Source organism: Dipodomys merriami, unplaced genomic scaffold (assembly GCF_024711535.1).
Source record: "Dipodomys merriami isolate MVZ:Mamm:240054 unplaced genomic scaffold, mDipMer1.0.p SCAF_32, whole genome shotgun sequence".
Classification (NCBI taxonomy): domain Eukaryota; kingdom Metazoa; phylum Chordata; class Mammalia; order Rodentia; family Heteromyidae; genus Dipodomys; species Dipodomys merriami.
In genome coordinates, this window is record NW_027204715.1 from 8,804,033 (window position 1) to 9,334,833 (window position 530,801).

General features: G+C 41.6%; 2 protein-coding genes and 1 non-coding gene across 4 annotated transcripts; 2 read left to right on the plus strand and 1 right to left on the minus strand.

Annotated features, from left to right (window-relative positions):
• Nucleotides 1-152,780: 152,780 nt before the first annotated feature.
• On the plus strand, nt 152,781-472,903 carry Trio (trio Rho guanine nucleotide exchange factor). Of its 2 annotated transcripts, XM_070042198.1 has the most exons (57): nt 152,781-152,937; nt 244,932-245,006; nt 251,466-251,580; nt 259,003-259,195; nt 261,496-262,008; nt 264,032-264,154; nt 268,218-268,409; nt 272,323-272,454; nt 286,101-286,331; nt 299,444-299,566; nt 310,733-310,924; nt 322,565-322,734; nt 324,197-324,371; nt 336,364-336,559; nt 337,195-337,361; nt 340,354-340,473; nt 342,092-342,283; nt 342,817-342,966; nt 345,363-345,477; nt 347,496-347,611; nt 350,310-350,432; nt 354,147-354,341; nt 354,435-354,550; nt 355,286-355,352; nt 355,896-356,005; nt 356,868-356,937; nt 357,694-357,783; nt 360,948-361,040; nt 363,187-363,298; nt 365,006-365,196; nt 367,044-367,145; nt 371,100-371,242; nt 371,853-371,952; nt 384,252-384,495; nt 422,286-422,578; nt 424,667-424,837; nt 427,379-427,474; nt 435,024-435,172; nt 437,167-437,233; nt 439,004-439,107; nt 441,286-441,355; nt 443,663-443,752; nt 445,928-446,020; nt 446,809-446,859; nt 447,167-447,244; nt 448,004-448,195; nt 451,963-452,140; nt 453,976-454,781; nt 458,778-459,025; nt 460,802-460,940; nt 461,622-461,649; nt 461,779-461,941; nt 462,219-462,340; nt 466,074-466,152; nt 468,067-468,267; nt 471,473-471,611; nt 472,100-472,903. In XM_070042198.1, the coding sequence occupies exons 1-57, from the start codon at nt 152,781-152,783 to the stop codon at nt 472,646-472,648; spliced, it is 9,309 nt and encodes a 3,102-aa protein (XP_069898299.1). In that variant the 3' UTR covers nt 472,649-472,903. The 2 variants fall into 2 exon arrangements, with proteins under 2 accessions (XP_069898299.1, XP_069898300.1); XM_070042199.1 differs by lacking the exon at nt 443,663-443,752 and having other exon boundaries at nt 152,855-152,937.
• Nucleotides 175,809-175,914, minus strand: LOC138841513 (small nucleolar RNA U13). Its single transcript, XR_011376446.1, has one exon. It is a non-coding gene; the product is annotated as a small nucleolar RNA U13 (small nucleolar RNA).
• Nucleotides 472,904-498,098: 25,195 nt separating the features above from the next.
• On the plus strand, nt 498,099-523,378 carry Otulinl (OTU deubiquitinase with linear linkage specificity like). Its single transcript, XM_070042200.1, has 8 exons — nt 498,099-498,250; nt 514,052-514,211; nt 514,294-514,325; nt 514,429-514,520; nt 515,582-515,731; nt 519,315-519,443; nt 521,362-521,631; nt 522,668-523,378. The coding sequence occupies exons 1-8, from the start codon at nt 498,193-498,195 to the stop codon at nt 522,839-522,841; spliced, it is 1,065 nt and encodes a 354-aa protein (XP_069898301.1). The 5' UTR covers nt 498,099-498,192; the 3' UTR covers nt 522,842-523,378.
• The last annotated feature ends 7,423 nt before the right edge of the window (nt 523,379-530,801 follow it).

A 530,801-nucleotide genomic window follows, 5' to 3' on the forward strand; every position in this document is an offset into this window, starting at 1 on the left:
CCAAGAAGCAAGAGCTGTGTCTCAAGTGGTAGAGCACTAGTCTTGAGTTAAAAAGCTAAAAGAGGGGCTGGGAAGGTGGCTCAGTGGTAGAGCGCTTGCCTTGCATGCCTGAGGCCCTGGGTTCGATTCCTCAGCACTACATAAGCAAAAAGAAAAAAAAAAGCTAAAAGAAAGCACCTACATCCTCACTTCAAGTTCTAGTAGCAGCACAAAACAATGGAATTTTACCTCTACACTTAGAAGAATGATATTACATTATTTGTAAAGAAATGGATAGACCTGAAAAAAAACTGTGATTTAAGAAAGGCAAACCATTCTTTAATGAGTCCCTGCCTGGTTTTGGGATGAGGGTTATGATGGCTTCATAAAGAGAGTTTGGTAGTGAACTTTCACTTTCAATTTCATTGAGGAGTTGTAGGAGTATTGGTGTGAGTTCTGCTTTGAAGGCCTTGTAGAATTCAGCTGTAAATCCATCCGGTCCTGGGCTTTTCTTGGGTGGGAGGTCTCTTATTGCTGTTTCTATTTTGATGCTTGATATGGGTCTGTTAAGTTGGTTTAAATCATCATGGTTTAGGTTTGGCATGTCAATATTTGGTAGAAATTCATCCATTTCTTCCAGATTCTCACTTATTAGCATAAAGGTTTGAGAAGTGTTCCCTTATAATGTTTTGAATCTTGGTTGTTTCTGTGATGATGTTTCCATTCTCATCTCTGAGTTTATTTATTTCGATGTGTTCTCTTCTTTTTCTGATAAGATTTGCTAAGGATCTGTCAATTTTGTTAATTTTTTCGAAGAACCAACTCTTCGTTTTGTTGCTTCTTTCTATGGTTTTTTTTTGGACTCTGATTCATTTAATTCTGATTTAATTTTAATTTGTTTGTTTCTGTCTACTGGATTGGGGTTTCGCTTGTTGCTCTTTTTCAAGGAGCTTCAGGTGTCTTGTTAAATTGTTGGTTTCAGACCTCTCCAATTTGTTGATGTAGGAACCCAGAGCTATAAACTTGCCTCTGAGTACTGCCTTCCAGAGACAAAGGATGCATGTTTTCTCTTACATGTGGAAACTAGATCTAATTTATGAATATACAAATAAACACATATGGGTTTATATGCAAGGGTACACAAATGTATTAGCCAAAGTCTGGTATATGCAGAGGAGAATTCAAATGGTTTAATTCCTTAGAAGACTAATGCAAAAGTCCCACAAAATGAATACCAGGAAACTGGCATTTGAAAAATGAGGTGGGGGGGGTGCATTCAAGGGAAGGGGTACAGACAAATGAAGAGAAGAAGCAGGGGGAGAATGCAATGATAACACTCAATGTACGTCCTACAAAATTAAGAAAATTGAAGGGGGGGTGAGGTTGAGAGGGATGAGGAAGAATGATGGAAGGAGTGACATAGAGCAAGATGCATGTCGTACACATAAACTGACGTGTTGAATAGGAATCCCCTTTGTATGACTACTTAAGGATAGTAAAAGACAATGAAATAATAATAAACCTGTGACCCTCGGGAGAGATGTTAGGATTCCTCACATCACCTCTTATCTTTCGTTAGCTACATTTAAGCCCACGCTCCCCCTTGACACTGCAGGCACCATGCTACTTCAGGAGCATCTGTGAACAGCATAGCTCTCCAAAAGACAGCCACACGTGGCTAATGGCAATCATTCTGAGTTTGGCAGGCTCGCTTACAACTCTCTTGAGTCTTTCCAGCAAACTGCAAAATCTTCCAGCCTCTGTGGCTGAATTGCACCCCTGTGTTCGAGGTAGCAGCAGCAGGTGTCTTAAAGAATCTCCTCGAAGATCCCTGAGTGGTTCCCTGAGAGCCATTGTCATCAACACAGACAAAAGCATAGCATGAGCCTAGCCTACAATTGCTACCTACTCTATTTTCCATTTCTGCCTCAAAGAAAGTCAATTTCTGCTGGCTGGAGAAGAGTCACCGAGCTCAGTTGGAAAGCTGGGAAAGTTTGTCTATAAATAGTCACTCCCAGGCCATGGCTTCAGTCAGCAGGATCTTCCCATAAGAGCTCTTGGGCTAGAGAGTTGTTCAGGCCCACCTGTATGACAATCACCCTTCCAAACTGAAAATGCTGGCCACACACAAATTCTAAGTCAGGAATCATGGAACACAAGAGTGGGCAAGTGGGCCAACCAGAAAGGATGAAGGTAAGTGTAAAGTCCTACTTTTATTCATTCATTCGTTCACTCATTTACTCATTCAACAAATTGGAGCAGACACTGGGCCATAAACTTCATAAACTACAGAATAGCTAATAAAAACAGACACTGGGTCAAGCATTTCACAATACTAACTGTAAACTATATAATTATTTTATGCAAAACTCAAAAAAAACTTGTAATGATGCTAATTAGATTTAAACACAACATCAATCTTAAGATGCAGTTCTGAGTTCACAAATATTAAATTGTGAAAAAACACATCTCAGAATCAAAAAAAGGTGATTCTCTGCCCTCACTGGGGTCTGATAATAACAAATAGAACATAAATAATGCATAATTATAAACAAAATGGAATTACAAATTGTGATGGCTCCACACATACAAGAATAAGTTTTACTATACTAGAACATGTGTTCTGAACTATAACAATTTTATGCTCACATTCCAAAGTGAACTGATCTCTAACAATGGATTACTATGTTAGACCTTGAAGCCCCATCTGTAACTCCTTCCCTGTGTGGATTGATGGAAACATGCAACCACTGGGTAAGACAGACCTGGGTTTAAATCTCAAATCTGTCCTCTTCCAGCTGTGCAACATCAGAGCTTTTGTTTCCAAAGCTGTGTATTATAAATAAGACCATCCATCTAATACATGAGTGGTGATTTAAGTACAAATAAAGCTACTGTAACATCAAGGGCCCATTTTTGACACATTTTAATTTATAAGAGTTGTTACTACAATTAGTGGCAATATTAATACAGGGAATGAATTTCCAAGGAATGGTCTTAACCTAACCTGAAAATTCTAGTCTAGAGCTCATGGAAGTTCTTTTTTTAATAAGTTTTTTGTTGTGAAAATACTGTACAGAGGGGCTACAATCACATGAGCAAGGAAATGAGTACATTTCTTATCAGACATTGCTGCCTCCTCCTCTGATTTTCCCCTACCATCCCTTCCCTCCCATCTCCACAACTACATTCCCCCCTCCCCCTTCACCTAAATTGTAAAGTTCGTTTTTCGACATAGCATCTTGTACATCTCATTGTTGCAATGGGTCAACCTGTATCCCTATTTAAACAATTTTTCCCTTCCCCTCCCCAAACTATACCAACATCAAATACAGTGAAAACTGAGGTTATACCGTGGGGGAGGTACATACAAAGCAACAAAAAAATCATGTGGTACCTTATAAATATGTTAGAAACAACAGCAAGAAAGAAAAAAAACACATGTCCTTATCTTGGGGTTCATCATCTTATCTGACCTTTCCTGCTTGTCTCAGATATAAACTAATTATTGCAAATAAGGGAAACCATGGGACCTATGTTTCTTTGGGCCTGGCTTACTTCACTTAATATCATTTTTTCCAAGTCTTTCCATTTCTAACAAATGGGGCAATGTCATTCTTTCTGATGGAGGCATAGAATTCCATTGTGTATATATACCACATTTTCTTGATCCATCATCTACTGAGAGGCATCTGGGTTGGTTCCATATCTTAACTATGGTAAATAATGCTGCAATAAACATAGTTGTGCTGGTAGCTTTAGTATGGTCTTGTTTGTGATAATTCAGGTAAATGCCCAAAAGTGGGATTGCTGGGTCATAGGGGAGCTCTATGTGGAGTCTTTTGAGGAACCTCCATACTATTTTCCAAAGTGGTTGAGCAAGTTTACACTCCACCCAACAATGCAGTAGGGCTCCCTTCTGTCCACATCCCCTCCCTCCAGCATCTGTTGTTATTCGAGCTCTTATTTATAGCCATTCTAACTGGGGTGAGGTGGTATCTCAATGTTGTTTTGATTTGCATTTCTTTTATGGCTAGGGAGGTTGAGCATTTCTTCATGTGTCTATTGGCCATCCTTCTTTCCTCTTCAGAGAAGTTTCTCTTTAAGTCTGTAGCCCACTTATTTATTGGGCAGTTGTTTCTTTGAAGATTTGTTGTTGGGGGATTTAATTTTTTGAGTTCCAGGTATATTTTAGATGTGAGACCCTTGTCCGTTTTATGGCTAGTGAAGATCTTCTCCCAATCCGTGGGCTTTCTATTGATCTTGCTAGCTATGTCCTTTGCCATGCAGAAGCTCTGCAGCTTCATGCAATCCCATTTGTCCACCCTTTCTTTGATTTGTTGTGCTTCTAGGTAGAGCTCATGGAAGTTCTGATTTTGAGCTTTCTATTTCTTTTCCTTTCTTTTTTCCTTCCCTCCCTTCCTTCTTGCTTGCTTGCTTGCTTTCGTGTGCCAGTTCTGGAACTTGAACTCAGGACATCTTATTCTCTCTAAGCTATCTTGCTCACACTAGCCTATGCCACTTGAGCCTAGTCTTCTGCACAGACTAGCTTTGAACCTCCATCTTCAAGACCTTAACCTCCAGAGTAGCTTGGATTACAGTTGTAAGCCATGGGCACCTGGCTCGCTTTTCATGTCTGACTGTGTCTCATGTCCCACATTTTATGGATTTCCCCCTCTAAGAACGTCTTACTGAGACCCAACAGAATGAAACATATAGTCAAAATCTAAATCCATTATTACAAGCTAAACATAGTTTATCTTGTAAACAGGGGGGATATGTGGAACAGTGTATAAAAGTAGCAAAAACAAAAAAAGGAGCTGGAGGGGGGGGAATGGGAAAGTATCATATTTCATCCATCCTGACTGATGTTTTTCACTTTTTACCATATTGAAATCAGGTACATTTTTATAATCCTGTCCTGAAGATTGAACCCTGAGTCTCCAAGTACATAGGAGGCAAGGTCTAAGTGCTGAGCTACAGCCCCATCCAGCTTGGGGATCATGTCTGTGACCCTCTTGTAAATGCTTTGGGTCAGGAGTCCTTGATGACATAGGCCATTGACAGCGCTAGTGCAGACCTATTGTCACCTCGAGTAGCAAGGACCTTGATAGACAACCCATGAGTCACTGGAGGTCCGCTTGAGGAAGGGATGTGTACCTGGGTTGTTTTCTAACAGTCTTCAGTGACACCTTCTGGGAAAAGGAAGAAAAATGCCAACATTGAAACTGGCACAGTGGTGTCAACAGCTTGAGGAAAATCCCCAAATGTGAACAAGTTTCAGAAATGCCTTCACTGATTCATTGCATCTTTGTACAGATGCTCAGGAGTGGTGCACAAGTGTTTGAAAACCTGTGTTTAAATTGAAAAGAACTTTTTTAATTGAAGTTAAATATAAGACTGTGAGAAAACAAAGCTCCCTGGGTTGGCGGACTGTGGGCTTCTCGGGGTGATCAGCACAGTGGCTTTCATCCGATGGTGGCTGGGTTCAGAGGAAATGCAGCTTGATGAGCTCTGATGATGAAGGAGAACCTCCCTCAGAAGGGAGAATTTAGGGCAAGCATTGAAGCACGCTAAGACTCACAGAGGCAGAGCATAACATGTGTGGAACTGTCCAGCGCAAGACACAGGGACTGGGATTCAGGAAAGCCTGTATTATGCAGCAGTTGTGAGGAAACTCTGTGATTAATCTCTGAAAGGTATCTGGAGGGTGAACGTGGATGTCGGCCCTTGCAGGATTAGGGAGTCCTTGAAGAATAAATGGATGAAAGCCTCGATAAGGAAGAATTACACCAGTCTCCCTAGGCGGGAGGAAAGGAGTGCAGTGGGAAGAGACTATCCTGAGGGTATGTAAGACACAACGTTGAAAATGAACTTTACAACTTGGCGGAGGGGGTGAGGGAGGGAGGAGGTGGGGAGGTGGGGAGAGAAGGGATGATAGGGGAAAAACAAAGGAGTAGGTAACAATGCTCTACAAGAATTGTATTCATTACCTTACATAACTGTAACCCCTCTGTACAGCATCTTTACAATAAATAAATATATATATATATATATATTTAAAAAAAGAAATGAGATAAAAGTAGTGGCAATGCAAGCCCCCTGAAATGAAACAAGCAGACAGCCTAAGTAAAAAGAGGCTGATTCTCTCCCCCGTCTAACATTTTGTCACCTCTAAGCTATTTCTGTAAAAGAATGAAAAGGAACAGATAAAGCAACTCTTAACTACCCCACACACACACACCACCACCACCATATAAAATGCACAGAGAAAACAGAAGAAGAGGGAGAGAGGGGGGAGAGAAGAAAGGGGAAGAGAGAGAAGAAAAGACAGAGAGAGAAGGAGGGAGGAAGGAAGGGAAGAGAAGGGGAAGGGAGAGGAGAGGAAAGGAGAAGGAAGAAAAGATAGAGAGAGACAGAGGAAGGAAGGAGAGGAGAGGAGAGGAAGGGAGAGGAGGGGAGGGGAAGAGAGGAGAGGAGAAGGGAAGGGAGAGGAGGTGGAGGGAAGGGAAGAAAAAAGAAAAGAAAAGAAAAGAAATTATCAGTAAAGGAAAAGAGACAGAGTTGTTAAAGATGCTTCTGTTTTCCAGCTTGGGTATCATAATAACTAACAGAAATGAGAGTCTAGAGATAGAGGACATTTTGGAGACTACCTAAGGAAATGTCATCAAATCTCTGGTTTTTTACTTTTCCATTTGTCCTTTCCATGATAAAACTATGAAATATATTCAAGACCCAAAACATCCAATGTCTTTTTTAACCTAATCTAATTTTTAATGTAATAAAAAAGAAAACCAAGGATCTAATCATACATTGATACCACCCTTCTTTGAGCTACATTTCCAAAAGAAAATGACGACTATACAAGCTTCAAGCAAAGTGACGTAAGGGCTTGTTGGTTTTGCCAACATTTCCATGCATTGGAATTAAATAGCAAGAGCTTCTCACAAATGCATAGATTTGCTGGAAGGTTCATCCATTAAATCTCAGAAGAGGAAGAGAAAGGGAGGAGAAATTGTAGAAAGCTGTTGCATTTAGAATAAAGCAAACCCCAAACAGAGTGTGCCAGTTGTGCAGGTGTAGATCAGAGGACGAGAGAGACACATGGTGCTAAATCCATGGTCGTGCCTAACACTTCCCACGCGGAAGGCACTGGAGATGGGGAAAGGAGAAACGATCCCAGGGATGCCTTTCTCCTCCTGCTCTCCTCCCTGATGGTGCTTCCACACATCTCTGTGGAAGTACTTCTGCTAGCTTGGGAAGCTATGCTTCTCATCATGACTCCTACACAGACGGCCACGCTGGCCCATGGCTAGTGTGAGATGATAAGTAGTGCTGTGACCCTTCAGGGACCTTCAAGCTCTGAAAAACAGACGTGACTGAAGCAAACAGAAGCCTTACTTCCATGGGAAAGTCATCACAATGTTATCTTAATATGAATATTATGTGTACTATCTTATAACCTGGCCCTCAGCAGAGAGAGAGAGAGAGAGGTGTTGTATCATCTGAAATAAGGTCAATAGCTTTACCAAGGAAGTCCCACTGCACCTGTAGTAATATAGCGCAGTCCTCTTTTTTTGTAATATTATTTTCATTCCAGATTGCCACACCTTAAGCAAATGATGCTCCCTATACCGTGTAAAATTCTTCTTCCAAATTTAACCACGCAAAGTTCCGTGAATGAATGAATATAGGGAAAGGTCACAGCATTTACCATAATAAGTCTTTATGACTTCCTGCCTTTGGGTTTTCATTGGGATTTTTCCCCTCCAGATATGAACATCCCAAACCAGCAAAGTGCATTTGCACTGTGGTTATATAGGCCAAATGTCCTGGATTCCAAAATCAAATTCCTAACAGCCCAGATGTCCAACCACAGATGAGTGGATTAATAAAGTGTGGTGCGTGTATGCCATGGGATTCTACTCATCCTTTAGAAATTATATTATTATGTCATTTTCAGGGAAATGGATAAACCTAGAACAAATGATGTTAAGTGAGGTAAGCCAAACTCAGCAAAACAAACAGCGCATGTTTTCTCTCATAGGTGGAAGCTAGATCTAAAATACAACTGGATGAGATAAATTATATAGGACTCTGTGCACACAAACGATCAGGAGATTACCCTTAAGGGAGGAAGCCCAAGGCATAACTCCTCAGAAAATACTAATTATTGAAAAGAATTTGGGTGGAGGGTGGGGTGATGGCAGTGGTAGTGGTGTTTGCTTGTGCTTTGGGTTTTTTTTTTCTTTTTAGAGGGAGCAAGATGGGACACAGAAAGGGAGGGAGGAGAGGTGAACAAATACAGTCATGCTACTCAGCATCCACTGTGTGGGAAATGAACTATGCAACCTGTGGGCAGATACTGAGGGAAAACGAAGGAAGGGGTGAACACCTGAATAATAACAAAACTATATTTAAAACAAAAAACAAAATGCAAATTTTTTTCACTTTCTGACCTACATTTCCATGTGGAGGAAATGGCACACCTGACCTCACGTGATAGGTCATAGCAAAAATACAGGTGCACTAAAATAATGTAAAATTCCCTTCTGTCTATATATGGGATATAAGACGCATAAACGAACCTTGCATTATGACTCCAGTCTCTTCTCCAAGATGTGACATTATGTACATACAACTATGCCAAAAGAATTGTAACTCAAACTCTAAAACCCTTCTATCTCAGGCAAGTGACACCTCACCCTATAGCCCTTCCTAGTGAACCTTCCCATATCACATCGTTAACATTGCTCATTCAAATTGTTCCACGTTTGGAGCAAAAAGGAATCATGGCATGACCATCCATCACTCAGAAAAGCCATACTTCTTCATTAGAAGTTTGGTTATAGTTATAATCCCAAAGAATATCCAATGGCTTGAGTTTGACCTTCCACCTAAACTACTTGCACCTTCAGAAATTTTGATTTTTCAACAAGCTTGGGATCAGTGTTACCCATAGAGACAGGAAGAGCACCCTGAAGTGATAACATCGTGTCCAAAAGCAGTAGGAGCTAACGACCTTCACCTTGACACTGCCCTTTAACTGCCATGATCCTACTTCGCACATGAACCTTTTAAAATACCAAGCTGTAGTCGTTTTCCAAACCATGAAAGGACAAAAACTCCAACTTGTATTTCCTCTTTGGAACTTGTCCCATTTTCAGGCTTTCGTTTGGGGGGGGGGGGGGAAATACATTTCATTGCATCATAAGATGGGACAATGTTGCATTCTGTTGTATCAGTCAGCTTTTTGGCGTTGTAACCAAAGGACCTCAGACAATTAACTCCTCCACAGCAAAGCGTGGTTTGTTGTGACCCACAGCTGGGGAGGTTCTAGTCTAAGATCCGCTGGGCTTGGATAGCAATGGGAGGGAGCCAAAGTGAGGCTCACTTGAGCCAGGAACACAAGAGCTCCCACCAAGCCCTCTCAGGACACGCCCTGCGCCTAAGGACCGCCCCGAAGGATGCACCTGCTAACCATTCCTCAGCCTCCCAGGGTGCCACGCTGGGCCCAAGCCTGAAACGCTTGTCGAAGCCAGAGCACAGCAGACCAGGATTTGGGCTCTGATGTTGGAGACAAACCATCCAAAGAAACCCCGCAGGCTGCCTGCACCTCCTTCCACCCAAGGCTCAGAAACATCTACAGACCCCCCAAGGTGACAGTCCAGCCGTGGGATCAAACGCCCAGGGGTCCAGGAGGTGGGGTGGTTTTCAGGCTCCATCTGGATTGGTCCCGTTGCTCGTTTTTGTTAGGCAGCGAAGGGAAAGGGTAGAAGCATGGCCATGTTCAGGCCTTTGCTCTGAGGCCTCTGCTCCTCTTCCTGAGAGGAAGAGGAAATGGAGAAAAGAGAAAATGGACTCAACTAGGACGTTCTAACCCGGGAGTGGCAGGGAGGCCCTGGGGACGCGCGTTCTCAGAGCAGCAGAGCATCACGCAGCCTGAAGCACAGCACGCGGGAGGACAGCCTGACTTCATCCTGAAGCAGGACGCTAACACACACCCCGGGCCGGCACTCACGCCTGAGTCAGGGGTTCGGCCCCCAGTGGAGACGCACTGATGTGACTGCAAGACCCGGATCGGGGCAGCGAACGCACTGACGTGAAACTAAGCAATTTTTGTTGTTGGTGGTGGTGGTGGTCGTGGGATTTGAACTCAGGGCCTGGGTACTGTCCCTGAGCTTTTCTTCTCAAGGCCAGCGCTCTACCACTTTGAGCCACAGCGCCACTTCTGGTTTCTGGTGGTTCATTGGAGATAAGAGTCTCATGGACTTTCCTCCCTTGGGCTGGCTTTGAACCGAGATCCTCAGGTCTCAGCCTCCGGAGTAGCTAGGGTTACAGGCTTGAGCCACCGGCGCCCAGCTAATGGGCTCTGTGCTTCTGGAAGTTCACAGTGTCCGTGAAATGGATGAGGAATGGTACCGTGTGTAACTTCATCCAAGGAGCTAAGTAGGTCTTTAAACCCAAAACCACCTAAAGGCACAAATCATATTAGAGTTACTCCACTTTCAACCAAACAAAATTTATATTGCCAAAGGAAACAAAAATAACTCTCTTTACAGAATGGGGGTTTGCTATATTTTACCTTTCTTAGGCACCATAACATAACTTATAATAAACATCATTACTACTTATAGATGTCGCAAGACAAATCTCAGCCACTGCTTCTCTTGAAACAGAAAAAAATGCTGAAATATTATTTCAGAGACCAAATATAAATTCCATTTACCACATACACAAAGAATAAATTCATTTTATTGCTAACAAAAGTAAATTATAGAAACTCTGTGCATACCAAATGTTTCTTCAGGGCTTCTTTAAGGATGAATAGCAATGCTTACTTCTTACCAAAACAAGCTTCTTGGCCTCCTGACAGGGCTCAGGGTGAAAGAAGGCCCAATTAAATTATATTCACACATTTCCTACCCTAAGTGCATTTCGTAATTTGCCTTATAATGCAGTATCTAGCTCCTGCTTCTTAAAGAACTGTCTGAGTCCTGATTTTGTGTCTATTATTATCTGTGCCAGTGAAAAGAGCCAACCATGAGCCTTACTTATATTCAAATGCAAACGCCAGGAAGATTGAAACTTCCAAAGGAAATGTCATAATTAGCTACATACATTAACTTTTAATTAATTAGCAAATTCCCAGCTGGGACCTGAATGTACTTAGGTATGAAAACATGAAGGCCAAGACAAGGCAAGGATTGTAAAAATACAGCCCTTAGCTGGTGATTCAGTACTTGATGCAAAATTAATCTGAACCATTACTTGCTTTGGAGTTGCTTTTTAATTTCTAAATATCACATCGTGAAAAATGAGAGATGGTTCCTGTTTGATAAGAACAAAAGGTAGCAAAAAAAGACTCTAAAGTAGTACAATTCCTTTTCTAGGTAGTGAGTCAGAATAGATAGATGAGGAGGTGAGGAAAGTAAAAGTATTAGAAGCACTAGTCACAAACCAACACCAGAAAGTGAAAACAAAACCTAAAGCTATTAGCTCCCATTCCACCAAACTTGCTTTTAAACATCGTTATAAAAACAAGAGGATCTTGTATAACCCCTGTTCTCACTGCATTTGAGATCAGTGTCCTGCATCTTGTATATACATTTTTCTAATTTGGGGAGGGGAAGGGAAATAACAAAATGCTGAAATAAGGATACAGGTTGACCCATTGTAACAATGAGATGTACAAGACACTATGTTGAAAATGAACTATACAACTCTGGGAGGGTGGGGGATGGAGGAGTCGGGGAGGTGGGAGGGAAGGAAGGGTAGGGGAAAAACAAAGGAGGAGGTGACAATGCTCCATAGGAAATGTACTCATTACCTTCCTCATGTAACTGTACCCCCTCTGTACAGAATTTTTACAATAAAAATATAAAAAATTCAACATGTATCCTACAAAATTAAGAAAAGTGAGGGAAGGCGTGGGCTGGGAGGGATGGTGAGAATGTTGAAAGGGGTGACATTGATTAAACTGCATTGTATTCAAATTAAAAAAAAGAACAAGACGGTGTGGAGCTATGTGAGCATCTGCCTTCTTTGAACTGTTAACTGTAATAAAGTCCTCCATGGGTAAAAAGATAGGAACTGCAAAATAGAACCGTCCTTCTTTTTTTGTTTGTTTGTTTGTTTTGTTTTTGGGTCCGGTCATGGGGCCTGAACTCTGGGCCTGGGCGCTGTCCCTCAGCTCTTCAGCTCAAGGCTAGCGCTCTACCTCTTGAGCCACAGCACTACTTCCAGCTTTTCTCTTTTTGCTTATGTGGTGCTCAGGAATCGAACCCAGGGCCTCAGGCATGCAAGGCAAGCGCTCTACCACTAGCCACCTTCCCAGCCCTAGAACTGTCCTTCTAAAGAAAGTCCTTGCCAGGCACTGGTAGCTTACGCCTGTAATCCTAGCTACTCAGGAAGCTGAGATCTGAGGATCACGATCCAAAGCCAGCCCAGGCAGGAAAGTCCATAACACTCTTACCTCCAATTAACCAACAGAAAACCAGAAATGATGCTGTGCCTCAGAGTGGCCGAGCATTAGTTTTGGGTTGTTTTTTTTTTGTTGTTGTTGTTGTTTGTTTTTTAAAGAAAAAAAGAGCTCAGGGACAGCACCCAGGCCCTGAATTCAAGCCACATGACTGAACAAAAAAGACAAAGAAAAGTAAAGAAGGAAAGGAAGGAAAAGAAAAGAATGTACTCTTGCCTCTAAATAAACAAAAAAATCCCGTCTTACCTCCCAAAACTGCTGTCAAGGACTAGAGTACATTCTCCCAGCTCAGGAAGTATGAGGAAGTATCAAAACTCTGATACAAGCCACCGGTGTTGAGTCGTTGACTCTCATTTGGCACATGGGGAACATATGCTTGTCTCTCTTTTGTATTTATCTCTACTTTTTCGTGTGCTACTAAAATAAATCCTTGCTAAAACTTCTCTGAGACTCCTTCTGGTGAGCCCTTGAACTGGCCTTTGTCTATGGAATGTACTAAAGATCTGGGATTCTGCCTGGAACTGGAAGTCGCGGGAAGCCGTCCATCATCCAGTGATCCCAGAGCAATGAGTGAGTATAATTTTGTGAGTATAATTTTTAAAGGAATGTTTTGTATTTCAAGAAAACTATTGAGTGTGGCTCACTAATCTCACCAACAGCAACCACCATAAACTTATTGAGATTCTCTGATAGCCTCAAAATGTGGGTCTTCCATTAAAGAGAAAAGCAGATAGCTGAAAGCAGGTGGTGTGGGCGTGTCATCCCAGCTGCTCAGGACGCTGAGATCTGAGGATGGTGGTTTAAAGCCAGCTGGGGCAGCAAAGCCCATGAGACTTTTTTTTTGGGGGGGGGGTCTGGTCGTGGGGCCTGAACTCTAGACCTGGGCGCTGTCCCTCAGCTCTTCAGTTCAAGGCTAGCACTCCACCACTTGAGCCACAGCGCCACTTCCAGCTTTTTTCTTTTTTGCTTATGTGGTGCTGAGGAATCGAACCCAGGACCTAATGCATGCAAGGCAAGCGCTCTACCACTGAGCCACCTTCCCAGCCCCCCCATGAGACTCTTATCTCCAATAAGCTACCCAGGAAAAAAAAGGTAGAATAACAATGTTTAATGGCTCAAGTGGTAGAGCACTAACCTTGTACCCATGACAGTGCCTAGGCCCTGATTTAAAGCCCCAAGACCAACACATACATACACACACACACACACACACACACACACAGAGGTAAGCTAGAAAGTCTGAGAATGTAGCTCATTGGTAGTATTTACCTAGTATATGCAAGGATCAAACCTCAGCCCTGAGGGAGAAAGAAAGAAAGGAAAGAAAGACAAAAGAAGGAAAGAAAGATGAAAGAAGGAAGGAAGGAAGGAAGGAAGGAAGAAAGAAAGAAAGAAAGAAAGAAAGAAAGAAAGAAAGAAAGAAAGAAAGAAAGAAAGAAAGAAAGAGGGAGGAAGGAGAGAGAGGGAGGGAAAGAGAGAGAGGAGAGGAGGAGGGGAGAAGGGAAGAGAAAGAAATGAAGAAAAGAGAAGAAAAATGAGAGGGTGGAAGACGTGAAAGAGAAGAAAGGAAAAAGAGTTGAGTGAACACCTAGTTAGCAATAAAGCAGCAAGGCGCCACCAAGACATATGGGAATGCAAGACAGTGTTTGAAGCTCACAAGTCACAATATGTAAAATTCTATCATTCAAACATTTAAACCATTTAAGGTTTAAAACATAACAACTTTTGTTGGGCATGACAGTGCATGCCTGTAATCCTTGGATTTTGAAAGCTGGGCAGAAAGATCACAAGTTGGAAGCCAGCCTGAGCTACACAAGACCTGTCTTGGAAATTTTGTTTTAAAAAAATCCCACAAAAATTAAAATTAAAATAGAACTTATGAATTTGTAAAATTCTTTTTAGAAACAGTCCAAACCAGTTAAAATAGGTAGCTATGAGAGCACCTCAAAATTAAAGGGAAAATTCAAAACAAAGCTGAGCCTGTAAGAATCTCCCTGAACCCTAGAGGAAAACACGTCCCCGAGGTAAGAGCTCTGACTGCCAGCGAGCAGCCCGTGAGAAAATCAAATTTCACTGTGCTTTCCCACGTTCTTCCTTCCATTTCCTTACACAGAAGACTGACATTTGAATCTGTCCCAACAGAAAATTCTAGACGGAGTTTCCCCATGAAGGCACCCCAGGGGCCATCTTCCTACAGCATGCCCACCCCACCTTGTAGATCTGCCTCTTCTCTTCCCCTTCCCCTTCCCCTCCACCCTGAGTCTCTCCCTCTCCCTGAGCAAGAGCAAAGCAAAACAATCTGGCACATCTCAGGCCTCCTCTGTCCCATGCCTTGTGGGGCCGAGCACCCTTTGGGAACAAATTAAAATCAGATCGCGAAGTAAAGACAGACCCAGAGAACACAGCTTCATGGTGGGTGCTGCTAAACAAAGAAAAGAAGAAAGAAAGGGAGGGGAAAAAAAAAACAGACTGTGCGCAACTCTTGGCCTGCGAATAGCCAGGGCAGGAAAAGCAAAAAGCCAGGGGTTAATGCACTGGGTGCTGGAGGCGAAGAGACAATCTATTGCTTTTCTAATCTAGAAAACAACACAAACCTGCAAGCAGCCGTCTCCTAGGAGAAAATGTGCCGCAATTACGCCTAAAAGAACTACGGTTGAAGGCAATTTTTCTTCAAACTGTTATCCCCATTTGGAAATTACATTTCACTCTTTAGATTTTTTTTAAAGAAAATTAATGAAATGGAAAACATTTTTAAAATCACAAAAGCTTGCCCTGTCGAAAGTGTTCAAAATGGTAAGCAGTCTGTTTAGAGAGTTTATTTTTTTCCTAATTAGTTCTATTCAGCCCTTACAGAGATTAAACCTTATTAACATCAATCCAAGCTTCTTATTTCTGTATGAAAATTTTGTTCAATACATCTAGGCAAGTATGACGCGGCCAGATGAAAGGTCCTTGGACAGTAAGAAAGAAAGAAAAGAATCCAAGAATGTCAGCAATCCCCAGCCCTTTCCTAGCAGAAACTCCCCCAGCACAGCCTCTGCCCCCACCAGGGGGCACCAGTGGGCAGCGCAGGCCAGTCCCCCAGTGCACCTCCACCTCCTGTCTGAAGCACCCTCCTCCGGCCTCATTTGAGAGTCTAGAAGGTGCTCCGTGTCCCTTCCCCTACAGAGATCACAGGTTCAAAGCCAGCCCAGGCAGACAAATCCAAGAGACTCTTATCTACAATTAAGTAGCAACACAAGCCAGAAGTGGAGGCATGGCTCAAGGGGTAGAGTGCCAGCCTTGAGCAAGAGAGCTAAGGGAGAGCGCAAAGCCCTGAGTTCAAATCCCAGTACTGATACACAAAAATATACACATATTATATATATCTATATCATAATTTTGTATTACCTATATCTTGTATAACAATACCCCCAAAATGGTATTTCCTTCGTGAAATAACTCCTGTTTATCTCTTCGACAGTGTCCTCTCACATGTCATAGTCCTCAATCTTCTGCTGGTTTTCTTTATTAATTTATGCTATGGATAGTGGCCGTGGTATGGAACCGTGCAGTAAGCCACCACTGACAGGCAGAAGGCGGATTTCAGCCCTTCCTACACGTTCATGGTTCCCGTCTTTGCCCTTAGTGACTTTGCCATTCTTCATTCCCCCTTTCCTCTGCCAGCCCACACCGAAGCCTGGGGTATATGCACCATGAGCAACTCACATGTGTTTTCCTTGCATTGAAATCCATGAGCAGGTGCCATTTTCATTATTATTTAATTGAGTGATTATCAAATGGTGTAGAATTGAAAACTGGAATTTTGAATTATTCATAAGACTGAATTTCAATACAGAGCAACAATTGACGTTGCCTAGAGCTCTAGGCTAAGGTTTGTAAATATTTCCCTCCAAGGGAATTGTGGTTGCGGTTGTATTTGCAGTGCGAGAATGTCACATTGGTAGAGCTCTGTCATTAACAATGGATCTATAGACACATAAAAAGAGCACTGTATCTCCACAGACTTATCAGCCTTTACCTTTTCTTTTGAAGAAGAAATCCCTGGAATTCCAGTTACAAGATTTACCGCACTTCAATCCCATGCCCTATAAAGTCTTATGCTTGGAGGTTAATAAAGTGAGATTAATCCGGAGATACTGCATGTTGGGTTCTTTTCTTCCTTGCTTTCAAGCACAAAACTACATTAAATGAAGCAGTCTACCCAAAAGAAGAGTCTACAACAGCTACCCACTAATGGAGATGTGCTGCCATCCAGTGGCTGAAAGGAGAATGTACTCCTGGCCTGAATTGCTTAGGGAAACCGGAACCCGCCCCCTTTCAGGAATGAATAGAAGCTTATCAATAGTTTACATTTACTGTCTTATATTTACAAGGAAGTCAGAAGGTTGGAGGGGATGCTGAATGTTTCTGTGGGTAGAGAAGCCAGGAGACTTTTCTTTTACAATTCTAGGCCATAAGAGCATTATCTATGTTTCAAAGACTGTTTTTCAAAAGTTCCCAATGAACCAAGCTAAATAATAAAGTAATTAAGCAGTAAAATAGAACTGTTTGGAACAAAGAAGAGGTAGGACTTCTTATATCAACATCCAAAAAATAAAAACATGGAAATCTATTTATACAGTCAGGCTATTTTGAATTGATTTTGATTATTTCCTTCTGAGTAGAATACAGAAACATTCTTATTTATCAGTTTTAACCTCTTTTAAGTTATTCTGATGCTAATACTTTATTTCATTCTTTCTTTTTTTATATATTGTTATTGTAAAAAAAACTGTACAGAGGGGTTACAGTTACATGAGTAAGGTAATGAGTCCATTTCCTATGGAGCATTGTTACCTCCTCCTTTGTTTTGCCCCTACCATCCCTTTCCTCCACACCTCCCCCACTCCTCCCTCCCCCTTTCCCCCCCAAAAGTTGTAAGGTTTATTTTCAACATAGTGTCTTGTACATTTCAGCGTTACAATGGGTCATCCTGTATCCTTATTTCAGCGTTTTGCTATTTCCCTTCCCCTCCCCAAATTATAAAGGTGTATATACAAGATGCAGGGCACCGGAATCAAATACAGTGAAAACAGGGGTTGTTATACCATGGGGGAAGAACATATCAAAGAAACAAAAAAAAAAACACATAGTACATTATAATTACATTAAAAACAATAGCAAGAAAGAAAAAAAACCACTTGTGTCCCTATCTTGGGGTTCATTTTGCTTAACATCATTTTATATGGTCATATGCATACTGATGCTAATACTTTATTTATTTATTTTTTGGGGGGGGTCTGGTCGTGGGGCCTGACATCTGGGCCTGGGCACTGTCCCTCAGCTCTTCAACTCAAGGCTAGTGCTCTACCAATTGAGCCACAGTGCAACTTCCGGCTTTTTTCTTTTTGTTTATGTGGTGCTGAGGAATCAAAACCAGGGCCTCATGCATGCAAGGCAAGCACTCTACCACTGAGCCACCTTCCCAGCCCCTGATGCCAATACTTTTAAGTGTGAGTTTTCATTGTTAAAGAAATAGCACAGAAAGTGGAGTTGTGGCTCAAAGTGGTAGAGCACTAGCCTTGAGCAAAAGAGCTCAAGGACAGTGCCGAGGCCCTGAGTTCAAACCCCACGACCACCAACAACAACAACCAAAAAAATACAACAAACGTATTGTAAAACAAAACCTCTTGCCAGCTCTGAACAAATACCTGCAGTTATTCCCCAGCTGTTTGGACAGCTTAGTCAAATGGGTTTCTAACTTAGGAATTACTACACAGTTAATTTGAGTTTTACTTTATTTCATGTCTGTCTGAGCACCCTGCCCCACCTGTTAGGGTCCAGAACAGCCAAGGAGGAAGTGACAGCTAATGATGCAGTTCTTATTGTATTGCATAGGACTGGCATTATACAGAAGTCAACTACTGTACGATTCTTGGGGTTAACCATCTTTAGTTCAATGGAATTTTAATTTTGCATTAAAATATTCATATAATAAAAAAGAAATCATTAGAAAAAATAAATATTCATAATCTGAACATTAACATATATTCTTCAAATCTATGAGAAATGTTTGGCTCTCATTTTCTTTCTTATATGGCTCACATTTTATAATCCTAGACACTCAGGAGGCTGAGATCTGAGGATAGTGTTTTGAAGCCAACCAGGGGCAGACAAATCAATGAGATTCTTATCTCCAATTAACCAGCAAAATGCTGGCAGTGGAGATGTAGCTCAAATGGTAGAGTGCCAGCCACGAACAAAAAGATCAAGTGAGAGTATGAGACCAGAAATTTTCTCATTTACTGAATCTCCTACAAAATATGACTTGATAGCTGTATATAACATTAATCAAGTAAGTCTTAATTTAGTTAGGCAGGACTTCTTGTTAACTTGAAGCCCATTCCAATTTTTCACTATTATAAAGAGCACACTAATGAATATAACCAGGTATAAATCTTTCTAGGGATCTTGGTTTATTTATTCCAACAAATTACTAGAAAAAAATAACTCTTGAAAGTAATACCCTCTGGTTCCCATGGGAAATGTCATATAATCTTATTTCATCCTCGCCAAATGATGGGTGACAAGCACTGAGTCACCGCTGTCCCCTTGCAAGCTTAATTTGTGAGCCTTCCACAGGCTTGGAACTGAGGGTTTTCTTTAAATATTTATTAGACATTTGTGTTTTATGGTTTGTTTTCTTCTTCCTTTGTGAATTGCCTGTCTGTGTCTCTTCCAATTTTTCTTCTGATAATTATCCTTCCATCAATTTGATTTTTAAGGCCAGGTGAAGACACACAGAGCACACATTCAGAAAATGAAGCCGTTTTGATAGGAATAGCCAACAAAGCAGCATAGAGATAAACGCTTTACAGAGGTAAGGCTCAGGAAATGAGACGCTCCCACCTACTGAACTACAAAGACATTGAGAAGCCACAGAAACAAAGTCTCTCTGCCTTTCTCTGCCTACCCATCTCTTGCTTCTCAATGGCCTGAATTCTTTCTCCCCAATGCAGGTCATAAAAACCAGACCCCTTTTTCCCCAAAGCAAGCCATAAAACTTAGAATTATTACTCTAACCTTTCTCTGTCTTCCTGCCCAAGAGCTGACCATAAAGAAATTCTCTGAAATTGCTCTTGTCCAATACTAGGTCATAAAATCCTCATCCTCTGAGGCCTCACTTCTACCCGGGAGGAAGGATGCTGCTCAGAAGCCAGCAAGAATCTGCACAGATGGACCTCACTGGGTTCATGGCATTCCATCTCTCTGTCCCTGGACAGACAGATCTCGCTGTGTCTATCCCATTAACTCAGATGCTTTCGTCCAGTGACATTTCCACACAGCTATCCATTCCTCATCAACCCTAATCCGCTACACAGACAGTTTTCCCTTGGTCTTTGGGGTTTTATTTCTAAAGGCTCACGCATCACATAAAAGGTTTGTGAAATACATTTGCTCTGCTTTTCTCCTGTAAAGTAATCTGTTGCTGCAGGAGTCTCCACGACCCTTATAATGGGGTGAGAAAAACGCATTCCTTCCATTGCTTTTGCAAAAAAAAATAAAAAAAATTGAACCAGGAGAGCTACTTTCTTGTTATGAGGCATCATCTGTATATAGCAGTTGTGTGCTAAAAGACAGTGTTCAATTCAAATAAGGAAAACCAGTTAGAAATACAGGCCACATTAACAGGAAAACTATATCAGGAATAGATATACTCAAAGAATATTTTAATAAAAATATATTAAACTCTTCATTCTCCCCAAACATTATTCTTTTAGGGTGATTTCAATGATTAATAAAAATCATTCATTTATTAGAAAACCTTAATGCATTTTAAAGTATAGAAATTATACGTCACAGTCTCCTGCAAGAATATTTTTTAAATTGGAAATTAACCATGAAAGGATTTTATGCCCAACTGCTTAGAATTTTTAAAAGGATTTCTTCTGAATTACTACTAGGTCCTTGCAGAACTGCAAACTACAAACACAAACCTTTTTAAATGCCATAACAAATCCCAATGAACTCAAGAGGAATGACAGAGCGGGGAAGAGAGGGACATGTTCATTCTCCCTGCAAGGGGAAAAGCCAGATGGCCAGACTCGAGGGAGACTGCCCCTGGCCAAGGGGGCTCCATCTCTTAATGCTGAAAGTTCAGCTCAGTTTCAGCACAGCACAGCACCCAGAACAAGTTGTTGTCCCCCCCGCCACCTAGTTCTTAAGAGAAGGGACATTCAGGTGGAAGTCATAGCAGAAGGGAAAAGAAATGGGGGTGGAGGGGTCCATAGGTCTCCTTTCTATGCCTCACTGGCTCCCAAATCCCCTCTCCAAAATTCTCCCTGAATTTAATCAAGATTCCCCAGTACTCAAATAAACAAAACAACAACAGCTAAAGATTTCTCAGTACTCTGTCCCAAAAAGCTTTCTCCATCTGGACCCACTCCACAGGACAGACATGGGCAAATGGAGGGATTGCCTCTCCACTGCACATGGAGGGTGATCAAGATGGATTGGACACATGAAGCAAGAGCTCGTGCAGAAAGCCCAGGTCCAAGCGCTGAAAGATCCTTCTTTAATGTTAAGATTTATTTTTCAGTCATAGGGCTTGATCCCAGGGCCTGGGTATTGTCTCTGAGCTCTTTTGCTCAAGGCTGGCACTCCACCACTTTGAGCCACAGCTCCACTTCTAGTTTTCTGGTAGTTTCTTGGAGAGAAGAGTCTCACTGGCTTTCTGGTCCAGGCTGGCTTTGAACCACAGTCCTCAGATCTCAGTCTCCTGAGTCACTAGGATTACAGATGTGCGCCACCAGTGCCCAGCTAAGAAAAATGTTGGGTTTCTTTTTAAGTTCATGGGAAAAATAAGTAAAATAGAAGGTATACAAGTGTTACATTTCTCACTTGGCACACTATAGGCTTGCTTCTATATAATTAGGCCTCGAGGAATTTGTTGAGTTCAGACAGTTCTGAAGGAGCAAATGCAAGAAATGTAGATCTGAGAGAGGGCTGGACCTTCCTATAAAACAGTAAAAGTGAGGCGGTGCACAGAGCAGCAACCCAAACCTATGTGCTTGAGCCCCCATCATCTTGGCAAGCTGTGATGACATCATCATCATCCCTTTTTCAGAATTTCTGCTCAGCGTTGACCAATGCTGGCACATGACCCATCATCACTGGTCAGTAGAACATTTAATGCAACCACACTTGTCCGCTAGGTACACCCAGTGGCCGCCCTCCTGTGGTACAACCAAGCTGAGCCGCAGCTAGCCCCTGTGTTGAATAGGTTTTTCCTAACCTCCCTTCCTTAAACACTTCTCAGTTCTTCTTGGTAGATATTTGATCATATAAAAGGTACTTTTGTTTTTTTAGATAAAATACTCATTTTCCAGAGGAAGAAACTGAGCATAAGAGAGACAAATTAGGTTTTCTGTTGTTTGGTTTTGTTGTGGGCTTTTTTTCTTTCTTTTTTTAACAAAAGTGAATGCTCTCTACTGATTTTCTAGATGAGAAATATTAGAGACGGGTAAATGAATTTGTTTACAGCTCTTGGACAACTTATTCCACATTCATAGCTCCCTTTCTTCTTATGAACCCTTGACTCTTCATCACCTGACTCAGAGCCTGCCCCTTCCAGAGTGTACACCTGATTGATGTTCTCTCCTGACCCCTGGTACTTCTCCACATCGAACTCAATCCTAAGAGCTTTTAGTTTTTTATTATTGTATTTATATGATTCAGCTTTGATTTCCACTCAAATCAGGTGTCTGTACACACCTGTAGTCATAAAACCATTACCCAGTCGATGTAATAAAGATGTCCATCAGCTCCAAAAGTAATCTTTTCCTTTGGTGTGTTTTACTTTGTTTCAGTTCTTGGTTTTGTAGCAAAGACTTAATATAAATGCAAAGCACCTGGAGTATTATATATAAAGAGTTTTAAAACTTCAAAAATATTTTCTTTTGTTGTCATAATTTAAGATTTTCACAAGAAACAACTGTGATTGTAAGGAATACTGATGAATTATAATACCTTAAAAAATTAGTCTCTCACGAGACTAATTGAAACTCTAGTATTACAGACACATTTGTGGGCTTATTGGGTTCTCTTTTTGGAATTCAAGGAACTAGAAAACATTCCCGTTAACCCAAGTGTTAAAGAGAAATTGCACAGGACACTTGTTACAAATGTAAAATATATGGTGAGGATACCAATGGGTGGGAGAGGAGCAGGAAGGGGTCTGGGAGAGGTGGGAGGAGTCAATGGAGAGAATGAATGGTGATTATTTTATATATGTGAGTGAAAAGAAAACAACAGCACCTGTTGAAATTGTTTTAAGGATTGGGAGGGAAAGTGATAGAGGGGATAAATCTGACAATAATACATGGACATGTCAAAATAAAACAATCATGTACAACTAGTAGATAATTGTTTAAGTGGCAGAGTGGTCCTGCCACTTTTATCCACGGTACTTCAGTAGAGAAAGAATATTTCCATATAGTATAAATTTTTAAACTCCGAATTCCATAATGGCATCTAGGAATTCATAGCTAATAGTTATGTGTCAAGTGGAAGTAACTTACCAAGATTTTTATTAGATACTAATTGTGAGGGGAGAGAAGAACTTGATTAAAGAGGGTGGAGGACTCTGCTAAGCTCTATTACTAGGATTCTTGTAAAAACTGGGACTAAATCCAGGTGGCAGTTACTCATGCCTATAATCCTAGCTACTCAGTAGGTTGAGATCAGAGGATCAGACTTTACAGTCTATGAGTCTCTTATCTCCAACTTATCAGCAATCCAGAAGTGGAGTTGTGATCTTAGTGATAGAGTGCCAGCCTTGAACAAAAGAGCTGGGCAAGAACATGATACCCTGATTTCAAGTCCCAATACTGGCAAAAAATAAAAAATTAAAATTAAAAAATCCTAAACTCAAGCAAAATGGAACATCTAGAAGAAATGTGTAAGTTAAAATTGGCCCACCAAAACTAAACCAAACAATGAGATTGAAGCAGTAATAAATAGTATCCCAACAAAGAAAAACCCATAGTAAGATGGATTCATGGCCAAATTCTATCAAAATAGGAAAAGAAAGAATACTTCCAAATTCATTCTAAGAAGCAAGTACTACATTCATTCCAAAACCAGAGAGGCAACCAAAAAAGAGAATAATAATTGACCATTACAAAAATTCTCAATAAAATTCCTGCAAATAAAATTCAACAACACATCAAAAAACTTCATACACAACAGTTGAGCTGGTTTCACCCTGGAATGCAAGGATGGTGTGACATATGTAAATCAATAAGTATAATACATCATACAAACAGAACCAAGACAAAGGTCACATGATCATCTCAACTGATACAGGAAAAGCCTTAGACAAAATTCAACATCCTTGTATTATAAAAATTCTGAAGTAACTAGGAGAAGGGTTGTCCTGAACTTAAGAAAATCTATAGATAACGAACTCAGGGGGAAAAAATCCTTTTCATCCTACAGACTACACCAAAAAAATTCTAGATCTGATGAGTACTTTTGGAAAAATACCAAGATAAAAAATTGAATACTTAAAACTCAACAATAAATAGACTGAGAAAGAAATCAGAAAAGCAATTCTATTTGCAATAGCCTCAAAAATTAAAAAATAAATACCTGTTAGTCTAACAAAGGCAATGAAAGACTTCTACAATGAAAACTATAAACCCTTGAGCAAAGAAATTGAAGAAGACACCTGAGAAGAAAGAGACTTCTCAGGCTCAGGGATCAGCCTAATTTATATCATGAAAATGGACATACTGCCAAAAGCAATGTATAAATTCAATGCAATACCCACCAAAATCCCAATATCATTCCTCACAGAATTGCAAAAATCAATCCAAAAGTTCATATGGAGGCATAAAATAATGAATAGCAAAAGCAATTCTAAGTTAAAAAAGAGCCCCACTGGAGTAACACAATAGCAGATTTCCAATTATACGTGTACTTGTACAAAAAAAAGGCCTGAAGACTAATGGAACATCATAGAAGATCCAGAAACAAGACCACATTATCTACAGCCAACTAATTTCTGACAAAGGAGCCAAGTAAACAGACAATGGAGAAAAGGCAACCTCTTCAACAAATAGTGCTAGAAAAACTGGGTATTCACCTGCAGAAGATTGAAATTGGACCTCTCTCACACTCAGTACAAAACTAACTCCAATTTGACTGAAGAGCTCAAAGTAGGACATGAAACTTTAAATCTACTACAAGAAGAATGTAAGGAAAACACTAGAACTTACAGGCACATATAAACTTTTCTTGAACAGGACTTGAGAAACCCAAAGGATGGACATGAGAACTGACAAACAGGACTACATCAAATCAAAGCGTGTCTGCACAGCAAAAGAAAAAATGGCCAGAACCAAGAAGCAACCAATGGAATGAGAGAAAATCTTTACTAGCTATTCAGCAGATAAAGGATTAGAACCCAGCATATACAAAAAACTCAGAAAATTAAACAAGAAGAGAACCAATAATCCTATAACAAGAACACATTCAAACTGAACAGAGTTCTCACAAGAAGAAATGAAAATGGCTAATAAATACATGAGAAAGTGTTCTACACCCTTAACTATAAGAGACATGCAAATCAAAACCACACTAAGACTCCATCTCACTCCAGTCCAGTCAAGAAAAGAAACAACAACAAACACTGATAAGGATTTTGGAGAAAAAGGAATCTTACACATTGTTGGTGGGAATGTAAACTACATAGTGTAAACACTATGGAAATCCATATGGAGATTTCTAAAAAGACTACAAGTAGTTCCTCCTTATGACACTGCCATACCACTATTGAGCATATATCAAAAGTGAATCTGTATACCAGAAAGATAACTGCATGTCCATGTTTATTGTAGCACTGCTCACTACAGAAAAATGATGGAATCCACAGAGATGCCCAACAACAGATGAAAGAATAAAGAAGATGTGATAGGTAGGTAGCTAGGTAGGTAGACAGACAGGCAGACAGACAGACAGACAAACAGATAGATAGATAGATGCATACATGTATATATGAACATGTACACATACATATACACCTATATACTATGAATATTACACAACCATAAATATGAAATCATGCCACTTTCAGGAAAAATGAGTGCAATTGGCAGACATATTGAGTGAGACAAGCCAGGCTCAAAAGCAAAACCCTGTATTTTCACTCATGTAGAAACTAGACCTAAAAGACATACATAAGCATGGATATACACATCCACCTGTATGTGGGTATGCATGTGTGTGTGTGTGCATGTGTGTGTGTGTGCATGTGTGTGTATGTGTTTGTTTGTTTTCAAGAATAAATATAGAGCACGAACAAAACTAAGGGACTTACTAAGAGAAGAGAAAGGGAAAAAGAAAGAAGGTGACTAACATTGTAATACACGGCAAGTATATATGAAACAGCATAAAGAAACTGAATGGAGGTTGTTGATCAATAGAGGGAATGGGGAGAAGGACAGAGAAATAGATTCTGTCATGGGTGGGTAACTAGTGGGAGTGGACTTTGCTAATAAGGAGGATGAAGAAAGTTGAATTCTGTCAAAATGGGTTATTTGCAACTATGAAGACAGAACAATGAGCCCTGTTAAAGTTATTTGGGGGGAAATGGTGAAAGGGCCGGGAGAAGGAATACAGTGTAAATGTGTATGGAGGTGAGGCGATGAAATACTCCCCCTGGGGAAAAAAATAAGTAAGAAGCCAAATATAACATGACAAACTATTCTCTAAACTATTTCCTTATGAGTTTGGGCTACAATGTCCACATCTGTTCATGTGATTTAACCAACTACTGAAGTCTAATGAGACAGGAATATCTTACCTTCAAACTTCATAATATAGAAATCATCTTGAGTAACTTTATTCTTACAAAGGCAATGCAGATAATTTTATAAAACATCAAAATAAAGACAGGAATGGTCCTTAGAAATTGTAATGTTTTGGGCTGGGAAGGTGGCTCAGTGGTAGAGCACTTGCCTCTCATGCATGAGGCCCTGGGTTCGATTCCTCAACACCACATAAGCAAAAAGAAAAAAAGCCAGAAGTGGCACTGTGGCTCAAGTGGTAGAGCGCTAGACTTGAGCTGAAGAGCTGAGGGACAGCGCCCAGTCCCAGAGTTCAGGCCCCACGACCAGACCCAAAAAAAAAAAAAAAAAAAAGAAAGAAATTGTAATGTTTTAACCTGAACTGAAAGACTCAAAGTCAGACACTTGGGTTTTCTAAGGAGAAACAATAAAGATGGTGTTTTTTATTGTAATTTTTTTTTTTTTTTTTTTTTTTTTTTGTCGGTCGTGGGGCTTGAACTCTGGGCCTGGGCGCTGTCCCTCAGCTCTTCAGCTCAAGGTGAGCGCTCTACCACTTGAGCTACAGCGCCACTTCCGGTTTTCTGGTGGTTTATTTGAGATAGGAGTCTCACGGTCTCTCCTGCCCGGGCTGGCTTTGAACCGTGATCCTCAGATCTCAGCCTCCTGAGTAGCTAGGATTACAGGCGTGAGCCACCAGCGCCCAGCTTATTGTAATTTTTTAAAAAAAGAAATATTCCCTCTGTATAACTAATATACACTAATAAAGAAATGGATATTAATATCTCTGACAAAACAATGATGAAGTAGAAGATGGGAAGCGAAATAAAGAATGACGGAGGATGGACTATATGAGCCTGACCTCCTGATTTGCTTAGGTCTGAAGGCAGATCACACAACACTAGACCTGTTAGTAGAATACAGAACAGGCCTGGGAATGTGGATTAGTGGCAGTGTGCTTGCCTCGCATGCATGAACCCCTGGGTTCGATTCCCCAGTACCACCTACACACACACACACACACACACACACCAAAAAAAAAAAAAAAGCCAGAAGTGGTGCTGTGACTCAAGTGGTAAAGGGCTAGCTCTGAGCAACCCCAGGCCCCACCTTGGAACTACCCAGAGCAGGGGTTGGGGGGGGGGACCGGGGACTAGACACTGGCGGTCAACACACGTTTCTCCTTCCAGCTCGTGACATGCCACGGTTCCCACGAGTGTGTGGTCAGGAAGCTCACGTTCCCAAGGCAGACTGTGCGGCCCCTCAGCCCATGCCTGAGGCTTCTTGGGAGACAGAAAACGCACCTCCCACTCCTCCTATGTATCGCACGTGCTTTGAGTTTTCCCTATTCCTGGAACTCCAAAAACCTTTTTTTTTTTTTCTTTTTCAACTTCTGGCAGGACAGACTAGGAAAATGGTCACCTGGGGAAGTCTGGTGACTGGTGCAAAATGACGCAGCCAGTCATGGCTGCAGGACACAGAACCCAGGCTCCGTGGCTCCTGATCTTTTTCAATAAAGGTACCAAAATAATTTAAAATTTTCTGAAAAGAAGAGCTGCAGCATGCCCCTTTAGTCCTTCCCCTGGCAGTTTATCCTGCCTGGAGACACAAAATGGATCAACCTGTTTCATTCCACAGCATTCTTGCATTATGTAGAAACATATCACGTTTTGACTGTGTAACACCAAACCTGCACAGTTTGCTTCTGTCCCGTTGCCTTATCTCTGCTGGGTTTACTGAGCTGCTTTGAGCTCAGTGAAATCCTTACTCAAGTCTCAATCATCATAAGCATACCTGGTTCCATTTTCTTAAAACTGACATATGGGAATGCCTTGGAATTACAGAATGGATTTTTCTGTGCAAGAAATAGTCCATACTGCATCAGTATCTTAAAATATACTGATGTCTGGGTCACCTGATAAAGTGTCTTCATCACTGAGGAGAAATGACAGTCATTCGTTTTACATAAAATATGCTGGTCTGGCGGTGTAGAACTTCAAGGTGATATGTTTTCTGAAAAGACTTTTAAAAATATTAAAATTCAAATTGGGTAGTCTGTCACTAAAATATTTTTAGACTTCTCTCTCCACAAGGTGGGGCTACTGTGCAGGCAATTCTGTTAGTAAGGAGCACTGAGTAGCAGCTGGAAATGCTTCTTGGCAAAGGTTGTACACACATTAGCAGCCTGGACAGGACGACTCACGAAGGCAACGATAGGAATTACTTCTGCAGGTGTTAAGCTTTCTAGAACCATTTCAGGAACTGTAATTTTTCTACCTCTGCTCACTCATGCCAAGACATCTGTGGTCAAAGCTTGCCTTGGACATCTCGCAGGTCCCCTTGTATGAACAAGGGAAGGGCACACGGCTTCTCCATCTCCGTCCTCCGTGCCTGGCCCCTCCTCAGTCCCTGTCTCACTCAGACTCCTACAACAAATCATCATAGCCGGCCATGGCTTAGAGACACTGAAACTTACTTTCCATCGTTCTGGAGTTTGGAAATCCCAAGATCGAGGTGCTGGCAGCTTCGGTGTCCGGCAAGTTCCACGTTTCTAGTTCACAGGGGTGCCTTCTGGCTGTGTCTCCAGCTGGGACGGGAGAGGGGGAGAGCCTCCAAGGTCTCTCTTATAGGGCATTCATTCCATTCAAGGGGACTCCACCCTCATGACCCATTCTCTGCCCAAAGGCCTAACTAACCACCTAACCCACTGAAGATTAGAGTCTTATAATATGAACTAATGCAGGATTGTGCCAGAACTAGAGCCAGAGGTCTCGAGAAGTGCAGAGCACATGGGCAGCAAAGATGGTGCTGAGAGGGAGTTGAGTGGGCAGAGCCCAATTTACTGTGGAGCACATGGGCAGCAAAGATGGCGCTGGGAGAGAGTAGAGTGGGCAGAGCCCAATTTGCCTTACAATCAGTGCCTAACCAGCCCGTGAAGGCTTAGGTGCATGATAGGGTGTGACCTTGACAGTGATTGGTTCCTCTTCCTCCCTTGCCATGCCACCCGCCCTTTTTGGCTTTAAAAAGGGCTGCTCTCGGTGAATAAATGAGTTTTCTACCTGCTGGATTTGGCTCCCCGCAGTGTCTGATTGTCTCCCAGGCTGAGGGAGGCTGGGGAACGGGCCGCACTGCACTTACCTTTCCACGACCCCGTCAGTCTTTCATGGGACGGACAAAGACCCAACAGAGAAGATTCTGTTCGCTCAGAGGGAGCAGATAATCCACTGTAGTCTGGTAGACAGAGGACGGGACAAGAAACTGACAGGACTGGGGAAAGGCGGTTACAGATGTGAAAGTAGGGTGTGCCAGTGAAAGCTACATCGCACCTGGGCTCTGCCCCTGGAGAACGGTCCAGTCCGCAAGAAACCTCCCCTGGGGATTGCCTTTCCTACGGATGGAGCATAATGGACAAGGGCAAGCCAACAACAGGTTGTGCATGTCCATGCCTGAGCCCTTCCCCTCCTCCTCCCTCATGATATGCAAAGACAAGTGCTCTGGACCAAGAACTAAGTACCCGGGGTTTACTGGGGCCTTTCCTCGGCAGTTTTCTTCCAATGGACGTTTTGGCTCTTTCACCCTCACTTGTCTTGTGGGTGGCTACATGATCTAGCAGTTAGCCTCCTGTGTAGAACCCTTCACGGCCAGAATCATGGCCAGGACAGAAGAGCGAGGGCCAGCATGAAGACTCCCGAAAGCTGGGCACAAACTCAGGCAGTCTTCTGTGGGAGCTGGGGAGATAGGGAGAGCAACACTTGCAAGCGCAGCTCTGCTGGAAAGCATGAGGAAGAGTGTGTGTGTGTGTGTGTGTGTGTGTGTGTGTGAGTGTGTGTGTGTGAGTGTGTGTGTGTGTGTGTGTGTGTGTGTTGGGCAGCCCCACAGGAGAGGGATGAACAGTGGTGTGTGCATCAGAGTATCAGCCAGAATTCAATATTCCCCTCCCCTTCCCAGCTAAGCGCCCTATAGGCCACTGAGATCCATATTAGAAATGTCCCAACCCTCCATTCCACAGTGTTGATTAAGTCAGAAAACAGTTGCCCAGGCTAGCCCAATCCCTCACCATCCCTGGAATTTAAAAATCAATCTAGGATGTGTCTGTGACTTGAACTAAGTATCACTATCCTACAATCCTGTGGAATTTGTGACATTTATGTAATCAAAAAAAAATCAATCTAAGAGAAAAACCTGTGTCCACTGCAATCAGAAGCAACACGTTCAGGAGCAGTGGATTTGAGGTCTCTACCTACAGAAAGACCACAGAAACAAAGAAAGAGAGAGATGAAGGAACTAGACTCAATGGGGATGCAGAGATACAAGGCCTAAGCTGCCCAACAGTCCTGCTTCTTGGACTTTCTTCAGACTCAGCATAGTTACTGCCTGCACTGTGATGCTCCAAGATGCCAGGCCCCTTCCCCGTTGTCTGTCTCAGCAAGTTCCTCTCAGTGATGTATCAGGAAAAGAGATGCTTGTGTCCTGACTCAGGACATCCTTGGTAGCACAAGATATCTGGGTGTGCTTGTCACCCACAGCCGGAAGTGCAGGGGTTAGTGCCAGTAAGGTAGACTGGAGCTTGGGGTGCATTCTCCCTTCATGCGCATTCCTGGGCCTCCGTGGGATTTTGTGCTCCCAGGACACAGAGACCCACCAGATTATTACCTGGTCACATCCAATAAAGAGCAAACTCTCATGCTGATCCTCCCTCTTCCTCTGCCTCTCTCCACCACCCCCTCGCTGTGTTCGGGTGCGCTCCTCACAAGCTGACTGGACCAATGCTTGCCTCTGGTGCTAGACTTTAGGGAAATCATTCCACCATGTTCTTGATTAAGATGAGTTCTATGGAAAACGGAGAGGCTGTGTGCGGTAAAGATGAAGGACCTGGCTTCCATGCCTTTCAGGAACTGAAAATGGAACGTGTGCGAAAACTCAGTAGCGAAAACTCAGGCATGAAACACCTGACACCTCTCCCAGTGGGAGACCCTGAGGACGACATTAGCAGCAAGTTGCCAGCGGATTTCTCACACAAAAGAATAGAGTGAGATCATCTTAACACATAAAGTTTAACGCCTTGCAATCCACACGTACAAGAAAATTCAATAAGAGGCTTTTTTTCTATAGGGCTCCTCAAGTAATGATGCCTCTATTTATTTACCTGAAGAAAAAAATAATAAGGATGACCATAAACACACAAACCCAAGAAGGACCAGATCTCCAGTGGCCACTTCCTGAGTGGCGTCTAGGTGGTGAGCGTCCCCTGCCCACTGGACCCTGACTGCTCAGACATTCGCTTTCTCGTGGCCTCCACCCTTTTTCTGATCCCTAGGAATTTGCTGTTTTGACAGGCTGCAATTTTACTATGCGACAGTCTGAAAATCAAAGACATCCCCCAATTCAAAACCACTGAAAACGTTGCTGTATCCCAAGACAGAAGTAGAAGGAATTTCTGTAGTGAGCTTCATTCCCGTGGCATGCTTGGGGCCCCATCTGGGAGGGCAAGCAATGAGACATTTTTGTGTTTTCTTGTGGTACTTTTGCTTGATGGAACGTGTGTGTTTAGACAAGTGGTTCTTTCAACTCAAGTATCACCCGGAACAGCACTTAGCAAACGAAGCCAGCCAGGAATGTAGGCACATATTAAGCGGGGTCACTACAGCCCAGAGAGGTAGAAAGCACGGGTGGAAAACCTGGCAGGATTGGAATCATAGGGTAGGATGTCTGGTTGCAAGAGCACTATATGTGTTTCCTGATAATAGTTCATGACAGGAAACCCTTCATAACCAAGACTTGGGAAGCTTCCAGACCCAAGGCTCATTCTGTGGAGCTACATGATGGCATTCTAAACAGACATTAAGACCTGTGTTGAAGAAGCATGCTCTGAACCACACCAGGAAGCGGAGGCTCACATCCTGTGCTTCCAACCAGCAAAACAAGGGAACTGATCAAGAAGAAGGAAAGAAGGAAGGGAGGGAGAGGAGAGGGGGAGATTTGGTATGCCACAAGGGAACAGTACACAATTGTTTTTAAAACTTTACAAAGGAATGCCTCCATAGGAAAAAGGCAATCATAAACTGAAAAATTAGGTAACAAATATTAAAATACAACACTCTTAATAAAGTAACTGCAAGGCTCCACATGCATGCACATAAAATCCCTTAAAGAGAAGGCAGTTATTTTCTTTTTTCTTCCACTGGCAGCTTCCCAGTAGGGAGCACAATCAGTGTGAGAACCACAGTCCTCCACCTCTTTCCTGCCTCTGCCTCCTTACAAGTCTCACGCTGCCTCTCTCAAGCATGCCTGGACTTGACTGCCACCAAGGACATGAGTTTTTCTTTTCTCCATAAGGAAAAACCATATTGTAAAGATGAATGCTGGCCAAGCTGAAAGTGTGGCCAACCTGAGGGCTTGTTCTGCATGAGTGAGCAAGTAACTTGTCTTCTTCAGGACAAAATACTCCAAGCAAACAATGATCTCTATGCCCATGGCAAAAATAGAGCCCTGCTGTTTCTCCAAACTCTGCAGACAGGGCAAGTGTATGTAGCCTACACTGTCCTTTTTGCCAGGTGATTGCTTGTGTGTGTGTGTGTGTGTGTGTGTGCGTGTGTGTGTGTGTGTGTGTGTGTGTGTGTGTGTGTGTGTGTGTGTGTGTGTGTATGTGTGTGTGTGTGTGTGTGTGTGTGTATACCAGTACTGGGACTTGAACTCACAGCCTGGGCATTGTCCCTGAGCTGTTTTTCTCGAGGCTAGTATTCTACCATTTAAGCGACAGCACCACTTCCAACTCTTTGGAAGTTCATTGGAGATAAGAATCTCATGAACTTTCCTGCCTAGGCTGGCTTTAAACCTCAATCCTCAGATTTCAGCCTTCGGAGCAGTTAGAATTACAGGAGTAAGATATATGTGCCATAGCTAGATCATTGGTTTTTCAGAGGGACCTAAACAGGAAGAGATAATGGTTGAAGATCAGAGAAAGGAAGGAAGGGGACAGTGGAGAGGAGGGAGAGAGGAAAAGGAAGGCATAGACAGAGGAAGACAAAGGATAAGGCAGAAGGCTGGAGGAAAGAGGCAGCAAAGACAGGAAGAGAGGGATGGGAAGAGGAAGTCTCCATTGTCCCATGACTAAGGTCTATACAGGGAAGAAGGTGACACAAACTCATCTCCAAAGCTGTGGAAGCTTAAAATCAGAAAGAGGATTCCATTTCTTGATCTACTCACCCACTGAGGGACTTCTAGGTTGATTCCATACCTTGGTAAACAATACTGAAATGAACATGGTTGTATGGTTGTACTGGTGGCTTTAGTATGCCCTGGTTTGTGTTACATTAGATAAATGCCCAGGGGTGGGATTGCTGGGTCATATTATCAGTTGCCATTGTTGCTGTTTTTTGTTTTCTCTTCCTTTTATCTTGTTTGTTTGTTTGGGAGAGTAAAAGATGGCATATAAAAGGTAGAATAAGGATGAGCAAATACAACAGTGATACTTACTAGACACAATGTAGAAAATGAACTGAATATCTTGTGGGTGGAAGGGAAGGGGAAAATTGGGAGAGAGGAATGGAAGGGGAGTAATGTTTCAAAACGAATTCTGCTCAAAAAAATAAGAATTCAAAAAAGAGAATTGTACTTATTACTCATTAGCTGATTCATGTAACCATAACCCCTCTGTACATCAACTCTACAATAACAATCAAAAAACTGTTTTTAAAGAGAGAACTATGTTTCTTTGCTTCTGTCCCTTGGCAGAGGGGTCAAAATTCTCCATGAGCCACAACTGGGTAAAAACATAGTCAGGACTAACTTTGTTAAGGAAGTTTGAGTATCATCCGTTAAGTCTTTCACAAAATCAGTTGTCACTGAATTGTTTTCCAGTACATAAAACAGCAGTGTGCAGTGTCCTTCAGAAACTGAATCAGACAAATAAAGCAGGTACTGGACGGGAGTTGGAGACCTGTGCCAGATGCCCAGGACAGCTTCGCCTGTTCCCAGAGACAAAGCAAGTGTGCATCATGTCCTGTTAGCTCACAGCACCCCAGTGACTCCACCCAGCAGACATTTTTTAAGCAATTGAGGATTCCAATGCTGTCAAATAAGTTTGTATCTGATGGCAAATGACATGTCTTGTTCTTCAAAACCCCCCACTGACAAAACCCCCATTCTGCCTGAATGGGTTGATTGCATTCACCCCTCCCCCACAATGAGCATCCCCATCCTATCATGTCCCTCACCGTACCACAAGGGATCTCCCCTAGTCCCAGGCTGCCCACAAAATTGCATCTGTCATGTTTAAGACCCTCGGAGGACAGAGATAAAGTTAAGGCTGAAGGAAAAAATCAAATCTTGGATCACTTTTTTAAAAGGTCGGTTAATATTTAATTTTTGCTCTGAACTTTTGGCCAAACTAGATAAAAATTATAATGAATTTCTTTGCACTCGTGGCATTTACTAGGGACATGCTAATCTGCATTTTTTGTGTTTGGGGTTTTTCAGTCTTTTACTTGTTTGCTTGCTGTTATAGAACTAGGGGATTTAAACTCAGAAGCCTCATTTTATTTCACTCTGGTGCCTGTGGCCTTAAAACTTGACTTTAAGAGGACATTTTTATGCCTAGTAATGGTGGCTCACCCTGTAATCCCAGCTACTCAGGAGGCTGAGATCTGAGGATTGAAAGCCAGCCCAGGAAAGTTTATGAGACTCTTATTTCCAGGAATCACCAATAAGCTAGATGAAGAGGTGTGACTAAGTGATAAAGCACTGGAGGGGGGAGGGATAGTGGGGGGGGGCGGGGGGAGGATGGGCAGGGATGGGAAGGGGAAACAAAGGAGGAGGCTACAATGCTTGATAAGAAATGTACTCATTATCTTGCCCATGTAATTGTAACCCCTCTGTACAGTATTTTCACAATTAAAAACAAAAAAAGCACTGGAGAACTGCTGAGGGATTGGTATCCATTCTCAGTGATATTTTTATTCACCAGAACTAAAAAGGAGGTCAAATTGATCAAAAGTACATTACTAGCCACTTTAAAAGTCTTTATCATAAGATTTAAAATATTAGTTCCCTGGGTGCAAATTTGCATAGAGTTAGCAAGACATAATTAAAAGTCCCTAGGTGAAGTTTAAACCAGCCTTCCCTCCATCCCTCACAAATAAATAGGCTATAGAGACAGCTAAGCAGTGACCCAGTTACTTCTTTGGGTGCTTTAATTAGTCCCAGAAACACCCTAGCTCTTTTTAGACAAGTGGAAATCTATTTCTGTTATTCATTAACACCCTAAAAGCATATGTGCAGTCTTGAGCTACAAGCAATGGAAGGGTAATAGGAAGTCGCAACCACACGGCAAGATTAACATTCCTCTGTGGGGAGCCCTGGCACCCACTCTTCCTGAGCAAAAGGCATGCTTAGGTTTAAGTGCAGAGTGGAAATTCCAACAATGATAGAATTCGATTCCAAAGTCATCATGAAATTAATGAACAAACATAATCAAGATACAGAGGCTACATTAAATATCCTGTGTTTAATACTGTATCTCAATTTTTACTGTAAGCAGGTGGAAATTTGAAAGCTAAATGAAGGAGGAGGACGCAGTCATAACATTCATAATATTCACCATCCTATGAAAGTAGGAGATTGGGGAAAGGCATGATTGGGAGGGAGGGGGGAATGATGGAAGGAATGGCATCCATCAAGATGCAGTATGTCTATCAACTCACTTGTTGAATGGTGCCTCCTCTGTACAACTACTTAAAGATGATAACAAAGTATAATTTTTAAAAGATAATGGCAGTGACCAAAAGATTCTCTTTTTTTTCAAGTTTCTAGATCTATATGAATAAAGTGTAGACTCAAAGGCCCTGAAGTTAATTTTCTCAGCTAAAAGAGAAGCAAATATTACGCTCACTCTATTAGTTATAAATGTAACTAAATATAGATTACCTAAAACTCAAGAGTCATGTAAAGGTCATATTTTCTCCAAATGTTCAGGATATGGTTTTCCCAACAGCATAAAGATATAATAAAATAAAACCTATCGCCTATCCTCATAAAAAAGCTTAAAAATACGAATATACCTATAAAAAGGAGATTTGCTTTAACAAGGTGTGACAGTACATGCCTGTAATCTCAGCACTCGCAAGGGCAAGGCTGGAACATCAGAAGTTCAGTCTGCCTGGTTTACATAGAGAATTCCAGATCAGACTGAACTACATAGCAGAAAGGGGGAGGGGGAGGTAAGTGGGAGAGACGGGAGGCAGAGAATTGTCTCCATGGGTTCCAGCATGTCATTCTGGCTAATTGGTGGGCATATGGGGTGCCCAAAAGTCTGACCTAGAGTTATGACCTCGGGACGGCTGTATTAATCTCACCCAAACACACATTCCATGCCCTTCCTAAGAGTTTACCAGCCCCTGGGAGAGAAAAGAGCTCAAGATCACTGCCAGCTCTAACCTCCTCCATCTGGGGACTCCAGGTATACAACTCATCCTAACTGCTCCGATTCTATGAAGCGACAAAGTGCCTGCCTGACCTGCAGACCAGACGGCAGAGGTCATGTCCAAAGGAGCCTTAGGCAGGTGTATTCTTGGGCTATCTTCTGCTCCCCTCTGACCTGAGAGATCTTCCTGGGACTTTGCCTGCACACATGCCCAGGCCCTGCCCCTTCTATTCTGGGCTTCCACCTCCCCTCAACCCCACCCCGACCGACATTCAATCATCCACTGCCCAGCCCCACAATGCTGAAGCTCCTGTCAGTTCTCGTTTGTTCTACTTTGCCTTTGGCATTCATCTTCTGTCTCTCATGTCACAACAAAGAGTTTTCCTATCTCCTAAGCCAATTTCTTCCCAAACTAAGTGCTGCCATTGAAACCATTATTTACATTGACCTTCCTGGCAGCCTTCTGTAATGAACCACAAAAAAACAAGTAGTTTGCATGAAAGAAATAAGGATCTCTAAAATCATTACTATCTGAGACATCTACAGAATAGTCACACCCTGAAGAACAAAGATGAAGGGTAGACTCCTGTTAGAAAACAACTGCTAATACATCTCAGATCTGAAAAAGACAGCTAATCTCCAACACATCAACGACATATAATCAAAGGCTCCATGACACAGAAAACAAGGCCATGCTATGCGTCAGCATAGGGCAGTAAGGAGTCACACGACAGGTCAGACATGGCTCCCACTCATGCCCTTCCATGGAAGGGGAACTTAAGCCTGGCTGGAGATGACCGACCTCTGTCTCATTGCTCTGTGCCTGCCTTCCTCTTGGCTCCGTGACTGCACTTACTGCTGCCCGCCTAATTTGTCTGTCTGCTGCTATTTGCCCGTAAAATTTCTTTCCGCCTGCATGGCTCGCTGTTTGCTCACTTACGCTCACTGCAAACAGCTGCTCAAGTTCACTAATGACCATCCATCCTCAGCAGCGGCAGCTGGCACACAGAAGTTGCGGGAAACCTGATCCTCGCCAGCAGGAGAAGCATGCAGTGCTCCTAGGTAGCAGGCCGGGTCACCACGCGGGACTCCTGGTGCTGATACAGAACCGTTTCAGGCTTTGCCACACCCTGATGGCTTCCCATGCCATTCATGCTGACCTCGGTTTCACTTCAGCTGGCTCAGGATTCTCAGCGGTTTGGTCTGTTTGTCATCTTCCCAGTGGAGAACCAAGACCCTCATCTTTATTTGAAATCTCCCACGTGGCTTCCTACACTACAGCACAAATAACAGGCATGTAATAAATAATGCCTGATGAGCCGACCGCCGCGGCCAGCCCTGGGGAAGTGTGACAAGGACAAAAATTAGTCCTCCTCCTCTTCCCCACTTTCTCTCATGCCATCACTGAGCACCTTCCTCAGGCCTATCTACTGGATCTAGATTAGTGAAGACTACAGTTTGTACAAGTTGGAGGTTCTCTAGTAAGAAAGGCAACATAGCCAGGCACAGGTGGCTCATGCAGATAATCCTTGCTACTTAGAAGTCTGAGATCTAAGGATCAAGGTTCAAGGACTGCCCAGGCAGAAAAGTCCATGAGACTCATCTCTAACTAGCAAAGAGCCACAACTGGAAGTATAGATCAAGTGGCAGAGAACTAGCCTTGAGCAAAATAGCTATAAGACAGCATTCAGGCCCTGACTTAAAGCCCCAGTATCAACACACACATACACACACACATACACACACACACACACACACACACACACACACATACACACACATACACACACAGAAGGAAGGGAGGGATGAAGGGAGGGAGGGAGGAAATGCAAAACTATTTTAAGGAATTATTTAGAAAAAAAGTTAAACTATTATAAAATATAAATTTTTAAAGCTGACAACACAAAATCTAGGGGAAAATAATGTTCTTGACTTCCTGACAATCTTCTGTATCAAAACTAGAAGCAGAGATGTTTTTTGGCTACAAACTCTTTGATTTTCTCTTCTTTCAATGACTTCAAGGTATCTTTTACAGTAAATGTAAAGATCACTTAATCCTTCCTCCAACAGAGTTTATTGAAATTTGTCTTTTCATATGGAAGAATTCACAAAACACAACACCATGGAAAATTATACTGGCTCTTTATTATAGAGTTTGCAGGTGTTAACTTACAAACATTGAAGTGTTGACAAATTCTATTGCACATAATTTCTATTATAAAGGAATAAAGGTTTGGTATTAGTTCATTTTATGTTCCTATCATTGAATAGCTGGTGCTGGGTGCTTTATAGAGAAGAGGTTTATATAGGTCAGTTGTTTGGTTTGGTCTTGTTGTGCAAGTCCTGGGGCTTGGGGCTTGAACTGGGCCTAGGTACTGTCCCTGAGCTTCTTTTTGCTCAAGGCTAGCACTCTAAGCCACACTACCACTTCTGGCTTTTTCTGAGTAGCTTATTGGAGTCTCATGGACTTGTATGCCCAGACTGGCTTCAAACTGTGATCCTCAGATCTCAGGCTCCTGAGTAGCTAGGATTATAGGCGTGAGCCACCAGCACCCAGCCTGTGGGTCAGTTTCGAAAGCCATGTGTCTTTTTGTTCTAATATTTTCTTCTTACAGTGGTATCAGTCATATAAGATTAGGGCCCACATAAAATCACATTTGACTTTACCTCCTAGCCCCTCTCTAAACGCAGTTCAATCTTGAGGTTCTGAGAGTTTGGGGGAGAGATAACTAAGATCCAAACACATAGTAAGTACAGAGGTCCTTCAAAACCTGTCTCATCAGCTAAATATTAGTCTTTCTACAAAACTGCAAGTACTGGGAGCTTGGTCCTGTCTCTTCCTTCTCACCGATGCTCATCAAGGCTACAGTAGCAGCATCTCCTGCCCTGCCCACCCTGAGCGCACACTGAGCGTTGGCTGTCCCCAAGAGCACATCTGGAGACCTCTGTCTTCTCTACCCCAGCCTCTGGATGTCTAGGCCACCCCTCCACCCATGCCCTCTCTGTAGCTGTCTCCCCAGCAGGCTGCGAGGTCACACCTGGGAAAAAGCTGCTCTGTTTGTTCCAAGGCAGGTCCCAGCCCCCAGCATTGTTCTTGACACTTCATTGTCTCTCTTTGGGGAAACGCTGCCAGAGTCAGCATCAATGTCTTTTTCAGAGCCGGGACTTGTTTGGTTTCTCATAATGAACAATAACAAGGCACAAGGCACCTCGGAAGGCAGCAATGGATCACAAGCTCTTTGAGGCTCTATCCAAAACTGGCTTAAGACTGTTCAGGCCTGACCCTCACAGCCTGCAGTTTTCCAAAAGGAAGAGTTTACATTCTGTGTGTGTCCAGGCAGGCCACACAAGTACACGCCCATTCTCTGGAATGGATGTTGAAGACCCAACCCACATCCCTCAGATACCTCCTGCCAGCTACTGAAAAGAAGAGGCATTGTGACTCATTGTATTATCATCTCTCAGTAGCCTATGGAAATCTAATCATTATTCTATTGTCCCATGTAGGGTAGATTCCATGTCAGGGTCTCTCGGGTGGACTTAACAGCTTAACTTTGCAGATTCCTCGCAGGAGACTGACAAGCCTAATGCTGCTCTCTCCTTTCTCGGCGTTTCTCCATCCCTGCCAGAGAGTAGACATCAATCTCATGTATGTTACCGGAAGCAGTGTGCAGTGGTCACAACTTCTTCATCTCATTTGTTCCCCATATGAAAAGGGGAAAGCATCACTAATTGTGCAATGAGTATCAGGAAAGCTCCGGGGAAAGGGTCCACAAGAAAGTATTCAGGAAAGAAAGGAAGGGGAAAAACGAGGAAGCAGGAAGGAGGGAAGGAGAGTGGTGGATGCAGGGATAGAGAGGAGGGAGGGAGGAAATGAGGGAGGGAGGACGGGTGGAGGGAGGGCAGGGGGACAAAAATAAGGAAGGAGGGAAATAAGAAATGGGGGGAAGGAAAAGGAAAAGAAAGGAAAGAATGAGGGCTAGGCAAGAGGGGAGGGAGGAGAATGGAAGGAATATGAGAAAAGGAGGGGCGGAGAAAGGGATGAAATAGATGAATGGAGAAAGAGAGAGGGAGGGAGAGAGTGGGCAGGAAAAGAAAAATGGAAGAAAGGAAGAAAGCAAAGGTTCTATTCCCCAGTGTTCCCCAGGTCTTTAAACACTGTAGGCACGTCACAGGTTCGTTCTGAACTGAAGACAATCCACGATCTTTACTACCAGTTTTCCTACTCCAGCCTCACTCTCTAAGCATTTTCTCTAGAGAGGTAAAGAAAAAGGAGACAGCATCCATTCAGCCAATTCGAGTCCTTCACAGCAGCTGCTGGAAGGGGCGCTGCGCCCCCAACAGGAGAGAGCAAAGGGAGCCAGGCCCGGCCGTCCAGTCGGTTTCCGTGAAGACACAGCAGGCTGAGTATATAATAAAAGTATAACTAAAAGGATTCCTGGTAGGCGATTTACTCTTGAATAGGAGCTACTGGTTTTCATTCGTGAACACAGTAACAAGCAAACAGTTGTCCTGCCCTCTCTTGGTCTATTTATGAAAGGCCTCAAGAAATAAAGCCCAATGCAAACAGCACAGGGGTATAAATAAACGGCCAACAGCTCAACGTGACAGGAGGAGGAAGTTTCACAAGCAAACTTCCTCCTCCTCCTCACCCTGGGGAAGCACCCGAGGAATGAGTTCCTCGAAATGGCCAAACCTCCCAGCAGCCCTCTTCAGGCCAACACTGGCTTCACCAAGGCCAGTGGCCAGGCCGCAGACCCCACCCCCCTCAGCATTGTAATGTCCGCTGGAGGTCCCACTTCAAAGTCGTATGTATTGTAGTTTTGCTTCACCATTGATGTTTCTTATTTCTCCTAAATCATGAGACCATGAAATAAAGAATAGCAGCATTGGGTCCACCAATGCTTTTTTTTTTTTTCCCTGTCAACCTTGGATGAGGAATGCTGAAGGAGTGTTAGGGAAAGGACACTGTCCTGGGAACAGAAGGAGCAGGAGACAGAGTGCTGGCTTCCTCCCTACTGTTCCTCACACTGACCCAGACCCTTCCAGCAGCTGCCCGCTGAGATGTGAAGACAGCCGTCCAAAGCTGCGATCCACCGGAACAAACAATTCACCAGATGCTCAGTTTGCCTCAGAAGAAAGGTGTGCAAATATTGTAGAAGCACTTTTTCTTGTTGTTGTTGTTCTGGATTTTTTGACACAGCCTTGCTATGTGTACCAGGCTGGCCTCCAGCTCCACGACCTCCTGCCTAGTGCTGAGATCACAGGAGTACGCTACCACACCTGGCTAGAAGCATTCTTCTTTGCAACTTTTCCTAACTATAAATGCATAGATAATAATATGCATATAGAAGATTTTTAAATGAACATTTAATATTGAATGCCAGTAGTCAGAGATAATCGGTATGAATATTTTAATATATTTTTAATTGTTTTTTACACATACTAATTTATCTTTTTCTTTGTACAGGGCAGGGGGTACTGAGCTCAGTTCTGGAACAGTCTGGAACAGCTCTCCTTGGGAGCCCAAAGATTTTACTAAGGGAAGAACTTTCAGAATTTTTAGTAAATGAAAGAGGCAGGAGGATTATAAATTTGAGATCAGCCTGAGCTACACAGACACCTATTTCAAAATGTGCAAGAATCTGGTTTCCATCCTCAACACTGCAAAAGAAGAAAGAAGAAAAGGAGGGAAAACTTAAAGGCAAACAGCACACCAGTGAAACCTTAAACTCAGCAGAGTTAATAAAACCTTAGAACATGGCATTAAGGTAGTGGTTACACTTTGTATCCTTATAAGGTAAAACTTGGAAAATATATAAGCTTATGTAGTAGAGGGATTTTAAGTTACGTATGTGGATGTAAGTTTTTAAACTCAATTTATAGGTATTTGATGCAGCAATGCCATCAGCCATCTTCAGGGTCACTATTTCCATTAGCAAAGTATAGAAAGTCACTGAAAAGATTAAAATGAACGGAGTGTGTTTGTCTTCAATGAAACACAAAATAGAGCTAGTGGAGACTCCAAGTGTTTGTGACATGCAAATTAGAGGACATGCAAATTAATATGTGTCTACCAAAATAAGATGCTCAGAAGAATTAATCACCAATTTCTGAGCAAGACAAATAATTTCAGAGAAAGTGTTCATAACTTCACAAGTGAAATAGAGAACTTGAACCCATGGAATGAGAGAGTAGAACGGTAGGAGCCAGCTTTGGGAAGCAGGGTTAGGGAGATGTTGATCAGAAGACATAAAATTTGAGTTAGAACAAGAAGTAAATTCCAGAATTTATTCTACAGCATGATGACTAGTAGCAATGTATTACATCCTGGAAAATTAGTAAGAGTAGATTTTTTTTTTAAGTTCTCACCTCAAAAAAAAAAGTTCTATGAGGAAAAGCACGTTAGTAAGCTCAACCTAACTGTTCCACAACACAGACATATTCCAAAACATTATATTGTACGTGGTGATAAATATAATTCGTATTTTTCAACTACAAAAATCAATTCAGAAACTTTAGAGAGCAGGGAAATGCTAAAGCAGATAAACTAGATGTGCATGTTGTTCTTAATTCATTAACTATAAATGTGCATTTATTAACCCATGAAAGGGCACAAAATGTATTAATTTGCATAACGTTACAGTGGCTAAAGGTAGCATAGTAAACAAAAATAGAAGAATGAAACCCTTTGACAGTCAGTTCAACTTACCTAGATTCCTTTTTATGATTATTCCACAATATTCATTAAAAAAAAAATAAAAGAACGAGATACAGGCTCACTAGTAAAAGGCTTGCCTACCCAGATTCACAATTCCCTGGGTTGAGTCCCCACACTGTAAACGAGAGAGAGAGAGAGAGAGAGAGAGAGAGAGAGAGAGAGAGAGAGAGAGAGAGAGAGAGAGAGAGAGAGAGAGAGAGAGAGAGAGGTGATAGAAGAGCTGATTGAACGCGGGCCGGGTTGCTTCTGACCTGTTCTGCATGGAAGCAAGGGTAAAAGACAGAACGGCCACCCTCGCACCGGGCAGCTTTCATCCCCCGCCCCATCTCCGTCCCTCTCTCCAAGGGAACTAAATGTTTGCTTTTGACCGAACCCGGGGCTAATTTTGGAGCGCCAGTAACCAGCCACGAACTTGACCCGCGGCCTCCGCCGCCGCCGCCCCCGGGCCCCCTCGGCGCCCTTTCCTTAACCTGTGTGTGCGCGCGTGCGCGTGTGTGTCAGCGGGTGAACGTGCGGGGTGCCGAGAGGTGACCTCCGCAGGCCAGCGGTGCGCTCGCGCGCGTGTGAGGGTGCGTGTGTGCGTGTGTGCGCGGGAGGACACGCCGGGTGCGGGGAGGTGGCCTCCGCAGGCCAGCAATGCGCTCGCGCGCGTGTACGTGTACGTGTGCGTGTGTGCGTGTGCGCGGGCGGACGCGCCGGGTGCGGGGAGGTGGCCTCCGCAGGCCAGCGGTGCGCTCGCGGGCGTGTACGTGTGCGCGTGTGCGCGGGCGGACGCGCCGGGTGCGGGGAGGTGGCCTCCGCACGCCAGCGGTGCGCTCGCGGGCGGGCGGCCCACCATCACCGGATCGGAATTCCGCCAAAGCTCAGCGAATGGCGTCTCTGGCCCTAAATGCTCGGAGAGCGTTCGCGGGTCCGGACGCCCGCGTTTCACCCAGAACAAAAGCCCGTCCATCCCTCCCCGCCCTCGGCCCCCCTCCCTCGCGGAGCCGGAAGCTGTGGACCGCCCGCACGCGCATGCGCGCGGCGGCGGCGGCGGGGCGTGGGAGCACGCGGACCCCGCCGGTGCGTGCCGGTACCTGCTGGTCCATACCGCTGCGCGGCGGCGCCCCGCCGGGAGGCTGCGCGGTGTCTGCCGAGCGGGGCCGCACCCCGACGCGGGGACCGCGGGGCCGCTGCGGTGCCCGGGTCCGCTCCGGCCTCGCGTCGCCCGGCTCGCCCTCGCGGTTTGCGGCTCCTGCGGTTGCCATGACGACGAGCCAGGCTCCGCCCGGACCCGCTGCGGCTTCCCGCCTCTCCCCGGGCTCCCGCGCCGGCCCGGCCGGACCGCGGCCTGGGAGGGGCAGAGTCCATTTCCACCCGATCACCTCCAGCATCACCGCCACATTCTCTTACTGGGAACGGCCGGGCTTTGGGCAAAAAGTCATTGCAAATGCAACGTAGAGGGCTCCGACTTAAATAGCCATGGCTTCCCGCCGCCCAGACCCTGCTCGGAAGTCCTGCTCTTTGTCTACCTGTCAGCCCTCCTTCCAGCTGTCGCTTCCTCTTAGACCCCAGTGCAACGTCCTGATCATGAGTTTGAAACGGGAGGTGACAGCTAATATCCGAAACACCGGCCCCCGGACCCCCGAGCCGCTGCTGCACTGGCAGGTTTGACAGCCCAGGGCACGCCGCCTCCACGGACTCGCCGGAGAACTCGGAACGGAATCCTTCCGTACCCGCAGACACCGCCTGCCCGCCTGGGCCAGCCCGGCCCCGGCCCCGGGAAAGCTCACCGGTGCTGTGTGTGTGCCTTTCCCCTTTCTAAGAGCCGTCGTTGAAAAGGTGAAAACAGGTGAAAGTAATAGCATGGTAGATTGAGACCAGGTGAAAGTAATAGCATGGTGGATTGAGAAGCAGGATTTGTAGCTCAAGGCCAGCCTGGGTAAAGTCAAAAGATCCTCTCCTTTTTTTTTTTTACCCCCCTCCCCCCACCCAATTATACCCCCCTCCCCCCCCCCACACCGACATTGTAAAGCTGGTTTTGACATGACATTTTGTACTTCTCATTGTTGCAACAGGTCCACCTGAATCCTTAAACGACTTGTTTGTCCCCATCTCCTCCACATGTTATACTGACATCAAATAAAGTGAAAGCGGGGGTTACACTGTGGGGGAGGGACATACAAAGCAACAAAGAAATAATCTTATAAATGCGTTAGAAACACATGCATGAAAGAAATGAAAACATTAAAATACATATTTAAGGGTTCATTTTCCTAACATCACATTATCTGACCTTTTCCGCTTGACTCATACCTATACTAGATATTGCAAATAAGGGAAACCATGGGACCTATGCTTCTTTGGGCCTGGCTTACTTCACTTAATATAATTTTTTCCAAACCTTTCCATTTCCTAACAAATGGGGAAATGTCATTCTTTCTGATGGAGGCATAGAATTCCATTGTGTATATATACCACATTTTCTTGATCCATTCATCTACTGAGGGGCATCTGGGTTGGTTCCATATCTTAGCTATGGTAAATAATGCTGCAATAAACATAGTTGTGCTGGTAGCTTTAGTGTGGTCTTGTTTGTAAACATTTGGGTAAATGCCCAAAAGTGGGATTGCTGGATCATAGGGGAGATCTATGTGAAGTCTTCTGAGGAACCTCCATACTGCTTTCCAAAGAGGCGGGGAAGGGAAGTGAAGGGTAAACAAAGGAGGAGGCTGCAATGCTTGGTAAGAAATGTATGCATTATCCTGCCCATATAATTGTAGCCTCCCTGTACAGTATGTTCTCAAATAAAATAAAATACAATTAAAAAAATAAAAAGCATTATTAAATAGAAAGCAAAATTATGTTATCACACCTTAAAAAAAAAAAGATCCTCTCCTTGAACAAAATCAACACAAAAGGGTTGGGGCATAGCTCCCAGTGGTAGAGGGCTGGAGGCCAGGGATTCAATCCCTAACACTGAAAAAAGGAAATCGGTGTATTTCATGGAATCATGCACATCTCCGTTTGGATCGCTACATTTCACATAGATAACCAATGTAGTGGAGTTGCTATTATCTTGGCTAAGGCAGGCCTCCTAGGCTATAAACGCCGGAAGCCAAGCCCCAGAAGAGAGGATTGCATTTGCCTCACGATAATCAAGAAGCTGAAGAACTCTAAGCAACTGCCCTGATCCTTACCACACACGAAACTCCCTAAGCAGCATAAACTATCTTCAGCGACTAAGAACATTTCAAATTACATACGTCCTGAGTTTGTAGACAATCTGTGTAACTTGACCTAAAAAACAAGAGAGAGAGAGAGACAGACACACAGACAGACAGAGATCTTAGTCAGGTGTCACCTTTCCTGTTCACCAAAACAGTATGCTGACCTGGGACACAAGGTAACTGAGGGCCATCCACGTCCCCTCAGTCAGGGATTGTTTTGTGTCATCACCCCTCATTAGAATGTCATCATTAATAGGATGACATGGGCACCCTAATAATCACCTTCGGAGATTTTTAGAACCCTCCCGAAAAGGGTTGTTCACTTAATAGAGATGAAAACTCAGCTTCTCGAAGGAGCACAGCTGCAGGGGAAAGGCTGGGCAGGTCTGAGAAGGGGAAATGAAAGCTTTCACTTGTCTAAGTGATAATTGTGATTACCTCATTTTTATCTTAAAACACTCTCTACACTTGACCCTTATCATTATGGCCCTATTATAGAGGAGACACAGGAAGGGAGATGACACGGCTTGCCCAAGGCTACAGAAGCAGAAGAACAGGGTGCACTGAAGGTGTGCGGCTGGAAGGAGTGCCTACCAGTCACCAGCACACCAGCACATACCTGGCTGATTCCAGAAAGAGAGCGGGGCTTCCACAGGGCAGCACAGTCTCACATTCCCCTAACCTGTGTCATGTTTCCTTAATGCACATACACTCCTCACAGAGGAGGGTATGCTGTTCAGGATCTCCAAGTCCCTGTAGATGTCACTGGCTCTGGTGTGGACCCCAAACCCTCCCCAACTATCCCAGTCCACCATTAATACCAAGTGACTCCTGACACTAACCTATAGAATCCCCTTCTGTTTCCCTGACTAAAACAGTAGATTAATTCCTTGGGTGAAAAATTACTTGGCAGAATGAGATAGCTGGCTGAGCAAACTCTCATGGTCTTCCCAAGGCTATTTCAAACGTGACCTTCTTGAGATGGAGTCAGCTCATGGATGCTAGACTGGTATAGAAGATGCTTGAGGTAGAAGAGCTTGGAGACTCCTTGGGCCTTGTGTGACTGGAAACTGCCTCATCATTGAAGAATTACACTGACTTGCTTGAGGACAGTGATCCCGTTCTGCAGTCTAAGCCCCCACTAAGAGACTCTTAACGAGAGATTCATACTTGGAGCCTCTCTTAGGCAGCACACAGTAGGTATTCAGAAAACAGCCCCACTAGGGTTGAGGTTAAACAGTGTAGGAAGACTGAAAGAATGAAAACAGGTGATTTATTTTTCATCTATCCACACAGTATCATAGATGCCCAGACTAATTGCACAGAATCATAAGATTCCATGTCTGAGAATAACCAATCAAGATGATGATTTCATTTTATAGGAAAGATGATCATTTCATGGAAAAGCGAACCCACACTGACTCACTGGAGGACGCACGGCTATTGGCTGGCTGAAATAGCACTAGAAACCAAGCTTTTTTGTACTGTGTTTGAGTACATTGCATTATAGAATCATGTCTCCCTTCTGTGGGGTTTTTGGGATCACAGTGCTTTATAATGTGCTGTCAACTCCCTGGTGTTTGGTGAAATGCTTTGGTTTTTCCCATCACTACAGTCATATATTAGTAACTTCTTCCCATTTTACAAAAGGGAAGGGAAGCAGGATAGAGATTGAGATTATTGGCTAGACTTTTTCTTTTTAGTACTGAGGAGTGAAATCAGGACTATGTCCTTGCTAGACTGATGCTCTACCACTGATACTCCAGCCCCTCTTTGGGTTGGTTTTTATCAAGGTTGGAGCTTCATGCTTCATGCGTGGGCCAGTCTATGCAGTCCTTTCCTGCTTGTTTCCCCATGTCACTGGAAAGGACAGAGAAGGAGTCTTGTGAACTGTGATGCCCAGGCTGGCCTCAACTCATGATTCCTCATGATCTCTGCTTCCCACGTCATTAACGGGCTTCAGCCAGCACCCCCTGGATGTTGCAGCTAGTCTGCTAAGCTGAGCAAAGCGTCCAGGCACAGGTGGAAAGGTCAGCACTGCTGGGCAGTGGGTAGATGCCTGTAGTAAGCCCTCCTTGCTTACCATCTGGTGATAATGAACAGTGATGCAGCCATAGCTTCTCTTCCCATTGAGAAATGCTCTCTGGAGGATGTGTGGACCACGGACAGCACTCACTGCTTGCCAGCTGAGCCTCATCCTGGCCCTCAAGGCCCCACGACACCACCCCAGCCTGGTTCCCGGGAGCATGGAGCTGCTCAGCCAGTGCCAGTCTCTCCAGCTCTGCCTCCCTGCTGCGAATAGCCAGGGACTCTGTGCTTGTGTTTCATGGCATCTGGGCTGCAACTGGCCCGCTGGCTTCAGGAAGGAGTGATTCCAAAGCAGGCCAAGGGTTTATCACTAATCATTCTCTACATCTCTTCCTATGAAACAGAATGTCCTACCAAGCAGAGACCTTGCATCCCCTATGGAACTGAAAGCATCCAATACTTTCCCGGCCACCTTTCAACCTAGGACATCATCAGGTGATCCAGACCTGAAAACATGGGGTGGCAGACAGTTTATTGTGGCAGAAGGTGACAGTGGCGACATATGCATTGTGTCTCCAGCTGCCTCTCCATCAGTGCCCAGGAGCCAGAATGGTAGAAATGTCCTCAACAGTGGTCTTGTGGCAGGATGTCTGCTGTTCCCTGGCCATGGCTGTCCTCTTCGCCTCATTGTCCGAGCTTTAGAGAATTTTTATGTTAATAAGTGATGATCAATCTCTGTCGCTTGCATTGAAGAATCCTGATTGAAACTAGGTCATGTGAGAGCATGATATGGTTGGGATAGATGGGGGGAGGGAATGGAGGATGATGGAAAGGGACAGTGGTCATAAATGGTGACATTGAATTGACACCCTTTCATACAGCCAGTGAAAGATCACCAAAAGCTAATTTTTTAAATCCTCATGAATACATGCATTTGACACTAGCACAGCCTGTAAGTCTATTTAATAACACACAAAGCTGTTGTATGTTTAAGGTACTTTATAAATTTTTGAATGAAAGAAATTATGGAAGTAGAGAAGGAAAAAAGCAAAGTAGACAATGGGCAAAGAAGACAGGCCTGGCTGTTGAGTGTCTAGCTTTATTACCAGTTACAGAAGAGTACTACTAGCCCTAGGTCTATTAGAGTACACAACCGTTAGGATACATTTGTATGTAGACAAATAGGCACATAGCAACTGAACACACATGTGAAAGCAATCTCTTTATTATATTCCAAAGGAGATCTTTTTCAGTTGACTCACATATCTGTAGGCTAGAAGCCTGGACAGAGCTGAAGGTACAGTGAAGGACAAGACTTTTTCTTCCTCTAGGAAGCCTCGTACTTGCTCTTGCTCACAGTCATCCAATGTGAATGTGAGATATACTTCAAGGTGTCCTTATTTTCCAAATTTTAATAATAATCCTTTTATAGCCAAGACTTAGACTTTTCACCAAAAAAAAAAAACCCTATAACATAGAAAACTAAGCATACAAAAACAAATGCTTTTCCAACCATCTGAGAACATACACACTTGTCACAGAAGGATTAAACTCTAAAGATACTGGGAAGAAAACCCAAAAGCCTTCTCACTTTGCTTTATATGCATACAACTATGGCAAACTAACATTAATGGTATTGGCAGTATTGGAAAAAACAGCATCCAGACTTTAATTATTCGATAATAAAAATTAACACGCAATTTGAGAGTGAAATTGCAGTCATGTTAGATGCTGGCATGAAATATTTCTAATAAAATCTTGCATATACATTTATCTAATTTGGGGAGGGGAAGAAGAATAACAAAATGCTGAAACAAGAACGCAGGATGACCCATTGCAACAATGATACTCACAAGACACTATGCTGGAAATAAACTTTACAAGTTGGCGGGGAGCGGGAGGGAGTGGGGAGAGAAGGGATGGTAGGAGAAAAACAAAAGAGGTGGCAACACAAAGCAAACTTGTCTAAATTCAGAAACATTGAAGTTATACCTTGCATTCTCTCTGACCACAAGGGAATAAAATTAGAACTAAACACCAAAAGCCACCAAAGAAAGTCCGGTATCACATGGAGGCTGAACAACACACTGCTGAATCATGAGTGGGTCATGGAAGAGATTAGAAAGGAAATTCAAATGTTCATGCTATTCAACAAAAATGAACACACAAATTACCAGCTCCTCTGGGACACAGCAAAGGCAGTACTCAGAGGCAAGTTTATAGCTCTGAGCTCCTACATCAACAAATTGGAGAGATCGGAAACTAATAATTTAATGACACATCTAAACCTCCTTGAAAAAGAGCAGCAAGATAAACCCCAATCCAGTAGACGGAAAGAAATAATCAAAATTAAATCAGAATTAAATGAATTAGAATCCAAAAAAACTATAGAGAGAATCAACAAAACAAAGAGTTGGTTCTTCGAAAAACTTAACAAAATTGACAGACCCTTAGCAAACCTTATCAGAAAAAGGAGAGAACACACCCAAATTAATAAACTCAGAGATGAGAATGGAAACATCACCACGGAAACAACCAAGATTCAGAACATTATAAGGGAATACTTCTCAAAACTTTATGCTAATAAGTTTGAGAACTTGACAGAAATGGACCTTTTCCTAGCAAATATTGACATGCCAAAACTAAACCAAGATGAGTTAAACCAGCTTAACAGGCCCATATCAAGCATCGAAATAGAAACAGCAATAAGAGACCTCCCAGCTAAGAAAAGTCCAGGACCAGATGGTTTTACAGCGGAATTTTACAAGGCCTTCAAAGCAGAGCTCACACCAATACTCCTCCAACTCTTCAATGAAATTGAAAGAGAAAGCTCACTACCAAACACATTCTATGAAGCCATCATAACCCTCATCCCAAAACCAGGCAGGGACTCATCAAAGAAAGAGAACTATAGACCCATTTCTTTGATGAACATTGATGCAAAACTTCTCAACAAAATTTTGGCCAATCGACTTCAACAATTCATCCAAAAAATCATACACCATGATCAAACAGGATTCATTTCAGGGATGCAAAGCTGGTTCAATATACGCAAATCAATTAATATTATTCATCACATCAACAGGAGCAAGAATAAGAACCACATGGTTATCTCAATAGATGCAGAAAAAGCATTTGACAAGATCCAACACCCCTTTATGATGAAGGTTCTGGAAAAATTAGGAATCCATGGAACATTCCTCAATATAATAAAGGCTGTATATGACAAACCTACAGCCAGCATTATACTCAATGGTGAAAAACTAAAGCCATTTCCTCTTAACTCAGGAACAAGACAAGGATGCCCACTCTCTCCACTTCTCTTCAATCTAGTATTAGAATGCCTAGCTACAGCAATAAGACAAGATGCAGACATAAAGGGGATCCAAATAGGGAAAGAAGAAATAAAACTCTCCCTCTTTGCAGATGACATGATCTTGTATTTAAAGAATCCCATAGACTCCACTCCCAAATTACTCAAGCTGATTCAAAACTTTGGCAAAGTAGCAGGTTATAAAATTAACCCCCAAAAATCAATGGCTTTTCTATATGCCAACAATGAGAAAAGTGTGGCTGAAATTAGGAAAGCAACTCCATTTGTAATAGCCCCACAAAAAATAAAATACCTAGGAATTAACTTAACCAAAGAAGTGAAGGACCTCTATAATGAAAACTTTAAAATCTTGAAAAAGGAAATCAACACAGAACTTAAAAAATGGCAAAACCTCCCATGCTCCTGGATTGGCAAGATTAACATCGTGAAAATGGCAATACTTCCCAAGGCTATCTACAAATTCAACGCGATACCTATCAAAATTCCACCCTCATTCTTCAAGGAAATAGAGGAGGCAATCCAAAAATTCATATGGAACAATAAAAGACCCCGAATAGCAAAAACGCTCCTCAACGGAAAGAACACTGCTGGAGGAATATCAATACCAAATTTCAAACTCTACTATAAAGCCATAGTAATCAAAACAGCTTGGTATTGGCATAAGAACAGACCTCAGGACCAATGGAATAGAATTGAAAACCCAGAAATGAACCTACAGACCTATAGCCACCTAATCTTCGATAAGGAAGCTAAAACAATAGAATGGAAGAAAGACAGCCTCTTCAGTAAATGGTGCTGGCAAAATTGGTTAACTACATGTAGAAAACTAAAGCTAGATCCTTATATATCACCCTGCACCAGAATCAACTCCAAATGGATCAAAGACCTTGAACTCAAAGCAGACACTCTGAAAACATTACAGGATGGAATAGGAGAAACCCTAGGTCTCCTTGGCTCAGGTCGAAATTTTCTGAATAGAGACCCGGAAGCACAACAAATCAAAGAAAGGTTGGACAAATGGGATTGCATAAGATTGCAGAGCTTCTGCAGGGCAAATGACATAGCTGGCAAGATCAATAGAAAACCCACCGATTGGGAGAAGATCTTTACTAGCCATACAACGGACAAGGGTCTCATATCTAAAATATACTTGGAACTCAAAAAATTAAACCACCCAACAACAAATCTTCAAAGAAACAACTGCCCAATAAATAAGTGGGCGAAAGACTTAAAGAGAAGCTTCTCTGAAGAAGAAAGAAGGATGGCCAATAGACACATGAAGAAATGTTCAACATCCCTAGCCATAAAAGAAATGCAAATCAAAACAACATTGAGATATCACCTCACTCCAGTTAGAACAGCAAAAATCAAGAACTCCAATAACAACAGATGCTGGAGGGGATGTGGACAGAAAGGAACCCTACTTCATTGTTGGTGGGAATGTAAACTTGTTCAACCACTTTGGAAAGCAGTATGGAGGTTCCTCAGAAGACTTCACATAGATCTCCCCTATGATCCAGCAATCCCACTTTTGGGCATTTACCCAAATGTTTACAAACAAGACCACACTAAAGCTACCAGCACAACTATATTTATTGCAGCATTATTTACCATAGCTAAGATATGGAACCAACCCAGATGCCCCTCAGTAGATGAATGGATCAAGAAAATGTGGTATATATACACAATGGAATTCTATGCCTCCATCAGAAAGAATGACATTTCCCCATTTGTTAGGAAATGGAAAGGTTTGGAAAAAATTATATTAAGTGAAGTAAGCCAGGCCCAAAGAAGCATAGGTCCCATGGTTTCCCTTATTTGCAATATCTAGTATAGGTATGAGTCAAGCCGAAAAGGTCAGATAATGTGATGCTAGGAAAATGAACCCTTAAATATGTATTTTAATGTTTTCGTTTCTTTCATGCATGTATTTCTAATGCATTTATAAGATTATTTCTTTGTTGCTTTGTATGTCCCTCCCCCACAGTGTAACCCCCGTTTTCACTATATTTGATGTCAGTATAACATGTGGAGTAGATGGGGACAAACAAGTCGTTTAAGGATTCAGGTGGACCTATTGCAACAATGAGAAGTACAAAATGTCATGTCAAAACCAGCTTTACAATGCCGGTGTGGGGGGGGGGAGGGGGGTATAATTGGGTGGGGGGAGGGGGGTAAAATTGGGTGGGGGGAGGGGGGAGGCGGGGAAGGGAAGTGAAGGGTAAACAAAGGAGGAGGCTGCAATGCTTGGTAAGAAATGTATCCATTATCCTGCCCATGTAATTGTAGCCCCTTTGTACAGTATGTTCTCAAATAAAATAAAATACAATTTAAAAAAAAAAAAAAAAAAAAAGAGGTGGCAACAATGCTCAACAAGAAATCTGCTCACTACCTTATTCATGTAACTAATGCCTCTGTACAGCATCCTTACAATAAAATGACTTTTAATTACATTTATTTCCTGCCAGGGTGTAATGCTCTAATAAAAATAATAAAGAATAATCAAATGGATTTAATATTTTATCAAGACAATGTCTTCAACCCATATCTGAATAACTCAAATGGTAAAGGGAAGGTTAATGAATAAAAAGATAGTAAGGGAAGTGGCGCTGTAGCTCAAGCAGTAGAGCGCTTGCCTTGAGCTGAAAAGCTGAGGGACAGCACTCAGGCCCAGAGTTCAAGCCCCATGACCAACAAAAAGAAAAAAAGATAGTAAGATGCCATATATGCATGCTTTCTTGTAATATAAATTGTCTTTATCTACTTTAGGTTAGACCTTTAATGTATGGCCTCAAATTATCAAAAGCAAATGAAACAATCCTTCCAGTTAACAGTTGCTTTCCAGCACTTGAATAACCTTCCTGGTTATTTTTTAATTGAAACATTAAAGCAACTTTGCAGCCAACTTGAGAAAAGTGTGTGTCAGTTTTGCTTCAAATTCTCCACTGAAGAGGCAGCCAATTCCAAAGTGTTCCTTCTGTTATAGGGATATTTATAGAAAAGCAAGAATCCTCAAGAATCAACAGATATGGAAAAAATTCAAAACCTTGGAAAGAAAAAAGCTTGCTTGACTTCTCAGTCTTACAAGTCAAGCAATAGAACATTGTCACCTAGGTTCTTCAGGGACTTTGTATGCATTATTTTTTTATCTATTTTTATTGTAAAGATACTGTACAGAGGTGTTTTAATTAATATTTGACACCAACCTGGACCCAGACTATGAAGTAAGAGGTTAACATGTATTTCTTTCTATAAAAAAATGAAATGATTTTGGCACAGAAGATAACCACAAAAGTCTTGTTTTCATAGAGGATATTAGTCAGCTTAATATCTGACCTTACATTCTTTCATGGATAGTAAATACTTCAGAAACTACCATAATTCATACACCAGCAGGATCTCTGATTAGTGAGCTCTATATCATTGACACATACTATATATTTATATAAAAATCATGGTTTTGGTTTCGGTGGTATTCGAATCTGAATTTAATTCCGTGCTTCCTTGGCAGATAATCTACCACTTAAGCCACGCCTCAAGCCCTTTTTGCTCAGTTATTTTTGAGATAGGGCCTTGCTTTTTGCCTGGGCTAGCATGGACTTCAATCCACAAATGTGTCCTGTTGTAGCTTGGGTAACAGGTGCATGCCATCATGCCCCAGTTTTTTCTGTTGTTGGTTATTGTTATTGTTTGTGAGGTATCATAAACATTTTACATAAGCTGGCCTCAAACTATGAGCCCTCCCAATCTCAGCCTCTTCTGTAGTGAATATTACAGGCAGAAGCAACCATACCTGCCTTGAATTTTTAAGACAGTTTAGAGATAATGCAATATAAAATATACCTGGCAACATCAACCTCCCCCAAACGTCCAGAGCAGTTGGAGAGAGAGTCAGACACCTAGATTTCCAGAAGAATTTTTAACCTCCTCTGAGTTTATCAGAAAACTGCTCAGGAATGACTATTTCTTTCCAAAAAGCGTCACGAATTGTATCTTGGGGGAAAAAAGCCTGTACCAGATCTTGTCTGGGACAGTTTTCCTTCTCAGTTGCCATTTTGAATTTAGAAAATATGCATACCATCTACCACCAATTGACAGGAATAAGCACAAAACTGTACACCATCTCAAGATTATGCACTGGGAGAAGAGTATCAGGGAGAAAATATGCCAAAGAATTACTAGAATTGGGCACTTAGGAAAATTTCTCCTGCCAATAAAGAGGAAACTTTATCATATGTTGTACATGCTTCATAGACTATATTCTCCTTTCTGAAAACTTAGTCCAGGAAAGAAAAATGAATTTCAACATGCCTCATTCTGGAAATGCAGCTTTGATGAAAATAGGTAAAGGCCACTCAAACTGGCTTACGGAAAGAGGATGAGGACACGAAGGATATGGGGTGGTGAACGCTTATTGTTCTGTTGTTCTCTGGTTCTAAGTTTGCCAAAAAGAAGGGGAAAAGACACAATACACACACACACACACACACACACACACACACACACACACACAACCATGACAGTACCTATTGATCACTTTTTTGTAAATTGTTTTCAAGATGGTTCAATGTCCTACAGTTAAAACTGGGTGGCAATCTAGGAACACATTGTCTTAGTGTAGTATTTGAGTGGAGAGTTTTGTCATTAATGAAGGATATTTGTTTTGGCTTTGCAAGGCTCAGCCTAATTGGTTAGTAACTATTTTGACTTTTCTAGCTGTTTTTGGTAACCTGTCACCTGGGGCTATATTTTATGCCTTTGAATTTTTTTAAGTAATGAAATATGATTTCTGGATCACTTTAGGTATTTAATAAATGGATAGATAGACAGACAGACAGACAGACAGACAGACAGACAGACAGACAGACAGACAGACAGATAGATAGATAGATAGATAGATAGATAGATAGATAGATAGATAGATAGATAGATAGATAGATAGATAGATAGATGCATGGATGCATAGATTGACAGACAAGCAGGCAGATAGATAGATAGACAGATAGACAGATAGATAGATAGATAGATAGATAGATAGATAGATAGATAGATAGATAGATAGATAGATAGATAGATAGATAGATAGATAGATAGATAGATAGATAGATAGATTGATAGATAGATAGATAAATAGATAGATAGATAAATAGATAGATGATAGATAGATAGATAGATAGATAGATAGATAGATAGATAGATAGATAGATAGATAGATAGATGCATGGATGCAAGGATGCATGGATGCATGGATGCATAGATTGACAGACAGACAAGCAGGCAGATAGAAAGATAGACAGACAGACAGACAGACAGACAGACCGACAGATAGATAGATAGATAGATAGATAGATAGATAGATAGATAGATAGATAGATAGATAGATAGATAGATAGATGATAGATAGATAGATAGATAGATAGATAGATAGATAGATGATAGATAGATAGATAGATAGATAGATAGATAGATAGATAGATAGATAGATAGATAGATGAGCAGCATCCAGGCAGCCCCTCTGTGCCCTGCTATCCCCATGTGCCTCTCTATCCTCCTTCCCTTGGCCATGACATAGCAGAAGAGCGAGTCCTGTATCTGTCAGCCAAGTAAGTGTACAGAGCCTCTGCCTACTTCAAGTACCTACAAGAGATGACAAGGATGTCTTAACTCCAATTCCTGGAGGAAGAATCCTGACACAGCATTCAGCTTGGTCCAATTATCTCTGACCAGTAGATCCAGCAAGACTGAAGGACCCAAACCTGCTGGAGCAAATAATCAATAAGGTGTTACCTTGTTCAGCACAGGCTGCCACAACAAAGTAGCAGACTGAGGCTTCCAGCAACAGGCCTTGATGATCTCCAAGTCCTAAGGACACCAAATCCAAGCTCCAGTAGCAGCACAGGCAGTTTGTGCTGAGGGCTCTGCCCAGCTTGCAGATGGCAGCCTTCTACTTCGTCATCGCAGGGCTTGTCCTCTGTGCAGATGCAAAGATACCTTCCACACTATCCTCAACTCACAAAGCCACCAGTCCCAATCCTGTGGTATTACAGCCCTATGCTTAGGAACTCATTTACCTCTAATTACCTCCTCCAAGCAGTATCTCAGAAGACTCACACTTCAACAGATAATCAGGGGGGAGAACAACGCTGTCCACAGCCCTGATCTATAGCCAAAAGGGACCACTCCAGTGATGTAGAAATTTTCTTCTCCCTCTTTCGATGTCTGTCTCGTGCCATAATTTTTCACTTCTTTCATTCATTCATTCACTGACTAACAAAACATTGGCAGGAACTAACTACACAAAGTAAAGTAGATGAATGAGATATATATCCTGGTCCTTATGGAACTCGGTTGGGTAAAAAAAAGATGGAGATCTGGAAGTATGGAAGAAACCATGACAACAGTATGTGGATGGAGAGGAGGATGCTTCCTGGATGCTCCAGCAAGAGGTCACCAGATTTGCCACAAACCCAATGGAGACCTGCTGGAGAGAGTTTTGAGTAAGACCCGACTCCCATGTCACATTTGTCTGGTTTTCCTTAATACGTGTCTCTTGACCTAAGATTTTTCTCTCAGCCAAATTGAGAAACATCTCTCCTTAATGCTGTGAAAACAGGGGTGCTTTCAGTTTGGAATCCCTGCACCTTAAAGCCTTTTGCTCACAAGGAAGAGTATTTGTAAACTCCACTAAATTCCATGAGCAAATAAGAGCCAAGCTCCAAAGGACAAATATCACGTGTTTCACTCATACACAGAATAGACATCAGCAGCATTACTGCTACTATCATGTTGACATGATTGTCAAAGAAGGACTCTTGGAGACGACCGCTGAGGGTGAAGGGGAAAGAAGAGAGTGATAGGGGTGAACATGCTTAAAGTGCATGTTATAATCATTGCATAAGAAAGTCCACTGAAATCCGCTAAGACAATGGGGAGGAGGGAAGAAGGTTAAGAAAGACAAAGTGAATTTAGTCAATTGATGTTGCTTGCATGTATGTAGATATCCCAAAGATTTGAATAATTAATACATGCTAAGAAAAATATTTTTAAAAGCAAATTGTATGTATCCTCTCCTGATAGGACAGCCAGCTACCAGCACCTTCCGTCACCCCAGGGCTCTCTGATGAAGAGAATCAGGGTCAGTTTGGACAGAAAGCCAGGTGCTGGTGGCTTACACTTGTAATCCTAGCTACTCAGAAGACTGAAGTCTGAGGATCATGGTATGAAGCCAGCTGAGGCAGGAAAGTCTATGGAACTCTTATCTCCACTAAACTACCAAAAATGCTGAAAGTGAAGCTGTGGATCAAATGGTAGAGCTATAGCCTTGAGCAAAAGAAGCTCAGAGACAGCACACAAGCCCTGAGTTCAAGCCCCAGGACAGGCACACAAACAGAAAAACTAGTGTAACAAGGTCATTAAGAAATACTTTCTTTTTGAATTAAACCTAAAAATTGATGAGTTTTAGATTGACACAGGGATCGATTGCTTAAAACCAAATTCATACATTAAAAAAAATTAGCCATTTGTGACAGTGCAAACAAGAACAAGGCTCAAGTGTGCCTTTTCCCTAGGTGTGAAGATGTTATTTGCTAAGTAGATGAATGGTGTGTACAAAAATTATTTGAAGGGGAAAAATTAGCCTATTAAATCCTTCTGTAAGTCATTATGTTTTCCAAATATGTGTAAGCACTCCAGAGAACTATGTATTCATAAATCATTGATAAGCTAATTGAACATCACTCTTAAGCATTCATCAAATGTGATTCCTTGAGGATCTCCTGCTAAGCAATTCTTTGCCATCCTGGGCTGGGTATGTTGTGTATATTCAAAATTAATAAACACTTATCTCTTTTCTTAATAAGCTGAACTAATGAGAAATGTAGGTATGTTTGTGCTTATGCAAATACACATGTAAATATTTTTAAATCTGTTTTCCTTATCTGAATGTCCCTAACATCTCCCCATAATTTCACAGCAGGTAAAGGTGAAGTGCTCTTCATAGGCAATCAGGCCAGGTAGCCCCTACCCTACCTGGAAGGGTAAACTCAAGCAGCCAAGACCTTGGCTGACCTTCTAGGCTGAGGACAACCTTCTAATCCTAAGAGAACACAGGCTACATTCCGTTGTTGAAGGAGAAGCATGCCAGCTAACTCCTAAACGATACATTTAGCTTCACCATACTTTCAATATTCCTTGTGTAGTGCTGAAGAATGGTTGAAAAAGCATTTTCCCTTCTTATTTTTGCCTATTCATAATTGTTTTGTTTTGACTCCTCAGTATCATAAATAAAACAGTCCCTCTTAAAGATTCTCAAAGTAGCCCCTTACCAAGTAAAGTCAATAGTTTTGAAATTTGAGGAAATTCATTGTCGGCAAGCAGTCACTCCAAGGTCTTTTTACTTTTTCAAAACGTTCCTTTCTTTTCCTTCAAATCACAGCACAGGTGGATGTGTCTATTTTACAACTTGATAATCAAAAGTGAGAGCAAAGCTCCAGGAAAGTTTCAGACTTGGTTCGAGCTAAACAAAGGATGATCCATTCTTAGATTCATTATAGAGACACTGATTATATTACTTTCCAAAAGTAGCTTTAATTAACAGGATTTAAAGAGCTACTAAGAAAAACATTTCTACGTCCATCAATAATAATGATAAGAACATTGGATGACCTGTGATCCTTGGAATGTGGTAATACCTATTTTCCAGATTGTATGGGCAGAAGGTGCCAGAAACTGCTAGAAGGTTTGGGATTCTCAAGTTATTAAGACATGATTTCAGAGCTCTGCCACAATAAGCAATGTAATGAAGAGGTTAATATTCAAGCTACTTGGAATGTGCATATTTTAACAAGATGTGGTTAAAAACTCCGAGCAGCACAGATGGTTGATCAAGTGCAAGCACTATAATGGGTGGAAGATCATCAAGGAGTGCTGAGCCCAAGTTATAAAACCAAAGACCACTTGGATCAGCATTCGTACACGGTTGCTCCGGTTACCCGGCAACTACGAAAAATAACATTAATGACAAAGGACCTTCAGTTCAACAGTAAATGGTCACTTTGTGAGGGCCTCATCTTCTCCACCTTCTTTGCTCTTTTTGGCAGAGTTTCTTAAGAGCACAGAGTACGAGAAACTCGGCAGCATGTCCTCATTCACACTTGGGGAATATTTCTAGGACCTTTCTACATTCGAGTCTGAAAAAAAAAGATGATTAGCCAACTATGAAAGCCATAGTAAACCCCTGGCAGGCGTTGGCTTATTCCGTTGCTGTTTTTCCTTTCTGGATACCCCTCCCTACCTTTTAAATTTAGCCTGTTACACTCCCTGCTTGTGGATACAGCTCACGTGTAGGTCTTGTGCTTTTGCAGATCCTGCGGTCTCTAGAAGGAGAAGCAGACCAGAGATTCCCAAGCCCAAACTGCTCACCCTGAGCCTCATTGCAGATCCTGAGCTGTGTGCCTTGTCTTGTCTGCTGCACCCCTGCTCTGGCATGCTTAGGAATCTCATCATATCATGTGAATCCTTAAATAGCCACATGGACGAAACTTGGAACCACTCATGGGCTGGTGTGTATGTTCATGGATCTCTGAAAAAAAAATGGTTTAAATCTACTGTCCAATGTCTTCCTTCTGTTTCTTGGTTTCTAACAGATGATTTTCAAAAGAAGACTTTGTTGTTGTTGTTGTTGTTGTTGTTATTGTTTTCTCTTAGCTTCCAAACAGAGTAACATCTGTATGTTCCTGGCTTCTCTTAAAATAGTTCAGTATTTTCAACGCTCTCAACTTTGATATAATTTATTAGCAGTAGGATGCAAGACAAGTGAGATAAATAAGGATCTACCCTTCAAAAATTGGATAATTAAAATATTTGTGTACACAAAAATCTGGCTGAGTATGTTCCTAGTAGCATTATTCACAGTAGCAAAATGTAGCAATAACCTAAATTGCTAAATGATATCCCATTGTATGAAAATACTATATTAGCAACCCAATGGAAATATGGAAGAAAAAAATATGTTCCATCCACCCAATGGAATATTACTTGACAATAAAAAAGAATAAAGTACTGATATGTATGAAGGAATCATAAAAATACAGCTGACCCTTGTGCAACACAAATTTGAGCTGTGCGAGTCTACTTATGTGAAGATTTTTATTTGGAGATTTTTCACAACTGTGGGGGGTGGGGAAACTAATGAGTGAACCAAGAAAACTACAACACATGTAATAACACATGAAATGTGTATTCGTGGACGATTCTGTCCTAACAGTAAGGAGTCTGGTCAGCAGCAGGCTTTTAGTATCAAGTTTCAGAGGAATGAGAAGCTCTGTGGAATGTTCCGTGGGTAGCAAGAGGAGAGGTAGAACCCCAGATAGTCCTGAGCACACCCAGAAATCCCAACAAGAGGCGGTAAGTAGACGCAAGCAGCCGACTATCAACTGAGAATTCGCCAGGACTAAGCAGGACAGGGCTGAGTAAGTGCAACTGATCAACCCTTTCCTTACCCAAGAGGAAGACAGGAAGGTGAAAGCCAGCGAGGAGAATGCTACAAAAGGCTGGGACTAAGACCATTATGGCTGAAACCACACCCTCCTGCCTATGTATCAGGAGGTTTCTATTATGTTTGTCATAGGGATGGCTCTTTTTGGTTGTGACAAAACACAGAGAGATACAGTATGTATTTTGTCTCATCCTAGAACCTAGTCCTAAAAGCACATGACATGGATGGAAAGGGAGGATGTCTGGAAGAGAGCCAGCAAGAGGGGGAAAGTGAGAGGAAGAGATGAGGGGAGGGAATTTGATAGAAATACTTCACAGGCAGACAGCAAAACTCACTAAGCCTTGTTTATTTGGTTTGTTTTGCTTTGTTGGTTTTATGGGGGCTTAAACTCAGAGCCTGGGTGCTGTGCTGGAGTTTTTTCACTCAAGGTTAGCACTCTACCACTTTGAACCACAACTCTACTTTTCTGGTGATTAATTGGAAATAAGAGTCTCACAGACTCTCCTGCCCCAGTAGCTTTGAACCACAATCCTCACATCTCAGCCTCCTGAGTAGCTAGGATTACAGGCAAGAAACACCAGCACCCAGCTATTAATCCTTGTTTATAAAAAGGGAAAGAGAGAGGGCTGGGAAGGTGGCTCAGTGGTAGAGCGCTTGCCTTGCATGCCTGAGGCCCTGGGTTCGATTCCTCAGCACCACATAAGCAAAAAGAAAAAAGCCGGAAGTGGTATTGTGGCTCAAGTGGTAGAGTGCTAGCATTGGGCTGAAGATCTGAGGGACAGTGCCCAAGCCCAGAGTTCAGGCCCCACGACCAGACCCAAAAAAAAAAGGGGGGGGGAAGAGAGGCTAAAAAAAGAGTAATGGAGTGAAATTGAACAAATCACATTATAGTCATGTACAGAAATATCACAATGAAACTCCTTACTGCAATTAATATATGCTGCTTTTTAAAAGGAAGGTTTTGAGTAGCACTAGGGTTTGAACTCAGGGCCTCATACTTGGAAGGCTAGGGCACTGTCACTTGAGCCCTACTTCCAATTCTTCTTGCTTTATCTATTTTTCAGGTAGGGTCTCAAGATTTTCCCCAGGACCAACTTAGACTGCAATCCTCCTATTTATACCCCCTCTGTAACTGGGTTGACAAGCAGGTGTCACCACTCCTAATTTTACTGGGTGAAACAAGGTCTTACTTTTTTCCTAGCATGGTTTCTCAAACCATGCTACACTCAATTTCTGCCTCCCAAATAACTTTTCATATCTGGTCCAGCTGATATTTTAAAGAGCTTCATATTTAATATTTAACACAGGTTTCCAATTTTTTTCAATATTATTATTTTTCGGCAAACTACAAGCACACATTTGGAAGGCCTTAGATAACTTTTTTTTTTAATATTATTTTATTTTATTTGAGAACATACTGTACAGAGGGGCTACAATTACATGGGCAGGATAATGCATACATTTCTTACCAAGCATTAGATAACTTTTTTAAACCTTTTTTTTTTTTGCCAGTCCTAGGCTTGAACTCTGGGCCTTGGTGCTGTCCCTGGGCTCCTTCTGCTCAAGGAACGCACTCTACTACTTGAACCATAGCGCCACCTCTGGCTTTTTCTGTGATTAATTGGAAATAAGAATCTCACAGACTTTCCTGCCCAGGCTGGCTTTCAACAGTGATCTGAGGATCTCAGCCTCCCAAGCAGCTAGGATTACAGGCATAAGCTACCAGCACCCAGCCTTTTTTTTTTTTTTTTAATACAAACTTTCCACCATGAGGGATTTGACACCCTCCCCCAACTACAGCAGTGTTCAAGAATCAATTGCATAATTCGAAGTAAGAGAAGCCAATCACAAAAGACTACATATTATACAATTCAATTAATATGATGTGTCAAGAACAGTTAAATTTATAGAGACAGAAGGTAGACTAATGATTTCCTAGCACTAGAACAAGGGAAGAAGGATTAAAGAGCAACTCTCAAGATTAAGGGGTTTCCTTGAAGGGTGTTAAAATATCCTAAAATTGATGTTGGCAGCCCCACTCTGTGAATATAGTCAAAATCACTGAGCTGTACCTTTTAAATGAGGAAAAATTATGGTATGAGAAACATAAGTGCCAGTAAAGCTGTCAAAGAGAAAGAGAAGGAATTAGTCCATGTGACTGGAGGTCAGATTAGACACATGCTTGAATGTATATACCAATGTAATGAATTTCACTTCCCAACAGAAATAAACTCTACACAAGCAACATTTTCTAAAGCCCACTCATGTCCTTGCTTTGCCCACTCTGGAGAATTAATATCTTAAGTGTGATAGATAGAAGGGAGCCAGCCAGTGCAGAAAATTATCCATAACAATACTTATGGGTTTGGTAAGAATGGGGGGAATTTGCATCACAGAATGGAAACTAAATGTAGTTTACAATCTACTCGACTTACACATAATTATACACCTCAGGCGATAATAATACAGAGCTGGAGGAAATGAATTTAGACTTAGTAATTGCTGCCTTCTCCACTAGAACAATGAGAGAGGAAGTTCATGTTTAATGTTCTGGTCCAGACAGGACCATCCTGGCTCTGCACTGGGGTTCTGAGCATCCCCAGGTTCTTGTCTCGTCCAGTGGGTTCTTGAAGGTCCATTTCTTATTGCAGAGACTCTGTTATTTGCAGAAAGTTCCATGTTCCCATCAAACTTTAGATTCTTCAGGTCATAGCCAACAGCACACCTGAAACAGTACGGATTCTAAAGGACCCACCATCCATTTCCTACTGCTCCTGATATAGCTTCCATTTCTGTAAGAGGACACTGTCCTCCTACCAGGCCCTCTGCTGGCCACAGTATAGGTCCTGGCACTCTACCCCATGTTCATCTATTCACATTCCTCTATTTTGGTCAGGAATTACGAGCTAATTTACTTGCTTGTGAATCTGTGGCTGGGTGTCCTGCGGATGCTCTTGGAAGAATGCTAGGAGAGTGAGTGGACCTTGGACGGTAACTATATGGATGCTCTCTGGAGCTGGGGACAGACAGGGGAATAGGATGCTGTAGGAATTGTCTTCTTCTCCTTCCTCCCACCCTCTACTTCTCCCTGATGCCAGTGTGGGCTCTTAGTTCTCCACAGTCATCACAGAAGACCTGGGCTCCTCAGGTAAAGAGGTTCTAAACAGGGAATTCGTGACTCGACAGCTCAGATTTCTTCTTTACGTCTCAAGTCTTCGGGATAGAAACAGAGCTGGGACAGCCTTTCTTGTCTGAGGGAGGGGAAGGAGAGCAGGAGCTGAGGACCTAACAGGTAACCAGATTCATACCTAAAACCCCACAGCATAGATGGAAGGAAGAGCTGAAGTCAAGACCAACAGATTCTGCTTTGTAACTGCCTAACTGCTGATGGCAAAAAAGAAAAGCCTTTTTTTTAAACTGAGCTGAGTGGTTCCACTACAGATCCATGCTTTCCATCTCACAGCTGGGCTCTGAATGCCTCTTGACGATCATTGTCCTAATCAGCACGTGATTTCCTTCCATTCCTCGCTGCAGCTGTTTCGGCCCCTCCATCAGGCACCCTCATCTCTCCTCCAGTGCACGGTGACACATCCTGGCCAGTGCAACTCCTGCCTCTTGCTCTGACTTGGGTCACCCCTTCTCCTGGTCTCTCTCAGGGAAAGGTCCTGAGATCACTAGGAACCAGCCCCACAAAGGTAGAGATTAGAGGGTCAAATCTGGGTACCCTCCCCCCACCAGTTGGACAGCCTTGAACAGACAATACCATACAGCTTCATCATCACACCAATAGTGTCATTAAGAGTAATTTGGAAATAGAGTCTCTGCACATGTAATCAAGTTAACATGAAGCCATACTAAATAAGAGTAGGATTCTAAGTGCAGCGACTGGTGTCTTGTTAAGGACAGATATATTTGGTGACGTATAGATGCTCTGGGGAAATGGGAGCAGAGATGGGACACTAGTGTTAAGGAATGTCAAGGACTCCTGGCCACACAGGAAGCTGAGGGCACGTCGTGAAGTAGATTACCCTGCTCACACTGTGACTGCCAGCTTCTACCTGCTAGAATTCTGACAGAGTGAACTTGCACACTGTGTTCACAGCCCAAAGGGAGTGTGTCACATCTACACTACCCAATGTGGCTGCCACTAGCTATGCATGACTAGTGGACACTAGAAATGGGACCGAAGAATTGCACTTTACATTTTACGTGTTTTAAATTAATGTAAGTTTAAATAGCAATATTGACTGGTACCTACTATGTAAAACAGTGCAGAACAGATATCTAGCAGCTGCAGGCAGGTCTTCTGAAATGTCCTATTCACAACTCGAAGTCAATTCATCTGCAATGAGAAATGAGGGAGCGGGTAACAAGTTCGACACGAAAGGCTCTCACTACCTTACACATGTAACTGTAACCTCTCTGTACATCACCTTGACAATAAAATTTTTAAAAATTAAAAAGTCTTATCTCACAGAATTCCTCCTCCATCTCAGGAAGTGTCACAGCCCCAAAATGTAAAGGGTAGTCAGCAAGACAACCTCCTCAATGTACCCAGTACCTGGGTTACGTAACACCTCCCCTACGGCTCTTCCTGAGCTGGCCCCAGTGCCCCTCCCTTGCTCCCCCACACTTGATCTTTATTCCCAGTTTAATGTCCTTTTCTGTACTGCCCTTCGCTGCCTGTTTATCCTGACTAAATTCTACAGCTGTCTCCTTATCAATAGGAGATCTGCTTCAGAATTCCTTGAAGATATCAAACTCCATAAATGTTCCCATCTGTTGGATAAAATTATGTCCTATTTGTACATGATCTGGGCATCTCCTCCTGGATGATTGAAATCATCTCAAGATGATTTAAAATATCTTAGGTGAAGTAGTACGTTATTTACTATAAGGGCAACTCAAAAAAAAAAGTCTGTGCCATGTTCCATCCAGATTCTGTGTTGTTCTTTTTTTTGTTAAATATTTTCAATCTGTAGCCTGTGGGATCTAAGGACATAGACCCTGCACCCTGCAGATGTAGAAAGTCAATTCTTCCTGTTTTAGGGTTCATCTTCTCTTCCAAGGGGTTCTCATTGGAAACTCCAAATGAGATTGCATGCCCTTTTCTCTGCTCTTACACAGAAGTGTTCTGCTGTGTTGTTAAGACTAGCACTGTATTGAAATAAAGCCTTTCTCATGGCTGTAGGTCACCATCTGTAGCAATACCACATAGCAATGGGCCTTAGTACATCTGGCACCCAACAAACATCAGCTAAATGAACAAATGAATGTATGAATGAAGAATAGAAATAAACATAGAGATTGCTAACCAGGAAAATACATACTATTGGTTATGGTAATAGTTAATATTGTTACTAAGTATAGATACTAGAAAAAATCAAAATGGAATAAATTGAATAAATCGGTGGCATCTAAGTGATCCTAATTACAGTTATTTATATAAAAATCTTACTTTGTAGTCTAAATTACCATTCAGTACAACTAAGGATTATAAATCACATGAAATGTATTAGATCTAGTTAGTGGAGCTTTACTTCATTATAACAGTGAATTATGCACATATACTTAAACTGCCTAGATTGTCAGTGTCTATTGATTCTTTCTACCTTGAAAAAGGTTGGTTTTGTCCTTTTTTTTTCATTCTATAACATCTCCAACATCAAGAGCACTGGAAAAATAAGCACAAGGCAGAGAAATGGGTAACCACTTTGGATCATGTGGACTGCAAGGAATTGCCCACGTTGTGGTGCTGACACCATTGACTTTTTACTACTTATTGTAATGCATTTGGCAGTGGCTGAGGGTTTTATAAGTATCATTTTTTTTTACTTAATTACACCTTCAGCTCTACAAGTCATTATAATTCTGAGAGTTCTAGTGACTTGTTCTAATAAATGACAGTGACAGGAAGAGGCCATGTCAAGGCAAGTTTTGATGGGATGGAGCTCAAAGCCCATTGACTTGCTCAAGGCCTGAAGAACGGTAAAATGACAACTTGACCTGGGTCTTTCTGCTCCAAAACTTGCGTGCTTCTCCACTTGACTCGCTGAATGGTGCCCACTGCTTCATCAGAAAAGTAGAAACAAAAGGCTGATGGTTCCTACTTAAAAAAAAAAAAGTGACCTGGAAGGCCAAGTGTTGGCACTAAGTCAGATCCCAGATCCTTCCAATCATCCACACTGAAGTGCTAGACTTTGGAGGGACACTGTCTAGGCCCCTCGAGACCAGCCATCTGCCAGCAGAGCATCGCTAAGTGACCTCCCTCAAGAGCACATGCACAGAATAATTGAGCAGCTGAGCCCAGCCCCAATTCCTCACCCACAAAATCATAAGGTGGGAAAATGGTCACCGTCTGAAGCCAGGAATTTGCGGGATGGTGGGACTGATACTCAGCAATAAACAACCAATGTGCCACAAGTTCATTTCCTAATTTTCTTCTCTCCACAGTGCCAAACAAATAGCCAAGGGGCCAAGCTAATAAGCGATTATAATTAAGAAAATAAGCCCTCCTCTCTTTAATATGTCAATTCCCACACACAAATGATTCCAACAGTTTTGTCTTTCCACAAATAGCCTATCAGAGGACTCATCTGAAATGTCACCCATGAAATAATTTTCTCTTTGCAACTTATAAATACTGACAGAAGGGAAATGTCTGCAAGAACACAATCAGCCTACAGGACATTTCTGCTGCTGATAATTTCATAGCTTCCATTTTTAACACACAACAGCTTTTTTTTTCTATTCAACTCATCTTTGGGAAGGAAACAAAATAACATCTGTTTCCCTCACTGTCCTTTCCACACATTTTAATAGCACCCAGCTAGACAAGTTCCCCTCTCTTGAAGTTGATGTTATTCAAGTTCACCTTCTGAGGTTCTAAGAGGAAAATGGCCATTTCTATAGATCCATCTTACAGTGCAGGCTAGGAATGCAAAGTAGCTGTGGAGTGAGGAGGATTAGATTCTCCCAACCTCAGTGGCCACCCAGTTCCCTGAATTGCACAATTACCAACTCTACAGCTGTTAGCAACAGCACCCGTGGTATTTCAGACAAGGCAAGTCATGCAGCTGATGTCAGGTTCTTTTCTTAAACAAAAGTGAAATGCGAGAAGGTGAAAACGCAAGGGTGGAGGGGGGGCAGGAGGGGGAGAGAGATGCTTTTGCCTTGTTTGGGGAACTGCATTCACCCATCCACAGCTCTGGGTTTCCCCAGGTTGTTTTGAAATCTGCGTTCCAGTATAATCCTTTAGGAAGCCTAGTGGCTGTCCCTGGGTTCCTGCTTATCTCACCAGTCTGACATGCAAGTCACTGAACAGGGAAAATGACTCATGGGCTCTAAAGAAAATCTAATTCATTGAATCAAATGTTGGAAAAGAACCGAAATGAGTCATTAAAACTTCCCTCTGCCTTAGGCAGTATACCACACCTATTTCAAGCCAGCCAAAAGAGAAGTAAGTAATCAGCTTTTTAATAAGCCAGTCAGAGAGGGATCATATACAATAATCAATCCCACTTCTACACATACCTACATTCCAAAGACAATAACAGCTGTTACAAAATTGGACCCAAACATACAAACTAAAGGGCAGATACAGGCCAGGCCAGAAGCCTGCCTTCGACCGTGCTTTTGTGCAAATTAGAGAAAGGTGACTCCTCTGGGCAAAAGAATTAGGAAAAGCCCCTCCCTGCGGATAGCAGCTGCCCAGAGCCAGTGCAGGGGTATGAGTAGGGACAGATGGGTTCTGTGTGTTCACTCAATCTGTCCCTTACTCCCCAAAACCCCACCCTCACACTTGTGCAGAGAACAAATTCCAAGATGACAGGCAGTGGCCTGTGAAAAAGGAAATGAAATTTTCTATGACCCCCCCCCCTCCTTCTCTTCCTGGCAAAAAAACCTTCTTTTTCCTACCTTTGTCCCTGTCACTTGTGAATGCTGACACTGGGTAATGCTGGGGGCTTTCTTTATTTATCCATCACCCTCTACTAATAAACTTGCAGCTGACACATCATAGATCTCTGCCCCTCCAGACACCTGGCAGGTGCTCAATCACCATTCGCTAAAAGAATGAATAAATCCTGCAGAGAAAGAACACAGCCATTGGCCACCTATACCCAATGTGTTCCCTGGGAGCTGATAGGAAGCGTGACCTTCTCTCCCCTGCTGGAGACAACAGAGAAGTGGAGGTATGATCTTGAGAGGAGAATTCCAGGTAGAAAAAGGAGATTCTTGAACACGAAGATCCTTGTAGCTATGAGATTAGAGTCCACCCACCCTGCCCTGGCTTCCTGTTTGGACTCCCTTGGGGGACACTTGCTTGCCAAAGAGCGTGCGTGACCACTGAGGAGAAGAACATTCTTTCTCAGGCCTGGAGCCCTCTGCCACAGAGAGAAGGGTCTGCCTTCCCAGCTCCAGCAGTGGCAGCCCCTTCTCCTCCCCAGGAGGAGAGTGGGTTCACCACACATTTACATATTCAGCTGGGCATTCTCAGTACCCTCACGAGCCAGTAAAACCTGTCACTCTCACTAGGAGAGGCCATTCTGTCTGTGGCCAAGCTGACATCAGAAACTGAAAGCCCAGGGGTTCGGTTTCTTGTTGTTGTTCGGTTTGGGTGCCTCTTTGGTTGTTGTTGATAGTTGTTAACATTTGAAAGTTGTCACAATCAAGATGGAGTCACTTGTCACAAACTCTAACCATAAATAAAAGTAAGTAAATGACTGTGGGAGATTAAGCAGGAGAGGCACTCACGTACATAGGCCTGAGCAAGAAGTATGATAGAGCTGGGGATCTAGCTGAGAGACAGCTTGCTTTGCAGGCATGAGGCCCTGGCTTTGAATCCCTGCATGGCACAAAGAAGAAGGAAAAAGTAGAAATCTCACAAAAGATAAGGAAAAAGTAGAAATCTCACAAAAATTTCCACTAGAACCACAACCTTGCTCAAAGGACTCTTCTCTCACAGAAAATACTTCTGGAAGGACATCACCTATTCAACCTGGGACAGATGCTTCCTGGTGACTGAGCCTGATTGCCAGCGGTTAGCATTTGGGAAGTGTCTACTCCTCTTCATGCCACCTTTAAACGCTTCTTTCACCCTACCTCAGGGAATGTGGTTTACCATAGCAACATTATATACTACAGTTTACAATACTACACTATAGTAAACTCCTGAATGAATTCATTTTTCTATGAAGAAGCTTTCTCCTCCATTTGGGCCAGAGAAGTAAGTTTATTTGTTTGTGGTTGATATTTTGTTTGTTTGCAGTACTGAGAATTAAACCCAGGGTCTCTTGCTTACTAGTAAATGCTTTACCATTTGAGTTACGCTCCTATGCCCGTATGTTTACTTGCAGGGCTAAGTATCAAACCCAGAACCGTGTCCATTTTTTCTCTACTTGGCATCTAAACCAACGATTTAATTGCATGATTCCATTTATATTAAATGTCTAGAATGGGTAAATTAATATAAACAGACACAGACTGGCAGCTACCAGTGCTGGGAGAGGAGGGAACAAGAAGTCCCCTTTGGGGACAGGTTGCAGAAAAAACCTTAGGGGACAAGGAAACTACATGCTAGTGATACTTGTTCAACATTGTGACTGTGCTAGATTCAGACACTGAACTGTTCACTTGTGGGGGGAGGCAGGAACGGGGATGGGGGGCGGCAGATGGGCTGAGCACACATGTGCATAGGTGTACTGGTCCTGGTGCTGAAACTCAAGACCTAGACACAGTCCCTGAGCTTTTTTTGTCTCAAGGCTATCTCTCTACCACTTAAGCCACAGCTCCACTTCCAGCTTGGAGATGAGAGTCTCACAAACTTTCCCTGCCCCAACCGGCTTCCAATCATGATCCTGGGATCTCAGCCTTCTGAGTAGCTGGGATTCTAGGCATGAGCCACTGGCACCTGGATGAATTGTTCACTTTTAAATGATTACTTTTAAAGCTATGTTAAAGTTACCTCTTTTGTTTGCTTGTTTGGTTGGTTTGTTCTGTTTTGTTGTTATTGCTTCAGGGACTCATTATGAAGCCCAGGCTGGTCTTGAACTTCCAGTCCAGCTGCCTCATCCTCCTATAATTTTTTTAAGTAAATAATAAAAACAAAATAGTGGTAGTCTCCTTCTAGCAGTGCCAGATTGATCTCCATTGCCCAGCCACTGCCAGCTGGCACAGAGCAGTAGCCACCTACTGTTGCCCCTTACCAATGACCTCCTCTAGGTAATGGCCCCCTGTTCCTGTTCAGAGAGCAAAGACAGCTCCCCACTGGCCTACTGTCTTCAGTGGGTGTGAAGCAAGAATGTAAATGAAGGCTTGAGCGCACAGGGAGGGTGAAAGGAAGGTCAGGAGCCCAGGAGTCTGGAATCAGGGAACTTGAGACACAGGGCAAGAACCAGGATGTTCCTTTTAGGGTAGGTATCATCTTCTTTACTCTCTAGACATTGCCATCCTCTAACCTGACTTCATTTTCCTTTCCAGTTCTGCCTACTCCCTGACTTACTGTATTTCCTAGAGCTTTCACCATGAATACCACAGGGTGGCTCAAACAGCAGAAGTTCACTGTCTCACAGGTCTGCAGGTGGAAGTCCAAGATTAAAATGTCATCAGGGCCACCCTCATTCCAAGGGGTTTTAGAGAGGATCCTTCCTGGCTCCTTCCAGCTTTGGCTGATTCGGATATTCCTTCACCTGTGGTAGCATCTCTATATGTCTTCCTCTGTTTTCATATCACTTCTTTCCATCCACCTCTGTGTCTCAACATACTCTTTTTCTCTTTCCCTCTGTCTCTGTCTCTGTCTGTCTGTCTGCCCCCACCCCCCCTTTCTCTCTGTCTCTCTCTCTTCTCCTTTTAAGGGCATGAGTCATTGGATTTAGGGCCTCCCCTAAGTCTAAGATGATCTCAACTTGAGATCCTTAACTTAATTATATCTGTAAAAACTATTTTCAGATAAGAACACATTCACAGGCAGGGCTTGTAGGATTTGGACATACTTGGGAGAAGGGACACAATTCAAGCTATTATATTATGTAACTGTTACTCTGTGATTCATGTCATGTAACTCTCCTGACAGTAGAGACCTTGCCTTTTTAATTCAACATTGAATCCTCAATTGCCTAAATAATGTCTGACCCCTGATTTCCCAGTAAATACTCATAGAATGAAGGAATGAGACAGTGTGTATGTGGCAGATCAAGCTAAGTCAACCAGTAACTGGACCGATAGGAAGGGACCACAATAGCAATCAATGCATGAAAGGTAGGACTGAACACCACAAGGACCTAGGAATGAATATTCCCAGTAACACAGAGACCTCAGGCAGTATGAGTCATGATCCGACATATCTAAGAGGTTTGTCTGGAAACCACAGAGCCTGAGCTGATGGAGATCTCTGACATGGCTGCACTGTGGTGAAGCTGGGTTTGGGACTAATACAGGCCCTAAAGAAACTTTAGGGATGGTTAATTGAATCTGCCACCCTCTGCTGAGACTGCCGGTGTGTTTGCTGCAATCCCAGGGTGTTAACTCACTAGGAAAATGCACGCTCTTGGTCCCGACTCCAGGCCTTCTAAATCAGAACCTCTGGGGATTGCCTTCTAGTTTGTTCTAGTCTATCCCAACTCCTCCATGAGTGCCTAGAATTCTGGTTGCGGAGAATACTGAAACTTGAGAACAGAGGAAACTGTTCCCTTTCACTATAACCAGTGGAATTTTCCCCTCCTCTGTTGTGGTTAGCATCTTACTACCTTGACTCTCCTCAGCTCTGGAAGTTGATTGGTGAGCTACATTAGCCCATGTCTTACCTCATAGTGCTCTCTTCCATACTGTCACCAGAGTTGAGCTATTTCTGCTTCTAACCTCTTGACCTGTTTCTCCACTGTCAAAAGAATAGGCAGTGTTGATTGCTTATCCATTCCTTTCTAATTTTGTATTAATTGGCCACTGCTTTCATTCAGGAAATGAGTAGAATGAGGAAATAGTATGTTCATTGAAGGTGGACCTTTCCATCGCTTCAGGAGATTAGCTGTGATTGGTACCAAGCTTGTCAACAATTGGTTCAGAGGCAGAAAGGTGATATAATTCTGTCCAAAAGGACATGAGGAGCACTTCCTAGGGATTTCTGGGAAATGTTCTCCACCCTAATAAAAACACAAGACAAAAAAATAAAAGGAAAACTCTCCCTGTCCCGCAATAGTCTCTGTCTGTGGTTGCCTGCATGATATACCTAATGTACCTTAATTTCAACTGAAGGGGAATTCTTAGTTGCAACTGAAGTGGTTCTGAATGCCCCATTTTCTCCCAGTCTGTGAGGGAAAGCATCTCCCCAAAGGGCTCTAAGGGGGAAAAAACCAAACACTCAATACCCATCGTGGGATATATGAGATTGATTACAGTTTTAGTCCTATATACTCCCTGTATATACACCCCCCCCAAAGAAGGCACATGAAATTATACTCTGGAATAGAAACAAGCATGAGCTATGGGAAGCAGGCTTTACAATACCATGAGGTGGGTAATCCCTGGTGTCCATGAAAGGATGAGATGATTTTTTTAAATAATTTCATAATTAGCAGAGAACAGGATCCTTACTCAGGGCTCATCAAAGACTCTTCTTAACATCCTTGATAAGGTGGAAGTTTTTTTTCCTCTAGGGGAGCAGAGTGGGGAGGAGAATTTGCACTCTTCATTTCAGATGTCAAGCAGCACATAATACTGAACTATATATACACCCATGGTGAGTGTCCTTACGAAGCTCAAACTCCCTATGAGATGAGAGCCTCGCAGTCCTGCACCCTGCGCCCCTGCATTTGCTGCCTTCTCAGCCACTGCAGAGCAGAGATGAAAAGTATCTATGAGCTTCATCCTCCAGGTGAATAGCTCTGATCATGGTGTGTGTGTGTGTGTGTGTGAGTGTGTGAGTGTGTGTGTGTGTGTGTGTGTGTGTGTGTGTGTGTGTGTGTGTGTGTGTGCCTCCCAGGGGACCCTGGCAGAATGTAACCTTGGCTACCCACAGGCACAGCCTCAATGATTTACCTTGATATTGGCTTTTTCCTTTTTCCACGTCACATTATCCAGTCCTTTACTTCTGCTTCTGGATCAGCTCCCAAATAAGTCAGATGAGGCTCCGCTTTTAGAAGAGCCCAAAATAAAACAAACTTCCTGCACTTGGACATGAATGTATGAGGAAATACTGTCTTTCAACCTTGAGAGAACAAAGCTGGGGGTGAAAATTAACATGTTGCAGATGATGAAGTAGAAATATAACAAGAGTTGGGGATCCCTGGTGACACCCCAGATGTTAAACTTGTGTGTGTCTCCTTGTTCCACTCAGGGTAGGCCTCGGTGCCTAGAACACTTGTGTGGAAGCATCTTACACTATCCTGATGGTGTTTCAGGACCTCCGTGCCAATAGAAGGCAAAGGATGCATTTTTATGTTAGATAGGCAAAGCCAAGAGTCTCATATTAAAAGTCAGCTGAGGGCTAGGAAGGTGGCTTAGTGGTAGAGTGCTTGCCTAGCATGCATGAAGCCCTGGGTTCGATTCCTTAGAACCACATAAACAGAAGAAAAAGATTAAGCCAGAGTGGCTTAAGTGCTGTGGCTCAAGTGGTAGAGCACTAGCCTTGAGCAAAAGAAGCTCAGGGACAGTGCCCAGGCTCTGAGTTCAACCCCAGGAGCAGCAAAAAAAAAAAAAAAAAAAAAAAAATCATCAGCTGGAAGTGTCAGCTGTCATGGGTCCTTTCATCTCCCTGGAATCCTGCAAGAAGAGAACACAGAAGTCTTACTTTGGTTTCTTTGCCAAAGCCAACCTCAAGGCATGCGCTGTTGTAAGTGCAATGATTTGTCTTGTCCTTGGCAGGTCTCATCCTGTCTTTTTGCCTGTAGCTGTTAGCTGAATTCACTAACCAAATAGTGAAAAAAAATCCCTTCAGAGTTGTACATGCACAATTATAGTCACTAACCATGGCCTTTCTCATGATTACAACCTCTGGAAATCAGCCACATGGGGCATTTCAGCGCCATGTTAGCTCCTGCCATGAAACTGACATGTGAGAATTTGCATCAAATAGGCTAGACATGAAATAAGACTTGGGCACTGGACACACAGCTCCTGGTATTCTCCTGCTCCACGAGAATATAAGGGATCCAGGAACTATACCCTTCGGGAGATACTGAGAAGCATTTAGCTTTATTCGTCACTATAGACAAAACATTCATAAGTTAAATAGCTCATATTACACTCACAGAGAACTTATAAAATAGACCCCACAAACCTGACAGGAGAGAAGGATAAAGGATACATGTTTTAGCTTACTGATATGAATTATGTATACATGACATCAAATTTTTACCCTGTTCTCCCTTCCCTTTCTTTCTCTCTCTCCTCTCTCTTTCTCTTGCTTATTTGATCTCACGCTTCGGCAGTACTTATGCAAATTCTAGGCGCCTCCAACACTGCTGAATTGTCATAATGCACCATCCTGTAGGACTTACTGGGCACCCACCCGTGGATTCAAGGACTAAGAACATTGGCTTTATTTCTCTTGCAGCATTCAGCATCTGCACTGTCTTGACATTGAGTAAGACATAGCTCCCCTGTGTTGCAGAATCCTTATAGAAGAAATGGAGCAGAGCGTGCTAATGTCCCACACTTAGAAATGCCTTATACTAGATGTATAATGTTCTTCTGCTGCCACTTTATAATTCTTAACAATTTTAAAATAAGAAGTCCTAGCCGGGCGCTGGTGGCTCACGCCTGTAATCCTAGCTACTCAGGAGGCTGAGATCTGAGGATCGCGGTTCAAAGCCAGCCCGGGCAGGAGAGACCGTGAGACTCCTATCTCCAATAAACCACCAGAAAAACCGGAAGTGGCGCTGTAGCTCAAGTGGTAGAGCGCTCGCCTTGAGCTGAAGAGCTGAGGGACAGCGCTCAGGCCCAGAGTTCAAGCCCCACGACCGACAAAAAAATAATAATAATAATAAGAAGTCCTACAATTTCGTTTTCACCTTCCCTAAAGTTACTGAAATGCACACTGCTGAGTGTTACAAGATTAAATACAGAAAATAAGTATATAGTATAACGTTTCACACAGAATAAGGAGTAAAAAAAATTGTAATAATTCTAATTAAGTGGTTAGGTCCAAAACAAGTGTATTTTTCATGGCTTCATACTCATCCAGTCACCTAGGGACCATAAGTGAGGCTCTACTGAACTTTGAATCTTAATCTCCAAGTTGTTGAGTGGCCTTCCATCTAAAGCTCTCCTCCACTGCTGCCTAGTGACCTGAAAGCTCTGTGCTTCTAGGAAGTCCTTTGGTCATGCTGATAGAGTTGATCAATCCTTTTTCTTCCTTGAACTGGCCACTTAATTCTATCAATACATTTCTAGACATCACTACACATAAGGAACAGTAATAGGTTAAAAGTGAAGACATCTGTGTGTTTGGTTGTTTTGTATCTCCACAATCTGATAGCCTCTGATACATACAATCCTTTATCCACCATTCTAAAACCTAAATAGCTTGAAAAAGTGGAAAGGCTGGAAGAAATTTGCAGCTAGTACATGTGATGGCAAAAACTAAACATGAGTATGATGTGGGATTATTAGTAGTCTGCTAATAATGAAACGATGGATATTATATGGCAGGCCACATGGAAACAGAATCATCTGTCTAAAATTAGAAAAACAATTCTGAATTCCAAAACACACCCAACCCAAAATGGCTGTAAATTAGGCCCACACTATTCCCATTGGGGTTTGTTTCCCAACCAAAAAAAAAAAAACAACTATGTCATAGAAGTCAGCTATTTGTACATTTCCACGGCAATATTATTCACAAATTATAGCCCAAATTAGAAGCCACCAAAGTAACTATCAACAGATGAACAGATAAGTGGAATGTGGTATATAGATATAATGGAATATTATTCCACCTTAAAAGATAAAAACATATTATATATGCTATGATATAGTTGGAACCTAAAGGAATGTATATAAGTGACCCTTAAGACTACTTAACTACTTATATGACTACAGTACAGTAGAGACAGATATTAGAGGGGGAATTCAAAAAGAATAATAGAAATTAGTGTTTAATGGGAGCAGAGTTTGAGTAGACAAAATGATTCAAGGTATGGATGATGGCATTAAGCTTACAACAGTGTGAATACAATCAATGCCACTGAAATGGATACTTAAAATGTGTTATATGTAGTATATCTAAACAGACATATATATATATATATACATGTGTGTATATATATGGTATTCTTGTCTTAATCTGTTCTGTGCTGCTAACAAAATAACAGCGACTAGGTAATTTTAAAAGAGCATAGACTTATTTTCTCAAAGCTTATGACTGTAAAGGATATCTGATGAGGATCTATGCACATCATCCCATGATGGAAAAGAACAGAGTGAGAGAGGAGGAGAAAGAAGAACAGGCACATCATGTCATAAAGAGCTCCCTTCTACAATAACAGCACTGACCACCTCTGAATATGTTACAGTTGCAATTAAATTTCAACCTGAGTCTTGGAGGAGACAATCAGATCATAAGACATGGGAATAGCTAGGCGCTGGTGGCTCATGCCTATAATCCTAACTACCCAGGAGGCTGAGATTTGAGGATCACAGTTCGAAGCCAGCCCAAGTAGGAACGTCCATGAGACTTTCATCAGAAAAAAAAAAAAAAAGAAATGGAGCTGTGAGCCAAAAGAAAAACAAGGCTCAGGGACAACACCCAGGCACTGATTCAAGCCCCCAAACTGGTACACACACACACACACACACACACACACACACACACACACACAGTCCTCAGTGCATTGAGTGCTGCACTGCCCTCTCCACCTGCTCTGCCTCTCTGTCTCCACTCTCTCTGGAGCTGATTATCACCCTCAATCACCACCAAAAATTCCATGACTGCAGTCCTCAAGCTAAAGACATCATTTGACTTTCCTCTGGCTCAGTCTTTGTATGGCCTTATTTCCTGGTATGTCAGAATAATAAACTGGCAATAAGCCCATTTATTTCAAAGACCTGGTCCTGCGTGGATGCCAAACTCAGTCTGCACAATAGGCCATCTCCCACATCCACCCACCACTGGCTAGAGTTAACATAAAAAAGGAGAAGCTGTATCTAAAAGGCCCACATCCTCTGTGTATTCATTTCTTACTGGCTTCAAACAATACAAATATACTATCTTACATACTATCTTGCCATTCAGATAATCAAAATCCAAAATCAGCTTCACTGGACTAAAATCAAGGAGTTGACCAGTATCCTTTGTCTTGTTCAGCTTCTAGAGGCTACATGCATGCCTTGCCATGTAGGCCCTTCCACTGTCTTCAAAGTAGATTTGTTCATCATTACATCTTCCATTATGAGTCCTCATCCATCTGTCTCGTAAGGTCCTCTGATTATATTAGTCTCAACAGATCATCCAGAAGAATATCCCATCCCAAGACTCTCTTAAACACATCTACCATCCTTTATCATATAGAAGAACACAGTCATAGTTCCCGGGACTTCACAGATTTCATAAGCGTCTTGAGGGAGGACATTATTTCTTCGATTTATCATACCTTAAATGGCAGGCCACTGGCTCACATACAAAATTTGAAATCTGAAATGCTGGAAGTAAGTGACAAAATACTTCTTGCAAGAAATACAGAAGGCAAATGTAGAACCATATCTAAAAGAGGGACCCAAAAAACCTGAGCTTGAGAAAAATAAAGATGCATTATAAAAACAAAGAGAACCTGTGAAGGATATCAGGCTTGGGATAGAGAGACAAGAGATAGGACAGTTACTGAGGATATGAAAAAGTAACTCTATCTCCTCTATGCTAAGCACTAAGAAATGTTAAACCAAATATAAATAGTACTCTTTAGTTCACAGTCAAGCTCCTAAGAATTAATAGATATCCCCCAAGGCTGAAATCAGAATTAAAACCATGAGTAGATATTTGGGTTTCTCAGGGGAAGAATAAATAAGTGTTGGTAGCCAAATAACTTACTTGTGGTTTTTGTTATTGTTGTTGTTATTGATTGTGTGCCAGTCATGGGGCTGGCACTCAGGGCCTGGATTCTGTCTCTGAGCTTTTTTGCTCACACCCTACCACTTGAGCCACAGCTCCACTTCTGGCTTTTCGATGGTTAATTAGAGATAAGAGTCTCATTGACTTTCCTTCCTAGGTCTGGCTTTGAACTACAATTCTCAGATTTCAGTCTCCTGAATAGCTAGGATTACAGGCATGGCCACTGGTAGCCAGCTAAGAATTTATGTTTTAATTGCCACAAAGACAGAAAATAAATTCTTGGGTCTGTCTCAAATGAAGAATTTAACTGAGGTCTCTGGAGTAGTCTAAGAAAAAAAATCTGCCCTTTGTTCTAGAAAAATGCCAACACAACTTACTGCATTAGTCTGGGCTTTGAGGAGGATATTAAGGGAAGTTTTAATTATGGGCTTCTACTCATTACAACTTGTTCAATTTTGGCCCAGAAACTAAAGAATACAAGCAATCCATTAATATAATAAATTCTATCTATCTCCTTTCTCTGAGGGCACTCTTATTGCTCTGTTCTTCTGCCTACTCAGATCAATAACATATTTGGCTCATTGTATACAGCGTCCAACAGTAAAATGCAAAGCTATTGTATAAAGGTCATAAAGCAGTCATAATTGCAAATAAAACTTATTTTGATTGGAAAGAAACAAATCTCTTATGGAGAAATATTTTGTTTTGAATTCCAAAAGAACTTTCCTTGGAAACATAATGTTTACAAATGCTAACTACCGGGTTTAGGCAACAGATTAAAATCTCTGTATGAATGGGAGAAGGGCACTTGAATAGAAGAAAACCAAAAAATCCCCAGAAAATAATTAAAACTCTGAAGTGACATCTGTCCCAGAGACAGACCTGAGGAAGTATATTTAAGTATTCTGGTATATTATTCATTGTGTGAAGAACAAGACACTCATAGTTTATTTTGTTTTGAAGTATAATAATACAATAATACAATTTCATACCTGGTTTATCTCAGACATGGTTTATCTCTTGCTTTTATCTCCCTACTTCTTTTCTGACACTATTCATGAGAACCCTATCAACTGCTTTCCCCTGAGCTCAAATGGAGCCCTTATTGCCTTCCATTTTCATTCACTGGCTACACCATTTGAAAGGATTATATCTTCACAGACCATAAGAAAATTAGACAAACTATCAAACAATATTAACTCTATGGTTAAAGACTACACAACTTTTCTGAGATGTATTAATGAAGATATAGATTTAGTAACAGTTATACCATGCTCATGGATTGAAAAGATTTAGCACTATGAAGACATCCATACTCTCCTAAGTTATCTACAGATTCAAATTGACTAAGACTCTGAGACTTTTGGAGGCAGGAAGGTAGGGGTAGAAAACTTTACATGTAATTTTGAAGGACTTAAGACAAGTCGAAAATTAGGTATAGTTAGAGACCAAGATGCCAAGAACCGATCCAATACCCAGGAGATGTGTTATAGAAACTACCTGTGTTTGGGTTTTATAGTGTTACATTTTTATTTAACATCTTATACTGTGATTATAACCTTTTTTTTTTTTTTTGGCAGTCATGGGGCTTGAACTCTGGGCTGGGCACTGTCCCTCAGCTCTTCAGCTCAAGGTGAGCGCTTTACCACTTGAGCCATAGCACCACTTCTGGTTTTCTGGTTGTTTATTGGCAATAAGGGTCTCACAGAGTTTCCTGCCCAGGCTGGCTTCGAACCACAATCCTCAGATCTCAGTCTCCTGAGTAGCTAGGGTTACAGGTGTGAACCACTAGCATCCAGCTGATTATAGCCTTATGATACATTATAGCCTTATGCATATATTCATGCAACAAATACTGGTTGAGAGCCATTGCATGCTAATGTCCATTCTGGAAATGTAGCAGAGGGGAAGAAACTAACAACAATAAAATTGACAGTCCTTAGGCTATTCACATGCTTAAATAGGAGAAAATAACTAAAATGCTGTATGTAATGCACTAAATGATAATACTAAGACAAAAAACTAAATCAGAGAAGAGAGAATGATCACTTGGAAGGAAGAAGTTATACTTCTCAAATGTTTGTACGCTGTTAAGAAAGCATTAAAAGCCTACAGGGAAAAGCACGCCAGGACAAAAAAAAAAGTGCCAAAAGGGACCTGAAGTGTGTTCACGTGGAAAACTGAGTAACAACAAAGTGGCCTTTGCAGCCACAGAAGAGTGAGGAGGGATATAAATAAAAACATCTTTTGGGGTGAATTTCTCGGTCACCTCAAAGTTCAACGTTTCTTGCCGATGATGAAGATTTGGTGTTTATCTTTAGTGATGAAGGGAGCGATTGAGGAACAGAGAAGGGACATTCTCTTAATGTGCTGACCTAGGCGCCGGCTCATGTAATAGACCAGACTGGAGAGAACAGCTTAAATCAAGAGCCTCGTGGGATCATCTATGGAAGCAAGGTTGGTGCCTTGGGCTGGCGGTATCAGTGGAGGAGAGGGGAGAAATGATTGGATTCTAGATATATCTGAGGATGGTAGCTCTAACATTTACTGAAAGATTAGACATAGAAAACACAACCTCTGTGCTGACTCTCAACAAGATTTCTTTATTTCACATCGAGGGAGATCCTTGTTCACTCATACCCACAGCTGCAGGGGGACTTGTCCTGGGCTGGGGCATTTCGCAAGGACTTTGTATGAGGGGAGAAGCCAGAAGGGGGGGAAAGGCCTGCAAGAAACGTTGAACTTTGAAGTGACTGAGAAATTCACCCCCAAAAGATGTTTTTATTTCTATCCAGAAAACACAGAACTACCTTGAAGAGCAAGATTGCTTTTCTGAGTGGAAATAGAGCACGATAAGCAGATTGATTCCACTAAGAAGAAAAGATTCCAAACAAATACAGAAGTCTGCATGTCTGAGGAATGACTCTAAACTCGATCTCCTGAACACGCATATGGGCACCGTAATAGAAAGCTGCTCTTCCTGTAGACAGTGGCTGGTAAGAGCCTACAACCATGTTTCAAAAACCCCAGGTCCTTCGCCAGGAGATAATGGAAATAACAGGGGCAAAATCAATGATGAATAAACCCCATCCATGTCATGTTTCCAAGTATCCCTGATGACTTGATTATCCTAGAGAGAAACTTAATAAACACTCAATGATAATTAGAAGAAAAAAAAAACCCAGGTCATCTAATCTAGTGGTTTTCAATTCGGGGTGATTTTGCTACCCAGGGCACCTGTGCCTTTGTCTGACAATTTTTTGGTTCTCACCACCAGACAGGTGCTACTGGCATCAAGGTGGGTGGAGACCAACACGTAGCTAAACAATGGACGATGCACATGATGAAAAACCCCTCTGCGAGGAATTATGAGGCTCCAAATGTTAATAGTGCTGAGGATGAAGGGATCGGAGTCAAATCCAAAACCTATCCAGTTACGTGCTTGCACAGAGACCTCGCCACCTAGCTCAGCTAGCAGCAGCTTCAGAATTCCTAATGGTGATTTGCCTACTGCCTAAATCATGGTAAGAGCCTAGCTCTGTATGAACCCAGAGCCCAGGATCCTTGAACCACTCTATCATGTGCCATAGTCAGCGAAAGCAGAGACGTGGAACTTGTGGCCATCTAGATGCTCTCATGGAGAGAAGTGAGGCGTTCTCATGGGAGATCTCCCAAAACTCTCTCCACCAATCTGTCTTGGTGCCTGGACCCCATCACTAAGACTCCTTAGCAAAAGATGAAGACTTCCGCCTTCCGGGGGCATCCAGGCAGATGCTCTAAGGAGTCTGAAGAAAGAACTTTTATATATATCCAAGAATAGAGTGAATTGACTCGGGCAAGGTTGTTGAGCTCCTTGAACCACACTATCCTTAGCTGTAAAATGGAGATAAGAACTGTGCCTGCTTTCTGGATTGTCATGGGAATAATACTTAGAACAGTGCTTGACACTTAGTAGGTATGATGTATAATTGTTAACTGTGTTTTCAAACATTTGTGGATGAAAGCTGTTTGGGCCCTTTAAAAAAAAACAGCCTGGCAGTAACCCAGCTTTAAAAAAATAAAGTTAGCAGCAACAAAAGTGCCGTGGCTGCACTTTCTTTTCAAGCAAGGCAAACTATTCAAAACTGAACGCGCATTAATAAATTGCCGAGTTGAAAGCGATGACAGACTGACTATTAAGTTGGTTGCTAAGGACACTCTCCAGGTTGGGGGGCAGGGGGAAGATTAACATGGAGGGAGATGCAGACCAAGGAAACAAGCCATAGAATTCTGTCCTTTCTCTTGGCCTCAAGAGGACTAGCAAGCCAAGACACTTACCTGGTACTCGAGTGGAATCATGCGATTTCAAGAGAAAGTCTCGTGTGTGGTCTGGAGAGAAAACCAACAGCCTGCTTCTTTCATAAAGCTAGAAAAGTCCACCAGGCCAGACAAGAAACATTAATGCTGCCCTGATAAGCAATGAATGTGTGCTCAGATTCAGAGGCACCTGACAGCAGAGCTGTCCGTGGGTCATTTAAGCCTCCCAGGGTTCAGAGGAAGCTCAACATTTCTCCTAAGAAGGAAAAAGAAAGAACTTCAGATGAGTAGTCATAAGAAAATGTTGTGAGTGCCTAGACACTGAAGTTACTGAAAATGTATCTCCTTGTCATATTTAAAATTCACTGTAGATGTTTCTATTAAGGTAAAATACATATAACATAAAATTTACCTTTTTGGGTTGGTGGTTCTGGGGTCTGAAGTGTGGGCCTTGTGCTTGAGAGTCAGGATCTGTACTATTGAGCTATGCCTCTAACTTTGTTTTACTCTGGTTATTTTTTAGGTAGGGTCTTGCTTCCTTCCCATGCATATACCTAGACCATGATCCACATATTTTAGCTCCTCATTATAGCTGGGATTATAGATGGGTATCAACACACTCAGCTTCTTTTACTGAGATGAAGTTTTGCAGCCTTTTTCTTTCCAGGCTGGCCTGAAACCATGGTCCTCTTGATCTCATCCCCCATGTGTCCCAAATACACATACACACACGTGTGTGTGTGTGTGTGTGTGTGTGTGTGTGTGTGTGTGTGTGTGTGTGTGTGTGTGTGTGTGTGTGTACGCCCAGGCTAGCCTGATACTACCTTCCTCCCAATCTGAGCTCCCAAGTAGCTAGCATTATAGTCTTGGCCACTGACACTCACCAAGTATAGGTATTTAGCTCAATGTCATTATTGTATTCATAATGTTGCAGGACCATCATCACTCACTAATTCCAGAACATAATAGTCACTTCTCCCTTCCCCCACCCCACCTCCCACCCTAGCTGCAATTTATCCACTTCTTGTCTCTGTGGACTTACTTACTCTGACACTTCATGTAAACGGTACCACACAATATATTGCCTAATGGGTCTGGCTTCTTTCACCCAGGATGTTTTCCAGGGTCCTCCATGTTGTAGCCTGAATTAGAACTTTATTCCTTTAGTGCCCAAAAAAACACATCCCATTGTATGTGTACACCACGTATTGTTTAATCAATGAGAAACTACTGCCAATGTTGACATGTAAGACTAAGTAACTGACGGCCAACGCCTGGCCACTGCTGCTGTGGCTTTAAAAGACATAAAAAAAAAGATACCACTTCTAAAAACTGAAAGCTTTTGTGCCTTTGAGAGATACTGTTAAAACTATGAAAAACAAATCACCCCCCAGTAGAAAACTGCACACATACACACACGTTTCTATCACTAGACTTGTATTAAGAACATGTAAAAATGTTTACAATGTAATATAAAAACCAGTAAGTTTTTGTCGGTTTCTTTAATGGGTAAACGATTTTGATAAATTTCACTAAAAGGAACAGGCAGATGGCCAACAAGCGCATGAAGAGATTCTCAACATCATTAGTCATCAGGAAGACGCAGATTTCAAAAGCACATTGAGATGGCACCATACGCCCACCAGGACGGCCAAAATTAACGGGACTGGTAACGCCATGTTGGCAAGGTATCGATCGTGCTTTGGAAAACAGGTTGGCAGTTTCTTAAAAAGTTAAACATACACTTAACCTATGACCCAGGAATTCTGCATCTTTTGAAGGAAAAATAAAAGCATATGTACTGAAAAGATTTGTATATGTACACTCATGGCAACTTCCTTTAGAAAAACTGTGTTATATCTCGACACTGGATATTTCCCAACAATTTTGTTTAAAGATACAGCATCACATGTAACAAAACGGAAAGAGCTGGTGATGTCATTATTAGGGCGTCAATGACATAGTCGCGGTATCTCTAAACCAAAAGAAATACCTAAGAAGGCCATTGATCAAGTCCAAACAATTTGGCAATTATGGATTCTATAGTGTTCAACTGATGTCTCCATATTTTCCTCACAAGTTTTGGGGGTTTCTTTGTTTTTGGTTTTTTTGTGTGCTGGTACTGGATCTGGAACTCAGGACATGGACGCTGTCACTGAGCTTTTGTATTCAAGGCTAGCACTGTACCATTTGAGCCACAACTCTACTTCTGACTTTTTGGTAAATTGAAGATAAGGGTTTCACAGATGTTCCTGTCTGTCCTGCCTCTGAACTGCGATCTTCAGATTTCAGCCTCCTGAGTTACTAGGATTATAGACAGGAGCCATGAGCACCCAGCTTAATTCCCTCACAAGTTTTAAACATTCTTCCAGATGTGATAGTGCATGCCTGTAATCCCAATAGAATGTGAGGCAAGATGGCCACACAGTGAGACGTGTCTAAGATGTGTGTGTGTGTGTGTGTGTGTGTGTTCAAATATCCACAGGGCACTGTGAGTTTGCTATAGCATGACAAAGAGACTCAACATTTGTAAACCATAAGACTAAATTAAGCTAGAGCACCTGAAAAAGAACAGTGATTGTTTGGTGAAAGGAACATAAAGGAATTTTCTAGAATGGTGGAATTGCTGGAAATCTTCATTGTGGTTCTGAATTACACTGTGAATATATTTGTCAAAAAGCATCACAATGTCTTCCTAAAATGGATGTGTTTTATTGTATGGGAAGTACAAAGCTGACTGAAGAATGAAGGTCAAAGATATCTATTGTGGATTTAAAAATGTGTATCTTGCACACACACACACACACACACACACACACACACACACACACGTTGCTTCTCCCTGTTCAGTCACAGAATGGTGCTTATTTTTTAATTAGCCCCATGAATTGATGTTTTTATTACCGTACTAGAGTTTTGAACTCAGGGCTTCATGTTTTCTAGGCAGGGACTCTACCACATACCTTTTTGCCTTAGTTATTTTTCTAACAGAGTCTTTTACTTATGCCTAGCTGGCCTAGACAGTGCTTTTCCTTCCCAAGCTTCCTGGGTCCCTGGGATAACAGCCCCAGCACCACACCCAGGTACTGGTTAATGTGTAGTCTCCAACTGGGAGCTTTCCAATCTCACCAGTTGCTCTTAATTGGCTTCCTAATTTCAATTGAGGATCATTAACTGAATATCTCAAAATTTTGTTGTTACAAACTGAAAATTGAGCCAGGCACCGATGGCTCACACCTGTAATCCTAGCTACTCAGGAGGCTGAGATCTGAGGATAATGGTTTAAAGCCAACCTGGGCAGGAAAGTCCATGAGACTCTTATCTCCAATAAACCACTCAGAAAACTGGAAATGGCGCTGTGGCTCAAGTGGTAGAGTCCTAGCTTTGAGCTGAAGAGCTCAGGGATAGCACCCAGGCCCAGAGTTCAAGCCACACAGATAACAACATCAGAAAAAAAAAACTGAAAATTGCTGGGCATCAGTGGTCACACCTGTAATCCTTGCTATTCAGGAGTTTCAGATCTGAGGATCATGGTTCAAAGCCAGCCTGGGCAAGAAAGTCCATGAGACTTTTATCTCCAATTAACGACCAAAAAGTAGTAGAGCACCAACCTAAGTCAAAAAGGTAAAAGACCGCAACCAAGCCCTGAGTTGAAGCACCAGAACCAAAAGAAAAAAAACTACCTGAAAATTTTAGCTAATTTTAAAACAATAACTGTGGAAACAAAAGTCTGTTTGCTATGATATTGCATAATATGTAGACACTCCCGCCAATATTTTTACAGTAAAAATAATACCTGAAGGCATTTATTTTCATGTAAAACATGAAACAGCATCATCTCCTTCAAGTAGACGCTCAAGAAAAACATTGCTTTTCAATAAAATTTGTGAGCAAAAGCATCTGAGTAAGATTATCACAATTACAGTATTCTGCTTACACACGTTAAATAGAACAAAGGACCATTACTTTCTTCATTACTGGTAGTCTCTAATTTGTGGGTTTTTTAATTTGTTTTATCTCAAGGTTTGTGCTTTAATGACCGTTACTACACATTTTTACCAAGCTAAAAGTATTCCGTCATCTTCGGAAGGTTTTTCTACAACTAATAATTTTATCTTATCTTGGGATCTGGAGCTAGAAGACCTAAGCCAGCGGCTAACTTTTCTTGATTCCTTCACAGCAGGTAGTTCTTACCTTAGGATGAACTTGGTTAATGTTACTGTTAAAGCCCTACAAGGCTGGTACACTCATCTCTGACAGGCTTTCAGCACCGGGATCTTCTCAGGTCTAACAGAAATCGCACATTTTGTAGTGTAAGCTAATTTTCTCCTCTTTGTACTGGCACTGTTGTGGCCTCCCAGGACCACAGTTGGAGCTGCTTCTGATGAAATCTCTTTAGAGTAACACAAACCTAGTCTATTGGCTTAGTGCTGGAGTATTCGTGTTGACTGCAAAATCATTAGGAGGATGCCTTCGTTTATGCTAACAGTGTCCTGGTTTGCTTAATAAAATACATGATTGCCTTCCTTGCAGGTTACAGAAAATCAGGGTGATATCCTTGTACCTCTACTGTCGGTGCACCACACACTGATGCAGTGTTCACACACTGGGCAGAGGAGCTCAGGACATTGTGACCCAGTGCTAACAACCACACCTGGATGTTGGAGACCTGAGACATGCTGTGTGTGTAAATGGTATTCCAGAACACAAAGACTTTGTTTGAAAATATAATGTAAAATAGTTTGTTATAGTGGTATCTGCCTGTAATCGCAGCTACTTGAGAGTCAAAAATTAAAGGACCACAAGTTTGACACCAACCTGGGAAAAGTTAGTAAAACCCTATCTCAAAAACAAAACACAGTCAAAAGCTATGTACATATGACCATATAAGATGATGTTAAGTGAAATGAACCCCAAGATAGGGACACAAGTGATTTTTTCTTTCTTGCTATTATTTTTAATGTATTTATAATGTACCATGTGATTTTTTTTTTTTGTTTCTTTGGTATGTTCCTCCCCCACGGTATAGCCCCTGTTTTCATTGTATTTGATTCTGGTGTTCTGCATCTTGTATATACATTTTTCTAATTTGGAAAGGGGAAGGGAAAAAACAAAATGCTTAAATAGGAATACAGGTACAACCACTGTAACAATGAGATGTACAAGACACTGTTGAAAACGAACTTTACAACTTTGGGTGAGGGAGGGGGCAGGAAAGGGGAGGAAGGAGTTGGGGAGGTGGTGAGGAAAGGAATGCTACAGGAAAAACAAAGGAGGGGGTAACAATGCTCCATAGGAAATGTACTCATTACCTTAGTCATGTAACTGTAACCCCTCTGTACAGTATCTTTACAATTATATATATGTATAATTTATATATATATATATATATATATATATATATATATAAACACAAGCAGATGAGCTGGAGGCACGCCCCAAGAAGTAGAACACTTGCATGGCATGTGCAAAGTTCTACCACCACAATAATAATAATAATAACAACAACAATTATAATGTTGAGGCTTGGATGTGTAGCTCAATGGTATTGTACACACTTAGGATATGCAATGGAAGTGGCACTGTGGCTCAAGTGGTAGAGCCTCTTCAAGCTGAAGAGCTGAGGGACAGCGCCCAGGCCCAGAGTTCAGGCCCCACGACTGACAAAAGAAAGAAAGAAAGAAAGAGAGAAAGAGAGAAAGAGAGAAAGAAAGAGAAGAAAATCTACCACAACTAAATAAAATTTATTTGGGCTGAGAAGGTAGCTCAGTGGTAGAGCGCTTGCCTTGCATGCATGAGGCCCTGGGTTCGATTCCTCAGCACCACATAAGCAAAAAGAAAAAAAAGCCGGAAGTAGTGCTGTGGTTCAAGTGGTAGAGCGCTAGCCTTGAGCTGAAGAGCTGAGGGACAGCGCCCAGGCCCAGAGTTCAGGGCCCACGACCCGACGCAAAAAAAAAAAAAAAAAGAAAAACCTGGAAGTGGTGCTTGGCTCACATGGTAGAGTGCTAGCCTTAAGCTGAAGAGCTGAAGGATAGCACCCAGGCCCAGAGTTCAGGCCCCACTACTGACCAAAAAAAATGTTGGGTTCTATTCTATACCATTGAAAATAATAATGATGATGATAATAACATGTATATTAAAGTTATATTTGGTTCTGTTGAGTTAAATATATTTATTAAAATCAATTAATTTGGTCAGGTGCTAGTGGCTCACATCTGTCAACCTCGCCACTCAAGAGACTGAGCTCTGAAGATCAAGGTTCAAAGCCATGAGACTCTTACCTTCACTGAACCACCAAAAAGCCAGATGTAGACCTGTGGCTTAAATGGTAGAGCCCTAGCCATGAGCAAAAGGGCTCAGGGACAGCACCCAGGCACTGAGCTCAAGCTCTATAACCAACAAAAAAAAAAAAAAGAATTCATACATAACTATTAATTACAATACATTACTAGAATTGCTTTTGCTTTTTTAATACAGCTATTTCCTAACCTTTAAATATGGTCAGTCCACCCCTGAAACTCATGTTGGCATTTAATTCCTATTATGAAGTATTTATAGGATAGAAATTCAATATGAATATGTGTTAGAGTTAGGATATTTGGGAGGTGTTTGGGATTAAATAAATTCATCACAGTGGAGTCAATTTGATGAATTGGGAGATTTATAAGCAAAGGGAAAGGGGATGAAGGTATCATTTAGTGGTAGAGCACTTTTCTAACATACATGGGCCCCAGGTTCAATCCCAGCACTGCAAAGAACACAAGAGGGTCCTTAAGAATCAGAAATCATGAGGCTTATGAAGACTACCCCAAGCAAAAAGTTACCAAAACCTCATCATAAACAACAGGCCAGGCATGGTGATACACTTTTGTGAGTCATGTTATGCATGCTAGAAGCTAGAAGTAAGTAGATCATAATCATAAATATATAGAATGCCTTCTCTCATTTGTAGAAGTGAGGGGGAAGCAAAAAATAAGATCATAAACAAAGAATATTTATATATGGATATGGTATTTATGAAATCTCTTGTGTATAATTTAATATATGCCAATACAAAAGAAAATTATTAACACACAGATCTACAGTATGGGGAAGATGGAAGCCAGGTGAGCTAACATCCACCATTGCTCCAGGGCTACATTACCTCCCTGATGCCTTGAGAAGCATGGACCAAACTTTCGGAGAAGTGGATGAACATTCAGACATCTTCAAGGCTCTCTGGCTATGAGCTTGTATAGCACAGAGCCAACTGTTACAGCCCGGAAGCTCCAGGGATGTAGAAAACAGCAGAAGGAAGTGAGATTCCTGGACACAAGAGGTCAGAGTGGGGCTCAGACCAGCAAGAACTGATCCAAGGTCATGGGGAAGGTCATTGGAGGACAAGGCCCAGGCAATAGAACTCACTTCCTGTCCTGCCTGGGGCCTGTCCTGCCTCTTCCTGCTGCGTGCACTTCCTTCCACTGCAGCTATTAATGAATGTAGAGGAATGTGAAAAATGCATTCACTCTTTATTGAATTGTTTCCCCTATGAGCCCCAGAAATGGCTGTTCCAGCAGGAAATGGAGGCCACTTCATCCTCAAATCCTCTGCCACTTGTTTGTCCCTGATCAAGGGCAAGGCTACAGGAAAGAGTCTGAAAAGTTAGACCTCCTGACTAAAGGCCAGGTATGAGAATGAATAATGGGGAGGAAAACGATGGCTCACGGGATGGGAAATACAACAAACATAGATGAGAAGAGGGGTAGATGAGAAAAGTAGAGAAAATTGAAGTGAAATTGAAGCCTCCTTTCTAATGTGGGCATATTTTTTTTTTTTTTGCAACAAATCAACTTTAAAAGTTGTAAGTTAAGCACTGTAAGTTTGGGAGTTTCTTTGTAATGCTGCTAAGTTTTTCTGGGTTGTTGGTTTGTTTGTACAGATCTGAAGACTTGAACTCAGGGCCTGGGATCTGAACCTGCGCATTTTTTTTTCAAGGCTTACACTCAAGTGATAACTTGAGCCACTTCCAACTTTTTGGAAGTTCATTGGACATAAGAGTCTGAGTGCTGGGTGCCAGTGGCTCTTGTCTGTAATCCCAGCTACTCAGGAAGCTGAGATCTAAGGATCATGGTTGGAAGTCAGCCCAGGCAGGAAAGTCCAAGAAGCTCTTATCTCCAATTAACCACCAGAAAACCAGAAGTGGCACTGTGCTCAAAATGGTACAGCACTAGCCTTGAGCTCAAAAACTCAGAGATAGTACCCAGGCCCTATTCTTGTCCAAGGCCCTATTCAAGCCCCACAACCACCACCACCAACAACAACAACAAAAAGGTTTTATGAACTTTCCTGACCAAGCCGGCTTTAAACCAGCTGTGTAGCTAGGATTATGGTGCTTAGCAGTTTTCCTGATTTTTAAAGTAACTTGTAGGATGATGTACATAGTATGATATCATTTACTTACTTTTAAACATAAAAGTGTTTTTAGAAAACACAATCCCAAATCAGCAATGTTAACATGTATTAGTTCTGGGTGCATGATAGGTAAATTCACTTTATTTTTTTAATCTGTATTTTCCTGCACTTTGTTTTGAAACCAGTGTCTTTTTGGGGGGGGGGGTCCGGTCATGGTGCCTGAAGTCTGGGCCTGGGTGCTGTCCCTCAGCTCTTCAGCTCAAGGCAAGTGCTCTACCACTGAGCCACCTTCCCAGCCCCGAAACCAGTGTCTTTTTATGGAACCCAAGCTGACTTTGAACTCTCAACCTTCTGTGTGTGCAGGGCACATTCTTAACAGTTTTAAGCTATTAACAATTTCTTAAGCATATGAGAATTCAGTCCAAACTCTTGGCTTATTCCTAACCAGTGTGTTAGAAAAGAGAAAAACCACTCCCTAGCCTAAAATATCACAACTCCTAATAACAATCTCTCTTTCTTCTCTTTCTCTGTCTTTCTGTCTTACACACACACACACACACATACACACACACACACACACACACACACACACACGCACGCATGCATACCCACATGCATACATATGGGACCGTATACAAAACAGATCTTCTAGAACTTAGTAAGTCAAGTATAAACTGAACATAAAACCCCAGAAATGCACCAGGCTTTCCTGTAACAGCCCAGCTGCCCAAAGTATTCTAGATACAGTCTGACTTCTGTCAGGAACCCACCATTTTAAGGGGGTCACAACATGGCTTGGGCATCACTGGTGGTTATAGACAAACACCCCTTGACTTTTACAGAGCTGAGCTAGAATGAGTTCCTCTTGGAATTAATTTCACAAATGCCTTTAATCTTACTTCTTGAAGAAACAGTAATATTTGAGTTGGTCTTTAACAGGATATGATTTTTTTATTAAAAGATAATTAAAAAAGAAAAACATTCTAGACAGAAAGAATATCCCACAACCAGAGTCCCAAACCATATCATGGGAGGACAGGTTATAGAAAGGAGCGGGAGACAGAAAGGAACATGCAAGGTCTCTAGAATCTCGGAAGGTGGGGAGAGCCTACTTAGGAATGTCCTTTGCACTGAATTCATCTGGATGAACTAGGCCTGATATACTAACAGCTCATCCTTAAATCTCTTGGACCTAACCACTGCAAAGGTTTGCTTCCACTCCCAAAGCCTGACACAGAGGCAGCCCACCCCTTCCATGACATCCACGGCCTCGACAAGGACCCTTTGGGGCCTTTCCCAGCTCCTCCCAGACCTGAGACAGCATCACTACAATCCGCTTCAACATCACATGGCCTTCGTTACCCTGTCTCTGGCTCTTCTTGTAAGAACATCAAACTTACAGTCTATAGTCTACCCTAATGTTCTCGTCATAATTTAATGACACCTACATAATTTAATGACATTCTACTTTTACATTCACAGTTAGGAGGGGTGGAGATTTCAACTTGGCTTTTAGGAAGAAGAAATCTCAACCTGTAACATACACATAGCCTGCCTACAAGAGCACCACAGAGCACTGAGTACAACAGGTGATTGCTGAGGGCTAACGTGGAACCTTCTTAAGAGCCAGGCCTAGATGTGATTTCTATTAGTCTTGCCCCATTCATCAAATCTAGGCATAGCAAGGGAGGAGAGGAAGTTTAGATAAGCAGGTAACCTTGGTAAGAGTCCACACCCACTGTGCTCTCTGTGATCAGCATGGTCTGGGGTCCAGCCTCTGTTCCACAAGCCTCAAGAAGCCACAAGGCATGAGGCCAGAGCTTGAAGGGGTAAAATGTGAACGGTCATATGGAGAGGACAGATTAGAAAGGAACTCTTGAGGAGAGTAACAGTTATACTGAAGAAATTCTCTAGAACATCTTGGTTGACTCTGTATCTTAGCTATGCTAAACAATTCTTCAGTGAACATGGTTGTGCTGGAAGCTTTAGTGAGACCTAGTTTGTGGTCATTTGGATAAATGCCCAGGACTGGGATTGCTGGGTCATAGTGGAGCTCTATGTTTAGTCTTTTGAGGAACCTCATACTACTTTCCAGAGTGGTTGAACAAGTTTATATTTCTACCAACAGCAAAGTAGTGTTCCCTTTTGGCCATATTCTTGCCAGCATCTGTTATTACTGGGTTTCTTGATAATGGCCATTCTAACTGGGGGAGGTAGAATGCCACCTCAGTGGATAAATGGATGAAGAAAATGTAGTGTGTGTGTGTGTGTGTGTGTGTGTGTGTGTGTGTGTGTGTGTGTGTGTGTGTGTGTGTGTGTGTGTGTGTGTGTGTATAATGGAATTCTATGCTTCATCAGAAAGAATGGCAAAGCGTTATTCATAAGAAGTGGAAAGACTTGGAAAAAATTATACTAAGCAAAGTAAGCCAGACCCAAAGAAATTTAGGCTGTGTGGTTTCCCTCATTCGTAGTAATTACAATGTGCCTATAAAGCTACAAGTAAACCCAATGGATAGCAAAAGACAAAAAATTACACTTGGACATGATTAATTAAGCAGGACTCTATAAACATTCACACAATGAGACTAAAGGAGGGTATTCTTAGGAGAGGATCACATGTGTTCAATAGCTATGTGCATATGATCATACAAAATGATCCTTATCAAAATGAACTCTAAGAAATGGAAACAAGTGGATTTTTATTGTACTGTTTTCAGTTCTTTTTTTTTCCTTTCCTTTTTTTTTTTTGGTTTATTCTCTTTTGTCACTGTTTTGATTTCTGTACCCTTTGACTTGTATCTAAGTTTATCTGATTTGGGGAGGGAAAGGGGAAGCACAGAAATGGTAGAAAAAAAAGGTAAGCCAACTCAGCAATGCTACTCACCAGACACGATGCTGGGAATGAACTATACAACTCAGCAATGCTACTCACCAGACACTATGCTGGGAATGAACTATACAACTGGGTGGGGGAGGGAAGTCTGGAGGGAAAAACTAGGAAAGAATGGGGGAGGGGTGGCACTGTTCAAAAGCAAATGACTTATTACCTGATTTGTGTAATTGTAACCTCTCTGTACATCACCTTTACAATAAACATTTAAACATCTATATTTTTTAAAAAAGGAATTCTCCAGAGAACAGATGACAAAGAACAGAGAATGGCCACAAGGCTGTGTTGGTGAGAAAAGAGATGAGGAAACTGTACTGAGGACATTGCAGAGGTGGAATCAAACTAGCAGACAGAGAAAGGAGAAGGCATTGTTCCCATGGCTAACGCACCCTGACGTCCGCAGTGAAAGGGTTTCAGTCAAGGGGTTGACTCAAAGAAACCCCGCCTCGGGGTAATTTCTGAATAGTGTGCCACAAAGCACAGGCTCCAAATCCAAAGCATTTTTGCTACCATCACCTCTACCGGAGGTATGACGAAGCCTGGCACAGACAGCAAGGAGCAAACGAAGCTACGAATGTCTCTTCGGGGGCTTTCCCCCTTCTCAATAGGATCACAGAGAAAGAAGTGGATTTGGCAGGAGGGTGGAGGGGGGGGGTAATACTAGAGGTTTCGTGTTTCCACTCTGAAGCCAGTTCTGCAAGATCATGCCAGAAGTCCCACAGCAGTCCTGGAAGGGGAGGAAAAGGAGCTCCGAGTAGGAGGTTTGATGCATGCTTCCCTTCTCCTCTCCCAGCAGAGACATCCTCCTGGATGCCCAGGCCCCTACAAGATGTCCTGTAGGGGCATCTCAGGGGCACCCCAACTTTCCAGGCACTAGTTTTTCCCCTGGGAGCACGCACACATGTTCGCTTCCTATCCCACTACAATTCAAGAGGAAGCAGCCTGCTGCGTGGCACTGAAAGGATTGCCGAAACACAAGGCTGAAAGGGATTGCTTCTTTCCAGAGGGGGCTGCTGGCTCCTCAAAGGGACACAAGGCAAGCAGTACAGATGATGCAAAGCCCGAGGGTTCTTTGAGGTCTCCACACTGTGTGTGGTGATTTCTCACTGGCATGCGTTCTTTGTCGTCCAGTCATGCTGTAATCTAGAGAGTTAGCATTCATTTCAGCATGACATTGCCCAGAGTACAATTCCTTCTCTTTTCCCATTCCTGCCTGAAGGAGCAGCAGCAGGGTGACCTCTGCGCGCACACACACACACACACACACACACACACACACACACACACACACACACACACACACACACACACACACACACACACACACACACACACCGGCAGAGCAGAAGTCTCATGGACTTTCCTGCCCTTCCAACTTAGATCCTGACATCTCAGCCTCCTTAGTAGCTCGGATTACAGGCGTGAGCCAGTGGTGCCCTGAAAACAATGTCTTCTTAACACATTGGAAATGATGTTTCGCCTGAGATGCCCCTTTTCCTGCCCACTTTCCCCCCTGCATATCTTTCTCACTCCTTACTGATTGAACTGGCTTCCACCCTCCAGAGCAAAGGAAGATCAGGAGAAACACTGGAGAAATCATTTCACAGTTCTAGGAAATTAAAGACAAGACAGATGAAAATAGGATGGTAGCCAGCCGCTGGCCTGCAGCAAGAAGACTTTTCAAAGGTAGCGACGGTAATGTTCAGGCACGGTAATGTTCATCAGCTCAGACACAATGTGCTTGTGGGTATTTGCTGAGGGGCTTGTGTCTGGCTGAATGCTTCCACTGAGCCTCAGGTATCTTTAATGGAGCTCATTAGAGCATAAGACAGCTCAGCCCCCCCCTGTGAGCTTCTCTCCAGCTGAGCTGGCTGGAGCAGATTGCAAATGCCCCATCCAGGTCTCTTCACCTTTCACAGTGGCACAAGTGGTGAACGTATTTTAATCAGACACACAAATACCAATGCAAGGTTAATGATTTTTAAGATCTGCTCCAAATTGGAGCTCAGTAGCTAATAGAGCTTCACGAGCCCTGTGGCAGTGATGAGAACAGCTAAAACCACATCATCTTCAAGGTTTGTGTTCTGGTTCAACTTTGGTAGGTCAAGTATGTCCAGACATGTATCCCTTTCTTCTACATTCTCGTTTGTTTCTATGTAGATTTTCAAAGTATTCCCTCATGATCATCTGTATTTCCTTGGTATTTGTTGTGATTGTCCCATTTGTATCTCTCATTTTGTTTTTGGGGGGTCTTTTCCTTCCTCCTTTTAGTCAGATTAGCTGAGAGTTAATCAATCTCATTCATCATTGCAAATTTTTTTGTTTATTGATTTATCGTATAGGTTTTTTTTGGGGGGGGTTCCGGTTGTGGGGCCTGAACTCTGGGCCTGGACACTGTCCCTGAGCTCTTCAGCTCAAGGCTAGCGCTCTACCACTTGAGCCACAGCACCACTTCTGGCTTTTTCTTTTTGCTTATGTGGTGCTGAGGAATCGAACCCAGGGCCTCACGCATGCAAGGCAAGCGCTCTACCACTGAGCCACCTTCCCAGCCCTATCGTATAGTTTTATTAGTTTTGAACACATTGATTTTGCTATCATCCTTATTTTTAGCTAGCTTTAGGTGTGGCTAGTTCTTGTTTCTCTAGGAACTTGAGGTGCATTTATTAAACTATTTTATTTAAGGTTGCTCTGTTATTTTGATGTCAGTGTTCATAGCTATAAACTTTCCTCCTAGCATTGTTTTGCTGTGTCCCAAAGGTCTGAATAGGTTGTGTTCTCCTTTTCATTAGATTCTAGGGATTTGGGGATTTCTCTCCTTATTTCTTCAAGGATGTCATTCGACAATATGTTATTCAGCCAGTCTCTGTGTGCTTGAGTATTTTCTTTTTTGGGGGATGAGTTCAGGCCCCAGGCGCTGTCCCTTAGCTCTTCAGCTCAAGGCTAGCACTCTACCACTTGAGCCACAGCGCCACTTCTGGCTTTTTTCTTTTTGCTTATGTGGTGCTGAGAAATCGAACCCAGGGCCTCATGCATGCAAGGCAAGCACTCTACTACTGAGCCACCTTCCCAGCCCCTGCTTGAGTATTTTCTATAGTCCCTTTTTCTGTGGGGTTCCAGTTTTATTCATTATGGTCTGAGGGAAGATAAGGAGTTACTTCGATTTTCTTATGTTCACTAAGATTTGTGTTATGTCCTAGAATGGTGATCTATTTGGGAGATAGTTCCATGGGCTGCTGAGTGTTGCATTTCTTGAACAGAGAGGCCTACTTTGTTCATTTTTTTTTTGAGAGAATGCTCTGCACATGTTTTAGTCTGAGTAATCATAGTTTGAATATCTGCCAATTGTTCTTTGAGTAAAGATTCTAATAAGGGGCGAATTTAGCTCCCAACTCAATTAAACACAAGCGTTGTTCCCTCGAGACAGCAATTGAAGTGTGGTATACAGCACAGCACATTCTGTATTTTTTTCTTACCATTCTATTATGTGGATTTTTTAAATATATACTTACAATAAGGGGCTTAAAGAGTAATTTTTACAGTTTCTTCAAGGGTAATTTAAGAATTGGATTTTGTTGTGCTTACTATACAGGCATTCTACTGAGCCATGCCTCCCGCCCTTTTTGTACTGAGATAAGGTCTGTCTTCCTACCAGAATACATGCCTAGTCTACAAACTGCCATAGCTAATAGGCTCACACCACTGAGACTAGATCTCCATAAAGAAGGAATCTTGTGCACTGTTCTCTCCAGGCTGGCTTAGAACTACAATTCTTCCAATATCAACCTACCAAGTCGCTTGAGTTGCATGCATGAAGCACCCAGCTTCATCAAGGATAATCTTTAGGTGAAAGTAGGCTTATATTTTCCCCTATTTGCAAACGCAGGTAAAAAATAACATGTGAATCCTATTACTCAAACTAAAGCTCCATCTTTTTACCTACTTCTCTTTTGCCATTTGATACTGAAATGCCATAATGAGGAGAGAGGTAAACATCATCTTAGTGATATTACAAAAAAGCAGTTTGATTTCTCCTCCCTGAAAGGGTCGTTGGTAACACTGGGTTCCATGGACTGGGTTTGAGAACTCCAACCCTCCGTGCTCTGATTTTGACCAGCTTGTTAGCCTCCTCCTGTCTTGCTGCTGACCTCAGGCTTTGCAAGAAGCAGACCAGGAGAAAGAGTCCAGGTTGAGTATCTACTCACTAGATGACCTCTAGAGCTGCTAGCATGGAACTAGGAGAGTGATGTGAACAAAGAGAAGGAAACCAATGCATGATACCTTCATGAGCAGAAGGTGGTGAGTCCTACAGGAAATGGAGTGGGAAGGATATCCCACCCAAGGTGTGAAAAGGCTGGGGCATTTCGGCTGCAACTCTCATCGCCATTAGCTGAAGGCTACTTGTGAAAGCCTCCCTCCTGGACACTTTCCATCCACCCTGCACTGCACTGGATGACAGTTCCAGAAAACCTCTCTGGTGGAGAGTTGCACGTGCTTATTTATTTAAAATGCCATCCCACGTTCTGAAGTCGAAGTGGCAAGGAGAGGGGGAAGTGGCCCCCACATCTGCCCACCTCCCCATCTGCCTAGCATACTAGTTTACTTAGCATCGCTCTGCGGCTTCCCACGTGCTACTTTCTTTTTTTCTTGAACCCTTCGTGAGCTCAACTCTGAATCTGACCAAGGCCCTCTCTTTCTTCAGGTCTCAGTACAGATGACACTTCCAAACATACCTCTGCCATCCCTCTGATCCCTACCGTTCTGAAACAGACACGTGTGTCAGTCATGCCATGCACAGTCTTTCTTCTCACACACCCATCCTAAGTTTGCGATCAAATATTTGTATGAATTGTGATACGCTGTCATCCTTCACTTTGACTCAAAATCTCTGCAAGGGCAGCACAAGCACCCTGTCTATGACTCTCTTCCTACCCAGAACGCCATTGTCTGAAGCATGCCTGGCACAAGCTGGGTACGTGGATAGGTGATCAGGGTACACCTACAGGAAAGGCACCTAGCTAGACTTTTCAGTGGCAATTCAAAGGAAGTGGTAAAAAAAAATAGTCATTTTAGAAAAATCCAGGCTCGTTTCTGTTTATGCCTCTTCATAGCTGGAGATCCGGTCAAGGTGCCTAAAGGAATTACACAGCGTGCGTATGAGCGGCCACAGCTAGATGGCAGTGTCATGGTTTGCTCATAGTATTCCCCTCATCTCCCACCCCTGCCCTGCCTCCCTTTGTCACCTGGCACACTGCAGCTCCTGTTTTCCTGGTGGTGAGCTGATCCCACAAACACAAGGGCACATGGACACATGATCCTAAAGTGAGAAGCAAAGGAGAGACGAGAGAAAAAGGCCCCGTGTGGCCTTCCAATTCTGAGAAGAGACAGTAAAGGAAGCAAATAGCGCATCTCACATAGATGGCAATACTGAGATCTAAACGAAGAATGAATGGTGTGTAAGAAGAAGAATAGAGATGCTGGGAAGGAATTCTTTCTGGATTTCACACAGCAGGTCACTGTCTAACACATTTGGGGGTGGGGGAGGGGTGCTGATTACATGAGGTGCCAACAAAAGAAGCCTTACAAATCTTCCCATGACACCTGATTAGGATTTGTGTGTCTGTTGCAATTTTCAGATACCTTTTCAGGACAATGGAAATCTCCATAATCGAATCTAATTCCCTTATACGACACTAAAACAACCAAATTCCATGATGGACAGAAGGATTCACAAGCCATTCGTTCTTCAAGGTTATTAAATTCACTGCCGGGAAAATGCTAATTCCTCGAAGCCATTTTTTGTTTCCAAGCTCAGGCCTGTAGGAAACTCAATCCCAAATTTAAACACCCAGGTGCATGATTTCATATGTGCTTTGAATAATGGTATCTGCTCTCAGAAAAAAAACAAACAGAATTAGGAAAAGCAATTGCTTGTGGGGTTTTTCATTTTGTATTAGTGACATGAGATCATTCATACGCCACAGCAGCTGAACAGTTCAGCATTGTGGAATGAGAAGCCTTTTCACAGATCCACTATAGGATTCAAAGTGTTGTTTTTCTTCCTCTTCTGGAAGTAGGTGTTCTGAAATGCAAGCAGCAACAAGGGAGCAGTGGTAGCCATTTGCTCAGTGAAAAACTACATGCATCTTTGTTTTTCTTAGAGGAGAACAGGTTTTGGTTTTAATTACACAGTATTGGTGATGCAGCGCCCAGGTTGAGGAATGCAAATAATTAAAACAAAGCACACTACATCCGACACTAAAGTATCAGAGAGAAGCACTTTGACAAAAGGGAAATGAAATGTGCCACTCAAACATAGTAAAAACAGCCTTTTTTTCTCTCATAATCATGAAACCTGCCTTCAGCTTTGCTCAAGTATTTAGGCTTCCAATATTCCAGGAGTGGCCCCCATATTCTGGCATTCAGCACCCAGAAAAAAACTCAGGGGGACCCAAAAGGGCTGAGTTTTGGCCAGAAGCAGCCTTGACCACATGGCGTGCCATACATAGTCCCTTTCGTGGTCCTTGGACTTGAGCAAAGCAATTGGAGGAGGCCACATTGGAAAAGTTCAGGGCAAAATGTCACGCGGCTCTCTAGAGGGAGCTTACAGAATGTCAATAGGTAGCACAGGCTCCTGAAAAGAGCTTTTACAGCATCCCTGGGACCACTGCTAGGTAGAATAGCACCCTGGCATCTGCCTAATGCACACTTAAGCCTGTGAGTGAATCTTTACAAGCTTAGATTCCCAGCCATAATCAACAGCATCGTTCCACTTCTCCTAAAAGCCTGCCCTTTGGTATCTTGGTCTTCCTTCCTCCTCATTGTCCTCCTTTGTGGCAGCCTTCCTCATGAGTCCTCTGTGGTCTTCCTCACCCTCCTTCTGAGTGTTCTCAGAAGCCAGCTTGCCTACCAAGGGGGCAACAGCCAATCTGCCTGGCCACTCCATCCCATAAACTTGTAACCTCAGCCCAGAAATACTAACAAGCCCCAGAGGGCTGATTCAGTCTTTCCCCACCTCCACCATCAACAAAGCTCTCAGCGCTTACTTTAGTGTCATGAGAAGACTCAAAATGGTCTCAAAAAGTTCAGCAATCCTGGTCAGAATGTGGGTGTGACTCTCACAGTGATTCACACATGGCTCCATTACAGGTGCTGACCACATACCACACTTTATAGCTAGCTATGAATACACATTAATGATCCAAACCTTGAAATATTGTTGTCATACTGAAGACTATTTTTTATTATCATTAAGTAATAGTACGAAGGAGTTTCCATTCAACATATCAGTTTGTGGGTACAATGCATCAATCAGTCTTAATCAAAATCATTTTAAAGATGAGGAAATGGCACATGAATGCTGTTTAGGTGACCAAGCAATCCAATACCATTTTTTTTCTTTTTGGTAATTATCCTGGAGCTTGAACTCAAGGGCCTGAGTGCTGTCTCTGAGCTTTTGTGTTCAAGGCTAGTGCACTACCACTTGAGTCACAGCTCTACTTCTAGCTGTTTTGTTTAATTGGAAATAAAAGTCTCACAGACTTCCCTGCCCAGTCTGGCTTTGAACAATCATCCTCAGATCTCAGTCTCCTGAGTAATTAGGATTATAGACATATGCCATACAACCAAATACCTTATGGGGGGGGGGGGAAAGGTAATCAAGCTGGGCTCTGGTGGCTCACGCCTGTGATCTTAGCTACTTAAGGAGACTGAGATCTGAGGATTGCAGTTAGAAGCCAGCCTCGGAAGGAAGGTCCATGACACTCTTATCTCCAATTAAGAACCAAAAAAAACTTGAAGCAGGGCTGTGGCTCAAGTGATGGAAAACTAATCTTGAGCACAAAAGCTCAGGGACAGCAGGTCCTGAGTTTATGTCCCAGGACCAGCACCAAAACTAAATGAATAAAAAAGATGGTCAGAAAACAGTAATTTGAGAGTCATAGTATCAAAATACTTTACCGCATTAATATTCCAATTACTTAATTAAGAATTAATAATCAATGACTTTGGAATCAGTCACACCAGCCTTTGAGATGTGGCTGAATAGCTTTATCTTATGCTTGTTACTTAACATCTTTGAGATTCAGCTTCCTTAGGACTCCTCACCCCTAAATAGGATGTGGAAGTGGAGTCAGAAAGAGGTTGAGAAACTGGCACAAAGCACAGCCAGAAGCAGAGTGGAGCCAGAGTTCGAGGCTGAATAGTGAGGCTCAAGCCGAGTGGCCAGAGCTGGCCCATAACCAGAAGCTGAAAAGAGAGTGTAGCCATTCTCTCTCTGCCATTCTTGTTGCGTGGTCTGGGCAGCTCCTCCACACCCTGCCTGTGATGATGGACTGAAACCTCCAAATCGTTTGCTCAGGCATTTTGCCTCATCGACGAATCTGACTAATACAGAAAATCGGTGCAGGAGAAGTAGAGGTCATTGCCATGACTACCTGACCCCATGTTTCAGAATCCCCAGAACACTGTGAGCATGTGAGCAGGGCCTAATGGGTGGCCCTATGGGAGCCCAGAGGACCAACACACTGACAGTGCTCATGAGGTTTCAGGTGGAGATGGAGGCCGTCTGCTGTCAAATGGGTATTTTTTTTGTCTTAATAAATCGATGACTTTATTAAGAGAGAAGGACAAGGTAGGTGATCACCCCAGTCACACCATCTAGGAAAACAAAGTACATAGACTTATGTATACAGTACTTTGATTTAAAAATTATACTTATCATGTTCAACCTGATGTTTGAAGAAGCAAATGTGGAACATAAACCATGAAAACACAAGCTTGCATAGAAGAATTAACATAGACAAGGAAGGCTGGAGCACAGGAGAGTCCCTTCATGATGTTGACCACCTCAGCCTCCCAATGAAGAAAATGTGCCAGCACCATGTTCCTCATCTTCCTTGATGAGTTATGAGCAAGAATCTGTGCTGCAGGAAGGTGAAGTGAAATATACTGATCCATCAAATGGCTATTACTAGCAGCTTTTCACCAGGTTTATAGTGCCCATTGTGAAAAAGAAGTAGAGCAGAAGGATAGGCATGGTGGATAACACCTGTAATCCTGGGGAAGCGGTGGTCAGGAAAATCAGGGTTCGTGGACAACCTGGATAGCTGGGTGTTGGAAGTTCTTATCTGCAATCCTAGCTACTCAAGAGGCTGATATATGAAGACTGCAGTTCAAAGCCAGTCCAGCCAGAAAGGCTGTGAGACTCTTATCTTCAATTAATCAGGGAAAAAAAGCCAGAAGAGGAGCTATTCAAGTAGTAGTGCCCAGGCCCTGAGTTCAAGCCACAGAATCAGCAACATGCATGTGTGTGTGCACACACGCACACACACACACATGCATACCTGGACAAAAAGTTATTAAATACCCCTTTCTCCATATATAATCAATATGATGTATGGAGCTGTGAGGGGGAAGCCAAAGCTTCATAAGAGCCCAGGAAGTTAGAGATGCCAGGAGCCTGAAATGTCTGCAAAGCAAAGCCACAGGCAGGGAAGAGAGCTCACTCCAGCCAAATGGGCTGCAAATGGCCTGGCAACAGGAACAGCACTAAGTATCTGGGGCTCACATCAGGTCACAACCCCATGCTGGACATGGAACCAAATGTTGTGTCTTCCTTCTGAGTTTTAGTCTTGCTTTGATCCCATTCCTCCTTTCTATGCTCCTATCCTCCCTTTTGGAATAGGAATGAAACAGGAATGTTTACTTGGTGCCATTGTGGCTTTAATAGATTTAATTTGTTTTTTATTTTATGTGAGTTCAGAGCTAAGAGTTTACCTTGAATCTTAGGGAAACTTGAACTTTTTTTTCTGGAAATGAACCCAGGGCATCTCACTCTTACCTGGTTTATTTCACTCACAGCTAATGATCTACCACTTGAGCCATGCCTCCATTCTGGCTTTTCTCCTGGTTGATTGGGAACAAAGTCTTGTGGATCTGTTCGGGCTGACCTCAAGCCATGCTCCTCAGATCTCAGGATTACAAGTTTGAGCCACAGATGCCCAGCTAGAACCAGAGGGAGCGCTGGTAAGACTGTGGGGCTCTTGTAGGTAAACTAACTGCATCTTGCATTAGAAGATATAGAGGAGCCTTTGGGGGGACTGGACACAATGTTAGGGGGTTAAGGAGATTTGAGTTTGTGTCAAGTTGACTAGAAGTGGACTTGTAATAGGGAGTTTTGGTTGTCAACTTGACTTGATTGGTTGATACCAGAAGATCAGGAAAGAACACCTATATGTATATCTATGAAGCATTTCCACAGAGACTGGCTATAGAAGGAAAGAGTCACCCCAAATGTGGGCAGAGCCATCCCAAATGTTGGAGAAATCTCTCCATTTGTACTCCATATGTATAGTCATTGGTACCCCCCCCCCCCGTCTCTCTTTCTCTCTCCCCCCCCACCCTCCCTCCTTCTCCACATCACCACCTTTCCATAATGGACAGAAACCTCTGAAACCATAGCTAAAATAAACCCTTCCTCCCTCAAAAAGGACATGATAAGAAGAAACCAAAGGTTTCAATTTCTGGTTTACACTCCATCATTATTTCTTCCCCCAAAAAACTCTGAATTCAATTTTAATCATTTACTTAAATGATTAAATACATATTAAGCACTTACAGTTTGGGGCTTAAATGCTCCATAAAATTAATTAAATCACTATAAATAAATATGCTGTATTTGAGAATTATAAGTGAGACATTTAATCCAGAAAGGTGATATTCTGAGGCTCTCTGAACTCTTCATGTTCTTCAAGAACAGACAGTTATGAATGGCTGGGACCTTGGGACCTCACTCCAAGGAACTGGCTATAGTCTATGGCTTTCAGTGGGAATGTGCTGGTTGGTTAAGACGAGCTCCAGTGTTGAACCACATTCTTAAAGCAATCAGTCAGGAGGGATGAAGGTCTAAGCTGATGTGTTAAAAAAAAAAAAAAACAGCTAAGCACTTGTAGCTCATGTCTTAATCTAGCTACTCAGGAGGCTGACATCTGAGGATTGCAGTTCAAAGCCAGCCCAGGTAGGAAAACCCTTGAGACTCTTATCTCCAATTAACTACCCATACAAAAAAAAAAAGCCAGAAGTGGAGCTGTGGTTGAAATGGCAGAAATCTAGCCTTGAGCAAAAGAGTTCAGGATCAGTGATCAGGCCCTAAGTTGAAGCCCTAGGTCTGGCACCAAAAAAAATAAAAAATAAAAAAAGAAGAAGATGAAGGAAAAAAAAAACCTGTTCTCAAATGCAAATGAACATACTGTATAACTGCATACTGAGAATGAAGAAAATGATCACATGTCAGGTCAACAGATATTTATTGACCACTTTCTTCATGCAGTGACTAGAACCATTGTACAAAGATCAGCTAGGGTATGGATGCATGGCTCCGGAGTAAAAGCATACCTTTCTAGCAAGCACAATGCCCTGAGTTCAAACTCTGCAAGAGAGAGGGGGGGAAGGAAAAGGAGGAGGGAAGAGGCCAGGAGAGGAAGGGAGAGAAGAGGGAAAGAGAGAGGAAGGGAAGGGAATGAGGGAGAAAAGGGGAGGAGAGAGGAAGGGAGCAGAAGGAGAGAGGTCACATGGGCATGTGATCAAAAGAACCTCTAAGTCAGCATAAAGGTTCCCAAATAAGAGACAATGTAAGCATCAAAATATAACACAAATAGCATATCATATCCCTTAATCCACCTGACAAAATTCAAAATCTAAAAGCCATACTTACTATGTCAATGAATGGAGAAGGAAAATCGTTTACTCATAGTACAGGCTATCTAGTAAATGTAGGAAAAATGGAAGTATAAAATCATCTTTTTTATTAAAAAAAGAAACTATCTAGCCAGGAGCTTGTGACTTACACCTACAATCTTAACTACTCAGGAAGCTGAGGGCTGAGGATTAAGGTTCAAAGCCAGCCTAAGTAGAAAAATTCATGAGACTTTTATCAACAATTAACCACCAAAAACCCAGGAGTGTGCTGTATCTCAAATGGTAGAGCACCAACCTTGAGTTAAAAAAAAAAAGCTAAGGAACATCACTTGGACCCTGAATTCAATCCCCTATTACCAATACACATTCACATTCACGCACATGCATGCACATGTATGCGCATGCGTGCACACACACGCATATACACACACTCAAAAAATCTATTGTAGTAATACAATTATCTCTTGGTATCTGAAGGAATTGGTTTCTGCTGAATACTAAAATCTTCAAATGTCCAAGTTCCTTATCTAAAATGACACACTATTGTAGATTACATATTTTTATCCATGTACATCATTTATAACACCTAACACCATATAAACACTAGCTAAATACTTATCATTGAGGTAAAAATGACAAGAAAAATGTCTATATGTTTTCAGAACAGATGCAATTTTCTTTTTAATATTTCCCGTCTATAACTGATAGAATCTGAGCATGTGAAATCTGTGGCTAAGGAGTAAGTGTAATTGGTTCAAGGAAGGAGTATCATATCAACAGCTCTGTAAAGTATATGAAAAACAAAATGATATTGGCATGGTCTCCAACTGTGTTCCAACAGATGACTTAGAAAATAGTGATTTCTAGTGAAGAAAGCTGACGGGCACAAAGATCAAAATCAGTATCAAAGATCAAAGTCAATATCAAAGATCAAGGTCAATATAATTCACAATGAGACATGTTCTGCTTCTATCCATCCCCATGTGATGTACTGAAGCATATGTTGCCCAGAAAGTTCTTCACCCAAAATGCATAGATTAAATGTCAAACTAGACCACACAGAGGTACAGAATACCAAATAACTGGCCTGTAATCTTCTAACGTCAGTAACATGAAGAATAAGGAAAGTCTGAAGAACCCTTCCATATAAAAGCAAGTAAAGCCAGGTAGCGGTGGCTCATGCCTATAATCCTAGCTATTCAGAAATCTGAAATCTGAGGATCACAATTTGAAGACAGCCTCAGCAATAAAGTTTGTGAAACCCTTATTTCCAATTAATTTCCAAAAAAAAAAATCCAAAAGTGGAACTGTGGCATAAGTGGTAGAGCTCTAGCTTTGAGCAAAAATAAACCAGAGACAGAGCCCAAGCCCTGAATTCAAGCCCTAGAACCAGCATTTTAAAAAATAGTGATTAAAATTTGACAGCTAAATACAATAGGAGATTCAGGTTGTCATGATAGAAAGATAGGAAAAGACCAAATAAGAGCTGTCACAAATAATGTTGGGATAGTCTGGGGCACTGTTGGCTCATGCCTATAATCCTAGATACTCAGGAGGCTGAGATCTGAAGATTGCAGTTCAAAGCCATCCTGGGCAGGAAAGTCCGTGAGACTCTTCTCTCCGATAAACCTCCAAAAAGCTGGAAGTAGGACTGTGACTCAAGTGGTAGAGTGCTAACCTTGAGCAGAAGAGCTACAAGACAGAACCCTGAGTTCAAGCTTCAGTATCAGTACAAAAAAAAAATTGGAACAATTGTGAGATCTGAACAAGTCATTAACTAGGAGATAATCATATTATCTGGATTTAGCATTTGTCCTGTGGCTATTGAACAGACTTTCGTTGCTGGTAAGAAATACACCCTGCATGATGTTATCCAAATGGTCTTTGGCAGAAAAAGGTTTCCCATCCCTGTAAGGACCATAAATCTGGAGAAATACTAATGGAAACTTGTTGGTACATAGGGAGCCTAGCTAGATCAGGAACCGAGGAGAAATGTTCTGAGATAAAATTTGCATTGTTGGCCTCTATTGATTCTGTTTTTACAATAAAAAATATTTTACCAAAAAAAAAAAAAAGAAATACACACCCTGCAGCCTTTATGGATAACAGGCCATGATATCTGTTACTGCCTCTTGGAAGGTGCAGGGAAAATGAACAAGTATGATAAAATAGTAACGACTGGTGAATCCCAGCACAGTAAACACAAAAGTCCTTTGCCACACATTAGCAACTGTTCTGTACATTTGAAATTATTCAGTGGTCTCTTATGTACCTTCTACTCATGCTGTTCCCTGGGCCGATAATTTTGCTTTTCTGAGCCTAACAGCTACCATCTGAGGATGTCTTGCTGATCTTGATACTACAGTGGCTTATTGAATTTTCACCACAGTGCTATGGCTCTAATTTTACTGCTAAGAAAAATGGAGGTTCAGAAAGGCTGAATTAACATTGGGTTAGATATCTGTACTTAACTACAGTGAGAAATTGTCTTCTCCCTTTCCAAGAGTGTTGTATTAAACACATTGGATAAATTTGGGTAGAAGGGTGGTAGTGGATAGGGCACTAGGGGAAGTTTGAAATGTCATTGTCTTATTAGTTGTGTTTGCCTTTTTGTATTTCTTCCATCACTAGTAAAAAGAAACGTCTTGGATACAACACATTGTTGCTCTGAGGAAGAGAGACCTGGGCAGCAGGCCTGGTCCTAACTTACATCTTAGAACCAGAGGCCTTTGAGCCCAGCCCAGCCTAACCCTAAATGCATGTTATTAGATGTGATTGAGTTTTAGAATTGTTTGTTACACAGCACTAGATATCAATAGATAACTGTTACAAATAACATGTCTGCAGTATCACAGGTTATAAGAATTAGAGTCAAGAAGTTCAACCAACCAAGATGTGGTAACTCAAATTATTCCTGTATCAAAGAGCACTTCAAATATATGTTGCCATGTGACTCATAACGATGGCTAATGATCCTAAAAAATTATTTCTTGATATATTACCTGAGCCATAAAACAAACATTATTAATGTAAATGTGTCTTATTTTCATTTTTTGGTGATTATTAGGCATGGTATATTTAATTCATCTTCTGTGTACTAGCTGAGCTAAACAGTACTGCCATTTTTCAACTTAATCACCTGAAATATTTAATAGATACTGATTTTCAGTGGCATGAAGTAGAGGTATTGCATGAATAATTGCATGAATAATCAGAAATAGCTAATGTCAAATGGAAAAAAAATTTAAATTTGAAGATACATTTTCCAGCAAGGGTTTTTGCTTACCTAGGTCGTATGGCACAATAGAACAGTTTTCGTTAGGTATTTTGGTTCTCAAGATGAAAAAATGCACTTGTTCTCAAATTTCAGGTCCAAAGCAAATTTCCAACTTAAATCTAAGGATAAGTTCATTCGTTTTTCCCAATTGCTGACTATATTCTTATATTTTGCTAAAATATTGAGAATATTTTCTCATATTTTCTCTGAATAATTTTTTCAGCTTTTTGAGAAATTACATTTCCCTAAAGAAAAAATCCTACTTTAAAAAAAAGAAAGAAGGGGCTGGGAAGGTGGCTCAGTGGTAGAGAACTTGCCTTGCAAGCTCGAGGCCCTGGGTTCGATTCCTCAGCACCACGTAAGCAAAAAGAAAAAAGCCAGAAGTGGTGCTGTGGCTCAAGTGGTAGAGCGCTAGCCTTGAGCTGAAGAGCTGAGGGACAGCGCTCGGGTCCAGAGTTCAGGCTCCACGACCGGGCCCAAAAAAAAAAAAAGAAAGAAAGAAAAAGAAAAGACACTTAGGCATCTATATGACAGCATAGTAATTAGTACTTGGTTTTACAGTGATTAGAGAGTAATGATACCTGGATCATTCAAGTCTGCTGAGATAAGCAAAGACTCTCATTTATGGAGGAGCAGGGGAATGACCACTATTAATTCCTTAAGAATGATGTTAGGGAAATGAACCTAAGATATGTATTCAAATGTTTTTTTTTCTTTCATGCGATTGTTTCTAACACATTTATAAGATTATTTCTTTGTTGCTTTGTATATCCCTCCCCCACAGTATAACCCCTGCTTTCACTGTATTTGATGTCAGTATAATTTGTGGAGGGGAACGGGAAAAACAAATTGTTTAAATAGGGATACAGGTGGACCCATTGCAACAATGAGATGCACAAGTCATTATGTTGAAAAGGAACTTTACAACTTTGGTGTGGGGTGGTGGGGGGATGAGGAGGATTGGGGGGGCGGGGGAGGATGGGAAGGGATGGGAAGGAGAAACAAAGGAGGAGGCTACAATGCTTGATAAGAAATGTACTCATTATCTTGCCCATGTAATTGTAACCCCCCTGTACAGTATTTTCACAATAAAAAAATAAAAATAAAATAAAAAAGAAACTAAAAAAAATAAAAAAGAATGATGTTCTCAACAACCATTCCAATGAGATACCTCAGAACAAAAAGAAAAAGAGCAAAGAGAAAAGAGGAAGAAGACAAGGGAGAGAAGGAAGGAGAGGAAAAGGAGGAAGAGGAAGAGGAGGAGGAGGAAGAAGAGGAGAAGGAGGTGGGGGGATGAAGAGGAGGAGGAAGAGGAGGAGGAAAGAAGTAAGCAAAATGGAAGAATAGTAGTGAATTTTCAGATGGCAATATACTGTTGTATTTTCACATGATATAGGGAATTTTAGACTGAAAAAATATAGCATTTGGCTCCTTTAAAATACCTGGCAAACACACACACACACACACACACACACACACACACACACGTATATAAATAGTGAACATCCTAAAACAGAACTTTATTTTCTAAAGAGTGAGACTGAGTCTGTTTTTTGTGCTTTTTGTGTATGTTTTTTCATGCTGTACAAGAGAAAAAAATCATTTCCAGAAACTGAAGTTTAAAATAGTTCTGGTAGTATTGTCTATAAAGCTGAAAAATACTTTTCTCATTTCCTACTCTCCTTAAAGACAGAAAGCAAAACTACTTTTTATAAAACACACTTTCTAAAAGACTAGAACACAAAAGCTCTCCTGCTGACAGAAGAAAGTGAGAAAAGCAGATATTTAAGCTAATTTCATCATAATGCAGCTCAGTGAGTGACTACAATATAAATTCTTTTCACAAGGTATATGGCAAAGTCTTCTTTATGCTTTCATGAATAACAGACATTCTTCTATCATCTTAATTGGACAGAAAGGATGCCTACTTAAAAAAGACTGATTTAAAAAAAAAAAGAGCAATTGGCCAGGTGCCCAGTGAGACGTGGAGGATCAGAGTTTGAAGCCAACAAGTAGCAAATGCCAAACAGGATATGTGGCTCAAATGGCAGAGCACCAGCTGTGAGCAAGAAAGTGGAGAGCATGAGGCCCTGAGTTCAAGCCCTGGTCCCAGTATGAAAAAAAAAGGAAAAAAAAAAGAACAAGAAAAAAGAAAGAAGGAAGGAAGCGCGAGTAATTGAGAGCCAGAGAAATTCCAGTAAGGGAGGAAGTCCCACACTTTTCATTCTGTATTTGCTTTTACATGATGAGTAAGAGGCACCTGCAATTAGAACAGTAACAAAGAATAGCAGCAATGTCAACCTAACAGCCCAGCTCCAATAGGAAGCCTTGAAGAGGCAGATCATGGCCATGCAGGAAGCAAGACTCCATCTCAAAACTATTTATTTCATGCCTGTAATCCTAGCTACTCAGAAAGCTAAGATCTGGAGGTCATAGTTCAAAGACAGCTTACACAGAATAGTCAAAGAGACTCCATCTCCAACTAACTAGCAAAAAGTAGTGCTGAAAGTGTAGAGCTCAAGTAGTAAAGCACCAACCATAAGCAAGCAAGCTGAGCAAAGGTGTGAGGCACGAAGCTCAAGTCTTAGTACTGGCATAAGTAAATTAATTAACCCAAAAAGGGGCCAGAGGTGTGGCACAGTACAGAGTACCTGCCTAACAAGCATAGGACCCTAAGCTCAATACTACCAAAAAATTTTAATTATGTTTGTATTTAATTTTTCTCATTTAAAACTTCTAAGACTAGAAGCACATTTTCATACAGAAGATGAAATCAAGCAGTTCTACTTCCCATGAACAAAAAATAGATCATGCTAGAAAAGCCGACATGATAATTCTGAAAGAAAATTACCATTTTTTCCTCTTTAAGTTGTTTATCTTAATAAAAGCAAGGAAGTGTGCAAAAATATCTGCAATTGCTAATTCTATAAAGGAATCTCTTTATAAGCCTGTAGGTGTGGGATTTACACTTGTCTCATAATTGTTATATAATATTGCTAATCTATAATTGTTTTATGTACCTTGTTTTGATAGCACAAAATTTAGCAGTGAAACAATGAGGCAATCAGATCTTATTTAGTGATAGAAGTGATGCCACAGAAACATTATTTAATGGTCATTTTCATTTTTTTTTTTTTGGTGCTACTTTGGTTTAAATTCAAGGCTTTGTGCTTTTGCTAGAATTGAACACGCCTCTGGCCCTTTTTGCTCTGGTTGTGTTTGAGTCATGGTTTTGCTTTCTACCCTAGCCCGCAGAGACCATGATTCTCCTAGCACATGTTCCATTATAACTGAGATGACAGACACATACCACTGTGCCCAGCTATTGGCTGAGTCTGGGGTCTTGAGAATATTTTTGCCCAGCCTGGCTTTTTTTTTGGGGGGGGGGTCTGGTCGTTGGGCCTGAACTCTGGGCCTGGGCGCTGTCCCTCAGCTCTTTGGCTCAAGGCTAGCATGCTCTACCACTTGAGCCACAGCACCACTTTGGCTTTTTTCATTTTGCTTATGTGGTGCTGAGGAATCGAACCCAGGGCCTCAGGCATGCAAGGCAAGCGCTCTACCACTGAGCCATCTTCCCAGCCCCCAGCCTGGCTTTGAACCAAGATCCTCCCAAACTCAACCTCCTGAACAACTAGAATTACAGAGCTACCAATCACAGGAGGGGAGACAGGAGGGGAAGGAAGGAAGGAAGGAAGGAAGGAAGGAAGGAAGGAAGGAAGGAAGGAAGGAAGGAAGGAAGGAAGGAAGGAAGGAAGGAAGAAACAGAGGGAGGGAAGGAGGAAAAGGAAGGAACAGAGGGAGGGAAGGAGGAAAAGGAAGGAAGGAAGGAAGGAACAGAGGGAGGGAGGGAGGAAGGAAGGAACAGAGGGAGGGAGGGAGGAAAAGGAAGGAAGGAAGAAAAGCAGATAGACAAATTTTGGAGTTAAAAAGTACAATGAAGGGCTGGGAAGGTGGCTCAGTGGTAGAGTGCTTGCCTTGCAATGCATGAGGCCCTGGGTTTGATTCCTTAGCACCACATAAGCAAAAAGAAAAAAGCCAGAAGTGGTGCTGTGGCTCAAGTGGCAGAGCGCTAGCCTTGAGCTGAAGAGCTGAGGGACAGAGCCCAGGCCCAGAGTTCAGGCCCCACAACCCGACCCCCCCCCAAAAAAAAGTACAATGAAAAATGAATGACAGTGTCTCAACAGTAGACTTACTTGAGTTGCAGAAGGAAGAATCAGTAAATTAAATGATAAATCCATACAGATTATACAATCTGAAGAAAATGTAAACCTTAGAAAGGTGGGGGTATCTACATACATATAATGGGAGCATGAGGGAAGAAGGAAAAGAGTAAAGACTAGAACCCATTGAAAGGTGTGTGGGAAGCATGGGGAAATGCACCAACAGCAAATGGCTAATATTAGGATGGAGGAAAGAGAAATGGAGTCCATAGGCAGGCAGGAACTAGCAAGAGAGAGATGTGCCCAGAGGAAAATAATGGAGGTTGAATACTGTCTAAACAGATTATTTGCCACTATGAAAAGTGAACAATGAAGCCTGTTAGGCATGCTGTTTAGAGGGAGAGGGAGAGGGAGGGTGATGGACAGGATAAAATTAATTGGAATGCAATGTAAGCACATGCAGAGATGTAACGATGACACCCCATAACTAATATCAGTCAATAAAAATGTCCAAAGACATAATGGCTAAAACTTTTCCATATTTGACAAAAACATTAATTTTTATATTTAGAAAGCTCAACAAATGCCAAATAGAACTGGCTCAATGAGCTCTCTACCCAGACATCCTAATAAAAGTGTTGAAAGAGAAAAATCTTGAAAACAGAAAGGGAGAAACGACTGGTCACACATAAGAACCAAGCAGGATTAACACCAGACTTGTGTCCAGAAACAAGGGATTGCAGCATGTAATGGGATGACATAGCCAAAGCGCTTATAAACAAAAACAAAATTAAAAACTGTCAGCAGAGTATGTAGCACCCAGCAAAACATATAAAGAAAAAAGAAGATATTCCCAGATACATGAAAACAAAAGAAACCATGGCTAGCAGAAATACTAAAAGAAATTCTACAGGTTGAAGTTTATCCTTGACAGTAATTTGAATTCATCTACCCCCCCCCCCGCCCCCACACACACACTCCGCTACAGAGAACAGGAGAGGCAGAGGCAAACAGAGAAAGGAGGAGGAGGAGCAGGAAGAAGAGGAAGCAGAAGAGAGAAGCATATAGATAAAGGTAATTATGTGATAATTTCCCTTAGTTTTTAAAAGTAATCATTGCATAATAATTATTTACAAAGGATACAATAAAAGATAGTATATGTACATAGTCTCCATTTACCTTTTTTTAAAGTAATTACAAAAAGTTAACAATAGTGATTGTATTATTTGTCCTGTATCATATAAACATGCAATACACTTGACAATGAACACAAAGGCAGTAGACAAGAACAGTCATGTTGGAGAAAGGAAATGACACTACATAATAACTCCGACTCAGAGGAACAAATAAAACCAATCAGAAACAGTAAACACAAGGTAAATAAAAGAAACTCTAAAAACCTATGCTTTTCTTCTTTGCTTGAAACTCCTTCATGCAACTTTAAGATAATGAGAAAAATAAATAGACATTAAGTTATAGTAATAATGATAGCCTTATACAATTAATATGAGTTTTAAAGGTATAGAAAATATTGGTTTTAGGGGCTGGGAAAATGGCTTAGTGGTAGAGCACTTGCCTTCCATGCATGAGGCCCTGGGTTTGATTCCTCAGCACCACATAAACAGAAAAAGAAAAAAGCCAGAAGTGGCACTGTGGCTCAAGTGGTAGAGTGCTAGCCTTGAGCTGAAGAGCTGAGGGACAGCGCCCAGGCCCAGAGTTCAAGCCCCACGACCGGACCCAAAAAAAAAAAAGAAAGAAAGAAAGAAAATATCAGGTTTTTTTCTCTATCTAAGCAAGAGTAACATTTCTATATCTACTCAGAAGTGTTCCTATAAAGCTGAAGCAGCTGTATAGAGTAAGTCACTATAGAAAGAAACAAATGGGGGAGGATTCAAAATATAGTGGGAAAAATGGAGGAAATAAAATAGTACACTAAATATATTCAGTTAATGGATGAAAAGAGACAGCTACTCACATTCACAAATGCAAGTGAGCACTGAGCAACCCAAACACGAAAGGACAAAAAATCTTCACAGTTACGAAGATACTTCCCAACAATTTGGTCCATGATCCCAATAAATTCAAGCAGGTTTTTAACATAGAAAGTACAGAGAGAACATTTCTTTCAAGCTTACTCTTAAGAAGCTCCAGGCTGGCAATGTGGTTTAGTGGTAGAGCGCTTGCCTAGCATGCATGAAATCCTGGGTTCAATTCCTCAGCACCACATACACAGAAAAAGGCAGAAGTAGTGCTGTGGCTCAAGTGGTAGAGTACTAGTTTTGAGCAAAAGAAGCTCAGGGGCCTGAATTCAAGCCCCAGGACTGGCAAAAGAAGGGTGGGGGGACATCCTATTTATTCATTCCTTCCTTGACATGGTGAGTGTACAATGATTGTAAATGTCTCATGCTGAAGTCCCTGACTCGTGGTAGTCAAGGTAGAATTTTTGGAAGAAGTAAATACAGCAGACTCAATCCTGCAACAGCCAGGTATGGACGAGGGCTCCCACACACAGCATTCGGAACTTCCTCTTGGTTTAGGGCCGATGTCTGCAGCTAGCTGCTGGCCTCAGGGGACAGAGGTTAATTCTGTGCACTCCTCTGGGAAGTGTGCTCATCTCCAAGGCAGGTGATGTCCTGTAGCTCTGGGTCTTTCCGAGAAAAAGGAAGCAAATGCTTCCCTTTTAGAGGGCTGAATAACCTGGCCAGGCCTCCTAACCTCAGCTTTTGAACAGATGAGTGGAAATTACCACATTTCTCCTGGGTTAGGCATAACCCAAATTCCTGTTGGGAGTCATCAGTAAGGAATTCGTTTAATAACCAGACCTGTGGTCTCAGGGCTGCCTGCCAGGGCTGGAAATGACTAAGGACAAGGGTGCAGGCATTTGTGGGGATAGAGGAATAGAGGAAAACACTGTCCTGATCTCCCTCTTTGTCCCTCCCTCCCTCCTTTCTCTCCCTCCTCTTTCCCTTAATATTCCTTCTCTCCCTCCCTCCCTTCCTCCTTTCCACCCTCTTTCTCTGTCTCTCTCAGTGTTTCTCTCTCTCATCATTCTCCTAGCCTCTCTTGGCTATTTATAGAAAAAATTATTCCTTAAATCCAAATGTAAGAGAGGAAGATGTACAAATAAATTCATGGCTTAAGCAAATAGTTATGTAAATGATTGTAGAATAATAGAATCAGATGTCCAAAGCAAATTATTTCCACAGCAACCAACCCATGCCAAGGTCTTTATTTTATTTTTAAACAATTTTAAATCTACTTGTGGGTTTTAATCTCAATTTCATTTTAGGGACATTTTTCTAGTAGAGAGATGGTGCCCACACAGATGCAAAGCATCCTCCATGATAGTCATTTCTATAACAAGTTTCTGAAAAATGTTGCCTATCAAGGAAGGCCCTTCCAATTTTCACTGAAGTAGAAAATCAAACTGTGCTGAGGTGGGCGGTATGGCTCAACTGGTAAAGCACCAGCCAATGAGGAGAGCATCAGGTGCTGAGTTTGAGTCCTGATCTCAAACCTAAAAAAAAATCAGACTATGCTAAAGACCTACTGTCTTTGTAGTGTTTATAATCTTACTACCCCAGTGAAGCATCATTTGAAAAAGTGCACTTTTTAGAGACCAGAGAAAAAGGTGACTTTTGTTTTTGAGTTAAAATAACCATGAATAATGAAAATTTAGGCATGCTCAGGAAGAGGTTTAATTGGAAAAATTATGGATCAGTCCTTACTTGTCTCCATATCATCGCTCAGGTGTCCGGATTCCTCTGGTTTGGGTCATTTTTCTTTAGTTTTTCCACAAAAAATCTGTATGGCTCCTTGTTTTCCAAGGTAGATCAAATATATATATAAAAAAGAAGCATTCTTGCTTAACACAGATGGGGTAAGTTACAGTCTATCTATAGATTCATGTGCTTTATCCATTCTGGAAAATACTTCACTCTTATTCTTTTGGCTATTTCCTTTACCTCTTTCCCATCATTCATTCTTTTCTAAAAAGGACTCTTGACCATGTCTCTTTTTGTTTAGTTCTTAATATGAACATAGTTCTTGCTAAAGTGGGTTATTTACTTTGTTAAACAGTACTTTAATTATTAGTTAACAGAATTTCAATATGACTAATTACAAATAAAGAATTCTGCTGGGCTGGGAATGTGGCTTTGTGGGAGAGTGTTTGCTTAGCATGCATGAAGCCCTGAGTTCCATACCTCAGTACCACATAAACAGAAAAAGGTAGAAGAGGTGCTGTGGCTCAAGTGGTAGAACACTAACCTTGAACAAAAGAAGCTCAGGAACCAGGCGTCAGTGGCTCACACCTGTAATCCTAGCTACTCAGGAGGCTGAGATCTGAGGATCGCGGTTCACAGCCAGCCCAGGCAGGAAAATCTGTGAGACTCCAATAAACCACCCAGAAAACTGGAAGTGGGGCTGTGGCTCAAATGGTAGAGTGTTAGCCTTGAACTGAGGAGCTGAAGGACAGCACCCAGACCCAGAGTTCAAGCCCCATGGCCAACCAAAAAAAAAAAAAAAACACAACAAAAGAAGCAGAAGCAGAAGCAGCAGCTCAGGGCCAGTGCCCAGGCCCTAAGTTCAAGCCCCAGGACTGGCAAAAAAAAAAAAAAGTTATTTTTTGTTGTTGTTGACCATGCTAACTTCTTGTGCTTTTCTTATTTCCTAATTTTAAATAAAACATCATGATTTACACTGAATACAATTTATCAATTTTAAACAGAAATGAATATATTCTGTCAAGTACTCACTCCATGCAACAAACATGTCATTTAAGATATAAAAGATCTCCCCACATCATTTTACATTTGTAGTTTACCTTTGGTGAACTGCTGACATACTTCACCACCATGCCTTAGTCAACCATTGATCTGAGTTTCTAGCAGTATAGCTTGGTGTCACCCATTCCAGAATTTCCACATACTAATAGAATTGTATAGTCTCTCCTCTTTTATCTCTTGTTCAGAATAACATATTGTGGATGTAGCTATGTTGTTGCATGAATGAAGACTTTGTTCCTTTGATAGCTGAATAGAACTCCATGCCACAACTTGTGTATTCACATACCTTCCATGAATTATTACATATGTATATAACCTACATTGTTATATTGTAAAGTTGCATGTATTCAAGTAAGATACAAAAAAAGAAAGGTAGACTCTAGCTTTTCTGCCTACCTCCAATACATTCTTACTGTCAAGATCAATCTGTCTTCATCCTAACAATCTTCTGTTAACTTTTCCCTAGTCTATTGTAGGGAGCAATAGTTCTTGCTTTTCTACTTTGTGAATGATTCCTTACATAATTTCAACCACGGGACTCTCAGGTTCCTAGTGATATTTCCATTTGCACAGGTGCATAGCACTTAGCAAGTTGTTGGCATATGGAAGTTACTGGATAAATGCTGCTGAGTAGATAAATAGCTTCAATAGATCCTACTTTGTAAGTTATCTCCCACCATTAGCCCCGATCTAGCTTTATAGCTATATCCCATTATTCTCCAGGTGGTCTCTACTGACGTTTATGCCTTAGCTATGAGGTAGCTTGTTCCTGCCTAGTAGAAGAGAGAGAGACACAGGACAGAGTTAGGGAGACAGGGAGATAGACAGAAATCGTCTTTACTCACCCTGTTTCTGAACCTTAAGGTTTCTGTCTGCAGAGGATTTCCACCACCCATCTTAGTCAGCAAACAGGCAATTGCACATTATGTCCAGTAGGGGGGAGGCGTGCACATAATCTCCCACTGAATCTAAGGCTTTTCCATAGCCCAGGAGACTAAGTAAACCACACATTTACAGAAACTTAGTTTAGTAAAGTAGACAGCAATTCAGCCATCCTTTTCCCTACTCATCCATGAGCTGTGAGTAATATCTACCAAGCAATGTGCAGTCATTTTAGCCCAAATCACAAAGACAAAAACATTTGATCATTTTTAACCTTGAAGGTCCTCAATCCATTTGCATTCTCATCTTTTAAAACATGAATAAAATGTTCTCTGAGATTGAAGGTTAAATCTGTTGTTGAGTGAGGAACTTGAGTGGAGCTGAACATCTTGTCTTTCATACCAGAGGTTAGTTAAAAAGAAAAAGGAAACCCATTTCCTCCTCACCCCCCCACACACACCCATTATCTTCCATCCACTTAGGTTTTGAAAATGTATTTTGTAATAGTTTACCACCTAGCAGTTACTTGATGACACAGGATTTGTTTTGACTTGAGTGTTACTCTGAAGTCAATGACAGCCACACACCAAAAGCGACATTACCAAGAAACACACACACATACACACAAACACACACACACACACACACACACACACACACACACACACACACACACAGACTGTGTCCCCACATGGCCAGAAAGAAAAGGGCCACTGGACCTGTCCCCACATTGGTCACTGATTCCACGGGGAAATAATAAGGCTCAGTCCCACAAGTCTGTGCATTCATAGAGCTGGAAGAGAATGGCCCATTCCACACAAAACAGTGAAATCTAGAGAGACAGCTGGAGGAGGGGAGGAAGGCAACACATCCACACTGTGATAAAGCAGTCTAGAACCCAGCAGCGGGGTTTGTTTAATCCAGGAGGTCTTCATCTATGACCCTGTTCTCCCATGGTCACAGGGTATATGTCCTAACAAAACTGCTTTTGTGACCAGCTTCCTTAGAGACACTAAAAATCAAAGAGAATGCCACGTCCTCTTGAATAACGTGTGTGTGTGTGTGTGTGTGTGTGTGTGTGTGTGTGGTGTGTGTGTGTGTGGTGTGTGTGTGTGTGTGTGTGTGTGTGTGTGTGTGTGTGTGTGTGTGTGTGTGTGTGTGTTCTGTGTTCTGGTACTAGGGCTTGAACTCCAGAAACTTGAGCTTCAACGGCTTTCTTGTTCACGGCTCATGCTCTACCACTTGAGCCACTTCTATAGTCCAGCTTTTTGCAAGTTAATTAGAGATGAAACATCACAGACTTTTTCTCCCCGCAACTGGCTCCGAACTGAGGTCTCAGCCTCCTCCCAAGTAGCTGGGATTGCAAGCATGAGTCAGCTAATAACTCCTCTTTACCAAGACAACCAGACTTTCGATTTCCTACAGCTGCTTCATTGGCACCATTTAAAAGAAGAATTTGTAAAGGGTGCATCATCGAGGGAGAGCAACATCCACCTACAGTAGTGCACATGTCAGCCCAAATCTTCCCTGTTTCTTCAATGATTATTTTTTTGAGTGGAAGGAACAGAGCATGTTAGGATATTGGGCAGTTTATTCATCCCTTGAATCTCACAGATGAGTGCATCGCTCATATACATCAAAATGTCAAAAGCTATATTAAAATGACAATGCAGGAGGTATAGCTCAGTGGTAGAGCACTTGCTTAGCAGGTACAAGGTTCTGGGATCCATCCCCTGCACTGCAAACTAAAATACAATAATCAAAATAACAGTAGCACTCGAGGCTTTAGCGGGACACTTCGCCGGGCATCTCAAAGCACTTGGCCAAAGTTCAGTGGATTTCAACATGGTATTATTCTAAGGGAGTATCATATTATGTCTTCTTTCTTACAAGTCACAGAAAACAAAGTTAATTACCCTTTAAAATCAAGCTGGCAAGTTTGGTGTTGAATACCCGCCTCACATTTTAGTTTTGAATTGTGCCTAATTTTATAAACTGGCTTTTAAAAACGCCTCTTGGAAATAAGTTTGTGTAAATTCTAATTAAATAAAAAAAATAAAGTAACTGACTTAATGAGAATGCAAAACTCCTAGGCTTGTTCTGAAGACATATTAAATCCTCTGACTTCCCAATTCATACAAAGAAGCCTCACAAGGCTAGAGGTGTGGCTTAAAATGGAAAAGTGCTTACATAGCAAGCTCAAGGCCCAGAGTTCAAATATCTGTACCATAAAAACAAAACAAAAAACAAAAAGAAAAAAGAAAAATCCATAAAACACCTCTGAGATTCTGGGTGGGATGTATTAAAGCCCCCTATTGAAGATGTAGAGCAACTTTAGGGGGGGGAAATATAAAACAGTATGTAAAATTCTCTTCCCTGAAGTATCTATCACTATTAAAAATTAATCCAGGAAATCAGGTTTAGAATGAGGTAGGAGGATGAGTGGGAGGAATCAGAAAGCAAGAAATAGCAGACAAAGACTGTTTAAATATTTATGATTTTTTTTCATTTGAAAGCTTAAAATGAAAGACTTTCAAGATTTGAAGTGTTGTTGTAATTAAGCACTTCAGATATTTTATATTGTGTCTGATGGGTTTTGACTTGAAAGGAGTCTAGAGGGCAAAGCCCCAGCCAACAAGAGGTTTCACAGCACCTTCCTGTCACCCTGGTCCTTCCCAAAGGAGCACACCTTCTGAGCTCCGAAGTGTACAAAGGCAAGTCAGTGGAACTTAGGAATGGGGGGGGGTCTCCAGAAGAGAACTGACACTACAAAGGGAACTCTCCTGTTATTTTCCACATGTCTCCTTCTTCCTGTCTGGAACGTGGACTTGGATGGCTGCAGCTCCCACTGCCATTTTCTGTCTTGGAAAAAGGAAGCCACACCCTGAGAGTGGTAAAAGAAAAATGAAAAGATAACCTGAATACCTAGTGGGTGTGTTACTGTCGTGCCTACCCTGATCCGCCTAACCTGGGGCTTATTTTAGTCACTACAAAGCCTCTGACTTGAACTTTTTATTATCTATTCATTGGCCCAACCAACTCAATGGCTCTCAGAGTCTGAGTAACACTGCCTTTAGTTCTTGAGGAAGTCCCACAAGTGGTCCCCAAGTTTGTAAACCTGCTCACTCAAGATGACATTAACAGTGCTCACTCAAGATGAGGGGAGAGGATTCCAAGGATCCTGCAGCCTCTCATCCCTTTCCTGCTTACCCTTGAACTTGGGGTTATATTCTGATGAAAATAAGTTTTTTTAAAAGTTATTTTACATGTAAACCATCTCTAATATAATCTGTAATTTTTACAATCTCATTGAGCTTGTTGTTATTGAGTTGGGATCTCACTGTGGAGCCCAGGCTAGCCTGAAATCTGGAACCTTCCAGCCTCGGTCTTCCAAGTTCTAGCCTTACAGGCACAAATTACAAATCACCACACCTAACTTCATTTGGGCTGTTAAACCAGTGTTCTTAGGTTTAGAACCCATTGGCCACTCTGGAAGATAAATGTTATCATAAAACATCTATCATATTTCTGTCCACAGCAAAAGAAAGAAGGAAGGAGGGAAAAGTTTCCACATGAACAGAATGGAGAGCATGCTGTCGATCATAAACAGGAAGAGATCTTGGACTAGTTCCCATCAGAAACAAAATAATAATGACAAACGTAATGGTAAATAACATTCATTGCGACAGAGAGAGCCTGCTCAGTGCCAGCCATTTGTTCCAAGTTATTATGTATATCAACTCATTTACTCTTCATAATATGTTGCTGAAGTAGCTATTATTGCCAGGCTCCAGTGGCTCATGCCTGTAAGCCTAGCTACTCAGGAAGCTGAGCTCTGAGGAGCATGGTTCAAGTCATCTTGGGCAGGAATGTCTGTGAGACAATCATCTCCAGTTAAGCACCAAAAAAGCCAAAAGAGGGACTGTAGTTCCAGTGGTAGAGCATTAACCTTGAGCATAAAAACTCAGGGATAGCGCCCAGGCCCTGAGCTCAAGCCCCAGGGCCAGCATACACACACACACACACACACACACACACACACACACACACACACACAGAAATAGGTTTTATTGTTGTTGCTATTATCATTGTACAGGTGAGACTCTGAGGCACAGAGAGAGCTTATGTGACTTGCTTGATGTCTCACAGTTGTTAAGTGGTGGAGTCAGGATGCGAAAATAGGTCTGACACTTGCCCCAGCTCCCAACATAAGTAGCTACCTCACCATCCTGCCTCCAGCAACTACAACCAGCACGGACACACTGTACCGAGTAAGACTAGTCTAGACCACATGTTCCTCAAGGGCAGAGAGTACTTGCATTCCTTCAGTGCTCTGGGCCCAAAACACTGTCAATAGAAGTGGCTCTCAAGTAACTATTGAATGAATGAAGAAAGCAATAAATGAGAGCCTGAATGAATATGGAGACCACCACAGTACCCCCAAGCAGGAAGATTCTATGGATTATGGCTTTCAGAATCACTTTGGGGATGTTCTGTCTCCTATATGAGATACTAACAATCCGTTTCCCTACGGACATCTGTAGGAAGTCATATGACAGTGTCCTGGGAAGGCTTATGAGCTCTTTTCATCACATTAGCTCTTCTAACACTATAAGGACTTCCACTTTACAAGCAGGAAAAACGAGGCTCTAATGACAGCCAGAATGCAGACTCAAGCTTTCCCCAACCCCAGCACCATGGCATTTAACTCTGGCGTGTCCAGCCATGAGGTCACATATCTTGTGCTGTTCATATCCCACTACCCTGGTCTTGCATATGTAGCTTCCCTGGCCTACAACCTTTTTGTTCCACGTCTCCATCATAGAGGAACAAACCACCAAACAATCTCACAGCTTGAACACCTTGTTCTTGTCCTGTGGGTTCAGTCCAGTGGTTCTTACTCAAAGCCTCCCATGAGCTTAACAGCCAACATCATGGCAGCTGAGACTGCAGTACCCAAAGTTTGGATCCTGTGGGGACCCGCAGTCAGCTGGGCTGTTGGCCTGGCTGAGTCTCTCTCCCAATGGCTTGAGTATATCGCATTCTGTGTCTGGATAACTGAGGCACATCCAGAAGCAAGGCTGGAAGCAGAAGCTGCCAGGCCTGTGAAGAGCATGGCTCAGAACTGTCACATTCTTGTTTCCACCATATCCCATGGGTCAAAGCAGACATCGGCTCACCTAGATTCCAGTTCTCCTCCTGGTGAGGGGATGGGAAGCTCACATTGCCAAAAAGCATGAGAGATGGGAAATCTCGTGGCCATCTTTGGAAAATATGATCTACCATCGTCAGCTTCCTCATTAACCTACAACTATCCAACTGCTGATAATTTTCCATTGTTGCACTGACGTTATGTGTTTAATTGGGCACAGAATGATCTGATTTATTTTGTTAATGGTTCCTAGGATGACATTTTTAGTCCTGAGTACTTTTACTCTATTACACCTTTCTAAAGTTATTATAATTAGCTCAGTGACAAGGGTTTAGGGCATGGGTAAATCTACAATCATTTCTCTGTGTGTGTGTGTGTGTGCTGTTTTGGTTTGTTTTGATTTGGGTCCTGGGCTTGAACTCAGGACCTGGGCACTGTCCCTGAGCTTCTTTTCTCAAGGCTAGTGCTCTGCCACTTGAGCCTTAGCTTCACTTCCAGTTGCATTGGTAATTTACTCAAGATAAGAATCTCACTCGCTTTCCTGCCCAGGCTGGCTCCCTTGTGCAACTAAGCAGTCACGTATATAAAGGTATGTTATCTAGCCACCTTATGCTTGTGCAAATAAGAGTAGGAGTACTAATGGCCCCTATTTCAGACATCACTGAGATCATTCAATGCTAGTATGCTTATTATTTTACAACTCTGACACACAGAAAGCAATTGAAAATGCTGTTTTCTTGATGTTAAGTCATTATTGCCTTGGATCATACATCAATTAGACTTTTTCTCACTGTGACAAATAGCTAAAGAAAACAAGGTAAAGGGAAGGATTATTTGGGGGGGGGGGCTTACAGCTCCAGAGGTTTCCATCTTTGGCTCCATTTATTCTGGGCCTATGGTGAGGTAAAATATCATGTGTCATCGTAGGTCATGTGGCAGGAGCTAGTGACCTCATGGCAGACAGGAAGTCAAGAGACAAAGGGACCAGGGACAAGACACTTCCCAAGATATACACCCACTGATTTCCTCCAGCTAGGCCTCGCCCTAATATTTCTATCACTTCCCAAAATAGCATCCAGCCAGGTCCTCATTTCATATTTACACCATTACAGGCGTGCTGAATTACAAAATACAAAAGGCCACTATTTTGCAGCAGGCGCCTATGCTAGGTGCAACGAGCAGGATTAAATATCAAAACGGAGTCATGCTGAAGTTCCAGATCACTAAACTGAAACAAAGCTGTTTATCTGACCTTTTGAGAGATGGAGATCAGAGAGGTAACAGCCAAATTTCTCAAACGGAGGAGTGTCAATTGGCATGGTGATGAGTTCTCCCTTTCTTTATTCCTTATCAGAGAAAAAAAGAAAAGAAAAGAACATGAAGCTAGCTAATCAAATATTTTCTGTCCGTCTGTCTGCTTCCACCTTGTAAGGTGGAGATTACTCGCTCTCTTTTTATTTCTTACTTCTTTAGCCCGTCTCTCCCCATTAGTTTATTGGAACATCCGTTCTATTTTGGAATGAAAGGTTGCCTAATCCTATAATCACAAATAAAGCCATCCTACTTTTGTCTTTGTTATGTTTCTCAGAAGGGGACCCTGAGACAAGCGAGGATGTGACTTCAGAAGAAGTCTCTCCGGGAAGGCAGCTTCAGCATAGGCATCATGGAAACTCAGGAGGAGAGGGACTGCTAGGGCAGAGAATTCCCTGGCACTGCCTGCCTTGACAGGCAAATAAGCTCCATGACCCCAAAGCAGATCTCCAAATGGAGTGACAGGTGTGGCTCTGGGAAGTAAAGCTAGGGAAGAATGAACCAAGCCCTGCTGTGTCCACCAGAGTTGTCATCTGCAAACGTTTCTCTGATTGGCCTTTCGCTTCTCCGCCTTCATTCTCTATTGTATGGTGTAACTAATCTTGCCATCTATGGCTGTTCATGCATTCAGCAAATATTTACTGCATTCAACCATGCATCAAACACGATGCTAGGACCCCAGCATATATCAGGAAACAAAGTAGGAAAAGAATCCATCATGGAAATATCTAGTGGTGGCAAATTTTATCATTCTGTAAAGTCGACTTGATTTTTTTTTCAGAAATAGCCTGAAGTCAGAGACAATATAATTAATTCTATAATAGTGATTTTTGCCCAAAGTAAGTGGAAATTACAAATTAATAAAACTGATTTACTTCTAAGCCTATTAAGCTAATCTTTCTCAGGAAATAACTATCATAAGACTTCTTAAAAAATATACTCCTTAAAATTACATAGATACACAATCACAAGGCTAAAAACTTGGAAAATAGAAAAAAAAGTAAATTAAATACCTATAATTCCATTAACTTAGCACAATGACTAGTAACATTTGGAAGGTGTATTTTTTTCTCATTGGAATTATATTCGTGACACTTTTTCTCCTCTGTGTTTTCTATAAACACAATCCTACATTCTTGATAAACAATATTTTAATGACCATATGATATCACCACCCCACCCTACCCTTTTTTTGTTGTTGTTAATGAAGTCTCAGGCTGGCCAGGCTGGCCTTGAGCTCTGGGTTCATCAACCCTCCAGTCACAGCCTCCCAAACTCGGGGACCACAGCCATGTGGCTGTTATTTTTCACTTACCCATTCTTTTTTGTTTGTTTGTTTGTTTGTTTTTTTGCTAGTCATGGTGCCTGAACTCTGGACCTGGGCACTGTTCCTCAGCTCTTCAGCTCAAGGCTAGTGCTCTACCACTGGAGCCACAGCGCCACTTCCAGCTTTTTCTGTTTATGTGGTGCTGAGGAATCGAACCCAGGGCCTCATGCATGCAAGGCAAGCACTCTACCACTGAGCCACCTTCCCAGCCCACCCATTCTTTATTATTAGCCCCTTAGGTCATTTACATTCTTTTATATTATTAATGATTGAATTTACCAAATCATAAAACAGTTCCAAAACAGGAGCTCCAACTGTAGCAAAGCAGCAAAATCATTTGAAGTGAGTTCACAGGCTTCCAGGACACTTGCATGGGTAGTTTTGAGTTGGATCCATGAAGCTTGTGACATTGGCTCAAGAAAACCAATGACCTCACAAGGTTGTTTTTTGTTTTTGTTTTTCTTGGTGAGTTTACCAGGAGGCTTACAAATGAAGAATCCTTGGGATTTGCTACTTATCTCCACCTGGCATTACCAAAGCCACTCCAAAAGTTGAAAGTACTAAGCAGTCTTTTTTGTTATTCATGGGGCCTGAACGGTGTCCCTCAGCTCTTCAGCTCAAGGCTAGCACTCTACCACTTGAGCCACAGCACCACTTCTGGCTTTTTCTGCTTATGTTGTGCTGAGGAATCAAACCCAGGGCCTCATGCATGTAAGGCAAGCACTCTACCACTGAGCCACCTTCCCAGCCCATCCTCAGCAGTCTCTAGAGGAGAAGGATGCTGAGGGCAAGAGGTCCTGTGATTCACCAATGTCAGTCCTGCCAGGCCTCAGCCTGGGAGGTTGGGGGAGGACATCCCTGGGCTGTTCCTGGGAGGACTCCTGTCATTGGTTTTACTGCAGGCTTTTAAGCCCACAGGCTTCTGTTTGACACAATGCAAGACAAAGACAGCTGTGAAAGCCCATGAGGAAGGAAATCCCACTGTGACAGGAACTGCAGTAGAAAGTCATCCTTGACTATTGTTCAGTGACAAAAGGCCCCAGTTGAAAGCCACTGCTGATTCTCCAGTCAGCCTCTTAGTCGGTGGCAGAGTTAAAAGGGAGGGAAGGGACACAGAAGTATGTGTGTGTGTCACCAAGAACGGCTGCCAGAAACTGAGAGAGCAGCTGAGAGGCTGCCACTGGGAGCCAGGGCTTCTTCAAGAGAGAGCCTAGCCCCCAGGGAACCACGGCCCAGGCCAGGTACCAACAATACAACATTAGCTTCGTGGCTTCTGTCTACTCAGCTTCAGCATCTGCTTCACACACACACACACACACACACACACACACACACACACACACACACACACAGACTCGCCATTCACAAGGCTGGAACTCTCTGGAAACTGTAGTAAATTGAGACACAAAGTTTTCAGTGACCACCTGCACACATTTCCTGAGCTGGGCAAGCAGGCAGTGTCTACATTTACCTTGTCATTTGTATGGCCAAGAAAAAAAAGAAGAACACATTTTCCAAGCATATGAACTGTTCAAAATTGGGTTCTCATGCTCATGGCTGCCTGCCTTATCATTTTCTCTGGCAGATACTTGGCATCATAAAAAAAAAAGTGCTGGGGTGAAGAGAACACGTGTTGAGTGGAGAGAAATGAGCATCATAGGAGGCTTAGAAATGAAAAAATAACCATCAAGCTGCTGTCTATAGCTCTCTCTCAACAGTTTCTCAATTCATCAGAAACTTTCCCATGACAAGGGATATGGTCTCTGAAGTGGGCAACCAGGACAAAGCAAGGTGGGGGGGGGGGGCGGTACCTCTGTTAGGCTGTTTCCAACCAGTGGAAACATGTTGTGTTCAGATAGGTATGGATAAAACAATGCTTCCCTACAGATGTATCCAAAACTCTCCACATGCAGACATGTGGAATGGCATGTCCAATGCAGTCATGAAACATGGAGCACGTTTCCCCATGTCTGTGACAAGTGACAGGAATCAGTGAGAGCATCCCATCAGACACTCATGCCTTTCTATTTTTTTCTGTAATTTTTTTCTTTTGACAAGAATCAAACATATTGTCATGCTGCCTGTTCTCAGAACTTCCTGTCAAAGTATTTACTTCAAACAGGAAGTTCTGAGAACCCTAAGGAAGATTTTAAAAATAACTCTAGTATAATTCTCTCCATTGCTTCAGTTTTACCTTGTTTTCCTTCTGAAGGTCATACTTTGACAAAAAAAAAAACATACTACTCTGCTTGAGAATCTGGATTTAAATTAAATCATCTCTCTTAATATGCCAACATCTGCCAATTCATTAAATTATTGTGTCTGGAGTGAAATAAATACCTATAGATACTCTGAAAAATAAAGTCAGTTCACCAAGTCATTTACAGTATTTAAATAAAATGAATGTTAGTTGTCCCTGGACCAGCTGTCACAGACTCATGCTACATTGTCATCACTTTGAGTGGAAATTCTTTCCTTGCTCTGAAGCCAGCCTGCTCCAAGATGGGAGAATACGTTTCTATTACCTCACAAGGATATTGCTTGGAACAGATTTAATTTTACCTAAATTAAGTGTCTCATGATGGCTATTGAAATGCAAATAGTTTTTCAGGCTTTACAACTCCCAAGGAGAATGGCCTTTTTAGGTGTGAGTGAATGGCTTGGTTCATCTACTAACATGAAGATCATCAGGTATTTGTCCTCTCAAGACAGGCCCAACAGCAGTCTCAGCCAACCTTGAAGAGTCAGATTAGCCTGTCCAGTTTGTCTTGAGTTTGGCTGAGATGTGCAGGTGCTTATACTGCACAGCAATCTGTATATGGGATTCCGCGGGAGTCGGTGTGGCCTTGAGGAGGACCCGGCGATTCCTCAAGAGGGTGACAGCTGAGCATCTCTGATGATGATGCCTTTGCAGTTGTGGCAACAAATCTTTCATTGAAGGGACGTCTGGCTGGTGCAACACAGTTCACCACCAATATGGTCCCATAAAGAAACATATGCAGCAAGTACATTACAGTACAGTGACAGGAAGTGAGAAACTAAACACAGGACTCTGTGGAGACATACACAGTTCAGGGGGTGAAAACAGATTTGACTGCTCATCTTGAATGAGCAGTCTATGAAGACATACAGAAGGATGGGCTATAGTAATGACATGCAGAGAGAAATCTACATGCACCGGGCTACAGTGTAAACAGCTTAGCTTGATAGGGGAGACAGGAAAAGGCAAACCTGAAGGGGAAATCTGGGCCAGAGGTTGTCTATTTAGTAGGAATCCATTGAAGGATTCTAAGCTCAAGTCTTCTAAGTACACTTTAGAATCACTGTAATAATTATAGTATGGTTAAAAAAATGGTCAGAGAGATCTAACAATTTTGGATTTCATAGTAACTCAAGTGAGAGGTGATGGTGACTTGAGATGGAAAAATATAGACAGATCCAAAATCATCATCATCATCATCATCATCACCATCACCATCATCATCATCATCATCATCATCATCATCATCATCATCATCAGGTGGTAAAAATCAAGAGAATTAAATGACAGACAGGAGGTAAGAGGTGTGGGGTAGGAGAGGAGTCAAGATGATGGCCAGATGTCAGGATGGATGAATGACAGTGGCACTTGCTACAGTGAAGGAAGTTTCAGGGAAAGGGATGAGAAGGAGATGTGGAGATGAAACACCTTTCCGTTGTTCACTAAGTAGCTGCCATGTGTATCTGGAGCTCAAAAGGAGTTGCTGATAAAAGAAACAGACTAAGGACTCAGCCACAGGCATCCATTTGGGAAAATAAGTCTCATACATTTTCTTAAGATGCTAGTGACCGAACACAGGGCTCCATGCTTGCCAGCTGAGCACACTTGCACATGAGCCATAGCCTCAAATCCTTTAGCTTTTAGCTTGTTTTTCAGGTAGGGTGTCAAGCTTTTACTAGTACAATCTTCCCACCTTTGCCTCCTCAGTATGCCACCATATCTGGCCCAGCCTTTCTTACAGATTTATGTGAGGAAAGATAAATATGCCTCGGGCTATTAGAACTATAAGGAGCATGGTGTGTAAGGAACAATGTAGGAAAAGGAACAACGTGGGAAAGCTGGGAGGAAAATCAAGAAAGTTTAGAATATCACACAAGCCAAGAGAAGAGAGTAATAACTAAGGAGGGTTGGTAAACCATACTTGGGGTTTGTGGGAGCTCCAGAAACATTTCCTGATTTCCCTAATTGCTTTCTGGACTGACTAAGATAAAAAGGGAGGAGGCATTTAGAGAGCTAACTACCACCTTCATTCCAGATAAGGCTGATCATGGAAGCTGTGGCTTAGATGTGTGGCACTGATGAACTCACTGTATTGAACCTGAATCCCCACTTGTCTAGGCACGTCTAGCACTGGGCCAGCAGAGATTCCCCACAGGGGGCACAGAGGAGGGGCAGGGCAATGTTCCAGCTCCCTTTTGCAGCTGCTTCCTGCTCCTAAGAGAAAAAGGGAAGGGTAAGAGAACCCTAGTTTTAAGCCCAGATCCAAACTCCTGGATTTCTAAATGTCCATCTGGCTATTAACTCCCATACACAAAGAACACGGTGAATGGCAAGGAAAGATTTATCATTGGCATGGGCAGACCTGGGAAGATAACTCTTTAAGCCCCTTCTTCGCTACCTGCAAAGTACAGGCATGAACTATAGGTTAAAATAGACTAAAGAACTAACTGAAGGAAAAGACAAGTTTACCTAGTTAAAAAGTCTTACTCACAATATGTTTTTGTGGTCAGCAAGTGGTCTGTTAGCCCATTTTCTCAGGATTGGTCCAATTGTTACAATAAGACTAATTGACAGCTGCTAGGTGGTCAGGTCACCCATCTAGTTTTCTTCTGGGTTCTAAGATGACCATAAAGTACCTACATCACAGAATGGCTGAAAGCAAAAGATACAAGTGAAGGAAGGGATGCCTGCTTATAGTTCATTTAAAGGCACTACTAGGGAAGCATTGCTTTTCAGCAAAAGTAGCTTTTAAGGACTTGTTGCCAGCAGCCTGTGTCTGCCCAGTTCCTCCTTTAAACTCTTCACCAGTTAGGTAAACCAACCACTTAGATGGAACTATGGAGATGGGAGAAGAAGCATCTCCTACCAGTGCCATTCCTGCACAGACAGTAAAGACTGGGAAGTGTCTCTTGGGTGATGCTGCTGAGGGGAAGCTTCAGGGAGCCAGGAGAAGAAAGAAAGCCAAGCTGCAGGAAGCCAGAGAGAGAACAGGAGGTAAGTAATGGAGACAGCCAGGCCCTTGAACCCTTTCCAAGAGTCTTGTTACGACTACTCCAGAAGGTACAGCTAGCATCTGTAGAGCTGAATTCAATTTCATTAGTACACATTAGGATAATCCAGGCTTATGGAGCTGAAAAAGTTTCTAGTCAACTTCCTAGGAAAAACAAACAAGAACTAGACCCATGAAAATGTGTTTTGTAAGGCTTAGTGCCAGTAAATAAACAAGGAATCTAGCTACCTGGATCAGACCATGGAAAGCTATGAAGATAGAAAAGAGCACTAAAACCTGCTGTCAGGACATATGTATTTCTTCTCAAGATTATTCATTGTCTCAGATGTCTGAAATGGAGAAATAATACACTGAGACCCTCTGAAAGAGTTTAAAAACAAACAAATGAAACAAAAATCACTAATCCAGAGAAAGAGTATTTTATTCATCAAATTGGCTGGGCTAACAGATCTTCAGTAGCTTAGCAAAACCAAAAAAATGTATCTTACTCATATCATACTCAGTTGCCAGTTGAGTAGCACTGTTCCATTTTAGCTTCATACAAAGGCACATTGCCTTACAAGGTTGATGTGGATAGAGAAGAGAGAATAAATAAAGCGGTATGAAGGTCCCAATGGATGGAAGATAGTCCCATGACCCTACCTGAAGGCCAAGGAATTACAGTCTGTGCACCTTTGGAGAGGAATAAAACGCACGCTGGTGAACACCAGCAGAAACCATCTGCTATTGTTCAGATCTGCAAGGTTCCCTAAAGGCTCATTGTGGAAGGCTTGGTCCCCTACTTGTACTCTGGGAGGTGGTAAGACCTTATGAAGTAGAGCCTACTTGGAATCATTTAGGTTGTCAGGAATATTTCCTTAAAAGAGGATGTGGGGATCCCAACCATTTCCCATCTCTCTCTTTTCTTTTTTTTTTGTCACTTGTGGGGCCTGAGCTCTGGGCCTGGGCGCCGTCCCCCAGCTCTTCAGCTGTAGACCATCAGTCTACCACCTGAGCCTCAGCCCCACTTCCGGCTTTTTCTGCTTATGTGGTGCTGAGGAATCAAACCCAGGGTCTCATGCATGCAAGGCAAGCACTCAACCACTGAGCCACCTTCCCAGCCCCATCTCTCTCTTTTCTTCCTAGCTGCTATGAGGTCAACAGACTCTTCCACCATGTACTCTAGCCATGATGTGCTGTGCTGCTACAGGCCCAAAACAGCCGGGCCAACCCACTATGGATTAAAACTGATGAAATACGAAGGCAAAACAAACCTTTCCACCTCTTAAGTAGACTATCTTAGCTTTTTGTCACAGTAATGGAAAGATAGCTGAGGTTTCATCATGTAATGAAAATTTGACATAAATAACACAATTCCTCACTGACCTTAAAAAGTTAATTTTTTTCAACAGGAATATTCAAGGGAGAAATGCCATTAAAACAGGTGAGAGTTACTACCCATGGAATAAAAGCATTAGCAACACAGTGCCTAGCATATGGGGTTCAACAAGTATCTGTTATCACTTCAGAGAATGTTTGGTAAGTCTTGAGATCTAACACACAGAGAGAACACAACAAAAGACATTTTCCCTTCAAGGGCTGAAACATTCTGGTTTTGCTCCCTTTCTCAAGCTTTCCCACATTGGATATTTTTGGCTGCTGGTTTGGAGGCCATAATCAGGGAAAACAGAGATGCTTAGAAAAGCAGAGTGGTTCAGCCGGGTTACATCCGGCCACTGAATGTCTCAGCTTGATAGACCTGACTTTGTTCTTTTCTCTGTTTTCAGAAGGGAACACTAGAAAAGGAACCTGGCCCGTCGGGATGTTCCACCCGTATTGATGCGATTATTGTGGCTCTCCAAAGCCCCTTATTACTGCTTTAGTGTGTGCTAATACAGGAAACCTCTTTTAAAACATTCTATTGCAGAATCAAAAGAAAGTAATTGAAGAAGAGGTTTTAAATTAGTTTGTGAGAGGCAAAGACTTGTCTCACATTCCTGTCCAAAAATAAATGATGGAAATCAAATTTTGCAATTCCCAGTTTCAATGGGCATTTATTGAACATTTGCTAAATCCAAAAGCATGGTTGTTGCTGCAGTGGAGGTTATGAAAAATGTGCTAATCACAGTTCTTAAGCAACTACTTGGGGAAAGACGGCTGATCAGGTGATAAGGGTAAGTGGCTCTGAATAGGCTGACAAGTAAACATGGAGTTTGGAGAAAGAGGTGCTACCCAGACCATCAAGAGCAAAGGCCTTGAGGTGAACACAGGTTTGGTGGAAGAGTATGAGACAATGGATACTTCTTGAGTACCACACCAGCCCTATCGATGGCTATAGCTAAAGGATTAGTGTGCCTAGGTCATAGCATTTCAGTGGTACTCATTCCAAGTGCTACATCAGACTGTGATTGAGATCTCAGAGCTGTGAGGCCCCTGGAGCATCATCTCTGCTTGATGCAAGCTTCACAACGTGGATTGGAATGACAGTCCTGCTGAGGAGATAGCTCAGTGGTAGGATACTTGCCTAGTAGGCCCAATGCCCTGGGTTCAATCCTTACCACCGGAACAGATAGGTAGGTAGGTAGACAGACAGCCAGCCAGCCAGACAGCCAGACAGACAGACAGACAGACAGACAGATAGATAGATTGATAGATAGATAAAGGGACCCAGGAAATTATATGGTGTGGAAGAGTAATGAGATAACCCTAGTATCATACTAAGTCTGAAGGTCATTCTAAAGGTCAGGTAGGAAATCAAAGTTCTTGGAGAAAGAGTGATACAACCTAATCAGTTCTTCAGGAGCTTCTTAACAATTGTGTTCAAAAGCTCAAAGGAAGTGGAGGGGTGGAGAAGATCCAGAGTAACCATGCTTCCCTGGTAGCAGAAGTCTCCATTCTACACACATGTGAATTTCCTCCCAAGATTTCCTTCATCCCAGGCATGTGCAGAGACGAATGACATGACAAAATCATACATCTTCAACCTCTATTGGCTAGCTTACTCACTGCTCCAGTGCAACATCTTAACTTGCTGCAAAGCAGTCCTCGGCCCCTAAGTACTTGGAGAGGGTACAGGGGACTCACAGGTGTAAGCCCTTCCCCTCAGGCTCAGCAGGCCCTGCCTGTGTCTGGATTTCCCACTGCTGCCAGTTTTTCTCCTGAAGCTCCACCCGTGAGCCACTAGCCCAAGTGCTGTACAGTCCGATGCTGGCTGTGGGCTGCAGAAGAGTAAGGACAGGTGAGCACCATTCATTTCCCAAAAGAATTTCACATCCATCTATGACTTGAACTTTAATGTGTAACAGATTTGGTGACCAGCTACTTCAGTTTTCATTCTTTTGAGACTTATCTAGGGGGTTGGACTAAAGTTCATTTCTTCAAATCTTAACTCTCTGCCTAGTTCTGTTTCTGGTGAAAGCTTATCAGACCTTATCTCTCTCCGCGGGGTAGGAGTCATGGTAGCAGAGTCACCTCGTAGGCTCTATGAGCAGGCCACCCCACTGGTTGTCAGATGTATCCTGACTGCCTCAGTTCCCTTTCTAGCTGGCTCATAAAAATATAAGGTGCTCAATGGCTCATAGTTTATGCCTATGAATGGCTAAGTTCTCAACGTGCTGAAGACTACATTGTGCAATCATGTCACCATTGGCATGACAGTGCTCTTGCCAAGGCTTACTGGTTAATGTGTGTGATATAAGGGGGGATTGAATTAGGTAATGTATTCATTCAGTTTAAGATTCTTTTTTTTTTTTTTTTTGGTCGGTCGTGGGGCTTGAACTCTGGGCCTGGGTGCTGTCCCTCAGCTCTTCAGCTCAAGGCGAGCGCTCTACCACTTGAGCTACAGCGCCACTTCCGGTTTTCTGGTGGTTTATTGGAGATAGGAGTGTGAGGGTCTCTCCTGCCCGGGCTGGCTTTGAACTGCAATCCTCAGATCTCAGCCTCCTGAGTAGCTAGGATTACAGGCGTGAGCCACCAGCGCCCGGCCAGTATAAGATTCTTAATCTGAGACAAATTTGAAGGCTGTAACAGTGGTCATACTCTAAGATGATGACTACTTGAAGAAGGAAGATCAGAGAAGATGAATGAGGATTGCACAACTGCATAACAACAACTGCCAACATTTAGCAACCCATTACTGTGTGCTAGGTAGACTACCTTCAGCTACTGATATATATGTGTGTGTGTATATATATGTATACATATATATATACAATCTAACTGAACTTTATAACAACTGTATGATGTAGGAAATGTTGTGATCCTCATTTTACAAATAAGGCAAACTTCTACACTTACATAGATACAGTAGATAAATTGGAATATGAACCTGCCTCTGATTTCTGAATCATATTCATACTTGCTATGCCACACATCATCTCATTTTGATAAAAATGGAAGTCACTGGATCCTTAAGAGTCCAAGTAGGTCCATGACATAAGAAGATCAGAAAGGGGAAACTAGGCTGGAGTTGTCTTTCCTTTGTTCATCATTGAGTCCAATTGGAGTTTATGTCTATTCATCTATATATCATCAAACCAGCTGCTGTCAATTCACTCATCCATTAATGTATCCATCCATCTCTAATATTATTAAGAAAAGAACTCAAGGAAGTATAGGATGAATAGAAAAGTAAAAACTTTAAAAATATCGATAAAGAATAAGGCCACATAACAAATTGGAGCTTATTGTAAAGTTGATGCAAATAAGCACATAACTTAATTCTGAGCATCTTGACTTCCAAGGTATAAAAAGAAACACCGTGAGTTACATAGTTTGCATTAGCTCAGGAAAGGAAGCATAGCCATCTGTCAGCAGAGACAAACTTTCCTACTACTAAAGTCTAAAACAGGGATCACATGGATTCTTATACATTAAAGGGAAATTAAATAACCAGCATCTTCAAATGCAGATGAACTCAATAAAGGTAGTGCACATAATATGAAATCCTTATTATTCCTGTAGTGTTCCAGGGTAATAGAATCTGGATATGATCAGTCTAAGGTAGATTTTTAGCATTCCAGACTGAGGAGATACAGCATGGCGTACCCTTCTGCTTCTCTGTACTTTAATACAGTCTTACTTTGCAATGGCGTCTCTGTTTTGCCTAGAAAAAAGAATGTAGTGCCACTTAGATAGCATCAGAGAGAGAAGAAGAAGAAACAGAAAAGCATGACAACCAATATCCAAGAAAATATCACCCAGTGTGGGGATGGGAGAGGATATACTAAATGAACGAAAGAGCCTGGTTTCAAATGCAGTCACCCTACTTTAGAAAAAGCACAAGGATACATTTTTGGTAATAGATGTTAGTTTCTTTCATTGCCACAGTTGCAAATAGCTGGGGACAGCTCATCAAGAAGAATCTTATTGGAAGTGGTGCTGTGGCTCAAAGTGGTACAGCCCCACCCTTGGGCAAAAAGAGCCCAGGAGCAGCTCCCAGACCCTGAGTTCAAGCCCCTGAACCACCAAAAAACTGAAGAGCAGTAGAAGAAAAAGCAGCAACAGCAAAAGGAGGAGGAGGAGAAGCAGCAGTAGCAGCATAAGGAGGAGGAGGAGGAGGAGGAGGAAGAAGAGGAGAAGGAGAAGAGGAAGAGAAGGAGGAGGAGAAAGAAGAAGAGGAGGAGGAAGATGAGGAGGAGGAAGGTTAGGAGGAGGAAGAAGAAAAAGAAGAGGAGGAGGAGGAGGGATCTTGCTGAAAGAATCCAATTAGAGCTTCCCTTTGTAGGTCAGAAGTTTCTCCTCTAGTCTCTTCTTAGAAAAGCATATTTACACCTTGGAGCAAGAGTCAAAAAAAGGCAGAGAAGGAGGCAACTCCTCCCATGTGGTCAAATGTTGACTGTTAACTATTTGGTGAGGCGGATTGCTATCTGGGAGGTGATCTGCTCACAGCAAAGAGAAGTGAGATCCAGGCACATTGATTGCTGGTTGTGTCCTAGGCATCAGTAGGTGTCTGGGGCTCATTGTGATCCCTGAGAGTTCACTAGATTGCCTCCTTTAGGAACTCCTCTTGATGAGATATTGCAGGTTTCTGGTGGTCACTCTTGTCTTTTCCTCCTAGTATTTCTGGATTTGAAAAAAAAACCCACCACCATTCTTGAATTCATTAGATACAATATGGATGTCTGTTCTCCTTCTGTGAGAATAGTCAAGAGCTAGCTTTTCTTTCTTTTCATGCTCCTGCCAGCCATTCTTTCTGCATGTCTCCTGTCATTGGCCTTTGTAGTTAAGTTAGAGCTCTGTACCTTTGCTCATGCCATGGCACACACAAAAATGGTATTGTTTATTCCTAACACTGGATTTGTCAAGGCTGCATGTAAATGGCTCTGGTACCACTCAGACCTGATTGGGATGCATCGGTGGGTATCAAGATCTATTAAGTTGACATACCAGCAACCCAGGCTTGGCACACCAGTGGGAAATTCTGACCTGGATCACTGGTAGGCAGTCCCTGTTACTTGTCTCTTCCTTTGGTCCACATTGCATGCATTGATCAGCTTTATTTCTCCCAGGCCAGCTTTTTCATCATGTAGCTTTACTGCTCAAATCCTAAGCAGCCCCTCCTGATCACCTGTTGGAAATTTACAGTTCTTCACCTGGCAGTCAAGACCTGACACTCCCTTACCAGGTCTAGTCTTCATCCCTGTCATTTGCATCTAGTCTCAGGATGTAGAACAAATCACATCTCTCCCACAAAGCTGTCCAGCAACTGAGCATGCAAAGATGATTGACTAAATGTTTTGTTTTAACTTTTTCCCCACCTCATGGTTTAGCATCTCCCAAGTCCCTCCCAGATTCTGAACAATTGGATGAAAAGCAAGGCTTAAAGAATGAGCTAAACTTAGGAGGTGCTATAGTGTACATCTACCTGGAGTTATTCAAACACAGTATTTCTGATGTGGATTTTGTTTTTCTGATAGTATTGGTTATTTTTCACATAATCTTGCTGAGCGTGATCCACCTATGCTGGCTCTGCATAGCTATGATGACAGGCATGCTACCACATCCAGCTGTTTGTTGAAAGAGGGTCTCAGTCTTAAACTGGGATCCCAATAATCCAGTCCTCCAAGTAGCCAGGATTACAGGCTGGCGACCTGTATCTGGCCTTCTCTTTTTCTTTTTGGTGGTACTGGAGCTGATCTCAGGGCTTCCTGCTTGCTAGGTGGGTGCTCTACTGCTGAGCCATGCCCTCAACTCTTTTTGCATTTGGTTATTTTGAGATCAGGTCTCGATTCCTTCCCTGGCATGCACCTGAATTACAATCTGTCTATTTTGTGCTTCTCATCATAGCTGGGATGACAGGCATGATGTGCCAACAGAAAAGTCTTCCTGGAGCGGCCCAGCACTGCAATCCCCCTAACCTCAGCTCCCACATATCTGGATGATTGGCTCATGGTTTTAGTTTTTTGAAACAGGGTATTACTCTGTAGCCTAGTCTGACTCTAAACCATAATCTTCCTGACTCAGCCTCCAAAGTCCTGGTATTATAGATGTATGCCACCAAGCCAGGCTCGTTACAAATAATCTAATAATAATACTAACTAATATTATTTTTTTCTATAAAGCAAAGTTTTGGGAAACACAACTGAGACCATGCAGATCATATCCAATAAGCACAGTCTCACTTTAACTTAGCACTTTAAAATTTCCAGGTAGCAAAAGCTAATTAAATCTGATTGTGAAACTAAGCAGTCTGAACTTCTTATAATCTCTTTCCTAACATGCTTGTTTCTGAACAAGTCAATGAATAGCCATTACTATGTGTGATGTTTAGAATTATATTTGGATCCAAGGCAGAAATTTGCTAGTATAAATTTAAGTAGTTAAAATAATTAACAACAACAACAATACTCAATAATTTGCATCTAGAAAATGGCAGCATATTTTCAGTTCTTGGCCTGTGGGAAATTTTCAAATCCTAGCAATATCAGATAGGTACTATTTTCTTCTCCATTTTACAGATAAAGGAACTGAGGCATAAAGAGATGAGACAATTTCCTTTAGGGTCATACAAACATGGAAAGAGCAGATATCAAAATCTTCAGAGTCTTGTCCTTAACTACTCTGCTCTGCTACCTTCTCAAGAAAATCACACTTGTTCATTTCCTCACATGGCTGGCATACATTTTCAGGTTTCATTCATTAATAAGATAACACAGCAATAGTCAGTCATAAACTTGAACTCTGGGCCTTGACACTGTCTCTGAGCTCTTCAGGTCAAGGTGAGTGTTCTACCACTTGAGCCACAGAATCACTTCTGGCTTTCTGGTAGTTAATAGGAGATAAATCTCACAGACTTTCCTGCCCAGGCTGGTTTTGAACCATGATCCTCAGATCTCAGCCTCCTGAGTAGCTAGGATTATAGACGAGAGCCACCAGCGCCTGGCTCTGATGCTTTCTTTATGCAACTACCTAAATGTTTAGTGATATAGACAGAAGTCCAGTTTTCTTTATTCCATGTGGATAATTTTATCTCTACTGTCTGCTTAAAAGCTGACATTGTACTCATTCTTTGTACTGTGTCTTGGATTTTGACCAAAGGCAAGTCAAGTTCTGATCTAGAAACTTTTCTCATCGCCCCTTCTGAAAATAAGTTTCTCTGTTCTCTGAGTTGCTTGGACTTCCTTGGCTATTTGAACATGTATTCTGTTTTGTAACCACAATTGTCTTGCCAGGCAACTGGGTTTCGTCTTTCTGAGTCTCCTCCTTTAGAGCCCTTCTCATACCATAATGCTATCAGAGGTGTTGAGTGTCTGTTGATGAGCTTATGATTTCCAAATGCTGGAGCATCACATGGTCGCACTGCATGACCTCTTGCGGAGGACACACTCTTATTTTCCATCACCTTGCTTGGTCTTCAGAGAGCTGACCCGTGAAGACTCCTCCAACAGTTAGTTCCATGGCTCTCTGGCTCTGGGTTGGACATGGTCAATGGGAGGCACCAGCAGGAGATGTGAGCCTGGGAAGAGAGGAAATTGGAGTCTCGTTCTCCCGGTTTCCTCCTTGCAAACTATTGGTTGCCATGTTTAAAGTACTGCATCCAGAAACTGTAGCAAGAATCATTTTAAGAACCATTTATGAATCTCATATTCCACAACATCTAGTAATTTCCACTCTTCTTTTTTATTTTGCGATTGTTGGGCAGGCACTGTACCACTTAAGCCTACCTTTAGGGATTGTATATTTTCTTTTTTGTGTGTGAATGCCAGAACTAAAGCTTGACTATAGGGCCTCGCACTCTCACTTAGCTGGTTTGATCACAAACTACTGTGTTCTACAACCCAGCCAGCTGGGCATCTTCCTAGTTAATTAGAAATGAAATCAGACTTTTTAGCCCTGGCTGACTTTGAATTCTGATCCTCCACATCTTAGCTTCCTGCGTAGCTAAGATTATAGGCTTGAGTAATGAGCCCTTCACTGGACTGGACTATTTTCTAGGTAAAGTTGCATCCAAGCTGGCCTGGGCTCAGCTTCTCCTACTTGTGCAGCCATTCTGCTTCCCTTGTAGCTGGTATGACAGGCATGTGCCACACACATTCTGCCATTGGTGAGACTGAGTCTCACAAACTTCTTTCTGCATAGGTTTGGCTCAAATAGCAATCTCCCAATCACTGCCTTTTAAGTAGCTGGGATTACAGGGTTGAGCCACTGTGACAGGTGGAATTTCTGCCCTGACTTTGTTACAATTGTCTCATGTCATTTTGCAAATTCTTCAACACTCGACTGAAGAGGGAATGCCACCGCCAGACACATACTCTACATAAAACTGCAGAGCTCAATGGAAACAACTGCCACATGCCTCTTCCTTAAGAAAGTGGGTGACAGCTTCCCACACTCTGGCTGGCTGTGAGAGGGTAGCTCTATGCGTTGCAGCTGGTCAAGGCCAGCACCTGCCAGGGACATTTCCAGCTGGCCCTGGCAGGCCTGCAGTTGAGGCTATGGTGAGGTTCATGGTCAGACTCTTGAATCGCACAGTTGTTGTATTTTTCCTACCGGGAGGAAGCTTGCATGAGGGTTTGTTCTGCCACAGCAGCCCCATTGTGGTCAGTAGAGTTTTGTTAGTGTGTGTATGTGAGTATCCAGTGCTAGTGATTGAACTCAGGGCTTTACACATGCTGGGAAAAGTGCTCTGTCAATGAGCTGTGTCTCCAGCTCTCATTCTAACTTTAAAAAAATACGTATGATTAATATTAGGTCCTGACAATTTTCTGAGTTGCCTGGACATTCTACCTCCTTGTTTTGAATTAGCCACTGCCATGATCAATCAAACTGAATTTTTGGCTATGCTTAGCTATATTGGGATAGAATTCAGCCATTCAAAGTGTATATACAATTCAATTAATCTAATTTGAAGCATTTTGTAAGCATTCAGACCTATACATATTAGGAGTTATTTGCCTTTTCTCCCTTTCCAGACCTTGGCAATCTCTAATCTACTTTCTACCTCCATGGATTTACCTTTTCCTAATATTTCATAGAAATGGAATCATTCCATATTTGTCCTTTCTGTCTGGCTTCTTTCACTTACCATAATGCTTTTATGGCTTATTCATAGTAGCAAGTAGCCTTCATTTCCTTCTATGATTGAATAATATTCCATTGTATGGGTAGGTAACATTTCTTTGTATACTTATCAGTTGATGGGCATCTGGATTATGTCCATTTTTAGCTATTACAAAGAACACTCTAAGAACATTTGTACACACATTTTTTTGGTCCACATAAAATGTCTCATTTCTTTCCAGCATATACCTAGGAGAGTAGCTGACTCATACAGCAATAACTCTGCTAAACCATTTAAAGAAGTTTCCAAGCTGTTTTTTAAAGTAGTTGCATGTTTACATTCTCACCAGCGATGAATGAATTTCCAGCTTCCCTACATTCTTGTCACTTGCTATTGTCTTTTTACTTTAGGAATTGGGAGTATGAAGTGTAATTCATCATGATTTGGTTTTTCTTATCTGGTGGCTAATACTGTTGAGCATCTTTTCATGTACCTACTGGACTCCAGTTATTTTTTTTCCTTTTTTGGAGACAGGGTTGTGCATTGGAACCAATGTTGGCCTCAAACTTAGTATATGGTCCAGGATGGCCTTAAACACCTCTTGCATTAGCTCCCTGAGTGCTAGTATTACAGGTATGTGCCTTCACATCTGACTCACATACAATCTGTATGTCAACAATCCCCTATCTAAAAATCTTAGGAGCCGGAGGGACTTCAGAATTCTGACCCTTTTTGCTCATTAAAATATTTTAGGCCAGGTGCTGGTGGCTCACGCCTGTAATCCTAGCTACTCAGAAGACTGGGATCTGAGGATCACAGTTCAAAACCAGCCTGAGCAGGAAACCGTGAAATGTTTAATATTTCCAGCAGCACTACACATGCTTTGATGTTTCTGCTGCAAAAAATACTAGCGTTCAACCTCCATGAGAAAAAGTTCAAATAGCACCATGTGATGTTAAGTCAGTTTTTGCTCTCTAGTGAATGACAAAAAAAAAAAAAATCCAGAACTTTTGGAATCTTCCCATGATGGATAACCCCTATCCACTATCTATTGTGACTAATAGTCTATACACAGCAGCTAGGAGGTTTAAAGTGATGGCGTTTCTATATCACATCAAGCACATCTTGTATTTTTTCCCCAACACGTGACCACGTAGCAGGGCTTAATCCTACCTCAGGACCTTTGTGCTCATTGCTCCCATTCCTGCACATTCTTTTTTTTTTTTTTTTGGTCAGTCTTGGGCCTTGAACTCTGGGCTTGGGTGCTGTCCCTGCGCTCTTCAGCTCAAGGCTAGTGCTCTACTGCTTGAGCCACAGCTCCACTTCCAGTTTTCTAGTGGTTTATTGGAGAAGAGACTCACGGATTTTCCTGCCTGGGCTGGCTTTGAACCGTGATCCTCAGATCTCAGCCTCCTGAGTAGCTAGGATGACAGGCGGGAGCCACAGGTGCCAGGCTCAGGCACATTCTTGTTCCCCGACATACACCAATTTTATTCTCCTATGTCTTCCTTATTTTTGCTCTGATGTCACATGGCTGTATCCCCTAGGAGTGCCCTTCCCTTTCCCTGTTCTGTTAATCTGCATTGTACTTACCCTTTAATCATAATGTATTTTACTTGTTTAATGTATGTTACGCCTCCCATCCCCTTTAGAAGGTAAGCTCCGTGAAGCAAGAAGTTTGGCTTCTATTGATCATTCCTGGAATCTATAGTAAATTGCAATGTCTACATGTTTCTGGGAAGTTGATGTCCATTTTGTTTTGAGGCACAGAAATAAAAAAAACTACATTCTAGGAAAATAGTCTTAATGTTGCAGATGAGTAATTTGTTATTTAGGAAATGTGGCTTAGTATCAGCATAATAGAGACAAAACTAGGGAATTCTTATATTTTTCAATATGAATTTCTACTAACAACTTTTGCTAATTTTAGAATACTTTTGGCTTAAAGAAAACTTTGTTCACAGAATGAAAATAAAAGTACTCCCACCATTTCTGTGCTGTCTCTCCTCAAATCAGATAAACTAATACATAAAACAACAGGTACAGAAAAAAAAAGAGCGTCAAAAGAGGGAAAAATAGAAGAAAAAAGAACTGCAAAAAGTAAAATAAAAAACCTCTTGTTTCCATTTCTTGGCGTTCATTTTGAAAAGCAATGTTTTATATGATCCTATGCACATAGCTATTGAGCCCTTGTGATCCTCTCCTAAGAATATCCTCCTTTAGTCTCACTGTGTAAAAAGATGAACTAATTCATCAGTGATACTCACACAACACTATGTTGGAAATGAACTGTATAACTTGGGGTGAGGAAGGTTGAGAGGGAAAAAACTGGGAGAAAATGAGGGAGGAGGTGATACTGTTCAAAAAGAAAAGTACGCATTACCTGAGTTGTGTAACTGTAACTGTAACTCCTCTGTACATTGCCTTTACAATAAAAATGAGAAAAAAAAAGCCAACTGAGATTCTGGCAACTGACAGGAGAAAAAACTAGTCATGATTTTTAAAAAAGTACTCACTAGGAAAGAATTTATGTTACAATCTCAAATTGCCAGAATGAATTAGTAAGTGCAGATTTCCACTCCCATCTGAGAGATACATTATCTGTATGTATAGATATGAGGATCTGTCAGAGACTCAGTATGTATTTGCTGTATCAATAAATGAGGATTTCTAGAGCAACCCAGTGACCCTAAAATATAAGCTGGATATGGACTCTTTATAGAGTATCTGGTGCAAAATAGGAGGCTTGAAGATTAATTGAGCAAGCAGTAACCCTAAAAGATAAAGATGAATCAGAGCAGTCTCATTCAGGTTCTGCCCTGGACAGAAGCAGCAAGACAAGCTTTGCACAAAGCAAAGTGGTGCTCTTTTTTTTTTTAATCTTGCATTACTCTCAGCCGATGCTGACTAATCCAGTAATCTTCTCTATAAGGGATTAAATGATAAAGGTTTAAGGTGTTAGCACTCACAGGAGGATTTATCACTTACAGAGAAATCTGCAAGATGAAGGGTTGGTTAGGTAGAATTTCCTAAAGCCTGCATATTTTGGGCTGGGGAACAATTTGGACTTCTTTAAAAATTACTAGCTGAGGACAGAAAGTCAGCAGTTCTTAAGTAACAAACCTGGAATGTTGATCAGTTGGAAGGTAAGGTAGTAAACACAGGATTGTCCTTTCTCCTACACATTTCTCTTATGAATATGCTAGCAATAATAAAACTTTGAAGCTTCCATGTTTGGACTCATTTCAAAGCCATAAATAGGAGACTCACAGTCCAAGGTTGGACTGAACATAACAATGAGATCCTATATAAAAAGCAAATGGAGCAGAAAGGGCTGGAGGCATAGCTTAAGCAGTGGTTTACCAGACTAGCAAGTGTGAATCCCAAGTGTGAATCCCTACTACTGTAAAAAGCCAACAAAACAAAACCAGCAAAAAAAATCCCAGACAAAACGGGGGGGGGGACAGGGTGGGAGGGAAAGAACAACAGCAATAACAAAAATGAAAAAAAAAAACCCAGCAACTTCAACCACATGTTCATTATATATCCTATGATTCTGCTTGGATCTGCACGGTTCCCTTCCCAGACCCCTCAGGGTTATAATTTTCTCCAGCTTCTTTACAACCCAAGATCTCCACTGTTCCTTTAGTGGAAGTGTTGATAGAGCTGATAAAGAACCACAGCCAGCAGCTGGGTGCCAGTGGCAAATGCCTGTAATCCTAGCTATTCAGGAGGTTGAGATCTGAGGATCGAGGTTTAAAGCCAGCCTGGGCAGAAAAGTTGGTGAGAGTCTTATCGCCAATGAGTCACCAGAAAGCTGAAAATAGAGATGTGGCTCAAGTAGTAGAGTGCTAGCCTTGAGCAAAAAAAATCTTGGGATAGCACCCAGGCCTTGAGTTCAAGCCCCAGGACTGTGCACACACAACCATGGTTGGCCTGTTGGTTGCATGTAGATGAATACTCCACCTTCCCAAGTTAAGACCTTGTGTAATCAGAAGCCCAGAGCTAAGCTGTGTACTCATCCATTTGCATCATGTGCTCTAATAGTTAAGAGTGGTCTCTTTATCTCTAGCATCTTGTCTGTGTTCTTGAAGGAAGAGGACAAAGGGAAAAAGACTGTCTGCCCTTTCCACTGGCCAGTCATCTGTCACATGATCACCAGAGTTGGGAAATGTAGTAAAAAAATTTTTTTTAAAGCTGAGACTGGGTTCTAATAAGAAGAGACAGGATATTGAGTAAACAGCCTGGCTGTCCTTCTAGATTTTGCTTCATGTCTCTAGGCCTCATTGGGTTCTAGAGACACAGGCACACTGATGCCTCTGTACTAATTGCAAAGGATCATCTCTATATCTTGTAGGGAAGATATTGCACATGAAAGATATGAAAAATACAATGTAGCACACAATTAAATCCCAAAATGACAGATCAACTTGAATTATGAAGGAGCTTCATGAAAGGGGATGAAATTTGAACTGGATTGTGAAGGTTGGATAGGATCAACAGCAGCTGTCAAGAAACCCTGTTTAAATCCTCTGCACATGCTCAGTTGGCCCAATAGAGGAATAAAAGACCCATGTACAGTCTCTTTTTTCTTACTGCAGTCTGGATGAGCCAGTACATGTATCCCATACTCCAACACAAATAAATAAATATTATATAATAAATAAATATTATATATAATATTCTATTTTATATATAGCTGATTACCTGAGACAAATAAATCAGTCATAGCCCATCTCCCAAGATTGGAGAACTCTTACTGTCCAAATTCACACCAACCATTCCCTGTCTACCCCAAACGCTAACACTCTTAGTTAGTAGTCATTCCATTTAGTCACATTCCCCTCCTAACGCTCAGGACTTGCCTCACCCAGGAATCCTGCAACATGAGCTAGTGTTTTCCAGCTGTCACTTCCTGGGTCCACCACCAATTGTTCTGTGGCTGCATGGGATCACCCAATCTGTCTCTCTTCTAAGCAATTTTTATCTTTTCAAAGTGTTGACCTTTCTCTACCATTTTATTTTGGCATTGGGGAGGTGGCCGTGTTTTATCATTCAATGTCCAAAGGGTGAGGTTATTATGGTAGGTATGCCTTTGGCTTTTGAATTTAAAGAAGATACTTTTGGAACTCTGGGCAGAGAGAATCGTCACAAGGAAAAGGTTGTTGAATATTAAAAGCTAAGTCTCTTGAGGAATACAAAGGTTATAGCAAAAAAAAAATACTATGGAAGAAAGCGTGATGAAATTGAAATGAGCTTTTCCTCCTGCAGGAAAAATGAACATTCTTCCATGGTGGAGACTGCACTAAATCCCCAAGTTAGTCTCTGAAAGAACGGAAGCTCAGCAAGCCATGAGGAACTGGAGATCAGAGATCTTAGTCCCCTGGAGCTGTGGGGGGGGCCAAAGATCTTGAGTACTCCTCCAGCAGCTAAGTATTCTCCAGGGTGGCTGAATGTAACTTTGATGGGCACTGGCTTCCAGATGGCATGCATTCCCATGGCTGGGAGAGAGTCCCAGTGAGACATGGCCCTAGCAATGCTGAGGGGAAAGACAGATGTCGGGGAGGGAACCACTTGGCAGGATTTACTCATGGTGACCAAGCACCAGGTTCACCTTGGGGTAACTCAGAATGAGCAAGGACTTGATTAACAGTGAACAGCCCCAGAAAGTGAGTTTCTCTGAAACTTTCTGCCTTAGAGTGGAAAGGAATTAGAGATCGAGAGTAAAGGAAAGAAAAATAAGAAAACATCGCCAGCACACCCGAGTTATTGTTTATCCAAGTTTTAAAGAAGCTTTAAAAATAAACTTTTATCTTAAAATAGATTTACACTTACTGAAAAGTTATACCTCACACCTAGTTTTTTTTTTTTTTTTTTTTTTTTTTTTTGCCATTCTTAGCATCCTTAATAGGCTGGGAGGGTTTATTCTTTCACAATCATGGAAGCACTTTATCTTTAAAGTGCATGGGTGATTTAGATTATTTTTTTGTTTTTTACCCAATGTATTTTCTTAACTTTTGGATTCCATCAAGAACAGTAGAGGTGATATTGATCAAGAAACATTGTACTCACAAACTGACATGTGGAACTGAAATCCCTTGGTTCAATTATTTAAAGTTTAAAACAAAAACAACACTACTTTGAGTATAGTGGTACACTCCTGTAATCCTGGGAGTATTGAGGCCAGGAGGATCTGGAGTTCTAGGCCAGCCTGGGTTACAGAGCAAGACCCCATCTCAAAACCAAACCAAACCAAACTACAAGTAGACCATTTAGTTCTAAATTTTCCTTAGGATCCTGTTGGCCATGTTAGTTTCCCAGACTTTTCTTCATTTGACCTTGATAGTTTGGGAGCATGTTGGTGAGGTAGCTTACAAGAAGTTCCTCATTCATCTGATGATTTTCTCATTATTAGACAGGAGTTCTGAGTTTTGTGAGGAAGATCATAGAGGAAGAATGCCATTTTCATCACATCAACCTTATCAAGGGTACAGACTAGCAACATGGTTACTGTTTCTAATGTTTACCCCAGGCACCTGGCAGAGGTAGAGAGGTCACATTTCTCCAAAGTAAAGTTATTTTGTTTCTTCTTTCCATTTTTTATTATTTGTAAGTTACAGGGTGCAACCAGGCTCTCTATTCGGTCTCATTTAGGGCACAGTAGCCTCATAAATAATTATCCTTATGGAAGCACTGTCTCTTCTGCCTTATTTACTTGATTATTAATTTATACTAATATAAATTCATGGATTTGATACATGCAGTTCTAATACATTGTTTTCTTGCTCAAAAATTTCCAGCTTTGGCCAAGAGAGCTCCTTTTTCTCGGGTGTCTGTTTGACACCGACTCCCTTACGCCCCCCCCCCAACTCCATCCTGGTTGTTAAAAATTTCTCCCCCAAGGGAAGGGGGAGAACATCCTTTTCCAGGCTCAGTACCAGAGCAGCCATTTCCCCCCAAGGAGCCCTGGTTCCTTTATCAGAGAAAGGTATTAAAAAAAAAAACAACCAGATCCGAGTGCTGCACTAAGTGGTTTGCTCGATCACGTCTCCTCCTCTGACAGACCCTGCGTATACCGCCGCCTGCATTTAGAGCAAGTCAAACAGGAGTCCATGAGCTCCCATCCAGTGCCACACAGCGACCACCATCCACGGGCCATTCATCGAACCACGGACGTTTCCAGTTTACGTGCAACTGGGTGGGAATGGTTATGACCATCGTTTTGCAGCATTCGGTGCGTTCGCTGCTGGCCTCGGCCCTGCCCTTCTCGCCGTTCGCAGCCGCGCCAGAGGCGTTCTTGTACCCTTGACTCACTCGGCACACGCGGACTTGACCAGGATTTGGGGTAGAGCCCATTCCCTTCGTCTCCCCTGCCCACCACCCTCTCTGCTCATTCAACAAGTACTCCTGAGCCCCGAGCGCGTGGCAGCGCGCGTGCGTGCGCGCGGCGTCCGGGGCGCACGCACGGGCCCGGTGCCCAGACGCCCGCCCCCCGGGCGGCGGAAGAACCCGGCGGCCCTGGCGTCACAGGACAGCGTTCACCGCGCCAGCTGGGGAGTCTTGACTCCAGGGCGCAAGGCCCGGCCGGAGAAGGCCAGCCTCGGTGGGGCAGGGCTTTCCGACTCCTCCCCAGGCTCGGAGCCGCCCCGGGCGGGGGGAGATCGGGCGGCGGCGGCGGCGGCCGGCTCTCCGCCAGCCCACCGCGCCCTCGGGGCGCCCGCCCACCCGCCCGGCGTGGCCCCGCCTCTCCAGGGCCCCGCCCCCCGCAGGCCCCGCCCCCGCCGAGCCCACGCTCGGGCCGTTGACGAGGCTCGCCGGAAATTGCCGAAGCCCCTCTTTTTTCCTTCCTCCCCTTTCCCTACTCTCCCTTTTCCTTTCACCCGGGTTCCCTCAGCCGTGATTTCCTCCCTCCCCCTCCTTCCTTCCCCGTCGGAAATCAAGATGGAGGCTCGCGGCTGCCGCCGGCGCCCGTGATTCTCAAGCTCCGGCCGGCCACCGACACCCCTCGGGCCTTTCCCCCCCCGCCCTCGGGACTGCGTGTGCGGCGCGGTGTCCGCCGCTGCCCGCGCTCCGGCCGGCGCCGCCAAGGCCGTGGCTCCGCGCTCCCGCCCCGCGGCCGGTCCGCGTTTCCCGGGCGGAGTCCCGGTCTATGTGGGCGCGCTCCCCGGGCCGAGCCGCCGCCGCCCGCCGCCCCGGGGCTCTGCCTTCGTGCGCCGGCCGCGGGCAGCGAGGCGCTGAGCGCCTCCAGGCCCGGTGCAGGGCGGGCGGCGCGCGGCGCTAGGGGCGCGGGGCCCGAGGCGGGCGCGGCCGCGGGCGCTGCCGCAGCCATGAGCGGCAGCGGCGGTGGTGCCGCCGCCCCCGCCGCGTCCTCCGGCCCCGCGGCAGCAGCCAGCGCGGCGGGCTCCGGCTGCGGAGGCGGCGCCGGCGAGGGGGCCGAGGAGGCGGCCAAGGACCTGGCCGACGTCGCGGCCTTCTTCCGATCGGGTGAGTCGCTCCGGCCAGGCGGCCCCGCGCGCCCGGCAGACCCCGGCGTGCCGGGTACCCGCCGGCCTTGGCCGGCCGGGCCCGGCGCGTTCCTGGTCCTCCCGGGTCACCGCATCCCGGTGCTCCGCGACCCCCGCCCGCGTGTCACGCCGTCCGCGTCGCCCCACGCGCCGCGGCTCGGCCCGGACGCCGCCGACTCTCCTCCCCAGCGCCAGCCCCTGGTTGCCGGGGAGGCCCCGGGCCCCCGACGGCCCCGGTTCCGCGGGTTGGGGCGCCGGCTCTTTGTCTCCTTCTCGGGAGGGCCGGGGAGGCGGCGTGGGTGGAGGCCCCTCGGGTGGAGGCCGGGCGGACGGGGGCCGGGCAGCTCCGAAAGCGGCTCCTGCTCCGTGCTGGTCTTGAGTCCCCTTGTCCCCGGGCCTCCCCTGCACCCCGCGAAGCGACCTGTTTTTTTCGACGGGTGCTGCTCTGGCCTGTCATCTCCCGGCCTCGGTCTACGCTTCTGTGAAACGGGGCAGCCATGGCAGCCGCTGCGTCGGGAAGGGCGGGGGGGGGGGGTGGGCCGTGGCCGAGCCGGAGTCTCCGGGGGCGGCCACGCGGGGGGGACATCTGGGGATGCGGTGTGCCCGGAGAGCGGCGCGGAGCCGGGACGCTCGGGGTGCCCGCGTGGGTGGCGTGGACACGGGGTCCCCCGGCGGCGGGCTCCGTGTCCACGCCCCAGCGAGGAGGGGCAGCGGCGGCCGAGGCGAGCGTGGAGCGGCCGGCGGGAGGTTGTGCGACCCGGGGCGGGGGCGTGACGGGGCGTCCGGGGGACCCCAGCGGCGGCGGCGCCTCCTCCTCCCGCCGCGACCCAGATCCCGCGCGAGCCAGGCTCGCGTCCCGCTCCCGGTGCCGCCTGCTCGCGCGCCCCAGGCGTCGGCGGAGCTGCGGGAGGAGGAGGAGGAGGCGGTGGCGGCCGCCGCCTTGGGACCCGCGACCCCGAGCGAGCGCGGTCCCTGGCAGCCCAGGCGCGGGCTGCCGGGAGATGCAGACGGCACGCTGGAGAGCGGCGGAGGGCGGGCCAGGTCGGGTCCCCGAGGGGCGGGCGTGCGGGCTGGGGCGTGTGCGGGTTGCTGGGTGGCGGCCTCCTGGACTGGCTGCGGAGGCCGGAGAGTCCGGGGAGCGATCTGCGCTGGGGCGCCGCAGCGGGAGCCAGGCCGTCGGCGCGCGCTGCTCCGGGGCCTCTTTCTAAACGAGCTTCCCGGATTCTGAGAGCACACCTCCACCGTCCTGGTAACCCGGAGCCGAGCGGGGAGGCCGGGGCAGAAGCTGGCCGCGCCGGTTAGGCTCCTGGTGTAGTACTGTCTTCCCTCCGTTTTTTTGTTTTTCGTTTTTTTCCCCCCCAAATCTGCCAGGCAGGGTTTTTTAAAAATTCATTTTTAGCGGGTCGGTTGTGGCTGAGAGTGATACACTCTGTCTCTACTGTGTCAGCTTGGGTTTTTGCTCTTCGCCCGAGTTCCCTGCAGAAAGCCAGGGTTTAGGAAAACCTCAATTCCTTCAGATGAAAAGCCAGCCAGCCTGCCTGCCTGCCTAGCTGTCTTTTTTTTTTTTTTTTTGGGTGAAAGATTGTGGGTATTAGCTCTTAACAACAGAACTGGGAAGCCACAGTCTAGCCTGTCTTCTTTCGATCATCTATTATGGAATAATAGATTCTGGGCAAAATTCAGCTGCTCCTCTGTTATCAGGTTCTTGTGCCCTAAAGAAGGAAAAAAGTATTTTGTTGTTGTTGTTGTTGCTTGTGAGACCAGACTTTATGCATGGTTTAGGAAACACTTCTTTTCCTCCTGTTTCTGAAGAATCTGATTTGACTGGACACCCACAGAAAAGCTGTGACCTGTCAGTGGTTTTCCCTGCACTATCCCTTTGCTTTGCGCCGTTTCCTTGTGCTGCTGGGGTTTCAGGACAGAACCAGGTAATGTTGCTCCTTGCCTTTTTCCTTTCTTTCATTCTCCAGTGTCTTGACTTTTAGCTGGATGAATTGTCCTCAGAAGCCAGGGCAGATTATCAGTGACCCATCCCAGAGGTTGTCTGGAACGACATTTGAGAAGTTATTTTCCCAGAATGTGTGCTCTTGATCTTGGCTGTGACATCTAGGCTAGTGATAGGTAGCTGAGAGTATAGAGAGACTGGTAGGTTGAATAGATGTGGGGCAGGGATTGTCCTGGTCTGGGCAGGCTTTGGGCAAAGATGCTCTCTGGCAAAGCAGTTCATGCAGAGTGTTCCTGGGCAGTTCTATTAAATGTGGATGTTGGGGAGAAAGAAGTGGCCAAATCCTGATAAATCTGACTTAATTTCCCAAGATACACAAACGAGAGATATATAGGTTCTCCTCTGGCTTGTTTAGATCAGGGAGAGATATGAACATTTTTTTCCAGGGTGTTTTTAAACAGAATGAATACTTCAGATATCAATGTGAACTAGTCAAAGGCTTTATATTTTGGTTGCCTTTCTTTTTTGTTGGTTGTTGGGCTTGAACTTAGCCCTCTACCACTTTGAGCCACAGTGCCATTTCTGGTTTTCTGGGGGTTAATTGGAGATAAGAGTCTGATGGACCTGTCTGCCCAGGCTGGCTTTGAATCATGATCCTCAGATCTCAGCCTCCTGAGTAGCTAGGATTACAGGAGTGAGCCACAGTACTTGCTGGTTGTCTTTCTTTTCTCAGCCCTGCAGTTGTGTTCGCTTGTCTCTTCTTTTTATTCCCTCTGTTCCTGCATTAAGCTTCATCTTTGTAGTCATAGTCTGAAAATGGGCACCCAAGGATGGATGAAAGGAGGAAAACTTCAGCTTAGAACTTTTAAACAGAACAATTCAAAAATAGAGTGGGATGCTGTGTGATTTCTCCATTAGTGGAATTGTTCAAGCAGAAGTGCTGCCACCTGCCAAGATGCGGAGTTGGGCACTGGAACAAGATGCTTGCCTCAGAGAGGTATTCAGGGAGATGGCATAAAGCAGTTTCCTTTTCTGTGCGACCTCTGTTGTTTCCTCAAATCAAGTGCCTACATAGTGTTCCCCATTTTTCTTTGGATTTTAGAGCAGTAGTGGCCCTTTCCTTCTGCTCCAGTCACCTAGTATACATACACATACACTTATCTCCTGTATGTACGGTTAATTTGTTCTCCACTTGGAAACTTGGCATGGGAAAGTCTTTCATTTTGATAGTTCTGATCACTAATTTGTAGACCTGATAGAACAGTTAATGTTAAAGTGAATTGAGTTGACAGCATTATGTGTCAGAGGGTAGCTAAGAGATTTTCTGCAAGTGTTGGCAAATCTTGAACTTCACAGAGCATAGCACTCAAAAAGGTAAAGCAGAATTCAAAGATATGAGCTAGTACAGGTGTTTTTTTTTTTTTTTTTTTTTTTAGCTGAGGAATCGCTTTTTAGGGAGATTGTGTGACTCCTTCCCCTCTTTTCCCCAGAGGAACTCAGTAGAGGTGGGGTCAGGGCTAGGAAGCTTGCCCTGGACTCTGAAGCTCTTTCCCGGATGCCTCTCATGGCCAGAACGTGGCTTACATTAGTTCTCAATCCCGCTGGGACCAATCACTTTTATTGCCAATCTATTTTGGGGCCCTTTCTTGTGGCAATAAATCATTCTTTCAAAGCTCCTTATTTAACCTTGTAAGTGTGTGTGTGTGTGTGGGGGGGGTGCTTATATAAATGCATTATTTTTAACCTGCCTGGCATGCTTTGGTTGGCAGTAAATGAATATGTGGAGAATAAAGGTTTGTGGTTATTCTGAAGTTATCATGCTGGGTTTCTTTTTTATTAAATTTTATTCTGGTCTCCTTGCTGTAGCATGTCTTTCCAAGGAATACACTAAAAAAATCAAGTCAGTCACTTTCTGAGGGAGTTGCATGCATACTTTTCTGTCCTGTGATTTAATGGTTTCCTTGAATCAAGGGAAGCTTTTCTTCATATTTACGTTCTTAACCTCACTTAATTGACTAGCCAACCTCCACACTTGCAGTGTGACTTCTGTTGTGTTTTGAAGCCTACAGCTTTGGTCATTGTAAGCAACAAAACAACTGTTTCAAGAAGTAGGTCCTTAGTATTTTGAAAAGAAAAGGTGAAAAAAGTTACCTGATAGTGAATTTTGGGGCTCAATTTTAGAAAAAAAGTAGGGAAAATTTTTTTAAAGGAGTGCTTTAAATGACTGCAGAAATTAGTGAAGAGCAGTAAATTCATCATTGAAAGCTTTTCACTGAGACCTTGACTTATTGATGTGTTATAATATATTCTTGCAGCTTAACATCTAAGTCACAAGTGAAGATATAAATGAAGCCATTTTAACTATTCAAATAATTAACCAAAATTTAAATGAAGTTAGTAGTGATGTTCAAAGTTAGGCTTGTTTGAAGATGATGAGTGTGTTTTAAAAATATGTAAGTAGAATGATTGTGTGCCAGTCCTGGACCTTGAACTCAGCCTGGGTGCTGTCCCTGAACTTTTTTACTCAAGGCTAGTGTTCTGCCACTTTGAGCCACAGCTCCACCTTTTGGCTTTTTTTGGTGGTTAATTGGAGATAAAAATCTCATGAAGTTTTCTGCCCTCAGTAGTTTTGAATGGTGATTCTTAGATCTCAGCCTTTTGAGTAGTTTAGGATTACAGATGTGAGCTACCAGCACTTGGTAGCTAAAATGATTTTTAAAGACCTTTTGTTTGTGTGTGTGTGTATGTGCATTTGCGTGTATGTACATTATTATCAGAACTTGAATTCAGTGCCTTCCACTTGCTCTGCTTTTTTTGCTCATGGATGTTGCTATACTTCTTGAACCATAGCTAAGTTCCCACCCCACCCTCCTCTCCCTTTTCGATAGATTTAGCATTGGTTCCTAAAAGTGGAAGATGTGTTTGAAGCCTTCTTAATCTAAATCAACTGGATCTGACACTTAGTTTGTTTATTGTTTGACTTCTATTGGCATAAGTTAAATTTTATCTCATATCTCTGGCAGAATTCCAAAGAAAAGTCAAATTCTTAATCAACAGCTACACTTTTACTGCCTAGTAAAATCACTTACATTGATACATCTGAGCTGTGTTTTACCTTCCTCATTTTCTCCAGTTCTCCGGTGAATTGACTTTTCTTTTCTTTTTTTTTTTTTTGTCGGCCGTGGGGCTTGAACTCTGGGCCTGGGCGCTGTCCCTCAGCTCTTCAGCTCAAGGCGAGCGCTCTACCACTTGAGCTACAGCGCCACTTCCGGTTTTCTGGTGGTTTATTGGAGATAGGAGTCTCACGGTCTCTCCTGCCCAGGCTGGCTTTGAACCTCGATCCTCAGATCTCAGCCTCCTGAGTAGCTAGGATTACAGGCGTGAGCCACCAGCGCCCGGCTGACTTTTATTTTCTTAGATACATTGTGATCGACAAACTTTTAATAACCACTTTTAGGAACTAGAAGCTCAGAAGACAGGGAAGAAATAGATTTCAGAATCCCACTGGTTCTGGGGGAAGATGTACTCTGCTTAGACATCCTTTCTCTCATTCCTGCTTCTCCCTGGTATTTGGACAGTAGTTTTGCTGAATTGACAGGTGATTGTGTGACTCGTTTCCTAGACAGGATACTGTCTATTGTGTCTTCTCCTTTTTTAGCTGCTGGGGTACAATAGGAGTGGGCCACAGTGAAAGCAAGGGTAAGTGGGTTTAATTACAGCCAGCATTCTTTCTTGCTTCTTCAGATTTTGCAAAGGAGCTGTTCCACAGAGCAGTAGGAAAGGAATGAACAAGAACCACAGTGAGGTGTCTCAAAAATCCCTCCACTTAGGAAGGCTGCTTTATTCAGACTGCCTTCTTCAGCGGGAGTCCTCCTGGGAATTCTATCCCTATATGTCTTAACAGAAGGGAAAGCAGCAGGAAAAGACCCTGTGAGGCCTTCCCTGCCTCTGTCCCTGAGCTGCCTTGGGCCCCTGATTGCAGACCCTGGTGCTCCCAAAACAGGCCTTAACTACTCACTACGTTTGTCCAACACCTGCCAGACTCTGACTTTACCCGAGCTGCCTTCCAGTTGATAAAGCTGAAATGAGATTCCTGACCAGAGTCCCTAGTGTGGTCTCCTAGCTTTATCATTTTATTAAGCCTTATTTATATATGCAGACCTTGTTTGTGGGAAATCTTACTCTTATAATGGTTAGCAAGTATATAAACACTCATTTTCAATTCTCATTCACTACTGGAAGTAATTTGCTTATTGCATAGTTCTCTTGTTACCTTGGTTTTCTCTTTTCTGTTCCTTCTCCATATAAGGAAGTCTGTTGAACACAAATTATTAACCATCTGCCCTCTAGGAAGTTGTTTGCCACAGCAGAGAAAGTCTGAGCAGGACTGTTAACACTCAAGGTAGAGGGAGTTAAGCTGCTGAAAGATACTGACTTCTGAGATTTATCCCTCTTGAAACTTCTTTAGTGAGTGGAATATTTAGTCTAATTGTAGATATGCTGTGTAGATGAGAAATCTTTGGGTGATAAATGTACTTGAGTTTTAGATTACTATTTTAACTAGCCTTACGCCTACTCCTGGGGGATTGCAGTCTATAGAAAAACCATTCTATTTGAGTTTTGTCATAAATGTGTATGTTCTAGGGGCTGGGAAGGTGGCTCAGTGGTAGAGCGCTTGCCTTGCATGCCTGAGGCCCTGGGTTCGATTCCTCAGCACCACATAAGCAAAAAGAAAAAAGCCGGAAGTGGCGCTGTGGCTCAAGTGGTAGAGCGCTAGCCTTGAGCTGAAGAGCTGAGGGACAGCACCCAGGCCCAGAGTTCAGGCCCCACGACCGGACCCCCCGCCCCCCCCCCAAAAAAATAAATGTGTACATTGTAGTTTTACTAACATCGAGACTTTTCTTGAACTTAGTTGATATAGAGACTCTTTGGTAGGTGTAAGGGTACTTTAGGTTAGTAGTGTCCATTACAGTTGATTTGCCTTAATTTTTTACAGCCTGTAGCTGTGTGTGGGTTCCCTTCAGGAGGGGTTTCTGTTAGTGGTGGCAGATTTGTCCTGGCAGCTGTGTGACCTCCTCTTTCCTTCAGTTCTAGGAAAGAGGTTTGCTGCTTGGTTTCTGCCATGCTGCTGGGAAGGGCTATGGGCCATGTGTTGTCTGAAGCAGTAAAACAATATATCTGTGAATAAATAAACTATAGCACATTAATTCCATTAGTGCTGAGTGGGAAAAGGCAGTCCCGAAAGTATGATTCCACTTATACATGACATTCTCAAAAAGACAGCTATACTAGAGAACAGGTTGGTAATTGACAGTAAGATGTTGGGGGTAGGAGAGTAGGAGAAGTAGGAAGAATTGCTGGAGTGAGAAGGAACTGTGTTTGTATCCTAGTTGTGTTGGTTCCATGTGTTAAATCTCAAAGAACTGTACAACAGCAGCAGCTATTTTAATTGTATGCTTTAAAAAAATATAGCATTAAAAAAACCTGATACTTGTAGAGGAAACTTTTATTATAGATCAAAGAATTATATTCGAATCATTTACAGCTTAATTAAAGAGGGACAATCCAAAAGGCAAATAGATATTTCAAAGAACATATGTCTCACCAACATTTAGCTCTACTATTAATCAAAAGAAATGGAAACAAAATAAGATGCCAACAAAATTCAAAACCAATGTAAGTCCTTTCTGTAAGTAAAACTGAGCAAAATTGAGTTCTTTTGGAAAGACTTTCTTTGACTTCAAATATGGTAGTTGCTTGGACTGCTTTATTTAGGACCTAACTTTTGATAATTGTTGGGGATAAATGAGGGAAATTTGAAAGGTAGGGTCCTCCTGGATTTTTATGAGAAGATTCACATTGGGAATTTATCTGTCATATGACAATCAAATCTAACTTAAAATATAAAACACAAATGAACCATCTTTAGATACGGACAGTTACCATTTCTATTGCTTCAATTTTTTTCTACTCAGGTGATTTTGCTTTTGCCCAGAGAGAAAAGACAATATCGGACTGGTTTGCAGTGCCTTGGTCTTCCTGGCATTAAAGGACTTTCTGGGATGTGTTTGAGAGGGCTTGTTACTACATTAGTATTTTTGTGAGATCATTTGCTCTTTGTTCTTGGGCCTTCCTGTATGTATTTGACTTCACAGCTACCTATTTTTTACAGTACTAACGGCTAATGAATGGATTGATAAAGTGGCTCCCCTACATAAGACTTATAACTATAAAATGAAAACTATTCTTTGTTTTTTTAATTGGCTTTTGTTAGTTGAGGGGAGAGGGAGAGATTTCATTGTTAAATTTCCACACATTTACACTATTTTCCAATTACTCTCACCTCCTCCAGCATTCTCCCTGCCCCACCAGCTATTCTTGAACTAGTATAAAATAATTCAAATGTAAAACTATAGTCCTTCAATATATTTAGGTAGTTTTTTTTTTTCCTTTTTTTTTTTTTTTTTTGGTTCATTGAACTCAAGGCCTGGGTGCTGTCCTTGAGCTTTTTCACTCAAGGCTAGTGCTCTACCACTTTGTGCCACAGTTTCACTCAGGTTTTCTGATTCTTAATTGGAGATAAGAATCTCATAGACTTTTTCCTGTCCTGTCTGGCTTCAAGCAGTGATCCTTAGATCTCAGCCTCCTGAGCAGCTAGGATTACAGGCGTGAGCCACCAGTAGTCATCTTTTTAGCTAGCTAGGTTAAAGTCTGTATCTATCCTTTCTTTTGTTATCTCTTTCTCTCTTTCTTTCTGTCTTTCTGTCTTTGGTGTGCTTGTGGTGTGGGGAATGGGTGTAGGTATGTGTATAATGTTGGAAAAGTCATAAAATATTCTGAAATTCAGTGGAATAGGTGGTTTCAATGCAAGAAGTAAAAGAATTCATATTTCTTACTGTATATGAAGTGACATGTAAATGTTGTGAACTCTTTAGGGTAAGTATTATTATAATTAGAAAATTATGTATCTGAGATGTTTTTAAGATGCTATTCAAAGCAGTCTGTGTATGTTGTTGATTTCCATTGTTCATTTTGTTCTTACCTTGCCTTATTCACATCTTCAAGATTGCTTGTTCCTTCTGTCTTTACTGCTGCTTTTGTATATCTCCTCTGAATTTGTAAGAGAGCAATCTTGGATAATTTGGATTCTAAGTTTTTATGTTTTCTTAGTTGTTCTTTTTTAGTTCTTTGTTCTGGATGACAGATGTCCTAGGGTCTACAGGGATAACATACTTTCATTTATTTTTGGATAACTTGTGTAACTTTTAAATGACAACACCTCTAACGTAATTCTCATATTGCTCTGAAACTACCACACAAATACTGGGAAAATACTTAGGCAAGAATGAGATTACAGATATTTTTACTAGTCACATAATCGCTAAAGTTTAAGTTAGCTATTATTTATGACATCCAGCAAGCTGGAATAAATACTAAACAGACTTGCTTGCATGTAGCTTTAAAACATTTTAATTGATTTCTTGTGTTCTTTTCAGTACCCTAGTAATGATAACTAGCATGCTCAGGAACATTACTAGCTCAAAACAAAAATCTCACCAAAAAGCCATATTACACATGGAGGGATGTAGTTCATACTTTTATTTAGAGTCATTCTACCTCCATCTGCGTATTGTATTTATCCTAATTATGTCAGTCCAGAAGCCTGGAGAACTGGTGTTAGTTTGATGGTTTCCAAGACATGCCTTTTCATGAGTATATCAATTCGGGTTGCCTACGTGGGAATAGCTCCTCATGGGAGAAGCCTCAGTGTAGTCTGTCAGTGTCATCATTTTGTTAGTAGACTCTTAAATTTCCCAACATTTGATTGAGACATTTGCAGGATTTGTTATTAGGCACCTCTTCATATCTTGGCAGCATTCATTGTTAGGGCCAGTCTGTATTCCTTTCTTTGCTGATTCAACCTGTTTGGAGATGGGACCTGTGCTCCAAAGTAAAGAGCTGGAAGCTTTTGACTTTTGAACCGAGTGCAGAATTGAGGTGAAATTCCAGACACTGTCAAAACTTGCATTGTTGATCTGAGGCCTTTGTTTTGAAAATGAAGATGCTGGGCAGTCTCAAAGTGAGCAGCTCGACTGGACTCCGTGCTTGCTTCTCACTGTTCTCTGTCTTTGGTAGCATAGGTAAGGGAGCAGTATTGAGAGGCCAGGACTGAGCTGTCCTCAGGGGTGGAGCAGTATTGGGAGGCCAGGACTGAGCTGTCCTCAGGGGTGAAGTGATGCCTTTGGAATCAGGCTCCATATAAAATAGGGCATGTGGAAAGCAGTAACCTGATTACATTTTCTTAGGATATTTAAAGCATTATATTTATTTTTCCTCTAAAAGCCAATCCTATCCTTCAAGAAACTACAGTACAGTCTTTCTTTATTATCTCTAAAACTGACACTGAGGGCTGGCATTTAACTACCTGTAATTGTAAGGTGTTTTATGTACTTTTTCTGCTGTAGACTAGAATCTCTCCTTCAGCAGGTGGATGCTATTTCTGTGTTTTGGATGAGTCTGTCAGCCTTTGCTGAGGATAAATGACCTGCCCCAGTTTGCTCTGCTTCTAAGGGCTGGAACTGGAATTTAAATCCAGATCTGCTGGATCACAAAGCCCTCTCATGCCTTATCCATCTCTACTAGAGGGAAAAGAATAAAAACACCCCTCCACCACACTTTGTACGCACCCTACAGAGTCCTGTGTTATCATTTAAAATAGTTAAAGTTGAATATGTAAATCATTGTGTGTGGAGGATCAAAGCTATAATTTACCAGTTGCATACCAAATAAAAGTTGAGGGAAAGATCCCAGGACATTACCAACCTTTTAAAATGTTGGTTTGGGCCTATAATTTAGTTTGTGTGCCTTTCCTCTTCTCACCTAATTAAAAGTTATTTACTGTTACATAAACCCCTAGTAGCTTCAGCTTTCCAATTGAAGCATAACTTTTCAGAAAAAGAATTCTCACACATTTGACATAGTTTACATATTATTTTGTTTGTCAATCATTTGAGAGTAAGGTGCTAATGTGATACTGACCCTTACTTCTGAGTTGTTTGGTATGCAATTCTCAGAGTGAAGTCATGATTTCACATCATGATTGAAATCAAGAAATTATTTAATTTTTAAAGACAGTCTCCCTGTGTAACCCAGAGTGTCCTTGAACTTGTGCAGTACAATGAGTTTGTAACAGAATGGCTGAATTACAGTATAACAGGGAAAGAATATAACTTTTTTTTGTACATTTTTATTGTAAAAATGCTGTACAGAGGGGTTACAGTTACATGAGCAAGGTAATGAGTACGTTCCTTATTAAGCATTGTTGCCTCCTCCTTTGTTTTCCCCCTACCATCCCTTCCTTCCCACCTCCACAACTACAACAATAGCAAGAAAGAAAAAAGATATTTGTGTCCTTATCTTAGGGTTCATTTTGTTTAACATCATCTTACATGGTCATATGTACATAGCTTTGGCCTTTTCTGCTTGTCCTACACATGTACTAGTTACTGCAAATAAAGGAAACCATGGGACTTATGTTTCTTTGGGCCTGGCTTACTTCACTTAATATAAATTTTTTCCAAGTCTTTCCATTTCCTTACAAATGGGGCAAAGCCATTCTTTCTGATAAAGGCATAGAATTCTATTGTATATATATACCACATTTTCTTTTTTTTTTAAATTTTATTTTATTTTATTTGTGAACATACTGTACAGAGGGGTTACAATTACATGGGCAGGATAATGCGTACATTTCTTACCATGCATTGCAGCCTCCTCCTTTGGTTTACCCTTCACATCCCTTCTCCTCCCCCCCCCCCCCCCCCACGCACCGACGTTGTAAAGCTCGTTTTGGACATGACAACTTGTACTTCTCATTGTTGCAACAGGTCCACCTGTATCCTTAAACAACTGGTTTTTCCCCATCTCCTCCACAAGTTATACTGACATCAAATATAGTGAAAGCAGGGGTTATACTGTGGGGGAGGGACATACAAAGCAACAAAGAGATAATCTTATAAATGCGTTAGAAACACATGCATGAAAGAAAAAAAAACATTAAAATACATATCTAAGGGTTCATTTTCCTGACATCACATTATCTGACCTTTTCCACTTGACTTATACATATACTAGATATTGCAAATAAGGGAAACCATGGGACCTATGTTTCTTTGGGCCTGGCTTCCTTCACTTAATATAATTTTTTCCAAGTTTTTCCATTTCCTAACAAATGGGCAATGTCATTCTTTCTGATGGAGGCATAGAATTCCATTGTGTATATATACCACATTTTCTTGATCCATTCATCTACTGAGGGGCATCTGGGTTGGTTCCATATCTTAGCTATATACCACATTTTCTTGATCCATTCATCTACTGAGGGGCATCTGGGTTGGTTCCATATTGTAGCTATGGTAAATAATGCTGCAATAAACATAGTTGTGCTGGTAGCCTTAGTATGGCCTTGTTTGTGATCATTTGGGTAAATGCCCAAAAGTGGGATTGCTGGGACATAGGGGAGCTCTATGTGGAGTCTTTTGAGGAACCTCCATACTGCTTTCCAAAGTGGTGTAATTAAAATTTAATCAATTAGGTCCAAGCCATTTGGCCAAACAGAAACGTTTCAAACAAGTTTTACAAGATTGACAGAATGGAAGCAACTTACTTTAATAGACATGATATCTTTTCTCACACCTTCTACTCTAAGAAGGAAGTTTTTCTTCTGCTTAAGTTTTTGTATGTAAACTATGGGCCTCATGAATTCCTGCTTTATGCAAGATAATAAATCCTTTGCTCTCATTATTTAGTTTGATGGTCAAGTTGTTTGCAATTTGACTAGTATGTGTGGTAGAGTCCCTTTCTTTAGGCTGGTTCCTTTATATTTTGGGATCTGTCACTCTAATTCTTATATATATATATATATATATATATATATATATATATATATATATATATATATATTTATTTATTTTAGCACTTTCTTCTTGACCCAGTAAGCTGTTCCAGGATCATCTTGTACTTCTTTATCCAGCTCTGGGTCAACTATTACTTCAAACACCTTTGTCATTTTAGCAGAATAGTGTTTAGAACATGTTCAGAGCACTAGGTATACTCATTGTGTCTAGAAACCTCTCTGTGGATTCAGCTAACAGTGAATATGTGTATACAGACCTGTACTGCTTCTATGCACACACTTGCACTTAATTACACAATGCATGCTGACCCAAAACTTTCTGCATCTAGCTCTTCAATAATAGCCATGCATTCATACTTAGGCCTTTCATTCCAGTCTGTTGGGAACATTTTAGTTTTTCCTTTTCCATATTTGCAGTTCCTCTCTGACAGTGAAAACTCAGTTCCCTCTCTGCAGTCCTAGGGAATTCCTTTCAGTCCTTCTTTTCAGTCCTAGCGAATTCAGAAAGTAATTTCAGCCTATACAGATTGATATATAGACCTCCATCATTAGTTTTTTTTTTTTTTTGTCGGTGTGGGGCTTGAACTTGGGGCCTGGGCGCTGTCCCTCAACTCTTCAGCTCAAGGGTAGTACTCTACCACTAGAGCCACAGTGCCACTTTCGGCTTTCTCTGCTTATGTGGTGCTTAGGAATGGAGCCCAGCGCCTCATGAATGCGAGGCAAGCACCCTACCACTGAGCTACCTTCCCAGCCTCCTTAGTTTTAAACTGTTCAATTCAACTGTCAGCTGTTCAGCTTAGGCCTTGTCAGTCATCCAAACAAAACAGATGAAATAATACCTTGTAGCTCCCCAGAGGCAAAAAAAAAAAAAAAAAAAAAAAAAAAGCTGCCTAATTCCATCAATAACTTACCTTCTGGTGATGTCAAAGCACAAAATTGAAAAATAAGGAGTTACCAAAAAGAAAGGGAGATTAATTTCTGACAAGTACCTAACAATGTACATATCATAGCAAAAAGTTTATTAATTTTCATTTCAGTGTATTGGTTGACAGAAGAAATAAGGTAGTTGTTGAGCTAACAAGAAAAGTCATTGTGTTATATGTAAGAGATGAAGTGAAAATGAGTGTGTAACAGGATGAGGCTGGATCCATCTTTTCTCACAAATCCAGATCATTCTACAAGTAGAGGAAGAGGCTGAGTTCATAGTTGAAGTTATGAACCATTGCTTGGAAGATCCTTGTTTACTACATCAATTGACTAAATACTTATTTCCCCAACCACCTGCAGCAAATTTAATGCAGTGATAGATGTTTTTGCTTTGGTGCAGGGTTTCTGGGAATTGTGTGTGTGATGCACTCAGTTCCTGAAATCATGAAACAGTGGGCAAGATCTTGTGTTGTAAGTGAAGTGTTTACTCTTCTGTTTATCTGTATTAAATGATGATATGGTATGTAGTTTTCCCTATGGGAGTCAGGCTCAAGTTCATATATTATTTGCTGTACATTCCATGTTCATTAGATTGTATTTTGGAAATTTTGGCACCTGAACTTTAAAAAAAACCCTTCTACTGACTAAAAGTTTTAGCAAAAAAGAAGGGCCTTTGATATTTAAAACATTTGGAGTGTAAAATTGTTGTGATGGGCTGGAGGATAGCTCAAACAAGTCAATCAATCAGGGAAAATTATAAGAGATAAGAGTTGTTCTGGAATTAATAATATGATTACAGTAATATGAATGTACTGAGACCACTTGGTTGAACTTTTTAATATACTTTTCATATTTTCTCCTTTGCTACTCCTCCCTCACTCTACTTGATTTTCATAGGTATCTGCAATGAAGTGGTTTATTATGGAATAGTTTATGCTGGGTTTTATACCAGAGGAAACCAAGATCGGAGAGGCCTTGTTGTTATAGCTATTCAGGACAGACATGAGGTTACTGAGTACCCAGAATATTCTACTGAGGTAGACTAGTGCTCTAAGTGCAAGCACACATTTTTCTGGTGATGGCTTCCCCTCTGAAATGCATCTAATACCCAGGCTGACTCCTCTTATGGCATGGTCTTTTTCCTGACTCTTTAGTGTGAGAGAGCTGAGGTGGTAGTGGAGAACCACTGGTATTTGAAGAAAAGGTGATTATGGAGAAGATTTAATCTTTATTTGAAATATGGTTGTGTGTTTGGAATTTTATAAGCAACCTTGGAACAGCTTTTTGTAAGATATTCCAGTCAAAAAGAAGAGGTTTTATTTCCTACAGACTCTCTCAGACCTGGTGGTGTATTTTGGGATAGTGAGTAACTCAGTTGAGAAGGCTGGAACTGATGGTAGTTTAATTTTCCTACATGTTCTGGAGAAGGTGAAGGAAGGGAAGAAGTGGCTTTTCATCTGTGCTCCAAAAGTGATCTTACCATGAAACCACAGCAGTTTTTATTGTATGTATCTTGGAATTGAGTTAACATTGCATGTAGTGTTTAAGGTTTAGTTAAAAGGAGAATTCTCAGAAGGAAAATGAATTTGTGTGGCTTTGCAATTACTTTGGGTATAGTCACTGAAAGAAATGAACCACTGAAGACCTTTTCAAATTTATTTATTTATTTGTTTTACTGTGCTGGGATTTTTAGAATTGCTCCTTGCTATGATGGTGTTCTACCACTTGAACCACACTTCTAGCCCTGATTTTTTTCCCCCCAGTTATTTTGGAGATGGAGTCTTGTGAACTTTCCTGCTTAAGCTGGCTTGAGCTATGATCCTCCAGATCTCAGCCTCTTGAGTAGCAAGGATTACAGGTATAAGTCACCAGAGCCCAGCTTGAAGACTTTTTTCCTGGATAGGTATATTAAGAAAACATAAATCAGGTTGCTGTTTGTCTGCTATGTAGAGTACCTGCAAAGCCACCAAAGGTTCTTAGAACTTCAGCCTCTCAGCACAGTGCCTCCTGTTGGGTCCTGACCTTCTTATGATGTTTGGTCTGTTATCTTTGTCCTCTATTTTCAAATGCTAGCTTAGAACCAGAACTTGAAGTGTTTTTCATCTTCAAAGGAATTTATAAGCATAAATGTACATAACACTGTAATAAATGAACTGTTTATCTCCTGAACAGCATCAGTATGCCAGGTGCCATAAAGCTGGAGAAGACTAAAATAATGTTTGTAGTCTAAAAGAGGCAAAATGTGATTAGGCATTCCTTAAAATATGCTGGGGAATAATGTGGAAATAAAGAGATGATCAGCTAGCGCAAGTCTAAGAGGAATTCTTGTTATAGTGAAAATGAAATATGAGATGCTCTTTAAAAAGAAATATTTCAGCTGGGGGTGTGGCTCAAGTGGTATAGAGTACTTGCTTAGCAAGTATAAGTGGAAATTTCAGTATCACCAGAAAAAAAACAATCTTGTAAGTCTGTTTTATTATTTATTTTTATTTTTATTTATTATTATTATTTTTTTGGGGTCCGGTCATGGGGCCTGAACTCTGGACCTGGGCGCTGTCCCTCAGCTCTTCAGCTCAAGGCCAGTGCTCTACCACTTGAGCCACAACGTCACTTTCGGCTTTTTTCTTTTTGCTTATGTGGTGCTGAGGAATAGAACCCAGGGCCTCATGCATGCAAGGCAAGCCCTCTACCACTGAGCCACCTTCCCTTATAAGTCTGTTTTAATCACATAGCTTTAGGCTTTTTCTGGTGTTACAGGTGAGGATTTTGGTAAAGATGAGAGCAGAGTCATTCTTAGTTCTTTCTTTCTTCATCCCTGTCTAGTAGGGAAATTCCTCTTTTTTGTTGCATAACCAAGCTCATGTAGAGTCCCAAACATGCATTTGTGAGTTGTGAATCATACTACCTCACCCACATTTTGATGGAGCTAAGCTCTGGCAAACTTAGACTTGGACTTGCTGGCCTCTGTAGCCCTATCATATGTCCTGCTCTGTCTTGCATTCTTGCAGTGTGTTTGCTGTTCCATCATCTTTGTCAAACATCATTACTTTGGGGAAACTGTACTTGTCCATCCTGTTCCTGCCTCTTAGAGTCCTGTTGGTCTTGGCATGGCACCTGTGTAGAATTGGATTCTGGTATTTGTTTCTTAGGTTGTAGTTGTTCTTCACTTGTGATTGTGAGCTGCTGAGACATCTGACTCTGTCTTGCTCAGTACAGTCCCAGGTGGAACATGGCAAACAATTGTTGATTTCATGCCCAAGGCTCCTGAACTTCAGATAATCAGAATCACCCGGGAAGCTGTTTTTTTTTGTGTGTGTGTGTGTGCGTTTGTTTTTTTTGTTGGTTATAGGGCTTGAACTCTGGGCCTGAGCGTTGTCCCTCAGCTCTTCAGCTCAAGGCTAACACTCTACCACTTGAGCCACAGCACCACTTCCAGTTTTCTGGTGGTTAATTGGAGAGAGGAGTCTCACAGCCTTTCCTAACCTGGCTGGCTTTGAACTGCGATCCTCAGATCTCAGCCTCCTGAATAGCTAGGATTACAGGCGTGAGCCATCAGCGCCTGGCTTTTTTTTTTTTTTTTTAATAGAGTCTCTAGATGTTCGGCCACACTAGAACAGGGCTCTAGAATTTATATTTGAAAAAGCCCTACCGGTAATTCAGATGCACAGCTAGTTTTAGGAACTACTGAGTTACACTAAGGCATGTTTGTTATTTGTGGGTCTTTGGGACTGTATTAAGTTGTTTTCTGTCACTCTAATGTGTATTTGAGGCTGGGTACTTCAGGAAAAGAGCCTTCTATTTAACTCATGTTTTGGGAGGCTGAAAATCCAAACTGCAAGGTACTAGCTCTGGTGAGGACCCTTCTGACTTTTTAGTCATGTTGCAGAGGCTGACATCATGATGAGAGTACCAGGGAGGGGATGAGATCATGTTACCAGATGGGAAGGCAACTTGCTCTCTCAAGAACTAACTCAGGGTCCCAGGAGAACTATCTTAATCCCTTCTGCGGGCAGTGATCCTGTGACTTGAGGGACCTTCTGATAGGCCTACCACCTATTGGAAAACATCACCTCCCAGAAAAGCTTACCAGCTCTGAAAGTGTCACCATATTGAGGACTAAGCTGTCCAGCCATTGAAACTTTTAGGGACAAAATGAATCCAAACCACAGCAAGGGACCATGGCAATATTAAGTAAGATATACATACCTGATGCACTTTTCAGAATCCTTCCATTTACGTTATCTGGGGCACATGGAGAAAGTGTAGCCTTTTTACCATGGGAACATGCTTTGTGGAACTCTTGGGGCTTTCTGCTTTATGAGCAGACTAAATCCAATTGGTCCTCCCAACTAATTTAAAGTCATGATGTTGCCATAGAGATAGTATGTAGTATTGAAAGAAATTAGAGAAACCACATCAGAACAGATGGGCTTGTCATTTAATACTTTCCTAGTTCATATTTTTTGTACTGATAATTGAAAATGCTGAAAATACCAGTTCTTAGTTTGTTGTTTTGTTGGTAAAAATGACAGTTCATATTAACTAAGATCTAAAGTACCTGTTCTATATGCTGCCAGTTTGAAATGGTGGTGAGGATAAGTTGGGGGATATTGAAGGCATGTAAGAAGGCCTTTAAACTCTGCTCTTAGAAAATATATGTAGTGTGTGTGTATACACGTGTGCGCTACTACCTGGGTTTTAACTCCTTGCTCACTCAGGTTTCTTGCTCATGACTGGCATTCTACTACTTGAGCCATTCCTCCAGCCTGGCTTTTTGCTAGTTATTTTGGAGATTGAGTTTTTGACTTTTTGGTTTGAAGTATATTTCCCTTCTTAAGGACAATTGTGATCTCTTGCAGGGAGCTGAAACTTACCTGGAATTTTAGTAGATACAAACATTTGCCTGTGCCAACTTGCTTATCATTTACAAGGCTGGCTAGAGTAAATATGTTTCCAAATACTTGAACTTAAGGACATGATCACAATATTAGTGTAGTTTAATAATTGAACAAAATTTGTTTTTGAAGTTCTGGTAGTTACACTTCTATTAGCATAATTGTTTTAGATTGTTATAATCTCAGAAATCTTAACGGACTTTACTCACATACATTTTTATTTCTCATGTTTCACACATTTGTAGTATTTGCAAAAGGATTTTTTAAGTACGTTCCTGAGTTGCTCATGTGTAAATGTGCTTTGACCAAATCTAGACATTGACAGTTGTGGGCACTCTTCTTTAATTCATCTCTGCCCACATTAGAACTTTATGCCAGCCTGCATTGCTTCATTGATAATGGTCTCTGATGCTTCTTAGTGGGAGACAAGGCCAGTCCTGAGCCTGGCTCTGGAATTTGTTTTAGAAGTCCTTGGTAGTTAGGACAAAAAGCATCTGGAAAACGGAGCAGAGGGCTTAGCTATCACAGGAGTAAGAAGGAAAAATATGGGAAAAAGAATGTCACATCCACACATAAAATGGCAAGGATGGCTTAACTCCCTAGTGATTATCCTATAAACAGAAGGGGTTAGTGCCAGCTTGAATGAGTAGAATGAAGTTGTCCAGTTGTTGATATGTCTGCTGCATGCCATAGTAGTGAGGTGAGACTGCTAGTAGCATCTGCTCAAGAGTCTGATGTTTATCAAGGGCAGGCATGCTCTGCTATGCCTACGCTCAGGTCTTAATTTCCTGAGATTTAAAAAGTGGCCTGTCAAACTAACTGGAATACTGTTTTGGTCAGAGTAGATAGGACTGCCTTTTTCCCCCATCATTTCCCTTATAATCAGTTCCTTCCAGAGGAGAAATTTCCTATCTGTAGTATTGTATGTTTTGTCCAAAACACAAGAGCTGTAAAAGACCCAGGAGAATAAGGGATCTGGCATGCACTGCAGGAGGATTGATGGCACTTTGTAGAGTTGATTGTGGTTGATCATTGGTCTGTGGAAGCCAGTAGCTCTCAGTAAAGCAAGTCTTTCCCCATCCTAAGCGCCTCCTTAACGCTTGCCATTTTATTCTTCCTGTTGACTTTTTCTTTTTTTCTAAGGCTCAGTGTTTTGTGTACTCTTCAAAAGTACTTCCTGTTTTGAAATGTGATATACCTGGAGTCAGTCTTCCTTTCCTAGCTCTTCCAAACCTTCATCTGCTGAGGAGTTAGTTTTTCAAAGCAGCCAGATGTGTTCTCCTTGAGAGCCACATTAATTTACTGACAGAGGCCTTCTTCACCTCTACGTCTGGATTATCCAGCCTCTAGAAGTCATAAGGCAACTAGAATAGGATAGTTGGGAGCTGCAGGGGGCTCATCTAATCAGATTCAGACTTCTTCTTTCTTCTCAAAATGGTCTCATTATCTTTCCTAATCCCTGTATTCCTTACAATTTCCCAAGGTTCTTTTCTTGCCTTTCTTCTTTGATCCTTTCTGAGTGAACTTCAGCTCATATTTATGCAAATAAGCAAGCGCTGTTTAAGCCGTGCCTCCAGTCCTTTTGTTGGTGTTTTGAGTTTGAGGTAGGGTCTGTTTATGCCTCTGGATGTTGGGATAACATTAAAGCCATAGTGAGTAAGAAAGGGAGGAAGGAAACCAAGGTGGGATATATCAACTTATTAAAGAAGAAAAATAATTTCTGGCAAAATACTTAAAGAAGTTTCTCTAATCATAGTGTTTGTAAAGTGGGAAAGAATCCTGAATAGCTGTGGAAACTGGCTGTGTTAAGGTGTGTGAACATTTGCAACTTTATAAGCATATATCACGGTGTATTAGTGATATCTTGGGCTAAATCCATGAGATTTGTTGGTGTGAGGTGTTTAATTTCTCACATGGCCTGATGCAAGAAGTTCACTTCACTGTAAGTTTAAAGTCCTCACTCATATGGACAAATTAGGTGGAGACACTCTACAAATACATAACTCATCTCTGGCTTTTTTTTTTTCTTATGAGGGGCTTGAACTCTGGGCCTGTGCACTGTCCCTGAGCTCTTTGGCTCAAGATGAGTACCACTTGAGCCATAGCACCACTTCCAGTTTTCTGGTGATTAATTAGAAATAAGAGTCTCATAGACTTTCCTTGCCCAGGCTGGCATTGAACTCTGCCTCCTGAGTAGTTAGAATTACAGATGTGAGCCACCGGCATCCGGTTTTGCTTATTTTTCTTATTGTGATTATTTTCAGGCAGTTATTTTTCCATCAAGTAACATAATTGCATTCTTCTTTATGGTTGAATTGTGTTTATATAGGCCATGTTTCACAATTCATTCATCAGTTAATACCTAGTCTGATAGTTTTGCTATTGTGAATAGTGCATATAAACATGGGTGTACAGATAACTAGTGTGTGCTGACTTCTAATTCCTTTGGATATGTGCTCAGGAGTAATAGAGCAGCTTTATCTCTATCTGTTTCTCTCTCCCTCCTTCCCTCCCTCCTTCCTTCCTTCCCCTCTCTTTCTTCCCTCCGTACTTCCTTCCCTTCCAGTCCTGGGCTTGAACTCAGGGCCTTGGTGCTGTCTTTGAGTTCCTTTTTGCTCAAAGCTAGTGGTCTACCACTTGAACCACAGCTTCACTTGTAGCATTTGTGGTGCTTTAATTGGTGATGAGAAACTCATAGGCTTTCCTGTCCTAACTGGCTTCCAGCTGTAATTCTCAGATCTCAGCCTCCTGGGTAGCTAGGATTATAGGCATGAGCCACCAATGCCTGGCCTATTTTTAATTTTTTGAAGATCTCCCATATTAATTTCCCTACTGAATAATTTACATCCTTCCTAACAGTGTGTAAGGATTTCTTTTTCCCCTACACCCTCACCAGCATTTGTTGTTTGGGTTCTTGACTATCCATTTTGACTGAGGTGAGATGGAATCCTAGTGTAATTTTGATTTGTATTTCTATTATGGTTAGGGAAGTTGAACATTTTTTCATGTAATTATTGGCCATTTGTACTTTTGAGAACTATTTGTTCAGTGCATTTTCCTATTTTTTAATTGGATTATTTGTTCTTTTAGAATTTGATGTTTTTGAGATTTCTTTATTCTGTATATTAATCCTTTACCTGATGAAGAGCTGAAAAATATTTTTCCTCATTTGTAGGTTGTCTCTTTGATTCCTTTATATATAGATTCTTAAATTTTTAATTTTTTTGATATTTGTAAGGTTTGAACTAGGGCCCTTGCACCTTGCACTTTGAATTTGTTAGGCAGTCGATCTATACTCAAGTCCTCTGTCCTTATTTTTGGCGTTAGTTATGTAGGATTTCATGTGTATATATATATATGTATGTTGGCCTCCACTGAAATCCTATTTATGCTTCCCACTGTGTGCTAAGAGATACACATCACCATGCTCAGCTTATTTTGGTTGAGTTGGAATCCCATGAACTTTTGCCTGGACTGTCCTCCTTTCATCATCCTCTTGATCTATTTCTTCTGAGTAACTAGGATTAAATTTTGTATAGAGTAGAACATAGGGATCTAATTATAGTCTTCTATTTATCAATATCCAGTCTTCCTTGAACCATTTGTCTTTTCTCCATAGACATCCAGCTCAGCTTTATACTGATTAAGTTGGTTATGGAGTTTCTAGAACTTTTCTAAAACTTTTCTGCCTGAGCTAATTTTGAACCTTGATCCTCCAGCTCTCCACCTCCTTCATAGCCAGATTTACAGACATCGTTCCTCAGCATGGTAGTTCCAGCTTGCTTGCTTGCTCGCGCTCTCTCTCTTCTTTCTTTCTTTCTTTCTTTCTCTTTCTTTCTTTCTTTCTTTCTTTCTTTCTTTCTTTCTTTCTTTCTTTCTTTCTTTCTTTCTTTCTTTCTTTCTTTCTTTCTTTCTTTCTTTTTCTTTCTTTCTTTCTCTATTGTGAATGGGATGCTTTCATTTCCAGTATTTTTCTTACTGGTATATAACATTGCTTGGTTAAGTTTTGTATCCTACTACTTTGTCAAAAGTGTTTTTAAGATCACAGTTATTTTTGTTTTGCTGTGTTTTTCTGGTGGTCTTTAGGATCTTTTAAGTTTAGGATTACTGCAAGTAGGGACAGTTTGGCTTTTTCCCTTCCTCTTAGTATTCCTTTTTTTCTTTCTCCATGTCAGATGGGTAATGTGCCCAGGTTGTAACTAGGTTTAGAGAGAGGCACAAGTCACACAAGTGCGTGAGAACTCAACCATCATGCTTATGAACCAAAAAAAAGATCCTTACTCCTTTTTTAAAAAAAACTTTTTTGCTTTACTGCTATGGTTAACAATTCAAACAGTATATTGAGTAAAGACATAGAATGTGGACATTTTCCCCTCATTCCTGACTTTAGAAGAAGTAGTTTTGATTTTTCCACTTTTAGTACCATGTTAACTATAGTTTTAATCTTACTTGACCTTTTCTTGAGTTATGTTCATTCTGTTCCTAGTTTCTTTATGGGTTTTTATCATAAAGGAATGTTGAATTTAGTTAGTAACTTTTTCTTGCATGTGATCATGTGATTTTGTCCTTTATTCTGTTTACAGCTATTACATTCTGTGTTACATTTATTGATTTGTTGAGCCATCTTTGAATCCCTATAATGAAACCAACTTTATCACGATGTACAGTCTTTGTTGTTTTGTTTGCAAGTGTGTGTGTGTGTGTGTATGTATGTGTGTGTGTGTGTGTATGTGTGTGTGTGTGTGTGTGTGTGTGTGTGTGTGTGTGTGTGTGTGTGTGTGTGTTGTGGGGCTTGAAATTAGGGCCTGGGTGCTTGATGTTCCTGAGCTCTTTTGCTTAAGATGAGAGCTCTACCACTTTAAGCCACACAGCTCCACTTCCAGTTTTTGAGTGGTTAATTGGAGATGAGAGTCACATGGGGACTTTTTTTTTTTTTTTTTGGGTCCAGTCGTGGGGCCTGAACTCTGGGCTTGGGCGCTGTCCCTCAGCTCAAGGCTAGTGCTCTACCACTTGAGCCACAGCGCCACTTCCGGCTTTTTTCTTATTGCTTATGTGGTGCTGAGGAATCGAACCCAGGGCCTCATGCATGCAAGGCAAGTGCTCTACCACTGAGCCACCTTCCCAGCCCTCATGGGGACTTTTATGCCCAGGCTGGTTTTGAACCATGATCTAGATCTCAACCTCCTGTATAGCTAGGATTATAGACATGGGCCACTGGCACCAGACTGTTTGCAAGTATTTTATTGAGTATGTGCTCATTAAGGAAAGTGGTCAGTAGTTTTCTTTCATTGTGCCCTTATTGCATTTTGGTATCAGTAATACTGGCTTCATAGAATGATTTTGTTAGCATTCCTTCCTTTTCTGTTTTACAGAATAGTTTGAAGAATAGAATGTTAGTTTTTTTTTTACATTCTGGTAGAATCTAGCAGTGAATCTGTCCAGTACTGAAGTTTTCTTTTCTAGGAGACTCTTTATTACTGCTTCAATCACATTGCTTTGTATAGATGTGTTTAAATGGTTTATGTCCTCTTGGTTCAAATTGGTTCTTTTCTTCCAAATTTTCTAGTTTATTAGAATGTGAATTTTTTTTTTTTTTTGTCAGTCCTGGGGCTTGAACTCAGGGCCTGGGTGTTGTCCCTGAGCTGCTTTTGCTTTTAAGGCTAGTGCTCTACCACTTGAGCCACAGTGTCACTCACTTCGGCTTTTTCTGTTTATGTGGTATTGAGTTATAGAATGCAGGGCAATGATGCAGTGTGAGGGAAGCACTTCCACTGAGCCACCTTCCCAGCCCAGAATGTGAATTTTTAAAGAACTCCTCTTTAGTTATCCTTTGAATTTCATTGGTGTTGGTGTAATATTCTTTTTCTAAAGTCTTATTATTTTGTCCCTCTTTTTTTTTTTTTGTATCAGTTGTGGGGCTTGAACTCTGTGCCTGGGCGCTGTCCCTTAGCTCTTCAGCTCAAGGCTAGCACTCTACCACTTGAGCCACAGCACCACTTCTGGTTTTCTAGTGGTTAATTGGAGAGAAGAGTCTCATGGACTTTCCTGCCCGGGCTGGCTTTGACCCGCAATCCTCAGATCTCAGCCTCCTGAGTAGCTAGGATTATAGGCATGAGCCACTGGTGCCCAGCTCCTCTTTCTTTTGGTTAGTTTGAATAAGAGTTCATCTATCGCAGTGAAATCTTTTCAAAGAACCAACTTTTTGATTCTTTGTATTGCTCTTTTAGTCTCTGTTTTATTAATTTCTGTTCTGATCTTTATTATCTCTATTGCTTTTTGGCTTGTTCTTGTTTTATTGAAGAGCTTGAGGTTCATTGTTAGGGTATTTATTTGGAATCTCTTTGTGTTTTTAATGAAGGCACTCATAAACTTTAAAGAACTGCCTTATGCATACCCCAGTGTTTTGCTAATTTGTGTTTTTATTTGATTGTACAAAATTTTTAGTTTTTATTTTTTTAACCTTATTTCTTTAAGGATCCACTGATGATTGAGGAATAAATTGTTAATTGGAGTGTTTAGATATTTTCTAGAGTTTTCTTGTTACTGATTTCTAATTTTATTCTATTGTAAACTTACAAAATACAGAAAAGTATTTCAGTTTTCTTGTATTGTTAAGACTTGCTTTATATCCTATGGTATGATCTATTTAGGACATGCCTTACTCAGAAGAATGTGTATTCTGTGGTGACAGGGTGGAATATTCTGTACATGTCTGTTAAGTCCATTTTGTCTATATTGACATTTAATTCTGAAGTTTGGTAGTTCATTTCGTGTCTGGATGACTTATTTTTTTTGGTGAGAGTGGGACATTATGTCAGCTGCAGTTACTGTGTTTGGATCTGTGACCGAATAGTTATTTTCTTGAATTTTTTGAGATTCATCCCCTTTAGTGTCATTAATATTTTGGAATCATGTTGTGTTGTTTTTTATACTTCTTGTGATTCAGTGTTGGTACTTCAACCATTCTCCATCTTTCCCAACCCCACTCACACCCTCAAGTTATGTGGTTCCATTTTCACATATGTACATTGAATATATTGGATGTATTCACCTACTCTTCCTTTCTCCTTTGGCTGTCCACCCTTCCCTTGACATTAGCCCCCTTCTCTATATTTATTTTGTTAAACTGTTTGTGTTGTATTTTCAATGGGCAATTTTACCTATTTTAATATTCATACCACATTCATCTTCCTATATTCTTTCTGTGCTCTTCTTAATAGTTTGAGTTGTAGTTTTAAAGAAAAAGTTTTCCTTTTCCTTGTATCTATCTGAATATCTTCCTATGATTTCAGGTCTTATAAATAGAGACTAAAATGATGATCTTGTTTCAAGTTGGAAAATTTGAATTACTTTTCTGGTTTTGTCACTTGGGTCCCAGAAAATAACTTGCCCCATTAAAAGAAATTGTTTTATGTTGAATTCTCTTGTGGATAATTATGAAGTTTTTGGTATTCTTTGTTAGGTTCTATTGGAGTGCTTGCGTTATTGTCATAAAGCCCATAACAATGGAATGCAGTGTAACTTGTGTGCCCTGTTCTGTTCACCAGGGGTAATAACATTGCTTCAAACCTCTAAATGGTGTTGCCTCATGTTAGATTAATCCTGAGTTCTTTAAAAAAAGAAAAGTATGTGTGGGGATCACCTATCAGTAGATTTAAATCTATATTTGGAAAATCAAATATGATAAATATTTAATGACCTTCTAGGGTCAACTTGAGAATATCTGTAAACAATTGTGTTATACAGCTATATAGTGATTATACTACAGAAAAATATACAAGTACTTTGTGATAGCTTTCTGTTATAGGCAATACTTAGCTTTTATCAGTATCAGCTAAAAATAAATTCATAGGAGAAAGTATAGTAGTTTCTGTTTACTATGGTTAGATTTGGTTTTGTTTGCACGTTTACAGATAATATGTTTTTGACAATCTTTATCTAGTGACTGAATCTTTTACCCTCAGTTTAACCCTTATTAAAACTAATCTTTGAAGCCCACTCACTTAAAGCATTTGTGCAGCACTTATGATGTGCTAAGCATCCTCTAGAACTAAAACTTCTCTTAAAATTGATTTGAGGTTGAAAGGGAATATTATGTATGTAGAAATGCATTTTATTATTTTATTCAACTAATTGCATTAAAATACCATAACAAAATATAAATACTATCCATTCATAACTAACTACACAGTTTCATTGTTAATTGAAATTGGTGAAGATGAAATAGCAATTATGAGTATTGAGAAATTGTTAAATGCCATCCCCAATTTTAGCATTCTCATTCTTAATTTATAGCCAACTTTTCCTTAAAATAATGAAGACATTTTTGGTCCTAGGCTAGGTCCTAGGATCTTAGGCTACTTGATGCTCAGAATATTTAGAAGGTCAATCAAAGTCCGAGTTGCATATAAAAATAAGCAACTAAACATCTTGTTTTTATTATGTTAATGTGCAAAGAGAAAACTAATTTATATTCCACAAAAACTGTACACTAAGCAAATTATAATGTTGTAAAAGAAACAAAATACTTTATAATAGCTTGCCAGAAGCAGTGCCCTCATAAGCAAGGTCATTGGCTGGGTCTCCCATTAATAATGCCTGTTGACTGGATCTCTCAGATCTCTCTGTAGCCATTATAAGTCACCTGTAGCTTTTTATTTTTCCCCAAAACTATGGGAACTGAAATATTTTTTTTTGTTTGAGAGATTAAAAAATTGTATTGTTGTGGACAAACCACAGTATTTGATTGTATGTGCAAGAGCTTGAGGTCAAAATTAGCCAACTAAATTATTTGGGATAATGATGGACAAAGGCAAGATTTAGCCAGTAGCAGTTCATAGATCAGGAGTTCTCTGGTTATATAAAAAAAAAAAGTATAAGACAGACAAGCCGGGCACTGGTGGCTCATGCCTGTAATCCTAGCTACTCAGGAGGCTGAGATCTGATGATCACGGTTCAAAGCGAGCCGGGCTGGAAAGTCTGTGAGACTCTTATCTCCAGTAAACCACTAGAAAAGCAGAAGTGGTGCTGTGGCTCAAGTGGTAGAGCGCTAGCCTTGAGCTGAAGAGCTGAGGGACAGCACCCAGGCCCAGAGTTCAAGCCCCATGACTGACAAAAAAAAAAAAAAAGAAAGAAAGAGGGGAGATGGAAAGAGGAAAACAAGATTGCTGGTCTTAATAAATATGTCGTAATTAGATTTGGCACTTTGTAATATCTCAATAAATGTGTAGCCAAGCAACATTCATTTGTGAGAGTAGGAAATCAAACTGAGAAGTAGAAATGCTTAGACAAATTTAACATCTTGAATAAAGTTCCAAAGTCACTATATACTAGCATATAGAGTGACAAGGACTCTGTTGTCTTACACACAATGGCACTTGTCTTCTGAGTGACAGTCATTTTCAAGTGGCAGGCAGTGTTGGACCTGGCATGAAAAATGAAGGCCTTTCTTGTAGAACCGGATTAGCAGAGTGGGGGACAGACTAATAACAGTTAATTAAGCTAAAATGCAACTGGAATGGGGCAGAACATGAGGTCACACCAAAAGGAGCGATGGTATTGGGAGTGTTGTGATTACATAGAGGCAGGAGGTGGTTTAAAGATCAGAGGATTGAGTCCAATGGATGTATTTAGAATGAGGCAAACTGAAAGCCAAAAACACATTCTTAAATGGCGGATACATTTTGAGGGTGGAAGCAAAGATTTACAAACTACAGTATATAGCAGTGAACCTTGTCTGAAGGTATCAAAGTAGATTCTTTGAAAGACCTGACTGAGTTGGATCTGCAGAGATGTAGTGGAGCAGAATAGTGCTCCATCCTGAATCAAAGGGGATAGGGGGAAGGAGGCAGCCCACCCACCAACTCCTATAATGGCCTCCAGTTTTTTATGAGCAGCTGTCCCTGAGCTTTTTTGCTCTATCACTTGAGCCATAGCCTTTCAGTGGTTGGTTAGAGATCTCAGTTTATCTGCTTGGGCTGCCTTTGAACCTCAGTTCTCAGATATCAGCCTTCTGAGTAGCTGGGATTGCTACTGGCATGAGTCACCAGCTCCTGGCAGCAAAATAATTTTTTAAAAGAAATACTTGTTTGGGAGCAGCTTATCCCCATCCATTTGGTGATTTATCAGTATTGCTGTGGTTTTTTAAAATAGGAATAGTGTGACCTCTTTGTTCATGTTCCCTTAGCAGGTTATGCATTTTAAATTCACTGAACAGTAGTCTCAGGCTACATCTATGAACCATTAAAATTCACCAAGCTCCACTTCAAGGACATCAGGAGGATCAATTAGGAAACAGTTAAAGATTGGGTGAGCCCTTCATTTCAGTTAAACAGAATTCTAACGCTTTGTGTTGATCACTTACGGAGATCTACTGTATCCACTTGCCTTGTTACCTCATTTTACTTTGATGTTTTGCTTTTTTTTTTTTTTTACAATTAAAAGCAGTAGAATAGGGCCTTGCACTTGCTAAGGTATTGATATTTTACTCTTGGTGGAACAATGGTTCTGCCTCTAGATCTTTTTGTTTCTTGTTGAGATAGAGGCCTTCTAACTGTGCTTGAGCTGGCCTCAAACTCAGGGATCTTCTTGCCTCTAACTCCTGAGTACTTGGGATTATATGTCTATGTCACCATACTTAGCTACAGTTTTTCTTTATAACTGTTGGGATTCAAATGTTTTTCAGGAGTTTTCCATTTTCCTTCTCATTTTTCCCACCCTTCACCTAGGACTCCTGCCCCTTTCTACACTTTTATTCCTTTACTTTTTAATATCTAACAATGGATTCTATTTTTTGCTTGTCCTTTGTATCCTATATTTTTGGAGCTGCAAATTCTAGATTATTATTAAAAGTTAAAGATATACTAGAATAAAACTAGACCTTTTAGAATAACCCCAAGATGTGGAAGCACAGCATGTTTTGCAGACCTGTGTTTCTGAAGGTTAGGAATGATGGGCTCACTTAAGTCTACTTTAATCTACCTGAGCATTTTATTTTAGATTTTATCAAGGCATTTTACTTCTGTCCATAAGTGTGCACTGCCATACTCCCCAGAACTACCTGAGCATTTTAAATAGAAGTTTTGTCATGTTGAAAAATATGATTATTTTGGAAATATGTCCATATAATACAGTATTTATATATTGTAGTATAATGTACTGTAAATCCGTGGCCTCTTGATTAGTCACAAAATATATAGGATACACAAACTGGTATATTGGGTTGACGATTTACACCTTATTAAAAAAAACGTGATATTACAAGTTAAAATCATATTACAGGTAAAGTTTGCCTATTGCAATAGAAATAATGATTTCTAGCCAGTTGTCGGTGGCTCATGCCTGTAATTCCTAGTAGCTTTGGAGGCTAAGATCTGAGGTTTGAAGCCAGCCCGGGCAGGAAAGTCTGTGAGAATCTTATCTCCAATAAACTACTCAGAACAAGTCTGAAGTGGTGCTGTGGCTCAAATGATAGAGTACTAGCCTTGAGTATAGGAGCTTGGGGACAATACCCAAGCCCAGAGTTCAAGCTCCAGGACTGCAAAAAAATAACTAAGAAATAAATAAAGGAAAAGGAATAATGATTTCTGAAGAATGACAGTTGCATCTAGGATAAAAATTATCAAGTATAGTTTTCATTTAAAAATATATTACAAGGGGCTGGGAAGGTGGCTCAGTGGTAGAGTTCTTGCCTTGCATGCGGGAGACCCTGGGTTTGATTCTCAGCACCACATAAGCAGAAAAAGCCAGAAGAGGCCCTGTGGCTCAAAGTGGTAGCGTGCTCACCTTGAGCTGAAGAGCTGAGGGACAGCGCCCAGGCCCAGAGTTCAGGCCCCAAGACCAACCTTCCCCCCAATCCCCCCCAAAAAACAAAAAAAAAAACAACAAAAAAACAAAGCACATTACAAGCTAGGTATTTAAGAGGCTGTGCTTAGCATTCAGTAAGCTCTGGGTTACAACCCAATGCTATGAAATTTAAAAATTCAGCATATGCTTTTAAAAAACTGCCTTAAAATTAAGCAACATAGACATAGAACTTTTCACAAATAACTTACTTGTTTTTACTGTCAAGCAAATGTAAACAAAAAAATCAATTCTTTAAAACTTAGTCACTTGCAAATTTGGTTTTAACTTAGAATAGTTTAATATTTTACATACACACATACAGGGTTGATATTAGATAAATTCACTTAGAAATAAAAGGACCATTGAATCTAGAGGAGAAGTTGTAGATAGTGCAGCTTGCTTATTTTGTGTGTTTTTTGACAAGTCCTTTGTCCTGTGGTGTGAGAATCAGAGTGCTTGCTAATAGTTGAACATTCAGGGAAGCTTGTGTGGGCTGATGACTTGAAAAGAAATTAATATTCATGTTAAATACTTGGGAAAGCACTCCTATAAATAATCTGCCACATTTAAGTTATTTTCAGTAGCTTATACATCATAGATTTCTTTCTTTGTCCACATTTAACCAATTCTTCCCTAAAATGACACTTTCCAAGGCAGATTCCATTTGGCCTTTATTGCCTTAGATTTGCCAAACAGAGGCAGCCTACTTATATGTGTGGTGCTAAGACCACACAACCAGGGGCAAGATCAAAAAGGAAGTAGGTCATTTGTAGGTGTTAGTTGTCACTACAAGAATTCTGGTACTTAACAGGGAAGAGAAAATGAATCATGTTCTACTTTGCTGATTTAGAGATGTCTGCTGAGATTGAATTTTTGAGAGTAGAGTTGCTAATGTGTGCTGGTTATGTGCTAACTTTCTTGTGGTAGTGTTAGAAACTAGTATTGCTTGGTACTTGAAAGCTAACAAGGGTTGCTTTTTCATTTAAACTTATCTTTACCTTGTCATACCTTATTTATTGCTAGGTTGATAATATGTTGTATTGTTTCAACAGATACTTTTTAGTGAAACAGCTAATAATTATTCTAGAGCAGTAAATATAAACTAGGACTGTTCTGTATCAAGCCATGATGACTACTAGCTTTACTAACGATGATTTGAAAATCTCAGTGTATAGAGGAAAGTCATGGTAAGGTATTTATGACTCCAAGTGATAATTTTGTGGCTTTTCTCTCATTTGCCTAAAGTGATTCATTCTTGGTCATATAAAGGCATGTACTGTTGGGCAGTAGTGGTCAGAGAGAGATGATGCTGAGTCAGAAGCTCCGATTAGTGGTGCTCTGTCTGAAAACAAACTTCCATTACAATCTAAGCTGCCCATCCGCTTAACCCCTGAAATAGATGAATCTCTTTTTGTGTGTAAACTAAGTGTGACTTGAGTTCTGAATTAGGATTTGTTAGCACTAGGTCATAGTTGAGGCCTAATCTTTACCGGAACTCAGTAGGGGGGGGTCCTATACATCCCACCCCACCCCATAGGATTATAACTGGAGGGTGCTGAAAAAGGCTTTTTCCACTGTCTACTCATTTGGAGTGAGTGAAGAGTTATTTTGGGCACAGCCCCTCCTGCTCCTGTCAACATTTCTGCTTGGATTCTCAGAGGGGGACTGGTACTCCAGAATGAGTGAAAGTCTGGACAGCAGTTTGTTCCCCAAATAAAATCCTGGCAGCTTCTTTGTTGTATGTCAGAGCAATTACTTTGTATTTGTTTTTAATTGTCCTGTAACGTTAGATGGTAAATTTAAACCTATGTAAAAATAAAAATGAATTCATTTCCCTTTTTGCATTATAAACATTTTTCAAAAGTTTAAGCATTCAAATAAACTAATAGTGATGTGTGTTAAAACACATGTCTTTCTCTATGGATTTATACCTACAACTGTGAAAAGTGTGCTGGATACATTTATGATGTGCTATAATAGAGATAATGGTGAAGCCTCTGAATTATATTCCCTAGTTTTCTGGCACAGCTTCTTAAAATAACCTAGCTAAAAAGCTGGTACAAGCTGGTATTTTCAGTCTGTGTGGCCTGAATTTCCATACCAATCATTATATGCTGCCTAGAGGCTCTTATCTCATTGTATTAAAAGGTTATTTTAAAGGGAATGAGTAAAAGAGGATCACTAACTTTATTGCTTCTTGTTTCTCCTGTCTGTGCGAAGAGTGCCTGATGTGAAAACGGTCAGCATTCTCACCTAAAGAAATGACTCAAATTTCACTTTTTATGGAGCTCTCATTTTTAGCTTAAAAAGACAACAGACAATGTATAGGGCCTGTTAGGTCCGACTTTTGAGTATGAAAATACATGTAGATAGCTTTAGTTTTCTCTTGAAATGTATAATTCATAGCTTAATTTTTTACTTATGTTGAATTAGTTAATTTTTTTGCTATTGGAATCCTCAAAAAAAGTACGAAGAATATGTAAGAAAAATGGTGTCTGTGGGGAGAATGATGTAAATGGTAATATGGCTTAAGATGTGTTGTACTTATAATTGGTTTGTTGAATGGTAACTCCTTTGTACAGTTACTTAAAGATAATAAAATAAAAAGTAATGTCTAAATACATTTATTTTTATAGTTTTTCTTAGTTCCTTTATATGAAATATTAAATGAAATATATATTTTATGTATATTAAATATGTAAGTGAGTGAGTAGATATTTTTAGAGGAATTTTAATAATATGTTAATATATTGTACAAAACAGTGGTTCTCATGACATTTTCATGTATGTATGTAACATGCTTTCTTATATAACTTTTTTTTGAGCTTTTTGCTCAAGGCTATATCATTCTAACACCACAGCTCTACTTTCTGCTTTTTGGTGGTTAATTAGAGCAAAGAGTCTCACGACCTTTATTCCTTGGCTTCAAACTGAGATCCTCATATCTCACCTTTCTGAGTAGCTGGGATTACAGTTATAAGCCTTCAGCACTAAGCTTGTTTCTTTTCTTTGTTCTGTTTCTCAGCTTCCTTTTTTGTTGGTTGTGGGAGTTGAACTCAGGGCCTGGACACTGTCCCTGAGCTCTTTTGCTCAAGGCTAGTGCTCTACCACTTTGAGCCATGGTACTACTTCCGGTTTTTGGTTTGGAGATAAGAAACTCACGGACTTTCCTGCCTAGGCCAGCTTTGAACTGTGATCATCAGATCTCAGCCTCTTGAATAGCTAGGATGACACGAATGAGCTACCAGTGCCCCACACTCAGCCTTTTTCTGTAGAACATAGAGCCAGCGTAATGTGTGTGTGTGCTGTGCGAAGGATTAAACCCAAGTCTTCAAGTGTGATAAACACATGCTCTATTTACACCCGAGTCCCCAAGACCCCCAGCCACCATCTTTAAAAACAAATAAAAAAATACCTTCTTTGAGAAGTATATGATGGATGTTGATGTTTTCTGCAGATGCCATATTGTGTATTCTCTACAGATGCCATACAATGTACTAGAGAATACTGAGTAGGAAAGCCCTTCCATGTATTGGGATCAATTGAAATTGTATCTGAGTGTTTTGCTTTTGGTTGTGACTGCAATTGGAGAGCTTAGCCTCTCTGGACTAATATCTGCCTCATCCTTTTCAGGAGACTCCCTAGTAGTCATTCTGTGGGCTCTGCATTCACAGAATTATGGTGCCTTCTGTGGGCTTGTGTATGATGGGATACCGGCCTGTGATGGGAGTGTCATGTTTCTGGAAGGGTGCTGTCTGTCTGTGAGACTTCTAGCATAGCCACCACTCACCTTTGCAGTGACCCAAGGTAGTGCAGAAATCTCATTCAGGGTCATCCAGTGCCCTGTGCATACTCAGCTTGTTGCCCCCTCCCCTCCTGCTTTAATTAGACACCAATGTCAGGCATTTGAAGGCAAATACAACAGACAGCAGAGTTATGTTAAGTTCAGAATCCAAATGGATATCAGGAGAAATAACTGTATACCCTGGAAAGCAGAGACAATCAAAGGAGAAAGTATTGTGTTCTGGTTGTGTCTTGAAGGCATTGTATGAGTTCCTACTTAACACTGTGAGAGTTGGCTAGGGAGTGCTCCAAGTCTGGTATTGGCCCTTTCTGTGGGTTATCTCATGTAGCCCTGCCTCGTCCCTCTGATATGCAGACAGTTTTCTCTCCATCTCATAGACAAGAAAACACGAGGCTCAGAGACACATACTCGTTGCTAAAGGTTATAGGGCTTCTAAGAGTAGATATTTTAACGGTCTACATCTGGCCTTAAGCTTCTTGTGTTCTTTTGGAATTGTATTGTCTTCCACAAATTTCATTTTTTTTTTCTAGCCATGCTCTTAAAGCGTGCAGAGGTATGATGAAGGTATATAGAAAAGAAGATGTATCTGCAGATTCCTGCCTGGACACAGTGGCAGGATGAGATTTGGAGGTCCAGGCAAATTGGGTGGGAGTGGTTCAGGAGATGTTGATAAAAAGTGACCAAAGACCTAGCGAGAGCAGGGACACCACTGAGGAGAGTGTTTGCATACAGCTTTAGCAAATTCCATCTGGCAGGAACTGGCTAGTATGCTGGAAGAAGGTAGGCACCAGGAAGAAGACATGGCAAGTCCATCTAATCAGTTACAAGGTCAGCTTCTCTTCTATATGGTGCTTACCATGAGATACACAGGATGTGAGCATTTGGTCAGTCTCACTAAGCAGAGTCTGAGACACTTAGAATCATGGCACAGATAAAGAACATGGAGGCTGAAATTCTTTTTAGAATTTTCCTTATCTTCTTTTATCCCCCTCCTTCTGTTAGCCCCCTCCCCCTTTTTTACCCTCCTCTCTATCTCCCTCCTACTTCCTATTTCTTTTGCTTTTTCTTTTTTGACAGCATCTCCAGCCCAGCTGGCATTAAGCTTGTGATCCTTCTGCCTTTGCCTCCTAATGACTGGGATTACATATGTGTGATACTATGTCCAGATACCCTGTTATTCTTGACATATTTTAGAGTATGATCTTGCTTAAAGTAGATTTAGTTTGGTTCGTGAGCTTTGGACAATATATAAATTTTTGTGACTGTAGCCTTTTAGATAAAGTTACCCAATATTGGCCTTGTTTTCAAGAAATAATGTGGTTTCCTCTTCTAATAACTTCCTGAACAATTTATACGGCTTGTAGCTAGGCTATCAGTTTAAAGGCTTGGCAACTGCAGCATATCAGCTTACTTTTCATGAAAAGAGGCTGTGTAGTTTCTTCTGACATAGGACAACTATAGCAAAAGTAGAGGAGGAAGAATAATGGTTGGATCAGTTTTACAGATTGCAGGAGTTAGTACTGTAAAAGGATGTATATGGGTGTTTTCTGAGGTAACAGGTACAAGTGTTAAACTCAGATTTTTAAGAATGACTGCTATAGGACTCCAAAACCCCTCAAACATAATATTGAAGACATTCTTAAATACAGTGTGTAACTTTTTAGTTTTAATTACCTTGTACCTTTATTTTGTTCTTTTTTTTTTCTTCTCCTGGTCCTGGGACTTGTACCTTGGGTCTGGGCACTGATCCACAGCTCCACTTTCAGGTTTTTCTGACTAGTGTTTTGGATATAAGAGTCTATGGACTTTTCTGCCGGGGCTGGCTTCAAACTGCAATCCTCAGATCTCAGCCTCCTGAGTATCTAGGATTACAGGCATGAGCCACCAGTGCCCTGCTTGTTCCTTTTTTTTTTTGTTTAACTCTTCTGTTTTTAACCTTCTACTTCATTGCCCTTTAGAAGTTGAAAACTCTTCCCTTTGTAGGTAGCTTTCACACTTGACTTTGATGGGGATCCAGAATCCTGGATCTGGCTTCCTTAAAGAACTCTCCAGAAAAGCAGTATGGAGGTTCCTCAAAAGACTCCACATAGAGCTCCACTATGACCCAGCAATCCCACTTTTGGGCATTTACCCAAATGATCACAAGGCCACACTAAAGCTACCAGCAGGACTATGTTTTTTGCAGCATTATTTACTATAGCTAAGATCTGGAACCAACCCAGATGCCCCTCAGTAGATGAATGGATCAAGAAAATGTGGTATATATACACAATGGAATTCTATGCTTCCATCAGAAAGAATGATATTGCCCCATTTGTTAGGAAATGGAAAGACTTGGAAAAAATTAAGTGAAGTAAGCCAGGCCCAAAGAAACTTAGGTCCCATGGTTATTTACAATAACTAGTATATGTCTGAGTCAAGCAGAAAAGGTCAGAAAAGTTGATCTTAGGGAAATGAACCCTAAGATATGTATTCAAATGTTTTTTTTCTTTCAGGTGATTTGTTTCTAACACATTTATAAGATTATTTCTTTGTTGCTTTGTATGTCCCTCCCCCATGGTATAACCCCTGCTTTCACTGTATTTGAGGTTGGTATAATTTGTGGAGGGAAGGGAAAAAACAAATCGTTTAAATAGGAATACAGGTGGACCCATTGCAACAATGAGATGTACAAGTTGTTATGTTGAAAAATGAACTTTACAACTTTGGTGGGGGGGTTGGGTGGGGGTGGGTGAGGATGGGAAGGGATGGGAAGGGGAAACAAAGGAGGAGGCTACAATGCTTGATAAGAAATGTACTCATTATCTTGCCCATGTAATTGTAACCCCTCTGTACGGTATTTTCACAATAAAAAAAAAAAAAAAGAACTCTCCAGAATACTGAGATCATTTTTTTTTCTTCTTTTCCTCCTTGTTTCCTAAGACCTTTTGAACCTATATTTATGCCTCTAATATTTTCAGAATAAACGGCACTTTCCACACATCATTGAGTTTCATGTTATTTCACTTCTTTCTGTTCAAATCTTTGGACTGGATATATTCTCATCCTACTCAATAGTGATTTCTCTTAACTGAGTGGCCTGAGGAGTTGGTAAACAGGAGTTTTCTGTCTTGTTATCTCAGAAGGGGCTTCTCTGTGAACTGTGTAAGGTTCCTACTGTTTAGTCATCTGCCAGGTTTGGTGGGGAATGAAAACACCTGCCAGATGATCTCACCATCTTTGACTGAGGAGACACCTTGTGCCTGGGAATCTTAATATCAGCTCTTCAATTGCCATGTAGACATATTCAACCTTGGGATATGCATTTCTGATAGAAATTCTTGCCAAAGGGTGGGCAGAAAGACTTAAGTTTTAGAAATGATTGGATTATCAGTTACAGTGTAGTGTCTTCTTATTTATCCAGAGATAAGCCAAAAACTCTCCCTTATAATCATAAAAGGATGATTAATGATAGAATAAATACTTAGTAGTATAAATACTTAATTTTGTTGAGTAATAAAGTAAAAATCAGTGAGAAATGTGAAGGTTACTTTGTGAGAAAATTTCCTTAAGTAAAAAGCACAATATTGTGCATTTTCTCTGGATTATTAAATCTTTTTTCAACATTTTTGTTTTCCTTTCTAGGACACCACTACCTATTGAAATGCTCACTATCTTTTTTTTTTTTTTTTTCTTTCTGTTTTTGCTGGCCCTGGGGCTTGAACTTGGACTGGGCACTGCCCCTGAGCCTCTTTGTGCTCAAGGCTGGTGCTCTACCAATTGAGCCATAGTGCCCCTTCGGCTTTTTTTGAGTAGTATATTAGAGATCAGAGTTTCATAAACTTTCTTGCCCTGGCTGGCTTCAAATTGCAATCCTCAGATCTCAGCCTCTTGGGTAGCTAGATTACAGACTTGAGCCACCAGCACCCAGCTAATGCTCACTGTCTGTTAAGAATCAAGTTAATTTCTCCTTATAGGTGAAATGTCCCCTAATGAATTTGGAGTTCTAACGATGTTTTAAAAACCCTCTCCTGTCCTTTTTTTTTTTTTTTTTTTTTTAAGAAGAGTAAGGAAAATGAGGAACTTCCCTTTACCACATACCTAGTTTGGAACCAAAGTGCCACCTAACTGGCCTTTGTGCCCCTCCATAGCCACTAGGCAATTTGTCCTTTGTGGCTCTTTTTCTCTGAACAAGGACTGTTTGTCTTCCTCAGCAGCCCTGCAGCCAATGCTGGGGTTCAGAGAGGGCCAGATGCTTCCAGGAGCTGAAGATGTGGGAAGTCTTTTTAGGGCCCATGGTACCCTGTCCCCCATCTCTGGATTCTCACCGCTTATTTTTGTGTGCTACAAGAAATCTATGTTGTCAATTTTAACTCGTCTTTCTCCATCAAGCAGATTAAGGCTTAAGCAGGTTGTTTTCCCTCTTCTCTCTTTAACTGTAGATGTCCAATAAATATGAATAATGAAAAAATACATGACTGGAAATCATTTTTTTTGGAAGTACTGGGTTTGAACTGTGCCTCATGTCTGCTAGGAGGGCATACATCTGAGCCACCTCTCTAGCTAGCCCTTTTTGTACTAGTCCTTTCCTGCCTGAGTGTGTTCCTCGACTGTGACCCTGGAGTATGATCCTTCTGATTTAGATTTTTCGTTGTAGCTGGGATGACAGGTATATACTACCATTCCCAGCTATTAGAAGGGGTCTTACTGCTCAGTCTAGCCTTGAACTCAGATCCTCCTAATTCAGCCTCCAAAGTAGCTAAGATTACAAATGTAAGCCATCAGCATGTAGGTAAAGATTTGTCTGGTTTTTTGTTTTGTTTTTACAGGTTGATACCAATTCATAGGGAGAAAAAAATCTTTCAGAATGATTAGTACATCCCCTAAATGCTAAACCAAATCATTGCTTGCTAAGTTTTTAAAGAGTATTTTTCTTGCAAAATAAAACCCTCCTTCCCCTCTAAAAATACACTACAGAATCTGATCCCCCCTCCCCCCCCCCGTAGTGGACTTTTAAACTTGAATGCCATGGCCTAAACTCTGTACTGTCTTACCCTTTACTTGTTGAAGAGGGTTTGAGGACACCATATCTGCTCTCACCTTCTGGATCTGTAGAAGTTGTTTATTGGTATTCTGGTACTGGGGAGCCTAGCCAACTGTTAAATACAGTAGTAACTTTCACTTTGAATTCATTTCATAATAATCATTTGTTTAAAAATTTATCCAAGAGGACATGGCTTTAAGGGAAGCTAGGTTCCAGACAGTTATTCATGCAGCTCTGTTGTGTGGTCTCGAGGGTCTGCTAAAGAGGACTGCCGATGGGCCCAGGGTTCAGGAATACTAAGCCAGCTGTCTGGAGAATGCTGCCTGTTGTACTGGAAGTCCAGCTCACGGTAACTGAATGACTCGCACAATTTATCCCGTGGGGATTTTGAATGTTTTTGTTAAAAGCTTGCTGCTCACCTTAGCCTTAGCAACAGTCATTATGTTATGAGAGTTAAAAGAATACTTGAAATGGGTTGTCTTGAGGCTTTGAGACCCCCTTTTCCATGGCCTCTTCAGGTGTTGGATCATAGAGCCGTTCACTACCACATAACCTCTGAAGGGCACATGACAATGAGGTTGAGGCTTTAACTAGGTCAATTTTATTGCTTTATTTGAAATTGAGAAACTTATAAAGATTCAGGTGCCTGAACATGTTTATATTTGTTTTCTATTAGCTCTTGTCTTAATTCTGGGCAGTGTTGGTGTGCAGTACTTTTATTTCCCTTGCTAAACTGTTTTATGTCCTAAGTACTGTAAATATACTTGGAGAGGAAAACTCCTGAGTTAAAGTTTCATCATGAAACACTTCCTTTCAGGTTTTTCAGTATGCGTCATGTGTTGAAAGTGCTTGGTGTTTTGTGAAAAATTGTGTTAGGTTGGTGGGAGCCAGCCTGGACATTTTCTAGGACCACCTTAAGGAAGTACTGTGCTTTCTTTGTGGTTACCCTGTTGGGTAAATGACCCAGCTCTTGTTGAAGTCTTCTTCATGCAGCCCTGTTGCTCATAGTCATCCTTGCTCTTCAAATTGGATGCATCCCTTGAGCAAAAGCCCTTTACTGAACAGTGTGCTCAAGGCATTACTTGTCTTAGGCAAGTTAAGTGATCCTGTATTTCCTGTTTAGCTCCCATCTCAGCCTTAAGTCATGGTACTGAGAACAAGGTTGATTGTAAACAGAATTTATATTGACTAATGCAAATGTTATCACCTGTTTGTACCCAATGTACCCTGTGGCCTTTCCTTGAGCAACATTTCTATTTAATAATAATAATAATATATATTTTTTTTTTTGCTAGTCCTTGGGCTTGGACCCTGGGCCTGGGCGCTATCCTTGAGTTCCTTTTGCTCAAGGCTAGCACTCTACCACTTGAGCCACCTGGTACTGCTGGCCTTTTGTGTGATTTAATTGGAGATAAGAGACTCACAGATGTCCTGCCCTGGCTGCCTTCAAATGGTGATCCTCAGATCTCACTCAGCCTCCTAGATAGCTAGGATTACAGGCATGAGCTGAAGCCTAGCAAATAATAATTTTTAAAAATATTTTATTGACTGCTAGGTTCCAGTCTTTCTTTCTGTGTGATTGTACAAGACTCCTAAGAAGTCTTGGATATCATAGATTTTTTTTGTCCTGTCAGTGAATATAGTTATATTAAATAAAAAGAGATGTTTAGAAGGGAGAAGTGTCTTTCTTTAAAACTACTACTGCTTTAATCTTACTTGTAATTATTTGTCATAGATTTGCAATGATATTAGCCATGGTTTTAAAATTATGAGCTTCTTCAGCCTTTGTATCTATAACTTTTTTTCCCAAAGCCCAGAAGATAGTATTTTTATTTCCTAGATTCTTGTGGCTCTAATTGGTAGGTCATTGCTGTAAATTCTTTTGATTACAAAACTTATTTGAAAAATTAGTGTTTTCATAAGTCTTGAGGTATCCAGTAAGTAGGTGCTTGTAACCTTCTGAAGTTTATGTGCACCTTTCAATAGAGTTGTTTTGGTGTGTTAATATCTCTTCTTGCAGTGAAAAACTGTTACCATGTTTTTCACAATTTATCTCATACTGATGTCAGGAAACAAACACAAACATTAGCTGAAGGGTTTGAGAGAAAAGTCAAGCAGTTTATTTTTAAGAATGCAGATTTGGGATTGATTCTCAGGTAGTAAACAATAGATCTTGATATAGCTGGGTAGAAATGAGCAAAATTACAGAGAGCAGAGAGTGGTTGGACCGGTGGTGCCTTCCCCTAAAATATAAGTAGATCCTGCCATTACCACAAGCATTTTCAGTAATTTCATCCTGAGCAAATTGACCTTTCCAGTTTTCCCCAAATTAAGACCCCCTTCTCATTGTACCTTCTGTTGTTTGTTCCTTTCTGCCTTTTATAAAGGGTGCTACTGGATTTCTTAAAAGGCAAAGCAGTTAAAGTTGTTACAAATGGCTTGGTTTCTAGTAGTGAGAATTGGTTTCTAGTTATGGGTTCAGTGAAATAGACTAGTCTTACTTAGTTGGTATCTTACTAAAGCTTGTCAGTGTACAGAGACCCATTACAGGAGGTGGATGTGGGGTGGGTGTAATGTGAATTTTTGAAATTTCATCTTTTAGTTAGGCTTGTAAGAGGTAGACACTCAGCTGGGGGCTGGTGTCGCACGCCTGGAATCCTAGCTGCTCAGGATGCAGAGACCTGAGGATCCAGGGTCAGAGTCTGCCCAGGCAAAGAAGTCTGTGAGACTTTTATCTCCAATTAACTATCAGAAAACTGGAAGTGGAGCTGTGGCTCAGTGGTAGAGTCCTCCCCTTGAGGGAAAGAGCTCAGCAATAGAACCTAGGCTCTGAGTTCATGCCTCACCACTGGGGGGAAAAAGATGACCCAATATTAGCATGACTGAGTAGCATTTAAACATTCATAGATTGCTGAAAAGGATATTTCCACTTTGAGTTAAATGTGACTTTTTGTTTTGTTTCAATCCTGGGACTTGAACTCAGTGCCTGCTTAGCTATCCCTCAGTTGTTTTGCTCAAGGCTATATTGCTCCATCACTTGAACACAGCTCCACTTCCAACTTTTTGGTGGTTAATTGGCAATAAGAGTGTCACAATCATTCCTGAGATCTCAGCCTCCTAAGTAACTGGGGTTACTGGCATGAGCCACCAGCACCTAGCAATTACGATATTTTAAACTAGTTCTTAGTCCTTAAAACCACTTGGCCTGAGGTAGAGACGTTAGCCTCTCCCTTGTTCTTTTATGTCTGGTCACCAAGCATTCAAGCTGTAGGCTAGCCTACCCAACACTCAAATGTATTCCTTTTTTAGAAATGAAAGTACCTGGCCCCTGTGATACATAACTATGAGTCATTCAGTGGATATTAAAGAACTATAAAAACATGCTTCAAGATAGTTTTCACTTTGTTCCAAAGCACAGTTTAAATTTAGACTCATTTAAATGGAATTGAAAGGCTATATTCTTGGTACCCCAAGGGAACATTCTGGTGATGCCTTCTTTGAGTGGCAGTAGGGACCAGGTAGGCCAACTGCTCTTGGACAGAGCCACTTAGGTTTGCTTGAGTTCTCTTCTGAATGAGACGGCCCCTCATTCCAGCATAAGTCACCAGTTTCTAGTTATTTCAGTGCTCTGGCATGGTGGCTTACAGTTTAATCATATACTTTTCAAGAAGTTTATTTGAAATTTTATATTAATGTTTAGTAATATTTGGGCAAGTTAGACTGAACATAAATGTGCTCTGTAACAAGAGCAACAAGATGTGTAAACATAGGAAACCTGTGAGATGGCAAAAGCACTTGGCCAGAATAGCTTCCAGTGGTATACAGGAGTTGAAACAAAACAGGATGAAACAAGATGAAATAGGAAAGAAAGGTAGGAAATATGTCATACAGCCCAACTCGTATCAACTTAGTTGTATTTGACATTATTTAGACATGTAAGAAAGAAGGACCCAAACTGTTCATTCTGTAAGATGCTGATCACTGATTTCTACCATTCTTTCCTGTTTCAAAATGCAGAGTACACTGTCAACAAGAACTTCAGCTCCAGGGCCCAGCCAGCAATAAAAGGGGCATTAAGGGTTTTTGTGAAGCAAAAGTTACTAGTTGGTTTTTGTTGTTGTTTGTTTTGTTTCGTTGTTGGTTGGAGCTCTAAGATACAAAGAGAATTGCCAGGTCTCTCTGTATTATCATGAAATTGAAAACATTGTGTCATTGGCTTTGTTGGATTTCATTTCCCAAAGTCTTTAACCTGGCCTCTGGCCTGTAATTGGCCCTCAAAGTGTACCTGTGAATTTATGGTTTTGCAAATCTTGTATAAAGGAGTGTGCATAGTCAATCCAGTTCAGTCTGCTATTGAATAACATAATATTATTTTTCTTATTTTGAATTTTTAAACTTACAGAAAAATTATTTACAGTGGGATCTAGCATTTGAATTTTTATTTTACATTACACATAGAACTCCACTTAGGTAGAAAATGATATGTTTTTTGTACAGAGTGCTTTAAGGGATTGTTACTTAGATGTTAAGGTTTGTTGGGTTTCTTGGTCACTAACCTGGTGTATCTATCTGCCTATTAAACAACTACAAAATGAGACAACATGAGGAAGGGGAAGGAGTGAATTATTAAAATAGGCTTATTACTTACTTTCTTACAGGGATACATTTGTCATTAAGCTTTTATTTGACTATTGCTGAATATTGCTGCTTTAAAGTAAACTATGCTCTGTTAGATTTGCTGATAAGCTTCAATCTGCCTTTGCTTCTTTATCATTGTAATCCTCTTTTCTTGTCAGCATAAACTAACATTTAGATGATCTAGAACTTTTAATTTGTGAATATGATTTTGTGTGCATGTGTATGTGCGCGTGTGCATGTGGGTGTGCATGAGAGCCCATACACACACCAGTCCTGGAATAGGAACTTAGGGTCTGGGGGTGCTGTCCCTTAGCTTTTTTTGCTTAAGACTGATGCTCTGCCCCTTGCACCACAGCTCCATTTGGAGCTTTTTGATGGTTTGTTGGTGACAAGTATCAGACTTTCCTGCCCTGGCTGACTTTGAACCACAGTTCTCAGATCTCAGCCTCCTGAGTAACTAGGATTACAGATGTGCGCCACCAGTGCCCAGCAGTGTGAGTATAAATTTTATAAATTAGTTGTGTTCTATTAGTTACATCTTCCAGCTTAATCAAAAAAGGAATTTTAGCCAGGCACCCATGGCTCAAGCTTGTAATCCTAGCTACTCAGGAGGCTGAGAAATGAGGTTGGTGGTTCAAAGTAAGCGGGGGCAGGAAAGTCCATGATACTCTCATATCCAGCTAACCACTAGAAACCTGGAAAAGGCACTGTGGCTTAAAGTGGTAGAGTGCTAGCTTTGATCAAAAAAGCTCAGGGACAGTACCTAGGCCCTGAGTTTAAGCCCTGTGGCCACACAAAAAAAGGGAATTTTGAATTTTTTGAAAATTTTCACATTTTTGTGCAAAGATAAATTGTGCACTTATTTGAGTTCTGTGATTTCCTATGATCTTAAAATAATCATGATGCTAGTTAACTGTCCTTGAGTATCAACTATCATGTTTTCATTGCCTAGTTACTTACTAACATTATATACCTACTAACTATGATATCCCCATTTTATAAATGAGGAAATGGGTATGGAGAACTTGATTACAGAGTTAGGAGATGGAATGTTTTGAATCTACTTTGTGATCTGTGCTTTGAATCCCTGAGCTATAACTTGTTAATTGAACAAATAGTAGACAAGAGTATATCATACATTTTTTATAGCTTATGAAATCATACTAATTAATATATTTTCTATGGCTTTTACACAATCTAATGTTACAAAAAAGTTTGTATTTTTGAATGATCTTGTCTTATTTTCATCAGTTTCTCTTTTCTTGAAAACCTAGTTTTATTTCTCATGTTGTAGTGCTGTAAGGAAATTCAGTCGTGAGTTAAAAGGCCAAATTATGAGTCTTTATTGGAGAGCCGGAGAACTGCTGGTGGACTTGTCTCAAACATCAGCAGCCTGAGTACAGCAAGAACAAAGCTTATATAAGCCAAAACCACACAAGGTGTGTAGAACTAAACCTAACAAAAGTGTTATACATAAGGAAGCAAACCAGACAAGGACACTTGAACCTAACAGAAGTGTTAAATATAAGCAAACCATCTGGAGAAACATTCAGGGGAAATCAAGGGCCAATTATCTGGAAGCATAGTCCCAGTCTCCTTACTTCATTAGTCAGATCCATTCAGGGTGATCAGTTTATCCTGTGTGGGTAATAATTTATCAAAAACGTTTATAATTTTCTCTTTCATCAACTCTGAAATCCTGACGTAAGAACACATCCAAATACTCTTGAAACTTACCTCTTAAAAATGGAAGTGTGGCAAGTCTCTCCTGTAACTTTCTTGTACTATAAAAGGCTAAAGAGCAATTTATGTTTTAAACAGTGACTAGCATAACAGCTAAAGTTCAGGAAACCAATGTTTTAGTTTGCTTTGCTCCAGTTTTATCCAGCATACTACATTTTCCTTCTTATTTTTCCTTTTGCTTTGTCTTGTTTTGGGATGAAGTGAAGTGACGAGGCACACATTGTGGATTTGAAAATTTTCAGTATATGAGGAAAACCACTATGATATATTAACTAAAAGATACTAAAAACTAAAGATGCATTAACATTTATTGACTGATTGATTTTTGGTATTGGGGCTTGAAGTTAGGGCTCTGTACTCTTTCATCATTACTGTAAACTTAGAAATAAGGATTGTAAAGAAAGGAGAGCCGGGCGCTGTGGCTCATGCCTGTAATTCTAGCTACTCAGGAGGCTGAGATCTGAGGATCGAGGTTCAAAGCCAGCCCGGGCAGGAAAGTCCGTGAAACTCTTATCTCCAATAAACCACCAGAAAACCGGAAGTGGCGCTGTAGCTCAAGTGGTAGAGCACTAGCCTTGAGCTGAAGAGCTGAAGGATAGTGCCCAGGCCCAGAGTTTAAGCCCCATCACCGACAAAAAAAACAAAACAAAAAAAAAAAACAAAAAAAAAGGAGAGAAATAAGCCTGTCGCTTTTAATTTGGTTCTAATTCAGTTTTTTCCTTCCATCCACAGAGGCCTTGTGGCTTTCTTGTTGTATTTTCTCACCACTTTTCAGATTTGTCTTCACAAACTTGCAGGTTTTTTTTCCTTAGGACCAAACTCTATGTCTTGATGTATTTAGTCCTTTTTAGTCCATGAACTTTGGGATAGAGAGAATCTGGTCGTGTGTTAAGTCACGTTCTGTGAAATGAATATTTTCATAACCCTACATACTTTTGTGCACAATAAATTTATTTTTAGCCCTTGAGATTTAGCTCATTGTAGTGAAATTTTTTCCATGAGTAATTCATGTTGGTCTTGGGTTTTTATTATAGATGTAACAGGTTTGGCTATGATTTTCCCTTAAAAATTATTCAAGTTGCCACTGTAGTATAAGAATTATGGAATCACATTATTTTTAAATTATGTTTAGTTTTATTTTTAGTATTTATGTTATTTTGTATAATACAGTCATATTGGAAAATTAGTGTACATTAAGCTTTAATGAATACTGGTGTCCTAATTGCCACTTGCTGCACTTGGCTACTTGTAAATACATGTAAAATTATGGTATTCTACTCCCATGTATGGATGAAGCACCCAGTATCTTTAATGCTATGTTTATAATAAAATCACTAGCCTCACCAGGTGCTGGTGAACACCTACAATCCTAAACTGTTCAGCAGACTGAATTTTAGAGAGATGATTTTAGTTTGATACTAACATGGGCAGAAAAGTTTGCTATATTCTGTCTCCAAAAATAACCAGCAGAAAGTTGAAGGTTTGGCTATAATGGTAAAGTGGCCTAGCAAGCATGAGGCCCTGAGTTCAAACCCCATACCGCCAGTAAATGCAAGCCTAACTAAAAATGGGACTTTTTTTTTTTTTTTTTTTTTTGAGAAAAGTGTAATATTATGTAGAATTAGGTTGGGAAAGTGGGAGAAAAGTTAATCCTGAGAACACAAAATAGCAGTTACCCTTAGTCATGAAGTGTGTGACATGAGAAAATGTCACACACGCACACACCCCCATGTCACCCCCCCCCACACACACATACACACACACACCCCCACACACACCCATGTTTTCTTGTCCTGGGGATTGAACTTCAGGCTTGGGCGCTGTTCTAGAGCTTTTGTACTCAAGGCTAGTGCTCTACCCCTTGAGTCACAGCTCCACTGTTGGTTTTATGTTAGATAATTGAAGATAAGAGTCTCATAGGCTTTCCAGTCTAGGCTGGCTTGGAGTTGAGATCCTCAGCTCTCAGCCTCCTGAGTAACTAGGATTACAGGTGTGAGCCACTGGATCTTGGCTGGAAATATGCATCTTAGATTGTACAGGTGAATAAGGTACTGGATAAAGCACTAGTACTTCATATATGATTTTTTGTGCATTTAGGAATGTATTTTGCACTCTCTTCCAGTTTGAATTATAAAGTTGTAACAGCTGACCACTGGTTGCTCATGCCTATAATTCTGGCCACTGAGGAGGCTGAGATTTAAAGATCATGATTCTAAGGCAACAGAAAAGTCCATGAGACTTATTATTTCCAGTTAACCAGCAAAAAGCCAGAAATGGAAGTGTGGCCCAAGTGGTAGACCACCTATCTTGAATGAAGAAAGCTAAACAAGAGCATGAGTCCTGAATTAGTGCAGTAAGCTGGGAGCTGCTATTTTGAACCTACTCAGAAGACCATTCAGACCAAGCCTGTTTTAGCCAACAGTAGCTAGTTTATATAGTAGAATTAATCTGTATTGAGAGCAGAGTTTCAGGTTTGCTGTAAGATAAACTACTAATTTTTGAAAAGAGGTAGGATAAATTTATTTCAAAGGGATTGCTTCCTTAATTACCATTGACATTTGCTAAGATAACCTTCCTTTCCACCCTCTAGATGTCAGGTAAGAACAGGAACTGGAATAGGCCATTTTGGCAAAACTACACTGGGCAGGAGGCTTAAACAGTGACATGTATGTAAAATTCAGACACTCTGATAAAGGAACGTACCATTTAGAAAGAACAACCACTTACTAAATACGTAAAAAAAATACTTTGTGTACCTTTTTGTTAAACGGTCATAAGAGATCATTTACAAAAGATGTGTAACTAAGATAAATCTATTCCCATAAGCAGCCTGAGTCAGTCCAGAGTGAAGTCACAGATTGGAATTGGCTCTGTGAAAGTGGTATGTATACTCATGGCCTACATGTCCCTACAGAGACATGCTCTTTTTTTTTTTTAATTTAATTTTATTTGTGAACATACTGTACAGAGGAGTTACAATTACATGGGCAGGATAATGCGTACATTTCTTACCAAGCATTGCAGCCTCCTCCTGTGTTTACCCTTCACATCCCTTCCCAGCTTCCCCCCTCCCCCCCAATCCCAATCCTACTCCTTCCCCCCCCTTCCCCCCTCCCCCCCCACACCGACGTTGTAAAGCTCGTTTTGGACATGACAACTTGTACTTCTCATTGTTGCAACAGGTCCACCTGTATCCTTAAACAACTGGTTTTTCCCCATCTCCTCCACAAGTTCTTTTTATGTATTTTGTTTTGTAGGGGATGCTGTTTTTGCTATGTTGCCCAAGTTGTTTCCATGAGCTGAAGTGATCCTGCCGTCCTGGTCCCCTTTCCCACTGGGATATCAGCCATGCACCATCACACTTTGCTAGGCCCTTACTTTTTGCTGTTGTTGCTGGAGTTTGCATTTACCTGAAATTTCAGTATAAATATTACCTTAACCCCTTCAGATTGAAGTGAGCCTGCCTTGGGCAAGCAGTGACTTATCCTTTGCAGGTACTGGGTTCCATTTTAGAAAACTAATCTGTATGTAACAAAGAAGTCTTCAGAAAAAAGTGAATAGCAGGCCTGGTTTACTCAGAAATATCTCAGGACAGATTTAAACATACATACTTTCATTGGAAACCTGTGGTTAGAAAAGAAAGCCAGATAACACTGTGTACATGTCATTTAATCAGTTAGTATCCACATAGTGCTTCTAGGATTTCCTTCATGCACTAAAGAACAGTATCTTTCCCCTGAGATTCTTACATATATAATTAATGAACTAGTCCAGCATATTCTCCAAAAGGGACAGCAGCAGGATGAATACCACAACCTCTGCAGTGACCTGTCCCCTGAGTCTTTTCATTCTTAGAATCCTTAGTGGGAGGGACATTGGGATACTTTCCTTACAGTATGTTGACCTCCAACCCCAGCAAGTCACATCAATTTTTCAAATAAGCCAGTTCGGGGGTGTGTGTGTGTGTGTGTGTGTGTGTGTGTGTGTGTGTGTGTGTGTGTGTGTGTGTGTGTGTGTGTGTGTGTGTGTGTGTGTGTGTGTGTGTGTGTGTGTGTGTGTGTGTGTGTGTGTGTGTGTGTGTGTGTGTGTGTGTGTGTGTGTGTGTGTGTGTGTGTGTGTGTGTGTGTGTGTGTGTGTGTGTATCTATCTGTGTGTGTGTTTGTATCTGTATCTATAGCCCAAACATTTGTTTTCCTAGGAATTAATAAGAATTAAATTAATACCTACAGATAAATTGTTGACCCTGTGGGTGACATTTAAAATTATATAAAGATGTAGACAACCAACTCAATTTATTTTCATTGTTAACATCATTGTAATGCAAATAATGTTACATATTGCATATAGCATGCAATTTATACTGTTTTTTTAGAGGAATGGTTAAAATTAAAGGTGAAATGATAGGAAGAGATCATTCTGATTATAAACTAGATGGTAATTAGGACCAAAAAAGTAAGCCCAGACAGGAAAGTTGCCAATTAGAAAAGAGAATTATTAGTAGAGTTGGTATTCTTCTGGGTAATCACCTGTCTAGGCTGGTTACAGCAGCTGTCCAGAGTCTATTCCTTTTCTCAGTGAGCTAAAAAACGTAGGGGTGGAAGAGAAATTGAGGCTAATGACTTATTGGAGAAACAAAAGTAGAAATGGTATGCAAAATTCAAGGGGGAATGTGAGCTCTTATTGATATTATAGTATTCATATGACATTTTCCTGTTTTGATGTTATTGTATTACACTTCAGAAAATATCTGAAACTTATAAAGGCAATATGTTATGTAGCAAGAATTAGAGTTTTTTTTTTTTTTCTTTTTAAGACATTGATGAATGTCTCGAATGTTTTTAGACCTTGGTATAATGTTTTTAGACCTTGGTAAAATGTTCTCAGACTTGTCAGCAGTGTCTCTTTAAAAGTTCCCCATGCCTTCCATTTCTTGGGAGATGCCTGTTTGGAATTGTATGTATTGTTTAAAGCCAAACAAGTGCTGCTGCCACATTTATCCCTAGAAACCATTGATTTCGAAAGCATCAGCTTATCTTTTCACTGAACAGGTAGTTTGGGAAAGTAGTAGAAGGCCAAGGGGAGTTGAGCTTTCTGTTATTAGCTTGTGTGGTACAAATAAAGAAGGAGGCACCTCTAGTTGGGTGGGCACTGGGCAGGAGGAGTGTGACCTTCTGCAGTTGTCTTGATCTTTGTGGTTTGGGCAGATTATCAATAAGTAGGTTCCGGGCATGCCTGGTTCCTGTGAACAGATGGACTTGATGACCATTGTAGGGCTGCACATGGTATGGAAATGTGTACAGTGAAGTACAGTGAAAACAATGGCACTATATAGAGATGTATAGAAATGAATGATAGTTATTTCAAATGAAGGGTTTGGGAGAGAGGTTGCCCAGAATAAGACTGTGTTATATTATTCTGTCAAATCTTGAGCTTAGTCTTCTATGAAAATGCTATTCATATTTTCAAGCACAAAAGTAAGATAATGGATACAGATAACAGGGAGAGTTAAGGTTAAACAGTGTGCTTCATTCCTAGGTCTGTTTCTTGCTGTAAAATAGACATAGGAATAGTACTCTTTTGTAGGTTTCTTCAGATAGCACATACACATTGTATGCATTTTGGAAATATTTTTTGGGGGGTATTTATCATGCTGGATAGAAATCCCCTCATTCACTTTTTTACTTAGAATTTTTTTCCTCTCTATTTCGTCATGACTGCAACAAAGACATGCCAATATTTTGTGTGCAAGGGAAGTGCCTAGGGATTAATGAGGTGCAGGATTTTATTGTCCCAAGTTATCAACTACTGCTAGAAAACCCCAAAGAACCTCCTTGTGTCAACTGCAGCTGCAGGAAGTGTGGCTCTGAACTGAGTTGGGGCCAGGGTCCTGGGACAAGGGTGGGGATGGGGCAGCATTGATGGTCTTTCTTTGGAGGCCTCCTTGGCTGTTTCTTTTGTGAATTAATGATTCTTTGGAAATTAGAACACATGATCAAGAGAAACAGGAATTAAAATTTTATCCACATAATGATGCAGCTTTGTTTAATTCAGAAACACCTAGTCAAAGTAGCCTCTCAGCACTTGAAGTAAACTTACACATGAATGTGCTATCACTAAATTTCGTTCAGAGTGAAGATGTTCTTGTATCTGAAGTTCTTTGGCCTTGGATGAGGCATAAAAGCCCCTGATAAAATAGGACTCTTCAACCATAGTAACAGAATTCCAGTGAAAAACTACACACCATATTCAGTAATGCCTTAGTAATTTTGACTGTCTACTGTTTTGGTGAAACATAGCATAGAACATACCAATTTTTCTTTATAAAATACTAAAAAGCACTTCTTTAAAAAAGTAGATACATTGTTTACGCCACCTAAACTCTTGCTCTGTTCTTGAGGACTTCACATGCTATGAACTCAACTTGTAGTTAGATTTGCCACTTACCTAACCTCAGAAGTTCAACTCAACTTTTCCTTCCTGTGAACACTTATGAGGTTCCAGTATCTTCCTTTATACGGTCCTTTCTGGTCTGGCATTCACAGAACCTGACAGTTGGCTTCTGTGCTCCCAAAAATTGTCATTCCATTTTGATGGCATCTTTGTGTAACTGGTTCCTTACTATGTACATATCCATTGCCTGGCTGAGATAAAGACGGCAGGTTGGAGAGAACATCTTAAAGCCATTGCATTTTGTGTTATTTCTGTGTCCTACCAAAAAAAGAAGAAAATACAACTCCTTAGAATGCGTAGCTGCTGTTTTGGTGTATATCCATTTAGATTCTTCTTTTTGTTTGCATGTAACTATGTACAAGCATATATAATTATTTTGTATATTTCGTAAATGATCATTTTCAGTAGTTTTACTGTTTTTTTTGTACCAAGGAACATATAGAAATAGACCAATAAACATTAATGTACACCTAGCATTTATTAAAAAAAAGCAAACGAGAAAATCTTCATGTTCTTAGTTTTAAGGATTTATTACATTAGATACAAGAACTATGAGCAACAGAAAAGTTGATAAAATAAATTTAAAATTTTGCTTTTCAAAACATACCATGAAGAAAATGAAGACACAAGCCACAGACCAGAAGAAAAAAATTTCACTTATATATCAAGTAAATGATTTGCATGAAAATGTTTAACAGCTCCCAAATAAGAAAAGCAATTAACTAAATTAAAAACTGAGCACAAGATTTGAATAGACACTCAATGGAAGAGATATATGAAGAGCAAATAAATGTGTCAGTAGGTGTTCAGTGTCCATGAATTGTTACATTATGCTAAAGGAAAGAAACCAGACCAAAATACTGTGGGCGTCATGATTTATATGAAGAGGCATAGCTAGAGAACTAAAAAGCAGATCATTGGTTACCTTGAGCAAGGGATAGAAGAAAGAATTATGTACAAGAAGGTACAAAAGAACATTTTGGAGTACTGCAAATGCTAAATAAATGTAGTTTGAAAACACTTTTTTTTTTTGGGTCCGGTCATGGGGCCTGAACTCTGGGCCTGGGCGCTGGCCCTCAGCTCTTCAGCTCAAGGCTAGTGCTCTACCACTTGAGCCACAGCACCACTTCCGGCTTTTTTTCTTTTTGCTTAAGTGGTGCTGGGGAATCGAACCCAGGGCCTCATGCATGCAAGGCAAGCACTCTACCACTGAGCCTCCTCCCCAGCCCCTGAAAACACTTTTATACTTAAGTCCTTATATAATGAGCTATGACATTAGTACCTTAAATTAACCGGAAACCCAATTTAGGAGTACAAAGATTTTGAACAAAGAATTGAGTCTCAGCTACTGATGGTGGCCAAGTTTAAACTAGTCATGGGGCTTACTGGTTAGTCCGTGTTCAAATAAGGCAATGCCCAGCTGCCATCTACTAAATGTTTCTGTAGCTCATTCCATTTTTGGTTCACAAATGCTGCCTGCTCACAGTTAGAGAATAGAACTGTCTGATCTATGCTGGCAATTTATGAATCAATCTCTGGTCAGTTCAACTCTTCTAAATTTAATTTATAAAGTTCTTTTAACCGAAGTATTCTATGTGTGGGTTATGCTGTTAGTTGCACAACTGTGAATTTATTAAAACTGCATAGTCCATTTCACAATCAAAATGTTTGGCAAATTGCAGCTTGTAAAATCTTTAGCCATTTTTCTACTTCATCTCATTTGAAGAGCTATGTTACACACCTATTTTCAGAAGAAGAAATTAAGTCCTGTTATTGGTAAGTGACTTACAGGCCCCAAATCTACAACTGGCAGGACAGGTGGTGAATTACCCATCAATGTAATACTTCACAACATGTTGCAAAGAATATATCATGCACATTTTTTAATGTCAGGATCTATGTTTGTTAAAATTTATGTTGGGACACACAGGATGACCCATTGTAACCAGGATACTCACAGGACAGTATATTGGAAACAAACTTTACAACTTCAGGTGGGGGTGGGGGGGGGGGAAGAAAGGGATAGTGGGACAACAACAAGGAAGGGAAGGGGTAACAATGATTGACAAGTAATGTACTCATTGCCTTACTCACGTAACTGGAACCTCTCTGTACAGCATCTTTACAATAAAATACAAAAAAATTAAATAAAAAAGAAATATTCAGAAGCAGAGAGAATTGGTGATGCCCACTCAAGACCTCTTACTAATCTTTAACATCTCATGGCATATGTCATGTTTCTTTCTGCTCCCCACTCCCTGAATTACTTTAGGCAAGTCCCATTTGTGTTGTTTCTACTGTAAAAGTGTATGGCTAATGTTTTTAAATGATCACTAATTTCCTATTGCATATATCTTAATGGGTCAAACCAGTAGTTGATTATTGACTAGTTAGATACCTTTGCTAAATAATACAACAATTATCTTTTCAGATAAATCCTTGTACATATATATCCTCTGGAGCACCCATGTTTTAGTTGAAGTACATGGTCTAGAAGTCTGTTATTTGAGCAAGTGTGTAACAGTTACTGTTGTTATTATTTTTCAATTCCCTAAAATTCTTTTTTTTTTTTTTTTTTTTTTTTTTTTTGTCGGTCGTGGGTCTTGAACTCTGGGCTTGGGCGCTATCCCTCAGCTCTTCAGCTCAAGGTGAGCGGTCTACTGCTTGAGCCACAGCACCACTTCTGGTTTTCTTAGGTGGTTTATTGGAGATAAGAGTCTCACGGACTTTCCTGCCCTTGGCTGGCTTTAAACCTCAATCCTCAGATCTCAGCCTCCTGAGTAGCTAGGATTACAGGAGTGACCCACCGGCGCCTGGCTCCCTAAAATTCTTAAGAAGAAACTGTTTATCAGAATCTATAATATCAGATCTTAGGGTAAGAAAAACAGGAATGTTTCTGCATCAAGGAGCCAGAAAGGGGAGGAACATTGCAGTGTTGCTAGAGCAGAAAGGTCTAACTCTCTTTGTGCCAGGCACCCTATATGGGTTGGTTCAGCACCCACATGTTGCATGGATTTGGTGAGTCCATGGTATGGGAGATCCAGAAGTTGGTTGACGATGCCCACCAGGAGATAGATGGCCATAACTAGGGTAGGGTACACAGAGCGTCAGTATTGGAGGCAAGAAGCAGACCATAAATATCTGTAAGTATAGGAGGACCCTCTTTAAAGGAAGATTAGACGTTAGATGCAGGAGGCGGTTCTGTATGGAAGGTTGGAAGCATGGATCAGTAAGACTTAAGTGCCTGATAATATCTTAGAAATACACCCTCATTAGCAGAAGCAGAAGCCAGTCTAGGATAGCTGAGGGTTGCTTGAGGCCATCAAGGTACTTGTTAAGTTAAGCCAGCCAATTTGGGCATGTCCTGTTTTCCTCAACAGGGACCTCTTTCCACTTGTAGCCAGTTGTTCTGTTAGTCTGTTAGGCCTGATGCTGCTGTCCGGGTATTATTAGAGTCTACTCAGGGGTCTCACCTCTCAGCTCTGTACAGATGGTTGAGAGGAGGCTAGTTTTTGTTTTATTTGTTTCTTCTAAATCTTTTCAAATCCTTGTTTTATGACTGTGGAAAAACCATGAAGAAAATGGAACCAATTAAAATTTTAGTTTAACATTAGTTGGAGATGTTGCCTTTATTTTCATCAGTCATATGATATGTTTAAAGTTTCAACTTTAAACTAAATTCAACTTTCAACTTCAATTAAAATTAAAGTTATAATTAGCAAAAATAAGATCAAAGAACGTTAGGTGCACTAGAAGTCCTTCGGCTTATATTTTGCCCTTGTACTTAACCCCTTCCTTAACCCTTTCTCCTTTTTTCTGTACTCCCCACATACTACTCTTCTCATTCTTGTTCTTGTTAAGTCTATCTGCCATGGGTTCTTAGGCCAAAACTTGGTTTTATTCTGTTGCTAGTTTTGGGAACTGCTCAAGTTTAGGGGTGGCTACCTATGGCTGTGCCACTAAGGTGTAGGCAGAGCTGTTGAAGATTCTTTTATATCTGCATCTATATCTGTTATTTGTGTGTGTGTGTGTGTGTGTGGCTCAGGACTTAAGCACTGTCCTTTAGCTCTCCTTCTCCCTCTCCCTCCCCCTCCCCCTGTCCCTGTCCCTGTCTCTGTCCCTGTCTCTGTCCCTGTCCCTGTCCCTGTCCTTCTCCCTCTCCCTCTCTTTCTCCCTCTTCCTTTCCCTCTCCATCTCCCAGTTTTTTTTTTAAATTTTGTTCAAGGCTATCACTCTACCCTTGATCCATAACTTCATTTCTGTCTTTTTGTGATTAATTGGAGATAAGAGTCTCACAGACTTTCCTGTCTAGCTGACTTTGAACCATGAACCTCATATTTTAGCCTCCTGAGTAGCTAGGCTTACAGGTGTGAGCCACTAGGGCCTGGATGAGGATTCTTAATAACTTCAAAACAAAAAATGTAAAACTAACCTTTAGATTTTATCTTCCAACTTTCTAATGAGAACTTAGGTTAAGTTAGACCCAAAACTAATATTTTTTAACAACATTCTTTCCTCAAAAGGGGTGTAACCAAAGATAGGTTTATATTGTTTTGATGTAAAAAGTTTATCAGTTAACATGAAGTACTACAAAATGTTTAGTAGGGATGATGAGATTGTATTAGATATTCACTTTATCAGTCATATTCATAAACATGCAAGGTATAAAATAGCCCATCATCTAGAACAGTTAAGTATTTCCCTCCCCTTCCCCTTATCTTTGGTACTTAAGTTTAAACTTAGGGCCATATTCTTGCTAAGCAGGTAGTACACTGTTTGAGCCACTGCACCAGTCATGTTGTGCATTAGCTAATGCCTTTGAGGTGGGATTTTACTTTATGCCTGGGTCAACCTGGACTTCAGTCCTCTTACTTGTGCTTCCTTTTGTCAGTGGAATGAAAGGCAAACACCTCTGTGTTCTACTATTGTTTGAAATAGAGTCTCAAACTTTTTTTTTTTTTTTTTTTTTTTTTTTTTTAACACTAGTACTGGGGCTTGCACTCGGGGCCTTGGATTCTGTTCCTGAGCTGCTTTTGCTCAAGGCTAGCACTCTACCACTTGAGCCACAGTGCCACTTCTGGCCTTTTCTGTGTATGTGGTACTGAGGAATTGAACTCAGGCTTCATACATGGTAGGCAAGCACTGTACCACTAAGTCACATTCCTAGCCCAGAGTCTTAAACTTTCTAGCCTTGAACTCTAACCTGTGATCTTCAAATCCAAGAAGCTGGGATTATACAGTTTAGCTATTCTATCTGACATCTATCACTAACTTTGAATTAACATAAGGAATCGTAGCTGTTAACTTGCCCTTCTGTGAATTAACCTGTTAAAGATCATACTTATTCAGCAATTAAAACATGAAACAATGAAGTATTTTATCATTTTTTGTCATATATGTCTGAAAGTGTGAAACAGTAAACAAGCATTTTACTATGTATAGAACTTTCCAGTACAAACTTGATTATGTGTATGAGAATTTAAGTTTTGTTCTTTAGAAATTAATTTGAGTGGGGGAGGTTGGGGAAGGAAGGGATAGTAGGAAAAAAACAAAAGAAAGTGTAGCAGTGTTTGACAAGAAATGTGCTCATTACTTTAATCATGTAACTGTAACCCCTTTGTACAGCATCTTTACAATAAAAATAAAAAATTAATTTGACTTTTTTTGGTCAAATGTGTGCTTCCTTGGCTACATCTGAAGACAGTTATAAACAAGTATGCTTCAAAGACAGTGTGAATATTTTAAAAATTATTTTGATCAAATCAGTACTATGAAAGAAACAAGACTCATGAAATAAAAAGTATAAGTGACACACAATATAACAGTAAAATAGTGGTTACAGTATATGATTTATTCTTTCATAGAGTTCCTAGCAAAGAGAGAATTGTAAGTAGGTGATGTACACCTTTCTTGTTCTCTTCAGGGACAAACAGGTTTCTGAGCACCAGGATCTTCCAAGTGTGTTTGTTGATTGATGTCTATGCTAGTGGCTTCTTCAGAAGTCACATTCGCAAGGTGATTTTGATATCTACTATCAAGAAGAGTATTAATAATGTATTATTTCTAAGCTGATATCGGTGTATATAGTACTTAATCCTTAACTGGGGAGAAAAGGAAATCTTTGTTCTGATTGAATGCAGTCTTAAATCTTTTGAGTTCTCTGCTGTAACTTAGTATTTGGACATAAAGTACACTGAAATCAGTTGCTTATATAGAATAAACAAGCTGATATTTTTTTGAGATTCCCAAGCTACATTTATTGGAACAATTCAATACATTACAAGAATGTAATAATATTTAACACTGTATAATCATATAGTTGTCTAGGGTTTGGTTGTACAAGATCTGAAAAATTAGTACAACAGATAATTAAGAGAAAAAAGCTTTCACTTTCTCCACTAAAAAGTAAATTAAGATGGTAGCTAGGATTGTCTAAGGCACCCTCCTACTCAGCTCAATTCAGCTGCATCTGAGCCATTCTTTTCACATGCTATTTATTTATCATTGTAAAGCTAATGTAAAGAGGGGTTACAGTTACATAAATCAGGTGTTGAGTACATTTCTTTTTGAGTAGTGTCACCCTTCCCTTTCTTTCTCCCAGTTTTCCCTCAAGTTGAATAGTTTGTTTTCAACAGAGTATAGTGAGTATTGCTGCTATATTTGTTCACTCTTTGTCCCACCATTTCTGTGCCTCTCCCTTACCCTCCCAAAAGATACAAAACAAAAGGTACAGAAAAAAAAATAGCAACAAAGGAGAAAAGAGGAAACAAAAAACCCTACCAAAATAACCAAAAACTTCTTGTTTTCATTTCTTGGAGTACATTTCAATAAATATCATTTTATAAGATCATATTCACATAGCTCTTGAGCCTTTGTGATCCTCTCCTAAGAATATCCTCCTTTGGTCTCACTGTGTCAAGTGTATATTTTTGCCATTTACCATCCAGTATGTTTGCTTGTAGATTTATAGGTACATTCTGGTTACAACAAATGAGGGAAAACATGCAACCTATGTTTCTTTGTGTGTGACTTACTTTTTATGTAATATAAATTTTTCCAAGTCCATTTCCTTACAGATGGTACAGTATCATTCTTTCTAATAGAAGAGTAGAAGTGTGGTGTATTCATTCATCTACTGAGGGGCATCTGGGTATATTCCATGTCTGGCTCTGGTAACAATTCTGAAGTGAACAGGATTGTGCTGGTAGCTTTAGTGTGACCTGGTTTATGATCTATTGGATAAATATCCAGGAGTAGGATTGCTGGGTCATAGGAAAGCTCTAGGTTTTTAGTCTTTTGAGGAACCTCCATACTGCTTTCCAAGTTTACATTCCCACCAACAGAGTAGTAGTGTCCCCTTTTGGCCATATCCCCATCTGCATTTGTTACTGTTTTCTTGATAGTGGCCACTGTAACTGGAGTGAGGTAGGTAGACTCTGAATGTTGTTTTGATTTGCAGTTCTTTTATAGTCATATATTTCTTTATGTGTCTAAAAGTCTTTAACCTATTTATTAATTGGGATGTTGTTTCTTTGTGGGTTTATTTTTGGGAGGCTTTATGTTTTGAGCTCTAAGTATGTTTTAGATATGAGGCCCTTGTCTGATGTATAGCTAGCAAGCCAGTTTTAAAAAGAAAATAAATATGATACTAAAATAAATTCTAAGTATTTGAAAAAGGGTCTTGAATTGCTTGTTTTAAATGTTGCTAAAATATATTTATATTTCAGTGTGCTTGTAATAAATATCACTTTTGCCTAAGATATGGCATTATTTTTAAAAGTGCTAATTGTGTCACTTGGTTTTGGTTTCTCCTCTCCTCTCTTTGAAGGGAACCAATTGCTCTTTCCACTTGTGTCTACAGTTCTGAACGCCTGTGCAGATGAGTCATGTTGGCACCATGTGCAGAAGGTCTGGCATGGTATTCTCTTCTTTCTTCAGACACACACATACACACATGCTGGGACATGAGTGTGTTGTTTTCATTCAACCTTGGGTGTCTCAGGCATGCAAGGTGCTTTAAAAAACTGGTTCAAAGTTCAGATGATAGCCCAGGCAGCCAATAAAAATATCAGGAGTGCCTGAGGAAGAGCTGCTATGGACCACAAGTTAGCAATTGTTGGCATTATTGAGGAAGAAAGGGAAACCATTTAATTTTACATTTACTTTTACTTTTTTCTTCTCTAAAGGATTTTTGAGAACATAACTGATGACTTTGTTGACCAAGGTCAAGCTCCTGATTACAGCCAAAAATGTGGGTTAAACTTCCTGGCTTTAGTTTTTCATGCTGAGTTTAATTTGGGGAAGTACTCATATTGCTTTGTTTGCTAGCAACCCTCCTTCCCTCCCCCCAAATAGAACAAGATGTATTCTCCCTGTTTGAATGAAGAAAAGTATGCAACAGTGTGTAAACTTGTGTCCTAGTGTACACATTTAGTATTGCTTGCTTATGGCCTGAAAAAAGTTTGGTTACTGTTGTACAGCACTGGTGAGATAGGTGCATTATTCTACCAACAGGAGTTTTGTGGGTTTCTGTGTTATCTTGTCTATACTGACAAGGATGAAAGTGAAAGCTAGTCTGTTTTGTATTTGTAGGAAATTTCTTTGGATGAAATGAAGAGGGAGACAATGGAGTCAGCCCTCAGCCCCCCACCCTTTTTCTCTCTTACCCTTCTTCCATTCCTCCTTTTCCACTCTTACCTCGCGTCTTTCATTCCTCCTTTTCCACTCTTACCCTTCTTCTTCCATTCCATTCCTCCTTTTCCTTTGGTAGTTAACTCTACCTGATACCTGGGAAGAGCCGTTACTCTGCCTCGGAACATTGTTCTCAACAGCATTGATGTGTTGTGCACCATCACTGAGCTTCTTATCAAGTAATTTATACCAAGTGCTCCTTTTCTGTCAGTGTATAATGTCCATAAATATTATGCAGACATTTTAAGGTGTGAGTAGGGAAAAATTATTTCTGTAAAATATAAATTGAATGAGTTGAGATTTTGTGGTTGGTTGTGTGGCTTAATCTTGGGGCCTGGGTGCTGTCCCTGAACTTTTTTGCTCAAGGCTGGCATCATATCACTTTGAGCCACAGCACCACTTACTGTTTTCTTACAGTTAAGATAAGAAGATAAGATAAGGAGCTTATGGAGATAAGTATCTTATGGACTTTCCTGCTCCAGCTGGCTTTGAATTTTGATCCTCAGACCTCAGCCTCCTGAGCTGGGATTACAGGTGAGAGCCACCAGTACTCTGTAAGGCAGTATACTTAGTTGCCAATTAAATTTGGGAGGACCATTGAAAAGAGTCAGAGAAGATTAGGTCAACACCTTTGAGCTTTCATTGAGCATTAGAGGGAGTCTGCTTCCGCTCCATTTGAATGATGAATGAACACCTAATTGGCATTTTGGCGTTTGTGTAAGTTGGTGAGGAACTCTCATCCATAAATTCACACCACTTAGGCCAGATGGCTGCCCTAGTCAAGACTGACATGGACTGCAGCTATTAAAATGCGATTCATGCTTAGGCCTGTGTTGAGGAAAAGAAAAGAACATGTTTAACATGCCTCTCTAGTGACTGTGTTTTGTATTTTAACTGAGTTGGTTTTAAACTGTCAGGCCTGACTTAATCCCATTGAAGAAGCTGTGATGCTTGGTTGGAGGCATGGCTCAGGTGGTAGAGCACCCATCAGTGAGCAAAAGTGCCAGATACCAAGTTCAAGTTCCTGTTTTGGACTAAAAGTAAAGAAAAAAGAAAAGGCTGTGCTGGCCTGTCATACAAGCCACAGAGGAGCTGTGTAATACCATTTGGGTCCTGTCAGTGTCCTACTATAAATTGATCAGGGTCCTAAGTCTTTAAATCCCTGGCAGAAACCCAAGGAGCCTAGCATATTGGAAGCTGGGAATAGCTTGGTGGCCTCACGTCATTGTTGTCCCCTGCCTCAATGGCAGAGCAGTTTCTCAGTGTGCATGATCAGAGACCAGAGATACCAGTTCCACATTTATTTGTCACAGCTGAAAATCACAGACCCTGTTATTGTCAGCTATTTGAGTAATTCTTTACCATCTGAAAGGTAATGCTGTTATAAAATCAGCTTAGAAATACAAGTTAATCTGACTCACATAGTTTTTTTTGCAAATGCCACAGGGAGATAATCTTACTGAAAATCTATATGTAGATTTTCAGCTCACCAGAAAGTTTGGGAGAACACAGAGAAAAAAGGGATGAGATCCTTTATAATACAAACCATTTTTCATTTCTTTGTTTTGCTTGTTTTTAAATTGGTGAATTAAACTTTTATGTTTCAGCTGGATGATATAGCACTGCATTGATTTGTTTGTGACATTATTCACTGTATGGGCAATGAAATGCATTCTCTTAAATCATTTGGACTCATTGATTTCAAATCAACATATGGTGATTTTTTAAAATTTTCTTTGCAGTTTAAAAAAGTTAATATGTTAAATATAGTATCTTGAAAAACCTTATTTTGAAGAAGAAAGTAAAATAACAAAAAACTTATTTTAGGTGAAAAATTTTAATTTTTATTAGCATATATTACTGATAAAAGGCGTTTTCATTGTGATATTTCCATGTGTGTACAGTATGCCCTCATACACTCTCCATTATTCTTGGATGACAATTAATTAATTTGTACCATTTTTTTTTCTTTTTTGGGGGGGTGTCCAGTAGTACCTCAACTCTTGGCCTGGGTGCTGTCCCTCAGCTCTTCAGCTCAAGGCTAGCGCTCTACTTCTTGAGTCACAGCGCCACTTCTGGCTTTTTTCTTTTTTGCTTATGTGGTGCTAAGGAATTGAACCAAGGGTCTCATGCATGCAAGCAGGCACTCTACCACTGAGCCACCTTCCCAGCCCCTGATGCATGTTTTTAATGCTGCTTGGTGTATATACAAACCTTGACTATGACCTGGAAATGTATTGTGTTATGGTTTTACTTTTTACACTTAATTACTGATAAAAACTTGACTTTTTTCCTCTTGGTTTAGACGTGTGTGTGTGTGTGTGTGTGTGTGTGTGTGTGTGTGTGTGTGTGTGTGTGTGTGTGTGTGTGTGTGTGTGTGTGTGTGTGTGTGTGTGTGTGTGTGTACACGCAAGAGCATCATTGAACTCCAAACTTTGGTTTTTACATGCATAAAATAACTTTATAGTAAATAGAGGAAGGTAGCATGATACTTTGTGATAAAATGTATTATCTGTGTGTGCAAATCTTTATGTGAAATATTGCCAATAAAATGAAACTACGCTACTCCAAATTTGTATGGAGATTGAAAGCCAAATCACTAGTCTTTCTTTCTAAACAGACAATTTTGATAATAAAAGCTTGTTTGGGGACTTGATCATTGATCTATACTGATTTGATTACTTTCTTCTTTCCTCCCTCTCTCCCTCCCTCCCTTCCTCCCTTCCTTCCATCTCTTTTGGTCAGTCCTGTGACTTTGAACTAAGGGCTTGGGCACTGTTCTTGAGCCTCTGTGTTCAAGGCTAGCACTCACTCTACCACTTGAGCCACAGCTCAGAGTGGCTTTTTCTGTGCATGTGGTACTGAGGAATTGAACCCAGGGCTTCATGCATGCTAGACAAGCACTCTACCACTAAGCCACATTCTCAGCCCTTTACTTATACTTTAGTAAGAACCAGTGTTCTTTCTTTTCCTGACCTAATACATCTGGTTGGGGTGATTCAAAAAAAGCTCAGATGATGCCTTGTATAGTGTCTAATGTCATAATTTTATTTTGAAACCATAATGCTCTGCATTAAAAGGTTGATAATAAAACTAAAGATGAAATACTGTTTCAGTGACCCAATTTTAATTTAACTTCTCCAGTAATTAGCATAAGGACCTTTGTTTAACTGACTGTGCAAGTCAGGTAAACCACAGAGTTGGTATTGGAATAATAAGTAGAGTAGTTGGTAATTGGAATGGAGAACTGAAGGGTGGGGGTAGGTCAGGGAGGCTAGTTGAATGCTCTGGCTATATATAGTTCTGCCAGGAAATGGACAGCAAGGGCAGTGCCTGCCACTGACCTGGCACTTGGTCCTGCAAAGCTCATGACATTGAATCTGGGCACACCAGGGTGGTTCCACTGGACGCAAACCAGATCCCATATGGACACCACTTCCTGTTTCTTTCATGTAGCACTTTCCTAGGCTTTTTTTTCTCTTTGTAATTGTCTTTGTGTGACTTTTCTTCCCTTCCAATCAGTAATGTTGTTTTATAGAAGTTTGGCTTTAGTCTGTAACTGAAAGCTTTTCAAATAATAAAATTTATGACTGTGCAAATTCTGGCATACCATTTTTAGATACCAAGTGAGAAATTAAAGTTTGTTTTAATGAATGTAGCGTGCTTATATTGGTTTATTCAAACAAATTGAAAATCACTTATCTGGTAAATATACAGTTTAGTAGGACATTTCTGAAATCATGAGCTTCTCAACCAGGATACATGAGGAGAAAAGGGGTTCTTAGTGGTCAAAAGATTGGGAAGTACGGAGGCATTTATATTTGGATGGAGCTGTTATCCTGAGGGTCTTTCCCACCTTCTTTTACATAACAGAGGATCTTCATTCTCACTTTCCCTTATAATGACAGTTGGATTTAAGCATTATCAGCATTAAAAACATATTTGGGAGGAAATCTAAGCCAGGCATCTGTTAACCAGCCAGGCCAGCTTCTAAAACCCTTCAGCTGTAGGCAATGGGTATCGTTACTTGAGAAGTGAGTCTGGCATGCAGACAGGGCCTTGTGCACATTCTTCTCGAGGGGTCACTTTGAGACAATGGAAAAACTAAGCTGTTCACTGAATGTGTGAAGCACTAAGTCTTAGATGACCCTGCAGATCAGTATCTAGTTAGTTTATATTTTCTTCCCTATTCTTCTTTTGTACAACTGAGACTGGGATTTCTTCATTAAAGTTTTTGCCAAAACCTTCGCTGGAATTATGATATGATAGAAATAATAAAGTTAACTTTGTTTTCAGTTAAGTTCTTGGTTCTATAGACTGGGTAATTTAAGTACTGGTCATTGTTTTCTATTCCTTGATTCCCTTTTCTTTTTAAAAAATATTTATGCATTTATTTATATTTGTGCTTATCTAACTTGGAATCCAAGCTTTTTTATTGTTACTGACTCTGATTTTGGTGCAGACCCATAAAACATTTTGAGCCTTTTATAATTCAAAGAAGACTATTTTCCATATACCTTTCTTTAATACTAACTACACATGTAGACTTTTCATATAGCTTGTCGCATATACATTCAAATTTATAGTGTGATGTTTGAGCATCATAAATTTACCTTGTGTCATAATAGGGAATTAAAAGATCTTGGCCTTTGAAGAAAGTAGGCAGAAATCATGGACTAGACAGAAGCTCCTAGAAGCGTTAGTAATGGTGTAGTTCAGTCTGACAAACTGCTGCTGAATTAGGCTTCCTTCTTTACTCCATACCCTGGGAGCTAGCTGTGTAAGAGAACAGACAAGACACTGAGAACCAAATTATGTACTTCAAAAAGTTAAAGTGGTGTGTATGTGTGTGTGTGTGTGTTTTGTCTGTGTGTATGTGTCATGTGTGTGTTTCTGTGTATATTTACAGACGTGTACAACAGTACTGGGGCTTGAACTCAGGGCCTAGGCCCTCTCCCTTAGTTTAGTTTTTCACTCAAGGCTGATACTCTACCACTTGAGCCACTGCTTAATTTTCAGCTTTTAGCTCGCTAATTGGAGATAAGAGTCTCTTGGACTTTACTACCCTGGCCGGCTTCCCATGGTGATCCTCAGGTTAGCTAGAATTTTAGATATGAACCACCAGTGCTTGGCTCAGTTACTTCAATTTTTTTTTCTGATTTCATTTCTTTATTAGTATTAATTTCTTGTACAAAGGAGTTGCCATTTGACAAAGAGTTGATTTGATTTTTATTTAAGTCCTCATAAGGAGAAAAGAAGGCATTGGCTTCTATTTAATGGAGAAGTTTTGAGGTTTTCACACACTTCACACTGTTTTGAGGAAAAGATGATAACATAGGACCTATTAATCTCTTATCTGATTTGCCAAAGGCAGTCAGTCAGTGAACAGGGTCCTTTCATCTCTATATAAATGTGTATCCTTTCCTTAGAAAAATGAATAACAGTTGAACCTCGAAACACCTTGCTGATGTGTTCCAGAAAAGGGAACTTTCAGAACAGACTAGGCAGTTGTCAGCTGTTTCCTGATGAACCTTTTTCTTCTTGTACCTGCGAAAGACAGCAGATCCTGGTTGAAGTCTTTCTTTTTCTCAGGCCCCATGTGACCAGCTCAGGAGGAACATAGTTGTGCAAGTGCTGGGCCAGAGAAGAGTGAAGGCACTCACATCTGCCTGTTTTTCCTGCTGCTTCCCTAGTGTGTCTAGTGTGTTCCCACTGAGGTGGCATGTCCTGCTTCCTTAAATGCATGTGTCGTTGTCCTCATTTCCAGTGTTCAACCCATGAAGTATTTCTTAAAAAGGAAAATTTACTTTTTTGACAGTTATATTCCCTAATGTTAATATTCTTCTCCCTCTAGTTACTTTTGGCTTTTAATATTGTTGATCTTTCTTTATATTTGTGGCACTTGGCTAAAAAGAACTTCTGTAGGTCTTTTATATTGGTACTTCCCCCCTCTCCCTCCACACACTTAAAAAAAAAACAAACAAAAACTAATTCCCGTGCTCGAATTCAGGACTTGGGCACTGTCCCTTAGTTTTTTAGCTCAAGGCTAATGTTCTACCACTTTAGCCACAGCTCTACTTCTAGCGTTTTGATTGTAGTTGGAGGTGAATCTCTCTGATTTGTCTATGTAGGCTGGTTTTGAACCACAATCCTTAGATCTCAGCCTCCTAAGAAGCTGGAATTATAGGTGTGAGCCATTTGCGCCCAGCTATAATGGTCTTTCTTACTATGAAAATCTTTGGGGTTAATTAGAAGTGATTTTTGGAAAGATGTTTCAAATACAGATAAAATGTTACAATATTGTACCTTAAATAAATGCCGTATTCTTCAATCTAAAAACAATAATTATTTAACAGGATATAAGCCAAACTAGTTCTTTCTCAGTTTTGCTTTCCTAGCACATATATGTTAGACATATTCCATGAAAATAGCTAGGTACATTAAAAGACCAGATTGACATTTGTATGCTGGCAGTTATTTCTTTTTTTTTTTTTTTTTTTTGGGTCCGGTCGTGGGGCCTGAACTCTGGGCCTGGGCGCTTTCCCTCAGCTCTTCAGCTCAAGGCTAGCGCTCTACCACTTGAGCCACAGCGCCACTTCCGGCTTTTTTCTTTTTGCTTATGTGGTGCTGAGGAATCGAACCCAGGGCCTCAGGCATGCAAGGCAAGCGTTCTACCACTGAGCCACCTTCCCAGCCCTGGCAGTTATTTCTTGATTGGGTAATTTTTAAAAAAATATGATTAGGTTTTTGGTATAGGCATGCCTTAGGGCTTCCCAATTCATAAATAGAGCTATTTCTAGAAAATAGCAAAGACCTCATATATGAGCTGCTTGCTGTCCAACAAACTAGCTAGTACCATAACAGCACCATATGCAGGGCCATGCCTGGCAGAAGGACTCCTCTCAGGAGGAGTGACTCACAGACTAAAGCCAGAGCCAGCTTGGCTGTGCTGCTCAGTTGCATTCAGACTGAGGGAGGCACTTCAACATGTTATACTTACTTCAGGTGTGTTACTTAAGAGCAGTAAGCCATCATGGAAACATTTTTTGGGGGTTGGGGGTAAAACATTTTAACTTGGGAATTGATATTTTTACTCATTTAACCATATCCTAATACTTGAAAAAGTAAAACATGTTTCTCAGAAAAATGTTTATGGCTTTGTGTAATAATCATTTTTATTATTTGAATTGGCCACTTCCCAGAATATACTTTGAAAATGTGATTTCCATTTAAGTTTACTGTATTCAATAAAACAGAATTCCTGATTGGTAGTTTAGCAGTGTAGGCCATAAACAAAATAGACAAGGCTGAGGCCATAGAGTATGAATGTAAATACCAGAGGCTTTCTTTTAAAGATATCAAAGATTTTAGCACATTTATAATAGTGTATGTCTTTTAAAAATAAGCAACTTATGGCTATTTTTTTAAATTGGTTGTTTGTATTCTAGTATGTACAGAATTGTTACTGATTGTGGCTGGGCTCCCAGGCTAGTCCTATAGATTGTCCTATCCTGTAATGTAATGAATTATTTTACTAAGCGAAAATAAGTTTAATCACTCAAACAAAATTGAAATCCTAATGGATTTGTGCTCCCACATCTGTCCCAGTTGTAATCTATATGGCAAAAAGGTAGCACCCTTCACCTGTACACTTGCCAGAGACTGATGTTTTTATGAGCAGGGGTCCCTAGGGGTAGCAGTGGGCCTCTGGAGGTTGAGTTGGGGGCAGTGAGTAGTGGAGCGGGCTTCTACATGGAGAGTGAGCTGGAAGCAAAGGGAGAGTGACGTTTGAGGCTTGTTGGAAGCACTGGCAGGGAAGAGTGTATCAAGGTAGCCAGGGGAGGCACAGCCACAGGAACAGAGAGTCTAGAGATAGGCCCGGAGGGAGGCAGCTTCAGTTGAACACTTCATTACTGAGAGAGCTGGGTATGGTGTCCAAGCTGACTTAGAGCATGACAAAAGTCTTCTGAGTCAATGAGAAGAAAGCATTTACTGTGCTAAGCTTCTGTAATATTGTTACTGTGTGGTGGTTTCACCATTTGCAACTGTGAACTTCCACTCATTCTGTGGTATGTCCATTTGTCTCTTAGAATTTAAATCAGATTATTGTGAAGCATGCTTCACCTATTGAAAATGTTGGCACAATTACTCCGTAAGTTCCAGAAATCTGAGCTCTTCTTTCACTGAAGTCTCTTATTTCAACTAGAACATTCGTTTTGAATGTGTGTGATAGGATCAGTGTATAGTTTTTAAATGGTCCAGTCTTCTCTATAGCCACATAGTTTCTTATTCAGAGTAGTAATTGCAGTTCTCTTTGCCCCTCCTAATGTTTGAGTTAAGAAAAGACAGGCTTATATTATTTTTGAGGCAGCTGCTATATTTTCTTAAGAGCAGTTGCTTGTTATTGCTTACTGGTAGATGTCACACTAGTTGGTGACAGTTCTACTGCAATGAATTGGTGATGTGTCTTCATGGAGAGCCTTATGTGAGGGTCAGTGGCTTTTTACAGTGGATGTGCTCTTACAGTTTCTGCACCTGAGTTGGATGGATTGTGAGCCCATCTCCATCTGGGCGCATTGAGGCCACTGAGAAGAAGGGGACCAAGAGTGCACAGGGAGGAGGTAGTATTTTGGCTTCATGTTTCCAATCTAGGATAATTGATAACATGATGATGCTGGATTGTTGCCATCACCACTGGCCAGTGATACCACTTTTCTAAAGTCCTACTTGCCAAAGATTCCCATTTCAAGGAAATGATACAGGTAAAGATATTAGGTGCCAGTTTGAGCCTGGTCTGTATAGTCCAAGAAGGACAGGACTGAAGCTATCTAGGTTTAGAGTGTATCTTGAGTGCTGCTTGATGGTTCTGAAAAGCTATTCTTAATGATACTGTGAGAAAAACACTCATTATTTAACTTCTTGCTTTACTCAACTCCCTTGTAAATTTTATTTTCTCTTTCACTTGGAAACATTGCTTTTATCTGATTAGCAGTTACAAATGTTATTCCATTGTGTCCTTTGAGATAATTAAATTAGAAGGGCCTTAATAGAGTGCTTTGTGCCTTGTGTGTGTGTGCGCGCGCGCACGTGTGCTTGTGTACGCATGTGTACATGCACTAGTCCTGGGGCTTGAACTCAGGGTCTTGAGTGAGCCTTTTTGCTTGAGGCTAATACTCTACTACTTGAACACAACTCCACTTCTGGCCTTTTTGGAGATAAGATACTCAAGGACTTTCCTGCCCAGGCTGGTTTAGAACTGTGATCCTTAGATCTGAGCTTCCTAAATAGCTAGGTTTATAAGTGTGGACTATGGGTGCCCAGCTTAGGGTCCTTTTTTATCTGTTTGTTGTTAGTGTTTAGTTGTACAAAGAGGTTACAGTTCCATAATGCAGAAATGCATGTTTTTAAGTATAATTTTATTATTATTAAGGTACTGTGTAGAGGGCTTACCATTTCATAAATCAGGTAACGAGAGTAGTTCTTTTTGGACAATGCCACCCCTTCCTTCACTTTTCCCCAGTTTTTCCCTCCTATCCCTGCCCACAAGTTGGATCATTCATTTTCCATATAGTGTATACTGAATACCATGACTGCATTTGTTTCCTCTTCCTCTATTTCTGCACTCTTATCCCGCCCCCACCCCCCAAAAAAAGGTTTAAAAAACTCCAAAAACCAAACACCACCACCACCAACAGAAAAATGTTTCCATTTCTTGGAATTCTGTTTTGATAAATAGTATTTTAAATGGTTTAGAGGAGTTCACCTTTGGGTTCCTCCCCTAAAGGTATCAATCATTATCCTTCTTTAGTTTGATTGCTTGTGTGTGAATGTTTAGAGTCCTGTATGTTATCATGTCTAGTTGTATTATAGATTTAGATTCCACATAAGAGAAAAAAAACACGTGCTATTTGTGTCGCTCTAAGATTGGCCTACTTTACTTAACATAATTTGTTCAAGGTCCATTCATTTCCCTGCAAATAACATAATATTCTTTCTCATGGATAGTAAAATTACATTGTATGTACATACTACAGTTTTTCCATCACTCATTTGTTGCAGGGCATCTGGGCTGTTTTCATAACTGGCTGTTGTGAACAGTGCAATAATAAGCATGGATGTGCAAGTATCTTTACCATATCCTAACTTGGAGTACTCTGGGTAGATGTCTTAGAGTGGTATGGCTAGATTAGAGGGTAGATGTTTAGTTTTTGTTGTTGTTGTTGTTTTTGTGGGTATTTTTTTTTGACTCTCCAAACAGCCTTCCAGAATGATTGTACGAGTTTACATTCCCACCAACAATATATTAGGGTTCATCCCCCCCCCACAGCCCCCTCATCATTTGTTATTGTTTGAATTCTCAATGCTGGCTGGCCAATATTACTGGGGTAATCTCAGTGCTGTGTTAATACATTTCCTCTATGTCCAGGGATGTTGAGCATTTCTAAATGTGTTTGTTGATCATTCTTACTTCTTCTGAGAAGTCTCTATCACCTTTTCCCATTTATTGATTGGGTTATGATTTTTTTGGGGGGGAGGCAGTTAGTTTCTTGAGCTCTTTGTGTATTTTAGATGTTAGGCCCTTGTCGATGTATAGCTGGTAGAGATCTTCTTCCAGTTTGTTGACTGTCTTTCTAGCTTAGTAACTATCGTTGGCTGTGCAGAAACTTTTAGTTTTATGTAATTAGGATGCCCTTTTAAAACAGGAAAGGCACAATAATTTCAGAATCAACAGCTTTGAAGTTCTGATACCTTGTTATTCTTAAATTTTTAAAACTTGATTTACTAGCCATTGAATTGGGAAAGTGGGTTGGGTTTAATACCATTCATGCATGGGTAGTAGATGCATGTGTTGCTAGAACTTAATCCTTGTTAATATTTTAAAGTAGCAAGCCAGTAAAGCCAATTTTTACACTTCATTCAACTCTGGCAACATGGAAAAGTAAAAGAGATAGGCTTTGTGTTTCATGCCTTCTTTTATTCTTGGTGACTTCTCAGGCAGGCCCTGTAGCTTTCAGTAATCTTCTGTTCTAACAGAGTTGTGCTCCAAGTATTAAGATCTCAAACCTCAGTTTTGTGACTAGGTGTTGTTCCCTGTCATTTTTTTTTTTTTAAACAACATGTATGAGAGACCAAGCATCCCTGGCTGCTACGGAGGTATAGTTAGGTATAGCAGACAGGTATAGTTAAGAAACAACCTTAAGGGGCTGGGAAGGTGGCTCAGTGGTAGAGCGCTTGCCTTGCATGCCAGAGGCCCTGGTTCGATTCCTCAGTACCACATAAGCAAAAAAGAAAAAAAGCCGAAGTGGTGCTGTGGCTCAAGTGGTAGAGCGCTAGCCTTGAGCTTAAGAGCTGAGGGACAGCCCCCAGGCCCAGAGTTCAGGCCCCACGACTGGACCCCCCACCAAAAAAAAAAAAAAAAAAAAAAAAGAAACAACCTTAAGCCAGGCACCGGTGGCTCACGCCTGTAATCCTAGCTACTCAGGAGGCTGAGATCTGAGGATTGCAGTTCAAAGCCAGCCCGGGCAGGAAACTCTGTGAAACTCTTATCTTCAATAAACCACCAGAAAACCGGGAGTGGTGCTGTAGTTCAAGTGGTAGAGTGCTATCCTTGAGCTGAAGAGCTGAGGGACAGCGCCCAGGCCCAGAGTTCAAGGCCCACGACCGACCAAAAAAAAGAAAGAAAGAAAGAAACAACCTTAATTTAAGCAGGGGGAATGACAACACAGCACTTAGCAGCTATATTGTAGTCTAAATCCTGCTGTCCCTGTCATTTTCTTATGGCTTATTAATATGTTTCTGTCTCTGCCATCTGTCCCTCAGGTTCTTTAGCAGGCCTCCTCCCACTTTCTGGAACATTCCTGGGTATGTTGGTACCTGTTCCTTCATCCTAGATACTGTTTATTCCCTACAGAGACCCTCCTAACTCCAACCATAGAAGCCCTTAGCCATATTGAATAGCCTGGGCTCTCTTCCAGATCCTTTTCCCACAGTAGAATTATATACCCACCTAAGCTACAAGCAATACTCCCCACCATTACTGACACCCTTTTCTACTTCTGGCAATAGGAGTGTGCCTGATTGGGTTGTCTGTCAACCCTGCATGAAGTGGCTGGTGTTTGATTATAGGATGGATAGTCTCTTTCTCTAATCCAAACAATTTGAATCAAAGAAAATGTTAATCACATGTTATTATATATAATAATGTGGAATTCAGTTGTTTTCAAGTTAGATTTTGTGGGTAGATGTATTAGTAAAACGATAGGCTATTTGCTCCCTTTCTGCCTTGCTTTGGTTTTAGCTTATGAATTTGAGAAATTTTAATAGATCTTCCACTTTATGTTAGGAAAACAAAGGGTTAGAAATGAGTAATATACCAAACTAAATGATCAAAAATAGGATTAAGAATTAAGAACTTGTGCTATAACCTTCACAGGTTTTGTATTTGCTTTTTAAATTAGATATGGGATGGAAACCTTAGGTAGTAGGTAACTGAAATCCTGCATTGAACCCTTTTGTTAAGGCAGCTGCTGTTGTTGAGAAGTGTGTTGAGTGCATTTTAGTGACATCTACTGACAATTCAAAGTAACATAGAATAAATTAGGGAAGTAAAATAAGTTGATTCAAACCATTCATTACTGAATGGTTAATTATATGTTGACTGTGTAGATTAACTACACACTAGGCTCCTACCATGTTTTTGTAACCCTGTGCCTTCCATGAGGACAGAGGAGTCCCAAGTCCTGCCTGGACCAGAACACAGTGGGATTCTGTGAGTCAGTCCCCAGGGTGAGCCTCTTGTTACTACATGCGTTATTCAGGATGGAATTGGGCTTCTGAGCACCTCTCATCCATCTTCCCTTATTCAGTAACTATATTGGGTTCTGTTTTAGAACAGATGGTAATCATCAGAGCTGACAATTGTTGGACTCTATTAATATGCCAGGCACTGGGCTCAATATTTTGCAAACGTTACCTTCAAACCACAGAGTAATGCTACTAATAAGATGTTTTTGCCTCACTGAATGGATGATGGCCTTGATGCTCTAAGGAGTTTGGTAACATGCAATTAGTACCTCTGGGGTTTGATTCCTGGTCTAGTTGAAAGCAGTGATCTTTCTCATTTAAACCTAACTCAAGCACTGATCTTTCTCATTTGAACTGAACTCCTTGAAAAAGATTGGCAGGCCCCTGCAAGGGAGGTACTGTGCTATATACAGGGAGCCCTCAGGTAAGTGCCTGAGGTCCTCATAGGCTAGGATGACAGTCCAGTCTTAGAACTGATCATGGCTGGCTGCAGGCCTAGGTTGCTCCTAGGGAGGAGTTAGACTCTGAGCGGCAGTGTCTCCATGTTGGTGAAGCAGACTTGGAACTAGAAAAGCTGCATTTATTTCTGACTTATGTGATTTCTGGATTCTAGAACCATCCTAAACTCTTGGAGTAAGAGGAAGATTGTAATTTTAAAGCTGATGACTGCCAGCTGCTGGCTAGGTTTCCCCATTTATTGACCACCTACCACACTGGTGAACTGCTGGTGTACTGAGGGAGTGGGGAAGGTTAAGGCAAAACATCATGACTTCAGCTTGAAGGACAGCTGAACTTTCTGGGCTTTGGAGAAGGGAATCATCAATGGAAAATGTGCTCATATGGTTCAGGCTTCATTTATTCCTTTATGTAAATTTAATTTGCATTTGTTGAGGTCAGGCAACAGGGCAGACCCTATGAGTACAAATACTGCGTTGTCATGGCTAAATGGTGAGGTTTCAAATGACTGCAAAGGGAAGGCGTGTTACTTGCATAATATATTTTATTAGTAGGCTTCTTGGTGATAACATAATTCTGAGCTGACTCCTGCCTTGCCTTTTTAGTAGAGTATTTAAATGACTAGAACAATATCCCAGGCCCAGTGGCAGCTTTACAGGAGAACCTGCTAGCTGGGCTCCCTGATGCATGCACTTCTGTTTATGGGAGAAAACATAGAGACTCTCAATTCCCTAGAATGGAGAGTTGAATTGTTGTGGAATGAGAGTGTATGTTCTGCTGGTTTCCTTACTTCATTCCTAAAATGATCGAGTCCTCTCTTCCCACCCCCCCTACCTTCCAGTTTCAGCAGCTACTTCATTTAGAAAGAGTGTATTTGAGAAGGGATAGAGAAACGATGAATATGAATTTGATAGAGAAATCCAAGCTGTTTGATTGACTCTCTTTTGAGACATGTTTTATTTTGGACACAAAGGAGAAATAGGGCGATTCATAGCCAGGGAAAGGCAAGTGTCTGTGTGGTACGGTTGTTCCTCCTGCAGTTCATCTTTACACAAAGGAGGTGATGTAATCTCTTTAGCTGCATACCATGTGACCAACATGTCATCACTGTCACTGTCTTCACATGGATACCTCTGTGCTGCCAGTGCTGCACTGGGCTCTTTACTGTGCATTTGTAATTAAATTTTATTTTCTGGCCAGGATTATACTTAATCTGGGTATGCATGCCTGTTAAAAAAGCAGCTTGACTTCATGGAAGAATTGCACTGGTGACTTTTTAATGAGGAAAATGACCAGAGTGGCCATTGTACAAAGCTATGGAGCCTCTGTGCATGGCCACAAATTAATATTGGGGGTGGGGATATTCTGTTGCCATTAGCAACCACTTGACTATTTATTAAAGAATAAAATGCTGGCAGTTCAGGCTTTTCCTTCATTTTGCTTTCTTATGAATTTTTAGAGTAGCCTACCCAAGCTGTACACTGAAGAATGAAGGAGGTAACTACAGTGTTCAGCTAGGTATACATAAAAGTATCTTTTCCATTTGTTGACTCCTGCTACACATGCTCTTTTTAGCTGTGCCTGCCTCTGCAGTCATGATTCTATCATCTGAGTTTGGGGCAGTCATAGCCATCTGACAGCTGCTGTGGTTGTGGTGCATTTGCTCAGGTCTGGGTTAGATGCTTTGCACTCAGTTTTAAAAATTGAATTCTCCAACCATTATCTGAACATGTGCCTCATGGAAGAACTAAAGACAGGAAAGATAAAATGATTAGCTCTCAGTCCTTTCCATCTCAGAAAAGGGTCTGTACAGATGACAGAGGGGTGGTTAGGAGAATACTTTGAATTTGATCCCCAGTTGTTTTTTTCTTTAAGGAACTATTAGGTTTCGGATCTTCCTTCTCAAGAGATTTGTGTGATTCTCTTGCCAAATGTTAGAGTCCCAGAATGTGAGTCCTTGGCTACTGAGGCTAATGACACCATGAGAGCTTTGCATTCTTGGTTGTGGCTTTGCTGAAGGTATTAGTACAGTGAGTAAGTGCTGCCTTGATTTCATGGTTGGCAGCTTTTTTTGTGTATGTTCTGGTACCACGGCTTGAACTCAGGGCCTTATTATGCTTTTGTTCTGCCTTTTGGCTGTCAGCTGGCACTATCATTTGAGACATGACTTGAGCAGACATTTTGATGGTTAATCAGAGATAAGATTCTCTCTTTTCTTTTCTGCTGCGCAGTCTGGCTTTGAGCCTCAATCCTTTAGTCCCAGCTTCCTGAGTAAGTAGAATAACAGGTATGGGCTACTGGCATCTGGTCCCAGGGCTGACAGTTTTGAAGCAAAAATGTTTGGATTGTGTGATCAAATCAGTACCTTGGAAACACTGGGGTGATTGGCTTGGGCCTGAGCCTGTGGTCCCTCCTAGAGACCTTGCTGATAAGTTGTTTCAAGACTGATTTTGATTTGTACTTGTAGGCTGCACACAAGATGACCTAGGATAATTCCTGTCTCATTAAAAATCATACCCTCTGGGTCTCAGATTCTTAAAGCGCAGTGCTTTTTGGAGAATTTAGAACTAGAGTGATTAGGAATGGTAAGAAGAACTTTACAGTGCTATAATCTTACCACCTGGCCAGCCCTTGAATTGGTGATGATTCACCCTTTCCATGATCAGCCATGAGGTACCAGTAGTTGGATTGCTTTTCTCCCCAAAAAGGTTCCCTTCTGGGCCTAGGCTGTTTGTTAGCCGTGGCTGAGTGTTGTTTTTTATTTTATTTATTTATTTATATTTATTTATTTATTTATTTATTTATTTTTAAAGAAAATCAAAAGCCATGGCTAACAAAGAGCCTGACTACTTTCTAGGTTGCAGACTACTTGGTGATGGCCAGGCCACTGCTCAGACAGATTTCCTCTCCTGCATCCTCTCAAAGCCAGGCTTGATAACTTGCTACATGAATGATAGGAATATTCCTGAAGGCTAAACTCAGGCTGATCTCCCCTGAATGCCTGAAGAACTTCACCTATGTCCTGACTGCAGGACTAATTCAAAGCACCTGTTTTTCATGTTTTACATGATACCTTCTTGAAAAAGAAGAAACGATGGCAGGAGAGCTCAAGATGCTATTAAAAGCATTTTTTTTGGACATTTAAAACAAACAGACATTACCTTTAAAACTTAATTACTACCTTACATTTATTTGCTTATGTGTGAACCAAGATTAAGTCATAGATAGCAATGTCTTTGAAGCAGATTGCCTGGTTTTCCTGTAACACTGCCAGTGGAGCAGAGTCACGAGCTTTTGTAGCTTTCCTGCCTTGGCCATGCTCGCTGTGTGAGTGGGGAGCTCACACTAGGGCAAACTCCCAAGACTGATTTGTACTTAGGGACTCCTGATTTAGGTACAGTCATACAGACTACCATCATTCACCTCACAGCCTGACCCTGATCAAGAAATTCCTTATGTGTCAGTGCAGTTTTTAGTCAGTGATGTAAACTATCTTGATTACCTATCATTTTTTCAATGGTACTTAGGATAAACTTTACTAAAGAAAAGGAGCTCCATATTTGCCAAAGGGGCATTTGTATGAACCCACCCTTCCCAGTATATCAAGAAAGTACTAATTTTTCTAAAAAGTACTTGTTTGGTTTCTGATTTCCAAATATCTATTTGAGGGTATGCACTAGCAAAATAGTATATGCATAATTTAGAAATGAGGAAATAACTGTTAAAATTCCTTAGTGATAAGATTGTTAATCAATAGTATTTGAGCCAGAGATCAGTGACTCACACCTATATGTAATCCTAACTACTCAGAAGTCTAAGATCTGAGATTGCAGTTCAAAGCCAGCCTGGGCAGGAAAGTCCATGAGAATTGGAGCTGTGGCTCAAGTAGCAGAGCACTAACCTTGAGCAAAAAAACTCAGGGACAGTGCCCAGGCCCTGAGTTCAAGCCTAGGACCTTCCCTCCTCCTCTCCTCCCTCCCCCTCCTCCACATTGCCACACACACACACACAAAGGTATTTGAAGAGTGTTATCTTACAGCAGTAATTTTCATAGTGTGGTTCCCTTGAAAGCCTCAGGATGCTTTTCAAGATGTCTGAGTGTGACAAATGAAGTCTTAGCTTTTTGCTCATCCTCTTTCAAGCAGCTATTGAAGTCTTCTACAGATCAAAAGACAAATGCATGTGAAAACTTAGATGTTCTCTATTATGACAGTCTTATTAAAGAGAGTCTCAACTGTGTAAACCCAGTACCAGTGACTCACATCTGTATCCTAGCTGCTTAGGAGTCTGAGATCCAGAGGGCCATGGCTGAGAGCCAGCCCAAAAGAGTCTTTGAAACTCCATGTCTAGCTGGGTGCTGGTGGCTCATGCCTGTAATCCTAGCTACTCAGGAGGTTGAGATCTGAGGATTACGGTTCAAAGCCAGCCTGGGCAGAAAAGATCCGTGAGACTCTTAACCTCAAGTAAACCAGAAAACTAGAAGTGGTGTTGTGGCTCAAGAAGTAGAGCGCTAGCCTTGAGCTAAAGAGCTGAGGGACAACGCTCAGGTCCCAGAGTTCAAGCCCCATGACCACCACCACCAACAACAAAATTAAAGCTCAATAAAATATTTATTTTTTCCAGGTTCAGTTCTTATATGACAAATAATACTGAATGAAACATCTAGTTATTATATGGGTAGACAAGATAAACTAACCAGAACTCTTGGGTATTCCAGGAGTTTTTAAAGGGTCTTGAGCCTCAAGACTTTGGGGATTGCTTTCTGCCTTAGAGATGGGATGGCGATGCCTGGAGTGTCCAGTGAAATGCCAAGTGAGGCCCAGGGAAGGAAGGACACAGACCGTGAGAGCACAGGGAAGCCCCACTGTGGCGGCACAGTGGCACAATCTGGAGAAGAGCAGGGAGGTTTTTTGTTTTTGCTTTTCTTTAAACTTGTTTTTATGCACTTCATCATCCCCTACTTGTGTGCTTTAACACACAGTAGCATAGAGGGGTTATTGTGTATTAAATAGGCATTTATATTTTCCCTGATACTCTAATATCAACTTATGGTTTCTTTAGGGAAATAAATTCCTAAAATTTAGAAGCAGCAGACTTAACTGAGTTTTGATCAGGCTACTTGGAGGCTAAAAATTTGACTGAGCTTGTACAGGTCCCCTAGCAGTCCTTTTTATTGGTTCCTCTCAGAGGAATCTTAAATAGGAGGAATTATTAGGAGAATTTGAGATAGAAATAGAAAGGGAAACATCTGGGTTATTCTTATCCTGTTCTTTCAATCTCAAACTTTTAAAATTCAGTATGAAAATCTATTTTATTCTTATCTTAGTTCACAGAGTTTGGAACCCAGAATTGCTTTTAGATTAATTTCTTGACAATTACTTAAGCTTTTTATTTAGTAAATGGCAGCAATTATACTTGTTTAAAAAAGATGTAGATTTATATGACAGGCAACATAATATTTGAACAAAATGTGGAGTGTGCCTATTTGGGAAAACAGGTTAATACTCATGAATTTGAAAAGATGTGTGTTCTGCCCAGCAGTTCTACCCTTAGCCATATTCCTAGGCCTGGATGCGCTGTGGCAGTGTGTTCCAGGATGGGTGGATGGAAAGGATTGTCCCTGGCAGTAACATTTGTAATAGCACAAACTAGGAGACAATTCAGATGTTCATTAAGAAGATTGTAGCTGGTCGCTAGTGGCTTATGCCTGTAATCCTAGCTATGCAGGAGGCCAAGATCTGAGGATCCCGATTGAAAGCCAGCCTGGGCAGGAAAGTACATGAGATTCTTTTTTTTTTTTTTTTTTTTTTTTTGGGTCCGGTTGTGGGGCCTGAACTCTGGGCCTGGGCACTGTCCCTCAGCTCTTCAGCTCAAGGCTAGCACTCTACCACTTGAGCCACAGCGCCACTTCCGGCTTTTTTTTTTGGTTATGTGGTGCTGAGGAATCGAACCCAGGGCCTCGAGCATGCAAGGCAAGTGGTCTACCACTTAGCCACCTTCCCAGCCCGTACATGAGATTCTTATCCTCAATAAAAATCACCAGAAAACTGGAAGTGGTGCTGTGGCTCAAGTGGTAGAGTGCTCACCTTGGGCTGCAGAGTTGAGGGACAGAGCTCAGGCCAAGAGTTCAAATGCCATGACCAAGAACAAAAAAAAAAAAAAAGAAAAAAAGAAAAAAAAAAGAAAAGAAAAAAGATTGTATAGCTAAGATTGTGAACTAAGTGGTCATAGGTGTTCCCTATGCCAAATGAAATCACACTGAAGGCTTGCATGCACACTGATGAGATGACCTCCTCAGCCTGAGGCCAGTCACAGTTGAATGCACATAGTGTAAATGCACGTAGTATGAATGAATGCACTTAATGTAAAGCTCAGAAGCAAGCAGATGAAACAGTATCTTGTGATAGATTCACAAATGGCAAAACCGAAAAGGAAAGCAAGGGAATGAATGATTACCCTCAAAAGTCCTGAAGTGGTTACATAGAGACAGAGGGTGAGTAGATAGAGTGAGACAGTAGGAGGGCCTTAGAGGTGTATTGGCAGTGTTCTAGCTGGTTTCACACGTGCATACAATATACACACACCTTCTTATATATCAGTTGGGGACTTTATTTTCAAATTTGCACTTTTGTTGTGTCTTTTCATTTTAGCGCCTCAAAAAGAATAAGAAAAATTTACTTAAAAGCCTTTTGTTTTGCCATAAGAGGATAATTGAATATTTAAAACACCAGGCCTTTTAGAAAATACTTATTGTAACAACTCCTTGTCTTTCCCCTCTTGAGGTTTTGAAGGCAGTGCAGTGTTTTGGTTGCAGAGGTGATTGATGTCATACTGTGATCGTCCCCAAAACCATATGGTCTGGCTTTGGCACTTCACAAAATGGTTTTCAAATGAGCTTTGCCTTCGGATTGGGCCAAGGGTGTGGTGCTGAGGGCTTTGTATGTCCCAAGCATTTTTGTTCAGCCTGAAGTTCACTGTTTGACTTTATGCCACAGCAGGGTGGGAAGATCCTGTTTGGATTTGATCATCTACTGAAAATGGACATTTAAAGGTAGCCTTTGAAGGTGGAAGAGGGAAGTATGGCCTGTCCTCTCCTTCAGGCCTTAGGCCCCAGCCTGATAGCCTTATAGGGAGTTAGTTCCCTCTTGCATTTAGCTACAGGCTTTCCAGAGGCCACGGGACAGGGACAGGGAGCCGGTCAGTGCCCATTGTCTGAATACCAGACAGGCTTACCCTGGTGTCACTACCAGATGCAGTTGTCAGGGCCCCATCTGCTAAAGCCACAGTAATAGCACTGGATGCGGTGCCTCCCATCTTTGGCTTTCAGAGAAGAAGAGTTCCTGACCAGTGCACAGGCTTCTAAGAGAGAGATGTGAAAGTATGTCTGAAATGAGGACCTTTTTGAGGTTATTTAAGTTTTTGTTGCCATGCCCTGAGAGGCAGTAGTTCCTTTAAAAAATGAATTTTGTTTCCTTTAGGTGGTTTTGGGCTTAACCATTTTCATTTGTAATTGTGTTCTGGTGTATTCCCTTTCTATAGGAAAAGGCAAGAACTTAAGAATATTCACTGGAAGTGTTGTGGGGCACATAGATGGAGGAGTATGGCAAAGCAGTCAGGTGAACTGCTGAAAGATCTTAGAAGAGTGGTCTGACTTTTTAGTTGCTTACTTACAGTCAGTCCAAAGAGAAATTGTCAAAGTTAATGTACCATGATTTGTCTCTGTCTCTGTCTCTGTCTTTTGTGGCTTTTAACAAAAAATCAAGTCTCAATCCTGTTCTTTTATATTAATATTCTTTTCCTTAGATAATATAATAAATGAATTTGGGGGAAATGACTACAAATTGTACTAGTCCATCTACTTAAAACACTTAGAAAACTCATTTAGCCAAGAGTAAGGCTCAGATGTTGTCGATGGTACTAATGGTAATAGTAGTCTAAATGTTGCCTATTAGTTCTGGGAGGTTAGTTCTTAGAGGTTACACTCTAAGCTCCCATATCTCAGATGAGAAATGGAAGGTATGAGAGACTTGAGTTCTTCCCCTAGGTCAGTTCCCTGCTTGGACCCTGAAGTAACCCTATGCACAATTCTGTTTTGAGTTGTAACCTTGTGCCTTCCAGGTAAATTCTGCAGTAGATTGCATTTAAAATTCAGCCTAAATACTAACAAGTTAAAAAATGCCACTTTTTTGTTTTGTTTTGTTTTAAACTGTCTATCTTAAGGGTAACAAATTTGCCCCTTCGGTTCCTTGACTACCTTTTTGGCCAGTAAACAGATGGATAGAACTCATCTGGCTCTGATTGGATCCACACAGCGTCAGATGTACAGAAAACCACATTAAGAAAACAGGAAAAGAATTGTTAAAGCATTATAGGTTAATTGAAGTAACTTATAGGCAAACATTTCCATGTAAGCTATAATGCATTTTTCTAATGATTAATCACAATGTTAATCATACTATTAATCTTTTACCATGTTAGTTACATTATTGTTTACTTCTTGGTTTGAGTTTTTAATCCCTACTGCAAAGATATACATAGAATTGATAATTGTTAATTGATAGAATTGATAGAATGTTTCAATGAGACAGATACCTTTAAATGGGTATCTAGTTAACCACAATGCCTGTGTTTTGTATAAATAACATTAACATGTATTTGTAGGACATTTATCCATCAGACTTTGCTTGGTTTGTGCACACAGTTAAGGCCATTACTTGGTCTAATACATGTTTGTTTTTTTTTAAATAGTAAGCTTCTTCGAATCAGGAACTTGCTGTATGTATATTTAGGGAGGAATCTCTAAAATTTAGGGAACTCTGTTTATAAATATGTCCTTTATGACTGTCAAGTGAATAAAAACCTACTTCATAGCTTCTTGAAGGAATTTGCTAACAAAAAGTTCTGCCAAATTCTTAGATGTTGTTAAAGACCTATATTCTTGCTAAATTTTATGTTGGAATTAAATATATGATATAGCTGAAATAGGAATTATTTTTTAACCTTTCAGTTAAAAATTCTGCTGTTGTGGCATTTTCCTTAGCTTTTTTAAAAGCAGAAATATATCTGTAATGTCTTAATTTTGCTGAATATTTAGAGGAAACTAATCTTAGATCTATATGCAAATGTAATGGTTCTAAATATTACATTTTAATTTAACTGTACCCACAGGTTACTCCTGTTAATAGTTTATTAAGACTTACATAGTTTATACTACCTAGATAGACGACTACATAGATAGTTTATTAAGATTTACATTTTCAAATGAGGGAGGAGGCAACGATGCTTGATAAGAAATGTACTCATTACCTTGCCCATGTAATTGTAACCCCTCTGTACGGTATTTTCACAATAAAAAAAAAGATTTACATTTTCCTAGGGATGGATAATTGATCTACACAATGTCTTGAAGATAGAAGGGGTTGATGGACCTTTGTTAATGAGCCCTGAGAAACCTTGAGAGAAAGTCTCTTGGACAGAATGGTGGACTTCAGTGACTAGAACTTGCCCCTACCTTTCCTGCCTTTCCTGACACTCCTGGATAGGATCAGGTACCCATTCAGAGTTTAAAGTTTAGCATATAAGACTGGCTAGGAAGTAGGGCTAAAAAAGGTGATATTAATGTATTCATAATAGAGTATCCAAATTTTAAGCTCAAGTCTTCATGTAGTTGAGGATTATTAAGTCCCTTTATCATCTGGAAATTGACTGGAATGCTTTGACTCAGCCTCTTTGCTTTATGTGTGTTCTCCATCCTTTGTACTTATGGTCTGCACCTTGGCAGAAGGTTGTGGGTGGAATGATGAAGCTGTGTTGATGTTCAGAAAGATTAGTACTTATGATACCTAGATATAGCTGTGTTCAGTTCATATGATAGAAAACGGTCATGTACATATTTCTAGCCTTACACCTTGCCTTCGGGCACAATTGCAAACAAATATTAGTCTCATGATTAATTCACTTCTGTGTACCCCTCAATTCTTGGATGAAAACACCTCTGACTGCAGAGAGGTGGAGCTATGGAGCTTGTAGGGCTTCCTTCTTCCCCACTCCCTCCTTGGTTGTTGAAGTGGTTGTGTTCCTCTCCCAAACAGAGTTCAGCAGAACTGTGGGTTACCCTTTAGTACAAGCCTCCACCCCACCCCCTGTGGGTCTTCTCTGTGTACAGTGAAGTTATTTTATCACCAGTTATGCCACTTCCTTGGTAAAAGCCTCCACTGTATATAACAATACTAAAGGTATTGTATAGAAGAAAGGGAGAATTCTAGCTTTATTTCCTATAACTTTTTTTACAGAATAGACAGCAATCTGCATTTAAAAAATACACGTGGACATGAGGTTTAAAAAAAATTTCCTTACATGATGGAGGGCAATGATATATTAATAGACTATGTGAGGTAATGATAAAATGATTTCATCTAGCAATCAAACTTAATTAATTTGATATGAGCTCATTCAATACAGAAATCAAGTTGTATAAATTTTATCACTAGTACAAACTAAATTTCTACAGCTTTATATATATATGTTATATATATAAAGTCACATATGATGTGTTTTTCTGTGTACATACATGATATATATGTAGATTAGAGTGTGGTCCCAGAATATAACCTCAAGAACTTTTCTCAAAGGCATCTTTTGTCAGAATTTACAACCATATTAGGTAGACATAAGGCAGGCTGTAGGGGTAAATTTTCTTTGCATATCTTTGTGCTGGTTTTGGGCTGTGAAGATGAAAGGCACTTCTAGATATGTGCTTCTCCCCCACCTCCTTCCTCCCTCACTACTGGGATTTTTTTTTTTTTTTGTACTGGAATTTTAACTCAGGGCTTCGTCTTGCTATAGAGTCAAGTACTGTACAGCCTGAGTCTCATGTCTAGTCCCCCCACCTTTTTGGTTATTTTGGGATAGGGGTCTTGCTTTTTGACCAGGCTTGCCTGAACTGCAATCCTTCCATTTGCCCTTCCTGTTGTTGTTGGGGTGACAGGCACATACCACCAACACATAGCCATTTCTGCTGATGTAGGGTCTCATAAAGTTTTTTTTTTTTTTTTTTTTTTGGCTGGCTCCTCCCTTTCTCAGCCTTCTATGTAGCTGGGATAGTGTGTGTGTGTGGGGCGGGGGGGGTGCGCGTGCGCCCATGTCCTATCCAGCACTTGAAGTCTCCAAAACTTTTTGCTTGGGCCAGCCTAGAACCACTATCTTCCTGACTTAGTAGCTAGGATTAGAGATTTAAGCTACCAGTGCTTTATTAATTTATAATGCTAGAAGAAGATACAGCCTTTACAATGCTATATTTTAATTTATTTTTTAATTTTTTATTATGAAGGTGATGTACAGAAGGGTAAAGAGTATATTTCTTTTTACACAGTGTCACACCTTCTCTCTCATGCTACTTTTTTGACTCTTGAATTGTCCTCTTTACTGATCTTTTAGCTCCTCTGTATCATTGGTACATAATTGAAACACCAAATTTTAAAAAAATCTATAGATTATTTTGTTTGCATTAAGAAACCTGCAATAGAGCGAGGGTGTGGGTAAAGTGGATAGTAGAACACTTAGCCACAAACACAAGGCCCTGAGTTTAAAATTCAGTCTTAGGGGGAGGGTGAGTAGGGGGAGAGAATTAAAATGTATAGATGTGTGTGTGTGTATGTGTGTGTGCTTGCATGTGTGTGCGCATGCACATGTGTGAACATGCATGCACGTATGTGTATGTGTGAGAGGAGAGTACAGTGAAAATGAATAGATGTAATAATTCAAAACTTCTTTTTTTGTCTTAGTGGCAATTTTGATTTGTCCTTCATATTTTGTTGGTAAGACGTTCAAAGTTGAAATTTCCTAACTCCCTTAACCACTTATAAAGTTTTGTGAAGGGATAAATTAAAAATTCTGATTGTTAGTTAACCCATAATGGATTAAGTAAAAACAAAATGAATGCCACAACCCATCGGTATTCTTGTGTGGTGGCTTGTGAATATTTTCATGTTCCTGATAGAAAGACGAATTCATTTTTGTATGAATCTTGTGTCAATTGTGCTTGTATTTTATTATATATTTTGATTTTTTAAATATATACCCTATGTATATAGCTTTGTTTCTCTCCTCTCAGATGTGTTTGTAGAAGAGCCAGGCTCATTTTTAAATAAATCCTTTCTTCACATCACTGGTCTTGGTGATGGAACAATTAAAACTCTTTATAGCACAAATGTGCTGCCTCCTTGCACTCAAGCATAATCCTGCAGGCTCTGCAGTGAAGCACTGGTCTGAGGGTGACGTCACCTTCCTGCGCATGTGCATGTGGAGCTAGGAAGGCATAGGATGTAGGGGAGGGTGGTATGGGGGGGGGGGAGGCCGGCAGAACAGACGTTTATCGTTCTGCTCTTTGTGTTTGGAAGTGTGTGCACTCTTGGAGTTTATACCTACTCATTAATAAGTAAAATTCAGCAGTTGCCATCAATGACACATTACTACCAAGAAGATACTATCTTACTTTTAATGTTTCTTTTGTTGTTTTAAGCTGATGCCATCTTAACCCGTTTATATTACTGCTGCAGCCTGCTTTTATGTCTAGGATTTGTTTTTTGTTGTCATTTAAAAAATTCTTTTTAGTCTTTCCCATAGCTAGTTTTCTCACTTAGTAAATACAAATGTGGAGTAGCTGACAGGCAAAGAGATTTTGAAAATGGATAGGAGCACAGTTTTGTGGGCTGGCTGTCATCTTGTAGATGAAAAAGAACAATTGACTGGCTTAATTTATTCCAAACCTTAATTTGTCAAGAAATAACCCTTTAAAAAATATAGCACTGTTTTACTAAAAACAACAACAACAAACTTATTTCACTCATTTGAGGGTGAAAAATTTAAATTACTGAACCTGCTAATTGTCTTGGAGACATGAGATTAAAACATTTACCCTGAAGTTCAATTAAAATTAAATTTGATTTACTTCTTAGTTCATCTTAATTTTTTCTTACTACTAAGATGAAAAATAGTATTGGGATAATGTACTATGTAAAAGCTTTTGTCCATTATGAAAATACTTCCTTATTGTTTTTTCTTTTTAAATTATAAAACCATTGGATGGAGGGTGGTTCTTTTTCTGTTGGTTTGTGGTTTAAAATCTGATTCCACTGAAGTGACCTGGTGAGTCTTCAGTGACTGGCTCAAAAAAGGACTTACCCAGTAACAGTGCAACACCTTACAGCGTAACAGGAATAAATGGACTCGGCCTCTGAGGGTCAGATCATACATTCCAAACCATTGATTCAGCTGTAGAGTGTTTCATTGTTGAAGAATAATGTGTGGAGTATTCCCTCTCAGGGCAGGGAGATTAATTTTCCTTCTTAAAAACATGAATCAGTCTGTGGGGGTAGGGCATGGTTTTAGTGGTTTAGGACATGCCTAGCAAAGAGCAAAGCGCCCTGAATTCTAACTTCAGTATCTATGCCTTTAATTCCCATTTCCTGCATGGGAGAATGAACTGTTTTTCTTTTTCTACCTACTTTATCCCTGTTATACTAAAATAAATCACTGGTGGTGGGGGGAGGGGGTTGTGAAGAAAACAATTTAGCTTAGTTATACCTTGCTTGTCTTTAGCTAAGTGCTGGTAGCTCAAACCTGTAATTCTAGGTACTCAGGAGGCTGAGACTAGGAGGATTATTGGGTTCAGAGCTAGCTGAGGCAAACAAGTTAGAAAGACGACTAATGTAAAAAGCTGAGAAAGCACAGCTGAATCCTTCAACACACAATTCAAGAAAGCCTCACAAGTTTAAGTTTAGTTTTAACAGCTGTATAATCTAGAACTGGTGGGATAGCAAAGAAACCATTAATTTTTTTTATTTTTAAGGATATTTTTATACCCATACATTGTTGTCATAAATAGTTTTCTAGGACGTGGAACAGAAACTGCCCTTTTGATCTGAAGAACTTTTATAGATGAGTTTGTCTTGCTTTTTATTGCAAATTTGTATGATGTATTTAATGTAGTTTTTTAAAAATGATATCTTTAAGTAGTTGTACAAAGAAGTTCTTATTCTATAAAACAGTATACGAGTACATGGTGTCTTGACAACATTGTCATCCATTGCTCCTTATTTAATGTAGTTTTAGTGCTTATACATGATTCTTGAGTCTTGTACTTGAGTTTTTTTTACAAAATGAAAATGAGTTTTAGGATTATATTATACTTATGTGACTACTATAGTAGCCACAAACTCCTTGTGTGGCTTGTTTTATATTTCTTCCTTCTCTATTTTTTTCTGTCTTAGAAGCTTTATTTACCAATTGCAATAAAATTAATATTTTTTCTGTGATATACTGAGCAAAATATTAAGAGCGGTAAGAATGTATTTTCTTGCCTGTATTTGGACTATGCATATATCACATTACAAGCACAAATCTTTCCACACCACTGATACATGTGCCTTTCTTGTAGAAAGGTTTTGAGTCTTATTTTATTTGAAGGTGAAATTAAGGGACTGCTGGGATAGAGTAAGTAACGGAAGCTCTAGGAAGGCAAGGTCATGGGAGTGAATCTGTGGCTCTTAAAGGGGCCTCGGAAGTTCATGTTTTTAATTGAGTTCTGCTTTCTTCACCTTATTTTCGAGTCACTGTGTTATTCTTCCTGTAGGGTGGCCTCAAATACAGCACCTCCAACTTCTGTAGTCTCCGTTATGGATCGTTAAACAGATGTGGTTCAGAAAGCCATCAGTAATCTCAAGAATGCTTTGAAATGACTGAAATTACATACTCATGTGATGTTTTTGTTTTTGTTTCTGTTTTGTTTTTTGTACTGGGCTTGAACTTCTGTTCCACTTTTTTTGCTCATGGTTGGCTTTCTGCTACTTGTATCATGCCTCCAATTTGTCATAGTTAATTGGAGATGAGGTCTGTTGGACTTTCTGTCAGATCTCGGCCCCCTGCTCACTCAGCCTTCTGAGTACCTAGGATTATTGACTTGAGACACTGGAGCCAGCACAAAACATTCTTCTTGCTGAGGGGTTAAGACTGGCAAACGGGGCTACGTTTCTGTAGTATAGAGCCTAGGACTGCAGTTGGTCATGACACTTCACTGAGGGCTGGGCTATGTCCTTGCTATGGGCTTGTGGGAATGAGAGAGTATACATTCTCATCTGAGAATGGGGGGGGGGGACTCCTCTTGGGAAATACTTTTAAGTTGGGATCTGTAGTCAGAGCTGTGTCTTCCTGATTTCTTTTATATGATGTCTCCTCATTTGCAGTGGTCTCTTAGCACGTTGTACTACTTGTGAAACTTAATATTCTGTCTGGTTTTATAATTAACAAACTTTCTCTCTGAGGGCTGCCATGGGATTTAGTCCTTTTTGCATTTGCCCTGGTACTGGCTACATTATTCAGGAGAATCAAAGCAGAGTCAGTTGTTGTAGATACAGTCATTAAATTACAATTGTTGACAATGAATTGTTGATGCTATATTGTAACCATTCAAAAGTTGGTTGTTGGAAGTGGTGCTGTGGCTGAAAGTGATAGAGCTCTAGCCTTGAGCAAAAGAGCTCAGGGACAATGCCCAGGCCCTGAGTTCAAGCCCTATAACTGACCAAAAAAGAAAAAAAAAGAAGTTGGTTGTTATTGTTGTTTTGCTTCTTTTTGTGTGCTGGTCCTGGAGCTTGAACTCAGGTCCTGGGTACTGTCCCTGAAGTGTTTTTTTTGTTTGTTTGTTTTTGTTTTTTTTGCACAGGACTAGCAGTCTACCATTTGAATCACAGCTCCACTTCTGGCTTTTTGGTGACTAAATGGAGATGATGCCTGGGCTGTTTTCTAACTGCAGTCCTCAGATCTCAGCCTCCTGAGTAGCTAGGGTTACAGGTGTGGGCCACTGGCACCTGGCTATTCAAAAGTTTTGAAGAAGCCTGGAGATAAAAATCACAAAACTCCCAGCTCAGATGTTTTGCCTTCTATAATTAGCCACTGTTGTGGTTTGGTGACTAGGAAGCCTGAGCTCTGAGCCAAGCCCATCTGCAAATGGCTGGGAAGTGCCACAAGGCTCTCCCAGGGTCTCAGCGTCCCCAACAGGACATGTTTGATGTGAAGTCTGTGGTGAGAGTAGTGTTACAGTAATCCTACTAGGTAAGATTGATTTTGTGGACATACACATATTCTGTTTGCACAAGTGCCTGTGCCTATGCCTGTCCTGGGGATTGAACTCAAGGCCTTACTCTTTCACTTGGCTTTTTTCCCCTCAAGGCTGTCACTTTACTACTTGAGCCATTTCGGCCCTTTTTTTTTTGCTGGTTAATTGGAGATAAGAATCTCATAGATTTGTCTTCTTGGGCGAGCTTTAAACTTTGATCTCAGATCTCACTTTCCTGAGTACTTAGGATTATAGTTGTGAGCTACTAACTCTGAGACCTTTTATTATTATGATGATGATTTTGTGACAGGATCTCACTGCATAGTTTCAGGCAGTTCTGGAACTTTCTTGACTTGAATTTGTAGTCCTTCCTCCTCCACCTGAATGTTAGAATTATAGGCGTATGCCACCACACCTGGCTCAGATTTACTTTTTAAAACTTAGGCACATGCTTATAATTCGATCATTATTTGCATATGTGAATGCTGTGTTGCTGAGACTGCATATCCTTCCCCAAAGTGTTGGTTTTGCTTGTGTGTTTGTTTTATCAGGCAACTAATTTGACAGGGCTACAAATTCTGGTCCTACAGTAGGTAGCCACTTGAATCTCTGTTTAAAATATTTAATCTTTAGTGGTACTTGGATTCTGCCCTGTAGACTGTATGTTAAGTGAAAAGCTGTAGACTTGGCCAAGTTGATAAACAGAATTTGGGCTCTTCTTCCTTGTAGGATGTCTCCTCTATTTCAGTTCTTGTTTTTATAGCTCCACTGGCCTTGCCCTGCTAATAACTAATAACATGTACCCTGTGCCATTCTTTAAGTCACTCTCAAGTTGAGCTAGAGTTTCTCTAGTCCAGTCTCAGCTTCAGCTCATGTTCCTCCTGCCTAAACTTCCCCAGTGCTGGGGAAGGTGTACACTACTACATCTGGACAGTTACCATTTATAGATGTTATGATGTCAGGGCTGGTCCTACAGGCACAGAAGAAGCACAACACTAGCTCATCTTTTAGTTCAGCTTTCTATTCCCTAGTATACATGTGATAGTTGTGATCAAGAGAACATTTTGGATGTTTTTCTTTTAATATTTGGTAAAAACAGAAAAATAGAAGTAGAGAAAGTAGTCTTTTATTTTTCCTAGAGATTATTTTGTAAACAATGATAGTTACTGGTTTTGATGAAGATCTCTGAACCTAGATTACCTCTGTTAGGAATACTTCCAAGAGAATATCCTAAACCATGAGCCAAGAGGGAACAGTGGCCCATCCTGGCTGTTTCTAATACCCTCTGTGCCAGGTTTATTTTTAACCATCTCTAAAGCCTGAGAGGAGGAGGCATTGAGCTCCCTCTAGAGGGTTTACTGTGCTACAAATAGCAGTTTTTCAAAGCAATGCAAATGTCTTTGCCAGTATCTAAATTAATCTAAAGTAAAATGAGGATTAGGTAAATGATTGTGACTGATGCTTTGAGATCAGAATTTTTATTGTCAGAAATTAATGTTTTGGGACACCAGCCTATGGACTTGTGTAGAACTCATTACTCAGCGTTAAAGTAGAATAAAGGTCTACTACATAGCCTGATTTTTGTGGAATTTAAGATGCTTTTATGTAAGATGCTTTTATGTTGACTTAGTGGGTATGAAGAAAGTTGCAGTGGGGCACTGGATACATTGGCTAATGAATGTCACTCAAGCAACCCAGTAACATAATTTTCTCCTTGTATATTTCAGGGTTTCGGAAAAACGATGAGATGAAAGCTATGGATGTTTTGCCAATTCTGAAGGAAAAAGTTGCATACCTCTCAGGTAATCCTTGACTTTCTGCTTTTATTTGATTTTTCTGTCATCATGTGTGTTTGACATATTAAACTAGCTTACCTGCCACAGCATATTAAGCCTTGGCATTTCATTGGGTTTTTATCTGCTTTGTTCTCATAGTATTTTCCTGAGAAATTATTGCCGAAAACACTTTCTTCTAGCCAGTGGGAATATCATAAATGAGATGATCAAATTATGTTTGTCTTTTTACAAACATTTGGTCTTTGTGTTCAAGCAGTTAATTAACAGCTGCTTTTTAAAAGCCAGTCATTCCTTTAATCCGAACTACTCAGGAGTCTGAGATCTGAAGATTGTGGTTTGAAGCCAACCTGGGCAGAAAAGTCCATGAGACTCCTATTTCCAGTTAACCACCAAAAAGCCACCAGTGAAGCTCTCTCTGAAGTAATAGAGTGCTAACCCTGAGCAAAATGCTCAGGGATAGTGCTCAGGTCCTGTGTTCAATCCTCAAGACTAATACCAAAAAAAAAAAGTCAGTCATCTCAGCCTTAGTGATAAAAAAAAGAGTGTGACTTACATACACATGTCTTAGATGTTTTATCTCTGAGCTTTATCATTTATAGCTTTTTGTTGCCTTGTCTTCTGGGAGCTGAGGAAAATCACACAGAAAGCTCCTTCTAGGCTCTCTGGTCCTAGAGTTCCTAGAACCGACTTCACAAGCCAGAAAATCTTGATGATCTCTAGCAATTGAGACCTTTTATTTCTGTTGAAGCCCGAGTTTTGGACCTGACCCTCAGCAATATGGAGATAAAATTCCAGTATAGTCTCCTGGGCACCAGAACAGTCCACTCCTCTGAACACCAGGGCAAGTTTTGGTGCTTTTTGACTATGGGAACAAGCAGAATAGCTATTCTGTAATACACCTTACAAAACAAAAGTTTGCATGAGTTTTCTGCTGTGGTTTATCAGGAAATGAATCTGTAGATTGTCCCAGTTCCTAAGTAGTCTTGAGGGATGCCTTTTCCTTGACAGATTTTGATCTTTTTGAGACAGGCACTCTTTGCATATCTGATAGATATATCCACATTGAACATATTTCATTTAAAATTTATAACTACTAGCTGCTTTCATTTGTTTTGGATGTTCTTTGGGCATATTGTTTTGGTATACATTTAGGGTGAGGCTTCCAATGGTGTTTTTGCCAATATTGCTTTAGTTTGTAATATTTCTTGGTCTCTAGTAAAGAACACTTGATGATTTGGCGACAGTGAATCTAATTCACAATGCATTTCCAAGGTTAGTAGTAGAGTGTTGTAAGAAGCTCATGAAGAGAAAATAATAAGTCAATTGCTAGAAATAGTTGGTTAAAATAAACAAATTCCTGGCTTGTAATAGCAGTATACTGAAATTTAAAAGTAGTATTCATTTTCTCTTTTCTGATCATTTACTGAAACATTGCAGAATAAGGCTCAGGCCAGCTTATGAATTTTGTAGTTTATAGATAGATTCAAAGTTAGTTAAAAAGGTTCTACTTTGCTGGGCACTGATGGTTCATTCCTATAATCTTAACTACTCTGGGGGCTGAGATCTGAAGATAGCAGTTGGAAGCCAGTCTGAACAGGGTAATTCATGAGACTCTTATCTCCAATTAATTGCCCAAAAATGAAATAGTTGGGCACCAGTGGCTCATGCTTGTAACCCTGACTACTCAGGAGGCTGAGATCTGAGGATTGTGGTTCAAAGCCAGCCCAGGCAGGAGAGCCCATGAGACCCTTATCTCCAGTTAATCACCTGAAAGTCAGAAGTGGCACTGTGGCTCAAGTGGTAGAGCACTAGCCTTGAGCTGAAGAGCTGAGGGACAGCACTCAGGCCCAGAGTTCAAGCCCCACAACTGACAAATTAAAAAAAATAAATAAAAGCTCGAAATGGAGCTGTGGTTCAAGTGGTAGAGCACCAGTCTTATGCACAAAAGTCCAGGCCCTAAATTCAAGCCCCAGCAGCAGCGTGTGTGTGTGTGCAAACACACACACACACACACACACACACACACAAATCTCACAAATCTGTACTTCTAAATCTTAAAGCACTAGTGGGGAAGGCTTAAAGCCAATTCTGCAGCCTTTTATCTTTTCTTTTCTTTCTTTCTTTTTTTTTTTTTTTTTTTTGCCAGACCTGGTACTTGAACTCAGGGCCTGGACACTGTCCCCGAGTTTCTTTTGCTCAAGGCTAGCGCTCTACCACTTGAACCACAGTGCCACTTCCAGCTTTTTCTCTGTATGTGGTAATGAGGAATCAAACCCAGGACTTCAGGCATGCAAGGCAAAGCACTCTATCACTAAGCTACATTCCTAGCCCTTGCAGGCTTTTTTGTTTCACATGCTGAGTATGGTTTAAAATGAGAGCTTTGCTTCTCTGTCTGCTCATGGGTTTCAAAACCTCTGTTGTTCCACTGTCTTCTTTTTTTTTTTTTTTGGGTCTGGTCGTGGGGCCTGAACACTGGGCCTGAGTGCTGTCCCTCAGCTCTTCAGCTCAAGGCTAGCGCTCTACCACTTTAGCCACAGTGCCACTTCTGGCTTTTTTCTTTTTCTGTTTATGTGGTGCTGAGAAATCAAACCCAGGGCCTCAGGCATGCAAGGCAAGCGCTCTACCACTGAGCCAACTTTCCAGCCCCTTCCACTGTCTTCTTAAGCATACTAAATGGACATGTGCAGACATGTGAATGTTCAGATCAGTGGATTTTATTTGCATTTATTCTTTTATTAGTTAATACAGAATTTATTAACAGGTGGTGTTTTTATCTGATTTCCTGGCAAACATGAAACTTTTTTACCTTTTATAACTAATCAATGAAATAAAACCAGTAATATTCCAGAATTTGTTATAAATCTTTAATGAAGTTATAAGTTCTGCAAGGTTAAATTAAAGTTGGATATATTTGGTAAGAAGGTTTGTTTTGCATTGGCCACAAATGAGGACAGAATCATTTTGAAATATTAGTGATGGAAGGACTTGGACTGGCTTTGAGCAAAGAGCTGCCACACAGCCCATGATAAAATTGTCTAGTTGTATTGCATAAGCTTCTTGCTGATTATTTTGTGTGATAAAGGAAGGCGGGAAGGAAACCCCCACAAAATTAAAAGCAGACTGATTATTTGTATTTTTTTGAAAAGTTCTTAATATGAGTGATTTTTCAAGAACAGTTTTAGCTTTCTAACTCCCGCCGCCCGCCTGTGTCTTTTGGGGGGACTGTGTACACTTTCCAGGCAGGTGGTCTGCCACTGAGCTAGGGAGCCTGGCAACGCTCCCCATCTAAACACTGCATTTCTTTTCTGTTAGATGAACTTTTGATACCATTTAAATCCAGCTTTTTAAGGTGTATGACCTTACTCTTTATTCTTTTCTCCCAGCAGTGCTAGGGTTTGGACTCAGGGCATGGGTCTTTCCCTGAGTTTTTGTACTTAAGGCTAGTGTTCTACCACAGCACTGTTGACCCACAGCACCATTTCTGGCCTTTTGGCAATTGGAAATAAGAGTTGCACAGATTTTTCTGCCTGGGCTGGCTTTGAACTGCAATCCTCAGATCTCAGCCTCTTGAATAACTAGGATTCCAGGCATGAGCCACCAGTGCTAGGCCTGTAGTGTTATTTTTAATAGTTCAGGTAAAGGAACACAAACTTGAAACTTAAAACTCTGCTTTTTACCCAGATACTATTCTCATTTGGGTACCTTGTTTGACATTGACTACCATTTTAAATCTTGGAAAAGTATAATTTTAATAGACATTCTGGAATTGATTCCAGGCTCTCTGAAGTTCAGAGATCATGTTTCTCTAAATTAAAACTGCATTTTATCCTTTCTAAAATTTTTATTTTAACCTGAGAGTATTTAGGGGAGCCTCAGTGGTCCCAGCCTATCCTAGACCTCAGATAAAATCAGAGAAGTTAGCATGTGAAAAGGATTCATGGACCATTAAATAGAGAATATACCATTCATTTTAGCCATATAAATATTCAAGCAATCCTCCTGCCTTAGCTGCCCAAGTGCTGGGACTACAGGTGAAATTGAATTCTACTTCCTGCACCTGTAGTAGAGCATGCATTGCATGTATTGTAAGAAAGTCTAATACCGGCCATTGGTATTTATTCTCTCTGTGGAATCAAACATTAAGTTTAATTTCTAAAAAAAAAAAAATTCAGATTGGTGATCCAGAAAAAAAATGTTAGATGCTGTTTGTTCTTCTCTTTACCCAAAGTGAGAGAAATGCTACATTTCAGCTACTCAAATTTTTATAATGTGTTTGATATATAGTGTTTTTTTTATTAGATTCTGTTTTGTAAAGAGTGGAAGACAAGGGGAAATGATAAATATTATCTTTGGAATAAGAGGTATTAAAAAGGTACAGACATTGATTACCCTAAAAATAATATATTTAGAGATTACTTATTAATCATCTTCTAGCCATTATGTTAGTATTATCTCCCCAAATGACCACGAACCCTTTCTTTAGTTACTCTTTTGACATTTCATTGCCTGAAAAAGGGATTAAAGCCACTAGTTTGAAATTGTATTAGCAGTTGCTCAGGGCAGAGAACTTGGCTGTGCAAATGCTGCACAATCAGTCCCTATGTCTTTATTTTAACTCTTGGAAACTCAGTATCTTATTGAAGTTGGGATGTTAAACCCATTAATGGGGTAGTTGTGAAGATCTCATTAGCAAGTGGAGCCCATGACATCGTAACTAGATCTGTCAGCACCTGTGATTTAGGATTGTTCCCTTTGAATGCTTGACCTTCTGCATTACAAATCATTTAACACTTGTTTTTAGATCATATGACTTAATATGACAGATGGATCATTTTAAACATTCATAATCAGAATTACATTTCATTACTGTGATCATTCTAAAAAATTGTAAATCTACACTTGTAAAATACTAGCATGCCCTGCTTTTGAATAATTCCTCCCTTCCTCCCTCCCTGGGATTGAATTTGTTGCCTCATGCTTACTGGTCATATTTTTTGATCTTACTAAAGGAAATAACCTTTGTTGATACTTTTTATCTCTGGCGATCATTTTTGTTATACAGAAAATAGTTGACTTTCATACTTTAACTCAAAGTTTGAGATCTTATATTTGTTTAAAAAACAAATAGAGGATCTGCCTGAGTAAGTGAAATTTTCCTTTTTTATTTTATTTTTTTGTCGGTCATGGGGCTTGAACTCTGGGCCTGGGCGCTGTCCCTCAGCTCTTCAGCTCAAGGCGAGCGCTCTACCACTTGAGCTACAGCACCACTTCCGGTTTTCTGGTAGTTTATTGGAGATAGGAGTCTCACGGTCTCTCCTGCCCCGGCTGGCTTTGAACCGTGATCCTCAGATCTCAGCCTCCTGAGTAGCTAGGATTACAGGCGTGAGCCACCAGTGCCTGGCTTCCTTTTTTATTTTCTTAACTTCGATTAAAGTAATAGACAGTTCTAACCAAGTGTTTGGTGATAACAATGCAGCCTTTTTTTTTTTTTTTGGCCCCTCCTGGGGCTTGAACTCAAGTCCAGGGCACTGTCCCTGAGCCTCTTTGTGCTCAAGGTTAGCGCTCTACCACTTGAGCCACAATGCCCCTTCTGGCCTTTTCTGAGTAGTTTATTGGAGATAAGAGTCTCACAGACTTTCCTGTCCAGACTGGCTTGAACCGTAGTCCTCAGATCTTAACCTCCTGAGTAGCTAGGATTACAGGCGTGAGCCACTGTTGCCTGGCTACCAATTCAACTTTATTAGGATTGTGTACACATTAATGAGAAACGTGTCTGCTTTTCTGTCAAGGTCAAATACTCAGGTTTGTACTCTTTAGTATATGATGTAATTTTTCTCAAGTCCTCTACTAATCTAGTTCTGCTTTAAAATTCTTGTATATTCCCTCTCTTTTTCTCTTTCTTCCCCTCTCTCTGTTTTATGAATGTGTGGCTTTGTCCATTGATAGATGCTGTCCATGCCAGTTTATATAAGGTCGTCATTATAGTGTAACGTTTGAAGCACATTGTTTTTTTCTCTTTTAGGACTGATAACCTAATTTGGCTGGTAGGAAAGAGAAAGTTTAGAATGAAAGGGAATGGGAGAGTAGTGGAAAGAGAGAGGAAAGGCTGGAGAGAAATGATTATTAAAGAGAAAAGGCTCAAAGAGTGGTTTTTGTTAAAGTGGATGAAGTTCTTTCCAAACAAAGGAGTTTCCTCAAACATATTGCAAGAAAAAGGCAAGGCCATCTGTAATGTCTTCCATTTGTTTTTCAAAACTCAGATTTTCCTCCAGGTCTCACGGGGGCATAAAATATCCCCGTTTTGTTCCCATTGATACAAGGTTTCGTGGGTTTTGCACAATGCTCCTGTCTGTGTATTTGATTTAGGCATAGTTTTGAGTAACGATGTTGGGCTCATAATGGCATATAGAAAGTTCTATGTGAACTTGATTTTTTCCTAAGTGTTCCCAATTTTTGTTTCTTTAGGTGGTAGAGATAAGCGTGGAGGTCCTATTTTAACATTTCCAGCTCGCAGCAATCATGACAGAATACGGCAGGAGGATCTCAGGAGACTAATTTCATATCTAGCCTGCATTCCTAGGTAAGTTCTCTATGGTTGTGACTTGTCACTTTTTTCACAGATCCTAGAGATGTTGTACTGTTTTCTCTCTAAAAAAAAAGAACAACAACAACAACAAAAAAAAAACAGTTTAACGATAACTGAATTTCAAGGAAATAAAGTATAAAATTAAGGTTATATTCTTCTTCCAACTTCTATGTTGTGATCGTTATTGACTTGTGCAAAACACTCCATATTCAGGGAAAAGAAGGCAAGAATCTTTATTTCTGCTATAGTAATACGTGCTATTTAGATTTCGTTTGTAGAGTTAGGTGACAACATGGAGAAGATTTTTCTGTATATTAAAATTTCAGTTTCAAGTTTTCCAATTACTTTTTGAGAAATAGATTATTCTGATATAATAGGATGTAGCTACGCCTCAACAAGAGATAGAATATGTGTATGTGTTGAGGATTAGAAGAGTCTTCTTCTGCATGAAGAGGCAGTTCCTTAGGTGTTTTTTCCCCAGAAAGGCCCATGATGAAAAGGACATAAAAGTTATGTGTGGTGGAAAGACAATATTAGTAGATTAGAACATGTAAAAGAAAATATAGTTATCAGATAGTAACCAACCTATCTACTGACTTCCCTCCCTCCCTCCCTCTCTTCCTCCCTCCCTTCTTCCTTCTTTCCCTCACTCCCTCTCTTTATCCTTCCCTTCCTCCCTCTCTCCTTCCCTCCCTCTCTCTCTCTCCTTCCCTCCTTCCCCTCCCTCCCTCTCTTTGTCCCTCCCTCCCTTCCTCCCCTCCTCCCTCCCTTCTTCTCTTCCTCCCTCCGTATCCCTCCCCCTCTCCCTTCCTTCCTGTGCTGGTCCTAGCACTTGAACTTAGGAGCCTCAGTGCAGTCTCTGAGCTTGAAGGGTAGTGCTCTACTACTTGAGCCACAGCTCTACTTCCCACTATTTTGAGATTAATTGGAGATAAGAGACTTGTGGACTTTCCTGCCCAGGCTGGCTTCAAACAGTGATCCTCAGATCTCAGCCTCCTGAGTAGCTAGGATTACAGGCATGAACCCAGTGATAGTAACATTTAAGGAACATTATTCAAGAAAATAATATAAAATGATCAGTAATAGTGTGATGTATTTTAAAAGGTTGAAGTAGATGTAATAGATCCTACCTGATGATGTTGTTTATGGCACTCTTAACTGGCTTATGTTGACATTAATCAGGGAAGACAGTTGGCTTCCCTTTTTATCACATCTCCCAGTAGCTGATGAAAGTCAGCTTTTGGTTTGGATGAGTTGACCTGCTGAGGATGTTTTTGAGTTTTTCTATGAGATGTAATTCATGCCAAGCAAGCAATCACTGTGTGTCACCAGTGACTAGTAGAGAGTCCTCCTTGAAAACATTTTCCTTTTCTCTTATTCTCATACTTTTTTGGACTACTTCACTTGATAGGCTTGGGAAAGGGTTTAGAAATGACTCATTACTCACTTACTCTTTAGAAATAACTGGTTTGTAGCTCTCTGTTAATGAGTTCTTAGGTTCTGTGTTCATGTGTTTCTTTGATTTTGATTGTTTTCTTCAGATTGTATTCCTTCCTTTAAGATAGAATTCTTTGTATTGCTGGTTTAGTGATCATGAATTCTTTTAATGTTTGTTTATCATGGAAGGTTTTGGTTTTACCATCTAATGTAAATGATAGGTTCTGTTGCCTTTAATGGAAAGAAATAACAAAATGTAAACGGCAATGTAAGAAGGAATAAAGAAAATTGAGACTATCTCAAAAATAACCAGAACAAAATGTTTGGATATGTGACTCAAGGGCTAGAGCACTGCCTACTGAATGTAAAACTCTGAGTTCAAATCCCATTACTATTCTTTTTAAAAGATTGTCTTGCTACCAAAGACTTCATTGCTACAAAATACAAATGAAAACCTTGAGACTGAGGATATTATTCAGTGATTGAATATATGCGTAACCAATAGGTCATCGGTTCTGCTTCTGGAACTTAAAGGAAAGAAAAAGAAAGGATGGAAGGGAAGAGAGAAAAAAGTTGAATTTCATATTCATCCAGATGATTTAAAAGCATTTCTATAATTGGATAGGTGACCACTGACTCATCCAGCTACTTGAGAGACTGAGAATGGGAGCATCATGATTTGAGGCCAGCTGGGAGTAAGAGTTCTCAAGACCCTTCTCACCTATAGCTGGGCATGGTGGCTCTGGCCTCTCACCCTAGCTTTGTGCGAAGTTGAGGTTGGAGGATTGTGGTTCCAGGCCAGCACTTCTTCATTGGAAGAAGCTGAACACAATATGTGTCTTATCATCCCAACTATATCAGAAAGCATAAAATTTGACGATCTTGAGAGCAGGAAGTAAGCCCCTTCCTCAAAAATAACCATTGCCAAAAAGGGGCTGGAGATAGCTAGTGTGTCTGATGAGTACGTGTGATGTCCAGAGTTCAAACTTCAGTATTGCCCCCTCCCTTAATATACACAAATAGAATACTATATACAACTTTAATAATTTACTATTTGATTTTGGAATCTATATTGATAAAAAATATAAAAAGTTACTTTTTAGTGGGAATGTGGTTTAGTGACAGAATGCTTGCCTTGTATGCATGAAGCCCTGGGTTCGATTCCTCATTACCACATAAACAGAAAAAGCCAGAAGTAGCACTGTGGCTTAAGTGGTAGAGTGCTAGCCCTGAGCAAAAGAAGCTCGGGGACAGTGCCTAGGCCCTGAGTTCAATCTTCAGGACTGGCAAAAAAAACCCAAAATCCTTCTTATTTATATAACTAATTCAAGTCTATTATAGATTGTCTGGATGACTTTTAAAACATGAAACTTTTCCATGAAAAATTGTGTGCCATACACAAGAGTAGCGAGAATAATGTAATAAACACCTGTCTGTATACCTGTCACTGAGCTTCAGCATTTGTCAGAGTATGCTGTTATTTTTCCTTTGAAGTATTTTGTAACAAACACCAGACATCTTGTCATCAGTCATAAATACTTTTATTTCATTGTTTTGTCTTGGTATTTATAGGCTTAAGTGACAAAAATGCCATTTTACTTGTCCTTGGTTCAGGAGCAGATTAATGTGTAAATGATGCATTTATCAGCCTCTACCTTCATGATATGCTCCTGCTTATTGTGCCCAGGAAGCCCTCAAGGAGCAGGAGCCACTTTGGTTTCAGGCAGACAACAAGAACAACCAGTATCATCAGTGTAGGATTTTTTTTTTCTTCTACTGTGTGTTTGCTCTTATGTATTTCTAAGTCTGGTCATTTGTTGTAGTTCCACAATGGCATAAACCCACCTTTGCCTTATATGTAAGCCCCGAGAGCCTGCAAGACCTCTTTATCTGTCCATTATTCCAACATTTCCTCTGAGACGTAAAGGCATCCCTCAGCCACATAAGTTAAGGCTCTGTGTTCATGTGTAGAGTAATGTGCTGACAGGGAAAGCATGGGTCCCAAATTGGACCAGTTACTTAATTACTTTGTTTTGCTGATTCTTTGGGTTTGAACACAGTGACTGATACTCTCACTCAGCTTGCTGTCTTATGTCTGCTGCTCTACCACCTTCCATCCTGCCTTTTGCTAATTATTTTGGAGATGGTGTCTCTTGGACTTTCTTGCCCTGGCTGGCTTCAAACCATGATCTCAGATCTTAGTCTCTTGAGCAGTAAACACTCAAATGTTTACTTTCATTGTGTTTTTGATGTGCAAAAAGTAATATTATTTCTATATTTTGGGATTTTGTGATCATACAATAAGGTTATTGATGCAGTGCCAACGTAGAATGCAGTAGCTGCCTCAGAAAATACAGTTATTTCCTTCTTTGATACTTTTCCATTTTTTCCTATATTCTGCTTTCTAGAGGCAGCTAGTTGTTTTCTTCTGCATGTCTTCCCAAGTGTCTTGAGTTCCACAGATGAACAAATGTGATCTGAGCAGTGCATGCACTGTTTGAGTCTTAGGACTTGGGTCACCACCTCCTCTACTTAAAACAAAATCAGAGTAGCAGGGTGGCTCCATATTTCCTCATTTGCAGAGGAACTTTCTGTCTATCCTGCACCAGCAGTTCTTGCTACTCTGTTGGGATTCTTGCAAGGTAGTAGAAATAACATCTCTAGGTAGTTACTGCTTTTGTTGTTTAAATTATATTTTCTTCTTACTATGTTCTGGTACATTTTACCTTCTTTCGAATGTTTTATAGCTAAATAGATAAATCACTTGGACTCTTGCTGATAAAGTAATGTGAAGAGCACTGATTGACTCATTTGAGAACACTCACATATAAAGGTACTTTCTTGAGGAAGAAAGTAAGTTTCTCTTTCGTGAAGAGGGACCTTAGTTCCATTTTTCCTTTATTTCAGATAACATGGGACTCTCAGTAATACTAAAATAACTTGTTAAAAAGTTACACTTTCCAAGCCGAGTGCTGTAAGCTCATGCCTGTAATCCTAGCTCAATCAGGAAAAGTCCATGAGGGAATTCCTCTAATTACCCACTAAAAAAAGTAGTAGAGCTATGGCTCAAAGAGGTAGAGCGGTAGCCTTGAGTGAAAAAGCTCAGGGACAGCACCCAGACCCTGAGTTGAAGCCCCAGGACAGGCACCAAAAAATAAAGTTATGCTTTCCAAAGAACATTGTCTATCTTCAAGTTAGAAGCAGCACTTTTTGTGGGTAGCTTCACATGTTTATTTGATGTTTATATATAGCTGCTAAATTTGGGGATATTTGTAAGACTGCTTTCTTAACAATGACTAGCTTTTAACATGAGAACAGATGCTTTGAAAGTTACTGTGAACTCCTAGCCCAGCTCCTGTGCTGTTTTTAGTACTGGGGAAGATACTGGGTGGTTAAAGTGTGAAGATGAAGGAAAGAGAATAGTTAATTCTATACACCATTCAGACTAGGTGTACTCTATTGTTTTGTTGTTCTGTCTTGTTCGTGTTAAGCCTGAAGTTACTCAGGATTTCTTTTAAGCCCCTGTCAAGTAAGGTGGTAGGGGAGGCTTTGTAGTTTGGCTCATTACTATGTAAGGCCCTGTTGGACAGGTTGCAAGGGAATACGAAGACTAATGCTTAAAGTGTAATCCGACAAATAGCATTTAGTCAAACAAAATATATTGTTACAGTTCGTTTTCTAGTTTCTTGTCTATACTAGGTAGCAGCAGAATCTGTTCGTCTGTAGTAAAATGCTTCAGCAGGGGCTGGGCCTCCTCTGAAAACCTCACCACCAGGCATGGACCTCTTCTAGCTCTAGCTAAGATTGTGGCCTGGGACCCTTGTCTGCTATAAACCATAACAATAGCATGAGGAGTGTTTGAGTCAAAGTTTCACCTTCAGTTCTTACAGATATTGGTGTGTTAACAGGTTAGTCCTATCATTTCTAAGCATCTTCAACACTGACTGTGAGCTTGCTCCACTGATAGACTATATACCACAGATATTTTTGGAATATTATGAAACACATTGTGTTTTGTTTTGTTTTGTTTTTGTCAGTCATGGGGCCTGAACTCTGGGCCTGGGCACTGTCCCTCAGCTCTTCAGCTCAAGGTTAGCGCTTTACCACTTGAGCCATAGCACTACTTCCGGTTTTTTCTGCTTGTGTGGTGCTGAGGAATCAAACCCAAGGCCTCATACATGCAAGGCAAGCTCTCTACCACTAAGCCACCTTCCCAGCCCCTAATACATTGTCTTTTACTAATGTGGATGTTATATTAACTTTGCATCTACCAAGCTCTTAATCGCAGCTCCTTACTGTGATGGTATGAATCAAACGAGCGGTGTAAGGGGATGTAAGGGCAGTGGAAGGGTAGCCGCCGCCGCCGCCTCCTCCTCCTCCTCCTCCTCCTCCTCCTCCTCCTTCGTCTTCGTCTTTGTCTTTTATCATTACATAGTGATAGCATTTTGTTTTCTGAGTATTCTTGAGAATTCACTTGAGGCGAGATTGTGTTTGATTGTGTTTGCTAGTACTGGGGTTTGAACTCGGGTGTTTGCTTGCTCAGCTGGTGCTCCACTACTTGAGCCACACCTCTGATCTTGCTTTTTGTTGATTATTTTGGAGATGGAGTCTTGGGAAGTTTTCTGCTAAGCTGGTCTAACCATGATCCTCCAGATCTCAGCCTCCTTAGAAGGTACCATTACAGACATGAGCCACCCATGCCTGACTTGAGACTGGTTTTGGAGTAATTACATGAAGCAGAAAATGTCAAGTGTCTTCCCCATCATTGTGGTACATTTATATGAGGTGAAAGCCTTAGTTCTCACTGAGTCCTCATCATGTCTCTGGTAGACAGTCCTGACCTGGTTACTGTCGAGTACTGGCATCAGCACCCAGAGTGAACTGTGGGAGTCCATCCTGTACTAGTGGGTTCCTCAGCTGTAGGGCATCTGAGCCTGGAAGCCAGGTCCTGAACTCCCATGTGTCTTTGAAGTTACCACATAGTGAGATGATGTATTTTTCAACCTGTTTAAGGACTCCTTGATCTTCATGTTTAATCTCTACTGCAGATGTTCATAATATGTATTTCCCATTGAGTAGGAGGTCAAGATATAAGAAAATAAAAATTAGCATTTTTTTCTTTAGGCAAGGGCTGGTCTTGAAACTCCAAGGCCCACCTCAGCTTCTGAAGTGTTGGAACTACAGGCATTGGACACAGCAGCCAGTTGGCAATGGCTTTTTTATTTGTCTATTTAACTGCTAAGGGCTGGGGGAGGGAGAATAGAATGACTCCTAGAGTGGCCTTATTTGTGCCTGGGCCATGGCTTTTGTGCTGTCAGTATAACAGAATGGAAAAGGCAAACACAGTCTTAGTGTTATTTTGAAACTAGATCTGCCATCACAGAGGCTGCCGTAGGGTGCCAGAAACCTCAAGACTGGACTTGGAAAGAATTTCTGTGCTAGTTCAAGGACCTGGGATTAGGGTACAGCGTGCAGAGTGAGATACTGGAAAGTTCTCAGCTGTTAGCCATGGGGGTGGCATCATTTTCAGTACTTGTGCTTCTAGAAGTCCTGGGGCAACTGCTGTCCCTAACCTGGGCCCTCATGAGTGAATTCCCTTCTGTGCTTCCCAGGGACCTTTGACTGTGTTAGTCACACTGCACTATATACCAACAGTTCTTATTACAAAAATCCTGAGAAGTGAGTGTGATAGTTGCTGTTTTTTTGCTCAAAGAGAAAACAGGACATAAAACCATAAGTAAAGAACTAAAATTCTAGAGGTTTTTGAAGTTGAGCCCTGTTTGAATCCGTCATTGTTCCTCAATCTAGGCCTCATTTTATTTTTACTAGGGAGACTGAGTTGCCTGTGTGAGATGGCGACACTGGTTCCTCCCTGAGCATCAGGCAGGTTGAGAACACCACATTTGACACTCAGCAGGACTCTGAACAGGCTGAGTGGCAAGGGCAGACTATGGCTTCACTTGTTTTCTTTTTCTACAGTGAGGAGGTCTGTAAGCGAGGCTTCACGGTGATTGTGGACATGCGTGGGTCCAAGTGGGACTCCATCAAGCCCCTGCTGAAGATACTGCAGGAGTCATTCCCCTGCTGCATCCACGTTGCACTGATCATCAAGCCGGACAACTTCTGGCAAAAACAGAGGACGAATTTTGGCAGTTCTAAATTTGAATTTGAGGTAAGTTCTCCTGTGGTGGCAGAGCCTCAACCCACAGGCATATGGTTTATTAAAAGCTGACTTATACTCACTGTGTTAGGATGATATCAGATCTTAAGCCATATAGTAAGCATGACTTGCATGATTTACATACAGAGTTGCATTTGTTATTCCAGCAGGGCCCTTTAAGTTAGGGTGTTGGACTGCTGAGACTAGGGAAAATACCATGAGAGGAAAAAGCATGTTGCTTCACTTGAACAGCTATGTTGCTCAGCACAAGGCTTTGCATGGCTATAGGCTTCTAGTTGTTTTATCCCTGGAGATGAGAGAATGGCAGGGAGGAAAGCCCAATTAGAGATGTCCTGAGGGAAAAACATGGAGGAGGTTGAGTTTATCCTGTCATTGATACCAGGGAGAATGGTCTGATATTTCATGTGTAAAATCTGTCAGTTATGAAAATGGAGATATTCTCTTTAAAGTTACTCAGAGGCTTGAATTCAGTCCTGTTGTCTTTTAGACAGTTATAAAAAGCAATCCTTACCTTTTTCTTCTCTACTACTAACCCCTTCTCCTTAACGTACCACAGTTCTGACAACTTGTTGGATGTGGTCAGTTTAATGAGATCATTATGAGAGGAAAGTATCTAACAGCTTGAAAGTTGGTTCACACTGTTTAATAAAATTAGATGTTTCTAATAATAAATTACAACAATTTCTGATGGAAAAAATTCCAATGTTTATATACATGTAGTTTAACCTAAACAAAATTAGATACATAAAAATTATTCACTAGATTAAAGTATAATGCAATACTTTTAAAGGTGTATTCTCAGGTGAATTAAATTTCTTACTGTGTTTTTCTAATTTCTATCTGAAATTTGAGTTTGGTTTTAATTTAAAACTACACTGAGGGGGTTTAGTAAAAAATATAGGTATATTTTTATGTTCCTACATGATAATTCATGATTTTAGAAGATAATTTATTGTTTTTTTATTATTTCATAGGTAGAGGCTTTAAAGTGTGTTATATTTAATCATGAATGTTTTAAGTAAAAATAATGGCTTGCATTCATAAAGTATTTTGGCAGTCTAATTTTGAACTCTCTCTCTGGGCTCTTAAAGGTACCTATCTCAGTTTCTCTACTGAACTAGTTGTCTTCACATGGTTACCAGCTTATCTCTGAGCCTCCATGGAGGTTATTTGGAAGTTCAGCACTCATCCAGGAATGACCCTACAGTAATACTGTAGACAGAAGTTTGGTTGGTTAGAAGTAGTCTCTCTTTCTTTCTAGCCCTCTGCTTTCTGGTCTTTATTATGCCAGCTCAGACATACTACTTTCTGGAGGGCTGAAGGTAATAGGGGGTTACACCAGCCTTTGTTTAGATGTTTTTTCTAGGCCACATTCTTTTTTTTGTCTTTGAATTTTATCACCCCTACCCTATTCTTTCCTTATGGCATAATAAAGAATACTACTTCGCTTCACATTCTGATAGGAAAAGGTTAAGATTTCTTGCTTTGACTGTAATGACTTAAAGTTTTATTACTGTTAAAGTGAATTGATTATGTACAGCACTCAGACTCTTAAGAATTATAGTAGATTATTACTATGTATGAGAATTTCTTTTGCCTTTTGATCTGTGAAAAGAACTTCCACTAGTTTCCTGGGATTTTTTTTCCCCTGCATTTTGGAAATGTCATTCATGTCTCATCTTCTGTTCCTTGATTAGAAATGGGGAAGCAGAAGATGAATATTAAGAAAATTTATTGGAGTAGTATTTATCATTTATGAAGCAGCTCACAAATAAGTATGTTTAAAAATGTTTTCGATGTCTGTAAACAAGACATTAGTGTGATGGACGCCTAGAAGAGCCTGTACATTCTACTGGGGATGAGATGCCAGATGGTGGATTTGGGAAAAGGTAGACAGAAGAGTGCATTGATGAAAGTGAAACTTCTGAGCTTGTCTACTCTGTCCTTACAACTTAAAATATTTTTTTGGTTTAAGTGACCCCAAGAAAATAGGTTAACCTCTTTTTTTAGACAGAAATATTAACTGCTTTAGGTATTGTGAAATACATGATTCTATCATTTTAGCTATGCTAGCTAGCAAATATGTATGACGGTAATGAATTTGTGCTTCATAGTAGTGATAATATTTTTCTCATCCACATTTGTTTTTTGGGACGGCCAGAAACAAGTACACTATATTTTCTCTAAGTAGATTAACATTGGAAATCTGTGATTAGGCCCTGCAAATTATAGCATGTTAAGACCATATAAAACTGGTTCAACTTCTCATATATAATTTTTTTTTTCTTAAGACAAATATGGTCTCTTTAGAAGGCCTGACCAAAGTAGTTGATCCTTCTCAGCTAACTCCCGAGTTCGATGGCTGCCTAGAATACAACCATGAAGAATGGATTGAAATCAGAGTTGCTTTTGAAGACTATATAAGCAATGCAACCCACATGCTGTCCCGACTGGAGGAACTTCAAGACATCCTTGCTAAGAAGGAGTTGCCTCAGGACCTGGAAGGTGCTCGGAATATGATTGAGGAACATTCTCAGTTGAAGAAGAAGGTGATTAAGGCCCCAATAGAGGACTTGGATTTAGAGGGACAGAAACTGCTTCAGAGGATTCAGAGCAGTGATAGCTTTCCCAAAAAGAACTCGGGGTCCGGCAATGCAGACTTGCAGAACCTCTTGCCCAAGGTGTCTACCATGCTGGACAGGCTACATTCAACTCGGCAGCATCTGCACCAGATGTGGCATGTGAGGAAACTGAAGCTGGACCAGTGCTTCCAGCTGAGGCTGTTTGAACAGGATGCTGAAAAGGTAAAGAATGGGCAAAAGACGTGCCAAAGACGAAGACAAGACTAGGCAGTCAAGGCTAGAATGATCAGGGGAAGGGAGAGAGAGAAGGTGAATGGCAGGCCTGTACTTACCTAATTTCCTTAGAAACCAACCAGGGTCATTCAAAGAGAACATTTTTAATTCTGGTTTCTAGCTTTACTTGAGAAGTACAGTGCTAGTTTAGAAATCCTGAGCTTAAATGACTGATAATTGGATGTTAAAATGCCCACAAAAAGAACAAGAATAGCATTCCAATTTAAAAATTTCATAGGGTTGTGCTATTGACAGCAGTAATTACATGCATTTTACTAATAGTTTGTTCTTCCTGTCATAAAAAGCCAATGGTGAAACCGAATTTAAATCTACATTTGAGTATGCTTTTAAAATAAAAGCTGAGTAATCACTAGCTATAAGTTTCTGGGTAAAAATGCAATAATTACCTATGTCTTCTTGTTTTATTCTTACATACCAGATGAGCCAGCTGGTTCAAATGCGTTCTGAATAGCTGCTGGCTGGTGTATTCTTTGCAATGTAAAAACAGGACTCTTGAAAACAAGAATAAATTGCAAGCCACAGACATGAGCGACTTCACTGATTTTTTTTTTTTTTTTTTGTGCCAGTCCTGGGGCTTGAACTCAGGGCCTCTGCACTGTCCCTGAGGTAGGCTAATGCTCTACCACTTGAGTCACAACTCCACCTTTTGATTTCTTTGGTAGTTAATTGTAGTCTCATGGACTTTTCTGCCTTCTGGCTTTGAAACGTGATCCTCAGACCTCAGCCTTCTGAGTAAGTTAGTATTGTCTGTGTGAGCCACTGGTGCCTGGTGAGATAGGTATAGATGTAGAGATTTTTTTAACATGGACAGGTGAATATTTTGTCATTAAGATAACTGTATTAGAAATCGTTGTTACAAAATATGAAAGAACTAGTTGAAAGGTAAAAATCCAGTTTGTTGTTGTTGTTATTGTTGTTATTTTGGTCAGTTGTGGGGCTTGAACTCTGGGCCTGGGCTCTGTCCCTCAGCTCTTTAGCTCAAGGCTAGTGCTCTACCACTTGAGCCACAGCGCCACTTCCGGTTTTCTGTTGGTTTTTTGAGGTAAGTCTCATGGACTTTCCTGCCTGAGCTGGCTTTGAACTGTGATCCTCAGATCTCAGCCTCCTGAGTAGCTAGGATTACAGGTGTGAGCCACCAGCACCCGGCAATCCAGTATTATTATCTGTTAAGTTTTAAGCTTTCTGTTAATGTGGCTTATGTAGTGTTTTGTCAAAGATATTAGAATATTTCCTAATTACTACAAAAACTGGTCACTGACTCTGTTCAAGACACTGCAGTTAAGCTAATTGATAGTTACCTCTATTTCTTAACTATTTTTCTTGGGAATCTTTTCTACTGTTTTGATAGTTCAGGAGATCAGGCCCAGCGCTTTCCCATTGAATTACACTCCTAGTCTTCCCTTTTTAAACTTAATCAATAGTCTTACCCAGGTAATAACTGTCTTAAACAGTAAGAAGTTTACTGTTAAAATCCAAAAGTCTTTTAATTTTTTTGGTCAGTTGTTTATATTTGCTTAGGTTTCTCCATAATGGTTGCAATGAAAGGTAGAGTATTTTAGTACAGTATACTGCTGTCAGTAATCTAGGAGCAAAGCCAAGGCCCAGCCAAAGACCTAGAGAAGACTCAGTTTCACCTATGGTTTTCAGTTCAAGAACAGGGTAGGTAGTGCATGAAACAGTTCTGGTGGCAGAGGCCCATGACTGCTAAAGGAAGGCAGGGGTTTTCCATGAGCCCAGAGGTTTTATCTGCTTCTTAATTCCTCCTCATTAGATAAGATTTTCTTGTAGATCCTGCAGATTCTAGAACCACTGACTTCTTAATAGTATAGACTCTTCTGAGTCTAGACACCTAAGAGTTGTCAGTGGAAGTAAGTCACCCTTTAATGTCTGGACACCATCAGCTGTTTCTCTCTTCTGCAGTGATTGCAGGTTGTCTTTTTCCTTCTGGTAGATGTTTGACTGGATCACACACAACAAAGGCCTGTTTCTCAACAGCTACACAGAGATTGGGACCAGCCATCCTCATGCAATGGAGCTCCAGACGCAGCACAATCACTTTGCTATGAACTGTATGGTAAGCTATGGTTAGATTAGGCGGGTCCTGGCCATGTGAAAAGTTTTCACCTATGGATAGCATTAGAAGCTCAAGTCCTGGTGCCTCCCAGAGGCAACATGTGGCCTGCAGAATTACTGTGGATCTACAGGGTTTTAATTGTAACTCTTCTGTTTACTAGGACCTTGACAAACTGTTTGCCATCTTTGACTCTCATTTGCCTAATTGTGAAGTGGGGTTGGTATTATATATTCTCGTGGTATTACATCATTTACTCTGTTTTTGTAACCAGTAACCATGGTATATGACATAAATTCAGTACTCTATAAATGGTTTTATTACCTGTGATGGTGTCAGTATAAAAAATGAAGCTAAAACAGGCAAGGAACTCCTAAAACTATGAGCAGTGTTTCTCTCTCTACCCCACTTCCTTTTCTTAGATGTAAATTTTTTTCCTTGCTTTCATTTTTTATAATAACATTGCCATTACTTTGCCAAGTTAAAATTTTAATTAGAAACCCAGAACCAGTAGCTACGTAGAAGGCTGATATCTGAGGAACCAGGTGGTTTGAAGTCAGCAAGGGCAGACAAATCTGAGAGATGCTTATTTCCAACTAGCCAGCAGAAAGCCAAAATTGGAGGCATCGCTCAAATTGGTAGAGTACTAGCTATGAGAAAAGAGCTTAAGGCCAGAGTTCAAGCCCCAGTATTGGCGACACACACATACAGACACACACACATAGCACACACACACAGCACCACACACATACACACACATAACACACACACACACACACACACACGCACGCACGCACACACACACACACACACACACACACACACACACACACACACACACACAGAGCACCACCACCAGAAAACCAAAGAATTTTAATTAGAATGTGGGCCTCTGTTGGATGACAACACTGGAGGAGCTTTCTTGACTTATACTGCTCTTAGTTTTAAGCACCTCCATGAGTCTAGCAGTTATCCATGACATTTATTTTTTTATTTATTTTATTTATTTATTTTTTGTGAACATACTGTACAGAGGGGTTACAATTACATGGGCAAGATAATGCGTACATTTCTTATCAAGCATTGCAGCCTCCTCCTTTGTTTACCCTTCACATCCCTTCCCAGCCTCCCCCCCACCCCCCCTCCCAATCCTCCCCTCCCCCGACATTTATTTATGCAAAATAAGACTTACCAACAGCCCTTTTTCCTGCTGTCTACAGTGTTAATTTTTTTAACAAAATAAAAATGCTTGTATATAAATTAGTCTTTTAAACAAGTTATATTGAGATGCCCCAAATTATGCTTGTTCTACCATAAGAGGTATTTATAAAAGGTATGATGATAACAATATATGTATAGGTTTTTTTTGTTTTGTTTTGTTTTGGGGGGGGTGGGTTTTGTCAGTCATAAGGCTTAAACTCTGGGCCTGGGCGCTGTCCCTCAGCTCTTCAGCTCAAGGCTAGTACTCTACCACTTGACCACAGCGCCACTTCCAGTTTTCTGAGTGGTTTATTGGAGATAAGTGTCTCATGGACTTTCCTGCCTGGGCTGGCTTTGAACCACGATCCTCCGATCTCAGCCTCCTTAATAGCTAGGATTACAGGCATGAGCCACCAGTGCCCAGCTGTATAGGTGTTTTTAATAGGTGTTTACACACTGCCCTATCTGTGAATAGGCTGTGGGCTGCTGTGCTCCTTTATGTTTTTTTATATGTGATGGAGAAATGGAAAATGGGAAATGTGTAGACTAGTACAAAAGTAATATTGGAATCTATAACAGGATCTCAGTGTGAATCAGTGCTCTCTGGTTAACCTATCAGAGCTATCTGAATGGACTGGGACTGCCCCTCTCCAGATCCTGAGGGTGTCTTCATGTGCTCTTCTAAAAGATGGTTTGGATTAGCATTTGTTCTGAAAGATTTAGAGCAACCAGTATTAGCAAATCTAGTCAACTGTCTGTCACTTTAAGACGAGGAAGGCAGATAGAATGCTTATGAGAACAGAGTGACATTATGTGTTAGCTTTCCCTAGTGGTGACAAAATACCTGAGATAAACAACTTGAGAGGAGGAAAGATGGTAGTTTGTGTCAGCAGTTTGATAAGTTTCAGGCAATAGTTACTTGGCTCTTTCAAAATCATCCTGGCAGGGAGCAGAAGTATTTACTTCATGTTGCTTCCTGCAAAACAAGAGCAAAAGGGACAGAAGGATGTGGGGGTTCCAGTGTATTCCTCAGGGCCATGCCATTCATGATCTATTTCTTTCAGCTAGGTCCCACCTCTTAGTTTCTACCACCTCCCCATAGCATCACATGGGTGGGTGGAGAAGGCAAGCTTTGAACACTCAAGCCATCGGGAGATGTGCTAGATAGACTCATAATTTATGTGGCTTTAACTTAAAGGATGTTATTTAGAGCTTTATTGCTGCCATATAAGTCAGAGGGTTGTTTCCTTGACTGTCAAAGCCTCACAATGCATCTTCTCTTCCTGCACTTCAGAGCTAGATCTGGCTGCTTCTAGTCTTTAGATACAGCCCAGAGAAGTAACTGAGCCTGGAGTCTTAGAGCTTTGAGTCCCAGACTGAGAAAATGCAAAGATGAATAGAGAAGGTACAAAAAGGGTTCTTTTGGTCATTTCAGTTGGGCTGCAAACACCTTCAGGACAGGGAAGAGGATATTACAGTGTCCCCTTTGAGGCAGTAGCAGAGTGATGCCATGGGAAGGGTAAGGGGGGGGGGGGGGGCGGATGTGGAGCCAAAGGTGTTACTATGGTTTTGGGAGTCCACAGACAGAAGCAGTGTGGCAACAGTGATTCAAAAATAATAAATATGTGAAGAATACCTTGGGATTTGTAGAAAATATGCACACTCTCCCACCTCCTTTCCACTAACCTGGGTGTAATACTGAAGGTAGGGGAAATTGAAGGTACAAAGGCAAATTCCAGAAGGAAAATATATTTTACAAAATGAAAAAAAAATACTAGTTTGTTGTTGGTGTTGTTATTTTTAAAGTTCTCTACCATTATTTATTTATTTATTTGTTGGTCGTGGGGTTTGAACTCTGGGCCTGGGCGTTATCCCTCAGCTCTTCAGCTCAAGGTTAGCGCTCTACCATTTGAGCCACAGTGTCACTTTTGGTTTTCTGGTGATTTATTGGAGATGGGAATCTCACGGACTTTCCTGCCTGGGCTGGCTTTGAACTGTGATCCTCAGATCTCAACCTCCTGAGTAGCTAGGATTACAGACATGAGCCACCAGTGCTTGGCTCTACCAGTATTTTTACAGTAAGCTGACGAGCTTAAAGAATACCAACAGTAGAAAAGCCATACTTAAAATTTAAACATGTCATTGTTATGGTTGTACTTCAGCTCATAATCCTGAGAGAAAGTAGATTTGGAGCTTTCCCATGGCACCAAAAAGATGTCTTGAACTTATGCAGACTGAAGAGAAACACAGATAGCCTTAGGTACATATTTTTCAGTTTCTGGGTTCAAGCTAAAAATTGAGGCTGGGCGCTGGCTCATGCCTGTAATCCTAGCTACTCAGGAGGCCAAGACCTGAGGATCGCGGTTCAAAGCCAGCCTGGGCAGGAAAGTATGTGAGACTCTTATCTGCAATTAAACACCAGAAAACTGGAAGTGGCGCTGTGGCTCAAGTGGTAGAGTACTCACTTCAACTGAAGCACTCAGGGACAGTGCCTAGTCCCAGAGTTCAAACCCCACAACCAACAAAAAAATAAAAATAAAAAAATTGAAGTCTCAGGTGCCTTCAGTTCTGCGTGACTCTTTGTTAGTAGTCTGCCACCTGACTCTTTATTCAGGTTTGGAAGCTAAGACTTGTGTATTTGATTTATTTTTACTTTATAACTATGCCTTTCAGCTAACTGATTTGTAATTTTATGTTTAAAAATAGAAATTGGAACCAGTATTTAGGAGTTATGGAAATCCTGATAGCAAATATAGTGTACTAGGTGATTTTACTGTTAAAAAAGTAGTATAAAGTGCTGTTTGGGTTTCTTAGAAAGAATTCTCTTCACATTTCCTCAGTAGGCTTTTCTCTACTTCTTTTGCAGAACGTGTATGTAAATATAAACAGAATAATGTCAGTGGCCAATCGCTTGGTAGAATCTGGCCACTATGCCTCTCAACAGATAAAACAGATTGCAAATCAACTGGAACAGGAGTGGAAGGCATTTGCAGCAGCCCTGGATGAGCGCAGCACCTTGCTTGACATGTCCTCCATTTTCCACCAGAAGGCGGAAAAGGTCAGTGCCCTGAACCACAGACCACAGAGTGGCAGCCAGATACTTTGCTTCTCCCAGCATTTTGAGATGTATAAAAAGTACTTGGAAGTTTTTGTGCAGTTATGTGGGCTCTGAAAATACCTTCCATCTTGACTCTACCTTAGGCAGCGTTGTTTTTTACTTCTCTGGCTTTTTATTTTTTGGAGTGGTGTATTGGATTGAGGTAGGGTCTCCTTATGTAGTCCAACCTGGAGATTCTCTTGCCTCTGGCTCCAGTGTGCTGAGATTACCATGCCTGGCTTTGTTCCTTAATTTTTACATTAATAAAGAGGAAATGAAAATATCTGCTTGAGAGGATTATTTTATCATGTAAATGGAATCATTTGCACTAAGTGCCCTGTACTGAGCATGGTATGTAATAAATACAGGTTGAGTAGCCCTTATTTTAAATACTTGGAACCAAGAGCTCTATCATAATTTGGGGCTTTTACAACATTTCACTGATGAAACATTCCTATTCTGAAAATTTGAACTCTAAAATGCTCTAAAATCTAATTTTTTTTTTGTTCCAGCTGAACAAAAGCTTTGAATTTCAAATTTTCCAACTAGAGGTACTCAACCTGTACTAATAAGCAATAGCTGCTGTTCTTTTTCCATCCCTCCTCCTCCTTCCACCTCATTGTTGGCTCTTCATTATTCCTGGTAGAATGTTTTGGTAGCAAGCAACAATGGAACTCTCAGAGATTTGAAGTCAGAGTCAGTGTCAGAGTGTTCAGCTGATAGCATTTGGTGTCCTGGCTGGGATGTGTCTCCCAAGCTTGGTTTGGCCTTTCTAACAAGATATATGAGCAGCACCAAGCAACAACAACTTAGTGACTGCATCCCTTATTGGAAAGGGTGGCAGTAATTCCCCCGCCTGTTTCTTTCTCTCTCAGGAAGACTGTATTTGTAGGAGGCTTTTCCATCTTTAATAAACTTTCCCCCAGTTCCTATCCACCAAGAATGGGGTGTATGCCATGCTTGGCTATAAAGGCAGTGGAAAAAGAGTGGGTCTTATTTTTGGTCCTCTTTAGCCTGAGGGAGATTCTGCCAGCCATGGTTAACTGTAAAATGGCACACAGTTAATAAATTACATAGATGATAACTTCATATTATCTTCAGTTGCTGTTTCAGACTGTCTTGTTAAGGAATGTGTAATGCATGCACTTAACACTCCCCAACACCTACATACACCTTGACTCAAGCAAACCTGCTTAAACAGATCCACTGTGGAGGCATCAGGAGAGATTGTCGTGACTCAGACTATTGTTGGGAGTGTGCTGCACATGAAATGTCTTTTCACAACATAGACAAAGAACACCTTGTTTGCTAGGAAGACCTAGGGGGAAGAGGTAAATGGTTAGTTTTTTTAAAAGGAAGAATTGGTATACTTTTTTTGAGTAGTTTTGAGGGGGAGAATGCTTTCATAATGATTTGTGCTGATGCTTCTAAGGAGGAAATAAATTGTCTTTGATCTAAAACCAGTCCTTGTTGAAGAATGAAATTGTCACTTTAGGTGAAATAGAGGCCATCTTGCCTGGCATTTCAGTGGGGTCGTTAGTATTGTAGAAGGCAACAGAGACCTCAGCAGGAAGCTCAGCTCCAGAAACCTTTAAAGTATGAAGCAAAAGAGTTTTTCTAAAGAAGGGAAATCCTTCTCAGTAAATATTTTTAAAGTTCATAGTGGAGGACAAGAGGTAGAAGAAATGGGGTTGGAAAAGCAGTGGCAATGAAATTCACTGGTCTTTTGAGGATCCTAGCTCTAGGTTGTGGGAGAAAGAACAGGCAGGAGAGCTGAGCCCCTCTCACCTTTTATCTTGTGGGTAACAGTAGAGTTAATGCTTACAGAAAATCAATCTGCTAATTAATTATTCAAGGTCTCCTCTTGAAAAACTAATGCACCTTAGTCCCTCTCCCCTTAACTGCTTGCCTACATTTTGCCAAGTATGTGACCAAAACTTCTTTTATTTTCTCTTCAGCAACACTTTAAAAAATACTTACTTTCAAACAGTCCTCGTGTGTCCAGCATCAGCATTTCTCCTCTTTTTTGTAACAGGGATCCCCTCTAGGTATTTGTGCATACTGAATTACAGTGCCTGCCTGATACTCAAAGAAGATAATAGTGTGGCATTACTTTTTGCAGAAAGAACTATTTTATACTATCAATTAGAAGGGAGGGTAGGGATCTGTACACTTTTCTGATCAGTTGGTTTGGGAGAATTTATAAGACAGAAAGTAGAAACTTATTGTTGATTGGATAGTGAAAAGGGGAAGTTTTAGAGTCTTTTGAGAAGATACAAACTCTTTACAGGTAGCTTGTTTTTTTGAGTTTATGTCATCATGAGCTTGATGTTTTAATAATGAGGATTAACCTCAATCAATTCATATTTAAAAAGGATATTATTAAATGAAGTAAGGGAAGAAGAGAGCATGAAATAGAGCTTAAGAATACTTAGAAGCTGTTCAGCCTGACTTGATTGACATTTATAAAACAGTACCCAAGCAACAGTTAGGACTAAGTAGTCATATGTGAATTTATGTGGGAGGGGGAGAGGGGTGAAGTGATTTTATTCCTACTTCCAATTCCTCAGTGATACAGGGTAATAAAGTAATAAAAATGTTCCCCCGTGCTTTGAGTCATCAGAAACTACCTGCTGTTTGGTAACACTGACTTTAGGCCCTGCAGCTTGCATACAGTTAACCAACGTTGGTAATAAAAGGATTTTTGAAACAATTATTGGGTAGGTTTCCTGTTTTAAGATCCTACAAAATACCGTAAGTAACTGGGAAATTACGCTCATTACTTTTTTTTGGAGGGAATGACTGTATTGGTGTTTGAACTCTGGGCGACTCTGGTGTTTGAACTTGCTAGGCAGATGTGCCACTGCTTGAGCTATTCCTGCAGCTCAACTTCTATTACATTTTAAGAGAATTATAGTACTCCTTTCCTGTCAGTACACTTTTCAAGTATTGCATTTTAAAATAGCCATCGAATGAATCCCTAAGTACAAAAGTGGAAGAGGAATTAGAGTAAAAGAGGTTAAAACTCAGGAACATGTGTTGCTATTTGGCTTAATTAGCTTCTAATTGGGCTTTCAACACTTGCCTTGGACTCTTAACTTTGAAGGATTCTGATAGCATCTCCCCAGGAAATTTGGCAGTGATTTAATCACTATTGATGAGTCCTGGGTAGTTGGCAGTGGAGAAAATTGAGGTGAGATTGGAACTACAGTCAGAAGCAGAGCTGGTATGGCTCAGACTTCTAGTTTACATGTAAATTTGAAAGACATGGTACCAAGGCCTTTTTAAGCGTTTTTGAGGTTCACAGCTTAGAGTGCTTTTCCTCCCCTTCTCTCCCTGTAATTCATGTGCTAATTTCCTCTTGAAAGGCTAGAAAAATGGGCTGGCTGTACTTCCTAAGATTAGGTTTGTGGTTTTTTGCAAAACCTGTTTTGCAAAAGGACAGGTAAGGCCCCTTCTGCTGTTGAGGGACATAAAAGAGTTCTGTTGACATCTGCCATTGCTGAATACAAGGCAGGTGGGAATGTAGATTAGATTCAGACATGGATTGGGAAAGCTGGCCAGGAAGCAGTGGTGCAGGGTAGTCTTGTTCTGGGGACATGCCCAGATGCTGGGCAGCAAAAACCTGAGACTTTCATTAAAATACACCTTCTTCAGCCTTACCCTATCCCTGCCTGTGCCTAATGGTGGAGTTTAAGTGTATGTCACATTCAGAAATTCATATCATTGCCATTTGAAATGAAGATTCAGCAGTGTTACCTTCTTGCACATTCCTCACCTACCCTAATTTTCAAATCAATGTTTTAAAATGTGTTTTCAATTTATTCAGTGATACTGTGATAGAAACAATCAATATTACTTTTTAACCTTCAAGTACATGAGCAACGTGGACTCGTGGTGTAAAGCCTGTGGTGAAGTGGACCTTCCCTCCGAGCTGCAGGATCTGGAAGATGCCATTCATCACCACCAGGGGATCTACGAGCACATCACTCTCGCTTATTCTGAGGTAAGCGAATCCAGTTTTACTCAGATTACAAGGTGGAAATGTTTTTGCATCATAGCAGTAGCATCTGAAATATCAGTTTGGGCTGGCTCAGAAAAAGCCTAAAGATAACAATTCAGGTTGCACTCTTAACTACCAGCATTGGAACGTCTGATCATAGATTTCTGGAGTGAAGCTTGATAGTAGGCAGCCAGAGACTTTACGTGACCCTGTGACTTTTGTAGACTTGAGTGTTTATATTTTTATCTGCTCAATAAAAGACAATCCAGCCAGGCACTAATGACTCATGCATGTAATCCTAGCTCCTCAAGAGGCTGAGATCTGAGGGTCAAGGTTCAAAGCCAGTCCAGGCAGAGAACCTCTTATCTCCAATTAACCACCAAAAAGCCAGACATAGAGCACCAGCCTTGAGCATAATGGCTAAGGGACAGCATCTAAGCCCTGAGTTCAAGCCCTAGTGCCCAGTGTCCACATTCATAGGCATATATGTGTGCGCGCGCGCACACACACACACACACACACACACACACGCACGACAATGCAATATTCTTGTCTACCTATGTTTAAGAAATTCATGTTTTTATAGTAGTCTACTGTCGGGTCTTCGTCCGTCCCACGAAAGACGGACGGGGTCCGAGGAAAGAAAGTACGGCTGCTTGCCCATTCCCCAGCCTCCGTTAGCCTGGGAGACAGTCAGATGCAGCAGGGAGTCAAGTCAAGCAGGAAAACTTGTTTATTAACACAGAGCAAGCCCTTTTTAAAGCAAAAAAGAGTGGGTGGCATGGCAGGGGAGGAAGAAAAACCAATCACTGTCAAGGTCACACCCTATCATGCATCTAAGCTGCAGGGTGCATCCTCATGGGCCCCCACACTCAGGCCATTCTACTATAGTCCAGAAAAACAAGGAATATTTAAAACAAACTGCAGGCATAGCAAAGCAATCCTGGGTACCTGGTGTCTTTTAAGTAAGCCAGTTCCTTGTACGTGTCTTTAAGCAAGCACAGGGGTCAAGATGACCTTTGAGCTTTACTGTCAGCTCCCAATGGCTCCCAACATCTCCCCAGTCTTTGTTTAAAGAAGTGAACCCGCCTGTCTTAGGTTGGGTGGATCGCCTTGTCTGCCTTACCCGTCATCGGGAACTTCTTCAGAGCGAAGCTGAAGGCCCTGTCTTAGGTTGGTCACACTGACACCCCCTCTTACCCGTCTCTGGCTATGATTCCTCTCAGGGGAAATTCATTCACTTGGAGCTTGATCTTACGTAACTGGCTGGCTAAACTCATAAGAGTTTTGCAGTGCACGTATAATGCAAGGAAGGCATAGAAAAACCATCAGCAAAAGCATTACCAGGCCAAGAAATGTCATTAGCAGTCCTTTAACATCAGTCAAGGATGGGATAGCAGTCTTTGCCACTTCAGAGTCCAGAGGTGGGGCTTGTTCTAATCCAGCTATTTGCCTGTGGGGTTGAAAAAGATCTAAACAGGAAGCATAACAAAAGGTGGTTAACAATAAGTATGGATTCAATAATGCAGCTATACAATTGCTATACCAATTGCTTAATTGGTAAAAGAACAATTAGAGCAGGTAACATTAAAATAATTAGCTCCTACAGAAATATTAAACAGTCCATACATAATGACATAGGGTGGTGATCAAAATGAAGGTCAGGCCACCAGGTCGAAGGGACGGCTTCTCTTGTGGTGCTATTAATGATTTCTGCATTGCCAGCGCTGATCACTGCCCAGGTCACCCATTGAGGTTGATGTGGATTCTGTAGCCATTGCAGGGACTGGGAGGGTCAGGACCACCATCAGCTGGAATATCGCCATCTGCAATTGTTAGAGAACACAAGAGCTTCTCAAGGGCTGGTTGCCCTTGGGGATGATTAATAGTTATCTTTCTGGCTTTCCTCTTTTAAACACAAGCCTCGGCCACCACAGCTGTTTTTCTTTCCTTGTTGGTTAGCTTATCCTTGGGCATCCTCCTGTGTAGAGGAAATGGGTAAAAACTTAAGGTTCCTGGCAGGGATCCAAATGGGAGCAGGCTCCCCTATGGGGAAAACGCATCCAAATCCCCTGCCCATATTAACTAGGGAGTCAGGTCCTCTCCATTGTTGTGTCAGGGGGTCCTTCCACCTGACTTTCACTTGGGGCTTAGGGTTTAGTTGTCCCCAGTGCTTCTGAAATCTGGATTCAGTGGCCCCTTTTGAAAAATTTAAAATGTTAATGGAAAACAAAGCTATCGGTAACTGTATATGGGGGCTAACTCCCCTTTTTTGTTTTATAGGCTATCAATACAAATTAAAGGGTTTTTGAATGTCCTAAAGAGCCATAATTATGGCCAGCATTTTTTATATTGTGCTGACCCTTGACAAGGTTGAAATCTTTGTTGGCTCGGGGTCTTTTGTTGCTTCTCAAAGGCTGCATACGCAGAGCCTTCCTTACCTCCATCAGTAAAAATATGGAGGGCGCCAGGAATAGGTGTAGAAGAAAATAGAGAAGGCATTTTGAGGGGAAGTCGCCATAACATGACAGTCCATTTGGATGACCCATAATGGCAGTCAATTTGGCCTAGAAACCCCTCCAAGGAGAGAGCAAGACGAGCATTGGCTCGAGTGAGCCACTCAACATATGCCATCCGAAAAGGAAAAACAATGGAGTGAGGGTCGAGGCCATAATGCCTTTGGGCTTAGGTCTTTCCCTTGACAATAGCATCTGCAAGTTGGTCTTCTTGAGAGTACACCCGAGGTGTGCCCCCCAAGGGAGTATGAACCCACTCTAATGGCTCCCCCCTTTTGAGTTAAAACTGCAGAAATCAATGTAATACCTGCAAACAACCAAAGGGAAATGGGCTCACAAATAGAATACCTCTTTAGGGAAACTTCATCCAGGGCTTTTTGGAACTGCAAAAATATTGCCCTATGGCTGTCTGTAATTGTAATAACTTCTTGGGGAGTCCTGTCATTTAGTAGGGCAAATAAGGGCACAAAACTATCTTTAGGGACAGAAACCCACGGCAACAGCCAATTGATTTCCCCTAAAAGACTCTGAAGTTGGGTTAAGGTTAGAGAGGCTGGAATATCCAGCAGAGGCTTAAGGGGGCTGGCCTGAGTCAAGGTAAGGTGGGTCCCGAGCACCTTAAAAGGAGGTACCTTTTAAATTTTATTGAGGGCTATGGTAAAACCCCCTTTTTAATATGGCAAGAACCTGGGCCAGAAGGCCCTCCAGGCGGCTCGTGTCTTGGTGACCCAGAATTATATCATCCATGTAGGCATAGGCAACAGAGGTATCTGAACCCAGCACAGGCCCTAAAAGTGTGGCCAAGTATTGTTGGCAAAAGGCCGGGCTATTGGCCATTCCCTGTGGCAGCACCGTCCATTCAAAACTCCAATCAGGCTGGGAAAAATAAGAGAAGGGATGGAGAAAGCAAACTTCTTGCAGTCATCTGGATGCAGGGGGATAGAAAAAAAACAATCTTTAATATCAATCACAACCAAGGTATATTCTGAAGGCTTAGCAGGAGTCCAGGGCATGCCTCTTAGGGGCGTTCCTGCTAGCTCCATCCTTTCATTTACCTTACGTAGATCCTGGAGCAGACGCCAAGCCAAGCCCCAGAGGTTTTTTGAATAACAAATACGGATGTGTTCCAAGGACTCAAAGAAGGGCATATATGCCCAAGGTTTATCTGTTCCTCCACCAGAAGGTGGAGGGTTATAAGTTTAGGTTTGGTCAATGGCCACTGCTCCACCCAGATTGGGCTTCCTGGCTTCCACCTAATGGGAGGCACTGGGGGGGACAGTGGCCTTTAGGATTGGGGGTGCACCCAAGTGGGTCCCCTTAAAAGTTAAAAAATCCTTTTCCTTAACTCCCTCTAGATCCTGTTTAAGCCTTTGGGCTTCTTCTCCATCCAGGATATCATCATAGGATGCTCAATGGTCTGTAGTGACCACGGCATCCATTTGTCTTAGCATGTCTTGCCCTAGTAAATTGGCAGTGAGGTTCTTTGCCACTAAAGGGCGTATCTTTCCCTGTTCTCCATCTGGGCTAGTCCATTTCATAAGGGCAACCATCTCTTTGGACTGGGAGTTGTCCCCTACCCCCAATATCGGGGGCCCAGGTGCAAGCTTCCAGTCCAAGGGCACTTCCTCCTCCCTGAGTATGGTTCGATCTGCCCCCATGTCAATTTAGCAGTGAAACCTCTTTCCGCCTATGAGAATACTCATTTTAGGGCAGAGTCCTTCCACCAGGGTGACAGTCCAATGGGCCTGGGTCGTCCTGCCACGAGGCTGCCTGGGCCTCACAGCAGATGAGATTCCTCCTTGAGTTAACGGGGCTGGAGGATGCCCCTCCCCTAGTTTAAAGGCTTCCCATCTAAATCAAACTTGGATCGACAATCTTTTTTCCAAGGGTGTAGGGGACAGTTCCCCCCCCCCTCCCGGCCGGTTGGCAGGGGATTGTTGTAAACAGTCCCTCTTAAAGTGCCCTTCCTGCCCGCATTTAAAAAAAGTCCCTCTCCCCTATGGTCTTGGGGTTCCTCGGCCCTGGGCTGCCAGTGCCTGGGTAATAGCCTCAGTCATTGCAGACGTCTGAGCCTGTAAAGCTAAAGCTAGTGATTGGGACTGGTGCTGTTGCGTTCCCACATCCTGTGAGGCCACCACCCATCTGCTCAGGGAACTCTCTCTCAATCCTGCGCAGGCCATGCGGTGGTCTGCATTCATCCCTTCCCAGACCAGCAGCTTTACAAACTGATCTCGGAGGTTCCCTGCTGGCAGCTTGCGGTGAACGCTCTGTTGGACTCGGTCTATAAACTCAGGTAGAGGCTCATCCGGTTTTTGTCTCACTCCTGCCATGGGGGACTCAGTAGGCCCATCATCCAGTTTGTACCATGGGGCAAGTCCTGCCTGCCTCACCTGGTCACGGTACGGGCCAGGTATTGCGGCCTGTTGGACGCCAGTGGAGTAGGCTTCCCCCGTCCCTGCTAACATGGCATAAGCAATAGGTATCACGGGTTGAGCCTGCCGGTTATTCTCCGCTCGCACTCTGAATTCCTCCTTAAAGAAAGCACACCATTTAATAAACTGCGAACTGGTGAGGACGGCTTTGGCCACGTCCAGCCAGTCCTTAGGGACACACGGGTGATAAGCAATGTCCTGTAATAGGATCTGGGCCCAAGGAGTTTGGGCCATCCTCCGCCACCGCAATGCGAAGCTCTTTAAGATCCTTAGCTTCCGATGGATACCATTCCAAGGGCCTGTTAGCTCCTGGTGCCAGATTGACCAGATACGTTGGGGAAGCGAATCCTGGCCTAGGGTCCAGGCTCTCGGGTGGCCCTTCCCTTCCAGGGTAGGCCTCCGAGTAGGTTACTTCCCCAGCCCTTGGCCCCTCCATGGAAGGTTGGTAGGGGTCCGGGTCTTGCAAGTCCCCCTTGCAGGTCGCGTGAGGCACCATATCTCCCCACCAATCGGCAGAATAGGGAGGGGGCCTACGACCATCAGGGGCACCTGAGTCAGAGGGAGTAACTTTTACCCTCGTTTTGACTTCCACTGTGCGTGTTTCAGTACATTCTCGGTCGAATTTGACCCATTCCTTTTCCTTCTCACTTTCCAAGACCTCCTGTACTCCTTCTAGACCTAATGTTTCCTCCTCCTCCTTCTTCTGTGAGATAGCATTACCCATACTAAGGGTTTCACTTACCCTGAGAGACCACTTAGCCTCGGCCGGTATCTTTTCCTTCAGTTGCCCCACATTGGGCACCAGATGTCAGGTCTTCGTCGGTCCCACGAAAGACGGATGGAGTCCGAGGAAAGAAAGTACGGCTGCTTGCCCATTCCCCAGCCTCCCTTAGCCTGGGAGACAATCAGATGCAGCAGGGAGTCAAGTCAAGCAGGAAAACTCATTTATTAACACAGAACAAGCCCTTTTTAAAGCAAAAAAGAGCAGGTGGCATGGCAGGGGAGGAAGAGGAACCATTCACTGTCAAGGTCACACCCTATCATGCATCTAAGCTTCCACGGGCTGGTTATGCACTGAACGTAAAGCAAATTGGGCTCTGCCCATTCAACTCCCTCTCAGCGCCATCTTTGCTGCCTATGTGCTCTACAGAGTCTACTTTCATTCCACTTATCTGCCTGAGTTAGGGAGAGTAAATACTGCTGTCTACTGGTCTAGATTGCAATTCACACACCATTTTTAAAGTATGTAGAGCTTTACTGTTTGTTTCAGAAATCTAAATAACAGCATTTTAAAAGGTATATTACACTATTTAACATATCCTTGTTTATTTTCTGTTACCTCCAATGTACTTTATAGACTTTATAGTACAGACTTTATGCAACAGTGTACTTCATGATCACAAATCTGAGGCATATACTGTTATTGATCCTGCTGTTGTAAATGAGGAAACTGAGGTATAAAAATGATGTGACTTGTGCCAGGTCAACAGCTGGTGGCATGGAGTCAGCTTTATGAGCCCAGTCAGGCTAGCTTCATGCTCTCTGTCACTACTCTTTGCTGCTGTTGACAGTCATAGCTACAAATGGGTTATAGAGCGTCATCTTTGCCCTGTTTGTTCACTGGGCCCTCCATACAGGTAGCCTCTGTGACTATGGTTATACTCCTGGAAATGTTGAGGAGGTAGTAATTCTGTACACTGCTTTTACGTAAGGCTTTCTCCACTTTTCTTTTTTTTTTTTTTAATTTAAATTTAATTGTAAAGGTGATGTATAGAGGGGTCACAGTTACTTAGGTAATGAGTACATTTCTTTTTAAACAGTGTTAGCCCCTCCTTCATTTTCTCCCACTTTTTCCCCTCCCAACCTCCCTTTCCCCCAAGCTTTAAAGTTCATTTCTAACTTAGTATCTAGTGAGTATCATGTTGAATTGGTCCCACTGTTTTTGTTTAGTTGTTTTTCCCTTCCCCAAATCAGATAAAAATTATATACAGGAATTTGAAACAGTAACAAGAAATAAACCAAAGGGAAAAAAAAAAGAACTGTAAACAGTACAATTTTACAACAACAACAAAAATTAAAAACCTCTTACCAGACGCTGGTGGCTCTCACCTGTAATGCTAGCTACTGAGAAGGCTGAGATCTAAGGATCGAGGTTCAAAGCCACATGGGCAGGAAATTCCATGACAGAAAACCAGAAACGGCGCTTTGGCTCAAGTGGTAGAGTGCTAGCCTTGAAGAGCTCAGGGACAGTGCTCAGGACCATGACCAACACCCCCCCCCCCAAAAAAAAAAAAAAACCCTCTTGTTTTCATTTCCTAGAGTTTATTTCCATAAGCTTAATTTTATATGGTCTTATGCATATAGCTGTTGAGTCATTGTGATCTTCACTTAAGTATATCCTCCTTTGTTCTCAGTGTGTGAATGCTTAGAGAGCATTTACCCAAATCAGCATGCACTAATACCACCAGCACAGCCATGTTCATTGCAGCATTTTTTGCTAAGATGAAATCAACCCAGATTTACCTCAATGAATGAATGGATCAAGAGGAATGTGGTATATTTCACAATAAAAAAAAAAAAAGAAAATGTGGTATATATACAGAATGTAATTTATTGTTTCTATCAGGAAGAATGACATTGCCCCATTCATAAGGAAATTGAAGACTTGGAAGAAATTATAATAGGTGAAGTAAGCCAGACCCAAAGAAAATTAGACTGTATGTTTTCCCTCATTTGTAATAACTAGAATATGTCTATAAATCTACAAGTTAATCCAGTGGATAGTAAAAGACAAATAATTATATTTGGACATGATTAATTAAACAGCACTCTATTTTTCTTTAGCAGAAGCATCTATATGCCCTTTGTTAATGTGAATGATTAGTTTGAAGCTTAAGAAAATGTTTTAAAATACCTCACAGAGGGCTGGGCATCGGAGAGGTTGCAGGGAAGAATTGAATTTTGGTGTGGCAGTTCTCAATGCTTCACTGACCAGCTACTATTTTCATGCCCTTGAATACAGGTCAGGCTGTTGGGTTAAGTGGGCATGTAAACTACTGTACCTGCTTCAGAATGTGTTTTATCCTCCTTCCCAAGAGAGCTGATCTGTATTGGTTTTTCTAGCCACCTTTTTGTCTAGGAAGACCCACTCTTACTTTAGCACTATTTAATATTTCCCATGGAATTAAAAAAAACAATTAACTTTGTATTGTTTCTGAATTCTAAATGCAGTGTTTCTTAGTTAATTTAGTGGGCTAGTTTATGAAGAACTGTTTATATAAAGGACAGTCTTTATATAAAGGACAGTCTTTTATAGTATAATTGAAAATTGAACAGATTTCTGATGTTTTATCACATTGATTCATGAGGATTACGCAAGTTCTAAAAAACCATTAAGTCCTTTTCCCTAGTGTCCCATCTTTGCAACAGCTAATTCCAATCTATAATACAGAACGTGAGTGACTAATTATGTGCCCATGTAATGAAGCCTTTCCTCATCTACTTATGTGAATCTTTTTCTCTGGAGCTGTACTTTGATTGAAGTGGTAGCTTTATAGCCAGCCATCTGCATACCCCTGCCAGCCCAAGATGAGATTTCATGGCTTTTACTCACAGATGACTAGCTTTAAGGAGCTGGTTACATTCTCTGTGTATATGACCAACTAAGAAAATGCAAGGTACACACCTGTATCACCAGTGTCTCCTTCCAGCTGAACTGGCCAGTGCAGTGTTATCAGCACTTTTAGCTAAGTACAGAATTTTAGTGGTCACCACTATATTATGTTGTGTAAAATTGGAACATCTTGCTGTGGGAATTTATATTTACCCATGGAATATTTTATTCTGTTTAAATTTTAAGTTAATAATTCAGAGTTATTTGGTAGGAAGAACCTTTAAGTTAAGGTCTTAAACAGAGTTTTTTTTAAGCCTAAGAACATGTTTATAATAGAGTCAAAAGATAATAGAGTTAAAAGTTCAGTGACAGTAGTTTGAACTGGGTCAACTGAAAAGATTTTTCAGAGGAATAATGAGTTATTTTACCTTGTAAACTATTTAACATTTGAAAAAGATTCCGGCCTACAGAGAAATGGTAGATTGGTATTGAAAACTCCCAGAATTTCCAGATTTTAGTGTATACCACATTTGTTTCAACTTCTCTCCCTTCTACCTCTACCTCCATATGAACATCCTCTCCACAGTGCACCCTCCCCATTAGTATTCCCCCAACTATTCTAATAATGTCCTTTTCTTCCCTCCCTTCCTCCCTCCCTCCCTCCCTCTCTCTCTCTCTCTCTCTCTCTCTCTCTCTCTCTCTCTCTCTCTTTCCTTCCTTCCTTCCTTCCTTCCTTCCTTCCTTCCTTCCTTCCTCCCTCCCTCCCTCCCTCCCTCCCTCCCTCCCTCCCTCCCTCCCTCCCTCCCTCCCTCCCTCCTTTCTTTCTTTCTTTCTTTCTTTCTTTCTTTCTTTCTTTCTTTCTTTCTTTCTTTCTTTCTTTCTTTCTTTCTTTCTTTCTTTCTTTCTTTCTTTCTTTCTTTCTTTCTTTCTTTGCATTTTGGGTCTAGAATGCCTTCCAACACTGGATTTCACTGACAGATCTTATCAATTTCTATTCAATTGGGACAGTTTTAATTCTTTTCCTGCCATGATGGTTTAAAGAGTGTAGGCCTTTATTCCTACCCTAACTCTACTTATGGGACCTACTCAGTCCTTATAGACTGCTGAGGCTACCACCTGTTGACTAGTTCAGCCTCTTGACCTGTCCCATTCTGGGAATGTTAACCTTGGTTGCTACTCTGATTAGTGCCTGCAAGGTTCCTTATGTACACAGTTACATTTAACAAAATATCTCAGGTGGGAGCTAGTAGTTCATACCTGTAGTCCTTGCTGCTCAGGAGGCTGAGATCTGAGAACCTCAATCCAAAGCCAGCCTCAGCAGGAAAGTCCATGAGATTCTTAACTCCAGTTAACCACTAAAAAACCAGAAGTGGAGCTGTGGCTCACCTGGGAGAGTGCTACCCTTGAGCAAAAACTGCTCAGGGACAGTGCCCATGCCCTGAGTTCAAGCCTCATGACTGGGGGTGAGGGGGAAGTCTGAGCCTCTGTTCATTTTCAGATTTTTTTTCAAAGCCATAGCATCCACTGAAGATTTCATCCCATGTTGCCTCCTGGTCATGGTAGCCACCCATTTCCATCATTCCTGCGATATTTAGAGTTTTAGAGTTTCTTCCTGGAAGAAGAACAAACCTTCATACTCCCTTCTTTCCTTATAAAATCTTATTACATTCAGTGGATTATAATCTGATAATCTTTTGATGCCTACATTCTCCAAGTTTGGCTATTGAAAGCCCCTTTCTTGGTCCCATTGAGTTGTTCATTTCACCTTTCAATACCCTTTTTACTTTATGGCATAACAAAATGCTCAAGGCTCATCTTGTACTTTCCCTGCCCATTCCTATTTTTTGTAAAATGTAATGCTTATTTGTTTGGTTTTTTGGTGCTGGTATTGGGCTCAAAGTCGGGGTCTCAGGCCCTCACTTAAGCTTTTTTTGTTCAAGCTAACACTATTCCACTTGAGCCAGGCCTCCATTTCTTACATTTTGCTGGAGATAGAGCCTCACAGACTTGTCTGCCCAAACTGGCTTTACATGTTGATTGTTGAGTCTCATATCTCAGTCTCCTGAGTAGCTAATTTTATGCATGAACTACGAGCATCTCAATGTAAAATATGATCTTGATTATCAGGACTATGAACTCTATATTCCAAGAAGAACAAAGAGTAGACTAAAAATGAGCTAATTTGGTCTTTTAAAAAATTCTAGAAACACATACCATTGATTAATGAAGGCTACTTTTCTTTTTGTAGCTGTTTTCCCTTTTGGGGCTGTGTTGTTCCTAGAAGCTAGACAAAGTTTAACCACTATGTGCAGCAGAGTAAGTTTATTTATCTGGTAGAACTACACTGTATACTGTAAACTCAATACTTTGTTTTAAGTACTGAAAGCATATGTGAATATTTTGGTTACTATAATGTAACAATCTCTTCTTCCATTAATTTTTTTCTGCTTATTCTATATCATTATTAGAATCTTCCTTCCTTCCTTCCTTCCTTCCTTCCTTCCTTCCTTCCTTCCTTCCTTCCTTCCTTCCTTCCTTCCTTCCTTCCTTCCTTTCTTTCTTTTCTTTCTTTTCTTTCTTTCTTGTTGTGGGGCTTGAACTCTGGGCCTGGGTGCTGTCCCTCAGCTCTTCAGCTCAAGGTGAGTACTCTACCACTTGAGCCACAGTACCACTTCCAGTTTTCTGGTGGTTACTGAAGAGTGTCATAGACTTCCCTGCTTGTGCTGGCTTTAAACTGCGAAACTCAGATCTCAGCCTCCTGAGGATTACAGGTGTGAGCCACCAGCACCCAACTTACATATGATGTTTAAGTGTATATGAGTAAATTGTATAAGTACTATGGTATAAGTTAGAGACAAAAGAGGGGTGATTTGTATTAGAAGTATATTTCAGTCTATAAGTACTTAGGTCTATCTAAACTACAAGATAAATATTTGATATTAATACTGATCCTATATACAAAATTGTTGTGAATAGAGCAACTACAGGTATTGGCTAGACATGTTACATTGGGAATGGAAATGCTGAGAATGGTGTCACTTCAGTGATGTGGTATTTTAAAATGTGCAGTCTTAAAGACAAGCAGGGCCTTGCTGAAGCCATCTCAGTAAACCCCTTGTCTCCAAATCCCTCAGTGTCCCTCCCTTCCTCACAGTCTTTGCCAGGCAGTGCCCAGACAGAGAGGTCTCCCACTCTAGTAGGCATACATTTCCTGCTCTTGTTTTAACACATTTTGGTTTAGTTGGTTTAAGATGGTTTTTCATTCTTACCCTGTTGTATTAGCTGGACTTTTTTTTTAACTTTTGCTAAAAGGTTGTAATAGATAAAATTTGAGCTATGAAGTCTTTATAAGTAGCAGTCAGCACTTCCACCAAATGTCTCAAGTACAGTTCCTAAAACAATTAAGAACTTTACAACTTGGTGGGGAAGGAAAAAATGAGGGAAGGGGGGATCACAGCCTTTAAAAAGAAATGTACTCATTACCTTACTTATGTAACTGTAACCCTCCCCCCCTCCGTTAATCACCTTTACAATAAACCTTTTTTTTTTAAATTTTTTTTTTGGGGGTCCAGTCGTGGGGCCTGAACTCTGGGCCTGGGTGCTGTCCCTCAGCTCTTCAGCTCAAGGCTAGCACTCTTCCACTTGAGCCACAGCACCACTTCTGGCTTTTTTGTTTTTGCTTATGTGGTGCTGAGGAATCGAACCCAGGGCCTCAGGCATGCAAGGCAAGCACTCTACCACTGAGCCACCTTCCCAGCCCACAATAAACCTTTTAAAACATTAACTTGTTACATTCCTATACAACTGTACTTCTTTGAGGTCAATTAAAAAAGGTTAGAAAGCATCAGACATCTTCTCTATGGCAGACGTTGGGTTTTGGAAGCTCCAGATAAATGATGCTGTTTTCCTGTTCCCTTTGTTCACAAAGGAAATCTGAACTATTGTTCTGTTTACCTAGAAGTCTCAGGGGTTTCCAGGTTCCTGGCTGTATGAGTAGAAAGGCCCTGGTGATTTCTCCTTGAGCTTTCCTGTTTCATATAGCCCGTGACACATGTGCCATGCATCCTTTGTGCTTTCCCACTGTAGCATTTTCTCCAGTGCTTCTGATATAATTACTCATCAGTCTTAATAATCACTTATAAGTATGAAAATACAGGTCTTTCCTTGTTCCTCACCTTTTCTTATTTATGTAGCTAATTTAATGCTTTAAATTTAGTTTGATAATTTGATGCTCTAATATAACACTGAAATCCCTCTTTTAATCCCTCAGAATTCCTTTTTTTAAAAAAAGTACTAAATAATGGCATTGTTAGTTTTTTTATTTTGTCAAGTAAAACTGTTGTTCACATATGTCAGAAAGTTCGATCATATTTTCTTTCCTTAGTGCTAGGGTTTTTTTTTCTTTTTTTCTTTTTTTTTTTTTTTTTTTTTTGTGAGGCTTGACCTCGGGGCCTGGGCACTATCCCTGAGCTCTTCAGCTCAAGGCAAGTGCTCTACCATTTGAGCCAAAGTGCCAGTTCCGGTTTTCTGGTAGTTAATTGGAGGTAAGAGTCTCATGGACATTCCTTCCTCGGGCTGGCTTTGAACCTCAGATCTCAGCCTCCTGAGTAGCTAGGATTACGGGTGTGAGCCACTGGTGCCTGGCAGTACTAGATTGTTTTTTAGCCAGTTTTTTTAAGATTTAGCACTATAACTTGACTCCATTGTGATGATTTACTCCATTGTATTTTATCATAGTATCATGAGGGAAAACTCTTGCTCTTGAAATTTAATTCAGGTACCCAAAAATGGAATTTAGATATGTTGATTCATATTATTAAAGGCAAACTGTTTATTAAGAATACTACCTATTAGTATGTTAAATGATAATGAATATCTCTTAGCTTGACATTTTTTACATTTGATTTTATAGGTAACTGATGGGTTGATTTAAATTTACATAAAATATGCAATTGAGTAAACATTTTGTGTGTGTGTGTATGTGTGTGTGTACACAGTGCATACACATGCACACCCAAGGGTAGCTTCTGCAGCCCATGCTGATTAAAGTTATACATCTTGAATAATGCTCGTTCACATTGCTGGTAGGTAAGCCAAGATGGGAAGTCACTCCTTGACAAGCTGCAGCGGCCCTTAACCCCTGGCAGCTCTGACTCGCTAACAGCCTCTGCCAACTACTCCAAGGCTGTACACCATGTCCTGGATGTTATTCATGAGGTGCTGCACCACCAGCGGCAACTGGAGAACATCTGGCAACATCGCAAGGTCCGACTTCATCAGAGGCTGCAACTCTGTGTTTTCCAGCAAGACGTGCAGCAGGTCAGTGCCAGGCCCTACTGGGCTCTTCTTCATAGACAGTGACTTGAAATTCAAGAGTTGTCCGTTTTCCAATTGCTTAAACAGTGAGCTAATGATGCTTTCGTTTCTGTGTGGTAGATAGTTCACTTTGTGGTACACAGTAGATGTTTAGATATTGGTCACTGAGCAAAGTAGATTTTTATGAATGTGGAATAAAATAAGACTAAGTCCAGGTTTTCAGGCAACCTTGTTAGAGAAGGTTTTGAGGAGCAAAGCTGTGGGACCTTGTAAAATGTGCTGTAGCTTCAGTGATAAATAAAGTAATAATTATGTCCTTGTCCTAAAATAGATAAAACATAAGGTGATCAGATGCCTGTTCTGGGATGAGTTGTGGGTACTTAGGGTGCCATGATATCCAGGAAGTTGGTCTAAGCCACAGTGATTTGTCTTTTTCATGAGGATCAGCAAGTCCATGTGCAAAGTTTAGGCATGTGAATCTCAGATTATAGCTTTCCAGAATCATCTGAATGGATTGAGCTTTTGGGTTCTGATGAACACATTCTCCTCTAAATGTGAATCTAATTAGTTCATAGTATTTTTAATGGTCCTGTAGTTTGTGATTTTTCACATGCTATTCTTTGTTTCTAATGCTATTTTTTTTAGTACTCTGAGGGTTATGTAGGGGATATACTTTAGGAATGATTGTTCTGATATTATTTATGCTTCTTAAAAATGTCTTTTTTTTAGTCCAAGAAGAAGCTAACTGCCAGAGAAAGAATGTAGAGAAGGGAAAGAAGAATGTGAGAAAATGGAACTGGCAGGGTTGAAGATAGGAATTCTCAATTTTATGGGTTGCTCAAAAACTTCATAAACCAGGAATGTTAACAGCTTAAATATAATTATAAAAAGATTTTTCTTGGATCAAGCATAATGAGACAACCCATGTACTCTCTGAGAGGGATTTATTTCCTCTCCCAAGGGAGCAGCCACAGGCTGCCCCCTTTCCCTGCTCCTTTGGGGTACCCGATGGCTTAGGACCAAGTCACGTGACAGTGCAGCAGTACAAGAAAGGAAATCTTTGGGAAAAGGATGAGGAGTACTAATCTGGCACCAAGTACTTAATGCACTTAAATTTGAAAATAGCAAACATTATGTGGTAATTATGATAATTATGAGTCCAATTCTTCTTCTTCTTCTTTTTTTTTTTTTTTCTGTCATGGGGCTTGAACTCTGGCTTGGGCACTGTCCCTGAACTCTTCAGCTCAAGGCTAGTGCTCTACCACTTGAGCCACAGTGCCACTTCTGGTTTTCTGGTGGTTAATTGGACATAAGAGTCTCATGGTCTTTCCTGCCTGGGCTGGCTTTGAATTGTAGTCCTCAGATCTCAGCCTCTTGAGTAGCTAGGATTACAGGCATGAGCCACCAGCACCCGGCATGAGCCAATTCTTTAAGGAAGGATTTTTCCTTGCTCAAGAATAGAACGTTAATTTGGGCGCCAGTGGATCACACCTATAATTCTAGCTACTCAGTAGGATGAGATCCAAAGATTGTGTTCAAAGCTAGCATGGGCAAGAAACTCCATGAGATTCTTATCTCCAATAAACTACTCAAAAAAGGCAAAAGTGGTGCTGTAGCTCAAGAGGTAGAGCATTTGTCTTGAGCAAAGGAAGCTCAGAGATAGCACCCAGGTCCAGAGTTCAAGCCCCAGGACAGGCAAAAAAAAAAGAATAGGATATTATGTTAGGCTGAATGTCAGCAGAAGAAAATATTTTGAAATCATACAAATGTGATCCTGTTAGTATTCTGTAGAAAATAGATAGTACTCATTAAGGGAAATATTTCTTCTTCATAAATTATCTGGAATGGTTTGGGCCTGCTCTGCAAGCAGGAAATTGTTTAGTTTGGAAAGCAAAGAGCAAAGCGAGTAAGATTAACTAAAGGGAACACCTTGATAGTAGAGTGTGAAAATCAAAACTGTCTTTAGAACTCAAGTAAAAGATAATAGGTACAGAGGTTTTTGCCCTATTATGCATAGAATAGATCATCTGAAAATAAGTAATCAAATGGGCAGGTGGGGGGGGCGGGGGGAGGAGTGGTCCTTTGGATTTCTAAAGACAAAGATCATCTAAATTCACAAATACTACAAGCCAATCAGAATCCTTTTTCCTTGGCTGTTTTGGGGTGATGAAAAATGTCAGCAAATACTGTTGAGATAAATGATTTCATAGCTGAATAAAGTAGGTATGAAGTGATTAGCATTTTATGAAAATCTTCCTTCAGAATTTTTTTTAATGACTAAAGAGGGAAATTTATTATGAAAGCAGCCATATAATTACATATGAGCTATGATAATAGATAAGTACATACTATAAACATACAAGTTATTATAAGTTAAAAATTAGGAGTCAATAGTCCATAGTCATCCAAAATGGTGAAACAATAAAATGATGTGGAATTATTGTAGAAATTCAAAGGTTAATACCATATTAAACAAACAGAAGTGCTAAAACTGATTTTTCCCTGGGAATATATTTAAGAATCCCTTCAGAAATTCTTTATCTGTTATAGAAATACTTGAAAAAACACAAAATTTTTAAAACATGATTGTTTTGGCTTAGTAGTTGGTTTGGAATGATAGTGAGGGGGTATAAGGAAAGGAGATCATGAAAGCTGCTATTGCATGGCACTTGTTCTATGTCCAAATCAAAGCTGGGTATATAGGAAGTGGGAACTTTTGTACAGATTTGCCCAGCACACATGCTGGCTACTAGCAAGATCTTTCCTTTGACATCATTAACTTAAATGAAACTGGTGCCACATTTCATTGTGATCAAATAATTTATGAATTTCCACTGTAGGTTTACTATTAGAATAGCCCTTAGTGAATGTTTGGATGAATTAGTTAGTAAAGAAATTGGGTTCTGCATATGGTTTAGTTTTCTATGCTAAGATAATTTTTTTTTTCAACATTGTTCATATCAGGTAGTAGTCAAGGAAGTAGTTAAAGCAGGGTGTTATTTATCTCACCTGTCCAGTTTGCCTAGAATTTGAGATTTTGGGGTTCAGTTACTCCAGTACCACAGGGTGGTGCATGCCCGATGAGTCCACTTTTCTGGAGCAGGCCAACTCCTCTATCAATACTTCTTAAGCAAGGAGACCTCTTGGAAAAAAGCCTCCTGTTTCCTCGTGTCAGTTCTTCATTTATAGCACCTTCCCTGTGGAATTACCTCATGAGAGATTTCCCTCCAAGTTACCATTGAATCATTAACTGTGTGGTAAACACAACCAGATGTGGTGGTGTCATTTGTAATTTCAGCTACTCACAGGGCTTAGATAGGAAGATGACTTAAGGGCCGAAGTTCAAGGCCTGGGCAACATATCAAGATCTTACCAACAAAACAGTTTTTATTTTTTTTATTTTTATTTTTATTTTTTTGTTGGTCGTGGGGCTTGAACTCTGGTCCTGGGCGCTGTCCCTTAGCTCTTCAGCTCAAGGCGAGCACGCTACCACTTGAGCTACAGCACCACTTCCCAGTTTTTAATTTTTAAGTAAATCCAATGCTTCTAATCTAAACTTATTTTTAAAAAAATTAAAGCAGGAGCCAGTGGCTCAGGCTTATAATTCTAGCTACACAGGAGGCGAAGATTTGAAGATTACAGTTTGAAGACAGACAAGACAGGAAAGTCTGTGAGTCTGTGAGATTCTTCTCTCCAGTTAAATCACCAAAAAAGCAGAAAGTAGTGATGTGGCTCAGATGGTAGAGTGCTAGCTTTGAGTAAAAGGAGCCCAGGAACAGTGCCCAGGCCTAGTGTTCAAGCCTCAGGACCAGCAAAAAATAAAAAAATAAAAAAAAAAATTTAATCACATGCTTCTCCAAGGATAGAAAGTTAAATGGCTTCAAGTTCCTTTTCTCAAGAAATTTATAATCTAGTTAAAGCAGGCTTTTTCCTTTTTATTTTTGCAAATGGTTTAATAAAAATTTCTGTCTTTGACTATGTCAGGTATAATGTTGCTGGGCATAAATTTGAATCGGATCATCAAGTTGCCACTGGTGGTTATTAAGTATAAATGAAAATTTAGCTCCCTTATCCATGGTATCTCTTGACCTTACAAATGTAGTTGGAGGGCATGTCTCAACAAATTTGTACCTCCCTGATAGCTTTCTCTGTAGTCTCCTCACACTTCAAAGATTCAATATGAAATGAAAAGTGAAAAGTCCTACAGTATAGGTTCAAGTAACAATTGTCATACAGGGATGGGAAGGGGCTTATGGAAAAGAACAACTCTTGAGTTGTTCTTAAAAGCTGCAAAACAAAGTCAGTATGTTGAGCAATGGGTAGTAGGAGTTGTAGTGAGAGCAGGGGCCTGCTGAAAGAGCCAGGCACCCAGCAAGGTGGAAGGGAGGACACGGAGGTAAAGGTAACACAGTACCTCCATGGTGAACTTAGTTCTGTTAACCTTGTTAAGACATTAAGCTGCACTGAATGTCAGCATATTGGTGCAGGGTTGAATTGATGGTGAGTAGAGGTGGCAGTGAGTGAGGGAATAGTGGTATAGTATCAGCTCATCCCATGCTCCATGTGTTCTTTCTTACTTACAAGTCTCCTTCCTGTTCATGCTCAGCCAGTTGTGCTTCTAGCCGTCACCCCAACAAGCCATGATGCCATGCACTTGATGGTAGTAAGCAGCGATGGTGGGGTAGCATGTCCCCCATGCCTCAGAAAGATTGTTCTGGTCACTGAGAGAGCGAGCCCAAAAGTTCAGTAACTGGCCAACTCTCTATGCAGATGTCTCTGCAAGTTTGCACACACTTTGGGCAAGAATTGAGGTCTGCAGAGGCAGACCCTGGGTTTTTCACTGGGTTTCCTAGATGTCTGGAAGAACAGATTCTAGATTTGTTAAGTGAATGAGTGAAAACATGAAGAAAATTAAGAAATTTCCCCAGTTTTGTGAATAATTAAATGTTTGTGTAAAAGTTTATTCATTTAGTCTGGAATAGTAGAGAAAGATTGGCCTTAATATTACAATCAAATAAGTCTGGGAGGTTTGCCTGGATGAATGGCAACTTTGAAGTTAGGGAATTACAGTGGATGAGAATTTTGGAAGCCTGTTAAGATCTCCAGTAGAGATTTTGGTTGTGCTGGGTGCCAGTGACTCACACCTGTAATCCTAGCCACTCAGGAGGCTGAAATCTGAGGATCACAGTTCAAAGCTAGCCCAAGCAGAAAAGCCTATGACATGCTTATCTCCAATAAACCACCAGAAAACCGGAAGTGGTGCTCTGGTTCAAGTGGTAGAGCGCTCACCTTGAGTTGAAGAGCTCAGGAATAGCACCCAGGCCCAGAGCTCAAGCCCCATGACCGACAAAAAGAAAAAAAGATTTTGGTTCTAACTTGAATGCAAATACAAATCATCAATGCTGAAATTCTAGCAGTAGGAGGGAGGTCAGGATATACTAAGCGACAAAGAAATTGATTTCAGGCCTATAGAGAAAATATTCCACCGTTCTACAATTAGTGCTAGACAGCTGCTTTTTAGCCAGCTTGACTACAGGATGTACATTAGCCTACCTCCACTAGACCTGGCTCTCCCATGAAGGAAGATTTCCTGAACCTTCCAGCTTCATGCTCAAGAAGTTATATCGGGAAGAAATTTTCCTTTCCCACTCACCAGAATCATCACACCTCCTTCTCTAGAACATCTCTTCTGCTTACGTCCCCACAGTTACAGTTTTGGTTTCCTCTTGCAGGTGTTTGTTCTCTTGTCATATGCTAGCTGCATGTAACTTGCCTGAGGCTCTTTTAAAAAATAATCTGTTTTCTTCTCACTTAAATACATGGTTTAGTGTACTTTGTGATATTCTAGGAGCCATTTTAAGAAAAGTCCTTTCCATATAAGAATAAGAATACAGAGAAAGGTGGAAGGGGACAGACATAATTGTATGTCTGTTTATTATTTTTTTTATCATTTATTTGTTTATTTCTTTGTCAGTTGATGGCTTGAACTCAGGACCTGTGCACTGTCCCTGTTGCTCAAGGCTACCACTCTACCACTTCGAACTACAGCTTTGCTTCTGGGTTTTGAGTGGTTAATTGTAGATAAGACTCTCATGGGGACTTTGCTGCCCAAGCTGGCTTTGAACTATGATCCTAAGATCTCAGCTTCCTTAGTAGCTAGGATTACAGGCATAAGCCACCAGCACCCAGCTTGTTTTTGTTTTTTGTTGTTTTTTTTATTTTTTATTTTTTATTTTTTTTGTCAGTCATGGGACTTGAACTCTGGGCCTGGGCGCTGTCCCTCAGCTCCTCAGCTTAAGGCTAGTGCTGTACCACTTGAGCCACAGTGCCACTTCGTTTTTCTGGTGATTAATTGGAGATCAGAGTCTCACAGACTTTCTTGCCTGGGCTGACTTTGAACCATGATCCTCAGATCTAAGCCTTCTGAGTAGCTAGGATTACAAGCATGAGCCATGGCACCCAGCTGTTTTTTGTGTTTTTTTTTTTTTAAATACAGCCAACAAATAAATGGAGAGACACCAACACCTGATAGAGAGGCTATGAGACATTACTGCACCTGAATGGTACTACTATGCCTGCCGGTTCTTCAAAGCCCATAGATTCATAATGATTTTTGTCTGCTTCATTACACTCAATTCATCTAAAAGTTATGCACATCATAGAATTTGGAACCGGAACCTATCATTTTCCAAGTGACAGCCACACACCAGAAAAGTCTAGGAAGGTGACCAAAGCTCCCACAAAGCCCTGTAAAGCTTCACTGCTCTAAGTATGAGAAGATGCTTACCATCTAAGCTAATCAAAGAGTAAAACCAACATGGAGAAGAGGTGCTTGTTGGACAGTGGGGGGAGCCCAGAAGCTGCCCACAGCAGTGAGAAAAATAGTGACACATGGAGATGTTTTTCTTAGACAGTAATCCTTGAAGAGAGTTGATCTGTGGAAAGGTGAAATGGAGAAACACTAAAAAGAGCTCTCTGCACTGGCTTATGGCCTGGGAGCCTGCCAGATTCCAAGCTGCCACAGACCTTGTTTGCATCTCTTTGAGGGATCCTGTGGCTTGAGTTGATTAGTATAGTTTCCAGATCTCCCTGGAAAAGGAAGGCCATGAACAAGACTCAGCCTTTTGAAATAAAATATACTTGGAAAATTAGGAATAAAATGTCAGCCAGCCTAAGATAGGATTGGATTGTGGATTCCAACCATTTTAAATCCAAAAGTATTTTGGTTTTTACTTTATAGGTAAATTTCTTTATCACTATAACATTGAATATCCTCAACAATGGAATCACTAGCCTTCAATAAAAATGAATATGATCTAAACAAAAACCCTCCTTCTTGGTCAATTGCTTAGTTTCACCCTAATATTAGTCAACATCATTAGTAATTTGGTATTTGGTAATAACACCAAAATACCACTGATTTGATTATCAGTAAGCTCGAATGAAGTATGCCTAATTTTAAATTTTTTTTCAGCCTTAGGAATAATTTGATGAAGGAGTAAGTACAGCAAATAAAACCAGGTTATTAATTTTGGTTTTATACAGAATTGAGAGTGGGTAGGGAGAGCATTTATACTTTGCAAGTGGAAAATGATTTTGTATAAAAGTTAACAAATCCTGAGTATTTTAGAATTATTCTAGTTTGCTTCATGTTTTTGAAACAAAATACAGAATTAGATGGGATACTATTTTAATTATGTACATGGAATGTTACTTAGAAGGGGCACTCATTAATATAACAAAACCATATTACCAGTTACTTGTATCTGTTCTCTGGCTGTTCTTTCAATCTAGTGTTAACAGTTAATATGAGTTTGTTTAATGTATTCTTGATTGTTTTATGTTAGGTTTCTTATGTAAGTTTTACAAATAGCAATCTTCAAGATGCAACTCCAATGATAGAAAAGTTGCAAAGGCTTTATAGGCTCTGATATGATGTAGTGATGCCTTAAGAGTATACGATTGACATTGAAAGCTGAGAGCTAGGGACTCATGCCCATAATCCCAACTACTCAGGAGGCTGAGATTTGAGGATTGCAGTTCACAGCCAGCCTGGGCAGGAAAGTCTGTGAGATTCGAATCTCCAGTTAACCACCAGAAAACTGGAAATGAAGCTGTGGCTCAAAGTTGTAAAACATTAGCCCTGAGCCCCCAAAAAGCTCAAGGACAGTGCCCAGGCCCTAAGTTCAAGCCCCATGGCTGACTGACTGACTAACTATATGTGTGTGTGTATAATTATAGTTACTTAGTTATATATATATATATATATATAGTTATATATAGAATTATATATATATATATATAGTTATATAGTTACATAGAGTAGAGTGTCTCCCTAGCAAGTGTGAAGCCAAGTTCAAGCCCTAGTTCTATGAAGAAAAGAGGGAGAGATGCTGGCTGCTTCTGTTTAGTTATAACTCTTGGGAATAGAGATGACTTGGAGTTCACAGTGTTGGAAAGTTTAGAAATTACCGAGTTTAGAAATTACCCTATATGAATTATGATCCATCTAGCGGAGTCTGGATAGCCTAAAAGGATCTATAAATATCTCCAGGTCAAGTTCTACCACCACATTCTGTTGTCACATTTTGAAATAAGTTTTGGAAAAGCATTTGGAATTTTAGGAGACTGCATTCCCCTTGCAAGTACAAATAGAAGAACGACTCAGTAGATAAAGCTGATACAGCATCATTTGGAAAGGATGTGTAGAGCATGATAATGATTAAACAGACTGCTTCAGTAAGTATTTGAAATAAATGTCTGCATTTTAAAGGAACATATGAGCTGGACTTTGTGAGAATTAATTTCCTCTTTGGTGAAGTGTAGTATTTTTTCCCAATTAATTATAATTACTTAGATATAGGAATCCACAAAACATGGTGAGTATTTGATGGTAGGATTTTATTAAAGAAAACCAGAATTCTAGAAAACTAGAACTGTGTCATAGGGGTATGAGTGCCTGTGGCCTGTCCTGGGTATTTATTTAATAGCCAGTTGGTACGTGTTGGCTGATTTGCATTTCTTACATATAGCCTTATCTATTCTAAGTCAAAAATATGAAGTCCCCTCCCCCCCTTTTTTTCCTCTCTCTACCTAGTTGCACTGCCTGTATATGTCAACTGTCACAACTCAAAGAAGGGGTATTATATACTGCAGCTTAAGAGACTGCTGTGAGGGCAGGCTTACCTGGGTCCAAATCTGTAGACTGGCTCCTCCATAAAGTAATTGAGGATCCAGTCTTGTGCTGTATCTGTTAAATGGAAATTGGTATTGTTTGTCCCAGTGGTATACTGTAAGTACCATGGCTTCATGCACATACAGCCCATAAGTCATATTTGCTTCAGTAGCAGATGCTCAGATAATAACTGTGTCAGTCTTCTAATTAGGACAGTGATTTCCCTTTTAGAACAAACAGGGAGTTAGACTGAACATGATGCATGATTACCTACACATTTGGCTTAAACAATTGTGTTTTAAGTGTGGCCATTGTATTTTGCCTTGGCCTTAACCTTGGAACTGTCATTTGTGTCCATTAGAGGGCACCAGCATACAGAGAAAGGAGCTGATACCATGCTGTCTACTCTGAGAGGAGAGTTGTGTTGGGTTTCCAGCCTCTGGTTTTTGTTGTTGTTGTTGTTTTGGGGTTTTTTTAGTGGATTGCGGGGCTTGAACTTGGAGCCTGGGCTCTTTTGTTCACTTTGAGCCACAGTGCCAGTTTTGTGGTGGTTAATTGGAGATAAGAGTGTCACACAATTTCCTGCCCTGGGCTGGCTTTGAACTGTGATACTTAGTTGTCAGCTTCTTGAGTAGTAGCTAGGATTACAGGCATGAGCCACTGGAGCCGGGCTGCTTTTCTGTTTTAAAGTGAATGATTTCACAAGCATGTCTTTAACAATTACAATAAATACATTGATTTTTACAACTCTGTTGATCTGGGATATCTACCCATACTTGTAAAAGAAGCAATAGCTTTATAGAAGAGTTTGTGAATATTAGCTGGAATTCATAACTGTAGCCATTATTTTAATAATGTGTTTGGAATTTATTCATTCTTCTTTGAATCAATATGTATTTATTAGAAGGAATCTTATTTTTCTGTTATTTACATTTCTGTCTGAGGGAACTGATGCTAAAAGAAAAATGCAGAAACATGAAGAAATGTTCATTGTAACCCTGAATGGTAGCTTTTATTTTCAGTTTACACTTCCTGGAATACCTTTATTATGCTTTTAAATACTATGTTTTAAATCTTTTAAATACTGTGTTTCCTTCAGTTTTTAACTCATGTTTATATTTAATTTTGAAATCATGCCGTTATTTCATATTTCTGTGAGGTTAGCAGTAAAGATCAGATGTGCTGCTTTCTGATGGTTTAAAGTTAAAGAATATATGGATTATATTATAATTTTCTAGGTTTTTTTTTAATGTCTCCCTTAACCCTTCATGAAGACCTTACAGGTGGTAGACTGATGCCTAGGTATTACTTAGCTACCTCCAAATCCTCAGATTTAAAATATTTTATACTTCCCTTTTGCAGGGTATTAACTTCATGCCCAGAGGTATGTTTCAATAAATACACTCATTCCTAGAGGTACAGTGGGCTTACAGTTGAGACCTTCCTTTAGGAGGGAATAGGACTTGTGTTTTATAAAGTATACCAAGAAGCTATCATTTAGATCTGCCATGAAGTCTGGTAGAAAATGAATATAGCACTAGTGAAGGAAAAGGAAAAGGACTCTTTTGTTATCTTATGTGGAATGTACTAGGTGAAAGCAAATGTGCTAGGTGTCAATTACATGGAAATAGGCCAGACGTGAGCTGTGTATTTGCCTCCCTGATGTTAAGATGCTAACCATAGATATTGTCAAATACAACTCACCATGATTACTACCACTGAGCAGGGAGGGAAACTGAAGCTTGCAAAGGTTACAGAATATTCCCCAAAGTAAGCCATCAAATTCTGTCTTTGCACAGGGGTCCAGCAAGGAAGTAGTGGCAGTAAGAGGGCTTTCAGAAGGAGAGTTGGGGACCCTTGGTGACAGATTAGATTGCATTGACAGCACAGCTGGACCCAGTAAGAGTTACTCTACATATTACAATGCCATGTGACTGGCAGAGTGCTAGCAATGACAGAAAAGGTATAGAAATGAACTGTAGTTACAAGGTAGGCATATAGCTTTGGACTGAGCACCTATTTTCTCTACCTCCCCACCCCCCAACAACTGCTTCTGTCTCAGCTGCTGCCAGTTCTGCAAGGGTCTTGACTGAGAACCAGAGGCTTGTGAAGATTGATAGGCATTTTATTTATGTGAAGTACTAGCATACAGAAAGGCCATCAATTTTGAAGCACATTGGTGTTGAACAGTAGAGAGCAAGTTTATCTCTTTTTCTGCCAGCATAGATGATCTTTCCATGATCCAGGGGTATCATGGAAGATACCCCTTTTGTGGCAATGAACCTCAAGTTGAGTCTGTTTCATTTTTGCCATCATTGAAGCTAAGGCTGGCCTCTTTCTAGGTTGCCCTTCAGGAAACTGTCTTTGCTTGGTATGCCACATTTTTCTTCCGTCCACGTTCTTTCAGTTTGTATATTCAGGTACCTGATGTCATCTGAATGTTTGTGCCGCCTACAAGATTATGTTGAAATGTAATCCACCATTTATTGGTATTGATAGATAGGACCTTTAGGAGGTGATTAGATCAGGGCTTAACCTTCCTGAGTGGAATTAATGCCTTGTACCCGGTCCCAAACTTGGGCCACATGAAGACTCGTAGAAGGTAACCATCTTTAAGAAAAGAGCCCTCAGTAGACAGTGAATCATCTTGGACATATTAAGCTCCTGAACTGTGCTCCTGCTTACAGATAATCTGGCCTAACGAATCTTGCTAGAGCATCTTAATGAACCAACACCACAGTTGCATACATCCAAAGTGTGGATCTTGAGCACTTTTTTCAGGGAGAGGAGTACAGTCTATACTTGGCTTTGAACTTCTGGACTTGGGCTTGCTAAACAAGTTCTTTACAACAGAGCTATGCCTCCAGCCCCATTTTTACTCTGCTGGTTATTTTTGAGAAGGGTCTTATAGCATGCTCCACATGTCCCTGGACCTAATCCCTCTATATTAGGCTTCCTGTGGTTGCATGGTACACACTATGACATCGATTTCCCTCTGTTGAGATGGCTCCTCATGGACTTTTCTATCCAAGCTGGGCTGCAAACACAGTCCTCCCATTCTTAGCTTCCTAAGTACCAAGAAATGAGCCACCAGTATCATTAAGCCTTCAGCACTTTAATAGCACATTAACAAATACATTTAAAATATTTAAAATTGTTCAGGTAAGTGTTTTTAGTTGGATACTGATGTACTTGCTGTTTTGTGCTTTTCAGTCAAAGACAGACAGTATTCATTTGATGTAATACAAATATTTGTTAGATATTGTCAGTGTCCTATGATTTCTCAGTAGGAAAACCAAGGACGTATTCTTACTGAGTCTCAGCTATGAACTCTATAAAGCATCAAGTTGTACTACTTTGTTTTTTTTCCTTTAGTTTAGTACATTTTAACTAACAAAAACCCTTAAGTAGTTGAGTTCATAGAATGCTTACCTTTTTACAATGTCTTACTTCATAGAATAAACTGTCCTCCAAGACCAGGGCTGAGGCATGTGTATTGTTTTCTGAGGGTTTACTTACATACTTTGATCTTCTAATGTACCCATAAGAGAAAATCTACAGCTGAACTTTAGGTACCTGGGTTGCGAAACTTTAAGTCTTCAAAAATTACCTAGTTAACTGGTTCTGCATGCTTTGACAACTGCTCTAATGCACAGAACCTAGTCTGTTTAGTGGCTTAGTTGTATGTAAAATGAAGTGAGAATGAATTGAATCATTACTGCATGTATTGTTTATATATAGAAAGATTTACGTTAAGGTTTACGTTAAGATCTGAGTAAAGTCCTGGTAGAGAGGCCTATTTAAGGTGTAATTACCAAATGTGTTAATTTAGTATCTAAGTACTTTGTTCTGGTTTTCTAATATCTTAAAGAATTGATTACAGACTTCACTGGACAAGATAGGCATTGTTTTAATGACATGTGGCTGCATTTTATTGTAGGTGCTGGACTGGATTGAAAATCATGGAGAAGCTTTTTTGAGCAAACACACAGGCGTAGGGAAATCTCTTCATCGGGCCAGAGCTTTGCAGAAACGCCATGAAGATTTTGAAGAAGTAGCACAGGTAAATTAATCCTTTCCCTCTTTTCTTTCCTAAATACTTGTGTAAATGGCTTTGAATCACAATCTTAATCACCTTTGCTAGATGTATTTGAAATAAATCAATGATATTAAACACTACTTTCAGAATAAGGCTGTCATTGTTGAGGCATGATTTAGGCCAGTACATGTTGAATGCTTGTGTCATATTTAATGTATTATAGTTTGATAACTAGTTTGTCACATTCTAATTCATAGTCAGAATAATAGTCCTTATATTCTTTTTTCAAAAAATATAGTTTTATTGTTAAGATGATATACCAGAGGGGTTTCAGTTACATATGTAAGGTAGTGAGTACATTTCTTGTCGACCATTGTTAACCCCTTCCTCATTTTTCTTGTACCCCCCTCAAGTTCTAAAGTTCATTTCCAATATATATATTGTCATGTGAATATTGCCGTTGCATTGGTTCACCCTTTGTCTCACCATTTTGTTGTTCCCCTTCCCTACCTTAGTTCAGATAAATGTACATATAATAGACAGGATACCAAAGTCAAATGCAGTGACAACAGGAGTTTAACCATGGTGGGGAAAAGAACAAAAGAAAAAAGAAGTCCTTATATTCTTGAATGATAGAACCATCATTGACTTTGTCTTATTTGCAGCTGTGTTAAGTGTGTGTTCTTAGGCAATGAGCTGGTATCTAATGTATTCAGTGATTAGGTTTATGATGTTTGAGCATTGGCTGTAATGCTCACATACTGTGAGCCATTTGACAAGTTACTTAACCTATTTGAAGTGATCTTTCTAATCTGAACAATCCCTCTTCCTCTCCCCCTTTTTCCCCTTTCTTCCTCTTCCTTCTCATATACATCAGTGTGTGGGAATTATAAAAAAGTAGGGAAAAGTTGTCTTGAAAAGAGAAGTTGTCTAAATAGGAGAATAATTCAGATAGTGTCATAAAACTAAGGAATATCAAAATTCTTAAAAACAAGAAGAGACAAATGACATCTGTGAGAGTACCTATTGAAATACAGTGACTTTTCTTCAGTAACCATAGATTCTGGAGGGCAGTAGAGTAGAGCCTGAACCTTGGGTTCTCTACCCAACTGAATTATCTTCCAACAGTGATGGTAACGTAAATAAGATGTAATAATCTGTCCAAAAATATCAGTAATTTCAGTAAATAGTAAATAGATTATATTTGTTAAAGACTAAAGATTTTCGTATTGAAAACACTATACAGAATAGTTCATTTTTATTAACTATTTATTATGGGCACATCTAAAGCATAAAAATACCCAGAAAGTTTGAAAATAGTAGCTCTAAGAAAACAGAGGAGAATACTCAGTGCTTTGCTGCTACTGGGAAGAGTTTCAGTCCTTGCTTAGCACCTCTTGCTTCTGGGATTCCAAGGGTACCTGACCCTAACTGAAAGTTGGAAATGCTGATACCTATAATCTGACTACTTGGAAAGATGGGATTGGGAGGATCACAGTTTGAAGCCAACCCATGCAGAAAAGTTCAAAAGACCCCTTCTCAACTGAGAACACCTGTTACTCTAGCTACAATGAGAAGCCTAAAATATGCATGCCATTTTCTGGGAGTTCACCAGGCAGAAAACAAGACTGTATCAAAAATAACAGCACAAAAAGCATGCCTACAGCCTGGCCAGCAAATGCAAAGCAGCTGAGTTCAAGCCTCATCATTGGTCCTCCTTTCCCCCAGGAAAACCCACCTAAAAGTAAAAGAACTGGGAGAAGGACAGGGATTATCTCAAGTGATGCTGCAGCATGTCTGCCAGGCCTGAGTTTAATCCCTAGTACCCCCCTCCCCAGAAAACAAAAAACAAAAACAAGATTGGTTAGGTCATTTCTGGGGTTGTAGTTTGTGTGTGTATGTGTGAATAAGGGTGTTGTGTTTTGAAGGTTTCTTTATAAAATTAATTCTGAATTGGCTTTAGCTTACAGGTCTTCAGCTAGCTGTTTATTAAAAATTTTTTTTTCACATAGTGAACTTCTTTAAATGAGTAAATTGTGACATGATGAAGTAACCTAACAAATTTAAAGAGGAAGTAGTGAAAGCTTATGGTTGAATTCACTGAAAATGCACTAAATATAGAGTGGTTATATAGAACAATTCTAGTCTTCTAGGAAGGAGGAACTCAGAAAGGATCTCATGTTTGCTTGCTGGAACAAGTTATATGGTCTAGTGTAACTTGTGTGGGCACCAGATTTGCAGGATCACTGGTTTTCAGCATTGTTGTAGACACTGGTGACACTTTCTGCTCAAAAAGCACTTGGATCACTTTTGCACTCACTTTTGCAGAGCCAAGAACTTGCCTGTGATTAATATGAAGATGCTTTAGTTTTTGCAGTGATTGTGAATAGATCTATCTTGTTAAGTGAATCCATGCAAATTGTATTACAGTGTGTGGTATGAACAACCCTTGTGCATTTTCATTTACTAGTGTAAAAGGGAAAAAATGCTTTCCACCTGAAGCTTTTTGCAAATGACTATTGGAAAAGAAGTTGCTCTTTAACTGATTTTTTTTTAACCTTTTAAATAGTTTCAGTCAGTGTTCTTTTTTAGATTTACAAAGCTCTGATGCAACAGGCACAGAATGCTAGTTCAGGGATCAAGCTAGCTTTGAGAGCACAGCCCTGCAGTTAGTGAATCTTTGTCATAGCATCTTCCCATAGGACCACTCTTTACGTGTTTAACTTATTTGGCTTCCTTCTACTTGTCCATGGGATTCAAATTCTTCTAAAGACAACCTGTCATAAACTCATCCTCTAGGACGTCGCTCCCCAGTTCTCTTGACAGCTTTCTATGTGTGCCATAGAATTACCTTGTTTTACTGGATCAGCAAACAAAGGACCTCAAGTTCATTCCAGATTTTTAGAAGATACAGATGTGTCCACAACATGTAAACATACAAATGCTATCACATTCTTAGCATGTTTTAAATTTCTGCTTAAGTACAAGTGTTTTTTTAATCTTGTAAAATAAATTAATAGTGGAAGATTCAGGGAAAATTCTTTTTTTTAACTTAAACCAATTATAAAGTTAGTTTTACTGGGGCTGGGAAGGTGGCTCAGTGGTAGAGCGCTTGCCTTGCATGCTCGAGGCTCTGGGTTCGATTCCTCAGCCCCACATAAGCAAAAAGAAAAAAGCCGGAAGTGGCGCTGTGGCTCAAGTGGTAGAGTGCTAGCCTTGAGCTGAAGAGCTGAAGGACAGCGCCCAGGCCCAGAGTTCAGGCCCCACGACCGGACCCAAAAAAAAAAAAGTTTTACTGATTTTGTATATTCATACACACATATTCATACACACTGATTTTGTATATTCATACACACATAAGCATATATTACAGAGAATGAAAAATACCCGGTAGGGGCATGTTGGGTGTGCCTGTAGTACCAGTAGTGGGATACTAGGCTAGGAATTTGAGACGAGTCTGGGCATTGTAGAACCATGTCTCAAAAGATACAAATTTTTTTAAAAAATCAGCAGAGAGACCTTCCTGGCATCAGTCTGTAAACTTTTTCTTTGGTGCTAGTCCTGCTGGGGCTTCAGCTCAGGGCATGGTTGCTGTCCCTGAGTTTTTGTGCCCAAGGCTAGTGCTGTACCAGTTGAGCCACAGCTCCATTTGTAGCTGTTTTGCCGGTTAAGTGGAGATAAGAGTCTCAGGGACTTTCCTGTCCAGGCTGGCTTCAAACTGCAATCCTCAGATCTCAGCCTCCTGAATAGCTGGGATTACTGGCCACCAGCCAGAGAAAGTTATTTTTTATCAAAAATGTCCTTTAGTTGACATATACTTAAAAGGTATCAAGTCTTTTCAGCAAAGCTTTCTCTCACTGTAAAGTGATCCCAATGCCTCCCTTCCTCCAGTTGCTATAAGAATGCATTTAAAAAAAATCTCTGACAGGGCTGGGAAGGTGGCTCAGTGGTAGAGTGCTTGCCTTGCATGCATGAGGCCCTGGGTTCGATTCCTCAGCACCACATATGAAGAAAAAGCCGCAAGTGGCGCTGTGGCTCAAGTGGTAGAGCGCTACCTTGAGCTGAAGAGCTGAGGGACAGCACCCAGGCCCAGGGTTCAGACTCCACAACTGGCAAAAAAAAAAAAAAAATCTCTGACACTAACAACTGGTCAGTGCAAGTCCTTGTCCTAGAATATTTAAAGCATTCAAATTATCCAGGCCTTGGATGAATACTAACATAGTATGTTAACACTGGGACCTAGCTCCAGACTGATGTGGTAGGTGTATTTACCCCATAACTCACTTTATCTTGTTAAATCCACCCACATTGAAAAAACCCTGGCACCTTTGGTCAGATGTTAGCCTGCCGTTAGTGATTTTAGTTTTATCACAATGAAGTGAAATTGAATGTTTCACTTCTGTAACCGTTGTATTTGTTAGGTGACAGTGTTGAGTTTGTCTCTGTAACATTGTCTTTTCCCTTCCTGGATGGATGGTTATCTTGGGAATTTATGAGGCTTTTAAATGGCCATGTAAATTTTCTGGGCCTTTCCTGTTTGTACTGTAGATGTACTGACCCACCCCCTCTTTTTTACTTTCTTTTTTTTACTTATAGTTTGATAGAAATAGAATACCTTGGATATTTCTATACATGGACTTTTCTTTGCTTGTTATCTTTAAAAAAAACACAAATGGATTAGGAATATTTGAGACTTGTAATGCTTATTTTCTACCTTTTCTGTCTGTCCTAAAATTAGAAAAAACATCTTTTCATGTTCTGAATACAGCCTTGGCCTTCTTTAAATGAGACTCAGGTTCTAGCAGCTAAGGATTATAGGAAGTGGCAAAATCTGCATTACAGCTCTGTTTGCCTGAGTCCTAATAATTATGCAACTTAAATCTGCTTCTCTAGAAAAAGAGGAACTGGTTTGGGTGACACCCTGCCACTTCCATTATCTCCTTTAATCTTCAAGAAAAGAAGGAATGGAATGGCTCTAAGACTAGTTTTTAAGGGTAAAAGTAGTAAGTCAGGCTTTCTCACCATAGTTGCACAGAGCTCTGGGCTTATACTTCCCAAGGACCCTGATGCCACCGGTTCAGCCTCTTTTTGTAACTTCATCATGTATGCATGTTCTGCCCTTGGTAACCCTTCATGTAACCTTGAGATTACGTGCCTCTGTGTGGCCTTATTTAACCATAGTTGGCCCTCTCCTACTTTTGTCTAATGAGGGTATAAACAAGCACCACTGGAGGACAGGCTGGCTGGCAGAATATGAATCTGTGAGCAGTTTGCTGTTAATGCTCTGTGCTGTGTGCTAGGCTGCTGCTGATTGGTCTGTAGATAGAGAGCTTAAATAAAAGCCTGGCCCCAATCCCTATCCTGCCACAAATCTTTTGTCTTTCCAAATCCTGGTTCGTTCTACTTGGGGCTGAGAACCTGTACCCACACAGGTGCTTTGAGATAGGACAGTAGTGAGCAGAAGGAAAAATTCAGTCTCTTCCCTAGATGACACATTCCTCACTTGACATTTCTGCAAAGGCCTTGGTTGTTGGAAGAGTCTCAGCTATACTGACTGACATGGGCAAGTTACTTCACCTCTGTGCCTCAGTTTCCTCAGGGAACAAGTGGGGATTAAGTGGTCTCATGTCATAGACTATTAGGAGCCCCAGTGTAACTCTTCAAAAGTCAACACTTAGGTTTGGGATGGTTTAGTATTAGCAGATGGAAATCATTGTTTTTCCATTTCCAAAAGATCCAGGAAGGTCCTGTTTATAGGAAGGCCTGGCTGGCCAGGTTGTCAAGGTGACAGTGCTGTAGCCCGCCAGTAGCCCTGACAGTAACCCGCCAGGACTACTGTCAGTGCTGAGGGAGGCCCTTGACCCCTTGTGCAGTCTCATGTTCTTCAAGTATAAGCTGACTACTGGGATGAATGATTTAGTATGATGTCCCAAATCATTCAAAAATATACTTGTTCCTTTAGCATGCTGCTTTTCCAGTGTGATTTTCTACTGACTAAAATGAAGGTAAGCCCTCAGAATTAGGTAGTGCTTTACTAATGGAAAGCACTGTCAAGTGAAAATCTACTTTCCCAACACAAAAGGTAAATGACTTCAAAGCTGTAGTACTGATCAAGAAGAAAACAAGACTCAGCTCTTCAGAAAAGTGTTCATTAGCTCTGTTTGGCACTGCACTCCCATATGCCTGCTCAGATGCAGACCTTGGCTCTGAAGTCAAACATACTGTGAGACTGCTGGTGTCTCCATCATCTTGGAATGATGGATATAATCTGTGAAGAAAGAGAATGTGGTAGGTAGGTAGAGTGCATGTAGACCTAAACAGCTAATGGGTACAATTTTGTCACTAGGGGGACTCTTTTTATGGCCAGAAGTTATACCAGGCATTTGGAGCTCCTGCTCTAGAGGAGGAAAGAAGATTTGGATGAGATAATCCCTGGAAAGCGGTCAGAAATGTCAGAAATTGTACCATAGGTGAAAACTGGTTTGTAAATCTGTCTCTCACATAGCCTTACTCACTCTTAACACGCACACACACATATACATATTAATGAGCTTTGTATTTCAGGACACTTTCAGATTTCAAAGGTTCCTATACCCTGCTTCTCCATTAATACCTTTACTATAGTATATTTGCTTTAATTAATAAACTAATACATTATTATTTTTAACTAGTATCTATATTTTATTCAGCCTTCCTTAATTTTTCTCTTAGTGTCTTGATATTTTAAGGTCCCTTACAGCATATATTCCACATTATATTTAGTATCAGTTTTTCTGAGCTTTCTCTTGGCTCTTAGAGTTTCTTAAATTATTTTTCATTGTTATTAATCCTCATCATTACTGTTGTTATTCTAACCCATAGTGTACAAAGGAGGCCACATCATAGAGGGTCTGCTCTTATGTTGCCTGGTTTAACACCTCCATGATTCTGTAAAGTGAGCTCAGTATCACAGATAAGGCTGTGAGGGGAAACCTGCCAGGGGCAGAGCCATCGATGACAGGCTGAGGTGAAGCTCTTCTTGTCAGTCAGGCTGTAGAAGTTGTTGATCTTCCCGTTCTGATTCCACCATGCATTCAGGGCTTCTTGTGCTGCAGTCATCATTCTTTATTGTTGCCACACTGTCTGGGTCAGGAGCCCAGAGTTGCTTAGTATCAGAGTAGTTGTGGCTTCACCATGGAGCAGTGTGAAAGAACATTGGCCCAACAGAGCTTTTGCTGTAACAAAGCTCTTTTGAAGTGGACAGTTTTTCTTTTCATACATGAATTGTAACTTGGCTTCTCAATGTGTCCTACTAAGTCTATAAAAAATCCTTTATGTTTTTAGGCTTCATATTAAGGTTGAGAACTGCCTGCTTTCCTAAAAAAAATTATTTGATTACAAAGACTATGTAGTGTGAACACTTAAGTATTTTCCAAGTCTAGCCATAAATAGTAAATTTTAAGAGATTTGTAGATAACTCATCTTCTACCTAATTTCTAAAGTGTTCTAAAAGACCCTGTATTAAGAACATTCACTAAAATCCTAAATTTTAATGACTTTCTTAAGAGATTCTGGAAAAGTTTCCTACAGATGGTTTTTTGGGGGCTGATAGGGAGGAAAGTATAGTGGTGACGTTTGTCTCACAGCAGTATTACAAAGGGCTTAGGCTTGCCTTGCCTTTTAAGTGCTACAACACATTGCAGGTAATGATAACCACAGCCTTTGTCAGACATTGTTTTTGAATTCTACTTCCACCGTCTACCATAGTCTTGTACCAAAACTGAGATTCAACAGTCCTTATCTGTAGTACAGGCTGGGGTTAGAAGACACAGTAGTAATATAGCATGTTATGGGATATGGATGATAAAGACCAAATTTCAATTATCTACAGCGACTGCACCCCCTTGGTGGATGTCTCCACTGTGCCCCATCCCAGCTGTGGCACCTGATATGTCTGTTGCTCTGTAAATGTGAATCAGTTGAAGACACCCTCACCTATCCCATTGTAATTTCTTTTAACAATTATTTTACACTTGAATAAGTTGGAATTACAGCATAAATAGCATCCCCCAGTGCACCCCAAGCCATTTACCTGAGTGTGTACTTCCTACTAAGAAAAAAAATACTTTGCTCAGCTGTCTCAAAATCAGGAAATTGGCTGCCATCAAAACCATGAAAGTGACGCTAGACATGGTTCACACCTATAATCCCACCTGTTCAGGAGACTGAGAGCTGAGGATCATAATTCACACCCAACCCAGGTTTTAAAAAAAAGTCCATGAAATTTTTAACTCCAAAAATGAAGCAAAATGAAGACTGAAGGCATGGCTCAAGTGGTAAAGTGTCAGCTGTCAACAAACAAGCAAAGGTAGAAGATGAAGCCCCAAGTTCAAGTCCCAGAACCAGCACAGGAAAGCAACATGCCAACTTTGGAGCATTGGAGCCCATAGATTCTTTGTAGCAGTGGATTCACTTCAAATCACCTGTGCATTTCATTGTCATGTCTCTTTGGACCAGAAACTTAGGGTTTCTAGATTCTTCTTTGAATTTTGAGGGCTGACACTTAGCAAGATTTGGGACCTACTTTTGGAAATGGTCCTCATAAGATATTTCTCCTAAGTGATGGACATCTTGGCAGAAATAGCACAGAAACAGTGCTTCCCATGACATCTCATCAGGTGTGGACAGTTTCAGCTTGTCCTCTTAGATAAGATCCTGGGTTAAGGTAGTATTTATCAGGATTCTTTCCTAAAAAGTTATTCTTTCCTGATTTGTAATTAATAAGTACTTGGTGATGATATAGTTATTCTATCTCTCATTCCACATCAGTGTTACTTAATTTATATCAGTGTAGATTGGCAGTTTCATTGTGTTATGTGGGTTCTGCTCTAAGAACTGTTACTGTTTATTCTTATTTGACTGGCAGAAATCTCCTCACACTGCTTCTGTATCCTGACTTGTCCATATTGGCCTTAAACCTTTCCTTACCTCTGTGTGTTGTAAAATGTTGCAGGCTCATGTACTACATCCTACTGCAGCCCTTCAATCAGCTGTTTCTCTAAAGAACTCTGATTCCTTTTATAGGTAAATGGTATTTCAAAGAGAAAAATCTAGTGCTAAGTAAGCATATTTATTGCTGTTGAGCTATTGCTGCTTTGGGGCACTCCAAGTGGACAGAGGAAGAGAGGAAAGTGTGTGCATGACACATACAAATGCACATTCATGCCTGTTTGTTCTGGCTCCAACCTACTTCTAGTGCCAAGAGTTGGCGCAAGTGTTTTCTTTTTCAACATTTATAATTTTGTTAAATGGTGGGTTTTAGGTTCATTATCCTTAAGATATTGACTGACTTGATTGATCTCTTGGATGTAATGAATCTTTCAACTTGGAGACCACTCCCTTTCCAAAATGAAGTTGCTGTGGTTTGGATGTTATCTCCCAAAAGGTCTATGTTTGGGAGTGTGGTCCTTCTGTGACAATGTTGGAAGGTGAGACATTTAAGTCCATGGCCTAGTATGAGGTCCCTAAGTCAATTGAGGGCATGTTTACTTAAGTTGTTGAAAATCCATCTCTCTCAGACTTTGTGTTTCAATATGTGAGTTTCTTCCACACATGCTCCTAGTACTGCAATACCATCTGCTATTAAGCCCCAGTCAGAGCCAAAGAAATGGGGCTTCTTGATTTTGAACTTTTCAGTGTCCAAAGTTACTAGCTACATAATCCTTTTCATGCAGTCTGCCTCAGATATTTTGTTACAGTAGTAAAAAAAGACTAAAACAGAAAGTTGATACCAAATAAGGTGTTTCCTAATAGCAAATAGCTGAAAGTGTGGAATTATCTTGGAATTGAGGTATAGGCAGAAGTGAAAGAGTTTGGAGGAATAGACTAGGAAAACACCGTAATGCCTTCGGGGAAGTATTAAAGCATCAGTGAATCCTATAGGTGATTCATTGAGGACTCAAAAGATAGGGAACTAAGTTCTTTTGGAAATGGGACAAAAGGCCGACCTTGTTGCATTGAGACAAAGTGTCTGTACCCATGATACTTTACAAAAGGCTGAGATTAGTAACAGTGGACTGATGGTGACAGAATAACCACCTGCTAAAGAGATGAGCCAGATTCCTAATCGTCAAGTGTTAACAGTTTGAAGATAAAATGTCCCCAGCTAGCAGCACTATTTGGAGAGGTGCTGAAGGCTTTGAGGGGAAGGTGCCTTCCTTTCGGAGGAGGTGTTGGGAGGTGTGGGAATGTCTTTAGGGGCTTGATCTTGCCTGGGCCTCTTTTTGTATCTCTGCTGCTTTCTGTCCACTATGAGGTGAGGACTATCTGTTATCCCATATTGAACCCTTTCCACACTTTGGGCCACCTCCTGCCTTCTTGGATGAAACACCCTGCTCAACTATTGGAGGACTAGGATGAAGGATTCAACTTGTTTCTCATGGGGAACCACAGGCTGTTTTCCCTGACCTTCCTGAAAAACCTTAGTTTTGCTGTGGCTGCCCAGGAGTCCTCTAGCTATTGTCACCTTCCCCCACCTCATTACTGATGACCCTTGCAGATAGTTTCTGGTACTGGTCTCAAAACTCTAGTACATTTGCCAATATGAGGAACCTACATGCAGTTTCAGATTTATCAAGAATTGAAATAAAGTTCAGAGTATTTTACACAGTTATTAAGCTTCCTTTCAGCTCTTGAAAACTGACTACTTTATACCTATTATAATTATTCCCTCTCAGAAATGTTTGCCCTTAGCAGAAAAAAAGGTAAGCATGGAATTAACTAACTAAACCCATAAAGTAGAGAAGCAGGCATTTGTAGTTATAGGTTGTTTCCTATTTTTCACCTTTGTAAATATCTGGAATTTTTTTTTAAGTTGGCTGGTTGGTTGGGTTTTTGTTTTTCTGTTTTTTTGAGTCATGGAACAACCCTTTAGCTGCCGCGAATACCCTGTGGCTGCTTCAGATGCAAGGATTTTGTCATGAGGCCCAAAGATTAATGATAAGTATAAAATAGTATTAGAAAAAGCTACTGATACAAATATGTAGAGCTCCTAAAATTATCATCTCCATATCATATGTATATATTCTGTCCAACTTAAGTAAATGGTCAGATATATCACTAATTGACTTTGTGTTACTGTCTGTTAAAGCTCCTTGCCTGGCTGATTTGCTGCTTATTCACTTTCTTTTCTTGGGGTGTTCTCTTTTGCAGAATACATATACCAATGCAGATAAATTACTAGAAGCAGCAGAACAGCTAGCTCAAACTGGGGAATGTGACCCAGAAGAGATTTATCAGGCTGCTCATCAGCTTGAAGACCGGATTCAAGATTTTGTTCGCCGCGTAGAACAACGAAAGATCCTACTGGACATGTCAGTGTCCTTTCATACCCACGTAAAAGAGGTAAGAGAGCAGGAGGCAAAAATGTAATTTTCACCTAACAATGTCTTTGAACTTCTTGGAAGAAATCTGAATTTGTTCAGGTAGCCGGTCTAAGTACATCTGTGCAGCTAGGGAAGGTGCTGTGCTGTGCTAGACTTCCTTATCCCAAGAGTACAACTTTGCCTTCACAACTCTTCACAAACCACCTTTCTCACTGGTCTTGTTCTGTCTTCTCTTCCAAAATCCTTCCTCCTCACAGTGTCACAGGTGACACTGACACCTGTGAGGCTGACTATATTCGCTTCTCTTTCCCATGTGCACAGCACTGGTCACGTGGTCTTAGGATAGTGTCATCTCTCTCTCTTTCCCTTGAGTGTTAGAATGTTTGATTCTCTTTGTCTTGTCTGAGAGAAAGAGCGCTATAGGTGATCTGTTTATAAAAGCAGACCAGAAGCACAGCCAGTCTGGCCTACCTGAGAGTAAGAGAACTGGGCAGATGTCCAGTCTGTCAGTTCCTCATGTGAGCCACAGGGGCACCATTGCCCTGGATGTCTTAGAATGTCGTAGATGCTGCAGAAAAAGCAGCTAACAGCAGCTCACAGATGGAATTGACAGTAAGTCAGGAGGGCTGGAAGCCTCCTACCTGTTGTACATAGTACATGACACTTGTCTGTGTTCTGTGGCTACTAATGTTCTTCAGTAGCTTAGGCATCTGGAAAGTATGGGTATGACATCCTGTTATGACAAAGATCTTTTTTAATTATTGAAATTTAAACTCAGTAACTTGTACTTGCTAGTAAGCAGAATCTACTGCTGAGCCTTTCCTGGAGCTTTTTCTTTTTTGTTTTTCATGCTTGTTATTTTTGAGATAGGATTGTGCTTCCTGCCAAGTGTGCTCCTGGACCCCTATTTGCCTGTTGGAGGCATGCTGTCATAACCAAGATGAGAGGTACACACCACTACACCTGTTGAGAAGGAGTCTTATAGGCTTTTCTACCAGAGTTGACCTTAAACCACAGAACTCGTATACTCAGTCCCCCCAAGGAGCTTTAAAATCCCAAGACTCTTGGAAAGCTACTGTCCCTGCATTAAGCCTCAGCTACTTCATCTTAAAAAGAGGTAATGGAAGTATCTATTTTATAGTAGTTGTAAAAATTGAGGGAGTTAATACATAGACAGTTCTAAGAACAATGTCTGATACATAGGAAATGATTAATAATGCTGCACTTAGTGTGTTATATTTATATACACACACTATATAGAATCATGGATATACACACATACGTATAATTCCATGTCACTAGATTATCTCCTATTGTAGAGCATTTTAGTACTTTAACATACATTTCTTGAATTTTATCCCTTCACACTACCAACATTATCCACCTAAAATTAAATAAAAATGAGTTATTGGAAAATTCAATACCTCCAAATTCATTGTAATAAAATCTGTTTATAACTGGGTACCAGTGGCTCATGCCTATAATCCTATTACTCAGGAGGCTGAGATCTGAGGATCCAGGCTTGAAGCCAGCCCAGGCCAGAAAGTCTGTGAGACTCTTATCTGTAATATATATCCCAAGACTTTCTCCCCTCAGTGTGAGCCACCATTACCCAGCTAGGACAGAAAGTGTTTGCATGAAGCAGAACCTGTGATTTAAACAACAAGGTCTACATGACATGGTTTTTCAGAAAGGAGACATTGCAAGGTAAGTGGGAGGAATGGCTTTTGTGGAAGTTCTTCAGAGATGAGGTTTGGGTCCTCTGTGACATCAGCATTTTGAGGGAGAAATAACAGTAAAACATTCCCCAGGGAGCAGACCATGGAGAGCCTGTGTTGTCACTTGGCTTGGAAATTATAATTAGTCAAAATACCTTTGGTTTTCACTGATTTGTACTCTAGAAACCTCTAGACTAAGGAGACCTTAAATCTATTTCATGGGTTAAGCAGTTTACTTTCACAGTGGAGAACTTTCTGAGCCTAATTTAAACTTTGCTTTTCATATGAAGAGAACCCAGAATGTTTATCCTGATTGCTTCCTGTCAGGTAGATGGACTTAAAGTGACCCCAGGGAAAATGGAAGATGGGTGGCCAGTGGGGTATGCGTAGCAGGATCCCTTCTTACCTTGGCTGCTAGAGTGCAGTTCAGGTGTGCTCCATGTGGCTGTGGTTTATGTACTTTATTTTAGCTCTGGTCTTTTTTTTTTTTTTGGAGGATTTATCTTTCCCTGACCAGCTCCGGACTTTTCTCAATGTCTTTCCTTAGTGCTGTATGAAAGTGTCAAACTCAGGCTGGGAAGGTGGCTCAGTGGTAGAGCGCTTGCCTTGCATGCCTGAGGCCCTGGGTTCGATTCCTCAGCACCACATAAGCAAAAAGAAAAAAGCCAGAAGTGGCGCTGTGGCTCAAGTGGTAGAGCGCTAGCCTTGAGCTGAAGAGCTGAGGGACAGCGCCCAGGCCCAGAGTTCAGGCCCCACAGTTAGACCCCCCCCCCCCCAAAAAAAAAAGAAAGTGTCAAACTCAACAGATTTTAATAAAGAAGAATAGTTTTCTCCAATTGTGTTTTGAAATGAGTATTGATCAAAAACTCAGAAGTATAGAAAAAGTTTAATTTAAAATAAAATTAATGCAATAATGGCCAACAGAAGAAATGCTGATACCATGGTAGGTGTTTATATAAAGTCACTAAATGTATTAACATATCAGATGAATGAAAAGTTACTGGGAGATATGTTATCTGAATCAATTCTTCTCAAGAAAATAGTATAATTTAAAATAACTGAAAGAAATGTAGTAAATGAAGAAGCTTTCATTTGGGTGTTTGAGAAGCTTTTCAGAAGTTACTTGGTAAAGTCTTTTCCAACATAGAAATCCCCTTTTATCTGTGTAAAGGCTCTGCAGTGGTTGTTGGCTTGTCTGCAGCCCAAATGGTGCCCTGGTGCCTCCGCTGAGGCACTTTCATCACAACTTACTTTAGAAGTTACCAAGTCTAAGGCAGTGGTGTTGAGGATTAGCTTTGGAAATCCTGCCCAGAAAGGTTAGTAGCTGGCAGTCTAGTCACAGACCTGGACTCTGATGGTTTTACCTCTCTTGCTCATTAATGTTAGTATGCTTACTTTTCTTTATCTTAAATGTTTGTATACCCTAGCTGAGAGGGAGGAAGAGAGTTAAAAGTGATCTATAGACTGAATTTCCCAGAGGATAGAAGGAAGGGCACTTGTTCCTGGAAGACAGAAGAGGTTGTGTTTTCAGTAGAGGACAAATTCTTTGTACCTTGATGTTAGCCATAACAGGTGATGGTTTGAAGTGTTCCCTTCAAACCAAACCCAGTTTGGGGAGCATTCCAGAACCCATTTTCTCTACAAATGATCCTGTGCTACTTCACTTCCTCTCTAGAAATCTTCAAGACTTGTACGTTGTCCCCTACCTTTTGTTGTTGTTGTTGTTGTCTTTTCCTTAGTAAATATTTGAAAGGAATGTTGATTAGCCTAACATAAATTTATGGTTGAGGGACTGGGAAGGTGGCTCAGTGGTAGAGCACATGCCTTGCATGCCAGAGTCCCTGGGTTCGATTCCTCAGCACCACATAAGCAAAAACAAAAAAGCCGGAAGTGGCGCTGTGGCTCAAGTGGTAGAGTACTAGCCTTGAGCTGAAGAGCTGAGGGACAGCGCCCAGGCCCAGAGTTCAGGCCCCATGACCGGACCCAAAAAAAACAAAAAATATATTTATGGTTGATTTTTGTGAGGATTTTTAGTTCCCCACATTTTATGCTGACCTCTGAATCTTCTTATTCCCTTCAGTATTATTTGTAACATTTATTCTCATCAGTTCTGGTTATAATTTTACTTTTGTGTTCCTTGTTATCTGACTTCCTTTCCTTTTCAGTGTTTTTTTTTTTAATTGTTTAGTCATTCACACATTTTACTCATCCCAAAATTTCACACAAGTCAACTATATAATATGCAAGAAGATAGGAAAATGATGAGTAAAGTGTGCATATCACACACTTGGGACATTTTGGATTTCAGGTGCCCTGAGGGCCAGGACCAGATCTTACTTTGCTTTGTATTCCACTTCCTACTTCCAAAAATTATCCTCCCTTTGCGGATATAAGTGGTGTTTCTAGCATACCCTTTTGACATGTAATAACAGACTTAGTGATTGAATGATGCTAATATCAAATATAGTAAAAGCACAAATATTTTTTTTTAATTTAATTTTATTTTATTTGAGAACATACTGTACAGAGGGGCTACAATTACATGGGCAGGATAATGCATACATTTCTTACCAAGCATTGCAGCCTCCTCCTTTGTTTACCCTTCACCTCCCTTCCCAGCCTCCCCCCTCCCCCCACTCAATTTTACCCCCCTCCCCCCTCCCCACACCGACATTGTAAAGCTGGTTTTGACATGACATTTTGTACTTCTCATTGTTGCAACAGGTCCACCTGAATCCTTAAACGACTTGTTTGTCCCCATCTCCTCCACATGTTATACTGACATCAAATATAGTGAAAGCGGGGGTTACACTGTGGGGGAGGGACATACAAAGCAACAAAGAAATAATCTTATAAATGCGTTAGAAACACATGCATGAAAGAAAGGAAAACATTAAAATACATATTTAAGGGTTCATTTTCCTAACATCGCATTAAAAAGCACAAATATTTTTTATCCATTCATACTCATTCATTTTCATTCCCCAAATTCATTTCTGGCTCAGTTGTCAATTGCTTTTGACATTTGTGGGTTATTTGAGGCAACTAAGAGGTGACATTGAGTTCTGCCAGTTTGTTTCTAGAATTGATTCAGAGACCTTACATTGATTTTTGTTCTTAGCAACCATGGTTTCTCATTCCTATTTGAATTGGCCTGCTGAAATTCTTGCTGGGTCAAGTAAAGAAGCCTCTTTGTTGTGCTTTGCAAACTTATACTAGGACAAGTTTTTTGTGTTGTATAATGCCTGGAAAAAGAAAACCTTTCATTTTATTGAGAAGTAAAAAATAAAGGCCTCCCAACCACCTGGAGATGTTTTTGTGGCAGCATACCAGTCTGGTTTCCTTTTCTTGCCTCGCAGTTGACACTCAAACTTTCCTCTTTCTACTTATTAGAACAAGGCCCGGGCTGGGGAGGAGGGGCCTGGGAGGTAACTGGGTAGGCTATACTCATTGCTTCTTTGTGGGCAGTTGGCATTCTCTGAACTATTTGAGCTGTTTCTCCTCTGTTCTTGTGGAGTTTACTCCAGGAATGTACTGAAAGCATACTCAGTGCTTTCTTGGCAGCTATTGCTAAAGTTTTCACTCAATCTATCCATGGTAGATAAAGTAAAACAGAAAAAAAGGTGTATAGTGCTCATTGTGTTGAGTAGCTACCCTCCATTGGATTCTCTTGTTTGCTGGTAGTTCCCATAAAGAGGATGTTCACTATACTTAACTTTCTCCTCTGGAGCATCTCCCAGAGACACCACTCTATTCTACATGGAAACAGCTGCAGGACCCAGATCATAATGATTGCCCATTGACTCAGGTTCCACTAGGATTATATGCCTGTGTGTGTGTGTGTGTGTGTGTGTGTGTGTGTGTGTGTGTGTGTGTGTGTGTGTGTGTGTGTGTGTGTGTGTGTGTGTGTGTGCGTGCTAGTGCGTGCGTGTGCGCGCGCGCTTGCGTGCACACATGCATACACATATGAATGTTTGTGCAGTTTTTATTATGTGTAGATTTGTGTTATAATGTAAATTTCATTTCTCTGGGATAAAATGCCCCAGAGTACAATTGCTAGGTCCTAGGGCCAGTGTATTTCAAGTTAAAAGAAACTGCCACCATTTGCCAGAAAAAAAAAAAAAAAGACATCCCATTAAACTAACAAGAAAACCATGGACAGCTTTCAGCTTTTGAACAGATGAGAAGTCCAGGATTTCTGTGACAAACTTTTCAGGGGGAAAGATTAAGTTTTAGCACATGATATTTAGGAAAAATTTATTTAATCAAATCATTATAATTTGTTATAGCATTAAATTTCTTAGCTACATTTCGCAGTGCAATTAAGTTACCTGTAGGGATTCTCAAACATTTCATTTTGTTTACTTATCTAATTACAAGTGGGCAATTAAAGTGACCACATTCAGTGATAGAAAAAACTAAGAGCCGGGCGCTGGTGGCTCACGCCTGTAATCCTAGCTACTCAGGAGGCTGAGATCTGAGGATCGCGGTTCAAAGCCAGCCCGGGCAGGAGAGACTGTGAGACTCCTATCTCCAATAAACCACCAGAAAACCGGAAGTGGCGCTGTAGCTCAAGTGGTAGAGCGCTCGCCTTGAGCTGAAGAGCTGAGGGACAGCGCCCAGGCCCAGAGTTCAAGCCCCACGGCCGACAAAAAAAAAAAAAAAAAACTAAGAGTGTTCGGTATCTGCTTCTACCTCTTGTTATAGCCCTATAATTACACAGACTGATATCTAATTAACACACTCATAAAAAATGGTCATCCACAAGTGTAAATGTTACTAAGGGACCTAGTCATTTATACTTGCTACAAAAATATAATCTTCATTAAAATAATTCAGCAGCTGGGCATTAGTGGCTCCTGCCTGTAATCCTAACTTCTCAGGAGGCTGAGATCTGAGGACTACTGTTTGAAGGCATTCCAGGCAGACAGTCTTTGAGACTCTTATCTCCAATTAACCAGCTACAATCCAGAAGCATGTGCTACAATTGGTGTTATACCTGGCTAGAAAAAGCAAAATACAGAAAAAGTAGCTAAGGGTTATATGAGAAAGACTTAGGTCTAAGCAAGGTCAAATCTTAGTTCTCAGACGTGTTAGATCTGGAAGAACTGGATATGTTGGTAATCAGATTGGTACTGTTAAGTCACTAGGGAACTGTGGGGCAGCGACTTTAAAAGTTTCCATCATTTTTTTTTTAAGAAAATAGATTCCACGAATTTACTCCAATTGTGGTCAATCTTGGGTAGAATTCTAAAGAGGAGAGAAAGAGTGAATGAGCACGTTATAACTTATTAAATTTGTTTCATACTTTACTAGGTTTTGGGTTGGATGACAAGCATGCAGTGGAGTTAATGGGTGAAGGTTTGACTAAGCTTTTCAACATTTAAAACATTTAGACAATACTAAGGGCTGTCTGTTACAACAGTGACTAGAAAGGAGGTTGTTGAAAGTAACAAGCTAGGACCTAACCAAGACTGACCATTGTCCTCCAAAGATGCCAGGAAAATGTTTCTGGTAGTGAGGCATGACTCTTACTCAGTATGTGAAAAAGGAAGAAATTTCTATTTGAGAGCGATAGGCAGATCAGAAGTGATAACAAAGATGGTAAAAGGAGAAGAAGCACTGGTCATCTCAGGTGGACCTCAAGACCAACAGACACCCTGACTTAACCTCTGAATATTGCCTCCTTTGTATATGGGAGAACACTTCACAACTGGACCTTGGATTGTTCCTTCTTAACATGAGGAAAGGCCCTGAACCTGCTTCTCCTTCTTTTTTCCTCCTGCATATATTCACATTGATATTTTATCATGATGCTGACTGATTTACTGTTTGCTCCCACTCATACCCTGTTTACATCCTGTGTTGTCTTTCAACATAAAAGGCCATCTTTTATTGCATCTACCCAAGAATAGAAAGCCGCCATTCCGATGCCTACAATTCTTTCAGTGCATATACCCAGAGTACAGTTTGTAATTTCAGGTAGATGGTGGGAACCATCCCCTGTCTCTGAAAGTGAATCTCATTTTATGCACATAGTAGATGCCACCTGAAATTACACTTGCAAGCTGCCATTGTAACTAACTGCCCACTTCTGCTTCTAACTGCAAGTAGCTCTGGGAAGCTATGGCTTTAATGTTATCACACTGGCTTTATAGTTGACTCATCCCAACTAGTACCTAGGTGATTGTCTTTTATCAAAAAGAAGAGAAGGGAAACAGGTACAGAGGTAGTAGCTTCTGTGTACAGAGCCCTTGTAGTAAATGAGCACTTTCACACCTCTGTGTATCTCACTGGATTTTTACAAATCAGCATTGCAGCTCATGAAGATGTCCCATCTTTGAGTACAGGGGATCATAGCTATAATTATTTTTAGGTTTCAGAGATCTGATACTATCATGTACTTCATCACCTCCCAGTCCGTTCCTAGTGTCCAGTGCCCTCCAAGAGTTCTTCTAGGAGCCTTTTCTGACCTCCATACTCTCCCCATCTTTTATCTCCAGTTAGTAAGAAAAGGCTGATTGTTAGAGTTTTTCTCACTGTAGAACTCCAGGGTTTGTGGAGACCTATATGGAAGGAGCTGAGGTGAGGAATGTTCCTGGATCAGAGACAGCATGATATGAGTCTCATGTCTTTATTTCAGAGGTTTTCTACATAGAACCTCATGTGTTTCCCTAGTTCATTCGTATCTTTGTATACAAGTTATGCGCTAGGTCTGTACACACACATGCAACCTGAGTTCAAGCTCCCTTCCTTAGAACTGCTATCCTGGCTTGCAAAACCCAGTGCTCATGGCTATAAGTCGGCCATATCTCTGAAGGCCTGTAGGTGGCAGTGTTGTCTAAACTTACACCATCACCAGATCAGTTTAGGGTGCCATGAACTTGTACAGAAGTGTGGGTTGTTTTTTTTTAACCTTCGGAAAATTTGTAATTAAGAATTTCATAGACATCCTAGAGAGTATTTTCATTACTTATTCAAGACTATTTTATACAGTGTATACTATTTTAAAAGCTTTTACAAAGAGATTTTGCTTGCATCGTGTTGCATTATTGTATGTTCTTCATTGACATTGCAAAATACTTTTCTTTGCGAGTATTTTCTTCATATTGTCTGGCTTCTGGAACCAGACAGAAAAATTGAATAGGGGCAATGGACTTTTAGGTTCTTACACAGCATTTTTTTTCTTTTCTGTTGCAATATCCCATGAGCCTGTAGTCTCCTGTTCAGTTTTATCTCTTACTGGTTTCACTCTCAGGCTAGGTGAGTGAGCACATTCCACCAGGGAAACGTGTCCAGGATATTAGACAGGATATGTTAGCTGTTTCTTTTCTTCCTTTTTCTTTTTTAAAACTACCAGGTGGAAGGCCAAAGTTTGACTACCAAATACTCTAGTCTCTTCCTGTAGAACTCAGAAGGAAATAATTTCTATAGAGCCTAACAGACCCCTGTAATGTCTTCCTCATACTGTGTTATTTTAAGGAGTAAAGATATTTAAATGTAGCATAATGTTACATTTTCCAGACTAACACTTTGAATACTTACATAGGAACCTTGATGCATTTTGAAAAATACCTAGAAAAGAGTATTTTTATACTCACTTTTCTGAGAACAAAACTAGTAAAAGTGGCTACCTTGAACTTACTTATTCAATACACTTGGGTCCTCTCATCAAAGTTACTCTTTGAAGTAGGTATTATTATCGTGCCAATATCTATCTATCTATCTATCTATCTATCTATCTATCTATCTATCTATCTATCTATCTATCTATCTATCTATCACGAATCCTGGGGCTTGGCCTCAGGACTTGTGCTCTGTCCCTGAGCTTTTTGCTCAAGGCTAAGGCTCTACCACTTGAGCCACAGCTCCACCTCCAGCTTTTTGTGTAGTTTAGTGGAGATAGGAGTCTCATAAACTTTCCGGCCCAGGCTGGCTTCAATTTTATAGATGTGGAAACCAAGTCATGGATCCAGGAAAGTAATATCCCAAAGGTTATACCCTAAAAATGTTAAGTGGGGATTTCAACTCAAGCATCTGGCTTCATAATGTACTTTTTTTTTTCTTATGAGCAGTGTTTTATCCTAATTATCATTTGTGGAAGAAGAATGACTTATACTGTTATGGTAGCATTATATAGAATTCCACTTACACATTGTGCTTGGGCCAGTTCAAAGTAGTTTTTTTTCCAGTTTTCTCTTTACCTGTATAAAGGTGAGATTTGTTACAATGTAACAAGTATAACATGTTACATTGTAACAAAAAAGGTTGAAGCCATCTTCATCCACATAGGCACTCTATTCCACTTGTCTTACAGGCTGGGTCCTGGAGTTGGACTTAAGTCAAGAGAGAGCCACTGAAGTCTAAGGTGGTCCAGGAATCCCTGAGGTTCACAGGGCATCTCGACACTACACCAGGAAAAATAGCCAGTGTCGGGGACAGGCATGGTGCTCTGGCAGACCTGAAGCCCAGGCGAGGCCCTGAGGGCAGGCTCTTCCCTAGACTGATTAGTAGCAGTTCCTGGAGCAGCTTCAGTGAAGCCCAAGTATTTAGGTGGGAGATGGAGTTCAGATTTTGAAAGGAGGAGTGAAATGAACATTTTTTTTTCTTTTCAGAAGAATAAATGAAGTTGCAAAGGGCTACACGTTTTAAAAATAGATGTCCATTTTGAGAGTGTGAAAGAGGGCCATGTCTGTATGGTGTGGATTTTATTTATTGGCATGGTCAGTCATCTGCCTCCACTCTGCTGCTTGGACATGGAAGGCAGGCTGTCATCTAAGTAGACATGTCCTGATGCATCAGTATAGCAGATATTTTTGGTTAGGGGTTTTTTTTTTAAACTCAATAAAATATCACAAGCTTGTTTTGGTAAGACACCTGTTATTGCTCAGAACAGCCAAATTGTTACTTGCTTGCCAATGTTTCCTTGAACAAATCTCTATTCAGTTAGTTTGGTTTTGTCCTTATAATTTCAGTAATTAATGTGTCTAGAGCATTGTTTATAGAGTGCCTTCTTGCCTCTTCCTCTTTCATCTGCTCCTCTTAGTAACTTCTATAGTGGAGGCGGTGGACTCATTAGATGCAGCGCGATTCATGCTATGCCATCTCTGAGGAAGCTGGAAGTCTTTGCTCCATAGGCAGAACGTATTATCAAGCCACCAGGGCCTGTTTGGTCTGATCAGTTGCCCTTTTGATTCCAAGAATGGTGCCCCAGAGATTTGGAGGAGTCGATGGCCTTCCAGGAAGTGGGCAGTGCTCTGATTTCCAGCTCCCAGCTGGCCTGAAATAGTTCTTACTGCTCTTGCTCCAAGTTGGTGTGTCCAGGTCCCTGGTGGCAGTGCATTCTATGTCTTATCATGACAGGATGAACTGGAACAAACTGGCCCTGCAGCCCTGGGCTGAGTGCAGTTACCTCGGGGCCACTGTGTTGCCCTTCTTCCAAATATAGTCATGAATAAATTTCACCACACTGTGTGCTCTCTCTCTTCTGAGGGATGTAAACTCTGTGCCTCTGAGTGGTGGTTTAGTAATTAATAATGCAGTGTAATGCATCTACCAAGAATAAAACTCTTCATCTGCTAAAGCAGAGGACATGTGAATGCCTGTTGTGTCCAGCACATGTTCCTGTTTTCTGAGGGAGTGTTTGTATTTCCATTGCTCTCCTGATTGAGCCTTAGAAGGGGAGAGTAGCTTCCCTTTCCTTTTTCTTTTTTGTGACAGTCCCTTCCGCCTTTGCCTGTTTATTTTTTCTCCACACAGTGGTGGCTTGCTGCTTTTTTTGTGCCTGTGTTCCCCTGGCCGCCCAGACTGTTTGTGGTGCTTCCTCCCTCCCTCCCTCCTTCCCTCCTTCCCTCCTTCCCTCCCTTCCTCCCTCCCAGGGAGTACCTTCCCATGCAAGTGCCCAGTGTACTGCCTGCTCACTGTGCCCTGTCCCTCTGCAGCTGTGGACATGGCTGGAGGAACTGCAGAAGGAGCTGCTGGACGATGTGTATGCCGAGTCAGTGGAGGCTGTGCAGGATCTCATCAAACGTTTTGGGCAGCAGCAACAGACCACACTGCAAGTGACTGTCAATGTGATCAAGGAAGGGGAGGACCTCATCCAGCAGCTAAGGTGAGCCTTGCTCCTTACCTGTGTTTATGGAGGGAAAATTGGGTTTCCTGTTACCTAAAACGATAGCTAAGATCACTCTCCTTCTTGGAGAGAGAAGAGAAAGATAGATGGAAAAGAGAAGATGGTGTGGGGAGAGGAAGAGAGGAAGAGAAATACGGATTCTCAATTTCTGCTGGAGTTCCCTTCTTCCTATGTTTTTGAGCAAGTAGCTCTAATTCTCTTTCCTACTAGGTGGAAAACATGACACTTGTGAATTCAAAGGAGAGCAGCAGCTTTCTATTTTTCTCTCCTTTCTTCCTTCCTCAAATTTTTTGAGTTCCATAATTTTTTTCTCATTACAACATAGACCAGTAAGCCTCAAAATTTAGCTGTAAATGTATCCTCTTTTTTTTTTTTTTTTTGCTCGGTCATGGGGCTTGAACTATGGGCCTGGGCCTGGGCCTGGGCGCTGTCCCTCACCTCTTCAGTTCAAGGCGAGCACTCTACCACTTGAGCCACTTCTGGTTTTCTGGTGATCTATTGGAGATGAGAGTCTCATGGACTTTTCTGCCCCGGCTGGCTTTGAACCATGATCCTCAGATCTCAGCCTCCTGAGTAGCTAGTATTACAAGCGTGAGCCACTGGTGCCCAGCTTAAACATATCCTCTTAACATCTAGGAATTACAAAATTTCTTTATAAATGAGTGAATCCAAACCTCCTAGAAGATCCTCAGGCCCCAGTGACCTGCCTATCTCATGCATGGCAGCAAAGGTGCCTTTTTCTGTTGCTGTGTTTTACAGTGCTGGGGATCAAAACCAAGCCTCTCACATACTAGGTAAGTGCTCCACCTCTTAACCCTGTCTGAGGCACCATCACATCCATCCATGGCTGGTAGGCCATGGGTGTGGCAGGGTAGTAACTCCCAGTGTACTCACTATAAGACAGGAAACTGACAGATTTGGAAACAAATTGAAAAAATTCATTTTATTGGTTCTTGGGGACTAGTTACTAAGCTGTAGCCCTCTATGTGTCATTCAAGATGATTGATAGAAGCTTAATTGTGTAAAAGTAAAGTTTTCATTAATTACATTAAAGAGCAACCTCTCAAGCAGTGCAATTCTCTCGCTGCTCTAAATTGGTATCAGCTATTTGCTGTTCTTAAAAGGGGAAAGTGCTCAAACTAAAACTTTACCAGAATAATTTTCTGTAATTATTAGACGGCTTTGAGAGTGATTTAGAAACATGCCATTGAGTCATAGATGCTCTGCAGCACATCTCTGGGTTTGGCAGGACCACGGAGAGGAAGGATAGTGGGGTTTTGCAGAGCGAAGCCTTTTCCATTTTCTGAGACAAAGTCCAGCTTCCTGCCAGCCTCTTCCCCTGAAGATTTGAGTTGCCAGATCTGATGTCTAACAATGTGACATTTTCTCATCCAATTCCTGTTTGTCTTGTTACAATCCCGCTCTCTCCCTGCCCTTACAGGGACTCTGCCATCTCCAGCAACAAGACCCCCCACAATAGTTCCATCAATCACATTGAGACGGTGCTGCAACAGCTGGACGAGGCCCAGTCACAGATGGAGGAGCTCTTTCAGGAGCGCAAGATCAAGCTTGAACTCTTCTTGCAGCTACGCATCTTTGAAAGGGATGCCATTGAAGTAAGTGTCCAATACCCTTGTCTATCTGGTGGGAGATGCAGAGCCCCTAGCTCCTTTCCCCTTCCTCTACCCTGTCCCATGCCTCCTTGTGCTCAGCCCTCAGAGGTCAGGGCCTCATTCTGGGGTGAGAAACTGCAGTAGGGTCAGCTGGGAAGAGCAGAGACATGGGATAAAGTGTAAGAATCGAAGCTGAGCAGCATTGAGAGGAATTTGCAGACAACGCCTGTGAAAAAAGGACATTTCCTTGCCTAGGTGCATGTGAGGCTTGGTCATATGGCTGCCCAGCACTTGCCTTCCCTGAAGCAGACAATAGCTAAGGCCGCCACTCTCACTTCTTCTCTCTCTTCCCTCTCTGTGTTTCTCTTCCTCTCTTCCTCCCCCCACACCATCCTCGCTTTTCCATCCATCTTTCTCTTTCTCCAAGAAGGAGAGTGATCTTTAACTATTGTTTTAGGTCCAGGAAACCTAATTTTTCTTCCACAAAGCTGCCCTGAGATTTTCTATCATTTCTATTTAAAAATGCATTTTCATACCTTTATATGTGAATAAGAGAAGTAAATACGCCTTTTAACTGTCTTCAAAAAAAAGTTGTAGTTCTGAATTCTGTTCTGAGGAAGCTCTTTTCTTGAGAATTTGATGTGCATACAGTAGTAAGTATGGGTGAACAAAACTAAACTCTCTGAAACCTGATGAAAGGAACTAACCTGTGCAAATCCCCTAACCTGTGCAAAGCCAGGATTCTGGTCACAGAGCTAGCAGCTGCAGGGGACCCCATGATTCCTCAATTCCCCATTGGCTCTTTCTAGACGTGGCCTGCATTTGTACAAGAATCTGAAAAAAAACATGCAGATCTGAAGGGCAGGGCTTCTCAGGACTGGTGGCTTGTCCTGAGGCAGAACTCAGCAATGGTACTGGGGGTGGGGGTGTTCAGGCAGATCAGGCATTGAGGAGCCACGAGGCTCGGGCATGGGAATGGCCTTGCACAGACAACCCCCACTCATCTGGTTCCCTTGGCTTTAAGAAGAACCCTTTGTCTGTAATGTGCCTGTTGTGCCTTCTGTCCTGTCTGTACACCCTGCACTAGGTAGAATAAGGGAGCCTTTCTTCTCTACCTTTGATTGTCTGTTTTGTTTTTTGTTACTGTGTTGTTGTTTTTTTTGTTGGTTGTGGGGCTTGAACTCTGAGCTTGGACACTATCCCTCAGCTCTTCAGCTCAAGGCCAGTGCTCTACTACTTGAGCCACAACACCACTTCCAGTTTTCTGGTGATTCATTGATTGTCTGTTTTTTTCAACTTTCAGCACTGGTTTTCTCAACTTCAAGAGCTTTGGTTAAAGAAAGACTTTCTTGACTCTTTGCATCATTATCCTCAGTTAATAAAAAGAAAGAAGTTAAACTCTAACACCACAATGCCTGGTCATCCTGCTCAAGTGTAGTCCGTCTTGATCTTCAGACCCACTTACAGCTATGCAGTAGGGACCTACATGTCCCAGGGTGCCCGTGGGATTCCAGATGGCCACATCTTGTGAACAGAGACCAGGCAGATCTGGTCCTCTCTAGCTGTAGTGGACTTACTTTTTTGAAACTTAACTGCTTTTGAAATATTTTCCACTAAGAAACACAAAGCAATCATAAGCATTAGTTGAAGTAATTCTTCTAGAACATTTTGATATTCAGAAGTAATTTTTACTTCATTTGTATCAGTGCTTCTTAAAAGAGGAACAAACTTTTCATTATGTATCTCCACTCTTACTGAACCTGATCCAAAACCACAATGAAGGCACACAATCTGTGGTGTTATTTGTGGACCTTAGAATGTTTACAGTATAGGCAGACAGCCTCAGGCAGCTAATGCAATGCATATGAGGAGTTTGCATGGTATCATGGGCCAAGTGATTTTGAGGGTTTATATGGCATACAGGCTATATGTTCCCCCACAAACCCCACCACTGATCGAACAAACTAGAGGGTCAAACCCCAAGTAGTGCAGGAGGAAATCAACCCACACTTTAGTGTCAGGGTGCAGTCAAATAGGATTTGTAGCATTTCAGAGGCTGTGGCTCAAGAATGGATATGACCCATTCTCTTTAATTGTTTTGACACATGGAAATCTGAGTCAGATAGACTTGGCAGGGATCTCCTTTCCTCCCTGAGAAGAAGCCTCACCTCACTGTCATAGGACGTATGGCGTTAGGGATATGAGAAAATAAAGTTCTTCTGTTATTTGGCTCATGTGTGTGGTTTTTTGTTTGTTTTGTTTGAAACTCCAAAGGTTGTACAAGGGGGTTACAATTTAACATGTCCATTTAAGTGTCTAGTGCTTCTTGATCAAGTTATCCCTTCCATTATTCTCTCCAGCCTCATTTCACTTTTTCCACTTCCTTTCTTATGTATGTACATTAGTATTAAGACTACATTTGTGCCTTGTTCGCTTTTTTATTCATTTTTCCCTTCTTCTAGCCAAACTAGATCCTTCAGCTTGATGAGTGGATAAAAAAAAAAGAGTGAGCTGTATAAATACATACAAATATACATATACAAATTCAAACTTGGCTCATTTTCTAAAAGTCCCTCCTATGTCCTATTTTCAACTAGAATAGCATGCACATCTCACAAAGTATCAAGGCTGTCATATGATTCTCTTTTTAGAATACAGGTATTTCAGCTTATTTCCCACATATGTTCTTGGAAAGATATTCTAAATAAAATCTCAGATGATCTGCAAAAACAAGAAAATTATCAACATATCATCCTATGACAATTTTGTAAATGTATATTTAGGAAGAGATGCAAACTACAAAATTGAGGCACTTTTTTTTTTGTTTTTTTCTAGTTATTTCTCCCAAGAAACTGTGTTTACATCATGACTCTACTATCTCAGTTTTGTTATTGTCCAGACTTCTTTTTTGGTCTTTGTTTCTGTTCTTGTTGTTGTTGTTTTCACTATAGTGCTGTTAAGCTATAATGCTAAGCTTTGGAGCAAGATCTTTTGCTAATGGCCTTTTGATTGTGGCCCTCAAGGGTTTCTTTATTCTCAGCAAAGGTCTTTCGATCCTGCTGGTTTAGCACATTAATCTTTGTTTATTATATACAGTTTGAGTGTGTTCTGAGCCTCTTGTAATCTCTAGTAGACATTATTGCCAGTCTGACTCATTGTCATACCTAAGCCTCTCCAATTTGAGGGTCTGTAAAGAAATAGATATTCCAAAAGAAAATTCTCATTAGAGTAGACAGAAATATGAAAGTTAGGGCTGGTTGTTTTCCCTTTCAACATTTTTTTCCTTCAGTTACTTCCTGTCTTGTGCCTTATTATTTATTAATTATGCAATCTTATTAAATACAGTATGTTGTATTATTAGATTTTATTAATAATATAACGTATAACATATGTGAATGTCAGTAATAAAAGAAATAATCAGGATAATCTGTGCAGTAGGAATTTGGGGAATCCTGAAGTGTTGATTACTTTCACTGATAATAACTGGATTCTTAGATTAAAACTTCCATGCTAGCTTGGTTAATGTTCATATGGATAAGTAGAGGTATATATAGAAAACTGCTATTGCATTAAGATATATAGTATGTTCTTTCACAAGAAGTTCTTTTTAAAACTATGATGTAAAGGTTTTTAAACATACATAGCAGTGGAGTCAGAAGGACAATGGCATTTCCACACGCCTACTTCCCAAAAAGAAGATTTATCACTCTTATGTCAGATAACCTTTGTTTTTTATTGTCCTAACATATTGTAGAGAGTGCCCACTTTTCATTTCACTCCTAAATGCTTTCCTTAAAAAAAATCTTTATTGTTGTTTTAGAAGTTATATACAGCAGGGTTATCTTTACATATGTCAGGTAGCTTAGTGTCATCTGTTCCCTCATTCTCTCCCATCTCCGCCTACGAGTTCGTTTGTTGGCTTTCATCAATGTCCAGTGCAGCCGGTGGGCTCGCTGTTGCACTTTTCCACCCATTTTCCAATCATTCTATGCCCTCACCCCACCTTCCCTCAGATGTGCACGTGTATATGAGGTAAAGAATACAGTCATCTGAAAATGAAAAGACAAATTAAGAAGAGCTCCTTTGTTGCCTTATCTTTGGAGTCCGGTTCAGTATGTATATTATTTTATGTACATGTGAAGGCTTGGGTATTATGACTTGGAAATGTTCTCCTAAGACTATCCTCTTTGGTCTCACTGTATGTGAGTGTCTAGAATCCTGTGTAATTTGTCATGTCCCTTTGTGTTTTAAAGCTAACTTCTGCATATTAGGGAGAACATACTGTTTGTCTCTTTGATCTTGGCTTACCTCACTTAACATGATTTGTTCTAGTTCCATCCATTTCCCTGTGCATGCCATTATTTTATCCTTTCTAATGGTTATATAAAATTCCATTGTATATAGATACCACATTTTTTGGTTCCATTCATCTATTGTGGGGCATCTGGGTTGTTTCCATACCTTGGCTATTGTGAACAGTGCTTCAATGAACATGGAGGTACATGTGTCCTTATATCCTGGTTCCTGTTGCTCGGAGTAGATACCTAGGAGTGGCATAGCTGGGTCATAGGGAAGATCTGTATTTAGTTTTCTGAGGAACCTCCAGACTGCCTTCCAAAGTGGTAGTATTAGTGTACATTCCCACCAGCAGTAAAGTAGGGTTCCTCCTTCCCCACATCCCCGTCAACATCTGTTGTTGGCTGAGTTTAGGATATAGGCTATTCTGACTGGGGTAAGGTGGTATCTCAGGGTTGTTTTTATTTGCATTTCCTTTATGGCCAGTGTTGATGAACATTTCCTCATGTGTTTCTTCGCTATTCTTACCCCTTCTTTTGAGAAGTCTCTCCTTGGCTCCCTTGCCCATTTAGTGCTTGATTTATTAGGTTTGGGTTAGTTTCTTGAGCTCTCTGTATATATTGGATATTAGGCCTTTGTCTGATGTATTGCTGGTAAAGATCTTTTCCCAATTGGTTGGCTGTCTTTCTACTTTGGTGGCTGTCTTTAGCTGTGGGGCAGAAACTTTTTATTTTCATGGAGTCCCATTTGTTTAGTTTCTCTCCTGTCTGTTTTGCCCCTTGGACTCTATTCAGGAAGTTCTTACCTGTGCCTCTAAGGTCTAATGTCTGTCTTGCAGTAGTTTCAGAGTTTTGGGTCTGATGTTGAGGTCTTTAAAACATTTTGAGTTGATGTTAGTGCATGGTGACGACAAGCAGGGATCCAGATCCACTTTAAGTTTTCTGCACATGGCTGCCCAGTTTTCCAACACCAGCAATTAAAGAGGCTATGTTTTTCTGCTGATAAGTCTTTGGCTCTTTTGTCATATATCAGATGACTGTAAGTATGTGGTTTTATTTCTGGGTCTTCTAATCTGTTCCGCTGATCTTTGGGTCTGTGTTTATGCCCGTACCAAACTGTTTTTGTTATTGTGGCTCTATAGTAGAGCTTGAAATCTGGTATTGTGATAATTATCTGAATTATTTCTTTTGACTAGAATTGCTTTGGCTATTCTAGGTCTTTTATTGTTCCATATGAATTTTTGGATTGTTTTCTCTATTTCAGTAAAGACTGTCATTTGGATTTTGATGGGGATTGCATTGAATTTGTGTATTATTTTTGGTAGTATTGCCATTTTCACAATATTCTACTATCCATGAACATGGAAAGTCTTCCTATTTCCTGGTTTGATTTCTTTCTTTAGATTTTTATAGTTTTCACTAAATAGATCTTTTATGTCTTTGGTTAGGTTAATTCTTAGGTATTTTGTTGTTTTTATTGTTTTATTTTTATTTTATTGTTTGCTATTGAAAATGGGGTTGCTTTCATGATTTCCCTTTCTGGTTGTACATTGTTGGCATAAAGAAAGGCTACTGATTTTTGTGGGTTAATTTTGAATCCTGCTACTTTGCCAAAGTGGTCGACTAGTTCTAGAAGTTTGGGAGTGGGATTTTTTGGGTCCTTCAGGTATACAATTATATCATCTGCAAATAGGGATAGTTCAATTTCTTCTTTCCCTTTAATGTCCTTTTCTTGCCTTACTGTTCTGGATAAGAATTCCACAACTGTATTAAAGAGGAGTGGAGAGAAAGGGCATCCTTGCCTTGATCCTGATTTTAGGGGAAATGGTTTTAGTTTTTGCCCCTGTAGTAGTATATTGGCTGTTGGTCTGTCATATATGGCTTTTATTGTTTTAAAGAATGCTCCTTCTATGCCTAGTTTCTCCAGAGCTTTAAACATGAATGGATGGTTTATTATGTAGAAGGGTTTTTCTACATCTATTGAAGTGATCATGTGGTTCTTGTTCTTGGCTCTGTTGACAGGTTGAATTACATTTATTGATTTGCATATGTTAAACTAGCCTCTTTTTTTTTTGTCGGTCATGGTCATGGGGCTTGAACTCTGGGCCTGGGCGCTGTCCCTCAGCTCTTCAGCTCAAGGCTAGCGCTCTACCACTTGAGCTACAGCGCCACTTCCGGTTTTCTGGTAGTTTATTGGAGATAGGAGTCTCACAGTCTTTCCTGCCCGGGCTGGCTTTGAACCGCGATCCTCAGATCTCAGCCTCCTGAGTAGCTAGGATTATAGGCGTGAGCCACCAGTGCCCGGCTAAACTAGCCTCTTATCTGTGGGATAAAGCCTGCTTGGTCATAATGTATGATGTTTTATTTGTTTCCGGATTCTGTTGGCTAATATTTTATTGAGGAATTTTGCATCTGTTTTTGTCAGAAAAATTGGTCTGCAGTTCTCTCTTTTGTATGGATCCTTTCCTGGTTTGGGGATGAGTGTGATGCTGGCTTCATAGAATGAGTTTGGGATTGCTCTATTTGCTTCTGTTTCATGGAAAAGCTTGAGGAGTATTGGTATTAGTTCTTCTTTAAAAGTCTTATAGAATTCTGGTTTAGGAATGTGGCTTAGTGGTAAAGTGCTTGCCTAGCATGCATGGGTTCTATTCCTCATTACCACATAAACAGAAAAGGCCAGAAGTGGCACTAAGGCTCACGTGGTAGAGTGCTAGCCTTGAGCAAAAGAAGCTCAGGGACAATGCCCAGGCCCTGAGTTTAAGCCCCAGGACTGGCACAAAGAAAAAAGAAGTCATAAAATTCTGTGGTGAATCCATTTGGGCCTGGGCTTTTCCCTGTTGGAAGAATTCTGATTACTTCTGCTATCTCATTGAATATTCTTGGCTTATTTAGTTGACTTATATCTTCATGGTTCTGTTTGGGCAGTTTGTATGTTTCTAGAAATGTCCTTTTCTGCTGCTTTCCTTCTTTAGTGAGTATAAATTTGGAAGTAGCTCTTTATAATCATTTGGATTTCTTGGATGTTTGTTGTAATTTTTTCTGTGGCATCTCTGATCTTATTAATCTCTTTTTTATAAATCTTGCAGTGTTCTGTAATTTTTATTAATTTTTTTCAAAAAACTGCTTTTGTTTCATTGATTTTATGTATAGTTTCTTAAATTTCTATCTCCTTGATTTCTGCCCTAATCTTTGCTCTCTCTCTGTCTAGTAGCATTACATTTAATTTTTTTTCTTGCGTTTCCAGCAGTTTTAATTGCATTATGAGGTTATTTACTTGAGCTATTTCTGTTTTCTTTATGTGTGCGCTTAGGGGTATGAACTTTCCCCTTGGCATTGCTTTTGCTGTATGCTAGAGGTTCCATTGTGACGTGTTTTCATTTTCATTGAGTTGTAAAAACTTTCTAATGTCTTCCTTAATTTCTTCTGTGACCCAGGTGTTATTCAGTAGTGTGCTGGGCAGCCTCCATATATTTGAGTAATTTCTACAGTATGTTTTGCTGTTAAGAACTAGTTTGATTCTACTGTGGTCAGAGAGGATTAAAGGATTATGTCAATCCTCATGCTTAGGCTTCAAGTGAACTTTGATATGATCTATTTTGTAGAACGTTCCATGGGATACTGAGAAGAATGTGTGTTGGGTTGTTGTTGGGTAGAACATTCTAGATGTCTGTTAAGTCCTTTTGGATACGGTGTCATTTTGTTCAGAAGCTTCTTTGCTTATCTTTTGGTTGGTTGGCCTGTGCTGTTTTTGAGAGTGAGGTGTTAAACTGTTACTGTGTTTGGGTCTGTCTTGTTCTGTAGACCAGGGAGTATTTGCTTAACATATTTAGCTGCTCCATTGTTTGGTGTAGGGATCCTTCCCTTTATTACTATGTGATGACCTTATGACCTTCCTTGTCTTTTTGTACTGATTTAATGAGAAGTCTGTTTTTATCACCAGATAGCAATATGGCTACTCCTGCCTTCTTGCAGGGTGCATTTGCGTGGAAGATCTTTTTTCATCCCTTCACTCAGAATTTGTTTTTATCTTTGTCTGTGAGATGGGTCTTTCGGAGACTACAAATGGATGGATCTTGCGTTTTTATCCAATCTGTGCTTCTTTTTCTTTTGATTGGGGAATTGAATATACTAATGTTTAGGGTTATTAGAGAGAGATGTGTCATGTTTCCTACCATTTTCTACTTTTCCTGTATTTTGCTTCTTTCCTCTTCCTGTGCTTATTAAATTGATCTAATGATTTTTGTATGATATGTTTCTTTTTGATCTTCTCTTTAGATTGTATTCTTCCCTTTGGTATTCTTTGTAGTGCTGGTTTAGTGTTCGTGAATTCCTTTAATTTTTGTTTTTCATGAAAGTTTTGGGTTGACAGATATTGATCTTCAGGGCTTGGATAATAACATTCCAGGCTCTCCTAGTGTTGAGAGTTTGTGTGGAGTTCCACAGTGATTCTGATTTTCTTTCCATTGTAATATAGCTCCTTCTTTGATTTTGTAGCATTTACAAACAATTCCTTGCTATTCAAGTCTAGTATTTTTATTTTGATATGTCTAGAAGTGTTTCTTCTAGAATCCTGTCTATTAGGTATTCTACATTTCTGTTACATAGGTGAGGTTTTTTTCCCCTTAAGATTGGGGAAGTTTTCTGTAATTATCTTACTAAATAGGTTTGCCATGCCTCTATTATCAAATTCTTCCTCTTCATCGATCCCAATTATATTTGATTTCTGGGCCAAATCTTCCAATTCTTGGATTTCCCTTTGACTGAGTCTGTCAGTTCTTGGATTTCCCTTTGGTAATTTCTGAGTGTTTTGTCCATACCTTTGACTTCCTGTTCCAGTTCCTCTGTTTCATCCTTGCCTCCTGATACTCTGTTTTCTATTTCACTTAATCTGTTACCTATGGCTTTCACTGTGGTTTGCATTGTGGAAATTGAACCATTTATGCTTTCAATATCAGTCAGTCTTAATGAGGTATATACCGTGCCTACTTTGTCAGCATCTCTTTTTGAAGTCTTGGAATTCCTTTGCTATTTCTTCCTTGTGCTCGTGAAATTACTATTGCATCTCCCGTTTTATTCATTGGCCAATTCTGTCGTCATTTCTTTAACGGTTCTGTTGTAGTCCATTTTTTCTTCACTCTCACTGGAATTCTTACCTAGATTGCTGTTGGTTTTGGATTTGGTTTGTTGTCTTGATTGTCCATGAATCTTGTAATCTTTCCTTGTCATTTACGCATTTGGGTCCAGGGCCTGAGCGTGGCACAGGCTGGCCCTGGCTGGGTCCTTGGGGCCATGGTCTTGCGTGTGTTTTACGGCTCAGCTGCGGCCTGCGCAGTTCTGGGCTCCAGGTAGGCCTGGGCTTGGGGACGGGGGAGCCCTGTGCCCGTGGTTGCGTGCTCGAACCTGTCTGTTTCGCTGGTGGGGAGCGGTGGTCCCTACATTCCTGGCAAACGTGGGGAACTCGGGGTCCCAGCACCCGCTTGTATGAGTCCCCGTGGCCTCCGGCTGAAGCCCGTGGGAGCAGTGGGGCGGTGGGGAAGTCTTTGTCCCCTGTCCTCTAAGAGTGCGGTTCCTGCGGGGGTGGGGTCCTGGCCGAGCTCTGGGTCGCCGCCAGCGCTGGACTGGACATCACTCTCCTGGACATCACTGTCCTGGACCTGGTGTGGGCCAGCCGGCGTGCTGTGGCAGCCCTGGATCTGCGCCCTGCTCTCCGTGCCCGCTGCGAGAGCCTGGGGCCGAGGGCGCTGTCAGGGTCCGGGGCCCAGGGCACTGTCCGGTCTGGGGCCGAGGGCCGAGGGCGCTCTCCACGTCTGGGACCAGGGCCGAGGGCCCAGGGCCGAGGGCGCTCTCCACGTCTGGGACCAGGGCCGAGGGCCGAGGGCTGAGGGCCAAGGGCGCTCTCCACGTCTGGGACCAGGGCCGAGGGCCGAGGGCCGAGGGCGCTCTCCACGTCTGGGACTAGGGCCGAGGGCCAAGGGCTGAGGGCCAAGGGCGCTCTCCACGTCTGGGACCAGGGCCGAGGGCTCAGGGCCGAGGGCGCTCTCCACGTCTGGGGCCGAGGGCTGAGGGCCCAGGGCCCTCTCCACGTCTGGAGCCAAGGGCTGAGGGCCAAGGGCGCTCTCCACGTCTGGGGCCAGGGTACTCCCGGGGTCTGGCATCATGGTGCCTCGCCCCTGGGCTCGGGCTCGGGCTCGGGCTCTGTCTGCACCGTCCAGTCCTTGGTGTAGAGTTTTCTACGCCAGGGCTCTGCGGTCCTCTGGGGCTCCTGAGTCCCAGCAGCCTCGGGATGAGGAGGGGTCTTCGCGATTTTCTGCTCTTTTGTGGGCAAACTATTTAATGGGATTCTCTGCTTGTGTATTTGTTGCAGTCGATCTCTTGGGGAGTTGTGTGTTAGGACCCCAACTCTGGCTAGAGAGAGCTAGGGCAATTCCGTATTGTTCACCCTAAATGCTTTCCAAAGGATCTCTAAAATAGATGGCTGCTTCTTCTGCACCGTGAGCGCGCTTGAATACCTTACTCATTTAAGTCATCTCCTATCTTAGGAGACCCTGCGCGTACTCAGATTTAAATGAGGCCTCATTTGGGAAGCACACAGCAGTAGCTAATCTTGTGAGTCTAGATGAATCAACTCCTTTTTTGCCCTCCTTTCCCACATCCCAATTCCATGACCGACTGCCATGTTTCAGTTGTTAAACAACCACAGCAAAAACAAAACCCAGGAGCGACACTCTTCAATTTCTCACCTCATATTTAGGTTAGCTTTTTCTTTCCTTGGTATTTCTTCTAAACGTAGATGCAAAAATCTAATTAGACTCAGGCTTTGTTTTTTGTGCACGAATGTTTAAAAGGTGGAATATCACAGCTCTACTCATGAGAAAGTGTAACCTACTGGCCCACTTCTTTGGGAAGCTGAAACTGTCCATTTCTGAGTCCTGATCCTTCTGCTGATAAATCCTGCAGCTCTTCTGAGGAAACAGACACTTCACTGTGGTGTTGATGGTTTCCCAGAGTAGCTATTTCCTATGATGTGAAAACAAATAATTTTCAAGTTACATTCTTTCTATATTTAATAAGCATATCTATAAATGTCTTATGAAATGTTCAATAATTATTTTCTCTTTTAAAAATTTTCATGATAAAGGCAGTTTCCCAAATCTGTGTCTAATCAAAATCAAAAGGGCTTCTTTTTTAAGCACTTGTAGTAATAGTGAATGTTTATATACTCAATATATTTTACTCTTGTGGTATTTTTTCTTTTTAAATACCTAATTGTCCTCTTTGTGAGTATACTTTTTTTTTTTTAAACAGCTCTATTAGCTGGGTGCCAGTGGCACATGCTGTAGTCCTAGCTACTCAGGAGCCTGAGATCTGAGGGTTACAGTTCAAAGTAAGCCTGGGCAGGAAAGTCCATGAGATTCCTATCACCAATTAACCACCAAAAAGCCAAGTACAGCTAGGACTCAAGTGGTAGAGCTCTAGCTTTAAGCAAAAGAACTCAGGAACAGGGACAGTGCTTAGACTCTGATTTCAAGCTCCAGGACCAGCCACACATACACACCAGCTTTGATAAGGCTTTTACTATAAAATGTAACCATTTTATGTAATACTCTTTCCGTGCCCTTTTGGCTTCGTCTATTCCTTTAGTAAGCACAGTGAGTTTATGCTTTAAGTCTTGATCTTAAATATATCATTTCCCCTATCAGATCATCTCAGACCTTGAGTCTTGGAATGATGAACTTTCTCAGCAAATGAATGACTTTGACACGGAAGACCTCACAATTGCGGAACAGCGCCTCCAGCACCATGCTGACAAAGCCTTGACCATGAATAACTTGACTTTTGATGTCATTCACCAAGGGCAGGATCTTTTGCAATATGTCAATGAAGTCCAGGCCTCTGGTAAGAAAGGTGGTGCTGTCGATAGCAGCTGTGAATTATTTTTGTCACTGGTAGAATTGAGGTTTCAGTGTGATGACTACAGATTATGTAGCCATTTCAGCTATTATCGCTACCTGTTCTTTTAAGAGGAAATGTTCTGCATTTTATTTCATATAATATAGAAGTCACATTTAACTTTATGATTAGGAAACTTATTCATAAATACTTTCATGTATTATTTCCCCTGTCATGAACATATTTAAAAATAATAGGTTTTTTCTGATGAGAAAATCCTAACAAATGTTTTCACGATATTTAGTTTTCCTTAGTTTATATTTTGCCCACAGATGTCACTATAAGCTCAGAAATGTAACTAACTAGTGACAGGAACTTATTTTAAAATCTGTGTGTTTATTTTATACAAAGTAAAAATGCCACATGGCCACTAAGTGGCAAGTGGATTTATTTGAATTCTCTGTATGTCTTCTTAAACAGTAGTTTGCTGAGACAGGTAAATACAGCTCTGCTGGGATGGAACTCCTCCCACAATTGAGTAAGAGCCCAGTGGGCGGTCATCCACAGCCAAACCTCATGTACGAGTTTTGAACAGGTGAAGGTGAACATTGAATTTTAGGGTCTTCCTCCAATGTCCGCAGGTGTGGAGCTGCTTTGTGATAGAGATGTGGATATGGCAACTCGGGTTCAGGACCTGTTGGAGTTTCTTCATGAAAAACAACAGGAGCTGGATTTAGCTGCTGAACAGCATAGGAAGCACCTGGAGCAGTGTGTACAACTGCGCCACCTGCAGGCAGAGGTGAAGCAGGTGAGCAAAGGGCAAAATGTGTGGAGGTGAGGAGGCTTTAGGCCCTTGGCATTGGCAAGATGGAAATTCAGGCCTGTCAGTATCTGGGAGGATCTTCCCTGATCACAGCACAACTGTCTTACATGTAATATAATACTCCAAACCCCCAATGCAATATCTAATGATAAAATGGAGCCAGTGGCCCAGACAATGGCTTGTCTGCTGGGTAGTAGAAAAACTCCCCCTACCTGGCAGCTGTAGCCCTTGAATATCATGACCATGAGGTTGTCTTGGTATTGTTGGTCTCTTTCTTGAGATCTTGAGCACATTCTTCCTAGGCTAGGAACTATATAATTCCCCCCCCCCGTCGCCCCCCCCCCCCCCGCAATCTGCCAGGATTGATAAAAAGCTGAAGCTTTTCTTATCAAGATACGATAATGTCGTATTTACCAAGTACATGGAAGAAATAAAAATTGGACATATGAAAAGGATTGTTTGGGGCTAAATGCCAAAGGGCTTCCACAGGTAAACGTTGCGTCTCATTCTGTGGGCAGAGAGTCTGCAGATCAGCTGTTTCCAGCTGAGTCTGTGGTGGTCTGTAGGCACACAGCCAGCCAGCCCTGCTATGATGCCATCCAACCATGTAAGATCTGTGTGCAGAGTTGGACCATTTGGGAGTGTGCATACTATTTTATTAGAACAGACCCCAAACCCTTGTTGGTCTTTCCATGTTTGCATTTTAAGTGAAACAAAGCGTTGTAACTTGCCAACAAAGACTTTCTGTTGCCCAAACCAAAACTATATATTTAAGAAATAAAGGAATAAACTAGTGTTCCCCCTACAATTTGACATTGCTTGCAGGCTTTTTAAAAGAAAGGTATTTTTCCCTATGGAACAAGTCAATAGGTAGCACATGTTAATGTCCATTTGGTGGCCCTATGATACATTAGGCCAAATCTTGGTTATAGGTGGCTTTTTTCTTGTGATTGCCCTATAGCAGTTGTAGTTCTAATCATCACCTCAATATCCAGGCTTAGGAAAGGGAAAACAAATAACATGAATGAGGTGGTTTCTGTGTCAGAAAAGCGATACTGTCATAAACTCCTTCAAAGACTACAGCTTTGATCTCATGGGCTAGAATTATAATATCCTATAAATGAGTTGTACTGAAAAGTATTGTTTTTAAACCCACCACATCTCCCTCCTTTCCTTCCTTCCTTCCTTCCTTCCTTCCTTCCTTTCTTCCTTCCTTCCTTCCTTTCCTCTTTCCTTCCTTCACTCCCTACTTTCCTCCCTCCTTCCTTGTCTCTCTCTCTCTCTCTTTTCTCTCTCTTTTCTCTCTCTCTCTCTCTCTCTCTCTCTCTCTGTTTATCTCCCTCATGCCAGTACAGGGACTTGAATTCAGGGCCTTGAACTCCTGGTTGTTGTTTTTTTTTACTCAAGGCTACCACTTGAGCCACATCTCTACTTCCTGATTTGGTTTTTTTGTTTGTTTGGTCAGTTGTGGGCCTTGAACTCTGGGCCTGGGCACTGTCCCTGAGCTCTTCAGCATAAGGTGAGCACTTTACCACTTGAGCCATGGTGCCACTTCCAGTTTTCTGGTGGTTAATTGGAATTAGAGTCTCACGGACTTTTCTGCCAGGGCTGGCCTTGAACCGTGATCTTCAGATCTTGGCCTCCTGAGTAGCTGGGATTATAGGCATGAGCTATCAGAGCCTGGTGCTGATTTAGTTTTATTTTTAAGAGGTAAATATTGTATAAAGGTCTTGGCCTTAAGTAGCTATCCAGATTGAACTTCCACAATTTCTATGGCCTTTGCTGTCAGAATTGACTTTTCTTTTTGTGTGTGGACTTAATCTCCTGTTGAGCCCTGAGGGTTTTTTTTCTCAGGTAAGGGGTAGGTTTATTCAGTAGACCTGCTGGGAAAGAGAAGAGAAAAGAGCTAGAAAAGAGAGCATCTGGGAAAGGTGGGAAAGAGAGCTAGGAAAGAGAAGAGAAGGAAAGAGCTAGAAAAGAGCAGAGAGAGGACATCTGGGCCTGGGCTAGGCCTTATCTAGGGTATGGGCAGAGAAAGGTGTGGCCACGTCAAATTCAGATGTGACCTCAGCAGATGCAGATGTGACCTCTTCCAGGTGTCCCAGTTGCCTAGGTAACGCAGGTACTGGGTGGAGACTTTGCTGCCAGGAGGGTGGAGTCTGCTAGCCATCCAGGAGTGGACTTTACATTCCAGCCTTTTAGTAATCATGAAATAGGGCACGGATTTTCTCTGGCTACTTCCTGCTGACAAGGGGCATGGACAGTAGGTGTAAAAGGCTGGAATTTGGTCCCCTCCCAGAGAAGGCAGTGAGCAGCAGCTGTCCCTTGGTGATTGAGTCCTTAGGTGAAGTCTGGAGAAGTCTCATGAGCATTGAGGGACTGGAAAAAAAAATACTAGAGAGCAAATAAATGGCAAGAGGAAGGACTTGGGGCTGAAAATGTTGTTAGAAATGTCCCTAGCTACTTCTGACATCTGGCAAGTAGGTAGAGAAGTCAGGTGACAAAGAGCCCTGAGTTTTGTACTGCAGCTTACTCCACACTTGGTTTATTGTGCCCTTAACTGACATTAAATTGGAAAATAAGTTACTGAAGCAAAAAGTTACCTTTATCAAACAGTTTGCAAATTTTGTATATTCATTAGGTCTGGAAATGTTTGCAAAGAAAGGAAAAATCTTTCTCTTGAGCATCAAGGGATTCTTTGTATTGGTATGTCTGCTAATATGATCTGCAAACTGTTCTGACCTATGCTCTTATATTAACAATCCAGTGCCCATCTGCCACTGACCACTAAGAACAATACTGCAGTTCTTGTGGTTAGAGCCATTGAAGGAATTTGAACTGTCCCAGTGGAATACTCAGGAATCCAGTTTTTCACTCCATCTGGGAGTCCCAGACCACCTTGCAAACTCACTTCCCTCACTTATGTGCTACAGCATGCTCTAGAGAAGCTACCACTTGGAGTTACCCTGTGTTTCAGGTGCTGGGCTGGATCCGAAATGGAGAGTCTATGTTAAATGCTGGCCTTATCACAGCCAGCTCACTGCAGGAGGCAGAGCAGCTACAGAGAGAGCATGAGCAATTCCAGCATGCCATTGAGGTAAGACAGTATCCATCTCTGTCATCGCTTTGTTAGCCACAGACCAGCCTGCCATCTCCTAATATGGTACCCATCATTGGAGCCAGAGACTCCATTAGTAAAAATGACAAAATCAATTGGTAATTCCAGGAGAAAGAAATAGTATAGCAACCTCAGGGAATTGGTGCTAGAAATCCTATCCAGTGATCTCATAACAAGTGGCTAGGATCCATCTGTCCTAATGAAAGGACCCTTGCAGGAAATACTTCTTTGATCAGGATTGCATTTAATCAGGGAGCTCAAAACTTAAATGGTCTTCTAGGAACATTCTTGCTGTGTAACCAGCTTCAGAAAAGAGAGCTCTGGAGGTCTTACAGAGAACAGATGCAGATTGTAAATTCAGTAAAAGATGCTGCCTTCAAAACTCTTTAGGCCCTTTCCTTAAAAGTAGCATATTTCACCATGATAAGGGTTCAGGGTCAGTTTGGGCCAAACTATAGCAGAAGGCCTTGGCCACTTTAGTATGCACATGTTCACTGTCAACAGACACTGATTGTTTTTAGGATTGGTTTCTTTGAGGGTAGGACAAAGTTCTGGTGGGTGTTCTCAGAGTAAAGTTAAAAGCAAATAGAACAGTTGCTGACAGAAAGCTTGTTTCTGGCTCTACTAACACGCATATTGTCGGTCAGATTAAAAAAAGTCACAGAAATCACTATATTCCCTAAATTAAATTATTTTCGTCTACTCAGTGCCAGTGGACACACATTAACACTTCTTAATTCATCAAATCCAGGCAGCTTTTGAAAACTTCATAAATATACTGAGCCAAGTATTTCCTATTAATTAAATTGAATGTTTTTTAAGTGACGTGTCTAAGTTTGAAACTATATATTATATGGAATGTTTTGTGGGATCCTTTCCACTAATTTCAAGTGAAATGGAAGATTTTGCCTCTCTTTTTGAATCGGAATTTATACCAGCCCTAACTGCTCCTTGCCTAGGGTACCCATTCTTTGTTGGAGAGGCCTTGGCCCTCAGGCCCTGAGGAAGCTCATTTTCTTCCCATAAGGAGATGTGGGCAAGACTGTTGCTGGTTTTGTCATCTGAGTTTCTTAGATTGATTACATAGTAATAGAGAATGCAAATGGTACATCCTTAGCTCTTCCTTTATATATTTCTCTTCTTTTAAAAATCACTGGTTTCTTAACAAGTTTTCACTGGAATTTAGAGCTTCATTTAAAAATGAAAATAAAAAATGTTCACCCTGGCCTTGTTCCCATTTGTTCATTTACCTCCAGCATCTATTATAAGGACCAATAGAAGTTAAAAAAAATTGGAAATTTTTAATGGGCTTTTTTTTTGAATATCACTTGTTAAATGTCTCTCTGCTGTTTCTTGGCTAAGAACTCCACTGCTAAGAGTCATTCTGTGACTAATTCATCCTTCATTACATAAACGGAATATAATCTCAGTTGTGCCTAGCTAAGAGAACTTTTTCACTGGATTGGATACAAATCATTGTAGAAGCATCCTAGTGAGTATTAACTAAAGTTGATTCTGTAAAGTGAAGAACATCCTGGTTCTTTCAGTCAGCATATGACACCCGGCTGAATAAGCCTCCTGTCTTCTTTTTCCCTAGAAAACACACCAGAGTGCCCTGCAGGTGCAGCAAAAGGCTGAGGCCATGCTGCAGGCCAACCACTATGACATGGACATGATCCGTGACTGTGCTGAGAAGGTGGCCTCACACTGGCAGCAGCTCATGCTCAAGATGGAAGACCGCCTCAAACTTGTCAATGCTTCTGTTGCCTTCTACAAAACCTCAGAACAGGTCAGGAGAGAGATTCATTCCCAGGTGACATTTTACCTTAGACTTGATTTAAAGGGACAGCTCAGTCATCCTGAATATGCTCATTAGGCGCTGCGGGTTTACCTCAACGGAAGAGCGCCTACCTGGCAAGCCCAAGGCCCTGAGTTCGGTCCTCAGCTCTGGAAAAAAACAAACAAAACACTTCTGAATATGCTCATCCACATTAAACCAGTCAGTTCAGAGAAAAGCAAGGAGGATACATCCTAGAATTAGAATTATTCTTGCTACCTTAGGTATCAAGGAATAATGGTTGGAAAGTAGTTGTGAAGATACTTTTCTTTTAAATTTGTGATCCAAAACATATCAGAAGGAGATAGGAAATTTAGCTTTGGCTTTGTCATTTCTTTGAAATGTCTTTCTGCCTCCCTCGATCCTTGCATTTGTCATTAATCAGGAAAAGATCATGGCTCTTTGATGTATTCTTGGTAAAAGTACTTCCAGTGATGTTGATCACATGCTGTGGGCGTAGAGCTTGGAACTTCTTCCTCTTGTAGGTATGCAGTGTCCTTGAGAGCCTAGAGCAGGAGTATAAGAGAGAAGAAGACTGGTGTGGTGGAGCTGATAAACTGGGCCCGAATTCTGAGACAGACCATGTCACTCCAATGATCAGCAAGCATCTGGAGCAGAAGGAAGCATTCCTGAAGGTATGGAGCTGACATGAGTGGGTACTGGTACCACACTATGGAGATCATAGGGCCCACTTGAGGGTTGTAGAGCGTGCCATGTCTGTTAGCTAGGATCAACACCTGCAGCATGGACATGTTCTTGTGGCCAGTCATGGGTAGCCCCCATACATTACCTTTCTCACTTGTGTGGAGATTGATGGGGTAACAACACCGGTGATAAGCGATAAGAAAAGCTTCAATCTTTTTTCCATGTGAGATTGTACTATCTAATTTTTGTGAGGAAAGAAATAGAAATCTTGCCTGTAATACTAGCTACTCAGGAGGCTGAGATCTGAGGATCACAGTTCAAAGCCAGCCCAGGCAGGAAAGGCCATGAGACTCTTATCTCCAATTAACCACCAGAAAACTGGAAGTGGCACTGTGGCTCAAGTGGTAGAGCCACTTGCCTTGAGCCAAAGAGCTTAGGAACAGTGCCCAGGCCCAGACAAGACCCATGCTAACAAAAAAAAAGAAAAAGAAATAGAAATCTGTGTAGATAAGGATTAGTTGATTCTGACATTCTGCACATTAGCAGGATCCCATCCACCAAGGTTCATCCAAAACATAATTATTGAAAAATTGAAAGCTTTTCCTAGGTAATTCTGGAGACAGGAAGAGAAAGTGACTAGTTGGTTGGTCAGTTGAAACTCAGTGTCTATAGTTAATAATAAACTTCCTTTGAAATAATTTCAGCCTCTTTATGGGGGAATACAGGTTGTATCTCAGAAGAAAAAGCATAGGGTGTGGCACATGTGACTTGCTCAGAGGATTGATGCATACTTAGGAAACACTCCCTATGAGAGTCTATCACATTCAAACTGGCTGTGTGCTCTCTAAGAAAAGCTTACATGAGAACTTTTGAATTTTCAAGACTGCTTTGTCATAATTTAATAAACATATTTACTCATACATAAGTCAGAGTTGGGCCTTCAAAAAGTGGTCAAAATATTTAGAAATATTTGACACTAAATGCTTCCATACTCTTAAACTCTTTAAAAAAAAAAACCTTCTGAGCTTCTGCTTAATACCCCAAATTGGACCTGTGAAAAATAGGGTGAGATGTTTACTTTTCCTGTTACTTTGTGAAGTTTAGTTTTCACATTGCCTTAACATTCTATCCCCTCATTTATCATTTCCTGTTGCATTTAATAAGTTTTTGTTTCCTTTCTGAAGGCAATCCTCTGACAATTATTTTTACACTAGGAAACTAAATTGTGACTCTCTGCATCTGGCAATTTATTTTATGCTTCTACCTTAGTGGTTTTCTTTTTAAAGAAGTTAGGTGGGAAAACCATTTTAGCCTCCACAATTATTAATTGTAACTATCTCAAACAAGGCCTTAAAGCCCCTACCGTCACCCTGTTAGTGTGACTAAAGTTTACTAAATGTCAACCACTGTTAAATACTTGGGTTGGAATCACTTGCCTTTCATGCTCCAGAATCCATTTAGTAGAAAAGAACGATCAATTAATATAATTAGGGAAGATATTTAGGTAAAATTACAAAAGAAAAATAATTGTAATGACTTGCAGCTGGAGGCTCATACCTGTAATTCCAGCTACTCAGGAGGTGGGGAGATAGGAAGATCAAGATTTGAGACTACCCTGGCTCAGAAATACATGCCTGTGGCTTCACCTACTCAGAAGGCAAAGGGAGGAGGATCTTGAACCAGACTCATCCCAGACAAAAGTAGAAGACCCTATCTAAAAAAAAAAAACTAAAAGCAAAATGGGCTTCAATCACAGCCTATACTTCGTGGGCCAACTTCCAACACCCAACTACTTACTGGCTTTTGCATCCATGGAGTTTGTTGTCCCTGAACTAGGCCCTCATGGAATCTTCTGCACATTAATGAAATTATTTGGTCCATTCTACTGCATCAGTACATAAGCCAATTAAGCTATTATACAGTAACACAAAGTAACAAAGTACCTTAAAACACAATGGTTTAAACCAGGGATTGGCTAACTGAGAAAAAAAAGCTAAATATGAGCATATTTACTCATTTACACATTAGTAGCTGTCAAGAATGGAAAGTGTTTACTCTCTGCCCCTTATAGAAATCCGTGCACAGACTATCTAAGCCTCCAAGCCCAGAGTTTTTGGTAGATCCTCAGTCAGGTATCAGATAGGGATGCAGTCATTACCTGAGGGCATGGCTGGGGAAGGGCTCTCCTTGCTCTCTGGCTTCCTTCATTCCCCTGCCTCTCAGGCTTATCCATAGGGAATAACTTCACAAAATATTACTTTAATTGGAACAGGATTTAACGTACACATTTTTTCAAACAGGTTGGCCAGATGACATGCACTAAATGACATATGTACTAAAATTCATGTCTCTGTAGGTCACATTAACAATTATTATTATTTCTTAGGCTTGTACGCTTGCTAGAAGGAATGCGGACGTCTTCCTAAAATACCTGCACAGGAACAGCGTGAACATGCCAGGAATGGTGACACACATCAAAGCTCCAGAACAGCAAGTAAAAAGTGAGCACAAGACAGGCTTTGAGTCTAGGGCTTCATTTTATTCTTCATGTCATGTTGGTGAAGTCCTCATTAATGGTATCACTTACTAATAAAATATAAAAGAAATATATAGGGGCTGATAATAGATTGAAAAATGTACAAAGAAAATACAGCATTCAGGTTGATATTTAACTGATTCTTAAAGTAAATGAGCATATAAGTAAGGAAAAATGAAAACTACAGTGTATATAGACAAAATATTTTGAAAAGTTAATTAAAGAAGTGTACCAATAATAGTGCTATAAAATGTTGTCAATGTTGTATACCTAAGGTATGTTTAGCAAAAAACAAATTGCAAAATATTATATAGTTTAATGCCATTTAAGTACAAAAATCTATGAAATAATTTTATTTATTTATGTATAAATGCATAGAACAAGCTCTGGGAAAATGTATAACAAAGTATATTGTATGTATGGAAAGGTAAATAGATAAGGAAATGGGCACAACATAAATAACTACCTTAACCAAGGCCACATGACCAAAGTTGAGTTTTATAAAGGGGAAAATTTGTGATCAATTAACAAATGATTGATCTCACACATTTATAAAAATAGATACAGCAAGCTTTATACATTACATTTTACTCCCTATTCATCTTATTTTTCTATCTCACTAGTGCAATCCAATCCTTTAAATTTTATTAGCAAGCATTATTCATCTGAAAGATACTTCTGAGTGACACCTATCTTCTGTGTTACTTAACACCAAATTGCCCTGTGCTATGGTTGCACTCAGTAATACAGTTATTTGTTCCTCTCCTACTCTCCAGTACAGGTTAGTATCAGTCTTTGCCAAAAAAACAGTGGAAGAGGCCCTCATGGTTTAAGACTGATTAAACATGGATATGTAGTGACTATGTTTTCAAACTTATGTACTTCAGGGCTGTGACTGTAGTTCAGTAGCAGATCCTGTGCTTATTAGCATGTGCAAGGCCCTAGCTTCATTCTCCAGCGAAACTCCTGTCCCAATAAAACTGGACCTCATATTTTATATACTTCATTTTATTAATGGATCATTAACCTTTCTTCTACTTTATATAAAATACATTCTGTGTTTTACATGTTCCTAATAGTTTGAGGTTTAGGGTTTTTGTTTGTGTGTGTGTGTGTGTGTGAGTGTGCGTGCGTGTGTACATGCATGTGTGTGCGCGCGCACGTGTGTGTGTGAGTGTGCATGTGTGCGTGCGTGTGTACATGCATGTGTGCGTGCGTGTGCGCGCGCACGTGCGCGCGCGCGTGTGTGTGTGTGTGTGTGCCATACTGGGGCTTTTTGTTTGTTTGTGCCCCTACTGGGGCTTGAACTCAGAGCCTACGCACTGTCCCTTAGCTTTTTCATTCAAGGCTAGCATCTATCACTTGAGCCACAGCTCCACTTCCCCTTTTTGCTGGTTAATTAGAGATAAGAGTCTCACAGACTTTACTGCCCTGGGCTGCTTCAAAACTCAATCTTCAGATCTCAGCTTCCTGAATAGCTAGGATTACAGGTGTGAGCCATAAGCTCCCAGCCCCAGTAATTTCTTCTGGCTTTTTATGTCATATTTTGATGGTGGGCATGGGTTTGCTTATGACATTTTTAGTTTTTCTACATTAAGAATTTTTTCCTTACAGCTTCATGTTTCTCTGCTTCTTAGTTTCTTTCTTTGTGCCTTTTTCACTCCTTAAAGCTTTGTTGAAATCAAAAGCTTTGAAATAAAGCTTTGGAAACAGAAAATGAAATAACCACAGCAAACAAAAACACTTGTTTTCATCTAGTCCTCTACCATTTTGCTTTTTCTTTCTACCCTCTCCCTTTGTCTTTAGCATATCCTCCTAATTCAGCCAGCCTGTGTTATAAACTGGACATAAGTGTCCATTGCTGTTACAATCATAGTACATTGCTATGGAATTTGCGTAAAAGTCTAAAAAAAGTGAGATTTTTTTTCAGGTGTCTTAATGGATAGTAAACACCAACATACAGCTTTTCCTTTTTTCTCTCAGATATCTTGAATGAACTCTTCCAGCGGGAAAACAGGGTATTACATTATTGGACCATGAGGAAGAGACGGCTAGACCAGTGCCAGCAGTACGTTGTTTTTGAAAGAAGTGCCAAGCAGGTCAGCAAGTTCAGCTCCCTCACCTCTGCTTACCCTCATGTTCATATCAGATAGGCAGACTTTGTCATGAAAGCCATCTCAGAGACCTCTTTCTAATGTCCAAACAATCTTGCCTTTTAAATAACTGCTTGTTGTAAAAACAAGAATCTCACATTGTGGTGAAAGTATGACACTTGGTATTTTTGACCCTCAATAAGAGTGCTGTATAGTTTCCTCAGCTGCCTTTACCTCACATTTAAGAGAGGCAAATACAAGTAATAATTAAAATTTTTACTTAAAAATATTGTGAAATCCTTTGTCCTGTGATTTATAAATCGATTTGCTTTTATATTTATTTATTTGTATGTTAAGACAAGTTTTTTTTTCATAAAATCAACCTCAAATTAAGTTCAAATTGTGAAAGAATTTCTAATAATTCAAAAGCTTTCAAAGGTTCTTGCATGGCTGAGACACAGCTATCAAAGGGGTATATTAGGTGTATCCCCTTCTGAAGTCACTGGGGGTAAAGTGCTTTTGTCAGGATCATTAGTCATGAAAAATGGTTGTAGGATAAAGGCTATTTACTCTGTCACTTCCCTTTGGCCTTCATAGTCGGACAAGAGTATGTATACTATTGGTTCGTAATGAGGGTGGGGAATGGGGAGGAAAATGCAGAAGAGAAGGCGTACTTCTCCAACAGCTATGGGAGACAAGGCCCTAGCTGGAGGCTCACTTGTCTTGAACTGTCTTCTAAATCCACATTTGACACTCTGAGCCTGCCTTAAAGGAGGCACCCCATCCAGATAAGATTTTTCTCATCATGGGTTTTATACTTAGGAAACAGATTCATCTCTGTTTGATGCATTAGTCTTACAGGGCATTGGGGCAGAGGGGACTTGCCCAACACTGCTTCTTTGCCCTGAGTTTGAAAGACTAGCGTTTATTGGTTGTGGGTCTGGAGCTCTGGTGGCCTTTCTCTCATCTTGACTGACTTTACCAGGTGCAGTGCTTACGTATCAACAGTGAGGTGAGAGGGGTGGTGTTTTGTAAATGTTGGATTACATTTTCTGAACTTGTAATTTAAAGATTGTTCAAACATACTTCAGAAATATTAGAGGACTGCTTTGGTTCCTAACTGGAAATTGTTCTATATTTTTTCACATATATCTTTATTAACTGTTGAAAGACAAGGTATTACTTAACTGAGGAGAAGCAAAATGCTAATTGTCTTGGCATAGAAGAGAAGCTTATAGTGTTACTGATGATGACCCATTCATCCTGCAGCCCTCCCAAGTTGTGCTCCATACCACAATCACTACACTCCAGTAACTTCTGCTTACTGATGGCAGCCTTGAGATCCCTCACGAATTTTATAGTTATGTCTCTGATGGAAGTATTGAGAGTGACTTGTCCCCACACACATCCGGCACTGCCTCTGGACATGTTCTTCCTCTTGGGCATCTCAGGCCCCTCCTTCCATGTCCTCCTCTTATCTCTACTCTGAATGCTGCCTTTCTCTGGGCTCAGTTTGTGCTGTTTTTGTTTCTCTTTCCATTCTTTTTATCTCTCTCCTTGGGGTATCTCTCAGCCCTGACCTTCATTCTGGTCTTCAGGGTTGTCAGTCCCAGGTACCTCCTTGACATCTCTCCACTTTGACTTGAACAGAAGCAAAACACCAGAAGCCTCAGGTCCCTGCTCATGGTACTCATGTAAGAGGGACCAGGTGTGTTGTTCTTATTCTTGCTTTTTCCTTATCCTCCCACTTTTACTTCTTTGGGTCTGAGGGATGCCAACTTCAGAAGTGTCTCATCTCTGCCTTCCTCCTCTCCATTGTCTTCTAATCTGGACTGCTGCTCCTTCCACTAAACTCTACTCCAATTTCTTTTCTACATAGTAGCTGCCTTTGCTTTTCTAAAGAAATCTATGTTCTGCCTGTGACCTCATAGCCTGTGCCGCCCTCCACAGCTCACTTCCAGCCTCTCCTGCTTTCTTGCTTGTGTTAGGCCAAGCTTGCTCCACTCTGTTACTCCTCAGCCTCAGGTCCTCGCCTAGACTGTCTCCTCAACTTCCTCCTGATATGGTCTTTTAACTGTCTTTGCCATTGAAGCTGTCTTCTGAGAATTTCCTTCTTTGTCTTCCTTTCTGATCTACAGGGTTAGAATCAAGGCTTCTATTCCCAAAAGCCTCTTGGCATCGACTCCACAGTATGTGCTTGGGGGAGATTTGCTGCTACATGGAGAAATTGGCAGAAATACCCTTTGTTCATATCAGTATTAATACTGATTTAGAGATAGGATAGCCAGTCAAGCATGACAGAAGTAAAATGCCCAATCTGGAAGCTAGCGTTCCCAGTGAGTTACAATTTACTTTCATTTTTGCTATGAAAATGCCCCAAACACTGGATATTTATCATTGTAAGGTTCACAGACCACTCATTACTCACACCTTCTCTGTATTCTTGAAAAGGCATCTTGGTTGTAGTTTCTTTCACTGTACTATTAATCTGCCCTTAGAATAGTTCATGGTTATAAGAAACTGTTTATTGTTGCAACACAAAGTGACAGGATTATTCTTTCTCCGGTGCACAATTTTTTCACCTTTGGAATTTTGGTTCTCTACCATTCAAAAACCATGTCTCTCCAAGGGGATAGCTTGTGTGTGTATACAAGGTGTAAGTTTCATTTCCTCTTAAACATGTTTCCATCCCTTCCCTTGATAGGCTTTGGAGTGGATCCACGACAATGGGGAGTTCTACCTTTCCACACACACCTCGACAGGCTCCAGCATACAGCACACCCAGGAGCTGTTGAAAGAACATGAGGAGTTTCAGATAACTGCAAAGGTAAATTGCTCCTGGAGTGGACTTTGTGCAGTGGCCTGGAGTCTACCTAGATTTTTCCAAAACAATTTAGAACAAGGCACTTCAAGTAGGTGAGGTATTTCTCAAAAACATCTTTGAGAACACACTGTGAAATCAGAGAAACAGGATGGGCAAGGTGGGTTGTTAGTGTGAATAAAGTGTTGCTTCTTCCTCTTTACCCTGAAGCTTTACTTATCTTTGTCACTGCCCCTTCATTTGTGTCGTTTTGTCCTTCTGATTCCTGTGAACATGCCTATCTCTTTTTACCTTCATCTTTTATATTATATTTTTTTTCTCTTCTTTCTCTCTCTCTCTGCCATCTCTATTCCCCTTTTTCCAAGTTACTTTCTCGGCTTGTGTTTTGTGAAACATTCTTTGATGATGACATCTTAACTTTTATGTATTCTATGTTGCTCTTATTTGTCTTCAGTTGATGGAAATGTCACAATAACATCCCTTCACTTCCATCACTCATGAGGTTGTGTCTGTTTTATGACTGGCAGTTTGTGTCAGTGTCTCTCTGGCTAGATTTGTGATCTTGGATTTGTGATCCTGGAGACATTGTCTGTTTTCTGTTGAAAATAAAAATAGAGGGCTGGGAAGGTGGCTCAGTGGTAGAGCGCTTGCCTTGCATGCTCGAGGCCCTGGGTTCGATTCCTCAGCACCACATAAGCAAAAAGAAAAAAGCCGGAAGTGGCGCTGTGGCTCAAGTGGTAGAGCGCTAGCCTTGAGCTGAAGAGCTGAGGGACAGCGCCCAGGCCCAGAGTTCAGGCTCCACGACCGGACCCAAAAAAAAAAAAAAAAAAGAAAAGAAAAGAAAAATAGAATTAAATATTAAATGCAATTATACCTGATGTAAGTGTGAAGTATATGTGAATACATAACAGTGCTTGATAAGAAATGCACTCATTACCTTGCTCATGTAACTGTAACCCCTCTGTACAGTATTTTCACAATAAAAAAAATTTTTAAAGAAAATATGTAAGATTACACACATCAACTTAAATAGTTCCCCAAAGCACACACCTGCAGAGATGGATTGCTTTTTTTTTTGTTTAAGCTCAGAATGATTTTAAGCTCAGCCTGTGGTGTTTTTGTTTTTCAGAATTTATAAATGAATATTCTTTGAAATATTTTTAGAAATGACTCTAGTCTTGATTTGAGTTTTTATAAGAATCTAAAAATTATTTCTAAGTGTGGAAAAATAAATGATCAGACTGAATAAAATACTGTGATATAAAAAGAGTGTTCTTATAAAGTAGCAACAATTATTACTTTGTATAGCCCTTTGCCTGGCTTTGAAAACATACTAAACAGGAATTTTTAAATCATTAAGAGATATTAGCACTTTGTCTTGTGTTTTTTTCTGTGCATTTTGCTTTCTGTGACCATTTCTGACACCCATTGTTCTTCACTACTCTGCTCCCTATTTCCTAGACTGTATTTCCCCATAGCCCTGAGCCTACTGGGCTCTGGAAATCCCTTTTCCCTGTTATGGAGAATTATAATCTGGTAGGGCTACAGAGAAACTCGTACAATGAAAAGCCTGACCTTGGGCAAGGCTACCCAAAGAACTGGGGAGAGTAAGGCTCAGGGAAGCCAGGAACAGTGGCCACTCCCAGAGTTACACATAGGCAGCTGATCTGTCCTGCTCTGCAGATGAGGAGCCTAGCTTTTCCTTCTGTTAGATACACAGCATTTACCAGTACTACAATTTTTATTTTGTTAGTATTTATATGAATAAAATCTTAGTTATATGTGTATTGTAAGATTTATATTGGTTTCTTTGAATATCCTTTGATTATAAGTCATTAAGAAATGTCTAATGTTTGCCAGCCACCAGTGGCTCACGCCTGTAATCCTAGCTACTCAGGAGGCTGAGGTCTGAGGATCACAGTTCAAAGCCAGCCCAGGCAGGACAGTCCGTGAGACTCTTATCTCCAGTTAACCACCAGAAAACCAGAAGTGGTACTGTGGCTCAAGTGGGTAGAGTGCTAGCCTTGAGCTGAAGAGCTGCGGGACAGCACCCAGGCCCAGAGTTCAAGCCCCAAGACTGACACCCCCCCACCAAAAAATGCCTTGTGTAGCACCCAGAGCTAGATTTAAGATTTGTTCCATTACATTCTGGAGGCCATAGGAAGGCTCAGTAGTCAACCCACTGCACAACTCTGAAGGCCCTATACATAGAACATGGTACTAAAGTGCTGTCTGATGTTATCAGGACAGCTTCACTCACTAGTGGAACACGTATAAAAGACTTCCTTCCCCCATTACTCCTAAATGTTTCTTTCCCTTACAGTGAGGATGTGGTTATTGGAAATTGAGGTCACAATAGGTATATTTTTATTCTTGTATTTTGTAAGAAATATAAAATTGTATGTGATATCTGATCTTTCTCTCCCCAAATATAAATAACTCTTTCATTTGTCAGATCTCTTGGACTACTTATGTCAGGAAGAACTGGAAAGTTTGGGGTTTTTATTTAATTTTTATTGTTATTATAATTTATATATGATATAAATATTACATATTATATATAGTATATTGTGATGCACAAAGGAGTTACAGTTACATAGGTCAGGGAAAGAGTACATTTCTTTTTGGATAATGTCACCCCATCCCTTACTTTATCCCAGTTTTTTCCTCCTATCATCACCCACAAGTATATAGTTCATTTTCAACACAGTGTCTAATGAGTCCCACTGCTGCATTTGTCCACACTTTCCTCCCATTTTTATTGTTTTTTGGGTAGGCCATGGGGCTTGAACTCTGGGCCTGGGCGCTGTCCCTCAGCTCTTCAGCTCAAGGCTAGCACTCTATCACTTGAACCACAGTGCCACTTCCAGTTTTCTGTTGGTTTATTGGAGCTAAGAGTTTCACAGACTTTCCTGCCCGGGCTGGCTTTGAACCGTGATCCTCAGATCCCAGCCTCCTAAGTAGCTAGGATTATAGGTGTGAGCCACCGGCGCCTGGCTATCCCTCCATTTCTGTGCCCCCCCTCAAAAGATGGATAAGACAAAAAGAAAAGAAAACAAAGGCAGCAGCAAAGGGAAAACCTTGTTTCTTTTTCCTGGAGTTCACTTCAATAAATATTTAATGTGATCAGATGCACATAGGCATTGCATCTTGTGTTCTGCTAAGATTATCATCCTTTAGTCTCACTGTGTATGTGTGAGGTTTGTTAAAGAGCACACCTTCCTCACTTTTTTCCCTAGCAATTTGTTTTTATTAGTTTCCAGCTGCTTTTCTCAGAATCAGAAAGCACCTACTTTGGTGTTGGAAGATATAATTTGTTTTTTCATGACAAGGAAGGGTTCTGCTAGCTACTCAAGAGACTGAGACCTGAGGATCACAGTTCCAAGCCAGCCTAGACAGGAAAGTCCATGAGACTCTTATCTCCAATTACTTACAACAACAACAAAAAAAAAAAAAAAATACGGAGGAAAGAAAAGATGGAAGTGGAGTTGTAGCTCAAGTAAGAGGTAGTACCCAGCCCCAGTACTGGCAGAAGCCATGCACTGTGAAAGAGCTGAAGAAAGATGGTGAGTCTAGACTCAAGGGTAAGTTGAGTGGATTTGAGGCCACAACGATCTTTTCTGTTAGCCTCATTTCAGTCAGGTCTCCACTGCCACTGTTTTCTGGTTTCTAACAGTTGGGTTCATTTGCTTCACAATACTTTCCTGTTGTTTTTTGCAGCAAACCAAAGAGAGAGTGAAGCTATTGATACAGTTGGCTGATGGCTTTTGTGAAAAGGGGCATGCCCATGCAGCAGAGATTAAAAAATGTGTCACTGCAGTGGATAAAAGATACAGAGATTTCTCTCTGCGGATGGAGAAGTACCGGACCTCTTTGGAAAAAGCTCTCGGGATTTCTTCAGATTCCAACAAATCGGTGAATTACTTCATACGTACTCATCAAATCCTGGTCTTCTCCCTAGTGTCACATCTGCTGATTTAATTAATTGACTTCATTGGCTCATTCCAGAGTAAAAGTCTTCAGCTGGATATCATCCCAGCCAGTATCCCTGGGTCAGAAGTGAAGCTTCGTGATGCTGCTCATGAACTCAACGAAGAAAAACGGAAGTCTGCCCGCAGGAAAGAGTAAGCAGTCTTTAAGAGTTTGCCGGCATTGATTGAAAAAGTAAAGGAAATGTACTGGCACAAACAGTCTTCTGTGTATGCTTAACAGTTGAGTGGCTCTGAAAGTTGCTTTAAGAGTACTTAGATTTTACAGTACACACTGTCCCCTTATCACCTGGGTAGTGTCTTAATTTGTTTCTCTGTGCCTCTCTTTCCTTTGAAGTTGACAAATTGTTTCAGGTTGGTAGAAGAAACTAATAACACAAATGTAGGTTTTTATAAGTTGCCAGCTAATTAACTATAGTGTATATAGGGCAAAAGATTGTTCTACTCAGTGGTTGCCACCCTGAGGCCCTTTTGTTCCCTGAGATGTTTGGCAGTATGAGAAGAGAAGAGCTTTGGGTTCGGGTTGTCAGATGGGTTGGCGTGCAGATGCTATCCAGTGGGTGGAGACCAGAGAGCTATTAAGCAGCCTACAGGCATGCCATAGAGTTATCCTATCCAAAGTCAGCAAAGTTAAGAAACCCTGACCTGTGGCTATGTTGATAAGATATTTTCAGAAAACTCTTTTCCTTTGATTTGGTTAGTGGGCACTATTCTTCTGTTTATCCTTGGTTTACTTTTATAAAACCATTACTTTAGTCCTAGAACTTTAGTACTCTCCCTCTTATTTCATAAATTTCCATAAAAGGACCTAGAGAATGAAGCATGCATCCTAGACTGAACTAACTTATTTGTTGTCTTACTTTGTTTAAGGTTCATAATGGCTGAGCTAATTCAAACTGAAAAGGCTTATGTAAGAGACCTCCGAGAGTGTATGGATGTAAGTAGGTCCTCTTTGTACTTATTTAGATTGAATTTAATGTTGCTGTTTTATTGCTACCTATTGGTGGTTCTTATTATGGGCACAGTTTAGAGTTCTTTTCTTCTCTTCTGTGACATTCTAGGAGTGCTTGTAGCTAATCACAGAGATGACACAGCAGTAACTTCTCATGCTGGGCATCACATGATGGCAGGCTGACATTCTCTCTGTACAGAATGTTACAGCAGCTTCAGAGAAGTATGCCTGCTAATTATGATGCCACTGAACTCAGTAGTGTCCTAAATGTTTATGACATAGCTTAATTCCCAGATTTGTAGTTGGCAATAAGTTTAGAGTAAAAAGAATAGAAAGTCTTCTCAGGAATTAATAGCAACTGAAGATTTTTAAAAAATAATTCTTTGTGTTTTAGGAAAGATTTCATTTTTTAAATTACATTTATTTATGCATTAATACTGAGTGTATATTTACAAGTGTTAAAATAGCTGTCTCTTGAAAATAGGGTGTTGAGTTTTGTTTAATCCCTGTTGTTTCCTTCCTGGCCAGACCTACCTGTGGGAAATGACGAGTGGAGTGGAGGAGATCCCACCTGGCATTGTAAACAAAGAGCTCATTATCTTTGGAAACATGCAGGAAATCTATGAATTTCATAATAAGTGAGTGACATTAACTTTGGAGAGTGATTAATCTTGAAATCTTGACAGTCTGCTGAAATTTCATCACAAGAACTAAGTTTTCAGTGATTTTTGTTGAAACTTGAATGAAGCTTTGTAAGTACTTCCTGCATCATAAGGAATCATAAGGGAAAACTGAAAGTATGTGCAGGAATGCTAACTTCTCTCAAGTCACTGAGTAGAGGTATAGGATAAGAGAGCTCCCCAGTGGCCTACATGCAGGCTGTTGGTTTTATTATACTGCTGCTTTTATTATAAGAGGGAAGGGGAAACTGAGGAAAGATCAGTCTGCTAACTAAAATCACTAACACTTTCCACCACCATACGCAGTACCTTATTTCATTAACTTTTAAAGTTAGAAATTTCTTTGACATAATAGTTACACATTTGTGAGTTCAACATGACATTTTCTTTCATATGTATATCTGGTAGTGGTCAACTCAGTGTTTATCATGTCTGTCTTCAACTTTTACTTTCTTTATGGTGAATGCATTCAAATTCCTTTCTTCTATTTGAGATAACAATGAATTGTTGTTATCCAGTCATGCCATAGAACACCAGAACCTACTCTTCCTATGAGACAGTAGCATTGTTCCTGTTGACCTCTCTCCCCACCTCAATCCCCTGTACACTCCCAGCCTCCAGTGACCATCAGAGTATTCTCACCTTCTGTGAGATTAGCTTGTCTGTGCCTTGCCTGTTTTTCCTGACATAATGTCCCCCACAACTATCCATATTGTGACAAATGACTGGATTTCTTGCTGTTCTAAAATTTTTGATAAGTTTCACTAGTACAATGTTTTTAAAATACCTTCTTAATATGATAATTTTTTATTTTCAACAGCATCTTTCTAAAGGAACTAGAGAAATATGAACAGCTGCCAGAGGATGTTGGACATTGCTTTGTTACCTGGGTAATGAGGTTTCAGCTGCTTGTTCTTTCTCAGTTATGTGGTGACAATGAAGGAAGTTAGAAAGGATGCTGCTCATTTCTTTAAGTGCTATCTTCTGCTGATGTCTCTACACATACACAAGTACACTTTACCTTATTCACCTACTAGCTGATACTAGGAAATGATTTTTTGTTTTTATTTTATTTTATTTTATTTTATCTCCTGGAGATACTTGTGATTTATCTTAGTGCTACACACACTTGCTCTGCAGTGTTCTATACTTGATCTATACTGCTAGTCCCTTTTCTTTTAGCATGTTCAACCCTCTTGACTCTGTCTACCAGGTAGTCAGGATTACAGGCAAAAGTCACCATGGTTGGCCCTCGAATGAGTTTTTAGGGGTAGTGGTGATGATTTGAAATAGAAGACCATTTAGTGTGCTCTGCTGCTGCTTTAGTTCATCCATAGATGATAAGGGAGATAGGCAAGCACAGATCTTGAAAGCCTATAGCCAAGATTTATGCAAACCCCTGTGGGCAGGGGCAGGACAGGTGCCCAGCTGAGTTGCCATGGGAGAGGGCCTTCTGGATATGTAAGGGAGTGTAGCAGAGTGTGCCTCTTAGTTCAATAGCTTTGTTTCTTAAAGTACATTTGAGGCTTACATTCCTTAATTCACATAGTTTATTTATTTTCTATACAAGATTTTCATACTGTGACTTGCAGTTTGAATTAGGTATTCTAAAAGGTTGTTTGTTTTGTGTTTTGTTTTTGCTATAGGCAGACAAGTTTCAGATGTATGTCACATATTGCAAAAATAAACCTGATTCTACTCAGCTAATATTGGAACATGCAGGGTCTTACTTTGATGTAAGTAATAGATTTCTAAAGAAGCTGTGAAAATTTTCAGCTTGTCTTTAGTATACATAAATGAAACATTACTCATAAATTTTATTTTCATTTTTATATTTTATGCTTATTCTGGGATATTTTTATATTATTATTGTTATTATGTATTTGTGTAAAGGGGTTGTAATTTCATAAGTCAGCTTACAAGAACAATGCCTCTTGGTCAGTGTCTCCCCTTCCTTCATTCTCCCCCATTTTCTCCCTCCTGTCCGTACCCTCAAGTTACATAATTCATTAATTATATAATATACATTGAATACAATGACTGCATTTGCTCACCACTCCTCCCCCCATTTTTGTGCCTTCTCCCCCTCTTTGCCCACCCCCCCAAGACATTTTTCCACTTCCTGGTATTATTTTTACAAAGAGCACATTAATTGTTCAGAGGATAATGCCTTTGAATTTCCCCTAAGTGTACTCTCCTTTAGTAAGGTTGTTTGTGTGTAAATGCATTGTGCCCTGTATGTTATACATATACAGTTGTATTTTAGGTCTCAATTTCAGAGAGAAACATGTGCCTTTTGTCTACTGAGCCTGGCTTACTTCACTTAACATGATTTGTTGACTTTGCAAATGACGTAATATTCTTTTAAATGGATAGGTAAAATTTTATTGTGTTATGTAAGATACTTTATTAATCCACTCACCATTGTATGAACTTTGGGCTAATTCCATAACTTGGCTGTTGTGAATAGTGCATATGTTGGGATATTCTTATGTCTTCTTCACTTTTAAGAGCTCTTACTGAAGTAGTGGGATTCAGGTTTTCTATATATGTTTTTATGTATGTCTGTCATACCTTATGTGTTGTCATGAATTGTTTCATATAACATGCATAGAAGTTATACGGTATTAAACTGCCTTTTGTCCTCTATAAAGAAAAATAATTTTTTTTTCTTTTTTTTGGTTGGTTGTGGGGCTTGAATTCTGGGCCTGAGCACTGTCCCTTAGCTCTTCAGCTCAAGTCTAGTGCTCTACCACTTAAGCCACAGTGCCATTTCCAGCTTTTTCTGTTTATGTAGTGTTGAGGAATCGAACCCAGGGTCTTATGCATGTGAGGCAAACACTCTGCCACTGAGCCACCTTCCCAACTCCAAATTTTATTCTTTTTAATCATTTCGCTTTCCTATTTTAATTTGACGTTATGATTCTCCCAAGAGTATTCACCACTAAAATTTTTTCCCTGTAACTATTAGGATCAGTTAAAAGGTTTTTAAATTATGTTCTGGGTTTTTAAAGATTCTTTTTTAGGAGAATTATCTGTAAAAGGGGATTAAGTTTTTTGTCATAATATACAAAAGTTTCCAGACTTAATAAATAATATGCCAAGTACATTTTGATTGATTATATGGTACATGAGTTATGTTATGTATATATTGGTGCACATGGCCATGGGAATATTTGACTTACTTTTGTCTTATACTTGTCATGGCCAGGTGCAATAACTGGTCTTACTGGAAGTATAGAAAATTGAATGTACTTTATTTCCTGCCTTAAAGATGGGGTCTAGCCATTCATACACAGTCAGACTCTAGAAGGATACCCTTAGATGAAGACCTCAAAGGCTTAGCTCTTCTGAACATTTAAAATACTATTTATCAAAACAAATTCCAGGAAATGGAAACATTAGTTTTGGTGGTGGTAATGGTAGTCATGATGGTGGTGTTTGGTTTTGCTTTGGTTGTTTTTTGGTTTTTGGTGTTTTTTTTTTTTTGTCCTTTGAGTGTCGGGGAAAAAGGTGCATAAAGCAAGGGAGGAAGAACAAACAAATACAATCATCATATTCAATATACACTATGTGGAAAATGAACTCTACAACTTGTGGGCAGGAATGGGAAGGGGAAACTAGGGGAAAGTGGAGGAAGGGGTGACATTGTTCAAAATTGAAATATAAAGCCAGGTGCTGGTGGCTCACACCTGTAATCTTAGCTACTCAGGAGGCTGAGATCTAAGGATTGTAGTTCAAAGCCAGCCCAGACAGGAAAGTCCATGAGACTCTTATTTCCAATAAACTACTTAGAAAAGCCTGGAAGTGGTGTTGTGGTTCAAATAGTAGAGTGCTAGCCTTAGGCCAAAGAAGCTCAGGGACAGAGCCTGGGCCCTGAGTTCAAGACTGGCACACACACACACACACACACACACTGCACTCAATACCTGACACACACACACCACACACACACACACACACACACACACACACCACACACACACACACACACACACACACACACACACACACACACACACACACACACACACACACACACACACACACACACACACACACACACACACACACACACACACACACACACACTGCACTCAATACCTGACTTATGAAATGGAAACGCTCTATACAACACCTTAATAATAACAACAAAATTGTATTTTAAAAAAGGAAAAAAAATATGAGACCTACCCATTTTAATTATCATTCTTGTAAATGTGAAGCGCACTCCCAGCCAAATTTTTTTTTAATATTTCACTTGCCCTTTATCAGTGGATGAAATCCACCACCATGGTTATATTCAGACTTCGAATTATTTAAAGCCTTAGCAACATGTTTGTGGTACATTTAATGTTTAGAATCAAAGACATTCTTAAAACCTTTGTCCTGGAACATGTCTTTAGTCATATTAGTCTTGACATGTCACAAGTCATATACCTTCAATACTTGATATTTTAAAAAGAATCTTTCTGGTCTAACATTTTTCTATTCTCCTTCAGTTGCTTTTCTCTGGCAACCAGCATTACTGAAGACCCATTGGGTGATCCTCTGACTCTGTGTTCTGTTATTGATTCTCAGCATAGAGAATAATACAGGCAGGCTTCACTACTTTTGAAGGAATCCCACCTCGTGTATAAATGACATGTTACGTGGACCATGGACCAATAATATCGATCCTCCTTTACCTTCATACTATTCTTCCCTTTTCCTGACTAAAGTTTTAGAAGCAAAGAAATTTCTGTTAATATTCTAATAGTCTTTTAAGAAAAGAAAACTTTATTGTTTCTGCAGATTTAAGCAATTGTCAGTTCTTTGGAAAATCAGTGTGGAATTAACAGCCATTTGGTTAAATGATATGACACTCTAATAAAGTTTGTATTTAATTTGTTAAATACAGGAAATACAGCAACGGCATGGATTAGCCAATTCTATCTCTTCCTACCTTATTAAACCAGTCCAGCGAATAACAAAGTATCAGCTCCTTCTAAAAGTACGTATGAAGCATCTTCAGCCTGCAAAATTCCATGAATTGTATATTACTGTTTTGATGGGGATTTTTTCTAAGTCTTACTACCCTGAATTTTTGGAACTAGCACTTTGCAATTTAGTTTGTTTCATTTACAACCATTTCTTACTCTGCCTAGTTTCTTATTGAACATTCCTTGATTGTACACTTGAAGTGCACTGAGTAGTCCTTCTCTGTAAGTTAAAAAGAAATACTAGTGTGCAATTGTCAGGTTTTGATCCTGTAGTAGCCCTAGTCCCCAGCTGTAACATACTGACTATAAACCAGGTACTGTGCTCTGCACTTCGCATATAGTAACATACACCAATGCTCATCTATAACATAGAGACCAGCCAGGGAGCGTCAAGAAGATGCCCAGAATCACCATTGATACCTACCATCCAGGCTCAGCTTTGAACAGTTTCCCATTAACCCAGTTACCTGCCTCATACACTTCTCTCTGCCTGCTATCCATTTGTCACACACATGCTTTAAAGAATATGCTCATACTAATCACAGATGCTTAAGTCAAGTTGACCTCTGTTTTTCCTTGATTGTGAATGATTATAACTAAAATCACACTTGTAAAAACCCAGTAAGAATTAGCTTCAACAATACAGAGGTTAAGAAAACTTGTCACAAAAGTATTACATATTATCAATACATATTTTCCTGACTACATAAAAGTCATTTACAGTTTCTGCCTGGTAATGTACCATAACAGTTCTTTGACTGGTGAATTTTAATAAACATTAAAATACAAAAAAACGTTAATTTCAGTGACAGTACTTTATGATCCTGCTATTTTTCTGATGCTATCCTGAATTGTCCTGAATGAATTTTATAATGCAATAAGACCCCTTATATAATAAGAGCCTTACCCTTATTTTAATAAGAAAAACCTAGAAGGAAGTGGCCACACTCTTTCATGCAATACTGTTGTGGAGTTCTATTAGGAAAATGCTTTTGTATTTTCTTGAATTTTCCCGTAGTGCTAGGGATCAAATCCAGAGCCTCATACATTGTGGGCAAGTGCCCTACACTGCACTTCTTTCCCAGTCCCTCTTTTGTACTTTTATATTCATGTTTTATTCAATGATACTATTATCACCAGAGAACATGTTGTTATGAAGGTAAGTCAGGATCCCAGTATGATTACATTCAAATTTTTCCTGTGCTTTCTAAACTTCTAAAAAAGTGTTTTATTGTCCCCTAAATTTAAGGATTTTGTTTTAGTATGTGGCTCTACTAGCTCATGCTTCAGTTTCTAAACTTTTACTCATTTTTCCCAGATGTTTATTAAGGGGAACAGTCATCAAACTCCCACTAAGGAAAGTATTCTACCTGTGCAGATAGTCTCAGCCAGTTGAGTTTCAAAGCTGTTTTTTCCCAGTTGCTCAGAATGATAATCATCTAGTTATAAGTAAAAGTGCTTATTGGATAACTTGAGTTAGTCTAAATTATCCATGCTGAGGTCAGAGATGGCCACAGCATCCTATTTCCCTTCTATTAATTGTTAGGACTCAAAAGACTATTGTTACTGTTACTGACTAATCATAGTCAGTAATTGATATCCAGGTAAGAAACATCTCCAAGTCCACCAGTATGTGAACTTTACTATTTTTGCTATCATTTACTTAATAATGCATGTTCTTCTTGATAGGCTTGAAACATAGAACTACATGTACAGATACTCCGGAGATATCACCCATTAGAACTTTCCTAAACAACCTATATGCCAAGGAAAGGTGCTTGTTACCGTTCTGCTACACAGTATGGCTGGTCCAGAGTAGATAGGCATTGCTTCAGTGATACTAGAGTTCAGAATCATTTATTGGTACATGCTCAACATGGCAGTTGGACTCTAGAGTAGCCATCAGCTGTAACCAGTTATATGTTGCAATACTAATACCTTGCCCTTTTTGAGGCTTAGAGGTTGACAGGTATCCTAATTTCACCTTGAGTGATGACATCATCTAGCTTACTCTGATTTCCTCATTTGAGAAAAACAAACTGAAGCCAGCAATTTTATCCTGAAAACCATGGGTTTTCATAGACTCCTTCATTTCTGCAAAGATAATGTTGGAAGTACATTTTACAGTTCTCCCCGGGTTCATTGTTTTTTCTACAGGAGCTGCTCACATGCTGTGAAGAAGGAAAGGGGGAGATTAAAGATGGCCTGGAGGTGATGCTCAGTGTGCCAAAACGAGCCAATGATGCCATGCACCTCAGCATGCTGGAAGGTAACAAGGCTCGCCACACCCCTAACATGCATGTGGATGGTGTCTGCTAGTGCTATTGAGAAGTGGATTTCCTGATCTCCCAGCCTGAAAAGAGCTGCTCTCTACTGTGTAGAGAGTAGATCTTGGTGACACTTGCCTTGGGCCACCTAGTCTTTCTGTTAATGGAGGCGTAGACGGACAGATAAATCAAAACCAAAATTATGCAAGTTAAAAGAGCTTCTCCCATCTCAGTATACATTGCTGAGCTTTAGACACAGTGGGCACAAAAACTTGCTCATGCAGTTCTATTTGATGTGCAGTATGGTAAAGATTAAAAATTATAGCAATTTCAATTTTCATGGGTGCTTCTAAATTTCTACAGATGATGATTGTGTATTTAGTAGAACATCACAAAGCTTATATTTATCAGATTGCACAGTATCATTTGTGAGAAATAACCCAAATATTGCTAACCTATGTCATTTCATGGGTAACAGTGAGCTATATATTAGTCAGGGCCTTCAATGCCAGGCAATATTGATTATTCTTTCTTTGAGCATATAGCAACTTTTCATGATGCCACCAAGGGTAAGAACTATGGTCCAGTTCATTTCTCTCTGTCCTGGATGTTGTGTTCTGATGTGCTTTCCCAACAAGTTGGGAAGGAAGATAGGTAGAAAACCTCTTGGTAGGCAGAGACTACTGGTTGTACACATTGCTTCCCTCACTTGCCCTGGGGGGTGGGGGGGCGTGCACCTGGCTCTTGCAATTTTAAAGGGGTAAGGGAATAACAGTGCTTACTTCTGGCGGTCCTAGCCAGATGGGATAACTCATACCTATAATCTCAGCTACCTGGAAGGTATATAAGTCAAGAGGATAAGGGTTCAAAGAAGCCCAGACAAAAAGTTAGTGAAACCCCCACTTTTATCACCAAGCTTGATAATATGTGCCTGTGATCTGAGCTATGAGGGAGGGCGTAAACCCTACCTGAAAAATAACTGAAGCAAAAAGGGGCTACGGGTTTGTTCAAGTGGCCTGCTTAGCACCTGAAGACCTTGAATTCAAATCCTAGTACTAATACTCCCCTTTAAAAAGGGGAGGCCAAGAGGGGTTTTTTGCTATAGACGAGAGAATGGAAGCAACCTGTTCCTGGTGGTCATCTCAACAATAAGAAAAGCAGCCACCAAAACTCATACATGGCCAGGGCAAGGCTAACTTACATATAGTGTTCCAACTTACACAGGATAGGTGGACAAGGACCTGGTTGTGTCCAACAGGAGAAAACAGACTGGGACTTGAACAGATGTCTGGAAAGTGTGTTTATGCTGAAGAAGCAAAGAGAATAAAGACCCAGGCTGGAATGTAGGCATGAGGGAGCCATTTTGAGTGGAAGATATGGTATCATGGAGGAATACTGTAAGGGATGAAGAGCAGAAAGTTCCACCAGGTATCAAGTGGTGTGAATTTTAACTGAAGAGTGAGGGGGTAGAAGCTAAAGAAAAAAAGCTACAAAGAAGCACTGAATTTTTTAATATGAGAAATGTATACAGATTAGTGTTGTAGGAAGAATTATCCTTTGTAAGACAGATCAGTGGTGCAGAGTAGAGTCAGATGGCCAACTGGTCTGAAGTCTAATCAATGGACATTTTACAAGTGTTGCAATAATAATACTTGCATGATTTCTTTCTTTTAATTGGCTTGCCTACCTTTTTTTTTTCATGTTTGTAGGGTTTGATGAAAACATTGAGTCTCAGGGAGAACTCATCCTGCAGGAATCCTTCCAAGTGTGGGACCCAAAAACCTTAATTCGAAAGGGTCGAGAGCGACATCTCTTCCTCTTTGAAATGTCCCTAGTATTTAGTAAAGAAGTGAAAGATTCCAGTGGGAGAAGCAAGTACCTTTACAAAAGTAAATTGTTTGTAAGTATAGGTCTTCAAACTTCTTTTCTTTGTATTTTTTGTGATTTAATAAAAAATGTAATATTGTTCTGGATACTTGACAATGATTTATTCTTCTTGCTCTTTAAAAAGTTATTAATTACATTTTCTAATTTTTGGAAACCCACTGTGTTTTTTTTTTTAAAAAAAAGGGGGTATTCAAACTTCTATGTCTTCAAGTAACACAAGTACAACTTTTGTAAGTGGAGAAAAATTAGTTTGTTTTCTTCAGTTTAATCTCCCAGACTGTTCTAAACTTCTTGTCTTCAGTGAAATTCTGTCCCCCCCACCCCTACCCAGCATCCACTAGAGGGCATACTGGAGTTTCATTGACTTAGGAAACCAAAAATAAACCCCATAGCACCTAAGCAGGATATGAAAATATTTTATAATTTTTTCTCTCCTGTGTGCTGCGACTAAGCTTTCACTTCATGTAATTAATTTTTTATCTCTAAGCATTAGAATATATTGAACTATAGATTAATGATGTTTGATTTTTTCATTCAAAATAAATATATAAAGTAAATGTACAAATCTTCAGTTCTCATAATAGCAAAATATCATTATTAGAGATGCTATGCTAGCAAAAATAAAGTTTGAAAGACCACATACCTTCCCTATATGTAGAGACTGCCCTCCTGGAGTGCTCCATTAATGGGTAAAATTCCTATCTAACCCGTCAAAGTGCTTCTGGTGGAAAGCATGCCTGCTGCTACCCTAGCTCTGCACTGGCTGGCCCACCCAACCACCTCTACAAAACCACACAGAGGCCAGGCTGGGTAGAGCCATGCCAGGGAATGTGGGGTTAGGGGAACAGAACGGGAATCACTTAAGACTGATGATAAACATAGGTAGATATTTGAATAACTTCAGTTATAAATATTTATTACATCTGTATGTTAACCAAACTTCCCCCCTGAAAAAAAATGTCCCCAAGTATAGAAATCATCTGAATAATAAATCTGGAATCTATAAATTTAGCCTAATGTTTTTCATGCCAGTTTCTTTGACTGACATGTTTGAGATTCTTCTGGGCCACAGCTTACCTTATGTCATTTTAGCTCATATTCTGACTGGAAAGAAAAAAGTGCAGTTGTTGCCTGGTAATTTCCCTAGCTAGCTGAATCTGCCCTTAGAGACTGCACTAGTCTGTTTTAAAAGGTCATACACTCTTCACTTAATTTATCTTTTAAAAATGAATACTCCCTCAGAGGTCACTCTTTATAGCTCAGGATCATGAATCATTTCCTTAGCTGGAGAAAAGTGCATTAGGGAAGAATTTGGTTGCAGCAGGGAGGGTGGGAGACTTTATGCCCACACTCTGCATATATATCAAAGCAGTTTTGTCTCTTAGCCGTTAAAATTACTGCTGAAATACTAAAAGTTAATATCATTGACAAAGAAGTAAAAGAGAACCAAACTGTTAAAACATTTGCTTCTGTGAGGATACATGATAATTCCAGTAATTCATGGTGGCTGCTTTAACAACTAGGAAAGACTTACTTTGTTTGTAAGATTGAAAATTGTTACTTCTTGATTTCGCATTAGGATATTCAGATCTTCTGGTTTCCTTCTAGATGTTCTGCTTATAGACATGTATTGAGATCTCCACAAGTGGGCAGGACTTGAAACATGAAACCACCTTAGTTTGTGGTAGGAACAGAATTTCCTCATTTTTACCAAAAAGAGGTCTGAGATTACCAATTAATGCAAAGGAATTAGTTGTTATAGCCTGTCATGACCATAAAAAAGCCCAAGCTCTTTTGCTGTTCTACATCCTGGCAGCATTTTACTGTAACCTAATTCTGTGTAATTGTCTTTTTACTCAGACCTCAGAATTGGGGGTTACAGAACATGTTGAAGGAGATCCTTGCAAATTTGCACTGTGGGTTGGAAGGACACCAACTTCAGATAATAAAATCGTCCTTAAGGTATGTTCATTTAAAGCTGAGAGAGATGCGGTGTAAAACTTATTGTGACTGAGAAATTTTATTTTTCTTTTTGCTAAAGCATATAGGTTTCCATATGGTTTGTCTTATTTTGTGTTCTGTTGAGATGGATGACTACCACAAAAGAAAAAAAATAGTGGGAAAAAAGTAAATTTAGTACTCTCGTGATGAAGTAAATTTTTGCTGTTGGAGAGCAAATAAAGGAAGATCTTTTCAAATTTCTCCTGTCATTGTAATTTTAGAAATTATTAGTTGATAAAGTATACTGTAGACACCTGTGTAATTATTCTAATAAAGTATTAACATATGCTATTGAAAATAAGATATTAAAGATCTGCAGAAAGTTTTCTGAGGCATGAGACAGGCCAACAATTCTCAATGCACACTTGACCCTGAATTTCCAAAGGGGGGAAAATAAAACCTTTTCCTGTGCATTTGTGAGGACCTTTGGCAGGATGTTTGGTCCAAATTCAAGAGTCTTCATGGGGTTGCTGCTCGTTGTCTTTCTAGTTTGTGAGCAGAGATACAGGGGGTATGAGTATCAGGAACAGGGTTTGATACTGTTACTTGAGTTTCAAAAACACAAAAGATGCTTTTAGATAAATAGTCTTGAGGGAGTAAAATATCTTTGAAAATTTAACTTAAAGTCTGTTTTACTTGTACCAAACTCTGCAAAGAATACCAAATAACTCTGAGGGTGTCTTATCAATTACTGCCTTTTCTATTTGAAAAAATACAGATGGAGTTGTCTTCTTTAGCCATCTGTAAAGACCATTAGTGGTTTTAGGATGTTCATGGGGAAGATGTAGCAAATGGTTTATAGAGAGTTATTGGATTTGTGGGGAAGTATTGGAGAAGAACCTCAGTATGTCAGGGGGGGTTAATGTGTGAACTTGCATGTAAGCCATTGTGTGTCTTACATCGTTTTAAATTTCTATTAGATATTTGCAGAAACTCTTGTTATTCATCTGTACATTGCTCTTTTAGAGATTATACTTTAGAGACAATGAAACCATTATGTTTCTAAGGTCTTGTTTTCACATGAGATGAATGATTTTCAGTCAGTATGATTGCCAAATCCAGTATATTCTCTTAAGTACTGTCATAAAGCCTTGTTTAATATAAATGGCTCTGATGGGTATATTTTAAATAATGGATTGTTTCTAAGGTACAGAATTATTAAAGTATATTTAAGTCCTTAAAAATTTCCAATTTAGGGGCTGGGAAGGTGGCTCAGTGGTAGAGCGCTTGCCTTGCATGCCAGAGGCCCTGGGTTTGATTCCTCAGCACCACATAAGAAAAAAGCCAGAAGTAGTGCTGTGGCTCAAGTGGTAGAGCGCTAGCTTTGAGCTGAAGAGCTGAGGAACAGCGCCTAGGCCCAGAGTTCAGGCCCCACGACCGGACCAAAAAAAAAAAAAAAATTCCAATTTATCTTAAGAATCCAGAAGAGCTGCAGTGGCAAATGTCAAAGACTCTTCGAAGAAACACTGCCAGATATGGAGTGATTAGGATGTAAATAAAATGATGATACAGTTGAAAAATACAATGATGATACAGTTGAAAAATACAACTTTCTGTGGTCTTTCCCAGATGAAAATTTTCTGGGGAATTGGGGTACCATCTTCCCAGCTTCTAAAAAGGGATGAGAACGAATGAAAGGAACATTAATATTTGAGGTGTTGGTGGTAGAGATAGTAATGGAAGTGAGAGTGGAGGAGATACTTGTTAATGATGACATAAATATAAGTGGTGATAGATTTTGGTGATGGTGGTAGAGATGGTAGATAAGACGTATAGATGGTAATGAGGTGTAAAAAAAATGGTAGTATGGATGGTGAAACTAGTGACAGTAAAGGGGGAGTAATATAAATGTTGAGAAGGGCTTAGGAAGTGGTGGTAGAGATGGTGACAGCAGAATGAGTAAATGGTGTAGCTTCTGGTATAGTGGTAGTGGTGCAGAGGTGCTGGTATAGATAGAGGTATAATGATAATGGAGGCGATTACAATCATGGTAATGACAATGGTGGTGATGGCCTAGGAGTTGCAAAACAAAATTTGAGGTTTTTGGGGTTTTTTAACCATTGTATATTTTGGAAAGAAGAATTGTATCTCTAAATCCTCACTTAAAGCAGTTTGAAGCTGGGTGCTGGTGGCTCATGCCTGTTATCCTAGCTACTCAGGAGGCTGAAATCTGAGGATCGTAGTTCAAAGCCAGCCTGGGCAGGAAAGTCTGTGGGGCTCTTATCTCCAATTAACCAACAGAAAACCAGAAGTGATGGTAGAGCGCTAGCCATGACCTGAAGAGCTGAGGGACAGCGCCCAGGCCTAGAGTTCAAGCCCACGACTGACAAAAAATAAAATAAAATAGTTTTGAGTTTACATTGAGTATGAAATAAAATATTCCTTTCTCTCAGGCATGTGGTACTTTTTACTTGACACTTTAGTTTGAGTTATCTTTCTTTTATTATCTCTGAAAAAAATAGCCACATCTAATTATTCTCTAAATATATTGATGAATCTATATGAGAATTTTCTTCATTTCTATACTCTGGTTGATTGTTTACAAACTCTTCCTAGATATCATTCGTTGTTTAATCACCAAATATTAGTTTGATGTTTAAATCCCAATAAATCTCTAATAGTCTTCCCAGTTACTACTCCAAATAACTTTGAAGACATATTATCTGATGTACATGTTTTATATTGAAGGGGAAATTATCTGTTTCATTTTCTTTCCCAAAATGAGTTTTGTTTTTCCATTTTCAAAACAAGTTTTTTGGTGAGAAGGGTTCGTTCCCCTCCCTTCATGATCTCATCTATGATCCCACTGACAATTACATTCATCATCTACAAGGAATGATGCTTTTATCATAGAAGGAAGATGGTTTTCTGTAAGAAAGTTAGAAAGCTGACATTAATGCCTAGAGCATGTAAGAAGAAATGAAAAACAAGTAGAGCCTATGTTGCCACCTGCTTTTGTTCCCAGAGTGTTCCCTAAGCACTTATGTGTGCCTTCCCAGAGAACCTTTCCTTGTTATTAGGAGGTAAGATCCACCTCAAGTGACTGGCAGTTGGTGGTTTTGTGGTCTTGAACACATTTCTCAGTGTACCCACCCCTAAGTTCTTCGATTAAAGGAGGATAACAGATCCCCTCTTCAGAGTTCCTGTGGTTGTGAAAAACCCTGCCTGGCAGTGTGGAGGGCCTACAGCTACCATCCCAGAGTTCAGTGGGTGAGGAATCAGTGTTGTGGGGTTTGCTCACTTTTCCTGCTCAAAGTATACTGATAGTGAGCAACACCATCTGCTTAAGTAGTCTTAGCAACCTTTTGTTTGGGAATAGCTGTTTTTACATTTCTCTTAAGGCTGGTTAGCAGTTCTTAAAATAAGCCAGGTACAGTAATTCACATATAGTCCTAGCTACTCAGGGCGCTGAAATATGAGCATTGTGGTTCAAAGCCAGTTCAGGCAGGAAAGTGCATGAGACTCTTTACTCCAATTAACCACCAATAAGTCAGAAATGGAGCTGTGGCTCAAGTGGTAGAACATTAGCATTGAGCAAAAAAAGCCCAGGGACAGCTCTCAGGCCCAGGCCATGAGTTCATGCCCAGGTCTAGGACCAAAAAAAAAAAAAAAAAGGTAAAATAAAATTAGTCTTGGAAGTGGCGCTGTGGCTCAAGTGGTAGAGCACTAGCCTTGAGCTAAAGAGCTGAGCGACAGTGCCCAGACCTAGAGTTCAGGCCCCATGACCGACAAAAAAAAAAAAAAAAATTAGTCTTAAGTTAAACTACTTAAAATTAGTAATGTTGGCAATGAAACATAGAATGTTTGCTTTTCTGCTGAGTTCTTTTGGAAATGGGAAACTCAAGGAATGCAAGAGACATGCATAGCTAGTTTCCACATGTGGTTGATATACTGCATTCTTAACATCTTGTTCAGGCTTCTAGTATTGAGAACAAGCAGGACTGGATAAAGCACATCCGCGAGGTCATACAGGAAAGGACAGTCCATCTGAAAGGAGCCCTGAAGGAGCCCATTCACATCCCCAAAACAGCACCAGCCACAAGACAGAAGGGAAGGAGGTAAGTACCCATGCATTTGGGGCATTCTTGTAAGTATCGTTGTTTGATGGAGAGACAGCAAAACAGTTAGCTTACTATGACTCTCAAGCACTTTGAGATATATGTTTTAAAATACTAAGTATTTGATTGGTTACTCTTAGTGATGACAAGGCTTCTTTTAAGACAGGAAGTTGCACTGGCAAATGAAAAGCTTTGTACAATTTCCTCATTGTTTTCCTTGTCCCTGCTATTCTGTGCACATGTGTAAATCATACACATGGCTTTGGTCAAGTTACAAAACATCTAGACATTTTTGTTTTCTCATTTTTAAAATGAAAATGATTCTATTTCTTTTTATTATGGTGAGACTTCAGTGGAATGTTATATGTTAAACACTTAGCACACCTAGAAAAAAACGTGTGCTCAATACAAAGTGTTGGATTATCAATAAGAGAATGTTAGCGGTATTTTCACAATAAAATTTTTTTTTAAAAATAAAAAAATGAGAATGTTGGAAATATTTGTAATTAATATATTCAGCAAATCTGTTATTTCTTCAGTGACTGAGAAAGTGATCTTTACCAGTCCAACAGTGGCAACTTTCATACTGAAAGTTTCTTTGTGTCACCAGGGATGGAGAGGACCTGGACAGCCAAGGGGACGGCAGCAGCCAGCCTGATACAATCTCCATTGCCTCCCGGACATCTCAGAACACACTGGACAGTGATAAAGTGAGCTACCACCTACACTATACCTGTAGGGCAGCTAGGGTAGATTTCTCTCTAAACATGGCAGGTGTTCAACACCATTTTCAAATAGTCACTAGCTGTAGGCCCCCATAGTGAAGGTTGGAGTGAGACTACTTTAGCCCTGAGGATTCACCAAATACCACTCAACCCTTCCCAGCCAGTCACAGGTTTTTGTTAGGATATTCAAAAACATTAGTCTTTAAATTTAAGCTTTTATATTTTCTTCTCATGCTGAAGAACCTATTGTTTAAGATACAGTCTAACACTGTAAGAGTGGAGCTTCTGAAGCTGTAGTAGGAGTGCTGACATCTCCAGGATGGGCCTGATTGCCCCCTCAGAACTTGGGATGCACAGAAAAATGTGCTAGAATTGGCCTGCAGCAGTGATAACCCCTGAAAGAAAAACATTTATATTCATATGGCTTCTTCAAAAGTGGTTTTGCTTGATAGTTTTTTTTCAAAATCATGTAAAATAGATTGATAGCACAACTTAAAATCCTGGATTTACAAGAGAAACAAAAGACCCAGCATTAGGGACATATATTTTGATAAAGTGTTCTGTTCCTGAGATGAGGGGTCTACTCTTTTTACCAGAATTCTAAGTCTGTATTCAATTAATTATTAGCAGAGGGGGATTTATTTAAGTCGTAGTTAGTTTAGAATTCATCAATTTCTCAGTGTATGATGCAAAATATTCTTTGTTACCTGAGACCTGAGTCATAGTAAACAAGCTTTCCTATCTTGAGAAGTAACTGGGAGTACTGGGGGATTATTTTGGATGGCCCTGTAGTTGATCATTTCTTATTCAGTTTTGCAGAATGTAAAGGACATGAAGTAAGTAGATTTAAAAGTCTGCTTTGCTACAGCATTTCATTTTCAAAATACTTAGTGTGAATAATTGGGGCTTTTTTTTCATTCTACTTTTTGATTCTACTAAGTCCTTCAAATTATGTCACATAACAGGAATAGAGAATTTTTTTAATGCCTTATTTTGTTCACAGTGCTATGTATTAGCACTCAGAAGGTATTAATTTAGGGCTGAGAATGTGGCTCAGTGGTAGAGTGCTTGCCTTGCATGCATGAGGCCCTGGGTTCAATTCCTAAGCACCATATAAGCAAAAAGAAAAAAGCCAGAAGTGGTGCTGTGGCTCAAGTGGTAGAGCGCTCGCCTTGAGCTGAAGAGCTGAGGGACAGCGCCCAGGCCCAGAGTTCAGGCCCCACGACCGGACCCAAAAAAAAAAAAAGAAGAAGAAGATATTAATTTATTTCTTCCTAGCAGTAATAATAAGTAAGATAAATGACATTTTCACGCATTTGGTGCCTAAGAGCATTTCTCCCTAAGGCCCATCCATAGCCATGTACTTTTTAAAAATACAGTTGAAACTTGGAAACATTTTATTGTAGTAATACAATTATTTTGGAGAGTTGCTTTTTGTTTCTTTAATAACTGAGGGGTTCAGTTGCCTAGTCAGTGCATCATGAGACAGACATTACAGTTGCTAAGTATAAAGTGATGGCTGCTGACATGCAGGTAATTTCTTGGTTGCTCTTTGAGAATTGCCTTCATAGTCCAAGTTTACATTCTTAGAAGGTGTGTTTTCACTGGGCATTGGTGTCTCTTGTCTGTAATCCTAGCTAGCTACTTGGGAGCCTGAGATTTGAGGACCAATGTTCAATATAGGCAGGAAAGTCCTTATGAGACTCTTATTTCCAGTACACTACCAAAAAAGCCAGAAGTGGAGCTGTCGCCCAAGTGCTAGAAGTGGTAGAGCACTAACCTTGAGCAGAAAAACTCAGGGACAGTGCATAGGCCCTGAGTTCAATCCACAGGAGACCAGCACTGAAGGCGAAAAAAAAAAAAAAAAGTTTCCATGGATCTACCTGGGTTTTCCCTGAAATAAGTTTATAAGTTCATAATCATTTTATTCATAAATCATTGGAATAAAATTGCCATTGAGATAAATGTAAAAAGTTAGATCTTGGGAGGTTGACCTAGAAAGCAAGGTCACTTTTTTAGGGGGTACCATACAGATAAGAGGATTGCTGTGGGAGTCTGGGAATGCCCCTCTACTCTATAAGGGGCTCTTGAGTCTGCAGCTTGTTATACAGAGGTAGATATTTATATGCAGTGCCTACTGTCAAGTGAAGAATTCATCCCCAACCCTCAAAGTGTGAGAGACATGTGCAGATTAGAAATCAGAAGGAAAAGTTTCTATTCTGGAGTTTGGAGTAATGAAACTAGGAGTATCTCAAGTCTTTTATAACATGATAGGGCTTACATGAACTTGAAACAGCAATTTCTGTTTATATTCAGTATAAAAGAATAATCACTACCAAAAGTATAGGTTTGCAGAAATGGATCATTTTATCCTAGGATCTACTGGGATATTAGAATTTAAAAATCCTTTCCTTTGAATATTTTATCTGTGAAGATAGCTGACCAGTTTCCTCATCCATTGCATTTTCTAACTCAGCCATACTCAACCTAGCAATCTTGAAGTAGTGATGTGGTGACATGTATTTCCTTTAATACTTGTCACTGAGACCAGAGGTCTTCTTAACAGGCTCTGAAGTGCAAAAAAAAGAGAGAGAGAGAGAGAGAGAGAGAGAGATAACACCTCTGCCTAAGTGTAAGAATTCACTAGCCAGGTGCTGGTGGCTCACACATGTAATCCTAGCTACTCAGGAGGCTGAGATCTGAGGATCACAGTTCAAAGCCAGCCCAGGCAGAAATGTCCATGAGACTCTTCACTAAACCACCAGAAAACTGGAAGTGGTGTTGTGGCTCAAGTGGTAGAGTGCTAGCCTTGAGCTGAATAGCTAAGGGACAGTGCCCAGGCCCAAAGTTCAAGCCCCACGTCCAACAGACAAAAAATAAAAATTAAAAAAAAAGAATTCACTTGCTGTTTTCAGTTCTGCATTTAAGATTAATGAATGATCTTGTACTCAAGAGAGATTAGACCCTAACAAAGAAATGTGTTTGTTCCCCACTGAGTTTATGTTTGTGTTTGCTACTTTTTAAAGGCTTTCTTTTAGTACTTGCCCTATTTGTGCTTCTCAGATAGAATATTTCAGGGTCAGTAGATGACTTGAGAATGTATTGTGAAAATTAAGACTTGCCTTCTGCAAGTCAGTATGTGAAATGCTTTGTTTCTATGAACAAAGCTTATCCACCACCCACCCTTTTCCCCAAGAACAGCAACTTTTTCTGAGTCTCAAGGTTCTCTCTACCCAGCATATTTAAGGTTTAAGCAGCCTCTGATGGTGTGGGCAGATGGTCTGGCAAGCGAAGTTAATGACATTTTGCATGTTCAACTTAATTTATGTCATGTCTGTTGTGAGTTAGTCGTTATCATGGAATTTGGTTTCATTTCAGAAACTGGGTTGGGGGATGGTTTTTTTTTCCCTCTGTCTCTTGGAGAATTCTGAGAGAAAAGTTAGTTATCTGCCAGGGCTGTTAATAATCTTCAGATGAAGCACAAAAGGTTTAGGATAAGAGCATTCAGCCCCTGCTCCCACCCCTTTCCAGGGAGCCATGTCAGCAGAGTTCTGTGCTGCTCAGGATATAAACTGCAGATTCTGTGAGCAGATTTCTTACTTTGAGGACATCAGTTTTAAATATTCCATCTTTTTTTTCCCAAAATGAGTTTAACTCAATTCTTGCTGATATTCATAGCACTTGGGCTGACAAAATGATCTTATGAAAATATAATTTGAGTTCCAAAACAATCAAATGGTTTCCAGATTCTTATCTCATCTGTCCTGAGTACATCTCCCCAAGGTAAAGAGGAAAGGGCTGACCCCGCCCCAGGGCACTGAAGAGATGAGGCAGATGAAGCCAAGGCTAGAACTGGAATGTGGTTGAGATCAACTGTCATCTTCCAGAACTTATTGTTTCGTACTAGAGCTGAATATGGAACTAAATTTGTTCCATGTGTTAAAGAAGTGGTTTCATTTTAATTTTTTTTAATTCTTTGCCTTATTAGTCTGTGATCATTTAACTAAAATTTATGATATGAGAAAAGCAGTGTGAGGCTGGGGCCATAGCTCAAGCATTATGGTGCCTACCTACCAATGTAAGGGTTGAGTTCAAATCCCAGTTCTGCTTAAATAATGGGGAGAAGAGATAAGAGAGATGGGAAAGGGTAGATCAGAGGAAAGGTAGGGAAGGAGACGGGGAGGAGAGACAATGACACCTAAGTAAAATGAAGTGTCCTGCCAAAAAGGTAGCCCACACCCAAGTAACAGGGCCACTTGAAAGCAATCCTGAGACCTATGGTGACACAGTTCTTTCAATGGAGGGAAGAATTCAATTGAGACTGATAATCTGCATCAACTCTACCTAAGCTCATAGCATGAATATAAAGAATCCACAGTTGTAGTTATTTCTTTTTTTTTCTTTTTTTTTTTTTTTTACCAATAATAAGTTTGAGCTCAGTACTTCTCACTCATCGCTCTTTCCACTCATGCTCAGCTCTCTTCCTATACATGGCTGAGCTCTACCACCTGAGCCACAATTCAGTTTTAGCTTTTTTCTGGTTAATTAGAGATATGAGTCTTCAGGATTTATCTGTCTGGGCTGGCTTCAAACAGCAGTCCTCAGATCTCACCCTCCTGAGATCTCAGCTAGGATTACAGTGAGCCACCAATGCCCAGCTTCATATTATTCTTCATTCATGCCAAGGACATGAACTTATGTGTCATTTGAAAAGCCAGCTTTTTCTATCAAATGATGTCCTATATACTACAAAAACTTGGTTAGACATCTGTGAATTATAGTCAAGTTAATCTGTAAAATAGCTTATGCCAATAATTTTTAAATACTCCTTACTCCCTGGTCTTAAAGAATGAAATATATCAGTTTTCAAATGCTGGCCTTCGCCTGAGAAGTACTGCATTCTTTGTGCCTGCACTCTTCAGTTTGAGCTTAGTGCTCCTCCTGCTTTTACTCAGAGGGAAGGTACTTGACTTCCTAACCTCTTCTTCAGTTTTGCATTTTCCAGGACCTCATGTAGGTTTGCTGATGTAAGCACAGAAGTGAGTCATTTAATTCAGAAGTCTTCACAGAACAGAGCATGGTTTTCATCTCCTCAGAGTACTAAGATCTCAGTTGATATTTCTGTGCTCAACGTATACATAGAAGTAATGGAGAGTTACGTAGTATGTCAGAGAGCTGATGGTTGAGAACAAGGATGCATTCATCAACAGACCTCTAGTTTCTGTGTGGCCTCTGTACCACAGCAGCTGGTGATCTTGTACAAACTACCTAACTGCTCTGGGCTTCAGTTTCCCTATCTACTCATGGGAATAATGATGCTACTCCTCTCATCAGTCTGTGAGACTGCATCTAGAGCAGTGGAAGAAAGCCCTGTATTAGCTGTCTGTATGTGTCTTTGTGGTAAGAATGGTTGCCTACTTACTCCCTGTTGAACAGTTGGCCTTGGTTATTACTTACTGTGATCTAACTTTCCTCTAACTGGACACTCAAGAGACATAGTGGATTTAGAAGCTAATTGTTAGGATCTGGCATCTGTCCCAAGAATGAATTGTTCAGTTTTAGTGCCTGGCATCATTTACTTTGGTGACTCACCAGCAATATACTATGTATTGAACTGGCACAGTTACTACAGAAGATGAGACTTGATTATAGCATTTCGTAGCTAATTGTCTCCATAGGCCTATACAGGGAGTATTCACAGGGTACGTCCCCTAGCTCACAGTTTTGACCACCACCGAGAGCTTTTTGTGATGTTTGTTTCTTCCTTTTGCCAATCTTTTTTTTTTTTCTGTTGTTCTAAGCAATTGTAGCTTTTCATAGTATTTTCTTGGCTAACTTCTTAACTACTCTCATAAAACCACAAAATAAATGTAGTTTTTAATAACTTTAACCAATCAAAAAATTCCCACAGTGAAGTAGAAAGACATATCTAAGACAAGACAGATTTTTTTAAAGAAAATAAAATTTGATTAAGAAATACAGTAAATTAAAAATGTTTATATAAACGATGGGTCACTGAAAAGTGCTTCTCAGTGTAAGTTTTACATGCCATGGTCAGGGTTACTACTGAAGGCAGTGCTGAACCTTAGTTTGGTCTTAAGGCAGGAGCCCAGGCGACAGGGTAATGTTACTTGGTTAATGTTAGTTCTTTAGAATCACTTCTCTCCTTAAAACTGGAAAAGAAATCCAGAAAATAGGTTTCTTTGGGTGAAATTATCTTTAAAAGTTTCTTGCTTTCCAAAGCCTAGAATTACACAAAAATTGAGATTTTTCTTTCAGCCCTCATTCCTTTCTGTCCCTCCCCCTCCCCCCCACCCCCCCCATACACACATACATACATCACAGGAACAGAGCTGTTAATTACCAAGTGCCACCTGCAGCTCCTAGACAGCACAGCACAGCACAGCACAGCACAGCACAGCACAGCATCTCTCATTCTAGTATGTTAGAAGTGAGGGGAATGTGGTCTCCTTCTTCAAACTCTTTTAAGCCCTGTGTATATGAGCTCTCCTTACTTGATTTTACTTTTAACATTTAAAGTTTGACTTGGGGCTGGGAAGGTGGCTTAGTTAGTGGTAGAGTGCTTGCCTTGCATGCATGAGGCCCTGGGTTCAATTCCTCAGCACCACAGAAGCAGAAAAAGCCGGAAGTGGTGGTGTGGCTCAAGTGGTAGAGCGCTAGCCTTGAGCTGAAGAGCTGAGGGACAGCGCCCAGCCCCAGAGTTCAGGCCCCACGACCAACCAAAAAATAAATAGAATAAAAATAAAGTTTGCCTTTTTACATCTAATATTTTGTTCTCATTCATGCATAACTCACCGAGGGAGGCCTTCCAAAATTTCTTTTCACATCAGAAAACTAGTATGTTGTCAGTAAGAGCAGAAGTAATATCCCCAAATACTGCAATCACAAATTCTTTTGTAGACAAAATTTGACTCAAATTTTGAGTCTTCTAAACTGATGGTTTTGAAAAATATTTTCTGGTCTTTTGTTGTTGTCACTACTTTTTTTCCCCCATTTTGGTTAAAAAGCTATAACAAAATTTATAATCTTAACCATTTTTAAGTTTTGTGTATACCCTGTGTGAAAAAGCCTATCACAGTAGTCCTCATGAACATTTCTCCTTAAACCTGGTTTTACATAACCATCGTTGGCATTAGTTTGAGTATGAGAGGCCTGTTATTTGTATTGTTACGATGGCTGCTGATCAGCCCAGCTTCTTCCCTGAGGCTGCTCAGCAGTGGTAAGAATCCAGGGTATAATAACATTTATTCAGGGAACTGTGCTGGCTGCCTGTGGTTGCCTTTTTGAGTGTGACCATCGCCAATGATGCAGCTGTACTCTATAATCCCCTTTAACCAAGTAATCATTTTTGGTTTTCTCTGTGTGAAACCTTCGCAAAACCACAGGACCCTTTTGTGGGCTTCTAAATGTAACTGGCTGAAAGGTATGGGGTACGACTGCTATACAAGAGTTGATATATTTTGTTCTTTAGGGGAATAATGGCTTCTATTAGATTACATTCCTTTTGAATTGTTCTCACAAAATTGGCCAGATACCCACCTGTAAAATCTTCAACCCATTATTAGTCCTTATGTTCTTATAATAGAATCTTTTTCAAGTCAGCCCACCACACCATTATAAGCAAACTCTCTCCTGCAGCAGAACTTGCTCAGAATTCATCTTGGAGTTTGATAAGTCAACTCAGGTGTTTGCTATTATCCATCAGAGATATATGCTCTTATAACAGAAAACCGCCTCATTATAGTACACGAGGGTGTCTGTGTTGAGGATCAAGGGAAGGCCAAGTCCACCTGTGAGAAATCCGACGGGTCTGTTTTAAATGTTAACATTGTTAAGAGTTGAGGCAAGGCAACCATATGACTAGGTTTCTTTGGAAAATACAGAAAGTAAAATTCTGTTTTGGTTGTTGAATATTCATTCTTTTGGGTGAAAGATAGCCATTTATGTTCAGTCATTCTGGAGAGAATTCAGACTACTTGCTAATTATCCATGGTCTGGGTCATTGATGCTCCCTGCCAGCCCAGCTGGAGGAGGGCAGTGGTCTGATCTTAGGAAGAAGCACATAATGGATGGTATCTGTAGCCCATGACCTAATTAAAGCTAATTTATTGCCATGTATACTACTTACCACAATAATATCTTTAAAGTGAAAAGCTGGAAGATTTTATAATCTCTTACGTGAGTTTTGTAAGTTTAATGTCAATGGTGGAATGAGTAACATTCCTAAGCTACATGCATATCATAGAAGTCTATAAAATATATAAAAGTAAAAAGGATACTGTAAAGTCTTTAATGAAATATAGCTGGAAAAGGAAAATGAGATTTTAAACTAGCTAAAATGGCATAAACACTCTTATGAGCAAAATAAGGTAGAAATGACTACATAACCAACCTACTGATACACAATATGTCATCTGAACTTCTACAGATAGGAATTTAATTCTTCTTAAAAAGCAGTAGTCATGCAGGGCACTGGTGCACCTGTTATCCTAGCTGCTCCGGAGGCTGAGATCTCAGGATTGCGGTTCAAAGCCAGCCAGAACAAGAAAGTCAGTGTAACTTTCTCCAATTAACAACCAAAAGACCCAGAATTGGAGCTGTGGCTCAAGTGATAGAGCGCTAGAAACAGTGGCCAGGCCCTGAGGTCAAGCCCCAGGACACACACACACACACACACGCACGCACGCACGCACGCACGCATGCACGCACGCACGCACGCACGCACGCACACACACACACGCACGCACACACGCACACACACCCCTACCTGGTAGTCATTTACATTGCTGCCTTGAAATAGTTATTATAAATGTTCTTTATATCAAAGATTTTTTTTAAATTAACAAACTTCTTAAAGAGATATTTCCTAGCAAGAAGCTTAAAATATTTATATTTTTAGGTTAAAACAGAAACACAAAGGACAGCTTTTCTCTGAGAAAAACATACATTTAATTCTTCCTTTAATGATAATGGCTATCATTTCTCCTTATAGACAAAGACAGCTGGCTAATTGAGAAATGCAAATATATATTATACTGGTAATTTCAGCACTGTTTGAAATATTTTCTGGGATTGAGTTTTGTCAACAAATTCTGGAAAGCCTTTAAGATTTTTTTTTTAAAGCTCAGTATATGAATCTTTGTCAGAACAGGCGTGGTTTTCATTTCTTATGCTTGGTCAAGTACACATATGTTTCCAATCACTTTTGGTTACTCTGTTAGGAACTTATTTAAAAAAAAAAACAAAACTAAATCTGTTCCAGAAGTAAAGTCTAGCTTAATTTTCCCTCCTGAGCACCTCTTCTCCCTTTCTTCCCTTCTTTCATTCACGAACTCCTCCTTAGCTTAAGCTGTCTAAAGTTGCTAAGAATCTGAAAAGGAAAACAGGCACAGAGGTAGAACAAAGCAGGCAAGCCTCTCCAATTCCCATCCCCCATCCAGGATCCATGCATGCATATCAGGGAGCCAGATAAAGAAGTGAGTACCAATGGGCTCTGGGAATGGCAGGCCACTGTAGTTTGGGGTTTATTGACTGCTATGTTTTTCCTGGAACAGAAGTGTTTCTCCTCTCTCTGTTAACAGAGGTAGCTACTTCCATAATCTGGGGTAGGTTCTGTAGAGAACTCTTCCAGGTTGGGCCTCTGCTTGGCACCTTTGATTGTTAAGAGGCAAGTATAGAGTTTAGCATGATTTTCTCACATAAAAATTTGAAATTTTAATAAGAAATGTACTCATTATCTTGCCCATGTAATTGTAACCCCTCTGTACAGTATTTTCACAATTTAAAAAAATTGAAAATTTAGAAGGGGATTAAACATTTGTGGATGTTTTCTTTGTGGCCTAACAAAGGTCATTCCTTTTTACCATCGTTAACATTTGATCCTGGAAGGGTTTTGTTTTGTTCTTTGTGATTCTTTTTCTGAATCACCAAAGTTTTCTATTAAGAAACATACTTTTAGAATAGAAGGATCATCGGCAGTGCAGATCAGGACAAGGTGGTAGGTAGTATGCAGTCCTCACCACTGGGCAGGTAACCCAGGATGCAACTCAGGAGTATGAGCCACTGGAGGATGCACAGAGCCCTGGTGCTCTGAGCGTGCATTTGTATGACTCTCTGGACAGGATTTCCAGCATGAGGATGGCCACTCCTCTTTTTTCCTGAAAGACACTTTCACTTCCCACAGCTCTCAGTCCCCAGTTTGCTAGAAGCTTCAGTGGCTGTCACCCCTAAGGTAACACGGACCCCTGGGCATTGTCAGCTGGAATTCAGGCATAGTTATGCTGAAGTTATAGAGGGAAAAACCATGTTTTATACTGTTTTTCAGTGTCATTGCCCTCACTGTTTGCAAACTTGAGTAGGCATTTGAATACTTGTGAGAGGCAAAGAACATACAAAATGCAGAGCAGGCTTTCATAGGAGCTCCACTGTTCACCACCTGCTTTGTACAAAGCTGTATGTTTGCCATTTTTGACACTTAAAGCTCGGTCAGTGGTGACCAAGACTAGTCCCATCTCTTCCCTTATGAGTGAGCATAAATGGACCTACCTTCTGGTAATGAGGACAGAAACTACACATGCACGTACACAGACCTCACTTTATAACTAAATACAAGTTGTCACTGGCCAAAATCCTGGGAACAAACTCCCCAGAGGACTTAGACTCCATGGGGGCTCTGTGTACAGTAGTGCTTGTAGACCAAGTACATTCAGAACCCAACTAACACATGGACACTTTTAGCAGTGAGCACATGAACTTGGCAGGGTGGGTGGGATCAACCGATTGTGGGAACTCGGAGTCCAATTTCAAAGCATTTGGCCCTAAGAGTTTGAACAGGAGGGTCCAAATTTTGCAGAGGTCACTCTGGTTGTGGTATTGAGGTGGCCTGGGAAGGGACCATCCATGTATCTGTCAGGTAGGCCACTCAGGAAGTCACGACAGAAATACAGTGTCAGTGCGCAGGGAAAAGAAATAATCAGAAAGCCACTCTGGAGTCCATTTAACGCATTTGGAGGAGGAAAGAGAAAAGAGTAAGATTTGTTTAGCTTTGGTTGTTTGCTAGTGATACCATCACCCCAGAGACACCGTTAGAGGAAGAACAGATGGGAGTGGGTCATAATGAGTCATGTCCCAGCCTCACATGTGGGAGGGAGAGCAATATGTGCCAAATTGCCCAGCAGGAATCAGTAGCTGAGATGTGGCTGGAGAACCCACATGGGTACATGGAGAAACAGAGACAGGACGTGAGGACAAGGAGACAGTCACTTAATTCTTACATAGATGCCAATCAATCCTGTCCCCAAGGAGCTTACAGTCCAAGAGGAGACACACCAGCATACAAACCATGCATGGCCAACAGTAAGGAAACCATACTCTTTATCTTTTCGGAGTTGACAGATACCAAATGGTAAGAGGAAAGGAGAGAAAGAAAGGCATTTCAGGTTAAACGATTAGCACAAGCAAACTTGTTATGGCCAGAAGATGGGTCCAAAGTCTGAAGTGCCTGATGTGACTCAACAAAGAGAGGTGTGACTTTTCATGAGTTCCAAACCTCTTTTTTACCTGAGGCAATCTCTCTCCCTCCTCAGAAAGTGCTATATAGTTATTTTTTTAACTTATAGCAAACTATTAAGTACTTACAGGCTACTGGGGGTTATTGTGAACTGTGATAAAAATGGAATACAATGCAGGAATGGGGAGAGGGCCCCAAGGATCCTAAGGAAGAGGTTTCAGGGTCACCAGCCTTGTGGCCTTTGTTTCTTGTTCTTGGGTCTGATTCCTTCTTATTTCACATGATGCTCAGTCTCTGTGGCCCTCCCAAGTTGGGAGTGCTCCATTACCATTCCAGAGCAGAGATTTGAAGTAGAACGTTGTCCCATTTTATTGTCATATCTCACAGTAATCTTCTAGCCTTTCAGCAGTTTTCATGAGTTAGCTGTAAATTGAAAAATGAGTGCACATCCTTTTTAAGGAAGGAAATAGAATGGTCTAGATACAAAAGATTTGGAAACATGAAAAATTACATCTGATTCTTAACAGTGAGCCCTCTGAAAATTATAACCATAGGCTAAACATGAGAATTTATGTTACCATTTGCCTGATTCCAAAGGAAACAAAGGGATTACAGAGCCTTCCTCTAGTCGTTGGAGATGCCTTGGACCCCACTGCAGAATGGAAGATGTAATTTCTAACAGAGTTCATAGCAGTGCCTGTTCAGGCCCAGTAACAACTTCTGTCTAACTTGTCCCTCTTCTCTTTCTACCCAGCTCTCTGGTGGCTGTGAGCTGACAGTGGTGATCCACGACTTTACAGCCTGTAACAGCAACGAGCTGACCATCCGGCGTGGCCAGACTGTGGAGGTTTTGGAGCGGCCCCACGATAAGCCTGACTGGTGCCTGGTGCGCACCACTGATCGATCCCCTGCAGCGGAAGGCCTGGTGCCTTGTGGCTCTCTATGCATCGCCCACTCTAGAAGTAGCATGGAGATGGAGGGCATCTTTAATCACAAAGGTAAGACTGGCGAGTCAAGAGAAAGCACACTTTGCCGTGTAGTTCTTGAGTATGATCCTCCAAGTCAGTGTGTTATCACCATCTCATGGGAGCTGTAGTAAAAATAAGGGTTTCACCCATTACTCATAAATTCACCTCTTCCTGAAGTGGTGGAAGGAAGCCTAATGTCAGTCTGCAGGACAGTGCCATTCAAGTACAAGAAGAAATAGAAGGCATAGAATAGAAGTTATGTTAGAAACACTGTACTCAACCTTTGCCCAATTAAATTTTCTCATGGTGTTGTCTTTGTTAGCATTATATTCTAGAAGTCAAATGCAGGCCCAAGAGTACAGCCACTCATTTTTATAGCCATGGAAACACAGGATCTCTAAGCATCTGAACTCCACAGCTGCCTGCCTGGAGAGGGAATGGAGCTTGAGTTCTGAGGGGTGGGGCTGTACCATGGAGCATTCAGTGATATGTTTCCTGACTAAGAGAGTAGAAGAATTTTTAAGCCTTATTAGTAGATAAGCCTTTTTAGTAGATAGTTGTACCAAGAGGTCACATTTCCATAAGTCAGGTTGTGAGTACAATGCATCTTGATGAGTGTCATCCATTTCAGCATTCCTCCCCTACTTTCTCCCTCCAATCCCTCAAGTTTTGTAGTACAGTTTTTACATAAAGTACATTGACTATATAATGACTGCATTTGCTTAATTACCCTTCCTCCTCTTCTGGTGCCCCCTCCACACCCCTGCTGACTACCTTGTAAAACATGTTTCTGCTTCCCACTATACATTTTGTTAAGCAGTCCATTGTTGTTCAAAGGAGTTACACCTTTACACCTTTAGACTCTTCTTTTTTGGTCAATCATGGAGCTTGAACTCCAGATCTGGGTGCTAGTCCTGAGCTCTTTTGTTCAATGCTAGTGCTCTGCCATTTTGAGCCACAGCTCCACTTCCAGTTTTTGAGGTAAGAGTCTTTCACAGGGACTTTTCTACCCAAGCTGGCTTTGACCATGATCCTCAGGTCTCAGCATCCTGAGTAGCTAGGATTACAGGCACGAGCCACTAGCACCTAGCAAGAGGAAAGTTTTAAAAGAAGTACTTCAAAACTGAAATATTAAGATATTTGAACAAAGCAGCATTTGATATTTTAGATTAAGGAAATTTAAATTAAGGAAATTAGAGCAGTGCTATTTTTATGTGTGTATCTAGTTGGGTCACTGGCAGGTCACTGTTGTAAGTATGAGTCTTTTAGGGGAAGGAAAGCTAGTGTGGGGTTTTAACTCAGGGCTTGGCTTAGTTGTTCAGCTGGCCCTCTACCATTAAGCCTTAACTCCAGCCCAACTTCTTACTGGTTATTTTGGAGATGGAGTCTCTTTTCTGCCTGGTCTGGCTTTAGACCATGATTATCCAAATCTCATCCTCCTGGATAACTAGGGTTGTAAGTGTGTGTGAGCCACTGGCATTCAGCAAATCTTGAGTGCCTACCGTGGCAGCTGCAAGACAAATGTGGTTGCTGAGCCACTGAAAAGTATCTCAACTGAATTGAGGAGTGCTACAGATGTAACACTGGATTTTTATGCAGAAAGTATTATGTCGTTATTTGATTGTCATATGCTAAAATTATATTTCATAGAGTATATACTTACTAAATACAGTTCATATTTTATGTCTGTTGGATGGTACTGGCTCAATGGTTACCTTAGTGCAAAACTACTTGAAACTTAATATGTTCTTTGAAGAAAGCACTGTTGGTAGCTTCTAGAAAAAGGCATGGTTGATAGTGGTGAGTCCTTGTATCTTTTTTTGCCGTAGTTCTCTTTTTTATAATACTGGCAAATGCACAGTCTTGAGAGTTGAGGTATGCAGTTGGTTTTCTCATACTTCTGTCATACTCAGTTTCTTTTCTGTTGATTTTTAAACATCCTAATGGCTTCCTCCCCTTACCCTCCATGCCCTTCTCACAATCTTGGTGACACAGTGTGGGGCCATCTTCCAGCTACAGTCAGTTTACTTCCTCTCTTGAGTAATTGAAGCTGCATAGATAAGGCTACCAATGAGCTCAGTTTATTGAGCCCTTGAGTTCATAGGACCAGCTACCCATTGGATTTCTTGAGGCTATCACTGGGGTGACTACTGTCACCTCAGTAAGAAATGAGAAGAATGAGACTAGTATTTATCCAAAGAATCAAGAGACTTTTCAATTTTTAGCTAAAAGCTGAGGTGTTGAATTTTATTGACCTTCCCATGAATTGAGTTGGAGACATGCTCTGCTGTGCTTTTTTATACTAACTTACTGCTGGTATATCTAATGTTGCCTACTATGCATATGCCCTTGAATTTAAGTTGAAAATAAGATACAACTTGTTTTTTTCTTTAAGTTAATCCTTCCTTCAGAAGGGACCTGAATCCAAGCATGCTACAAATAACACTTGTTTTGAGGGATTGCTTTTTTATGTGCCTTTCCTATACTATGTTCCTTTGTGGTGTTCACTGTGCAGTCTAATTAGTTAAAAGGAAAGAACTCAGCATTTATCACACCTGACTTTGTCTAAGAAATGTCTCCTGGTTATTAGGTTTTGCTTGTTTTTAAGTTGCAGTACCATTTTGTTTCTCTCTCTGGTATTATGTAAATGGATTTTCATGTCTGAAAAGATATTCCCTATGCTTAGAACACCCCCGTTAGGCTTTTCAACAAGCCTCTGGTGGAGAATTCTGTTGAAGTGCAAACAGGTTTGAACTTCAGACAGGTTTAACTAGAGTCTCATTCTAGCAGACCATATGTCATTATCAAAAATTCAGGGTAACCAAGGATCAAGATACAGAAGTGAATCTGAAGTACATAAACTCACCTGGGCTTCTTCCACCTGGGAAGCATGATGCTTTAATTTACAATGTACAGCCTGCAACCTGCCCATCCCCTTCCTGCTATGCATGGAAATGGGTTCATGATGCTGTGATTGGTAATATATTGGTGTGTAAAGAGCTGTTCATGCCTGATACCTCATTTGAAGCCCCCTTTCATATTAAGAAGCATCTCAGCTTGTAGAATGCAGCAGTGAGCAAGGGATATGAAGAACCAAAGGAAATATAGTACCTCTTCTCACAACTCATTCTCATGACTGGGTTAGATCTCTTGGCCATATCAAATAAACAAGTAGTCTTTCATCTCCTACACCTCAAAACCTCTGAACATAAGATACTGCCATTGTGTATCTGTCATTTGTCCCTCTCTCCTCCAAAGACAATTTCCTAGATTTCTCTGGTTCTCAGAGCTCTCTGTGTGCTGTGCTCAGGTTCCCTTGTGGATTTGGAAGCTTGGCTGGACCTGAGACTCTTGGACAGAGAGGATTTTTTTTAATCTTGAAGGTAATAATGCAGAGGTTTCAATTCACCATGTCAGTTTATGAATACAATGCCTCCTTCCATCATTCTCCCCCATCTTTCCCAACGCCACCATCCCCTCAATTTTCACATATATACATTGTATATGTATATTGTATATGTATATATATGTATATATATACATATATACATTGAATATAATTTATTCTTTATAAGAAGATACTTTTCAGTTTGAAACTAGACTCCGCCATAAACTACTCCATGGAGAAGGGCAGTTGGTGGGAAAGCTTATTTTGTAAGGTCCACTGTGGAAGAACTGCTGCAGATGACCATCAGATGGTGCTTCCTTTGGTCTTGCTCTGGCTGCTTCCTCACAGCAGCATAGTCACATTCAGCAGACACTGGACATAGTAAAATAGAACGGATTCAGCAAATCTTTGTGCTTCACCAGTCTTATGTTTATGGGGTTTGTGCTATTTACTGTGACCTCAAATTCTGGGTCAGGGCTTCAGCATGGCAGTTCCTGCCTGTGCCTGCAGCTTGCCTGGGGCACAGCTCATTCTGAAAACTACTGACTTCCTTCCTTACCCTCCCTTGGCAATATGTGGCTACTAGCTATAGAAATAGTATCAGGTAATCACCTCTAATCTCCAACAAAGCCAAGTTACTTTTCTCTCCCACTGTCTCAACTCATAAAACTTATTATTAGTCAGAGTAAACAGGATTACCAAAAGTGTTTATATTTCTAATGAGGCCAATCTGAAATTTTCCCCCAGTTGAGGTGCTGCTGTTTCCTTTCTTCGCAGTCAGAGCTGCCACAGGGAGGCCCTTTAGTTCCTCTTCAGGGAGGTAGCCTGGGACAGTTCAAGGGGCACCGAAATAGCATTAGAATCCAAAGTCGATTATCAGAATTGAAAATATTCAGTAAAACAAAATTATCTATGTCAACCACCTAGGCAAATTAGCATTACCAACTTTGTGCAGCTTGAGTGCAAAACATGAATCTTTTCACTCAGTTAGCTTGTTTTTCTGATAAAGTGAGAATTTGTCATTAGTCCTGAGAGATCCTTCCAGGGTGCTAATGGTGCTTGTTGCATGTAGGAAACCACCAAGACCACCTGTGTTCCAGAATGGACTGCCTGTGTCCTGCCCATCACCATAGCCTTCTGCTGAACAGGATGGCTCACATACTGGATTGACTGGAGGATGAAGGAAGGGTCATTCTTGCAAAACTGTGCTTTGACAAAATGAGGCTTAATGGGAGTGGGGAACTTTTTTTTTTTTCTGCCAAAGGCCATCTGAACTCTAACAGCATTACAGGCCATAGAAAATTACCAATATATTCAGACAGCTGAGGATAGTCAACAAGAATCATATCTGATCTTTCATATACCAAATGACTTAAAGGCCCCATAAATGACCTTCACTCTAGGCACTCCTATCCCTGGGAGAAGGTCTTTCTGTTGTTAGAGCCGTGGGGAGGGGCTATGTTAAATTCATTCTTCAGTGGGAGGCCTTAGTTCTGATCTATTCTGTCTTTGATGACAGTGCATTCATTGGATCTAAGGCCCTTGACAACTGATATTATGAGTTTATTTGTTTTTTAAAAAGTTTTCCCAAATAAAGGTTGATACCAAAATTCCCAGCTTTTCCTTATGCTAACTCACAGTGATGTGGCAAGTGATCTTGTTTTCTTTACTAGTGCTCCAATATATATATAGTAGAAACCACCCACTTAAAAAAAAAAAATCTTTACCTTTCTTTTTCATTACCAGGGATTAAACTCTACCAGTAGAGCTCCACTTCAGTCCCATTTCACCTTACTTTCAAGGCAGAATCTCACTTTGTTTATGCCCATGCTGACCTAAGCTGCTCTTATCTTATTTATGTTTCTGCATGCCACTGGAGATGATAGTCACAGGCTACTGCACCAACCATTGTGCGCCAACCATTGTGCTTTCCCCATAGCTGGTACATGCCACAATATCCAGCATTGGTCGAGATGGAGTCTTACGAAGTTCTGTGCCTGGGTCAGTCTCAAACCATGATCCTCGGATCTCCCTCTCTTAAATAACTAGGATTACAGACTTTTTTTTGGTGGGAGGGTCCGGTCCTTGGGCCTGAACTCTGGGCCTGGGCCTCAGCTCTTCAGCTCAAGGCTAGTGCTCTACCGCTTGAGCCACAATGCCACTTCCAGCTTTTTTCTTTTTGCTAATGTGGTGCTGAGGAATTGAACCCAGGGCCTCAGGCATGCAAGGCAAGGGCTCTACCACTGAGCCACCTTCCCAGCCCTAGGATTACAGATTTGAGCCACTGCTCCCTTCTAGCCTTACCTCTTTTAAAGTTGCATCTTAAAGTGTTTCTTTTTTTTTTTTTTTTTTTTGAAGGAGGTAAAATAATGATTTGTTTGCAATGAATGAGAAAAACAAAGGGAACATAGCCATGAGAAACAGAACCTCTTGCTTGCCTGAGACTTGAACCTGTAACCCCAGGGGCTGTAAATCAGCTTGCTACATTTTTTAACTATAGTAAAGCATGCCCCCAAAACAGTCTGCTACAATTTTCAGCTTAACATAGAACCTACACAAAGTGGTGCTTCCAAATCAATATTGGGCATGCCCAAGCTGATTGCAATCATTGGACGAAAGACACAAAAATCTCCACTTGTAAATGCATTGATATAGGATTGTCATTGTTAACCTGAGGTGTTTTCTTTAATCCACGTGGAAAGTAATAAAGAGTGGCTTGGGCTTTGCCTCAGGCCACTCTCTTACCTCTCCATTTTCCTCACAAGGCTCTGTGTCTACTCTATCCACTTGAATATTTTACCTCTCTGTTGACTCCCTTATCAACTTTTTCAAATCTGAAATACCTAAACTCTTTCTTCAATCATCTCTCTGTTGGCTTACTCAGACATGGCCCGTACAGCTGTAGCTGTTTTCCCTCTAACAGCAGAAAAGTCACAACATACTTACCATGCAGCCACAGGACCTTCACAGCCTTGTGCCATTCCTCCACGGCACCCTTTTTATTTTATACAACTGACACGTTGTAACCATAAAATAAAATTCCTCATTCTTCTCTCAAATTGCAACTACCTACTCTTCTGCTTTCTGCCTCTCTGAGTTGAACTACACAAGGTACCTTATATAACAGTGCTTATTCCTTTGCAACTGCAAGAAATCTGCAGGATTTATCCGTGTTCTAGCATGTGTTAGAATTTTCCTTTTGTAATGTTGAAGAATGGTACACATTTATCCATTCATCAGTTGATTGATACTTTGGTTGCTTCTACCATTTGTCTGTTTTATACAATATACTGTAAACCACAAATATACAGACATGCGCTTGCTATTCTGTTTTCAATTTGGGGGGTTATAACCCAGAAGTGGAATTGATGATTCCTTCTTTAAATTTTTTGGGGATTGCTGGGCACAGTGGCTCATGCCTGTAATCCTGGCTACTCAGGAGGCTGAGATCTGAGGATTACAGTTCAAAGCCAACCTGGGCAGGAAAGTCCATGAGACTCTTCCAATAAACCACTCAGAAAACCTGAAGTGGCGCTGTGGCTCAAGAGGTAGAGCACTAGCCTTGAGCTGAAAAGCTGAAGGACAGCGTCCAGGCCCAGAGTTCAAGCCCCATGACCAACCGAAAAAAAAAAAATGGAGAATGCCTATTCTATTTTGTTAGCTTTGTTTCAACGACATGTTTCAAATATATTCTGTTTTCTCATGTTGACCATTTCCTGATTCCACATCCCATTTCTTTCTCTATTTCATTGTATCTAAAACAGATCTCATCAGAAGACATACTGAAATTCTTCAATAATTTTCCATTGGTCACTGAATAAAGTCCATTTTCCTAACATGGTCCTTTGTCTCACACATTTGTGCACATGAGTGTGTCATACACACTTACATGCACATGAGCATACAAACATACTCATCCTTAGTACAGTACATCAGACAAGAGAAGAAGGGTTTTCGTGCTCTCTCACCCCTACCCAGACTGACTAATCAGGTTTTAAAAACTGAAAAATCCTAAAAGAAAAAAAAATCATCCAGTGAGTCTGCGGAGCTAAGGAGACAGCAAAATTAATCTTAATCTAGAGTATTTCAATGCAAAAGCTAGAAGTAAGGCAACCTAAAAAAGAGAATCCCAATTTGACCCCAGCAATCCTGAAGATGTACAAGGAACTGAATAGGAACTCATTAGATGTCCTTTAAACAGGACTGATGTCTACAGGTACTGTCTGAAGCTACACAGTAAACATTAGAGTTCATGAACAGAAAAGTCCCTCATACAGCCAGCACTGGAAGATAGCAATGAACTGAGAAAAGAGAAAATGGGTAACCTAGGGGAGGTGTTTGGGTTTGGGGTGTGTGTGCAAACGTGTGCAGACAAAGGAAAGCAGAGAAATAGACTGTCTGTAGTGGAGAGGGGCCCCCAAGTTGAGTCCCTAGAGATGAGTTTTAAAGTGAGGCCTGTAACCTTGGGAGACATTCTGCTGGGATACATCTTAGCAAACATGTTAGTGAATTGTCCAATTCTTTCTGTGTGCCTTGCTGGTTCTAAGGTTTGAAACTCGAGGCCTGGCCACTGACCTTGAGCTTCATTAGCTCCAGGCTAGCCTTCTACCACTTGAGCCACAGCTTTGCTTCAGCTTTTTTGGTAGTTTATTGGAGATAAGAATCTCAGGGACTTTCTGGCCTAGGCTGGCTTCAAACTACAACCTCAGATCTCAGCCACCTGAGTACAATTTTTTTTAATTTCAAAGTCACATGTAGATTTTTACTGGAGCCATTACTCAACATTCAGAGAAGTAGGTACACAATGCCAGGAGCTATTCCTCAAAATCACTTATAATTTCTTTAAATGAATGACTGGAAGAACCTGGACTCTGTGCCTGCAAGTACTGATCTCTACATCTGATTCTAATGACTAGCCACTTGAATAAGCACTATGTGAATATAAAATAAGGGTGTGTTTCCATTAAGGCTGAAATTACAATGTGTTTGAGCCCCTGATATTCTCTCTCTCTACCCCACCTGCTTTCACGCCTCCCTGTCTAATGTCTGGGTCCTGTGAGGTAATGGCTGCATCTGGTCTTGGGTGTCCCCCACCCTACCTTGGATTTAGGGTGAAGCCAGGTTTCACCATCGCTCCTGTTTCCCCATGTGGTACAGAGGAGATCAGGTGACAGTGATCTTCCCTTGAGGTTTGTAAAGGACTCAGACTGGTATGTCTGCTGTCAAACCACACCCAGGCCTCATTTGTATCTTCAACTAACCCCCAGCATGGAGACTATGCCAAGGTGTCTCCCCATCCAGAATATAAGCAGTCCCAAAAGACTACCTCTTCTCTCCCACTTCCCCCCAATCTCTACAACCAGGATAATAGCAGCCCTTTATCATCATGGTACATCATGATAAGGAGAGTTCTCTCCATGGAGGGAAACTCTCCTATTTGCAGGGCTTTGGCTTTATCTTTTCTTCCCTGGACTTTGAGGTAACCATGAGATGTCTGCCATCATGATGTGATTTCTTGGGAGTCCAGATTCTTGAGTCTGAAAAGGCATACAGTCCGGGCTGAGCCATGGATGTCAGGTCCAGGCACTGTTTTGTCACCTGCCCTGACAGGAGGCCAGCTACTGCAGCCACTTCTGTAGCCATCATCTTCAGCAGCCTTTGCAGCCATCAACACCTATCCACACCGCCCACAAAAGGCACCAGCTTCACGGAGGCTAAGATGCTGCTCTACTCTTAAGAAGTTTCTGTGACCAAACCCAGCGATCCCCAGTCTGAGGTGTCTGCCATTTCCCCTTGAATATTAAGCACTCTGTTCGTTCCAGATGGTGAGCCTTAAGTTTCCCATGACAAGGACTGAAAGTGCTCATGACTTTAAATGACCTAATCAACATTGAGAGTATTGAAAAGGCTGTGGCAGCATTCACTAGCAGTATGATTCCAATGTATTTAGATGTTTGTGTCATGCCAGAAGGCCTCTGTGACAGAATACACTCTCCAGGCACACTAATGCGTAGACCTTTCAAACCCTTACCTGCCCACACATTTTGAAAATAAATATATAATGGAGGATCTTTGTAAAGTTTTTCAATTCACTTGGGAGAAAAAGCATTTTACTCTGTTTGAACAGCTGCTAATATAAATCTCTGTGGGAAGAAAAACTGAAGAATATGGAATTAAACCAAGAATTAAAAACAAAGACATAGTCCCTCTTTTGAGCTGTGTGATTCCAAGACTAAGTGATCCATCCCAGACCTGTGATTAAGGCACTTCTTCTGTGAGCATGTAATTAGGGAGCCACACAAGGAGGCTATTATTCTGTTTAGTGCTTTGTGTTTGAGGTATTTTTACATTCCAACTTTACATTAAAGTATTTATTAAAAAGAAAAAAATCCGTCAACAGGTATTGACACTATCCCTATTAGATCATCAGAAAATTATATGTATGACAGTCATAAACAGTGAATGAGAAACTGTCTTCCCATACTTCAAATGCCCACAGTTTGTGAGTGACAGTGCACACCTACACTCAGGAAGTAGAGGCAGAGGAAGAGTTAAGGCTTCCCTACATAGGTAGACCCTGTTTCAGAACTACCTTTTGTACAGCTACTTAAAAATAATGAAAATTAAAAGCCCAAACAATAAAAATGTCCCTGGCTCTAAGTTAAGGGAAGCAGTTAGTAGTGTAGCATGCAGGGAATGTGAAGATGCCAGCACACCTGCAGCCAGACCAGGGCCAAACTTTACTGTGGAAGCTGCCTTAAATCTCATATTCTAAAGATACCAGGAGGCTGGTTTTCAAAGAAATTGGGGATTGGTTCTTAATTCTTTGTACTCTACTACAAGTTTGTATAAGCTGTGACAAGTTAGAGAGAAATGATGTCTTTGTTATGAGATGTTCTGGGTTTGTTGTGTTATGGCTAATTTAAAATGAGTAAACGCTGTACATGGAGGGAAAGCAAGCTATGTTTCCATCTAGGTTTGTTCTTGCTTCCTGATAACAGTTTAGCAGACATGGCCCTGGAGGCTCCTGATAAACCGGTGCCTGCTGTGAAGCATGCACCAAGCAGGCCAGTGTGGCTTGACATGGGCCTCTGTGTTCCTTTGTTTATTCAATGTGAGACTAGATATGGCTCCTAGGTTTAATGCTCCCATAAACTAAGTTTTGATAGATTTGGCTATTAATCTGGATTGCAAACTCAAAGTACAGAAGAGGAAAAGTTGCCTAGTTCTGTCTTGTACGGCTTGAGCCCCATTTCCCTGAGCAAATCTGATGGAAGCACTGGCTTCAAAATTTCTACATGCAACTCAAGAGACTCACCCATGCTCAGAATTTCTTTTCTAGACAAGGGGGGGCGGGGGGGCGGGGGCGGTCAGGGAGATACAAATTAAAACTTACTTTTAGATATTTCACATTTCAGAAATAGAACGTGAAATGGTATAATTTTGAGAAATCTTATGTTTGTCATGAATAGGTAAGCTTTTCGTTCTTATACTTCTAGTCTTTTGGTAAGCAAATACAAATGATTATGTATTTTTCCCCTGTTTTGTTCCAGGCCTTGATCACCTGACTCCCTATCAGTTCACACAGACTTGCCTCCTCCTTTTTCATAGATGTGTAGTACTTAAAGAGCACAAGGTGCCTACTTTATAAAGTAGTGCTCCACACAGGGGTACTTGAGTTGACTTCAGCCAGTTAACTGTTGCAAGTAGTACAGCACTGGATAACTTAGCATGTACATCATTGGATTTGTGTGCGAAAATATGTAAGATAGCATTCTATATATATAACTGATTGTCCAAAAGGAAAATCAGCTTTTAAAGCTAAGTGAGCCAGTAAAAATCACAGTAAACATGCTGCACAATGACAGTCGCTTTCATATATTTTTTAGTTCAATAACATCCATGATATTTGAGCTATACTATACCCCTTGAGTTCTGTAGTTTCATTTTATCCACTTAGGAAAACAAGAAATATGTCCCCTTCGCATGAGTCACTCTTTAAAATCTCTCAAATGAATGAAGTCATGAGTATCTCTGTGTAACTTACCTATAGTGCGATTTTGATGGGGATTTTCAATTCGAACAGGAGCATGTGGTATAACATGTTTAATAATATTTCCCCAATTTTTTTTCATTTTTATTATAGACTTAGTCAAAGAAGTACAAATGATAAGTTCTTCACCAAAAAAGAAGCAGTAGTTTCCAGAAGACAAGTCAAATCCCTTCCCTCCGCATGTGTGTCAAAATAGCTTTTATGGGGTACTGTTTTGCCTTCCATCCTAACCGTACATAGTTGCTTATCTTCACCTACAAGAAATACATTCATGAGACAGTGTCATCTGTGGCTCTTTTTATGGTCTTAGATAAGTCTCCCAGTAATTTCTGAAAGATTCCTTGTCTCATCACTAACATTTTACACTTGGAAAATACAAGTTACAAAACTCTCCCAGATCTGACTTCTGTCTAACATGGTCACAAAGACATGAGGGGTATGGAGGGCTGGCAGTCAGGTCCTAGGGGCAAGGCGACTGACCCTTGAGCTTCCTCGCTCTTTTCTGTACAGATTCAAATGGAGCTATCGGAAACCTTCTGGAGTTCTTTTGGGTCTAAAGGGGTATGCTGTGGTGTAAGGAGCACTGCCTAGGGTACTTAGGGCACCACCATCCCTCCACATTGCCATTACGATGGTCACTGTTTTCCCAAAACTTCTTTTCTAGCCAAGTGTAGGATGGAACGTGGAAGGTATTCTTTTTGAAGGGCTTTTCAAACCTTTCAGAGGATAGTAAGCAGGTTCATTTGCTTGTTGTGTGTCAAGACAGCTCTGGAACCTACTACTTTTCTAATTTGTCCAGAAATAGACCTGTTACCAGACTATATCCTTTCCCTCCCCCACACTTTTCTCTGAGTCTGTAGCATGTTGAATTTATTAAAAGAAAAGAATATTTGAAATCCTGTTGTTAGATACAGGTTAGTTTCTCCTGGCTTAAAAATAATTATAGCATTCTAGTCCTGGATTATGGGGTATGTCGTTATCAGGTGGGAGAGGAAGGTATATTCCTCTTTTAAGCATCACAGCAGAAATCCAAACTGGGTGGCTCTAACACAGATTCTCTCACAGTTCAAGAGGCCAGAGCCTTATATCCAGGCATTCACAGGTTAGTTAAGGCCTTAGGCCTTGATTTGCAAGTGGCCATATCTTGCTGTCTTATAAGCCCCCTCCCTTGTGCAGCCTCTCTGACTTCACATCCAATAAATAATTTCCTTGTGAAGACACCATCAGATTGGATTAGAATCTATCTTAAGAGCCTTGTTTTAATCATCTTTAGTCATATCCTAAGGTACTAGAGTTTACAACTTCCTAAAAATTTGGGAAGACATAATTCAGCCCCTAACAAAGGAGCTATTTGAACCTTAGAAAATTATTAACAGAGCAATAGATAAAGAATAATTTGGTGAGGACTTCAGTGTGCCAAGTACTGTGCTGCCTTTCTGTACATTTCATCTTCATATACACTTCTTTGGTTGGGGTAAAGGGAATTCTCATCATCCCATTTTATAATAAGAAAATAGAAGCACAAAGAAATTAAGCAACTTAACCATGCTTAGTAAGTGATAAAAGAAAGATTTTTACCAGCACTGCACAGTGCTCTGTGGATACGTTTGAATGAACGTTTATCCAGTTCAGTAGCTGAAACTCTTAGAGACAAAGTCAGTAGCTCATACCCAAGCAGCATCCGTGAACTTGCTAATGTTAAAGGCCCATCACACCCCACATTGTACGTTCCAGTGCCTTTGTTCATTCTGGTGAGGAGTGGCAATCCTTGCAAGACCTACAGACAAGAGGCTTGCTTCTACCTTGCTCATACTGAAAACCTGGGCTTTGAGGGTTTTGTTTTAGTTTTTTATGGTGTTGGTTTTATGTTTTGTTTTGTTTTTGTCTTGTTTTGTTGTGTTTTGCCTTGTCTTTGAGCTACTTCCTCTCTCTTCCTCCTGTGTGTTAACACCAAACTTCATTCACAGTAGGTTTCTTCTGAGTACAAGAATGTAGTGGGGTTTGAACTCAGGGGTGTGGACTTGTATCACTTAACCTGTGCCCCCAGAACTTTTTATTTAAATTTGTTTTTCAGGTAGCATCTCAAACTTTTACCTAGAACCAGCCTGGATCCCACCTCTTACATAGCTGGGACCATAGGTCTATACTACCACCATGTCCATCTTATTTGCAGAGTCTCAACTTTTGCCCTAGCTGGCCTCAGATTGAGATATTCCATCTCTTCCCATGAAATTATGATTACAGGTGTGCACCACCAATGGCCAGTTTACAACCTTTATATAGGAATAGAAGGTTTTTGCTTCGCAACTTTTCTGCCCCTATTCCCAGAACCAAAAGCAGCTACTTGGTCTCCTCCTTGAAAGATGTAAGAATTAAACTTCCTGTCAAGTCCCCATGTTGTCCCCCATGAATGGATGACCTACATCTCCCACTCTCTGAAGTTGAACATAGAAAACTGGGACATCAGAAGCACATGTTGGCTAGCCAGGGGTGGCTTAGGTGCTCTAATTTGCTCTATAGTTTGTTTTTGTGTTTGTTTTTTTAGAGAACACTATTTGGGTGGTTATCCTCTCAGATTGCGGTTCTGCAAATAATGCACAATGCTGATGCAAACAGAGAATGTCACATAGTGGCTTCAAGTTAAATGGGGAAAAAAAGGGTATTTGAGTGTTTGTTAAAGAAAGAAAAAAAATCACATAGTTTGTGAAAAGAAAGTAAATAAAGCAATGAAAAGGGGCCTATCCGATTTTTGGCACCCAAATGAAGTGTTTGAATGCCTTGATAAAGGTGCTTTTGTGGGTTGACAACTGCTCGAGAGTAGCAGGAACTCATGTGCTGAATGGAGCCCTAAGAAGCAAGGGTTTCATCATCCCAGGCCCTCCAGAACAGGAGGTATTATCTGTGGGGTAAAGAAACCAGAGCAGACTTCCTCAGAACAGGAGTATCTTTGTGCGTGGAACCTGAGAGGCTCCATCGTGGGGCCGCAGCTGTGCTTGAGTCCAGCTCTGTAGGCATATTGTGCAGAGCGGAAATGCACAGGGGAGAAGAGGAGGGCGGACTGTGGAGGTGGCGAAGGAGCACAGTCCGGGATGGCTGCTGTAAGAGCGTGGTCCTGCATCTCAGGGCTGCAGGCCCTGAGAAGTAGAGTTTGATGGCCGACTTGAAAACAGAATGCCAAACTGAAATGCTATTATTGATAATGTCTTCAAGTCTCAAGGAAACATTAATATAATGTTTAAAAGATAATGGTAATTCCTGATATGTATGCTACTCATGCTCTAATGTCAGAATTACCTGGTGTTTTGTGTAGCTCATCACTACCTAATTAAGAATATATGCTTTCTCTTCAAATAGCATGCTCTAAATAATACCATAAAGATATCAGATTCTTTGGTTCATCCTAATTTTGGCTTTCAGTACGTTTCTAGTCTTCATTTTAAAAGCACCTTTGTAAACTGATCCATTTAAGTACTTTTGTTTTGAGATATGACATCTTTTGACAAAAATGACATGTCTTATAATTTCACAGATAGACTAATAACAGGGACTTGAATATTGCAGTCCTAACCTTAAGTATTTGAGGAATAAATATTATAATAGAAATTTTACAAAATGATTTTTGGTATTAATTTTGACTGTGAACATAAGAGTTTGCTTTCAAGCAGTCTAAATAGAAATATTTTTAATTTTACAAGGATTGGATTGGCTATTGCTACTTTGCACCTGCTTTTGCCCCATAAATGTATAGAGAAGTAACACTTCCATTTCTTGCCCCTCACTCCCCATCCCAATTGTCCCAGCTTGGCCACCAAGAGTTCCTTCTGTAGCTTTTCACTGTTAACTATTACTGCTCCCTAATTTTCTGCTGTTAGATGTCCTCAGCTCATCTTTTTGCTGCTACAATCCTGAAATCATCCATTTCCTCAAGAAGCCCCTTGAGAGTCCTCTTACTGCAGAAGGGTTTGTTTTTTTTTAATGAATACACTTTATGTGTGTATATTTATTCTGCTTTCCCAACATTATATTTGTTCTGTTCTCCCAACATTATACTGCATTATTGAAATATTTATACACACAAGAAATATAAAATAAAGTTGATAAAGGGAGAGAAGGAAACGTTCCTATCTGCCTTACAGGGGTCGCAAGGTTCCTGGATGGGGTTACCTGCTTCTGTCACCCGGGGGAGGGGCTGCCCCCATCACAACCCCCTCACCAACCGGCTCCCAGAGGCTCCATGTGGTCATCCGGCTTCCTCCTGGGTGCTCTCCCCATCTGCCTGAGGTCTCTCAACACCAGAGCATCTGCCACTGGACCACTTTGCTGGTGGCTGGTGCTGTTACCCGTTTCCAGTGTGTGCCTGCCCTTCTCTGTGAACCCAAATCCATCTTTGTCAACAGACTTTCCTAGAGTACATCAGTAGCTGTAATGCCACTCCCGTACATACAGTCATCCCTCGGCCCCAGGGGGTCTCTGAGACACATACTCAGGTCACTGTGCAAATTTCTGGATTCTTTTGTTCTTAAAGTCTTTCTTATTTCTCGCATGCCTTGTGCCCTATGAATTCCACCTAGGTCCCAGACTCCCTTTGTCCTCTACTTCAAATACCTATTCTTTTTTCTTTTTTTTTTTAATTGTGAAAATACCATACAGAGGGGTTACAATTACATGGACAAGGTAATGAGTAAATTTCTTATCAAACATTGTTGCCTCCTCCTCTGTTTCCCCTTCTCATCCCTTCCCATCTCCCTCCCCCCACCACCACCCCTGCGCGCCAAAGTTGTAAAGTTCATTTTTCGACATAACGTCTTGTACATCTCATTGCTGCAATGGGTCCACCTGTATCCCTATTTAAACGATTTGTTTTTTCCCTTCCCCTCCACAAGTTATACCAACATCAAATACAGTGAAAACAGGGGTTATACCGTGGGGGAGGGACATACAAAGCAACAAAGAAATCATCTTATAAATATGAAACATAAGATCTAAATGCTGCAGGCTATCTGGTGCCTCTGACTTTAGGCCCTCTCAGCAGGTGTATAGGTGGTGTCAGCCTGGGAATATATAATCAAGATTGATGCTATGTTTTCTTTTCCCCCCTCCCTATTCTCTCTCTTCATACCAGATTAAAACCTTCAACTGTAATCCCCCAGTAAAGGGTTCATTCCACCCTTTCTCCTTTCCTTATTTGTAACCTTTCTTGACAATAGGAAACCTGGTCTCATCTAAATGAACTTACTCGTTAAATCCTAGGCTAAAAGTTCTTTTTTCTCCCAGTTGTGAGAATAGTAGTCATAAATATAAACAAAAAATTAAATAAAAACTTTAAAAGTCTCACCTCCACTTATTCTCACTAGTAATTTCAGAACTGCTCCTATAAGAAACAAAACTCTTTATGTGTTTGTTTTACAATATAATCAGCGTGTGTTCTCAGAAATTTGTTTGGTTAGTTTCTTCCCTCTCTGCTTCAGTGTGATTATGCTCCTTGGCTAGTTCATTTGTTACTGTGTTTATATATTCCATTTTGAGCACATATATACACTCACTCACCTGGCTTGTTAGTTTGCTGGGAGTGCCATAACAAAGTACCGCACACTGCCTGATTTAAATTATACAAATTTATTTTCTTACAGTTAAAAGTCAGAGATCCAGGTAATGGTGGGGTTGGTTTCTTTTTAGGCTTGCCACTGACTTTTGCACTATTATTTTCTGACCTCACATGTTCTAACCTGTTCTTATGAAGACATCAGTAATATTGGATTAGTATTCATCTTGACTTCATCTTAACTTAATGACCTCTTTAAAGACTGTGCTTTTAAAGTCGATCGTATTTTGAGACAATGGAGGTGAGAAGTTAGCATATGAATTTAGAGAAAGACTATTTAACTATAACTCTGTCTTGGTTTTACTTACTTTGGAGTTATATGGACTATCACTATGACTCCAAGAGTCAAAACTCAGTGTTCTTTTCTTTTTCCTCCAGCAATAGGTATTCAGGTTAGAATTTGCACATGCTAGGCAAGTACTCTACTCTTAGCTACATCCCAGGCCCCTCAATCTTTTACAATATACATTTGTTTCAATTCATGATGACTTTATGTCCCAGTAACCAGTAAAGCTATCACAATGACATCCCATTGCAAAGTGAAAAGATTGTAAGTTGAAAGTGCATTTAATACATCTGACCTTTTGAACACAGTTTCACTATAGTAAAAGTTCTCAGAACACTCCCTTCATCCTACAACAGAGTAAATAGTTGTTTTGTAATAAAATATTGCATATCTCATATAACTTATTGAATGCTGAGCAAAAAATGAAAGACTATACAGGATATGCTTTCACACTATTATAAAGTGAGAAAAAATTGTTAAGTCAAATCATTGTATATCACTTGTTTGTTTCTTCCCAGCATTTGTTCCTCATAAACAATCATTATGTCCCTTAAGCATTATCTTAGACAGTAAACCTTCTATTTTCTTTGTGACATTTTAAATTACATGCCTAGCCATAAAATTAAAATGTCAAAAATATAAAAATATAAATTTTCCTTCACAAAGTCCACTTCCTAACTTCTACATTACACAGCTCCTATTCTGCCAGCATGTTAATCTTGTATTCACCTTGTTTAGTCAGTTCCTCACACTTGCATGTCTTTTTAAGGACCTGGTCATCTGACATCTAGAGTATTGTTGTCATTTCCTGACTTGATAATGTTCTCACACTGCATAGAATGAACACATAGAATGAAATTGAACTCAACATCATGTTCACTTATGATCCCATCCCCCACAGCCCTGGTTTCTTTCACTTTTCTTCCAACCATCTGCAGAAGGCATTAACTTTTATATATATATATATATATATATATATATATATTTTTTTTTTTTTTTTTTTTTTTTTTTTTAGGCAGTAACTTTTGGGTCCTGGTATGAACCTTTTAGACTTTGAGAATCCTGGTCATATACAAACCTGAATAAAGTAGAAATAAGCCTTGGAGACTGGTCTTGGTAGTTCATTCCTATAATCATAGCTAATGCCTGTAATCATAGCTGCTTTGGATGTGGAGATCAGGAAGATGGCAGTTCAAGTTTACTCTAGGCAAAACATTCAGACAATCCTATCTCACCCAATAAAAGGTAAACATGGTTACACATACCTGTCATCTTAGCTATGCCCAAATCAGCCTGACACAAACATATGAGACCCTATTTGACAAGTAACTACAGCAAAAAGAACTGGGCACATGGCATAAGAGCTAGAGCTAACTATAAGGCTGTGAGTCTAAATCTGAATACTACAAAAAACGGGGGGGGGGGTGGATGCTGGTTAGCATTTCTGTCATTCAAAGTAGGATCAGTAGTACCTTACCTGGATCTATTTTATGTTCTCATACTGCATACATGTAAATGCCCTGAAACATTCTGAAGCCCACACTTCTGAAGGAAGATGGGATAAGAAAGCTCCCTCCTTCCTGTCCTGCTTATCCTGCTGTGCTGCAGCTTTCTGACAGATGTGAGCTTGAAATTTGCCACTGGGGAAATTTCCCATACATCTTTAGACAAAATCACTAGACTCATTTTTAAGCCTCAGCCCTTTCCTCTTTCGCAGAGAGCTTATATTTCCCATAAGTACTTCATTTTCTTGACAGCTCGTTTTCTATTTTTTAAGTAATAGCCCTTGCTTGGCAGTCTGCATTTGTAGAAAGAGACCAAGTAAACTATTTAATAAAGGTAATAAAGCTTTGGAATGCCAATTAAATTGATTTTTCTGTAGGTCATAATTTCAGTATTTTTTTAACCAACAAAACATGATATTTATTTGGTTATAACATTTCCTTCCATAAAATGTGTTCTGTGCAGAATTCTACCTCTTGCTTAGTCCCAGCTTAAGTATGCCCTCTGGATCTATTACAGGGCTGTTTGTAAGGAAAAACAACCCTGTTCTTTGCTTTTGGTCTTTTAAGAACATGAGACCTATTATGGGCCATAAATGCCAAGTCTCACTTTGTGGCACTATATGTTAGAGCATCTCTCCAGTATCTGAAACAATTTTCTTTGGGTGCCATGGATATGTGGCATGTTTTTTGTTTTTGTTTTTGTTTTTGTTTTTTAACAGTGCTAGATGTTTTGTGCTCAGAAAGAAACTAGAATACTTTCATATTCTTCTTCCTTTGAGAATCTTCAAAACTACTTTGCAACAAATGTCAGAAGGTTATGGTAACTGGGGAAATAAAAAAGACAACATTCTTTTTAAAGCAGTAAAAGAACAGAGTAAAGGTTTAGGTTTAACAGACGTGAGTGTTGAGAATCTTCCAGGTGATTCCAGAGTAGGGATGAGTCTGTGAGCTCTGGTTTAGAGAGCACTGCAAATACTGAGTGACTTTACAAGGGACAAGAAGGCCACAGATTAGCCATGAAGTGAAAATTTCAACTTTGTGGTTCTTAAACCATGAATCTTCTCCCTCACAACCACTGCTGTGTGAGACAAGGGAGAAAACATGTGGAAACTTTCAAATGGCAGTATGAATTTGTAAAGGTGAAGGAAAATATCTAGTTTCCAAAGAAGACAAGAATGAGCTTTTTAAGATATACTTTACTAAATGTGCCTTTAAAAATAACATAAGGATATTTAATTTCACTTATATGACTGCTTCCTGGAAGAAAGAATGAAGATATGCTTTTAATAAGTAAGAAGCGGCATTGCAGCATAGTGATGTAATCAGTTGGCTCTCAGACCACATTACATCTCTTTTTTATCAAGTCACATCGGGAGGTGCTGTTTATTGTGTGTCTCGGAGAGAACCTCCCTCCAGATGTACACAAAGCCCAAGTCAGTGAAGCTGGCCAGAAAGCCTGGCGCAGGGAGGGCATCTGTCACTTTACATTTCACTGAGTAAGGAAATTGCAGTGCTGGCTAGTGCAGGGGAGGAGAGACATCTGGTTTCCAGAGTGCCTGAAGAATTTTCTTGAGCTCCAATTAGAGTCATTGTGGTAGATGTAATCTCCTAGATCTGGATATTCCCACATGTGAGCCCAACTGTAAGGCAGTGCTCAGCAAGCAGAGGAGAGACACTGCACACAGTCTGGCCATGAGCTGGCATTGTCAGAGCAGCCTACTCCCCTCCAGCAGGCCTATTTCTGTTCCACATCTGCATCTGAGTGTCTGTTGAACTGCTCTCAGATTTGGCTGCCGAGCGTGTTGCTTTGACTGTCTGTAGGCAGAGGTAGGGCTGGGGCTTTGGACGGTTAGCCTCAAGTCAGCTCTCCGTTCGCCATGCCAAACGGAACTAAACCAGTTGACACGCTGGACTCACTCTCCTCCGTCGGCACAGCCTACTGCAGTGGCGGGCAGCCAGGCACCTGCAAGTACTGGATCCTCGACCTAGGTACACAGTTTTCTTGGTACTCTGCCTGAACTTCTTTCTCTGCCTGTTTTCTTTTGGGTGGCTGCTCAAGTGACTGAAACAGAAATGCTACCTCCTCTAGAACTGAATGAAATGTGTTCCATGCTGTTGAGGGGCTGTGTTGGTGGGGGACCCTGAGAGCATGATGAGAAACTAAGGCCATTCTGTGCAAGGCGTTTTAAATAATGGGTACTGATTTTGATTGTCTGTTAGTGAGCAGACTTTCGATAAAAGGGTAAATGCATCTTAGCTGCTTTGTTCCCCCTGTGGAGGGAACTTGAATCTTAGCAGTATTTTAATCTCTTCAGAAATCCTATGAAGGAATGTTATTAAGTTTTTTTTAATGTTAGAGGAAAGTGGTTATATATATTTTTTTTGTTCTGGTAATTATCAAACTATCAGGAAACACTTAAGATATTTTTCAGATAGTCTGTATGTCTTTTAGTTGATTTTATGTCTGGTTCAGGTTTAATTTTATGTGGGGTTTTTCAGATTTGAGAAATACTCTGACATAGATGTCTCGATTCCCTGGTTCTTCCTCATAAGAATGTAAGGTAAAATAAAGTGAGATGCAACGCAGGTCTCTCAACACCAAAGAATACTTGTGCTAGGTTCGTTCTGGTTTTGTACACACAGCTAGAGAAAAGAAAGGAAAATGGTATTCCTTCCTTAAAGGGAAACAAGTCCTGCTTGATGGAAAAGACGGGAAGATAGAGAAGAACCAAGGTGGGAGAAGAATTAGGTGTGCAGATCCTCGCAGAACCCTGTGAGTGCCACCCCAGAAGCAACCAGCTTTTATCAGTGACTGTAATGTCTGTCTAGCCTAGAATCAACAAAATGGGTTTCTGCCAGAATTTTATCCTGGCCTGATTTATATTTAATTTCTGCCTCCTGTTCTACTTGAGAAGTGGATGGTGGATATATAGAGGCACGGAGCTGGTGAGACTTCCTGGAATTCTCCTAGTTCTTGTGAGCTTGATAGAAAAGAAGCATCACTTGGAGCAGAGGTCCTCACTGTAAAACAGGGCTTGTCAAAGCAAAGAGGAGAACAGAAAATATGCATTTCAGGATCTGAAAGGGAAGTGGCACTGCTCACCTCTGTGTACATTTATAGAATGCCAGAGAAAAACAAAATTGTCTTTGATTCAAGGTTTGTTATTAAGGAAGTATTGACTATTGAATTTGTTTCTATGAACATAATGTTTTAATACCCTTCAGATTTCTGTTCATAAAACTAGCAAAGCATTTTTTTTTGGGGGGGGGGGGCTCTACCACTTGAGCCACAGCGCCACGGCTTTTTTCTTTTTGCTTATGTGGTGCTAAGGAATCGAACCCAGGGCCTCATGCATGCAAGGCAAGCACTCTACCACTGAGCCACCTTCCCAGCCCAAGCAAAGCATTTTTATAGCCACAAACAATAGTTTTTAAAATCATTTTATGTTAATTGTATTTCTCCACAGTGAACTCTCACAGGATTGTGAACTCGGCAGAGTTCCAACAGCAATCAGGAGGTGTTTACATAGTAACTTTTGTTTCACACAAGTCCTTTTTGCCCTTTCAGTATCCCTACATGAGCCGGATCTTAAGGTATTTGTGCATTATTGTATAGAGGGAAGAGTATGTTTCTGTAGAAGCCCGAACTTGGTTTATTTTGTGCAACCCCACCCATGTGACCTTGGATAAAACTGTTAGTCTTACTGACCGATTTTTTCCCCCCACTTTCGGAAGTTGGGGGAAACCTTTTTATTTTTTTCCCTCACTTTTGAAGAGTTGAAATGCAACCTTAAAGAGCTCCAGAAAACCACTGGTCCCCAGGGAGAAGCCCTGGAGAAAAAGACTTTTCCTAGTTCTGGAATTCTGTTCTCTCTCTAGACTAGCAAGCATCTTGCTAGTGAGCTGCAGTCTCTTTTTGGTAAAGTATATCTTTTTAGTTAGGTTTCATAGGGAACACAAATTTATGATTTTTATTCTGAAGGATTTCCTCCAGGTGCTCAAAGTTAGCCTCTGGGGTGAGTGAGCAAGTTTATAAATACAAGGATTCTTCAGGGAGTCTGGGGTAATGAGCTATGGAATTTGTCCAGAGAGACATCCTCCATTTCCTGTTCCTGTCCACCAGCGGTGGGGCTGGGGGCCAGGCAGCCATAGTCCAGATGCTTCTGTCACTTTTTCCTCACGTAAAATCACACAGATGTGAACAAAGTATCTCATACTTACTAGTTTCTCTGAAACTGAATAGAGTAACTATAATACAACTAGAAATTTCAAAGGTATGGAGCCACAGAGTAGGAAATACTTCAACACATTTTCTTCTAGTCTTTTCATATTTAAGTTGATCTCCCTTTCTGGTGCTGGTGGCTAATACCTATAGTCCTAGCTACTCAGGATGCTGAGATCTGAGGATTGCATTCATAGCCAGTCCAGGCAGGAAAGTTGATGAGACTCTTATCACTAATTAACCACCAAAAAGCCAGAAGTAAAGCTGTGGCTCAAGTGGTAGACACTAACCTTGAGCAAGAAAAGCTCAGTCAGTACCCAGGCCCTGAGTCAAGCCCCAATACTAACACCAAAACAAAAATCTCCCTTTTGTTGATACCTTTAATATTTGGTCATAAGAAATCATTTTAGTTATATCCTTGGCTATTCTCTCAGATCCTTGGTCAAAATAAAAGCTACTGTTACTGCATCTTGTTAAATTAATAATTTCTCCTGTAGTGAAAATAGATTGATACCTATCATCATTGGCTAGTCTTACATGTAAGACATATTGAAAGACTTTGAAGACTTAAGTTTATTAATAAAGTCCTAAGGCAATTTTCCTTTTCTTTGTAAAGCTGATGGGCTCTGTTTTAAGAAGTGGCTCAAGGACCCTGAGGTTTGGTGAAGTTGAATAAAAGACTAGTGGCAAAACAGGAATATGCTGTGCTAATGATAACTTCAGAACTAAACATTGAATGCTTTTTCCCTTGTTTCTCTCTAGCTAAAAAGAAAGGCAGCCTACAGTGCCTGCCACAGTCATTCTCCATCTCACTCCTACTCAGTGGCTGTTGGATTACTTCCTGTGGGGGCTTGCCTCCCTGTCAGTGGCATGCCATTTTATCACATTGGTGTTAATGAAAGCCAAGGACAGGATCGGGTATTAATTGGTGTTCCAAGCAGAGGCGTTCTTTTCATTCCCTTTGTTACCCAGCCTGGAACAACTGTTTCTTCCTGGAACAACTCCAGGTCTCCCTTGCTTCCTTCCTTCTTACTAGTTGAGTGGTTTGAACAACAGATGAGCAGGAAAGAACTGATATTATATGCATTCTTAGAAAGCTGCCTAGGCCTAAGGCACCAGAGCTTCTGAGCTTCCTGTAGGCAGAGTTCTACTCCCTCCAAAGGCAGGCACTCTACCCCTGTCTTCTTTTTTTTCTTTGGATTTTAATTTTGTTTGATGTGTGATATCCCACCAAAGTGGAAGAAGTCTTCAAGACATTATAAAATGTTGATTTAAAAACCAACAGTAAATATCATGCAGTTTATAGTGGGGTCAAAGAACAACATGTCATAAAATCAAAGTAGGTAAAGTTAGGATTGCAACTCTCACCTTTTGTGTTTTGGGGAGTGGAGTGGACTGTGGTGTGTGAGTGCCAACCACACTGGGCTTTTCCTCCTAATCAGTGCTTAGCTGATGATCCCGTCTCCCCCTCCCCCCATACACTACACACACAGGTTTATTAGCTTTATTTAGAGGAACATCATACTTTTGTAAGAGTATTACTAAAATACAGTTTTAAAAGGGATTCCTAAACATTTGTTTCTTCCTTTGTTTTTGTAATAACCAAGAACTCTACAATATAATGTACTAGGTACTGGCTTTGTGGTTTGGGGGAAATAGTCTGCTTCCTCATTCTACACAGCTGTAACCCTTTCTGAACTTAGATTCCATCCCTGGAGACCGACACTAGCCAGCCTGCCCTGTGGAAAGGTGGACAGTGCTGTGTCTGGCAGGCCGATTACCGGCATTCCAGAGCCAGATTGTTTCCTTAATGCTCTATAAAAATGAGCGTATTTGTTACGTGACATTTATAAGTTTGCATGTTCTGGTTTTGTGTGTCTTTATGCAATTCATACTTTTAAGGCAGTAAAACTTTTTCCATGCTGACGTTCTGAATCTGGACTTAATTTTAAAATAGTAATAATAAAAATTTATATATGAATGAAAAGAAATCTGTCACTACTAAGATAAATCAATGTGGTATAAACCTCTAAGTGTAGAATGAGCTTTCAAACCATTTCGTAGTGGGGGATGTTTGTATGGCCCCTGTTTCATTTAAAGTTGTTTTTTCAACTTTAAGAAAATACACAAATTGCCCCAAAAAAAGCGTTATTGGTTTCCTCTAACTTATTTGGTTTTTCAACATTAATAACAGGATAGTAGCTAAAACTATATTAATTGTGGAGACTACAGCCCCAAATTTAAGCTTTCTTCAAGTAAGACTAGATCTTTTAGCAAATACTTTGTGTTGAATATCAGGAAGGATTGTACCCATAAGTTTAACATTCATAGTTAACAGTGTTGGACTCTCTAGAGGCAAAATCAGATCTTAGAATGGTGTAAGAGTACCATATGACTGCCTGTTGCCTCCAAAATTAATTTTTTGTCCCCATAATATATGATTGCCTATTCAGCACTGTAAGAAATACTGTATTGACTTGTGAATAACTTCCCAAACAAAATTTCAGTATCAAGAACCCTTTTGAACAAAAAGGGGAAACTTGTGTTTTTGCTTAGCTTTTTTTTTTTTACTCCAAGCTGACACTCAACTACTTCTAGCATTTTTGTGCCTAATTGGATTTTTCTACCATGGTGTCTTCAAACTGGGATCCTCAAATCTCAGCCTCCTGAAGAAATTATAGACTTATAGCCATGAGCCTCTGGCCAAGAACTTACTCTTTTATAACAGAGAACCTCCTTACCTATCCCTAAGTCAACAAACAGTTAATGCTGAGTAATCTAATTAGCACACTGATTTTTTTTAATACCCTCTTTTTAAATAGCAATAATCTTAAGTAATTGTGTGGAAAGAACAGCCATTTGACTCTTTGGAAATAAGGGAAATTGCATTTATGGAAATCAAAAATGAAAACAGCAAATGAGTAAAGAAAAATTTAAAAGAACTCCTGGTTTAAGAGCATTTAAACAGACCAAAGCACTGACTGGCACTGCAGGGTCTTGCCCTCCAGGATGTTATTCATTGCCTGTGTGGATATAGAACTCCACATAACTACCTCCCCTGCAGACTTCTGAAGAAGTGGTCCACAGTCCTCTAGAGCAGCCCTACTCCTGGGCTTCTATTGTTCACGTTAGGTAGTAGGAAGGGGAGGGGGTGGTCCCTAGGCCTCTGTTCTTGGCAGAGTCAGGCTGAGATGTATTCTCAAGAACAGTACCCCACTAGACTTCATGTAGCAGTGAGTCACTTGCTGGCTAGTGAGGGCTGATATGAAAACTTCCTTTCATCCTTCACCCACCCCACCAACACAAATAGTCATGTAAATGGCACATGAAGAGTTTGTGGCCAGGGTAAGAATGGGTGGCAGAAAGTTGTCAGCCACAAGTGGCCTGGGCTTGTAAGATTTTTTATGCGTATATTTCAGGTTTCATTTTTATGAAGGCTTTTCTTTGATCCAGCAAGGCTATCTTGAAACATCTGCTTTTGTCCAAATTCCCTCCCATTTATCACTGGCACGATAGTTACTTGGGGATTTTCCTACCTTTGCGACAGCTCAGACTCCAGGTTGCAGAAAAGAAAGCCTGTTGTTCTCCCCCCCCCCCAAAAATGTATATGCATACACAAACACACACACACACACACACACATACATATGTATGAGGGGCTTAACTCACATAAAAAACTCTGAAAATGGCCCTGTCATTACAAAACAAATATGGACTAGAAACTCTTCAAATAAAGTCAGTATTTGTCCATGGTAGAGCAAGCTTGTAGTAAAAGCTCTAACATAAAAATGGAGTTTAAAAAATCAACTTAGCTGGGTGCTGGTGGCTCACACTTGTAATCCTTGCTACTCAGGGGGCTGAGATCTGAGGATTGCCATTAGAAGCCAGCTAGGGTAGAAAAGTCCCCTTGAAACTCTTTTTTTTAATTATTATTATTGTGAAAATACTGTATAGAGGGGTTGCAATTACATGGGCAAGATAATGAGTACATTTCTTATCAAGCATTGTTGCCTCCTCCTTTGTTTCCCCTTCCGATCCCTTCCCATCTCCCACCCCCACCAAAATTGTAAAGTTCATTTTTCGACATAAGGACTTGTACATCTCATTATTGCAATGGGTCCACCTGTATCCCAATTTAAACGATTTGTTTTTCCCCTTCCCCTCCACAAATTATACCAACGTCAAATACAGTGAAAGCAAGGGTTATACCATGGGGGAGGGACATACAAAGCAACAAAGAAATCATCTTATAAATATGTTAGGAACAATCGCATGAAAGAAAAAATGAAACCCGAGACTCTTACCTCCAATAAACTACTCAAAAAAGCTGGAAGTGACACTGTGGCTCAAGTGGTAGAACACTAACCTTGAGCACAAAGAGGCTCAGCAACAGTGCCCAGGCCCTGAGTTCAGGCCTCAGGACCAGCAAAACAAAACAAAACTTTTACTGGTTGGTTTTTTCATAACAGTGTGATTTTGAAAATTATTTGGAAATTTTCCAGGCAAGCAGTCAGCCCGGGCTGCCTAATTCTCATTGTCTTATCTCTGGAAGGAAATGGAAGAGAGACTGGCAGGCCAGAAGCTACAAGGAGGGTGTTGGACTCAGTCTTCTGCTTCTGCTTCTGCCTTTGTTAGGGGGGAACCTTGAAGGTCCTGAGAGGCACCAATTGGTATTATCTTGGTCTCTTGTCACTGTAGATGCCTGTTCCAGCCACAAGGCCTAGCAGTGACCAATCTCATTTTCTTGGAAGCCAACATCCTGACTATACTGTTGATTATTTTGTAACTGAGGATTCCTGCCCCATCCATTCAGTAGATTGAATTTCTTACATCAGTCCAGGCTATCCATCGTTTCCATTATCCACTATCCATAATGAGTCTTCATCGTTACATCCCTGAAGTGTTTTAGAATTTGTTTGGTAGTATGTGAGATCCCGTTCATCTGAGTAGCCTAAGGATTATGCCATCTGTTTCATTTTCTTCATTTCTCTATTAAAATATTTAGTGAGGAGGGCTGGGAAGGTAGCTCAGTGGTAGAGCACTTGCCTTGCATGCATGAGGCCCTGGGTTCGATTCCTTAGCACCACATAAGCAAAAAGAAAAAAGCCGAAAGTGGCGCTGTGGCTCAAGTGGTAGAGTGCTAGCCTTGAGCTGAAGAGCTGAGGCCCAGGCCCAGAGTTCAGGCCCAAGGACCGGACCCCCCCAAAAAAAAAAAAATTTTTTTTAGTGAGGAATACAACAGAAAGACATTTTAAATGAAATGGCTTCCAGACTAGAAATACTGACAGAATTTACTCTCAGGAGTAAGTCTGAGAGGAACAGTGATGTTCGGTGTGTTATATTTGTGGGCACAGGCATATTCTCTGGTGCTTCTGTACACAGAAAATAAACAACATTACAGAGTCTCTGGGAGTCCTCAGAGCATATCTGCACATGCGACATGGTCACTATTGGGTGAATGGGTAGTCCCTCCAAGCCAAGCCTCAGTCGTGTAGCTCTTTGAGGAGTTGTATTGATGAGTATTTGATGGGTTAATGAGCAGGCCATAGTCTGCTGGTTCACCTAAGACTAGAGCACCAAGGGAGGTGTGTGTGTGTGTCTGTGTATATGAGTATATGTATGTAAGTGCTCAGGCACATGCCTTACTCTAAGACTTCACAAAGAAGAAGTTACAACAGTTGGTTAGTTGGTTTTCGTTGATGCTGGTAGCCACATGGCATTATGGTGTTCAGGATTCACTCCAGGGGTGGATGGTGGTAACTTCTTCCGTGTGAGTGTATAGGAGGGGCTGCCAGGGAACAGTGGATACAGTGGTCATTTATGTACATTTTCTCAGGCACCAGAGACCATATGGTCCTCATTACAGCATGAGCCATGGCAATACTGTGCTGGGCCTTTGGTTGAATCTATGGATTACTTTTTTTTTTTTAATGTTAGGGCATCCATTTTTCTCCTTTGTCTTTCCTGTGTTTATTTCATATTTGACATCAGATATAAAGCTCACAATTCTTTTTGCATTACGGACCTTCTCTGCACCAAACTGTAAAGTATGTAAAGTTTACGTTTCACATTCTTTTGTCACATTTTTCAGTTATTACCATTCTCCAGATTTGTGCTCAGTGACTTCTTGCAGCTCTGGCTTTTGAAAAATAGTTTCCTGTGCTGAAATAACATCAGCATAACATGCAAAGCCCAGAGTGAAGTCCAAGACCCTTGTGTGTATGGAGAGACAGAGACTTCACTGGACACACAGCATTGGTGTCCCAGCCTGGTACTTCCACCCTAATAGGCTCTATTGCTGAGGGGAAAGTTAGGAGTTGCTAGTCTCAAAGAAAAAGTATTCCTGAGCACAGTGAGAAGCAAGAAAATGAAAGTCAGTCATGAAAAGTTCTCAGATACTTAGAAGTAGACTATCGATTTTAATTTGGAAAAGTACTATAGAAATCCTTCTGTGTCCTTCACCACCAAAAACGTGAGCATATCACTGACTACCCAGTTTTGTCTTATACTTCATGATCTTAAATTAAAATTGTGGACTGTGAGGCAATGGTCATAATTACTCTGCTAAATGAAGACAAAATGTGGTCCCCTGAAAATACACCTCTGGAAGAATATCTGATTGATAGACTAGCTCACATTTAATGTGATGGAAAGGATAGCTGGGACAGTGTGGCTCACTTGCTTGCTTGCTTACTTGCTTGCTTGCTTGGTGCTTGCTTGCTTGCTTGCTTGCTTGCTTGCTTGCTTGCTTGCTTGCTTGCTTGCTTGCTTGCTTGCTTGCTTGGTGCTTGCTTGCTTGCTTGCTTGCTTGCTTGCTTGCTTGCTTGCTTGGTGCTTGCTTGCTTGCTTGCTTGCTTGCTTGCTTGCTTGCTTGCTTTCTGCATTGTAAGAAAATTACTTTAATGCCAAAACTAGAGAATTAAAATCTGCCTTGAGGAAGGTAAACATGATAGCTATTTACTCAGAGAGTTTGCTCTAAAATTCTGAGTGGTTTTTTTCTCTCACTTTGAGCTAATTTAATTAGTAGTCATACACTAGCAACTTATTTGTTCTTTGCTTCTTAAGTAATTTAGATTTCCATGCATACAATACTACCTTCCTGGTATATTAAGAGAGCTTCTTGATTGAAAACAATTTGCTACATTGGTAAGCCAGAAGTTTGAAAAACGGTTACAGGCCAAGTGGACCTCATTGAACTCTGCCAAGCTGGTCTCAGATAGGCTGATGGAATTATTTTCAGACTACAAGCAGCTATCCCAAAATGTCTTTGGGTTCTTTTACTTGAACACATGCCTGATCTTTATTTCTTCAAGTCCTTACAAATAGAATTAGAAATTAGCCTTTTACCTTGAGAATTTGTCTCTTGAGTTATAATTTTCCTGATTAGAGTTTTTATCAAAAGATGTATTCTTTATTTGTCATATTTTTAATACCCACTGTGGAAACAAAGATGGGAATAACTTTTAAAACTAGCTAGGTAGGGGTTGGGAATTTGGCTCCATGGTGGAATATGTCAAGGAAAGAAAAGTAAGTTTGGGAGACTCTGCAGAGGAGAATTTGAAATGTAAGACAGATGTTTATTGGAAGTCTCCCAGTACTGAATGCAAGTGTCTGCATGGTGGCCATGCCTCATCAAGACATGACTTGGCTGTCAGCATTGGTCCCCCGGGTGTTGTGTGTGTGTGTGTGTGTGTGTGGATGGGTGTGTGTGTGTTGGATTATGTGCTGTGAGTAAAGCATGCCTGTCTTAGCAGTTGCAAGGCACCACAAAAAAGCCTGCAACACCAGCCATCTAGAAAGAATGGGCCTTTGCAGTTCCGTTGTTCTTTCTTCCCATTCTGAACCTGGGGTGCTTTTCTTTCAGACAGATCATGTCACTATTCTATTTGCACTACTTACCTTTTACTATTTGCCATTTCTTGTGTTTTATGCGAAACGGTAATTATTGCCTTATATCTGTGTTATTTATGAAAGCCATATATATACACACACATGCATATGTATGTATATATACATGTACATACATATTTCTTCCCTTCCTCACCCAAGCAGTGTGGTAAGCAGGCTCATGAATCCCTACCATTGTACCCATTAAAAAATAAATAAAACTAAAGCAAAAGAAGGTCATTGACTTTGAAGATAGTATACCCAGCAAGTAACAGGCGGGATTGGGACCACACCTCATGGCCTTACTGCTATTTGCCTACTCAGCAAGTATTACAGAACCCCTGCTTGTGTCCTGCAGGCTGCAGAGACACAGCATGAACAAAGCAAGGCAAGTATCTCCTCCTGGAGCATGTGCTGTTGATGCTATAAAACCAAAGAAATGCAGATTCGGGTGAGACATTTTAAGTTCAGGGTGTAGAGTCTTTAATTCAGTTTACTGCGGTACTCAGCAATCTAAGTGTTACTCTAGAAGGCTTATGGGAGTCTAAGACATTCTACTATTGAGAAAATGAGGAGAGAGCTAAAACGAAACATGATCCTCCTTAGTCTGCAACTAGCAGGATATGGCCCCTTCCCCCTCTTTTGTAAATTTTTTTTAAGTGCTTTTATTAATCACAGATGTTGAGATTTACAGACTGGGAATAGAAAGATTGCTCTTCTCCCAGCAATTCTGGCACTGTGTGCTCTCACATGGTGAGATTTTTCTGTGTGGGGCTGGAGGTCAGCACTCTGCTTTCCTCTTTATCTTTTCTTCTTTTTTCTCTAGCTTTTTCCTTCATTTTAAAAAGGAATCTAGCATAGCCTTTGAATGAACTCTGATCTTCACAGAGAAGCCATCTATCTGAGGGTTTTTGCCCTCAGAATCAAAAGCGATAAACTTTAGTTTGTTTTCCTAGACTTTCAAGCAGATCACTCGAGCATCTGTTTGAGTGACTGTTGTGTCAATAGTATTTCTTGACTTTGAAGTTTACTTTACCATCCTTATAAGAGACAAGGTACGGGCTGGGAAGGTGGCTCAGTGGTAGAGTGCTTGCCTAGCATGCATGAGGCCCTGGGTTCGATTCCTTAGCACCACATAAGCAGAAAAGGCCAGAAGTGGTGCTGGCTCAAGTGGTAGAGTGCTAGCCTTGAGCACAGAGAGGCTCAAAGTCAGTGCTCAGGCCCTGAGTTCAAGCGGAAAAAAAAAAAAAAACAGAGAGAGAGAGAGCTTATTTTTTAAAAAGAAATAGAATGATGTCACTCATCAAGTTTGTTTAGTCCATTTTCAGTGTATTCTGAACACCTTGTCAGGCCTATGATTATGAACCTAATTCTTCTTGTCTGTCAGGATATTCATAGATTACATAAATGTAGTATTCTAAGTCCTAATCCTGGATACCTTATTTAGCCCCACTAATACTGGTAAAAATGGCACATTACAGTTTATAAAGCTAGTTCAGTCCCAGTAAGCTAGTTAGTCCCAACAATCCTGTGAGATGTGAAAACCAAGTGTCATCATGTCTGCTTGGGGTTATAGATGTCAAGGGAGAGAACCTGGCTCAGATGCAGGCCAAGATTCTTTGTAACATCAGCCCTTCTTTTGCATCTAGAAACAGTGAGTTCTCCCCAACTGAAAAAAGGAAGCATATTCTCCATTGTGGCATAGCATGAGTTGAGGGCATTCCTACAAACAAGACAGTGCTGAGGGAAGATTCTTCCAAAAAGATCATTGGTGAAGGAAAGGCAACAGAGACCAACTGAAATGGAAAAGAAGCAGGAATAGACAAATAGACTTACCATAATATTGCTCAGGTCATCTTGGTCCAAAGTACTCTTCCTGGCCCTGAATCATGCCTCGTTTGATGGGTGAGGGTAGTGCCTGGCCTCTGAGCTCTGGCCTGTGAGAAGGAAAGTAGCTTGTAACAGGCAAGTGAGAATTAGGCTGAAAAGGGAAGGTCTTGATCTACTCCGATTGCCATCCGAGAAGTAAATAATTCACAAACTTGACTACAGTTAGATAATATAGCTTGTCACAGAACTAATCAGGATATATAACTGACTCAGGACATCTTTGCTTCCAGTGGTTCACATGAATTGTCAGCTAGAAAAGGAGAAATGGAAATAGCCTATAGTTGGTTCATTTTCTCCCCTAGTCATCATTTATCTCCTATTCATCATTTATACCAGTAGTTGAGCCTCTAGTTATAAACAAACCAGATATAACACCCCCACAAAGCTGAGAGTCTACCATCATGGTCAACTTCTTATCTTGATAGCTAGGCAAAAATGCTGGGAACTAGTCATGTAGAGTTTTTTTCAGTACCTTTTTTATTGTAAAAATACTGTACAAAGGGGTTACAGTTACATGAGCAAGGTACATTTCCTATCAAGCATTGTTGCCTCCTCCTTTGTTTTTCCTCTGCCATCGCTTCCCTCCCACCTCCACAACTACACTCCCCCCACCTCCTAAATTGTTAAGTTCATTTTTCAGCATAGTGTCTTGTGCATCTCATTGTTACAATGGGTCAACCTGTATCTCTATTTAAGCATTTTGTTTTTTCCCTTTCCCTTCCCAAATTAGAGAAGCATATATACAATATGCAGGGCACCAACATCAAATACAGTGAAAACAGAGGTTACCATGTACCATGGGGGAGGAACATACAAAGAGACAAAAAAATCACATGGTACATTATAAATATGTTAGAAACAATAGCAAGAAGGAAAAAACCACTTGTGTCCCTATCTTGGGGTTCATTTCCCTTAACATCATTGTAGCTGGTCATATGAACATAGCTTTTGACCTTTTCTGCTTGTCCCAGACATATACTAGTTATTGCAAATAAGGGAAACCATGGGTCATGTAGAGTTTTGACACAGGACTCCTCATGAGGATTATCTTTGTTGTTGAGAAAAGCTGTCCACAACCAGATCCTGAGAGACAGGAGGAGGCAATGCCTAGGGGATAGGTGCAAACTTCTGATGTTCAGCAGTAGACCCAGACTCCCATTCTGACAGCCCTCTGCCTGTTATAGCCATCAGGACTTACTTCCGGGAAACACAACTGTGTATAGATCAGCTATTCAAAATCTCCTCAAGGACACTGCAAATAATAAATGCCAGCACGGCATTTATGCTTAACTTCACTAAAGATGCCATTAGGGTGTGGTTTGTATTTGGGGAGGTTTTTTTGTTTGTTTTGTGCTGGTCCAGTGGCTTGAACTCAGAGCCTGGATGCTGTCCCTGAACTATCCTGCTCAAGGCTAGAGCTCTACCACAGCTCCACTTCCAGCTTTTCACTAGTTAAGTAGAGATAAGAGTCTCATGGGCTTTCCTGCCCAGGCTGGCTTTAACCCACAATCCTCAGATCTCAGCCTCCTGAGTAGCTAGGATTACAGGGGTGAGCCACCTATGCCAGCCTAGAGTGTGTTTTGTATTGTTGTCAGTATTACTAGATATTACATGCAGAGTCTTGAACTTGCTTACTTGATTGCTTCAAGACTGGTGATCTACTACTTGAGTCATGTCTCCAATACATTTTGATGAATATTTTAGATATGGAGTCTCAGGGGTCTTTCTGCCTAAGCTGGTTTGGAATTGCCATCCTCCTTGTGTAGCTGGGATTACAGAAAAGATCCCCTTGCATCCAGCTGGAGCACCTGGCTTAATTCAGAATTTGCAACAGGAGAGTTGGTCTAATGGGCAAGTTTGTTCTTCATATAACTGAAAACAGATACTGTCTTTCCATGAATGTTGAAGTTTCAATACTTTAAGCTTTTCAAAGTTTTGTGTCACAACCCAGCATAGAACTGTTAGGCTCCATGGGTTTGAATTTTTGTACTAAAAATAAAATTTTAACTTTAATATCTTTCCAAAGAGGGTGGGTCAACAAGCACAAAGAATTGAACATTACAGCCATGAAATGGGGGCGGGGGGGGGGGGAGAAGGGTGTCATGTATCTTTTTACCATAGGTTGGACTTTTTAAAATTTGCTTCACCAAAATTACGATTATTGTATCAGATTTACACAGGATAGAATAATCTTAGAGACAGATGAGGACTTCTTGCCTCCACATCTTTAGCCTTTTGAAATGAAACACATTTCAAAGTAAAATTCAAAAGTCAGCGAAATGTTCTTAGAGATAGTTGCTAGCACAGTGGCTTTTCTCTAAGCACTGGGTATTCCAGTGAAGTAGTACCACTTAGGTGAGTTTGTAAGTCCAAGCTCAGGGAACAAGCTGCTCATTCCCTTCACAGTCTCTTTCTCAGTGCCAAACCCCTTGGCATCCATCTATGGCTTGAACCTTCCTAGCTCTAGGATGGAGTGTTTGGGTGGCCATGCTTCCCACACTTGACCTGCCAGGAGAGCAGGAAATAACTTTGACCTGCTTCCCAAAGAACAGAGGACTAAATCCATAGAGATGCTAGGAAATGTTTCTAATTTCTTTTTGTTTTGAAACTTTTATGACCACCGGCTTCTTTCCCAGGCAAGGCTAAAAGGCACTGATAATGCTGCTAATAAAGCTGCAGCTGCAAACCTCAGTGTTCTTGTCTGAAGTTCATTCATGTATGTATGTATGCATGTACGTATATAGAGCCTCAGAGTCTCACGGACTTTCCTGCCCAGGCTGGCTTTGAACCTCGATCCTCAGATCTCAGCCTCCTGAGTAGCTAGGATTACGTGCATGAGCCAACGACGCCCAGCCTAGGAATTCTTTGAGTGTCTGCTGTTGCTCAATCTAAAAAATTTTTTTCTCTTAAAAACTTACCAAATCAGGGTTGGCTCTGTTGTTTAGAGTCCAATAAGAACCATGATTTAGATGCATTTCCTATAGAGAATTTTGGCTCATTGGAGGGGCTTCTCCTCCTCCCTTTGATTTTAAAGTGCATCATCTTTTTTCATTATTGCTGTTTCTTCCCTAATGTGTGAGATAACTTTTCTGAGTCTGCTGGTGAAGAAGCTACATGTACATCTGGGCTGGCTCTGTAAACCCACCAGCTGTGCCTGCGCTGTCACCTCCTTCACCCTGCATGTGACCTGTCCATATGGGTGTCAAATAGCAAAGTCTGACCAGGACAAATTTCTTACTGTGTGTCCAGATATACAGGTAGGCATATAAATGACTGTTTTTACTAAAGAACGACAGGTTTTTTTTATTTGTAACTTACACAGTTTAATTTATAATGTGTGTCAACTTACATAGCTAAAACATTTTTAACTTTCACTTTAAAATCTTTTTTCATGATTTTGTTAATCAGGAAGATGGGTGAAGTTTGGTATTGTCAAAGGTCAACAAAATTAGCTGGGCATTGGTGGCTCACACCTGTAATCCTAGCTACTCAGGAGGCTGAGATCTAAGATTCTCAGTTCAAAGCCAGCCTAGGCAGGAAAGTCTGTGAGACTCTTATCTCCAATTAACCACCATAAAACCAGAAGTGGTGCTTGGCTCAAATGATAGATAGAGTGCTTACCTTGAGCTGATGAGCTGAGGGATAGCACCCAGGCCCAGACTTCAAGACCCATGATCAACAAAATAACATTAGGAAACATATTTGAAAGGGGTGTGGTGGGATCAAGGGGAAGGAGGGTAAAAGAAAGGCTGGTAATGTGGCTTAGTGGTAAAGTGCTTGTCTAACATGCATGAAGCTATGAGTTCTATTCCTCAGTACCATATAAACGAAAAAGCTGAAAGTGGCGCTGTGGTTCAAGAGATAAAGTGCTAGCCTTGAGCAAAAGAAGTTCAGGGACAGTGCCTAAGCCCTAAGTTCAAGCTCCAGGACTGGCACAAAAAAAAAAAATCAATACACATTGTACAAAATTGAGAAAAGTGAAAGGAAGGGGGTTTGAGAGGGAGGGATGAAAACACTCAAAGGGGTGACATTAACTAAGATGCATTGTATTCATAAACTGCTTTGTTGTATGGTGACTCCGTTATACAGCTACTTAAAGATAATAAATTTTAAAAACATACAAAAAGAAGATAGGTGGAAATTATGTTCAAAATATAATCCTCCAATGTCTGTGATATTTTAAGCAATTTATGTTTCAAGTCTGCAGTAATGACACTGGTCTTCAGGTTTGGTAATGTGAGTTATTTTTTGAGGGGACAGTGTATCTCTAGCAAACATATTTCCTAAACATTCACAAAGTAAGAATGAAGGCCATGCATGGAGAATCTCAGATCTAGGTCAACCTGGGCAAAAAATTAGTGAGACCTCCCATCACAGCCAGTAGAGCTTGGCGTGGTTGCCCACAGGAGGTATAAGCTACACAGGAGGTATAGATAGAAGGATTGTGGTGCAGGTCCTTAGCAAAAACATAATGTATCCAGTATGGCCACACCTTCCCTCACCTGGCCCTACCTTCTCCCCCGCCCCTTCCCTACTGAAACCCAGGCAGGACCTCAGCTCTCCACATTGGCCTGTGTTCTTCCACCATGCACATCGGGGCAGCAGTTCCATAAATAAACTTCTCTTCCTGCCTAAATACCACACAGTGTTCTCTTTACCAGCTACCTTACTAACCCTACCTTCTTTAATTTACCTAACACATAGGATCTAATCTGAAAAAATAAACAGAAAAAGCGTTGAGGGCCCTTCCAAGTGAGAGCACTTGCCTAGCATCTGAGACTGTATGTTCAAACTTCAAACCCAGGACAGACAGACAGACAGTCATCAGCCCTTTCCTCAATATTTCTACCCTAAAGGTAAAGCCAACAAGCAAGCTCCAGGAGGAGTGAGCATCTGTCTAGTGGAGGCACTAACGCATGCTGATTGAATGACAGACTTTCTCCCTGTGCCATGTTCAGTAAAACTCCCTCTTTGTCTTTCCTGTTAGACTCGCTGTCCGTGTCCAGTAATGATGCCAGTCCACCTGCCTCCGTAGCTTCCCTCCAGCCGCACATGATTGGAGCCCAGAGCTCACCTGGCCCCAAGCGGCCTGGCAACACTCTGCGCAAGTGGCTCACCAGTCCAGTGAGGCGGCTCAGCAGTGGCAAGGCTGATGGGCACGTGAAGAAGCTTGCCCACAAGCACAAGAAGAGCAGAGAAGTCCGTAAAAGTACCGACGCCGGCTCACAGAAGGACTCGGATGACAGTGCAGCCACCCCACAGGACGAGACAGTGGAAGAGGTGGGTCTGTATAGTTGGCCTGTGACTACAGCTATTTAACTTGTGGGAGGTCAAAGGCTAGAGCCTTTCCAAACATTTTCTTTTTTTTTTTCCAGTTAGGAGTAGTTGCTTGTCTTGTGAAACCAGACAAAACTAATTCAGTGTAACCCCCAATCACCAGCATCCTATACCCACATAGCTTGTGTTTAATGCTAGCCAGGATACATAGTGAGACCCTCTCTCAAAAGTAACATAGCTGGGCGCTGGTGGCTCACGCCTGTAATCCTAGCTACTCAGGAGGCTGAGATCTGAGGATCATGGTTCAAAGCCAGCCTGGGCAAGAAAGTCCATGAGACTCTTATCTCCAATAAACCACTAGAAAACCAGAAGTGGCGCTGTGGTTCAAGCAGTAGAGCACTCGCTTTGAGCTGAAGAGCACAGGAACAGCTCCCAAGCCCAGAGTTTAAGCCCCACAACTGACAAAAAAAAAAAAAAAAAAAAAAGTAACATAGCAAGGGAGTTGGAGGGGTGGCTCAGTTGATGGAGCACTACCCAGGGAGCAGAAACGTCAGGTACCAAGTTTCTATTTACTTAAAAATAAGTAAATGAATGAAAAGCTACTCAGGAGGCTGAGATTTGCAGGTCTTGGTTCAGAGTTAGCCTGGCAAGAAAGTTCGTGAGATTCCTATCTCCAATTAACTGCTAAAAAGCTGGAAATGGTGCTGTAGTTCAAACTGCTAGAGAATTAGCCTTGAGCACAAAGGCCCTGAGTTCAAGCCTCAGGACTAGTACAAAAAAAATAAAAATGAGCCAGGTGCCAGTGGCTCACACCTGTAATCCTAGCTACTCAGGAGGCTGAGATCTGAGGATCAGGGTTCAAAGCCAGCCTGGGCAGGAAAGACAGTGAGACTCCTATCTCCAATAAACCACTAGGAAACCGGAAGTGGCGCTGTAACTCAAGTGGTAGAGAGCTCACCTTGAGCTGAAGAGCTGAGGGACAGCGCCCAGGCCCAGAGTTCAAGCCCCACAACCGACGAAAGAAAAGAAAGAAAAGAAAGAAAGAAAGAAGGAAAGAAAGAAAGAAAGAAAGAAAGAAAGAAAGAAAGAAAGAAAGAAAGAAAGAAAGAAAGAAAGAAAGAAAGAAAGGAAGGAGAAGAAAGATAAAACAACAAGAAAAAGAATGGATGGAGGAAAAAAATGCATTAGAAACCATTTCTCTGTAGACACATTTCTCTGTAGACACACATGACTTTTGAAAAGAAACTAGACCAAACTGAGCTCCTCCAAGCTAGTCAGCTCTCCATACCTGTACCATGAAGAAGTGGGCACCACAGGGTTGAGCCCTTCTCCTCCTCACTCTGCCTCCAGGCAAAGCCAGCAGCCACTGTGTTCTGTCCAGCTGGTGAGCAGTCTGATATGAGCACCAAACAGCAGGGTATCTCCATGCAGAAGACATTGGTTGAAGAACATGTGGAGTGTTGACATCCTCCAGTTCTTTTTCCACAATTTAAACTTACATCATGTCTTTATTTATTTATTTATTTTTATTGTGAAAATACCATATAGAGGGGTTACAATTACATGGGCAAGATAATGAGTACATTTCTTATCAAGCATTGTTGCCTCCTCCTTTGTTTCCCCTTCCCATCCCTTCCCATCTTCCCCATCCCACCCCTTACATCTTGTCTTGAGTTGAAAGTATCCAATTGATAATTGCTTTTACTGACCATACAGGAAACACCAGGTTATTCCCATGTCACTGAAGTTAGTGACTTTGAGGGGGTTTTTCCCTCCTACTTTTTGTTTAGGCATTTTAAGTTATATTGCAATAAATAAGAGTTCCTTCATAACCCTAAAACAACTGGAAAGTTTGATTAAGGGCCTTCAAGCTTTTTACCTTGGACTCCTCAAAGTCCACACAGGCTCAAAAAAGTCAAGTCAAAAGGAAGCCGGATCAGATTTGTTTCAATTCATCAGTTTAATAGGTGTGTTTTAGACTCCCTTTCCTGGACATGTTTTTAAGCCACAGGTTTTTACTGGCCGGGTATGCGAGCTGATACTGGAAGTCAATGCCCGCAGTTTAATGAGTAATTGCTGATTTGATTTCAGAGGGGCCGGAACGAGGGCCTCAGCAGTGGCACACTCTCAAAATCCTCCTCCTCGGGGATGCAGAGCTGCGGGGAAGAAGAAGGGGAGGAAGGGGCTGACGCAGTGCCGCTGCCTCCACCCATGGCCATCCAGCAGCACAGCCTCCTGCAGCCGGACTCACAGGACGACAAGGTAAAGGGGAGCTTGTACCCACCTGTGCAAGGGGTGGGAGCCCTTCAGTAGCTGCTTCACACCAGCCCCACTTTTCAGGGCTAGAAGACCCTGTGGACAAAATGCCTGGTGGCCTGGTGCTTTCCTAGGCAAGAGTCCGACTATTTGCACCTGAAGTGTAAATAACTAGCCCATTTAAATGAAGCACTAGGCAACATGGGCTATATCCATGGGGTTGAATAAAAAATATTTACTGTGTTTGAGTGATATATCAGTAATTATAAAGAAATTTTTGTTTCCAAATTCTTTGATTAGTTTGAGAGGACAAACAAAGGAACTCCATACAGCCTTCTTGAATGTGATGCAAACCAATAGTAGGCTGCCTTGCTCCCTCTGTGAAGTGCTTTTGTACATAGTTTTCAGTTTGAAGGCAGGTGTGTAGCTGTCCAGCTACTTTCCCAATATGCCAAAGTGTTTATAGGATTAGCACCCCCCCCCCCCCCCCCGAGTATGGGCATAATTACCAAAGTGCAGAAAACTGCATTTCCTTCTTGGACACATGTGAAAGCTTAGCCATGTGAATCTTTTTTTCTGTTCTGAGTTCTTACATAATTTTAAATTATTTTGTCTATTTCAATTGTAGAATCCTAAAAATAAAATATCAAAAAGGAAAACTGATGAATGTAACTCACTTATCCACTCTAGTATTCTAGCCCTGTAGTGCCCATCAAAATTGTCAGGTGTTGAAAATCATGCTCTGAAGTCATTGCTGGGTTTTTGTTTTGGCAGTAACTTAAGTTTTCTGAAGAAAATAGATGTGCTTCAACATTTTGTTTCTCCATTTCTCCCCCTTTTCCTCCCCTGACTCCCTTGTCAGTCCTGGCAATCATTCACTGTGTTAGTAACCTTAGGATCTGCCTTGAACAGTGATTGGCAGCCATGAGCCTGCAGCACAATGCTGTAGTCTTAACTCAAGGCAGACATTTCCACTGCCCCTTATTTATGGGAATGTGCTTCTCCTTCCCCTTTAACAGGCAGGCCCTGCACTGTGAGGTGAGGGTGCTGTAGGTCTGGGCCCAAAGTGTGAGCTACAGAGTTTAGCTTGGGTTTGGGTCTGTGGAATTCTATGTAACCATCACTGTAGGCCCTCAGCCCCTATGCATATGGAACTGTCGAAGAAGGTAAAGGCTATGTGGGTTTTCTGACAGTTCCTATGCTATTTTGTAACATTCAACTATGCCTTTTTTAAAGGCAGAAAACTGGAATTTATTAAGGCTGGGTGATTGTCCAGACAGTGAGTGACCAGGCTTGTTGGCTTATTCACCAAAATAAAGAATTGTGTTCTCCATTTAAAGAGTTAATTGCACTGTATTCTCTACTGTTTTTGAATCACTTAACTGGTTACTGTGTTACATCAGTGAATATTATCAATAAGAATTTTTCATTTAAAAAAGTCTAGTGATATTCCCAAACAGTATATTATCTTGTTGACTAATTTTTTGTTTTGTTTTGTTTTCTCTTTTTGTAAACTTTCACTGTAGCACTATGTTGATTTGTGTTCTGTGTCTGTTTTGGCTCAGTTTCCTTACCTTTCCATTTGAATTTTTTTTCTTTGTTTTGTTTACTTCATAGTCCAAGTTTCATCAGACCAAACCAATATTTGTTTTGTAAAGTGTATATTTTGATCCACATTTGTAAAAGCCTTGTAAATGTATAAATATGTATCTGTCTACCGTGAGAAATGCATCACTAGGACAGCTAGCCATGTGTTGCATGCATCTCCGCTGTCCATAATATGAAGCAAGGTTCATATTACTTATGCCCCTCTTCTAGTTCCCAGTAAACCAACGGTGAAAGTAATCTGCAAACCCACTGTGTTTGCTAATTACTGAAAACTGGCAATCAGTAGCCCCTCCCTGAGATTTCCTTACTGTCAACCCGTTACACCCTTGATTCTAGCCATAAGTGGCATCTCATAGCTTGTGAGGCGCAGCTCTTCTGTACTCTGCACTAAGCATTGGGGAAATGGATGGCACAGAAAATGGTGAGCTTGTCCCCCTCTCTTCCCTATCTGGTCACTGCACCCTGGTTCCTTTCCTTTTCTCTCGATTTTTTTTTTTCTCTTAATCTCATGAATACAGTAAAGCCATTGTTAGTAGCTTGTTTTATTTCCTGATTATTTGAGGATTCGCCCATTAGACTTAAGTCTCTCTTCTGTTGACCAGATTCAGATTCCTGGCCAGCAGTTTCAATGGCAATATTACAGATAGGGCATCCTGGCCCAGTCACCTCTCTGAAAAACATTACAGTGTTACATGACTGCAGATTAAAAACAGACCTTGTCTGCTTTCCACATGTATCCTAAATAGGTTCTATTTAATGTTTCATGTCAGATTATTGTAAATTTAAAGGAATGACTAAATAAATGCAAACGAAGACAAACTGGTCTTTTTTGTCTGGAATTCCTTTTTTAAAAGAGTTGGAGCTTACAAGGGAACTTGCTGTCTCTCCAGTTATTAACCTGTGGCTTCTCCTCGTCCCTCTTCCGAACTTCTCCCATAGGCCTCTTCTCGATTATTGGTCCGCCCCACCAGCTCCGAAACACCAAGTGCAGCTGAGCTCGTCAGTGCCATTGAAGAACTTGTGAAAAGCAAGATGGTAAGGCTTCCTGAGTAAAGTTAAAGGTTTGAAAACTTCTCTCCTCTGCTCTAGATGGGCTTGCTTTTGCCTGGGTCTTGTTATGTTTTGCAGACAATGGTCTAGGTCCCATACTACCTTTACTTCTGACCCACAGTGAGTTTGAGAGTGTGTATACATGCTACCCTCAGGTTCACCACTGTGTTTGAAGGGCTTTACTCCCATGTGAGAAGATAAATGAACACGAACGTAGGAAAGAGTTGCATAGGGAAGCATCTAGGAGACGCCAAGTCCAAGCTTCCGAGGCCTTTTCTTCTGAGTTTTGCAGTAGCACTGACATCACACTGTGGACAGTGCTGTCAGCCGTTCACCCAAACCTTGAGCTCCAGACTTGTTATTTGGGCTGTCTTGTTTACTGGCCCACTGCTTCTGTAGGTGACGGTAGCATCTGTGTCTTCAGAGATAGAGACACCAAGTGATAAATAGTATCCTCTAACGTGATGTTGCTGGCATACACTGTTTGTCTTGGCCTGAAGCCCCAGGTAAGCAAGGGTACACAGTCTGTCCTGCCGGAATATGTATTCAGGTCAGTGGCACACACAGCCAGGCTTCTGTGGCTGCCTCTAAAATCCCATACTTGGATTTGGAGTGCTGATGAGAAAGGAGTGTGTGTTAATATATAATGGCTTTATTGTCATACAAAAATTGTCATGAAAGCCCCAAGTTGAATGTAGGTTCTCTGCTTGTGGCTGATTAAAATCAGTTAATTTCTGTTAACAATAAAGTATAAAAACACCAACGGCCACAACTTCTTAGATTCTATATCCTATTACCCCTGTGAAGGATCTCCAAATGTTTGGAAAGGCCCCTCTGGAGTCTCAGTCCTGAGCCTTTCCTTGGAGAAACCAGTTCATTTTCCACTATACAGACTTTGTCCTTCTTCCAGATATTTTCCTGCTGGTACAAACGTGGGAAAAATACACATTTGTCACTTTTCCTCTCAAAATTAATTTACTTTTTAAGATTCTAAGACTTCATATGCATGGTACATACTAATGTTTGCACTAACCACTTCCTTTTCATAACTGACATATCTGTTACCTGGTATTATGATAATAACACCACTGATGGCTTGACGTAAATGCTCATAAGCACACTGACTAATACAGTCCCCACAGCAACCCTTGAGGTGAACATGCCTGAATATTTACAGATGCAAAAGCCAGAACACTTGAAACTTTCACTAGCTAGTAAGGGTGAAAGATGTGATTTACTATAGTTTATTTCAGCAGATTTCTTATGTGTTTGTTTCCAGTTGTTGTTGTTTTCACTTCTGTAAATACCTATATTCATTACATGTATATGATTATATTTGTAAGCTAAATTTCCATTTGGGGATTGCTAGCACAAAGAATGTACCTCAAAATTAAAGAGTTTATCTGTATTTGTATTTGGGTGTTAACTAGGTATCAGACTTGTCTTTCCCATTTCTTCTTCCACCTCTAAATGGCCACTAGTAAAAATGGTTGACTCAGTTAAATAGGAAATATATGTAAGAAAAGTTCAAGGAGACATGTTGCCCTACCATAGCTAGGAACTTTTCCCTGAGCAGTCACTGAATTCTGAGAAACAGTGCACATTCAAGTTAGACAGGAAGCCAGAGACTGAGGGGCTCACATCCGTAATACCAGCTACTCAGGAGGCTGAGATCTGAGGATTCCGATTTGAAGCCAGCCCAGGAAGGGAAAGTTCATGAGACTCTTATCTCCAGTTAACTACTAGAAAGTCAGAAGTAGATAGAACCCAGGCCCTGAGTTCAAGCTTCATTACCAACACACACACACACACTCTCTCTCTCTCTCTCTCTCTCTCTTAAACCTAAAGTTAGATAGGAAGGTTGCCAGGATTTGATAGATAATTCAGAAATTTGCACTTCACTACCCTACTGAATTGCAGCAGTATAAATTGAGTTATACTGCCTCCTTGCTATTCAAGAAATTAGTTGATTACCAGTCTAAATGAAGGAAACCGAACTTATATTTAGTGGGTTTCTAAGAATATTTAAATATTTTGAAGCCATTTATGTCCATCAATTATATGATCATTAAAATACTTCTTATCTGAAAATGAAATGGGTTTCCTAGGAATGCCAAGACGCAGGCAGGGCCTTGCCAACTTGTGATTATACTGCAGGTGTCATTCTATCTTAAGTGTCTGTGTGGAATTACACATGGAGAGATGGCCTGTGGCATGGGTTTTTTTTTGGCCTCTTCCTAGTTTATTCTCCTTTTTTAATCCTGAAGAACTGAACTTCATCTGTTTATCCAGTTGAAACTGAAGCTCTTTCTTATCACTATTGTGTCCTTTTAAGTCATGAAGCTACTGTCCTAGTGAAAGGCCAAGTCCAAGTTTGGAGGCAAGCCGACTTGGACCCAAGCATAGTCACTTCTTTTCGGAATTGTATTTTATTCTATTGTAAAGGTAATGAATACATTTCTTGTCAAACAATGTTACCCCCACCCTTATTTTCTCCCACTTTCTTTTCCCCTGACTCCCCTACCTCCCCAGTTGTAAAGTCCATTTCTTGTGAGTATTGCTGTTGCATTGGTTCACCCTTTATTCTTTGTCTTACCATTTAGTTATTCCTCTTCCCATCCCCAAATCAGATAAATGTATATATAAGACAGAGGGCACCAAAATAAAAAACAGTGACAATAGAGGATAAGCCAAAGAGAAAAAAAAAAAACTAAAGAAAAAAATAACTTCACACAGTACATTAAAAAACCAAAAAAAACTCTTTTTTTGGGGGGGGGGGTCCACTCATGGGGCCTGAACTCTAGGCCTGGGCACTATCCCTCAGCTCTTCAGCTCAAGGCTAGCGCTCTACCACTTGAGCCACAGTGCTACTTCCAACTTTTTTCTTTTTACTAATGTGGTGCTGAGGAATCGAACCTAGGGCCTCTTGCATGCAAGGCAAGCGCTCTACCACTGAGCCACCTTCCCAGCCCCAACAAAACTCTCGTTTCCATATCTTGGAGTTCATTTCAATTAGTATCATTTTATATGGCCATATGTACGTACCTTGAGCTATTGTGATCCTAAGGACTATCCTAGACAATGCACTAATTATTACAAATGAGGGAAACCATGAAGCCTATGTTTCTTTGGGCCTGGCTTACTTCACTTAATATTATTTTTTCCCAAGTCTTTCCATTTCCTTACAAATGGGGCAATGTTATTCTTTCTGAAAGAAGCATGAAATTCCAGTGTGTGTGTGTGTGTGTGTGTGTGTGTGTGTGTGTGTCAGTGTCAGTCACATTTTCTTGATCCATTGATCTACTGAGGGCTATCTGGGTTGGTTCCCTATCTAACTATGGTAAATAATACTGCAGTGAAGTGAACATGGTTGTGCTGGTAACTTTAGTGTAACCTTCTTTGTGATCATTTGGGTAAATGCCCACAAGTAGGATTGCTGGATCATAGGTGAGCCCTATGTTAACTCTCAAGGAATTTCCATACTGCTTTCCAGAGTGCCTGAACAAGTTTATACTCCCACCAACTGTGTAGTAGCATCTCCTTTATGCCACATGCCTGCTAGCATCTATTATCTGGGGTGAGGTTGAATCTCAATGTAGTTTTGATTTACATTTCTTTCATGGCCAATGATGTTCAACATTTCTTCATGTGTCTATTGGCTATTCTTATTTCCTCTCCAGAGAAGTTTCTTTTTAATTCTTTATCCCACTTATTAATGGGGTGGTTGTTTCTTTGAGGATTTGTTATGGTATGGTTCATTTTTTGAGCTCTTGGTATATTTTTGATATGAGGCCCTTGTCTGTTGTATGGCTAGTCACTTATTTGATGTGGACTTTGCCAAGCCATTGCCTCAGCCTCTCTGAACCTGTGTCATTCAGCTGTTAATTGTAAATGGATGCTTTTTGTTGGGCTCCCAACAAGCTTCCTGACATTGAGACACTGAGTTCTGCTTTCTCTTCCCCTGCAAAGAAGCATGTTTATACTGTGTGCAGCAGACTCAGCCCCTCTCCATTCTGCCACAGAATGTAAAAGATTCTGCTCTCTTTGATTCAGAGGATTCAACTCTGAATAGATTTCTTATCACTGATACTCTGGTGTAAGGTGGGAATTGTCCTCAATGAAACTGTCCTGAGTCATTGTTGTACCCTATCACCCGCCTTGGTCCTGGTAACTACTGCAGATCTGTAGGCATTGGTGTTGTCTTGTGGGTAATTCTGAAGTTAAAACACGTTTGTGATTGGATTTTAATACTGAATCATTTGTCCACCAAGAGTATATTTATTGGATTGAAGAAAGAGCAAGGATAAGATATTTACTGCATAGTATGATGTCCAAGAAACTGGAACTTTCTAAACCTGAAGTTTTGACATGAAAAATAAAAATCCACCCTGAAAATTCCCTGTGTTCCCGAGACATTCACTTGGAATGCAATTTGCAAATATTTGCAGAGTAATAATCCACAGTCTGACAGATAATTGACTCATAGCATTCCTGGAAATGCCAATTGTCTTAAGAGTTGTGTATCATTCCTGAGCAATGACAATAATATAATATTGTCAATAACTGCTTGCACTTGACTTGGGGGTTTTCCTGTAATACCTAAGCAAAACATAAAGGGAAATAAAGGAATGGTAATAAATAACATCTAAAATTTAAGATGTTAGACAGCAAACAAAGCAGAAGCAGAAGGAATGGAATCAAGGGTAAGAGCAGAAAACAATGAAAGGAAAAACAGTAGGATAATAAAATCCAAATATGTTCTTTCCTTTTTACTTATTTTTACTTTATTTTTTAAAATATGTTCGTTTAAGTAGTTGTTTAAAGGAGTTGCCATTGAACAAAGCAGATTTTGAATACAAAGCACCTTGATCAGTGTCACCCCTTTCAGTATTCCCAGGTAATTTCAAAAGAAACAGCAGGTTCACAAAATAAGTTTATAAGTGTGGAATAAATTGAGAAAATTCAGTAATACAACATTACTTTGTTATACTCATTAGAAATAAATTTGAAATGGTACCAGAATGAAAGAGGAAAAAGTACCCTTTAAAAACCTTAGAAAAGACTATGCAGACCTATATTTATAGATACATAGAGAAAGTTGACATTGACAGAGGGTTCTATAGATAATTCATCCACAACCTGGTACTGCAGTATTGAAATCTTATTAATGCCGGGTGCCGGTGGCTCATGCCTGTAATCCTAACTACTCAGGAGGCTAAGATCTGAGGATAGCAGTTCAAGGGCAGCCCAGACAGGAAAGTCTATGAGACTTGTATCTCCAATAAACCACTCAGAAAACTGGAAGTGGCGCTGAGGCTTAAGTGTTAGAGCAATCACCTTGAGCTGAATAGCTCAGGGACAGCACCCAGGCCAGACCCAGAGTTCAGGCCCCATCACACACACACACACACACACACACACACACACACACACACACACACACACACACACACACACACACACACACACACACACACACACACACACACACACACACACACACACACACACACACACACACACACACACCCCTTATTAATGCAGTTACACACACACACACACACGCACCTTATTAATGCAGTTCTGTGGCAACTTTGTAGAAGTGATCCCCCTGTTACACACACACCATTGTGTGAGAGGCTCAGAGGCAGTGAATGTCACAAAGGTGAAAAGAACATAGAATCACAATCATTCTTGTCAGACGTTTTGCACCTCTGCAGATTACCTGTCTTGTTCAGTTTACAACTGAGGATAGCCAGCCAGAAGGGGCTTTGAGATCCTCTTCCAGATCCTTACATGGTCATCTAGTTTATAAAGATGGTTTTCATGGATACCAATGAAGTTGGTGACTTTCCCCTTTGCCCTCTCCTCTGCAGGAGGAAGAATAGCTACTGACTTTTTTCTTAGTATTCAAGTAAACAGAGTTCAGTCTAATGAGTTCCAGCTGCCTGGGCAGTATGACAGGATGTCCTCCATCACTCTGTAGATTTGGGCTTCCATCATGAATTTCATGATCTGATGAGCTGTGATACCAGTTTTGATGCTTATGTCTAACATTTGCATCCAGTAAAGGTTATTCACTATTTAAAGGAGTACAATAGAGAGCTCTGGTTTTTTTGTGTGTTCTTTTTTTTTTTTTACTGCTTCATGGGTTTCATTTAATGAAATTGCACATATAGAATATTGTCTCAAAGCTCCTGTTAATGATGAAGATCAGTCTGTTTTTATTAGGGGGAGAAAATAGAAAAGGTAACTTTAATTTATAGTATCAAATCAAGTAAGTCAGTTACTAGATGTTCTTGCCCAAAGATAAGTTAATTGCATTTCTGGTTATATTTTTATTATTATATATCTGGTTGGATGCTTTAGAAATGTTAAAAGTTCCTATTGTCCCTAGGAACTTTGATCATCAGGTAGAGAAATAATGTGTATACCAGTTGGAAAATAATCAGTTGAAAAAGGAAAAAGAAAAGAAACTAAAAAAGGAAAAGAAGAGAAAGTAATCAGTTGCTAACCATTGTCACATTATTTAACTCACAGTGTTATTTTATACACCTACAAAGCTCTGTGCAAACTTCTACAAGTAATACAAGAAAGGCAATCACCTGTAGAAATTAAGATTCCATAGGGGAATGTGCTAGGCAACTTTCCATTACTATAACAAAATACCTGAGTGAAAGAGTAAAAGTTTATTTCAGCTCATAATTTTGGATGCTTCATTTCATGTTTTGGGGCCTGTAACAGGCAGCATGTTATAGCAGGAATGTATGTTGAAGGAAATGTCTTTCACTTCATGGTTGAGAACAAAAGAGATAAAATTAGCCAGGGTTTCAAGTTCCCCTTCAAGGACATTTTCCCAGTGACTGGAGATCTCCCAGTAGGACCTGACCTCTTCTAATTTCCACTACTTCCCAACAGTACTGTCAGCAAGAGACTGAGCCTTTAATTCATGGGGCATAAGGAGTACCCAGACTATGGCGGGGAGGGAGATTTGTAGAGAAAGAATTGAGACCAGCCTGACCACTGCTTCCAATAGGAAGCTGAGTGGTATATATACCTTGCATCATAGACATCCTGGATGATCAAGAACAACCCAAGTGTTTGAACTGTAGATTTTCTGTTGTCTCCCACCAACAGGGAGCATAGGCCCATCTCTAGGGACAACACTGGCTTAACCCCCCCCCCACACACACACTTATGAAATGCCCATGCTTTCATATAGCCAAGAAGAAAATTGCAAAAATAAGCCACATAGCCACAAGTTAGTAGTGCTCTGATGTAAGAAGTTCAAGCATTTCTCATTAATAAGTAGTAATGAAATATTAATGTATATAAATTCATTATTCTTTTCACTTTAACTTTTCTGTCTAGCTCCTCTAACTCAGCTTTTTAGTACTCAAATTTTTTGTCTTTAAATGTTGTGTAGCTTCAACGTACAGATTATATAATTTTAAAAACATATTTGTTGTATGCTAATTTCATCTAGCATGTCCTGTGGGCAGTAAGCATTGTTCATTATTTACATTTCTTCCAGGCGCTGGAGGACCGTCCTAGCTCACTCCTTGTCGATCAGGGAGACAGTAGTAGCCCCTCCTTCAACCCTTCAGACAATTCCCTGCTCTCTTCCTCCTCTCCCATTGATGAAATGGAAGAAAGGAAATCCAGCTCTTTAAAGAGAAGACAGTAAGACAAACGTTTTTGTTCTCATTTTTTTCATGTTATTTCCTATCTTTGGCTCCTTCAGAACTGGGATTCATTCAAGACTGGGATTCATCTCTGAATTAGTGAAGATCTAAGATCTCATTGAGAGAGGAGGGAGAGAGAGACAGAGAAAGACAGAGAGAAAGGATGTCAAGTACCCAAAAACTCATAAGGGTGCAGTGAGCCCTAGCTTCACTTTCTGTTGTTAGGTTTGTAAATAATAATGCACATGAAGAAAATTTGCTTGTCATACATGCTAAGAAACTCCTAGAGTTTCTATTGTATATGTAGTTGGGTTTTTTTTTTGAAAGTCGATTTTCTTTTTATTGTTAGAAATAGATGTGAAAGAATTACATTTGCATAGATGGCTGAGAAATAGTCTTTGCTAAGTTCTATCTACATGATGTAGTTGGGTTTTTTTTTTTTGTTTTTTTTGTTTTTTTGGGTCCGGTCGTGGGGCCTGAACTCTGGGCCTGGGCGCTGTCGCTCAGCTCTTCAGCTCAAGGCTAGCGTTCTACCACTTGAGCCATAGCGCCACTTCCGGCTTTTTTCATTTTGCTTATGTGGTGCTGAGGAATCGAACCCAGGGCCTCAGGCATGCAAGGCAAGCGCTCTACCACTGAGCCACCTTCCCAGCCCATAGCTGGGTTTTTTTAAGGCTATATAAAATTAGAACTAGTCCCAAAAACATATATATTATTTATATATATATATATATATATATATATATATATATGTTTCAAATATAACTTAGTGGTAGTGTTTCTCAATTCTGGTACGATGGCTAATGATAATAATCCTGAAAAGTTACAAAAAGCTTAACCTATTCTCTAGCGAAGAGGAAAAACTGCAAGGGATGTGAGGGAGGAGACGATTTTATTCATTAATGCATCTCAGTGACTTGAGTGGCATTGGGCATATGAAAGATACCAGTTGATGATTACTGACTGAATGAACAAATAAAATGAATTTTTTCAGGTTGGTTGAGATCTTTTCCATATTGATAAAATGATTATCCTCTATTATCTGAGTACCCTTAGTTCCAGAACACTTTAAGTGGTGCATTCAAACCCATGGTGTTAAACATCTGAATTTTTTTCTATACAGACTTAAGCCTATAGTCAGAACTATCTGGGAAGGAGATTAAGATTTGAGGCCAGCCTGAACAAAATGAGGAGGGAGGAGGAGGTGGAAGAGGAATTGTTCACAAAATTCCATCTCAATAAATGGTGCTTGCCTATCATCCCAAGATACTAGAGAAGCACAATGGGTGGGTGGGTATGGTAGTGTGTACCTAACTTCATGATGAAGTACAAATAGGAAAAACACAGCTCAACCTGATATAAAGCAATCAACATCATTTCTTGAAAATAACCAGTATAATCTAGGTGCTGATGGCTTACTCCAATAATCCTGCCTATTCAAAAGGCTAAGCTTGGTTCAAATGTAGCCCAGGCAGAATAGTCTATGACACTCTTATCTCCAGTTAACCAGCAAAAAGCCAGAACTGCAGGTAAGGCTCAAGTGTCAGAACACCAGCTTGGTGGTGTGGTTCAAGTGATAAGAGCTCCTGCCTAGTAAGCAAGAGACCCTAAGGTCAAAACTCATTACCACCAAAAATATATATTTTTCCTATGTTTATTGAAGCTTAAAACAACCAGTTAAAGAACCAATTGCTTCCCCTAATGTCATACCTTCATAACAAAGTTTTGTCTGAGTTTCTTTTCATGCAATCAGAGTGAGGTAGGCTGAATGCTGATTGTAGCCATGAAAATGTGTGTGGATGTTTTTGACCCCAAGACCTCTTACAGATCACTGACTTGAACTTGGAAGTGACTGGAACACTAAAAAAGCTTAGGTCCCAAGTTGTATAAATTTGATATATTGCTGTAAGATCCTAAAACATATCTATCTGACAAGTGAAAAGTAGCAAAGCAAAGAGTCTGGTTTGTAAACACTAATTTTCTTTTTCCTAGTTATGTTTTGCAAGAGTTAGTAGAGACAGAGAGAGACTATGTACGCGACCTTGGCTATGTGGTTGAGGTATGTATCTTCACAAATTTAATAGCTTTGTATCAACAGTTAACTGAAAGAAGTCATATTAGACAGTATAGCAATGATATTTTCTCAGAAACCTTAAAAATGCTTTTTAATTAATGAGCTAATTGATTAGCTCACTAATTAAAAAGCCAATAAAATATTTCATCTTGGCCAGTTATTTTGGCAATCTGTATCCAGTTGTAAAGACGTTTTTAAACAACTGAGGTTTTGTAACTAGTGTGCCTAACACAAGAATGGATGCTATAGAAATGTCCGCCTCATTGGCCTGTGGCAGTCCCTATCCCTGGTGAATTATTTGTAGTTTTGCATAGATTACATGCGTTGACATTTTCATTGACCTGAAATGGCTGAGCTCTTGTGTAGCCACAGCAAAAGTCCTACCTTTATACTAGTATGGAAAGAACATGATTGCATTAATATAATTACTTCATCAAAAAGCTATTTTTATTTGAAAAGTTTTGTTTATGCTTTAAACTTTGCAAATATGTTCAAGACAATATTTTTTGGTTCATGTCCAATTAAAAGTAACAGCTGTGGGCTAGGTACTGGTAGCTCACACCTACAATCATAGCTACTCAAAGATCTGAGATCTAACAACATCAGTTCGAAGCCAGTCTGACATCCATAGAACTTTTAACTCCAATGAACCAGCAAAAAGATGAAGTGGAAGTATAGTTCAAGTGGTTGATGACCAGCTGTGAGCAAAAAAGCCAAGCAAGAGCTCAGGCTCAGAATTTAAGCCTCAATACCCCCAGTAACAGCTGTAGGTCTGGATGGTAGGGTTAGCTCATAGAGAGCCTACTCGCCTAGCGTATACAGAGCCCTGGGTGCTTTCCCTGGCACTTCAACAAAGACAGAAAAAAAGTAGTAGTCATTATAGTTAATGAAGGATTTAACAGCCAACACTGGTGTGGTGATACACACCTGTAATCTAGCTACTCAGGACGCTGAGATCTAATGGTTGAAATTCAAAGCCAGCTGAGGCAGTGAAATCCTTGAGACTATCTCCAGTCAACCAGCAAAAACCTGGAAGTGCACCTGTGCCAACAGATGCTAATTTGGGGGGAAAAGCTGCAGAGAGCTGCCCAGACCCTGAGTTCAAGCCCCAGTACCAGACAGCAAAGAAAAACACAAAGATTTGACATACTTGATTAGTTTGTAGTCATTGATAACAGTGAGGCATGTGTAACTTAAATACGAAAAAGGTTCTGGTGTAGGTTGGCATTGCAGTTGGATGGAAGTTTGGCTTTGAGGGAAAGTCTGCTATGTGCTCAAGCTGTAATAGCAAGACATGTGACACCACACCTAACTGAATGGAAATTTTAAATCATGGTTTATCTACATATTTAACTTGTTAAAAATCATTGAGTAAAAATAATTTTGTTAAATCCTTACTTTAAAATTGTATAATAAAAAAGAAAAGAAAATCCTTCATGAGAGAAATGTTCAGAATAGGAAGTGTGCTTCAGATCAAATATTTAAATTTACTAGCTAATATTATTTATATGAATAAAACCATGTACATTTATTTAAACTGTTTCAGTTCCTTATAAGAATTTTGATCCATGAATGTTAAGCAGTTCAAGAAGAGAAAATGGTTTGTAGTATACTTTTCTAATATCTTTTTATTTGTTTTTAACTTAAGGATTGATTATAAAGCTGTGTATTTATTGTGTCCTTTTCTAAGCAATAATCTACTACTTGATTTAAGCATACTGCATAATGAGCTTGTTTTTAAATATTTCACTGTAGGGCTACATGGCACTTATGAAAGAGGATGGGGTACCTGATGACATGAAGGGAAAAGACAAGATTGTATTTGGCAACATCCATCAGATTTATGACTGGCACAGAGAGTACGTAAGCTACATACCATGCTGGTGGCATGCAGATCATCAGCACTTGATACACTTCATCAGACCAGGCCAGTGGTAAAAGAGAGATTTATGGATCCATTGTTTTATTACCTGAGTAGCCTCGTGGAGGAACCTTGTACAAAGGACATTCTAGATACCAAGGAGTTTAATAGTTGCATTTCAAGGCTTGGGAAAGAATCTTAACTTTTTACTATTGGTCCATGCCAAGCTCCAGGTTTCTAGGTAGAAGTTCACTGCCTGGGTTGTGGACTGTTTCTGACCTTGAGGCATTTGCTTCCCTTCTCTGTGAGCACAGCTTCTTCGTCTGCACCACCTCATGGGGATTTTTTTTTTAATAGTGAATGAATTAATACTTCTAAACCACTTAGGACAACATCTGTATAGAGTAAGCCTTAGTAAATGTTTCTAATTAGAATTAGTCTCTCTTTATTATAAGTTACTATTATTAAAGGGTTTTTAATTTTTCCAACTCAGTATTAATGGGAAAAGTATTCACGGTTGTCCAAGTAAATGAAACTTGGTCCTAGTATCTTGCCCATTCTTACCCTGACCAGGATGAGAACCACATGGGGTTAGTGCTCCAGCAACTTGAAGCTGATGGATGCATTAGGATATTCCAGCTTCAGACTCTCATGCCTATGACATAAATAAGGCCTACTGTCCTGTCTTTACAGGCATGGCTGTTCTTTCTGGCAGAACATGCAAATCCATACCTTCTCTTTAAAGCTAAAGCTAAATGCTGCTTCTCCATTAGGCCTACACATTGCATATACTCCCCTATAGCTAGCGGTTTGTGCCCTTTAAACTATAAAGCCCAATACATATAGGAGGTATTGCCATGAAAAGCATCAAATAGTGTTTTGTTATCTCTCTCCTTATAAAATGAAAAGCCTAGCCAGGTGCCAGTGGCTCACACCTGTAATCCTAGTTACTCAGGATGCTGAGATCTGAGGATCATGGTTCAAAGCCAGCCCAGGCAGGAAACTCCATGAAACTCTTAACGCCAATAAACCACCAGAAAGCCAGAAGTGGCGCTGTAGCTCAAGTGGCAGAGTGTTCACCTTGAGCTGAAGAGCTGAGGGACAGCACCAGGCCCAGAATTCAAGCCCCACGACTGACAAAAATAAATAAATAAATAAATAAATAAATAAATAAATAAATAAATAAATAAATAAATAAATAAATAAATAAATAAAATGCCTATGAACCCAAGTATGGGATTTTTTTTTTCATATCATAATGTCTAACTAGTTCACTTGAACTCATAGATATTTGACTGACTTTAAAAATAACACTTGAATATATAGATCTTACCAAAAGCACAGTGATACCAATTTGAAAGGGATGTGTTGTATTATTGTTTAGTCTTCTCAAAAGGCTTGTCTTTAAAGCAACACAAAATTCCTGGGATAGACAGAGAGAGAATGCTCCAAAAGATTCTGTCCCACACACTGTTTGCCTAGTTTGGGGATAATAAAACCACAGTGCTGCTGAATTGCACATGACATTAATTGTCTTGCTGGGCTGGTGGTTAATAAACACCAAATATAAACATACAAGTGATAATTGAGTTAAATACATGTACTCAAGGTAAAGATAGTAACAAAAAAATGAAGAGCAAATTGCCTTACAGCTATTTTGTGCCTGTGATTGCATACAATTTTAATCTTAATGGGAGCTGATATTTACAAACTACAAATTGATTTTGGTATTTAAGAAAATTTCATAAAATTGGCACAGATAATATGTTCAGCATTTAATATCTGTTATCTAATTAGAGTCCCTAAAACTATTGGAAAATGTATGAAATTTACTGGTATGTTTCAGAAATGAAAGTTGATACTATGTTTTGGAGTATTAAATTTTTTAGTCAGTATTCAGCCCAAGGATATTAGTGTATGTGTTCTGAAAAAACTGAGACTAGGATTGTTACACAGCACTAAGAAAGCTTCCCAATCAAGAGAGAATTTCATTCTGCCTTAGCTTTTTAAACTGTATTTATTTTACTTTATATCTTAATAATGTTCTCTGTGTGGTCCATATTTGACAAGTATATACTTTTTCTCCCCAACTGCCCTTGTCTACATATTTGGAAAATACACATCTCAGATTAGGAAGCCAATTAGAAATTGTTCTGATATTTTCTTCTCTTTTCAGCTTTTTTTTAGGAGAGTTAGAGAAGTGCCTTGAAGATCCGGAAAAACTAGGATCCTTATTTGTTAAACATGTAAGTACAGTGGCATTATTTATATTCTGTTCTGATATTGTCATATTCTAAAAACCTGAGCAATAAAGTCAAGTTCTCTGAATTAACTATGCCCCCTGTCCTGCCAGAGCTTGCTATTTGTTTATAACGTTACTGGTTGGTCAAAGGGGCCCTGAAGTAAGACCCTTGGAGAGTGTCTATGGGAAGACAAGTACTTGGTGAACATGCATCTGTACTTGAAGTGAGCCTAATACAATAGTCAAATGTATGCTTATATCTAAAGTAAATAAGTTAGCATTAATTTTTTATAAAAAAAACTACTTTCAAAAAAAAGTATTTTACAAATCTCTAGGTTAAAAAAGACAGCAAAGATACAGAGGTAGCTCAGGTTGTAAGCACTGTCTAGCAAGTGTGAAACCCTGAATTTTCAATACCACCAAAAAAAAAAAAAAACCAAGAAGAAGAAAAACAGCTGGGTTTTCATGTTTGCTTCTACATTCAGCCTATTCTGATTATTTTTCTTTCATATACTTTAATGAAGTTATTTGGCAATGAGTATCTTGATAACTTTTCCAAGTAATTATAGTTTTCTTAGGTACTATACCAAAACGTGAGAATTGATCATTTCTTAAAGGTTAGTTGCTGTGTGGAGTTAAGAAACTTGTCTATGAGCTTCTCCCTTACTGTTAATGAAATCTGTAGAACTGCTCTCCACAGTTCTTTCCCTGGACAACATGTTGTGACATCATAGCATGATAAATTAGGCAGAATTTTTAGATGTTGAGACATTTTGTTACACAGTACCCTCAAGTCCAAGTTTTAATGTTGCTACCTGTCACTTCAGAACAATATTTACTGTCAGATTCACAGCAGTAGACACATTTTCCAAAATCCTGTTCTTTTCCTTAAAGGCTAAAATTTTCACTGCTCACATTCATTATCAGTTATCTGCCTTGAAATAACAGGCTGCTTTGTCCATGTTCACTAAAACGTCTATTAGATATCAGATATCCAGATGTAAGTAATTATACCTTCTCACCATCATTCTTTGAAGTGAAATTGGTTGTCCATTAAAAAAGCACTTGGTTTAGTTTTCACTCAGTCTCAAAAGTGATTGGGAGCAGAAGAATTGTACAGTAGTACATTTGCAGTAGTGGGAAATATGTGCCATGGTGCCAAGCAGTTTCACCCACTGTTGGTATTGTGCATCAGTGCAGATGTCAACACGATGAAAAATGCAAATGACATCATTAGTATTGATATAATGGAGCTACTGACAAACCCATGGAATCCCCAGAGGTCTTCTCACCTTCTCTGAATTAAGGCACAGTTTATTGTCCTCTGATTCCCTGCTATAGGACTTGAGATTAAAGACTTATTAAGACTCGGCCACCAGTGGCTCATCCTATAATCCTAGCTACCCAGGATGCCGAGATATAAGGAATGTGGTTCTAAGCCAGCCTGAGCAGGAAAGTCCATGAGACTCTTAACTCCAACTAACTACCAAAAAAGCTGGAAAAGGAGCTGCAGCTCAAGTGGTAGAGTGCTAGCCTTGAGTACAAAAGTGCCTCAGGATCAACATGTACACATATGCACGCATGCACATTCATGGGCGCGCGCGCGCGCACACACACACACACACACACACACACACACACACACACACACACACACACACACACACACACACACACACACACACACACACACACACACACACACACACACACACACACACACACACACACACACACACGACCTACTAAGAGCCAGGCATGGTGGCTTATACCTGGTTACTTGGGAGACTGCGATTGAAAGGCCACCCCTGGAACAAAGTTCACAAGACCTCATCTCAACCAATAAAAAGCTATGCACAAGTGGTATGCACCTGACATTCCAACTGTGGGGAATATAAATAGGAGAATTATAGCCCAGGCTAGCCTGGCTATATGAGACCCTATTTTTAAGGAAAGCATAAAGGAGCATGGCTCCAAGAGTAAATGACCTGCTGAGCAAGCACAAGGCCCTGAGTACAAACCTCCAAAAGCACCACCAAAAAGTAAAATAAAATAGCACCTACTAAGAAACAGGCTTTCCTGGGACTAGGACTGTTTGAGGAATGGAAATAACCCTGCTGCTAAAGGTATTGCTGGTACTCTAAAGTGAAAGATTTGATCTGTGTGACAGAGCCATGAGAGTCTCAGCCCTGTGTACTTGTATCTTAAGACATTTCCCTTTATGAACGTCGCAGTGTGTGCCTGTTAGATCCAGACTAATTTACCCAGTGGAAATTGCTTTAACCCATCTGTTTGCCTTTTTCGTTCCTAGGAGAGAAGGTTGCACATGTACATAGTTTATTGTCAGAATAAACCAAAGTCTGAGCACATTGTGTCAGAATACATTGACACTTTTTTTGAGGTAAGACACAAGATATAAATAAAGTACTTCTGAATCTTTTGTTAGATTTTGATTTCTAAAAATGGAAGTATAGTTGGATACTTTCCTAGGAGATCAGTCAGAATGTTGGTCTGAGTGATAAGATTTCTGAAGTTGTCTCTTTTTTTAATTTCCTATAAATTAGAGAAATGAGTTAATTCAGTTTGAGATCCTCCTCTGGAGGAATGGAGTATGTTGAATAACATGGCACAGTAGGATGAGGAAAGTGAGCATAAGCAAGAGTGTCAATCTGATTACAGAACTGTAAGCATTGTGAAATACCATGGTGAAACCCTTTAAACAGTTAACATACATTAAAAAAATGAATGACAGGAATGTAAAACAGATCCTGCCTAGGATATAGGCACTGGGCCAGTAAGAGGTAGGGGCAAATGGAGACAGTAAATGAAGGTTAAAAGTCCAAAATACGGGGCTGGGAAGGTGGCTCAGTGGTAGAGCGCTTGCCTTGCATGCATGAGGGTTCGATTCCTCAGCACCACATAAGCAAAAAGAAAAAAGCCAGAAGTGGCGCTGTGGCTCAAGTGGTAGAGCGCTAGCCTTGAGCTGAAGAGCTGAGGGACAGCGCCCAGGCCCAGAGTTCAGGCCCCATGACCGGACCCAAAAAAAAAAAAGTTCAAAATATGAACTGGGTGCTGGTGACTCATGCATAATTACTCAGGAGCTAAAATCAGAGGATCAAAGTTCAAACCTAGTGTAGGCACAGAAATCTGTGAGACTCTTACCTCCATCCAACTAGCCACCAAAAAGCCAGAGTTGGAGCTGTGTTTCAAGCAGTAGAGTGCTATCCTTGAGCAAAGCTTAGGGAACAGTGTCTAGGTCCAGAGTTCAAGCTCCAGGACACAAACACACACACACACACACACACACACACACACACACACACACACACACACACACACACATACACACATTCTCTCTCTCTCTCTCTCTCTCTCTCTCTCTCTCTCTCTCTCTCTCTCTCTCTCTCTGTCACTCTCTCTCTTTCGGTCTCACTCATGCACACACACATACACACAGCAGCTGAAAATACTTCATGTATAAGTTCCATTTTCACACAAGTAAATGAGACAATGAAGCTTACTGAGATTGGTTTAGGAATGGGAGGCATGAGGAGAGTGATGGAGGGGTGAGTCTGATGAAGATACATTGTATGCATATGTGAATATGTTGCAGTGAAACCTCCTCATACAGGTAATTGATTCTAATATAAGTGTGGGGAGCCGGGCACCATGGCTCACACTTGTAATCCTGCTACTCAGGAGGCTGAGATCTGAGGATTGTGGTTCAAAGCCAGCTGGGGCAGGAAAGTACCTGTGAGACTCTTATCTCCAATTAACCACCAGAGAACCCAAAGTGGCACTATAGCTCAGAGTGGTAGAGCACTAGTAGCCGTGCGCAAAAGAGCTCAGGGACAGCGTCCAGGCCCTGAGTTCAAGCCCCATGACCAACCAAAAATATAAAATAAAAGTGTGGAGAAAATTACACTTTTAATTTAGAAATAAATTACTTGAATTTTCAGTCTTTCAAAAGAAAAAGGTTGGCGTCATTAAAAACAGATTGTAAACTAAAGGCCCATTAAAATTCAGAATAATTCATGATCTGAACTTTTTGCCTGAAAATTTAAAAATAACATATAGACTTGAATATTAAGAAAACAGTTTAAAAAAGGCCTTTATAATCCTAGAACTCAGTAAGCAGGAGGATTGCAAGTTCTAGGCCAGCCTGGGTTACATAGTGAGACTTGAGTTGTTAAAAAAGAAGAAAAAAGGTCTTTGAACAAATATAAAAGACTTCTTTGAAAAACAGCTTAGAAAGATTGATCTAAAACTTGGAAATCCTGAGAAATATTTGGATTTGCTGCAAAGCAGTTATATTTCTTACTAATTTTGCCAGTAGTTATACTTAGCCTTTCTGATAATTACAAGGAATATAAAGCTGCCTTTTGGGGGGGGGGGGGAGATGAGAAGGGATGATAAGGGGAAACAAAGGAGGCAACAATGCTTGATGAGAAATGTACTCATTACCTTGCTCATGTAATTGTAACCCCTCTGTACAGTGTTTTCATAATAATAAAAAAAAAAGCTGCTTTTTAGTGAACAACACATGTTTGGATTTTTCTCTCCTTAAAAACTCCAGGACTTAAAACAGCGCCTAGGCCACAGGCTGCAGCTCACAGATTTGTTGATCAAACCTGTGCAGAGAATTATGAAATACCAGCTGTTGTTGAAGGTGAGTGGGTATTGGGGTCACTCAGTAGAAATGGATGTGACAAGAGGAGTAGACTCCTGGGGGCAGGGAATACTTCCTGAAAGAAATAGGAAGCTCCTCATCACTCCTGATTTTATATATTTCTCTGTATTTTTTGGCAATTTGTTAAAATGTTGGGGTTTTTTTGGTTCCAGTCCTGGGGCCTGAACTTTGTCCTTCAGCTCAAGGTAAGCGCTCTACCACTAGAGCCACAGCGCCACTTCTGGCTTTTTTCTTTTTGCTTATGTGGTGCTGAGGAATCAAACCCAGGGCCTCATGCATGCAAGGCAAGCACTCTACCACTGAGCCACCTTCCAAGCCCCAGATTTGTTAAAATGTTTTACACTACTAGTGAATTTTTTATTTTGCTCAAGTTCTAAATGAAAATGGCAGACTTTGTTTCCCTGCTATCAAACTTGGAAAGCTAAAAGATTTTTCTTCAGCTCTGCCAACCTTAAATATTTTTTAATCTTGGAGCCTTGGATAAAATAAAGTTTTTCATATCTGCTTATCTCTCTAAATTGGCTTATTAGCAAAAGCCCTAAATCATTTAAAATGCTTAAGCACCACTAAAGGCCATGCACATGAAACTCAGGATCTACACATGAAGAGAGACATGACTTTGTCTTTGAAATGGAACCATTACATTTGGTCTGCCTCTGCCATCAGGATATCTCCTTTGTTGTGTATCAGAGAAAAGGAGAAAATGAAATTAAGTCTCTGAACCTAAAAAGGCACCACCCTTACTGTATCCTTCCTCTCCCTCACAGGACTTCCTCAAGTACTCCAAAAAAGCTAGCCTGGACACATCAGAATTAGAGGTACTTTTTGTTTAGCTGTACTCTTGCAAACAAACCCAAACCCCTTCTCCTAATTCCTGAGTAGCTCATGGGGCCCCGGAGGGGGGGGGGGCGCAAAGAGGGGAGGGGGGAGAGGAGAGGAAGTGTCTGACCTTGAGAAGGGGTCACAGCAGGGGTTCAGGACTTCCCAGGGCAGCTGGATGCCCCTCTGCCTGCCTGCTGAGAGGGGGAGGGAGAAGAGCTGAGCTTGGCAGCATAGTGGGGGAGTAGCACTCAAATTTCTTCTAGAACAACTCAAACTCTTGCTCTGCTTTGTCCTCACCCACAGAAAGCCGTGGAGGTCATGTGCATAGTGCCAAAGCGGTGTAACGACATGATGAATGTTGGGCGGCTGCAAGGATTCGATGTAATTCAGATGCTGTTCTCTGAATGGCTCCTCTGCTCCCTCCCTCTTCTGTCTTCAATTTATTCCACATGTAGAAAGACTCTTCTATTTGATTTATATCTTCTCTCACTTCTCTTCAACCTGGCTGACATCTTTTAACCTCTTTTTTGGTGTATTTGATTTGCTTTTAGGGACTTTTCTCTGCTCAAAAATCCAGCCACCATTGGCAGACAAGCAGGACTGTGTTTTGTTCCCTGTACCTCTTTCTTTCTTTGGCATCTAAGGCCATGGGAGCTAGCCACAAAGTATGACCTATCACACACCTGGATAATACAAGTTCAGAACACATTCCTTTCTTACTATTAAGCAAAGATATGGTATAAGTTTTTGCTTTTCTTTCCACCTGTGTGGCTGGAGCATTGGGGTTTAAAAGTCTGATGCTGTGGATCTCAGCACAATCACCTATGGCGTTTCTAGTGACATACATCTCAACTGTGTCGTTTGTTCCTGCCTGTGCTGCTGCTGCTGGTCAGGCATACTCCTGGGAGCCAAACTGCTCTTACTCTGATTTTAACTGACGCCAGTGGTATACAGAGGTTGACAAGTTTTTGAGAGTCATTCTGTTCAACATCAAGAATTCCTTATATTAAAAGAAGGGGGTGGGGAGAAGCTCTCTAAGCTTATAGGAAAAAATGTATCATGAATTCTAAAGAAAGCAGAGTATCTAATAACTTAGAATGCAATTTTTTTCTCCATTCCTTTGCTCCCTTCTTGTTCTAGGGTAAAATTGTTGCCCAGGGTAAACTGCTCTTGCAGGACACATTCTTGGTCACAGATCAAGATTCAGGACTTCTGCCTCGCTGCAGAGAAAGGCGGGTTTTCCTCTTTGAGCAGATTGTCATATTCAGTGAACCACTTGATAAGAAGAAGGGCTTCTCTATGCCAGGGTTCCTGTTCAAAAACAGCATCAAGGTAAGGTTTGTTTGTGGGAGCTTCTTTTTATGCTGCTGCATATATCTGTCTTACCGATAAAATGTTTTCTTATTATGGTAACATATTTGATGCTAGCTTTATTAATATATAGTGAACCTACTAATACGTTTGAAAACCTTCTAATTTGTTCCATCCCTTTTCTGTTTGTATTCTGGAGTTACTGATGTCTCACACATGCCTCTGTGAAACACCGTTCATTAGGTAGTGTTTATGAGCCACCTTCTATAAGACTACATACAGTACTTTTTTAGACTCAGACACAGCTTTGAAGTGTCACTCTATGACCAAAGTAAATAAATAGCTCCATGTCTCATCTTTTTCTCATTCAACAAGGAATTATGAGCACTCTGCCATGCATATGCCTGGGACTGAAGATGGATCAGGCAGTTACCTTCCCTTCCTTGATGTAGCTCACCCTCTGATAGGAAAGAAAGACAGATAAAATAGTTGCAAATGAGCTGTGAGAAAGACAAACCACGCAACCAAGCGTGAGGCAGAGAAAACCAGAAGCTGAGGTTCCAGCTGATGGTAACTGGGGTATGTCAGTGCCTCGGGTTCCTGCCACCTCTGCAGCTGGGCGAGCCTGAATTTAGAGGGTCTTCTTTGTGAGGGTCTCATACACTAAGCCAGTAGAATCCCATTATGGACATCCAGGACCATCTTAGACTCTCCAAGCCTGCAGACCTCATAGCACAGTGGTAGGACCTTACGCCCTCTTCCTTCTGGCACATTGCCAGGATTTCTGTTGGCTACACACAGCAATCTCTGTGCCTGAACCTCTGTGGAACTGTCTGTGGGTGTTTCTTTTGGGTTAGAGCATCCTCTGCCTACCCGTGCCTGCAGAAGCTTCAGAGCCAGGCATTGGGACACAACCACCTCCTCCCGCCACTCATATGAACACACATACCCTCACCTGAACTCCTCACCCATTCGTTACACAAGTCTGTGGGTCAAAATTCAGTCTAGTGATAGCCTCTTCTTTTTTTCTTTTGCGTGCGTGCGTGCATGTGTGTGTGTGTGCGCGCGTGCGCGCGCGCGCCCGTGCACACGCATAAGGGAGTACTTGAGGCCAAACACTCATCACCCTTCCCTCGTTGATACTGTACTACTTGACCCACCCCCTCCCACCCTAGCTCTGCTTTTTCCTGGTATTTTGGAGATACATTCCACTAGCTTTCCTGACCAGGCTGGCCTTGAACTGCCATTCTCCACAGCTCAGCCATCTGACTAGCCAGAAGCATAGGTGCAAGCCAACTGGACATTCTGATATAGCATCCTGCTGGACATTCTTCTATGTATTCTGCTGTTTCTGCGAAATAGTTGTGGGTTGTTTTTTGTTTGTTTTTGTTTTAAATTTTATTTTATTTTGTAAAGATGCTGTTCAGAGGGGTTACAGTTACATGAGTAAGTTATGAGTACATATCTTGTTGAGCATTGTTACCTCCTCCTCCTTTTTCTCCTATCCCTCTCCACTCCCAATCCCTCACCCCCCCCCCCAAGTTGTAAAGTTCATTTCAAACATAGTGTCTTGTGAGTCTCGGTGTTGCAGTGGGTCATCCTGTGTCCTTGTTTTTCAGCATTTTGTTATTCCCCTTCCCCTCCCCAAATTAGATAAATGTATATACAAGATACAAGGTACCAAAATTCAGTGCAGTGACAACAGGGATATCAACAACAACAATAAAGAAAGACCTTCTGTGTCCATATCTGGGGGTTCATTTCACTTAGCATCATCTTAAAGGTCATATATACATCGCTTTTGACCTTTTCTGCTTATCTGATAAGATTATCCTAGATGGGGCTGGGAAGGTGGCTCAGTGGTAGAGCGCTTGCCTTGCATGCCTGAGGCCCTGGGTTCAATTCCTCAGCACCACATAAGCAAAAACAAAAAAACTGGAAGTGGCGCTGTGGCTCCAGTGGTAGAGCGCTAGCCTTGAGCTGAAGAGCTAAGGGACAGTGCCCCCCCCCAAAAAAAAGATTATTCTAGACTTACACTAATTATTGCAAACGGGAAACTGTGGGACCTATATTTCTTTGGGTCTGGCTTACTTCACTTAATATGATTTTTTCCACGTCTTTCCATTTCCTAACAAATGGAGCAGTGTCATTCCTTCAGATGGCATGCATGCACGCACAACATTTTCCTGAGTTGGTTCCATATCTTAGCTATGGTAAATAATGCTGCAGTAAACAGAGTTGTGCTGATACCTTTAGTTTGGCCATGTTTGTGATTATTTGGGTAAATGCCCAAAAGTTGGGTCATAGAGGAGCTCTATGAGTCTTTTGAGGAGCCTCCATACTTCTTTCCAGAGTGGTTGAACAAGTTTACACTCCCACAAACAGTGCAGTAGGGTTGTAATAGTTTTATATTTTAATTGTAATATCACATGTACTTCACATGTTTTATGAGAATCAAATTTTTTAAATTTTTTGTTGTTATAAAGGTAATATACAGAGGGGTTACTATTTCATAAGTTTAAGGGATGAGTATATTTCTTTTTAGGCACTATCACCCCTTCCTTTACTCTCTCCCAGTTTTCCCCTTCTATTTCCACCCACATTTTCAACATAGAATGCCTGAAATTTTTTAAATCATTTTATTCCTGTAGAAGTAGAAGTAAATGATAAACTTGGAAACATAATCCTGCGTCCATGTTTCTAGTTCATTGTTCAAGTTCTTAGTCAAAACATTACACTCCTGATAATCCCCACTTGCCAAATTTTAAAAGGCATTAAAAAGCTTTACAATCTCCACTTATCAGAATTACTTGGAGCCAGCGTTGTTTCCAACTTAAGTGTTTGAGAATATTCAAGTATTTAAATAAACACACAAATACACTGAATGAGATTTTGAGTATGGGACCTAGTTCTAAATACACTATGTTTCAACACTCTATACAAATACCCTGAAGTAACTTTACAGAGTACTTTTACAACGGCTGAGTCTTTTTGTGCTCAAGGGAACAAGAGTTCCACTTCCAGCTTTTTGGTGGTTACTTGGAGTTAAGAGTCTCATGAACTTTCCTGCTTAGACTGGCTTCAAAATGCAATCATCAGATCTCAACTTCCTGAGTAGCTAGGATTACAGGTATGAGCCTCCGGTGCTCCACCTGTGCCTATAGGCACAGGGCCGCTATAGAATTTCCCACAAGATCATGTTGGTTCTCAAAAAGTTTTGCATGTCAACCATTTTGGTTTCCAGATGCTTAGTTCTGGATTGTTCTACATAATTTCGGAGGAAGCAAAATGGCAGCTCCACCAAAAGTGATTGTTTCCACCTTGACATAGGATGAAATTTCACTTTGCATTTGGCCAGTGGTGATAAATGTGCTTTTTTTAAAATTGTAAACAGTAACAAAGTTGACTGTCTTAAATGTACTACTTAGTACCTTTAAAAATGGTTGCATTGTTATACATCCATCAGACTCCCGACCTCTTCATCTTGCTAAACTGGAGCTCTGTTTTCATTAGACACTAAATCTCTGTTCCTGCCCTGCAGCTCCTGCATTGCCATTCCACTTTCTGTCTCCATGAACTTGACAGTTCTAGGAACCTCATAGAAGTTATACCATAGAGTAGATCTCTTCCTCTGTGCAACTTGTGGCACTCAGCATGTTCCAGAGTTGTTCTATATTGCAGTATATGCAAGAACTCACTCCTTACACAAAATTTTGCTTATCCATTCATCAGTTACTTAGTTACTTGTACCTCTTAGTTATTATGAGTAACATCTTAATCTTTTAAAGGTGAGTTGTCTTTGCCTGGAAGAAAATGTGGAAAATGATCCCTGTAAATTTGCTCTGACATCAAGGACGGGTGATGTGGTAGAGACCTTCATTTTGCATTCATCCAGTCCAAATGTCCGGCAAACATGGATCCATGAAATCAACCAAATTTTAGAAAACCAGCGCAATTTTTTAAATGGTAAGCACATTCCATTACTCAAAAATTCTCTTTTATCTCTCAAATGCATATTTATCTTTCTTGTCTATCTCCCTCCCATCACATATTGGTAGTAATGAAACAGCTTAGCAATTACCATATGTTAGGGACTGTTAGGTACTATTTAGCAAGCATTGGCATTATATTATCCCTGTTGAGGAGACCGAGAGATAGAGTGGTAGGTGACGAGTCAGCATTTGAAACAAGTTATTCTTAAATGTTGTATTAAATACCAATTAGTAGCATAGGATTGGGAAATCCTTGTATTTTTGTTTTTAAAAAATGAATTCATTGGGGCTGGGAAGGTGGCTCAGTGGTAGAGCACTTGCCTTGCATGCATGAGGCCCTGGGTTCGATTTCTCAGCACCACATAAGCAAAATAGAAAAAAAGCCAGAAGTGGCGCTGTGGCTCAAGTGGTAGAGTGCTAGCCTTGAGCTGAAGAGCTGAGGGACAGCGCCCAGGCCGAGAGTTCAGGCCCATGATCGGACCCAAAAAAATAAAATTAAAATTAAAAAAAATAAGAAGAATGAATTCAGAGCAGGATGCCATAGCTTACACCTGTAATCCTAGCTACTCAGAAGCCTGAGATGTGAGGATCGTGGTTTAAAGCTAGCCCAGGCAAGAAAGTCTCTAAAGATTCTCCTCTCTCATTACCCAGCAAAGAAAGCTAGAAATGGAGCTGTGGCTCAAATGGTAGAGCTCTAGATTTGAGCACAAAAGCTCTGCGACTGGCATACACACACTCAAAAATACGAACTCAGTTTGAAAGCAGGATTAAGTTATGATGTTAAAATTGATGATAGCCACACAAGTTTCTGAGGAACAAAATCATGAATGGACAGGAGTGCTAGATACGGTAGTCTCGTGATCACACTTAATCCTGTGCCATGCCTGACCAGCACAATTTGTGAAGGACTTCTGGCACCAGTGTTTTTCCTCACACATGTCTAGGTTCCTAGCTAGCTAACACTCTATCAAGTGAGCCACAACTTCACTTCCAGCTTTTTGGTGGTTTATTGGAGATAAGAATCTCGTGTACTTTTCTGCCTAGGCTGGCTTCAAACCTTGCTCCTGAGATCTCAGCCTCCTGAGTAGCTAGGATTACAGTCATGATCCATTAGCACCTGGCTTTCCATAAATCTTATTTCCATGATTCCTGTTTTCCTACAGAAGACCATGTGATAAAATTGCTAAAATTGAAGGATAGGACAGCTTCCTGACCAGCAAATGACCTAATGGAGCTATGTAACTTTCCTTGTTTGATTTGTTCCACCTGAAGAACTGGGTGGTCTGCAAGTCATGCCCATGTGTGGTAGCTGAGGTGCTACTTCCCTCTCAGCCACTTTCTTCTTTTGCCTATCTATACCTTTTTCCTTGGGAAGTTACACTGCCCTTTCCCGCTATGCAGAGTCCTAGTGGACTGTAGCCTAGCAGTGTGCTGGGCCTCCCATTGCCACTGGGCCATACAGCTATTTCCACAGTGGGGAGGCAGCAGCTGTTCCTTCCAGTTCTGAGGAACTGATCTCAGCATTCTCGGCTTCGTTCAGTACCTTCTGATGCTCACTCCTGACACTGCAGCCCCTCTTCCCTCTGTAGGAAACAGGGCAGTGGCCTTAGGAGCTTTCCTCTACCCATTACTGCTATCAGACTGAAGCCTCCAGAAGTGTAGCTATTCATAGGCCATGGTGTACCTCAATGAGCCTGACTTGGGTGTGGGATGCTCAAGCCTAGGACATCCTTTTGTTTGCAGGTTGTGCAGTTCACTTGTTCTTGGTGCCCTAACTAAGTCTCATCTGTTTGTCTTGCATGCTTACAGCCTTGACATCCCCCATCGAGTACCAGAGGAACCACAGCGGGGGCGGTGGCAGCAGCAGCGGGGGCGGCAGCAGTGGGAGCGGGGGCAGTGGTGGCAGTGGGGCCTCCAGCGGTGGCAGCAGCAGTCACGGCGGTGGCCTCAGCAGCTGTAGCAGCGTCCCCAGCTCAAGCAGGAGCAGGCCCTCCCGGATTCCGCAGCCTGTCAGACACCACCCCCCACTGGTCTCCTCTGCAGCCTCCAGCCAGGCAGAGGCAGACAAGATGTCAGGTATGTCCGCGTCCAGCCCCTCACTGCCTCCCTCCACCAGCAGCCTGGCCCTTGAGGCCAGCCTTGGCCAGCCTAGCCGGCTCCCCACAAGTGGAGACTTGGAAGGTCCTGAACGAGAAACAGAGCCCATCCCCAAGATGAAGGTGATGGAAAGCCCCAGGAAGACCACCGGGAATGCTTCTTGTTCAAGCCAAGAAGGAAATGCCAAGGAGGCACGGGGCAGCCTGGGCCCACTGCCCCTGAGCAAGCCTAGGCCTGGCGCCATCTCACCACTGAACTCTCCTCTTTCCACCACCTTCCCTTCTCCTTTGGGCAAGGAGGCCTTTCCCCCCAGCAGTCCCCTGCAGAAGGGGGGCTCCTTCTGGAGCTCCATTCCTGCCTCCCCCGCCAGCCGACCTGGCTCCTTCACCTTCCCGGGGGACAGTGACTCCCTCCAGCGGCAGACACACCGGCACGCAGGCCCCAGCAAGGACACAGACCGCATGAGCACGTGCTCCTCGGCCAGTGAGCAGTCTGTGCAGTCCACACAGAGCAACGGGGTAAGAACGCCTGGGAGCCTGCGCCTACCTCCCCATCGCCTCTGTCCTACCAGCTCTTCTAAACCTTCTGTGTCGCCGCCGCCCTCCTCCGTACTAACTCCAGCTCTCCAGCTCTCCGTGGCAGTAGTCGCCTCCTCCAGCACTCCCATGCACTGCGCAAGTAGACACGCCTGTGGCCTCTCTGTGTGTGCGTGTGTGTCCATGCCCTGCAGGCCTGGACAGGCGCACATAGCCACCGAGTGAATGCAGACGCCGCTAACCCCTGCTGGGACTGTGGACAGTACCTGCTCTCATCTCCACTAACTTGCTCCTTGCTCTGTTCCTGTCTCCTTAATAAGAAAACGCTGATCATTAACACTCTCAATGTAGCATCTTTAATTACTTTCATCTTTCCAATCAGCACAGTATCTCGGAACTGTTTTTAGCCCCTGCCTCACTCATGCTGTTTTGTTTTGTTTTGTTTTTGATATTTTTTGGGCTTTCGTTATTGAAAGGTCTTTTTTCCTGCTCTTTACCTGCTATTTAAAGGGTAGTCTTCACAGATTAGTAAGCGTTTGTCTTTGCAGCATTTTTGACTCACCTGATGAAAACAATACTCCATCAAGAAACCTTCTAACAGCGACTCAGAGCAAGCTAAGCTGGCAGATGGCCCGGGTGGGAGATACTATGCCCAGCAGGAATGTTCCCTCCACCTAAAGTTGAGCTGTAGAGAGAGACGTGCTGGTGTACCTGGCAGGGGCTGCCAGCACCCAGGCGAGACAGGCTGTGGCCTGTCTCACCTCTCTCCAACAGGGGGCGCTGTGGGTAGTGTGAGTGTCACTGTGGTGGCCGGCCTGCTCATTTTCCTGTCTGTCACTTACCTTGTGTTCTCAAGCAGAAGGGTGGCTGTTCTGGGTTTTCCCCCTGTTCTGTGACTTCCTCACTGTCCTCCAACTGCTTTCCTCCGTGGGAGATGACCTGGCCCATAACCCTTTCCTGAAGGCATGCATGAGTGAATAGAACTGTTCTAATAAGTCTGTTTGATTGCTTTATAAATTTTTAAATACATTTCCCTGAAAGGGTCTGTGTCTCTCTATCTCTGTACATAAAAAAATGGTGCTTTTGCATGTCTTCATCTTTCCTCTGGAGTTGTGTTAACTCCTCATTCAGGCTGATTTGGTCTTATCCTTTGCTCCCATTTTTGGTATTTTGTTAAATTCACATCACCAGTGGTTTTGTTAAACTTCATAGTTAATGGAGGAAGAAAGTAAGCAGTGGGCATTGACATCCTTATTTACACTGTGTCCTATCCTCAAAAGTAAGAGTTGAGTAGGTATCTTCTGTGATGGACTTTGCTATAAACACCTCGCTGTGTTTCACACAACAAGAGAGACTGCAGCTAGATTTCAAGTGCTAGGTGGGCAGTGAGCGTCCAAATGCAGTTTTAGAAAAGAAGGTGCAGACAGTCCAGGGATGAACCCCACCCATCCGCACCTCAGTCTACTCTATGCAGGCCTGCTCTTAGAGCTACAGCCCGTATAAAACCACCTGCTGTCATCTGCTGACTTCATCCTAACCTGGACACATTCCCAGCAAGAACAAGAGAAGTTTTTAGACTTAGGTCTCCAAATCAATCCCTGTTCAACACAGGAGCCAGTGCTGGTCTTCTCTGGACATTACAGAGTAGACATGGATTAAAGACCACAGCCCAGCTCTAGCTGTGGATGATCAGTCCTGAGAAAAGGCACAGTCTACCAGTAGCAAACAGTCCAGTAAATGCCTCCTGCATTTTCTTAGTGATAGGCAACTAGGAAAGGGAAACTGCCTCACAGAAATGGCCGGGGAGGGGGCAGGGTCTGGGAAGACTGAAAGGCCCAAAGTAGGGATTTTAAAATGTCCTATACTGCTTTCCATCATTCTGCTGTTTAAAAACAAACCATTGCTGCCTCCACCCATTGGAGCCGGTAGCCATTGCAGATCAGCAGAGCCTTCTTTCCCTTATCGACTTGTAGGGTCACAGCCTAGCAGCTGCCTGACCTGCCACTGCATCTTTCCTCTGCGAAATTCTCCTGAGAGCAAAGTGAATGAAGCTGGCCCTTGCTTCCGCTGGCTCTGTGAGCTTTTCCTCCTGCTCATCTCCTGGGCAGCAACTAAAGTGCCCACACATTGGAGCCGCTCCAGGCACTCCAGCCACTCCACCACTTACAGGTGGTCTTCGCTTACTTACCTACCATCTCCCATTCAGGGGACTGATGACTAGGCCCACTGACAGGGTGGGAATTTGTGAGAATTTAAGTTGATGGATTTGAAATGCCTAACTCATAGCCTAGCACAGAAGTTGGGTTCAGAAAAGTTAATAGCTATGATTATTGTGAGCAAATACGGAAATTATGAAATATACCCTGGTATGACTTACTAAACAAAGCAGCTGTGCCACAGAAGTCTTGCGTTTACATTTTGTAGCACATTTGGCTGTTTAATCTCAAAGCTATTCAGTGATAACATTTTAATATTTTAATCAATATTAAAGAACCTGCTAAAATAGGATTGTCTAAATGAGTAGGCAGAGACTGAAGCCTGACATGCATGGTACCCTTTGAGTTGAAAGGTCACAGACCAGCAGGAGATTTCCACGAGGGAGAGGAACCAGCCCCAGACCCTTCTGTAGATGCTCATGGTAGCTGCTCTGTGTTCTATTTAATGCCCACTGCAAGTTATATCCACAGCCCTGGTCTCTACAGTTCCCAGGCTTGGCCTCACAGAGGCTGACAGAAAGGTCTCCTCTTACTTGTCCCTTCAGCTGGCTCAGTGGGACCCAGGCTCACGAGAATGGCTATGTCAGGGTTGTTTGCTGCACACTTGTCTGAGAGCCCAGCAGAGGCTGGCATCTGCAGAGTCAGCAGCAGTGTGGAAGTACTTTAACCAGATCACAGAAACGGGGGTTTAAAAGAGGGGATGTGGGGACATGCAGCTCATTAGATACAACTTTGGGACAGATACCTGCTGCTTGTATTGCTTCTACTCAGCTTGTGAGCCTGGGGAGGTGGCCATAAGAAATCATCTTTGTTTTACTCTTGCATTCTTGCATATTGACTGAGTCACTGAAGTCCAAATGTCAATACTAGGACCAAGCAACACTCTTAACACTGTGGTCCATGGCATCCAAATGCTGGGGACACTTGAATCTGGCAAACTCGGTAAGATGACCACCCACTAAGGGACATAATAGAGACAGCAACTATCCTTAGGAGCAAAAGAGTAGTTGATGTGCTTTCCAGGGTCCACAGTTCTTTTTTCTTTTTGGTCAGTTGTGGGGCTTGAATTCTCTGGGCTTGGATGCTGTCTTTGCACTATTCAGCTCAAGGCGAGCACTCTACCACTTGAGCCACAGCGCCACTTCTGGTTTTCTAGTGTTTTATTGGAGATAAGAGTCTCATGGACTTTTCCTGCCCGGGCTGGCTTTGAACCGCAATTCTCAGATCTCAGCCTCCTGATCAGCTAGTATTACAAACGTGAGCCACCAGCGCCTGGCCACACTGTTCTTTATAAAGAGGAAAAGAGGTAGAAGCAGTTAGGCAGGCCCGCAGCCTATGGTTCTGGAATAGACGTTCCCAGTAGACATTTCACCAGAAAGATTGAGGGATATCCCCATTATCTGATCTGCCAGTGAGCTGAAGTGCTACTCTTGCTCCTTTTAAACTTCCTAGTTTACTGTTGGGGTTGGACATTCTCTAAACTGGGAACTCCATGATGACTTGGCTACTCCTAGGAAAGCAAAAGGAAATGAACTGAAACAGTATCAGACTCCCAGAGTAAAGTATGATCATTACAGTGGCTTTGGAGATTGTTTCTAAATTGCTGTCCAGAGTGGTCTTGGCTTTCAGTTGCTGGAAAAGGGTTGCTGAGCAAGCTGATGCCCTCTCTGTCTGATGAGCCCTGCTGGGGGGCAGTGACTGCTGCTATCACATCTGATCTCAGTGCCTATCTGCCTTGTTCTCTTCATCTTTTCCTCTCCAGAGTGAAAGTAGCAGCAGTAGCAACATCTCCACCATGCTGGTGACACACGATTACACGGCAGTGAAGGAGGATGAGATAAGCGTCTATCAAGGAGAGGTCGTTCAAATTCTGGCCAGCAACCAGCAGAACATGTTTCTGGTGTTCCGAGCCGCCACTGACCAGTGCCCTGCAGCCGAGGGCTGGATTCCGGGCTTTGTCCTGGGCCATACCAGTGCAGTCATTATGGAGAACCCTGATGGGACTCTCAAGTGAGTGCTCAGAGTGAAGCCAGCCATGTGGCAGGGCCCTGTACACTGGGAGAAGAAAGACCCTGGAGGGTTGGAGCACTGTGAAGGGAAAGCTGGGCCAGGGTCTGTTCCTAAAGTTCACCTGACTTCAAAGTGAAAACACCCTGTCCTTCCACCCCTCGGGTTTAGCTTCCTACCGTCCTCTAGTAACCTGTATTTTGAAACAGTTTTTCTCAAGTCACAAGAGTCCCTGACGTTGTTGGGTAGAGGCAGACGCCCTTCTAAGCACCCCTAACTTACTGTCAGGGGTGTTCAAGGAAACATTCATAATGAGAACCTGTCTTGAAAAAGAATCTGAAATGGTTTTGCTGCAGTTGACACAGTCTTTATACTATCAGTGCTGATTTTTAAAACTATTCCCTTCCCTTGACTCTCCCTGAAATGCTTAACTGTGCTTAAGCATGACTGTTAACAGAATTCTGTGACTTTTTAGGAACTAGGGTTTGAATTCAGGTTCTCACACTTGCTAAGCAGACATTCTACTACTTGAGCCACAGCCCAACCCTTTCTTGCTTTATTTTTCAGATGCCTCCTGTTTTTGTCCAGGACTAGCCTTACACAGTTATCTATGCCTCCCACGTAGTTGGTACCAAAGACACTGTCATGCCCCAACTTCTTGGTTGAAATGGGTTCTTCATTTTTGCTCAGGCTGACCTCAAACCACAGTCCTCCTGATCTCTGCCTCTCAAATACTAAGACTACAAATGTGAGCCATTGTGCCTGGCTTACTTTGTACTTTTTATGTCACAAAGACCAAATACAGGTCTGGAGTCAGTTGTGCAGCTGCACCAGTGTGTCAGTAACAATCTCTGGACTTTGCTTGGGGGGGGGGGGGGAAGGAGGGGTTGTTGTTTGTTTTTGTTTCTTTGTTTCATTTTTTGCCAGTCCTGGGTCTTGTACTCTAGGCCTGGGCTCTGTCCCTAAGCTTCTTTTGCTCAAGGCTGCCACTCTCCCATTTGAGCTACAGCACCATTTCTGGTTTTTTCTGTGAACTGGAAGTAAGGTTCTTATGAACCTTCTTATCCAGGCTGGCTTCGAACTGTGATCCTCAGATCTCAGCCTCCTGATCAGCTAGGATTAAAAGAGTGAACCACTGATGCCTGGCTTCAAACTATATTCTTAAACCCTGCATTAAGACTCATCAGGAAAAAAGGACCAATAGGGTCTATATATGGAGAAGTAAGCATACTTATTTTGAGGACTCGGCTCCGCCAGTAGATAAACAGCCTCCTCCTGCTTGTGATGTGGTTTTTGTTTTGTTTGTTTTGGTTTTGCAGTGCTACAACTTGAACTCAGGGTCTTAAGCACATTAGGCAAGTGCCATGCCACTTAACTGCAACCAGCCCAGGCCAGGCTGGTCCTAACTCTGCCTTCGCTGGTCACTTAAAGGAAAGCAATGACCTTCGCACATTAAAATATGTTCATCTCACCCAAAAGTCCTCAGAGAAGCACCGGGAATGTTTGACCAGATTTCTGGATACTCTGGTCCAGTCAAGTTGGCATGCAAAATTAACTATCACATGCCTCTTTTTATTTTAATTCTTAACATTTTCTTTTATGTAATTGTTGTTTAATCTCGTTTTTTAGGTATATCACTCTCAAGTTCTATTTGATGGAGATTGCAGTTACTAAAGGATTTTCAGTCCCTTTGTACAGCATGAATATTGAATATTCAGTGCTTTCAGTTTGTATTGTTGACAAGGCGTAATGCAAACAGTTTGTGCTTTTCCTCCATAGGAAGTCAACATCTTGGCACACAGCACTCCGTTTAAGGAAAAAATCTGAGAAAAAGGACAAAGACGGCAAAAGGGAAGGCAAGTTAGAGAATGGCTACCGGAAATCACGGGAAGGACTCAGCAACAAGGTGTCGGTGAAGGTGTGTGAAATCCCTCTGAGGGCAGGCAGGCAGGGGAGGGGACATCTGCACAGGGCTGGACTCACAGAGCTGGGCTCGTGCCTTGCCTCCTACCTTCCCCCTAAGTAATGTCCTGCCAGGCCTCATTAACAGCCTCTCAGGCTGTCCTATCTATCTGGCGTGAGGTGTGTGTCACCAGGAACCAGGTGCCCACGTGGCTTTAATACACATGGTTACATTCCCAGAGGAAAAGCCTGGATTCTCCGAAACAGAATGCAGAGAAGCTGTGGCTCAGACTTCCTTGTTTCTCCCTAGGCCAGGAGGAAGTGATGAGATGCTTTGTACAGGATCTTAGCTTAAAGTTTCCTTGAGGGCAGGTGTAGCTAGTTCTCTTTGAAAACCACATTGTTTTGCCTGGAGAAAAAATAAATACCTCCCGAAAGCACCCTGGGTCAGGGTCCCTTCTGCTGTGAGAAGAGATCCAGCCCCAACTGGACTCAGCCTGTAAGGTGGGAGATTTAAATACCTGTTTGTGTTGATGGGCAGGAACAGTAAAGCTCACCAATTTTTGGATACATTTAACACCATGAAAGGTACTCTGTTTTTGTTAATTTTCAGGCAAGCCAAGTTCTGGAATCTTAGTAACCTATCTTAAAGTATCTCAAGTTTTTAGTTAATACCTGTTTCCCTTTTCCATTTCAGCTTCTCAACCCCAACTACATTTATGACGGTGAGTTCTGTCGTCTTGCCTCCAATCTTGTTTAAGTGCATTAGCGGTCCGGCGGGGAGGGGGGGTGGAAGGATATGGAAAGGAACCAAGCAAGGGTGACCGGTGTTGACCGACTGCTTTCCTTTGCAGTTCCCCCAGAATTCGTCATCCCATTGAGTGAGGTCACATGTGAGACAGGGGAGACAGTTGTTCTGAGATGTCGTGTCTGTGGCCGTCCCAAGGCCTCCATCACTTGGAAGGGCCCCGAACATAACACTTTGAACAATGATGGCCACTACAGCATCTCATACAGGTAAGGGACCCTCTAGAGGGGTCTACTGACTGGGAACACAGTCGATCTGGTTACATGGTGACCAGAAAGGCCCCGTTCACTGTGCCTGACATGGTCCATTTTCTCAGTTACCTTTGGCTCTGACACTGTCCAGGAGGGCACAGTTCATACCTGGGCATGCAGTCTGAACTGTGGTACTTGAGCTCTTCATTGTGGTAGGGACTAAATGAGGGGAGGTCAGAACGGGTGCCCAGATGATAAGCCTTCCTGATACGCATGGTACTCTCCCATGTGGCAGTGACTTGGGGGAGGCTGCTCTGAAGATCGTTGGTGTGAGCACAGAAGACGACGGCATCTACACATGCATCGCTGTAAACGACATGGGGTCCGCCTCGTCTTCAGCCAGTGTGAGAGTTCTAGGTAAGTTCCCTGGGCTGCTGCGTACTTCTGTGCCATCTCCTGAAGTCTGTCATGTGCCCCCACTTGGTGATCTGACATGTGGAACGAGAAGTCACTAACTGATAGAAACCAGGTCCCAGCTGAAGGAGTACCTTCCAGAAGAGGCACAGGGAACAGGTCCCAGTCTCAGGTGTCATGGGGAAAGGAGCACAGGGGACACAAGGATATGAGTTAAAAAAAGAAAAAGAAGAAGAAGAAGGGGGCCAGGCACCAGTGGCTCATGCCTGTAAGCCTTACCACTCACAAGACTGAGATCTGAGGATCATGGTTCAAACCCAGGCTGGGCAAGAAAGTCTGTGAAACTCTTATCTCCAGTAAACTACCAAAAAGCCAGAAGTGGAGTTGTGGTTCAAGTGGTAGACAGCTAACTGAATAAAAGAAGCTGCTGAGGGACAGTGCCTGACCCTAGGATGGCACTCAGAAAGGGAAGAGGAGAAGGTTCTATAGTAGAGCGCTAGGTCTGTCCCAGATCCCAACAGTAGACCTTGGGGATAGAAAAGGAGGCACAGGGAGGTTTCTGCCAGCCTTCAAAGAGGGCCAGGCTCCAGTGGCTCCTGGGTGCCCACAGGACCTACCCGCCCTGGCACCCTCAGAAGGCAGAGCCAAGGAGAGGAGAGCTGGGGGTGTCTCAGCTGAACTGTACAGAACTCAGCTTAGGCATGCTCATAGTCCCCTGTAATGATGCTTGTCATGAGTAGATGCTAAGAAAGCACAGGCTGTACAACATAGGCAGCTGAGCATTCTCATCCACCCTCCATCTACTCCAGGTGTGGGAGCTGCTTCCAACAGAGGAAATAAAAGTCTCAACTGAAAGATAAATGAGTTCTTGATCACCTTACCCTGAGTGTGGCCAGTAAGCAGAACTGTCTAGAACCTGACCCATATATTTTAATCATGTGTTTTCATTCTTATTAAATGTCTTAATTCAAAACATGCTCTCTGCTTTTTGAATTACGGCAAAAGAAAGAACAAAATTTGAAATTTGGAAATTAGGAATCACGGACTTTTTTTTTTTAATTTATTTATTTTTGCCAGTCCTGGGGCTTAAACTCAGGATTTGGGCACTGTCTCTGAGCTTCTTTTTGCTCAAGCTAGCATTCTACCACTTGAGCCACAGCACTACTTCCAGCCTTTTCTGTTTATATGTTGCTGAGTTATCAAACCCAGGGCTTTATGCATGTGAGGCCAGCATGCTACCACTAAGCCACATTCCCAGCCCGATTTTTTTATCTTTTTTTTTAAATCATAGATGTTACATAATGGATTGTTTTTAATAAGTTACCCCAGAAAGTTAAGAGCAGCAGATGCGAGTCCTGTTTCAAAATCGCCTGTTGTAAGAAGTTTTATTTGTAGACCTGGATGATTTAATTCAGTCCAGTCACACTAGGGGCACTTGTCCTGTCTGTGTTGAAGTTGTTTGCTCCCTACGCACTGTCTAGTTTCTGTGTCTGAATTCCTTCTGGCCCTGGCTGTCTCCCTGAACAAGGTGGAAGCCAGTGCTGTGCACTGTGGTTGGCTCAGAGCAGGGGAGCTGCTGGAGGCGCACTGCCTACAGAAGTGCCCGGCTGTGAGAGGGAATTCTGAACTAGAGTGCTGAGTCCCATCACCTCAGACTTACGCAGGCCCATAACTCAAGGATGGTGGGAAGAAAACAGGTTAGGAATATGTCTCACTTAGTAAGAAAGAGAAGCTGTGAATAAGAGGGACCAAGGGTCTGTGGCACTGACTGGAACTTGAACTCTGGGCCTGGTGCTGTCCCTGAGCCTCTTTGTGCTCAAGGCTAGCACTCTACCACTTGAGCCACAGCGCCACTTCTGGTTTTTAAGTGGTTAATTGGAGATGAGAGTCTCAAAGGGACTTTTCTGCCTAGGCTGTCTTCAGACTGCTAGCCTCAGATCTCAGCCTCTGAGTAGCTGGTTATAGGTGTGAGCCACCAATGCCCAGCTCTTTCTGGCTGTTTCTTGAACTAGCTTGTAGTCAAAAATGACTTTTACGTTTGATACACTTTTCTGCATATACTCAATATTTGAATAAAAATATTTTTTTAAGAAAATTGCTGGGCCAAAGGGAGTGAGAATGCTGAAGGGGTAACACTGATCAAGATGCTGCCTTATTAAATGGCAGCGTCCTTTGTACACTACTTAAAGCTAATTTTAAAACTGTTGAACACAGAAGAGTGTGCAAGCCATTTCAGTGAAAAATAAAGAAGGAAAAATGCTCTGTAGGCTAAAATCCAGGTTTTTGTTGTTGTTGTTTTGTAGGTTGTGGGGCCTGAACTCTGGGCCTGGGCGCTGTCCCTCAGCTCTTCAGCTCAAAGCTAGCACTCTACCACTTGAGCCACAGCACCACTTCTGGCTTTTTCTGCTTATGTGGTACTGAGGAATCAAACTCAGGGCCTCATGCATGCAAGGCAGGCACTCTACCACTGAGCCACCTTCCCAGCCCCCTCCAGTATTTCTTAGTTGGATTTAATAGGCACTTCAAAATTACCTAATGTACTAGCTTTATAAGTGAGGCTCCTGCAATAATTCTTCTACAGTGTAGTTAGAAAGTATTATTCCAGAGTGACTGGCATCATCATCAACAAAGCACTGTGTACTCTGGGGTAGTGATTGAAATGAAGGCCTTGCTTCCTCTGTCTGCTTCAGTGAGGAGTTGAGCTCTGGTGTTGCTTGGGCTGCTACCTCTAAGGCCACACATTTGGGCTCATTCCAGTTGAGTGAGCCCTTAAGGGCTCCTGCAACAGCAGTTCTGGCTGAGGACTTTCCCGCAGGCTGCTAACACTCTTGCCATGGGGGAGACACTTTTCCAGCTATGGGTGGCATGGGGAAGGTGCAGGAGGTAGTGGCTTCACCACACAGAGCCTTGAAGACAAATCATTCGCTGTGGTTTAAGGAAAGACATGCCTGTTGATGACCTGGCCAGTACTCACGTGAGGGTAAAGATGAGCACATCCTCTAGCTGAGCTGGGCCACAGGGCATGTGAGAGGATGAAGGAGGAACTAAGTGGACTGAGGCCAGAGGAAGTGTCCAGAATCCGAGGAAAGCTTGAGACTGTGATAGAAGCCGTTCTTCCTGGCGTCATCTGGCAACTGGGTCACCTGGTTACAAAATGAGAGGCTTAATGATTATTCCTTCGGGAAGAATCTAGAAAGAATGTTTTATTTTCCTTGTACATACATAATACTGCATTCATTTTAATCTGGCACTTGTATGATAAAGTTCTGTCTTTGTCTGCAGTGTCTTTTTTATTTATTAACTTAAATCCTGTAGTCACAATCCCATGATTTCTGGTGGCTATAAAAAGGAGGCCTAGCTTTGAGCCAGGTGAAGGAAAGGGAACTACCTAAAGCAACACTGGCCATTAGTAATAAAATGAAAGCCATAGATGAAGTTTTGTATTCTTTCTAAAGATCATATTTTTAAAACAGAGTAAAGTTAATTTCATCAGCACATTTAATTTAATCTAGCATATTTGTACCACTGGATTCTAACATAAGATCAATAGTCTGTACATTTTCCTGGAGATATCTTACATTCTTGCTTCATGCCAAGTCTCAGCATCCAGTGGATGTGTTATGCTGTAACACATCTTCATTTCAGTGATCTGCATTTAAGATGTTCAGAGGCTGTGTGGCTGTCATGGGCGGGCACTGCAGGTCTGTGATTTCTCACCAAGATGCTTTTCTTGTAGGTCCAGGGAGTGATGGGATCATGGTGACCTGGAAGGACAATTTTGACTCCTTCTACAGTGAAGTGGCTGAGCTTGGCAGGTAGGAGGGAAAACCAGACCCCCTGGGTTAATAAAATTAAATGGGTATGTTACCAACAGTAGAAGATGCGGTCTTGTGTGCTAAGACTAACATGTGAGGGCCCTGGGGTGTAGAACACTGAAGAAGAAACAAAACCGCTTTCAGCTTGGTTCCCAGGAAGAATGGAGTTTGTAGGCCATGGGCTCTCCATGGGTGGAATGAACGAGCCTCCCTTCTGTGCTTCTAGAAGAGTGCTATCTAGGTGCACCCTCTGGAGAGTTCGGAGAAAGGACACAGGCTTCTTGTGGGATTTGTTTTATGGAAGCCCTGTTGGGAAAGATTGTGCATGTAGATTTAAAAGAATTGCTGTATAATCAGATGGATTATCAGGATCCCCATGACCCAAACTAGGAAAGAGGTTTCAACATAGTGGGGCTGCTTTCCCAGAAGAGGCAGCCTCGGCCGGGCGCTGGTGGCTCATGCCTGTAATCCTAGCTACTCAGGAGACTGAGATCTGAGGGTTGCGGTTCAAAGCCAGCCCGGGCAGGAAAGACTGTGAGACTCCTATCTCCTTTACCACCAGAAAACTGGAAGTGGCGCTGTAGCTCCAGTGGTGGAGCGCTTGCCTTGAGCTGAAATGCTGAGGGACAGCGCCCAGGCCCAGAGTTCAAGCCCCACGACCGACCAAAAAATAAAGAAAGAAAGAAAGAAGAGGCAGCCTCAGCCAGGTGGTTCAGTAATGCCAGATAGCCAGGCTCCCTTGAGCACTGCACTTCCAGGCATCGTGCACCACGGGCAGAAAAGGAAGGGAAGGAAGCAGGAGCACTGGCCTTATTCCTTCTGAAAAGCTTTCCAGGAAACTCCACCAGCAGTGTCCTCCTACATTCCAGTGGCCACACTTGGTCACCTGACTCCAGTGAAGTATCTCCCAGTTACATATTGCAGCATACTAAGTCCACCCCATTCACTATCTTACCAGTAGTGGTATGTCCATCCTCCTAGTTCTGCAGCTTGACTGACTGGGAAGATAGTTTGTCCATCTCTGCAGAGCTCAGCCAGCTGGCATACCACACCTCCCATGTTCAAGGCACCCTGCCCAGAACTCCAGCTTCTGTCTACATAAACATTTACCCTGGACTTTCTCACATGATGGCACGAGCAAAAACTACGAAGCCCCTTAAAATTCTGCCTCAGAAACCAACAACTGCATTTCATCCATAGGGCAGCTGCTCAGTAACTGGGAAGGTGAGAAGGAAACCCCACTTCCAGTGGGAATAGCAAGCAGTGGCATCTGTAAACCACCTCAGCTGCCCTGTCACAGGTTTATGCATAGTCTTCATCTGTACCCAATGCACTAGTCTAGTCTTCCTTGGTGTCCAGATCTAATCTGGTAGGGCAGCAGGCTTGAGCCTGGTGCCTTAGGTCATCTTATCCAGATAACGTTACAGTGCTGTTAGGGCTCTGGTGTGGGTATGGAGCACAGCTCCGGGGTCCCTGATAGTGAGCTTGGGGACAGCTTGCCTGCCCTCCAGTGCAAGGCCAGGACCACTGCAGATGTCCCTTTCAAAAAGTGTATAAAGGGTGCTCCCAGGAGGTTCTGAGCCACTCACCCCACCCTCTGATGATGAGAGTGGTGATGAGGATGGAGGTGGAGGCAGCCAAGGAGCCCTGGTGCTGTCACTTCTGTCATTCTCAGCGGTCAGGAAGCCATCGGGCCTGCACAGCCCTGGCATGAGAAATGGAGGCTGTAGGGTGGAGGAAAGGTGTGGCAGTAGAGAGGTTTGGACAAACACAGGCATTAGACCTTCATGGCACCACATCTCCCACAGTGTGGACTGGAGTTGGGGAAGCACCCACGGAAGTGGCCCTCTGTGCAGTCCATAAATAAGTCTTTTCCTCAGAGCTCTCTGAAAATTATTTTAACATATTTTACAGGGGCAGATTTGCTGTCGTTAAGAAATGTGATCAGAAAGGAACAAAACGAGCAGTGGCCACAAAGTTTGTAAACAAGAAGTTAATGAAGCGTGACCAGGTCACCCATGAGCTTGGCATCCTGCAGAACCTCCAGCACCCCCTCCTCGTTGGCCTCCTTGACACCTTCGAGACTCCCACCAGTTACGTCCTGGTTTTAGAGATGTGCGTACACCTGACTTTCTTCCCCCTGTAATCCTTGGCCTCAACTCTAAGCACTTTTATTGATTCTGTTTCTTCTCTGAGGAAAGATATTAAAGGTTTTGGGGTTTTTGGGGGAGGGGGTGGGTTTTGTTGTTGTTGTTGTTGTTGTTGTTTGTTAGTCATGGGGCTTAGACACTCTGGGCACTATACCTGAGCTCTTTTGCTCAAGGCTAGCTCTCAACCACTTGGAGCCACAGCTCCACTTCCAGTTTTCTGGTGGTGAGTTGGAGATAAGAATCCCACTGACTTGCCTGTTCTGGCTGGTTTTGAACTACAGTCCTCAGATCTCACCTTCCTGAGTAGCTAGGGTTATATGCATGAACCACTGGGGATTAAACTCGGCCTCACACTTACTCAGCAGGTACTCTACCAGTTGAGCCACACCTCTGGCCCATCATTTGGAAAATCTCCATCCGTTGTTCGGTAGGGAGAGTAGGATTGATAGGGTAACCAAGAGGTCAGGTGGTGGAAGATTCGCCTTCACTTGCAGGGACTCCCTCAGGGCCTTGCATCTGGCATTGTTTTATTATGTTCTTTTTTTTGCGAATTTTCGCAATTGCGAAATTGCGTCAACTTTGTATTCATATACTATTTTGTAGAATGGGAACTTCTTTGTACAACCACTTAAAGATAATGATTTTTTTTTTTTTTTGGTCGGTCATGGGCTTGGGCACAGTCCCTCAGCTCTTCAGCTCAAGGCGAGCACTCTACCGCTTGAGCCACAGCACCACTTCTGGTTTTCTAGTGGTTTATTAGAGATAAGAGTCTCATGGACTTTCCTGCCTGCTGGCTTTGAACCGTGATCCTCCTCCTGAGTAGCTAGGATTATAGGCATGAGCCACCAGCACCCAACTAAAAGAAATTTTTTAATAAATAATTAAATTGTTAGAGCTTTAAAAAAAAATTGTGTCAAGATGCATGGCGCACTTATAAACTGATTTGTTGTAGCTCCTTTGTACTACTACTTAAAGATAATGAAAATACAATTTTTTATAAAAAGAAATTATAAACTTAACACTTAGGAAGTAGAATCAGAAGGACCATACTTGGAAAGATCCTTTCTTAAGTAAAAAGGAAGGAAGGAAGGAAAGTGAAGGGAAGGAAGACAAAGAACAGAAAGAAGGAAAAAAAGAGATTGTAAATGCATCCACCCTATCCACCCTATACTCTTCATATGGCAATGTTGCAAGGCCTAAAAACCTTGGGTCTGGCCTACCACCCTACCCAGTATCCTGGGGGAAGTGGATGTCTCAGAAGAACCTAACCATCCAGTACTGCATTTCTAAAATCGTCCCCTAGGGCCCAGAAACACAGTTTTCCAGACCCTGTCCCTGGAATGGAAGACACTTCATAGGGCCAGAGGGGAACCCAGCAGCATGTACGAAGAACAAGCCGGCTGGCCAGGCCTGCCAGCTAGTTTCATGCTCAGTGCACTCACTGGCTCATGGAAGACTTCTGTGGACTGCTGTCCTGGGGATACACTGAGCCTTTACTTGTGGAAAGACCAGACCAGGCCCCTCCTGTGAGCCCCCAGGCCTGGGGCTCCTTTCTGGCACAAGCTGCTGTGCCTTTTCTCCCAGGGATTTTTTTTTGTCTATCATGGGGCTTGAACTCTGGGCTTGGGTGATGTCCCTGTGCTCTTCAGCTCAAGGCGAACGCTCTACCACTTGAGCCACAGTGCCACTTCCGGTTTTCTAGTGGTTTATTGGAGATAAGAGTCTCATGGACTTTCTTGCCCGGGATGGCTTTGAACCGAAATCCTCAGATCTCAGCCTCCTGAGTAGCAAGGATTACAGGCATGAGCCACTGACACCCGGCTCTCCCAGGGATTTTAACAAGCTTCAGTGCCAGGTGCAAGGCCCTGAGGGAGTCCCTGCAAGTAAAGGAGACCCTTCCACCACCTGACCCCTTGGTTACCCTATCAATCCTACTCTACCTATAGAACAACAGATGGAGATTTTCCAAATGGTGGGCTGGAGGTGTGGCTCAACTGGTAGAGTTTTGTGGCTCAAAATCCTTAAGAAGTCTCCTCCATTTCTGGTCTAAAGCTTCAATTTGCCCAGCTGTTATTTTTTTCTTTTTTCACCACGCCAGGGTAAAGACCAGTGCCCTAGCATGTGCTCATCTTGAGCTACTCTGCATCTTCTATTTCTTTTTTTTTTTCTTGAAAATTATTTGGTTTGACCTCATTATACTATTGACAGAATTAATTTTAACAACACAGTTAAAAACTTCATAACATATTCCCATTAATTACAGGTTGCTATTCTTCCTATACATTCCTGTTTTGCACAGGGCTGCACTGATCCCAGGGTTCAGCGAGCCCTTGGCCTACTTATGGGACCTTAGGAAAGTTATACCTTTTCTGGCCTGAGTTTCCTCAACTCTATAACAAGGGCAAAATAAGCCTTTTTTCAGAGAGTGTTGAGAATAAAGTGAGTTGGTGGAAAGCTTTCAGTCTACACACATGGATGATACTTAATTTTAACATTAAAAATTAAATTCATTTGGGTGCTGTTGGCCACACCTGTAATCCTAGCTACTCAGGAGGTTGAAACCTGGAGGATCACAATTCAAAGCCAGCCTGGCAAAACAGTCTGCAAGATATCTCCAGATAACCAGCAAATAGGAAGCCTGACTAAAGTCGTAGAATACAGTTGAGCAAGCATAATGCCAAGTTTTGGGTTTTTAATTAAAGTAGGAAAACTTGACTGGAACATTAAGCACTTCCTGTATGGCTATATCTGGCTCTTTACTACATGATCTTGTCCTGCCATCTCAGGACACACAGTCTCATCCAGCCTCTGTACAGAGGAGGAAACCAAGGCTTGGGCAGGCAGAGTGCCCCTTTCTTTCCTGCACAGACACCTGCAGAATACCTGCTGTGTGCCAGGTGCTGTCCAGCAGCTTGCCACAGGAGGGTTTGAGTCCTGACTGCCACTCTTGTCCACCTGCTTTCCCTGATGGCTGAGATCCTTGTTCCCACTTGAATTTTCACAGTGAGAGTGTGAAAACTCAGCCTCCTTGTCCAGCGATGCCCGACATACTGATGAGGCACTCGCAGTGAGGGCCAGCACCAGGCGTTGACCTCTCACTGACTTGCACGGGTCTGTAAGTGGAAGCCCATTGTGACAACCTCCCTCCCCCTCTCCCCCTCCTTCTGCAGGGCTGACCAGGGCCGCCTCCTGGACTGTGTGGTACGATGGGGAAGCCTCACTGAAGGGAAGATCAGAGCACACCTGGGGGAGGTTCTGGAAGCTGTGCGATACCTTCACAACTGCAGGATAGCACACCTGGACTTAAAGGTTAGTGGGTCAAAGGCTGGACAAGGACAGATCCAACCACCATCCAGCATGCCAGCCTGGCTGGTCCTCCGAAGCGAAGCCCTGAGCCCTGGGGCTGGGTAGAAATGGCGGGGAGCGGAAGGCGGTTAGAATACTGGTTCCTTTAAGTCTTGTAGCATGTCATGAGACTTTGGAAAGTTCCTGTGAGTTCCGCTGAGTTAGTATGGCACCCAGTTCAGTGAAATGCTGGAAAGTAGAAGAAAGTGTTACTCTTTGTGTAGAAGGAAACTGAACACTCCGCATTGTGACCCAGAGCGCAGAGCTGCCCTGCACTGAGCTGGCCAGCGGCCTTCAGGTCCCTCTCCCCTCCCCTGGGAGGGCTGTTTCTGCAGCAGGAGCTGTTTGTTTTAGTGACTTCAGGGCAGCCTTCCATCTCCCCACAGGATACTGACAGTCAGCTTGAGTTTGGGGATGTGTGGAAATGATGCTTGCCTTATCCTGTGTTCTAGCCTGAGAATATCCTGGTGGATCAGAGTTTAGCCAAGCCCACCATTAAACTGGCCGACTTTGGAGATGCTGTCCAGCTCAACACCACCTATTACATCCACCAGTTACTGGGGAACCCAGAGTTTGCAGCCCCTGAAATCATCCTTGGGAATCCTGTCTCCCTGACCTCGGACACATGGAGTGTTGGAGTGCTCACCTATGTGCTTCTTAGCGGCGTGTCCCCCTTCCTAGACGACAGCGTGGAAGAGACCTGCCTGAACATTTGCCGATTAGACTTTAGCTTCCCGGAGGACTACTTTAAAGGGGTTAGCCAGAAGGCCAAGGAGTTTGTGTGCTTCCTCCTGCAGGAGGACCCGGCCAAGCGTCCCTCAGCTGCACTGGCCCTGCAGGAGCAGTGGCTGCAGGCAGGCACCGGCAATGGCAAAGGCTCGGGCGTCCTCGACACATCCAGACTGACCTCCTTCATCGAGCGGCGCAAACACCAGAATGACGTTCGACCTATTCGTAGCATTAAAAACTTCTTACAGAGCAGGCTTCTGCCTAGAGTTTGACCTATCTTGAAGTTCTTTCTCATTCTCTTTCACCTGCCAATCAACTAATTTGAATTTTGAAAAGGAAAACAATCAAACCTAAGTACTGGCTGCCGACGTTCAGTTCATCGTGTGATGCTGCGTTCTCAGTGAGCTGCGCTGGGGTGGAGGACCTTCAGTTACCTCTGCGAAGGCAGAGATCGCGTTGCTGTATCACAGTATTTTATTCAGGTTTCTGCAAAAAAAAAAAAAAAAAAAGAAAAAGAAAAAAAGAAACTAAAAGATACTTTTTTAAATGAACACGAATAGAATTTTGCAAATTTAAACATTTTGAAGATTTGTTCAAGGAAACACAATGCCTGTGTTCAACCACCGGCGTTCACAAACAAAACAATGACAATTGTACATTCTGGGGAAGACTCGCCCAGGCGGCCACGGCTCTCATGGCCGCCTTCAGCCAGCCCTCAGCTTCTACCTGGCCCTGACCTTCTCCAGCTGCCTGGTCTGAGCGTGTCTTGCCAGACACCAGACTTGGCTTCTGAAATGTGCATTTCAACCTCAACTTTTGCATAAAATAGAATGAATTGTTTTGCTCTGATGAAATGTAGGCCTTACTTGTATATAAGACTGTTCCTGCCTTCGGTCTGTCATTCCCCTCCCATCCCCTACCCAGCACCTGGGCCTTCCCTGAGGTCCAAGGGTCTGCCCATTAAATGAAGACTTCAGGTTCGGTCCAGTTCCACTGCCCCCATCCCATCCCGACCCCAAGCCATCAATCAGATAGATTGTTGAGCGGTATACAGTCAGATGAAAATACTGTAAATGCACTCGTTGGGGAGGGGGGGTGGTTTTATTTCATATCATGTGCAATGTTGTGGCTTTAACATTTTATGCAACTATTTATGAAGACCTCTGTTGTATCTGTAATAAATATATAGAAAAAGCACATGCTTCGTACGGTGAGCTTTATGGTGTGTGTGTGTGTTGGGGGAGGGGTCGTAACCTTGTGCCATCAGTTCAGAGAGACCTAACTCTTCGTGAAATTTGTCAGTTTTGAAAACTGTAAAAGGTGATTTCATACTCTGAATAAAAACCTGGATAATAGGGTAATTTTTTTCAAATTTATTATGCTATTATTCAGAATGCCAAAGTATTATTTTTTTCCCAAAATCAGTCTGGACATTTACTACTTTTTAAACTTTTTGACATTCAACTTTCTGTACAAAAATTGGCTGGATTTTGAGCTTTTTGGTAAGAAATTAAAGCCAATTTAACACTGGCCACCCTGAGGCTGGTACCTAATGCCCGTGTCACTGTGGCAGAATCCGTGCTGGTATGGGGAGGACTTGGAACACAGACACTGGTTTCTGGCATGTTTGAATTTTTCTGGATGTCTTTTTATCTTTGTGTGAAATACGGTAATAAAATAATAAGAGACCAGCCTGCTTCCCAAGCCAGCTAGACATCTATCTGGGTCTTGAGCCATAAACTGGCATGATTATGCTTCACAGCTTCCAATGTATTTTATTTATTCTTTTGTTGGGTTTTTGTTTGTTTCTTCCTGTAAAATTGTACAGAAACTTTTTAAAAGAAATTGGATTCAAAAACTGGATGTGTATCCATAACCTCATAACTTTCATTTGTGTATTGTTTCTTTAATTTCAGTTAATTTTTTACATTATTTTGCATGTATATTTCTTTGTACAGAGACCTTACATGTTTACACAGTATGATGTGATGTAAATATTTTATTTTACCATCAGTTATTTTAAAAAAATTAAACATATTTGCCTGATTTTTGTGTTAGGCCTTTTATTTCAAATGATCACACTTGCGTCTCATACATCCCTCAGGGAGAGACCAGCGGAGTCCTCTCGTGGTGGGAGGGACAAAATGCCCTGGTGTGGGAACCTACTGGGAACCTACCTGACCAGCAGCAGGAGCCTGTCAGGGTCCTAAAGAAACAACTTTCAAGACACTGGTGTGCAACCATAGTGTCAGCTGCCTACAACAAGGCCATAGCTCCACCTGATTGAAGGTACCCTACTTCCTAATGGCTCGGAAGCTGGAGCTGAGGGAAAAGTTTCTGTGTCCTAGCCATAGAAAAGCAAGGTTAATATGCTCGTATAGTCAAGAAGATGAATTACTCAGGTTCAAGAATCACAAGTAAGATTCCACCACCACCCCTACTTGAAAGGGTGCTCAGTCTGCCCTCAGCAGGACTTGGCAGCTCTGCCGACCCTACTGATGACAGGAGACCATTGTCGGTAGTGACTAGTATCATCTCTCTCATTTTGATGCTTTTCAGTTTTCCATCTGGTATGCTGACACAGCATAAAGAACAGGTCTTCAGCCGGGCACTGGTGGCTCATGCCTAGCCACTCGGGAGTTGAGATCTGAGGATCACAGTTCAAAGCTATCCCAGGCAGAAAAGTCTGTGAGACTCTTCTTCATCTCCAGTTAATTGGCAAAAAATCAAAATTGGCAGTGTTGCTCAAGTTGTAGAGTGCCAACCTTGAGCGAAAAAGCTAAGAGACTGTGCCCAGGCCCTGAGTTCTAGTCCCAATATTGACACCAAGAAAATAATTTTTTAAAGTTTTTATTGTAAAAATACTGTACAGAGGGGTTACAGTTACACGAGCAAGGTAATGAGTACATTTCTTATCAAGCATTGTTCCCTCCTCCTTTGTTTTTCCCTTACCGTTCCTTCCCTCCCACTTCCACAACTACACTCCCCACCCCAGCCTAAAATTGTAAAGTTCCTTGTTCAACAATGTCTTCTACATCTCATTGTTACAATGGGTCAACCTGTATCCCTATTAAAACCAAGTCTTCGTTGGTTTCTGGAATCCTGAGCAGAGGCCAGTGTGGAAGGATGATTCATGTCTCCAATTTCTAGTCTGCTCTAGGAAGAGGAAGCCTCACGGTGCTTCCCTCTCACACTCCAGGGCTACACAGAAGGAGGACTGGGAAGGAGCCAGAATTCAAGCCAGCTCTCCGTCCAGAGCACAGCCTGGGGCCTGGAGAAATCTAAGTGTTTTCCTTTCTACTGTATACTTCCTGCATGATGAATCTAGGCCTATACCCCCAAATATCAGGATGGTTTACATTCTGCATGTGAGGTGGGCAAGTAGTAATCAGCAGAGTTTCCAACAAATAAATTAAAAAATCATCTTGCAGCAGGCATTGATCAAAAAGATATTTAACTGGTATGGTGCTACATGCCTATAATCTCAATACTGGAGAAGCTGAGGAAGGAGAATCATGAGCTGAAGGCCAACCTGATCTGCCTGAGTGAGGCTTCATCCTTTTTTTAAAACCGTGTAGGAGTAGCTCACACAAGAGAGACATGGTGATATAACCATTTTGGACCACTGAGGTTTTTCCAGCTTTTTGGCTTCAGCGCAGGTATGTGTACAGGTTTTCATAAGAACATGAAGATTTTGTAGATCCTATCGGAGGTGAACATTTCTCATCTTGGATGACCAGACTCTTCTCCATGCTGTATCAATTCATATACCACTGCCCATGTGTGAGTCCTCCAGTACCTCTATGTCAACCCAGGGTTGGTGGTACCACTGTTGTTCCTTTTTTAAATTTGGCCATTTTGACAAAGGTATGCTAATGCAGCTTGGTAGGGGCAGGGGGTGGGGGAGGTTGGGCTGTCTTGAGGCTTGAACTTTGGTCCTGGGTGCTGTCCATGAGATTTTTTATGTGAGCCATAACTCTATTTCCAGTGGATTTTGTGTTTAAGTCTCTGGACTTTACAGCTCAGGCTGGCTTCAAACCATGATCCTCAGGCCCCAGGCTCCTGAGTAGCAAGGATTACAGACGTGAGCCACCAGTGCCTAGTCATAATGCTGTTTTAATTTTCTTTTCCTTAGTAACTATTTCTGTATGTCCTCTTCAGTGAATTGCTTCTTCATGTTTTCTTAATTTGCCTTCTTAGATTGATTTGGGTTTGATAGTTGGGTTTTGAATGGTTTTTATTCATTCTAGAAATTGAAAATATAGTTTGCAAGTACTTCCCCCTCTTTCTAGTGACTTTTTTTTAAGTATTTTTTTATTGTAAAGATACTATACAGAGGGTTACAGTTACATGAGTGAGGTAATGAGTACACTTCCTCTTGAACATTGTTACCCCCTCCATTGTTTCCCCCTACCATCCATCCCCTCCCTCCCTACCTTCCCCGAGGTTCTTTTTTTTTTTTTTTTTGATTGTGATTAAGTGATTACATAATTTCCGGAATTTCACAGTATTGTGGAATAATGATGCTCATTTAAAGTCTCAAGTTCATTCTAACTTTCCTGGAGCAAATTGTCTATCACAGTCTGTAACATATAACGGTGTTCACATGTTATACACCAAACATGTGATCAGCAGCATGGGGATATTTAGTAGTGGTTCGACCAGATGAGTGGGAGTTCTTTTTTCTTAAGTCCTGTTAGTTTTGTCGTATCACCTAACATTTTGGATTTAGCATCCTCTAGTGACTTTTTAACAGGATCTTTCTCAGAGAAGAGGGTTTTAATTTTAAAAGTCCAATTTATCAGTGTCTCATTTCATGGATCAAGTTTCTGGTGTTGAGTCTAAGAACCTTTGTTGGTTTGTGACAGGCTCTGTTCTCTGTGTGGTCCAGATTGGCCTCAAACTCAAAGATCTTTCTGCCTCTACCTCCCAAGTGCCAGATTACAGGTGGGTACCACCACACCTAGCCATATAACATTCAGGTTTTTAATATACAGTTTAAGTGGGTGTGGTTTGTTGGGTGGGTTTGGTGGTAGTACTGGGATTGAAACTCAGGGCGTCATACTTGCTCTGTAGGTACTCTATCACTCAAGTCACTTTATGCATTGGTTATTTTCAAGATAAGGTCTCACTTTATGCCCCTAAGGTGATCCTATTTGTGCTTTTTGTCACTGGGATGACCAGTTCTTGCCTCATACCCTGCCACTGTGCTTCCCTTGCAGCTTCAGATGACAGGAAGGTACCATCGTGCTTTCACTTTAGAATGGAGAACGACATGCCAACGGCAGTGAGACGGTAAGCCCTTTGTATATTTTACTGTTTTATATCATTTTTGGACTCTCTGTTGTTGTTGAAGTCATACTTAACTAGCAGCACTCATAGTCTACTACTTTATACCACCCAGACCAAAATATCCAAAGAACCATAGGAAGGGAGGGACAGAACAGATTGCTGAGTGCCAAAGGCGCCTGGGGACTGTGTGCAGGGTGCTGTAGCAAAACAGACAAAGGCTGGATGGAGGAAGAGGCAAGAGTTGAATCATGTAACTACTGGAATGATGTAGCACAGGTTCAGAGGCAACAGGAGCTGGGTCTTAAGGAACCATCAGGGTCTCCAGGCTGCGACTTTAGAATTGCCCCAGTCCTTGATAGCTCTGGTTGGTGAGGCAGGCACAACTTTCATACAATACTAGCCGACACAGCATTTGCTTCTCAGGCAGCTCCTTGCTCTGGCTATTTCTTATTTACAATTCAAAAACCTTAGAGGTTTATCTTTCAGGCTGTGGCTCTCATTCTTCTCTCCAGGACTGCTGCTTTTCTAGTGCCACAGGATACGAAAGGGAAAAAGCTGACAAGGCAGAGGCACATGAAAATCCAAGAAAAGTAGAAACTTTTGAATCAGGTATTCCATTTATGATTAATTACTGCTTTTAAGAAAAATAAACTTCCAAACAAAGCATCCCATTTATCATTACTGCTAGATAACTTGTATCATTGTTCTACAAAACGCATACATCTGTTTTCAGTGTTTAAAAGCTGCAAGCCTTATGCTCAGTCTCACACAATCCATCAGTTTCTTTAGGACTGTGTTTATCTCCTGTTACTGTGTTTAAGCCAGAAAGACCATGTCAGAACAAGTGACCTCCACAGGGCTCTCCAAGCACTATGGATCATGGGCGAACTGCCTAGCCGGCTGCACTGTTAAGACAGGATTTCCATATTTATTGCCTACGCCAAGAGAAAAAAGATGCAAAGCATAAATATTTTGCAAACATGAAAATTATCTCCCAGCACCAGGCTCTCCCCTGCCAGGAGTTTTCTCCATGGTTTCACCTCACCAAAAGCACAGCCTTGATTACCTTTCCCAACTGTATGGACAAAAGGGAAACTGAGGGCAGTCATCGACAGGTGCAGATGCTGATTTTACTTTCCTGCACAGACTTCCCTGTGTTTGGGCCTCCTCTGTGGTCCTCATCTGTGGGGGACAGTGGGTCAGTGGGCCGCCTTCTCTGACAAGCTCTGTCCCTAGAGGCCTCAGTTTGTCTCCTTTGTGTGTAACATTGTTAAAAATCACCATAAACTTGGTGGAAAATCACTGGGCACCGGTGGCTCTCACCTGTAATCCTAGCTACTCAGGAGGCTAAGATCTGAGGATTGTGGTTCAAAGCCAGCCTGGGCAGGAAAGTCCATATCTCCAGTTAACCACTAGAAAACCAGAAGTGGTGGCACTGTCGCTCAAGTGGTAGAGCACTCACCTTGAGCTGAAGAGCTTGGGAACAGCACCCAGGCCCAGAGTTCAAGCCCCACGACCTGCCCCCCGCCACACACGCACACAAGAAGAAGGAGAAGGAGAAGAAGAGGAAGAGGAGGAGGAGGAAGAAGAGGAAGAGGAGGAAGAAGAAGGAGAAGAAGAGGAAGAGGAGGAAGAGGAAAGAGGAAGAAGAAAGAAGAGGAAGAAGAGGAAGAAGAAAAGGAGGAGGAGGACGAGAATGAGGAGGAGGAAGAGGAGGAAGAAGAAGAAAGATCCTTCACATTCTGGAGGACAACAGTCCAAAACTCAACCTGACAAGGAAGAAGACAAAGTTTCTGCCAGACATGCTGTCCTCTGCCTGTGAAGGCTGTCTGAGAGCCTCCAATCCGCTCTTCCAACTGCTGGTGATCGTTGGCATTTCCTGTGGCCACATGAGTTCCATTTTCAGGGCCAGCATCTTCAAATTTTCCTTCAACTGCTCTTCTGTGTCAAATCCCCCTCTTCCTCTCTTTCCTAATAACATTTAGCACCTACCTAGATAATCTCTCTATATCAAAATGTATAACCACATCTGCAAATACTCTTTTCTTGCCAGAAAGAGTAACTGCCACAGGTTGCAGGGTCAGGATGCAGCTATCTTTTGGGAGGCCATTTTCAGCCTGTAGCAGCATCTGTGTGGCAGCAGTTCTAACGGCTACCAGCACACAGATCAAGTCCCTCCCTACTGAAACCCCATGAGAACCTCTCATGCTATTAGTCAGTGTCCAGCACCTGCTGTGAACTGGGTCCTGCAGATGTGCCATGCCTTGTGTCTCCTTCCCTACTGGCATGCCCTCTTCCAGCTGACCCCTTGGATTTGCCTGGGGCTCCTGCAGGCTGCCATCTTCTCTCTTAGTGCCTTTGCACATGTGGTCCTCCCTACACATCTATAGGCCTCCTGACCTTTTGTCATCAGGCGAGATGTCTTGGAAGCAGTCTTCCTATCCTCCTAGCAGCATGCTTAACCTCTCACAGGCTGTATTCGTGTGTCTTACTTTTCCTGCTTTGGGCTTCTGTAGATTAGCTGTAGATCTGTGGTCCTTTGTTTCCTGTCTCCTCTCCAAGTTGAGAAGTTGTGAGAAGAAAGGGGTCTCATCTGTCTCATTCATTACCAACCCAGCACTCCCTGCACTTTAAATGCTCCCAGATGATTTTAAGCCATTTAGATCCCTCCTGAGCCTTCTCCTTCCCATGGTGACCATTGCATCTGACAAATATTTAACCCCTTGCTCCCTTAATTCACTTCAGCAAAGCCAGAATTCCAGGCCTCTCCTGCTGTGGCTCAGGCGTTGTGCTCTACCATCACAGCTGCTCAGAGAGTTCACCCCAGAGGCCTGGGTTCAGACACACGATTTTGTTGCCTCCTTTGCGAGGATCTGCTGGGTTCTATGGGCCCTCTATTAAGCCGGGTCTCAAACAGGTCTGTCAAGAAATCTTTGTGAGTCTATGGAAGTGTTCTGTGTATCTACTATTCACTAGAGCAACCACTAATTTCACATGGCTACCGGGCACTGGAAGTATGAGGATGGAAGTTACTTTTATTTTGTGTGGATCCTGTGAGAAATAGCCTAGAAATAGCTCTTATGTTAGAAACCCTGGTACCACTTCGCCTGTCTGGAATGAACCCCAGAGTTCCTATTGTTAATGTCTATGATTCAGGTTTGGTTCCTTCACTGATGAAAGAACTAAAGGATAGGAGAGGGTTGAAAGTAGACAGAGCAGGTTTATTTGAAAGCAAAAGAAATAGCAAGACAGACTCCCGTGCAATCAGGGGTTCCACAGCCCCGCGTCTGAGCCTCAGGCCTGCAGGACCTGGTCAGGTAGGACCAGTCATCTGAAGTAGTCTCTCCTAAGACAGAGTTCCACCAGTTCAAGGCCAGCTGGGCTTCATGGGAAGATACTGTCTCAAAAAAAGAAAGAAAAGAAAAAAAAGAGCCGTGGCTGTCATGATGGCAGACTGTTGGGCCAAGGAAGAAGGGGCAGCTTAGCTGCCAGCTCCCTCCGTGCCCGCAGAAGGGGCTGGGCTAGACTTGTGGTCGCTACCACCCCTTGTGGAACTCCAGAAGCTTGAGCTGTGTGGCCCACCGCCCAGCCAGACCCCAGGCTTAGAATGACAGTCATGATGCCTGATTGGACCTTTTGTTTTCTGTCCCACCTGGGGGCAATCTCCTGATTTAGTGCTACAACATTTGCTGCAATGGGACAGAAAGGCATGGCGGAAGAAGGTGACAGCTGTCAATCAAACCACTGAACTGATCGCTCTCACCCACCCCTGACAGCTTTGAAAGATAAACTATTAAGAAGTGCTTGAAACCAACATTAAACATGAAGTTAATATTCTTCTCTAAGAAAATCTACCCAGCGCTTAACTCCTAACCAGTGCCCTTAGAGTGAGAGTGTCCCTGGAGGAAGGTCACGGCCTTCACCTGTCTCCCTCTCCCCCCGTGTGGGTGGGGCAGCACGGAGCTCCCAGCTTAGGGGAAGAGTCTATGCATAAGGAGAAAGGTCCCAGCTGTCTTCACTTGGGGAATGGCTTTTGCTGTGAATCATGTAAATGAAACTTTCCATAAGGAAAAAAGATCCTGCCGACCTGCAGGTAGGTGACACAGGTGAGTTTCTGCTCCAGGTGGGGTGCAAATACAGGACTGTGAGAGGCAAGTAGAATAAAAAGTAGTTACTGGGAAATCTGCCCGGCAAGATGGTTTCAGATCTTGTGAAGTCCAGCATGAAGACATTCCTGATGGACAGGATTGCTCAGGAGAGACCAGCCTTTGGAGCCCGGCCAGCTTGTCCCTGTACGTGCAATGAAAAATCTCATTTACAAACAGACACAGTGGAGGGGGGGAGAGGGAGAGAGACAGACAGACAGACAGAGACAGAGACAGAGACAGAGACACAGAGAGAGAATACTTGCTGCTATTCCCAGCATGGCCATGGCCAGTCTCAAACACACAGATGTGTATACCTGTCTGTCTGTCTGTCTGTCTGTCTGTCTGTCTCTCTGCCTGCCTGTCTGCCTGTCTGTCTGTCTGTCAGATACATATTATTTTGTATTTGGGGGAATAAATGATTGGGACACACAACTAGAAATTAGATTTTAGCTGGGCTCTGGTGGCTCACCCGTGTAATCCTAGCTACTCAGGAGGCTGAGATCTGAGGATAGCAGTATGAAGCCAGCCTGGCCAAAAAAAAAAGTATGAGACTTTTATCTCCAGTTAACCACCAGAACACTGGAAGTGGCACTGTGGCTCAAAGTGGTAGAGCACTAGCCTTGAGTGAAAAGACTCAGGGACAGCACCTAGGGCCTGAGTTCAATCCCCACAACCAACCAAAAAAAAAGGAAAGAAAGGAAGAAAGAAGGAAAGAAAAGAAATTAGATTTCTATGGAAGAACTAGTACCAAAAATTAGTGAATAAAAAATAAGATCCTTTCTTGGAGAGAGGTGGTTGTATACAGAGTATCAATCAGGATCCTGTTGGAAACAGATGACCTACTTAAGAGGTTGACAGTTTGAAAGGTATGGGCAGGGGTATCAGGACTGGTAATTCACATGTTAAGGGTCTCCTGAACAGGAGCAAGATTTTGGTGAGATGGAGACAGCCTACTTGAGGCGATTCCATAGAAGTCAGGGAACCAGAGGAGCTAGCGGTATAAACCAGAGGTTTTGTTCTCCTTCCATTTGCCCTCCTACTCAGCTCCCCTTGGCCATTCAATCAAAACCAGAAAACAGGGGAGCTCCTTGGTAAAGCCAATAGCTTCCAGCCTCTGGGACAAGGAGGAAGTGGAGAGTGCATCTGAGGGCCACCAGAGAAGTGGAGAAGAGCAGACAAAAGCATGCTTGACACCCATTAGAATGTCCAGAATCAAGAGCACTGACACCAGGCATGGAGCAACGTGGATGCTGGTTCTTTGCTGGTAGGAAGGTAAAATGGTTGTTATATTGAACATGATTTGCAGTTTCCTACAAAATGAGGCCTACCCTTCCCACAGAACCTGGCACAGTTTCACCCTTCAGGACCTGCCCAAGGAAGTAGACCACCCCACACACATACACACACTTGCACACTAAGGTTTACAGTAGCCTTATTTAGAGTTACCAACATTTAGAAGCACCCAACAATGTCCTCAGTAGGTGAATGGATAAACTGTGGAATATCCCCCCCAAATGAAATATTACTGAACCCTAAAAAGGAAGAAGCTATCAAGTCATAAAAGCCCATGTAGGAAATTAAAATGCATATCACTAGCAATAAGACAACAAACTGAAAAGGCAGGCATCTTCTACTAGCTGATGCTCTGGTAGAGGCTAAAGGATGGAGGTAATGGAAAGGTCAGTGGCCGCCAGGAGTCTGTAGAGAAGGAGTGGTGCACAGACAGTGCTCAGAAGATTATTGTTCAGTATGATACTGTAAAGGTGAATATATTTTACATTATACTCGTGAACAAAAACCATCACTGAAAGCTGGGCGCTGGTGGCTCACGCCTGTCATCCTAGCTACTCAGGAGGCTGAGATCTGAGGATCAAGGTTCAAAGCCAGCCCAGGCAGGAAAGTCTGTGAGATTCTTTTTTTTTTTTTTTTTTGCCAGTCCTGGGCTTGAACTCTAGGTCTGGGCGCTGTCCCTCAGCTCTTCAGCTCAAGGCTAGTGCTCTACCACTTGAGCCACAGTGCCACTTCTGGCTTTTTCTGCTTATGTGGTGCTGAGGAATCGAACCAAGGGCCTTATGCATGCAAGGCAAGTGCTCTACCACTGAGCCACTTTCCCAGCCCCGTCTGTGAGACTCTTATCTCCAATAAACTACTCACAAAAGGCTGGAAGTGATGCTATGGCTCAAGTGGCAAAGCACTATCCTTGAACACAAAGAGGCTCAGGGACAGCACCCATGCTCTGAGTTCAAGCCCCAGGACTGGCAAAAAAAAAGTCTGTTTTGTAAGTTTTGTTTGTTGGAGTTATTTTGTTGCTGTTGGTGTTGATGTTTTGTTTGTTGATTTTAAGAAAGAATGCGAGATCGAAGGCATTGGCTTCTGGAAATGGCAGGTAAAGATAGAACCCAAAGCCCAGGCTCTCTGCACGGTGCAATCTCAGACACTCTACAGCTGGAACACTCCCATGTATCTGCAGTCCTTATCAGGGTCCAGTCCAACTCATCTCGGTCCTGGGAGCAGCTCCTTCTTTTCCCAGTTCTGCTGGGCCACCAGCACCCCAAGACTGAGAACACCCTATGGACACACAGCTGCCAGGACCTGGGGCCTAATAATGCCCTCCAGACCCTGAGCTTTCCATCCAGAGGCCTATTTCACTAGCTCCCGCAAAGCCAGGACAGATCCATGCACAGGCCTCAGCCTGCCATCCCTGGGCTGGCTAGGACAGGAAACCCAGGTGCTTTCTGGCTCAGTGAGCCACAGTGAGCCACCCTGGAAAACTCCAGTGGGTCCGAGTCATTGCTTACAGAGAAAACCTCATCCACATCCCAGCTTCCTTTTTTCTTTCATTTTCTCTTTTTGGTCGTGGGGCTTGAACTCTAGGCCTGGGCACTGTCCCTCAGCTTTTCAGCTCAAGGCTAGCGCTCTGGCTTTTTCTACTTATGTAGTGCTGAGGAATCAAACCCAGGGCCTCATGCATACAAGGCAAGCACTCTACCACTGAGCCACCTTCCCAGCCCCCCAGCTTCCTTTTGGACGCACCCTTGGCTTAGATATTGGAGGGTGCTGAGCTCTACTGAGGGGGAAAATTACAGGCCTCAGGCTTACCTGACCCTAATCCTATCTGTAAACCTCGTAAACTACAGCCAAGGTAGAGCAGACTCCTCTGGAAATGAACACTGTTTTCTCTGCAAGTCCAGTGTGGCTCTTCAGGCCAGGCCAAGCGGGGACACCACAGCTTTATCTTTCACATTTGTGTTTGCCTGGTGTTCATGACTTCTATGATTAAGTTAATATCCTTCAATGTTTGCTTTAAAAAAAATGCCACATCAGAAAAAGGATTTCTATGGTGAATGGAGCTCAAGTGGTTCAACTTTTTAGTAAGTGCCAGGCCCTGAGTTCAAGCCCCACAGGAGGGAGAAGGGGAAAAGAGGAAGTGGCAGCAGGAGGGAGGGACGGGATGCAGGGAATCTGCAGTGCTAAGTGGAAAAGTCCATCTGCTTACAGTGGACTCCAAGTCCATTCTGATTCCTGGCATTGCCTTCTGCTGTTCGACAGCATTCGAGAAAACGAATCTACTCTAGAATTCCCATTGGTTCTCCTTCCATTGGAGGTCATTTCTTTCCAATTGAATAGCTTCCACTACCCACACCACAAATGAGGACGGTGCCTGGAAAATAAGCAAAGCAACCTTAAGAAAAGCGATGGAAGCAGACAGTTTGGGACTCCAAATTAAAGACCTGGAACTGTGTTTCCATCTGTGAGAACCTGGGTGACACCTGCAGGTGTGCTGGATGTTTATTTGGCTCCATTAAGGAGAGCGTCTGGAGGGTCAGGTCATCATCACCAAAATCGCCGCCATCAGATGAATGATTGCAGTCCTGGGCAGAACTTTAAAGTGACAAAGACAGTGTGGAAAGTTAGCTGAAAGTTACAAAATGTCCCTGGAATGTAAGTCCTGAGATAAATAGTTAGGATTTTGGAAGCAGGGGCTAGCACCTGAAAAAAAGTCCGTCTGTGGGAGCAGCGATGAGTCAGAGCAGAAGGGCTAGCACTGTCTCCCTTTCTCTGTCCTGTCCCGGGAAACCCATGTTTCTTCAAGGGTGTAAACACAGCGTGTTTTGTTAGTCTTCAGTGATAAACAAATTAGATCTCTGTACACAGCCCATCCAGCAGTGTTCCACAGGAGCAAAACATTTGAATCCACAGAGTGCAGCAACAACTTGGAAGCAAATTCTCTGGCTAGAGACAAGACCTCAAATGTGTCCCTTGGAAAGGAAACCCCCTTTTCAACAAGTGGATGTTAGTAAAGAAAAAAATAGAAAAGAAAAAAAGAAATATGGTCCATCCAACCAGGACCTCGGCAGTAATAAACAAGGGCCTCTGCCCCTTCTCTGTATACTAACTTTGTAAACCGTCTTGGATGACAGATAGCGTCTCTTACCTTGGCAGGGGTAGATTTGTTTTCCAACCATCTCCCACTGGGGTGGAAGTCAAGCCAATCTGCCCACGATCTCCTGGTAAAATTGGGGGGTTCTTAAGTTCTGGGTTCTTCAGCTGTCATGTTCTGTGGTCAACATCTGTGTCGTTTGTGTCTCCACATCACAGGACTGTGAGGGTATGGAGAGGGGTGTGAGCCCGAAGCTGGAAGTTTCTGCAGTACCGTCACTACTGAAGTCCTTCATCTCTGGCCCGGAAGTATCATGTCTTTTGCTAGCATGTGTGAAGGTACGGTAGGCTGACTTAACTTACAGATAGTAGATTAATAATAATAGCACAGACCCTTCACTACACTTCCATATGCAGTTAGGTATATAATAGCATAAAAAGTAATCAACAACTTTACTAAGTGATAACTATGAACACTTTGTAGGTAAATTATTTATAATTATATCACTATAGTTTTAATACAAATTGATTGTATAAACCTTTCCTGAGACCTAGAACCCCTCTCTCAGTCTGATATAAAGAGCAATTGCTAACCATCTGCCTCCCATTTGACCAATAATTAGCTCTGGGAGGTCCTAGAGTTGTTAGGAACATCAAACTGGAGAGATGGTGAGAATAGAGGTGGAGGAGGGTCTTGGAACCTGCTTTCTACTGAATGCTTGCTTGTATCCCCTAAATGTGTATGTTGAAATTTAGCCCTGTAACGGTGGGGTCTCAGAAAGTGATTTAAGTTTTGCTGGATGAATGTCATAAAGACATCAGTGTTATGAAAGACAACTTGGAGCTGGGTATGGCAGGGAATGTCTGTAACCCAGGAGGCAGAAATTAGGCCCACCTGGGCAAAAGCACCAGACTCTATCTGAAAAATAAAAGCAAAACTGCTAGGGGGTGGTAGAGTGCTGGCATAAAAAGCACAGGATCCTGAGTTCAGTCTCAGGAAAGAAGGAAGGAAGGAAGGAAGGAAGGAAGGAAGGAAGGAAGGAAGGAAGGAGGAAAGAAAGAAAGGCAAGCATCAGATCACTTGAGCAGCTGGTTTTGTTGGAAAGGCTAATTAAAGCAGGAAATTAAAGTGGAAGAAAAAAGATAAAGCCAGAGCAGGTTCACATTTTCCCTTAATTAAATGCCTACTCACTCTCCTGTATTTTCATGAGAGACTGGGTCCTTTCTCTGTGCCTGGGTCTGCTGATTGGGTTTCTAAGTCACTAGTATCAAGTAACTACACCTGAGATGCAGTCTACCATTTTAATAGCCTGACTTGATCGAGCAGTTCTTGTGCATCATCATGATACTCTGCTGGACTCTTCCTCCAGTCCTTCATCATTGCCTTGACCAGCCTAGGAACCCATTAACAGATTGCTTTTCCCAGAAGCAGTGTTCTCAGTGGCCACCTTGCAGTGGCTTCTTTTTTCGGGGAGGGGGGGTCCAGTCATGGGGCCTGAACTCTGGGCCTGGGTGCTGTCCCTCAGCTCTTCAGCTCAAGGCTAGCACTCTACTACTTGAGCCACAGTGCCACTTCCAGCTTTTTTCTTTTTGCTTATGTGGTGCTGAGGAATCGAACCCAGGGCCTCATGCATGCAAGGCAAGCGCTCTACCACTGAGCCACCTTCCCAGCCCCCAAGCAGGTATCTTTCTAAACATTCTTACTTCATTAGGGGGAATTACCAGTCCCTGGGAAATTCATCTGAAGTATCCTGCACATAAATATTCTCATTTCTGGGAACAAAGTTATTCCCTATTGCCATATGGAAACCTCATAAAATCTTCTGGAAGATACTTAAATTCTGGCCAACCAAAACAAAGCAGAAGAAGCTTTATCTGTGAGTACATCATTTTTTAAAATTATTGTCAAGGTGTAAGTAAGGTGTCTACATCAAATTGAATCATACTAGAAGTAAATGAGCATCGGGAGGAGTGGGGGATGGGTGCCACCCGAAGTTCTACATGCAGGAAAAGTCCAAGACACGTCAACTCTGCCAACTGCAAGGGGAGGGGCCAGGGAAAGCCTTCAGCCAGCTGCATCCCCAAATACTGCCCCGCAGCCTCGGTGTGTCTCCACTCTGGCAGTCATCTCGGGTGGCATCTCCACACTGTCACCTCAGTCGCACTCCATGGGGAACCCACAGGGGTTCCCAAAGCAGAGCCTCAGAAGCATGGATGGCTCTGCCGGAGCTGGGCTAGGGCTGGCTGGGGACAGCCGCCATCTGCCACCCCCAGCCCTGAGCCGAGGCTCCATACTTACAGACAGCTGCTTGGTTTTGTCACATTTGTTTGTTTAAAGCAAAGACTGAAGCAAAGGAAAACAAAAAGCAAGCATCAGGGTGCTCAGGAGGAGAAAGGATTCATGATCTTTATTTCGTGGTGTGCAGTTTTTCTTTTTTTCTGTTAGAGCAAACTAGTTGGATCCACTGAACAGTGTAGTAGGCACAATTCCCTGGGTTCTTGGTGGCTCTGTGGGGAGAGACCCCTGTTCCCACATTGTCCTAGCCAGTAACGGGCCAGCCTGAAGACCTTCACCTCACTCCACATCCAGGTAATTAGGCCTCTGTTTGAACCACCTCCTCTCCTTTGCAAACACAGATGGCCCAGGCCTTGGAGGCTGGGCTGCAGGGGTCGGCTCAGCAGAGGATCAGAGAGTGAAAACCACGGGACACTTAGGTGCCATGTTTTTGTCACCAAGAAACGCCTAGGTCTGTCCAACATGGCAGGAGGCTGCTGCCAGCCTCCATGGCCCCATCTGTGGACACAGCCAGCTCCTCTATTCCATGCTTCCTGGGTGTGCAGCTGCTGAGGAGCATCTGGACTTGAAGTGCCTCAGGGGCTTGGTGGGGGAGGGGGAGCAGGGGGGTGTGGCTCCCGGGGTAGAGTGCCTGCTTGGAAAGGACCAGCTTCTGCTCTCAAGCCTCACTACTGCCAGCAAGGCAAAGGCCAGCTCAGTGTGGTGGCTCATGACTGGAATGGTGTTACAGATGATCTCAGGTTGAGGCCAGCCCAGGCAGAAAAGTCCACTGGACTCCATCTCCAAAATGACAAAAACAAAAATAAAAGTGGGGCAGGAGGCATGGCTCAAATAGTAGAGACACAAGTCAAGCAAGTATACCCTGTTTTCAAACACTGGCACCAGGAAAAAAAAAGGAGACTTACAAGATCTCCTTTAAACACTCACAGAGAAGCTGGGCTGTTGTAGCAGTTGAAAAGAACTTCGTGCGTCTCCTGGAATATGGTTTATGAGAAGGTATAGATGTAGTAATCTATATAGAGCTACATAATCCGAACAGATCCCAGAATGGAGGCTTGTTCCTGGCAATAAATTTCATTGATTCCCTGATAAAAAATGATTATTACTTACTAAAGAATATTATTCTTGCTGGGTGCCAGTGGCTCACACCTGTAATCCTAGCTACTCAGGAGAGTAGGCTGAGATCTGAGATCATGGTTCAAAGCCAGCCCATGCAGGAAAGTCCCTGAAACTCTTATCTCCAATGAACCACCAGAAAACCGGAAGTAGTGCTGTGGCTCAAGTGGTAGAGCACTCGCCTTGAGCCGAAGAGTTCAGGGACAGCGCCCAGGCCCAGAGTTCAAGCCCTAAGACTGACAAAAAGATAAAAAATTTAAAAAATATATATTATTCTTTAAACCTGTCATGCGCTGAAGTTATAATTATGCTTAAGTTATATATAAATAAATATATATATATATATACATATACACACATATTTAGGAATACATTATACATGGATTTCTGTAGTTTTGCTTGCCTATAACTCCTCCCCATTTGTTCTGGGGAGATTGGCTTGATCACATTCAGAACTCTTGACCACCCAACTGTGGCTATTAAACACAGGGCCCAAGACTCATGATTCTTATCCTCCAGGCTCAGCATGCTATGAGTGGTTCTGAATGTGCACATGTGCATGCAACCGTGTGTGTGTGTGTGTGTGTGTGTGTGTGTGTGTAGGTATGCATTTAATATGAAACCAGAATCCATTCTTACAGGTTACTATGGCTACTGGATAGAGAGAATAGACAGAGATAGAAATACTGACAAAAAGAGAAAGAGACTTGACATTGAACTCTGAAGCAGCAGAGATATCTGCAGCCCAGTCTGCTCCCAGGCCTCTGCTCTGACTTCCAGGCAATGGAATTCCCCTCTTAACTCCAGCTGAGATTCTGTTCCCCCTGAACCAGAACAGCACAATGGGTAGTAGGTCCTGCCAAAGCTTGTACATGTCTCGTGCTGTCTTTGTAGGCTTCTCCTGCTGTGGCTAGAGGTGGTGGTTTAGGCCAGGGAATCTGAATCTTAAGCCACTCATGATTCTGGAGTTGACCCTGGGTGGAGAGACTGGTGGCCATTCTTCTAGGTGATTGGTGCCCGTGGACAGCTCGCACATGACCTTCACGGGGAAACTGAGAGCAGCCGACGCCCCTAATATTAGTCACAGCACTGACTGAGAAGCTGGAGTTACAGAGGGCAAGAAGTCTTGGGAATACTGAGCTCCTTAAAAAATGGGAACTTTTTAAGATGCCTGTCCTCATAGTCACAGCTAATAATTTTTTATGTCCTGAGATCTCTGTCCAGCCCTTGAACACGGTGTTCAGGACATGGGGCTGGAAGGAGGGTTCCTGCCAGCTCCCAGGCCGCTCCCCATCGCCTGAAAATGCCCGCCCTCCTCTGTGGCAGAGACTTCTCTTTGCATTTGGGGCCACTTTGCTGCGCAGGGGTTGCTTTCATTTATTTATTTATTTATTTTTATTTTGTCAGTTGTGGGGCCTGAACTCTGGGCCTGGGTGCTGTCCCTCAGCTCTTCAGTTCAAGGCTAGGGCTCTACCACTTGAGCCACAGTGCTACTTCCGGCTTTTTCTGCTTATGTGGTGCTGAGGAATCAAACCCAGGGCCTCATGCATACAAGGCGAGCACTCTACCACTGAGCCACCTTCCCAGCCCAGAGGTTGCTTTTAATAGAAGCATTTTACCCCCTTTTCTTCCATAGGTATCATTAAGTTTCACTGTGTTTGGAGGAAAGCAGATGTGGAAGGGGAACATACATCTGCTGACTGATTTTAATGGAGTAAGATAACTGCTCTTAAAATTATGGACACAATTCACACCTGTGATTGCTCTGGAGTATAATTATCCATTATATTTAAAAAGTGTTCTGGGCACTGGTTACTCACACCTGTCATCAGGAAGCTGAGAGCTGAGGATTGTGGCTTGAAGCTAGCTCAGGCTAGTCTACGAAACTCTTATCTCCAATTAACCACCTGAAAAACAGAAGTGGTGCTGTGGCTCAAAGTAGTAGAGCACTACCCATGAGCAAAAGAGCTCAGGGACAGAGCCCAGGCCTTGAGTTCAAGTACCACAACTGAAAAAAAAATGTCCTTAAAAATATATGTATAGTCAGGCACTGGTGGCTGTAATCCAGCTATTCAGGAGGCTGAGATCTGAGGATCAAGGTTCAAAACCATCCCAGGCAGGAAAATCTGTGAGACACTTATCTCCTATTAACCATAAAAAAAACAGAAGTGGTGCTGTGGCTTAAAGTGGTAGAGTGCTCACCGTGAGCTGAAGAGCTGAGGGACAGCGCCCAGGCCCAGAGTTCAAGCCCCACAACCCACCAAAAAAATAAATAAATCAATAAAATAAATATACTGCTATATAGTTATATGTAATATATAAAATTAACATATAAAATAATACCTGTGTTAAGCTTATAACAAGAAGCTCTAAAATTCCTGCTCTAAAATTTCAACTGTTAACTGAGTTCTTATGGCATTTCTTGTCATATTTCTGAAGAATAAGCCCCCTTTCCACTGTTTATCATTTTAGACATTATCTCTTGACTTCCTGCTATGAGATGAGACATCTGTGCTACTCTTCCTTCCAATCTAGTGTGTCACAACATTTTTAATCTCCTTGTAACTGTGTCAATATTGCTCACTCTTGAGCCAAGAAGTGTAATGTAATCCCCATCTCTCATCTTGAACACTGTTTTTCCTGGAGTTTATTGTCTCCTTTTATTTTCTTGCTGGGTTCTCTGTGTCCTCATATGTAGTGCCCAGAACATTTTCCCAAATACTCAAAAGGACTAATAAGTAGCCAACTCTGTTTTTATCTTGAGGTCCTGTCTTCAGCGTTCAGGTGTCCTGACCAGATCTGGCTGGCTGGCTGGAGCAGTGGGAGGGGCTGGGAAAACTGTTCTCCTAGGGCTCCTTTTAGTTCCCCAGAGGGTTAGCTATTAGGAAAGAATTCACCTGGGCTGGGCTTTGGCGGTGGGATGTTAACTTAGCAGGTGGACCAAGTACCACAGGGAGGGGAAAGTGGGTTTCTTTCCTGCTCCCAGGTTTACTTTTCAAAACTGGTGTGGGCTGGGCAGAAAAGCCACAGTGGCAGCTCTGTCTTTGTTCCCCTTTGACTAAAAAAATTAGCTTCTTGGTTAATCCGTGCTTGAGCCTAGTAAAGATTTTAGAGATTGCTGCTCTCCAAATAACTTCTCTTTTTTTTTTTTTTTTGGATTATGACTTAAAAATTTTTTTTATTGTCAGAGTGATGTACAGAGGGGTCACAGTTACTTAAGTAAAGTAGGGATTACATTGCTTTTTTTTTTTTTTTGGTTGGTTGTGGGGCTTGAACTCTGGTCTGAGCACTGTCCATCAGTTCTTCAGCTCAAGGTTAGCACTCTACCACTTGAGCCACAGCATCACTTCCGGTTTTCTGGTGGTTAATTGGAGATAAGAGTGTCACGGACTTTCGTGCTTGGGCTTGTTTTGAACCCTGATCTTCAGATCTCAGCCTTCTGAGTAGCTAGGATTACAGGCATGAGCCACCGGCGCCTGGCTAGGATTACATTTCTTGTCTAACTTGTTACCCCTTCCCTCATTTTTCTCTTTCCCTCCCCTACCCCCTCCAAATACTGTTTAAATGCCAGATTATCTGGCACGTTGTCCTCCCCTGTGTTGGCTTCACAGGGCCAGGAGCTGCCAGCTTCAGCTTGCCAGGCATGAAAGGGAAGGCGAACACGCAGTCACGAGTGCCTGGAACAGAGCCCAAGGCCGAGGGAGGGAGAGAGGGGCTGGACCCACAGACTTGGGGGCACGGGGCTGAGGCCCGTGTGCCCTGAGCCTCGGGAGACAGCCACAATTCCACACTCAGCAAGCACGCCGGGAGTGACCACCCGGCATGGTGCAGGAAGAGAAACCAGGATTGAGACAAGAGCCCGAAGGCTCTAGAGTGGGAACAGTGCGACCACCGGGGAGGGGAGGAAGCCAGGTGGGAATCACCTCCCAGGGTCCAGAATTGCTTCCCAAAGGACAACAGGAGAGAGAGATGGAAGAAGTCAACCAGGTACTGAGAGGAGAGAGTAAAGCTCAGCATAAATACCAAGGTCAAAGGCCACACGTGGTGAGCTCACATCTGTAATCCTAGCTACTCAGAAGGCTGAGATCTGAGGATCTCAGTTCAAAGCCACCCCAGGGAGTGAAATGTCTAAGACTCTTTGTTGTTGTTGTTGGTCATGGGGCTTGAACTCTGGGCCTGGGCGCTGGCCCTCAGCTCTTCAGCTCAAGGCGAGCACTCTACCACTTGAGCCACAGCATCACTTCTAGTTTTCTAGTGGTTTATTGGAGATAAGAGTCTCATGGACTTTCTTGCTCCGCTGGCTTTGAACTATGATCCTCAGATCTCAGCCTCCTGAGTAGCTAGGATTACAGGCGTGAGCCACCCACGCCCAGCTTGCCTAAGACTCTTATCTCCAATGAGCTTCCAAAAAGTCAGTAGTGGAGCTGTGATTCAAGTGTAGAACGTTAGCTTTGAGCAAAACATTCCGGGAGAGTGCCCAGGCTCTGAGTCCAAGCCCCTGAACCAACACATATGCACAGAAAGGCCTCATGCGTGGTGCCTTCACAGCCTTGCAGGCAGGACAGGAATTTGGGGAGGAATGCAGTCATCTAGTTTGCTGAGAATGATGGGGGAAAAAAGGAAATACTCTGTTCTAGTCTGGACCAACACAAATCACGAAGTTCTCCACACACACCACCCCCACATCTTTCAGTTCCCTTTAGGGAACTAAGCTGACTCCTTTTTCCATGTAGCCAGCTCTTAAACGCTCCCCGCTAGGAACCATGACTGTAGAGACTGCCGGGGCCTCTGGCACTCAGGCGAACAGGACTGATGGGACAGTGCTGTCATTTGTTTGCCCCACCCCAGAGTACAGACCCCAACAGAGCAAAGGCACAGATTATTGTTCAGTCTCAAAAAGGAAGGAAATTCTGACACATGCTACAACGCAGATAAACACAGAAGATAGGATGCCAAGTGAAATAAGCCAGTCACAAAAGAACACAGGAGACAGAGACCCACTAGATAGCCCAGGCTGGCCTCTAGCTCTCAATCCTCCTGCCTCAGCCTCCCATCTGAGGTTACAGATGAGATTACAGGCATGTATCGCTAGGCCTAGCTCTGTGTTTGTAAATTTACACACACATATGCACACTGAATTTGATAAGGACAGTTGGAAGTGAGTATAAGCAAGTGGGTTCCCCCCCCCCAGTTCTCAGTGGAAATCAAGCACACATTCACCCATGGTTTCATTCAGGGATCGTAATACCTCCCCCAGGCACCATTCTCCAGATACAAATTATAGCAACTGGCTCATACCTTCTATTAGCTGAGCACTCATACGTGGATAGTCAGTCCATCAAGGAAGCTTTCCCTCAGGATGGTGATGATAATGGCTGCCTGGACCGGAATAATGGATTCCTGTGTTCTCATAATCGCTGTGACAACCCGAGGCTGGCGGGATATGAATATGTGCCCTCTGAGTAAAAGGCTTTGACAAAGCCATAGGGGGGGAAAAAAACGTTTTGCAAGCTTGAATGTCTACTGTCTTCAGAGCTCAAATGGTCAAGAAAACATGAAGACAACTACTATAAACACTTTTTAGGAACCATTGACCAGATTTTCTTTCCCTCCTTCCTGCCCTCCCTCCCCAAACCCTCTGTGCACCTAGAGAAGCTGTCACCCTGGCCACTGGTTCTGAACGCACCTGAGCCTCAGCCAGGCGGCTCTGAGCGCAGCGCTAGGCGCTGCCTTGGCCTGCTCACTCTAGGTGGAGTCTCTGGTGACTGCGATTTGTGTGAATGTCCCAGTGGTGGAGGCTGTGGCTCCACCTTTAGCTTTTCTCATACCTGGTCTCAAACCCATTCATAAATATTCAGGCTCTGAGCTAGTTACTGGGGATGCCAGGTCACAGTTCTGGTGCACAGAGAGCTCACAACCTCTTTCGTTAAAAATAAAAGCCTCACTGGGAGCCTGTAATCCTACTTGCTCAAGAGGCTGAGATCTGAGGATCAAGGTTCAAAGCTAGCCCAAGAAGGAAAGTCTCTGAAGCGTTTATCTCCAGTTCACCACAAACGGCCAGAAGTTGACTGTGGCTCAAGTGGTAGAGTGCTAGCCTTGAGCACAAAAGCTCAGACAGCACCCACACCCAGAGTTCGAACCCCAGTATGGGCAAAATAAAGTAAAATTAAATGAAAGCCTCACAATTGTCAATATGTGGTAGGTCATAAATCTGTGTTAATTCTGTTACGACATGATGTTTATGGGTCAAGGTTTTTGCATAACTCTCCCCTGGATAGCTGGGATGGCAGATGTCTATCACCTCTACTGGTTACTTACTGGTTGAGATGACATTTGGGGAACTTTTTACTTAGTTTACTTTTTTACTTAAACTGTGATCCTCTATTTGCCTCCCAGGGAACTAGGCCTGTAGGTTGTATTACTGTGCCCATTTTATTCAAATCATTAAAAAAAAACACGTAGGAAATCATTTAATCCCCTTTGAGTGACACTTTTCAAATGGAGAAGGTGAGATATGAAAATGTTGAGTCACCGGTGCCAAACTGAGTGACCAATGCATGGGCAACTAGGGAGACCTGAGACTGAAGTACTTAGAGACTGAGATCTCTAAATACCACAGTACTCGGGCATGAATTCAGGATTCCCAAACAACAGCCAACACTGGAGCCAAACATGAAATGCTAAATGTGGATTAACTGAAGGGATTTCAGGCTAAATCCAAACAGCTGTTTCCATAAATATTATTCTGTAGGGGATAGAGGGGAAGAGAGCTGGCTAATTTGTTTTGTGGTTAAAAGGTTTAAGTAAATCTCATTTTATTTTACCACAAGAAGTGAGTCTAGAACAATTTGTACTCATCAATGGTCATAATTTTGTTTAGGTTTAATTAGGCTCAATGCTGCTTTTTTTTTTTTTTTTTTTTTTTTTTTTTTTTTGGTCAGTTGTGGGGCCTGAACTCTGGGCCTGGGCGCTGTACCTCTCAGCTCTTCAGCTCAAGGCTAGTCCTCTAAAACTTGAGCCACAGCACCACTTCCAGCTTTTTTTGCTTATGTGGGCCTCATACATGCAAGGCAAGCACTCTACCACTGAGCCACCTTCCCAGCCCCATGCTCAATGCTTTTTAGTTCACTTATTTCGTGTAAGTCAAATGGCACTATACATTAGATGGTTTATGGTAGAAAGTACTCCATGTTGAGTATCTGATTTGGATAGATTCCCCTCCCCACTAAATATGCAGCAGATTTGGGAACATTTTTATCTTCTGTGAAACTTGTTTCAGAACAGTCGAGTGACTGAAGTTCTCCTCGCACTAGTACTTAATGGGTCTCAGTTTCCTCATCGGCAAACAGGAAATCCTAACAGTACCTATGCTGTGCACTGTTTTAGGATGATTTAATTTTGTGTGTGTGCCAGTCCTAGAGCTTGAACTCAGGGTCTTAGTTTTTTCCATTCAAGGCTAGTGCTCTACCATTGGAACCACTGGTCTCCTTCCGGCTTTTTGCTGATTAATTGGAGATAAGGTCTCCAGGACCTTCCAGCCCTCACTGGCTTTGAACCACCGATCTCAGCCTCCTGAGTAGCTAGGATTACAGGTGTGTGCACCAACGCCAGGTTAAGTGTGGGGCACTCAATGCAACAGTCGTGCCAAAGCCAGCACATGGCAGGGCTTCCCGTCTGCCTGGTCTCCTGCTGTGGCGGGGACACGGTTGTCCCCAAGACCTGCCCTTGGCTCTGAGACTCCAAAGGGAGGACAGGATTCGATTCTCCGAAGCCGGGCGCCAGGCAGCGCCGAGGCCCCTGGAGCCACTCTCCCCGGGGGGTGGGGGGGTGACTCTCTCCCTCAACCCCCCTGTGCGCGCCCGCCTCGCGGAAGAGGAAGCGCGCGCTGGGGCTTTCCCGTCCTTCCCTTTTCCTGCTGGGGGGTGTGTGTGGGGGGGATGCGATTAGACGGGCGGGGGCGAAGGGCTCGTCAGGATCTCCGAGCTCCGGCCGGCCGGCCGCGGGACCCGGCCCGTGCGCCCAGGGGACCGGGGGTGGGGCCCCGTTTCTTCCTCCCAGAGGCCATCCCGCTGTAAGGCAGAAGGCAAGGCAGGAATGAATGAATGAATGAATGAATGAGTGTCACTGGTTTGCCCCTCGCGCCCTCAGCCCACCCTCAAGCTCTCCACTCAGTCAATGCACGGGGGGGGGGGGGGGCGCGGGATCCATCCAGATGAAGCTACCATTTCCGGGGTGTCTCCCCACCCCGCCACCCCGCCACCTCGCCCTGGGCTGCACGGCGCAGACGCCCCGCGCCGCCGGCCGACGCGTGGTCCAACTCTCGGCGCCCCCGCGCTCCCCCCCGCCCGCAGCCCGCAGCCCCGACGGCACGCACGGAGGCTCCGCCCTCCTCCGCCCCCCGCCCCGCTTCTGATTGGCCGCTTGGCGCATCCGTCGGAGCCGTGGGCGGGAGCGCGGACGGCTGTCTCCGCCCCCTGCCTCCCTCTCCGGCCGCCTGGAAGCGAGCCGGGCGCCGGCGGCGGCCCGCGCACGCAGGACGGACCCCGGGCCGAGGCTGCGCGCGTGTCCGCGGCGCGCGGCCCGCATGGCGGTGCCGAGGAGCCCCCCGCGGGCGCGAGAGCGGCTGCGCGTCCCCGCCGCAGGTGGGCGCCGGGCCGACGGGGTCGGGGACGGCGGGGACGGGAAGGGGGGAGCGGACGGGAATGGGGTACGGGCGGGGCCTCCGGGGGGGCGGGAGCGGGAGCGGCCGGGGGCTGCGGGCCGGGGCTGCGTCTCACCTGCAGGCGCCGGGCGTCCGCTCGGGCGCGGGCGGAGGACCCGCGGGGCCCAGGGGCGGGCGGTGCGGGCGCAGCCAGGGGCGCGGGGACCCGCGGGACCTCGGTGGCGGGACGGGGCGGGCTGGGAGGAGGGGCCGGCGGGCGGCCAGGCTGGCCCGGCCCGGAGGAAACTTGGAGAACCCGAGTCACCGAGTCACGGTGGGCCCGTGCCTCCCGCTCAGCTCCGCAGCTGCCCCTCCTCCAGAGACCCCCGGTGTGGGGCGTGCGTGTGGGGCGTGCGTGGTGTGTGTGTGTGTGTGTGTGTGTGTGTGTGTGTGTGTGTGCTGTGTGTGTGTGGTGGGGTATGTGTGTGTGTGGGTATATGTTTGTGTGGTATATGTGTGGTATATGTGGTGGTATATGTGTGGTGGGGGGTATATGTGGTGGTATATGTGTGGTGGTGTGTGTGTGGTGGTATGTGTGTGTGGTATATGCATGGTGGTGTATTGTGTGGTATATGTGTGGTGGTATATTTGTGTGTGGTATATGTGTGTGTGGTATATGCGTGGTGGTGTATTGTGTGGTGGTGTATTGTGTGGTATATGTGTGGTATATGTGTGGTGGTATATGTGGGGGGTATGTGTGTGGTGGTGTATGTATGGTGTATGTTGTGGTATATGGTGGTGTATGTGTGGTATATACATGGTGGTATATGTGTGGTGGTGTATGTGTGTATGTGTGTGGTATATGTGGTGGTATATGTGTGGGGGGGTATGTGTGGGGAGGTATGTGTGTATGTGTGTGGTATATGTGGTGGTATATGTGTGGGAGGGTATGTGTGGGGAGGTATGTGTGTATGTGTGTGGTATATGTGGTGGTATATGTGTGGGGGGGTATGTGTGGGGAGGTATGTGTGTGGTGGGGAGGCATGTGGTGGCAGGGGTCGGCCCTCCTCTGTCCCCATCCTCCCTCCCCCCTCCCCATCTGCTTCTCTGCTGATGGATGGCAGCTCCGTCTGTTTTCTTTGGCGGTGGTGCCAGGAGTTCGAGCCCACTTGCGGCCAAGGAGCGTCGTGCCTGTTGCGGGCGCTGCGGGAGTTCAGCTAAGGATGCTTACGAGCTGCGATGCAGTTCTGGGAGGGAGGACATGTCTGCACATCATGGTGCCCACGGGTGCTGGACACACATCCCTTTGCGCACCCCTCAGTTGTCAGGCATAAAATCGAGGGGGTCGGGTCAGCGGATCACAAGGCCCCTCCAGGCCTAGCTCTCTGTGATCGACTTCCCTCCCTCTCTGAAAAGTTTGGAGAATAAATTTTTTATTTAACCTTTCTGCACCTTGGGTTATTAAAGAATTAGCCACATTTTTCCCGTGGGTGTATTCACATTAACTTTTTATTATGTTCCGTTCTCGCCTTCTCCCTGCCTGAGTCTGGCAGAGAAAGGAAAGTTGGAAGTACAGGTAGGGGCGCTGCTGGAAAGAGCCTGCCTAGAGGCAGGAACTGCTTACTCGGCTTTACGTACTGCCCAAGAATGGTTCCTTTCTCTGCATCAAGTGCAAGGTGTGTCAGAACTGTCAGCCTAGGGAGAGAATTCTTTCCACTGCTCTAGCCTGTCTTAGGTCTGCAGTTGATGGGCAACAGAATGGATTGTGATTCAAAGAAACATTTCTTCCCAAACCAAATACGTGAGGACTTATGACCATAGTTTCTCTTCTTTGCTAGTTATATTTGCCCTCCCCTACCCCCAGTGAAACAAAACAGCTTTTAAAAAGTCAGTGGTCCAGTCAGGTGCCTGTGGCTCACACCTGTCATCCTAGCTACTCAAGAGACAGATCTGAGGATTGTTGTCCAAAGTCAGCCCAGACAGAAAGGCCTGTGACACATCTCCAGTAAAAAAGCCAGAAAGTAGAGCTGTGGTTCAAGTGGTAAAGCACTAGCTTTGAGCAAAAATGCTCAGGGATAGAATCCAGGCCCTGAATTCAAGACCCAGGACTGGCACTAGTTACAAATTAATGGCCCTGCTATCTCACTTTTGATAAGAGACTTAGATGTGCTTTTAAGATAACAGCAAGTAATCACAAGTAGCACAGACAAAAAAAAAACAAAAGGACAAAACTGGAGAAGCAGACCCTTCAGGGATGGAGAAACGTTATTTTGGTAGCTATTTTTTTTTAACTATTTCTTGTTGAAAGTGTTTTAATACCAAGAACCATGAACTAGGCATCTTTACACACCACTACTAGAAAGACATCGCCAGAATTAGAATTCTGCTCCTGGAAGAGCAAAGACCAAGCTTCGGAGAAGACGCCATTGGTTACTGGGGAGCAAAGGGAAAGTCCAGGGGACTTCACGCGAAGCTCACAGTTCTCAACCCCTTTGGCAAACTCCTGGTATGATTTTTCTTTTGTTTCTCTGTGACTCCTGGGGCTTGAACTTGGGACCTCACTTGAGTTCTACTCAAGCTGGCTCCTTGTCACTAGAGCTATACCTTCACTTCTGGCTTTTTGCTGGTTAAATAAACTCGAGTCTCTGGACTTTGCCTGCCTGGGCTGGCTTTAAACCTCGAAATTCTGGTCTCAGCTTTGTGAGCAGCCGTGAGCCACGGGCGCCCGGCAGGATCCCTGTTTTGAGAAGAGATGTATGCCCTACCTTCCCCCGCAGGCTCCTTGCTCCCTTGAGTGGTTCAGGCCTTGAGGTTCTGTCCACGCTGTCCTGTTTAACAATGTGCGTGTTTTCTACCATGTCTGAGGAGCACCTCCTCCATGGCGCCTGTGGACTGAGGAGCAGGGCACGGGCACCCGCTGCCCAGTCAGTCCTCCCCGTCCCCCAGTGCAGCTACATCCAGAGAGGCTGAGAAGCTCTGATTCCTTCTTTTAATTTTAATATTGCTCATCTAGGTGAGACTGCAGGTAGGGAAAGGTCCTAATGCTAAATCGAAGATTTAAATGTGACAGCGACAGCTGTTTTTCAATCCATTTCATGTCTTCATGGCACACTTACTCCACGTATAGTTCTGGTGGCTCATGCCCCATAGCAAGCATCAAGTGCCAGCCGTTGCTATGGGTTTTATTGTCCTTGCCTTATTCTAGAGTGCACATTTATCCCCATCGTAAGCAGCTGAGTGATGCACACACCTGAACGAGGGTGCACACCTCCCACCTAGACCTTCTGCCAATGGCCGGGTGTTTCCCAGGACCCTGGGGCTCTGCTGTTCCGAAGCCCTTCGTGACAAGCGCTCTGGCTATGAGGCAGATGTTCTGCACCTCCCTACGCAGCCTTGGATATGTTCCCGGGGGTGATTACAGGTGGGCGCTAGGCAGGCAGGCAAGTTTAGCTGGTAAGCACTTCTGGGTTTATGGGGAGAGAAGGCAAACAGGGACAGCTACTGACCCGTCACGTGGGAATGATGGGGATTGGGGAGCTCATTCTAGGACGAGCAGCTGCAGGGCCACTGTTCTGAAGCAGCTGCTCAGAGACGGGGGGTGCTGGCGGGGGTCGCTATGCTCAGAAGAGCACAGCTCCAGGTTGCCAGTGTGCCAGTGTGGTGTCTTACTTGAGCTTGAAGAGTCGGGCTCAGGTTAGGAGAGTGGTACAGGATCTCTGAGAGATGCAGGACTGCTGTCTGTTAGTACTGGTGCTGGGAATCCTAGGAAATAAGGATCCTAGAAACTAGCACGTGCTTGACCAGTTTCTAAATTGAGAATTTCACACTCAGTCCTCTGTGATTGACTCGACCATCGGCTGTGGCAGGGAGTCTGTGTGCAATGAGTAGACACAGTGATTCACAATACCGCATTAGCTTAACCTCCACTTGAGGGGCTGTTGGTTTTCAGTGGTGGTCAGGGTTGCTCTTGCAGAGGGAGTGGTAATGTCAGTGGAAGTCAGTGTGTCCAGGGAAGTGTCACATTGAAACTAAGTTGTTAAAAAGAAGTTTGCAACCCTCTCTTGTCCATCTCGGGGCAGAGAGCTGTCCATCAACTTAGGCGTGGGTGCAATCAGTGGGGATGAACCAGTTCCCAAATGACCCATGAGTGTTGAACAAGTTGTGTTTGGTCCCTGTGCCTGCTCATAGAAGGCTCCTATGGCGTTTAGTCACCCAAGTTTAAGAGGCATGAACTAAATGCTTTCTTGCCTGGTAACGACCGACTCTATCCATAGGTCGCAGATAAATATCCAGCACGTTGCAGGGCATATTCCTTACTCTGACAGAAAGGCCTGCACTTGTCTGTGTTCCGTGTGAAGTTAAGGGACTCTGCGTGCTGCTGGCTGGGTGGTGTGGCTTTGGCCTCCATCTCAAACCAAGTGCTGGGTGGCATCATTGTCAGTGACAAGCTGCGTGTCATTTGACTTGGCATCTACAAAATGAACTTGAAGTTGCGTTTGCCTCTGAGGAGTAGGTTGGCCACTGAAAGTGAAGTGGAAGCATAGCAAATGGATTTATTAGTATATAGGTCACCTTCCTTAGTCTCCTACCTGACGAATGGCAGGACTTGGCCATGTCATTGCCTTTCTCTGAAACGGATAAAAATTGCTTTACCCAGGAGAGTTTGCTTGATCAGTTTTATTCATGCCATATTCCTTTGCACTTAAATATATATATATATATATATATATATATATATATATATATATTCTTTTCAACTCAATCTTAGACTAATGGTTATCATGATAGAAGAGTTTTATAGCTCATACTTGTCCTTCATGGTTTCATATTCTGGTACATTCTCCCATATATGCCACACCACATTCATTCACTCGTTCATTCCGGTTTTGGAACTTGTCACGTGTGGACTGGTTCTTCCTGCTCTGTTTCCTCCATCCGATCTCTTTCTCATGCCATTGTGAAGTCTTTCTGGAAAAGGTTCTTTCCAGAACTGTGCTTTCCGCACAACTGATTGAACAGATTCGAAGAGTTGGAATTCTGCTGACATTTGTCAAGAAGGTGTGTGTCTTCTTGTGTATTCATAGGATGTTGTTGCTCTGGGATTGTTATTTTTCTGGTGGTGCTGGGTATTGAACCCAGGGCCTTGTACATGTGAGGCAAGCACTCTACCGCTGGAGCTATGCCCCAGCCCATGTGCTGCTTGTGTGACATGCTTTGAGATTAGGTGAGCCTCCTTATCTCACAAGTAGCCATGATGCCTGCCATCTCTGTGCCCTGGTGGGACTGTCCCTCCCACCCAGCGCTGATCCACAGTGAAACAGAGGCTTTGGAGAAGGGAGGGAAGAGGTGGTTAAGGGCCTGGTGTCCTGGTGTGTTCACAGGGGAGGAAGCTGAGGTCCGGCATGCTCAGCTCTCTAGGACCAGGCTCAGAGTTCCCTACGCCTGCCTGCCCCTACCTTGAGCTGTGTCCCACCAGATGAGCGCTTCGCATTCTCACTTCCTGCTTTGTGTTTAATGTGTAATTAAGGGAAGAGAAAACACTAGCTGGCAGCTGTCTCTGGCACGCATGCTAAAATCTGGAAGGGCACATTAAAGCCGAGGGGTTACGTGTGGTGGAGTCGCAGGACAGGCCCAGATGAGCGAGTAAGTGAATGGTTTGTGTGTCTGAAGCTGGAGGTAGCTCTCCAGGGACAGGTCCTGTGCCACCCGGTGTGGCAGGCCACTTCTGTGTCATTTCTCCACTGTATGTGGCTCCCCTGGCCACAGTCACTTTCTGGTTGAAGATGGCTGCTGGCGCCTACTCCATCTGACATTCCAGCCATCAGGGAGGAAGGGAAGTGAGGAAGTCACCCCTGGTGACCAAAAGGAGCCTTCTTCAAAGGGGCCCGTTCCAACTTCGTGTGCCATAGTCAGCACCCACGGAGGATGAAGTGGTCCTTTGCTCTGAGTCGCCCGTGCCCTGCTGTGGCTCGAGGTTCTAGCAGTGGAAAGAGGAGGGAGCGGACCCTGGGCCAGCCAGCTACACAGATAGATGCATTGCTTTTGCACAGCGAGTAGTTCTTAGCTGTCTCCCCTGTGCCTAGGTATGGGGAAGGTGGGGAGAAAACAGACACAGACACAGTTCCTGTTCTTGGTCAGGCACCAGTCAAACATAAAGACAACTGTATAAACTGGAACAAGTGCTAGGGGCAGGGGGGGGGTGAAGGGGGATGTGGGGGCAATCCTTCAGTTCCGAGGAAGAAAAACAGATTTGTCTAGCCTAGGCTTGGGACAGGGTCAGACGAAAGATGCTTCACGTTGAGAACAGAAGAATGGAATCCGATGACCTAGGCCACAAGTGGAAGGAAAAATGTTCCAGACCCAGGGAGAGCCCAGGCAGAGCACGGCCTAGGCCGCGGCAGCGGACGCTGTAGCAGGCACGGAAGGCAGAGCAAGAGGAGGACTTAGGACAGACCCGAAGGCGGGGCTGCTGGCTCACCTTCCTCGGTCGCCTGGATGGAACACAGGCAGGGCCCCGAGTGTGGGAGGGGGAGTCCCAGGCAAGCCAGAGGCCAAGTGACGGCACAGATTCCTTCTTCATTATTAATATCTGCAAAGCCCTGCTTTTAGATGGGTTTAGCGCCCTTCTATAGGAAAGCCGGCAATCCACTAGGTAAAGCAGCCCCACGGAGGGGACCCAACACAGAAACCACACTGGACCGGTTAGAGCCCTTGACCCATGAGATTTTACTTTATCTGCCTTGACTTCTGCTAATCCTGACCTTGGACGTGAATCAGCATGTGATGAGATATGTATTTGTGATAACAGAAGAAACCAGGGATTGGGGAAGCCCTTGCTCTGTGGCAGTTTCTCAACACACATTGAAATCTCCTGAGTCCGGCTCAGTGCATCACAAAATTCACAGGGGCCACGGAGGAGGCTCTGCGCCGCCACAGTGTTACTGCGTTACTGCAGGTCACCCAGGGATCTCGACATGACACAGATGGGGCTTTGGTGGATTCTCACATCTCAGAATTCAGGATTCCCCCATTCCCCAAATCTGCTTCTGAGAAGGCCTAGGGTGATGGTGATACCCCGTTCCTGTAGATTTAGAGGGGCTGATGCACTGTCAGGTTTGATGAGTTTGTGTCTGAAGTCACTCCCATCTTTAGGACTGTGTAAAGTTAGAGGGGCTCAGGCGAGCCTCAGCTTCCCCGCTGCTCCCAGGGAGGGGCTGGGGGTGACAGTGTGGGGCTTGGCTGAGAGTAGTGATGGGCGCCAACATTCTTGGTGACAGATGAACCAGGGTAGGGGCTTCTGGCTAGGGGGGTCTGAATGATCATGGTGTGCCTTTCTTTAGTTTTCCTACCCCTTGGTTAGGGGCCTTTCCAGCCCAGTCAGTGGTTGCCAGGATAGGAATCTTTCCTATCAATAAGAAAAGCCATGGAAAGATTTTTTTAAATAGGAGGTGACACAATCCATATTTTTTTTTAAAGATATCAATCTGTTCTCACTAGAGTGGAAAACAATTGGGGAAGCCAATTAGAAATGGTAACCATTAGCAACTGTGCCCAAATGATTCTGATTAATGGGAAAATTGCTACCGCTGGGGAGAAAGTGGAGAGTGGCTTGCGCAGGGTAGGTCCCTCCGTGAGCGCGTGCGTGAGGTCACATAGGCGTCTCATGTGAAAGGCCTGCCCAGTCGCCTCACATGATACCAGGCTCTGCCTGGGCCTGCAGCCACGGGAGCTACACACCCTGGGCTTCCTTGCCCGTGTGGAAGGTCGTGCATCTTAGTTGAGGCTCTGTGGGCTTCCTTGCCATATTGAAGTCAAGCGTGGGCCTCCTCCTTCCTTAGGAGGAAGCAGGCCCAGATCCTGAGAGGAAAAGGAGACAGGGAAAGGGACAGAGAGAGGGAGGAGAGGCACAGGCCGAGCAGGTAAGCCCAGGATGGCCTCGTAAATCTTCCAGTCCTACTGTTGCTCAGCCTTGGGGAGGAATGAAATAAGAGAGACTGAGGAGGATGGCCGTGCCTGACCTCCAGGAAGAGCCTCTGTCTTCAGAAGAGGTTGAAACCCCAGCCAGGTCCAAAGGCTTTATGTGGACAGCAGGTGGAACATGAGCTAGTTTGTAGCTGTGTGTTTGGCGAGTCATAGCTCATGGGCTAAATTGCCCTTTGTTTTTTTATGGCCTATGACCTACGACTGACCAAAGAAGAATACATTTTTCTAACATGAAAATAAAATGCAAATATTCCATTGTCCATAAATAAAGCTTTATTGCGACATAGCCCTGTGGTCTGCTGTCTTGGCTGCATCTCCACTGTAAGGCCGAGTTCCAGTGAGTGGGGCAGAGACCACATGGCTGATGGAACCTGAGGAACCTGTCCCCTGATCTAGAAGGAAGGTGACCCTTGTCCAGTCCTGTCCTGGACATGGACAAGGAAACATGGACACAGTTTAGGACATGAGGGGAACCTCCCTCCTCCCCCCCCCCAAAATAAACACCTCACAGGAGGGTTAGAGATATCTCGCCTAGAAGAAAGGATGCTGAGTGGAAATGATGGAAACAGCAAGTTCAGAATTTGTCATTTGTGAATGATAATTAGTCATCCTCATTCTTGGAAGAGGAATTACGCAGTTGGTTTGGAGGACACTGGCCTTCAGTCCGAGTGTGGTTCAGCTGCAGACTCCTCCTCCCCTCTGGTGTCGGTTGGTTCATCTCAGAAATGAAGCATATTTGTGACAGCTCATCAGATGACTAGATCTACCCTGAATTGAATTCGGTGTTCTCTCTCTGGTTTCCTGTTTGCCGCGTGCCTCTTCCTCTTTATGTGTTCTTGTCTGTCCCAACTCTGCCTCACCAGAGCTGAGCCCGTGCCCGTGCCTTGCCTTCCGGTCTAACTCTTTTCTTTATAGAGTTAAAGAAAGATGTCTCAGCGTTAGCTTCAGAGGAAGCAGGACCAGGCCTGCATGAAGACAAGGGCTGAGCCTCGGGCTGGGTAGAATCAGACCTCCAAGATGATTCCCATGTGTGTCTCACTCAACAGCCTGCCATTCTGTGAAAAATGGAAAAGGTTGTCAAACCTATGAAACAAGATTCAGCCTAGTTCTTCATAACCCTAGCCAGTAACGATTCGGGTGTGGTCACCAATCTGATCACGGCAGCAGCTTCTTCCTTAAAACCCTTCGGGGCCTTTCTGGACTCTGAGGCGAAATGTCAGCATCTTAAGTCATGGGCCTTGGTCCGCTGTCCCAGTCTGCTCACTTTTCTAGCCTGGTGAGCTCCTCATTCACAGTCCTCAGCTCAGCTTCACTTTGGAAGCTTTCTTCACCTGGTTGTGGTCAGATTCTCATTTCTTTCTCCTTGATGCTGACTCAGCGGGCTCCATTCCATGAGGAAGGTCCATCAGTGAACCACTGCTAGGAGAGTTCCGTGGTGGCATCAGTTCTAGATACAGCCTGACCTGTGTTTTTAGGGTTAGGATAAATATTGACCTATGAAGAGAAATGCTCTGAAGGAATGGACATGTAATGTAGTGGTAAGACATTTGTCTAGAGTGCATAGGGCCCTGTGTTTGAGCCTTAGCACTACCCAAAGGAGGGAGGGAAGAAGCAAGGAAGGAAAAGAGAAAAAGGAAGAAATATTCTGCAAAAGAAAATGGACTCTCATAACTGGGTGCTGGTGGCTCACATCTACAATCCTAGCTACTCAGGAGGCTGAGATGAGATAGGAGGATTGCAGTTCTAATCCAGCCTGGGCAGAAAAGTCCTTGAGACTCTTATCTTTGACTAACTGGCAAAAAGCCTGAAGTGGGTGTGTTGATCAAGTGCCAAAGTGCCAGGTTTCAGGAAAAAAAACAAGTTTTTGGTTCTGAGTTCAAGCACAAAACAAACTCCTGTAAAAGGGAGAAGGGTCCATGACAGGTATAGTGTACATTTGGATAGTGCTCTTAGTTTTTCTGTTTGTTTTTAAATATTTACTTCTGTGCCAGTCCTGAGGCTTAAATTCCCAGCCCAACACCCAGTCTTTGCAGCTCATGGTAGGCGTTGTACATTTCAGCCACACCTCCACTACCAGTTGTTGCTGTTTTTTTTTTTAAATAAAATGTTGTACAGAGGGGTTACAAGTACATGAGTAGAGTAATGAGCATTGTTACTCCCCTCCTTGGTTCTCCCCCTACCATCACTTCCCTCCTCACCTCCCCAACTCCCCCCGCCCCCCACCCCCCGACATTGTAAAGTTCATTTTCAACGTAGTGTCCTGTGCATCTCCTTGTCACAATGGGTCAGCCTGCATCCCCATTCCCTTCCCCTTCCCAAATTACAAAAATGTATATACACGCTGCAGAACACTGGCATCAAATCCAGTGAAAAACGGGTTATACTGTGGGGGAAGAACATACAAAGAAACAAAAGAATCACATAGTGCATTGTAAGTACATTAAAAACACTAGCAAGAAAGAAAAAAACCACTTGTGTCCCTGTTTTGGGGTACATTTTGCTTAACATTATCTCATGTGGTCTTATGTACATAGCCTTTGACCTCAGTTTGTCCTAGACATGTACTAGTCATTGCAAACAGGGAAACCATGGGACCTTTGTTTTTTTGGGCCTGGCTTACTTCATTTAATATAATTTTTTCCAAGTCTTTCCATTTCCTAAAAAATGAGGCAATGTCATTCTTTCTGATGGAGGCATAGAATTCATATATATATATAGATATATCTATATATCTATATATATATATCACATTTTCGTGATCCATTCATCTACTGAGGGTCATCTGGGTTGGTTCCATATCTTAGCTATGGTAAATAATGCTGTGACAACATGGTTGTGCTGGTAGCTTTGGTATGACCTTGTTTGTGATCCTTTGGGTATGTGCCCAAAAGTGGGATTGCTGGGTCATAGGGGAGCTCTATGTGGAGCCTTTTGAGGAACCTCCCTACTGCTTTCCAAACTGGTTGAACAAGTTTATACTCCCACCAACAATTTAGTAGGGTTCTCTTTTGGCCACATCCCCTCCAGCATCTGTTGTTACTAGATTTCTTGATTCTAGCCATTCTAACGGGGGTGAGGTGGAATCTCAATGTTGTCTTGATTTGCATTTCTTTTATGGCTAGGGAGGTTGAGCATTTCTTCATGTGTCTATTGGCCATTCTTATTTCCTCTTCAGAGTAGTCTCTCTTTAAGTCTTGCCTCCTCCTTTGGGTACCAGTTGTTTTTGTGGGTTGATTGGAGTTAAGTCTGTCACATTGGTCTGCCTGGGCTGGCCTGGAATTTCAGTCTTCAGATCGCAACCTACTGAGTGTGGCAACAAGGCGTGAGCTCCCAGCACCTGGTGTGGATCGTGCTTTTTAGTTACTGTTCTGATCTTCTTTTTAGCTCCATGTGTTAGCCAGTGGGCAGTTCTTTAGGGTACTCAAGCCTGAGGTTTGTCCCAGATCCTGAGCTAGAAAATGGCAGCAGGAAGACACAAGCTTTGGGCTCATTTTTTAAGTTATTTGTTTTTACATGGTTGGATAAAATGGTTTTGTGCCTGGAATGTGGAATTCTGTGATTTCATGGAGGAATAGTGACAACTTGCCTTTCCACAGAGCATATCCCACCCATAGCTTTTCTGGATTTATTGTCGGTGGGCCTTTAAAATCACAAATGCAATTAGAACATTAAGATTACCTTTTACAATGCTGACTTGCTTTTAACACGCCTACAGGATGTACCCAGTAAAATGAAGACAACTCTGACTTAAGGACATTATGAAAAGCACACGTACCCGATCCTCTCTCTGTTAGGCAGAGAGCAATTTCCTGTTATGTTATGGATGTGTTCGGGAGTCCCGGGTGAGACATGCCCCATCTGTGGGGTTGTGCTAACAGCTTAAGTAGGCTCATGTGACAGGCTACGGGTAAATGTCTTATTGCTCATGACTTTCAAGATAAAAACTTTCCACTTGGTGATTCTCTTCCTCAGCGATAATGATCTTGTTGCTGGCTTTAATATCTTCCTAAGTGAAAGGGCTGTCCTTGCTTCATTGAGCAGAATTAATACCTAAAATACGAAAGTTAGTTTTTTTGACCTCACCATTTAAAAGAGTAATTAAGATAGTGTTGACTTCTAGCCAGAATATGGACGCAAAGCAGGCAGAAACAGCTGTTGCTTATTTGTTTTTAACTTCAGCTTTTTTTTTTAAGGAAATTTTTACTGAAAGTCTGTTTCTCTGTCTGATACCTGGGACGTGTAAACTCAGTTGCCTTTTCCATCCTTCCAGCTCAGTTTGATGATCGCTACTTGGCCCATTCAGCGGCCTCTGAGACCCTCCCCTTGTTAGGAGAAAGTCATTGTGTTGGATGTGTTGTCTATATCGTGTGCAGGGAGATAGGACCGTGCTGAGCCATGGATCAGATTGGGACAGAGGGAGTAGTTGAGGTTGAAGAAGATTTGTAGCCCCTGGGTATGTAAAGAACAAAGAATTCACCATCGTGGACCCAGAAACAGCACTGCAAGTTTCAGAGGTGAACTGCTGAATTTTCCTCAGAAAGACTGTGCTGTCTATGCCAGGACGATCTGTTGTCTGTGTTACCACTTAGTTTCCTGCTCTTCAGTGACTTTTGGTTTTGTTTTCAGGGTTTGGTAGCATTTTTTTTGCCTGTTTAAATTATTTCAGCTTTGAAATGCAGTAGAGAATGGGGTGGAGGATGGAGCCCAAAGAATTTTGACCACAAAAAAGCAGTAGTAGTTACAGTAGTTCTCGTCTGTCATATTTAGTTGGCGTGATCACAGATCAGACACAGTGTCAGATAGTTGCTTGGTTGGTTTTAGGAGGACCTAGAGTAATTCCTGAACAGCACCTGAACTACTGAAGTTTTATTTCTTCTGAGGGTGAGGTCTAGGATCTCACTGGTGTTTGGGGAGGGGGGCGGTAATGCATAATACATAGTTAATAGTATAATCCTGTTGTACTAGAAAGCATAACAGTGAATTGTACTGTATTGTAGATTCATTTTAGCCACCACTCAAGCAGTTTAGTGCAAAAGGAGGACAAGGGAGTTTCCGTTTTCGTGTCTCCTGACACAAGGATGCAGGTCCTGCCACAAGGATCAGGTCCTTCATTCTAGACAGTGTTTTCAGCCCTGGCTTGCTCTGCACACTTCCTAGACACCCTTTGCCAAAGCTTGCCCTGCTACACTCCCTTGTGTTCTTTTCATGCCACAAACTTGGAGGGGGAGCCTTTTCCCTCTCTCTCCATCATCAAGGAAATTTGAAGCCAGCCTGGGTAGGAAAGTCTGTGAAGACTCACATCTCCACCATCAAAAAGCCAGAAGGGGAGTTGTGGCTCAAGTGGGAGAGCTCCAATTTTGAGTTAAAAAGCTAAGAGATAGCGCCCAGGCCCTGAGTTCAAGCCCTAATACCAATACACATAGCAAATAAATAATAAATAAATCAATCTGTAGGAAATATAGCTTTTAATTTTTGGACATAAGAAGTGTGACTACATTTATAGGTGGCAGTGCTATGATGATTTAAATAACTCATGAACTGTTGAAACATGTAAACACTTGCTTGAAAAATGCCCTCGTTAGTAACTAGACACAAACTTTTAATTTGCTAGTAATATTTTTTTAGTTTCAAGTAATTTTGGGGGGGGGAGGTCCGGTCGTGGGCCTGAACTCTGGGCCTGGGCACTGTCCCTCAGCTCTTCAGCTCAAGGCTAGCGCTCTACCACTTGAGCCACAGCGCCACTTCCAGATTTTTTTTTTTTGTTTTTTGCTTATGTGGTGCTGAGGAATTCCTCATGCATGCAAGGCAAGCGCTCTACCACTGAGCCACCTTCCCAGCCTCTCAAGTAAATTCTTTACTGAGTGAAAAATGCATGTTAAGTACTCAGTTAAAAAAAAAAAAAAAGCAAAAGCCAGGTGCTGGTGGCTCACGCCTATAATCCTAGCTATTCAGGAGGCTGAGATCTGAGGATCACGGTTGAAAGCCAGCCCCAGCAGGAAACTCCATGAGACTCTTTTCATCAATAAACCACTAGAAAACTGGAAGTGGTGCTGTGGCTCAAGCGGTAGAGCACTCGCCTTGAGCTGAAGAGCTGAGGGCCAGCGCCCAGGCCCAGAGTTCAAGCCCCACAACCGACCAAAAAAAAAAAAAAGCAAAATAATAGATCACTACATTTTACCAAATGATCTGCTGTGGAGGAAGTTATTTTGCCACAAGCCCTCAAGCACTGGCCACTGCTAAAAATTTCTCTTTGTTATTTGTAGCTGGGCATGCTCAAACAGAAGGTTTGGAGGAATCCCCTGAACCCAGTGGCAGTTTGCAAGTACATCATTACTTTTTCTCTCTTGTTCAATCAGGGTTCACAGTGTGTATTACAAGGAGAGTATCTAGACCCATCTCATGTCTCTTCTTTTACATGGTCCATTTTATGGCAGTGATGTCTGTGTTCCCACCGTTCCAAACCACTTGTTCCAGGTCACTAAAGTTATGCCGTAGATTACAACCGTATGACTCAGCCACACAGCAGTGGGCAAAACTGGATCCTAATGGCTACTTGGTTTAATTGTCTGCCAGGCACCTGTGCTGAACTGCATCGTGGAGTCGTATGTGGCTTCAGCACCGATTGAGTGCGTCAGGCACTGTACAGGTGCTTAAAAAATGTCATTCCACTTGTCTACAGTAGGCTTTGTATTTACACCTTCAAGTCAAGAAAATTGGGGATGAAAAGGATTAGGTTGCCACATTCACAAAGCTTGGTATAGTCAGGGAATTCTGGAGCCTGTACGCTATGTGCCACTACCACCAGCACCAGCACCAGCTCTTCCTCTTCCTCCTCCTCCTCTTCCTCCTCCTCTTCTTCCTCCTCCTCCAACTCTTCCTCCTTTTTTTTTTTTTTTTTTTTTTTATGGGCCTGTGCTTATACAAAGGCCTGGGTGCCGTCCCCGAGCTTTTTCAGCTCAAGGCTAATACTCTACCACTTGAATCACAGCTCTGCTTTTGGCTCTGCGCGCGTGCGTGCGTGCGTGCGTGCGTGTGTGTGTGTGTGTGTGTGTGTGTGTGTGTGTGTGTGTGATTAATTGGAGATAAGAGTCTCATGGACTTTTTGTTTTGCCAGGACCAGCTTTGAAGTGTGGTCCTCAGACCTCAGCCTCCTGAGTAACTAGGATCTCGGGTGCAAGCCACTAGTGCCTGGCTACATTATTCTTTTCTTTTTTCTTTTTCCCCAGTCCTGGGGCTTGAACTCAGGGCCTGGGCTCTGTCCCTAGCCTCTTTGTGCTCAAGGCTAGCACTCTACCACTTGAGCCACAGTGCCACTTCTGGCTTTTTCTGAGTGGCTTATTGGAGAGAAGAGTCTCACAAGGACTTTTCTGCCCAGGCTTTCTTTGAACTGCAATCCTCAGATCTCAGCCTCCTGAGTAGCTAGGATTATAAGCGTGAGCCAATGGCACCCAGCTTACATTATTCTTTAAAAAAAATTTGTGTCATATATAATATGTTCTTACTCATGACACTAATTGTGGGAGAACTGGATATTTATTTGATTTCTGAATTGAACTTTAAGTATTTAAATACTTTGTATCCTTTAAAAATATGTTTGTAGATTAATGATAGACATTTTGTAGCCAAATATTCCAATGCATGTTTGTATATATATATATATATATATATATATAATATTATATATTTTATAGGGGTTATATCTATTTTCAACCACACACACACACACACACACACACACACACACACAAACACATAAGCACAAGTAAAAGCAGGTTTGTATAGTTGTGATATGGTTCTTTTTCTTTTTTTTTTTTTGCAGGAAATGACCAAATACATTCCTGGACACTCGTTACAAACCAAGCTCTTGAAAGTGGCTGGAGAGTGTTGCGGGGCTCCGTGATGCTGGCCGCGGCTTTCCTGACGGCCGCCCTCTGCTACTTCAGACAGCTGCATTTATGTTTGGGGCACTGGCTGAAATGGTAAGTTGGTTTCCGTCGTCAATTTCAAAAATACCCTCGTGGTACCCAGCCTCGTTTTGATATTGTCCCTTTTATCTTTCAGGTGGATTGGATATCTGCAGAGAAAATTCAAAAGTAGGTATTTCCATCCATTTATTTCCTTGCTTATAAGGTGTGGAGAAGGCTCACAGAGAGGAGAAAGAGAAAGCTAACTGCCTTTCTATTTTGTTTTGTCCAGGAAACCTCAGCGTGGAGGCGGAAGTTGATTTACTCAGTTATTGTGCCCGAGAGTGGAAGGGAGACGACCCCCGGGCCACGCTGATGCGCAAGGTGGGCTGTCTGCAGAGCTAGACGGTGGAACACCTAGACAGCAAACTCCAGAGACATTGCATTCTGCTGTGCTACAGCCAGAGACTCACCAGGACTAAATAGGGTACAAGTGACACCTGTGGTTCCCATTCAAGAGCCACTGAGACTAGGCCCCCGACCTTTGACCTGTGCCTTTGCATATGGATCAGGTCTGTCATTTCAGAAAACTCCAGCATTGTATGGGTTTCTGCCTCTCCTGGCCTACAGAGCACCCGCAGTGTAGTGGAGACTCCTCCTTGAAAGGATCAGTTCCCTGAGCATAAATATTTTGACAGGTTTTAGGATTTTTCCATTGAACTAATTTTAGTAATTGTTCCTGGCAACGCTCCCCCATCTTGTCACTAGAAAAACACAAACATGGGGGGGCCCCCTGCGGAGGACCCTTTAAGGACTCCCAGCTAGGAGCCAGTGGCTCAGCCTCCTGGCTACTCAGGAGGCTGAGATCAGAGGATCATGGTTCAAAGCCAGCCTGGGCAGATAAGTTCATGAGAATCTATCTCCAGTTAACCAGTAAAATGCTGGACTGGTGGTGTGGCTGAAGTGGTAGAGTGCCAGTTGAGCAATGGCTTGAAACCCATAGTGCCAGCATACACACACCACACACACACACACGAAGCAAGGAAGGAAGGAAGGAAGGAAGGAAACAAGGAAGAAAAGAAGGAAGAGAAGAAGGGAGAGTGGGAAAAAGGAAAATAAATCTTCATTATGGTCTTAAAAGTGTCCTCTTGGTTTAACTACTTAAAGGTAATAAAAAATGAATTTGAAAAACAGAACAATAAAAGCAACAAGAGCAAAACCGTACAGATTGTATTCCTGATCAGCCTCAGTGACCTGCTCTGGCCTTCCAGGATTTATCATCTGAAACAGTTCCTGGCACACAAGGGTCCCTTGAGGATTACAGGCAGCAGTCGGCACAGTTGCCCGCTTTATTTAATACCTCACTGAAAATGAGCCTTCCCAGTGCAATCACTGAATTAATTTCAGTCTCTTGTGCAATGGAATGAATGAAGACTTCTTTACAGGCTTACGAGGAGCTGTTTTGGCGACACCACATCAAATGCATTCGGCAGGTGAAGAGAGACAACTACGACGCCCTGCGGTCCGTGTTGTTTCAGATCTTCAGCCAGGGCCTCTCTTTTCCCTCCTGGATGAAGGAGAAGGACATTGTTAAGGTATGTCTTCACCCTGGGACCCCGGGATGTTCCTGGTGACACCCTCAACTCCCAGGCTCCTGGTCTTCTTTGTCCTTCAGAGGACCGTGAGCGGGAAGGAACAGAGAAGTCATTTAATCTAGTCCTCTGTGTCTCTTCAGTTTGCAAATAACCATTTCAGAAAGATAGTCAAAGTCAGTTTCATTCATTAGGTTTTTGTTGTTGTTATTGTTGTTCTGTGTGTGTGTGTGTGTGTGTGTGTGTGTGAGAGAGAGAGACAGAGACAGAGACAGAGAGAGACAGAAAGATATTTAGAGGGAGAGAGAGAGAGAGAGAGAGAGAGAGAGAGAGAGAGAGAGTCCTAGGGCTTTGAACTCAGGACCTGAGTGCTAGCCCTTTGTACTCAAGACTAGCACTCTACCACTTGAGCTACAGTTAAACACGTCCAGATGTTTTAAGTAGTTAATTAGAGATAAGAATCTCATGGACTTTCCTGCCCAGGCTGGCTTCAATCCGTGATCCTCTGACCTCAGCTTCTTGAGTTGCTAGGTGGTGAGCCACCAGTGCCTGTCTTATTCATTCATTTTTAATACTCCTGTCTTTCCTTGAGGAGCATCTGTCCTTTGTGAGTATGGTGGTCTACACCATAAATAAGTTTTCATAAATACATGTAGTGGCCAGGTACCAGTTGCTCATGTCTTCAACCCTAGCTTCTCAGGAAGCTAAGACCTGGAGAGTCATAGCTTGAATATAGCCCAGGAAGGAAAGTTTGCAACATTCTATCTCCACTTAACCAGCAAAACGTTGGACTAAAATTATGGCTCAAGTGGTAGAGCACCAGCTGTGAGCATGCAAGCCAAACCAGAGCATGATGTCATCAGTTCAAGCCTTTGTCCTGGTGGAAGAGGGGGGGTGATACATGCATACTACATACATGCATATGTATGTACATACAGTGCATCACTACCCTCCCACATGCTCTTGAATGTTACCGGTTGGTTTAGACCTCCCTGGAAACCCCTGCATCCGTTTTCTGTCTCTATAGTTTTGCCTTTTCCAAACGTCATATACATTGAATCATCCAGTATCTAGTCTAATGAGTCGGTCTTGTTTCTCTTGGTGAAGTGTATTTGTGGCACATTCATGTTGTGCTATGAACGTGTTAATTCTTCTCATTTTGTTTGGTGTGATATTACTTAATAAATGTAACTAACTATTCATTCACCAGATGAAGGACTCGTGGATTGTATCCAATGTTGGGCAACTATAAGTAAGGTCATCATAAATACTCTTATACAAGATTTTTGTGTGAATATTAGTTTACATTTTTTGTATCAATACCTAGGAGTTAGATAGCCTGGTGCTATGGCAGGTGTAGTATTTAACTTTGTAAGAAACTACCAAATTGATTTTTAAAGTGATATGGTCATTTTGCATTTGGCCAGCACTGTGTAAGATTTTCAAGTGCTCAACCTTCTCAATAGCAGTTAATTTTGTTAGTTTTTTTTCTTTTTTGGAGCCAGTTCTGGGGCTTGAACTCAGGGCCTGGACACTGTCCTTGAGCTTTTTATGTGCTCAAGTCTAGCATTCTGCCACTTGAGCTACAGTTCCCTTCTGACTCTTTTGGTAGGTAATAGAAGATGAGAGTCTCACAGACTTTCTAGCTTGGACTGCCTTTGAACTGTGATCCTCAGATCTCAGCCTTTGAGTAGCTAGGATTACAAGTGTGAGCCACTGGTGCCTGGCAGAGTTGGTTTTTTGTTTTTGTTTTTTGTTTTTGGTTGTGTGTGTGTGTGTGTGTGTGTGTGTGTGTGTGTGTGTGTGTGTGTGTGTGTGTGTGTGTGTGTGTGTGTGTGTGTGTGTGTGTGTGTGTGTGTGTGTTAAAGCCATTCTAATATGTTCACGTTGGTATTGAGTTTGCATTCTCTAATGAGTAGTCATGTTGATTACTTTCCATGTGCTTAGTTGCAATCTGTGTTATCTTCTTGGAAAGTGTTTGTTTTATTCTTTTTATGTTGTTTTTTGGTGGCACTGGAGTTTGAACTCAGGGATTTGGGCTTACACGGTACCTATTTTACCACTTGAACCATACCCTAAGTCCTATTTTATTTTCTTAAACTTTGTTGTAAATACTATGTCATTTTATTTTACTTATTTTTAATTTTCTTATTGAGTAGTTGTGCAAAGAGGTTCTAATTCCATCAGTCAGGTCATGAATAGAATATATCTGCATCAGTGTCACCTCTTCCATCCCCTCCATCATCTCTCCCTTTCCCATCCCTACCTTCAAGTAACACAGTTCAGTTTTTACATAATGTACATCAAATACAATGACTACACCGTTAATTTTGTTACCATTGAGTTTTGAAGAGTTCTTTATATATTCTGAATACAAGTATTTTGCCAGATATGCTATTTGCAGCTATTTTCTGTGACATCTTTTTAAAATTATTTTCATAAGTTTACTGCAGCACATTTTTGATGAGCAATTGAACTTTCACTTCGAATGCAGTATGTCTCATTGAGGATGGGGAACTGAGGAAACAGTATTGTTTGCATACGTGTGTGTAATGTGTTCTCTTTCCTTAACGTGTTTAAAATTTAAACTTCTATGAATTTTGTTTTATCTAGAAAATATTTGTTGTCTATATGATATGTCAGCTCTGCTGCAAGCTGCTGAGGTTAAAGAATAAAATATATGTGTAAAAATGTGCTAGAGACCAGCGATGGCTTAGATTCTTAGGTATACCAAAATTGAATTCTTACTTAATGAGAAAATCCTGACAAGAGCTCTGTAAACTTACCAGCATTGTGGTGAATTTAAGATGAAGGGGAATGGTAAGGAGGGATAATCCATGCCAGCTGTGTCACCTCTTGGCTGGTGAGTGACAGCAGGTTGGAACCAGAGTATGTCACTATCCAATCCTGTTACCCGGTATGCTCCATGTCTCTAACATTCGCCTACACGTGGCTGGCAATGGACTGTATCAGAAAATGTAGGATTTTATACAAAAAAGATTACTTTGTGGATATAGCCCTGTATTATTTTTGTCACTTATAAAGTAATGAAGAATGTCATTTAAAAATCACTTTAGGGGCTGGGAAGATGGCTCAGAGGTAGAGCGCTTACCTTGCATGCATGAGGCCCTGGGTTCGATTCCTCAGCACCACATAAGCAGAAAAGAAAAAAGCCAGAAGTGGCGATGTGGCTCAAGTGGTAGAGCGCTAGCCTTGAGCTGAAAAGCTAAGGAACAGTGCCCAGGCCCAGAGTTCAGGCCCCACGTCTAGACCCAAAAAAAATAAAAATCACTTTATCCACAAATTGAAAAATAAGGTGACTATATGTGTCCTTGTTTTTGTTTTAGACAAGGTCTCAGTATATAGCCCAGGCAGGCCCCGAGACCCGGGTCATCCTGCCTCAGAGGCTGGAATTATAGGCATGTGCCACAGCACCCAGAAAAGATATGCTTTGTATGTACTGTTGTGACAGTCATTGTAACAGAAGATTGCAAAGTGAGATAAGATTGTTAGCTGTGACACACTCCAAACTGTATACAAAAAACGTGGAAATATTAACCAATGTTCACTGTACTTCCTTTTCAAGCTTCCTGAAAAACTGCTGTTTTCCCAAGGCTGTAATTGGATCCAGCAATACAGTTTTGGTCCTGAGAAGTATACTGGTTCAAATGTGTATGGAAAATTACGTAAATGTGTGGAATTATTGAAAACACAGGTGAGCTTGAGGGGAAAAGCAAAAAGACTCAGACTGTAAAAGCATATATCCCAAAGGTAGGCCAGTAAGAAGTGTAAGCAGAAATCCTTCTTCCAGCAGCTGATGGTGTCATCTCCTTGTTCTTCTTTCTCCGGTCAAGCACTGACTGAGAGCAGCAGTGTTCTGCATGATAATTAGGGGCTTCAAAGGACTGGCCTGGAAACCCAACCAATCACGTATGTTTGTTTTTTCTTGCAAAAGTGTGGCCAGTTTCAGACAAAATACTCTGAAAGATGCATCTGGAATGAGGAACTTGGAGATGGCAACAATACAATTGAACTCTAAGTTCTTCCTGCCTTTTTTAATGTCATAAATTTCAGTGTGAATCTCTGAGCATACTAGCAGGCTCGCCTTGGGAAATGCCTTCACTTTTCTGAGCCATCGTTTTCTGCTCTGTAAAAGAGAAATATGAGCACTATATACCCTGGGTGGTTATTGTTAGGGAGGATTCAGTGAGTTAATACAAAAGGAGCACTTTGAACTATGTCTTGGGTATAGGGTGAGCGATAAGGAATACTACCTTATTTCCTGGAATATCTTTTAATAATCCAACTGTCGTAAGCACTTGTAGAGAGAATACTGACTCTCTTGGTGTCTTATGTAATAGGTGATGCTTTTGCGAAAAACATTTCATTTAACCTAGTTTGTTAGAGGAGTAATATGTGTATGTGTGTGTTTAGTATGGCTCAGGGTGCTATAACAACATGCCATAAACTGAATGGCTTAAACAACAAATGTTTATTCGGCCCTGTTCTGGGGAGTGGAAATCTGAGCTCAGGGTACCGTAGGGTAGGACATGGGAAGGACTTTCTTCCTGGTTTACAGGCAGGTGTCTTCATGCTGTGTCCTCGCATGGCAGAGGGAATTTAGTAACCACTCTGTTTCCCCTTTTTATTTTTGAAGTCCTAGGGCTTGACTCTGGGCCGCTGTACTGTCCCTGAGCTCCTTTTGCTCAAGCCTAGCATTAGCACTCTACCACTTGAACCACAGTACCACTTCCAGCTTGTTCTGTGATTAATTGGAGATAAGAGTCTCATGGACTCTCCTGCCTGGGCTGGCTTCAAACCACGATCCTCAGATCTCAGCCTTCTGAGTAGCTGGGGTTACAGCGTGAGCATTGGCACCTGGTTCTGCTTCTTCTTGTAAGGTCACCACTCCCACTCTGTCTACAAGTGACTGTCCAAAGGCCTGCGGTTAGACACTCAATATGAGTTGGGGGGGGGGAGCAAAAGCGGGACCATTGTAGTATACTTAGGGTTAGAGAATCCGTACTAACAGAGAAAATAATAAAACTCTACTCTATTAGTTTTTGGCTTATTTTACTAGAATGGGAACTGTTTGAGGAGGGTGAGAGAATTAGAGGATGAACAGTATCTAAATACACTACAGAAATGAGTAAAGATCACAAAATGAAACTCACTGAAAGCTGAATAATAGGGGTAGTGGCGATGCGGACAATATGAGTAGACAAGGGGTCAGTGTGATTAAAGTGCTGTAATGCAAGTGTGAAACACCATGGTGAAATGCATGGAAGTGCATACACTAAAAAAGTGAATGACAGGAATGGAAGACAGTCCCTGCGTGTGGTATGGGTACGATAGAAAGGGGATGGTGAACAGAGTAGGGAAGGACTCAATTACTTCATGTTACCTGTATGAACAGAGACCACTGAAACGCCTTGACTTGGTTTGGGAAGGGGGAGGGGATGAGGGACAGTGACTGAGAAAATGAGTCTGATCAAGGGACATTGTATGGATGTGTCAAAATGAAACCCTTTTGTACAACTAACTGATGTTAACGTAGACTTGGAAAATAGATCAGAAAACTAGTTGCACAATGCTATGTCACTCTGCTCAACTTTACTTTTGCATCCTTTTAGTGGACTGAATTTAGTGGGATTAAAGATTATCACAAGCGAGGATTGAAGTGCAATATCCTTTTTTCTGACTCCATGTTGGAGTCTAAGCTTTATGAAGCCTTGAAGTTCATCATGCTATATCACGTGACTGAAGTCTACGAGCAGATGAAAACGAACAAGATCATTCCCAGCCTCTTCAGACTCCTATTTTCCAGGGAGACATCCACAGATCCTTTGAGCTTCATGATGAATCACCTGAATTCTGTAGGAGACACTTGTGGATTAGAGCAGGTAAGTAGGGTTGCACAGTCTCCCCGTGTTTGATGAAGGGTAGTCATCTGGGCAGTTTGTGAACATGTGGACCTTCGGGGGTCACATACAGCCGGGATAAAGCCACCTGTACAGTGGCTGGCTGGTATTACTGGCCCCAAATGAGGAGAAGAAGTAACAAATCCCACTGCTACATGCCGCTTGTCTTGGGGGTCTATAGACCCCCTGCCCAAGGCACCAGATCTGGAAAGCTTCTGAGTTACCATCGGGGCAACAGGTTTTCCCACGTACAGGTTACCTGGGAGAAAGTGGACTTTGAGAGCAGTATAACTTCCTGAAAGCCTTTGGTTACTTAATACAGATAAATAGAAATTACAAAAAAAATTAAGCATAGGAAATGCTTTACTCCCTTGGAAAAGGGTTTCTGTGTTTTGTTTTGTTTTGTTTTTATTTTGCTTCCTAGAAAATGGACACAGTTTTACACAAACTTGTTAAAAAATAATGTTAAAGTGAGGCAGGTGTTGGTGGCTCATGCCTGTAATCTTAGCTACTCAAGGCTAAGATCTGAGGATCCAGGTTCAAAGCAAGCCTGGTCTTTGAGTCTTTTCTCCAGTTAACTACAAGCTAGAAGCTTCTAGAAGTGGAGCTGTGGCACAAGTAGTAAAGTGCCAGCATTGAGTGAAAAAGCTAAGGGATAGTGCCCAGGCTCTGAGTTCAAGCCCCAGTACTGGCACATACACAAAGCAATCAGTAAACAAAGTAATTGTGAACATTCCTTTCTTTTCATTAATCCCCCCCCCCCAACAGGTTTTTTTTCCTATGATTTCATCACAGGAGAGAGACATCCCCTTCCATACAATGGACATTTGTCCCTAAGTCTCTGCCCACTCAAGCGCTTATGGGTGGGTCTGTAAACAAGTAGATCATTTCATAAGCGGCCAAACACCCCACCCCTTGACCTCCCTTCCACTCCACCCCCTTCATCCCTGACTCCTGGTGGTGGGAGACAGGAATTCTAACATTTATATTGCTGACCTCTCTTTCATCTCATCCTCAGATTGATATGTTTATACTTGGATATTCCCTTGAAGTGAAGATAAAAGTGTTTCGACTCTTCAAGTTTAACTCCAGAGACTTTGCGGTCTGCTACCCCGAGGAGCCCCTCCGGGAGTGGCCAGAGATCTCTCTGTTGACAGAGAATGACCGCCACTACCACATTCCTGTCTTTTAAGTCTGCCATGGGCCAGGCGCTGGCTCTCACCAATGACGGTCTCCCTTGCAAGGAAAGTATTTTTCCCCAAAAGAGCCAAGCTAACATTTCAGCTGTGGAAGGAATTAGGACCCTTTGCCTGGCACTGCAAGTCCAGTGGGGGCAAAGGTGCACCATGGTTTTCCCTTCCTTTTCAGTGATTTCCTCCAATGTAGCAGCACTGATACATTTGGGAATTAGTAGTTTGACCTCCTTCATAAGGGACACTTGACCGGGTCACTTTCCATCCTGGCTGGCCTTTAAGACACAGGAAACTTAATATGGACAACAGGGGGGGAAAAAAAACCCAAGAAGAAAGTAAGTAGGGGAAAACAACTAACCAGAAAAGAATTTCCTTATCTCTGACCTTGGATTCTACAGTAAGCATTTCATCTTGAGCTGATTTTGGATCTTCATAAACATGGCAATATTTTATAAGCATTATCCTGGGAATCTTTGTATATTTTAATTTTTCTGCCATCATTGGATTAACATTAAAAGACTGTGTATGTGTGTTTATATATGTTTGCATGCAAACACGAAGGTATACATTTACATATGTTCATAGATACACATACAAATAACCACTACTTTGTAATATTGTACAGTTTGTTTCACAGCTCTGCATTTGTTGTTACTATTGAATCTGCCCAGCTTGATAGGTGTCATTTAGATTTTAAAAAAGATAAATTCTATAGATTGAGTGAACAACAATTCTGAGGTTGTCATAAAAACTTTGGTTTAGTCAATGTATTTACATGTGTATTAGCTAGTAGAATCTCAGTGTGGTAGGCATTCCATCCCCTCAGACACGAAGATGTTTTCATCCCTGTCCCAGAATCTGTGAACTCATTGGGTGAAATGGCACAGGATAATGCAGTTTGCAGGTGGGATTATGGTACTAAATTGCTGTTTGATGGAACAAAATGAGGCTAGAATAATCAAAATAATCTAGTTGGCTTAGTATAATCAAAAGGATCCCTCGAGGCAGAAGAGACACTCAGAGAGTGTCATAGTTAGAGGAGATGTGAACTATGTATGGAAGACCAGAGAGTTGCTCCAATGCTGGCTTTGAAGGAAGAGAAAGGAACCACAAATCAAGGAGTGCTGGAAAAGGCCAAGTGACATAATCTCCCAGCCCTGTCAACATCTGGATTTCAGCCCACTGAGACGTGGGTCAGAACGCCAGCCTACCTGAGGGTAGATTAACAGGTTCAAGTATAAGCTGCTGCTGTTGCTGCTGCTGTTGGAGACAATGTGTCTTAGCATCATTGGAACAATAGTATTGTTGGCCTGAATTTCAGTAGTTTTATGTTAGAAGTTCTTTGCTAGTTCATTTGGTAATCTTTATTTTGGTGGTACTTTGCTCATCTGTTTTGAATTCCATTAAGTAAAAAATAATTAGAAACTTGCCAATGACATACCACTTCAAAGCCGTGCATCTCTTTCTAAAGAGTAAGTGACTTACTAAATAGGGCATTTGGGGCTTGCCCACCGTTGCTTCTTCAATAAACAGAATTAAAAGTTTGTGGGGTACACAATCAGCATTCACATTCATTTCTTTCCTTCCTCTTTTGCACTGGTTATGGAGCTTGAATACAGGGGCTGGGCACTGTCCATGCTAGTGCTCTAACCACTTGAGCCACAGCTCCACTTCTGACATTTTTTTTTGGTAGTTAATTATAGTTAAGAGTCTCATAGACTTTCCTGCTGGCTTCAAATTACAAACCTCAGATCTCAGCTTCCTGAGTACCTAGGATCACAGGCATGAGCCTGGCTCCTGGCAGCATCCACATTCGTTTGTAATGGAAACTTGATCAGGTGTATAAGCTACATATGTAAGATGTCCAACAGTCTCTACTGTCCATTTGTCTCTGGCTGAGCATTAATGATCCAACATCACGGAGCTTTACCTTGCCAGAACAAGAGCTATGACTAGCTTCTCCAGCTCCTTCCTGTTCATATATATATATATATATATATATATATATATATATATATATATATATATATATATATACATAGGATTTTGTTTAACCCCAGCCATGCAATTGGTCCAGATTGATCTATGTGTTACTGTTTGTTTTTCTGTTCATGTGTAGACATGGTGACAGTATGGCTATTTTGGCTGGCATTTATGGAACTGCTGCTCTGAACTTTTGGCTCCAAGTGAAGGATCCAGGTGTCCCCTGGCATTTGTATGTTACCACTCATCTTGGGTGTCCTTACCCAATGCACTTATTTCCACAGAAATCCAGGACTAAAAGAAAAAAAGGTGTTCCCTAGGTTTTGCACCCATTGACCTGGTGTCCTCTATCCAAGTGCTGGAATTATTGGTATGTACCACCACAGCAGATCTTGCCATACATTTTTTTTTGGCCAATTAAAACAAAAGCGCTCCCCCTTTCTCTCTCTCTCTCTCTCTCTCTCTCTCTCTCTCTCTCTCTCTCTCTCTCTATATATATATATATATATATATGTATATATATATATATATATATATTTATAACAACAAAAGCTCATCGGAACTATATTTATTTGTCATATCCGCATGGCTTGAAAGTTAATGGAAAAAGCACACATCTATTCAGCCACCTCTAGACCAAAGGGTTCTATTGGCCAGCCAGCAGTATCTGCCTGCCTCTGTACTTGAACTTCTTGAGTGGTGTTGGGAACTCACTTGTGCTGTGTGTGGAAACTGGCTCAGAAGTGAGCCTGGATGTGCACCGGTCAGTGAGCTACACATGGACATCTGACATCTCTGGAAAAATACCACTCTGAAAAATCAAATTGATAGATCTAATAGTCCTTATAATCAAAATTATCAGGTCTTAAATGTTATTTAATCCATTTTGCTCTTACCAGTGAGTGTCTCTCACTCATTATGTAATGGTTCTTGGGACTTGGGTTGAGAGGCTTTCCTATATTAAGTGCTTGTTTAGCTGAGTATGGTGGTGCACTCCTGTGTCCCCAAGAGGCTGTAAAGGGAGGATTGGAGTCTGAGGCTAGCTACAAGTGAAGATGTCATTATGTGAAAAGTAATCAAAAGCCAACCAAAGTGCTGGAGGTATAGTTGAAGTTGCAGAGTATCTGCCTAACAAGTGTGAGATCCTGATTTCATGCCTCAGTACTGACAAAAGAAAAAAAATCTTGTTCTTAGTATTTGCATCTTGGTCTAGAGGATTGTAAAGATGATATATGCACAATTAGTTTATTTAAATGAGGAGGCTCTGCTGAGATACAGAACCATCCCCCTATAAAATAGCTTTGTTAGTTATTGTTCCATAGAGGAAACCAAAATACCTGACAGAAGCCACTGACGGGAAGGGTGATTGAGTCTGCTCCTGAGTTTGTGCGTGGCTCCACTTGCATGAGTAGGATGTCATGATGGCGGGGGCACATGGTGGACATTCTCCCCTCAGGGCAGGCAGGAGCCCAAGGAGGAAGAGGCCAGGCCTCAGGTAAGGCCTTCAGAGGCGTGTCCCCTTGGCCCACTTCCTTCAGCTACACTTAGCTCCCAAGGTGTCCACCAGAATAGCGACACCAGCTAGACATTAAGCATTCAACACACGAGCCACTGGGGCAGCATTTCATGTTCAAACCATTAACAGTAGCTTCTTTCCGCACAAAGAATAATAGTTCTTGTTCCTGATATGAACTTGGGTTTAGACTTTTTTTGGGGGGAGGAGGTTAGACTTTTTTTTTTTGGTCAGTCATGGGGCCTGCACTCCGCCTGGGCGCTGTCCCTCAGCTCTTCAGCTCAAGGCTGGCATACTACCACTTGAGCCACAGCGCCACTTCCGGCTTTTTCTGCTTATGTGGTGCTGAGGAATCAAACCCAGGGCTTCAAGCATGCAAGGCAAGCGCTCTACCACTGAGCCACCTTCCCAGCCTGAGTTTAGACTTCTAAATAGAAGACAGTACTTACACCCAATGATCAGCATAGATTACCATTGTGTTTTACTCACAACGTTGAGATGCTGGAATGTGATATGAATGTGTACTAGCATAGTTTATAGACAACATGACTTCTACTCTGTGGCACTCAGTAAATGTTTTATTTTGTTTTGTTTTTTTTTTTTTTGGGTCCAGTCGTGGGGCCTGAACTCTGGGCCTGGGCGCTGTCCCTCAGCCCTTCAGCTCAAGGCTAGTGCTCTACCACTTGAGCCACAGCGCCACTTCCGGCTTTTTTCTTTTTGCTTATGTGGTGCTGAGGAATCGAACCCAGGGCCTCAGGCATGCAAGGCAAGCGCTCTACCACTGAGCCACCTTCCCAACCCCTCAGTAAATGTTTTAGAACCAACACAAAAGCCTGAGACTCTTGGCTGCATTTCTTTTTTTTTTTTTTTTTTTTTGTCAGTCCTGGGGCTTGAACTCAGGGCCTGGGTGCTGTTCCTGAACTTTTTCACTCAAGGCTAGTGCTTTACCACTTTGAGCCACAAAACCATAGTGGTTAATTGGAGATGAGCCCCGTGGAGTTTGCTGAACAGGCTTTGAACTGTGATTCTCAGATCTCAGACTCCTGAGAAGCTTAGATGATAGGCTTGAGCCACTGGTGCCTGGCTCTTGGCTCCATTTCTTGTCATGGTTATTAACAAAACTTGGGAGATGCTGTGGGAGCTGCTTTGAGAACCTGCTGAGTGTCAGCTTGTTATGCCCAATGCTGGGGGATTCTGTTGGGTTGCTGGCTTTTCCACTGGGCTGAGAACTTCAGGGAAAGACTTGAGGAGGAGGGAGTGCGAGGCGAAGTACTGGGCACAAACTGACTTCTATGGAGGTTGAAGCCCAGAAAGCTGATCGTGTGTTCTAGAGGTGTGCTTCCAAGTAGATACATGTATGACTTCCTTAATGCAGGAGGTGTGGTGGGGGGTGGAAAAGAAGGGCAGAAATGAAGGTTGGAAAATACTGGCACCATTGTGGATAGGAAAGACAAATATTTATGTTTCTCTTATCGGAAGCTACCTTTAATCTATAGTTAAACTTGCTGGGTAGGTTAAAAGAAAAACAGCCCTGGAGTAAATTTGATCTGTGTTTAATCAGCAAACAGTAAATGGGTAAAATCATTTTTTTTGCTTGGTTAGATTTAGCAAGGTAATAATGGAATTCTTTAAAAATATTTTTATTGATTTTTTAAAATTACTCCAAAGGTGATGCACAGAGGGGTTATGGTTGCATAAGTCTGGTAATGAATACATTTCTTCTTGGACAATGCCACCCCTTCCTTTGCTCTCTTTCAGCCCCCCCCCCACCCCTACCCACAAGTTGTAGAGTTCATTTCCAACGGAGTATCTAGTGAATACCACTGCTGCATTTGCTCACCCCTTGTCCCTCCATTTCTCTGCTCCCCCTTACCCTCCGAACGACAGAGAAATGAACAAACAAGATGAAAAGAAAAGAAACAACACCAAATTAGAAAACCCTTGTTTTCATTTCCTGGAGCTCATTTCAATAAATGTTATTATATATGATCAGTAGCACATAAGCATTGCGCCTTTGTGTTCCTTCCCTAAGACTATCAGCCATTGGCCTCACTGTGTATGAATGTCTAGATATTTATTTGTTTTTATTGTTGTTTTAGCGGTGATATACAGCAGGGCTACCTTTATATATGTCAGGTAATAAGTACATTTCCTTCCTTTTGCATAGTATCATCTGCTCCCTCCTTCTTTCCCATTCCCTCCCTCCCATCTCCGCCCACGAGCTGCATAGTTCACGTTCATCAATGTCCAGTGCAGCCAGTGAGCTCCCTGCTGCACTTTTCTCCCATTTTCCACTGATTCTGTGTCCTCCCCGCCTTCCCTCAGGTGTGCTTGTAAGGTGTGCTTGTATATAAGGGAAAGAATACAGAGTAATCGGGAAAAGAAAAAATGAATTAAGAAAAAGGTCCTTTGTTTTCATATCTTTGAAGTTTGTTTCAGTATGTATATTACTTTCTATACATATGAAGAGGTGCTTGGGTATTACGACTTGGTGATTTTCTCCTAAGACTATCCTCTTTTAGTCTCACTGGATGTGAGTGTCTGGGATCCTGTGTAATCTGTTATTCCCATTGTATTTAAAAGCTAACCTCTGCATATCATGGAGTACATACTGTTTGTCTCTCTAATCTTGGCCTACCTCACTTAATATGATTTGTTCTAGTTTCATCCATTTTTCTGCAAATGACATTATTTTATCCTTTCTAATGGCTCTGTTAAAATTTCACTATATAAAGATACCACATTTTTTGGTTCCATTCATCTATGTTGTTCCATTCATCTGGGTTGTTTCCATATCTTAGCTATTGTGAATAGGGCAGCAATGAGCATGTATGTGCAGGTGTCCTTGTCATGCTCAGGGTAGGTGCCTATGAATAGTATGGCTGGGTCATAGGGAAGGTCTGTGTTAGTTCTTTGAGGAACCTCTAGACTGCTTTCCAGAGTGGTTGTATTAGTTTACATTCCTACCAGCAAGAATTGAAGTGCTTTTTCCTGTTGAAACAGGTAGAGCAGAGCTTCTCAAACTTTACTATGGTGCAGCGTGACATTTTGAATTTTCTAATCCTTCACAGACTGGAACTTTAGCAAACAGAACAAAACTGTTGCACTGGGATTGGAGGGCTATAAATATTTCTGTTTTGCAGACTGGTACTGAAGATTTCATGACATGACACTGGTCTACAGACTGTACTTTAGTAGCACTGAAATAGAGTTTCAGACAAGCATCAACAGATTCTGGTGTTTGTATTTAGTTTAAATTTGGATGACTGAGAGTTGTTTTGCCACGTGGGGGAGGGTAGTGGCTATGGGGGTTTTTTCTTGTTTGTGTTTTGCTATTATTGGTGCTATTAAGGCCACTGTACGGGGTTGTGCACCCAATGGTGCACCGCTGCCTGAGAGGAAAGGCTGTCTTGTTTCCACCAATAAGGCTCAATATACTGGCTAATTCCTGCACGGTAAGGGCATCTTTTCTGATTTGCATGAGGCCTGTTTAGCAGGAAGTATTGTGATGTGACTGGGCTCCAGAGGGTACTGTGCAAAGGTGCAAGTTTGGAAAAGGATGGTTCTCTTCTGAGATGTCTGTGGGTTCCTCAGGTCCCTTATGAAATGAGTAGGAACTGCAATTTGATGTCACACTTCTTTTTGCTTCAGGAAAACCACCATCACATTTCCTTGAAGCCTGTGTGGGAGTGGATGTAGTCTTTGTGTGTCTAGAACAGCGTTCATATAAAAGCTGAGGAATTTCAAATTGAAAGTCAACACAGGAGAGCCAAGCCCAGCTGTTGTTCCCTAATGGGGCAAAGAAGGTATTTCCCCTGGAACATTCTTTGTATTGATTGATGACTCAAACAGAGCACGATTTTAAGTATAGTCCAGGGAAAAGATGTTTCCTGACATTAATGGTACTCTGGCCTATTCACTCAGTTGGTGTAGCTGCAAGTGGTCAAATCAAGTGTTGTGAATATTACATTCTCATGAGATTAAAATGAATGAGGGCCAATAAGGTCACTTGAATAGCTTCTTCAGCAAATACAGCTCATGACAGAATACCAGTCAGTGGGTCACAGATTCGTAAGGGTGGGCAGAGCTGCATGTCTAGAACAAATGTGTCCCACCGCAGTGGACGAGGCTGATTGTGGCCTGCCACTGTCCGGGTGGGGCTCTGCTGAGTCACCACACAAGTCCTCGGTTAGAGATGTGATGTCTGGTCAGGCACGTGTGGCAAACAGGAAGATAAGGCCAAGGTCATGGGCAGCCTGTGCCAGCAAAACCATGGAGGAAACAGGAAACCATTCAGATGGTTGTCAAAAGTAGAAGCACAGTTGGACAGACCAGAGCACACACCTGAAATCAGGAAAACTAGAGGCCCCAAACACTTGTCACCAAGATAGGAAAATCAGTTTTAGTGACAAGTGGAAAAGGAGGGATTCTTGAACGGCAGGCAGCATTGAATGGTCTCTTCA

Excerpts from the sequence above, each read along its gene's own strand:
- Trio (XM_070042198.1), top strand. The coding sequence starts at position 152,781 with ATGAGCGGCAGCGGCGGTGGTGCCGCCGCCCCCGCCGCGTCCTCCGGC. Across the intron at positions 384,496-422,285 it reads GGGCATCTTTAATCACAAAG|ACTCGCTGTCCGTGTCCAGT; the intron begins GTAAGACTGGCG and ends CTTTCCTGTTAG. Across the intron at positions 424,838-427,378 it reads CGGACTCACAGGACGACAAG|GCCTCTTCTCGATTATTGGT; the intron begins GTAAAGGGGAGC and ends CTTCTCCCATAG.
- Otulinl (XM_070042200.1), top strand. The coding sequence starts at position 498,193 with ATGGCGGTGCCGAGGAGCCCCCCGCGGGCGCGAGAGCGGCTGCGCGTC. Across the intron at positions 514,212-514,293 it reads TTGGGGCACTGGCTGAAATG|GTGGATTGGATATCTGCAGA; the intron begins GTAAGTTGGTTT and ends TTTATCTTTCAG. Across the intron at positions 514,521-515,581 it reads GGGCCACGCTGATGCGCAAG|GCTTACGAGGAGCTGTTTTG; the intron begins GTGGGCTGTCTG and ends ACTTCTTTACAG.